Source organism: Scyliorhinus torazame, chromosome 19 (assembly GCF_047496885.1).
Source record: "Scyliorhinus torazame isolate Kashiwa2021f chromosome 19, sScyTor2.1, whole genome shotgun sequence".
NCBI lineage: Eukaryota > Metazoa > Chordata > Chondrichthyes > Carcharhiniformes > Scyliorhinidae > Scyliorhinus > Scyliorhinus torazame.
In genome coordinates, this window is record NC_092725.1 from 103,649,128 (window position 1) to 104,150,137 (window position 501,010).

The 501,010-nt window shown below is 48.8% G+C and overlaps 2 protein-coding genes, 1 long non-coding RNA gene and 1 other non-coding gene across 4 annotated transcripts; 3 read left to right on the plus strand and 1 right to left on the minus strand.

The window, feature by feature from the left end:
• The first annotated feature begins 588 nt into the window (after nt 1–588).
• On the plus strand, nt 589–6,417 carry LOC140395929 (uncharacterized). Its single transcript, XR_011936397.1, has 3 exons — nt 589–760; nt 1,117–1,206; nt 4,506–6,417. It is a non-coding gene; the product is annotated as an uncharacterized lncRNA (long non-coding RNA).
• A 144,277-nt stretch (nt 6,418–150,694) lies between these two features.
• Nucleotides 150,695–397,219, plus strand: LOC140396386 (stabilin-2-like). The gene is made up of 68 exons (XM_072484967.1): nt 150,695–150,837; nt 153,511–153,647; nt 153,770–153,885; nt 169,873–169,958; nt 174,995–175,064; nt 178,600–178,695; nt 179,687–179,812; nt 182,918–183,114; nt 187,359–187,492; nt 190,520–190,653; nt 192,981–193,063; nt 194,380–194,529; nt 196,220–196,363; nt 208,319–208,381; nt 208,866–208,982; nt 210,241–210,294; nt 213,812–213,892; nt 215,828–215,986; nt 219,033–219,095; nt 219,883–219,978; nt 221,786–221,872; nt 227,466–227,577; nt 227,671–227,851; nt 228,738–228,831; nt 232,863–233,021; nt 234,102–234,197; nt 236,952–237,047; nt 238,242–238,289; nt 241,126–241,262; nt 243,430–243,541; nt 251,676–251,753; nt 257,161–257,259; nt 257,376–257,483; nt 271,114–271,245; nt 275,252–275,380; nt 280,640–280,696; nt 280,801–280,896; nt 281,909–282,104; nt 285,771–285,866; nt 294,777–294,822; nt 294,938–295,014; nt 303,203–303,328; nt 306,218–306,291; nt 307,085–307,156; nt 307,258–307,377; nt 307,503–307,550; nt 309,688–309,771; nt 309,872–310,018; nt 314,542–314,682; nt 318,501–318,560; nt 323,132–323,308; nt 330,887–330,976; nt 345,931–346,077; nt 347,501–347,557; nt 350,429–350,555; nt 356,482–356,631; nt 359,121–359,225; nt 361,478–361,585; nt 365,764–365,957; nt 370,925–371,066; nt 373,502–373,635; nt 374,530–374,695; nt 374,782–374,888; nt 375,591–375,710; nt 379,387–379,653; nt 386,768–386,905; nt 391,490–391,603; nt 396,874–397,219. The coding sequence occupies exons 1-68, from the start codon at nt 150,748–150,750 to the stop codon at nt 396,913–396,915; spliced, it is 7,689 nt and encodes a 2,562-aa protein (XP_072341068.1). The 5' UTR covers nt 150,695–150,747; the 3' UTR covers nt 396,916–397,219.
• Nucleotides 265,921–266,111, plus strand: LOC140396695 (U2 spliceosomal RNA). The gene has a single exon (XR_011936598.1). It is a non-coding gene; the product is annotated as a U2 spliceosomal RNA (small nuclear RNA).
• Nucleotides 397,220–402,666: 5,447 nt separating the features above from the next.
• nt5dc3 (5'-nucleotidase domain containing 3) lies at nt 402,667–444,433 on the minus strand. Its single transcript, XM_072484968.1, has 14 exons — nt 444,015–444,433; nt 441,410–441,597; nt 431,486–431,560; nt 430,777–430,832; nt 427,923–428,013; nt 423,906–424,043; nt 423,238–423,298; nt 421,481–421,583; nt 421,214–421,315; nt 421,013–421,094; nt 418,272–418,358; nt 417,326–417,466; nt 404,646–404,710; nt 402,667–403,000 (listed from the first exon to the last, which is right to left on the minus strand). Exons 1-14 carry the CDS (start codon nt 444,286–444,288, stop codon nt 402,739–402,741), a joined length of 1,725 nt encoding a protein of 574 aa, XP_072341069.1. The 5' UTR covers nt 444,289–444,433; the 3' UTR covers nt 402,667–402,738.
• Nucleotides 444,434–501,010: the final 56,577 nt, after the last annotated feature.

Genomic DNA, 501,010 nt, shown 5'->3' on the forward strand with positions numbered 1-501,010 from the left:
TTGGGTGTCTCCGGCGATTCTCCGGCCTGCGGCCCGTGGAACTCGACGGGGTCGTTCCGCCACTTGGGAGAATCATGGGAGGGCGTTGGACCGGCGTCCCGGGAAATTTTGGCGGCCCAGGCGATTCTCCCAACCGGCGCGGGAGTGGAGAATCTCGCCCAGAGAGTCTCGAACAAGGGATAACAGTCTCAGAATCCGGGGCTAGACCAATTAGGACTGAGATAGGAGAAATTCCTTCATTCAGGTGGTTGTGGACCTGTGGAATTCTCTACCACAGGAGGCTGTGGAGGCCAAGCCACTGAGTGCATTTAAGAAATAGCTTTCTAGACTCTAAAGGTGTCAAGGGGTACGGAGAGAGTGTGGGAGTACTGAGTTGAGATAGATGATTAGCCATGATCATATTGAATGGCAGAGCAGCATGGAAGGGCCGAATGGCCTTCCCCTGCTTCTATCTTCTCTGCTTCCCTGTTTCTATGAAATATTGTATGAGTAAGAACATCTAAGTCTTAATTCTCTGTCCACTGTGCTCTCCCTCAAACTAGTCTTTTGTGCCTCTGTGACAGATTTAACCTGTCATCGGAAGGATGGTGCACACTGCAGTGCAGGACTCCCTCAGAACTGAGAAAACCTCCAGGGATTGACGATTCCTCTCCATGACACTGCTTCAAGCAGCCTGGGAGATAAATCACTGGAGCATTTAAACAAGTTGTGCATTTTCTTCCATCTTTTTCGAGCACCTGACACAAAACTAGATGGAAGGGTGAGTTGTGAGGAGGATGTAAAGAAGCTTCAAGGGGATTTGGAGAGGATAAGGGTGTGGGCTGAAATTAGGCCGATTGAATCAAATGCGGAGAAATGTGAGGCTATTGATATTGCAATGAAAAACAAATAAATGTCTGAAATGGGAAGAGGCTGCGTAATGTTGAACTTCAAAGGGACTTGGGTGCCCATATTCATGAGTCGCTCAAAGCCAACATGCAGGTCAAACAGGCAATTAAGGTGGAAAATTATATGTGGACCTTTATTACAAGACGATTTGAGTATAGTCTTACTGCAATTATGAGGAGGTCTTACTCCAATTATATAGAGCACTGTTTTTCAAACTTTTTTCCCCAGGACCCACTTTTGCCAACTGGCCAAAATTTGGAACCTATGCCGGCCAACCTTTAGGATCCAAACCATGTTCGTTTACCTTTAATGTGACAGGTGAGCCTGCTTGGTTCTCATGATCTCACTCTCATCAAGTTTCATGTCTTGGACCTTGTCTACCCAGTTTCCTTCCATTTCCTTCCTTTCTTGTCCAACCTTCCATTGAATTTCCGACTTCTTGTCCCTACCTCTTCCAGTATCTATTACTGCCACTGAGCCAACTTCTGCCAACTCAGCCTGAACATTTTTTGCCTTGTATTTAATCCACACTTGCTCTTAATTGCGGTTTTCGATTGTAAACATTTAAAAAAAAACTTTATTCAAAGCATTTTCAGATATACAAACAGAATCAGAAGAACAGCCGAAAGGGCGGCACCTGGCACAGTGGTTAGCACTGCTGCCTAATGCGCTGAGGACCCGGGTTCGAATCCCGGCCCTGGGTCACTTTCTGTGTGGAGTTTGAACATTCTCCCTGTGTCTGAGTGGGTTTCACCCCCACAAACCAAAGATGTGTATGTGAGGTGGATTAGCCACGCTAAATTGCCTTTAATTGGAAAAAATAGAATTGGGTACGTTAAATTAAAAAAAAAGAACAGCCAAACAATTCAATAAACAAGCAACACCCACTCCCCCCTTTTCCCCGATCCCAACCCCTCCTCACAGCCCGCCTACCCCCTCATCACCCCTCCCCCCTCACCTCTCAAACCTCCGTAAAGTAATCAATAAACGGCTCCCACCTCCAGGTGAATCCATCTGCCGACCCCCTCAAGGCCAACTTAACCTTCTCCAGCTTCAGCAATTCCGTCAGATCACTGATCCACACCCCCGCTTACAGCAGCTCCGGCTCCCGCCACAGGAGCAAAATCTGTCTCCGGGCTATCAGGGAGGCAAAGGCCAAAACAATGGCTTCCGACACTCCCTGGACTCCCGGGTCGTCTGACACCCTAAATAGTGCCACCTCTGGACACGGGACCGCCTCCACACCCAGCACCTCAGACATCAGGGGCTGGATTCTCCGTTTTCGGGACTATGTCCCCACCTCGTCGTGAAAACTGTGGTCTTTTATGCCAGAAAAACTGCTGCCAAAAAGCCACAGATTCACAGTCTTGCAGGGGACTAGCAGGCAGCTGTCGTGGAGCCGATACAGCCACCCGCACTTCTGGATCAGAGGCAGGAAATGCGCACGACGACGGCCTCCAGCGGCCGCGCTGTGCTCCATGGCGGAATCAGCCCGCGGCCGCCCACACAAAAGTCCCGAATGAGGCCCCCTCTCCTCTCCGATTGACCCGCCCCTGACTGTGGCGGCCGCGGACTGAGTCTGCAGCCACCTCGTGAGATGCCCGAATGGCATGCCCACATTAGAAATATGCCGGCAGGAATTTGGCCGGTCGGGGATGGAAAATAGCAGGGCGGGCCTCAGGCAAGGGCCTCAGGTGGTGGATACTCGGCGCGACGTACTACACGAGTACGGCGTTTTTGGGTGGCGGAGAATAGCGGAACCTGCGCCAGGCCCAATTTCATGCGGAAAACCGAACGCGATTTCGGCGTCAGGGTGCGGAGAATCCATCTGAGAACCCCTGCCAGAACCCTCTCAATCTTGGACACGACCAGAACATTTACTCATCAAAGCTATCTCATAATTTTGATTACCTCGAGCAATTCTTCTCTCAAAAGTCTTTAGCAAGTTATAATTGGCATAGAAATTATATAAATGGTCAGATGATATGAGGCACTAATTTAAAGAAAGTAGGGGATATTTCCTGGACAAAATTTATCCCAGGATTATGTCCATGGAAAAATGAAGGAACAGGAGATAATGTCCAAATCATTGTGCGACTTGGGAGAATAAATGGGAGGTGACTCTTGTCATTCTTGGTGGGAGAGGGCATGGTTGAAGGAGAGACTGTCATAGTTTGCCGATATTACAGATTTGAAAGGCACTTCATTGATTGTGAACAGCAACAAGAGTAACTTAAATTTATGTCATTACTGTAATGTCAAAATATGGCCCAATGTGCTTACAGGAACTTTGAAATGCAAAGTTAGACACCCGGCCAGATGAGGAGCTATTGGGGAAGATGGTCAAAAAACCTGAGTCAGAAGGATAAGTTTTAAAGAGTGTCCTAAAGGAGGGATGACAAACAAAGAGACGGAGAGACTTGGGAAGTGAATTCCAGCGCTTAGGGCCTTAGGCAACTGGAGGTATGGCATCCAATGGTGGATCAATTAATATCAGGAATGCTCAAGAGCCAAAATTGGGTGAGTGCAGAAATCTTGAGCTGTAGTATAGTCAGAGGAGATTAGATTAGGGAGGGCCACCGCCATATAGGAGTTTTGAAAGCCAGGATAAAATGCACCTAAAATGCCAACTCAGAAGCCTTCTCGACTTAACATTGAATTCAACAACTTCACACCGTGAACGATATCCTCCATTTAATTTTTTTTACTGTCCCTGCCCCCCCCCCCCCACCCCAATAATAGTCTATTTCGTGTTCTCATGTGTTGCTTTCAGAACCCTTGTTCTGCTATTAACTCATTCTGCTGTTTTGCTCACAGGGAGCACTGACCTTTATGCGGTTATAACACCTACTTTAGTCTTTAATATTGTCATTACCACTCCCTTTATCTTTTGTCCATGTCATCTTTGTTATTTAATCTCTCCTGACTTCCACCCTATTTCCCTGAGCTTCTATTTTGCTCCACCTAATCCACCTTTTGTCCGCAGCATAAACTCCACCTCATTTCTACCTCTTCAGGGTCTGAAGAAGAATCACCTGAAATCGGAACATTCAACTCTGTTTCTCTCTCACAGATGCGGCCAGACCTGCTGAGGTTTTCCAGCCTTTTCTGTTTTAATTTCAGATTTCTAGCATATGAGTATTTTATTACGTGTGAAAGAATTTGTGGGTGGCGAGGACGTAAAAGACACTATATAAATGCAAATTCTTCCTCTCTGTTACAGGTCAGCCATCACAAAAATGCCGATGATTGGCTGTGTTATGATAAATATAAGTGCTTTGATTTTCTGCTCTCACCTATGAACGTCCCTTCCAAATTTGCGTTTGCGCCTGGATCAAGTTGCATCGACCTAACTGGAGAGTAAACCATCACTTAGCAAATCAAATTAATTGACACAAACATCGGGCCTTGGGACATCTGGGAAATGTCTTTTTGGTTACTTCTGGAAGAGGAATAACTTCCTTGTTCCCACAGAAACCAGGGACAAATTGAAGGCATCCATCTCCACCACAGTTGCCCATGATGACGTCCTGTTTTTTATGATCCTCAATGGAAAAAATACTGGGAATTTTTTATTAGATTCAAAATAACATGTGCAATTTGGTTTTCCTCTTTAGTCTGGCTAGAGACAAAGAAATATCAGAACCAAGAACCTTGGAAGGAAAAAAAGAGTCATGGTTTCCTGGTCCACAACAAAGGAAGAAAGGAACAAGCGTTAAAAATCATGTCTTCAGGAAATCCCAAAGTGCTTTACAACCAATGAATTATTTTTAAGTGGAGCCACTGTTTTGCAGACAAATGACCCAGATCCCACAAACAGCATTGAGATAAATACCCAATTCATCTAACACTGGTTGATGGATACACACCTTCTCCACTTTCTGGAAATAATAATCTTTCAGATCCACCTGAATAGGCAGACAGAGCTGTGGTTCAATGCCTCATCTGAAAGATGGCGTCTCTGACAATACAGCATTCCCTCAGTACTGCACACAAGCATTAACAGTGGCACTCAGGGAAGTGCCTGAAGGAAAATTGGAGCACGCTCCAGGGTGAGGCTGGCTGGCTTCAACATTCGTTAGGCCCCTAATTTAATTTGATAACCTGATTGGAATGCCTACCCAGGAGGCCCAAAGATAGAAATGTATGGGGATGCTTTTGAGCATGCGTTCACCCTGAACAAACGAGGGCATCGTTTGTGGGGGTGGGCCGGGGGTTTGTTGTGCCTGTGCTTTCATTTGGGGGGTGCCCCTGTGGCTGTCGGGGAGAGTAGTATTGTTTTCAGCGCAGATCACGGTGCTCTAATCTCTGTGGAGCCGGCGTTGCCAGCTCTATCTGGCCCCACCCCGCCAGTGTGATGGCTAAAACCACACCGCCAAATATTCTGTACACAGAGTGCCAGAGAATCCGGAGAGAAAACTCAGCTGTGTAGCTGGAGAGCTACACGTCGGTTTTCTCGGCCCAGCCAGCACGCTGTACACGGATGGCAAGGTTCCACCCTATGAGTCTGGCAGTGGTCTTAATATCTGTTCCGAATGCTTGCAGGATGGCCTCATGCAAAATTGATACATTTTGTACAATGTACATCAATTTCTACCTCCATGTACCAATGGCTGCTCCTGGAAAGCGCACATGGAAAATATTGGATGAAGACAGGGTTGGAGTCAGCTGTGAATCTCCTGTGATGGATTGACTGTCACTAGCCGCTGAGGTTCATACAGAAAGGGTGTAAATGCCTGGTCCATCCCCTACCTGGCAGCGGTAAGCTTGACAGACGGGGAATCTTAATTTGTCATGGGGCCAAGAATCAGTTTCCCGACATTGGGATGAACTTTAGCAATTTGTTCTTATGACTTTAAAGATGGGTTGAAGGCCGATCAGGCTTCCCGGCGAAAAATGTCAGGGAACCCGTTTGCAAGCGTCAGTGTGTCATGCATGATCATTCAATGAACCTCCTGCCAGAATTAAGCTCCCCCTACAAATTAAGAAGATGTCACTGAGAAATTACAACGTTCATTTTCACGAGTGCACATAAGTGGCGGCTTGGTGAGGCTGACGTCAACCAAGATTAACAGTGAGTTGCTGCTGCATTATCCTCTTTGGGGAGTGTGTCTAAATGCTAGTCTCTGCTTCAGACTGGGTTGCGTGGACTATGACCAAGGAATGGAGGAAGGGCTGGGCAGTGGCTGGGAAAAACTGGAAGGGATTGTGCAGACTGTCCAGGTGCTCTTTAAACATGGCGCCCGCACCTTTGACCCAATTCGGCGATGGTAATCCCAGCCTGCTCCCTACCTTGAAAATTGGCAAGCTCCTCACGGATGCATATGTGATGAGCTGAACAGCACAAGGCCGCATGTGGCTAGCCAGCCCTGTCCACTCCCCCACCCCACCCAGTAGAAATCACTCTCAATTCTGTGTCTCCCATTGAACCTTGGCTTCAGAACCAGAAGATTCCGGCTAACGAGTGCTGGCTTTCAAGGAGAGCTGGGTGATTCCTGTGCAACTGTACTATTCACAGTTACCAACTAATAAAACTTTCTCTTTAATATTTAACCATTCAAACAACGCCTGCATTAAACTTCATTTCGGATTTGAAAATACAGTCTAAGAAATTGCTAGTGTAGGTAGTACGGTGGCACAGTGGTAGCACTGCAGTCTCACGGCGCCGAGGTCCCAGGTCCGAATCCCGGCTCTGGGTCACTGTCCGTGTGGAGTTTGCACATTCTCCCCGTGTTTGCATAGGTTTCGCCCCCACAACCCAAAGATGTGCAGGGTAGGTGGATTGGCCACGCTAAATTGCCCCTTAATTGGAAAAATTGAATTGGGTACTCTAAATTTTTTTTTTTTTTAAAACAGCTAGTGTTCAGTCGCACTCTTATTGCTGAGTCAGAAGGTCACGGGTTCAATTCCCACTCCAGAGAGCTGAGTACAAAACCTTGCCTGATAATTCGGTGTAATACTGAGGGAGTGCTGCACTGCCTTTCAGATGAGGCGTTAAATTGTCCTCCCTCTCAGGTGGTGTTAAAGGTCTCTTGGCACTGTTTTGAAGTGAAGGGGAGTTATCCCTGGTGCGCTTGCCAATAATTACCCCTTAACTAACATCACACATAATCTGATTTATTGCTGTTTGTGGGAGATGTCTGTGTGCGAATGAGTTTCAGTGTTCTCCAGATTCCAACAGTGACTTCACTTCAGAAAGTGCTTAATCGACTGCAAAATGCTGCGGAACTCCTAAAATCTTAAAAGATGCTTCGCAAATGCAACTTTTTTTAACAGATATTAGCTTATCAACTTGTAAATGATTGGATTTCCACCTCAGAACCATTTGCACTTATGCTTTGTTTTGCAAAGAATCCTGGAGGAGAATGTAGTTTAAAATCAGTTCTAAAATTGCAGGCTTATAATTAGAGTGCAGAAGGAGGCCATTCAGCCCATCATGCTTACTATCGAATCTGTCTCTTCTACCCTTTCAGGCAGCGCATGCCAGACAACAACTTGCTGACTAATTAATAATCTGCTTCTCGTCCACTGCCAGTTACCTCACGTCTGCGCCATCCTGCCATCGGAAACAATGGCTCTGATAAGGTGGTAGCAGGAGTTAAGTGCCATTTGATCCCCAAATTGGATTGGCCACATTAAAGTTGCCCCTTAATTGGGAAAAAAAAGAATTGGGCACTTTAAAATATGAAAACGTTGTGAATCAAATTGATGAGGCATTGGAGAGAGTGCCAAAAACCTCCAAAAAACCCACCCACCCAATCCTTCAAGTACCACGGGCGCAATTCTCCCATCGGGAGACTAAGTCCTGACGCCGGAGTGAAAACCGGAGTAATAGACTCTGGCATCGGAGGCGGCTCCCAGCCCCCTATTCTCCCGCCCCCGGGGGGCTAGGAGCAACACCGCGTCATTTACGCGCGCCGGGCCTTGGCGCCGTGTAAAAGCGGCGCAGTGTAAATGATGCGACTGGCGCTGCGTAAATGATGTCACCCACGCATGCGCGGTTGCCGTCCTCCCCGCGGCCGCCCCACAAGATGTCGGGTGGATCTTGTGGGGCGGCGGAGGAAAGGAGGTCCTCCTTCAGAGAGGCCGGCCCGCCGATCGGTGGGCACCGATCGCGGGCCAGACCCCTTTTGAAGCCCCCCCACCCCCCGGTGCAGGAACCCCCCTCCGCCCCCCCACAGGCCGCCCACCCAAGCATTCACGCGCTGTTCCCACCGGCAGCGACCAGGTGTGGACGGCGCCGGAGGGAACCTGTCGTGTTGGGCAGGCCGCTCGGCCCATCCGGGCCGGAGAATCGCCGCTCGCCCGTTGCCAACGGCAAGTGCCGATTCTCCCAGCGGCCAGCCGTGATTCTTGCCGCGCCAGTTTGGGGGGAGGGGGAATCGCTTGCGGGCATCGGGGTGGCGTGGCAGGAGTCGTGTGGCGCCCGGGCGATTCTCCCACCCGGCGTGGGGGGGGGGGGGGGGGGGGGGTGGGGGGGGCGGGGGGGGGGGGGGAGAATTCCGCCCCACTTGTCCCGCATGTGACAGTGTTTGCAGATTGCACATTGGACTCATCAGCTATCTCAGAACCCATTGATCCAGAGGGACCGCTGAAGGAGGAGAGCAATATAGTTCAGTGCAAGCTAACAAGCAGGAAATGGGGAGCACCACAAAGGGGCACGCTGATCTCTCAGCGGACGGAATGAGACTGCCTGTATTACATGGAGTCTCTGAACATTTCTCCGAGTGTGTATAAAACATTGCTTTAGAATGTGTAATATTTATTTAGAAACATGAAGATGTGTCAGGAACATTCGTAGGTTTCCGCAAGTCCAGCAAGAAAGCACTGAGCTTCAAAGACATTTTTTTGCCAGGGCTCAAAGGATAACTTGTGTTTGTCTATGATTTAACACCTCAGCACTAAATCTATCACTAGCCTGAAAGCAAAAGGGAATTAGTATCACACTTCCCTTTCTGATGCAATCTCCAAAAATACTCACAAGCCTCTCTCATAATGAATATTTTCTATTTTGATTGAGTTGCTGCCTCAAGAATTCCTGTTACGAGGACATTAAAAATAAATTGCCTCACATAAAGTGACTTCCAATTGTAATATCCTTTATGCTGAAGAGACGTAAAATATAATAAATGCCACTGTGCTATTGGAAGATGTCTTAACATCTCTGCAGCATTGATAATAAATTCAATGCAGATATTCACTGTTTGTCAATATAAACATAGGAGAAGGCCATTCAGTCCATTGAGGCTGCTCCTCCATTCAATACAATCATAATTTTAAAAAAAATTTTAGAGTACCCAATTCATTTTTTCCAATTAAGGGGCAATTTAGCATGTTCAATCCACCTACCCTGCACATCTTTGGGTTGTGGGGGCGAAACCCACGCAGACATGGGGAGAATGTGCAAACTCCACACGGACAGTGACCCAGAGCCGGGATCGAACCTGGGACCTCGGCGCCATGAGACTGCAGTGCTACCACTGCGCCACCGTGCTGCCCTCAATACAATCATAATTGATCATCTACTTCAATGCTTTTTTCCCCCCACACTATCCCCATATCTCTTTATGCCATTTGCATTTTGAAATTTATCAATCTCTGCTTTAACCATTCTCAATGACTGAGCTTCCACAGCTCTCTGGGGTCGAGAATCCCAAAGATTCACAACCCTCTGAGTGAAAAAAACTTCTCTTCATCTCAGACCTAACTGGTTTATTTGGAAATTGGGTCCCCTGGTTCTAGCCTCCCCAACCAGAGGAAATATCTTAACTGCATCTACCACGTCTACCCCTTTCAGGATATTGTAGGTTTCAATGTGATCACCTCTCGCTCATTGAAATGCTAGAGAATAAAGGCCCAGGTTCCCCAATTTCTCTTCATTGGACAGACCTGCCGTCCCCGGAAAAAGCCTGGTGAACCCTCATTGCACCTCCTCTTTTCAATAATATCCTGCCTAGGGTAAGGAGACCAAAACAGCACACAGTACTTCAGGTACGGCCCAGCTGAAGCAAGACTTTGATATTCCTGTACTCAAATCCCCTTGCTATAAAGGCATACCATTAGCCTTCCTATTAGTTTACTGCACCTGCATGTTAGCTTTCAGTGACTTATGAACGAGGACACCCAATTGCACTCAACTGTACATCTATACTTTCTAATCTTCCACCATTTAAGGAACACTCTGCACATCTGTTACCCCTACCAATGTGGATAACCTCATATTTTTCCACCTTATATTCCATCTGACATGTTCTTGCCCACACACTGTTGGCGGGATTTTCCGGCCGTTCCCATTGGTCAGATCTTCTGGTCCGGCTGATGGTGACCCCCCGCCGTGGGTTCCCTGGCATGTGGAGGGTGCAAACAACGTGAAACCTCACTGACAGCGGCGGGGCAGGAAGATCCCACAACCGGCCGTTAGCGAGCCGCCTATGCCGCCACAAACAGGCCCACTAAGTCTCTCTTTGGAGCCACTTTTCATCTTCCACACAACACATGGTCCTGCCTGGCTTTGTGTCATCTGCAAACTTGTGAATCAAGCTGACAATCGAGCAACACCGTGATTTTAAAATTCTTGTTCAAGAGCCTTAATAAAAGGATGATCCTGTTAACAGCAAATCACCTCTTATGATTGAGGCAGCTGTAATAACGGCCTTCACAGCAAATGGTTTTAAATGTTTCAAAGGCATGCACTCCTACAGATTTATAGACCTCCCCCACCCACCCCCTCCCCATCCCAGCAAGCCAGATGCCATTTCAGAAGCTTTGAGATTGACATTTCTGGGAAAGAAAGAAAAGACAAAGATAATTTGGGTCCCGCCCTTCCGATTGTAGGAGAGGATCCAGGAATTCCAAATCTTCCACCTTATTTGATTCTGTGGGTGGACTATTGATCCATTGAGAACCCTGAGCATTTTCTGAGCTGGTGTGCGTACGCATGTACATAATGAGAAATAATTTTTAGCCCATTGTTTGTGACCTATACTCAATTCATTCCCAGGAATATTGCTTTGTGAAAACAACACTCTAATAACCTGCTTCTGCCACAACTGTTCAAAACACACTGCACAACCAAAGTATCTCACTGTCCAACAAGATGCCCATATTCACCCATTGGCTCTTGTCATCTTTCAATCAGTTTTCTTCTGGTTGTTTGGTTCAATTCAGTTCAGTTCAGGTCTCTATTTGCTCCTGCTCCAACTTGTCTCTTCCGAGATCCCTAAAAGTTGCAATGGACAAGAACCGATGCAGTTTTAATATTCTCATCTATGTTTTCAACTCCGTCCATGGCCTTATTGCCCTTCCCTATCTCTATAACCTCAACATCATATGAGTCATAGGCCTGATACCAAACTCTTGAAGCAATTGTTCCACTCGGAACTCAGTCATGGCAGAATGTTCCCAGGAGGACAGTGGAAACTCTTTAGGGATGTCCCCAAAGTTTCCCCGAAGAGGTCAAACATCCCCCTGCCAACTCATGAGTGACCCTGGCTTGTGGTCAATCGAAATGGCGAAGGGTTATGCAGGAATGTGCAAAACACGTCGGAAGACAGGCGGCGCAGTGGTTAGCACTGCTACCTCACGGCGCCGAGAACCCGGTTTCGATCCTGGCCTTGGATCAGTGTCCCAACTGTGGAGTTTGCACATTCTCCCTGTGTTTGCGTGGGTCTCATTACCACAATCCTAAGATGTGCAGACTAGGTGGATTGGCCACGCTAAATCACCCCTTAATTGGGAAAAAAATAGAATTGGTTTCTCCAAATTTATTTTCAAAGAATTGTCGCCAATGTGCCAAAGTGAAGTTGAAACATCGGAGGGACACACCCCAACCTCCAGGCCCCACATGTGGCAGAGTCTTCAGATTGTGCATTGGACTTACCAGCCACCAAACCAGAGTGGAAGCAAGTCATCCTTGGTCCCGAGGGATTGCCTAAGAGGAGGGAGAAGAAACTCCTCCAATCCCACAAACTTCCAAGATATCTTCTCTCCTTCAATTCTGGTTTCTTGATCATCGCTAATTTTCATGGCTCCACCAGCGGCTTCAGCTGTCGAGGTCTTAAACTATGGAATTCCTTTCCTCACCTTGCTCCCCCACCCCTCTTTCTACCTTTAAGACATCCCTTAAATCCTACTTCTTCATCCAAATTTTTGGTCACCTGCAGCAATGTCGCCTCATGTGACTTTGTGCCAAACTTTGTTGGATAACACTCCAGTAAGGGCTCTGGAGCCTATCATTACTTTAATGGTTTCTTATAAATACAGTACATATTTGCACTAAATCGATTGTGCAAATGGAGCAAAAAGCATTGATTTCAAGTGTAATTAACCAGCAATGTTGCTTCATATTAATGGGAATTACATCAGAGTGGTGCAAATGTGGAACTTGCTACCACATAGGGTTCAGTTAAATTGAAGAGCATAACTGCACGAAGAGGAAGCTAGAGAAACACAGGAGGAAGAAAGGAGTAGGAGGATGTCTTGATAGGTATAGCTGCAGTAAGGTTGGAGAAGGCTTCTGTGGAGCATTAACACCCGCATAGACTAGTTGGGCTGAATGGCCTGTTGTTCAATGCAGTTCTAGGTAAGCATCCCCCCTTATCATCTTGGGCTAAAGGAAACATTCATCAAATTCAAAAGAGACAATCCAATTTGCGGTTCATGCATGATCTTATTAGTATCACCTCATGTCTCATTTTTGGGCCTGACATTTTTTAACTGCATGTTGTTTTAGTTTCACTATTGGTAATTGTGGTAGAGTGCCCCTTTAAGAGGATCATGTGACCTGTAGGGCCAATCGTGCCAGAGCGCACAAACCCTGGGGCAGAGTGTGGGTTTCCCTGTTAGTTTGGAGTGGTGGAGTATGGTAGCCTTCATCTCAATCTCTGTAAATAGCCATTTGCCTTAATAAACCATTTATTTGTTAATCTACTTTGTGGTCACCAGTCTTTCAAGATACTACATTTGCCGACAATTATAATCAAAGTGCCTTCATACTGCTACAGAAACAGGAGAGCAGACCTCATGTGGAACCCTTTCCTTTGAAGCAAATGTGTTCAGCAGTTTGGGAGTGTCAAATGCCGTTTGTTGGGAAACCTGAGCCGTTCGGCCCTAACATGGAGCAGTGGGTGCCATATGTTGAACACCTGTGCTATTTCTTTAAGGCCAATGAAATTGAGGTGGTGGTAGGGAGAGAAGCAGCGGTAATCCTATTAACAGCCTGCAGGTCCCGATCTATAACCTGATTAGGAGTCTGACTTCTCCAGATGCCCCTGACTCCAAAACTTTTGAGGGGCTTGTGGAATTAATCAAAGGTCATTATCACCCGAAGCCCTCAGTGATAATGCAACAATACAAATTAAATTAAATGACAAGAGCTCCAGTGGTGACAATAGTGGTGTTCATGGTGTACCAAAAACAAACGGCTCAACAACATGTTGCGAGACAGGCTAGCCTGCAGTGTTAACAGCCATGCAAAATAAATTGTTAGCAGAGGCAGAGATGACCTTAAAGAAGGTATTAGAGGTCACGCAGGCTATGGAAAGGGTGAGGGGGGTGCGATGGAACTGCAGAACGTGCAAGTAGGTAAGGCCCACCAAGTTTGGTAGGAAACTGCTGACAGTCATGGCACCAGGGATGAAGGCGCAGAAAGTAATGAGCAGAAAGGCTTGGAGCAGAGATACAGGGAATTTGGTCCACAGACCAGGATCTGATATTTCCGAGAGTGAGAGTAACACAGAACGCACAGAAGAAACATTAGGACTCGATAAAACCCGAGAGAACATTTGAAGTAGATGGTGCTGGTCCCAATTGGATCGCTGGAACGGTCATGGCCAGGACAGGTCCAACGCCGTAGCAGATAGACGTCCAAGGAAAAAGGGTGAAGAAACAGCTGACCCATTTGAGAAGGAGAGAATCGTACAGCAATCCAGTGGGCAGACTCCCCGAGTATGCCTGTCGGTGATATTGCTACACATGAAAGTAATGCTGCAGCAAACTGCCCCGAGGGAGAGCCCAGTAATGTTCCAGGGGGAAGTGGGGAAATGATCTGCACGGACGCACCTTCACAAGTCGAGAGTCATCCCATTGACTCAAACGGAAATCACCTCTACTGCAGGAGCAGCCGCTAGTGAATAATGACCCTCCCAAAGGATCAGGAAGTCCCCGGACCGACCTACCTTTATAAGAGACTGTGCTGAGTTCCATTTGTTGGATAATATTGTAAATTGTTCCATTGTTGTTGTAATCAGGGACTTCTAGGGGGAGGGATGTGGTGGTGTGCCCCTTTAAGGGGGCAAATTTTCAGAGGACCATGTGACCTATCGATCTAAGGTGACGCTCGAGTGAAGTGCTAAGAGAGGTGCTACACTCTTAGAGGTGACAGCTTTTAGCCCAGATACCAAAACAACACCCTGTATGACTGTTCAAATGGATGAGAAAGAACTGCTCCCGCCTTACAAGAAGGGAGGGAGGTGTCCAGGAACATATTTCTCCTTTAACCAAGGAAACGCCTTTTCTGTCTGTTTCATTATGATGGTTGTGGAGACTTCCTGAGGATAAATTGGCTGCCACGTTTGCCTAGAGATTCAGCAGTGACTACACTTCCTTGAAGTAATTGGGCTGAATTTGATGCCTCCCACTTCATGGAAACCAGGAAATGGCTTGAGCTTAACACCTGGGGCGTCATTCTCCGACCCTCCCGCCGGGTCGGAGAATGGCCGTTGGCCGCCGTGAATCCCGCCCCCGCCCCCGCCGAAGTCTCCGCTCCCGGAGATTGGGCGGGGGCGGGAATCCAGCCGCGCCGGTTGGCGGGACCCCCCGCTGGATTCTCCGGCCCGGATGGGCCGAAGTCCCGCCCAGAAATTGCCTGTCCCGCCGACGTAAATCAAACCTGGTATTTACCGGCGGGACCAGGCAGCGTGGGCGGGCTCCAGGGTCCTGGGGGGGGGCGCGGGGCGATCTGACCCCGGGGGGTGCCCCCACGGTGGCCTGGCCCGCGATCGGGGCCCACCGATCCGCGGGCGGGCCTGTGCCGTGGGGGCACTCTTTCCCTTCCGCCTCCGCCACGGCCTCCACCATGGCGGAGGCAGAAGAGACTCTCCCCACTGCGCATGCACGGGAAACTTTCGGCGGCCGCTGACGCTCCCGCGCATGCGCGGGGAAACTGACAGCGGCCGCTGACGCTCCCGCGCATGCGCCGCATTTCCGCGCCAGCTGGCGGGGCAACAAACGCCATTTCCGCCAGCTGGCGGGGCGGAAATCCCTCCGGCGTCGGCCTAGCCCCTCAATGTTGGGGTTAGGCCGCCAAAGATGCGGAGACTTCCGCACCTTTTTGCCGGCGCGATGCCCGTCTGATTTGCGCCAGCTTTGGCGCCAGTCGGCGGGCATCCCGCCGTTGGGGGAGAATTTCGCCCCTTGTTCCTGTTGTTTTAATTTAGTCAGGATCTTTCAGAGAGGCAGCGTGGGTGTGTGTCTGATTGGGCACAGAACTAATTTCAAAGTTTAAATCGGGGCTATATTAGGTCTGTCGGATATGAACCTGCGGGTCATGGTGTGGGATCTTTGACACGCGCCTAAAGACACAGAGACAAGACTGCAGATTAACATTTCCCGCAAAAAGATGTTACCTCCAAAAATGCAGCTCACTCGCTCAGACCACATTGAATGTCAGTCTAAGTTATGTGGTCCTGCTGCCGAATGGATGTTGAACTCTTAACCATCTGCCTCAGTGGCGAGAGTACGGTCTGATGAGGAAGGCTGATTTTCAGCCGTAAAACGAAATATCTAATTCTTTCGTTTCAAAACAAAAATTTAGTCAGAGGCCCCTGTGCAGTAGCTAGAGAAACATCACGCTCTGCAAAATATTCCGGCTCCTCTGCTCCAAGTAATGGTAAAAGATTCAATATATTACCCCATAGCACATACATCAAACGGATCTAATGTAATTCATATTAAGGAGTAAAGTATTGGATAGGATGGACGACACTGCACTTAATTGTTCCAAAATGTAACCCTCCAGTTATGTTCAAGTGCTTATAACTAAGTGGGAGATTTTTCAGCAAGCTTAATCCCTTTCCTTTCAAACTTTCACCCTCCGTCTAGTGAAATCAATTCACTGAAATCACTCGCATTACAACAAACTCAGGGCTGCTGTATGGATTGAAAATAAATCAGCCCTCCCAATGGGAAGAAATAGTTCACATCAGTGTTCTTATTTCCCAGTTTTTGCTGTTTATTTCCTTCTTGGTGTATTCCAATAATTTAAAACCACTTCAGAGGCCCACATAAGGCACTAGATGGAAAGCGGTATGAATATTGATTAAATCAAGATAGGTTGCCTTCCCCCAGACACTTGAGACATTTCCCAACCCCACATCGCTCAATAACTTTCATAGAATAGAATCATAGAATCCCTACAGTGCAGAAGGAGGCCATTTGGCCCATCCAGTCATCACCGACTCTCTGAAAGGGGAACCCCACCTGAACTTTGGACACTAATGGGCAATTTTTAGAATAGCTAATCCACCTAACCTGCACATCCTTTGACTGTGGGAGTAAACCCACGTAGACAGGGGGAGAGAGTGCAAACTCCACACAGTCACCCAAGGCTGGAATTGAACCTGGGTCCCTGTAAGGCAGCAATGCTAACCACTGTACCACATGAACATTTATTTCGAGATGGTAATCCACTCTGTTCCTTTTTCAGTAATGTTGAAAAATTCTGAACATCGTCTTATTAGTAATAATTACCAAGAGTCCTCAGGAATTCTCGTTCTCACTAGGATCCTCCTTCATATGAATAGAAGTTAGATCCTCAAACAGATGCAGAATCCCAATCACAGAGGAACTATTTTGGCTGTTCCATTCTCCCCCTCTCATTTAAATTTTTTTTAAATTTAGTGCACCCAATTCATTTTTTCCAATCAAGGGGCAATATAGCATGACCAATCCAACTAGCCTGTACGTCTTTTGGGTTGTGGGGGCAAAATCCATGCAAACACATGGGCAGCATGGTAGCACAAGTGGTTAGCACTGTAGCTTCACAGCGCCAGGGTCCCAGGTTCGATTCCCCGCTGGGTCACTGTCTGTGCGGAGTCTGCACGTTCTCCCCGTGTCTGCGTGGGTTTCCTCCGGGTGCTCCGGATTCCTCCCACAGTCCAAAGACATGCAGGTTAGGTGGATTGGCCGGGCTAAATTGCCCTTAGTGTCCAAAAAAGGTTAGGAGGGGTTATTGGGTTACGGGGGTAGGGTGGAAGTGAGAGCTTAATGTGGGTTGGTGCAGACTCGATGGGCTGAATGGCCTCTTCTGCACTGTATGTTCTAATGTACAAACTCCACACAGACATTGACCCAGAACCGGGATTGAAACTGGGAGCTCGGCAACACTGCGCCACGTGCTGCCCTCCCCCTCTTATTTCTAACGGCAATGGTTCAAACAAAATAGATATTTACGCTTTGATTGGACACAGAGGGAGCGCATGGCTGTCACTGTCAATGTTGTGCACAATCAGCATGCATCTCACTTCCTGTGTCCTTGCATTATGTACGTATCATTTTAGACATACCGTTAAGAAAAAAGTCTACATGGACGGAAACCAGCAGAATTTGACAACCTTTCCCATGGGCAATGGTCAACAAAGTATCTTGAAGGCCACACTCAGCACCGAGGTGGGCCGCACATGGCCCCTGGGCTACAGGTTGTCTACCAGACTCTCGCTAAACATTTCCATTTCTCTTTTCCCCTTATAGATGCTCCTTAAAATCTGCCTATTTGGTGAAGGCTTTGGTCACCTGTCCTAATATCTTGTTACGTGGCTGGGTGTTAAATTTAGTTTGATAACGTTCTTATAAAAAACTTTAAGAACACATGGGGCGGGATTCTCCGTTGCCCGACGTTCACCTAACCTACACATTTTGGGTTGTGAGGGTGAGACCCACGCAGACACGGGGAGAATGTGCAAACTCCACATGGACAGTGACCCAGAGCCGGGATCGAACCACTGCACCACTGCACTGTGCCACCTTTTAAATGCAAGCCTTTGTCCTATAAAGACACATTTTGTCATGAAATTGGGAATATTTTAATTATAGCAGATGCTCGATAATATAAAAGACAGAAATAGCTCTGGGATTAACAATGGTATAACTGTTCCCTCTGATTCATAATAAAAAGTGATAACAGACAAGAAGTAAGAGGTTAATGCTAAGGATCTTTGTGGAAGATATTGCATATTAAACATTGATATTCTTCCACACATGTGATGTAATGCAAAAGGTGCTGCAATAATCAGGTGATTCATTAAAGCAAACCAAGACCACGAAATGTCATGCAATCCTCATATTAGTCTGAAATAATTTGTGCATTTGTCAACATTCCTAATATCGCTGTGGAACTGGTCTCATGCTGTCATTCATCATTTCCGCACAAGTGGCCTGGAGTATTTTCAGTGTGGTGTTAACTGCCGACTCATTAACCATGTGTTGCTTTGCAGAATGAGCGCCTGTAGAGGCGAACAGAAAATTACAAAGGAGCTCTGTAATGAAATGAAAGAAAGAAAACAGGATTTCACCAAAATGACAAGTCACTTCCCAACCTGGCAAACGTAAAACTTTTAAGAAACACTGAAAAAATAGTGATCAATAAATATATTTTTGCAGCCATGTTTCATCGTTGGTTGCAACTCATTTGTCATAATGCCTTTGACATTGAGTGTTACAAATGATATTTTTTTAACAAATGTGATGGAGAAACCACCTGAATCTTTGAATTTGATGTGCACATCATATTGCATTTTACTTCTGCTTTTTAACAGATGCAGATTGACAAGCGATAGGGCAGATAAAGCTGATTAAAAGCAAGAAAAATAAATCAGACAGTATGAATGAGACAGGACCTCCTTAAACAAGACCTTTCAGCAATCACGATAAATGTTAGTCTCTATTTAACTACACGTATATTGTTGTGAAAGTTCTAAATCAGGAAAGGAGAGAAATTCGACAGCCACCCGATACAAGTTAACTTTGGTGGATTTCTGATGCCAGGACTTTTTGCTTTGTTAATCAAGCGTCCAGTAATAATTATGTGCTAGTACGACACAGTTGGGTCACAAAAGCCACAATGATGTTCCAGTGCTCATGGGGATGACTGCGAAACAAGTGTTTCAAATTCTCTCCATCTCTTGCACTCCTCGTGATGGTATGGATTTGGGAGTTAAAAACTCAGCTGTGGACCAAACAGAACAGCGAGGGTGCAAACAGTTTGGTTTGGCCAGTGAAGGTTTCTTTTTTTGTTCCTGGGATTCTCTCTTGATGGCGATGGTCATTGCCTGGCACTTGTGCAGCATGAATGTTACTTGCTACTTATCAATCCAAGCCTGAAGGGCTTGCTGCATGTTAAATCGCTTATTGTCACAAGTAGGCTTCAAATGAAGTTACTGTGAAAAGCCCCTAGTCACCACATTCCGGCGCCTCTTCAGGGAGGCTGTTACGGTTCATTGCTAGAGGGATGGAGTATAAGACTAGGGAGGTTATGCTGCAACTGTATAAGGTGTTAGTGAGGCCACACCTGGAGTATTGTGTTCAGTTTTGGTCTCCTTACCTGAGAAAGGACGTACTGGTGCTGGAGGGTGTGCAGAGGAGATTCACTAAATTAATCCCAGAGTTGAGGGGGTTGGATTACAAGGAGAGGTTGAGTAGATTGGGAATGTACTCATTGGAATTTAGAAGGATCATATAGAAACATATAAAATTATGAAGGGAATAGATAGGATAGACGCGGGGAAGTTGTTTCCACTGGCAGGTGAAAGCAGAACTAGAGGGCCATAGCCTCAAAATAAGTGGAAGTAGATTTAGGACTGAGCTTAGGAGGAACTTCTTCACCCAAAGGGCTGTGAATCTATGGAATTCCCTGCCCAGTGAACTGCTCTTGACAACACAGGGTCTCTGTTGGCGCATGAAATAGGTATAGTATTAAGAACATTTACAGCCAGGGCGATCTCCTGTGGAGTGGGAGATTCGAATATTGTTTGTGGCACCGGAAGCCTACTCAATGCATCCATGTTTGATATCTGGTTCCCAGTCTATACTGAAAGGTATATGAATAGGTGGCCAAGAGCAGCCCATCTTTGCAGTTGGGTTGAAGCTATTGGTGGGAGGGGTTTATCTTCGCAAAAAATGCCAAGTAATGGTTTATGGTCCAAAACAACAGTAAAGTGTCAACCGTAAACATATTGATGATTTTTTTTTATGGCATAAATGACTGCCAGACTTTCTTTGTTAATCTGCAGGCATATAGTGAAGGCTAATCTGAAGGCTAATTGAAGGCATATAAGCTTTCTATCCTGGGATAGGATATTTATCTATTTTAATAGCCCTGTTCACTATCATCTTATAATAACCACATATTCGGGCTTCGCGGTCCGGCTTCAACGCTGGTACAATGAATGCTGCCCATTCTGAAAACTGTACTGGAGTAATTTCTCCTAGGTCCTCCAGATCAGGCATTGTCAAACTCGGGTGCGCGACCTGCGGGTGGGTCGTGGGCAGGTGTCGGGAGGGTCGCAGAGCCATCCGTTGTGGCACTCCCGATCGCGCAAATCTGCGCGCAACAGGCGCAGCAGCTGGCTGTTAATAACGCCGGCTGCAAGCGGCCTTCAAAATCGCCGTGAACATGTAAAAAAAATGTGGCCGCACTGCGCATGCGTGCCAGATCATCGGCCAAATGCACAAAACTATGCGCATGCGTGCTGCTGATCGGGCACGCATGCGCAGTGCGGCCGCTTTTTTTTAAACAGTCGCAGCTTTTTGTTTTACAAGTTCGGGGGGGTTTTCATTTTATTCATTTATTTAATTCATTTAATTTTTTTCCCCATTTATTTTATTCATTTGATTTTTTTTTTACAAGTTTGGGAGGATTAATTTGATAACATTTTACAGGAAAAAAATGCAGAACTTTGGACAGATGGAGACTCCATAATTTCCGACACCGGAAGGCTTCACCTACATCACAGGTTCCATTGGAGGAGCGTGTACAAGGGCCAAAGTGACCCAAAACCATTTCCTCCATTTTTGTCAGCAGCAAACAAGTTAAGAGAAAATGGTGGGTTGCGTAGATCGGCCGGCTTGGGTCGCGAAGGTCGGCTGGGTTGGGTCCCGAAGGTTGGCCGGTTGGTAAAAATGGGTCCCCAGAAAAAAAGTTTGAAGAACACTGCTCCAGGTGATTCAACTCCACCTCCACTTTCTGGTGTAGATCATAAGGCACCGGTCTGGCACAAACCAATTTTAATGTTGCTTCTAGCTCTACATAGATCTTTGCTTTCACACATTTGATGCAACCTAGCCCTCTTTGGAAGACCTTGTGGTATTTCCGTAGAAGCTCCTGGAAAACACCATCAGTGATACTGAATATTTCTAACCAATTCAATTTCATTTTCTTCAGCTAATCATGCCCCATGAGGCTCAGCCGCTTTCCCACTACAACGATCAATGGCAGCTGGGCTGACTGTCGTTGGTACGATACTGGTATGGATGCAATCCCCAATATCTTCAGTGCCTCTCTAGTAGAGGTGGCTAAGGTGGTCAAAGTACTGTTGAGATTCAAAGGCTGCAGCCCTCCTTACAGGTACTTAAACATATGCTCACCCACTACAGTGGCAGCCATCCCTGTATGGACCTCCATTTTGAGTGGATGGCCATTGACAATGAGGGTGATCTCAATGTGGGGGGGAGGGGGAGAGGGGGTTTATTTCATCTCACTGTATCAAGCTTGTATACTTCTGATATTCCTTCAGGGTCTTCCTCAAGTTTGTTGACTGGAGTCGCCGTCGTGTTTTTTGTGAACTTGTAGTAAGTAGAAGTCTACCTCTCCATCTGGCTTGCAAATGGCCTTTCTTTTTTAAAATAAATTTAGAGTACCAGTTATTTTTTTCCAATTAAGGGGCAATTTAGTGTGGCCAATCCACCTACCCTGCACATCTTTGGGTTATGGGGGCGAAACCCACGCAAACACAGGGAGAATGTGCAAACTCCAGATGGACAGTGACCCAGAGCCGGGATCGAACCTGGGACCTCAGCGCCGTGAGGCAGCAGTGCTAACCACTGCACCACCGTGCTGTCCCCAAATGGCCTTTCTTATTACATCTGAAACAGCTGAATTCTTGAAAACTGCATCTGTCCTTGGAGTGTTCTCCCCATAACAGTAACACACCTCTAAGCCTTCTGACTGCCTGTCCCTGTTTCCAGGCTCCGCTGCTCCCCCGCTACGGGAACCTCGAGCGGCCACTTCTTCCCACCATAACTGGTTCACCTCGGTCTGCACGCTTTGTAATTTGAAAGCACTTTGCTCAGCGCTTCAGTCGCTTGAACCAATTCAACCATCTTGTCTAAGGATAGCTTGGATTCTGTCAGCAATTTATTCTGAATATTTAAGTTGTTAATCCTACAGACCAAACCGGTCATGCAGCATGCCACTGAGCGAAGTACCAATGTTCACAATGTTCCGACATTTGTCGAAGTCTGGCTATGAAATCAGATACCGTTTCACCCAGACCTCGGCAAGCAGTGTTCAAAAGCAACAGAGGTTTATTGAACTAAGAAGAATGATAAACGCATGACAGCACAATTACTACACAGGTCTTATTCCCACAACTCCTGGGCAATCTCTGACCATGCTCCAACAGCCAGAAGCATGCTGAAACCCCTGAAAGGCTAACGTTCGTGTGTTCCATCCCCATAAACTCTGGGCTCATCACGTAGCTTATGAAAGGGCCACACTAACACAGATTCTCAAGTTGATCATCGGTCATTGAACCATGTTGAACGTCCCTGTCATGATCAACAGGTCCTGGTGTTGGACTCGAATCTAGAGCTTCTGTTCTAGTGGTAGGCATGCTACCACAAGGCCTCCATGCCCACAGTATGATGTAGAGAGACACATGGTGGTAGACAAGAGACAGTATTGTATGGAGAGAATCAAGGAGAAGTAAGCAAAAGGTTGGCTCCTAGTTTGGGATATAATTTGTACGTATGTAAATAGTTATGTGTTGCCAATAAACACTATTATGTTACCAATAAACACTCTCACATGGGAAACTGATGGAGAAGGTAAGAACCCATGGGATCCAGGGCAAATTGGCAAACTGGATCCAAAACAAGCTTAGCGGCGGGAGGCAAAGGGTAATGGTTGAAGATTGTTTTTGTGACTGGAAGCCTGTGTCCAATGGTGTACTGCAGGGATCAGTGCTGGGTCTCTTGTTTGTAGTATACAGTCATCACCTGGATGTGAATGTAGGAGGTATGCTAGGTAATTTTGCAGATTACACAAAATGGTGGTGTGGTAAATAGTGAAAAGCAAGGCCTTAGATTACAGGACGATGTAGACGGGCTGGTTAGATGGGCACAAGAGTAAAAAATGGCCTCTTTCTGCACTGTAAAACTCTATGACTATTGTTGAACCCTACAAGCCTCTGGAGCTCATAGTGAGACCTACTGAACGAACCATGGAAGTCGCAAGCATAACGTAGTCAGAAATAAATTCAATTGTAAATTCTACGAAAAAAGTACCCAGAGAGCGGTGAGAATGTGGAACTTATACCACGAGGCGCATTTGAGACAAATAGCTTCAATACGTTTAAGGGGAAGCTAGGTAGGTGAATGAGGGAGTAAGGAATGAAAGGATATGCTGAAGTTTATATGAAGAACAGTGGGAGGACTTTCATTGAAATAAACACCAGCATGGGCCTATTTCTTATCGGATTGGTCATTTGGTGTTTTACAAACTCTATCTAAGCTTGAATTACGAACGTTTTCTTCATTTTACTACATCCTTAGCAGGAACGTAACATTGAAGTGATGTGTTATTCCAAAATATCCACTCATCTGCTGCTGAGGTCAGCCAGACATGGTGCCGCTGCCCCAACCTTTTTATGTAAAATGCCCTTGATGCTGGGATTTGGCATGAAGTCAGAAGCTGACAAACTGGTGAAGAATCCTATGAAGAATCTACCACCGCTGTGGCAGGAATTTCTGGCTTATGTATCCAATACATACTGAATAACTAAAGTATTGCCGATAAAGAAATACACAGAATCGGCATCACAGGAACAGGCCATTGAACTCAATCTGATTCTTTAAAAAAATAAATTCCAATTAAGGGGCAATTTAGCGTGGCCTATCCACCTACCCTGCACATCTTTTGGATTGTGAGGGTGAGACCCACGCAGACACAGGGAGAATGTGCAAACTCCACACGGACAGTGACTCGGGGCCGGGATCGAACCCGGGTCCTCGGCGCATTGAGGCAGCAGTGCTAACCACTGAGCCACGGTGCCGCCCCTCAATCTGGTTCTTGTCAGTGTTTATCCATCATGAGAGAAAATAGTTCCAATATCATTTGCTCACACACCTCACTCTCCCTTCCCTTTCCACATCCCTCAGAGACCTGAGCAGGAGAGTTGTTTCTGGTGTCCGAGCAATGTTTACCCTTCGATCAACCTCACCCAAAACCAATTACCTGGTCAGTATTTCCTTGCTGATTTGTGGGAGCCTGCTGTGCACTAATTCACTGTTGTATTTCCTACCTTACAACAGTGGCTACCTACAAAAATAACTTGTTGGTTGTAAAGTGCACTAGGATGTTGTGAGGTCACGTATGGTGCTATAGTAAAGCAAAACTGGGGGCAGCACAGTAGCACCAGTGGTTCGCACAGTTGCTTCACAGCTCCAGGGTCCCAGGTTCGATTCAGGCTTGGGTCACTGTCTGTGTGGAGTCTGCACGTTCTCCCCCTGTCTGCGTGGGTTTCCTCCGGGTGCTCCGGTTTCCTCCCACAGTCCAAAGCTATGCAGGTTAGGTGGATTGGATACGCTAAATTGCCCTTAGTGTCCAAAAAAGGTTAGATGGGGTACAGGGATAGGGTGGAGGTGTGGGGAATGGGATGGGGTGGAGGTGGGCCTGGGCAGGGTGCTCTTTCTAAGGGCCGGTGCAGACTCGATGGGCAGAATGGCCTCCTTCTGCACTGTGAATTCTATTATTAAAAACTTCCTTTTATTCTTTTCATCCACCTATCTAATTAGTTTCTGCCACATATTACTCACCACGAAAATGACAACTCTCTGTGTCCTTCCCTCTGTTGTAAATTTCTTACAATTAACCTTGTATCCATGGCTCTTCATTCTCATTTCCTCTCTCAACTATTAGAAACAGTGTAGAAAACCTCTGAAACTCTTTACATTGATTCATGATTCATTGTGATTTAGTGTCACAGAATGCGATTTTGGTACATGTCTATATATCAGCCACCATTTAATATGCCACGCTATTGATACCTTGTGCTAGATATTGCTCTGTTGGGAAAGGGCAGTTATAAATAGAGTTCTTATTTTTAGGCAGCACTGAACTATTGTGCCCAAACCTATAAAGCAATTTGATATGATACATGTGTGAAGTGTGTCTCCCACAGGCATTCCACACCTTCCACATATAGCTAGCAATGAAAGTAAGGTGTGTGATGATTTTTTAGACTTCTATCTTTAGCTAGCATATCTAAAATTGAAACACAGCCTCCTTACAATTGTCAATTAGAATTTATGCCTGTGATAGAGCTTACAATGTTAGCTAGGATAGTGCAAACGCTTTGCAGCCATTGAGTTAATTAAAAATTTTTTTTTTAGAGTATCCAATTGTTTTGTTTTCCAATTAGGGGGCAATTTAGCATGGCCAATCCACCTAACCTGCATATCTTTGGGTTGTGGGGGCGAGGTCCATCCATATACAGGGAGAATGTGCAAACTCTACACGGACAGTGACCCAGAACCGGGATCGAACCTGGGACCTCGGCGCCGTGAGGCAGCAGTGCTAACCACTGCACCACCGTGCTGCCCATTGAGTTACTTTTTAAAGTATAGCTACTGTTACATGGTGTAATGTAGCACATAAATGTTATAATTCACCATCTGGTAAGTATTGAGGGGAATTTATATTTGTTTAAAATCAGGGGCGAGATTCTCCGACCCCCCCGGGTCGGAGAATCGCCGGGGGCTGGCGTGAATCCCGCCCCCGCCGGTTGCCGAATTCTCCGGCACCGGATATTCGGCAGGGGCGGGAATCGTGCCGCGCCGGTTGGCGGGCCTCCCCCCCGGGCGATTCTCCGGCCCGGATGGGCCGAAGTCCCGCCGCTAAAATGCCTGTCCCGCCGGTGTAGATTAAACCACCTCTCTTACCGGCGGGACAAGGCGGCGCGGGTGGGTTCCGGGGTCCTGGGGGGGGCGCGGGGCGATCTGGCCCCGGGGGGTGCCCCCACCGTGGCCTGGCCCGCGATCGGGGCCCACCGATCCACGGGTGGGCCTGTGCCGTGGGGGCACTCTTTCCCTTCCGCCTCCGCCACGGTTTCCACCATGGTGGAGGCAGAAGAGACTCCCTCCAATGCGCATGCGCGAAAATGCCATCAGCGGCCGCTAACGCTCCCGCGCATGCGCCGCCCGGAGATGTCATTTCCGCGCCAGCTGGCGGGGCACCAAAGGCCTTTTCCGCCAGCTGGCGGGGAAGAAATTCGTCCGGCGCCGACCTAGCCCCTTAAGGTTGGGGCTCGGCCCCCAAAGATGCGGAGCATTCCGCACCTTTGGGGCGGCGCGATGCACGACTGATTTGCGCTGTTTTGGGCGCCAGTCGGCGGACATCGCGCCGTTTCCGGAGAATTTCGCCCCAGGTCTTCATTCTCTTCTGAAACCTCTACTACGAAAATTAACAAAAACAGTTTAAATATATAAAATTTTGTGTCTGCCTCCACTTCCCCTGCCACAATAGACTCCAATTTCCTTAATACTTCCTATGTAAAAGAGTAGAGACGGGAATACTGTCCTGGACCCAGCAGGGGTGAACAAGGTGTTTAAGGACTTTTACAGTAAATTATATGAGTCGGAACCCTCGTCTGGGGTGGAGGGGTGAGGCAGTTTTTGGATCAGTTGAGGTTCCAGAGGGTGGAGGAGCACCTGTTGGAGGGGCTGGGAGCCCCAATTAAGATTGAGGAAATAATCAAGGGCTGGAGGGCATGCGGTCGGGCAAGGCCCCGGGGACCTGACGGCTACCTGGTGGAATTCTATAAGAAGTTTTCAGAGATATTGAGCCCACTGCTGGTGAGGACATTTAACAAAGCAACAATGTCCCCCCAACAATGTCGCAGGCCTCAATTTCATTGATCCTGAAAGAGGAGAAGGATCCGGAGCAATGCGGGTCATACAGGCCGATTTCTCTACTGAATGTGGATGCCAAACTGCTGGCTAAGATACTGGCCACAAGGAGAGAGGACTGTGTCCCGGGGGTGATAGGGGGAGACGAGACGGGATTTGTTAAGGGCAGGCAACTCAAGGCCAATGTTCGAAGGCATCTAAATGTTGTTATGATGCCCCCAGAAGGAGAGGAGGCAGAGGTGGTGGTAGCGATGGATGCGGAGAAGGTTTTTGATCGGGTGGTGTGAAATTACCTGTGGGAGGTGCTGGGAAGGTTTGGGTTTGGTGAGGGTTTTATTGACTGGGTGCAGTTGCTCTATCAGGCACCAGTAGCGAGTGTGCGTCCGAACCGGCTGAGGTCGGGGTATTTTAAACTACACCGAGGGACGAGGCAAGGGTGCCCCCTCTCCCCGTTACCGTTTGCTCTGCCCATAGAGCCATTGCCCATGATGTTAAGAGCCTCTAGGAACTGGAAAGGGCTGGTTCGGGGTGGGGGGGGGGGGGGGGGGGGGGTGGGGGGGGGGGGGGGGGGGGTGGGGGGGGGGGGTGGAGCACCGGGTCTCGCTTTACGCAGATGACCTGCTCTTGTACATTTCGGAATTGTTGGAGGGGATGGGGGAAGTAATGCGAATCTTGGGGGAATTTGGCAATTTTTCAGGGTATAAATTGAACATTGGGAAAAGCAAGATGTTTGCGATCCAGGCAAGAGGACAGGAGAAGAGACTGAGAGCTGCCGCTTAGAATGGTAGGGAAGAGCTTTCGATATCTAGGAATCCAGGTGGCCCAGAAATGGGAGGTACTACACAAGTTAAACCTATCCCGGTTGGTAGAATAAATGAAAGGGGACTTTAAGAGATGGGACATGCTCCCGCTCTCACTGGCGGGGAGGGTACAGACCGTGAAAATGACGGTCCTCCCCAAATTTCTGTTTGTCTTTCAGTGTCTCCCCATCTTCATCCCTAAGGCCCTTTTCAAGCAGGCGAATAAGATTATTTTGGGCTTTGTGTGGGCGAGTAAAACCCCGCGAGTGAAGAAAGTGTTGCTGGAGCGCAGTCGAGGGAGGGTGGGTTGGCGCTGCCGAACGTCTGCAATTACTACTGCCCGGCTAATATAGCCATGATCAGGAAGTGGGTAGTGGGGGAGGGGTCGGCATGGGAGCAGATGGAGGCAGCATCATGTAAACACACCAGTCTGGGAGCATTGGTAACAGCACCTTTGCCGTTCTCGCCGGCCCGATAACCAAGAGAGACATTTGACCATGGTAATTGATGGTTTATGGACTCACACGAATGATTTGGACTTATTGTTTAATCACTGTTCCCATGACCTGTATATACCTTACCTTATCTACCTGTTCTTTGTTCAATTTTCTCAGTGTACAGAAAATATGAACATATAAAAAAGGGGGGATGGGGTGATGTGCATCAATGTAAATACATGTAGGCTAGCTAGACACTAGAGGGAGCACTAGAAACATCACACACACACACTCAACCAATAGATCAAGTAGATAGGACACGACCAATAGACATTCACGATACACAAGGAGGTGACACGACCACAGGGGGGCATTACACCAACCCATATATAAAGGACACCACACACATGATCTGCCCCTTTCCAGTGAAGACTCTCAGTGAGCACAGACACAGGGTTGATTCAATATTACACCCACCATGTGGATTGCAGCAACTGGTTAGTCAGTCTGGGTAGCTATAGTAGGATTGGCAGTAGTGTCGAACCCGAGTAATAGAAGTGTAAATAGTTTAATAAACGTGTTGAAGTTATCTCCACGTCTGAACCTCAAGTGCACCACAAGGAAGCCGCTTATGTTCCACATACAACATTACAAATCAGGGAAGGTATCGGATATTTACCAGGAACTTTCGGAGGCGGAGGAAACTCCAGCGAAGGAGCTTAAGGGCAAGTGGGAGGATGAGCTAGGAGGAGAGATAGAGGCGGGTCTATGGGCGGATGCCCTAAGCAGGGTTAATATCTCCTCATCATGCGTCAGGCTTAGCCTGATACAATTTAAGGTAGTCCACCTCGCACACATGACAGCGGTTAGGATGAGTAAGTTCTTCAGGGTTGAGGACAGGTGTGCGAGGTGCGTGGGAAGCCCAGCAAATCATGTTCCCATGTTTTGGGCATGCCCGAAGCTTAGAGGGTTTTGGCAGGGTTTTGCTAAGGCAATGTCCACGGTGCTAAAAACACAGGTGGTGCCGAGTCCGGAGGTAGCGATCTTTGGAGTGTCGGACGAGCCAGGAGTTCAGGGGGCGAAAGAGGCCGTCGTCCTGGCCTTTGCCTCCCTGGTAGCCCGGAGACGGATCTTGTTAATGTGGAGGGACTCGAAGCCCCCGAGTGTAGAGACCTGGGTTAGTGACATGGCTGGGTTTCTCAGTCTGGAGAAAATAAAGTTTGCCTTAAGAGGGTCAATGTTAGGGTTCTCCCGGAGGTGGCAGCCGTTCGTCGACTTTCGCGGGGAAAATGAAAATGTCAGCAGATGCAGTATTCCAAAGTGGTGGGGGGGGCAGATTGTTGTTGTATAGTTGAGGTGCGTGAAGATTGGGCTGAGGGGGGGGGAATGTTTATGTTACCATGTTGATGCCATTGTTCATGTTACTGTTATAAAAATTTTCAAATACCTTAATAAAATATTATTTTAAAAAATACTTCCCATGTAAACATGTCACATAACAATGACTGCTCAGTGGTGGCGTCACAGTGCCTCCATTGGAGGGAAGGAAGGAAGGTGTAATTACAATCTGACAAAGTCTCAATGAGAGTTTCCAATGCAGATATGGGTATCGCAATTTTTAGTGAATATATAAAATGGATTGAATTTATGACTTCAAATTCAAGAGTTAAATTATGTTTGCGCACCACGGGTGGAATCTTACCAGAAAATGGCAAAGAGTGAGATCCGGTGAGGAAAACGGTGCAAATCAATTTCTCACAGGATTTTGAGCCTTTCAAGCAAAGGTTTTTATCTCTACGTGAATCAGACCGTGCACTTGGTGACCACCCATTGATTCACTCATCCTGGGGAAACTTAATCATCACAATCACTGGGGAGATCAATACAAACATCTCCCAAGCACTGCCCAGCACTTGTTCCAGATCCATTGGAAGGGATGGCAGCCAGGAAGCCTGCTCCAAGATTTTTAGAAGGAACCCTCACCAGACTTCTGGATGAAGACCAGCAGCAGAGGGATGTCCTGTACCCACACTCCAGGAAGTGGCCCACCAGCAAGGTAGCCACCCCCGCCTGGGAGGACACAGCAGCTTTAGTTAGTGCCAGCTCCCTGCAGAACAGGACGGGGCAGCAGTGCCAGAAGAAAATGAATGACCTTCTTTGCGCGCGGCCAGGATAGTCTGCCACCTCCTCAGCCTCCCCTCTCCCCTCCAAGTCAGTCTCTCACCCAGTCACCTTGCGCGTTGCCCACCTGGCTCAAGGCGCTATCCCCCTCACGCCCCCCACCCTCCCCCCTCCTCCCCAACCACCCTTGCTCCCACACATGCTACCCCTCAACTTCTGAACTGGCAGGGTACCCGCCTACACTCTCCCCATCTGTATCTGCGCAGGACAAAATCAACCACAACCGGTGTGAGAGGGCACAGCCACCCTCACCACCCCACGAGGAAAAAGACGTTGAGCTGGTCGGGGAGGAGCACGATCACGCCTGTGCGGATGGTGAAGTGGGGGCAGTGAGCAAAAGTGAGAACCCAAAGGACAATGACTGCTCAGTGGTAGACAGCTCCATGGGCAGCACGGTAGCACAAGTGATTAGCACTGTGGCTTCACAGCGCCAGGGTCCCAGGTTCGATTCCGGCTTGGGTCACTGTCTGTGCGGAGTCTGCACATCCTCCCCGTGTGTGCGTGGGTTTCCTCCGGGTGCTCCGGTTTCCTCCCACAGTCCAAAGACGTGCAGGTTAGGTGGATTGGCCATGCTAAATTACCCGTCGTGTCCATAAGGGTTGGGAGGGGTTATTGGGTTGCGGGGATAAGGTGGAAGTGAGGGATTAATGTGGGTCGGTGCAGACTCGATGGGCCGAATGGCCTCCTTCTGCACTGTATATTCTATGTAATCTATGTCCCAGGTTCGATTCCCCGCTGGGTCACTGTCTGTGCGGAGTCTGCAGGTTCTCCCCGTGTCTGCGTGGGTTTCCTCCGGGTGCTCCAGTTTCCTCCCACTGTCCAAAGACGTGCAGGTTAGGTGGATTGGCCGTGATAAATTGCCCTTAGTGACCAAAAAGGTTCGGAGGGGTTATTGGGTTACGGGGATAGGGTGGAAGTGAGGGCATAAGTGGGTCGGTGCAGACTCGATGGGCCGAATGGCCTCCTTCTGCACTGTATGTTCTGTGTTCTGTGTGTGACAAACAATAATTCCTCAAACCTCCAGTAAGTAAACATCTCACATCATTTATCCCCCGTGATGTACTGATGCCATCTCCCTTCCCTTGCAGGGCAATCGGGAGAGCAGCCCGGACCATCCTCATGTCCCCTGGAAACCACAGAGCCGAGCAGCTCAGGGGGGAGCTCTTGGACATCAGCATAGGAGAGGCGACTCAGCTGTAACCCGCACCCTCCACCAGCGCAGATACTCACTCCTCGGTGGGATTATGTAGTAGTTAGGCTTCTGGGTCATTCACTGGTCAGCCTTTCACAGCTGATGATCCAAAAGAGGTGGAAGCTTGGATGAATGCTCGAGCCAGGACACTGCTAAGCCCCAGGTCGATGACGTGCCCCTGGGTCTGGTCATCCCAGAGCTGACGGAATCGCACAGGCAATGTCGTGAGAATCAAGAAGGGCTGAGAGCATCCATCCTCGGACTGCAAGGTCAACTGGAGGAGTCCAGTCACCTTCTGACCAAGGAGATGGTGCCATCAGTGCAACGCAACATTGCAAGGGATTTCAGCTCCACGGCTCAGCTCATGACACCCAAGACTGAGGGTATTACCTCCATGTCTGAGGGTATTACCTCCATGACTGAGGGTATTACCTCCATGACTGAGGGTATTACCTCCATGTCTGAGGGTATTACCTCCATGTCTGAGGGTATTACCTCCATGACTGAGGGTATTACCTCCATGACTGAGGGCTTCAACTGCATGATGCAGGCACAGTTGAAAATCCACAAGTGTCAGTGCCAAGGATGGCATGGCTTCTGGAGCTCAATCCAGCTGTCCCTCTTTCCCATAGAGGGGGCACAGTGGCTCCCAGGCACCCAAAGTGAAGTGGACCAACAGAGGTGGAGCCCGGACCCCTCCGCCCAGGGGACCGCGGAGGTGTCCAGCCCATCTGACGCACCTCCTGCCTCCCAACGACACACCTCCAACCCTGAACACTGGGGAGGGTATCACTGCATCACCTGCGCTGGCTGAAAGTACACCCGGACCCTCAGGTCCAGGCCCCCCAGGGGCTGCCCACCAATGCCATCTCCGGCAACTGGGCATGAAGGCAGCAGGCGCCTCAACCTCAGCTGTGCATCATAGGGAAACACCTGATGAAGTGTGATGGAAGTCTAAGAAGCTGGAGGCACCTAGTGGGCTTGGGTGAGCAGAGGCACTAGTTAAGATAGATCACCACTATAGCCAAACACAAGTAAATAAATATCACTTAGCTCACCAGCAGATCCTCCTATCATTTCATGTCCATGCTCCATGAACTCGCACGCACACTCGGCGCTTCATCCCTGTGCGGTATGAGAGTGGTAGCACTCTGTGTCTCCCATCTCCCACACTGACAACCCCCCCCCCTCCCCCCATCTACACTCGGGCATCTCATTGCATCCAGCCTTCTCCAGTCATGAAGATGCCATGGGTTGACAAAGTGTAGAGAGGCTGTCCCGCCCCGGAGGTTAGTTGAAGGAACACAACAGAATCCCTGACCTCGGAGGCGGCTGCAACTGATGAGAGCTCATCCCTGTAGCCACCTAAAATGGCTGATTCCCGATTAATTTGGCCAAAACCCGATGTAAAATGGCTAACCGAAAAGGCTGATGGGAAAAGCAGCCAACTGGGCACAAACGGACAGCTGCAGACAGAACAGCGTATTCGGCTCTGGGGAAGTCGGCCCAGATCGATACCTGCGACCATTAGCAGCACATCAACCCAGACATCTGCAGTTTAATCGGCTAACCCCGGGAACAATTGCAACATATTAGCAATTGAATGCCGATCCAGACCTCTCGGCGCCAGCAGTGGCCGAGACAAAGAAAGGTGAACGACCCCCCGTCAAGGAATCGCCCCATTATTGGAGCATATCGAACCCAGTGATTGGGAACAAGTCCAATCACTTGGGACCAGGGTCAGGGTCCACCCCGAGAGGCGGGAAGCCCCCGGGAACTATAAAAATAGGGGCCAAGTTCAGATCGACCCTTCTCTCCCTTCTTCTCCTGCTCGCAACCTTCGCAAGAACCATCGACCAGAAACCGTAAGTTTGACTCCAGCGATCGCTACCCGATAGAGACTCCTAGCCATCGACCTGTATCAGCCTTTGAATCCCGCAGGCCAGACCCAATTCGATAAGCCATTTGTTTCCCTGACCTGGTGGGCCATTCCCAAAAGTTAAGTATTGGCCAGTAGTGGTAGGTAGTAGTCTAGAAAGTAGGATTATTGTAAACGTATTTATTGCTGTATATAATAAATGACCGTTGATTTTACTCTTACTAAGCGGTGTGCTGTCTTATTAATCATAACTAGAGCTTGAACCACGTGGCAGTATCAGAAAGATACCTGGCGACTTGTGAGCAAAGGTGACAGAATTAGAGCTAATAAAACTAAGGCTAATAAGAGCAACATCCCACATCTCTATACCATATGATAAGCTCATTCCTTGGCAGGAGTCAGACATATGACTGAGGATGAGAGGAGCATTGCTCTGTCCTCAACGTAAATCATCGTCATTCTCCTGCAGAGTCCAGCCAATGGCTTTAGCGCCCTGCCAATGGAATTGGGCACCGTCACAGAAGCCTACCGCTGGCACCACACCAATGCTGAGATCACAGTTGGAGATCTCCCCACCCATAGTCCTGCTCGTCCCTAAACCTATGGACTATGAGGGCACCCCTAGCCCAACAGCCCAAGCGGGCCCCAGCCTGGGCCTAAGGTCCTTCCTCCTCCTTCTCCAAGGTTTTCGCCTCGCCGCCCTTCTCAATCTCCTCCTCATCCGAGGAGATGTAGTGTTCCTCCATTTCCTCCTGTTCCAGGTGGTCTAACCTCTGCAGCAGCAAGTTGTGGAGAGTGCAACAGATCACTATAATGTGGGACAACCTCTGGGCGCTGTATTGGAGGGCACGCCCCGACAGTCCACGCACCTGCTCAACCAGCATGCGCATGTAGCGTGAACCTCGTTGTGGTGAGTCTCCACCTCAGTTTGTGGCCTCAGCACTGACGTCATCAGCCACCTCCTTATTGGGTACTCCTTGTCCCCAAAGGTGTTGCTCCCCCTCGACCACGTCTGAGATCTGTGAGTGCCCCAAGATGTAACTATCATGGACGCTCTCTGGTAAATGGTTTGCTCCTCGTCCCCTGGGACTGCCTCCCATGCGCTTCCCTCTCAGTGAGCGCCTCTCCACTAAGTCTCACACCATCCCCTCTGACACTCACATATTTCCACAATTGTCCCTCTCAACTCCACCAGGACTATGCACCTGAACACTTGGGAGTCACACTGGCACATTTCTGCCAGTCACTTCCGCCTTCCATCAACCCCCATTCCTTGCGATAGGTGACAGGGCTATTGAGTGGATGCATGGGACCCGCATCTATATCCTCACCTCAAAGAAGCCCCCGCATCATGGCCTGTAATGGGGTGAGTGTTGATATTGGGGTTCACATCAATGTATACTGTTGACGTAAACTTTTGTATGAGCAATGGGGTTCAATCAGTGGCAGTGAACTTCAGCTCTGCATATTTCATTTCACAATTGACTTGTCAATGAAGGGTGAAATTGCATTTCAGCCAATTGAATGCCTCTTGTGACAGGCGAGGCACAGCTGCATAGAAGCCTGCAATTAGCATGACAAGCATGCATCTTGAGGGCACCCTCATTCTCCCATTTCAGAGTGGTACACACTTATTCCTGAGAGACAAACCTTCGAGACAAGTGGAATTGAAATTCAATAGAGCTTAACTCCTTGGTCCTCAGAGTGTGAGGTTCCACTCACAGTTCAGTTGTGCTTCCCCAAGTGAACAGGTCTTCATTCCTCATTAGGCAAGGATGCAAACCATTCCTGAGGACCCCTCTCTGCCCTTGCAGCCTGGTATTTAATGGGACCACGCCCAGTAACGTCACAGTCACCCCCTGTGCTGACCTCCTCCCACCCACTTTCCAGCTCTCACTAAGGATGGGCACTCCCTCAGCCATGAGTTGGCCACGAGCCCAGCAAGGAGGACACAGGAAGAGATGTCCAAATGCCAGCCTCCAGACCCCCTTAAAGCAAGGGGTGCCCCAAATAGAATGGAAGTTAGGACGCCTTCTCCCTGAGATTGAGTGACTGAACCCAGACCTGGCCCCAAGTTAAACATATCTGTGTTGCCCACATCCTCTCCGGTGCACCCTGAGTAGTGAAGAGCTTGGATAACCATGGCTGCCTGAGTGGTCACCTCCGACATCCCCCTCGGAGGTAAGGCTGGCAAAGGGGGGGGGGGGGCACAGACACTTCAGTGAAGTACTGAGAGTGCTACACTGTTGGATGTGCCACATTCCAATTGAAACACTAAGCCTAAGCCCTGTCAACCCTCAGAAATGGACATAAAAGTTCCCCTAGCACTATTTCAAATAAGAGCAGAGGAGTTGTCCCCATCCTGTATACCTGTCACTCTGAGGACACACAATAACAGACTATCTGTTTATTAATATAGTGCTGTTTGTAGGAGCTTGCTATGCACAATTTGGTTGCTGTGTTTCCTACTTTACAATATTTACAATTGACTATGAAACAAAAACAAAATACTGCAGATACTGGAAATGAGAAATGAAAATAGAAAATGCTCGATAAACACAGCAGGTCTAACAGCCTCTGTGAAGAGAGAGAGGCCAGAATTCTCCAGTCGTTCGTTGCGATTCATTTTCATGCCAGCAGTGCACCCCTGCTCGCAGATTTCCCGGTGGCATGGGGTGGTTGCAGTGGGAAATCCAACTGACAATCGGTGGGAAGATAGAATCCCGCCGCCAGCAAACAGCATGTGGCGGAGATACACGCGGCTGGCGGACCGGAGAATCCCGCATATGGATAACGTTTTGAGTCTGTATGATTCTTCTATAGAGCTGAAGAGAGGTAGAAATGTGATGGATTGAATGGTTTGAGAGGGAGGTGGAGGAGTTGGATCAGACCATAAGGTCTGGGATAGTTGGGAGCTAAGGAGGGATTGGCAAAGACGCCATGGACATAAGACAAAAGGAGTGTTAATGGTAGCATTAAGGACTAAAGAAGGTGCTGATAGTAGCAGGAAGGTAACATGGCCAAATGTGTTAATAGGAGAACAAAGTTCAGTGCTTGGTGAAAGCAAAGCTAAAGAACAAGTAGTGGATGGCCCTGTAGGGGAGGGGGCGGGTTTGCCTTAGGACAATCAAAGAAAACAAAAAGGAGTCAAATTGGCGGGGAAAGTGACTTTAAAATGTTTGGGGATCTCCTGCACTCATAAAGGATTCTATATTATGCAGGTTCTTGCATTTCTCTCATAACTCACAGACCAGTGATCAGCAATTAAAAATGTGACCAACCAAACTGAGCTGATACGATCGTAGAATCATCCTGTAACAGAAGGAAACCGTTCATCGTATCAAGTCTATGCTGACTCTCTGTAGATAAATCCAATCAGTTCCATTTCTCGTTCTATACCCGTTGCCCTGTAAGTTCATTTTGCTCATGGGCCATCCAATGTATGAGTAAGTTGCATTTAAGTGCAAGTCTCATCCAGTGCATGCGTTCTGCCTTTTTTCTTCAATGCCTTTTATTCCAGTTGCAAAAAAAAAGATATTTTGCTCATTAAAGATGTATTTTTTTCTCTGGTTGGATTTTCAAGTGCTCTAGGGTGTTCGCGAGGTCTACTCATAAAAGACAGCTTATGGGATAAAGATCATGAATCAAGTTATTTCTCAGAACAGATTGCAAAGGCAGCAATGAGTCATTTAGCATCTGCTCGCTCATAAAGAGCGTGTCTCTTAGTAAGATGTACTCCCACCTTTATCAAACCTAAATATGCTTGCTTTGGGGAAGGCTCAATGATAGGAATATACCATTAAAATTAGATCTACCACCTTCGCATATGGCACGCATCAGATTTACATATCAAATTGAGTTCTTCTCCTTTCGTTCTCTTGCTAGAAGCGGCACTAACTATAACTTCGACAAACAAAGAGCACATCAAGTGTTCTCATGCTGCATTATGAGTCAGATGACAGATTCATTTTCTTCCCACTTACATACTGTAATTTTCTCGCTGTCGGAAGAAGGTTTTTCTGTGCAGTGTCTGGAAATAGAACGGTGGCTAAAATGAAGTTACACCACAAATAATGAATGAATCGTGATTTCCAGAGTACACCAAGGTGAAATTTATTTTGTGCAGCAGATTCAAGGGGTATTTTTATACATGAAATACAAATTTAGAAATTCCAATTTTGGACAATGTCGTTCTTAATCATACCAAGAAACCATCAAACAGCACTGGAGAATGAAACGTAGATCCCCAAGTGTCATTATAAAAGGAGCTGGATAATGTCACTGGACTAGTAAACCAGAGGTCCAGGCTAATTTTCAGAAGTGGGTGGAATTTAAATTGAATTCTTAAAAAAAAAAAATCTGGTATTAAAAGCTGCGAATCATGAAACTACCGTCAATTGTTGTCAAAACCTTCTAATCGCACGCCGGAGAATCCTGCTCAGCTGGCGATCGGCAGCACCACCCAAGGCTGCAGACTGGCTGGCAGACCTGGCGGAATTTCTCAGGCTGGAGAAAATAAACGTTGCCATCCGTGGGTCGGAAGAAGACTTCCACGGACATGGAAGTCGTTCGGCGACTTGTTTCATGACTTGTTTGTAGCCGGCAACCAGGAGAGTAAGGAGCGTGGGGGAGGGGTGGGGGGGGGGGGGGGCAACACAGGCGAGGAAAAGGAAAGGCAGGTGGGGAGGGAAGGGGGCTAGGGGGAGGTAAAGGGGGAGGGGGCTAAGGCACACAAGAAAAACCCAAGCAGGGGGAAACAAAGTCCGAGGGCAAGCTAAGGCCCAAACCAAACTGTAAATAAACACTTGTAAATAACGTGTTTTGGCCACATTGGGGGATGTAAGATATGTGTGCTGGCTCAGGGTGGGGCGGCACGGCCACAGATGTAGTGAAGATAATTGCCTGTGAATAAATGTGCTGGATTTCAGCACGGTTTTGTAATTTATAAATTGTTGGATGTAAAATATGAAAACGCAAAAACATTTTCGAAACAATTCGTTGTAATGGTTGACTCGTGTCCTTTAGGGAAGGAAATCTGCTGTCCTTTTACTATTCGTTCAGTGGATGTGGGCGTCATTGGCTGAGCCAGAGTTTGTTGCCCGTCCCTAACTGCCCTTGTACTGAGTGGCTTGTTAGACCATTTCAGAGGGCAGTGAAGAGGTCAACCACATTGCTGTGGATTTGAAGTCACATGTAAGTCAGACTGGGTAAGATTTTTCTTCCCTAAAGGACATCAGTGAATCAGATACGACAATCGGCCATGGTTTCCTGTCATCGTAGAATCATAGAGGAGGACTTCCGGTGACGGCGGGCGGGAGGCAGCCGCACACTGGAGGGCTCCCGCTCGGGAATAGAAATTTTGGGGTTTTAACGCCCGGTCCCAGGGGCAACGGAGGCTGAAAAAGCTGTAAGAAGGCACAGGAGAAGAAATGTCCAAGTTTGAGGAAAAAACGGCCGTGAAAAAGGGGGTCAATGAAAGTCTGCCGGTGAGTGGAAAAGTCAATGCAGGAACTGTAAGGAAAGCGGAGGTTGGAGCACCAGGGGAGGCCGCATCGCTCACAGCAGAAGAAATGACTACGGTGATGGCTGTGGAACTTGAAAAACAGATCACAAAGCACATGGAAGTGATGAAGAATGAGATGGAGGCGGTATTGAAAGTGCTGGTGGAGGAGGCGATTGCCCCGGTGAGGACGGCGGTATCAAGCGCAGCGGCGGAGGTGCGGGAGCAAGGTGAGACACTGAAGGAAGTGGAAGAGGCATTATCGCAGCACCGTGATCAACTCACCTCGATGGGGAAGGAGTAGCGGAAGGTGACAGAGACCAACAAGGGTCTGTGAGCCAAAATGGAAGACCTGGAAAACAAATCCAGGCGGCAGAATCTGAGGATTGTGGGTCTGCCCGAAGGGGTGGAAGGCCTGAGGCCGACGGAGTATTTTGCCACGATGTTGGCGGTGCTATTCGGGGGAGGGGGACGATCCCTCTTGATATGAACTGGATCGGGCTCATCGGCCATGGAGGCCTATACCAAAGGAGAGTGAGCCGCCAAGAGTAGTAACTGTGTGTTTCCGTAGGTACAGTGTGAAGGAGAAGGTCCTGTGCTGGGCAAAGCAGAAGCGGGTGGTGTAGTGGGCTGGAGCTGCTATACGCATATACCAGGACGTTCCGGTAGAGCTGGCGAGGGGGCAGGTGGCCTTCAGCCGGGTGAAGAACGCACTGTACATCAGCAAGGTGCAGTGCGGAATAGTATATCCAGCTGGTGGGCAGCATGGTAGCACATGTGGCTAGCACGGTGGCTTCACAGCGCCAGGGTCCCAGGTTCGATTCCCCGCTGGGTCACTGTGTGTGCAAGTCTGCACGTTTTCCCCGTGTATGCGTGGGTTTCCTCCGGGTGCTCCGGTTTCCTCCCACAGTCCAAAGCTGTGCAGGTTAGGTGGATTGGCCATGCTAAATTGCCCTTCGTGTCCAAAAAAAAAAGGTTTAGGTTGGGTTATTGGGTTATGGGGATGGATTGGAAGTGAGGGCTTAAGTGGGTCGGTGCAGACTCGATGGGCCGAATGGCCTCCTTCTGCACTGTATGTTCTATGTTCTATGCTCTAAGTTGAGGGTGACCTACAAATCCAAGGACTCTTATTTTGGGACGGCGGAAGCGGCGGAGGAGTTTGCAGAGGCAGAAGGACTGTGGCAGGATTGAGAAATGGGACTGAGAGCGGGTCGTGTACCGATGTAGCCTCATGGAACTTTATTTTTTCACTGCGTGTTGGTGTATGTACTAAATGAGTCGACGCTGTATATTTGGAGACAAGGGAAAAGTTGGGACTTTCATTTAAAATGATGGTTCTTTGTGGCTTGCTTGTGTATGCTGGGGTTGTGTGCTAAAGGGGATTTCTTGGTTTTCCTGGGACCGGGCAAGGGGGAAGGAGACCCAGGCGGGGGCCTCCACGCCGGCCGGTTTAAGCCGGCCAGTGAACGGGAGTGAGGTGGGGGGAGGGGCTGCGGCCATCGGAGCCTGGCAGAAAAGGTTTTGGCGAGTCTAGCCGGGGTGAAAAGTTGGGGGAAGGAACCGAGGTTGGGGGGAGGAGTTTACAAGAGGAAGTGGAGGGGGGGAGTCTGGAAGGGGGGATGGGGGGGGGGGATGTGTCTAGAATTATTGGGTGTCATTCACGGTACTCTTTTGGGGATTAGATGGCATTGAATATTAGGGGGATTTGCGGGGGGGGGGGGGTGGACTATATATGTCAATGGTGACCATAGGCGATTCCTGATTCCTTTTCTTTTTTCTTTTTTTCCTCCTTGGGAGGTTTGGTTTTATTTGATGCCTATATTGTTAGGTGGGCTGTTGTATGGGGGGTGGTGGGAGGATGGGATCGTTGTTGTTAATAAGGGGATTGACATTGTATTCGTTACCGTTTACTGTTTGTTGGTGGGGTGTAAATTCTGAAGAAAATTCTGAAAATGGAGAATAAAAATATTTTTAAAAAACTCATAGAATCATAGAATTTACAGTGCAGAAGGAGGCCATTCAGCCCATCGAGTCTGCACCGGCCCTAGGAAAGAGCACCCTATTTAAACCCACACCGCTACCCTATCCCCGTAACCCAGTAACCCCACCTAACCTTTTGGACATTATGGGCCATTTATTCGGGACATGTCTAACCTGCACATCTATCACTGTGGGAGGAAACCGGAGCTGGAGATAGTAAGATTGCGTCAATTAAACGTATTGTGCGCAGTGGGTTAGCCCTGCTGCCTCACGGCGCCGAGGTTTGATCCCGGCTCTGGGTCACTATCTGTGTGGAGTTTGCACATTCACCCCGTGTTTGCGTGGGTTTCGACCCCACAACCCAAAGATGGGCAGGTTAGGTGGATTGGCCACACTAAATTGGCCCTTAATTGGAAAAAAATGAATTGGGTACTCTGAATCCCCAAAAAATATTAAACCTATTGTTTTGCCTCGATTATCACATCCTTGTGGTCACTCTGTGATCCATCATTAACCACATTGCTATAAAACTATAAAGTACTATTGAATATCCTGAGCTCATGAATGGTGCTGTGCAAATGCACATATTTCTTTCAGGGAATTTAAGCTTATTTTCCAGAATCTTCTCCATCCTGACTGTATCTTATATTTTATTAGACTTGCATTTCTCCCTTTACATCGACAATATAATCCGCTGAACTATAAAAGGAAAAGGCCAAAGTTGAAACACACCATTGAAAAATGCTGGTTTAACTCAATAGGTCGATCCGTACCTAAGATGAGAAAAATAAAATGAGGGCGGCACAGTGGTTAGCACTGCTGCCTCATGGCGCCGAGGACCCGGGTTCGATCCCGGCCCCGGATCATTGCCCATGTGGAGTTTGCACATTCCCCCCATGTTTGCATGGGTCTCATCCCCACAACCCAAAGAATTGGGAAGGGCTGAGAATCATCGGGGAGCGGCGTGAACCCTGCCCCGTTGCCGGCTGCCGGATTCTCCGACGGCGGTTTTTCGGCGGGGCTGAGAATCACGTCGCGCCGGTCGGGGGCCGTTGGCAGCGGCCCCACGGCGATTCTCCGCCCCACGATGGGCCGAGTGGCCGCCCGTTTTCGGCCAGTCCCGCCGGCGGAAATTACACCAGGTCCGTACCGGTGGGACCTGGCTCTGTGGGCGTCCTACGGATTCCTTGGGGGGTGGCGCGGGGGGATCTGGCCCTGGGGGATGACCCCACGTTGGCCTGGCCCACGATCGGGGCCGACCGCGCGTGGGCCTGTGCCGTGGGGGCACTCTTTCCCTCTGCGCCGGCTGGTGTAATGGCCCATCATGGCCGGTGCAGAGAAGGACCCCTCTGCGCATGTACTGGGATGACGCCAGTATAGGCTGGCGCTCCCGTGCATGCGCCAACTCGCGCTGGCTGGCAGAGACCCTTCGGAGCCGGTTGACGCAGCGCTAAGCCCTTGCGCCAACCCTGCCGGCGCTGGCCTAGCCCCTGAAGGTGCGGAGGATTCCGCACCTTCCGGGCGGCCTGACGCCAGAGTGGTTCACACCACTCCTCAGCGCCGGTACGGCCCGCCGGATAGCGGAGAATCCCGCCCAATAACTTTGTGGATCATTGAGCAGATCTGGGGAGTGGGAGATAAATTTAATCGGAAAGAGAAGCGGGTAAAGACTGGGTAGAGGTCATGAGGCCGAGATGCAGATTCCTGTCAGTGAGGTTGTTAATGGGCTGAATGCTTTGCAATGTATTTGATGCTTCTCTATCTCTTATTTTCCATCCACTCTTACTAATCTTCCCACAAACAGACTTATTTATATATAGAGACAAAAAGTAGATACTACATTTTAATTTTAAAAACCTATCAATTAAATAATGAAGGGTCCCATAGACTAGGCCTGTATTCTCTTGAATACAGAAGATTAAGTGGTAATCTAGTGAGGTGTTTAAGATGATTGAAGGAATTGACAGTGCTGATAGAGGGACATTGTTTCCTCTGGTGGGAGAGGCTAGAATAAGGGCTTAAGATCGGAGCTAATCCATTCAAAGATTCATAGAATTTACAGTGTAGAAGGAGGCCATTCGGCCCATCGAGTCTGCACCGGCTATTGGAAAGAGCACCCTACCCAAGGTCGACACCTCCACCCTATCCCCATAACCCAGTAACCCCACCCATCACTAAGGGCAATTTTGGACACTAAGGGCAATTTATCATGGCCAATCCACCTAACCTGCACATCTTTGGACTGTGGGAGGAAACCGGAGCACCCGGAGGAAACCCACGCACACACGGGGAGGATGTGCAGACTCCGCACAGACAGTGACCAAAGCCGGAATCGAACCTGGGACCCTGGAGCTGTGAAGCAATTGTGCTATCCACAATGCTACCGTGCTGCTACCGATGATGTTCGGAAGCACCTCTTCACACTGTGGGTTTTGAAAATCTGGAGCCCTCTCCTCCCAAAAGAGGGGGTGGGATTCTGTGATCCTGAGGGTAAGTGTTGTTGCCGTCGGAAACGCCGTTGCGTTTCCCGACGGCGTCAACATGGCCTCAGGATTAGCAATTCTGGCCCCTACAGGGGGCCAGCACGTCACTGGAGCGATGCATGCCGCTCCAGCTGTTGATCCCGGCATCAACTGGAAGCCGCGGTGTCCGAGCATGCGCAGTGGCACAGGCAACAACACGCGCTTGCGCAGTGGCTCACTTCTCCGCGCCAGCCCCGACGCAACATGGCGTAGACCTACAGGAGCCGGCACGGCTGAAAGGAGGTCCCCCAGCACGAGAGGCGGGCGCGCCGATCAGTGGGTCCCGATGGCGGGCCAGGCCACAGCGGAGGCCCCCCCCCGGGGTCGGAACCCCCCCCCCCCCCCCCCCCCACAGGCCGCCCCCGGACCGTTCCACGCCGAGGAATGTTTGCTACGGCCGCTCGGCCCATCCCGGGCCGAGAATCGGCGCGGGGGGGGGGGGGGGGCCATGTACAGCGGCCCCGGACTGGCGCCGATTCTCTGCAGAGCGGAGAATCGTGTCCCAGCGTCGTGGCGGCATGGCGCCATTCGCGCCGGTCGTGGCAATTCTCCGGCCGGCCCCGGGCTGAGAGAATCCCGCCCAGGATGTGGTGACGAAAAGTCAACTGAAAATTTCAAAACTGAGATTGATGAAATTTTGGTTGGGCAAGGATATTTGAGGGTTCGGGAAGCAAGGTGGGTGGATGGAGTCAAGACAGGGGGTCACCCGTGATCTAATTGAATAGCAGAACAGATTTGAGGAGCTGCATAGGCCTAGTCCCGTTTCTATGGTGATGTGTTGAGATTACATTTGGCACAATGCAAACATTTTTAGCTCAATGCATAACCCAATGAGTAAAACAATACAGAAAGCCCAAAGCTTGATTGGAATTACGTGTTTAGAATGTTGTAAGGATTTTATCGGGTAGGTGCAAAGAGGTTATTTCCTCTGATAGGCTAATCAAAAATAAGGGGAAATAAAAGAGAGGCAGGTCATTCAGTAGCAGAATTAGGAAATACATTTTTGCGCAAAGGATATTGAAAATCTGTAACTCTCTCTCTGAAAGGCCATGCATGCTGAGGGATAATGGACGTTTTCAACAGTGAGATAGTTTTAGTGAGGGAAAAGTGTAAAGGAATATGGAGTTATAGAGTCATAGAATTTTACAGCACAAAAAGAGGCCCTTCGGCCCATCGTGTCTGCACTGGCATCAAGCACCGATGTATTCTAATCCCATTTTCCAGCACTTGGTCCGTAGCCTAGTGTGCTGGGGCATTTCAAGTGCTCATCTAAATGCCTCTTAAATGTAGTGAGGGTCCCCGTCTCTGCCACACTTTCAGTCAGTGAGTTCCAGATTCCCACCCTCTGGGTGAAAATGTTTTTCCTCAAATCCCCTCTAAATCTCCTGCCCCTTAGTAGAGGGGTCATTGACCCCTCTACTAAGGGGTAAGTTTCTTCCTATCTACCCTATCGATGTCCCTCATAATTTTGAACACTTCGATCAGATCCCCCCTCAACCTTCACTGCTCAAAGGAAAACAACCCCACCCTAACCAGCCTCTCTTCACAGCTGAAACATTCCAGCCCAGGCAGCATCCTGATGAATCGCCTCTGAATCTTCTCTAGTGCAATCACATCCTTCCTAAAGTGTGGTGACCAGAACTGCACGCGGTACTCTAGTTGTGGCCTAATGAGCGTTTTATACAGCTCTTTCATAACCTCCCTGATCTTATATCCTATTGGCTGATAAGGGCAAGTATTCCAGTTAAGGTGGGGAATTGGAGTTGAAGTGCAAATCAATCTACATCTGATTGAATGATGGACCAGTCTTAAATGGCCTTGTCCTTTTCTTATGCTTTCCATGAAATAAGACTTGCATTTATATAGCACTTTTCCTGACCATTAAGCACTTTAAACCCATTGAAATACATTTGAAGTGTAGTCACTGTCGTAATGTTGGAAATGCAGCAGTCAATGTGCACAGAAAGCTCCCACAAACAGTGGTAATGGCCAGATAATCTGTCTAATGTTGATTGAGGGATTAAACATTGGCCAGGACACCAAGGTTAGCTCCCCTGTTTTTTTTCAATATGGTGCCGTGGGATCTTTTACATCCACCTGAGCAGGCATCGTGGGTTCAAGTCTCATCTGCAAGACAGTGCAGCACTCCCTCCATACTGCACTGGAGTGTCAGCCTAGGTGTTTCCTAGTCTGTCAAGAGTCCTTCCGATTGATCCAGTGAGAGCCCCACTGACTGAAGCTGGGAGGAGGGCATAAATGTTCCTGATGGCTACCCAGTGACTCTTGCTGGAAAATGCACACAGCTGGAGTGTTAAGTGATGCCTTAACAGCTGAAAAGCAAAATAACACTTCATAAAAGTGATTTTAAGCAGAGTTGTTTGTATTAGTTTTACTTGATTAATTCCACTGTAAACCACAGCATTAAAATATTCCACACGTGTGAATCACAGTTTCAGGACCATTTTTTTGCAATGGAGTTGCTAAGAATAATGAGCCTTAGTTGCAGCACAACTATCACCCATGTCAAGAGCATGATGCATGCTGGGAAACAACTGAGTGATGCTGTATACCAGTGGGAAATGTTAAAATAGTCATATAAAATTACATAAAGAACAGGTGTGCATGTGTGTTTGTGTGTATGCATGTACATGTGTGTGTGCATCTGTGTATCTGGGTGTGTGTGTGTGCCTATTTTTGTGTTCCTGACTGTATATATGTGTGTGTGTCTGTGTGTGTGTGTATTTATGTGACTGTGTGTGTATGTTTGTCTGTGTGTATATGTGTGTGCGTGCATTTGTGTATGCATGTGTGTGTCGGTATGTATATGTGTGTATGTGCATTCTTGTGTTTGTGTCTCTGTGTGTCTGTTTGTGTCTGGCTGGGTGTGTCTGTGTGCATGTGTGTGTATGTGTGTCTTTGTGTGTGCATGTGTATATGTGTGTCTATGTGTCTGTTAGCATGTGTCTTTGTGTGTGTCTTTGCGTGTGCATGACTTTATGTATATATGTCTGCGCATGTGTCTGAGTGTGTATCTTTGTGTGTATGAATATGTGTGTGCCTGTGTGTTTATGTGTGTATGTTTGTGTGTATCTGCGTGTGTGTATGTGTTTAACTCTGGCTGTGCGTGTGTGTATGTATGTCTGTGTGTCCGTTTCTGTGTGTATGTGCATTTGTGTGTGTCTGTGTGTACGTCTTTCTGTGTGCATCTTTGCAAGCGTGTGTGTCTCTTTGTGTGTGTCTGCATGTCTATATGTGTGTGCGTGTCTGTGTCTTTCTGTGAATGTGTGTGTGTATATGCATGCGTCTGTTTATTTGTGTGTATGCTTGTGGGTCAGTGTGCAACTGTGTGTGTATGTGTGTGCATGTATGTGTGTATCTTTATGTGTGTGTATGTGCATCTGTGTGCATGTGTCTCTTTGTGTGTGTGTGTGTCTGTGCATGTATGTGTGTGTCTCTTTGTGAGTGTGTGCATCTCTTTGTGTGTGTGTACCTGTCGATGTATGTGTGTCGCTTTGTGATATGTGCGTCTCTTTGTGTGTCGTTTTGTGTGTATGTCTCTTTGTATGTGCATTTGTCTTTGTGTGTGCGTCTGTTTGTGTCTGTGTCTTTGTGTCTGTGTGTGTCTTAGTGTGTGTGTTTCTTTCCGTGTGTGTCTCTTTGTGTGTGTGCGTCTCTGTGTCTGTGAATGTATGTGCCTGTGTGTGTGTGTGTGTGTATCTTTGTGTGTGTTTTGGTATGTGTGTATATATGTGTGTGTCTTTGTATGTGTGTCTGTTTCTGTGTCTTTGTGTGTCCGTGTCCCTTTGTGTGTGTCTTTGTGAGTGTGTGTCTTTGTGTGTGTGCATCTGTATGTATGTGTGTTTTTGTGAGTGTGTGTCTTTGTGTGTGAATTGTGTCTTTGTGTGTGCGTGTGTGTCTGTGTGTCTGCTTGTCTGTGTGTGTGTGTGTCTTATGTGTGACTTTGTGTGTTTGTCTATGGGCCGGTGCCTATGTGTGCTTGTGTCTTTGTGTGTGCATCTCTTTGTGTGCGTGTTTCCCTATGCGTGTGTGTGCCTGTATGTATGTGTGTCTTTGTGAGTATGTGTGTTTGTCTGTGTGTGTGTCTTTGTGAGTGTGTGTGTGTTTGTCTGTGTTTGTGTGTGTGTCCCTTTGTGTCTGCGTGTCTTTGTGCGTGGTGTTTCTTTGTATGTCTGTGTTTGTGTGTGTCTCTTTGTGCATGTGTGTCTTTATGTGTGTGTGTCTTTGTGAGTATGTGCCTTTGTGTGTGTCTGTGTGTCCCTTTGTGTGTGCGTGGCTTTGTGTATGTGCATGCCTTTGTGTGTGTGTGTGTCTCTTTGTGTGTGTCGCTTTGTGTGTCTGTGTGTGTCTCTTTGTGTGTGTCTCTTTGTGTGTGTCTCTTTATGTGTGTCTCTTTGTGTCTCTTTCTGTGTGTCTCTTTGTGTGTCTGTGTGTGTCTATCCGTGTCTCTTTGTGGCTGTCTCTTTGTGTGTCTGTGTGTGTGTCTCTTTGTGGGTGTCTCTTTGTGTGTATCTCTTTGTGTGTGTCTCTTTGTGTGTGTCTGTGTGTCTCTTTGTGTGTGTCTCTTTGTGTGTCTGTATGTGTCTCGTTGTGTGTGTCTCTTTGTGTGTCTGTGTGGGTCTGTGTGTCACTTTGTGTGTGTCACTTTGTGTGTGTCTCTTTGTGTGTCTGTGTGTGTCTGAGTGTGTCTCTTTGTGTGTGTCTCTGTGTGGCTGTGTGTATCTCTTTGTTTGTGTCTCTTTGTGCGTCTGTGTGTGTCCCTTTGTGTGCCTGAGTGTGTCTCTTTGTGTGTGTGTGTCTCTTTGTGTGTGTCTCTTTGTGTGTCTGTGTGTGTCTCTTTGTGTGTGTGAGTCTCTTTGTGTGTCTGTGTGTGTCTCTTTGTGTGTGTGAGTCTCTTTCTGTGTGTGTGACTTTCTGTGTATGTGTCTTTATGTGTGTGTCTTTGTGAGTATGTACCTTTGTAAGTGTCCCTTTGTGTGTGCGTGTCTTTGTGTATGTCTGTGTCTGTGTGTGTCTCTTTGTGTGTCTGTGTGTGTCTCTTTGTGTGTGTCGCTTTGTGTGTCTGTGTGTCTCTTTGTGTATCTGTGTGTGTTTCCTTCTGTGTGTTTCTTTGTGTGTCTATGTGTGCCTCTTTGTGTGTATCTCTTTGTGTGTCTGTGTGTGTCTCTTTGTGTGTGTCTCTTTGTGTGTCTGTGTGTGTCTCTTTGTGGGTGTCTCTTTGTGTGTATCTCTTTGTGTGTGTCTCTTTGTGTGTGTCTGTGTGTGTCTTTTTATGTGTCTGTGTGTGTCTCTTTGTGTGTCTGTGTGTGTCTCTTTGAGTGTCTGTGTGTGTCTCTTTATGGGTGTCTTGTTGTGTGTCTGTGTGTGTCTCTTTGTGTGTGTCGCTTTGTGTGTGTCTCTTTGTGTGTCTGAGTGTGTCTGAGTGTGTCTCTTTGTGTGTCTGTGTGTGCCTGAGTGTGTCTCTTTGTGTGTCTGTGTGTGTCTCTTTGTGCGTGTCTCTTTGTGTGTCTGAGTGTGTCTCTTTGTGTGTTTGTGTGTGTCTCTTTGTGTGTGTTTGTCTTTCTGTGTATGTGTCTTTATGTGTGTGTCTTTGTGAGTATGTACCTTTGTGTGTGTCCTTTTGTGTGTGCCTCTTTGTGTGTCTGTGTGTGTCTCTTTGTGTGTCTGTGTTTGTCTCTTTGTGGGTGTGTCTTTGTGTGTCTGTGTGTCTCTTTGAGGGTGTCTCTTTGTGTTTGTCTCTTTGTGTGTATCTCTTTGTGTGTGTCTGTGTGTGTCTGTATGTCTCTCTTTGTGAGTGTCTCTTTGTGTGTGTCTCTTTATCTGTGTCTCGTTGTGTGTGTCTCTTTGTGTGTCTCTGTGTGTCTGTGTGTCACTTTGTGTGTGTCGCTTTGTCTGTGACTCTTTGTGTGTCTGTGGGTGTCTCTTTGTGTGTGTCTCTTTGTGTGTGTCTCTTTGTGTGTCTGAGTGTGTCTGTGTGTCACTTTGTGTGTGTCTCTTTGTGTGTCTCTTTGTGTGTCTGTGTGTGTCTGTGTGTGTCTCTTTGTGGGTGTGTCTTTGTGTGTCTGAGTGTGTCTCTTTGTGTGTGTCTCTTTGTGTGTCTCTTTGTGTGTGTCTCTTTGTGTGTCTGAGTGTGTCTCTTTGTGTGTCTATGTGCGTCTCTTTGTGTGTCTGTGTATCTCTTTGTGTGTGTCTCTTTGTGTGTCTGTGTGTCTCTTTGTGTGTCTGTGTGTGTCTCTTTGTGTGCCTGTGTGTGCCATTTTGTGTGTGTCTCTTTGTGTGTCTGTGTGTGTCTCTTTGTGTATCTGTGTGTGTCTCTTTGTGTGTGTCTCTTTGTGTGTGTCTCTGTGTGTCTGAGTGTGTCTCTTTGTGTGTGTCTCTTTGTGTGTCTCTTTGTGTGTGTCTCTTTGTGTGTCTGGGTGTGTCTCTTTGTGTGTCTGTGTGTGTTTCTTTGTGTGTGTCTCTTTGTGTGTCTCTTTGTGTGTGTCTCTTTGTGTATCTGAGTGTGTCTCTTTGTGTGTCTGTGTGTGTCTCTTTGTGCGTGTCTCTTTGTGTGTGTCTCTTTGTCTGTCTCTTTGTGTGTCTGTGTGTGTCTATTTGTGTGTGTCTCTTTGTGTGTCTCTTTGTGTGTGTCTCTTTGTGTGTCTCTTTGTGTGTGTTTCTTTGTGTGTGTCTCTTTGTGTGTCTCTTTGTGTGTGTCTCTTTGTGTGTCTGAGTGTGTCTCTTTGTGTGTGTCTCTTTGTGTGTCTCTTTGTGTGTCTGTGTGTGTCACTTTGTGTGTGTTGCTTTGTGTGTCTCTTTGTGTGTGTCTCTTTGTGTGTGTCTAGATCATAGATCATAGAATTTACAGTGCAGAAGGAGGCCATTCAGCCCATCGAGTCTGCACCGGCTCTTGGAATGGAGCACCCCACCCAAGGTCAACACCTCCACCCTATCCCCATAACCCAGTAACCCCACCCAACACCAAGGGCAATTTTGGACACTAAGGGCAATTTAGCATGGCCAATCCACCCAACCCGCACATCTTTGGACTGTGGGAGGAAACCGGAGCGCCCGGAGGAAACCCACGCACACACGGGGAGGTGTGACCCAAGCCGGAATCGAACCTGGGACCCTGGAGCTGTGAATAATTGTGCTATCCACAATGCTACTGTGCTGCCCTAAAAGTGTGTGTCTCTTTGTGTGTCTGTGTGTGTCTCTTTGTGCGTGTCTCTTTGTGTGTCTGTGTGTCTCTTTGTGTGTCTGTGTGTCTCTTTGTGTGTCTGTGTGTGTCTCTTTGTGTGTCTGTGTGTGCCACTTTGTGTGTGTCTCTTTCTGTGTCTGTGTGTCTCTTTGTGGGTGTCTGTGTGTGTCTCCTTATGTGTGTCTTGTTGTGTGTGTCTCTTTGTGTGTCTGTATGTGTCTCTTTGTGTGTGTCTCTTTGTGTGTGTCTCTTTGTGTGTCTGTGTGTCTCTTTGTGTGTCTGTGTGTCTCTTTGTGTGTCTGTGTGTGTCTCTTTGTGTGTCTGTGTGTGCCACTTTGTGTGTGTCTCTTTCTGTGTCTGTGTGTCTCTTTGTGGGTGTCTGTGTGTGTCTCCTTATGTGTGTCTTGTTGTGTGTGTCTCTTTGTGTGTCTGTATGTGTCTCTTTGTGTGTGTCTCTTTGTGTGTGTCTCTTTGTGTGTCACTTTGTGTGTGTCTCTTTGTGTTTGTCTCTTTGTGTGTCTGTGTGTGTCTCTTTGTGTGTGTCTCTTTGTGTGCCTGTGTGTGTCTCTTTGTGTGTCCCTTTGTGTGCGTCTCTTAGTGTGTGTCTCTTTGTGTGTCTGTGTGTGTCTCTTTGTGTGTGTCTCTTTGTGTCTCTTTGTGTGTGTCTCTTTGTGTGTCACTTTGTGTGTGTCTCTTTGTGTGTGTCTCTTTGTGTGTCTGTGTGTGTGTCACTTTGTGTGTGTCGCTTTGTGTATCTCATTTGGGTATCAAATAAATTAAATCAACAAATTGAAATTAAAAAGCAGCTCCATAAAGGGATACTGCATCAAAGTAAACCGAATCTCAAAGGAAATTTAAAACATGGAAACAAAATGTGATTAAATGTGCCCCCCACTCCCCGCAGGGCCCACTGGGCATGGAAAGGTTTGTTGTTGTCAGTGGACTCAGCGTGCTCCGTTTCAAGGGGCACCCAGCAGCGAACATAACTGAAGAGGGAGAGACGGACGACCCTGTCAACCACCTGCTGCCTGGACCTCTTAATGGCCTACTTGGCCTGGCCCAGGAGCAGATCCACGAGGAGGTTCTCCCTCCTTGGGGCGGCAAGGTGGCACAGTGGTTAGCACTGCTGCCTCACAGCGCATGTGACCTGGGTTCAATTTCGGCCTGTGTGTTGTGTGGAGTTTGCATGTTCTCCCCGTGTCTGCGTGGGTTTCCTCCCGGTGCTCCGGTTTCCTCCCACAGTCCAAAGATGTGCAGGTTAGGTGTATTGGCCATGATAAATGTCCCCTTAGTGTCCAAAGATGTATAGGAGATATTGGGATAAGGTGGGGAAATGGGCTTGGGAGGAGTGTTCTTTCAGAGGGTCGACAGGACTCAATGGGCTGAAAGGCGCGTTTCTGCACTGTAGGGATTCTATTATCCCCCCTTCCCCCTTGCCTCCCCCGCCCGCTCCTCCTGGTGCCTAAAGATCAAGAGCATGGGGTTGAAATGCAACCGCAAACGGGATGCAGCCCAGGAGAACTTACATATATGTGGTCCATTGACTCCACAAGACCGCAAATGACACAGGCATCTTGTGAGTCCATGAATCCATGCAATCCATGGTTGTATCGGACTGCTGCGTCCAACATCTCCCACCCTGGGTACCCCATGGTAAAGGGGGTACTCCCACATAGAGAGCTGTGTGTGTGCTTGTGTCTACATGTGTATGTGTACTTGTACATGTGTGTGTGTCTGCGTAAGCACACATGTTCATTCATGTGTGTGTGTATGTGTGCAGAAGTGTGTGTGTTTGCGTGTGCCTGTATGTGCATATGTATGTTTCATGCATGAGTTTTGCACAAAAACAAGCAACTTGACCCAGCATGTTACTTTTGCTGCATACTTTCAGAATAAGGGATGGCCCATTTATTACAGAGACGAGAAGGAATTTCTGGGAGGGTGGTGAATCTCCGGACTGTTCCAGAGCTGTGGAAGCTGGGTCCCTCAGGTTGAAATAAAGACCTTCTTGACTTATGGAAGAGTCAAAGGTTCTGAGAAACAGGCAGGCAAATGGAGTTGATGACATGACCATGATCTTATTGAATGGCATCTCTGCAGCTGGGTTCAGGGGCCGAATGGTCGACTCCTGCTGCTATTTCTTAAATTCTGTCAAGCTGCAGCAAACCGAACAATATTTATTCCTGTAACCTTCCTGTGAATGGGTTGATTAAATATGAACAACTTCCGCCTGAGGCAATTGCGTTTGATTGGGTTGCACCGTGCGACTAATTAAGCTCATGCACCACGCAGGGTGACAGAGTGAATCATCTCAACCAGGATCAATCACTGACTGAAGAGACTCAAGTCTCCTAGGAAATCGCGGATATTAATAGTAAGCCCTTGGCATCGTCCCATTCAAGGCGGCAGCGCACTGTTTGTGAATGACAGGGAAAGAGGCAGGGTGGTTGTGCTTGTCGCTCTGCAGATTCTGTACCTTGAGTAAAGGGGCTGGTCTAATCTTTTTTTTGCTGCTCCATTTCGTCGAGCCAGGGGCTCATTGATAACCAAGCAGACGGCGTCCAATCAGAATGCCTCTTGTGCTCTGGGCTTGCTGCAGCTTCGCACACGCCGAGTCTACATTGATAAAACAAAAAACATCCTCCGCAGAGGCACAGTCTGGCAAGCAGACGTTGCTTGCCCATCTGTTTACTGTTACCAGGGGTCTGCTTGCCTGTGTGTGGGATTCAGAAGGACTATTCAGCTGCTCTCTATTATGCTTGCTCAGCCGGCCATGCACTGCACATGTTCAAGCCTTGGCTCTCCTCTGACATTTGCGACTTGTTCTTAAAGGGACACTCTCCTGTTTAGGCACCTCATCTTGCATGGAATTTAATGGAACAATGGGCCGCCTTTAAACAGGAGATAGTTTGTGCCCAGTCAAAGTATATTCCCATCGATAGAATTCCCACAGTACAGAAGGAGACGATTCAGCCCATCAAGTCTTCACCAAACCTCCGAAAGGGCACCTTAACCGAGGCCCGCTCCCCTGCCCAGGGCAGCACGGCAGCACACGTGGCGAGCACTGTGTCTTCACAGCGCCAGGGACCCAGGTTCAATTCCCTGCTGGGTCACTGTCTGTGCAGAGTCTGCACGTCCTCCCCGTATCTGCGTGGGTTTCCTCCGGGTGCTCCGGTTTCCTCCCACAGTCCAAAGGTGGATTGGCCATGCTAAATTGCCGTTAGTGTCCAAAAAGGTTAAAAGGGGTTATTGTGTTATGGGGATGGGGTGGAAGTGGGGGCTTAAGTGTGTTGGTGCAGACTCGATGGGCCGAATGGCCTCCTTCTGCACTTAATGTTCTATATTCTATCCCCGCAACCCCACCTAACCTGCACATCTTTGGACTGTGGGAGGAAACCAGATCACCCACGCAGACACGGAGGGAACGTGCAAACTCCACACTGACAATCACCTAAGGCCGAATTTGAACCTGGACTCCTGGTGCGTGAGGCAGCAGTGCTAACTATGATGGGGGGAGCTGCTTGGCTGAGGAAAGAAGTGAAGCAGAAAAAAAGGGGCAAATGACAGATGTCAGGTCAATAATACAAGTGAGAACTAGGCTGAGTACGGAAAGTTCAGAGGGGAAGTGAAAATGAAATGGGTGAGGCAAAGAGAGAGTATGTGAAGACATTGGCAGCTAATATAGAAGGGAATCCAAAGTCCTTCCATATAAATAGTAAAAAGGTAGTGAGAGGAGGACCGGGACTCAAAAGGAACCAAGAAGGGAATTTGCACATGGGCTGCTATCTTCCGGCCACGCTGCGTCAGAAAATCACTTTGCCGTGGCACATCGTGGCCGATGAAAGCTGGGAGACCTGCTCCCGGTATCCACCCAGCTCATAACACCTCGCGAGATTCAACGCAATCTCGTGAGACATTGCAAGGAGAATCCCGCCACAATGGGTAGGATCAGTTTTTGGCAAATCTGCATATTAGAGCGAGGCAGTAAGCCTTACTCTAATGTGTAGATTCCTGAGGTACCTGAAACTTTGGGATTCAATCCCTTTGCCTCGGGGACTTCGGGCGAGTGCCGTTTGGTACTGGTCCCTACAAATGCTGATCTTCCAGTGCAAAGAATTGTCCTCGACCGAGTGTTGCAGACTGGCACATTCCAAGGTCCAGGACTACGTGCTGAGGGACGCACTCAAGCTTGGGGCAGCTGCCGCCAAGGCGCAATGGGGAAAGACCACTGTGTAAAGTCTTTCCAGCAAATGTACACCGAGGGGCGGGTAACAGTGTAAAGCCCCCTCGGTCTGGGCAACCAACACTCCAATGTACAAAAACAAACATGGCACTGTAAATATTTAAGAAGGAATTGTAATGTAAAGAGTGATATGTGTATGATAATATCAAAATTGAATGCAAGAAAGTCAAGGCAACATGTAACCCTGCCGGAAATGTACAGTCAAGACAATTTGAAATGTTTCTGTAATGCTCATGATAAATTGTTATGAATAAAGTATATTTTTTGAAAAAAAAAAACTGGTCCCTACAAATGGGGATCAGACAGAACGGCACTCCAAGGGGATCAGAGGCCCCCAGCTGCATGACCTTTGGGCAGAGGGGGGTGCCCTGGCACTGCCAAGGTGCGCAGGTGGCACTGCAAGCTGGCAGGGGCACTGTCATGGTGCCAAGTTGGCACACCCACCAATAAAAAGAGAGAAGAAGCAATTACCCCCACCCCCCCAACGCAAAACTCTCAAATTCAGAGGAACAGTGAAGAAGAACAAGACCTGTCAGAAGTAACCCCACGGATCCACAAACCACTCCCTAAGAGATGACTACGAGATTTGAATTGACCAACCAACTCATCGGGTAGGCTCCATCCAACCCCACAGACAAAAAGTCTAAGGATTAAAAAAACAACAACATTTAGATAGTTACATGGGTAAGATGGGTATAGAGGGTTAGGGGCCAAGTGCGGGCAACTGGGACTAGCTTAATGGTAAAAACTGGGCGGCATGGACTGGTTGGGCCGAAGGGCCTGTTTCCATGCTGTAAACTTCTATGATTCTATGATTCTATAATACCTGGACCCGGCCTTCGGACCCTTCCCCAACCTTCATCTCTCTAGATGTGGACCAAGTTCGGGTCGGCAACTAATGAGATGGCATTTGGATCATATTCGCTCACAGAGGTTTGTCCATTGTGAGGTTCCATGGAAGAAACCAGTCCTGGATCCTTCGACTCCATTGCTGAACCAGCTGCTGTGAAGCCTCCAGTCTGTGTCGACACCGACATGCCTGACATTGTATCTTTGGATTCAGAAATGGAGACGCAGACGTCAGAGGTCTCGGATGCCGATTCAACGGTTGAGCTGCCCCCTGCCGATTGTCCACCACGGCATTCCTGCCGCAGACGGCGTTCCCCTGTGAGGTACACACCAACTGATCCGGCGCATTAGGCACACGATGATTTACCGGAACTGAAGCAAGTCCGACGTCCTCCACCTGCTCCTCCCCTTCCTCCTCGTTGATCGTCGAGGGGGGCCTTCGGACTTTGGAGGGGAGGAATGTAACATCCCGCACCAAACTTATGGGGTGGGAATGATTATCTCCCCTGTGGTCCCCACGGAGTAAGAGCTTCCCCACTGAGGGGAGGGACGACTCCATTTAGTACTGTATAGAACCATAGAATTTACAATGCAGAAGGAGGCCATTCAGCCCATCGAGTCTGCACTGGCCCCTGGAAAGAGCACCCTGCTCACACCTCCAGCCTATCCCAGTTACCCAGTCTGGGTCAGCCAATAAGGCACGGACTAGAGAGAGAGAGACCTGTTGTAAATAAATCAAAGCTCTTTATTTTAATGGACGTGGACTCCCCATGTCCTTATTAAAACACTAAACTTGGAAGTTTGTGAACTGTGAGGAAGATATTTATAGACTTCAAGAGGACATGGACAGGCTGGTGAATGTTTGGATACACAGCAGATGAAATTTCATGCAGAAAGGGTGGCAAGAACAAAGAGAGACAACATAAAATAAATGATACAATTTTAAAGTGGGTGTAGGAACTGAGAGACCTGGGGATATATGTACACAAAACATTGGAGGTGGCAGGGCAGGTTAAGGGACTGGGTTCAAAGGCATTGGAGGTCCTGGGCGGGATTCTCCACCGGAATCGGGAAATGCGATTGGGCGGAGAATCGAGTTTGATGCTGAAATCGTAGCGGGAGCCAGTTTCACAAATCACAATTCTCCGGAGCCTCGGCAGTGGTGTCAATACATTCCAGTCCGCACACACAGTAAACATTCTTGGCATATCAATTTTTAAAAAAAAATTTAGAGTACCCAATTAATTGTTTCCAATCAAGGGGCAATTTAGCGTAGCCAATCCACCTAGCCTGCACATCTTTGTGTTGTGGGGAGGAAACCCACACAAACACAGGGAGAATGTGCAAACTCCACACATACAGTGACCCAGAGCCGGACTCAAACCTGGGACCTTGGCGCCGTGAGGTAGCAATGCTAACCAGTGCACCACCGTGCTGCCCTCACCCTTGGCATATCATTATCGGGCCTGACCCGGTATTCTCCGGGGCCTCCGCGATTCTTAGTCTCATTTATTTTTAAAATTAGAAGTGGCTTAGGTTTGTCAACAAGGTATTTGAGCGAGAATAGCTTGTCCATTTGCACAACGAGCGTAAATTCAGTGAGAGATGAAAGGTTGGTGGGCGGCTGCATGGGAAATGTTATACCACAGCGCTACTTCTCCGTTCCACCCCAAACATCCATTTCCCCTCTTCGCCTATCCTCCTCGCCTTGCATTCTCCCTCTCTCCTCTTTTGTCCTCTCTCATCTTTTCCCTTCTCCCTTTCCACCTTCCCTTTATTCACTCACTCTCTCTTCCCTCCTCTTTATCCCCTCCCACCTCCAGGCCATCCTTCTCCCTCATTTGGGGAATGTATCAGCAAGTTTATTTTTAAAAATAAATTTAGAGTAGCCAATTCTTTTTTTCCCATTAAGGGGCAATTTAGCGTTGGCCAATTAGATTGGATTGGATTGGATTTGTTTATTGTCACATGTACCGAGGTACAATGAAAAGTATTTTTCTGCAAGCAGCTCAAACAGATCATTTAGTGCATGAAAAGAAAATACATAAAAGGGCAACACAAGGTCCACAATGTAAATACCTAGGCACTGGCATCGGGTGAAGCATACAGGAGTGTAGTATTAATCAGTTCAGTCCATAAGAGGCTCGTTTAGGAGTCTGGTAACAGTGATGAAGAAGCTGTTTTCGTGCATGGGTATCTCCTGCTACCCTGCACATCTTTATGGGTTGTGTGAGTGAGACCCACGCAGACACGTGGAGAATGTGCAAACTCCACATGGACAGTACATAGCGCATAGCACATAGAACATACAGTGCAGAAGGAGGCCATTCGGCCCATCGAGTCTGCACCGACCCACTTAAGTCCTCACTTCCACCGTATCCCCGTAACTCAATAACCCCTCCTAACCTTTTTTGGTCACTAAGGGCACTTTTATCATGGCCAATCCACCTAACCTGCAAGTCTTTGGACTGTGGGAGGAAACCGGAGCACCCGGAGGAAATCCACGCAGACACGGGGAGAACGTGCAGACTCCGCACAGACAGCGTCCCAGCTGGGAATCGAACCTGGGACCCTGGCGCTGTGAAGCCACAGTGCTAATCACTTGTGCTACCGTGCTGCCCGGGGCCAGGATCGAACCCGGGTCCTCGGCACTGTAGGCAGCAGTGCTAACCACTGCGCCTCGTGCAGTGGCTTTCCTAAAGGACATGCCTAGGGAAACTCTGAGAGCGACTGCATAAATGCAGAAAATGAGGGACTGAAAGACTCAAATTTCTTCTGCTGGGGTTTAATTGAAACAGTCCTCGAGCTGATGACTTATAATAATTAAAATAAAAAGGCAACACTGATTGCTGCTCCCCTGCTAATGATGCATCTCGTTTGCACACGGAATTGAGCTCTGAGACACTGCTGTACTCAATGTTCATCCATCGGTTACACTGACAGCAAGTAAAGAGATTTAGGGCAAGGTTCTCTGGCCTCCCCATGGTGTGTTTCTCAGCAGGAGGCAGCCTGCCATCAGCCGGTGACAGGATCTTCTAGTCCTGCTGCTGTCAGTGGGATTTTTCATTGATGTGGCGTGCCATCGATGGGACCGGAAGATCCTGCTGGCGTTGTGTAACCACCTGGGTTGGCCAACTCCCGACGTAAAATGGAGAACAGCAAAGGCTGCAGGGAAATTCAGCCAACAGAGGCGGAAACTAGCAGGTGCAAGTTACTGTGTATTAAACTCTAAAAAAAGCCCAGACAGCATCGATACAAGCATCCATCTGCATAATAATGTAGCAGCCATCTACATACTAATGAACGATCCCCGGGAACAATCAAAACATTTGGGATAAACAAAGCCAAGCCAGACTCCTCGGCGCCAGCAGGAGCCAACACAAAAGAGGTTAACGGACACCTCAAGACCGCCCATCGATCAGGGAACCGATCCAGTATTGGAGAAATCGAAACAAGCGATTGGAACGAAGTCCAATCACTTGGAACCAGGTACAGGGTCCGCCCCGAAAGGCGGGAAGCCCCTGGGGACTATAAAGTTAAGCCCCCAAGTTCAAATCATCCTTCTTGACCGGGTCACCCAGCAACGCGAACCAACCCTTGACAGTGACCGGTTCAGCTACCGCATAAAGCCAGTAAGTCTTAAGTCCTTTTAACAGTGATGTCGGTTGTTCAGGCGCTCCTAGCTACCAGTCCGTACCAACTTTGAATCCCACAGACTCAGAACCCGAACGAAAGGCCATTTGTTCCCCTGACCTGGTGGGCCAGTCCAAAGCTAAGTATAGGCCTGTTAGTTGTAGAAGTAGCTTAGAAGTAGAATTTATGCATGAGTAGCGATTACTGTGTATAATAAATGTGCTTTGATTTGAATCTTACTAATTGGTATTGAGTTATTGATCATTACTTGAACTTGAACCTCGTGGCGGTATCATAAAGATACCTGGCGACTCGAGAGCAAAGGTTATAAAACAGAGCCAATTGAACCAACCAAAAGTTAGCAACAGTTGACAGCCAGAAGATCTTGCTGTAAGAGTTGGGTCAGAACTCCAGCAAGGCCTGGGTGGTCTGTTGCTGTATTCTTTCACGGGATGTGGGCATCACTGGCAAGGCCAGCATTTGTTGCCCACCCTTAATTGCCCTTGAACTGGGTGGCTTGTTAGACCATTGCAGAGGGCAGTTGAAAGTCAACCATTTTGATGTGGGTCCGGAGTCACGTGTAGGCCAGGCCAGGTAAGGGTGGCAGATTTCCTTCCCTAAAGGGCATTCGTGAAGCGAATGGTTTAAAGACATACAAAATAGGAACAGAAGTAGGCCATCAGATCCCTCGAGCCTGCTCCGCCATTCAACAAGATCAGGCTCACCTGTAGTTTTCAATTCTGGATTGAATTAATCAAATTTAAATTCGACCAGCTGCCGTGGTGGGATTTGAACCTGTGTTCCTCCCCCTCCCCAGAAGATTAGCCAGGGCCTCAGGATTGCTAGTCCAGTGACATCACCACGACTTGCTTGCAAATTGCTTGGAGTATGCCTAGGTGGGGTGCTCTTTCGGAGGGTCGGTGCGGACCCGGTTGGCTGAATGGCCTCCTTCTGCACGGTAGGGATTCTACGGCTGCTTCGATTATGTTTTTCCACCGTGCGAGGAAGCTGCCCAAATGTGAACATCTTGCAAATGTAGAGAAATAAAAACATTGCATTGGTAAAGGACTGAGAGTTTTAGCATGTTATTGCCCTGTGAGGTGCTGTGAATTAAGATGACAGCAAAAGCTCTTTACATGTTGGGTTTTCCAGGGTAATGTTGCACCTACAAAATAGTTGCAGCACCGAAACAGGTCATTTGGCCCACAGAGCCTATCCCGCAGTTTATGCTCCACATAAGCCTCTTCTTAACCTTCTTCATCGAACTCCATTTCCTTCTGTTCCTCTATTGCATTCCTTTCCCTCTCGTGCTTATCTTGTTTCCAATGCTGGCATCACTTCCCAGTTGGGAGTGCCGTAGGTTTTCATACTGGCCTCCACAGATGATGGGCGGCGGATCCCGAGAAAAAGTTGTATGCTGTTCGCCCAGGAGTGGTCAGTTTACTGAAGCTTTCTCTGAACTTGCCGATTACCTGGCATGTTATTGCTGTGGTCGTGCACTAAAAGCAGGTTTCCTACAATAACAGCACTTTGTTCATTTGGCTAGTTGTCACTGTCTTTCACAAGTTAGTAAAGGACGTCTCTGACAGTGCCGAGGTGGAGGGGTCCCAGGGGCAGAGGTGGGGGTGCAAAGAGAGGGCCAATATTGGTGGGGAATATCTTGTGAGTGTGTTACTATTTGCAGGGGGTTCCTGGGCCTCCGACAATGTCTAAACGGGGTCCCCTGGTATGCCTATATTTTCAACGGTTCCCTGGGAGATTACATAGGATATGCAGCACAGAAACCAGTCATTCAGCCGAACCAGCCCATTGCAGCATTTAAGTTCCATTATAGACTCTCCCCATCTTTCTTCATCTAAATCTACCAACGTAACCCTCTGTCCCCTTCTCCCTCAAATGCGTGTCGAGTTTCCCCTTAAATACATCTATATTATTCACCTCAACCACTGGTTGTGGTAGCGAGTTCCACATTCTCACCACTTTCTGGGTAAAAACGTTTCTTCTGTGTTCCCCATTAGATTTCTTGGTGATTATCTTATATTGACGACCTCCAGTTATGTTCTTCCCCACAAAAGGAAGAATTTAATGTCTTCCCGCTGGCGAGTGTGCCGGCACAGGGGTTGCGGGTAATCAGGCGGCAGAGTGATGAGTGGGGACTCCTCCACCTTCCAACCTCTACCCTGAGTAAGTCCCTGACATGAAGACCAGTGGATGGCCTTCCCATCCCATCATCAGCTCAGGCAATTAATGCTGACTTACGGGTCACCATGCACAGAGCATGACAAGCAACTCCGTGCAGGGTTGCACCAGGCGGGGGTGGGCATGGGGAGGGGGAAACGCATCCCTCGGTCAAAGATACTCAGTGCCGGATCGAGGGACCCGCCATCGGGGGGGGAGTGGCCTATTGAGCGACGACCCCTGCCCTTGCTGGTGATCCCACCCTCCTCCGGACACCCACCCCACAACCCATTACCTTCTACCCCCAATACCCCTCTCACCCTACCCAACCCCCACGCTCCCTGCCATCAATCACATCTGGCCCGGGACCCAGCAACAATCTTGGGCCTCGGGTGGTTGAAGCACCAACAGTAGTCACTGCTTCCACAGTGGCGCAGCCATTCAATTGAGCCTCTGATTGGCTGGCATCACTTGGTGTGCAGGATTTCTGTCCTGGGGAAGGCCCACCACTGTCCAGTTAAGTGCCTGAATGCAGCAGGTCTTCCTTATTTTTTATAAATGTTTTTTTATTGGATTTTTGAACAAAGTATATTTACCGTTATGTACACAAAATAGAATACATATACATATATAGAAGAGACGGGAATACGCACAAAAAACAAAACAAACAACAAAAAAAAGTTAGAATAAAATAACTGGTACGGTATTATGTGCTCGCTCAACAACAGCAGCTCTGTACAATTGGCAGTATTGTTTTTAGCACATAAGTAGGCATCTGTTTGTGGGGGAGGGGGTAACTGGGGGGGTACATATACATTTGGGCGCCAGGGAAACAATTACAGAACAATTACAAAGGGAAATACGTGAATGGATCCGGTGTTGGTGTTGTCGCTTGCTTCTCCCGGACGGTTTCTCGCTGCCGTTGTCGTCTCGCGATCGCCTCCGCTTCAGCCATTTGTCCCGTCTTTCGCCCGGATTTTCCTTGTTCTCTGCTCCTGTAGATGCCAAGTTTGTTATTGTTTCCCAGCTGCCATTCCCTTGCCTCCCCCCCACCTCACTGGTTCCCCTCTATTGTTCCCTCCCTCCTCCCTCTTCCCCCCCCTCCTCCCCCTTCTGCCCCTTCCCCTCCTCCCCCTTCTCCTGTGGTTCGCCTTTCTTTTCTCTTAGGTTTAGCTGCTATTCCACCCCCCCCCCCCCCCACCCCACCCCACACCCCGGTCTGTCCCTCCCTCCCTTGGCTACTTTCCCCTGATTCTTGGCTACCTGGCTATTCTTCTTCTTGTTTGTTGGCCACAAACAGGTCCCGGAGCAATTGGGTGAATGGCCCCCATGTTCTGTGGAAGCCGCCGTCTGACCCTCTGATGACAAATTTAATTTTCTCCATTTGGAGAGGTTCTGAGAAGTCGGACAGCCAACCGAACAGGATTTTATGGTGGGCGATCAGGGAGGCAAAGGCAAAGGCGTTCGCCCTCCTCCCCAGGAATAGATCTGGCTGGTCTGATACCCTGAAGACTGCCACTCTCGGGGAAGGCTCCACCCTCATCCCCACCACTCGAAGAAGACTGTCCAGTACCCCGCAAGTCTGGGGCAAGACTAGAACATGTGGGCGTAGATGGCCGGCCCTCCTTGGCACCGTTCACATCTATCCTCCACCTCCGGGAAGAACCTACTCATACGAGTTCTTGTTAAGTGGGCTTTATGTACCACTTTTAGTTGCGTCAGGCTGAGCCTTGGCGGCAGGTCTTCCTGAAAAGAGGCGACATGTCGGGCTCTCGACGGCTCTTTAGCTAATGGGTAAGAACCCCCCACCCACCTCCGTTAAATACCAGTCATTCTCTCTGTATCCACCATATAAAAGCTGTTCCTAATATTGTAGACCTTTGCTAGGTCACGCCTTAGCCATCTTTTTTCAAGAGAAAAGCAACCCAGCCAGTCAATCTTTTCCGATTCGTAGACCCTTGCATTTCAGGTATAAACTTATGTTAATATTTCCAGGGGGTTATATTGGAGTGCATCAATATATGGAAAGGGGTCCTGAGGGTGTGTATATATTTGCAGGGGGGTGACCCGGGGGTATGTTAATATCTGCAGGCAGTCTCAAATTATCATAGAATCCTACAGTGCAGAAGGAGGCCATTCAGCCCATCGGGTCTGCACCGACCCTCTGAAATAACCTCTCACCCAAGTCCACTCCCCTGCTGGAGAACCCCATAACCCTACACATCCCTGGACATTGAGGGGCAATTTAACAAGACCAATCCACCTAACCTGCACAGCTCTGGACTGTGAGAGGAAACCGGAGCACCCGGAGGAAACCCACGCAGACACAGGGAGAATGTGCAAACTCCACACAGACAGTCATCCAAGACTGGGTCCCTGGTGCTGTGAGACAGCAGTGCTAGCCATTGTGCCAGCCATGCCGTTATCGCGTATATAATACAAATAGGCCATTCAGCCCAACTGGTCAAAGGCAGTGTGTATGCTCCACATGAACCTTCTTCCACTCTTCTTCACCTGGGATGTGCTAATATTTACAAGATGGTCTCTCGGGGTGTGCTAATATTGATGAGGGTCTCAAGGAGTTTGATATCTTAAAATCTATGGGAGTTACTGGGAAAGTGTTTATATTTACTGAGGGTCTTGTTGGGTGTGCTATTGGACGGGCTTCCCTGGGGTACATCAATATTTACAGGATGGTCTCTGAAAGTGTGGTAGTATATACAGTTGTGTCTTTAAGAGTGTGTTGAAATATGGGGTGTCTTTAGGGTGTGCCTATATTTACGGGGGTCTCTAGATGTGATCATATTTACACGGGAGTCTCTAGACTTGTTAATATTTACACGGGGGTCTCTAGATGTGTTAATATTTACACGGGAGTCTCTAGATGTGTTAATATTTACACAGGAGTCTCTAGACCTGTTAATATTTACACGGGGGGGTCTCTAGATGTGTTAATATTTACAAGGAGGTCTCTAGATGTGTTAATATTTACACGGGAGTCTCTAGATGTGTTAATATTTACACAGGAGTCTCTAGGTGTGTTAATATTTACACGGGGGTCTCTAGATGTGTTAATATTTACACGGGGGTCTCTAGATGTGTTAATATTTACATGGGGGTCTCTAGGAATGTGTTTCTGGATCTCTGGTGTGTTTAACATTTACAGGGCAATCCTGGGGATTGTGATAATAGTTACAGAGGGGGCTCTCACATTGAACAACTTCTCTTTTAATTTCACCCATTTCCTCTAAACAAATATATTTCTAAAGGGAACCCCAATGCTCCGGGCAATACCTGCATTTTGTGGGGTACATGGAGCATTCTTTTTTCCAAGCCCCTTCCCGCACAGCTTTCTCTGGCACGTTGATTACTGTATTGGTGATGTTTCCCCTACATTGGAATTTAAAAAAAAAAAGACTTCAATATCTCCAAATCCGGGGACATGTTCGACAGGCTGTAAACAACTATGAACTCACTCACTTCCATGGCTACTTTGATTACCCTTCCTCCCACCCCACTTTCTGTCAGGATCTATTGATTCAATTGTCACAGGTTTTTTTCTGCTGCATCTGTTTAAATGGCGCAACTTGCTAGAGTAGCACTTTGACTATGACTTCCAAGTCTCTCAACCGAGGATTTGAACTGTACCCCCCCCCCCCCCTCCCCCCCCTCCCCCCCCTCCCCCCCGCCCTGCCGTGCTGATACGGCTCTCAATCTTGTCGGTTCCATTTATCACACCTCTGGTAGCAGTGTACACGGAAGCTTGACACAGTGCCACAGTTCCTGCTGTTCTCTACACATGTCTGACTCATATCTCTATTGTTGTTGTTGGAGCCTTAATATCACATTATCCTATAAAAGCTGCTGACAGAATTAGAGTAATCCTGTCATTTGGGTTACTGAAATGTCCAAGAGCAGATTGAAATATAAACAGGAATCAATTAGAGTACTTTCTTTTCTCAATGAAAAGGCATTGATGTGTTTAATTATGCAGTGCAGCAGTGACCGTCAGTGGACTATTTAATAACTGAGGGTTAACACTCGTGCAACTAATCTGACAAAGGTGAAGTGCTCCAGAGACCCTGCAGAGTGGCAGGGGTAACCTGGATGGCCCCCAGGGTGTGGTTAACGCTGCCCTTGTGTGAACCCCAGATCTAGCTTGGCCCAGCTGGTGGTACCTGGAAGGGTCTCGTGCTCAGGGTTGTGGGCGATGGCCAATGGTGGGCCCGGGGGATTCTACGGCGATGAAGGCTCATGAGTTGCAACCTCAGAGGACAATGGCTAGCCGGGGCCAGGCGGTGGATCCCCGAGGAAGAGGGTTTGTGTTCCCTTTGACACATGTGAGCAGGCAATGGGAAGCCGTCTCTTGTTTTTTCTTTTCTCTAGTCAAATATGGCCAGGACAAACAATTCCTATCAAGACAACTGTTCGAATAAATGCAAAATACCGCGGATGCTAGAAATCATGGGAAGCATGAATGGGATTGGCACCACGTGTCAACACTTTACTCGGTAGAGATGTTTGTGAAGTCAGATGGATCCACTACAAAGACTGTATTAACCAGACCTTCAACAGTGAGGTCATCCACTGTTGCTACAATTGGAAAGTTCGGAGGTTTGTGATCGCCAAAGGTATTCAGTATGGCACTTAAATGATGACAGTTCCCGAGAACAGTGCCCCTCTGGAGTTTCACAGTATCTGCTGCTACTGCCTTCCAGAAAAACTGATGGCCGACTCATGGTGGCAATTTTCCACAGCTCGTAACCCTCTCTGCCTCACTATCACTCTTTTACTTTAAGATGCTCCTTAAAAATGACCTCTTTGCCACAATTTTAGCCCTTAATGTTATTTTTTAAATATTTTTTATTCTCCTCCTTTTTCACATTTTCTCCCACATTTACACCCAACAATAAACAATAATCAGTAACGAATGTAATGTCAATCCCCATATCAATTAACAACGGTCCCGTCCTCCCACCAAACCCAGGCATCGGCCTGCATGTTAATATAAACAAATGACAAAAAGGAATCAGGAATCACCCATAGTCACCATTAATGTAGACAGTCCCTCTCCCCCAATCCCCCTAATGTTCGATGTGATCCAATTCTCGAAAGTGCATGATGGATAACGCCCATGAATTGTAGAACCCCTCCATCCTTCCCCTCAATTCAAATTTGACCTTTTCAAAGGTCAATTCCAGCAGGTCCCCCCCCCCACCCCCCCCACCCCCCCCCCCACCCCCCCCCACCCCCCCCCCCCCACCCCCCCCCACCCCCCCCACCCCCCCGCCCCCCCCCGCCACCCTCCCCCCCTGTATATCTTTGGGTTGTGGGGGTGAGACCCACGCAGGCACGGAGAGAATGAGCAAACTCCACACGGACAGTGACCCGGGGCCGGGATCGAACCCAGGTCCTCGGCGCCGTGAGGCAGCTCTGCTAACCACTGCGCCACCAGGCCGCCCCACGATGGCTTACTGATTAATATTTTTTTAACATAGGAACATTGAACATAAGAGCTAGAGTAGCCATTCAGCCCTTCATTCCTGCTCCACCATTCAATTAGATCATGGCTGATTGGGTTATGATCTCAACTCCACTGTTTGGTTTCCATCCTCATAACCTTTGACACCCTTGTCAATCAAAGATCTGTCTAATTTTGCCCAATTTTGCCTGGGGCGGCACGGTAGCACAGTGGTTAGCACTGTTGCTTCACAGCTCCAGAGTCCCAGGCTCGATTCCCGGCTTGGGTCACTGTCAGTGTGGAGTCTGCACGTTATTGCCGTATCTACCTGGGTTTCCTCCGGATGCTCCGGTTTCCTCCCACAAGCCCCGAAAGACGTGCTGTTAGGTGAATTGGATAGTCTGAATTCGCCCTCTGTGTACCCGAACAGGGGCCGGAATGTGGCGACCAAGGGATTTTCACAGTAACTTCATTGCAGTGTTAATGTAAGCCTACTTGTGGCAATAAATCTTATTATTATTTAACTCTTGCGAAGCACTTTGGAGAGTTTTACTTTAGAGATGCTGTATGAATGCAAGTTTCTGTTGTATTTGTAGGCTACTTGACTGCAGGGGCATCGTAGCTAAGCCCAATCCTGCCCTATCCTCACATCCACAGATGGCACTCTCTGACAGGAGGTGACTGGAAGGTAATCAGGAAGGATTCTTGGACTTCCGGGTGCGGTAATGACCAGCTGAGTCGCACGTTTCGGCAGCTCCCGGTGAAACGGACTTTTGGGCTCTTGATAGGAGCCCCAACGGCAATTTTGACAGCGAAAAACACTGTGCGGTAAACCAGAAGGGAATCCCCCCTGGATACGGATGAAAAAAGGAGGAGAAAGTGGCCGGATTGCAGAGGATCCTTTAGAACAGCGGCAAGGAAGGCAAGCAAAAACCAAGATGGCGTCGGAAGGTGGCAGTTTAACATGGGGCCCTGAACAACAAGAGTTCTTGAAATGCTGTGTGGAAGAGCTCAAAAAGGAAATGAAGAAAGAGCTGTTGGCCCCGATACTACAGGCGATCGAAGGACTAAAGGAGGAACAAAAGACCCAGGAGCGGGAGCTTCGGGTCGTGAAGGCAAAGGCAGACGAGAATGAGGACGACATACAGGGCCTGGTGGTGAAGACGGAGATGCATGAGGCACATCAGAAACGATGTGTGGAAAGGCTGGAGGCACTGGAGAACAACGCAAGGAGGAACAACCTGAGGATTCTTGGTCTTCCTGAAGGTGCGGAGGGAACGGACGTCGGGGCATATGTGAGCACGATGCTGCACTCGTTAATGGGAGCGGAGGCCCCGGCGGGTCCGTTGGAGGTGGAGGGAGCATACCGAGTGATGGCGCGAGGACCGAGAGCAGGAGAAATTCCCAGAGCCATAGTGGTGAGATTCCTCCGTTTTAAGGATAGAGAAATGGTCCTTAGATGGGCAAAGAAAACTCGGAGCAGTAAATGGGAGAACGCGGTGATCCGCGTTTATCAAGACTGGAGTGCGGAGGTGGCGAGAAGGAGGGCGAGCTTTAATCGGGACAAGGCGGTGCTTCATAAAAAGAAGATAAAATTTGGAATGCTGCAACCGGCAAGACTCTGGGTCACATATCGAGGGAGGCACCACTACTTTGAGACGGCGGATGAAGCGTGGACTTTTATTGTGGAAGAAAAACTGGAATGAGCGGGTTATAAAAATGAACGTTGGAACAAAGTGGTGGGGCGAATGTGGGGGGCGAAGAGGGGGGTTAAAAAGGGGGGAAAGAGGAGTTTTATGTACTAATCCTGGTAACTTTTCTCTCTTCCACAGGTGGGGGGAGGAGGGGAGGTGGAGGAGATGGGGCGTTGGCCATTGGGGGCGGGGCCAAGGGAGAAGCGCGGGCTTGGTTCCCGCGCTATGATAATCATGGCGGGAATAGAGAAGCAGGAAGGAGGGGGCGTCGCACGGTGCGAGCTGAGGTCACGGGGGGAAGCCGAGGTCGGCCAGAGTTTGCTGACTTCTGGGAGCAACATGGGGGGAGTAATTACGCTAGCGGGGGATCTAGCGGGGGGGGTGGGAGGGGGGAATTACTGGGTTGCTGCTGCTGGGGAGAGGGGGGAGCTGGTATGGGAGGGGATGGGCGGGGGGGGCACCGCCTGGGGGAGATACAGCTGCGTGGGAACCAGGTGAGGAGCTGGAAAAAGGGGATGGCTAATCGACAAGGGGGGGTGGGGTAGGAAGCCCCCCAACCCGGCTGATCACGTGGAACGTGAGAGGGCTGAACGGGCCGATAAAGAGGGCATGGGTACTCGCACACCTTAAGAAACTTAAGGCAGATGTGGTTATGTTACAGGAAACGCACCTGAAACTGATAGACCAGGTTAGGCTACGCAAAGGATGGGTGGGGCAGGTGTTCCATTCGGGGCTAGATGCGAAAAACAGGGGGGTGGCTATATTAGTGGGGAAGCGGGTAATGTTCGAGGCAAAGACTATAGTGGCGGATAACGGGGGCAGATACGTGATGGTGAGTGGCAAACTACAGGGGGAGACGGTGGTTTTGGTAAACGTATATGCCCCGAACTGGGATGATGCCAATTTTATGAGGCGGATGCTAGGATGCATTCCGGACCTAGAGATGGGAAAGCTGATAATGGGGGGAGATTTTAATACGGTGTTGGAACCAGGGCTGGATAGGTCGAAGTCCAGGACTGGAAGGAGGCCGGCAGCAGCCAAGGTACTTAAAGATTTTATGGAGCAGATGGGAGGTGTAGACCCGTGGAGATTTAGCAGACGTAGGAGTAAGGAGTTCTCGTTTTTCTCCTATGTCCATAAAGTCTACTCGCGAATAGACTTTTTTGTGCTGGGAAGGGCGTTGATCCCGAAGGTGAGGGGAACGGAGTATACGGCTATAGCCATTTCGGATCACGCTCCACACTGGGTGGACTTGGAGATAGGGGAGGAAACAGGAGGGCGCCCACCCTGGAGAATGGACATGGGACTAATGGCAGATGAGGGGGTGTGTCTAAGGGTGAGGGGGTGCATTGAAAAGTACTTGGAACTCAATGATAATGGGGAGGTCCAGGTGGGAGTAGTCTGGGAGGCGCTGAAGGCGGTGGTTAGAGGGGAGCTGATATCAATAAGGGCACATAAAGGGAAGCAGGAGAGTAAGGAACGGGAGCGGTTGCTGCAAGAACTTTTGAGGGTGGACAGACAATATGCGGAAGCACCGGAGGAGGGACTGTACAGGGAAAGGCAAAGGCTACATGTAGAATTTGACTTGCTGACTACGGGCACTGCAGAGGCACAATGGAGGAAGGCACAGGGTGTACAGTACGAATATGGGGAGAAGGCGAGCAGGTTGCTGGCACACCAACTGAGGAAAAGGGGAGCAGCGAGGGAAATAGGGGGAGTGAGGGATGAGGAAGGAGAGATGGAGCGGGGAGCGGAGAGAGTGAATGGCGTGTTCAAGACATTTTATAAAAAATTATATGAAGCTCAACCCCCGGATGGGAGGGAGAGAATGATGGGCTTTTTGGATCGGCTGGAATTTCCCAAGGTGGAAGAGCAGGAAAGGGTGGGACTGGGAGCACAGATCAAGGTAGAAGAAGTGGTGAAAGGAATTAGGAGCATGCAGGCGGGAAAGGCCTCGGGACCGGATGGATTCCCAGTCGAATTCTATAGAAAATATGTGGACTTGCTCGCCCCGGTATTGACGAGGACCTTTAATGAGGCAAAGGAAAGGGGACAACTGCCCCCGACTATGTCTGAAGCAACGATATTGCTTCTCTTAAAGAAGGAAAAGGACCCGCTACAATGCTGGTCCTATAGACCTATTTCCCTCCTAAATGTAGATGCCAAGATCCTGGCCAAGGTAATGGCAATGAGAATAGAGGAATGTGTCCCGGGGGTGGTCCACGAGGACCAAACTGGGTTTGTGAAGGGGAGACAACTGAACACGAATATACGGAGGCTGTTAGGGGTAATGATGATGCCCCCACCAGAGGGGGAAGCGGAGATAGTAGTGGCGATGGATGCCGAGAAAGCATTTGATAGAGTGGAGTGGGATTATTTGTGGGAGGTGTTGAGGAGATTTGGTTTTGGAGAGGGGTATGTTAGATGGGAGCAGCTGTTGTATAGGGCCCCGATGGCGAGCGTGGTCACGAATGGACGGGGATCTGCATATTTTCGGCTCCATAGAGGGACAAGGCAGGGATGCCCTCTGTCCCCATTATTGTTTGCACTGGCGATTGAGCCCCTGGCGATAGCGTTGAGGGGTTCCAAGAAGTGGAGGGGAGTACTTAGAGGAGGAGAAGAACACCGGGTATCTTTGTATGCGGACGATTTGTTACTATATGTGGCAGACCCGGCGGAGGGGATGCCAGAAATAATGCGGATACTTGGGGAGTTTGGGGATTTTTCAGGGTATAAATTGAACATGGGGAAAAGTGAGTTGTTTGTGGTGCATCCAGGGGAGCAGAGTAGAGAAATAGAGGACCTACCGTTGAGGAAGGTAACAAGGGACTTTCGTTATCTGGGGATCCAGATAGCCAAGACTTGGGGCACATTGCATAGGTTAAATTTAACGCGGTTGGTAGAACAAATGGAGGAGGATTTCAAGAGATGGGATATGGTATCTCTGTCACTGGCAGGGAGGGTGCAGGCGGTTAAGATGGTGGTCCTCCCGAGATTCCTCTTTGTGTTTCAGTGCCTCCCGGTGGTGATCACGAAGGCTTTTTTAAAAAGGATTGAAAAGAGCATCATGGGTTTTGTGTGGGCCGGGAAGACCCCGAGAGTGAGGAGGGGATTCTTACAGCGTAGCAGGGATAGGGGGGGGGCTGGCACTACCGAGCCTAAGTGAGTATTATTGGGCCGCTAATATTTCAATGGTGAGTAAGTGGATGGGAGAGGAGGAGGGAGCGGCGTGGAAGAGATTAGAGAGGGCGTCCTGTAGGGGGACTAGCCTACAGGCTATGGTGACAGCCCCATTGCCGTTCTCACCGAGGAACTACACCACAAGCCCGGTGGTGGTGGCTACACTGAAGATTTGGGGACAGTGGAGACGGCATAGGGGAAAGACTGGAGCCTTGGGGGGGTCCCCGATAAGAAACAACCATAGGTTTGCCCCGGGGGGAATGGATGGGGGATATGGAATGTGGCAAAGAGCAGGAATAACGCAACTAAAAGATCTGTTTGTGGATGGGAAGTTCGCGAGTCTGGGAGCGCTGACCGAGAAATATGGGTTGCCCCAAGGGAATGCATTCAGGTATATGCAACTGAGGGCTTTTGCGAGGCAACAGGTGAGGGAATTCCCGCAGCTCCCGACACAAGAGGTGCAGGACAGAGTGATCTCAAAGACATGGGTGGGGGATGGTAAGGTGTCAGATATATATAGGGAAATGAGGGACGAAGGGGAGACTATGGTAGATGAACTAAAAGGGAAATGGGAAGAAGAGCTGGGGGAGGAGATCGAGGAGGGGCTGTGGGCAGATGCCCTAAGCAGGGTAAACTCGTCGTCCTCGTGTGCCAGGCTAAGCCTGATTCAGTTTAAGGTATTACACAGGGCGCATATGACTGGAGCACGGCTCAGTAAATTATTTGGGGTGGAGGATAGGTGTGCGAGGTGCTCGAGAAGCCCAGCGAATCATACCCATATGTTTTGGTCATGCCCGGCACTACAGGAGTTTTGGATGGGGGTGACAAAGGTGCTTTCAAAAGTAGTGGGGGTCCGGGTCGAACCAAGCTGGGGGTTGGCTATATTTGGGGTTGCACAAGAGCCGGGAATGCAGGAGGCGAGAGAGGCCGATGTTTTGGCCTTTGCGTCCCTAGTAGCCCGGCGCAGGATATTGCTAATGTGGAAAGAAGCCAAGCCCCCGGGGGTGGAGACCTGGATAAATGACATGGCGGGGTTTATAAAGCTAGAGCGGATTAAGTTCGTTCTAAGGGGGTCGGCTCAAGGGTTCACCAGGCACTTACTTACATAATCAAATAAAACCAGTTCAACCGTTCGTCGAATACCTCGCAGAAAGATAGATGGAATGGAAAAAAGAAGGCAGCAGCAGCAGCCCAGGATCGGGAGGGCGGGGGGGGGGGAGGGGGGGGGGGGGGGGGGGGAGGAGGAACCAGAAGGACTCTCAGGGTTGTTAATATATACTGTATAATATGTATAGGTCGTTGCTACAGATAATTATATATTGGACTGTTAAATTATATTTTTGGAGAGTGTTACTTGTGATAAGGCAGTTGCCAATTAGGGTTAGTTTTCATTTTTGTTATTTATTATTTATTCATTTTCTGTTTATAAAATAGGTCATTGTTATTTGTGTTGTTATAATATTATGTAAAGGATGCACAATGTACTGTGTTGGTTGACCAAAAATTTTCAATAAAATATTTTTTTAAAAAAAGGAAGGATTCTTGTCCAATATCCTTTTCCGGATTAGAGATCCTGATTAAAACATAAATCAAATAAATGCGTTTATGCTTACGTTAGTTTCGATTTTGAAAAAAAGTCTTCCAGCTGTCAGTTTCAAGCTGTCTCTGAATCTATTCAATTCTGTCTATGAACAGTAAAGTGCTTGGTTTAAATATTGGATACCGTCTGTTACACTGAATAGCACAGAACATGAGGCAGCCTGTGCCAATCCAAATCTACTGAATGGAGCAGTGTGGTATGACTCAGTTACCAACGTGAATTCAGTCTGACCTATACTGGATTTTAACCCATCCTGGATTTTAAATCATTCACACTTGTCTTGACTGCTCTGAATCCAAAGGGAAAAAGTGTAACCGAGGTTCTGGTATCTCTCAGGCTGTATGCATCACAGAATTTTGACATGAAATGTAAATGTATAATGCCCATAGAACCTGGGGGGTTCACCACCCCCCCTCCCCCACCAATGGCAGTTTTTGCCCCTGCGGAAGTGGCCCACCATTGGCCAGTGGTGGGATATTCCGGTCTCGCCGCTGTCAACGGGGTTTCCCATTATTTACACCCTCCGTTGCCGGGACTGGAAGAACCTACTGGAGGGAACGGCCGGAATATCCCACCCCTGGAATTGTAAATGCAGTGATACATCTCAAAGTGCCACTTACTGTATTGATTGAAATTGAACTGCAGTGCACTTTGTGCTGAACTATTATGTAATGCACCTCTACAAACCTCATGAATAAAGTGCATCTTTAAAAAAAAAAAATCACCCTGTTTCCCAGGTGTTAACCTTGTCTCAGAGGGTAGCCTCGTTGTTAAAGTGTTCCAGTCCTAATCCAGAGATTTGAATTGAAAATCCAGGTTGATAGTTTCTGTGCAGTACTGGGTGGGTGCCACACTGTTGGAGGTGCTGTCTTTCAGAGGAGACACTAAACTATAGCCCCTTCTGCTCTCTCAGGTGGGTGTAAAAGATCCCATAGCATTAATCAAAGAACAGCAGGGGAGTTCTCTAAGGTGTCCAGACCAATAGCTATCCCTCAACAAATATCACTATGAACAGATGCTGTTCTGATTATTTATTGAATGCCTGTTTGTAGGAGATTGCTGTGTGAAAATTGGGTTGTAAAGCAGGGGACACCCTGAAGTCAGGAAAGATGCTATCGCAATGCAAGTCTTTCTTTACTGCTAAATATTATGTCTCACTTACTTACATAATCAAATAAAACCAGTAACTTGCAAAACCATATACACATTGTGGTGGTATGTATTAGGGGTAATACGGTACCTGTGAAGCCGAGAGGCTATTGGCTGACAGGTCCCGGGTCCTGGTTGGATCTGCCGCCTTCTGGCTCCGCCCTGAAGGCGGAGTATAAGAGCTCGAGTTCTCCCAGCAGCCGCATTCTGTAACTGAGCTGCTGGGGAACAAGTCTTGCTTAATAAAGCCTCGATTGATTTAATCTCTTCTCGACTTGAGTGAGTAATTGTTGCGCTACAATTTATTAAGCAAGCTTAAAAGACTATGGAGCTCCGGATCGCCCCGGAGTGTCTGCGAATCAGCCCCCATGCAGCAAACTCGGCAGCCGTGTTTAAACACTGGCTAGCATGCTTCGAAGGTTACCTTCGAACGGCCCCCGGCCGGAACACGGAAGATCAGAAAATGCAGGTCCTGCATTCCAGGGTGAGCCCGGAGATCTACTCGCTCATCGAAGACGCGGAGGATTTCCCGACGCGCTCGCCATGCTGAAAAGAGTCTACATTCGGCCCATAAACCAGGTCTACGCACGCCACCAACTCGCGACGAGACGGCAAATCCCCGGAGAATCGCTCGACGAATTCTGCAGCACACTCTTGATTTTGGGGCGGAACTGCAACTGCCCGACGGTGAGCACACGGAGCTACTAATCAGAGATGCATTTGTGGCAGGTATGACTTCCTCGCAAATTTGCCAAAGACTGTTAGAGAAAGACTCGTTAGGACTCACAGAGGCACGGGCCCTTGCGGCCTCCCTCGACGTGGCCTCACAAAACGTCCGCGCCTACGGCCCCGACCGCGCGGCAGTCCCTTGGGCTCCGTGGACCCCGTTCCGACCGACTCCCCGGCACCCCCCCCCCCCCACAAGTCTGCACAGCTAGAGCACCAGACCATCCCGGTGGGCCCCGTTGCTATTTCTGCGGGCAGGCGAAACACCCCCGGCAGCGCTGCCCGGCCCGCTCAGCGATTTGTAATAGTTGCAGCAAAAAGGGGCATTACGCAGTAGTGTGCCAGTCCCGGGGGGTCGCCGCAATCCCTGGGGGAGAACGGGGACAGCAGACTCAGCCCACCCAACGATCCACGTGCGGCCCGCGGGCACCGCCATTTTGAGTCCCGGACACCACGAGGGGAGGATGGGTGCCGCCATCTTGTGACCCCCCGGCCACGTGCGATTCATGGGGGCGGCCATTTTGTCCACCCCCGACTGCGTGCGATCCATGGACGCCGCCATCTTGGCTGATAGCCAAGTACCCCACCATAGATGGCTCCACGGGGTCTGAAGAAAACGCTGCGACGCAACAACCAGGACTGGCTTCGGTGACCCTGGACCAATCGCGGCCCCGGATGCTCCAGACGGCAACAACAATGGTGCTGATCAACGGGTACGAGACGCAATGCTTGATCGACTCTGGGAGCACGGAAAGTTTAATACACCTGGATACGGTAAGACGCTGTTCCCATTCAATAGAGATCCAAGGGTTCTGCATCGCGAACCTAACGGTGCAAGGGAGGGAGTTTAAATACTACAGGCTTTACGTCCTCCCCCAACTCTGCGCACCCAGTCTATTGGGGTTAGACTTCCAGTGTAACCTCCAGAGCCTAATGTTCAAATTCGGTGGCCCAATACCCCCACTCACTATCTGCAGCCTCGCAACCCTCAAGGTTGAACTGCCTTCCTTGTTTGCGAACCTCACCCCGGGTTGCAAGCCCGTCGCCACTAGGAGCAGACGATACAGCACCCAGGACCGGACGTTTATCCGGTCCGAAGTCCAGCGGCTGCTGAAGGAAGGCATAATCCAGGCCAGCAATAGTCCCTGGAGAGCCCAGGTGGTAGTTGTGAAGACCGGGGAGAAGCAGAGGATGGTCGTAGACTATAGTCAGACCATCAATAGGTACACGCAGCTGGATGCGTACCCTCTCCCCCGCATATCCGACATGGTCAATCGGATTGCACAGTACAAGGTCTTTTCCACCGTGGACCTCAAGTCCGCATACCACCAGCTCCCATCCGCCCAAGTACACGGCCTTCGAGGCAGACGGGCGGCTCTACCATTTTCGAAGGGTCCCATTTGGCGTCACGAACGGAGTCTCGGTCTTCCAACGGGAGATGGACCTAATGGTTGACCAGCACGGTTTGCGGGCCACGGTCCATACCTCAACAACGTAACCATCTGCGGCCATGTCCAGCAGGACCACGACGCCAACCTCCGCAAATTCCTCCAGACCGCTAACGCGCTGAACCTCACCTATAATGAGGAAAAATGCGTTTTTAGCACCAACCGTCTGGCCACCCTGGAATACGTAGTGCGCAATGGAGTGATAGGCCCCGACCCCGAACGCATGCGCCCCCTCATGGAATTTCCCCTCCCCCACTGCTCCAAAGCCTGAAACGCTGCCTGGGCTTCTTTTCGTATTACGCCCAGTGGGTTCCCCAGTACGCAGACAAGGCCCGCCCGTTAATCCAGTCCACTACCTTCCCCCTGTCGACAGAGGCCTGCCAGGCCTTCAGCTGCATCAAAGCGGATATCGCAAAGGCCACGATGCACGCTACACACATCACTAGAAGTTCAGAGTCGGGAAGTCACACCCCCCATTTCCGACAAATCTCATTTTTACACTGTGTGGTGGGGGTCACACAGGTGGGAAGCCTGAACTCAGAAGGGCAATTTGAACTTAGCTCTGAGGTTAAACAGACCCCATTTTAGCTGTTCCAAGAGCCTTAACCAGCAGTGTGGAAGCCATGAATTTATGGAATGCACATAAATGCTCTTGAGGGGTGGATAAGGTATGTTTAAGTATCAAAGAGCAAAGAACAATACAGCACAGGAAGAGGCGCTTTGGCCCTCCAGGCCTGCGCCGATTACGAGTCCCATCTAGACCAACCGCATGTATCTTTCTATACCCCGTCTGTTCATGTGCCTATCCAGATAAGTCTTAAAGGTAGCTAACATATCTACCTCAACCACCTCACTTGACAGTGCATTCCAGTCCACCACCACCCTCTGTGTAAAACACTTTCCCTGCACATCTCCACTGAACCTGTCCCCCCTCACCTTGAATGTATGCCCCCTGTAATTTTAAATTCCGCCCTGGGAAAAAGCCTCCAATTGTTCATCCTATCTGTACCCGTAATAAAGGTTTCTAGGGGCAGTACGGTGGCACAGTGGTTAGCATTGCTGCCGACAGCGCTGAAAACCCGGGTTCGAATCCCGGCCCTGGGCCACTGGCTGTGTGGAGTTTGCACGTTCTCCCCGTGTCTGCGTGGGTTTCACCCCCACAACTCAAAGATGTGCAGGTTAGGTGGATTGGCCACGCTAAATTGTCCCTTAATTGGAAAAAAATAATTGGGTACTCTAAATTTATTTTTAAAAAATAAAGATTTCTAAATCTCCTGCTCTTCAAACTTTTCAGTGATCATTGAAAAACAAGAACGTCTGCTGGGCTGCTTTGATTGACAGGCCATTTGGTGTAATTTAGGAAAAAAACATGATCACCTGTTCCACAGTTTCAATAGAATTCTTTGTTGACATTTTCCAAGGGCTGTTATGTCATTATACATGTTTCACTGAGTTTCAAAAGCATAAAAGCATTTTACCGGCAAACGGTTCTGAGTTAACAGTTCAAAGAGGTTTAAAGAGTCCATTAAAGGATTGATTGTCTTTGATATTTTACTGAATAGATGTGTGTTTGTTTTTTAAGCACTTGAAGAGACTTTTTGATTTATTATTGTCACATATATTAGTATACAGTGAAAAGTATTGTTTCTTGCATGCTTTCCAGACAACGCATACCATACATAGGGAAGGAAGGAGAGACTGCAGAATGTAATGTAGAAAAAGTATCAACTTAATACGAGGTAGGTCCATTCAAAAGTCTGATGGCAGCAGGGAAGAAGCTGTTCATGAGTTGGTTGGTACGTGACCTAAAATGTAAAAGATTTGAATGGGTTTCATGAATTAAAGCATTTTTAACTTTCTTATGTATATGACTGAGAGTTGTATTAGATTGTTAAAAGTTTTTTTTCATCTTTGCATGGCTCCTGATGTCTGTCCATGGTGGAAACTGGTTGAATGGCTATGTAAGTGGCATGGGGGTATAATGGGGCATCGGAGGAGATGGAGGGTGAGGGGGCATGAACAGTCATGGGTAAAGGCCCTAACAGCTTCAAAAACAACTGGTATGAAGTGCAATAGAGGTGTGCCTTCAAACCAATTTCCCTCGACACTCGCCTAACTCCTATGGCCACCCATGGTCTGCTTCTGCTGTTGGTGGGCCAGCTTCTAACCCTCCTCACCTTCCTGAAACAAAAATTAGGTCTAAATGGACCCTTTACACTGAGGTGGGCCTGACTCGAGCTACCTGCCTTGGGAACGGAAATCCGACCCTCTCTTTTACTGAACTTGGTTAAGTGGTAAATAATGACCAGGACAACAGGGAGAACTCCCCCGGCCTTCTTCAGAATAGCCATGAAATCATTACATCCACTGAGAAGAGAGACAGTCACATGTCTCATCCAAATCTCCAAAGGTACAGAACTCCCTCAGTATTTCAGTGAAGAGTCAGCCTAGATTGTGTCCTCACATGTAGTCTGGAGCTTTCCTTCCCAAAAGGACAGTAGTGTAGAGTTAGTTTTTATGACAATCTGACATCTTTGTGATCACTTTTACTAATATCAGTTTTTTGATTCCCTGACTTGTTTGAATGAATTCAAATTCTGAAATCAATATGATGGGATTTGAATCCATGTTCTTCAGAATACTGGTCGAGGCAAGAAAATTACTTGTCGAATCTCATAACTATTACTTTACATACCCTAAGAAAAAGATGATTCTGTTAATTTAATTTTGTCTCAATTAACACAAGGGATTCCATTATTGTTAATCCCTACAGTTTTTTTGGAGAACAGTTCTTTCTTTTAAGCAAACAATTTTATTGAGGTATTTTAGGCATATAGAAAAAGTGACATTGTACAGTATAAAAAAAAGAAGTCAAGACACAAATTAAACATAGTGCAAACCACGGCTCTGTTCACACAAAGACCTGCCTCAATATCCCCCTACTCTACTCTACTCTACCCTAGCTGCCCCCCCCCCCCCCCCCTCTGCTGACGCTTACTCCTCTGCGAAGAAGTCAATAAATGGCTGCCACCTTCGGGTGAACCCTAGTAGCGAACCTCTCAAGGCGAACTTGACTTTCTCTGGGCCAAGAAAGCTCGCCATGTCCGATAGCCATACCTCAGCCCTGGGGGGCTTTGAGTCCCTCCATGCTAACAGTATTCATCGCCGGGCTACCAGGGAAGTACAGGCCAGACAGTCAGCCTCTCTCTCTTCCTGGACACCCGGGTCCTCCGAAACCCCAAAGATTGCCACCTCAGGGCTCATTACCACCCCAGTTTTCAATACCCGGGACATGACATCTGCGAATCGCTGCCAATACCCCCTGAGTTTAGGGCACGACCAGAACATGTGTACATGGTTAGCCGGCCCTCCGGCGCATCCAGCACACTTGTCCTCCAGCCTGAAGAATCTGCTCATCCGGGCCACCGTCATGTGGGACCGGTGCACGACCTTAAACTGGATCAGGCTGAGCCTGGCGCATGTTGCGGTTGTGTTTACTCTGCTCAGGGCTTCTGCCCAGACACCATCCTCCATCTCCCCTCCCCGAGCTCCTCTTCCCACTTCAGCTTCAAGTCCTCGGTCTGCGCATCCTCAGTTCCCATTAGTTCCTTGTAGATGTCTGAGACTCTACCCTCTCCCACCTCTCCCCTAGAAACTACCCTATCCTGCCTCCCCTTCGGCGGGAGTCGTGGGAAGGACGGCAGCAGTCTGCGTACAAAATCCCGCACTTGTATCTAAAGTCGTTCCCTCTCGCCAACCCAAACTTCTCCTCCAGCACCCTCATGCTCGGAAAGCTCCCTTCCAGGAACAAAGAGAACAGTTCTGACATCACCTGTGGCTCAGGTCATTGTGCATTTACCTCTGAGTCAAGAAGGTTGTGAGATCATGGTCTTGAGCACCAAATCTACACTGATACTTTCAATACAGCACTGAAGGAGTGCTGCATTGTCGGAGGTGTTGCCCTTATTTTTTAAAATTAAGGGGCAATTTAGCGTGGCCAATCCACCTAATCCTACACATCTTTGAGTTGCGAGGGTGAGACCAATGCAGACACGGGGAGATTGTGCAAACTCCACATGCACAGTGGCCTGGGGCTGGGATTGAGCCCGCGTCCTCGGCGCTGTGAGGCAGCAGTGCTAACCACTGTGCCACCATGCACCCCTAGGTGTTGCCCTTATAATGAAGTGTGATACAGGACACTCTATTTAGATGGACACAAAGGACCCCGTGGCACTTTTCAGAAAGGGCAGGGAAAATCTTCCTGGGGGGTCCTGGCTGATTCTTATCCTTCAACCAAAAATCACTGAAAAAAAATCCCCAGGTCATCTGCTGATGACCATATTGTTGGCTGTGGGAACTTGCTGTGTACAAATCAGCTACTATGCTGCCCTACATTTGCGACGGAATGCACACTTTCAGCACCCCATCCACCACCGTAAATATTCACTCCCTCCATCACCTACACACAGCGGCAGCGCACCATATACAATATGTGTGATGAATGTAGGAAAATTTTATATATATTGCAGTAATGTTGTTAAAATAACTTTGGGTAAGGTATTCAGATTATATGTCTGCTAAAGCGATTAAAGCGATTAAAGGGTTAACAGCTTGGCAGGCTGTGAAGTCACTCATGGGAAGGGGCTGGGTCTTTAGATTTGTGTTTGCAGCCCTGTCTTGTGCCTCTTGTTTTAAGTTTTGTTTTGAGTTCTGCTCTGATTTCTGAGGAAAGGAGATGTGTTTACTCAGACTGACGTCTGAAAGCTTCTCTCCCAAGGACTGTGTGAATAAATCTGTAAACCACTGAGTGTTAACTGTATTAAGAACTGGCATTTGAACTGGGCGTGTGGATTTTGCTGAACTGAGGGCGGGATTCTCCACTCCCCCGCCGAAGTGGCCGCGCCGTCGTGAACGCCGTCGAGGTTCACGACGGCGCGGAACGGCCCCGGTCCCGACCGATTCAGGCCCTGACAATGGGCCAGTATCGGGGCCGCGTCATCTACACGCGCCAGGCCTTGTCGCCCGCGTAAAAGCGGCGCCGCATAGATGACGCGGCCGGCACCGCATAACGGACGTCATCTGCGCATGCGCGGGTTGGCCAGCGCCAACCCGCGCATGCGTGGTTGCCGTCCTCGCTAAGTCTGCCCCGCAAGAAGATGGGGGACGGAACTTGCGGGGCCGCAGAAGGAAGGAGGTCCTCCTTCGGAGAGGACGGCCCGACGATCGGTGGGCACCGATCGCGGGCCACCCCACATTCCAGGTGAAGCCCGGTGCAGGATCGCCCCTCACCCACCCACAGGCCGCCCCCCCCAGCGTTCACGCACCGCCCACGACTGCAGCGACCAGGTATGGACGGCACCGGGGGGAACCATCTGTTTTGACCTGGCCGCTCGGCCCATCCGGGCCGCAGAATAGCGGGGGTGCCGGAGAATCGCCATTTTCGGTGTCTCCGGCGATTCTCCGGCCTGCGGCCCGCGAAGCTCGACTGGGCCGTTCCCGCCGCTTGGGAGAATCGCGGGAGGGCGTCGGACCGGCGTCCCCGGAAATTTTGGCGGCCCAGGCGATTCTCCCAACCGGCGTGGGAGTGGAGAATCGCACCCTGTATGTTTAGAAGTAGAGGGGACAGTCAGCTCAAAGACCTTTCTTTATTTCTTTTGTAAGAACTGTTTAACTGTTGATTGAAAAGCTGTTTTTTTTCTCTTGAATGTTAATGGGGTTAATGGGGTTAATCCTGTGTTAATAATAAAGTTTGTTTTAATGTAAAAGATCCTGAGTTGTCAGTGGAATCCTGGAGCGAAGTATCCTTTCCTCACAGTTTACAAATTGAAAAATTGTTGGGTTCTCGTCCAGTTTCTTATTGTAAATTGGGGTCTGATCCGGATGCCGTAACATATACAATGCAGCAGTTCACCAAAGCATCTTCAGCAGCACCTTCCAAACCTGCAGCCCCTTACCACCAAGGAGAACAAGGGCATCAGATACATGGGAACACCGCCACCTGCAGGTTCCCTTCCAAACCACACACTATCCTGACTTGGAAATATATCGCCGTCCCTTCACTACCGCTGGGTCTGAATACTGGAACACCCTCCCTAACAGCACTGTGGGTGTACCTGCTCCACATGGACTGCAGAGATTCAAGAAGGTGGCTCACCACCACCTTCTCAAGGGCAATTAGGGGTGGGCAACAAATGCTGGCCGAGCCAGCGATGCCCACACCCCATGAATAAACACATTGTTAAAAAACTGTGCAAAGTGGTTAATCGGTTGCAATGCTTTTGGGTTTTCTGAGAATGGGAAAGGTGCTGTCTAAATGCCAAGTTCTTCTTTTCTATATAGGACTGTAGGGATAGCAGGAGATACAGAAATTAAAAATTAGAGTATAAAATATGTACAAAACTAACTGGCAGAATGGATTATTACATTTGATAAGTGGAGCTCACTGGGGTTCAATGTCTTTGCAGCCATATTGAATCATTTGGTTCATAATATTTCATTCACGTTTTCCACCTACCCTTGGCAGTCCCTTTGCATTACATGTTTTTGAGTTCAGCAGACAGACCGCCCCCCTCCCTTTCTTCTATATCCTTCCTCCTCACTCTGTGCACAATCACATGTTCCGTCAGCTTTCAGCGGTTCAATCTCAAGGACAAAAAGAACTGCGTTTCCCAACAGCTGGGCCAGGTTCAACCCCGGGGACCGTTTCACCCAGTAATCAATGTCCCACAGGTTTATTTACCAGCCTTTCTGTAATCGGTCAGTGCCCCTCGCTGCACTGCAACCTTTTTGACACTGAGATGGCGAGGGCAGACTGCGGAGAATGGATGGTGAGCTATTTAACGACAGCTTGAATTTATACAGTATCGTTAAAGGTCCCAAGGCACTTCACAGACGCAATTATCCAACAGAATTGGAGACCAAACAACATAGCATTATATTAGACCAGGTCACCGGAAGCTTGGGTTAAAATGGTGAGTTTGAAGAAGCGTCTTAACGGAAGAGAGAGATGTAGGGAGGCAAAGTGCTTCAGGGAGGGAATGACTGAGGCAGCTGAAGGCATAGCCACCAACGATGGAACAATTAAATAGAGGATGTTCAAGGTGCCAGAATCGGAGGGGTGCAGAGATTTTGGAGAGTTAGTGGGCTGAAGGTGTTTACACGGAAAACATCCTACAAATCTTCAAATTCTATTAAAATCAAATGGAAATTAACTTAAGTTTTAAATGGCTCTTATTGCTGCCCATTGTTAATCACAAACATTCCATTTAACTGTGAGCAGGCAGTGGGCACTAACTGGAGTTTCAGTTGTGCCCCTGTAAATAAGAACAGATTGAAACTGGGGTTGTTGTGTTAGGAGGTACATGCATGTAACATGTGTCTCTGTAAATAAAAGCTAATAAAAGTGTGTAAAGATTGCCTCAGTTCTATCCTTCAACAGCTAGCTTTCTGGATCAGTTACCCATAATATGCAACATTTACAAGACTAAACAGTCAACTGCATGAATTACACCTAGCTCTTGGGCTGACTTGTTATATCACATCTCGCTCTGGTGCCGACTAAGGTAAATGTCACTAATTGCAAGGATAATGGAACATATAAGTCAGAATGTTTTACAACAGTTCTACAGGGCATTGGTGAAATCACAACTGCAGTACAGTATAGAGTTTTGGTCCCCTTCTTTACGAAAGAATATAAATGCATTAGAAGCAGTTCAGGGAAGGTTGACTCGATTGATACCTGGGATGTAAGGGCAGGGGGGTATCTTATGAAGAAAGGTTGGACAGACTGGACCTGAATCCATTGGAGTTTAGAAGATTGAGAGATGACGTAAGAAACTACAGAGAGTCGTGAACACAGCCCAGTCTATCACATGAACTCGCCTCCCATCCATTGACTCTGTCTACACCTCCCGCTGCCTTGGGAAAGCGGGCAGCATAATCTAAGACCACACCCACCCGGCTTACTCACTCTTCCAACTTCTTCCATCAGGCAGGAGATACAAAAGTTCGAGAACACGCACTAACAGATTTAAAAACAGCTTCTCCCCTGCTGTTACCAGACTCTTAAACGACCTTCTTATGGACTGATGGACTTATGGACTGATCTGATCCCTATTGAGTAGTACTACACTCCTGCATGCTTCACCCGATGCCTGTATCTATGTATTTACATTGTGTATTTTATGTTTGGCCTCTTATGTATTTTCTTTTCATGTGCGGAATGATCTGTTTGAGCTGCACGCAGAACAATACTTTTCACTGTATCTCGGTACACGTGACAATAAACCAAATCCGATCCAATCTTATTGAAGCATAAGATTATATGGGGACTTGACAGGGTGGATGCTGAAAAGATGTTTCTCCTTGTGGGTGAGACTAGAAGTAAACACCATTTAAAAATAAGGGGTCTCCCATTTAAGACAGAGATGAGAAGACTTTTTTTTCTCTCAGAGGGTTGTGAATCTTTGGAACTCTCTTCCCCAGAGAGCAGTGGAGGCAGGGTCATTGAATATTTTAAGGCAGATGTAGATAGATTCTTGTCCAACAAGGAGGTTGGAGGTTATTGGGAGTAGGCAGCCTCTGGAGTTGAGGCCACCATCCGGTCAGCCATGATCTTATTAAACAGTGGAGGAGGCTCAAGGGGCCGAATGGCCTACTCCTGCTCCCAATTTGTCGGTTTGCATCTTCATATGTACAGGCGTCATATTGGGCATTTATGCTGATCACATGTGCCACATTTGACTGTTGTGCTGTCTATAGCTGCCTCATGGGATGTTGTTTTTTGCCATTATCTTTCAGGAAATGCTTTTTTCTCCCCCTGTATCAGTGAGCTTGTGGTGTGCAGGGACTGAGGACCTCCACCCTTCAGCTGGTTGTACTGGTGGACTTTTGTTTCCACTGGTTTCACCGACCTATCGCGCTCACAGTCAGATTTTACTCCTTTCTCTGATTACCCAATATGGTCTTTTCCTTTGGCTCTGCGTCCCTCTTGGGTTTGATTATGCGTCTGTGGGGGGCTTTCTACGTTAAAGGGCACTAGACAAACACACTGTCAAAATACTATCCCAGCAAAGTAAATGGGCAGAACTGCTGGCTGGGTCGTGGGAAACTAAGGCCTTCAAACTCATCCTGAAAGTGACCCGTAATAAATAAAAGCTCTGTAGCAATCTGGGAACTGTGAATACAGCTCTAATACTGAGTGTGCTTGTTGTAATGGAGATGGGTAGAAAGGGAACCACGCCCTTTATCAGCCTGAGCTGCTTGTAGTGAAGGATAAAGTACAGATCATCTGGCATCGCAGTAAAGTCACCGCTGGCCCACAGCCATCCCAGGCACGCTGTCATAGTGTAAGCCATGGTGCTCTGTAAGCTCAGAAATCTACAATCCCTAAAGCACATTCCGGCACCTCTTTACAATGTGCAAAGGCTCAGCGGGGAAAGGCCACTGTCTACAAAGGCCCTTCTGCCAGATAATACCAGGGGCCTGGAACCAAACCTCCCTTGGGCTCTCTGCAGCAGAGAACGTTCGACATGAAAGGGACTGCGAATGTGCATTATAAATAGTCTGTAGTGGCAAGCGAGGTGTCACTTCATAACACTGTATATGCTGATCTGTATTGTACTTTATGAAATGACAAATTTGAACTGCTACATAATGTGTTTTACAAATTTTATGAATAATGTATTTTTTTTTAAAAAGCGTTGCGGATGAGCGTTTTAATGCCACAGCCCTGTTCTTGCAGAGGCTGAGGGGAGGGATAAAGGAATGGTAAGCTGTGTTGTGCTTTGTTGGTGCAGTCCTGAGCTCTCTTTGTTACTCACTCCCCGAGCTCGGTGAGAGAAAGCAATAAATGAGCGAGTGGAGGAGCTTGAACGATTCCTCATCGTTTGTTTAACTCGCTGCCCCGAATACAATGCCAGCGAAAGCAATCAATGTGTTTTCTCTCGGCAAACACTTGCTGGCGTTCGTCCTTTCTGCAATGGTGGTGGGGTAGGTGGTTAGAGAGAGAGAGAGAGAGATAGCTGACAGCGTGACTCGTGACTACTGCAGCTTGAATGGTGGCTGGGCGTGTTTCAAACTCATTCACTCACTGGAACTGCGCACTTGCTCATGAATGGAGAGCTCGGCAGTCCTGCCTGCTGTGATTGGCTGTTTGGTGTGTGTGTATTTCTTTTCATTCACATCCGGAGAGAGAGCCTTGGAACCCTGGACGATACTCGATCAGTGATTCCCAAGCGCTGCCAGAGACACAGATTTAAAACCAGCCTGCTCAGGATAATGGGGCAGCCTGCGGTCGGAAGGTGACTCCAAGGGCAAACCCTTGTCCTTTTCTTTTTCAGACTGTTTGTTGTTCTCAGTTCAGAGATTGTCAGGACGATCGTAGTGATTTGCTGTTGTTACATCAAATATTTATTCCCAATCATTCACCCTCTGGCTGGCTAGGGCCAGTCTAGTGTCAGGAAGGAACTCGAAACGCAACCAACCCCCCCCCCCCCCCCCCCCCACACCTGCTGTGTGGCACTTTGTGAATGAACCGCCTTTCGACAGACTCAACGAAAGTGAAAAGTCGCTTTTCACAACATAACCACCACGCACACATTGCTTTTTTTAAAATAAATAAATTTAGAGTACCCAATTCACTGTTTCCAATTAAGGGGCAATTTAGCATGTTCAGTCCACCTACCCTGCACATCTTTGGGTTGTGGGGATGAAACCCACGCAAACACGGGGAGAATGTGCAAACTCCACATGGAGAGTGACCCAGAGCCGGGATCGAACCCGGGACCTCAGTGCCTTGAGGCGGCAGTGCTAGCCACTGTGCCACCGTGCTGCCCCCCGTCCCATCCCACCGCACCCACACACACTGACAATGCCCACCCAATTCATTTTTTCCAATTAAGGGACAATTTAGCATGGCCAATCCACCTGCCTTGCACATCTTTGGTTTGTTGGGGCGAAATCCACGCAAACATGCGGAGAATGTGCAAACTTCTGTTATGGGCCAGGGTTTGGAAAACTTCAAAGTATATCATGGTGTTCACCTGACCTACAACTGTTTATTGAATGTGGGATGAGCACAAGAGCCTGCCTTTCAGGTGTTATTCAACAGAGTTCTTAGGTGCTTTTAATTTTAAAAAAACTTTATTCTACGAATTTAGTTAACATTTGTATGAACACACGTGCAAGAATTTTTTCGACTACAAACATAAATACCCCACATAGCAACAGTAATCTATGTATAACCCTTAATGAATCCCTCCTTAACTGTTCCAATTTAATAACAGGATCCAAATAAAAACCAGAAACCCCTTTTCAAAGGTGTGGCGCAGCACACGGCATTGTTACTGGTATAAGACTTGGCATTGATACTCTGGTTTCCTTTCCGAACAGCAGGTTTGTATTCCTTCCAGGAAACAATTATCTCTTTTAAGTTATCAAGCAGTCTGGAAACAGCTTTTAATATGAAGATAGAGAAACCCTTCTTTCAACCTGTGCAGTACAACCAGTCCAAACTCAAAGCTAAAGTAAAAGTTAAAAGCGAATGTAAACTCACAGAGCCACAGCCCAGCTCCACACACACAATGACATCACTGAAGCCATGTGATCAGACAAAAACATTTCTTACACTCACATGACATTCCATACTGACAGTGACCCAAAGCCGGGATTGCACCTGGCTCCTCGGTGCCGTGAGGCAGCAGTGCTAACCACTACAGTGCTAACCGTGCTGCCCTGCCTCAAAGTATCTTTTATATATTTATTCATGGCACCTGTCGGTCGCTGGCTAGACCAGCATTTATTATCCATCGCTAACAGCCCTTGAGAAGGTGATGGTGAGCTGCCTTTGTGAACCGCTGCAATCCCAGAGGTGTGGATTCACCCGCAGTGCTGTTAGGGAGGGAATGTGGCTATGTCTTGGTGTGTGGTGGTGAAAGTGAGTGAGAAAACTGACACTGGGTATAAGGCAGACTCACACTCACACCCTCCCACTCACTCAGACACCCCTCACTCAGTCACCGTCTCTCACACACACAGTCACTCCCTTTCTCATACACACACAGTCACTCACTCTATCATCATGCACAGACATACACACTCTCTGTCCACACACACAGGCACTCACTGTCTACATGCACACACAATCACTCACACTCTTCACACAGTCACTCACTCTCTTCCCCCCCCCACACACACACAGTCACTCCTCTCCCCCCCAAGTCACACACAGTCACACATTCTCCCCACACACACACAAACGCACAGTCACCCACTCTCTCCACACAAAGTCACACACTCTCTCCACATACACACACACACACACACACACAGTCACTCACCTACTCCACACACGCACAGTCATCCACTCTCTTCACACACAAACAATCACTCTCTCTACACACATACACACAGTCACTCACTCTCCCTCCCCAAGACACACAGTCACACACTCTCTTCACACACACACACACAGAGTCACACATTCTCTCCACACACAGACACAGTCACACACTCTCTCCCCCAAGTCACACACTCTCTCCACACACACACACACAGTCACTCACCTTCTCCACACACGCACAGTCACCCACTCTTTTCACACACACATACAATCACTCTCTCCACACGCATACACACAGTCACTCACTATCCCTCCCCACACACACACAGTCATACACTCTCCACACACACACACACACACAGTCACCCACCCTCTCCCCCAAGACACACGCAGTCACACACTCTCTCCACACACGCAGTCACCCACTCTTTTCACACACACACACAATCACTCTCTCCACACAGAGTCACACATTCTCTCCATACGCATACACACAGTCACTCACTATCCCTCCCCACACACACACAGTCATACACTCTCCACACACACACACACACAGTCATCCACCCTCTCCCCCAAGACATACACAGTCACACATTCTCTCCACACACACACACACAGTCACCCAATCTCTCCCCCAAGACACACACAGACACACACACACTAAATCACTCTCTCCACACACATATGCAGTCACCCACTCTCTTCACACACGCACAATCACTCTCTCCACACGCATACTCAGTCGCTCACTCTCTTCGTACGCACACACACACAGTCACTCGTTCACTCTCTCCTGTCACACACAAAACCACTATCTCTCCACACATGCCGTCACTCATTCTCCCCATCAACACAGTAATTCACTCTTCCCACAGGCATGCACACACACACAAATACAGTCACTCGGTCTCTCCACACACACAGGGCTGGATTCTCTGTTTTTGGCACTATGTCCCCACGCAGTCATAAAAACTGGACTTTCACACCAGAAAAACTGGTGTGAAAGGGCCACAGATTCCTAGCCCTGCAGGGGGCTAGCAGGGACCCAGTGTAAAACTAGCAGCTTCTGCTGCAGACAGGGGCCCCCGCACTTCCGGGTCGGAGGCCGCGCGGTCGCGCGGTGCTCCATGGTGGACTCAGACCGCGGAGCTGGTCCTTAAACATAGTGCCTCTGATCGGCCGTGCGCCCGACCCTGACCGCATGCCCAAAAATTGTCCGGCCACGTATATTCCCCCCCCCCCCCCCCCCCTGCCTCCGATCGGCCCGCCCCCGACCAGGGTGGCTGTGGACTGAGTCCGCAGCCGCCACGCTAGAATGCCGACCGGCAGGACCATGTTAGATTGACGCCGTCGGGACTTCGGCCTGTCGGGAGCGGGCCTCCTACAATGGCCTCAGGTAGGGGATATGGAACGTGGCATACTCGCTTTTCGGGGCCTGGAGAATTGGGGAACCGATGCCCGTCAAGATTCCTTGTGGGGAAATGGATTTTCCGCCCCGGTGCTGACCGCAATTTCTGGTATGGAGAATCCAGCCCACAGTCTCTCACTCTCGCCACACACATGCTCACAGGCACTCACTCAACCTGCACGCACCCATACACTCACTCTCTCCACACACACACACATACAGCCACTCATTCCCTCCACACACACACACACACTCATTCATTCTCTCCACATGCACACACAGCCATGCTCTCCATACGCACACACAATCACTCACTCTCTCCACACACACACTCACCACACACACATACAGACTCATTCTCTCCACATGCACATTCAGTCACACTCTCCCCAGACACACACATAGGTATAGTCGCTCACTTTTCCCTCACATACACAGTCACTCTCTCTCTTTACACACATAGTCACTCACTCCCTCCAGACACACACGCAGTCACTCACTCTCTCCACATGCGCGCACACACTGTCATTCTCTACACATACACAGCCATACACATTGTCCTCACTTTCTCCACACACGCACACACACACACACAGTCACTCACTCTCTCCATGCACACAAACACACATTGTGATGAGTGTAAGAAATGTATTTATATATTATATTTTAAATTTGTGGCAGTAATGCTATTAAAAGTCTGGATTAAGGTATGTATATATTTGTTGCAGTAATATCTTAAAAAAATAAATTTAGAATACCCAATTCTTTTTTCCAATTAAGGGACAATGTAGCATGGCCAATTCACCTACCCTGCACATCTTTTTGGGTTGTGGGGGTGAGACACACACAGACACAGGGAAAATGTGCAAACTCCACATGGACAGTGACCCAGAGCCGGGATTGAACCTGGATCCCCAGTGCCGCGAGGGTAGTGCTAACCACTGCGCCACAGTGCTGCCCTTGTTGCAGTAATATTTTTGAAGAATCCAGGTTAAAGATATCCAGACTCTGTGTCTGCTACAGCTGCAATTAAGAGGTCATAAAAGTTAAGTTCATGATTGATTCTAACCATTTACTTGTTTACCTATAAAGGGCTTAGAGCAACATAGTTATAATTGCTGGAGATCCCTGGTGGGTAGATAATTTATGAGGAATTGTATTTAGTCCTAGCTAAGCACGTGATGGGCCATCATAGTGGGATAGGTTGTTCATGAAGACCCACCTTCTCTTCCTTGCCTCTCGCCTGAGGTGTCGTGACCCTCAGGTTAAGTCACCTCAAAGGGGAAAGCAGCCTATGGTCATCTGGGACTATGACAATATTACCGTTTACCATCAATTAAAGGAAGGAACAAGGTCAGTCTGTATTTTGTGGTCTGTTATAGGATTTTAAGTTGAACAGCTGTTTTGCAAAATGCTGTCAGGTTGAGCAGGAGCTTCTGACAAGATAGAAGGATTCCAGGTTGCTCTTGAAAAGTTCCGTCTCTAAAGCCTCCACACAGATAAACAAGTGACCTGTTTTTGTTAACTTCATTTATAAGTGCCATTTGAACTGTATTGGGTTGCTGAATTGAGATTAGTGCCAGGTGTAGGTATTAAATTAAAGTTATTCCTTTTGTTTGAGAACTGTATAACTGATAATTCTAAAGCTATTGTCTTTGATGTAAATGTGGTTAATTCTGTGTTTAAATTAAAGTATGTTTTAACATAAAAGATAACTATTGGTCAGAGTCATCACTCCTAGAATGAAATGTCTTTTTCTCGAGTTCTTGTCTCGTACCCTAACAAATGTTGGGGTGTGGTCCAGGATCTTAAACAACACATATACACACAGTCACTGGTCCCACCAAAATGAAAACTTCAACTTTACTGGCCCAATGCAAGTTTGCCCTCCCTGGCTCGTCAAGTCCTCCCCCACCCCAGCCCCGACACAAATGTCTCCTAGGCTCCAGTTGCGATCTGGCTTGGCTCTGCGGGTTGCGGCCCTGCCATTGCTGGGCTCTGGCCTTGACTTGCCTTGGCTTTTCTCACCCACCAGCTTTCAACAGTACACTGTTTACCACTCCACCAATCAGAATGTTTCTCCCCCTCTTTTGTTTCGGATAGGCTCACTGTGAGCCTATCAGTCGCAAACGCGGGAAAGAACCAACCTGTGATTGGAGGAGAGGCTCCAAGTAGAATTCTGCATTGAAACTCAGTTGGTTGACAGGAATTTAGAACACTGCCTCGGTGGCTGCATAGAGGGGCTTTACAGGCCATATCCAGCACCCACACCATACTTTGGACAAACCTGATCTAGATGGTAGTCGTTATGGGTTTGGAAGGTTATTGGAGGTCAAAGACATCACTGCAGAAGTTCCTCGGGGTTATGTCTTAAGCTTAACCAACTGCTTCATCCATTACCTTCCTTCCATCCATCATAATGTCAGAAATGGGGATGTTCAATAGTGTCTATGAAATGTTCAACACCATTTGTGACTACTCATATACCGAAGTAGTCCATGTCCATATGCAGAAAGACCCAGGCAACATTTAGGTTTGGACAATAATTGGCAAGTAACATTCACGCCACACAAGTTCCAGACAATGACTATCTCCAACAAGAGAGAATCTAAACATTGCTTCTTGACATTACCATCGCTGAATCCCCCACTATCAATATGCTGGGGGTTACCATTGACCAGGACTGAACTGGACCAACCATACGAGTACTGTGGCTACCAGAGCAGGTCAGAGGCTAGGAATTCTGCAGTGAGTACCACACCTTCAGACTCTCCAAAGCCTGTCCACCATCTCTACAAGGCACAAGTCAGGAGTGTGATGGAATGCATTCCACTTCTGACTGAGTGCAGCTGCAACAACATTCAAGAAGCGCAACATCATCCAGAACAAAGCAGTCCACTAGTTTGGCACCCCATCCACCATCTAAACATTCACTCCCTCCACCATCGGCACACAGCAGCAGCAGTGTACACCAGCTAGAAGATGCTTTGCAGCAACTCGACAAGGCTCCTTCGGCAGCACCTTCCAAATCCATCACCGTTACCATCTAGAAGGATAAGGGTGGCAGATGCATGGGACACCACCTGCAAGTTTCCCTCCAATATTTTGCCGTTCCTTCAATGTCTAAGGACCAAAATCCTAGAACATCCTTCCTAACACCACATGTACTGCAGAGATTCAAGAAGGCAGTTCACCTCCATCTTCTCAAAGGAAGTTAAGGGTGGGCAATAAATGCTGCCTGAGCCAATGATGCCCAGGTCTCCTGAACGAAGAAATGAAAACACACAATAAAATACATAATAATAATAGCTTATTGCCACAAGTAGGCTTCAATGAAGTTACTGTGAAAAGCCCCTAGTCGCCACATTTCAGCCTCTGTTCGGGGAGGCTGGTACGGGAATTGAACCTGCGCTGCTGCCTTGTTCCGCATTACAAGCCAGCTGTTTAGCTCACTGTGCTAAACCAGCCCCTAGATGGTTGCCATCAGATTATGGGATTATCAGATCATGATTATTAAGGATGAGGTTGCGGAATACTTGGAAGTGCTTGGTAAAATAGGGCATGGTCAGCACACCTTCATCACGGGAAGATCATGTCTGACAAATCTGTTAGACTTATTTGAGGTAATGAGGCAGTTAGACAAAGGAGAGCCAGTGGATGTGATTTATTTGGATTTCCAGAAGGCCTTTGACAAGATGCCATACAGGAGGCTGTTAAATAAGATAAGAGCCCATGGTTTTAGGGGAAAGGTACTGACATGGATTGAGGATTGGCTGACTGGCAGAAGGCAGTAAGTGGGGATAAAGGGCCTTTTTCAGGATGGCACCCGGTGGCTAGTGGTGTGCCTCAGGGGTCTGTGCTGGGACCACAACTATTCACAATATACATTAACATTCTGGAAGAAGGAACTGAGAGCATTATTGCTAAGTTTGCAGATGATTCAAAGATACGTAGAGGGACAGGTAGCGTTGAGGGAGCAGGGAGGCTGCAGAAGAACGTGGACGAGCTAGGAGTGTGGGCAAAGAAGTGGCAGATGGAATACAATGTGGAAAATGTGAGGTTATGCACTTTGATAGGAAGAACAGAGGCATTTCATCAGGGTTTTCATTATCTTTATTGTCACAGATAGGCTTACATTACCACTGCAATGAAGTTACTGTGAAAAGTCCCGAGCCACCACATTCCGGCACCTGTTCGGGTACACAGAGGAACAATTCAGAATGTCCAAATTACCTTACAGCACGTCTTTTGGGACTATTTTCTAAATGGAGAAAGGTTTCGGGAATCTGAAGCACAAAGGGACTTAGGAGTCCCAGTTCAGGATTCTCTTAAGATTAACATGCAGGCTCAGTTGTCAGTTAGGATGGCAAATGCAATGTTTTTTTTTTTCTTAAATATTTTATTGAAAATTTTTGGTCAACCAACACAGTACATTGTGCATCCTTTACACAATATTATAACACAAATAACAATGACCTATTTTATAAACAAAAAATGAATAAATAATAAATAACAAAAATGAAAACTAGCCCTAATTGGCAACTGCCTTGTCACAAGTAACACTCTCCAATAAATATAATTTAACAGTCCAATATATAATTATCTGTAGCAACGACCTATACATACTATACAGTATATATTAACAACCCTGAGAGTCCTTCTGGTTCCACCTTCCCCCCCCCCCCCACCCCTCCCCCCCCCCCCGATCCTGGGCTGCTGCTGCTGCCTTCTTTTTCCCATTCCGTCTATCTTTCTGCGAGGTATTCGACGAACGGTTGCCACCGCCCGGTGAACCCTTGAGCCGACCCCCTTAGGACGAACTTAATCCGCTCTAACTTTATAAACCCCGCCATGTCATTTATCCAGGTCTCCACCCCCGGGGGCTTGGCTTCTTTCCACATTAGCAATATCCTGCGCCGGGCTACTAGGGACGCAAAGGCCAAAACATCGGCCTCTCTCGCCTCCTGCACTCCCGGCTCTTGTGCAACCCCAAATATAGCCAACCCCCAGCTTGGTTCGACCCGGACTCCTACTACTTTTGAAAGCACCTTTGTCACCCCCATCCAAAACCCCTGTAGTGCCGGGCATGACCAAAACATATGGGTATGATTCGCTGGGCTTCTCGAGCACCTCGCACACCTATCCTCCACCCCAAAAAATTTACTGAGCCGTGCTCCAGTCATATGTGCCCTGTGTAATACCTTAAACTGAATCAGGCTTAGCCTGGCACACGAGGACGACGAGTTTACCCTGCTTAGGGCATCTGCCCACAGCCCCTCCTCGATCTCCTCCCCCAGCTCTTCTTCCCATTTCCCTTTTAGTTCATCTACCATAGTCTCCCCTTCGTCCCTCATTTCCCTATATATATCTGACACCTTACCATCCCCCACCCATGTCTTTGAGATCACTCTGTCCTGCACCTCTTGTGTCGGGAGCTGCGGGAATTCCCTCACCTGTTGCCTCGCAAAAGCCCTCAGTTGCATATACCTGAATGCATTCCCTTGGGGCAACCCATATTTCTCGGTCAGCGCTCCCAGACTCGCGAACTTCCCATCCACAAACAGATCTTTCAGTTGCGTTATTCCTGCTCTTTGCCACATTCCATATCCCCCATCCATTCCCCCCGGGGCAAACCTATGGTTGTTTCTTATCGGTGACCCCCCCAAGGCTCCAGTCTTTCCCCTATGCCGTCTCCACTGTCCCCAAATCTTCAGTGTAGCCACCACCACCGGGCTTGTGGTGTAGTTCCTCGGTGAGAAAGGCAATGGGGCTGTCACCATAGCCTGTAGGCTAGTCCCCCTACAGGACGCCCTCTCTGATCTCTTCCACGCCGCTCCCTCCTCCTCTCCCATCCACTTACTCACCATTGAAATATTAGCGGCCCAATAATACTCACTTAGGCTCGGTAGTGCCAGCCCCCCCCTATCCCTGCTACGCTGTAAGAATCCCTTCCTCACTCTCGGGGTCTTCCCGGCCCACACAAAACCCATGATGCTCTTTTCAATCCTTTTAAAAAAAGCCTTCGTGATCACCACCGGGAGGCACTGAAACACAAAGAGGAATCTCGGGAGGACCACCATCTTAACCGCCTGCACCCTCTCTGCCATTGACAGGGATACCATATCCCATCTCTTGAAATCCTCCTCCATCTGTTCCACCAACCGCGTTAAATTTAACCTATGCAATGTGCCCCAATTCTTAGCTATCTGGATCCCCAGGTAACGAAAGTCCCTTGTTACCTTCCTCAACGGTAGGTCCTCTATTTCTCTACTCTGCTCCCCTGGATGCACCACAAACAACTCACTTTTCCCCATGTTCAATTTATACCCTGAAAAATCCCCAAACTCCCCAAGAATCCGCATTATTTCTGGCATCCCCTCCGCCGGGTCCGCCACGTATAGTAGCAAATCGTCCGCATACAAAGATACCCGGTGCTCTTCTCCTCCCCTAAGTACTCCCCTCCACTTCTTGGAACCCCTCAACGCTATCGCCAGGGGCTCAATCGCCAGTGCAAACAATAATGGGGACAGAGGGCATCCCTGCCTTGTCCCTCTATGGAGCCGAAAATATGCAGATCCCCGTCCATTCGTGACCACGCTCGCCACTGGGGCCCTATACAACAGCTGCACCCATCTAACATACCCCTCTCCAAAACCAAATCTCCTCAACACCTCCCACAAATAATCCCACTCCACTCTATCAAATGCTTTCTCGGCATCCATCGCCACTACTATCTCCGTTTCTCCCTCTGGTGGGGCCATCATCATTACCCCTAACAACCTCCGTATATTCGTGTTCAGCTGTCTCCCCTTCACAAACCCAGTTTGGTCCTCGTGGACCACCCCCGGGACACATTCCTCTATTCTCATTGCCATTACCTTGGCCAGGACCTTGGCATCTACATTTAGGAGGGAAATAGGTCTATAGGACCCGCATTGTAGCGGGTCCTTTTCCTTCTTTAAGAGAAGCGATATCGTTGCTTCAGACATAGTCGGGGGCAGTTGTCCCCTTTCCTTTGCCTCATTAAAGGTCCTCGTCAGTACCGGGGCGAGCAAGTCCACATATTTTTTATAGAATTCGACTGGGAATCCATCCGGTCCCGGGGCCTTTCCCGCCTGCATGCTCCTAATTCCTTTCACCACTTCTTCTACCTCGATCTGTGCTCACAGTCCCACCCTTTCCTGCTCTTCCACCTTGGGAAATTCCAGCCGATCCAAGAAGCCCATCATTCTCTCCCTCCCATCCGGGGGTTGAGCTTCATATAATTTTTTATAAAATGTCTTGAACACTCCATTCACTCTCTCCGCTCCCCGCTCCATCTCTCCTTCCTCATCCCTCACTCCCCCTATTTCCCTCGCTGCTCCCCTTTTCCTCAATTGGTGTGCCAGCAACCTGCTCGCCTTCTCCCCATATTCGTACTGTACACCCTGTGCCTTCCTCCATTGTGCCTCTGCATTGCCTGTAGTCAGCAAGTCAAATTCTACATGTAGCCTTTGCCTTTCCCTGTACAGTCCCTCCTCCGGTGCTTCCGCATATTGTCTGTCCACCCTCAAAAGTTCTTGCAGCAACCGCTCCCGTTCCTTACTCTCCTGCTTCCCTTTATGTGCCCTTATTGATATCAGCTCCCCTCTAACCACCGCCTTCAACGCCTCCCAGACCACTCCCACCTGGACCTCCCCATTATCATTGAGTTCCAAGTACTTTTCAATGCACCCCCTCACCCTTAGACACACCCCCTCATCTGCCATTAGTCCCATGTCCATTCTCCAGGGTGGGCGCCCTCCTGTTTCCTCCCCTATCTCCAAGTCCACCCAGTGTGGAGCGTGATCCGAAATGGCTATAGCCGTATACTCCGTTCCCCTCACCTTCGGGATCAATGCCCTACCCAGCACAAAAAAGTCTATTCGCGAGTAGACTTTATGGACATAGGAGAAAAACGAGAACTCCTTACTCCTAGGTCTGCTAAATCTCCACGGGTCTACACCTCCCATCTGCTCCATAAAATCTTTAAGTACCTTGGCTGCTGCCGGCCTCCTTCCAGTCCTGGACTTCGACCTATCCAGCCCTGGTTCCAACACCGTATTAAAATCTCCCCCCATTATCAGCTTTCCCATCTCTAGGTCCGGAATGCGTCCTAGCATCCGCCTCATAAAATTGGCATCATCCCAGTTCGGGGCATATACGTTTACCAAAACCACCGTCTCCCCCTGTAGTTTGCCACTCACCATCACGTATCTGCCCCCGTTATCCGCCACTATAGTCTTTGCCTCGAACATTACCCGCTTCCCCACTAATATAGCCACCCCCCTGTTTTTCGCATCTAGCCCCGAATGGAACACCTGCCCCACCCATCCTTTGCGTAGCCTAACCTGGTCTATCAGTTTCAGGTGCGTTTCCTGTAACATAACCACATCTGCCTTAAGTTTCTTAAGGTGTGCGAGTACCCGTGCGCTCTTTATCGGCCCGTTCAGCCCTCTCACGTTCCACGTGATCAGCCGAGTTGGGGGGCTTCCTACCCCCCCCCCCCCCCTTGTCGATTAGCCATCACCTTTTTCCAGCTCCTCACCCGGTTCCCACGCAGCTGTATCTCCCCCAGGCGGTGCCCCCCCGCCCATCCTCTCCCATACCAGCTCCCCCCTCTCCCCAGCAGCAGCAACCCAGTAATTCCCCCCTCCCACCCCCCCCCCGCTAGATCCCCCGCTAGCGTAATTACTCCCCCCATGTTGCTCCCAGAAGTCAGCAAACTCTGGCTGACCTCGGCTTCCCCCCGTGACCTCGGCTCGCACCGTGCGACGCCCCCTCCTTCCTGCTTCTCTATTCCCGCCATGATTATCATAGCGCGGGAACCAAGCCCGCGCTTCTCCCTTGGCCCCGCCCCCAATGGCCAACGCCCCATCTCCTCCACCTCCCCTCCTCCCCCCATCACCACCTGTGGGAGAGAGAAAAGTTACCACATCGCAGGATTAGTACATAAAACCCCTCTTTGCCCCCCACATTCGCCCCACCACTTTGTTCGAACGTTCTTTTTAATAACCCGCTCATTCCAGTTTTTCTTCCACAATAAAAGTCCACGCTTCATCCGCCGTCTCAAAGTAGTGGGGCAAATGCAATGTTGGCATTCACGTTGAGCGGACTAGAATACAAGAGCAGGGATGTACTGTTGAGGCTGTATAAGGCTCTGGTCGGACCCCATTTGGAATATTGTGAGCAGTTTGGGGCCCCGTATCTAAGGAAGGATGTGCTGGCCTCGTCGGGGTTCAGAGAACATTCACAAGAATGATCCCAGGAATGAAAGATTTGCCATATGAAGAGTGGTCTGTGCTCAATGGAATTTAGAAGGATGAAGGGGGGGATCTCATTGAAACTTACAGAATACTGAGCAGACGAGATAAAGTGAACCTGAGAAGGTGTTTCCACTCGTAAGAGAGACTAGAACTCGCGGGCACAACCTTAGACTCAAGGGACAATCCTTTAAAACTTAGATGAGGAGAAATTTCTCCAGCCAGAGGGTGGTGAATCTGTGGAACATTGCAGCGGAAGGCCATGGAGGCCAAACCACTGAGTGTCTCGCTAGATCGGTTACTGATTAATAAGGGGATCAGGGGTTATGGGAAAAGGCAGGAGAATGAGGATGAGAAAAATATCAGCCATGATCGAATGGTGGAGCAGGCTCGATGGGCCAAATTGCCTAATTCTGCTCCTATATCTTATGGTCTTATGTTTCCTACATTTTAACAGGGTCCACTTTTGAAAATAATAAATACTTAATTGGCCGTGCTACATAAATACAAGTCTTTGTTTTTATAGGCATTAGTGAACTTGTAACTGATAGGAAATTGTTCATTATCCATCTCAGAACTGTTGCCCATTTGTAGCTGTGTACTTGTTTTCCAATGAACTCCCTGGAGGAACAGGTAGGAGAAATCAGTTCTAATATTACAGGTTTCCAAATTGAATCATAGGGCCTGACAATCACACAGCACTGAAGGAGGCCATTCAGTCCATCTTGCCCCTTCTGGCTCCTCGCAAGTGCTGCCCACTTCATCCCGCCGGCCACCCTTGCTCTTTCCACCCAGTTGCCGCGGTCTTGCTTCCACCTGGTGGAGCCTCAGAACCCCCCCTCCAATGAAATGCCGGTTGGTAGACAAAGGGAGCTGTCACATTTGTAGCCAGTTTTAATGAGTCAACCTCCGGCGAGTCTGAGCAAAGGCACTGCGCAAACAAGTGCTGATATGCAGAAATTCAAGGTCATTTCCTGGGGGGTCTTACAGATCCATTAGTCTATGTTGTATAGAGGGACAGTCACCAACTATTTTTAGTACTATATCTCACCAACTGGGAAAGGGGCTGTGAAGAACACATATACAGGAGCTAATTAATAGTGCTACTCTCACGAATGTCTAGACAGGGCAAGTGAGTGAGTGTTGGGTAATTAAAAAGAATCTAGCTCACGGAACCACTACAATTGAAGTGAAATATAAAAGATGAATGATAGTGTGCTGTCTTCTGCAAGTACTTTCAGCTTTTGTACTCTGTACCTATTCTAATTCAGCCTATAACTAATGACTCCTACTTAGGGCGGCTTTAATGTGTCGAAGAAATTTTTCTGCTGTTAAAAATGTGCATAATTTAGTTCATATTACCTAATGGATTGCTTGAAATCGATTAGCATGAACCCAATTTGATTTCTGGCCTGTCATGACTTTTCATCTTTGGTGTCCCATTGAATGACATATCATTTGCATTTGGTAATATGTAATTCTGAACTGAGGGGGTATTTTCAATGTTTTTAAGTTGCGGGATGTTATTATCGCAATCCTCAGCTCCGGTTCCTGCTGTCCAATCGAAGGCAAGGACGAGATTACAGCGGCTCCCTGTTCCTTTATGTTTTGGCATTGTAGAGATGTCCCATTTAATACCTAAGGCGTAACCCACCCATTGGTGTTAAAGGGAAGGTGCTTTTTTAACTGCGGAGCATTTGCTACACATCTCGGAATAGCTGTTCCCCTGGCAACGGTGTTAGTGACATCATCTCACATGGCATGCACCGGGCCAATGGCGTTACGCATGCAGCTGGCCACGCAATGCCATCAATGTGCAGCTGTTGGCAGTGACATCATTGGGACAGAGGTTATGTTTTTGGTGTATCTGGGCGGCAGAGCATTAGGAGGACAGTTTGCACCCGCATCAAAGGCTGTCATATTCTGGACAGTAATTACCGAATTTCAGAATCGTCTCCAAATTCAATGTCTGATTAAAAAGACAGACTTGCATTTACATAGCACCTTTCAGAAACATCAGGACATCCCAATGTGCTTTACGGCCGATGGAGTACCTTTTGAAGCGTGGTCACTGCTGTAATCGGCTGCAATCCACGCACAGCAAGATCCCACAGACAGCAAAGTAATAATGATCAGTTAATCCGTTTTTTGATGTCGATTGAGGGATAAATATTAGCTGGGACTGCAGGGAGAACTCCCCTTCTTCAAAATAGGATCTTGGGGTCTTTTACATCTGCCCAAGAGGTTTAAGGTCTCATCCTGACACATTGCGAACAATATTTTGTTATGCCAGCTCTACTCACCGAACTCCAGTTAGCAGTTTGGACTTCCAGCAGTAAACAGCTTGTCGCCAGTGCTATGAACTTGGAAGCTCTGCCTCACTAATTAATTAAGGAAGTTGATTGATAACATGTTGTAGTTGTATGGTACGATGGCAGTGGGCCTTGCGGGATGACTTAGAAATGCTCACTACTTTTGATTTGTTTTGCTGTTTCATGGGATGTGATGAATGAAAGTGATGAACTGCCTTGGGCTGGATTCTTTGTTTATTTAATGAATTAGGGCACCCCCCCTTGTGTCCCCCCCGGTCGGTTTTGGGAGGGAATGTTTCCCCCTGTCCTCTCCCCTTCCCCCACTTTCTTTTCTTCCCCCATCAACTTCGGTTGTGTCCCTTCTGCGATGGGGGGGAGTTGCCCCTCCCCCCCACATTGTTCCTTTTGTCTCCCTCCAGCCTTTTCTCATCTTCCCCCCTCCCCCGGGTTGCATGTTCCTATGGTCCCCCTGTCTTTATTTTTCTTTTTCCTCTCCCCTTTCTTTCTAACTTTCCCATTTCCTCCTGATCTATTTATTGTTGTTGGCTTCGAACAGGTTCTGGAACAGGCCGACAAACTGCCCCATGCATTTTGGAAGCCTTCCTCCGACCCTCGGGTGGCGTACTTAATCTTCTCCAGATGGAGTGTGGTGAACCACTGTAATAGGAGATGTAATGTAGGACCTGCACTACAGGTTCGCCGGTAGCTCCTGCCGGCTGGCTCCGCCCACGGAGAACTGTATAAATATGTATGACCTCCAGTGCCCTGTCATTTCGCCAGCTGCAGCAGGAGGCCACACATCTGACTGTAATAAAGCCACAGTTGTACCCAACTTTAGTCTTTGTGCAATTGATCGTGCATCAATTTATTACAGTCAGATTTTCTACAGAATGGATATCCGAATTAAGCCCGATCGCCTGCAGCTGGATCCGCACTCGCCCGCCGCCAGGAAAGACTTTACTCACTGGCTAGCATGTTTCGAGGCTTACATCAACGCGGCGGACCCCGCGCCAACGGAGGCTCAGAAGATAAACGTCCTGTACTCCAGACTGAGCTCCAGCGTGTTCCTGTTGATCAAAGACGCCACGAATTAAACAAAAGCAATGGAACTCCTCAAAGAACACTCCGCGCAGAAGACGAACACGCTCATCGCCAGGCATGTACTTGCCACCTGCTCGCAACTACCTGGTGAGTCCTTCGAAGACTTCTGGCGGGCCCTAATTCCACTCGTCCGGGACTGTGACTGTCAGGCCGAGCACTCAAACCTCCTCATGCGCGATGCCTTCGTGAAGGGGATTGCGTCGGACCGCATCCGAGAACGATTAGTGGAAGGGGCCACGCTTGAACTGGCGGAGACAAAAACTTTGGCGCTCTCCATGACGGTCGCATCCCATAACGTACAATCGTACCTCTCTCGCCATGCTGCCCACCCTTCTACTCCTTCCTACCCCTCCCGCACCCCGCCGATGACCTCCTCAGCCGGGGCCCTGCCTTCGCAATACGCCTGCGCCGCACGCCGATCCGCGCACCCCGGGAGTCCCCGCTGCTACTTCTGCGGTCAGCAGAAGCACCCCTACCAACACTGCTCGGCCCGCACTGCCATTTGTAAAGCCTGCAGTAAAAAGGGCCACTTCGCGGCTGTGTGCCAGGTCCGCGCAGCCGCTGCGATCGTGCCCGTTATCGCCCCCCCCCATGCCAGACGCACAATGGGAGCTTCCATCTTCTCCTCCCGGGTCCATGTGTGACCAATGGGCACCGCCATCTTGTCCCGATCCCGCAATGTGCGCACCATGGGCGCCGCCCATCTTGTCCCCCACAGGGTCTCCAGACATCCCGACATCGGAACCGCACACGCTCGCCACCCGAAGCATCCGATGGCTACCCGCAGCTCGCTTCGATGACGCTGGACCAATCTCGCACGCACAACCTGGCCACCGCGTCGACGACGGTTAAAATCAACAGCCACGCGACCTCGTGCCTGCTGAACTCCGGGAGCACCGAAAGCTTAGTTCACCCAGATACGGTAAGGCGCTGCTCCCTCGCGGTCCACCCTGCCAATCAAAAGATCTCCCTAGCCTCCGGATCCCACTCCTTCCCGATCCGAGGTTTTTGTACAGTCACCCTCATGGTCCAGGGCGTAGAATTTAGTAACTTCCGCCTCTATGTTCTTCCTAATCTTTGCGCTGCACTCCTGCCTGGACTTCCAGTGCAACCTCCAGAGCCTCACCCTCAAATTCGGCGGGCCCTTACCGTTTGCGGCCTCGCGACCCTCAAGGTCGATCCCCCCTCCCTTTTTGCCAATCTAACTGTGGATTGCAAGCCCGTTGCCACTAGGAGGAGACGATACAGCACCCAGGACAAGGCCTTCATCAGGTCTGAAGTCCAGCGGCTGCTTAAGGAGGGTTTTATCGAGGCCAGCAACAGCCCCTGGAGAGCCCAAGTGGTAGTGGTTAAAACTGGGGAGAAACACAGGATGGTCATGGACTACAGCCAGACCATCAATCGGTACACGCAGCTCGACGCGTACTCACTCCCACGTATATCTGATATGGTTAATCAGATTGCGCAGTACCGGGTCTTCTCAACAATTGACCTGAAATCCGGCTACCACCAGCTCCCCATCCGGAAGTCGGACCGGCCATACACTGCCTTCGAGGCGGACGGTCTCCTCTACCACTTCCTTTGGGTCCCTTTCGGTGTCACAAATGGGGTCTCGGTCTTTGAAAGAGAGATGGACCGAATGGTCGACCAGTACGGTTTGCGGGCCACCTTTCCGTACTTAGATAATGTCACCATCTGCGGCCATGACCAGCAGGACCACGATGCCAACCTCGATAAATTCCTCCGCACTGCCTGACCTATAACAAAGAGAAGTGTGTGTTCCGCACGACCCGGTTAGCCATTTTCAGCTATGTAGTCCAAAACGGACTTCTCGGGCCCGACCCCGAGCGCATGCGCCCCCTCATGGAACTTCCCCTCCCCCACTGCCCCAAGGCCCTCAAACGCTGCCTGGGGTTCATTTCCTACTACGCTCAGTGGGTCCCAAACTATGCGGACAAGGCCCGCCCACTCATTCAGACCACCCAATTCCCCCTTGCGGCCGAGGCACAACATGCTTTTGCCCGCATCAGAGCAGACATCGCCAAGGCCGGGATGCGCGCAGTGGACGAGCCACTGCCTTACCCAGTAGAAAGCGAAGCTTCAGACGTCGCCCTTGCCGCCACTCTAAACCAGGCAGGCAGACCCGGGGCATTCTTTTCCCGCACTCTTCATGCCTCTGAAATTCGACACTCGTCCGTCGAGAAGGAGGCCCAAGCTATCGTTGAAGCTGTGCGGCATTGGAGGCATTACCTGGCCGGTAAGAGATTCACTCTCCTTACGGACCAACGGTCTGTAGCCTTCATGTTCAATAGCACACAGCGGGGCAAGATCAAAAATGATAAAATCTTGCGGTGGAGAATCGAGCTCTCCACCTATAATTACAAGATCTTGTATCGCCCCGGTAAACTCAACGAGCCCCCAGACGCCCTCTCTCGAGGTACATGTGCCAGCGCACAAGTGGACCAACTCCGGGCCCTACATGACAGCCTTTGTCACCCGGGGGTCACTCGATTGTACCATCTGGTCAAAGCTCGCAACCTGCCCTACTCCCTCGAGGAAGTAAGGACAGTCACCAGGCACTGCCAGGCCTGTGCGAAGTGCAAGCTGCACTTCTACCGGACGGACCGTGCGCGCCTGGTGAAGGCTTCCCGCCCCTTTGATTGCCTCAGCATGGATTTCAAGGGCCCCTCCCCTCCACCGACCGTGACACGTACATTCTCAGTGTGGTCGATGAGTACTCCAGATTCCCCTTCGCCATCCCATGCCCCGATATGACGTCTGCCACCGTCATCAAGGCCCTCAGCACCATCTTCAGTCTGTTCAGTTTCCTCGCCTACATCCACAGTGACAGGGGACCCTCATTCATGAGCGATGAGCTGCATCAGTTCCTGCTCAGCAGGGGTATAGCCTCCAGCAGGATGACCAGCTACAACCCCCGGGGAAAGGGGCAAGTAGAACGGGAGAATGGGACGGTTTGGAGGGCCGTCCAGCTGGCCCTACGGTCCAGGAACCTCCCAGCCTCTCGCTAGCAGGAGGTCCTCCCTGACACTCTGCACTCCATCCGGTCACTATTGTGCACCGCCACTGATAACACACCCCATGAACGTGTTTTTACTTTCCCCAGGAAGTCCACATCCGGGGTGTCGCTCCCGACTTGGCTCGCTGCTCCAGGACCGGTCCTTCTCCGTAGGCACGCCCGACTCCACAAGGCGGACCCCTTGGTGAACAGGGTTCACCTGCTCCACGCCAACCCTCAATATGCCTACAATATGCCGCCAAGATACTGTCTCACTCAGGGACCTGGCACCGTCAGGTTCCACCCCAACACCCCCCCCCCCCCCACCAATGCCTCCTAATATTGACCCCACCAGACCACCCCCCCTCCCCTTTTCCGCACAAGTGGACAAAGAGGACTTCGGCACGCTCCCGGAGTTCCCCGATGACTGGCCAGCATCAGCACCGCCATCACCGTCATTGGTGCCACCTCCACCAACACTAGCACCGACTTCACCGCCACCTTTACGCCGCTCCCAAAGAAGCACCAAAGCACCAGACCGGCTGAACCTTTGACGGACTCCGGACCGTCAACATGGACTTTTCTTTCCCTACCACTGTACATAATTGCACTAATTGTATATAGTTTCATGTCACCCCCGCCGGACTCATTTTTAACAGGGGGCGAATGTGGTGATCTACTGTAATAGGAGATGTAAAGTAGGACCTGCACTACAGGTTCGCCGGTAGCTCCTGCCGGTTGGCTCCGCCCATGGAGAACTGTATAAATATGTATGACCTCCAGTGCCCTGCCATTTCGCCAGCTGCAGCAGGAGGCCACACATCTGACTGTAATAAAGCCACACTTGTACCCAACTTTAGTCTTTGTGCAATTGATCGTGCATCATGGAGATATTCCAGAAGGTCAGCGAACCAGTCTGCAGCTATGGGTTGTGCTGCTGATCGCCAGCCGAGCAGGATTCTCCGGCGTGTGATTAGGGAAAGGGAAGTTAGGGCGTAGGCCCTTTTCCCCATGTGTAGCTCTGGCTGCACTGATACCCCGAAGATTACCACTATTGGGCATGGCTTCACCCTCACCCCCACAACCTTGGAAATTGCCTCGGAGAAGGCTGTCAAGAACGCAGCAAACTTGGGGCAAGCCCAGAACATGTGGGTGTGGTTGGCCGGGCCCGTCTGGCACCGCTCACATTTGTCCTCCACCTCCGGGAAGAACCTGCTCATTCGGGTTCTGGTCAGGTGCGTTCTGTGCACCACCTTGAACTGCATGAGGCTGAGCCTTGCGCAGGAAGAGGTGGAGTTGGCCCTGCTCACTGCTTCACTCCAGAGTCCCCATCCCACTTCTAACCCCAGTTCATCCTCCCATTTCCGTCTGGTCTCGTCCAGTGGTGTTCGGGTTCTGTCCAGTAGCTGTCAATACATTTTCCCACAGAGTCCCCTGTCATAATATACACCAGTGTATCATGGTGCAGACACACACACACACTGATGGACATGCAGTGGGACCAATCAGCATACACAACACCGCAGCCAATCACCAGTGAGAGCACACGCACTATATAGACAGGGGACAGGAGAGTTCCTGCTCATTCTAGTAGCAGCCAGCTCGGAGCACAGAGCTCACAGCCTGCAACACAGACATTCACCATGTGCTGAGTGCATCACCTGGTTAGGACTAGGCAAGGGTCAACAGTTAAAGCTGGTATGGCATTTACCCACAGTTCAAGTATGTTAATATAGTTAACATTATAATAAAATAGAGTTGCACCACTTCCAGTGTTGGCGACCTGTTTGTGATCCAGAACACCCAACACATCATGGTACAAGGAGTGGTTGCATACTAGCACTTCTGAGACCCACCTGCAACTAATCAGCATTCCGGCATCCTGAAGTATGGAGAACATCAACCCACCGCCGCCGCTCGCAGAGCCGGCACCTCAGCGTACAGTGACAACCAGCAACAATACCCAGGCAAGATGTTCAAGATCCGGGTTCCGCAGCAGCTCCAGCGCCACGGCGATCTCCGCGAAAACTGGCGGGCATTCCGGCAAAAGTTTGAAACCTTCGTGCTGGCAGCCGAACTAGAAGACCTGGCCGATCCTGAAAAAACAGAGCTTCTCCTCACCATCGCCGGTGCCAGAGCAGAAGAAATCTTTAAAAAATGCAAGTTCTCCAAGGGGCAAAACAGGAGCGACAAAACAGGCAGTCCTGGACAAATTGGGCAAATATTATGAGGAAAACACACTCCAACCAGCAAGGAAAGGTAAGAGAAGCGCCAGTACTCACCTTGAGGCTGAAATCCCGGAGCAGAGAACGATTGTGGTCGGCGACCATCATTCTAAAGCGACGCCGCGCATGCGCAATCACCGAAAATGGCCATCAGTAAAGGAACCACGATCTGCGCATGTGCAAACGCCTACTACGTGCTACGTCACGCGCGTCATGACGTCAGAGGCCCAGGACCACGCCCATTTAAAGGGGAAACGTCCCAAATCAAAGAAAAAATCTTTTAAAGCTGTAAAACAACCTTCCTTCACCTGGTATGACAGCACAATGCCTCAAATTGAACCAGGAAATGAAATAAACCTCCGAAGAACCCTGCAACAAGCAGTTACCTACCCCCAAACCGAGTCTGATTCAGACTTCCCGCAGACCAGTGACACGGAGGACCCGAGGGAGCCTTTTCAAGTCACTGTTATAACAAAGAACAGGCTGTCCCCAAATCAAAACCACCAGCCGCTGTCGGTGCACAGCATTGATCCAGACGACGAGTGGTGTGCCACCCTGACGGTCGGCCGATCCCAGATACGATTCCACCTGGACACTGGTGCTTCTGCTAATCTCCTAGTGTGGTCAGCCTTTCAGATCCTTGGGGTTAAACCAACCATTCTTCCGTCGACCTGCCAACTAGTGGACTACAATGGCAACATCATTCCTGCTACCGGTTCATGCCAACTCGAAGTGACGCATAACTCGTGAAAAGCCATCCATCCCTTCGAGATTGTGGGCTCCTCGAAGGACTCTCTGCTAGGTGCACAGGCATGCAAACTCCTAAACCTCGTTCAACGAGTACACTCTCTCTCTCCAGAGGACACGTCTGCCTTCCAGGATGCGGACTTCAGGGCGCAACTCAATGCCATCATCGACCAGCACCGCAACGTTTTCGAAGGCATGGGCACGCTTCCATACACTTACAAAATCCTGCTCAAACAAGAAGCCACGCCTGTGGTTCATGCACCTCGCAGAGTCCCAGCACGATTGTGGTCGGCGGCCATCATTCTAAAGGGACTGCACTTGCGCAGTTGCGCGACGCCGCGCATGCGCAATCACCGAAAATGGCCATCAGTAAAGGAACCACGATCTGCGCATTAACCGCCTCAAGCAGCAGCTGCAGGACCTCCAGGACCAAGGAGTGCTTTCCAGAGTGACGGAACCAACCGACTGGGTCAGTTCCATGGTGTGCGTAAAGAAGCCTTCCGGCGAGTTCCGGATCTGCATTGACCCAAAGGATCTGAATCGCAACATAATGAGGGAGCATTACCCTATCCCCAAGCGTGAGGAGATCACGTGCGAGATGGCTCGGGCCAACATCTTCACCAAACTTGACGCCTCGAAAGGATTCTGGCAAATTCAACTAGACAGGTCCAGCAGAAAGCTGTGTACCTTTAATACCCCATTTGGCAGATACTGCTACAACAGGATGCCGTTTGGGATTTTTCGGCATCAGAGGTATTCTACCGGATCATGGAGCAAATGATGGAGGGCATTGAGGGTGTGCGCGTCTATGTTGACGACATCATCATCTGGTCCACCAGCCCGCAGGAGCATATCAGTCGCCTCCAGCGCATTTTCAAACGAATACGGGACCAAGGCCTTCGCCTCAACAGAGCCAAATGTTCCTTCGGTCAGACGGAACTCAAGTTCCTAGGGGACCACATCTCCCGGTTGGGTGTGCAGCCGGATGCGGACAAGGTGGCAGCCATCACGGCCATGCAGAAGCCAGCGGATAAGAAGGCGGTCCTCCGATTTTTGGGCATGGTCAACTTCCTGGGGAAGTTCATCCCCAACCTCGCCTCCCATACCAGAGAACCTGGTCAGGAAGACGACAGACTTCCAATGGCTTCTCGCCCATGAGCGCGAATGGGAGGAGCTTAAGACCAAGCTTACCACGGCCCCGGTATTGGCATTTTTTGATCCCACGAAGGAAACAAAAATTTCAACAGATGCCAGCCAACCCGGCATTGGGGCGGTGCTCCTGCAACGCGATGAGGCCTCATCATGGGCCCCAGTTGCATATGCGTCACATGCCATGAGCCCCACGGAACAGCGCTACGCACAGATCGAAAAGGAGTGCCTGGGCCTGTTGACTGGGGTCGACAAATTTCATGATTACGTGTACGGCCTCCCCCAATTCACTGTCGAGACCGACCATCGCCCGCTGGTCAACATTATACAAAAGGACCTGAATGATATGACCCCTCGCCTCTAGCGCATTCTGCTTAAACTCTGGCGGTCTGATTTCCAGCTCCTATACACCCCGGGCAAGGACCTGATCATAGCCGATGCTCTGTCCAGGGCAGTCAACACCCTGTGTGACCCAGAGGGGTTTGTCTGCCAGGTTGACACCCATGTGGCCTTCACGGCCTCCAATCTGTCGGCCACGGATGAACGCCTTATCCACATTCGCCGCGAGACTGCGGCTGACCCCCTACTACAGCGTGCCATGCGCCACATGACGGACGGGTGGCTCAAGGGCCAATGCCCGCAATTCTACAATATCAGAGACGATCTGGCAATAATCGATGGTGTCCTCCTGAAGCTGGACCGCATCGTGATCCCGCACAGCATGCGCCAGCTCGTTTTGGAACAGCTACACGAGGGCAACCTTGGCGTGGAGAAGTGCCGACGGAGGGCCCGAGAGGCTGTGTACTGGCCCGGCATCAATGAGGACATCGCCAACACAATGCTCAACTGCCCCACCTGTCAGCGGTTCCAGCCGGCCCAACCACGTGAGACCCTACAGCCCCATGAGTTGGTCACGTCCCCTTGGTCTAAGGTAGGCATTGACCTGTCCCATGCGCTCGGCAGGGTCTATGTTCTGATTGTAGACTATTTTTCGAACTACCCGGAGGTCGTACGCCTGCACGACATCATATCATCGTCAGTCATCCGTGCCTGCAAGGAGACCTTTGCTCGTCACGGCATCCCACTCACTGTGATGTCGGACAATGGCCCCTGCTTCGCGAGCCAGGAATGGTCCAACTTTGCCAGCAGGTACAACTTTGTGCATGTGACATCCAGTCCCCTGCACCCACAATCCAATGGCAAAGCGGAAAAGGGCGTCCACATCGTCAAACGGCTCCTCTGCAAGGCTGCCGATGCAGGATCCGACTTCTACCTCGCCTTGCTGGCCTTTCGCTCGGCCCCACTCTCCACGGGCCTGTCGCCAGCCCAGCTGCTCATGGGTCGCACCCTCAGGACCACGGTGCCGTCTATTCACGTCTCAGACCTCAACCACGTTCCGGTCCTTCAGCGATGCAACAGTCTCGTGCACAACACAAGGTGGCGCATGACGCTTGGGCGACTGATCTCCCTGCTCTGCCGCCGGATGACAACGTCCGCATCCATCTTTCGGAGGGTGGCTGGTTTGCAACAGCTGTGGTTCTTCGGCAGGTGTCTCCCCGCTCGTTCGTGGTTCGTTTGCCAGATGGTTCCATTCGCCGCCGCAATCGGCGTGCCCTTCGTCTCGTTCCACGCTTGCTACGTGATCCTCCACCGGTGCCACGCCCTTCTGTTGTCCCCAACCTGGACTATGTGGAGATTCCGAATACTCTGCATCCTCCTCACTCTGCCATGGCCCAGCACGTTCCTCAGCCGGTGGCTCCTGACCCACCCTTGAGGCGGTCAACCAGAATTCATCGCCCACCTCAGAGACTTGATTTATGTGTTTTCCGATGTTGGACTCTTTGATCTGTTCTGTTATCCTGTTTCATCGTTCCAGTAGTTTGTATATAATGTTCATTTCGTTGTTGGTGTGACACCCTATTTCTTTGCACCAGGCACCTTCCCGTGTAAATAGATTAGCCTCATGTACATAGTCATGTAAATAACATGCACACCCATAGTCAGGTACATTCACTACACAATATTTATTGTCACGCAGGCACATATTCTTCGTATAAAAGGGGGGATGTCATAATATACACCAGTATATCATGGTGCAGACACACACACACACACTGATGGACATGCAGTGGGACCAATCAGCATACACAACACCGCAGCCAATCACCAGTGAGAGCACACGCACTATAAAGACAGGGGACAGGAGAGTTCCCACTTATTCTAGTAGCAGCCAGCTCGGAGCACAGAGCTCACAGCCTGCAACACAGACATTCACCATGTGCTGAGTGCATCACCTGGTTAGGACTAGGCAAGGGTCAACAGTTAAAGCTGGTATTGCATTTACCCACAGTTCAAGTATGTTAACATTATAAAAAAATAGAGTTGCACCACTTCCAGTGTTGGTGACCTGTTTGTGATCCAGAACACCCAACACATCATCCCCCTTCTTTACTGTCTGTGTTTATCAGGTCCTCTAATAGTGTCGTTTCTGGGGCTCCTGGGTACCCTACTGTCTCTTTGCGGAGGAAGTGTTTTATTTGCAGGTATCTCACTTCCTGTCCTGCCGGCAGTTCCCATTCCTCCGTCTGTCCAGTGTCGCTAGTCTACGTAAAAGTCCGTAACTGTCAGTGTGCCCCCATTTCCTGAAGGTGGTGTCTAGCATGCCTGGGGGGAATTTGTGATTGCCGCAGATGGGAGCCATGGGGAAACATCCTAGTCAGCCCGAAGTGCTGCCTTCAATGGGCCCACGGTTTCAGTGTGGTCTCTACCACTGGGCTTGATGTGCATTTTTTGAGAGGGATGGGAGTGCTACTGTAGCCAAGGCCCGGAAGGTCGTCCCCTTGCAGGAGGCTTCCGCCATTCTGAATTTGATTTTTGAAAGCGTTTTGAATCAACACAGCAAGGGCAATTATTTCATAAGTGATTGCAGTCAATTTTCAAAATCATGAGGGGTCTGGACAAAGTCGATAGGGAGAAACTGTTCCCATTGGCGGATGGGTCAGGAACCAGAGGACACCAATTTAAGATGATTGGCCAAAGAACGAAAAGCAACTTGAGGAAAACACTTCTGAGTTAGGATTTGGAATGAACCACCTGAGAGTGCGCTGGGGGCAGACTGGCTTTCAAGAGGAAATTGGACACGAACCTGAAGAGGAAGAATTGGCAGAGCTACAAGGAAGTGGTGGGGGTTGGGATGATAGAGAGATGGCAATCCGTGCATGGATGTGACAGGTTGTATGGCCTCCTTCTGTGACCTGCCCGTGTTATACTCCGACAAATGCCGTCTCCTTTTTGTTTTCATGTCTCTCGGCTCCCAGAATAACTTCTAACACTGATGGAGCATGCAGACGATCAGGATCTGGAGGCCAATTACAGTCCGACCTTTCTGCTGCTTGCTCAGATTATCGAGCGCTGGCCGACCACCCAACTCTGGTTAAACCTAGGCTGCGGCAGACTCTACTCGTCTCACCAGGTCAGCTGAGGCATATGGGAAAGATGTACAGTGAAGATCCACCATCAGATCGTAAAGAGCTAGTTCTCTATGAAGAACAGCTGACTGGTGTCAGAATCGAAGCTGATACTCCTGTGCTACACCGTCCTTTCGATGAGATAGTAAATTGTCAGTCCTCTGGAGTTTGGCAAAGACCCCACAATGCTATTTCAAAGAACAACAGGGGAGTTCTTCCCCAGTGTTATCCCCCAAGCACCATCACTGAAACAGATGGTCTGTTCATTACTACATTGCTGTTTGTGGGAGCATGCTGTGAGGAAATTGGTTGCCACATTTCCTACATTGCACCATGTCTAGATTTCACAAAGTACTTCATTGGCTGTAAAGCAAATTGGGACGCCAGAGGATGTGGAAAGTGCTGTACAAATGTACGCTTTTTCTTTCTGCCAAAGAGGAGGCGGTGACCGTCACTGGACTAGTAATCCTGAGACCAAGAGTAATGCTCTGGAGATTGGAGTTTGAATACCACCACAGCAGGTGGTGAAAATTGAATTCAATAAAGATCTGGAATTAAAAAGTCTAGTGACGACCATGAAATGATTGTCGATTGTCGCAAAAATCCATCTGGTTCACCAATGCCCTTTAGGGAAGGAAATCTGACATCCTCACCTGGCCTGACCTACTCCGGATCCACAGCAATGTGGCTGATACTTACAATCGTAGACCCTACAGTCCAGTAGAAAGCCATTTAGCCTATGGAGCCTGCACTGGCCCTTCGAAAGAGCACCCTTCATTCATGCAAGGGTGAACCCAATGACAAGTTGCAAATTTAGCCAGAAGCCTGGCCATTTTCTGCAGCTGTCATGCTGTTTGTGAATGGCGATCTTATAGTGAAGCAGAATGCGGCATTACACTTCACCAGCGTTATTGAAACAAATTATTGGATCATTAACACATTGCTGTTAGTGGGAGCTTGCTGTGCGCAAATTGGCAGCTATGTTTCCTACATCACAATAGCAATTGGACCTCAAACTAACATTTATTGATTATGAAGGGCTTTGGAATGCCCTGACATTTGGAATGGGGCTATATCAATGCATACTCTCTCATTCTTTTATCCAGGCTCCTTTGCGAGAGAAATTTGCAGGTTTCCAATACCCTTGATTTGAATTTGAAAAAAGTACTTCCCGACAACCCCCCCCCCCATACCTAAATTTGCTCGCACTAATTATAAAATTATGCTCTTGCGTTCTGCATTCCTCTGGGAGGAAATAATTTCTCTCAGCGCACTCTATTGGGTCCCATTATCATTCTAAAGGCCTTGATTAAATCAACCACCCGTCAATCTTATAAATGCAAGGGAAAACAGTTTATAAAACCTGTCGTCATCATTTAATCCTTTAAGCCCAGCTGCTGTGACTCGAAGACCTGCAGGCGTAAGGCTTGGTTCACATTTCCTGTGCCCTCTCCGGCCCCCCTCTCATACGGAAGATGTACATTACGTGATAGCAGCGGCCCCAATGTGCTTTGACTGGGAAGCTGCTTGACCAGTTAAATAATTGAAGAAAGAATGCAAGTTGTTGTTGCATGATTACACTGCACCAAATATTTGCCTAAGCTTCAGAAGCCACTCAGATTAAAGGAGTACATTCTTAGGATGACATTAAAAACGTGATAAACTTTAAATCACATTTCATGCATTGCTCATAACTGAAGGATAATTTCACCCATTCCCTCCGTGTTGTAACCGTTCTGTGATACCTGGTTTATGAATCAGGGAGTAATACAGTCTTAGGTGTTAAGCCTCCATCTGTTGGAGAGATGTGGTGATTGCATCGAAATATTTGGTGCAGTGTAATCATGCAACAACAACTTGCATTCTTTTTTCTTATAAATTTAGAGTACCCAAATATTTTTCCTCCAATTAAGGGGCAATTTAGCGCGGCCAATCCACCTAGCCTGCACATCTTTGGGTTGTGGGGGTGCGAATCACGCAAACACGGGGAGAATGTGCATACTCCACACGGACAGTGACCCAGAGCCGGGATCGAACCCGGGCCCTCAGCGCTGTGTGGCAGCAATGCTAACCACTGCGCCACCGAGCTGCGCCCAACAACTTGCATCTTTATCATCCTAAGGTTCACCACAGGGATGTCATCAGACAAAACCTGACGCAAAAGGGCAGCACGGTGGCACAGTGGTTAGCACTGCATTCTCACGTCGCCGGGGTCCCAGGTTTGATCTCGGCTCTGGGTCACTGTCCATGTGGAGTTTGCACATTCTCCCGTATTTGCGTGGGTTTCGCCCCACAACCCAAAGATGTGCAGAGTAGGGGATTGGCCATGCTAAATTGCTCCTTAATTGGATAAAACGAATTGGCTACTCTAAATTTATAAAAAAGCAACTGATGCAAAGAAGGAGGCTGCGCAAGAGTGTGTTGTAATAAATCTTAATATCGTAATGTTGGCATAGTTACCAGCTGACCCCATGTTGTCCCACTGCATCCAGGTGAACTGCGTTATATACATGAACCAAATCGCAGCCACTAATATATCCTGCAAGTTCAATTCCAATACTCCTGGGGCCAATAAAATAATAGAAAATATCTTCATTGCTAGGTTCTGAGAGTAAACTTTACAAATCAGCTCTTCTGACGCAGAGCTTTACATGAGGAGAATGAATGAACAGCAGAACCTGATTTGCAGGTTACACAATCTCCCATTCATTAATTTGCTCCAAGATAGTTTCCCGAGATCCATTCCCATCGCACTTGCTGCTATCCTCGCAGGATCAATCCTCCAGTCTTGCAGAACCAATGTTGAGCTGTTTGGAGGGGCGCCCAAGCCAATGTCACGCTGAAATTCTGCACACAAAGAGCACAGAAAGAAAGACCTGCCATGGGATATCTCAAAGCTCTTTACAGCCAATGAAGCACTTTTGAAGTGTCGTCATTGTTGGAATGTGGGGAACCTGGCAGCCAATCATAGATTATCATAGAATTTACAGTGCAGAAGGAGGCCATTCCTGTGCACAGCAAGCTCCCACGGATGGATTTGTGATGTTAATTGAGGGATAAATATTGACCAGGACACCGGAGGGGATAACTCCCCTGCTCTTCTTCGAAAGACTGCCATAAGATTTGTTTACATCCACCTGGACAGGCAGATGGGGCCTCAGCTTAATGTCTTTACCTGAAAGACAGCACCTCAGATAGTGCAGCACTCCCTCTGTACTGTACTGAAGTAGTAGCCTCAATTTTCCTGCTCACGCCATCTTGGATAAGGAGCCCAAAAGTTGTAAATCAATTCTTTACAAGCAGAGTTATGATCTAATCGTGTGTAACAGATAGATTGTAAACCGTTTCTTTATGAACAGGTATATGATTTAATTATAGATAATACACACAAAGATTGTAAACATGTTCCTTGCAAACAAATTTATGATGGAACTGCAGATAATGCAAAGCAAGATGGTAAATGATTTCTTTATAAAGGAGTTTATGATTTAATTATAGATACAGCTCAGCAATTGTAAGTTGTTTCTTTACAGTTTTATGATTTCATTAAAGATAACGCTGACAGAGATTGTAAATGTATTTATGACTTAATTTCACACAATACACTCAGAAATTGTAAACAGGTTCTTTACAAACCGGTTAGAATCGGAGAATCTTACAAAACTGGAGAGGTGATTCATCCCATGTAACTCTGCTGGCTATTTGGTAGACCCATTCAAATTAGTCCCACTCTGCTCTCCCTTCCCCATTAGCACTGTAAACTCTTTCCTTTTCAAATATTTCTCCAATTCCCTTTACAAAGCTGCTATTGAATCTGCTTCCACACTCCAAATCATAACTTGCTGCGTAAAACTGCTTTGACAGAATGCCTTTTATCATCAATACTCAAGTTCTGTACTACTGAAGCACGATAAAAATATTCCTTTTGATCTAAAATTCTAATTTATGATTCTAAATTCTAAAATTCCCACCTTGATCCTTTGTCAATTATCTTTAATTTGTGTCCGGGCAGCACGGTGGCACAGTGGGTAGCACTGCTGCCTCACAGCGCGAGGTCCCAGGTTCGAATCCCAGCTCTGGGTCACTGTCCATGTGGAGTTTGCACATTATCCCCGTGTTTGCATGGGTTTCGCCCCCACAACCCAAAGATGTGCAGGTTAGGTGGATTGGCCACGCTAAATTACTCCTTAATTGGAAAAAATGAATTGGACACTCTCAATTTATTTTTAAATATCTTTAATTTCTGTCCTACATTTATTGACTCTCTTGCAAGTGGAAACAATTTCACCCTCTCCAACCCATCTTATTGACCACCTCCGTTAATCTCCACTCAAATTTAATAGCAGATAATGATTTAATTGCAGCTAATTATTTAATTATGGTTAAGATTGCAATGGATTCTTTCTTCTGCACGGCTCTTTGATAGTTGCACAATATCAAAATGCATTTTTGAAGACTGATGTGTTAACGAGCAAAGATTTCACAGGCGGGACCAGACGAGACTGAGGGGGGGTGACCTCATTGAGGTCTTCAAGGTTTCAAAAGGGCTTGCTAGACGGCAAAGAGATATGGCGAGACTAGAAGTAGAGGCAGTAAATGTAAGATAGTGAGTAATAAACCCAGCAGCAAAATCAGGAGTAACATCTTTAACCAAAGAGTGGTGAGAATGTGGAAGTCATTAGCACCAGGAGTAGTTGGGATGACTAACGTTTACATTTGGGGGATGCTGGATAAACACACGAGGTGTGGGAATTGGGGAAGTGTAGCAGGAGGAAGTGTCGTAATGTCAGAAAATCTCACAACACAGGACAGATACGTCTACCCAAGTGAAAACTTTGATTTAAAACCAGATGAGATGAGTGGAAATTAACCCCAGTGAGCAAATGAAGCAGATATAACTTGATGAATGCAGCAAATCGAAGGGGGCACATTAAGCTCAGGGGCACATAAAGCTCAGCCATTTGCTTGCCCTGTGACTGGATCGTGCTCAGTTCCAGTAAGAAATAGATGAAGATTCAGCGCCTGGCAGGATCATGCGTTAATCATTGGAAATCCAAGGTTGGCCTAGACAGTCCGCTCAAACCTTTGACCCGCAATGTAAACAGGAAATTAGAGACAAAGCTGTGAAGCTTACCCAGAGGGGAGACATCATTTAACCAGCAAACTTTCAATTAAAGAACAGGTCGGCGACCCTTCCTTTTCCTGAAAGCATGGAAGGCAGATTGCACTTTGCGAACACTTGATTTACGATCCGTGCGGATAGGCTTCTGCAAGGGACACATTCTCACTCCTCACCCCGATATACAGGATATACAGTGCAGGAGCAAGAAAGGGAAGGCATGGAGATTGTCCCTGCAAGGAAAATGAGGAATAAATCATGGTGGGGACAAGGACCCAGCTCCCTGAGAGAGTCAGCAGCCAGGAAGATACTCCAAAAGGCTCACTACTCTCTGGGAAAGCATATTCTGAGAAAGAGTGCACAAGAAAATGCTTTTTGCAAATGTATTCTTGCACGGGATGTGGGCGTCGCAGGTTAGGCCAGTATTTCTTTCCCATCCCTAATTGCCCTTGAGAAGGTGGCAGTGAGCTGCCTTCTTGAGCCGCTGCAGTCCATGTGGTGTAGGTACACCCACAGTGCTGTTAGAGAGGGTGTGCCAAGATTTTGACCCAGCCACAGTGGACTAGCTGTAGTCTCATGGGTTAATATGTCAGGTAATGAGATAATAATGTGTATCAGGATGTGGCAGCGACATCAGCCGTTAGATTCAGGAGAGCCGATCGAACAGTCAGTACTGAAGAACGATGCATCTGCTCTGTAGCCTATCTTGTGTAGACTGTTAATAAAATAGTTTGAGGTAGCTTAACTGAGTCAGAGCTAAAGTTACTCAAGAAAAGATAGGTAGACCCTGTCACCAACATACAAAACATCATAATTGGCAAGGAGTAACTAGTGGGATGCCACAGGGATCGGTGATGGGACCCCAGCTATTCACAATATATATTAATGATTTAGATGAGGGAACAAAATGTAACATCTCAAAGTTTGCAGATGATACCAAGTTGGATGAGAGGGTGAACTGTGACAAGGATGCAGGGATCCTACAGCATGATCTGGACAGGTTCAGCGAGTGAGAAAATCAATGGCAGATGCAGCATAATTTGGATAAGTGTGAGGTTATTCACTTAAGAAACAAAAACAGGAAGGCAGATTACTACCTGAATGGTTGTAAATTGGGAGAGGGGAGTGTGCGGCGGGACCTGTGTGTCCTTGTACAACAGTCGCTGAAGGTAAGCATGCAGGTGCAGCAGGCGGTAAAGAAGGCTAATGGTATGTTGGCCTTCATTGCGAGAGGTTTCGAGTATAGAAGCAGAGATGTCTTTCTGCAATTGTACAGGACCTTGGTGAGGCCACACTTGGAATATTGTGTGCAGTTTTGGTCTCCTTCTCTGAGGAAGGATGTTCTTGCTCTCGAGGGAGTGCAGCGAAGGTTTACCAGACTGATTCCAGGGATGGCGGGACTGTCACATGAGGAGAGGTTGACTAAGTTCTCGCTCGAGTTCAGAAGAATGAGGGGGGATCTCATAGAGACTTATAAAATTCTAACAGGACTAGACAGGGTAGATGCAGGGAAGATGTTACCAATGGTGAGTGTGTCCAGAACCAGGGGTCACAGTCTGAGGATTCAGGGGAGACCATTTCGGACAGAGATAAGGAGACATTTCTTCACCCAAAGAGTAATGAGCCTGGAATTTATTACCACAGGAACTGGTTGATGCTAAAACATTGAATATATTCAAGAGGCGGCTGGATATAGCACTTGGGGAGAATGGGATCAAAGGTTATGCGGAGAAAGCAGGATTAAGCTATTGAGTTGAATGATCAGCCATGATCGCGATAAATGGCGGAGCAGGCTCGGAAAAGGCCTCCTCCTGCTTCTATTTTCTATGTATTTGTGTATCTATATATAATCCAGGAGCCCAGGCTAATGTTCTGGGGACATGGGTTCAGATCCCACTAAGGGCAACTGGTGGAATATAAATGCAATTAATTAATAAATATGGAATATAAAGCTAGTCTCAATAATGACAATTATTGTAAAAATCTAGTTGGCTCACTAATGTCCTTTAGGGAAGGAGATCTGCCATCCTTACCTGGTCTGGCCTACAGGTGACTCCAGATCTGCAGTAATGTAGTTGACTCCTAAATAACCTCATCAATGGCTGAGCGAACCACGAATGTCAGGGGCAACCAGGGCAACAAATGCTGGCTTTGCCAGTGATGTCCATATTCCATGAAAAGGTTAAAACAAAAACGGGCAGCACGGTGGCGCAGTGGGTTAACCGCTGCTGCCTCACGGCGCCGAGGCCCCAGGTTCGATCCCGGCTCTGGGTCACTGTCCGTGAGAAATTTTCACATTCTCCCCGTGTCTGCGTGGGTTTCCCCCCCCCGCTACCCAAAGATGTGCAGGCAAGGTGGATTGGCCACGCTAAATTGCCCCTTAATTGGAAAAATGAATTGGATAATTTAAGTTTAAAAAAAGAACATCCTCCTGCCCCACAACTCTTTCTAAAGTCTCTGGGCTGGATTCCACGGCCCGCCTCGCCACATTCCTGTTTCACCCCGCCAGCAGGATGCTCCGTTACGCCAGCTGGTCAATGGGGTTTCCCGTTGTGGGGCAGCCCCAGGCTGCCGGGAACCCCCCGGGCTGCTGGCAAAACGGAGAATCACCCCGGCGGAGAATCCAGCCCTCTGTTCTCACTCTTCTATTAACTATAGTCCAGCTGGTAGCATTCCCACGTCTGAGTCAAAGGTTCCAGGATCAATCCCAATTCAGGACTTGAGAGCAGAAACAAGGTTGATTCTCTGGTGCGGCACTGATGGACTGCTTCACATCCTGAGGTTAAGACAACGAACCGCATCTCCCGCAAGCTTAACAGTAAACAAGCTCATTATTTCACAGAGGGATTATCCCCCAGCGTCCTGGCCAATATTTATCCCGTAGTATCACAAAAGCAGATTATCGACTTCCAGTGACGGCCATGGAGTGAGAGGTCACACATTTGGTAGTTCCTGCTAAAGGTGGAATTTCTCGGTCCTTTCCCCGCCTGAGGGGTGAAATGGTTGGATGGAAAGAGGTGTAGGATTGCCAGGAGAAGGTGGAACTCCTCTGGTGTGGTTGGTGGATAGATCCACGAACTCGGAGTGGGCCAGAAGAAGTAAGCTGTTGGAGCCGGAGAGTCTTCAGCACAAGGTGGCGGAGGGCAAAGGGCCTGTTCTGTCCGCGCAGTGGTCAACGGAACTGTTGGTGGACTTTTTAAATCGCTAAGTTCAGTCAGCGGAGGAGGGAGGACCTGGCCAAGGTGGTGGAGCAGCTCAAAGCAGGTATTGAGAGAGTGGAGCAGCGGCTGGAGTCGCAGGGCCAGACGATCCAGAAAGTGGAGGAGGCGGTGGGGGAGCATGGGGAGCGGCGGGCCTTGTTAGGGGCCAAGGTGGACCCAAAAGAGGCTGAAGGAGAAGGTGGAGGATCTGGAGAACTGCTCCAGATCCTCAGGTGATGCGGGGTTGGGCGCAGTTGCATAAGCAAAATTTTATTTGGCTGGTGTCATAATATCCGCTCATGTATATAATGAGATGCAGACAGGCAGCGATTGACAGGATAACCAATGAACACACACGACACAGAACAATATGGCTGAGTATGATGAGTTACTACAGGACAGCAAACATCGCTGTGATCAGGAAATGGGTAGTGGGGGTGGGGTCAGTAAGGGGGCGGCTGGAGGTGGCCTCTTGTAGAGGAACGGGCTTGAGGGCATTACTCATGGCACATCTGCCATTCTCGTTGGCCAGGTACTCCGTCAGCCCAGTGGTGGTGATCTCTTGGCCTTTGCCTCCCTGATAGCCCGGAGACGGATTTTGCTTGGATGGAGACGCCGAAAGAGGGGGGGTGGGTGAGTGACCTGCCGGAATTCCTGAGGCCTCGCCTGCCCTGCTTGCCCTGTGTTTGCCTCGTTGTCCTCACCCCTCCTCCTGTCCCCCCTCCCTATCCACTCCCCCGCCCCCACTTTCCTCTCTCCCTCTGTTGTCCGATTCAGTCTCTCCCTCCCTTCCTCCCTGTCCCTCTTACTTATTGGTTGCAGGTCACAAACAGGTCTCGTAACAGGCCAGCTAATAGCCTCCATGCACTGTGCTGCCTTCCTCCCATCCCCGAATGGTGTATTTTATTTTTTCCATTCTGAGAAATCCTGCCAAGTCTGCGGCCTTGGGTGGCGTCGTGCGGCCTTGGGTGGCGTCGCTGATCGCCAGCCGAGTAGGACTCTTCGGTGGGCGATAAGGGAGGCAAAGGCTAGGGCACCTGCCTCGATCCCCTTAAAGAGTTCTGGCTCGTCTGAAATCCCGAAGACCGCCACTAGCAGGCGTGGCTCCACCCTCACCCCCACAACCTTCGCCTCGAAGAAGGCTGTCCAGAACTCGACAAGTCTGGGGCAAGATCTGTACATGTGGGTGTGGTTGGCCAGGCCTCCCTGGCACCTCCACCTCTGGGACGAACTCGCACCTTTGTCTTCTTGTGAAGTGCGCCCTGTGCGCCACCTTTAACTGCGTTGGGCTCAGCCCTGTGTATGAGGAGGTGGAATTTGTCCTGTGCAGTGCCTTCGACCCAGAATCCCCCCAGTATCTCCATGTCCAACTCCTGCTCCCACATCTCCCGCATCATCTAGCAGGGACCGTACCTCCTCTAGCAGTCGTCCGTACATGTCCACGTAGTTACCACCCCCAATTCGCCCGCGGCCAGACGTCTGTACAGTAGGGAGTGCCCTGGAAGCTGGGGGAACGTTGCTGTTTCCTTTCGGAGCAAATTCCTTATTTGTATATACCATAGCTTGTTCCATTTCGGGAGTTGGAGCTTGTCCGTGAGTCCCCCAGGGTCACTACTCTACTGTCTATGTATAATTCCCCCCCTTTGTCCTGTCTGAACTTGAAGATTTAAAAAATTTAGAGTACCCAATTATTTTTTTTCCAATTAAGGGGCAATTTAGCGTGGCCAATCCACCTACTCTGCACATCTTTGGGTTGTGGGGGTGAAACCCACGCTGACACAGGGAGAATGTGCAAACTACACACGGACAGTGACCCAGGGCCGGGATTCGATCCTGCGTCCTCAGCGCCGTAGTCCCAGTGCTATCCACTGTGCCACATGCCGCCCTTGAACTTAAAGAGTTAAACTCCTCTCAGTGATCTGAAGCAAAACAAGATGAAGACAGCTCAGAATTAAACAATGGATTTAACTACAAGCAATGGAAAATATCAAGTTACAGGTTTAAAGACAATGTAATTAATATATTTAAAATTGGGATAAGTGTATTTTCTACGCCATTGGATAGATTATTTGAGATGGACAAGAGTGGGGAAGTGAAAAGAGTGGGCGGCAGGGTGGCACAGTGGTTAGTACGGCTGCCTCTCGGCACCAGGGGCCTGGGTTCAATTCCAGCTGTGGGTGACCGTGTCTGTGTGGAGTTTCCTCCGGGTGCTCCGGTTTCCTACCACACTCCAAAAATGTGCAGGTTAGGTGGATTGACCATGCTAAATTGGCTCTTATTGTCCAAAGATGTTGAGGCTAGATGGGGTTATGAGGATAGGGCGAGGGTGTGGGCCCACGTAGGATGCTCTTTCAGAGGGTCAGTTCAGACTCGATGGGTCAAATGGCCCCCTACTGCACTCTAGGAAATCTATGGTTCTGTGGTAGGTGAATAAGATAGTTTTGACTCAAGTTTCCTGCAGTTAGATCATTTCTCTGTATGTTTCTGGTCTTTGGCGCCATCTGGTGGTTCTTCAGTTTAATTACTTTATTTATAACACTTGCATCACAAGCCTAAAAATTAGATTTTGTGAACAGGGGAATCACAGTACGCAATCAGCCTGTGCCTCTTCATTGTAATGCAGGCAGCACACACCTTTCACACCTTATGCTGTGATTTATTCATATGCTGAGAAAAGCAGGTATTTTAATTTTGTGCAATGTCCCTTTAAGAGCAAAATATGCTGGGGAATATTCTGAAAGAAGGTTAATTGTTTTCCTGTTTAAAACATCATTAAGACCTCCGTCGATTCGAGGAGATTGGCATGCGCTTCTGGAGGGAGAAGTGCGTTTTCAATGCAGATGCGGTCACTTACCTGGGCTATCATGTGGACCACCACAGTTTGCGTCCCGTGGAGGAGAAGGTACAGACAATCAGGCAGGCCCCTGTGGTGATATGCATCACTGTAAATACACAAGGGGTTCATGTAGGTACACTGCAACTAGGTGAACACTAGAGGGAGCACCAGAGACATCATGACAAACAGACATTCAACCAATAGGTCAGTAAGAGGGGGGGGCGGGGAGAAAAATGGGGAAACCACAAGAGAAGAGGAAGGGTGCTGAAACCAATGGGGGGAGGGGGGAGGAGGAAGGGGGGATATCATAGACTAATCCAGAGGGCAGCAAAATGTATGTACAGTTAGTCAAATGAAGGACAAAACGAACCGCTCTGTAAAATAAAGCAAATTAGCATGGGCAAGAAAAATGTCATGTATATAAGTAACAACTGTTTATAAATATGAGAAAAACCAATAAAAAGATTTCCCCCCCCAAAAAAGCGCAGAAGAGCAATAGTCATAGGAAATTAGTCAAGGGCACAGAAATTCTTCTGTGGACGTGAAAGAGACTCCAGGGTGGTATGTTGCCTCCCTGGTGCCAGGGTCCAGGATGTCCCGAACGGGGAGCGGCATCCTGAAGGGGGAGGGCAAACAGACAGAGGTCGTGGTACATCTTGGTACTAACGACATAGGCAGGAAGGGGGATGAGGTCCTGCAGCAGGAGTTCAGGCAGCTGGGCAGAAAGTTAAAAGACACGACCTCTAGGGTTGTAATCTCGGATTACTCCCTGTGCCACGTGCCAGTGAGGCTAGAAATAGGAAGATAGAGCAGCTAAACACGTGGCTAAACATCTTGTGTAGGAGTGAGGGTTTTAGTTATCTGGACCACTGGGAGCTCTTCCGGGGCAGGTGTGACCTGTACAAGAAGGACGGGCTGCATCTAAACTGGAGAGACATAAATATCCTGGCCGCGAGGTTTGCTAGTGTCACACGGGAGGGTTTAAACTAGTACGGCAGGGGGGTGGGCACGGGAGTAATAGGTCAGAAGGTGAAAAAATTGAGGGAGAACAGGGAATAGGGCCAGTATGGCTCGAAGGAAGAGCAGACAGGGAGATGTTGCTGAAAACAGCGGGACTGGTGGCCTGAAGTGCATATTTTTTAAAGTAAGAAGTATAACGGGTAAGGCAGATGAACTTAGAGCTTGGATTAGTACTTGGAGCTATGATGTTGTTACCATTACAGAGACCTGGCTGAGGGAAGGACAGGATTGGCAGCTAAATGTTCCAGGATTTAGATGTTTCAGGCAGGATAGAGGGGGATGTAAAAGGGGTGGAGGAGTTGCGCTATTGGTTAGGGAGAATATCACAGCTGTACTGTGGGACGACACCTCAGAGGACAGCGAGGCTATATGGGTAGAGATCAGGAATAAGAAGGGTGCAGTCACAATGTTCGGGGTTTACTACAGGCCTCCCAACAGCCAGTGGGAGATAGAGGAGCAAATAGGTAGACAGATTTTGGAAAGGAGTAAACGCAACAGGTTTGTTGTGATGGGAGACTTTAACTTACCCAATATTGACTGGGGCTCACTTAGTGCCAGGGGCTTAGACGGGGCAGAGTTTGTAAGGAGCATCCAGGAGGGCTTCTTAAAACAATATGTAGATAGTCCAACTAGGGAAGGGGCTGTACTGGACCTGGTACTGGGGAATGAGCCCGACCAGGTGGTAGATGTTTCAGTAGGGGAGCATTTCGGGAACAGTGGCCAGAATTCAGTAAGTTTTAAAGTGCTGGTGGACAAGGATAAGAGTGGTCCTAGGGTGAATGTGCTCAATTGGGGGAAGGCTAATTACAACAATATTAGGTGGGAACTGAAGAACCTAGATTGGGGGCGGATGTTTGAGGGTAAATCAACATCTGACATGTGGGAGAATTTCAAATGTCAGTTGAAAGGAATTCAGGACCGGCATGTTCCTGTGAGGAAGAAGGATAAATATGGCAAATTTTGGGAACCTTGGACAACGACAGATATTGTAGGCCTCGTCAAAAAGAGAAAGGAGGCATTTGTCAGGGCTAGAAGGCTCGGAACAGACGAAGCCTGTGTGGAATATAAGGAAAGTAGGAAGGAACTTAAGCAAGGAGTCAGGAGGGCTAAAAGGGGTCACGAAAGGTCATTGGCAAATAGGGTTAAGGAAAATCCCAAAGCTTTTTACACGTACATAAAAAGCAAGAGAGTAGCCAGGGAAAGGGTTGACCCACTGAAGGACAGGGGAGTGAATCTATGTGTGGAGCCAGAGGAAATGGGTGAGGTACTAAATAAATACTTTGCATCAGTATTCACCAAAGAGAAGAAATTGGTGGATGTTGAGACTGGAGAAGGGTGTGGAGATAGCGTGGGTCACATTGAGATCCAAAAAGATGAGGTGTTGGGCATCTTGAAAAATATTAAGGTGGATAAGTCCCCAGGGCCTGATGGGATCTACCCCAGAATATTGAAGGAGGCAAGAGAGGAAATTGCTGAGGCCTTGACAGAAATCTTTGGTTCCTCACAGTCTTCAGGTGATGCCCCGGAGGACTGGAGAATAGCCAATGTTGTTCCTCTGTTTAAGAAGGGTAGCAAGGATAATCCAGGGAACTACAGGCCGGTGAGCCTTACGTCAGTGGTAGGGAAATTACTGGAGAGAATTCTTCGGGACAGGATCTACTCCCATTTGGAAGTAAGTGGATGTATTAGCGAGAGGCAGCACGGTGTTGTGAAGGGGAGGTCGTGTCTCACTAACTTGATAGAGTTTTTCGAGGAGGTCACAAAGATGATTGATGCAGGTAGGGCAGTGGATGTTGTCTATAAGGACTTCTGTAAGGCCTTTGACAAGGTCCCTCATGGCAGACTGGTACAAGACATGGGCAGCACGGTAGCATTGTGGATAGCACAATTATTCACAGCTCCAGGGTCCCAGGTTCGATTCCGGCTTGGGTCACTGTCTGTGCGGAGTCTGCACATCCTCCCCGTGTGTGCGTGGGTTTCCTCCGGGTGCTCCAGTTTCCTCCCACAGTCCAAAGATGTGCAGGTTAGGTGGATTGGCCATGATAAATTGCCCTTAGTGTCCAAAATTGCCCTTAATGTTGGGTGGGGTTACTGGGTTATGGGGATAGGGTGGCAGTGTGGACCTTGGGTAGGGTGCTCTTTCCAAGAGCCGGTGCAGACTCGATGGGCCGAATGGCCTCCTTCTGCACTGTAAATTCTATGAAACGTCTATGAAAAGATGAAGTCACATGGGATCAGAGGTGAGCTGGCAAGATGGATACAGAACTGGCTAGGTCATAGAAAGCAGAGAGTAGCAATGGAAGGGTGCTTTTCTGATTGGAGGGCTGTGACTAGTGGTGTTCTGCAGGGATCAGTACTGGGACCTTTGCTGTTCGGAGTATATATAAATGATTTGGAGGAAAATGTAACTGGTCTGATTAGTAAGTTTGCGGACGACGCAACGATTGGTGGAATTGCAGATAGCGGTGAAGATACAGCAGGATTTAGATCGTTTGGCGACTCTGGCGGAGAGATGGCAGATGGAGTTTAATCCGGACAAATGTGAGGTAATGCATTTTGGAAGGTCAAACACAGGAAGGGAATATACAGTGAATGGTAGAACCCTCAAGAGTATTGACAATCAGAGAGATCTAGGTGTACAGGTCCACAGGTCACTGAAAGGGGCAACACAGGTGGAGAAGGTAGTCAAGAAGGCATATGACATGCTTGCCTTCATTGGCCAAGGCATTGAATATAAAAATTAGCAAGTCATGTTGCAGCTGTATAGAACCTTAGTTAGGCCACACTTGGAGTATAGTGTTCAATTCGGGTCGCCACACTACCAGAAGGATGTGGTGGCTTTAGAGAGGGTGCAGAAGAGATTTACCAGGATGTTGCCTGGTATGGAGGGCATTAGCTATGAGGAGAGGTTGAATAAACTCGGTTTGTTCTCACTGGAACGACGGAGGTTGAGGGGCGACCTGATAGAGGCCTACAAAATTATGAGGGGCATAGACGGAGTGGATAGTCAGAGACTTTTTCCCAGGGTAGAGGGGTCAATTACTAGGGGGCATAGGTTTAAGGTGCGAGGGGCAAGGTTTAGAGGAGATGTACGAGGCAAGTTTTTTACACAGAGGGTAGTGGGTGCCTGGAACTCGCTGCCGGAGGAGGTGGTGGAAGCAGGGACGATAGTGACGTTTAAGGGGCATCTTGACAAATACATGAATAGGATGGGAATAGAGGGATACGGACCCCGGAAATGTAGAAGATTTTAGTTTAGACGGGCAGCATGGTCGGCGCAGGCTTGGAGGGCCAAAGGGCCTGTTCCTGTGCTGTACGTTTCTTTGCTCTTTGTTCTTGTTCTGTTGCCCTGCTCCCCACTCTATGGCTCTCCCGCACTTCCCTTTGGCAGAGCGCTGACATTCACGTGCCGCTAGGCCCTGGGTTTCACTGTGTTACGTCCCACACGGGTCCTACAGGGTAAGGATGATCCAGTACCCCGTGGAACTTGCAATATACGAGCTCCCCCAATAAGGGGTTAACAAGGTTCATGTGTCTTTGAATAAACAGAGTCACCAGTCAGGGACCGACTAGAGAAGACCCGGTAGAGAACTACTGGAGCTGTACATAATAGTTAATGTGTTAAATAAAGTAAGTTCTGTTTTCTCTACAGCTCAGTGTGAACTCTTCGTTGCCCTTACAAAGCTGGCGACGAGGATAAACACTGGTTCACTATCGATGCTGCTGAGTCACCTCCACAACTTTTTCTCAGACACAGATTGGTGTTTTCCTCCCCATCACACATCTTTTCAGACGATTGGACGTGTTTGGTGCCGGACTCCAAGATTGGAATCAGGTCCCAACGCTTGGAGGCTCCGAGCCCACCAATTCAGCAGGATCCTCCACTGGCCTAACAGGGAGGCAAACGGTTTTTATCCCCATCAGAGTACACAGATCGTTGGACACTCCGAAAATTGCTACCCACGAGAATGGAGTTACATCCAATCTTAATACCTCTGACAGTACATCTGTAAACCGCCCCCCCCCCTCCAGAGTCCAACAAATTTCAGACAAGCCTGGAATATGTCGGTATGGTTCACCAGGGACCCAGCATAACGCACGCACTGGTTGTCTGCTCCCGAGAAGAAATGGCTCATCCTGACCCTCGCCATATGTGCTCGGTGTAAAATTTTGAATTGGACAGGACTTAGTCTGGCGTTTGACGAGGAAACATTTATCCTGCGCAGCACCTCTTTCCAAATCCCCCGTCATACTGGGCCCCCGAATTCCTCCTCCCATTTTAGCCGAACAACCTCCATTGATGCTTCCTCCTTCTTAGTCAGAGCTGCAAAGACGTTGGAGATCTTGCCTTTCCCAAACTTGCCCTCCGATAGGAGCCTATCCTGTCGACCTGGGGTTGGCAACATTGGGAACGAACCCACTTCCTTTCTCTGAAAGGCCCTCATTTGGAGGTACCTGAACCCATTTCCATTCAGTAACTGGTAAACCTCCGCCAGCTCTGACAAATCCGCAAATTTCCTACCCAAGAACAAGTCCTCAAAGCATCTAATCCCCAGTCGGTCCCAATCCTAAACCTAGCGTCAAGCTTTACTGGGGCAAATTGGGGCCCTCATATACACGCCCTCCATCCCAAACTGCTGTTGGCACTGAATTCACACCCTCAGTGGTTACCACCGGATTTGATGAGAATCTATTTGGTGAGAATGACAGAGGTGCCGAAACCAGTGGCCTGACCTAGTCAGCCTGCTCACACCCCATGAATGAATTTTTAAAAAATCACAAGCAGAGATAACCAAAATTTGGCTGACAAAATCAGGATGAAATGCTTGCAGCCTCACGGCGCTGAGGTCCCAGGTTCGATCCCAGCTCTGGGTCACTGTCCGTGTGGAGTTTGCACATTCTCCCCGTGTTTGCGTGGGTTTCGCCCCCACAACCCAAAGGTGTGCAGGTTAGGTGGATTGAACACGCTAAATTGCTCATTAATTGGAAAAAATGAATTGGGAACTCTAAATTTATTTTTTAATAAGGGATGAAATGCTTTCTGGTTGGTTTCTGATTGGTTACTGGTTGGTATTTGGCTGTTTGGTTTCTGGTTGGTTTCTGATTGGTTACTGGTTGGTTTCTGGCTGGTTGGTTTCTGGTTGGTTTCTGATTGGTTACTGGTTGGTATTTGGCTGGTTGGTTTCTGGTTGGTTTCTGATTGGTTACTGGTTGGTATTTGGCTGTTTGGTTTCTGGTTGGTTTCTGATTGGTTACTGGTTGGTATTTGGCTGTTTGGTTTCTGGTTGGTTTCTGGTTGGTATTTGGCTGGTTGGTTTCTGGTTGGTTTCTGGTTGGTATTTGGCTGGTTGGTTTCTGGTTGGTTTCTGATTGGTTACTGGTTGGTTTCTGGCTGGTTGGTTTCTGATTGGTTACTGGTTGGTATTTGGCTGGTTCCTGGTTAGTTTCTAGCGGGTTACTGTTTGGTTTCCGCTTGGTTACTGGTTGGTTTCTGGCTGGTTGGTTTCTGGTTGGTTTCTGATTGGTTACTGGTTGGTATTTGGCTGGTTCCTGGTTAGTTTCTAGCGGGTTACTGTTTGGTTTCCGCTTGGTTACTGGTTGGTTTCTGGCTGGTTGGTTTCTGGTTGGTTTATGACAGATTACTGATTGGTTACTGGTTAGTTACTGGTTGCTCCGGTTGACACCAGGTACATACCGGTCATTCTGGACAGGAGATGCCCCGATCACAGCTGTTTTGTCCCCTCGCTTATCAGACTCCTCATATTACACGTCTCATTTTCGTGCTGTGCACATGAAGACAAGTGTGGCCCACACTGCTAACAGGCCACAGGCCCCACAGCACATGGCCTAAAGGTGCATTCAAGCTCTCCTCCAGCTCTCAAAGGGGGGGGTTGAACATCACTAGAACTGAACCAGTCAAAGTAAAGGAAATGCAACACCGGGCCAGGGAGATTTTCATTGAAACATGGAAACATAGAGGCCAAGATTCTCCGATCCGGGATCTCCCTGCCAACGCTGCCAGCGAGAACGGAGAATTTGACACTCAGACAAATTTCCAGACACTGCAGCGGGACCAGAGAATGGCACGAACGGATGGAGAATTCCGGCCAGAAAATAGGAGACCATTCAGCCTCTGAAGCCTACTCCACCATTTAATATGACCATGACTGATCTTCTATCACAATGCCATTCACCTGCTCACTTCTCATACTCCATGACGCCTTCAGAGTCTAGAAATCTCACTCTTTCCCTCTTACATATATTCAGTGACTTGGTCTCCACAGCCTCCTGTGGTAGAAAATTCCACAGGTTCACCACCCCCTGAGTGAATAAATTTCCCCTCATCTCAGTCCTAAATATCCTGAGACTGTGCTCCCTTGTTCTAGAACAAATCCCCCCCCCCCAACAATCCCCCTCAGCCAGGGGAAGCGACATCCCTGCATTCAGTCTGTCCAGCATTGTCAGAGTTTCATGCATTTCAATTAGATCCCCTCTCATCCTTCCAAATTACAGGGAATACAAGCCCAGTCGTCCCAATCTCTCCTCATACAACAATCTTTCCATCCCAGGAATCAATCTGTAGCCGACACGCTGGGTTCCCGAAAAAAATAGGATACGTTCCAAGCCGTTGGGAAGTCGGCCCATCGAGGGTGGAGCATCTGGGGAGGGCCTCAGATGACATCCTGAGGCCGTCCCGATGAAGTGCAGCGTACTCGCTTTGGAGGGGGCGGAGCATCACAAAAGCGGCGCTGCCCCCGATTTCAGGTCAAACGGGGATTATCCGGCCGATCGCCGAATACGATTTCGCGCGTCGGACACCGGAGAATCCTGCCCCAGGTGTGATCTCACTAAGATCCTGTACAACTGCAGCAAGACATGCCTACCTTGTACTTAAATCCTCTTGCAATGAAGTCCAACATACCATCTGTCACCCTGAATGTTTGGTTTCAGTGACTGGTGTGCTCAGAAACCCAGGTCCCTTTGTGCATCAACATTTCCCAATTTATCACCATTTAAATAATTCTCTACCATTCTGTTTTTCCCACTGAAGTGGATAAATTCAAACTTATCCACCTTTCCTGCATCTGCTATGTATTTTCCCAGCCACTCAACTTTTCGCAATCACCTTGAAGTCTTTTTAATCCTCCTCACCACTCACATTCCCACCAAGTTTTGTGTCATCAGCAAACTTGGAAATATTACAGTTGATTCCCTCATCCATATATTGTGAATAGCTGGGGTCCAAGCACTGACCTCTGCGGCACCCCACTAATCCTCGCGTGCCACCTCGAAAAGACCCCGTTATTCCTGCTCTCTGTTTCCTGTCTGCTAACCAATTCTGAATCCATGCAAATGTACTACCCCAATCCCATATGCTTTAATTTTGCGCACTAACCTCTTATGTGGACTTTATCAAAAGCTTTCTGAGAATCTGAATACACCACATGCACTGGTTCTCCCTTATCTACTCTACTAGTTACATCCTCAAAAAAATCCAGTAGGTTTGCCAAGCATTACTTCCATTTCAGAAATCCATGTTGAGTACATTTAGAAAATAACAACAGGATCAGACAAAGTGTCCTCTTAGCACATCCTTTATAATAGGCTCCAATATTTTCCCTAATAATGAAATTAGAGGGGCGGCAGGGTGGCGTAGTGGTTAGCACTGCTGCCTCACAGCACTGAGGACCCAGATTCAATCCCGGCACCAGGTCACTGTCCTTGTGGAGCTTGCACATTCTCCCCGTTGCCCCCTGCCCCTCCACCCCCCTCCCCACAACCCAAACATGTGCAGGGTAGGTGGATAAGTAATGCTAAATTGTCCTTTAATTGGATTTAAAAAAAATAAATACTGATATTAGACTAACAAGTCTGTAATTCCCTGTTTTCTCCCTCCCTCCTTTTTAATAGCGGAGTTACATTTGCCACCTCCACTCTTGCTGGGACTCTTCCAGAATCTACAGAGTTTTGGATGATAACAACCAATGCATCCAGTATTTCTTTTTGTTTTTAATAAACAATTTTACTGAGGTATTTTTGGCATTGTAAACAGTTACAGTATACAGTAATGTGCAAATATCATACGGTGCAGGTCGAACTCATACTCATCAGAGTTTAGAAGAATGAGAGGTGATTTTATTGAAACATATCAGATTCTGAGAGGGTTTAACAGGATGGATGTTGAGAGAATGTTTCCACTTGTGGGGGATTCTATAACGAGGTGGACACAGTTTAAAAATTTCATTCAGATGGAGCAGAGGAGGAATTTGCTCTCTCAGCATCATTAATCTGGAATTACAGAGTGCAGTGGCGGCTGGGTCATTGAAGGCTGGGTTGAACAGATGTCGGATTGACAAGGGAGTCAAGGATAATGGGGGACAGGGAGGAAAGTGGAGCTGGTCACAAAAGGGAACATTGGATGAAGGTTGCAAACTGCCAGGGATGATACTGAACTGTCAATCACTTCCCATTTCAATTCCCCATCCTACTTTCTCGCTCTGGGTTGGTTAGCTCCATTAGTTAGAATGTGATGCAGATAATCCCAGTGATGGTGGCCTGATCCTCACACTATCTCGAGCTCATAGAAGCCTGACTCTTGCTCTGCTTGATGTGGAGCGATACCTCTCAAGCTATGTAACCATATATCTCTCACACAGAGAGAGATACCTATTGTCCTTTGTGAACAATGGCTAATTATCTTACGTTATGTACTCTATGTCCTCAGCCTCCTACACTTCTCCAGCAAAGCTCAATAGAAACTGGAGAATCTTTTGGTTAGGCAGTTTACAATTTTCCAGACATAACACTGGGTGCAACAATTTTAGATTGTGACCACTGCTACAATGTTTTTCAGATAGCAGATGGAGATACTGATTCTGCTGTTACCATTCATAACCTCCCCAGACATGTCTTTTGTTTCTTTACTTGTCCCAATATCATCTCCTTTTGTCTTCCACAATCTCTCCTGCCTCCAGCGTATCGCAGACCTTCCCTTTTGCTCTTTCTTTCACTCAGCTCCTTCCCTGATTCTGCACTTGCTCAAATGTTGCATCTTTTCTTCTCGTTTGACAAAAGGTTATTGAGCTGGAACATTAATTCTGTTTCTCTCTTGTTAGGAAAACAAACGTAGTTCTAAGGAATTTATACTTGCACGGGTAAACATTAGACATTTAAATGGATTTAATTTAATGTTCCTGTGCATGGAAGGATAAAACCTATAGTTAGATTCATGCTGGACAAATGTGTTTGCATGTATGGGAGTTGGTTCAGTTCCAACTGTGTATCTATTGTGTACAGAGAGAGCTACGACATGAAGAATAAATAAACTAACAGTGGTCGCTTAGCAACAGGGGCCTTGTAAAGTAGAAAAGTTTTAAAGTTTTAGCTGGATATATTGCAGTGAGAAACAGGACACTGGGGAATGAGTATCTCTCAACTCTGCCAGGAGAAAGATTGGGCAGGATGGGAGCTGCAAAGATGCAGGCTTCCAAAGAACCAGTTACTGTCCAGTTAACCAGGGAATTGGGAGAGAAAGAATCTCTCAAGATGACTGAAGTTAAGTGAACAGAGGCCAAGGCATTGGTTCAGGAGAATTCAAGGAAGAGTAAGAAACATGTTCTGAGTTCAAGAGACAATTGCAGTAATCAGATTTGAAGTGGGAAAGCAGGCTTCAGAAAAATCAAATGTTTGATGCCATTTTAATAGTGTCTGGGAATCAAGAATTAGAGCAATTATAGTTTCTACAGCAGCGAAGACAAAGAAATCCTAAAGTGGGTGGTATAAAACCTGGATACTGGATCCGCTGTTAAAAGTGGAGCAGAAGCTGCTTTTAAAAGAGTCATTTGGAAACTCTGGACTGGATTTCAGAATGCAAAACACTAATGATTGATTAATGATTAATATTTATTGTCACATGTACCGAAGTACAGGGAAATTATTTTTCTGCGGCCAATGGAATGTATATAGTACGTACATAGTAGACAAAAAAATAATCAACAGACAATACATTGACAAATGGTACATCAACAAATAATGATTGGTTACAGTGCGGAACAAGGCCAAACAAGCAATGCATAAGCAAGACCAGCATAGGATGTTGTGATCTTACGGGGAACAGATCAGTCCGAGGGATAATCGTTGAGGACCCTAGTAGCTGTGGGGAAGAAGCTGTTCCTTTGGTGGATGTGTGAGTCTACAGACTTCTGTACCTTCTGCCTGATGGAAGGGTCTGGAAGTGGGCAAAGCCTGGGTGGGAGGGGTCTCTGATAATGCTGTCTGCCTTCCAGAGGCAGCGGGATGTGTAGACAGAATCAATGCGAGGGTAGCAAGCTTGTGTGATGCGTTGGGCTGAGTTCACCACACTCTGCAGTTTCTTGCAATCTTGGGCCAAACAGTTGCCATACCAAGCTGTGATGCAGCCAAATAGGATGCTCTCTATGGCACGTCTGTAGAAGTTTGTGAGAGTCGATACAGACATGCCGAATTTATTTAGCTTCCATAGGAAGTAGAGACGTTGTTGGGCTTTCTTGACTGTTGCATCAACGTGAGTGGACCAGGACAGACTGTTGGTGATGGTGACCCCCAGGAACCTAAAGCTATCGACCATCTCCACTTCAGGGACATTGATGTAGACAGGATGTGTGTCGTGCTATGCTTCCTGAAGTCGATGATCAGTTCTTTGGTCTTTCCAGTATTTAGAGAGAGGTTGTTTTCGATACACCATGCAACCAAGTGATCTATCTCCCTTCTGTAGTCTGATTCGTCATTGTTTGAGATACGACCCACCACAGTCTTATCATCTGCAAACTTATAGATTGAATTGGAGTTGAATCTTTCCACAAAATCGTGTGCATATAAAAACACAGTGTTATGGGCGAGGCACTTTCCAAACCCCAAAATGTATCATGGAGTTCAACCAACCTCTCCCTTTAATGGATTTGTTGCTTTTCCTAGCACTCGGCTTTTTCCCTAGGTGTGGGATTACAATTATGGACACGTGGGTTTTTAAACACAAAACACTGTTTATTCCATGAACTCAACTTAACACCTTAAATAAACATTGGATCTCTTAACACCCCTTACTTCAAAGATAACTCAGAAAATATTGCAACAGTAAATAACTCCTTAAAATGTTCCTTCAACTTCCAAGAGACTTAACACCTTTAAACAGTATCACATCAGGTTAAAGGATATATATATATATATTCTGTCGAATGGCAGAGACATATTAGCTTGGTTGACTTCAGCTCCAGCATCTTGCTTTTTTCCTGCAAACTCTCTGGACACACACAGACACACACAAACTGCTTTTTCCAACTGGCTTTCTCCCTCCAAGCAACTCACAGCAAACCAGTACTTCTCAAGCTGCTGTCTCAAACTGGCTCTCTCCTTTTAATCAGCTCACAGCAAAACAGCCAGGCACTTTTAAACTGCTCTCAGCAAAACCAACCAGGCACTTTTCAAACTGCAAAACTTCAAAATGGCTGAACTGAGCTGAGCTTCACCCACTCTATGACATCACTGTTTTCTTAAAGGTGCATTGCTTAAACATCCAGTTCTTAAATGTACTCTCACATGACAACAGTTTATTAATAACACAGGACTTGTATCTATATGCAATAATATACGCGGCTCCATACTAAACTACACCCGATAACTAAGATGACCTTTACTTAACTTCGGGTGACCGGCACTGTGTGAGATAAGGCCTTTATCCGGGTCCACGTGATCGGTTGGAAGTTGTTGGTTTCGTCTCAGCTGGACTCATCCTTCAGGAAATGGTCGCGGGTCCTTGAACTTCGTTGTTCTGCTACAGTTGGCCGCGCATAGGCCGGTCCCAAAAGAGACAGGTCTCTAGTGCACAGGGCATTTTATCCTTTGTCTCTTTCGCTCCCATTTGGGCGGTCCTTACTCCAGGTCCAATGGATCGATAGGGTTTTGATCACCCTCATCGATCTTAGCCAATTAGGGGACGGATACCTCGATGGCTGGGGCGGTTCCGAGCTATCATTGTCCCAGGCATGTAGAACTTTCCAAATAAGGGGGGGGGGGGTGGGTGGCGCCGGTTAGTCTGCTGTCGTTGATGGTCCTTAATGCGAATGCTATTTTCTTGGTGGAAAATGGTGATCGATCTTTAATGAACTGGGAGTTTCTTACCAGTTCTGGTTTCTTTGTACAGTACACAGTGTACCTGTCTGTGTCCCAAATTGACCACCATTCCCATAGTCCTTTGCAGGTGGCCATTTTAAATGGCCACAGAAGTAAGGAAATATTGTATCATAATCCAATTGTTTTTCATGTTTAATAAATGTTTTATTTCTTGGTCAAAACTAATTAGTGGCCATGTGACTCTATTCCATCACATTTTATTAAAAAATAAGTAAAAGTTACAGTCTTTTAAGCTAGACTTCTATTCTGGAATCTTCCCGTCCAGTTATAACATTGATTGGGGTCATAACGATCTTCACACATGCTACCTGACCTACTGAGCATTTCTAGCACTTTCTATTTACATTTCAGATTTTCATCATCTGCAATATTTTGATTTCGTCATTTTTTGTTGACTGATGTAGTTTGAAGTATAAATATTGGTCAGGCCACAGGAGGAGGTCCTGAGGCACAGTGGGTAGAATCCCTGTTTCCAAGCCAGAACCTCTGGTTTTGAATCCCATCCCAGGACTTGATGGCCAAGGAAGGCATAGGCATAACCCGGCCAAACAGATTGAGTATCAACCTGAAAAATCCTTCCAACACATGCCAATGACAGGTGGTGAAAGCAGGAAAGACTCCTGGTCAGTCACACTGGTTCCGCGCAGTGGTTAGCACAGTTGCTTCACAGCTCCAGGGCCTCAGGTTCGATTCCTGGCTTGGGTCACTGTCTGTGCGGAGTCTGCACTTTCTCCCCCTGTCTGCGTGGGGTTGCTCCGGGTGTTCCGATTTCCTCCCACAGTCCAAAGATGTGCAGGTTAGGTGGATTGGCCATGCTAAATTGCCCTTTGTGTCCAAAAAGGTTAGGTGGGTTACTGGGTTACGACAATAGGGTGGAGGTGTGTAATTAGGTAGAGTGCTCTTTCCAAGGGCCGGTGCAGACTTGATGGGCCGAAGGGCCTCCTTCTAAACTGTAAATTCTATGTTAATTCTATGACTTGATGGGGAGTGGCACTCCTCAAGCTCTAGCCTCTGTTAATAGGCTAGAGACCTGTTCCAGGAAGAACTAGTTATGGAAACAGATGACAGTCTGCCTTGCGCGCCACTATGTGTGGGAAGAGAAACAACTATTATTCTCTTTGAACAATACCATGTGATTTTAGTGTCTTCCTGGGGGGGGGGTGATTGGCTTAATATCTCAGCTGAAAAACAGCACCTCCAACAGTGAAGCATCCCATAGTAATGCACTGAAGTGGCCTTGATTCTGTGCTCAGATCCGGAGTGGGATCTCAATTAGAGGCAGGCATGCCAACAAATAATCCCTTTGTACTACAGAACTTGAGTGGTGATGGAAAAGAGACATGGGGCGAGATTCTCCGACCCCCCACCGGGCCGGAGAATCGCCGTGAGCCGTCGTGAATTCCGCCCCCGCCGCCCGCCGAATTCTCCGAAGGGAGAAAAGTCGGCGTGGTGTCAATCGCGCCGCACGCCTCGGAGAATGGCACGGGTGGGCGCGAGGCAATGGATTTCGGGGCTGCCGATATTCTCCCGTCCGGATGGGCCGAATGGGTCACGTCGGCGTTAATCAAAACACCTTTCAATCGGCGTCAACCAGTGCTCAAGGTTGACGCCGACTAGCGTGGAGGTGGGTGACGGCCTGGGGGGGGTTGGCCGCTGGAGAGGTGATGGCGTGGCCGCAGTCTTTATGTGTGGGGGAGAGGTGTGTGTAGGGTTGTGTGTGTGTGTGTGTGTGTGTGCGGCGGGGGGGTGGGGGGGGGGGGGGGGGGGGGTTAGAGTGGGGTGGGCTCCGGGGGAGTGCCAGGAGGAGATGAGTGTCGGGGATGGGAGGATGACTGCCGGGGGGGGGGTGGGACCGTGCTGGGGAGGGGGATGGGGGACGGGGGGGGGGGGGTCCGTGCCGGGGAGGGGGACGGGGAGGTGCATGCCGGGGAGGGGGACGGGGGGGTCCGTGCCGGGGAGGGGGACGGGGAGGTGCGTACCGGGGAGGGGGGATGCGAGGGCAAGTGAGTTGGTCCACCTGGCCAGGTGCCAGCCTCCAACAGTCGGACCCATGCGGTCCATGCCACCTGGCTGGGGGAGGAGGGGGTATGGGCAGTGATGACATGTCGTCCCCGCCCCACAGGCTGTCATGTTTTCCGGTCAGCCAGCGATGTTGGCCGCCGTGGCGGCAGCCGCTAATGTCCATGTTGCCCTGGATGAGGAGGAGCAGCGTGCCAGAGAGGCGGCGCAGGCTGCCGCAGAGGGGCTGGCGGCAGCTGACCAGGCTGGAGGGACACCCGCCCGACAGGACGAGGAGGGGGAGGAGGACGTCGCGGCCCCACGGCAACGGAGGCACCCGAGGATGCCCCGTGTGTACCAGCCCCGGCTGTCGTACCAGGACCTCATGGACCGGGAATGCAGGAGACTCCGGATGAGCCGGGAAACCGTGGCACACATCTGCCACCTGCTGGCACACCTGTCACCGCGTGGCACTGGCGGGGGACACCCTCTCCCCGTGTCCGTCAAGGGTACGGTGGCCCTGAACTTTTATGCAACGGTCTCATTCCAGGCACCGAGTGGGGACCTGTCCGGCATATCGCAGACATCGGTGCACCGGTGCATCCGGGCAGTGACAGGCGCCCTATATGCCATGGCGCACCGCTACATCCGCTTCCCCGTGGACCAGGCCAGCCAAGATGCCCGGGCCATGGGCTTCTCTGCCGTGGCCGGGTTCCCTATGGTCTAGGGCGTGATTGACGGGATGCATGTCAATATCCCCGTGTTCACCAATAGGAAGGGGGCCTATTTGATGAACATACAGGTGGTCTGCGACCACCGCATGATGATCCTGCATGTCTGCGCCCGTTACCCGGGCAGTGTACACGACTCATATGAGTTGTCGCGGTCATACATCCCCAGCATGTACGAGGGACGCCATCCCCGGCTGAGGGGCTGGTTGCTGGGCGACAGGGGCTACCCATTGCGATCGTGGCTGATGACGCCTATACGGAGGCCACGCAATGAGGCGGAGAACCGCTACAATGATGCCCATGTAGCGACAAGGGGAGTGATAGAGAGGTGCTTTGGCGTGCTGAAGATGCGTTTCAGGTGCCTGGACCTCTCTGGGGACACCCTCCAGTATCGGTCAGATAGGGTCGGCCGCATCATTGTGGTGTGCTGCGTCCTGCACAACATAGCCCAGCAGAGGGGCGATGTGCCGCAGGCAGAGGAGGGCGGAGTGGAGGAGCAGCAGGAAGAGGCGCAGTCCTGCCCAGATGAGGGGGATGGGGGCAATGGTCAGGGCAGACGGGCAAGACACGGGCGGGTGGCTGTCCACCGTTACCGGCTGGGCCAGCGGACACGGGACAGACTGATAGACGCCCGCTTCACTGACTAGATGGGCGTGGTAATCGGGTAGTATGGCCACAGACCGCACACCATGGCAACACCCGACAACCCACACCCCCCCCCCATCCACCCACCCAGCACCCTCACCCCCCTCCCCAATCCCCCCACCCCACCCGCATGCACACCCCCACCCCCCCCATTGCCGATCCACCGGCGGCACAACGGGCCGGGCTCACACAGTTGCCGGTGGACACGTGTCTATTGCAGGCCATGGAGGATGATGACAACCCGCCTCCGATGAGCTCCTGGCTCCACATCGTTGGACTATGTCTGACCCATGGCCACAGTACCACCATCCACCCGGACCATCCCTGCATGCAGCTGTGACACTGCAGCACACGGACCCGTCCTCTGCCCGGGGGGAAGTTGATGGCGGCCCAGGGGGAAGGGGGCAGACTCACCTGGGGCTGAGGTAAGACCACCCCTCACACACACACACACTTGCGCTCAATGTGCATGACACCCCCGCACACTTTGGACAGAGCACAAAGGCAGCTTCTGTAGGTGTAACATTGACTTTAATAACGAAAGGAGTTCATGCACGTGCCCCAGCCCCTAAAACTCATCTGTGCCCTGTACCCGTGCCAACTTACTCAGTGTCTAATTGTTTGGCCTTACGGGCCCTTTGACTACGCCTAGGTGGTTCCCCAGACGGTACAGCAGAACTGGAGGGGGACTCCTGCGATTCCTGTCCTCTGACACGGGATCCCTTTGGCGGCCGTTTCCTGTGGCGTCCTGGCCTAGATGGGCCAGGCTGCGGCCCGGGCAACTGGGATGGCGAGCTGCCAGCCTGTCCTGCCCGTTGCCCACCCGATGCACCTGGGACGGAAGGGGGGAGCCCGAGGTGTTGAGGTGTTCCGGGACCTCCCCTACAATGGGACCCGGAACGGGCCCCAGCACCTCCTCCTCCCTCGGGGTGCCCGATGGCCCCCAGATTGCGAACGGACTGGCCATCCGACGCCCCCCCCGACATCTGGCGCTGCCAGTCCTGGAGGCCCATGCTGGTATCGACAGGGGTCTGCAGGTTTGCAGCCATGGAGCTCAGGGGGTTGGCAAACCCTGTCTGTGACTGTGCGACGCCGGCTCGCCCATGGGCAATGGCGCCGATGCCCTCAGCGATGGCCTGCTGAGACGGGGCCATGGCCTGCTGAGACTGGGCCATGGCCTGCAGAGACTGTGCCACGGAGTTGAGCCCCTCTGCCATCTGCCGCTGGCGCTGGCTCATGGCCTCCTGTGAGAGGGCAGCCATGTCCTGGGCCACAGACGCCGCCTGCACGGAAAGCCCCAGGACTCGCAAACCGCTCCCCATGTCTGACACCGTCACACCCATTGCCTCCACCGCGGACGCCACCTGTGCGGTGTCGGCCTGGGTGGCACGCATGACCAGCACCACGCCAGCTCCTTGACGCGGGTGGACTCCTCCACCTGCGACTGCAGCCGCCGCAAGCCAGCCGTCACCCTCTTCGCTCGTCCCAGGTTCGGTGGTTGCATTGGACTTATGGGTGGGTGTGGTAACTCCAGGAACCCGGGATCCATCTGGGCGGCAGATGTTCGCATGCGCCGGGCTGCCCTCCGACCGCCCGGCCCCTCTGCTGCTCCTACCTCCACCTGCTGTACCGGGACGGCTGTGTTGTGCGCACCAGTGAGTGTACCAGACGCCTCATCACTAAAGTGGCCAACCGAGGTGAGCGTCTCTGCGATGGTGGAGGGTGTTGGTGACAGCAGTGGCGTTGTGTCATGCGCATCGTCCAACTCTGAGTCCATGGCACTTTGGGGTGGCGGTTCGTCTCCGCCCATCCAATCTGTGTCACTGTCCGGTATTTCTGTTTCCTGGGTAGGGGTGTCCTGGGTAGGGGTGTCCTGGGTTGTGGTTTTGTGGCTCGGCTGTGATGGGGGCCTGTGGCTGCCCCTCTCGTCGCTGGGTGGCACACGCCTGCGTCGCCGCACCCGCATGAGACGGGGGCGTCGTCTCCCTGTTGCTCCAGGTCTCTCCGTCTCCCGTGGTCTCCGAGGGGCATCGTGTGGGCGTCGCATGCCAGAGGGCCCGGGTCTCTCCGTCTCCTGTGGTCTCCGAGGGGCATCGTGCGGGCGTCGCATGCCAGAGGGTCCGGGTCTCTCTGTCTCCCGTGGTCACCGAGGGGCATCGTGCGGGCGTCGCATGCCAGAGGGTCCGGGTCTCTCTGTCTCCCGTGGTCTCCGAGGGGCATCATGCAGGCGGTCTGCATCTGCGGGGATGGGTGCCTCGACGTTTGCTCCTGCGAAACACAATGAAGCATACATGGTTAGACACGCAGGCAGTGATCAGGTGATACGGGGGAGGGTGGATATGGGGGAGGGGGGATATGGGGATGGGCTGTCGGTGGCTCACTTGCTGTTGGGCCCCCGACCTCTGCATCAGCAACCTCCCGGTCCTCAGGTCCGCCAGCCTGTTCCAGGGCCCTTTCCTCATGTTCGGTCAGTGGCCTCTCATCAGCTGGGCCTCCTCCAGTCCTCACATGCTCCTTGGTGTTGTGTGCGCGCTTCTCCTGTGGGTGGTGGTGGCAGGGGTAAAAGGCAACAGTGTTAGACAGTGATATGAATGCACGCCATCGGTTGCGCGTGTATTGCAGAGGTTAAGGCTGGATTCACTTGGGGGTATGGGGGCGGGGGGATATGGGGGAGGGGGGGTATGAGGGATATGGGGAGGGGGGATATGGGGGATATGGGGAGGGGGATATGGGGGATATGGGGGAGGGGGATATCGGGGAGGGGGGATATGGGGGATGGGGGATATGGGGGATATGGGGGAGGGGGATATGGGGGATATGGGGGAGGGGGGATATGGGGGAGGGGGGATATGGGGGATATGGGGAAGGGGGGATATGGGGGATATGGGGAAGGGGGGGATATGGGGGATATGGGGGAGGGGGGATATGGGGGATATGGGGAGGGGGGATATGGGGGAGGGTGGATATGGGAGATATGGGGATATGGGGATATGGGGGATATGGGGAGGGGGGATATGGGGAAGCGGGATATGGGGGAGGGTGGATATGGGGGAGGGGGGATATGGGGGAGGGGGGATATGTGGGAGGGGGGATATGGGGATATGGATATCGGGTGGGGGGGGGCTCACCCTGGCTGCCCTGACGAGGTTGTTCACCTTCTTGTGGCACTGGGTGCCTGTCCGTGGTGTCAGGTCCACAGTGGTGACGGCCTCTGCCACCTCCCTCCACAGACGCCGGCTGTGGCGTGGGGCAACTCTGCGGCCATGTCCGGGATACAGGGCCTCCCTCCTGTGCTCCACTGCGTCCAGGAGCGCCTCCACATCCCGTGACTGGAACCTCGGGGCTGAGCGGCGGGCGGCCACCCGGTCGGGTGTTCCGGTCCGGTGTTCTGGTCGGGTGGGGGGAGCAGCGCGTCTTATGAGCCGTCGTGAACAACGTGAGCCAGCGTGGATAGCGTCACGTCGCTGCTAGCCCATTCCGGGCCGGAGACTTTGTGACGTTTGGGGCGGCGCGATGCAGGTGGGATTTGCGCCGTTTTGGGCACCGGTCGGCGGACATCGCGGCAATATCGGAGAATCCCGCCCAAGGTATCAGCGTGATGTCCGCCGACTGGCGCCCAAAACGGCGCAAATCAGTCGGGCATCGCGCCGCCCCAAAGGGGAGGAATGCTCCGCATCTTGGGGGGCCGCGCCCCAACCTTAAGGGGCTAGGCCCGTGCCGGATGAATCTCCGCCCCACCAGCTGGCGGAAAAGGCCTTTGGTGCCTCGCCAGCTGCCGCGGAAATGACATCTCCGGGAGGCGCATGCGCGGGAGCGTTAGTGGCCGCTGACGGCATTCCCGCGCATGCGCAGTGGAGGGAGTCTCTTCTGCCTCCGCCATGGTGGAGACCGTGGCGAAGGCGGAAGGGAAAGAGTGCCCCCACGGCACAGGCTCTCCCGCGGATCGGTGGGCCCCGATCGCGGGCCAGGCCACCGTGGGGGCACCTCCCGGGGCCAGATCGCCCCGCGCCCCCTCCAGGACCCTGGAGCCCACCCGCGCCGCCTTGTCCTGCCGGTAAGGTAGGTGATTTAATCTACGCCGGCGGAACAGGCATTTTAGCGGCGGGACTTCGGCCCATCCGGGCCGGAGAATCGCGGGGGGGGGGCCCGCCAACCGGCGCGGCACGATTCCCGCCCCCGCCGAATATCTGGTGCCGGAGAATTCGGCAACCAGCGGGGACGGGATTCACGCCAGCCCCCGGCGATTCTCCGACCCGGCGGGGGGGTCGGAGAATCTCGCCCAAGCTGTCAAAACTTTTCTTCTTGCACTCAGGACAGATTTGTAACAATACCAAATCTCAAAGGGAACAACAATTTGCACTGCATTCGAAGAGGGTCCTGGTTGTTTGGTAAGTGGACTCTGAATGGTTGAAAAGTTCCAATGGAGGATGCAGCAGGGAGCAGTTAACTGCCAAACGTTAGCTTAAAATCAAACCAGGCAGGTTGACTCTGATTGGTCGAGGCATTGCCATAAGGAATGAACTAGGGAATAGCTATACCCAATGCTCTTGTTGGTTGAAAAAGCTGCAATGTGTGGACATAGTCCTTCAGTTTGCAAAGGAGGGAATCTTGTGTGTGAACATGTTTTTTAAATTGATTCTCAGGAAGTGGATACTGCTGCAAACTGGCATTTATTGCCCATCCCGAATTATCCTTGAAAATGTGGCGGTGTGTCTTCTCCTTGAACCGCTGTCCATGTGATGAAGGTGCACCCAGACTGAGTTCCAGAATTTTGACCAGCTCCAATGTTTGAATTTACACTGGATTGGTACCACCTATATAGAGTCCTCAGCTATATTCTGACGTATGGAATTATACACAAACGTTCCTACGCTTCCTGAATACTCACTTCCTGTGCTGCTCTCTGTGTTGAACACTGAGTTCCTGGCTGAGGCATTCTGCACCCACAAGGGCACTGATGGACTATTGCTTGGTGAAAACGCTCAAATAACAGGACTTCCTGTTGTTCCTCTAATAATTGAGAGCTGAGAGAAGCCTTTTGTCATACTTTAGAGTACAGAGTGAACTAGAGCCCTTTGTGTTTTCTTCACTTGTACAAGTGACACTCTGAGCAACTCACAATGAAACAAATTAAACGTGCAGTGGAACCCTGCCTGAGTACAGGATTGCCTACACTGTGCATAAAGCACTGTTATACAATCAATTGTAAAAAGCTAGGATGAAAGACCAGTCAGCTTGTTTTCCAAACCCACCAATCTATAGGAATTCAACAGTAATGCTGAACATGTTTTCATGTATGATCGTAATGTTGTTGCGAATCCTAATTGGGGGGGGGGGGGGGGGGGGGGGCGAAGGGGGGTTGGTCTTACCAAATTCTTCTGACAATTTTTTTTGCAAAGAAAGTCAGCCACTCAGTACTCTAGACAAAGAAAGTCAGTACCCTACATGATCTCTCCTAGTGCTAGTGGTGCTTCCAAGCCCCGTTTACTGTCCTCCCCCACAACTGGCATGTCCAGTCCGTCAAGGAACTGTTTCATCCCCCGAGTCCCCTGTTGGGGGCTCTGAAGTGTACAGCCTCGATAAGAGGCCTCAAAGGTTTTGTTGACCTTTCCTAGGTCTGTTTCCAATGTGCCTCTGTTGTCTTTAATTTGCGCGATCTCTCTAGTGGCTGCCTGCGTTCTCAGCTGGTGCACCAGCAGGCGGCTGGCTTTCCCTCCGTATTCGGTTAGGGTCCCCCGTACCTGGCAGGGTCGGTGCGCTGCCTTCCTCGTGGAGAGCACGTCAAAGTCCATTTGTAGCTTTTTCCTCTCCGCCAAGAGCTCTACAGTCGGGGCCTCGGAGAAGTTACTCCAGTATGAAGCCGACCAGCTGCTGCCTAAGCCACCCTTTCCTCCCTGTCTGTGAAGGCGATAACTTCCCTTCTAATCCCGGCCTTTAGTGCCTCCCAGAACGTAGGGGGTGGGACCTTCCCAGTTTGGTTGTTTTTTGTACACTCCGCTATGGCCTGAGATACCCTCTCCCTGAAAGTCACGTCGGCCCGTAGCGCAGTGTCCAACCTCCATGAGGGGCGTTGGACCCTGCCTGTCTCCAACCTCATATTCATGCAATGTGTGGTGGGAGATTACGATTGCGGATAAATCTGCTTTGACCAGCGCTGGAAGCATCGATTTCACCGCCACAACGAAATCCAATTAGGATTCACAACAACTTTACGATCATACATGAATACATGTTTAGCATTACTGGTGTATACGTAGTGCTCTGGGGAGAAGAAGGAGAACTCTTTCTCCCCTGGGTGGGTGAACCTCCAAGGGTCCACCGCCCCCATCTGCTCCATAAAGCGACCGAGTTCCTTTGCCATGTTTGTGGTCGTCCCTGTTTTGGTGTTTGACCAGTCTATCCATGGGTCCTGTACACAGTTAAAGTCCCCTCATGATCAGTCGCTGTGTCGCTATATGGGGGATTTCCGCCATGGACTTTTTAATGAATTTCGTGTCTTCCCAGTTCGGAGCGTACACGTTAACTAGTACTACCGGTGCCTCGCCCAGGGCCCCGCTGACCATGACGTACTGTCCCCCTGGGTCCGTAACCGTGTTCGTCGCCTTAAACATCGTCCTCTTATTGATCACTATTGCCACCCCCCTGGCCCTCGTCCCATAACAGGAATGGTAGGTCTGTCCCACACAGCCCTTCCTTACCCGCAGTCAGTCCTGCTCTCTCAGGTGTGTCTCTTGGAGGAAGATTATGTCGGCTTTCATGTTTCTTAGGTGGGTGAAGACTCTGGACTTTTTCACTAGGCCGTTGAGTCCCTTAACGTTCCAGGTGACCATCTTGGTTGGGGGTTTTTGTCCCTCCGCTCCTGTGGGATTAACCATATTTACCAGGTGGACGCGTCCCTGCACTCCGGTGATTCCCTTTGTTAGGGGGATATCCAAGATGGCCACTGTCACTGCTCTCCCCATGCTGTTGGATCCCTGAGCGCCAGGGTTTCCCTTTGTCCAGGGGGTGCCCAACATGGCCACCAACTGTGCGTCCGCCATGTGGGTAGGCTCTTGTACTCCGGGATCTCCCTTCACCCAGAGACCGTACTGCATGGTTACTTGCAGTGCTTCCTTGCTCCGGGCCCCTGGTTGCGGCCCTTTGTCGCCATATTGCCGCTCTCGCTCTGGTCCTATTTTTACCCCCCTCCCTTTCTCCCCCGAGAGGAAAGATCCTCCAGCATCTACCCTCTCATGCCTCCTCAGAATCTTATATGTTTCAAAAATTCCCCCAATTTTCCTGCCAAAGTGGACATCATCACATTTTCCTGCACGAAACCACAATTCCTCCTCATGGTATCGGCCACTGTCAAGGCAACCTTCCGACTAGAAATCAGTGAGTCATGCGGTATCTTTGAAAGGAGTGTGCCGTTTTCACATGGTGTCACAGGAAACGGTATTGCATCTTTTTGGAAAAGATAACCTCTCTTCCAGAACTGGAACCAGAATTGCGACATCTCTAATATGATAGGGTAACCAGAGCGTGGGTGGTTACTGGAGGGTGTGGGGTGGTGGGCGGGTGGTGACTATGACATTAGGCTGCGCCGTGTTTCACATTTCCTGTAGCCCAAGGTTACTGCGACCATCAGCAGTTTTTTTGTGCCATCCGGCCCGGTTATCCTCACTGGGACTATATCGCCTGCCCGACTTTGACTCCATCATGCATCGGATCTGCTGAACTGGAATTCCACTGCACTTTCCACAGAGGGGTAGGAGCAGCTTACCAGGAATTTTCCAGCCAGTCCCTCCGAGGAAAAGCAAGAAAGGGCTCGTGTTTATATAACGGCTGTCACTCACCCAGGGCGCTTTGCCAGTCAATTTGAACACTTTTTTTCGGACCGTGGTTACTGTTGCAATACAGGAAATGTGAGCATAGCAAGATCCCACAAAGGGCAATGCAGTGATAACAATCTTTATTGTCACAAGTAGGCTTACATTAACACTGCAATGAAGTTACTGTGAAAAGTCCCTAGTCGCCACATTCCGGCGCCTGTTTGGGTACACAGAGGGAGAATTCAGAATGTCCAAATGATCTAACAGCCCGTCTTTCGGGACTTGTGGGAGGAAACCGGAGCACCCGGAGGAAACCCACGCAGACACAGGGAGAACGTGCAGACTCTGCATAGACAGTTACCCAAGCCGGGAATTGAACCTGAGACCCTGGAGCTGTGAAGTAACAGTGCTAACCACTGTACTACCGTGTAGTGATGTCCACAGTGGTGGTTGAGGGATAAATATTTTCCAGGACATGGGGGGGAGGGGGGGGGGGGGGAAGGGGGGGGGGGGGGGTGCGCGCAGGGAGAACACTCCGACTCTTCTTCACGATTGTGCCGTGGAATCTTTTGCGTCCACTTGAGAAGGCAGGCAGGACCTTGCTTTAATGCCTCAACCAAAAGATGGCACCTTCAGCAGTGTGGCATGCCCCCAGTACTGTATTGTACTGCAGGTGTCAGCGTGGATTATGTACTCGAGCCCTGGAGTGGGGACGAAGCCACAATCCCCTGACTCCGAGGCAGGAGTAATTTCTCTGCTGCTTCCATCCGGCGTAAAGGTTAAGTCTCCTTGAGACACCCTATAAACTCTTAGCTATGGCCTCCCCTCTCAAAACCATCTGGGGGCCAGAGCAAGACCTCTGCTAAATAGGTGAGGGAGCCTACAAGGAAATCCTCTCCTGTTCCAGGCTCAGCTCTACTGTATTGTTTATATTTAAATAACAAAAGAAACACACTCAAGGAAGGCAAGATGACAAGCTTGCAAATTCTGCAGCTTGTTGACAGTTATCAGTGCTGCAGCTTTAGATAGCAAGTTTTACACTTGATGGTGTGCATCTGCAGGAAAAGGGGGTGTTACAGGGTTTGGTGGGCGGAGGAGGAGCGAATAGCGTGTAAAAGGCGAGGAGATGGGAAGGAAGAAACTGCACAGGGCACCACAAAGGGGAGACTGCAGAGGAACCCAGTCCTGTTTTATTTTTGAAAAAATAATTAAAATAAAACACAAGTTCTAAAGGGGACTGGAGACACTGGCGAAATGAGAATACAGTGGACCACGGGTTTCCCACTGATGTTGACGTTACTCGAGTTAACAGCATGCTTGCCTGGAAACTTGCTTGGGGACCAGGTAAGTGGGTATTTCACTTCAAGGAGGAGGCTGCCTGTTTGTTGCTCATTAGACCATGCTGCCTCAGTCAAAGTTCTGCAGCCACGTCCAGTCATTGCCACAACATGGTCCACAGCTGAAAGGGAATCAGCCACAGCAGGGTTCATTTTAAAGAACTGGGGGAGGGAGATGTGGGGTCATTTTATTTACAATTACGAGTATTAAAGGGCGGGATGGATTCAATGGTGAATTGGATATAATTGAAAAGGAATAATTTGCAGGGGTAAGGGAAAAGAGCGAGATTAAGTGAACAGTTCCTTCATAAGAGCCATTGGGCTGAATGACCTCCTATCATGCTATATAATTCTACAGTGGGTGGCACAGAAGCACAGTGGTTAGCACTGTTGTTTCACAGCTCCAAGGTCCCAGGTTTGATTCCCGGCTTGGGTCACTGTCTGTGTGGAGTCTGCACGTTCTCCCCGTGTTGGCGCTGGTTTCCTCCGGGTGCTCCGGTTTCCTCCCAGAAGTCCCGAAAGACGTGCTGTGAGGTAATTTGGACATTCTGAATTCTCCCTCAGGGTACCCGAATAGGTGCTAGATTAGGGGCTTTCACGGTAACTTCATGGCAGTATTAGTGTAAACCTACTTGTGATAATAAAGATTATTATTATATGTCAAGGTTCATTTCATTTAGTCCCATGTGGCACTGTATTTGTACAAGGGATGATGTTTATATTATAATTGTTCTACTTAACACTAATCAAAGTTGCATCCAATCTTTGAAAGCAGCTTAGCTTGTTGCTTTATACTTTAGTTTGGGGTGTGTCCAACACTCACGTATGGATAATAAGGTTTGGCGTAAAACACATTTGTGTAGCATGTATGCGTGTGTGTGATTGTGTGCGTGTGATTCTGTGTGCATGAATATCGGTGTTTGAACATATGTGTGTGTGAATGCATCTGTGTGGGCATGCATTACAAGCGAATGTGTGTGTGAGTATGTGTATGATTGTGTGTGTGTCTGTGAATGTAAGTGTATGTTTCAGTGTCTGTGAATGTAAGTGTATGTTTCAGCGTGTGTGAATGTTTGTGTGTGTGTGCATACATGTGCGTGTGCATGTGAATATGTGAGAGTGTGCATGTGTGAATGTGTGTGTGAGTTTGTGTGTGTGTTTGAATGTGTGAATGTGATTATTTGTATGAGTGTTTTTAGGTGTGTATGTGTGTGTGAGTGTGACTGTGTGAATGTGTGTGTATGTGTGTGCATGTGTTTGTTGTGATTGTGTGCATCTGTGTATGCGCGTCCATGTGTGTGTTTGTTGTGAATGTGTGTGTGCATGTGTGTGTGTCAGTGTGTATGTGTGGCTGTGTGTGCATGTGTATGTGAACATGACTGTGAATGTGTGTGTCAGTGTGTGTATCTGCGTGAGTATGTATGTGAGTGTGCCTGTGAATGTGTGTTTGTGTGTGTTTGTGTATGTGTCAGTGTGTATCTGTGTGTATGTGTTGTGTGTCAGTATGCGCCTGTGTGTGTCTGTATTTCAATGTGTGTCTGTGTGTATACCAGTGTGCGTCTGTGTGTATGTGTGTCTGCCTGTATATCAGTGTGCGTCTGTGTGTGTCAGTGTGTATGTGTGGCTGTGTGTGCATGTGTATGTGAACATGACTGTGAATGTGTATGTATCTGCATGAGTATGTATGTGAATGTGCCTGTGAATGTGTGTGTTTGTGTGTGTGTGTCAGTGTGTATCTGTGTGTATGTGTTTGTGTGTCAGTGTGCATCTGTGTGTGTCTGTCTGTATATCAGTGTGTGTCTGTGTGTATACCAGTATGTGCCTGTGTCTGTGTATATATCAGTGTGCGTGTGTGTGTGTCTGTGTGTATATCAGTTTGTGTCTGTGTGTATACCAGTGTGTGTCTGTGTGTATCAGTGTGTGTCTGTCTATATCAGGGTGCGTCTGTGTGTGTGTCAGTGTGGGACTGTGTGTATGTGTGTGCATGTCTGTCTGTATGTCAGTGTGTGTCTGTGTGTATACCAGTGTGTGTCTGTGTATATCAGTGTGTGTCTGTGTGTATCAGTGTGTGTCTGTGTGTATGTGTGTCTGTGTTATCAGTGTGTGTCTGTGTGTATCAGTATGTGTCTGTGTGTATCAGTGTGTGTCTGTGTGTATCAGTGTGTATCAGTGTGTGTCTGTGTGTATCAGTATGTGTCTGTGTGTATCAGTGTGTGTCTGTGTGTATCAGTGTCTGTATGTGTGTCTGTGTGTATCAGTATGTGTCTGTGTATCAGTGTGTGTCTGTGTGTATCAGTGTGTGTATGTGTGTCTGTGTGTGTCTGTGTGTATCAGTGTGTGTCTGTGTGTATCAGTGTGTGTATGTGTGTCTGTGTGTATCAGTGTGTGTCTGTGTGTATCAGTGTGTGTATCAGTGTATGTCTGTGTGTATCAGTGTGTGTCTGTGTGTATCAGTGTGTGTCTGTGTGTATCAGTGTGTGTATGTGTGCCTGTGGTGTATCAGTGTGTGTCTGTGTGTATCAGTGTGTGTATCAGTGTATGTCTGTGTGTATCAGTGTGTGTCTGTGTGTATCAGTGTGTGTGAGAGACTGCACCACAGCTATTTGCCAGTTCACAATCTGAGAGACAAAGATTGTGTCCCTTTAATGCGGACACTATTTCCACCTTTGTATGTCTTCAGCCCAGAAGAAATCGCTGCGACAGGAGAACTGTCGTCATGACCAAGACCCAGTGTCGCTCCTGCACCTTAAACAGCATGATGCAATGTCCAAATGGTTATAAGAAGATATCTAATGGTTCCGGCATCAAGGATTGCAGGTAAGCAGTGTCAAGCGAGAAAATAGTTTATATAGAAAACAGAAGAAAAAGTTGCTGTTAATTTTTGAGTTTCTTCTATTATTTTGGGAGTTGCAATGTTTCTTTTTGTTTATTTTTGCAAGGTATTACATTTCACTCCGCCTGTACTCCCTGGCAATTGCTGGCTGCCGGCATACTTGTACCAAGGAATTCCTGGAGGTTGAGTGCTGTGCTGGCTACTGGGGACCAAATTGCATTGGTAAGAAGCTGTTCATCACCAGCTCTGAAAATTTGATTGTACGAAGTCAATCCCTATGGTTTTAACATTTCGAGTTCCCACATGTTCCCACATGTGAAAGAATCGAGCAAGAAAGGGCACAGATTTAAAATCATGGTCAAAAGAAGCAAACGTGATTTGAGAAAAAATAACTTTCACACAGAGCGTGGTTAGGGTCTGGAATGCATTTCCTAAGTTGCGGAGGCAGGTTCAATCGAAGCATTCAAAATGGATTGTTACCTGGAAAGGGAGAAGGCGGGAGACTGGCACTCAGCTAATTTAGAATGCTATTGGAGACAAGAGGTGCTGAATGGCCTCCGTCTGCACTGTAACAATCTGTGAATCTGGGATAAGTGCAATTGAAATAAAGTAATTTCATAAGGGATATTCTTGTCAAGAATGAGGACCAAGGTATTAATTCCACCCACAGGGTCGTGATACTTTCATTCTCTAATCAATATGCAAGCCTTTTAACTTGATTCACATTCTTTAATGATAAGCCTTTGTGATCATATTCGCCATGTACTTCTTATCACCTTTAATTTCTCAAGAACAACTGTGATGTATCTAGTCAATGTTATGTCTTTCTTACCTTCCCTTGGAACTCATATACATTCTACATAAGGGTTAGCTTTGCCTCAGTGATCGCACTCACCTCTGAGTATAGATTCAAGTCTCACACTAGATACTTGAGCATATAATCTCATCTGGCACATCAGTGCCAAGCTGAGGGAATGCTGCATTGCCAGAGGGGCCTTTGAGATGAGATGTTAAACTGGGAGGAATTATGATCACTTCATGACTGTCAGAGCTTGCAATGTGAAAATTGGCTTCTACCATAAAGTGAATGCACTCCTAAAGTACTTTTATACGCTGTAAAGCACTTTTGGACATCCTGAGGTAATGAAATTCAAGTTTGTTCTTTCCTCTTTAGTTTAATCCTTCCTGAAGGCCATTAATAAATACTGTGAACAGGAAAGCTCCTAGCCTGAACTACTTTCAGGATCACTGTCCAGTTAGAATAAGTATCACAGATCTCCATTCTCTGTTTACTATTGAACCAAATTATCAAACCAATTTAATATTCTGCTTTATTCCGAGAGCTTTTTAGTCTCAAGAAAAATCTTAGCAGGTGCGTCCTGCAAATATATACATACGATCTCTACCATACCCCACCCACCAGCTTGGTTACATACTCAAAAGATTCCAAAAAGCTCTTAGATCTCTTTTAAATTCAAATGATTGCCTCTACGGTCGCCTAACACTCTTGAATTACTTCCCTTATATCAAATTTAGCAATATTTAAATCTAAATTCTATCATTGTTGTGCTGGGTTTGTTCTTTATAATTTAATATTGAGCCCCGAAAAAGCAGAAACTGTTAAGAACTGCACCCCAGGTCAGTCATTTTCGGTAAAGGGAGCAAGGGCTTAACAGTTTGAGTGCAATGTAGGAGATGAATGAGGCCGGTTATCACTGCTACCTCACAGCGCTGAGGACCTGGGTTCGATCTCGGCCCCAGTTCACTCTCTGTGTGGAGTTTGCACATTCTCTCCATGTCTGCGAGGGTCTCACCCCCACAACCCAAAGATGTGCAGGCTAGGTGGATTGGCCACGCTAAATTGCCCCTTAATTGGAAAACAATAATTGGATACTCTAAATTTATTAATAAAAAGGAGGTGAATGAGACTCTATGAATCTCACCAAAATGAAGACAGGAGGATGAAAATGAACCGGGAATAGTCAAGCACCTTCATATTAGAGAAAGGTGCAGCGACACTGGAGAGGGAGCAATAAAGATGTACTGGAAACTTACCACATTTAAGAGGTTATACCTATCAGGAAAGGTTGAACAGACTGGGGTTCTTTTCTTCAAAAAGGTGAAGAAAATGTTCTTCAATAGACTAACATATGTTTCTGCTCGTGGGAGATGGGAGAGTGACTAAAACTAGGAAAATAAATGTGAGATAATCACTGATAAATCCAATGAGGAATTCGGGAGAAACGGCCTTAACCGGGGAGTGGTTAGAATATGGAACTCGCGACCATGAGGGTTTAAGGGGAAGCTAGATAAATACATAAGGCACAGAAAGGAACAGAATCACGTGTCGATGGGGGTGAGAAATGTTCATTCTCCAAATGCAGGGATCAGGAACATACTGTCCCACATCCCTTATGCAGAAGGTTACAATGTCATTGCAAGTAGGAGTTGAGGAATCTGTCCCTTTATGCACTGTGGCAGACTAGTGCTGCTCCATAGGGTGGAGCACAAACTCCATGTTGACCCTCCCCACTGCAATACCGAGGGAGTGCGCCACTCTCTGAAATGCCATGTCTCAGATGAGGGGCGTCATTCTCCGACCCCCCCGCCGGGTTGGAGAATCGCCGGGGGCTGCCGTGAATCCCGCCCCCGCCAGTTGCCGAAGTCTCCGGCACCGGATATTCGGCGGGGGCGGGAATCGGGCCGCACCGGTTGGCGGGCCCCCCCGCTCGATTCTCCGGGCCGGATGGGCCGAAGTCCCGCCGATAAATTGCCTATCCCGCCGGCGTGGATTAAACCAGCTTTTGAACGGCGGGACAAGGCGGCGTGGGCGGGCTCCGGGGTCCTGGGGAGGGCGCAGGCCGATCTGGCCCCGGGGGGTGCCCCCACGGTGGCCTGGCCCGCGATCGGGGCCCACCGATCCGCGGGCGGGCCTGTGCCGTGGGGGCACTCTTTCCCTTCCGCCTCCGCTACGGTCTCCACCATGGCGGAGGCGGAAAGAGACTCCCTCCACTGCGCATGCGTGGGAAACTGTCAGCGGCCGCTGACGCTCCCGCGCATGCGCCGCCCGGGGATGTCATTTCCGCGCCAGCTGGGGGGGGCAACAAAGGCCGTTTCCGCCAGCTGGCGGGGCGAAAATTCCTCCGGCGTCGGCCTAGCCCCTCAATGTTGGGGCTCGGCCCCCAAAGATGCGGAGCATTCCGCACCTTTGGGGCGGCGCGATGCCCATCTGATTGGCGCCGTTTTGGGCGCCAGTCGGCGGACATCGCGCCGTTTTGGGAGAATTTCGCCCGAGATGTCTGTTCTTTCAGGTGGAAGTAAACAATCCCACCGCATTACTTCAAGGAAAGATAGGGAAGCTCTCCCCGGGGTCCTGGCCAATACTTATCCCTCAACCAACACCACAAAGACAGCTATAACATCATAATTTATCATAGAATTTACAGTGCAGAAGGAGGCCATTCGGCCCATAGAGTCTGCACCGGCTCTTGGAAAGAACACCCTACCCAAGGTCCACACCTCCACCCTATCCCCACAACCCAGTAACCCCCCCCCCCCAACACTTAAGGGCAATTTTGGACACAAAGGGCAATTTATCATAGCCAGTCCACCTAACCTGCACATCTTTGGACTGTGGGAGGAAACCGGAGCACCCGGAGGAAACCCACACACACACGGGGAGGATGTGCAGACAGTGACCCAAGCCGGAATCGAACCTGGGACCCTGGAGCTGTGATGCAATTGTGCTATCCACAATGCTACCGTGCTGCCCTTCAATAATTATCCTGTTGCTGTGCATAAATTGGCTGTTTCCCTGAATTGCATCAGTGACTACACATCAAAAGTACATCATTGGTTGTAAAGCACTTTAGGACGAACAGAGATCATGAAAGGTACTGTATAATTGCAAATTTGTTCTTTATTTGTTCATACACAGGGAGCTGGTGAGTCCTGGGCGAGCATTTTCAAACAGAATCTCACAATATAGTTGCATCAATAATTCACTTTGTGGCTTAAACTGAGACTTGGGAGAGCATATAGAGAATTCTGTCTTCCTGACTTTAACCTTGTTATCCCGTGAGCTATACTTGATGTTTCCTTATTGATAAGAGCACCCATTAATCCTATAGTTAGGTTATGCCTTCTAAGGATTTTAAACATCCTGCCTTTAGGAAACAGTTGTGATGATTACAAGGAAAAGAGTCGAGGGGCACGGGATGAACAGTTGCTGACTTGGCACAACTGACCTGAGGAAGTCTCAGAAATCTCTGTTCACAATGCTGGTGATTATTGTTAATGAATAGTAGCTAATTAAAGAGTGTGCAGCAGTTCTAATAGACATCTGTAAAGTACTGAATCAAAATGCAATTTTGTGGTATATTAAAAAAAATATTTGGTTACAGTGGTAGAAGCAGACAAAGAACAGATAGGGTTTAGATTTAAATACTCCAGCTCTAATCCTGTGGGTAGTGGATCATAGGATATACGGAGAGTGCGAGAGTTTTTCTTGCCAAGGGCAGCAACAGCATATCGAGTCAAGATACATGGGTGGGCATCGCTGTCCAGCCCATTATTTATTGCCCATCCCAAATTGCTCTCAAGAAGGTGTTGGTGAGCCACTTTCTTGGACCGCTGCAGTCCATGTTGTCATGATATTCAAACACACATCACAACAGTTGGGGCAGCACGGTAGCATTGTGGATAGCACAATTGCTTCACAGCTCTAGGGTCCCAGGTTCGATTCCGGCTTGGGTCACTGTCTGTGAGGAGTCTGCACATCCTCCCCGTGTGTGCGTGGGTTTCCTCCGGGTGCTCCGGTTTCCTCCCACAGTCCAAAGATGTGCAGGTTAGGTGGATTGGCCATGATAAATTGCCCATAGTGTCCAAAATTGCCCTTAGTGTTGGATGGGGTTACTGGGTTATGGGGATAGAGTGGAGGTGTGTGTTTGGGTAGGGTGCTCGTTCCAAGAGCTGGTGCAGACTCGATGGGCCGAATGGCCTCCTTCTTCACTGTAAATTCTATGAAAACACACACATCATGATAGACAGACCAACAGACCAATTAGCACACATAACACGACAGCCAATCACAGACAAGAGCAGACACAGTATAAGACAAGAAACACGACACCTCCTGGTCAGTCCATCTGGAGACAGGACAAGGCCAGGACCTCATTAACAAAACACTCATACAGTCACCACGTGCTGAGTACCAAGTCAGATGTGTAAATAACTAGTTGGAATAAAACTGCGTTGTACCAATCGCAACCGGGTTGGTTCGTCTGTACCTCAGAGCACCCAACACCACATGGTACCAGTGAGTGAATAGATACTTACCGGCAAATCTGCCACCCTGAGCCATGGACACCCACAACAAACCGCAGCCGTTGCAAGTCGCTGGGAACCTGGGCACCAATTGGAAGCTCTTCAAGCAGCGATTCGAACTGTTCATGCGAGCCAACGAAAAACAGGGCGCCTCGGACGAAACAAAGATTGCCATGCTCCTCACTACCGCAGGTCAGCACGCCATCGATGTATACAACTCCTTGGTGTTCGCGGAAGGCGAGAACAAATCTAAATATGACACGGTCCTCCTCAAGCTCGACCAGCACTTCAACGTTGAGGTCAATGAAAGCTTTGAGAGGTATATCTTTCAGCAGCGCCTACATGGTAAGAATGAGCTCTTTCAGTCCTTCCTGACGCACCTCCGCATACTCGCGCAGTCCTGCGGTTACGGCACCACCTCAGAGTCCATGATCCGGGACCAGATTGTTTTTGGCGTTGCCTCCAGTGGCCTACGCCAGCAGCTTCTAAAAATAAAAGGCCTGACCTTAGCATCTGCAGTTGAAGCCTGTGTCCTGCATGAAAATGCGACCAGCCGCAATGCCCAATTTCAGGCGACCGAATCGGCAAGCCAGGCTGCCCACGAGGCCGAACGCATCCAGGCAATCGAGTTTCTCACAGCCCGCGGCCCGGACGAGGGCGGCCGTTTCACGCGCTTTTTGAGGCCTCCCGCGTTTGTGCGCGCCAAAACCTACGGCAACACTGAGGGACGCACTGCGCAGGCGCACCCGACGCAAGACCGAACTGCGCATGCGCAGTGGCGTAACGAACGCCATGACGTCATGACGTGCGGCAACTGTGGAGCTGCACATTTAAAAGGGCAATGTCCTGCAAAAAACCCGACAATGCCTACGCTGTGGCAAGATGGGCCACTACGCTGCCTACGGTCAAGCGGCTCAACCTGTGGATCTTCCACATCTCCGACAACCTCGCAGACACGTGCGGACCATCCAGCCTCCACATCACGACATCCAAACCGACGACACAGATGACCAAGACGCCTTCCGGGTTGCGGTCATTGATGTGAACCGGGTCAACACCATCAATCCGGCCGATGAATGGAGTGCCACGCTTACGGTCAACCGATCGCCGATCACTTTCCGCCTGGACACTGGCGCCTCCGCCAACCTCATAGCATGGTCAGCATTCTATGCCATGAAGGTCAGACCACCAATCCAGCCATCCCGGTGCAAGATGGTCGACTACAACGGGAACGTTATCCGGGCCATGGGATCCTGCCAGCTCCAGGTGACACACAAAACACACACGGCCACACTCTCGTTCGAGATAGTTGGCTCATCTAAGGACTCCCTGCTGGGCGCACAGGCATGCAAGGCTCTCCACCTTGTGCAACAAATTCTCTCTCTCTCTCCAGACGGCACGTCTGACTTCCCGGATGCAGAGTTCAATGCACAGCTCCAATCGCTCCTCGCCCACAACCAGGAGGCATTCGAAGGCATGGGAACACTGCCATACACCTACCGAATTCGCCTCAAACCGGACACCATCCCGGTCGTTCACGCACCTCGCAGGGTTCCTGCGCCACTTAAAGACCGCCTCAAGTTGCAGCTGCAGGATCTCCAGGACCAAGGGGTCCTATCCAGGGTCACGGAGCCCACGCCATGGGTCAGCTCCATGGTGTGTGTCAAGAAGCCCTCTGGCGAGCTCCGCATCTGTATAAACCCCAAAGACCTCAATAATAACATTATGCGGGAACATTATCCCATACCCAAACGGGAGGAGATCACCAGTGAAATAGCCCAAGCGAAGATATTCACGAAACTGGATGCTTCTAAAGGATTTTGGCAGCTGTAGGTACACCCACTGTGCTGTTAGGAGGATGTTCCAGGATTTTCACCCAGCAACAGTGAAGGAATGGTGAAGATAATGGGCGGGATTCTCCCCTACCCGGCGGGGCGTGGGGTCCCAGCGGGATGGAGTGGCGTGAACCACTCCGGCATCGGGCCGCCCCAAAGGTGCAGATTTCTCCGCACCTTTAGGGGCTAGGCCCGCGCCGGAGTGGTTGGCGTCCCACCGGCTGGCGCGGAAGGCCTTTGGCGCCATGCCAGCCGGGGCCGAAGGGACTCCATCGGCTGGCGGAAGTCCGCTCATGCGCAAGAGCGCCAGCGGTTGCTGACGTCATCCCCTTGCATGCGCAGGTGGGGGGTCACCTCGGCGTCGGCCATCGCCTGAAAGAGTGCCCCCACGGCACAGGCCCGCCCGCGGATCGCTGGGCCCCGATCGCGGGTCAGGCCACTGTGGGGGCACCCCCGGGGCCAGATCGCCCCGCCCACCCCCCAGGACCCCGGAGCCCGCACGCGGCGCCTGGTCCCACCGATAAGGGAGGTGGTTTAATTCACGCCGGCGGGACTGGCATTACAGCAGCGGGACTTCGGCCCATCGCAGGCCGGAGAACCGCCGGGGAGGGCCCGCTGACCGGCGCGGCACGATTCCCGTCCCCGCCGAATCTCCGGTGCCGGGATTCACGCCGCCCCCCTGGCGATTCTCCGACCCGGCGGGGGAATCGGAGAATCCCGCCCAATATCTTTGAATAACTGGGCAGAGTTGAGAGGCTGAACACAGCTGCACAGCTCTGTAGTTATGATGCGTTCAAGCTTTCTCTCTATGTATATATGCACATGTGCCATTAACATTTTATAACAGCCAAAAACCAATATAATCTTCCTTGAGGTACGGTTCCCAATTTCTGAAGGCGACTGGTTACTACTTTAAAAAGATTACAATTCAATATTAAAAGCATTTTGCAATCTGTTACTTATTCACATTTAATCTAATGTTAGTTTCTTTATAATGCAATTAAAAGTTCTTCCGATGTTGGGACTCCATGTTGGGATTGTATTCCACAAACAACAGCAGCTCTCATTCAATTCAATCCAGCAGTTATGGTTATCTTAGAATTTACACTGCAGAAGGAGGCCATTCGGCCCATCAAGTCTACACCAGTCCTTGAAACAGCACCCTACCTAAACCCACACCTCCACCCTATCCCTGTAACCCCACCTAACCTTTGGACACTAAGGGGAAATTTAGTATGCCCAATCATAGAACATTACAGCGCAGTACAGGCCCTTCGGCCCTCGATGTTGTGCCGACCTGTGAAACCACTCTAAAGCCCATCTACACTATTCCCTTATCATCCATATGTCTATCCAATGACCATTTGAATGCCCTTAATGTTGGCAAGTCCACTACTGTTGCAGGCAGGGCATTCCACGCCCTTACTACTCTCTGAGTAAAGAACCTACCTCTGACATCTGTCTTATATCTATCTCCCCTCAATTTAAAGCTATGTCCCCTCGTGCTAGACATCACCATCCGAGGAAAAAGGCTCTCACTGTCCACCCTATCTAATCCTCTGATCATCTTGTATGCCTCAATTAAGTCACCTCTTAACCTTCTTCTCTCTAACGAAAACAGCCTCAAGTCCCTCAGCCTTCCCTCATAAGATCTTCCCTCCATACCAGGCAACATTCTGGTAAATCTCCTCTGCACCCTTCCCAATGCTTCAACATCCTTCCTATAATGCGGCGACCAGAATTGCACGCAATACTCCAAATGCAGCCGCACCAGAGTTTTGTACAGCTGCAACATGACCTCATGGCTCCGAAACTCAATCCCTCTACCAATAAAAGCTAACACACCGTACGCCTTCTTAACAACCCTCTCAACCTGGGTGGCAACTTTCAAGGATCTATGTACATGGACAACGAGATCTCTCTACTCATCCACACTGCCAAGAATCTTACCATTAGCCCAGTACTCTGTCTTCCTGTTATTCTCCTAATGTTGGTGTCAGGAGGTCCCAGTGCAAGAGTTAGCACCATTGGCTGTCAGGGCTCAGACTGCCCCTGTCCCCCAGCTGACATCCAAAAACATGTGTTACAGAGGAACTCAATAGATGAGGGTAATCGTCACTTATTCCTCTAGAGTTCAGTGAAGCTGCAATATTACCAGTTGGGTGCTGCCATGGAATCATTGAATCCCTACAATGCAGAAGGAGGCCATTCGGCCCATCGAGTCACCACTGACCCTTTGAAAGACCCCCTACGTAGGCTCAATCTCCAATCCTATTGGTGCAACCCACCCTAAGGGGCAATTTAGCATGGTCAATCCACCTAATCCGCACATCTCTGGACTGTGAGAGGAAACCGGAGCACATGGAGGTAAACCATGCAGACACGGGGAGAAAGTGCAATCTCCACACAGTCACCCAAGGCTGGAATCAAACCCGGGTCCCTGCCGCTGTAAGGCAGTAGTGCTAACTACTGTGCCACCACGCTGCCATCCAAAAGGAATTTCTCCCAGCTGAGTCATAATTGGGTTGGGGTCTGAACAATGGGAGTGAAATTGCTCAGGCTAATAACCTCACCAAATTTAACTTTGTGATTGGACTAAATTTCCCAGTGAAATTATTGAAAGGAGGCAATCTTCCGATCTGAGTGGAGTACCTTTTCAATTCATTCTTGGGGTGCTGTCTTCAAGTCATTTGGTAGGATTCCCTGGCTGTTCCGGCGACTCCCCACCACGGGTTCCCTGACGGCAGAGGGTGCAAACAACGGGAAACCTGTTGACAGCGCCGGCCAATTGGTGGGATGCCTCCGCAGCCACAAAACACGTCGGGGGCCGGCGGGGGTAGATATCCCGCCCATTGTGTGTTTTCCTGCCTCTCGTCTCCTATGAGAAGGTAGGTGGCCTTCATTTTCAACCATCCTAGTCCAAATAGGTTTTCCCATTGTGCTGGTCGGTAGGGAGCTCCCGGATTTTGACCAAGCGCCGATTTAGGTGAGATGATATGCTTCCAAGTCGGAGGGCTGTGCGACTTGGAGGAGAACCTGAAGGCGGAGCATTCCCAGGCACCTTCTGTCCCTGTACTTCTGGGTGGCGGAGGTGTGGGTTCTAGGAGTTGCTCTCAAAGGTGACTTGCTGCTGTGCAACTTGATGACAAAGTCAATTGTAAGATTGGAAAGGGTTCAAAAGTTAATACATTAATGTTTTCTGGAACTATCAACAACATTTACCAATAACCCTGACCCCACCATTTAAATCAATTAAAATAAGTGTGCTGTCTAAGCAGCCAGTATTGGTATTTCAGTTATTGGAGCAGGTTTCCTTCCTCTCGGCAGAAAGCCCTGACTTGCAGTGTGCTTTCAGGGTGATGACAACACAATTCATTCGCGTCACCACCTCTATTCATTGAGCGCTATCTAATGTTTCCTTAATGATAAGAATGTCCACGAGGACTCACAATGAGTTAAATCATTAAAAAAAAACCAGAACTGTTGAGTTATTACTTTTTGGTTCAGCAGTGAAACCAGGCAAGGAGAGAGAGAAAGAAAGAAAGAAACCCAAGACACGGGAAGAGTGCAAACTCCACACAGACAGTCGCCAAAGGGGCGTTAGGCCCCTTTAATATTTTAACGAGAGAGCGGGGTTGCTAATGCCTCATAAAGGATCCCTTTACAATGAGCCCCATTCTACTCAGGATTGTTCAGTGGCTTTTTTAACATTGACCTTCCTGGGCAGGCAGAAGAACCAAGCAATCTCCCGGAGACTCTCAGTTCTCGCCATTACACCCTCTCCTCCACACTAAGCTCACTACCCCCAAACATTTTATTAAATTCTTTCACAGTTGGGATGTGGGCGCATTGGCTAGGCCAATATTTATTGCCCTTGAGACGGTGGTGGTGAGTTGCCTTCTTGAACCGCTGCAGTCCAGGTGGCGTAGGCACACCCACAGCGCTGTTAGAGAGGGTTTTGACCCAGTGACAGTGAAGGAACGGCAATGTATTTCCAAGTAAGGATGGTGAGTAACTTGGGTGGAAACTTGCAGGTGGTGGAGTTCCCATGATTCTGCTGCACGTGTCCTCTAGGTCACAGGTTTGGAAGGTGCTGTCAGAAGAGCCTTGGTTTCTTACTGCAGCGAATCTAGTAGCTGGTACACACTGCTGCCACTATGTGTCGGTGGTGGAGAGGGTTAACAGCACCACAAACCCACCTTGAAAATGTAGGTGAGGCCTGAGGCCTACGCCCTGGTGCTATTTGGGCCTCTTGTTCCACGTGTGCCGTATCTCCACAACATCATGGGCGTCATTCTCCGACCCCCCGCTGGGTCAGAGAATGGCCGTTGGCCGCCGTGAATCCCGCCCCCGCCGAAGTCTCCGGTACCGGAGATTGGGCGGGGGCGGGAATCCGGCCGCGCCGGTTGGCGGGACCCCCCCGCTCAATTCTCCGGCCCGGATGGGCCGAAGTCCCGCCTAGAAATTGCCTGTCCCGCCGGCGTAAATCAAAGCTGGTATTTACCGGCGGGACCAGGCGGCGTGGGCGGGCTCCGGGGTCCTGGGGGGGGGCGCGGGGCGATCTGGCCCCGGGGGGTGCCCCCACGGTGGCCTGGCCCGCGATCGGCGCCCACCAATCCGCGGGCGGGCCTGTGCCGTGGGGGCACTCTTTCCCTTCCGCCTCCGCTACGGTCTCCACCATGGCGGAGGCGGAAGAGACTCCCTCCACTGCGCATGTGCGGGAAACTGTCGGCGGCCGCCGACGCTCCCGCGCATGCGCCGCATTTCCGCGCCAGCTGGCGGGGCAACAAACGCCATTTCCGCCAGCTGGAGGGTCGGAAATCCCTCCGGCGCCGACCTAGCCCCTCAATGTTGGGGCTCGGCCCCCAAAGATGCAGAGCATTCTGCACCTTTGGGCCGGCGCGATGCCCGTCTTATTGGTGCCGTTTTTGGCGCCAGTCGGTGGACATCGCGCCGTTGGGAAAAATTTTGCCCCATGTCTGAGCTCAAAAGCAAGTCTCTGACTAATTCCTACCCCATGCTCTTTAAATTCACATTCCAATAATTTGACACTTTTCTCTCGCTGATACTAATTAACAGCTCTTAGTGTTCTAGATTGGGCTCTTGTGGTAGGCTATATTAGGGGTATTGCGGTACCTATGTGGGATGTACCTTATACTGTAGTATGATTGGTAGAACCTGCCTACTGGTTCCGCCCAGCAGGCGGAGCATAAGAGTCTGTGTTTCACCCACAGCAGTCATTCTGTACCGGAGCTGCTGGGATAACTACTTGTTCATTAAAGCCTTCAATTGGACTACAATCTCGCTTCAGTAGTGATTGATCGTGCATCAGCTCTTTAACCAACAATGCGTACGATGCTGAAAACCCTTTTTAAAAGCCCCAACTCATTAAATCTGAACAGCAATATGGGGCATTGAACTCCATTAAAGAGGCTATATCAATTCAGGTTGTTGAGTGAGAAATAGAACCGAGTTGTCTGGAGTTCTCGGAGTCAAATCGCCTGAGCTCTGGAGATCAGGAGAACCTGTGGGAATAGGGTTAACTGGGTAATGCAGGTTGTACTGCCCCTACTGTAAGGCACCAGGCTACTGCACTGATGAAAGAGCCTCACTATACACAGACCGGCTAATACAAAGACTAAAGAAGTGATGATTGCGACATTTTTTTGGAAAGTTCAAGCAATACCGTGTTTCTTATCTGTGACTAAACATGAGAACAGGAATGACTGGGAGGCCTTACAATGGGTGAAGCCTTTGTGGGGAAGTGGTAAATCACTGATAAGGAGCTTTCTGAAGTGTTGAGTCAAGGAGAAAGATTCTTCCTCTCAACAGGAATGTTGAAAGTAATGACATGAAAGGGGCCAAGAGCACAGAGCGAATAAATTAGAAAACATCCAACAGGGACATAAACTTGTCAGCCTATTGCATTGTCGGGTTCCCTGGGTCTCAATAGCGATGGGTACTGGAGAGAAAACAGATTAATTCATTTTAAGAAGGATTGTCTCAACACTGTCAGACCTCTTTTAACAGATAGCTTTATCTAAGATTCACTGCTTGTCTATTCCATGTGAAATCCTTCAAGTGAGCACTGAACTTAAAAATGTTATCATCTAACAACAACCTGCCGCAAACATGCAGCAAATTAATTTGATAAAATGTCCAAAGGGACTTTACAAAGGTGTGATTGGAATAAGGGGCGGGATTCTCCTATCCCGCGGCAGAGTGTCCACGCCGTCATAAACGCCGTCGCGTTTTACGAAGGCGTGAACGGGCCACTCCCAGGGCTAATTCTGGCCCCAGGGGGGGCCAGCACGGTGCTGGAGTGGTTCGCGCTGCTCCAGCTGCCGATTCCGGAGTGAACTCTGTGCCGCGGGATCCGCGCATGCGCAGTGGCCTCCTTCAACACGCCGGCCCCAAAGCAACATAGCGCAGGACTACAGGGGCCGGCGCGTAGGAAAGGAGGCCCCGCAGCCACAGAGGCCGGTCCGCCGATCGGTGGACCTCGACCGTGGACCAGGCCACATCGGAGGCCCCCCCACCCGACCCTTCAACGCCACGGTCCCGCCGGCTCAGAGCAGGTTAGAACGGAGCCGGCGGGACTCGGCTTTTTTCTTAAGGCCGCTCGGCCCATCCGGGTCGGAGAATCGGCGGCCAGGCCGCGTAGAGCGGCCCGCGACCAGCGGTGCGCCTCCAACGCCGGTGCCAATGTGCCGGCGTCGGGGTGGTGTGGCCCGTTCGCGGGGATTCTCTGGCCCGACCCAGGGCTGGGAGAATCCCGCCCAAGATGCACTTTGATCCAATGAAGAAGGTATAAGGAAAGGTGACCAAAAGCTTGGTCAAAAAGGTGGGATATAAAGGTTTGATGCAATGTCACTGGACTCCGGAGACCCTGACTAATACTTTGGGGACATGGGTTCAAATCCCACCATAGCAGCTGGTGGAGTTTAAATTCAATTAATAAATTTGGAATATTAAGCTGGTCTCAGTCATGGCGACCATGAAATTATTCACCCATTGTTGCAAAAACCCATCTGGTTTACTGATGTCTGGCCTGCAGATGTGACTCCAGATCCACAGCAATGTGCCCTGTGAAATAACTGGTCACTCAGTGCAAAGGCAGTTAGGGCTGGGCAAAAAGTGCTGGCCTTGCCAAGGATGCTCACATGCCATGAAAGATTAAAAAAAGAAGGTCTGAAAGAAAGAGGCAGAGGTAGAAGGTTTTTGGCAGAGGTTATGGAATGCACATCCATTCATCCGCACATCAGGGTGGCTTAGTGGCACAGTGGTTAGCACTGCTGCCTCATAGTGCCAGGGACCCGGGTTCGATTCCGGTCTTGCGTGACTGTGTGGAGTTTGCACGTTCTCCGTGCGTCTGCGTGGGTTTCCTCCGGGTGCTCCGGTTTCCTCCCACAGTCCAAGGATGTGCAGGTTAGGTAGATTGGCCATACTAAACTGCCCCTTAGCGTCCAAAGGTGTGCAGGTTAGGTGGGGTTACGGGGATAGGGTGGGAGAATGCTCTTTTGGAGGCTCGGTGCCAACTCGATGGGCTGAACGGCCTCCTTCTGCATGGTATGTATTGTATGGTTCTATCTGTATTATTTTGGTGAAGTTGCTGCGAAAATACCAGAAGAATGAAGTGAATTTCCCTAAAACCTATGCAAGAAAGAGAAAAATAAAGAAAGAATTGCAACGTTTTGAAGCTTCCAGAAGAACGTGAGGATATGGGGCATCATTCTCCGACCCCCCAGCGGGTCGGAGAATGGCCGTTGGCCGCCGTGAATCCCGCCCCCGCCGGTTGCCGAAGTCTCCGGTACCGGATATTCGGCTGGGGTGGGAATCGGGCCGCGCCGGTTGGCGGGCCCCCCCGCTCGAGTCTCCGGCCCGGATGGGCTGAAGTCCGGCCAAGAAATTGCCTGTCCCGCCGGCGTAAATTAGAGTACCTGTTTACCAGCGGGACAAGGCGGCGTGGGCGGGCTCCGGGGTCCTGGGGGGGGGCGCGGGGCGATCTGGCCCCGGGAGGTGCCCCCACGGTGGCCTGGCCCGCGATCGGGGCCCACCAATCCGCGGGCGGGCCTGTGCCGTGGGGGCAGTCTTTCCCTTCCGCCTCTGCCATGGTCTCCACCATGGCGGAGGCGGAAGAGACTCTCCCCACTGCGCATGCGCGGGAAACTGTCAGCGGCCGCTGACGCTCCCGCGCATGCGCCGCCCCGACATGTCATTTCCACGCCAGCTGGCGGGGCAACAAACGCCGTTTCTGCCAGCTGGCGGGGCGGAAATCCCTCCGCCGCCGGCCTAGCCCCTCAATGTTGGGGCTCGGCCCCCAAAGATGCGGAGCATTCCGCACCTTTGGGGCGGCGCGATGCCCGTCTGATTGGCGCCGTTTTGGGCGCCAGTCGGCGGACATCGCGCCGTTTGGGGAGAATTTCGCCCAAGAATGCAAATCGACAGTGCAATCTGCGCATGTTCGACAGAACCCTACTCATATTATAGCAATTAATGTTCTAAATTATTGTTCTACCCAGAGTTTCAATCATTTATCCGATGCTAATTATGCTTTCAATGACATGCAGCCTGTCCCACTTCAAGCTGCATAAACCTGTAGCGGGGGGTATCCAAAACTAGGGGCCATAAATTTAAGACAGTCACTAATAATTCCAACAGAGAATCTAGGAGAAAAACACTTTACCCAGAGAGCGGTGAAAATGTGGAACTTGCTCCCACAAGGAGTGGCTGAGGTGAGTTAGATTGATATGTTCAGTGACAGCCAAGGTGCAGTTAGTTAGTTAGTACGCAGGTTCACCATCAAAATCAGCCATGATCTCATCGGATGGGGGAGCAGGCTCAAAGGGCCAAATGGCATACTCCAGCTCCAAACTCCTAGCTCTAGTCCCATGAGTACACAAGGGAGAAAGGAATAGAATGTTCGGAGGTTCGGATGTGATGAAGGGGGCGGGGATGCTCGTGTGGAATATAAATACCAGCATGGACTTGTTGAGCTGACTTGCCTGTTTCTGTGTAATTCTGTGATATTTGACTGATATAATTACAGAATGTCCAGGAGGAGCTGTGTCCCCTTGCAGCAACAGAGGAGATTGCTTCGATGGTATGGGTGGGAACGGAGTGTGTAACTGTACGGTAGGTTGGAACCTTAACTGAAGTATGTGTTACATTTCATGTTCCACTATTATTTATATGTTAAGGGGCCACTGCTGATACCAGGCTCATCTGCTGGCATTGTTAGTCACGCACCCAGTTAGTCTTCATTATATTGAAGAGGGTGAGGTAGATGGAGGGGATTGCTTTTTTAAAATAAGTTTAGACAACCCAACTCTTTTTTTCCAATTAAGGGGCAATTTAGCGTGGCCAATCCCCCTACCCTGCACATCTTTGGGTTGTGGGGGTGAGACCCACGCAGACACGCGGAGAATGTGCAAACTCCACACGGACAGTGACCCAGGGTCCGGATCGAACCCGGGTCCTCAGCGCCGTGAGGCAGCAGTGCTAACCACTACAGCACCGGGCCGCCCCCTGATGGAGGGAATTATAAACAGAGATGGACTGACTGGAGAAAACTGATCTTCCCCCAGGATTTCCGTGGACCTTCTGGTTGGAGGAGACTGCAGGACAGCCCAATACACAGACGCTCATCCAATGTGATGGGGCGGGATTCTCCGACCCCCTGCCGGGTTGGAGAATCGCCGGGGGCTGGCGTGATACCTGCGATGGAGTGGAGACCGCTCTCCAGGCCTGAATCTCATAATCTTTGTGCTCAGGGAACCAGGAGGTCGACGATGGAAAGGTGCAGGAACATTGGCCCCTCTTGAAGTCAGGATCCCAGACAGGAACTGTTTATATGGTTTTCATAACGTTGTCAGATTAGAAACAATATTGCCATAGTTCTGGATTCTGCATTACGGTAAGGATATGGAGGAATTGCTGAAGCTGTGAAAGAAAAGGTTTTCAAGTATTGTAGAGAGTTGGCAGGTAACACCTTTTGAACAGGCTGTGATTCTAATCTACAGAAAAGAGGCTGAAAGGTGATCTGATAGAGTTCTTTAAAATTAGGGGAGGGTTTGATAGGATCAATATAAAGAAGATGCTCCTATTTCTGGGGGAGTTTAAAACTTGGAGCCATAAATATAAAATAGTGATGAATAAATCCAACAGGAATTCAGAATAAACCTCTGTACTCAGAGTGGTGGGGATGTGGGTCTAGGAGAAGCTATAGAAGCACAGAATGGATAAGGGATTAGGAGGTTACATGATGAATTTGGACTTAATGGAGGCAAAGGGGGTCTTGGGCAACAGTTGGAGCCAGCATGTGTCCCGGGTCAACTCCTTTAGAGATGGCCTGACAAATTAGATATCATTCAGGCATTCTGATCAAGGACCCTCGGGCAGAAATCCCACTTGCCAAGAGCTGTTGGTCATTCAGAGGCCTACTGGAGGTAGTATCATTGCTGGGTCCCAGGCCAGAGGTGAGTGATGGCAGGCGAGGGAGAGGGTTAAGAGGTGGGGGGGCGTTTGGGAGACGAGCAGGGTCGGCAGCGAGGGCATGTAGGTGACTCTCAGTCCCTCCTCCTGATGCTGGGTCCCTCAATCAAGCCTCGAGTGTCTATGAATGAGGGACTCCACCCCCCCACCCCAAAAAAACTGGGAAAGCAATCCTGGACGGGTTTGCTTTGCTATTTGCTACATAGCAAGTACTCCCTCCGCCTGCCATTAATTGCCCCCTTAAGGACCTCAATTGGCAGCAAGGCACTAAGACCATCTATAGGCCTAATCGAGTGGAGGTGCAGCAGGGTGATGCAGGTGATGCAGCAGGGCATCCACCTGCCACCTTTCCTGATGAAATTCCCTCCATGCCACTCAACTCACCATGGGGTTGGAGGGCATAACTACCACTCATATGTCAGATCAGTGTTCTTCAAACTTTTCTTCCAGGCATCCATTTTTACCAACCGGCCAACCTTCGAGACCCAACCCGGCCAACCTTCACGACCCGTGCCAGCCGACCTTCGCGACCCACGCCGGCTGAGCTGTGTGACCCACCATTTTCTCTTACCTTGTTTGCTGCTGTCCACTGGTGTTTAGACCAAATGACCTTGAAAAGTCAATTGTGGTCATCAGTGCATCACACTGTAGTTTATATATTAAACATTGGTGAGGGTTCGAGGGAAATGATGAATTTGCGAGGGTCAGCAGGTTTAAGCAGCCATTTAAAAGTCAGCCCAGTTTCCTGTTTTGACATGTTTCATTGAGTGTTTTCAGCAACAATCATTGTTTTGGAAAGTTCATCATCAGGAAAGATCCCTATTGGAAATTCATGGTTTAAGCATTGCTTCAATTCACCTCACCAGTCAGGATACTGCCGTTGTAAACTATTTTTAAAAAAATAAAAATTTTTATTAAAGGTTTTCATAAAATATTAATAACAAAATGAGAAAGAAAAAAGAACCCAACAGGGTTAAGTACAAAACACAATCTAAAAAAGCAACCCCCCAAACCCCCCCCCCCCCGTACCTAAATAATAAATTAACATTAACACCCCGACTTAAGACAACAGGTGTATACACCCCCTCAGACCCTCCAGTGTAAATAACATAAACAAAAATAAAGTAACCCCCCCCCCCCGCTGCCATTGACCAATGTCTATCCTTCTGCCAGAAAGTCTAAGAACGGTTGCCACCGCCTAAAGAACCCTTGTACCGACCCTCTCAAGGCGAATTTCACCCTCTCCAATTTAATGAACCCTGCCATATGGCTGATCCAGGATTCCACGCTTGGGGGCCTCGTATCTTTCCACTGAAGGAGAATCCTTCGCCGGGCTACCAGGGATGCAAGGGCCAGAATTCCGGCCTCTTTCGCCTCCTGCACTCCCGGCTCCTCTGCCACCCCAAATATTGCGAGCCCCCAACCCGGTTTGACCCTGGATCCTACCACCCTCGACACGGTCCTCGCTACGCCCTTCCAAAATTCCTCCAGCACTGGGCATGCCCAGAACATATGGGTGTGATTTGCTGGGCTCCCTGAGCACCTAACACACCTGTCCTCACCCCCAAAGAACCTGCTCATCCTTGTCCCGGTCATGTGTGCCCTGTGCAGCACCTTAAACTGTATGAGGCTGAGCCTCGCGCATGAAGAGGAAGAGTTCACTCTCCCTAGGGCATCTGCCCGCGTCCCCTCTTAGATCTCCTCTCCCAACTCTTCCTCCCACTTACCTTTCAACTCCACCACCGAGGCCTCCTCCTCCTCCTGCATCACCTGGTAAGTTTCCGAGATCTTCCCCACTCCCCGCCCCCCCCGGAGAGCACCCTGTCCTGTACTGTGTGTGGCACAGTGGCCGTGAGAATTCCACCACCTGCCGTCTGGCAAACGCCCTTACCTGTAAGTACCTGAAGGTGTTCCCCGGGGGGAGCCCGTACTTCTCCTCCAGCTCACCCAAGCTCGCGAACTTCCAGTCCACAAACAGGTCCCCCAACCTTCGTATGCCTACCCTGTGCCACCCCGAAAACCCTCCACCTGTTCCTCCTGGGGCGAACCGGTGGTTCCCCCATAATGGGGTCCACGCCGAGGCCCTAACTTCCCCCCTATGCCGCCTCCACTGCCCCCAAATTTTGAGGGCTGCCACCACCACCGGGCACGTGGTATACCTCCTTGGAGGGAGCGGCAGCGGCACCGTTGCCAGCGCCCCCAGACTCGTACCCACACAGGACACTGTCTCCAGCCTCTTCCATGCAGCCCCCTCCCCCTCCATCACCCACTTGCGCACCATTGTCGCATTGGCGGCCCAGTAGTACCCACAGAGGTTAGGCAGCGCCAGCCCCCCCTATCTCTACTCCGCTCCAGGAACACCCTTCTCACCCTCGGAGTCCCTCGCGCCCACACAAACCCCATTATACTCCTGTTAACCCGCCTGAAAAAAGCCTTCGGGATAAACACGGGGAGACACTGGAACAGGAACAAAAACCTTGGGAGCACCGTCATTTTGATTGACTGCACCCTACCTGCCAGGGACAGCGGCAACGCTTCCCACCTCTTGAACTCCTGCTCCATTTGCTCCACCAGCCTTGTAAAGTTAAGCCTATGTAGGGCCCCCCAGCTCCTGGCCACCTGGACCCCCAAATATCTGAAACTCCTCTCCGCCCTTTTTAGTGGGAGCTCGCCAATCCCCCTCTCCTGGTCCCCTAGCTGAACTACGAACAGCTCGCTCTTCCCCATATTGAGCTTGTACCCCGAAAAGCATCCTCATTACCTCTGGCATTCCTCCCACCAGGTCCGCCACATACAGCAGCATGTCGTCCGCATACAGCGACACCCTATGCTCCTCCCCACCCCGCACCAACCCACTCCAGTTCCTCGACTCTCTTAGTGCCATAGCCAGGGGTTCAATCGCCAGTGCGAAGAGCAGGGGGGACAGGGGACACCCCTGTCTCGTCCCTCGGTGCAACCGAAAGTACTCGGACCTCCTCCTATTTGTGGCCACACTCGCCATCGGGACCTCATACAACAGCCTAACCCACCTGACAAACCCCTCCCCAAACCCGAACCTCTTCAGCACCTCCCATAGGTACCCCCACTCTACCCTATCGAAGGCTTTCTCAGCGTCCATCGCCACCACTATCTCCGCCTCCCCCTCCCTCGCCTGCATCATGATAACGTTCAAAAGCCTCCGGACATTCGCGTTTAACTGTCTCCCTTTCACAAACCCCGTCTGGTCTTCATGGATGATCTGCGGCACACAATCCTCAATCCTCGTGGCTAAGACCTTCACCAGAACCTTGGCATCTACATTTAGCAAGGAAATCGGCCTGTAAGACCCACATTGCAGGGGATCCTTGTCCCGCTTCAGGATCAAGGAGATCAGTGCCCGGGACATCGTCGGGGGTAAAGCCCCCCCCTCCCTTGCCTCATTGAAGGTCCTAACTAACAGCGGGCCCAACAGGTCCATATATTTTTTATAGAACTCGACCGGGAAACCGTCCGGCCCCGGTGCCTTCCCCGCCTGCATGCTTCCTATCCCTTTGATCAGCTCCTCCAGCCCAATCGGGGCCCCCAGTCCCGCCACCAGTCCCTCTTCCACCTTTGGAAACCTCAATGTTGTAAACTATTAATCAACATTGTTGTCACTGCCTTGCGAATATGTTATTTTTTGATATTATTTATTGCAGGTTGATTTTGCAGGAGTAGCCTGTGAAAAATGTGCAACGGCAAACATTTACGGGCCCGACTGTGCTTCTGGTGAGATTTGAAAATGTTCTATTTTTCTTCTATTTGCTTTGGGATGTGGACACTGCTAGGTAGTCCAGCATATATTGCCCATCACTAATTGCCCCTTGAGAAGGTGGTAGTGAGCTGCCTTCTTGAACCACTGCAGTCCGTGCGGTATTAATACACCCACAATGCTGTTAGGGAGGGAGGTCCAGGATTTTTACCCAGCGACAGTGAAGGAACTGGGAACTCTTCGAGTAAAGACGTTTCTTCTGCAGTCCTTATGGTTCCAGGTCAGTATGGTGAATGACGAGGAGGGGTAATTGGATGCGAACGTGCTGCCTTTATCCTTCTGGGTGGTAGAGGTCACAGGTTTGGAGGGTGCTATCAAAGGAGCCTTGGTGAGTTGCTTCAGTGCATCTTGTAGTTGGTACATAGTGTTGGCCAATTATGTCTGTGCTGGCCATCAAACACTTAACCATTCTAATCCTATTATAAAGCACCTTTTATGCTATGGCATTTCAAATGCTCATCTAAATGTTTCTTAAATTTAGTGAGGGTCCCCGTCTCTACCACTCTTTCAGGCAGTGAGTTCCAGATTCCTACCACCCTCTGGACGAAAAAGGTTTTTCCTCAAATCCCCTCCAAATATCCTGCCACTTACCTTAAATATAGGCTCCCTGGTTATTGACCCTTCTACTAAGGGGAAAGGTTTCTTCCTATCTACCCTATCTATATCCCTCATAATTTGGTGCACTTCGATGAGGTCCCCCCTCAGGCTTCTCTGGGAACAACCCGAGCCTAACCAGCCACTCTTCATAGCTGAAACGCTCCAGCCCAGGCAACATTCTGGTGAATCTCCTCTGTACTCTTCCTTGTGCAATCACGGGTGGGATTCTGCGGGAATGGGCGGGACGGGCAACTTCGGCGCCGAGGAGTGGCGTGAACCACTCCGGCGTCGAGCCACGCACTTTCAGGGGCTACGCCGGCGCTGGAGTGGTTTGCACCATGCCGGCCGGCAGGGAAGGGGCTTGGCGCTACGCCAACAGGCGCCGTAGGACCTCCGCCGACCGGCGAGAATTGGCGCATGCGCGGGAGCGCCAGCATGAGCGTCATCCAAGTGCATGCGCATGGGGGATCATCTCCACGTCGGCCATGGCGGAGGACCACAGCAGCCGACGCGGAGGAATAGAATACCCCCACGGCACAGGCCCGCCCGCGGATCGGTGGGCCCCGATCGCGGGCCAGGCAGCCGTGGGGGGCACCTTCCGGGGCCAGATCCCCCCGCGCCCCTGCAAGGACACCGGTGGCCGCCCGTGCAGCCAGGTCCCGCCGGCAAATACATGGGGCGAAATTCTCCGGAAACAGCGCGATGTTTGCCGACTGGGCCCAAAACGGCGCAAATCAGTCGGGCATCGCGCCGCCCCAAAGGTGCGGAATGCTCCGCACCTTTGGGGGCCGAGCCCCAACATTAAGGGGCTAGGTTGGCGCCGGACGAATTTCCGCCCCGCCCGCTGGCGGAAAAGGCCTTTGGTGCCCCGCCAGCTGGCGCGGAAATGACATCTCCGGCCGGCGCATGCGCGGGAGTTTCCCGTGCATGTGCATTGGAGGGAGTCTCTTCTGCCTCCGCCATGGTGGAGACCGTGGCGAAGGCAGAAGGAAAAGAGTGCCCCCACAGCAAAGGCCCGCCCGCGGATCGGTGGGCCCCCCGGGGCCAGATCGCCCCGCGCCCCCCCCAGGACCCCGGAGCCCGCCCGCGCCGCCTTGTCCCGCCGGTAAGGTAGGTGGTTTAATCTACGCCGGCAGGACAGGCATTTTAGCGGCGGGACTTCGGCCCATCTGGGCCGGAGAATCACGGGGGGGGGGGCCCCACCAACCGGCGCGATTCCCGCAACCGCCGAATATCCGGTGCCGGAGAATTCGGCAATCGGCGGGGGCGGGATTGACGCCAGCCCCCGGCGATTCTCCGACCCTGCAGGGGGTCGGAGAATCTCGCCCCTGGTGTAATATACCCGCCGGCAAATACCTGGTGTAATATACGCCGGCGGGGGCGGGATTCATGGCGCCCCCCGGCGATTCTCCGACTCGGCGGGGGGGGTCGGAGAATCCCGCCCCACATCTTTCCTATAGTGTGGCAACCAGTACTGCACACGATGGGCGGGATTCTCCCAGCCCCCGCCGGGCTGGAGAATCCCTGCAACCGCGCCACGCCGCCCCGACGCCGGCACGCGATTCTCCGCAGAGCAGAGAATCGGCGCATGTCGCGGGCCGCTGTATGCGGCCGGGCCCCCGATTCTCCGGCCCGGATGGGCTGGTCGCAGCCGGCGGGAACTCTGCGCGCAGGGTCGGGGGGCTGCCTGTGGGGGGGGGGGGGGGGGGGGGGGGGGCTCCGATGGGGCCTGGCCCGCGATCGGGGCCCACCGATCGGTGCGGTCTCTCGCTCCCCGGGCCTATTTTCTTACGCGCCGGCCCCTGAACTCCCGCACCATGTTGTGTCGTGGCCGGCGCGTTGAGGGAGGCCACCGCGCATGCGGGGTTGGTGCCAGAGCCACTGTGCATGTCCTTGTTGATGCCGGCGCCACTGCGCATGCGCGGATCCCACGGCACACAGTTCGCACCGGGATGGGAGGCTGGAGCGGCGTGAACCACTCCAGCGTTGTGCTGGTGCCCTGTAGGGGCCAGAACAGTACTCCCAGTGGCCCGTTCACATCTATTCCATTTGCCACCGTTCTACCCATCTAACCAGTCCACCTATATGATCCTATAATCTAAGGCTTTCCTCCTCACTATTTACCATACCACCACCCTGTCATCTCCAAACCTTCGGCCATGGTGAAGGCTGTGGCCGAGGCTGGGGGAAAAGGGTTCCCCCACGGCACAGGCCCGCCCGCGGATCGGTGGGCATGGATCGCGGGCCAGGCCACCGTGAGGGCACACCGGGGCCAGATCGGCCCGCGCCGTCCCCAGGACCCCAGAGCCCGCCCGCGCCACCTGGTCCCGCCGGTAAGAGAGGATGTTTGATTCTCGCCGGCGGGACTGGCATTCCAGCAGCTGGACTTCGGCCCATCGCAGGACGGAAAATTGCCGGGTTGGGGGGGGGGGGGCTCGCCGATCAGCGCGGCGCTATTCCCGCCCCCGCCGAACATCCGGTGCCGGAGAATTCGGCAACCAGTGGGGACGGGATTCACGCCAGCCCCCGGAGATTCTCCGACCCGGCGGGGAGTCGGAGAATCCCGCCCCTGATGTGAATCCTTTTGAGGCCTTCTGGTGGCCCCCAAACCTTCATAGGCCAAGCTAATTGAAGCTAATTACCTCCTTCAGAATTAGCATAGCTCCAGTGGAATGGAGGACTTAAAAACATTTATTCTTCACATTTCTTTCTTCAGCCCATTTGGGCCTCTTCAGGGGTTCAGACAGAGTGGCAATTAAGGCTCCAATGAGAACAGGTTGACTTTGTAAGCTTCGTCTATTAAAGTCCAAGGGATAATAAAGTGAGAAATGTAATATATGTTTTCACATGCCTATCTGGGTGAGTTTCAAAGGATATTGATCTCTTCCTTTCCAGTGTGTGAATGTGTTCATGGAGACTGCAACAGTGGGATCACAGGAGATGGCAAGTGCACGTGTTATTCAGGCTACACAGGCGCTAAGTGTGACCAGAGTAAGTACTGTACAATGGTCCATTACAGTAACAGCGCAGCACCCATAAATAGACCCGGTCAGACAATATTTACAGGGCATGGTTTACTGCCCCGAACAGGTGCCGGAATGTGGCGACTAGGGGCTTTCCACAGTAACTTCATTTGAAGCCTACTTGTGACAATAAGCGATTTTCATTTCATTGTGTTCTTTACCAAAGAAAGTCTCAAAGTGCCGTTGTATTGTTTATTTAGCTGGCCTGTGTTCAGGCAGCGTGAGAATGTTTGTTTCTGGAAGGACTGATTTGAGCCTGTATGCTGAGCTGTCAAAAATCTCAGGTTCCCACCAAATTTGCCATTTGTGTATTGATGCAAATTGGGATTTAGCAGGCCCATTAGCTGCGGGTGCAAATCCTATCATGGCTGAGAAATATTGTGAGGCCAAAAATGGGATTTGCGCTGGTGAGATTTCCAGCTGTGAGATTCCCAGGCCCTCCCCGATGACGTGATCAGGTTCACCCTACCATGATTACACTGTAAGCAAAAATATGTAATAGATTGCTTTGAGATATCAAGAGGTTGTGAAAGGTGCTGTATAAATGTAATTTCGTCTTCTCTTTTATCATCATACATTATTCAATACAAGTGCAACTTGCATCTATATAGCACTTCGAACATAGCAAAATGCCCCAAGGCGCCCCTCAGGAATGTTATTAAACACAAATTGACCTGAGACACATCAGCGTGACATTTGGCCAAATATCTGTTTAAAGAGGTGGGTTTGGATGAAAACCTCAAAGGAGGAGGGAAAGAGTGAGAGTGAGAGAGGGACAGAGAGACCGAGCGGTTTAGAGAGGGATTCTGAGAGTTAAGGGTCTAGGCCGTGAAGACACAGCCTCGAATGACGAAGTAATTATAACTGGGGCCAGAACAGAAGCAAGAGTCCAGAAAAACCACTGCAGCATTTCTGTTACATTAATGGAGTGTTTCAAGTCTCTTCCTTGATCTTCTAAGCCATAACCGCTTGCCGGGCGCTACAGTGCCCTGAAAATACACGATGTTCTGAAGAAGCAGCAACTGGAAAGCTGGTGTGCGCATGCTTACCTGGTTACCAAACCAATGGGATCACAAAGTGTGAACGTAAGTGCTTATTATGCTACCAATTACAAGGGAATGTTTAAAAAACACAGTAACAGTAATTGGGTTTGTTTATTTTTAATTGTACAAGAACATGAGGTAATGGGTTTACTCACATATAGGAACCAGCTTTTTCCCTAGCTATCTCAGCTATGGCACAATTTGTGACATGTTTGCCTCTGAGTTATAAAGTTCTGGGTTCAAATCATACTCCAGGAGTTGAAGACAGAAATTAAGCCTGACGCTCCAGTGCAGTAGGAGAGCTGCAATGTTAGAGATGCTGGGCTGGATTTTCCGATTTTGAGGCCATGTCCAGAGGATCTGTGGCGTTTTACGTGGGGAAAATCGGAGGAGCCCCAGCGATGATCCTCCGACCAGTGAGGGGCTAGCAGCCACATCATGTAAAACACTCGGCCTCCACGAAATAAATAGGCGGAGGATTGCCGGGTCCGTGGCCACGCATGCGCACGCGATGACCTGCAGCGGTCGCACCGTACAACATGGCGCTGGCCGTGCACAGACCCAACCTGCCAGATAGTGCCCCCCTAGACACCCCCTCGCCACCTCATGGTCACCCCACCAGTCCCCCCAGCCCTCCAGCATGGCTCCCGTCTGGCTGTGGCGGTGCTGGACACAGTCCGCAGCCGCCACGTCGGGCTCCCGACCGATGAGACCACACGTCAATCAAGCTTTTGGGAACTTGGCCCATCGGAGGCGGAGCATCAGGACAAGGTCTTCAGGTGACGTCCTGGCAGGGCCTTCAGGTGACGGCGTGTGCCGTGATGCCGCCATTTTGGAGGGGGCGGAGCATGTGCACCCTGCGTAAAACAGGCGCCGTTCCCGATTCGGTCATAAAAATGGATTCTCCGCCTGATCGCCGATTATGAAATCAGAGTCGGGAAATGGAGAATCCCGCCTGCTGCCTTTCAGATGAAAGTTCACTCAAGGCCCTATCTAACCTCACAGATGGCTGTGAAAGATCCCATGGTACAATTTTGAAGAAGAGCAGGGGAGTTCCCCATGGAGTCCTGGCCAATATTTATCCCTCAATTCACATCACAAAAACAGATCAACTGGTCATAGCACATTACTGTTTGTGGAAGCACGCTGTTCACAAATTAGCTGCCACTTTTCCTGCATTACAAAAGTGAGTCACTTCAAAAGTATTCATTGGCTGTAACGTACTTTGTGATGGTTTTGGGGTCGTGAAATGCACTAATAAATTCAAAAAATACCAATTAATCAAGGGACAAAAGTGAGGGGAGGAAAATGTACTAGGGAAACTAATGCGGTTAAAGGCTGATAGGCCCCCTGGAACTGAGGGGACATCCTAGGATATTAAAGAAAGTCGCTTCAGAGATAGTAGTGCGCTGGCAGTGATCTTCCCAGAATCCTTAAATTCTGTATGGAAGAATGTAATAACAGTCAGCATGGCTTCATGAAGGGGAAATTATGCCTGACAAATTCATTCGAATTCTTTGAGGTGGTAATGAGCAGGATTGATAATGGGGAACCAGTAAATATAATATACTTGGATTTCCAAAAAGCGTTCAATAAGGTACCGCACAAAAGGCTACTTAATGGTGCTGGGGTAGTATATTAGCATGGATTAATAGAAGACAGAGAGTTGAGATAATAGAGGCATTTTCAGGATGGCAGCTTGTAACAACTGAATGCCACAGGGATTAGTGCTGGAGCCACAATTATTTACAATGCAAATTAATGACTTGGACAAGGGAAATTAATGTATTATTGCCAAATTTGCAGATGACAAAATATAGTTGGCAAGGCAAATGGTGATGATGACACAACGAGTCTACAGAGGGATATAGAAAGGTTAAGTGAATGGGCAAAAATTTGGCAAATGGAATATAGTGTAGGAGAATATGAAGTTATGCACTTTGGTAGGAAGAATAAAGGAGCTGAATATTATTTAAAAGTAGAAAGACTGCAGAAAACTCCAGCTCAGAGGGATTTGGGAGTCCTCATACAAAAATCACACAAAGCTAGCATGCAAGTTCAACTGGTAATAGGAGAGGCAAATGAAATGTGGACCTTTATTTCAAAGGGAACGGAATATATAAATCGGGAAGTCCTGCTGAAACTATACAAAGCACTAGTTAGACCACACCTGGAATACTGTGAACAGTTGTGGCCACCTTCTCTAAGGAACGATACACTGACATTGGAGGCAATTCAGAGAAGGTTCACTAGGTTGATCCCGGGTACAGAGGCATTTTCTTTTATGGAGGGGTTGAGTAAGTTGGGCCTGTGTTCATTAGAGTTTAGAAGAATGAGAGGTGATCTTATTGATTCTCCTTGGCAGGGTAGATGCTGAGCGGCTGCTTCCCCTCCTGGGAGAGTCTAGGGCCACAGATCATAGAATTTACAGTACAGAAGGAGGCTATTCGGCCCATCGAGTATGCACCTCCCCTTGGAAAGAGCATCCCATCCCCGTAACCCAATAACCCAGTCTAACCTTTTGGACACTAGGGGGCAATTTAGCATGACCAATCCACCTAACCTGCACATCGTTGGACTGTGGGAGGAGCAACCAAAGGAAACCCTCGCAGACATGGGGAGAAAGTGAAAACTCCACACTGACAGTGACCCAAGCCAGGAATCAAACCAGGACCCTGGAGCTGTGAGAAGTGCTAACCACCGTGCCACCATGCCGCCCAGATGGCATAATCTCAGAGTATGGGGTCACCCAATTAAGACTGAGTTGAGGAGGAATTTCGTCTCTCAGAGGATAGTGAATCTGTGGAATTCTTTACGGCACAGGGCTGTACAAAGACTGGGTATTAAGTATGTTCAAGGTTGAGATAGACGCAATTTTAATCAGTAAGGGTCATGCGGATAAGGTGGAAACGTGAAGTTGAGGATCATCATCGATCACTCTTGACCTCATTGAATGATGGAGCAGAATTGATGGGCTGAATGGCCTACTTCTGCTCCTACGCCTTAGGGTCTTATGGCCTTGATAAATGCAAGTCTCTCCTTCTTTTCTCCAAGTAGGCAACCATATTTAACTCACTGTGTATGGCTTGAAGCCAGACGGTTACAAACATAATGTAGCATAAACACAATATATTGTTCTTTTTCCAGCAATTAATCCTTGCCTTCACAATGCCTGTGGCTCCAATGCTGTGTGTACGTATCTCGGACCCAATACTTTCACCTGCAAATGCCAAGGGGGTTACCATGGCGATGGTCAGATTTGCCTACCCATTGATCCGTGCCAGAATAATTTTGGGAATTGCCCCACAAACTCAACGGTTTGCCAATATGATGGCCCTGGAAAGGTTCGTTCTTACCAGTTATTGTGTGCTCCTTAATCCGCTTGCCAAAAATATCTGTGCCCCGACCAAGCACTAAGGGCCAATTAATGATTGTGCGCCAATGGCCAACAACTTCATTCTCTGTCAGCATGGTCAGAACAGCGGGTAGTGGGCATGAAATATTCAATGTAATGTTCCCAAAAGAACACTGGCCCCCAATGTTTTATTGCTGTTGTTCCTTTATTGTGTGTACACCTGTTCACCTGCGAATATCATATAGCACCAATAAGCTGCAGTTATAATAATCTTTATTATTGTCACAGGTTTACATTAACACTGCAATGAAGTTACTGTGAAAATTGTACAGCATCTTCAAAGTAATTGAACATTTCACAGGAACATTATCAAACAAATCAAATAAGACAATATTAGGACAGCTGACAGAATTGTTAGGGCACAGAAGGAGACCATTTGGCCCATCATGTCTGTACTGGCTCTCCAAACAAGCATCATGACTTAATGCCATTCCCCTGCCTTTTCCCCGTACCCCTGCACATTGTTTCTATTCAAATAATCATAAAATCATAAAATTTACAGTACAGAAGGAGGCCATTCATCCCATCGAGTCTGCACCGGCCCTTGGAAAGAGCAACCCACTTAAGCCCAGACTTCCAACCTATCCCTGTAACCCAGTAACCCCACCTAACAGTTTTGGACACTAAGAGTAGTTTAGCATGGCCAATCCACCTAACCTGCACATTTTTGGACTGTGGGAGGAAACCTGAGCACCCGGAGGAAACCCACGCAGACTTGGGGGGGATGTGCAGACTCCACACAGTGACCCAAGCCGGGAATTGAACCTGGGACCCTGGAGCTGTGAAGCACCTGTGCTAACCACTGTGCTACCATGCTGCCCAAATGCCCTCTTGAATGTCTCGATTGAACCTGCCTCCATCGCATTTCCAGGCAGTGCTTTCCAGACCGAATTACTCGCTACTTCTTCTGCAAATCACTTTAAATCTGTGCCCTCTCAACCTTAAGCATTTTACGAGTGGGAACAGTCTCTCCCTATCTACTCTGTTCAGCCCCCTTATGATTTTGAACATCTCTATCAAATCTCCTCTTAGTCTTTTTCTCTCAAAAGAGGGAATCTCTCCAATCTCTCCTCATAAATGAAATTTCTCATTTCTCATATCAAAACTACAAAGCCTAGGACTTGGATCCTCCTTCTACAACTGGATCCTCAACTTCCTGACACATAGACCACAATCAGTAAGGATAAACAACAACATCTCCTCCATGACAGTCCTGAATACCGGGGCCCCACAAGGGCTGCATACTTAGCCCCCTACTATACTATACCATACTATAAACACACAACTGTGTGGCAAAATGTGGATCCAACTCCATCTACACGTTTACTGATGACACGACTACAGTGGGTCAGATCTTAAATAACAATGATTCAGAGTACAGGAGGGAAATAGAGAACCTAGTGGTGTGGTGTAACAACAACAATCTCCTGCTTAATGTCAGCAAAACTAAGGAGTTGGTCATTGACTTCAAGAAGCGAAGTATCGTACACATCCCTGTCTGCATCAATAGTGCTGAGGTGGAGACGGTTGACACCTTCAAATTCCTAGGTGTGCACATCACCAACAATCTGTCCTGATCCACGCATGTCAACTCTATGACCAAGAAAGCACAACAGCGCTATAGTTCCTCAGGAAACTAAGGAAATTGGGCATGTCCACATTGACTCTTACCAGTTTTTTACAGATGCACCATAGAAAGCATCCTATCTGGCTTCATCACAGCCTGGTATGGCAACTGCTCGGCCCAGGACCGCAAGAAACTTCAGGGAGTCGTGAACACAGCCCAGTCCATCACACGAACCTGCCTCCCATCCATTGACTCTATATCTCCCGCTTCCTTGGGAAAGCAGGCAGCATAATCAAAGAACCCTCTCTCCCGGGTTATTCTCTCTTCCAACCTCTTCCTCCAAGCAGGAGATACAAAAGTCTGAGAACACACTTAATAGATGCAAAAACAGCTTCTTTTCTGCTGTTATCAGACTCCTCAATGGCCCTCTTATGGGCCGAACTGACCTCTCCATGCATCTTCTCTACTGAGTAGCACTACACTCCTTATGCTTCACACGATATCTATATCTATGTGCTCACGTTGTGTATTTATCGTATGTCCTATGTATTTCATGTATGGAGCGATCTTCCTGGACGGTGCGCAGAACAATATTTTTCACTATACCTCGATACACGTGACAATAAATCTAAATCTAATCTCTCTCCAATTTATTCACATTCATCCTATAGTGGAGTGCCCAGAACTGTGCACAATAATCCAGCTGAGGTCTAACTATGTCTTGTATAAATTCAGCATAACTTCCTTACCCTTGTACTCTATTAATAAAGCCCAGAAATCCATATGCTTTACGGACTGCTCTCTCCAGCTCACCTTCAATGATCTATGCACATATACACACAGGTCCCACTGCTCCTGCACCCCCTTTAAGAATTGTACCCTTTATTTTCTATTGTCTCTCCATGTCCTTCCTACCAAAATGCATCACTCACTCTTCTCCACATTGACCTTCATCTGCCATCTATCTGCCCACTCTACCAACTTGTCTATGTCCTTTTAAACTTCTACACTGTTCTCTTCACCGTTTACAATAGTTCCAAGTTTTGTATCATACACAATTTTGAAATTGTCCCCTGCAAACCAAGATCTAGGTTCTTAATATAGATCAGGAAAAGCAAGGGTCCCGACACCGACCACACCACAGCAAACCTTCCTCTAGCCTGAAAAATATCCATTGACCGTTACTCTCTTCTCCCTCTTCCTCAGCCAATTTTGTATCCACGTTGCTCCTATCCCTTTTATTCAGTTGTGCGGCACTGTATCGGATAACTTCTGAAAGTCCATGCACACCACATCAACAGCATTTACTTAATCAACCCTTTCTGTTATCTCTTCAATAAACTCCAGCAAGTTAGTTAAACATGATTTTCCCTTTACAAATCCGATGGCTCTTCCTAATCAATCCATATTTTTCCATGTGACTATTAATTCTATCCCAAATAATTGTTTCCAAATGCTTGGCCACTACTAACGTTAAACTGACTGACCTGTAATTGCTGAGGCTATCCTTACAACCCTTTGTGAACAAGGTTGCAACATTTGTAATTCTTCAATCATCTTGCACCTTCCCTGGGTCTAGAGAAGGCTGGGAGACTATGGCCAGAACACCTGCAATTTCTAGTCTCCCTTCTTTCAACATCCTTGGATGCATCTTATCCAATCCCAGTTCCTTATCAGTTTTCAGTACCGACCATCTATTCAACACTTCCTCCTTATCAATTTTGAACTCCTCTAGGGACAGAATTTTCTCATCTGCCACCGTGTCCTGGGTAACATTTACCTCCTTGGTAAAGACGGGTGCAAAGCATCCATTTATACCTTTTAAATGTGAAGGTAGAGGCAGGGAAGACATCACAGGAGGGTCTTTGGAGCCTGACTAGCTGTAAGCACGGCTTTTGGGCTGGAAGAGGTTAATAGTTGGAAGGAGTAAGGCCATGGATAGGTTTGGAAAGAACAATGAGAATTTGAAAGTTGAGCTGTTCCCTACTTGGGAATCACACGAGAGCGATGGGTTAACGGAACTTGGTACAAATTTGGACATGGAGTTAATAAAGGCATCAATGAATGTTTCAACAGTTGCTGCTGTTGTTCATCTATTCATGCTGACAAGGCCAGCATTGTCCATCTCTAATTGCCCTTGAACTGAATAGCTTGCTAGGCCTTTTCAGGGGAGCAGTTTGAGTCACATTGTATGCCAGACTGGGTAAAGTGGCAGATATCCTTTCTGAGAGGGAATAGTGAACCAATTTTAACAATGATCATTGACAGCGCCTGAGACCACCCTTCAATTGCAGATTTACTTATTGAATTAATTCCACCTGTGATGCTTTGGTGGAATTTGAACCCACCTCGCCAGGCCATTAGACTGGGCTTCTGGATTACTAGCTCAGAGACATTACCGCTACACCACCAACTCCCCTATTTTGTAAGTTAATATAAGATACACAATCTTAGTAATACACATACAATATTTACAGAAAGGATATTTTATACTCATTAAAACACCAATTTTATGTAAAGAGAAAGATAGGAAGATTTGCACATTTTGATGTGTGACACGGTGGAAAAGATTTAATGAATAATCCTCATTTTCTTCTCTCTTCCAGTCTCATTGTCAGTGTAAGGAAGGCTACGAGAATCTGGCAGCAGGAATAGGATGTGAACTAACCGATGTCTGCAAGACACTCAACACCTGTGATAAAAATGGCAATTGTGTCACAGTGGCCCCTGGAGAGATTGAGTAAGAAGTTTATGTAATGGCTTTTCAAGTGGTATTGCTGTCTGACGTTTATTGATTGAAGTTAGTTAATAATTTGAATGTGCAAGCAGTTGATCCATCTTTTAAAGCTGAGGCATATATTTAGCTTGGTTTTGATGGCCTGACAATGTAGTCTTCTTAAGGCCTCAATTCTGAAAGTTATGCTGGGGTTGTGACCTCCACCATTCAACTGTTTGGACTTTGCTTGGGTCGGTGAGATGTCACCTCAATTGCCCAGGGCTGGTGACCACTCATGGCACTGTGGGCACAGTTCTGGTATCTGCTTTTACCCAGGTGGAGTAACTGTGGAGTTGAGGTACAAGATCAGCTATGATGATATTGAATGACGTGGAGATGCCGGTGTTGGACTGGGGTGAGCACAGTAAGAAGTCTTACAACACCAGGTTAAATTCCGACAGGTTTGTTTCGATGTCACTAGCTTTCGGAGCGCTGCTCCTTCCTCAGGTGCTCACCTGAGGAAGGAGCAGTGCTCCGAAAGCTAGTGACATCGAAACAAACCTGTCGGACTTTAACCTGGTGTTGTAAGACTTCTTACTATGATATTGAATGGCAGAGCAGGCTCAATAAAGGACCAGATGTCTTACTTTCATTCCATCTTTTGATGTTCTTATGTGACTGAAAAATCCCCCTGCCTGCCAACTATTTGGTGGATACCCAATCTCACCCCTCCCCAAGATGCCAGACATCTCCTCTTTGGACCTCTGTGTCAGTGGTGCCAATCTAGACTTTTAAAAATATCCTAATCTAGAGGTGCAGACCCCTTCCATTCTTCCGTATTCCTACTGCACCTATTTGCATCCATCTAAAAGCTGGAACACCATATCACCTCTGACATCCAATCCCCCAACAGGTTCCAGGTGATCCAGGGCAGCAGGAACTCCTGTCATAGAGCACCTCAGTCAGAGAGAGGCATTGGTCTTCACTGGATCAGACAGCCACACAGGAGGTACTCTTGCCTGTTGAATCTGAGCCGCCTCTCTCTCTGAAAGAACTGTTCAATTTGTCCCACCCCCTCCACTCTTTTCCCTATAACCCTACAAATGTTTGATTTTTAAGTATTCATTCAGTTCCCTTTTGAAATTACAGTTGACTTTACCTCCACCACTGCTTTCAGGCAACTCATTCCAGATTGGAACAACTCGCTACTTAAAAACAATTTCTCCCCGTCCGCCCCTTGGCTCAACTGCAATGGGTTGTGTCCTCTAGTTAATGACACTCAAGCCAGTCAAAACAGGTTTTCCCAACCTACTCGATTGAAAGTGCGTCATGATTTTAAAAACCGACGGCGTGAACGTGCGGGGAGTACCGATTCTGGCCCCTACAGGGGTCAGCACGGCGCTGGAGCGGTCAACGCCGCTCCAGCCTCCCATCCCGGCACAAACTGTGCGCCGCGGGACCCGCGCATGCGCAGCGGCGCCGGCTCCGCGCATGCGCGGTGGCCTCCCTCAACCTGACGGCCCCGACGCAACATGGCGCGGGGGTTCAGGGGCCGGCGCGTAAGAAAATAGGCCCGGGGAGCGAGAGGCCGGCCCGCCGATTGGTGGGCCCCGATCGCGGGCCAGGCCCCATCGGAGGCACCCCCTGGGGTTGGAGCCCCCGTCCTCCCGCGGGCCGCCCCCCCTGACTCCGCGCGCAGAGTTCCTGCCGGCTGCGACCAGGTGTGGACGGCGCCGGCGGGACTCTGCCTTTTAGGAGCGGCCGCTCGGCCTGGCAGCGTACAGCGGTCCGCGACTGGTGCCGTGCCAATCGCGCCTGCGCCATGGCGCTCCGCGGAGAATCACGTGCCGGCGTCGGGGTGGCGTGGCCCGGTTGCAGGGATTCTCTGGCCCGGACCCGGGCTGGGAGAATCCCACCCATTGTGTTTGTCTTGTCCCTTCACATGACTAAAGTCCATCATCCCTAGCATCATTCTGTTTCACCCCTTTTGCTTCCCTGCCTCGGCATCCTTAAGGTGCAGTGCCCCAAAATAGATGCAATACTCTGGCCAAGATCAGGCCACCTCACAATTAACAATCCTGGGAGGGCAGCACTGGCTGGCAAGGCCATCATTTGTTGCCCATTCATCATTGCCCCTGAACTGAGTGGCCTGCTGGGACATTTCAGAGGGCAGCTAAGAGTCAAACACATTGCTGTGTGTCTGGAGTCACATGTAGGCCAGACCTGGTAAGGCCAACAGATTTCTCTCCTTGAAGGACATTAGTGAACCAGATTGGATTTTTACAACACTCATTGATAATTTCATGGTCACCATTACTGAAGCTAACTTTATATTCCAGATTTTATTGACTTCGACCAACTGCTGTGACGGGATTTGAACCCAGTTTCCCAGAGTATTAGCCTGGGAAACTGGATTAATAGCTCAGTGATGTTTCCGCTACACCAGCATCAGTCTCTTGGTTGGTCTCTCAGGGAATGAAGGAATGTGGGAAAGTGGAGATGAATCCCAAGATTAGTCATGATGATATTAAATGGTGGAGCAGGCTTGACAAGCGCTTTGGGTTTACTCCTGCTCCTATCCCATGTATTCTTGTGTCCTGCTCCTTTTCAGTGTGATGTATTGCTTATAGTTACAGTGAGAGTCTAATGATACCTCCTTCCCTGGAGGAAATTCTGGACCACTCTGATCTCAGAGCTTCTAAAAACCGCTCAAACTGTCAGAATGAAAGATAATTAGTTTTAATTGCTGTGAATGCCAAACAAGAATTAAATACCTGTTGTAACCTGCACAGATCCTATTGGGTAGGGACAATTGGTTACCCCCTCTTCGGGAATATGAGCTCCCTCGATAAGGGGATAGAGCAATTGTTTATCTTTTCTGTATAAATCGAGCCAGCCAGTTAGGTACTGGCTAGAGAGAAGACCAATAGCAAAGTACTGGTGCTGTGTAGATGTTAGTGTCAATAAAGTTAAGTTTTGTTTGACTAACAAACTCGTGTTGGACTCTTTGTGGCCCTCACAAAAATACCATTTGTTTAACATCGCAACTAGGTGCAGCTGCAATGAAGGATATATGGGCGATGGCTCTGTCTGCTATGGAAGTATCATGGAGAGAATCAAGGACCTGAATACTCAGTCTGGGGGCCAATGGCAAGGACGACTAACATCAGCCATGTTGTTTTTTGGTAACTTTCTGTTTCCTCAGTTTCCTCCATAAAGACTGGAGCTTTCGCAGGTCATGACTAGATAGTAGAATCTTAGAGCTCAGAAGGAGGCCAAGTGACCCATCATGCCTATGCTAGCCATTTGAAAAAGCTATCCAACCCCACCTAATTGTTAATTGTCTGGTAGTACGGAACTTAGGATTGCTGAAAAATGTGAAATGCCAAAGCTTTTCACCTTGCACTCATCAGGACACTTTGCAAGAATGCCAGAATAAGGGGAAAACAACAATTTATACTGCATGAGAAGAGAGTGCTGATGTGTTGGCAAGCTGAGTGCCCTGATGAGTACAAGACCAAATACTTTGACATGTCTCTTTTTTCAGTAATATCTAATCAATGATTTTATGTCAACTCTGTGGCCCAATTTTACCTGTGGGTGGGTTTTCCATGGTTGGGGAATTAGGTCAATTATTGTTCCAATTCTGCTACCGCAGAAAAGAGAAGAGGTATGGAGGTGCCCACATTCTGAATTCTTGTATATCATTATGAAAGATTTATTAAGGGTGTTCCTCATACAATCAAGATGGTGACCTGCCCAAATCCCGTGTAAACACTCTGCTGATGTTACCACACATCACGTGATGCAGGACCAGCAAGGATATATTCCCAGACACATAACAATTATGCGCCCATCTGTTCCAAGGATGGGGGAAGTCACAAAGCGACCAGAGCAAATCAGGTGGATGGAAGAATTAATGTCTTAAGGGGAAATCTCCTGTTCGGGAAAGGGTGAAGCCCACGGTGGAGGGAACTTAGGGCTGCATTTAATTTTCCTGGTACTAGTCCTGCCCACCAGTTGGAGAACCGATGGGAGGTCTGCACCACTTCAGTGAGGGAGGCCCAAACAAACTGAGTGCGTGTCAGCAATTTAGGTGGTTAGCTCTGGGCCTGCCCTGGGATTTAGAACCAGGCAGTGGAAATCCCGCCGACCAAGAGCTGCTGGCCAATCAAAATCCTGAAGTTCATCGAATCATAGAATCTACGGCATGGAGACAGGCCCTTCGGCCCAAACTGGTCCATGCCAACAAAAAAGCACATCTAAACTAACCCCATTTACCTGCATTTGGCCCAAATCCCTCTAAACCTTTCCTATCCATGTATCTGTCCAAATACCTTTTAAATGTTGTCAATGTCCCTGACTCAACCACATCCTCTGGCAGCACATTCCACCCTCTGTGTAAAAAAGTTGCTCCATAGGCTCCCAATAATTCTTTCCGCTCTTAACTTAAACCTATGCCCCCTAGTTCCCGATTCCTCACCCCTGGGAAAAGGCCGAGTGCATGCTCCATGCCACTCATGATCTTATACATCTCTATAAGATCACCCCTCAGTCTCCTGCGCTCCAAAGAAAAAAGTCCTGAGCCTGTCCAATCTTTCCCCATAGCTCAGTCTCTTGAGTCCTTCTCGAATAGAGAAGCAGAAATCCTGTTTTATAAAATTGCATTGTTGTTACCAGTGCTAATGGTGACATTCGTTGGAGCTGGTCTGGTTGTGTGATGTCAGACAAGTGGTAGGGATGAGGGTTCTGGCCTGGTCTCTCATGTGGCCTCAGCTGAACATTTTGAACGAGCCTGCGGATCCCCTGGAGGACCCTTGCGGGCCACAATTGCAGAACTACCGGGATGAGCGCTCGGCTCCCAAAATCAGTCCTCTCAGCCCTTTGTAATGATTATAACGTAACAGTCCTATAATGTAATGGGATTGCCTAAAAGCTCAGGCATCATGAAAGACTGCTTCCAGATTAAGCACTCCTGCAATAATTTAAATAGTGGAAAATCAGGTGGTTATGATTCTGCAATTTCCCAAACTCTGCTTCCCTGTTAGATCCTGAAAGAAATTGGAGTTCTTTCAAAAACTAACAATTTGCAATACGCTGTAGGTGTAATTTGATTCATGACATGTAGTGCGTGTGGAAAACATAGGAGGAACAAGTCAGCTTGGAATTGTGGCCATTAAAGCTCTCCACCAGAGATGGTAAGGTAAGGGTTCCTTTCTTGATATCTGGGTCAGTTGCAGACTCTTGAGATTGGTTGCCATGAGTAGTCAACAACTTCTTTATTGATGGGCCACGGGACCACTAGGTAGTACAGGGTGAATCAGGTAGAACTCCGCCTTTCCCCATTTAGTACTTCCTGCTTTCCCTGATTGGGGAAATCAGTCCTATAACGTAAATGATTCCAGTTTTGATGTTTTAAAGTATATTTTCTACAGGTATTGTCATTAAATAGAAATTTCCACATGACTTCCTACTATATATCTTTAATTATACACCTTTTCTTCTCTCCCAGGTTCTGGTTACTCCAAGCCACTGACCAATTTGGGTCCTTTTACTTTATTTGTACCCACCAACAAGGCCTTTAAAGAAGTTAATGTAAGTTCCAGGAGGTTGAGCTGCTGATAAGAAATCTTCTTTATAACTTTTATGGTGCGGAGAGGGGAGTGGTTTGTGTATAGCAAGATGAGAGAGTTACTGTTGGGCTTGGGTGCACTTTGTGTTTTGAACATTTGAGCCTGGATCTTAAACTCCAGCAAGAATGGTGTGTGGGGATGAGGGTTATTACAGGGCCAATGCTGTTTCAGTATCCTCACCTGGCGACATTTTACCATCACCAAGTGTGTTTGGTGTGAAGTCCTTGAGAAGAACAGTAATATATTCAGCCAGACGCATTCAGAATCTGAACTGTATGTGCTGTTAGAGCATGGATCCATTTGATCTCATTAGACTCTCTCTGCTGGTACATGTGTGCATGGTAGCCTCAAGTGGACAAAGTGCATAATGCAATTTTCAGAAGATTACAGACGTGGGGGAGGGGGTTGAATTAGGGGGGTTCCACTCGATGTTATAAAGTCACAGGCCAATGATATAATTGGTGCTGTGACAGGATGTTAACCTCCCATGAGTTTACAAAAAATATTTTATCGAAAATCCTTGTGGGTCAGGAGGAACAAGAGTGCTCCCCACCAAGACCTCACACCTACTGTACACCAGACCCCTCAAGGATACCTTAGGCATTCACCAATGCCATCACCCCCTCTGCACACTGACATCTACTGCCAAAGCCCTTGCCCAGCACCAGGGTTATGCCCTTGCACTCAAAGCCTTTCTATCCAATAGGATATTAAACCATGGTCTAGTCTGCCCTCTCAGGTAAAAGTAAACAATCTCTTAACCAATGAGATCTCCCGATGACCTGATCATTATGTGTCCCTCAAATTATCTGGTCATTGTCACAATGCTGTTTGTGGAATCTTGCTGTGCTCAATTGACTGCCATGTTTCCAACATTGCAACAAAAGTGCATCATTAGCTGTCAAATGTTTTAGGATGTCCCAAGATTGTGATTATACAAGTCGAATGGGGGGGGGGGGGGGGATTTTCCAGCCGTTCCTGTCAGTGGGATTTTCCAGTCCTGCCGATAGTGAACCTCTTCCGCGGGTTTCCTGTTGGCAGGGGGTGGATTCAATGGGATATCTCATTGACAGCGGCTGGACCAGAAGGTCTTGCTGCCGCCGAGAAACATGCCATGGGGGGAGCGCAGAAACCCACCCCCTCAATTATCTTTGCCTTTCTTATCTTGTAATGAATTGACTATGGCCACACTTTGAAGCAGCTATACTGAAGTGGATGAGATACCTTATGATAATATATAAACTTTTCTCATAATAAATATCTCATATTTTAACCCAGGTAAACAGGCTTTTGACAGACAAGGACAGAACACAGTACCTTGCAAAGCTGCACATCATTGCAGGCCAGCTAAGCATTGCAGATTTAAACACCACCGACTCATTTTACACTTTGACTGGAAGGTCAGGAGCGACCATACTTAGAGGGAAGGTGAGTTCATAACGTGAAGGAAATATTTGGTTGAACAATTTATAAGAGCAAGATAAGGGCAGCACAGTGGTTAACATCGCCGCCTCACAGCACCAGGGACCCAGGTTCAATTCCGGCCTTGGGTGACTGTGTTAAGTTTACATGTTCTCCCCGTGTCTCCGTGGTGCTCTGGTTTCTTCCCACAGTCCAAAGATGTGTAGGTTAGGTGAATTGTCCATGCTAAAATTACCCCTTAGTGTCCAAAGATGTGCAGTTTGGGTGGGGTTGCATGGGGGGTAGGTGTGGACTTGATGCGCCAAGTGGCCTCCTTCTGCAATGTAGCAGGATTGATGGACAGATGGCCTTTTCCTGCTCCCCTTTTCCGTCTTCAATTAGATCATCCCTCAATCTTCGATATTCAAAGGAACAACTTTTGTTTTGCATTTGTACCAGTCAACTTTGCTGTGTGGGTGACAGGAGGAATGTGAAGTGATACTCCCGGCAGAGGGTAACTTCACAGCACCTGTGGCGGTTTCAACATGTACATCCCGATAGATTCAGGGACAGAGATTGCAGAGTATAGAAAGTCAGTAGATTAACAGCTATATGGTCGGCGGGTGTTCTCCTCGACACACTTTGATCGCCTGAAGGAGGCAGAGAGGATCTTTTCTGCATTTTTTGGTCTCACACACAAGGTTCCATTATTGTGGAAGTTGCAGGATATGCTGGGGATGGGACTTGTAGGAAGTATCCAGTCAGGATCCTCCAGATATCATGGTGTGTGGGGCAGGCTTGATAAACCAACTCCTGTGCCGGCCTGTCCTTTTGTACATTCATATATCAGACAGGTGGATAATTGGGAGCACGCACAGTGGAGATCCCCAGTATCTATTCTTACTGTTGCAGCTTCTGTTCTTATCCTGTAACAATTCCCAAATAAATATTATTATATGGTGGGAGAGAAAAAAACACATCTTTGTGCATTTGTTCATTTGTCACTGCGTGTCTCGGAGCAAGAAGACAACCAATAAAAAAATAACAAACATTCCTTTGTGATTTTATTTGCCTGATGCTGCTCAAAAGCAGGAAATGATTTTATTTCAGTCTATATCCTTCCTATGAAGCCAAGTACAATGGACAATCAGCACTGTGGTGGGTAGACTGAAGACAGCAAGCAGTTCAGAAACTTCCTATTTGTATTGTTAAAGTTAGCATGCAAAGGACGGTCCACTTACTTCGAAATAAACAACCAAGGACGAACTCTGGGCACTTTATTTACACAGTTTATCTTAATTACTTCTGTCATCCTATAAGATTCAGGATCAGTACAAATGGTGTAGTCTATTTGATTGATTGGAAGTGTGCATGAAAATACATTTAACTGGGCTTTATTCATACTGCAACTGTACGAGTGTAAAGCAGTCGGATTTACACCAAAGTTAAGAAGGTGCAGCTTACATCTGCAGTCTGTGCCTGCTACTTGGTCCTGATGTGAAGCTGTGAAGCAGAGAAAGGTTCCACAGAGGGGGCAGTCTCACAATTTCAGCATGGGGCCTGTCCTTGATCCTTTATAGTGTGAATGCAGTCCTAAAGAGCAACAATAAGACATGATATCACTGTGCACAAAGAGTTATAGGCAGATCTCAAATGCTGTTACTCTCCATGTGTTTCAGCTTTGATTGTCGATATCTTTTGTGTTTCTCTTCATTAGAATAACCAGCTAAAGCTACGCATTAGTGGAAGCAACAAAAAGGCACGGATCCTAACTGGGAATGTTATTGCCTCCAATGGCCTGCTACACGTTGTCGATAAAGTGATGGACGGGATTGAACCCACAGTTAAAAGCAGCAAGGAGGTAAAGTTAATGGGCCACCATAGAGGCAAAATTCACTCCATTTGAATGTTTTACTCATGAAATGGTCTAACAGAGCACTGCATTTTGAGTGGGAGCAAACATTCCACATTCGCAGATGGGAATTGTATAGCAGATAGTAGTTCTGTGATTATGGGATAGGACGACTGACACTAAGAATCGTAGATGGCGGAGGTCATGCGAATCCTTAGGGAGTTTGGGGACTTTTCGGGGTATAAACTCAACGTGGGGAAGAGTGAGCTCTTTGTGGTGAATTCAGGGGACCAGGGAAGGGGGATAAACGAGCTACCGCTGAAGAGGGCGGAAAGGAGCTTTCGGTACCTAGGGATCCAAGTAGGTAGGGGTTGGGGGGCCCCGCACAAGCTCAATTTGACGTGGTTGGTGGAGCAGATGGTGGAGGATTTTAAAAGATGGGATATGCTGCCACTCTCACTAGCGGGTAGGGTACAGTCGGTCAAAATGACGGTCCTCCCGAGGTTTCTGTTTGTGTTCCGGTGCCTTCCCATTATGATCCCCAAGGCCTTTTTCAAACGGGTAAGCAGGAGCATCATGGGATTTGTGTGGGCGAATAAGACCCCGAGGGTGAAGAGGGTGTTTCTGGAGCGTAGCAGGGACGGGGGGGGGGGGGGGGGGCTGGCGCTGCCGAATTTGTGCGGCTATTATTGGGCAGCCAATGTGGCGATGATCCGTAAGTGGGTAATGGAGGGAGAGGGGGCGGCGCGGAAGAGGCTAGAGATGGCGTCCTGTGTGGGCACGGGCCTGAGGGAGCTGGTGACGACACCGCTGCCGCTCTCGCCGACAAGGTACACCACGAGTCCGGTGGTGGCGGCGAAGCTGAAGATCTGGAGTCAGTGGAGGCGACACAGTGGTGAGGTGGGAGCCTCGATTTGGTCCCCGATTCGGGAGAATCATCGGTTCGTCCCGGGAAGGATGGATGGGGGGTTTTGGAGCTGGCATCGGGCAGGGATTAGAAGAATGGGGGACCTGTTCATTGATGGGACGTTTGTGAGCCTGGAGGCGCTGGAGGAGAAGTTTGAGATACCCCCGGGAAACGCTTTCAGGTACATGCAAGTGAGGGCGTTTGTGAGGCGGCAGGTGAGGGAATTCCCGATGCTTCCAGCACGTGGGATTCAGGACAGGGTGATTTCGGGTGTATGGGTTGGAGAAGGCAAGGTTTTGGCGATTTACCAGGAGCTGAAGGAAGAGGAGGAGGCCTCGGTGGAGGAGTTAAAGGGCAAGTGGGTGGAGGAGCTTGGGGAGGAGATAGATGAGGGTCTGTGAGCTGATGCCCTGAGTAGGGTTAATTCTTCCTCCTCTTGCGCCAGGCTCAGCCTAATACAGTTCAAAGTTACTCACAGAGCGCATATGACAGGGGCGAGGTTGAGTAGGTTCTTTGGGGTGGAGGATAGATGTGGGAGGTGCTCGGAGAGCCCGGCAAATCACGTCCATATGTTCTGGTCGTTCCCGGCGCTGGATGGGTTTTGGAGGGGTTTGGCGAGGACTATGTCCAAGGTGGTGAACGCCCGGGTCAAGTCGAGCTGGGGATTGGCATTATTTAGGGTATCGGATGAGCCGGGAGTGCAGGAGGCGAAAGAGGCCGGTATTCTGGCCTTTATGTCCTTGGTAGCCCGGGGGAGGATTTTGCTACTATGGAAAGATGCGAAGCCCCCTAGTGTGGATGCTTGGATCAATGACATGGCAGGGTTCATCAAGCTGGAGAGGATAAAGTTTGCCTTGCGAGGGTCTGTGCAGGGGTTCCTCAGGCGGTGGCAACCGTTCCTAGGCTATCCCGCGGAGCGTTAGGAGGAGGTCAGCAGCAGCAGCCCAAGGGCGGGGGGGGGGGGGGGTGGGGAGGAGAGGGGGGGTTCTTTTGGGGTGGCATTTGGGTGAAGGTGGGGGAGTTTCCCTATTTCTGTTTTTAAATGTTATAGTGGGGGTTATTGTATATGGGGGAAATCCAATGTATAATCTCTGATTGTTGTGTTCTTGTTTCTTTCTTTTTGTTGGGGGGGGGGTTTGTTGAAAATTTGTTGAAAAATTTGAATAAACATATTTTTAATAAAACAGAATCGTAGAATCCCTACATTTGGCCCATCAAGTCTGCACCGACTCTCTGAAAGAGAGTCCCAAGCCCACTTCTATGCCTTATTCCTATCACCCCTTAACCTAACCAATGTATCCCTGAATGCTAAGGGGCAATTTAACATGGCCAATCCACTGAACCTGCACATCTTTGGACTGTGTGAAGAAACCGGAGCAGGGTTCAGAACCCCATTGTGACACAGTGAATCTGATCATGTGTGAGACGGCAGCAGAAAACAGTGGTGAAAGTTGCTGTAGAGTGGTGTGTGGTATTATAGGTATTACGGTACCTGATAGGCTAAAGGTGGAAACTGTATGCTTTCTATTGGTTAGAGTGTATGATAGCTCCGCCCTGATAAGCGGGGTATAAGAACCCGTGCCGCCCCAGCAGCCCTCATTCTGTACCTGAGCTGCTGGGGGAAACATCTAGCTTATTAAAGCCTTCAGTTGGACTACAACCTCGCTTTAGTGGTCCTTGATCATGCATCAATTTAATAAGCTAGTTTTTTTTTAAGGAGAAAGGATGGAGCTCCGAATCAAGCCGGAGTGTCTGCAACTTAGCTCCCATGTGGCGAACTCAGCGGCAATCTTTAAGCACTGGCTGGCGTGCTTCAAAGGGTATCTCGAGATGGCCGAAAACGCACCCACGGGAGAGCAGAAACTGCACGTCCTGCACTCAAGGGTGAGCCCGGAGATTTACACCCTCATCGAGGAAGCGGAAGACTTCGATGCAGCAATCGAGCTGCTAAAAGGACACTATATTCGCCCGGTAAACCAGGTCTACGCCCGGCACCTGCTTGCAACAAGGCGTCAAACCCCTGGGGAATCGCTGGAGGAATTCTACCGTCCACTCCTGGTGTTGGGCAGAAGCTGCGGCTGCCCGCAAGTTTCGGCGAGCGAACACACGGAACTTTTAATCCGGGACGCTTTTGTGGCAGGTATGCTATCGTCACAAATCCGCCAGCGCCTGTTAGAAAAGGGCAACCTGGGTCTCAGGGAGGCATGGGCCCTTGCATGCTCCCTGGACGTGGCCTCCAGGAACGCCCGCGCTTACGTTCCCAACTGCGTGTCAGCCCCCTGGGCAGCGTGGAACACCTCCGCGGCCAACCCCGAGACTTCCCCCATTCCCCCACAGGCCTGCGCTGCAAGGCGGCTTGGCAACCCCGAGGGGCCCCGCTGCTACTTTTGCGGGCAGGCCAAGCACCCCCGCCAGCGCTGCCCGGCCCGCACATCCACCTGCAAGGGATGCGGCAAAAAGGGGTATTTTGTGGGGGTATGCGAGGCCCGGGTGGTTGCCGCGGTCTCCAGCGGTGAATGCGGACCGCAACCACAAACTTCTCTACGGGCCCCGTGCGGCCAGCGGTCGCCGCCATCTTGTTCCGCGGACGCCACGTTGGCGGGATGGGCACCGCCATTTTGTGCACCCCCAGCCATGTGCGACCAATGGCAAACGCCATCTTGGATAAACCCCCAGGAACCCAACTCGGCTGACCACACATTGCCCGAACAGAACTCTCAACTGCTGCGACCAGCCTCGATGACTATCGATCAGTCTCGGCCTCGAACGCTCTCAACCGCTACGACGACCGTATTTATCAACGGGCACGAGACGTCCTGCCGAATCGACTCTGGGAGCACGGAGAGCTTCATACACCCCGACACGGTAAGGCGCTGTTCTCTCCTCATCCACCCCGTGAATCAAAATATCTCCCTGGCCTCCGTGCTCACACTCAGTGGAGATAAAGGGGTTTTGTGTAGCAAACCTCATAGTCCAGGGAAGGGAGTTCAAAAACTTCCGTCCCTACGTCCTTCCCCATCTCTGCGCGGCTACACTCCTGGGTTTAGATTTCCAGTGTAGCCTTCAAAGTCTGACCTTCCAATTCGGCGGCCCTATACCCCCCCTTACTGTCTGCGGCCTTGCGACCCTTAAGGTCCACCCGCCTTCCCTGTTTGCGAACCTCACCCCGGATTGCAAACCCGTCGCCACCAGGTGCAGACGGTACAGTGCCCAGGACCGGATCTTTATTTGGTCAGAGGTCCAAAGGCTACTGAGGGAAGGGGTCATTGAAGCCAGTAACAGCCCCTGGAGAGCTCAAGTAGTGGTGGTAAAGACCGGGGAGAAGCATAGGATGGTCATCGACTACAGTCAGACCATCAACAGGTTTACGCAGCTGGACGCGTACCCTCTCCCCCGCATATCCGACCTGGTAAACAGGATCGCGCATTATAAGGTCTTCTCCACGGTGGATCTCATGTCCGCCTACCACCAGCTCCCCATCCGTACTAGTGACCGCAAATACACTGCCTTCGAGGCAGATGGGCGGCTCTATCGCTTCTTAAGGGTTCCCTTCGGTGTCACCAACGGGGTCTCGGTCTTCCAGCGCGAGATGGACCGAATGGTTGACCGGTACGGTTTACGGGCAACATTCCCGTATCTCGATAATGTCACCATCTGCGGCCACGACCAGCAGGACCATGACACCAACCTCCAAAAATTTCTCCAGACCGCTAAAATCCTTAACCTTACAGACAACAAGGATAAATGTGTGTTTAGCACCGACCGTCTAGCCATTCTCGGCTACGTAGTGCGAAATGGAGTCACAGGGCCCGACCCTGAACGCATGCGCCCCCTTATGGAGTTCCCCCTCCCTCACTGATCCAAGGCCCTGAAACGCTGCCTAGGGTTTTTTAGATACTACGCTCAGTGGGTCCCTGTTATAACCTGCCTGCTTACCATTGGCTGGGGACAAATGACAATCCCACAATCCTGTGGGAGTATGAGCTTCCCCAATGTGGGGGGCGGAGAAATCATTAGCAGACTCCCTGTATGAATAAAGCTGGCCAGTTTGGAACCAGCAGGAAGGAGTAAGCAGCAAGCGAGGTTGCTGCTGTTGTGTATATATATGTTATTGTAAATAAATGTTATTTCTTTATATCCTTGAAACTCGTGCTGGATTCTTCATGGCCCTCGCAAAACTGGCGACGAGGGTTAAAGTGAATAGCTGTCTACACTGCTGAAGCCACCTCCCTGGATTTTTGTTGGATACAGGTTGGAAGTTGTTTTCTATTATACCATGCCTCTTTACGGACATTTGGATGTTTTTGATGTTGCTCTGGAAAGCTGGAACCAGTACGCACAATGGACGCGTTACTATTTCTGGGCAAACAATATCACCAAAAACAAGTGCCAGGTGGTCATATTGCTCACCGCCTGCGGCCCCCATACGTTTGGGGTGATTAGGAGCCTTACGTACCCAGCTGTGCCGGACACCAAACGTTTGATGAACTTGTGAATTTAGTGGGGCAGCATTTTAACCCAACCCCGTCCACGAGAGTCCAACGTTACCGGTTTAATACCGCTGAGAGGACTCCAGGATTGCGGAGTACTGTGACTATGGTGAGACCTTGTCAGAAATGTGACGCGACTGTTTGGTTTGCGGTATTAACAATGCGGCCACCCAGAGAAAGTTGTTAGCTCAGCCAACATTGACTTTTCAACAGGCCATTCAAATAGTATTGTCCCGAGAGAGCGCAGAACGAAGAGTGCAGGAGACACAGGGAATGGAAGTGCATGCCTTGGGGCGCAAACCCTTCCGTCCGAAAGCGTCCCTCCGCACTCCTGCGGTACCTTGGGCGAGACGACGTCCGGATCGACGCCAGTGGCCGTCGGACATTCCTCCCCGAAGGGAGCCTTCTCCAGAACCAATGGATGAGGAGCCATGTCCGTGTCAGACTTGTAGGCGCCGACCCCGTCGCGGACGCCGGTCCTGGGGATGCCAGAAGCGCCGTCGTTCCGACCGAAACTGGGACCAGTCCAGGGGCCGTACCTTCCATGTGGATGAACCTGCGGCGACTACTCCTGAGGATGTGGAGATGGAGGACGACTGCCTGCAGCTGCACTGTGTGGCAGCTCCCCGTGTGACCCCCATTAAGGTGACAGTACAGGTCGATGGTCAGCCGCTTGAGATGGAGTTGGACACTGGCGCAGCGGTCTCCTTGATCGCCCAGAGGACATTCGACCGCATCAAGCAGGGTATACAGACCCTTACATTAACCGACACACAGGCCAGGTTGGCCACCTACACGGGGGAATCATTGGACATTGCAGGAACTATGATGACCCCAGTTGTTTATGGACGGCAAGAGAGGCGTTTCCCACTTATCGTGGTGCGCGGCCATGGGCCCAGCCTGTTGGTCGGGACTGGTTGCACCATTTGCGGTTGCAGTGGCAGCACATCCTCCAACCAGTTTCTGGAGGGTTGACTGAGGTGCTCGGACGATACCCAAATGTATTCCAGCCTGGTTTGGGGAAAATAAAAGGCGGCGTAGCCCATACCAAGTTGAACCAGGAGCCACACCGCGCTATTTCCGGGCGCGCCCGGTGCCTTACGCCTTGCTTGAGAAGGTAGAAGGGGAGCTCACTCGTTTGGAAACTTTGGGTATTAATCAGGCCCGTCCGTTTCGCTGACTGGGCAGCACCAATTGTACCTGTAATGAAGCCAGATGCCACAGTTCACTTGTGCGGCGACTATAAACTTACAGTGAATACGGCTTCCCGACTCGACCGATATCCAATGCCTCGCATAGAGGATCTCTACGCAAAGCTTGCAGGTGGACTCTCGTTCGCAAAATTAGATATGAGTCACGCCTACCTACAGTTGGAGCTGGACCCTGCCTCCCGACCATATGTAACGATTAATACACACCGGGGCCTGTATGAATATACACGTTTGCCCTTTGGAGTATCCTCTGCCTGCGCTATTTTTCAATGCATTATGGAGGGCATTTTGAGAGGTTTACCACGTGTCGCTGTCTACTTAGATGACGTTTTGATCACAGGGACGTCGGAGCAGGAACATTTGGAAAATCTGAAAGCGTCCTTAGACGCTTCTCGGAGGCTGGAGTCTGTTTGCGTTGCACAAAGTGCGTCTTTCAGGCAAAGGGAGTAGTCTACCTGGGTTATCGGGTGGACCGCGAAGGTTTGCACCCCGTCGCAGAGAAAGTGCGCGCGATTCAACAGGCTCCCGCCCCGACTGACACTTCGCATCTTCGTTCTTTTCTCGGCCTCGTAAACTATTACGGGAAGTTCCTCCCCAATCTGGCAACTACGCTGGCCCCGTTGCATCTTCTGCTAAAGAAAAATCACACCTAGGCTTGGGGTCAGCCGCAAGAAACCGCTTTCCGGCGGGTAAAACAACAATTGTCGTCGTCTGGGTTACTAACACACTATGATCCTGGAAAGCCTTTGCTCGTCACATGTGATGCATCCCCGTATGGTATTGGGGCCGTCCTGTCCCACAAGATGGAGAACGGGGCCGAGCGGCTGATAGCTTTCGCCTCCTGCACATTGACTGCAGCGGAAAAAAAGTGAGTGCAGATCGAGAAGGAAGACCTGGCGGTGGTCTTTGTGGTGAAACGTTTCCACCAGTACGTGTATGGCCGCCACTTCACTATCGTGACTGGTCATAAGCCTCTGCTGGGACTTTTCAGAGAGGATAAGCCAATACCGCCCATACCTTGCTTCTGCACGGATCCAGCGCTGGGCTTTGTTGCTCGCTGCATACGAGTATTCTCTGGAGCACAAACCAGGAACGCAAATAGCGAATGCCGACGCACTGAGCCAATTGCCTTTATCGACTGGCCCCATGTCGACCCCCACGACCGGTGAGGTGGTTGCAACCCTAAATTTTATGGACACCTTGCCTGTCACGGCATCACAGATCCGTGAGTGGACCCAGACGGAGCCAGTCCTGTCAAAGATTCGGCACATAGTCCTGTATGGTGGGCATTTTCCTCCACGCTGTCAGAATTCAGCGTGGAAGACGGCATCCTCTTGTGGGGGGCGCGTGTGATTGTTCCGGAAAAAGGACAGGCGCTGATACTAAGAGACTTGCACAATGGGCATCCAGGTGTGACCAAAATGAAAATGTTGGCCCTGAGTTATGTTTGGTGGCCAGGCCTCGACGCCAACATTGAGAAGGTGGCCGAAAACTGCTCCATTTGTCAGGAGCATCAGAAGCTTCCGCCGGCCGCGCCCCTACATCACTGGGAATGGCCAGGTCGGCCTTGGGCGCGCTTGCATGCGGATTTCGCAGGCCCTTTTCAAGGATCCATGTTCCTTTTATTAATCGACGCCCAGTCTAAATGGCTAGAGGTGCATAAGATGCTCGGCACAACGTCCTGCGCAACAATTGAGAAGATGCATTTGTCTTTTCGTACACATGGCCTCCCCGAGGTGCTGGTCACGGAAAGCGGCACTCCATTCACCAGTGAGGAGTTTGCAAGGTTCATGAAGATGAACGGCATACGCCATATCCGCACTGCCCCTTACCACCCGGCTTCAAATGGGTTGGCAGAGCGCGCGCAGTGCAGACATTCAAACGAGGCCTAAAGAAGCAGCCTTCCGGATCAATGGCACGAGACTGGCTCTCTTTTTGTTTTCGTATAGGACCACCCCCCATGCGGTGACTGGGGTAGCTCCCGCCGAACCCCTAATGGGCCGGAGACTTCGCACCCGCCTTAGTATGATTTTCCCGGACATTGGCGCAAAAGTACGCCGCACACAAGAACGGCAGGGACAGGGGTTTTCTCGGCATCAGCTGATTCGGCAGTTTGCGCCCGGTGACCCAATGTTCGTTCGCAATTTTGCTGGTGGTGCCCAGTGGGTCCCTGGCGTAATCTTTCGCCAAACGGGCCCTATATCTTACCAGGTGCAACCCAGGGTCGTCTCCAGCGCAAACATGTAGACCACGTTCGGTCCAGAAGACTATCCCTTCCACAGATTCCCCGCCCCCGGAGCTCATTGCTACAGCCACAGAGACCAGAGACAATGGAAAGTAGTCCTCACAATCTTCCTCTGGTGCCTCACTCAAAGCCTGCGCAGGTCGTTACAGAACCGTGCGGAGATAGAGATGCCGAGATGACAGAGGCAGCAGACTCTGACTCCGCGATGGAGACACAGGACGCATCAGAGGGGGAATCCTCGGGCCCACGGGCCGTGGATGTACAACCGTTATGCCGTTCATCACGGAAGCGCCGGTCTCCGTCTTGTTACACGCCGCCCGATCCAGCGCCTCGTGCAAATGGTGTCCGGCCTGCGGCAAAACGGGTCCGACGCCCTCCTTCGCCAGGGTCTTTGGTGGATTCCTTGGACTTTGTGGGGGAGGGATGTTATAACCTGCCTGCTTACCATTGGCTGGAGACAAATGACAATCCCACAATCCTGTGGGAGTATGAGCTTCCCCAATGAGGGGGGCGGAGAAATCATTAGCAGACTCCCTGTATAAATAAAGCTGGCCAGTTTGGAACCAGCAGGAAGGAATAAGCAGCAAGCGAGGTTGCTGCTGTTGTGTATATATATGTTATTGTAAATAAATGTTATTTCTTTATATCCTTGAAACTCATGCTGGATTCTTCGTGGCCCTCACAAAAGTCCCAAACTACACGGACAAGGCCTGTCCCCTGATCCAATCCACAGTTTTTCCCCTGTCAATAGAGGCCCGCCAGGCGTTCAGCCGCATCAAAGCAGACATTGCAAAGGCGATGCACGCAATCAGCGAGTCCCTCCCCTTCCAGGTCGAGAGCGATGCGTCCGACGTAGCTCTGGCGGCCACTCTCAACCAAGCGGGCAGACCAGTGGCCTTCTTCTCCCGTACCCTCCATGCTTCCGAAATCCTCCACTCCTCAGTTGAAAAGGAAGCCCAGGCCATAGTAGAAGCTGTGCGACATTGGAGGCATTACCTGGCCGGCAGGAGATTCACTCTCCTCACTGACCAACGGTCGGTGGCTTTCATGTTTGATAATGCACAGCGGGGCAAGATAAAAAACGACAAGATCTTGCGGTGGAGGATCGAACTCTCCACCTACAAGTACGAGATCTTGTATCGTCCCGGAAAGCTAAACAAGCCTCCTGACGCCCTGTCCCGCGGCACATGTGCCACCGCACAAGTGGACCGCCTCCGAGCCCTCCACGAGGACCTCTGCCACCCGGGGGTCACTTGCTTTTTTCATTTTGTCAAGACCTGCAACCTGCCCTACTCCATCGAGGAGGTCAGGACAGCCACCAAGGACTGCCAAATCTGCACGGAGTGCAAACCGCACTTCTACCAGCCAGAGAAAGCGCACCTGATAAAGGCTTCCCATCCCTTTGAACGCCTCAGCATGGACTTCAAAGGCCCCCTCCCCTCCACCGACCGCAACACGTACTTCCTGAACGTGATTGACGAGTACTCCCGGTTCCCATTCGCCATCCCCTGCCCCGAAATGACCGCAACCACCGTCATCAAGGCCCTCCATAGCATCTTTGCACTGTTCGGGTTCCCCGCTTACATACACAGCGATAGGGGGTCCTCCTTTATGAGCGACGAACTGCGTTAATTCCTGCTCAGCAAGGGTATCGCCTCGAACAGGACGACCAGTTACAACCCCCGGGGTAACAGACAGGTAGAGAGGGACAACGGAACGGGCTGGAAGACCGTCCTGCTGGCCCTACGGTCCAGGAACCTCCCAGTATCGCGCTGGCAAGAAGTCCTGCAGGGTGTCCTCCACCCCATCCGGTCACTGCTTTGTACGATCACCAATCAGACACCTCACGAATGTCTCCTTGTCTTCCCTAGGAAGTCCCCCTCGGGGACCGCGCTCCCGACCTGGCTGGCAGCTCCCGGACCCATCCTGCTCCGAAAACACGTGCGGTCGCACAAGTCGGACCCGTTGGTCGAGAGGGTCCATCTGCTCCATGCTAACCCCCAGTACCCTGACGGCCGACAAGATACGGTCTCCCTACGGGACCTGCCACCCGCCGGAACCCCACGCACATTCCAGCCACCAATCCCACCCTCCCCTCCACCGCAGCACCTTACAGGAGGATCGGTCCTTCCGCCGCCCCCGTCTAGGCCCCCACCCCCACCCACCGACGCCCCCCGCAGGCACTCCCTTCCCAAGTCAGCCGTTTTCCCCACCAGCGCCGTCTAGGGGTGACGAAGCTGCCATGGAGATCGAAGCCACGCTCCCGGAGCCACAGACGCCCGTGCCTCCACCGGAGTCACTGCCGAAGCTCCGACGATCACAGAGGACGACCAGGGCCCCCGATCGACCGATTGCTTCATTTTAACTGTAATCTGTAAATATAAACCATCAAATGTACATAGCTACCAGACTTGTAAATAGTTACTAAACACTGTACAGAGGTATTACGGTACCTCCATAACTAATTATACCATGTTGCTATGTTTTGTAGTTTCTGGCCACCACCCCCGCTGGACTCTTTTTTAACAGGGGGTTAATGTGGTATTATAGGTATTACGGTACCTGATAGGCTAAAGCACCATTGGTGGAAACTGTATGCTTTCTATTGGTTAGAGTGTATGATAGCTCCGCCCTGATAGGCAGGATATAAGACCCCGTGCCGCCCTAGCAGCCCTCATTCTGCACCTGAGCTGCTGGGGGAAACATCTAGCTTATTAAAGCCTTCAGTTGGACTACAACCTCGCTTTAATAGTCATTGATCGTGCATCATGGTGAAAATCTGACTGGTTAACGAATGTCCTTCGGGGTGGGAACCTGTCAGCTCTCAGCTTACTCCGTTGTCATGTGATCTTACATCACTGATGATGTAGACTGTCTATTTACATATTTAACATTAACCCATTACACCACATCTCTCCCCAAGTCTCTGATCTGATTAAATACATTATTTACATTCTCATACACCTTCAACTCTGATCATTCAATTCCCCTAAATTAAAGAGAAAAATCTGCCAGAAATCTGTATCTTATGCTCTCCTTTCTGCGACCCATGTTGGGCGCATCTGTTTTCCGAGTCCATTAATAAGGTTGTTTATTTCCTTGCTCCCTCAGAAAACCCTGTACACGATAATTTCAGAAAATGGAAAGTTCAAGAGGTACATGCAATTTCTACAGGTAAGAGTCGGTGAAAGATAGGGATGAATTCTCCACTGGGGGGGGGGGTTCTCTGTTCCGCTGGCAGCGCACTCCCACCCCGTGAGTTCCCGGTGGCGTGGGGTGGCTACAATGGGAAATACCATTGGTCAGCGGCGGGAACGGAGAATCCCGCTGCCAGTGTCGGTGCGTCACCGAAAAACACACGGCTGGGGAGGCGCAGAATTCAGTCCATTTTATTACAAAATTCAAGAACTATGGGGAATAATGAATAATGATGCTTTAATGGCCTTTTCATAAAATTCATTCCTTTTGGCTCCCTTAAGAGGAACTAGTTCAAATGTGAGAAGAGCTTCAGTCGGTTACTGCCAATCTTTTGAAAAAAAGTAAGAAAACTAATAAGATGTCACCTACTCAGCTTGCTGTGCTTAGGAAAGAGAGACCTGAGGCAGCTTTGTGTCGATTTCCCCTCTCGTTTCATTAATGTTCTCCTTTTTACAACCAGAAATGTAATCTTGCCCAACTCCTTGAAACTTCTGGACCGTTTACGGTTTTCGTTCCAAGCAACAGTGCTTTGGACGGCATAGAGGGTGAAGCACTGGATTACTTGCTTTCAACAGAGGTAACAAAAGCACTTGTTTTCTGCTGTGGAAATGTTATTACAATACTAAACCCCACTGCCAGCTTATAGGTAGATTCGAATTGTGTTAGGCCTGACGGGAGTAGGGTTTTAGCAGAGCCAGTAAATTTCTGCCTGTGGAATCACACAAACCACAATGAATTTCCTCACCCTTTAGGTTTTTTTTAATAGCATGTTAATAATGAGGCAGTTGCGAGATTCTTTACACCTGAACGCACTTCTTTTGACATCGGCCTTGGTTCTGTGGCAGCACGAAGATATATCATGTCATGGGTTCAAGACCCGCTTCAGAATCTAGAGCGCATGATTTAGGCTGACGCTACGAGTGCAGTACTGAGAGAGTGCCGCACCACCCGAGGTGTCATCATTCAGATGGAGTGTTACAAAGACCCATGTCCCTGTTGAGACAGATATAAAAATGCCAATGAACATCGAAGCAGAGTGGTGGAGTTCTCCCATGGCCTTTACTGAATTTTATTTCTCAAGTAAGTCTTCCAAAAAGCGATTAACTCATCTCCTGGCTGCGGAATCTTGCTGTGCACAAATTGGTTTGGGCGACAAATACAACAGAGCTGTACTTCAAAAATAATTCACTTACCACGAAGAATGTTGTGAGGATGCGAAAGGCATTAAATTAAACAGCAAAATTCTTCAGGTGCTGTAAATCTGAAGGTTGTATATCTGTAAATGCTGGAAGTATTCAGCAGGACATCTGTGGGGAGAGAGAAACTGAGGCCAATCTTCTCCATCCCTTTCCACAGGCGGGATCCTCCAGTCCTGCTGATGGTGCCCCCCCCTTGTCGCATGTACCCGCTTGGAGCGCGCGGGGGCGGGGGGGGGGGGGGGGGTTGGGAGCAGCAAATCCTGCCCAGTGTTTTCAGGTTGATGACCCTTCATCAGAACATAAGGGACAGGATTGTCCATCCCGCGCCCCCCACTGACAGTGGGATTCTCCGTCCCGCCAGCCGGCCAATGGGGTTCCCCATTGTGGGCAGCCCCATGTCATCGGGAAATCTCCAGGCATGGGAGCGCTGCTGGCGTAACGGAGAATCCTGACAGCGGAGAATCCAGCCCAAGGCTTTTCTTTAAATGGGATCATTTTCTGAGTGTGTGAATAGTTCTGAGCAACGAGCTCGGTGAGTCTCTCTGCTGATAGCATGCCTGTGTGAACGGCAGTCTATTCTGTGCAATGTCAGAATTATTTGTGGTGTTTGTAATATTTCATTCCATTCTTGTCCAGGGCAAATGGAAGCTTAAGGAATTGGTGAGACATCACATCATTCCTGCAACTGAGGTTAGTTCTTCACTAATCAGAAAACAATTGTGAAGTTACACAGCAAGAGCAAAATACTGCGGATTCTGAAAAAGTAAAATAAAAACAAAAACGTATTGGATATACTCATATGGGCATAGTGGAAGAAAGAACAATAAGGAAGGTCTGGGGTCAGATGCAAGGCAGGAGTGAGTGAATGACAAATTGTAAGCAAAATGGGGCAAAATGAAACAAATATCAAGAGATATGTCTCGAGGAGCTGTAAGTAAATCAGTGCCAGTACCTCTTGTCGGGGAGCAGTGGTTATGATCTGAAATTACCAAACGCAATGAAAGTTCTTACACTTGAGGCAGCATGAGGAAACATTTTTAGGCAGCGAGCTGTTGTGATCTGAAGTACACGGCCTGAAAGGGCACTGGGAGCAGATAACGTTCAAAGAAGAATGGGCAATATACTGGGGGAAGAGCAGGGTATTGGGTCAATTGTATAGCTCTATCACTAGTGCGATAGGCCGAAAGGCCTCATTCTGTGCTGCATCATTCTCTGGTTTTACAACTGAGGTGCTGTTCCTCAAACTTCAGCTGATAATAGTGTAGGGTGTGAAAGACACTCAAGAAAATTCAGCGCTTATGTAAGTTCTGACTAAGTGGTAGATCTGGGAAATGGAGTAAAAGGAAAACCTAGGATCAAGTATGAAATTAAAATAGATCTAGAAATTACAGGTATTACATAGAATTACATTGAATCACAACATGGAAACAGGCCATTCTGCCTGACTGGTCTACTCCAGAATTTCATAGAATCTCCACAGCGCAGGAGGCCATTCGGCCCTTTGGGTCGCAACCGGCCCTCTGAAATAGCACTCCACCTAGTCCCATTCGCCCATCCTGTAACCCCACCTAACCTGTACATACCTGGACACTAAGGGGCAATTTTATCATGGCCAATCCACCTAACCTGCGCATCTTTGGATTGTAGGGCCAAACTCCCGGAGCACCTGGATGAAAACCACGCAGTCACAGGGAGAAAATGCAAACTCCACACCGTCACCCGAGGGTGGAATTGAACCCGTGTCCCTGATGAAGTGAGGCAGCAGTGCTAACCACTGTGCCACCATGCCGCCCCAATGTATGCTCCAGTGTAGTCTCCTCCCATCCCTTTTCATCACCTTTATTTTCTTCCTGGATATATCCTCACTTTAAAAACATCTTTACTCTCCACCCCAACCCCGCGGTAGCAAGTTCCACCACTCTCTGGGTAAAGAGGTTTCTTCTGAATTTCCTATTGGATTTATCAGTGGCTATCTTAGATTTATAGCTGCTAGTTCTGGCCTCTCCGGTAAGTGGAAACATCTTCTCTGGATCAAACATATGAAGTTGTTGAAAGCAATATTCAGATTGGAGGGTTATAGGATGGCTAGGAGAAGGGTGATATGGAGGAACTTTTAATCTAATTCACTGGGTAAGAATTTCATGGGAACATACGGATCATTGATTTAAATCCTCCCAATATTAACCACCACTGACTTTAGTGGGTAGCAAATTCTGGAATGGTGTGAAACCAGTGTTGCCTCTGACCCTGTTAGTTTCAAATGGATGGTTTAGGTTAAAATAAGCCCCAGTGATTGTTCTTGAAGCTTGAATTGTGTACTAGGTCAGTGACAGAAAGGTCAGAGTGAGAAAGGGGAGGAGGGGCTGTTAAAATGATGAATTACAAGTAACTCAGTGTCTGGGCTACTGTAGACAGAATGGGGGATTTCGACAAGACAAGACCCAGTCCAGATTTGGTCTCCCAATGTAAAAAAGGTTATACATTAAGCAGTGAATATGGATAAGGGGAGGTGGTAGCATGGTGGTTTGTAATCCAGAAACGCAAGATAATGCTCTGGGGACACGAGTCCGAAACCCACCACATCTGGTGTTAGTTTAATTTGTTTCTAATGTATTTTATTCCAAACTTATTCAATCAGTTACAAAACATAAATAATCCGGGGAACACGCTTCCCAGCTCACAGTTTTACAGTCTGTACAAGATGTTTTCCCCGTTTTCACCCCGCGCACCCCCCTTTCCCCCCCCCGCTCCCCCACAATGAACAGCTCCTCAAACATGGCCACGAACAGTCCCCACCTTGTATCAAAGCCCTCTGCTGAACCCCTCAGTTCATACTTGATTTTCTCCAACTGGAGGAAATCATAGAGATCCCCTAGCTAGGCCACCACCGCCGGCAGCGATGCCGACCGCCTTTCCAGTAAAATTCTCCGCCGGGCAATCAGAGAGGTGACGGGCACGACATCGGCATTCCTCCCTCCATCAGCTCTGGCTTCTCCGATATCCCAAAGATCGCCATCATCGGTCTGGCCTGACCTCCTCCCCCACATTCTTTGTTAGCGTCCTGAACACTCCCGCCCAGTATCTCTCCAGCTTCTCACAGCCCCAGAACATATGGACATGGTTTGCTGGTCCCAGTCCACACTTCTCGCACTCTTCTGCCACTCCCTGGAAGAGCCCACTCATCCTTACACGAGTCATATGTACCGTGTGCACCACCTTAAACTGTATCAAGCTCATCCTCGTAAATGAGGAGGTCATGTTCACTCTACATAATGCTTTGCTCCACACTCCCCAACATATCTCCCCCCTCAACTCCTCCCCCCATTTCTCCTTGATCCTCGCCACCTGTAGCCACCCCCCCCCACCCCCCGCTCTCCCAGGCACCCAAATATGTTCCCAATCCTCCCCTCCCCTCCCATGTCCAGAAGGGCATACTTCGGCAGTCTGGGAAATCCTTCCCACACTTTCCGTGCAAAGTCCCTTACTTGTACATACCTAAATTTGCTTCCCCTTGGAGCACTACCTTCTCCCTCAGCTCCTCTATGCTTGCAAACCTCTCTTCGAGACACAAATCCCTCGGGTATTAGTCTAATGATGACCATGAAACCGTTGTTGATTGTTGTTAAAAACCCACCTGGTTCATGAATGAGGAAGAAACCTACCGTGCCAACCTGGTCAGGCCTACAATCCACCCCAATGTGGTTGACTCTTAACTGCCATCTGAAATGGCCGAGTAAGCCATTCAGTTCCAGGATAATAATAAGACGGAATTGGGGATCTTGTGGCACAATGGGTGGTTTCCCTACCTCTCGAGCCAGAAGCTCCAGTTTGAGTCGGGAGCCTTCATCATGTGGGCAAACAGGTTGCATGTCAATCTGTAAAAGGGTAAGATCAGGACAGATTCCTGGCCAGTCATGTGGTGGAAAGAGAGCAGGCGCCTCTATCATCACTTGAGTTCTGAACTGCTTTGTGCGTGTAAAAGTGCATGTTGCCACAGCAACTCGGACCCTTTAAGGTGTTGTGGATCAGATTGGTCCCAACAGCATAGAATTTAATCTCTGTCTGGCTGGGATTGACTGGGACCAGCCTCCTTGCCCCACCTGTAAAGTGCTGTGGTAGATTGCACTGCCCTGGATTAAGTAAGGGCAAATAACCCAAGATATTGGATTGTAGTAAATACACATTGCTTTTGTTATGTGTTAACCAGCTGGAAGTTTCGAGTCTCCTCTCTTCAGCCAACATCCTGAGCTTAGCAAATCAACGCGTGGCATTGAATGTTAGCTACAATGTAAGTCAATCCTTTACTCAATAATGAAGCATGAATTCACGTGTCTTAAAAAATCTGATTTGTTTCATCAAACACAGGACATTTACTTGGATAGAATTTCCAATTTTATTTTGTGTGATATAGCATTATCGTGGATGAACAACCTGTTTTACTCCCATTGGTTTCAACAGGGATTTGGAAAAATGTGGAAAACTGGTAAAGCTGTTATTTATTGCCCATCCCTGGTTGCCCCTGAGAGATGGGTGTGGGCGTTCTTCTTGAACCTTTGGCATTCACTCCCTCCACCAGCAATGCTCAGTGGCAGCAGTGTGTACCACCTACAAGGTGCACTGTGGCAACTTATCAATTGCCACCTTCCAAACCGATAAGCTGCACCACCTTGAAGGACAAGAGCAACACCTGTGATTTCCTCTCCAAGCCACACACAATCCTGACTTGGAAATAGAGTGCTGCTTCTTCATTGTCGCTGGGTCAAAATTCTGGAACTCCCTTCCTAACAGCACAGTGGGTGTACCTACACCGCAGGGACTGCAGTTGTCCAAGGAGCCAGCCACCTTCTCAAGGACAATTAGGGATGGGCAATAAATGCTGGCCTAGCCAGCGACGGCCACATCTCATGAATGAATAAAAAAGTTGTAGTTTATGCACTGAAGTGGTCCAGACAGTGCGGTTAGCGAAGAAACTGCAGGATTTTGTTCCTGTGATTCCATTTATCAAGTCTGTTGTTATATTTTTCCCCTTGCCCAGTTAGTGCTCTACCAGCCGTGGTTGCTAAAAGACATTCTGTGTTCTGGGATCCTGAGCAATCTGGCCAACAAGCCCCAGGATTCCCAATCCTATTTGTGCTCATATTTCTTGCCCATTGCTTTATCCTGTTCGGATTCTGAAGGGCCTATAACTTTGGAAAGGCCTGTTATTTGTCTCATTGCTGGATAACCATCCAAAAGAGCACCCCACCCAGGCCCTCTCCCCCGCTCTATCCCCATAACCCCACCTAATCTTTGGACACTAAGGGGCAATTTAACATGGCCAATCCACCTAAGCTGCACATCTTTGGACTGTGGGAGGAAACTGGAGCACCCGCAGGAAACCCACACAGACACGAGGGGAACGGGCAAACTCCACAGTCGCCCAAGACCGGAATCGAACCCAGTCCCTGACGCCATGAGGCAGCAGTGCTAACCACTGCACCACTGTGTATGATCTGACAGCAGCAATGGCTTGAATGATGTGCAGTTTGATAGCAACCTGAAGCTAAACTTGACATATGGCTTTGAGGCTCTGAAGTATGTGCCAAAGCTGCCTACCTAGACCACAGCTTGAGCACCCCTTGCGTAAGATATCTCATGCAAAGCATAAATAAGGGAATGAAAATACACAATGTCTAGGTCCTCCCAAGATAACGTGACTCCAATGATACAGATTGATTCATGGATGAGCCAAATACTGGTGACTTTGACGTACAGCGATTTTCGTAGCTTGTTTCAAAATACATTTGTAAGTTTATTTTGGGTGTCAGCTGTGGTTAGTTGGTAGCAGTCTCAGCTCTGAGTTATAAGGTTCCACGTTTAAATCCCATTCCAGCGCGTCAGTGCAACAATTAAAACTGATACTCCAGTTCAGCACTGGGAATGTGCTGCAGTATTGGATGTCCTATCTTACAAATGAGGTGTTAATCCGTAGTACTGTCTGTCTGCCTTCTTGGTAGAGGAGGTGGATCCCATGTCACACTTTTAAAGAAGAGCAGGTGAGTTCTCCCTAGTGTCCTGGCCAATGTCCTCAACCAATATCTCTGAAAACTGGTGTGGCCGGAAACTTTTGGCCTACATTTCAAAAGTACGTCATTGACTATAAAACTCTGAGATGGCCGGTGCTTCTGAAAAGTGCTATGTAAATTCAGGTCTTTCTTTTAAGCTTTTTTAATCTCTTGCGCAGGGGCAGATTTTACTGGGTGACCCGAATGTAGCTATTGACGAAACGGACATACTCGGCAAGAACGGTAGGATCTACTCTTTGAATGGTGTTCTGGTTCCTCCATCCATTCTCCCAATCCTTCCACATAGATGTGACGACAAAACATACAAGATTACCAAGGTAACAGTTGGCATCAGGCGAAAGGACACTAGGATTATTTGATGCGTATTTCTCATCTTCAAAAAAGTCATGCTGATAGTTCACAAAACAGTCTTTTTTTTTTTGAAAATCTTTTTAACCCCCCGGGTTGCGCAGTCCTTTGGTTCTTCATCTTTTGTTTTCTTTTTTCCCCTGGCTTACTCCTCGTTGCTGGCCTCAAACAGGTTTTGGAACAGGCCGATGAACTGCCCCCAAGTGTCCAGGAAGCCTTCCTCTGACCCACGGATGTCGTACTTGATCTTCTCCAGGTGGGGAAATTCCGAGAGGTCAAAGAGCCAGTCTGCAGCTTTGGGTGGTGCTGCCAATCGCCAGCCGAGCAGGATTCTCCGGCGTGCGATTAGGGAAGTGAAAGCAAGGGCGTTGGCCCCCTTCCCCATGTGTAACTCTGGCTGCTCCGATACCCGAAGATTGCCACTATTGGGCATGGCTTCACCCTCACCCCCACAACTTTGGACATTGCCTCGGAGAAGGCGGTCCAGAACCCAGCAAGTTTGGGGCAAGCCCAAAACATGTGTGTGTGGTTGGCCGGGCCCCTCTGGCACCGCTCACATTTGTCCTCCACCTCCGGGAAGAATCTGCTCATTCGGGTTCTGGTCAGGTGCGCTCTGTGCACCACTTTGAGCTGCATTTGGCTTAGCTTGCGCAGGAGGAGGTGGAGTTTACCCTGCTCAGTGCTTCACTCCAGAGTCCCCATCCTACCTCTGTCCCCAGTTCATCCTCCCATTTTTGGCTGGTCCCGTCCAGTGGTGTTCAGGCTCTGACCAGTAGCTGTCCGTATATTTTCCCACATTGCCCCCACTTCTTGCTGCTTGTGCACAAAACAGTCCTGACACCTTGGCATTCCCTCCCTCGCTCTCTCTGCCCCCCCCCCCCAACCCCACCCCCCACCCCCATGCCACTCCCCATATCCACTACCTGTATAGACCTTATTCTAGTGGGAGGACAGAGGCAGGTACATGATCCACATATATACTGACCCTCTTTGCCAGTTAACTTTAAGGCCTGGTTTGTAGTGGAACCTCTGTCTGCCCAGAGCAAGGTCAGCTGCAATACAGTTAGCACGGCGAGGATAAAAGACCTCCCAAGCTAGGAACTTCCTCCTCCCAGATATGGAATTAAATGGTTGGCATGCCAAGAGATAGTGGGTGGACCGGTCTGGGCCACAATGGAAGAGGCACCCACAAGGGGGTCCAAGCCTTGGTCTTGAGTAACTTGCCAAAGGTAAGAAAGTGGGACAGTAGCTCCGCTGCCCCAGTCAGAAGGCTTCTGGGATCTCTTGAATCTATTCCCTCCCTCCAACTATGGTGGTTGCCTGAGATGCACCCTTAAAGCACAGGCAGCCACCAGCAATATTCATATTAGATAACCTCTCAATTCTAGTGAGGTCAAGTGCGGAGGTTGTGGGCAGACCACTCAGGAGCTATTAACCATGAGGATTATTTAGAGGATTTTCAGCCCCATTTATTTCTGCTACTAACTTAATACAAAAGAAGCATACCTGAGAGTAATCTGGAAAAGCTACACACCACACACGGATCCTTGCTAATCGCGGGGGCGTATAACATCCACCAAAGTGATTTTACCCCTTTTTAGTAACCCCCACCTATATCAATCTAATTCTTCCTCCAAATCTCCTTAGATTTAGAATGAGTCAGAAAAATAGATAATTTTAAATGTTGTATAATGTGATCTTTAAGCACCATCACAATTATTCTTTATGTTATTCACTTATACATTATTGATTAGCACTAAGAAACTAACCATAGATGTTCAACTTCAAGACATTTAAAAACAGATCTGGAATTGAACAACATAAAACCATAAGACCCAGAAATAGGCCATTCAGTCCATTAGATCTGCTCCGCCATTCAATGAGGTCAGGACTGATCTGAAATTAGAATCCTCAACTCCACTTTATGGCCTTATTCCCATAACCCTTGATTCCCTTACTGATTAAAAATCCATCTACCCCAGCCTAGGTACTTAACGACTCAGCCTATGGTAAAGAATCCCACAGATCCATTATCCTCTGAAAGAGGAAATTCCTCTTCATCTCTGTCTCAAATGGTCGATCCCCTTACTCTGAGATTATACCCTCTGGTCCTAGACTCTCCCACAAGGGAAAACAACCTCTCAACATCTACCCTTCAAGCCCCCTGTAAAACTTATATGTTTCAGTGAGGTCGCCTCTCGTTCTTCTAAACTCCAATGAGTACAGGCCCAACCTACTCAACTTCTCCGCATAATAAAATCCCTCCATACCCAGGATCAACCTAGTGAACATTCTCTGGACTGCCTTCAATGCCAGTAATCAATTAATAAAAGTCTGGAATTGAAAACTTCTCCGTATAGGTGACCACGAAACTATCATCAATTAACGTTAAAATCCATCTGGTTCATTAATGTCTTTTAGGGAAAGAAATCTGCCATCCTTCCCTGGTCTGGCCTACATGTGACTCCAGATCCTCAGCAATGTGGTTGACCCTTAACTGCTCTCTGAAATGGTCCAGCAAGCCACCTAGTTCAAGAGCAATTATGGATGGGCAACAAATGTTGCCAGTGACAGCCATATCCCATGAAAGAAACATAAAAAAATCTCTCAGACAGACCATGCCAGATCATAACCATTCGCCGAGTATAAACATTTTCCTCATGCCGCCTCTGGTTCTGATGCAAATCACTTTAAATTGCTGTTCTCTGTTTCTTGACCCTTCCACCAATGGGAACAGTTTCTGCCAACATACTCTGTCCAGACCCCTCATGATTTTGAACACTTCTATCAAATCTCTTTTCTTCGGAGAATCCCAGTTTCTCCAACCTACCCTTGGAACTGAAGTTCCTCATGCTCGGAACCATTCTCAGAAACCTTTCCTGTACCATCTCTAATACCGTAACATTCTTAGGAGTGTCTCAGGAAGCGTATTAGGCATACTGCGCTGGGTTTAAAATATGCACATACCGTGCACTAGCTTGTAACATAATAATGATTACATTTGTGTTCATTCAGGGCTCCTGTAGAAGTTGTGCAAAGGTTTATGCCAGCTCTTGTCCCTCCGGAATGGCTCAGCTGGTAAGTGACACTTTGATTCATTCCAGGACACGACCAACATGCTTTCCTTTCTCAATTGATTTAATCGGGTAGTTAGTAGCTTGCAGGGGTGCGTACGTTCATTTGGTTCATCTAATTTTTTTTAATTTACACGGTGGAGATGTAAGTGACGGAAGAGAGTCTAGAAATGTACTCCACAGCACCACTCACTGGCCAATGCTTGCAACTATCCCACTAAAGGCAGCTGCTTACAGACAAGCATTTCCATTCTAAAATGTTTATATGGGAAGTTCCAATATTAAACATTGATCTGAAGGCGCAACCAAAAATTGTAAGAACATACAATTTAAAAGGAAACAGCTTGCATTCGCATAGCATCATTAAGGCAAAACACTTTGCAGGAGAGCAATCAGACAAAACTGACACCAAACCACAGAAGAAAAAAGGAAGACAGGTGAACAAACATTTTATTGGAGCGAAGTCCAGAATGTAGGGTGGGGAGAGCTGAGGGCACAGCCACCCAATGGGTGAGCGTAAGAGATCTACGTGCTTTTAATTACATTTCTTCCTTTCCCCGCCTCACTTTCGTTCCCTAAAGCATTGACCCTGTTCTGAGGGACAACTTCACATGCAGCAGTAATCTAAGGCCTTTATTCACTTTTAATATATATTCTTAACGTTTTAGCACTATGCACTCGATATATCTTTCATGTAAATAATGCAGTAAATACGATAGGACAGTTATATAATTGTTTCTGTGCAATGCAAAGACTGAACCTGCTCTTTCTGTGATTGCTGTCTGATTTAGGAGACCTTTAGCCATGGGTGCTTTTACATGAGCAATTTGGTGGGACTGCGTCTGCCAACACAGGGCTGCAGTAGAAACTGCAATGAAACAGTGACTGTGAGTAAAATATAACAATTAAAATTCAGAATTTAAAGTCCCAGGGTGGAATTTGAACTCGCAGGGTGGAATCTAACAGCCACAGGGCCTTGGGTTAGAGTTGGATTCAGTAAAATGGTGGGCGAATGCATCAGAATGACATCTTCCCACCGCTGGGAAAATTTCCACAAGGTGATTGGGTAGCAGGATCAGGAACATGCAGGATGACAATGGGCATCAAGTTTGAAGAGGATTTTTAAAAAAAGCATTTTTATTGGGTTTTCACATTTTGTATTGAAGAGGATTTAAAATGTTCCCCATGGCGCACGGGTTCCACATCAGCAGCTCATCTGTTCAAAGGAGGTGAGAGGTCAGTGGTGAGTGAGTGCCAGTGGAGATGTCAGCCATTGAGTACAGCTGCGTTGCCAAACATTATGCCCTCTCTGAGCCCCACCCTCAGCGAGAGGCTTCCCTCCAGCAACCCATCCTATCGCAATGGCTTCCTCCTTCATTGGAGTCACTGAGTGGCAGCTGACCTCCAGTTCTTCTCCATCCCTGAAATTGTGAGCACAGTGCTCCTGCAAACAGAGACTGACATTGCGTCGCTCTTGCCTCATTGCCCAGCTACCCTCGTCAGTCCATGTCACTCCTCATGTTCTGTATCACGCACATTGTAAGGCCTCCTGCAAGCAGTCATTCAGTCTTGCCAATTCAGTGCTCACCCCTGGATGCCCATATGATTCTATGTGTGAAGCAACTCTACGTCCCACGAGGGACACTGGCCCCTGGTTATTCCCAATGCATGAATCAGCCGCATTGACTCACATCTTACGGGTGCCATTATTTAGAGACAGGGCTGTGAACTTGCTATTTGGAATTGTAACTCATTTTGTTTCCTCTTGTGGGAGAGTCTGGGACCAGAGAGCCTAATCTCAGAGTGAGGGGTCACCCTTTTCAGACAGAGATGAGGAGGAATTTCTTCTCTTGGAGTGTAATAAATCTGTAGAATCCTTTACTGCAGAGGGCTGTGCAGCTGGATTATTAAGTATGTCAAGGCTGAGATAGACAGATTTTGAATCAATAAGGGAATCAAGGGTTATGGGGATAGGATATGAAGTGAAGTTGAGGATTATCTATCAGATCAGTCATGAGCTCATTGAATTATGGTGCAGACTTGATGGGCCAAATGGCCTACTTCCTCTTCTAAGTCTTATGGTCTTATGGTCATTCACCTTGCCAGACCACAAACAATTTTTTTTTAAAGATTGAAATGTTTCTGGCACCGCACCCATGTTTATGTGACGTCTCACCAGCTACCTCGGCCACCTCCAGCCATGCCTTCCCCCTGCGGGTCCCCTTCTCCATCCATTGGCAACAGTACTTTTCTCTGTCCCCTTGCCACCCACAGGGGGACCTCTAGAGAGACGTCACTAAACCAACGAGCCACTGTTCTGCTGGCCTCTCTTATTCAACGCTCCTTCCAATGCCCTCTGCATATGTGTGCAGCCTGTATGAAAGCTTCCTTTGACCTTCCGAATCCCTCGCACTCAACATTGGCTGACTCTTCTGCCTGCCGGGCTGTTTATTGGCTGCAGATGGGCAAATCCCTGAGGATGTCCTATGTGTCTGCGGACTGAATTTGACCTCGGCCTCAGGGCTTGCCTGCAGGTGGGATTACTAACCTAGCAGCATTACCATGACAATGCCATAGCCTTTGTAATAGCCTTACCATATAAAGACCTTCAGCTCTATCACTTGGAAGCTAAAACATGTCAGTTCAGAGAGTATGATAATTCTTCTCCATGATTTTTCCTGACGTGTTTCCTAGGTACCAAAATGCTGCAGAGGATTCTACGGCCCAGACTGCAGACCATGTCCTGGAGGCTTCCAAAACCCCTGTTCTGGCCATGGACAGGTAAGGGTTTTAGATTGGAAGCTTTCTGTAGACCACAAAAAAGCTAGTTGAAATGTTGTGAAAGTTAATCTTCTTTAATATATATAAAAAATGAAATTTCAAATATGGACTCAAAAATAGGAGCAGCGAGCTAAACATCAAAATAACAGTAACTGAATAAAGTAACAAGCACTTACTGGTGACATTAGAAATGGGTTTAAATAAGAAGATGCATAATAATAACACTCTTTAAAACTTCTCCCCCCCCTTAAATTTTAATCTCTGTTAAAGACAGAAATACAATGAAACTAATGCCTTAATTTACGTCAGTCTTTCAGCAACTTTGCGACTATGCTGTGATCTGCGCAGTACCACTGGTGACTCCGTCAACTCTGGTGATGCTTGACATAGTTCAACTGAACTTGTGGACGCAGGAGTAGGTTGGCATGAATGTCCCTCTCCTGAAGTAGAGTCCACTGGAGATCCTGGTACATGAGGAACCATTTCTTGTTGAATTTCCAGAGCAGCATTTCCGTCTATTGTGTCATCTGGAACGTTTGCTGAGCCCAAGCCACGGCGTAGACGAATATGATCTTGGTGTCTGTAAACATCTCTTCCATTGTTCAATTCCACTACCAACGATAGTGGACCTCTTCAGTTAAGAATAACTCAAGGTCACCAACACTGGTTACTGCCAATATTCCTGATATAAATACAATTATTTGGGTAAAAACGTCTCTGCCAAGCATGATAATCAGATCTCTCCTTCTGCTGTTCTTGTCTCCTTCCCACTTTTGCTTTGATATCTGGATGTAGCAGATCCAGGTGAGATTTTGGTCTTCTACCCATCAATAATTCAGCTGGTGAGAGTCCCGTAGTTGTTTGTGATGTGATACGATATTGAAATAAGAACCTTGAGAGCTTGGACCCTAAAGTATCACCTGCCATCTTCAATCCTTCCTTCAATGTCTGGACAGCTTGCTCTGCCAAACCATTTCAAGCTGAATGAAAAGGCATGATACGCACATGGCATATTCCATTCCTTTGCATAAACGCTTGGAACAACTCCCTCGTAAATGTTATACCATTATCAGAAATGAGATAATCCGGTAACCCAGACTTGCAAAGACTTGGTGTAGCTTCTCAATGGTACTGGGAGCTGTAATGTTGCTCATGATGTATACTTCTAACCACTTAGAATTTGCATCCCCAATGACTAAAAGCATGTGACCCATGAAAGGACCTGCAAAATTCACATGAAGGCTCGATCCAAGGATGGTCAAGCCAGTCCCAAGGATGTAATGGTGCTAGTGGCACCATCGGCGGGTTAGATTGGCATGCAGAACAGGATTTTTACTTTGTTCTGCAAATCCTGGTCCATATTAGGCCACCAAACATACAGCATGGCTAGACTTTACATTCAAGAGGCACCTGGATGAGCCTGATGAATTTCATCCATTACTTGCGAACGACCAGGGGGTGGAACAACCACTCTCAACCCCCACAGTATGCAACCATCCTGCACACTTAACTCATCTTTGCACCTCACTTAAGGCTCCAACCCACTATCTTCTATGATAGATGGCCATCAGAAATCTTTTAACTTGCAACAGAATAGGATCTCTCCGTCCACTGCTTAATTTGTTTAGCACTCACTGGAGATCGGGCAAATCTCTCGGGAGGACACAATCCCTGGGTTGGCAAATCAAGTAAAGGAAGACAACTTAACACATTGGCACTTAACATTGTCCTTCCCTTACCGTTACACAATGCTGTCTGATATGTTGACAATGTAAGCAGTCAGCGATGTATTCTTGCTGAGGCAGGGTAGGTGGATTGGCCATACTAAATTGCTCCTTAATTGAAGAATTGGGTACGCTAAATTTTTTTTTAAAAATGGGCCAGTAGATTTTGATTGCAGCAGTGCTTTAACATCTTTGAAAGCCTTCTTCTGTGCAGGCTCCCAATTCCATTTTGTTTCTTTGTGCAGAAGTAGGTACAGTGGAGCCAACGCTGTAAACAGGTCTGGCAAAAACCTTTCATAATAGTTTCTGCGGTAGTACCAGGTATTGCGGTACCTAAGAGGCTGATGACCATTGGTTAGACCCAGGAGTTTACCATTGGCTGTTGTTACGTAGCTCCGCCCTGACAGGCGGAGTATAAGAAACGGTGCCGTCCCAGCAGCCTTCACTTTCTGTCCCGAAGCTGCTGGGGAACAAGTTCTAGTAGATTAAAGCCTTCAGTTATGAACTCACTTCGTCTTGAGTGTAATTGATCGCGCATCAGTTTCTCAAACCTACAAATGTCCTGAGCTTGGCTACATTCCTGGACTCTGGAGCTTGCTTAATCACTCAAATGTTCTCTTCCACAGGAGCCACGTCTTGTGCAGTGATTCTTTGGCCTAGATACTCCATGCTCAGTGCCTGAAAGATACACTTGCTCTGCTTCGGACACAGTCCCTCCTCTGAAAACCTTTTTAAAAACTCGATCTAGATTGTTGAGGTGCTCCTCTTAGTCTTACCCAAAATTAAAATGTTATCCAAGTAAACCGCACCATGAGGAATGCCTTGTAACAGGTTGTCTATAGTCCTTTGGAAGGTTGCCGGACTGTAGGATATGCCAAAAACTAAACTATAATCTTTTAGATTCTTTATTAGTGTCACAAATAGGCTTACATTAACACTGCAATGAAGTTACTGTGAAAAGCCCCTAGTTGCCACATTCTGGACATGTTCAGGTACCCTGAGGGAGAATTCAGAATGTCCAATTCACCTAACAGCACGTATTTCAGGACTTTGTGGGGGGAAACCGGAGCACCGGAGGAAACCCACGCAGACACAGGGAGAACGTCCAGACTCCGCACAGACAGTGACCCAGCGGGGAATCGAACCTGGGACCCTGGAGATATGAAGCAACAGTGCTAACCAGTGTGCTACCATGCCACCCTGGTCTATTATACTTGAATAACCCTTTATGCGTGTTGATAGTTACGTGCTGCTTCGAATCTTCCTCTATCAAGAGTTGTTGATAAGCCTGGCTCATGTCCAGTTTTGAAAATGCCTTGCCTCCTGGAAGGGTTCAAAACAGATCTTCTATCCATGGCAATGGGTAAGCGTCCAGCTCGGAAACCTGATTAATGGTAAGTGTGTAATCCTCACCTCTGCGCATAGTGCCATCACTTTTAAGGACAGGAACAATTGGAGCGGGCCAACGTGAAAATGAATGGGCTCAATGACTCTACACCTTTGCAGCCGCTCCAACTCCTCCTTCCAATTTGGCTTTCATGGTCTAGAGCACAGTCCTTGATTTGAAAAAGTGAGGAGTAACCTGAGGATCTACAAACAATTTACCTGTGGTACCCCACAATGTACCCAGTTCATCTTTGAAAACCTCAGGATATTTCTGAATGACAGCCTCTGTCACTTGTGTGCTTTATCTCACCCTAGTTCAACTGAATTTTCCTGAGCCAGTCACACCCTAGTAGACTTGGCCCATGCCCTTTTAAACCCCGAGCCTCGCACTTGCTTCTTGGCTGTTCTATGCCATGTCTACCTCGAACGCTCCAAGCAATGGTATAGTCTCACCGGTGTATATCCGAAGGCCGATTACTGTTTGAGTATGGGCTTGTGCCTACTTAGAGACCCAAATCTTCCTGAAGGTCTCTTCACTGATTACCAGTACAGATTACCTGCATCCACCTCCACCTTGTTTCTGTCCATTGACCTCCACTATAATATAAATAGGCTTTGCGCATCCCTCACTCATATTAAACATGTCACAATGGTGCCCATTTGCATGGTCTGAGCTTTCCAAGCAATGCACCATTGACTGAGGCTTCTTTGAAGTTCCCTGCTCAGCCTTCGACTTTCTCTCAACACCCAGGCACTTCTTTGCTAAACACCACTTCTTGTTGCACTGGTCACAAATAGCGTCCATAAACTTTAAATAATTCACATAATGTGACCCTCCACACCTAAAACACTCCACGGTTTTCACTTTTTTACTTGCAACTTCTTTTTTACTTGATGCAGTGCACATGCCTGCCTACCTTCTGAATATCTTTTGCTTTATTGGCAGCCGTTTCCATGCCCTGAGAGATTTCCAGAGCCTTCTTAAAAGTAATTGTGGCTTCTCGCAGCAAACACCACTGAATGCTGTCCTCATTAATGCCACAAACTAATCTATTCCAAAGCCTGTCTTCCAAAACTGCCCGAAACTTGCAATATTCAGAGAGCTGGTGCAATTCAGCAACAAAGTTAGCTACATACTGTCCTGTCTTCTGAAAATAACTATGGAATTTTAAATATTGTACAATTACTGAGAGCTTAAGGATTGTGGTATTCTGAACGAGTGTAAGTAAATCCGCAAATGAAATGTCCCCCGGTTTCCACGATGTAACTAAATTTCTCACTAGCTTGTAAATCTTTGCCCCATGGGAGAATTGAGCTCTTTCAAGTCTCAACTGTGATTTTATTTGCCAAAAGAAAGTGTTCCAACCTTTCCACATGTTCAGTCCAGTTCTCGTTCCAGAAATTCACTGATTGACCCAAACATAGCTCGGGTGCTGCTAACTTGACTTCGAGCGGTAAACTTAAGAAAACTTCATGTTGAATGTATTGAAACTCAATTTTTTTTATTTTTGTAGCCAAAAAGATGTGGTAATTGACCAAAGCAATGTGAGCTAAATGTTGTGAAAGTTATCCTCCTTTAATATATATAAAGAACAAAATTTAAAATACAGTATGGATTCAAAAATGGGAGCAGCTAGCTAAACATCAAAAGAACAGTAACTGAATAGAATTAGTTCTAATAGCAGTTAAATAGGAATGTAAGCAGGTAACAACAAATAATGTTGTCACATCACTTAATGATGACATGAGAAATGGATTTAAATAAGCAGATGCATAATATTAACACTCGTTAACACTTTCCTAATGAGAATCATGAACCCATTGTCATTAAATAGTTACACACGCAAAATTGCTACATGATATTGTAATTAACATTAACAGATTCTGTGGCTGTTCTTCTATTTATTCATAGAGTGTGGGCATCGCTGGCAATGCCAGCAATTCGTACCTTTCTCGAATTGCCCTTGAGGAGCTGTTGGTGAGCTGCCTTCTTGAACCACTGCAGTCCATGTGGTGTAGGTACACTCACAATGCTGTTCGGGAGATAGTTCCAGGAAATTGACCCAGCGACAGTGAAGGAACCATCATTATTGTTTTAACTCAGGATGGTGTGTGGCTTGGAGGGGAACCTTCAGATAGTCATGTTCCGAAGTATCTGCTGCTTTTGTCCTTCGAGATGGTAGTGGTCACCGTTTTGGAAGGTGCTGTAGTACAGCATAGTGTTATATACATGCCACAAACTAATAGAATTACATCAAATGTGCAGCATGGAAACAGTACTCTTGGGTAAATTGGTCATTGGCAATTTTGTGCTCCACATGATCTTCCTCTCAGTCTACTTCATCTCATCCTATCAGAATATCCTTCTATTCCTTTTTCCCTCATGTACTGATCTAACCTTCCCCTAAATGCTATTTACTTCCTCATCCTTGTGGTAACAAATTTTATATTCTAACCACAAACTCTTTGTGTTTTGCTCACAGTGTGCAGATGGCTTGGATGGAAATGGCACATGTCTTTGCAATGATAAATTCAAAGGCTCCCAATGTCACCTCTGCTCCGATCATGACAAGTACGGACCAAACTGTGACCAAAGTAAGCTTGTTCCTGCTGCTTGAATGTCAAAGTCACACGGACCTGAATTACCCACAGACCACTCATGCTGGTTTTTTTTAAACCATTTTTTAGCCTGTCGGTGTGTTCATGGGGAATGCGATAACAAGGTGTCAAACAATGGAGCCTGCAAGTTTAACTCCTGCAAAGTGGGATACAGTGGGATCTACTGTGAGAGACACACCACGCCATGTGGACCCAGTGTTCAGTTCTGCCACGCCCATGCTAACTGCGAATACAAGAATGGTGGCCTCAGGTATTGTGGGCTGGAATATCAGAAAAACATCAAATAATGTGAAAAGAATCACTTTGTGGAACTGGATAATACTGTCACAATTTTAGTTCGACCCAGCGACAGTGAAGGAACCAGGTCCAAGTTAGGATGGTGTGTGGCTTGGAGGGTAACTTGCAGGTGGTGGTGTTCTCATGGGTCAGCTGCCTTGTCCTTCTAGATGGTAAGGTTCACAGGTTTAGAAAATGCTTGTGACCTTCGTAGTGAAAGTGAGAGCAATACCAACTGAACCACAGCAGTAGTTGGATGAGTCTATTTCTAAAAGTATTTAACATACTCATAAGTGTTCACCTTTTCAGTTCTGACTATGTGATAGTGTGGCCATACATCATTTGACTTAAAAGGTGTTCATGCGTTAGAAGCAGTTCAGAGCAGGTTTACTAGACTAATATGAAGGATGGCCAGGTTGTCCTGATGAGGAAGGGTTGGAGAGGTTAGGTTTATATCCGCTAGAGTAAGAAGCAACTTGATCGAAACCTCTAAGATCCTGAGAATAATCAACAGGATGGATGTGGCGAGGATGCTTCTTCTTGTCAGAGAATCTGGAAATAGGGGTCTCTTTTTAAAAATAAGGGGTCATTCATTTAAGACGGAGTTCCGGAGAATATTTTTTCTGAGGGAAGTGCAATGTGCGGAGTCTTTGAATATTTTGAAGGCAGAGCTAGATAGATTCTTGATTAACAAGGGAATGAAAGGTTATCAGGGTTAGGCAGGAATGTGGGGTTAAGGTTACAATCAGATCAACAATGATCGGATTGAAAGGCGAAGCAGGTTCGAGGGGCTGAGTGGCCTGCCCCTGCTCCTAATTTGTATGTTCGTAAGTAAATGGCTGCTATTGTTTTCCCTCCAGCTGTGTTTGCAAACCAAACTATGAAGGTGATGGATCGTACTGTGAAGAGGTCAACACTTGCCGTCGGCCCGATCGAGGTGGTTGCAGTCGCAATGTGGGTAGAGCTGACCGATTCTTTATGCTAATTATTGTGAATTCCTGTACAGATAGGAGGAGTTGCCAACCCTGCAGGGTTCCCTGGAATCTCCAGAAATGAACCAATCTCCTGACCACTTCAGCACGGTAGCATTGTGGTTAGCACAATTGCTTCACAGCTCCAGGGTCGATTCCCAGCTTGGGTCACTGTCTGTGTGGAGTCTGCACATCCTCCCCGTGTGTGCGTGGGTTTCCTCCGGGTGCTCCGGTTTCCTCCCACAGTCCAAAGATGTGCAGGTTAGGTGGATTGGCCATGCCTTTAGTGTTCACAATTGCCCTTAGTGTTGGGTGGGGTTACTGGACAGGTTGGATGTGGGCGAATTAAGTGGGGTGCTCTTTGCAAGAGCCGGTGCAGATCGATGGGCTGAATGGCCTCCTTCTGCACTGTAAATTCTATGATTCTATGAAACATTAGGGGCGGGAGTCTCCGAACCCCGCCGGGTGGGAGAATCGCCAGGGGTCAGCGTCAATCCCGCCCCCGCCGTCCTTCTAACGCTCCCGCCCCCAAAAATTGACCCGGCGTGAGGTGCGCCGCCCGCCTCGGAGAATGGTGGGGTCCGGCGCAACTCAATGGGTGCCGGGGCTGACCGAATTCGCCAGCCCGCGATGGGCCGAAGTCCCGCCCGTTCTTTGCCAGTCCCGCCGGTGTAAATTAGAGTAGGTCCCTTTACCAGCGGGACCTGGCAGCACGGGCAGGCTCCGGGGTTCTTGGGGGGTCGTGGGGGGATCTGGCCCCGAGGTGGACTGGCCCGCGGTCGGGGCCCACCGATCCGCGGGCGGGCCTGTACCGTGGGGGCACTCTATCGTTCCGCACCGGAGGCCGTGGTCCTCCGCCATTCCCGGTGTGGAAGCGAATCCCTCTGCGCATGCGCGGGGACGACGCCAGCACGCGCTAGCGCTCCCGCACACGCGCCAAGTCGCGCCGGACTGCGGAGGCCCTTCGGCGCCGGTTGGCGTGGCACCAAGCCCCTTTCCCACCAGCCGGCGGGGCACCAACCACTCCAGGATGGGCCTAGCCCCTGAAGGTGCGGAGGATTCCGCACCTTTAGGGCGGCCCGACGCCGGAGTGATTCACGCCACTCCGTCCCACCGGGACCCCCCGCCCCGCCGGGTAGGGGAGAATCCCACCCTAGGTCTCTTAATTTTCCATAAACACTTTTGTTTATTAGCGATAAAAATATTAGTATTGCATTGGGAGAAAATGCCTGTTTGATTGGGTGGGATGATTTGGGGCGGCATGTCATGTGAAGAAACCTCCAGGAATACCTCAACCCAGAGTTGGCAACCCCACTTGACAGGAGCATGGACATTTTCAGAAAGAATGTTGATAACATGTAGATGGTGGTGCAGCAAAAACGTCACTGGGCCAGTAATCCTGAAGCCCAGGCTAATTCTCGGGAGGAAAGTGGGTTCAAATCCCACCACGGCAGCTGGTGGAATTTAAATTCAGTTAGCAAATCTGGAATCTGGGATATAAAGCTCTTCTCAGTAATGGTGACTGATGCACTAAGCGTCAAGAACCACAAAGACGTGTGAGACTTTAACTAAGGCTACACTACATAGGAAGCTTACCTGACACAGACGACCCCAGACAAAATGGGTCCTGGTCACCGAAGTTGGTCTTATACTGAACTCCTGGGGGAGTGGCTAAGGCGGAGCTCTCCGTGGCCAGGTCAGGTTACATACAGGTGACCGAACCTCTACAGAGCTACAGTACAATACACAGTATCATAAAAATCACAGGATTACAGGGCCACGTTACACACAACTATTATACAACTATGTACAATGCTAGGGAAGTACAGTGGTGTATCACCACAGTGACCATGACAACTATCATCGATCTGGTTCACTATGGGAAAGGAGATCTGCCATCCTTATCTGGTCTGGCCCACATGTGACTCCAGATCCACAGCAATGTTCACCAAACTCTTAAATACCCTCAGAAATGGCCGAGCAAGCTGCACAGTTCAAGGGCAATTCAGGATGGGCAACAAACACTGGCCTTACCAGTGACGTCCATGTCCCATGGAAGAATAAAGATATTTCCGTGATTACTGATTCTCCAATAATCGGCAGTATTTTTGTCTGTCTGTGCTATTCTGATTGGTTGGCGAGTTGATTTTGTGGATGTGCATGGAGGCACGTGGGACTACTTGAGCAGTGGTGGACATTGAGGGGACGGAGAACGATGTCAGTGGAGGACAAGGGGATTCATCGACAAAGTTACCTTGGCTGAATGGATTGGTGACGGGGAGGAACGACATGGAGAGGGAGGGCGTGTGGCATGGGAGGGGCGCAGAACGCGGCATGAGGGATGGTGTAGAATGGATTGGGATTTTAAAGAAGCACTTTTGCAGTAAAGATATGAATTACACTGAAACAAATTGCAGGTCTCTGCTAGTATCAGCATAATTAATAAATTGAGTCAATTCGTACCTTTGTGTTCTTCATTTATGGATTTGTTGAGCAAAGAGGTCACATAGTGCAGTAGGCTTTTAAAAAAATGTGGGACGCGATTCTCCCAAAAGGGAACAAAGTTCTCTCGCGAGCACGTTTAGCACTCGCAGTGCCAAGAAACACATGGCTATTCAACGTGACTCGCATTGAATAAGGGGCCTGAACGAGGCCGCACACAGCCCTGTTTTGTACACTGGGGAGCTCCGCTCACCGGAACTCCCAAAATGGCGACCCAATCCCCAAGGCCCCAGATACAATCCCCAACCTCCCCCCCCCACCAACACCCACGCCGGGCAACCCCAGCCCAATCTCGTGCATGCAAAAAATGCCAGCTTGGCGGTGCCAACCTGGCAGTGCCCACACCAGCTGGCAGTGCCAGGTAGGCACTGCCAGGGTTCCCAGGTGGCACCAGCAGTGCCAGAGCACCACCCTGCCCAAAGGGCATGCAGCTGGGGGTCTCCGATTCCCTGGGAGATCCCCACGAGTGACGTTCTATCTGGTTCCCATTTGTGGGGACCAGTACCAAACAGCGCTCGTCCATGGTCTCTGAGGCCAAGGGATCGAATCACAAAGCCTCAGGTGCCTTGGGAATCTGCACATTAGAGAGAGGCTTACTGCCTCGCTCTAATATGAAGATTTTCTAAAATGTGGTCCCGCCCATTGCGAGAGGAATTCACATTGCAACATCTCGCGAGATTGCATTGAATCTCGCGAGGTGTAGCGAGTCGGGTCGATCCCGGGTGCGGGGTCTCCCGGCTTTCAATGGCCACGCTGTACCAAGGCGAGGTGCTTTTCTGGCGCAGCATGGCTGTAGGATCACGCCCGTATTCTTTCATGGGATGTGGGTATCATTGGCTGGGCCAGGATTTGCTTCTCATTTTTAATTGCCCTTGAACTGAGTGGCTTGCTTGGTCATTTCAGAGGGCAGTTAAGAATCAACCATATTGCTACGAATGTGGGGGTCACATGTAGGCCAGAGCAGGTAAAGGGTGGCAGATTTCCTTCCCTGAAGAACATCAGTGAACCAGATGAGATTTTACAACAATCAATGATAATTTCATGGTCACCATTACCGAGAGTAGCGTTTAATTCCAGACTTTATTCATTGCATTTAAATTCCACCAGTTGCGGTGGTGGGATTTGAATCCATGTCCCTAGAGCGTTAGCCAGGACCTCTGGTTTATCGGTTCACTGACACGTCCACTATGCCACTGTCTCCTCTGAGCCAGAAACTCTAGGTTCAAATTCCACTCAAGGTCAAGGAAGGTGCATTCATAATGTGGTCAAACATGTTGAGAGTCAACATGCCAATGGCTGGTGCTAAGAGTGGGAGAAATTTGTGGTCAGTCAAATGATGGAAACGATGTAAAATTACTTGTTGCAACAGCAACTCCCTGTGTGAACTGTAACACACAACACCATAATTGTCAGTATTAATGCACTTGCTAAGAGATCAGATGGATTCCTCTGTTTTAAATTTGCAATGATGTCTGTGTTAATGTAAGCTTTTAATCTGCCAATTCATCACAGGCTGAATGTATTGAGGCAGCAATGGGAATGTATTCATGCCGGTGTCTACCAGGGTGGACAGGAGATGGTGAAGATTGTACTGAAATCAATAACTGCCTGCTAGAAAATCAAGGAGGATGCCACACCAATGCAAACTGTATTCACCTGGGCCCAGGCCAGGTAAATGAGAATGCTTCATTTTCTTTGCCAATTTCCTCCCTTCTTTTGAAGCTGTCAACTCCTTCCTGTGTCACCCGTGTGTCAGTTGGTCGCACTGTAAGTCAGTAAGTTCAATTTCACTCCAGGGACGTGAGTGGAACACTGAGAGAGGGAGAGAAATGGAAGTGCCTGACGTTCCTCTCAGATAGATGAAAACGATCGGTGAATGACAGCACCCCGATGGATGCAGTAATAAATTGCAGGCCTGATTCGGTGCTGGAATAGGCCTTAGCAGCCTAAGAAAGAGGCATAGGCCATAAAGCCTGCTCTGCCATTCAGTAGGATAATGGCTGACCTTTTCCCTCATGATAGCCGCATTCCATGATCCTCTTAGTGACTAAACATTTATCAATCTAAGTCTTGAACATATGCAACAACTGAGCGTCACCAACTCTGCGTTAGAGAAGTCCAAAGATTCACACCACATTGGGTGAAGAAATTTCTCCTCACTTCAGTCCTAAAAGAACTACCTCTTATTCTGAAATTATGGACCCCGTCATTCTAAATTCTCCAACCAAAGAGAATACCTTTTTCCTCCTTATGTTCAATTCCCTTTCATGACCAAAAGACGAGAGTGCTAGTTTTCAAAGAAGGAGTGTCTTTAGTGTTCAATTGTTCTCTGTTTGATTGCGTCAATCTGTTTACTCTTGATGTTCACTCTGCTGGATTGGTTAAGCCTGGCTGTGGACTCCGAGAGAAGTAAACAAGGCTGTCGAAAGAGCTGGAAGCCAGAGCTGTAAGCATGGAGTAGACACTTTAAAGCATTCTATAAAACTCTGGTAAATAAAATTTATTCACACATAGAAGCTGGTGTCATCTCTGCATAACGCTGAGAATGAAATAAAAGTTTCATCAAGTGTTGATTGGTAATTGAATTTATCAATCGAAAAATTAATATTGTAAATAAACATTTTAAAAAAATATCACCAGAATCAGTTTAAGCAGATCCCATTTTCATTTTGTGTGACAACCCTTAATAACTGAATTCAGCAGTAATAGACAGCAAGAAATATTATGATTGGGTCTTTATTTTGTTAACAGAGTGACTGTGAGTGCAGGAAGGGCTTTCGTGGTAATGGAATACAATGTGAGCCGATAAACCCATGTTTGGAAGAAAATGGAGGGTGCCATTATCTGGTGAGTTGGATATTTGAATTTGCAAAGTCCTAGTTTCTTCAGGATAGGCAAGTTTGTCAACCAGACTTCCCAGGACCATAAGTACCAACACCAATGTGTCCAATACACAGGCATAAAATAGGTCCAGTGATAAAAATTGTATTAGGTTGACAGAGCACACTGTGCGCATCTGTTCAGGTAATTTTGTCAGGGTTTTTTTTTAGGCAGCCCTAGCACTTGCCTAAAATTAATGCACAGGACCCCAGTTCTGATTGCATTTTAAAAATTCATTCATGCATGTAATGTGGGCGTCACTAAGAAGTCCAGCATTTATTGCCCATTCCTAAATGCCCTTGAGAAGGTGGTGATGAGCTTCCTTCTTGAACCGCTGCAGTCCATGTGGTGTAGATACATCCACTGTGCTGCTAGGAAAAAAGTTCTAGGATTTTAAAGGAACGGCGATATATTTCCAAGTCAGGATGGTGAATATTTTGGAGGGGAACCATCAGCTGGTGTGGTATCTGCTGCCCTTGTCCTCCTAGAATGGGGTAATGATCGTGGATTTGGAAGGTGCTGTCTAAGGAGTCTTGGTGAATTGCTGAAACAGTCATTGTCGCATGTAACAAGACATTTAGGTTTGGGCTGATAAGTGGCAAGTAACATTCACACCACATCTGTGTCAGACAACAACCATCTCCAACAAGAGAGATTAATCTCCTCTTGACAGTATCATCATTGAACTCCCCCATCAGCATCCTGAGGGTTACCATTGACCAGAGATTTAACCGGAGCAACTGTATCCACAAGAGCAAGTCAGAGACCGGGAATTATGTGAATTTTCAGCGGCTCTGGTTAAGTTTTCTGTAAATATTATTGGAGGGGAAATGATGCACTGCGCCATGTGATTCAAACTTAGTCTCAGATTTGTTCAGAGAAAGCTACCAACTCAGCCACATGGGCCGGGATTCTCCCCTACCCGGCGGGGCAGGGGGTCCCGGCGGGATGGAGTGGCGGGAACCACTCCGGCGTCGGGCCGCCCCAAAGGTGTGGATTTCTCCGCACCTTTAGGGGCCAAGCCCTCACCTTGAGGGGCTAGGCCCGCGCCAGAGTGGTTGGTGTGCCGCCGGCCGGCGGGAAAGGCCTTTGGCGCCACCCCAGCCGGGGCCGAAGGGACTTCGCCGGTCGGCAGAAGTCCGCACATGCGCGGGAGCGTCAGCGGCTGCTGACGTCATCCCCGCGCATGCGCAGGGGGGGGTCACTTCCGAATCGGCCATCGCAGAGGCCGATGCCCTCCCCAGGACCCCGGAGCCCGCCCGCGCCGCCTGTCCCGCCAGGAAGGGAGGTGGTTTGATTCACGCCGGCAGGACTGGCATGACAGCAGCGGGACTTCGGCCCACCATGGGCCGGAGAATCGAGGGGGGGGGCCTGCCGACTGGCGCGCCATGATTCCCGCTCCTGCCGAATTTTCGGTGCCGGAGTATTCGGCGGCCGGCGGGGGCGGGATTCACGCTGCCCCCCCGCCGATTCTCCGACCCGGCGGGGGGTCGGGGAATCCCGCCCATGTATCTGTTCTCCAACTGTGTAACAATGCTCCCAACTTCTCAAATCTGTAATAAATGAACCTACAGATTTTTGTATAACCCAATCTCCTATGCATGGTTGGTGCCTTGATGTTTATCTACTATAAGTAAACTCAAGGAGAAGAAAGACACAATTACAGCGAGTAACTCATCACCTGACTCCCAACAACCTGACAACCATATTCCAGTAACATGCCAGGAATGGGAGAGAGTAAATGGAATTCACCATTTACCTGGATGAGTGCACCTCCAAAAACACTCGAGAAGCTTAACACCATCCAGGACAAAGCAGCCATTTTATCAGCACCCCATACCGCACTGTATACATTTATACCCTCCACCACTGGTGCACAGTGGCAGCCACGTGTACTGTCTACAAGATGCATTGCAGCAACTCACCACGGCTTCCAAACCCACAACCTCTACCACCAAATGCAGCAAAAGGAAGATCTCTACCATCTGCAAACCGCACACCATCCTGACTTTCACCGTTCCTTCACTGTCTCTGGATCAATGTCCTGGAACTCCCTCCCTAACAGGACTGTGGGTGTACCTACACTTCACAGACTGCAATTCAAGAAAGCCTCTCCCTACCACCCTCTCACGGGCGATTAATGATGGGCGATAAATGTTGTACTTGCCAGAGACACCCACATCCAAAGAATTGCAGAACCCTTTATAATTTTGAATATCTCTAGCAAATCCCGTGTTGTAGGGAGAAAAATCCAACTCCTCTCATCTTGCTTATTGACTGAAGTCTCATTCCTGGCACCATTTTGTAAACCTCCTGTCAGGATTGGAAACAGTACTCCAACGAAGATCAAAACAAGTGTTTTTTTTAGCATAGCTTTCTTGCTTTTATACTCTGTGCCTCTCTTTATAAGACCAAGGATCATGTGTACCTTTTGAACAGCCTTATTAATGTGGACAGCCATATCAACTAATGAACCAATTGGATTGATACGTTATGATAGAAATGATTCAGTCACTATAAAATTGCTAGATTATCTTGTCGCAAATTTTCTCTCTCTCTGCTGTTTTAAGCAAGCATAAAGCTAAAGGCGAATTCTATTCTGTTATCTAAAAAAAAAACATGAAAATGTACAGCAACCCACCAACAGAATGAAAAGAAAATGATTAGAAGAAGTGTATCTTTTTACTACTCATTCACTGATCAACTTCTAATATTTGGCAGGCAACTTGTACATATATATCCCCAGGAATCAGGAACTGTGCATGTCAGCAAGGGTATGATGGAGATGGTGTGTTGTGCTATGGCAATGCCGTGACGGTAAGTAAACTATAAAGGCTATTGGTTGAAAAATGTTCTCTAGAGGTTCTGGGCTCATTCTGTTCTTCTGGTTCTACATAAAATTTACAAGGTGTATGGCCTTTAAAGGAAAATTGGTGTTGCACAGCAGGATTGAGGCACTCGTGCTGGGTTATGTATTAACCAATCCCCTATGCGCCTTGATATTTATCTACTTTATGATGTTCGTGCCTTGATGTTTATCTACTTTAAGTAAGCAAAAGGAGAAGAAAAATACAACATCTGCAGTGAGTAACTCACCACCTGACCACAGAAAAATGACTGTGTGGGTGAATGGAGGTCTTGATCTCATCCAAAAAGCTGGTTGGAAACATTCTGCCAAACTCGCCCAAAATGACACTTAGGGCGCGATTTGATAGAAGTGAAACAGAGTCCCATTTCAGGCACGTTTAGACTCTCGCAAGATTTACCGGCCTTAGCGAGTTCCGAGTCTGGCACGACGAGACTGATTGTTCGCGCCCTTTATCATTTTTTGGATGAATCGTGCCCTAACTGTCCATTCAATCTTCACCCACCAGACTTTTTATGGTTTATTGAAAGAAGTGCTGGAGTAGGGTCCCACACGCTGGCAGTGAGGGCTTCAGCAACCTCGACCTTCTAGAGATCAGGGTGCCAAGGTACTGCTCGGGCGTGTCCGTCTCCCGCCTGTGGGCTAGACTTAATTGTACGCCCCCAGCGGGTTTTCTTCACTAGGTTCCCATTGGTCCAGACCTGTTGTAAGCCCCGCTGACATGACCTCATTTCAGGGAGGGGGGGGGGGGGGGGGGTGGGGAGGTGGAATCTGAATGTGGGGGGACAATACAGCGGGGAAGCCCGCTGATGATATTAAAATGTATGATAATAGGATTTGTGTCCTTTCTGGGTAGGTCATTGACGGGAACGGGAACAATGGAACGGGAATCCCGTCGGCATGAAAGCTGCTTGGGGACTCCATTGGATTCTCCACCCCCGCTGGTTTTCCCACCTACCGAAAGCAGGGGCGGAGTATCCTTGCCTATGTCACAGCATGGTGATGCCCAAATAAGGACAGCATGCCATCAATAGCAATTTGAATATATATTTGAATATATTACAACTGCAATTCAAGTGTTTGTCATTGTAAACAGTGAGAACATTTTGCGATGTGTAGGAAATTAATTTCTCTTCTCTCTCTAGGCTCTATCCCTCATTCCAGAGGCAGCAGAATTTCTCAAATGGGTGGATGTAAGTATTGTTGTCCAAACAAAACGGCTCTCCTTCCTGAAAAAAGCCATCAACAAAAGGACGTAGAGTTAATTCATTCTTTCTTGGGCTTGGGGGCATTAATGGCAATGCCAACAATTGTTGTCCATCCCTAATTACCCTTGAACTGAGTGGCTTATTAGGTCATTCAGAGTTAAGAGTATAGAATCATAGAATTGCTGCAGTGTTGAAGGAGACCATGTGGTCCATCGAGTCTACACCGACCCTCTGAAAGAGAAGCCTACCTAGGCCCACTCCCCCACCCTATCTCCATAACCCCACCTAACCTCCACATCTCTGGACACTACGGGCAATTTATCATGGCCAATCCACCTAACCTGCACATCTTTGGACTGTGGGAGGAAACCGAAGCGCTGAGAGGGAGGACGAATTTGACAATAGCAGCTTGTCATGAGGATATGGAGCCCATCACTGGAGGGAGCCCTGGGAAATTCCAATTTTCATCTGCTAGTTTCAGCAATACAATCGAACATTCCATGAACAATTCAATGTAGGATATTCCTTCTCTCATGGTGCAAGCTATGCAGGGTGCCAGGACACCTATGAGTCCCTGCTAACCAGTGTTGCTAATGGCCTAAATGAGAGTGATGCATCATAACATTCACTTCCTCAACCAGGGTCAGGGAGTGAAATCATGGGATCGGTGCTTCTCCTGTTTCCAGGATCCTAACCCCACCCCTGCCCAGATGCCCGCTACCTCCATAACCCTCCCCTTCAATCATGCATGATACTACTGCCTCTTCCAGATTCACCAATCAATTCACCAAACAAAGGCCCTCGGAAAATAATAATTCCCATTGTTGGCATCTGATTAGAAATATCTGATATATACTCTTTTAAATAAAACGCAAAATCAGTAAATTAAGCAAGAATGAGAGGTGGGGCACTGTAACTAAAACGAAACCTCAATGGAAATTTAACTAACAAAACCAAAATAGTGTTCCCATGACTGATGATGCAATATCTTCTACACACCACAACATTATCGCAATATTTCAATACCTTAGAAAACTCATAAAAGGCGCCGAAATAAAATGGGATAATAGGTAAATAGTCAAATGGCCAAGATTGGAGACAATGAAAAAGACTCCTCAGAATCACGTGCAGTATAAAACAGGTTACTGATTGACTGAGTCTATTGCATTATGAGCAGGCATAAGCCATTGGGCACCACGAGCTTGCTCTGCCATTTAATAACATTGCCTACAATATACCAGTGACCATAACTCCAAAGTACTTCATTGGCTGTAAAATGATTTTGACATCATGAAAGGTACTTTATAAATGTAGGTTTGTTTTTGTTTCATTGTCCCTGCCTGCAGTCGGCAGACTGACTATTCAATAGTGAATTAGGAGGCCCAGTGGTGATTCTCTAAGGACTTGGAATGAGTCATTCCTTCACATTCCTTCACTGTCACTGGGTCAAAATCCTGGAACTCCCTCATTGAGCACTGTGGGTGCGCCTACATCACATGGACTGCAGCAGTTCAAGATGGCAACTCACCACTGCCTTCGCAAGGGCAATTAGGGAGGCGGTGGTTTGGTGGTATTGTCACTGGACCAGTAATCCAAAAACCCAGGGTAACGCTCTGGGGACCCAGGTTCAAATCACAGCAAATGGTGAAATTTGAATTCATAAAATCTGGAATTTAAAAGTCTGGAGTTAAAAACCATTGTCGATTGTCAGGAAAACCTATCTGGTTCACTAATGTCCTTTAGGGCCTGCATGCGACACCACAGCAATGTGGTTTACTCTTAGCAAAACAACTCAGTTCAAGGATAATTAGGGGTGGGAATAAATGCACATCCCCTGAACAAATAAATAAAAATCCCACATCCCACGAATGAGTAAAATAAACCGCCCTGTGAATGAATAGAATAAAATGATGTATGTTCCCCCGCTGCTATTTGTGGGTGCTGCAAAGGCGCAGGGATCTCCATGAGGAGTGAAAAAAGATGGAACTCTTAAGATGTGGATCTGACAACGTAAGTTCACTAAATTAGTCCATCAGAAGAGAAGTTGTCTTACGAATGAACTGGACCTATATTCTCTGGAGTTTAGAAGATTGAAAGATGGTCACAATGAAGCATATAAGATTCTGAAGGAACCAGGCAGGGTAGACACTGAGAGATTGTTTCCACAGGTCGGGAATCTAAATCATCAGGGGCACAGTCTCAGGATAAGGGGCCAATCATTTGGGACTGAAATGAGAAGAAATTTCTTCACTCAAAGCGTTGTGAATCTTTGGAAATCTCTATCCCAGAGTGCTGTGGATGCTTCATTGTTAAATACACTTAAGACTGGGGGAGACAGAATTTTGGTCTCCCAGGGAATTCAGGAATATGTGGAGCGGGTGGGAAAATGGAGTTGAAGCCCAAGATCAGTCATAATTGTATTGAATGGCGGAGCAGGCTCAATGGGCCATATGGTCTGCTCCGGCTCCTATTCCTACTGTTTACATGTATTCTTCCCTCCTTGTGGCTCTAACTCCATGGAATCTATCCTTCCTGGAATTTTCTGTTTTATGTCTATCATTATGCAACAAATAAAAATGATAGACAGGAAAAGATGAGCTAACCCATCATGTCTAGCCCTACATTCATGATGCCTGAAGCATTATGACTGGACATTCTTGTCCAGGGCAAAACCCACCTCCCTATCCCTCACCATCCCTTCCCCACTCCCGTAGCCATGTAATCTCCTGAGAGGAGAAAAAAAAGGGAAACATCCTCTTTGACATTCTCAGACAATTGGAAATTCTTTTAATCCAAATGTTTGCATTCTCTTTCTTTTCAGGGTGCTTCTCAAAGCCAACTTCTTTCAGAAACAACCAATATCACACTTCTCGTGCCCTCGCAGAAGGCCATTGATGGCATGAATAGTGACAAACGAGCGTTTTGGCTTAAAGCAGGACAGCTTCCAAACCTGGTGAAGTGAGTTAATTATCTTTCTAGCTTGGAATGTCAATGGGTTTGGGAACTAAACCACACATCTAATGTGCCATAACGCATGCGGTTAATGTCCTAATATGTTCATTTACAAAGACAATCAGCTCATTGCACACACAGATTTCTGCTTTTGGCATCTCTGCATGTTCGAATATATACCACCATAACAAGTACACACATTTATATAGCCCCTTTAGCATAGTAAAATATCCCAAGGTGCTTTTCAGGAGCATTATCAAATAAAGTTTGAAAACGATATTAGGTCAGGTAACCAAAGGTCACCGAGGTAGGTGAAAAGGTGTCAGAACGAGCAAAGCGAGACAGATGGGTTTAAGGAGGGACTTCCAGAGCTTGAAGGCTTGGCTGCTGAGGGCATGGCTATAAGTGATTAAAATCAGTCATGTGTGGGAGGCCAAAAGCAGAGGAGCACAAAGAACGCAAAAGATTGGAGAAGGGGAGGTGGGGTGGTGACGTCCTGGAAAGATTTGAAAAAAACTTAATTTTAAAATCAAAACGCCATCCCAAAAGGTGGAAGATACCCATGACTCTGCATTTTACATTTGATTTGATGGAGGGCAGAGTAGGGAGCCTGGACCAGAAGGGTTTCATAAAGAGGGAAGCAGCAGAGTCTTCAATGGAGGTTATGAGGTAGGAAGGCCATTGGAGCGGAAATTGAGTCATTGCAAAAATGAGCCACAAGGTGATGAGGCGTGGATGAGTTTCAGCACCAGAAACAATTCCTGCTGATTTCTTCTGTTGTGGAAATGAGCACAAATAATAAACTACACACCATGTGGCATGGCCACATGCCCACAGCTACCTGATAGCTGTGGTCGGGGTGCCATGCCCAGAGAGGCAGCCCTTTCTGTATATTCTCCTAGCTAAAAAGAATGTTACCATGCACAGAGTTCCCTTATCATCATGTCTTTCATACACTTTTTGGGTGAGTGTTAACTGTGGTTCAGCTGGTCGCATTTCCACCTGTGAATTAAGTCTCGCTCCAGGGCTTGAACACAAAAAAACAAGGCCCTGTCGAGCTGAAGGAGTCCTGCAATGTCAGAGATGCTGTTTATCAGTTGAGATGGCCCATTGAGAGCCCATCGACCTGCTTATGTGGATGTAAAAGATATCATGGCACTCCTTTGAAGACGAGCAGGAGAGTTCATCCTATTTCTCCCTCAACATCACAAAATAGATTACCTGGTCATTGCTGCTTTGTTATTTTTGGGAGCTTGCTGTGCACAAATTGACTGCTGTGTGTCCTACATTACAACTAATGGGTAGACTTCAAAAGCACTTCATTGGCTGCAAAGCATTTGGAGAAGCCCAATAGTCATGAAAAGTGCTCGGTAAATGCAAGTCTTTTTTATAATGTGGTAACTTCAACATATTGATTGATTTATGTTGACACAGATTTTATTTACTTGGCCGGGATTCTCCCCTACCCGGCGGGGAGGGGGGTTCCGGCGGGATGGAGTGGCGGGAACCACTCCGGCGTCGGGCCGCCACAAAGGTGCGGATTTCACCGCACCTTTAGGGGCCTGGCCTTCACCTTGAGGGGCTAGGCCCGCGCCGGAGTTGTTGGTGCGCCGCTGGTCGGCGGGAAAGGCCTTTGGCGCCACGCCAGCCGGGGCCGAAGGGACTGCGCCGGCCGCGGAAGTCTGCGCTGCTGACATCATCCCCGCGCATGCACGGGGGGGGTGGGTGTCACTTCCGCATCGGCCATTGCGGAATCTATGGCCGAAGCGGAAGGAAAAGAGTGCCCCCACGGCACAGGCCAGCCCGCAGATTGGTGGGCTCCGATCGTGGTCCCCCCAGGACCCCAGAGCCCTCCCGCGCTGCCAGTCTCGCCGGTAAGGTGGGTGGTTTGATTCACGCCGGTGGGACTGCCATGACAGCAGTGGGACTCGGCCCATCGCGGGCCGGAGAATTGCCGGGGGGGTGCCCGCCGACTGGCGCGGCGCGATTCCCCCCCCCGCCAAATTTTCAGTGCCGGAGAATTCGGCGGCCGCCGGGGGCGGGATTCACGCGGCCCCCTCGGTGATTCTCTGACCCGGAGGGGGGGTCAGAGAATCCCGCCCCTTGTCTTTTATTGTCTTTTTAGATTGTTTTTACATACATTTTATCACTTTGTATTTTGTTTCTCTTCCAGACAGCACGTGTTACAGGGAGTGTACAGCCTCACAGACCTTCTCAGTTATTCATCTAATTCACTGGCAACAATCAATTCAGGCAACTCTTTATCCCTCACAAAATTAAATGAGGTATTTATTGTCTTTAGGAAAATAAATCAACTCTTCATTTCACTCCAATATAATTTTATGTTGCTGCTGTAGGTCACTTCGCCCAATTTATAATTCCACTAATCTTCAGGTGCCACCGCAAGGGTTGCAGGGTTACAACGGCAATAGTAATGGCCTGGTCAGCGATGCACACTTGTCAAGAACATTTTGAAATAAAAATAGCTTTCTCAGTGAAAAGCATTAATTTCTCATGACTGGGCGTGAGAGTAAAGATCGACCTGACCAAACGTTCTGAGTTACTGGGCTTTTGTTTGACAATTCTTGTTCGTTCTTCACCAGGTAAATGTTGTGTATTCATGTTTGTTCCCAGTTGGAACAAGGTCACTTTAAGAGTTTGATCCCGTGATGTACTGATGACATCATTGGCAGTTTGGGTGGGCTAACAGTCAGTCTATTCTAGCAGCCTGTAGTGAAAACACCTTTCTAAGCTGGCGACGGGGTCATCGATCCACACTGCAAACACCCCAAAAAAGAGCTGGAGAAATCCGTTGGGCTAAGAAAAATTGTCGATCCATGTTGCAGCTATCCAAAAAGGATTAAGAAGAGAAAAACATTGCTACCTCAGAGCTGGCAATGGAGGCGTTCCGAATTATAGCAGCAAATGAACCATCGAAGGAACCGAAATTTAAATCATTATTTCAGGCAAAACAGCATCAAAAGAAGCTTTCCACGTGTTCTGCTCAGACAGTTCTGCAACAGTGCTCCCTCAACTATGAGTAGCAAGTAAAGTAACAAATACCCTGCAACAATTAATTGAGAGCATGGGGAGTATTGCAACTACCCTTGCAAAGCTCGGAAAGGAACAGGCTATGTTCAGGTTACTTTGTTTGAAAGGAGAAAAAAAGAAGCAAGATAGGGCTAAAAGCTTTGTGGCACATTGTCCTTACACACATTGTCCTTTTACACAGTAAAATGGCAGGAGTGTTTGGCAACATGGGACCGTATACTGAATGCACCGAGCACTGGAGCTCATGCATTGAAAGATTCGAATACTCTGTCCAGACGAACAAAATTTTGGTGATCATAGTAATAATAATAATCTTTATTGTCACAAGTAGGCTTACATTAACACTGCAATGAAGTCACTGTGAAAAGTACCGAGTTACCACATTCTGGTGCCTGTTTGGGTACACAGAGGGAGAATTCTAAATGTCCAAATTACCTAACAGCACGTCTTTCGGGAAGCAGACACTGGGAGAACTTGCAGACTCCGCACAGACAGTGACCCAAGTTGGAAATCGAACCTGGAAACCTGGTGCTGTGAAGCCATCGTGCTAACCACTATGCTACCGTGCTGCCCCGACTTTCCTGAGCCTGAGAGAGGGGGTGGCGGGGAATCTTTCAACGTCCTGAGAAGTCTGGTGCAACCAGTAAAACCAGGCTTGAAAACCTATGGTAAAATAGTGGAGATATTGCAGGGCCTAAACTCTTGGTCGTCGCCGAGAGGTTCACTTTCCACAAACGTAACCAACAAAATGGTGAATCAACCATACAGTTCATAACTATGTTGAAGAAATTAGCTGAATGCTATGAATTTGGACATGTCTTGAATGACACCATTGGAGACAGACTTGAATGTTGGTTAGAAGCAAAGCTATCCAGAAAAGGTCTTAACAGAAAGCAACTTAGACGCAAAGAAGGCTTTAGAAGTCGCAATCTCTATGGTGAGGAAGCGCAATAATTAAGTTTGAGAACTAAAATCCATAAAGCTGAAACCCGAATAACGACACAGATTCGAAATTGCCATTGATGTGCAAAAACTGGGCACACAGAAACAGATTGCTGGAGTAAAGATGTAAATTACAGGAATAGTGGTAGAAAGGGGCACATCGAAGATGCGTGTTGGAGGAAGAAACAACAAGTTTTAACCAAGAATTATAAAAAGCCAGAACCAAATACATCAAATGAAAAATCGAATAGAGGGAAAAGAATCCATGTGATACAAAAAGTGGCAGACCAGAGTCACAGAAGGATGATGAACTGTCATTGAACGTACTGGCCATTGCTGGTGCAACCAAGCATTACTGGGTCACTCCTTTACTGGACAGATAGCCAATGAAATTGGAGCTGGACACTGGAGCAGCTGTTTCATTAGTACCAGAAACTGTTTACTAAGAGAAATTATGACATATTGTCTTTAAACTCTCAAAGATAATACTCAAATCCTACACCAGTTCCATTAAAGTGCCATCTCGCGGTAAATGTACAGCTAAACAGACAGAACACAGACTTGTCCCTGAATGTCCCTAAAGGTACCTATTCGGCCCTAAGAGAAAGAACCTGGCTGGAAAGAATCGAGCTAAATTGGGCCGAGGTGAATCTCATGTCAGAGTCCAAAGCAGGTCTACTGAAGATTTTAAAGAAACATGCCATAGTCTTTAATGGAGAGCTTGGAAGCCTGAAAGAGATCTCAGTCAATCTAAAGATCAAGGACGAAAGACAAGGACGGTGTTTGAAGGCTAGGTCAGTGCCGCACGGCATCAGGCCTAAGTTCAAGGCTGAATTAGAGAGACTGGTCAAGGCCTGTTAATGTAAGTGATTGGACCATGTTGATTATACCTGTGAAGAAGAAAGATAGTTTGGTTCGCATATGTGGTGATTTTAAAGTTACCATCAAACCGGTAATGTACAGAACAGAATCCTCTGCCTTTAATTGATGATTTGTTAGCTGGAGGTCAGCATTTCAGTAAAATTGACCTTAGTCAAACTTTGCCCCAGATAAATGGATCCAGATTCACAACAATATTTGACAATCAAAGAACATGGCGCCCTAACTAAAAAAAAACTACCTTCTACCCTTACTTGGTCTGTATCCCTCTATTTCCTTCCTATACATGTGTCCGTGACGCACAAAGGGCTATTCAGATATAAAAGACTTCCAATTGACATCACATCCGTACCTGCATTGTCGCAACATATCATGGATCAAATTCTCAGCAGCCTAGAAGAGGTCCAATGCTACTTAGATGATATCCTAGTTACTGGGAAGAATGAAGAAGAGCATCTATAACATTTAGATGCTACACTCCAGAGACTAGATGATCATGGACTACCAGTACAGAAGGATAAATGTTAATTCTTCAAATCTTCTAATGAATACCTGGAGCACGTCATAGATTCAAAGGGACTGCACAAATCACCTTCAAAAGTAAAAGCCATAACTGAGGCACCTGCACCTCAAAACCTAAATCAACTTAGAGATCATTTTGGGGCTTATTGAACATTACAGAAGGTTTGTCCCTAATCTAGCAACTATTCCCAAGCCTTCACACAACTTATTTTGTCAAAACAGTAAATGGAAATGGGTGGATCAGTGCAAGAAGGTCTTTGGACAAGCTAAGGAAGCATTACTAAAGTCAGAAGTCCTGACACATTTTGATCCGACGTTACCCTTGCAACTGGCTTATTCACTGTATGAGGTGAGAGCAGTGGTTTCTCATATAATGCCCAACAATGAAGAGAAGCCAATAGTGTTTGCATCAAGATCCTTGAACAAAGCAGAAATTAACTATGCACAGCTAGAGAAGGAAGATCTAAGCATCATTTTTGGAAACAAATGTTTTTACCAATACCAAATGGAAGGAAATTTACTTTACCAATAGATCATTGACCACTGACAATGATACTTGGGCTGCACACCAGTATTCCATCTCTAGCAGTGAGCCCGATGTAGAGATGGACATTGCTGTTGTCAGCACATACATACACAATAAAATATCGTCAATCAAATCTCCATGGGAATGCCGATGGACTCTCTAGACCAGCTTTACCTAACAAATCATCAATGAATAGTTCAAGTGATAATATTTTCTATTCCGATCCACTCCTGTCAGAAGTTATGGACATGGTGCTTCATGGCAAGACCGCAGGAACAAACCCAAGATTGAAGCCGTACGGCATGCTTGCCTTCATCGGCTGGGGCATTGAGCATAAAATTTGGCAAGTCATGCTGCAGCTGTATAGAACCTTAGTTAGGCCGCACTTAGAATATAGTGTTCAATTCTGGTCGCCACACTACCAGGAGGATGTGGAGGTTTTGGAGAGTGCAGAAGAGATTTACCAGGATGTTCGCCTGGTATGGAGGGCATTAGCTATGAGGAGAGGTTGGATAAACTTGGTTTGTTCTCACTGAAATGATGGAGGTTGAGGGTGACCTGATAGAAGGTTATAACATTATGAGGGGCATGGACAGAGTCGATAATCATAAGCTTTTCCCCAGAGTGGAAGAGTCAATTACTAGGGGACATAGGTTTAATGTGCGTGGGGCAAAGTTTAGAAGAGATGTGCGAGGGAAGTTTTTTACACAGAGGGTAATGGGTGCCTGGAACTTGCTGCCGAAGGAAGTGGTGGAAGCAGGTACGATAGTGATGTTTAAGGGGCGTCTTGACAAATACATGAAAATGATGGGAATAGAGGGATACTCAAACTATCCATACAAGCTGGTTGTCTCCTATGGGGAATGAGGCTCATCATTCTGACATTGTTAAGGGAACGTATTCTAAACCAACTTCATGAAAGTCATTGTGGGATAGTAAGGATGAATGAAGTAGCCAGAAGCTATTTTTGGTGGCCAGGGTTTGATAGCTAAATTGAGGCAAAGGTGGCATGTATTCAGCTTGTGCAACCAGTGCCATTACACCCATGGGAATGGCCAGATGGCCGTGGCAAAGACTTCATAAAGATTGTGCCAGACCATACGAAGGAGGAATGTTTTTCATTGTGATTGGCGGCACTCAAAATTGCCTGAAGTTGCCATTATGAAGACTACGTCCTCAGAGAGAACAATAGAAAGACTGGGTGAGATTTTTGCAAGATCCGGTTACCCTGAATGACTTGTTAGCAAGAATTCACAAATTATCTAAAGGAGACCGGAATCCAACACATCCGATCCGCTCCTTATCATCCTGCCACAAATGGGCTGGCTGAAAGGCTGTACAGACATTGAAGGTAACTGCTGAGCAAGGATCATTGTCAAAACAACAAAGCCAATTACTGATGACATACAGGAATAGAGCACATTTGAAAACGCAAAGTTCTTCGGCATTACTTATGGTAAAATGTCAGTTATGTACAGTTTTTGATCTGCCATCTAAGACAAGAGAAATTGTTGAGAGGAAGCAGAAAAACCAGGCTGCACGATGTGAGAACAGGGCTAAGCGCCGTGTTTTTCATAAAGGTCAGGAAGTATTGGCAAGAAACTATACCGCCAGTGAGTAGTGGATACTTGCCATCATATTAGCACAGACAGGACTGGTCACCTATACCATTCAAACTCACGACAATGTTGTGTGGAGAAGACACACTGATCGACTTTCAGTGGCTGGTTCCAGAGACAGTTAACTCAGAGTCTGCAACGAACTGTGCCAAGTGAAGTCCTGTACATACCTGAGAACCTGACAATGCCTGAAACAACCCTGGAAGACAGTATCTCAGTTGAGGACATTTCAACCTCCAAACCGTACATCTACTCCGGGTGAGGCAACAGCAGACGACGTCATGCTCAACCAAAAACATCAGAGATTACAGTCAACATGAAAAAACAAACTCCTGAGGTTCGCCAAAACTCACATAGGAATCAACGTCCCCTAAAACTGCTAACTTATTGACTTGTGTTTTTTAATTGTTCATATTGTTAATTTTGATTGTTAACGTTATATTGTATTTCATGGCAGAAACTTCTAATGTAAAGGGGAAGGGAAGTGTTGTGTCTTCGTGTTTGTTCCTAGTTGGAGCAAGGTGACTGTGGTGATGTGCATCAATGTGAATGCATGTAGGCTAGCTAGACACTAGAGGGAGCACTAGAAACATCACACACACACACACTCAACCAATAGATAAGTTAGACAGGACGCGACCAATGGACATTCACGATACACAAGGAGGTGACACGACCACGAGGGGGCATTACACCAACCCATATATGTAAAGGACACCACACACATGATCTGCCTCTTTCCAGTGGAGACAGTCAGTGAGTAGAGACACAGGGTTGATTCAATATTAGACCCACCACGTGGATTGCAGCAACTAGTTAGTCAGTCTGGGTAGCTATAGTAGGATTAGCAGTAGTGTCGAACCCGAGTAATAGAAGTGTATATAGTTTAATAAACGTGTTGAAGTTATCTCCACGTCTGAACCTTCCTTTGTCAAGTGCATCACAAGGAAGCCGCTTATGTGACACCCACAACATAACAAATCAGTGACTTTAAGAGTTTGATCACATGGTGTACTGATGACGCCATCGGCAGTTTGGGTGGGCTAGCAGTCAGCTAACAGGGTGGACTCTATCCTCTATAATAAACGCCTTTCCAATGAAGCTCTTGGTTGTTTTGTACCCTCGTGGTCTGCAAGCCTGTACTTTGAAAGTACCACAGTAAACAAAGCATTGAAAAGAAGCAGAGTACCACATTAAAATACTACGGCACAGTGGCACATTCTGGTGCCATGGTCAAGTGGCTAATTAGCCACGGTAGAGTGCTATGGCAGAGTGACATGGTAGAATGCCAAGGCAGGGTGCCATGTCAGGGTGCCAGTGAAGAGCTTCAGGGCAGAGTGCTACATTAGGGTGCCACAGCACAGCGTCGTGACAGAGTGCCACGACAGAGTGCTATGTCAGCATGCCAGGGCACAGTGCCATGTCAGGATGCCACGTGTTCCATTGTGATTTGGCTCGTGTACTTAAGAAATTGCAAGGTCGGAAAAGACGAGCTCCTCCTTCAGGCCTGTCTCATGGTTCATGATGCATCATAACTAAAGGCATCCCCCATCGCCCTGCAATCATCCCAGGTGAGATAATAAACCAATATATGTCTATGCTCTCAGATGAACCTTAAAGGTCCCATAACCACTAATTTGAAGGAGAGAAGGGGCATTCTCCCCGGTGTCCTGATCAATATTTAGCCACAACTAATATCACTAAAACAGATTACCTGGCCATTATTGCATTGCTGTTTGTGGAAGCTTGCTGTGTTCAAATTGGCTGTCGAGTTTCCTACATCGCAGCAGTGATTACACTTCAAAAGTATTTCATTGGCTGTGGAGCACTTTGGGGAAGTTTAAGGTTGTGGAAGGTGCTGTACAAACACAAATCTAGATTTTAATCGCCATAGAGAGGGAAAAACAAAATAGATCTTTTATTTTATAATGCGGCACCTGGCACTTAACTTTAGACTTGTTGATAGTGTTAGAGAACATGGATGTAATACACTGAGAATCATTGTCTCTGAGTGAAACTGGAATTCTTCTCCTTGGGCAGAGAACATTAAAGGGAGAATTCATAGAGGTGTTCAAAATTAGGAGGAATCTTGATGTAATAAATAGGAAGGAATTGTTTGCACTAACAGGAGGGTTGGTGACCAAAAGGCACAGATCTAAGGTAACTGGCAAAAGGGCCAGGGCGAGATGAGGAGGACATGTTTTACCCAGTGAGTTGTTCTAATCTGGGATGTGCAGCCTGAAAGAGCAGCGGAAGCAGATTCAATAATAACTTTCAGAAGGGAATTGGATAAATACTTGATGGGGAAAATCAGCAGGGCAATTGGGAGAGAGTATGAAGGAGGGGGACGAATTGGACAGCTCTTTCAAAGAGCCAGCACAGGACAATGGGCAGGATGAACCTCTTTCCGTGTGGTATCATTCTATGATGAGTGCTACAACGATGTCGTAGTCCTCTGCTCCAATGATCTCAGCCATGTTCCGGAATCAAATGTTTCCAATTTGTTCATGGAACGTGGGCATCACTGACGAGGCCAGCATTTGTTGCCCATTTCTGATTGCCCCTGAGATGTTGGTGGTGGGAGGCGGAAGGAGGGAAAATTGAAGAGAGAGTAATCCCTGAGATACACATGTTCACCTGACAGACTTGCAAGAGCTTTGAGGGAGGAATCTCTGAGGGAAAGATGTGGAATGGTTTAGGAGAATGTTGGTGAGAGAATGTGCAAGGGAAAAGTATCACTGAAGTCGACAAACTGTCCGGTCTATGTCCTGCGATTCAACCTTCAGACTGCATATGTGTTTCTTGAATAAACTATTATTATTGTTTAACAAAAATGTTGCTCTTTTTACACTAATTCTACCAAACGTTTTGTTTTTCTAGAACCCTATAATTGAAGGTGCTAACATTCTCAATCCTGATATTGCTTTAACAAATGGGATAATGCACATTATTGATAAGGTAAGGTCAATCTTCTGAGTGCAACTTGTACCTCAGGCCTCACATTACCAGAGTTCCCAGATAGTTAAAGAGAAATTGTGTATATTGCGAATGAAACCATTTGGGGAGAGTGACCATGGCCTCCTTAGGCCCATATATGGGCAGAAAACAGGGGACAAAAGTAGCAATTTTCCACTCCATGTCCTGGACCCTCTGCGACAGCTGAAATACGTATATCCTAATATTGGGTCAGTCAATTTTTTTAGGCATGCATGATGGTTACCTACAACAGGCCTTAAGCCTTCGCATTAAATACTAAGGATATCCAGAACCTGTTTTCACACCCCACTGCCATTGGGTTGCCCAGAGCAAAGTGGGCCCCAGGCCTGTTCCTCTCAGGATTTCCTGCTGCAGTTGTTGCCTAGTGTGGTGAATATATTATACTAATAATCCACCATTGTATCAGTACCATGCTTTGCCTTTGTATTTGCATCTATGCTATGCTGTTGCCCTTGTGGGCTCCACCTATGGGCCATTGTATGGCATCCATAGGGGAACATGTTGGGACACGTATGGGCTCTGCCCATGGCTCCTCCCCTTGAGGGGGTTTATAAAGAGCAGTCGACCTGTAGGCGGCGCACAGTATTGTGTCAGTCGCAGGCAGGCACTGTTCTAAGCTGATTAAAACCACGGTTTACTTTTACTCTTGTCTCGAGTGAATTGATGGTCTCATCAATTTAATCAACTTAAACGCAACTATAGAATTGGCCCTCAAACCTGACCAACTGGAACTCGATCCGCAGGCCGCGGAGGCGAAATAAGTTTTTTCGCACTGGCTTCGATGCTTCAAGGCTTATCTCGCAGCCCCGCTCCACGCCTTCCGTCACTGACGAACAGAAGCTGAGCCTCCTCCACGCACAGGTGAGCCATCGAATCTCTGTTCAACTCGACGAGGCCTCCTCCTACACAGATGCCCTCGCGATGCTCAAACGCCTCTATGTACGGCCCATGAACGAGGTCTACGCGCGACACATCCTCACCACTCGCCGCCAGCGCTCCGGGGAGTCGCTAGATGACTACCTATGCGACCTCAAAGCCCTCGCACGCAACTGCAATTACCAGGCCGCTACAGCCACTCAGCATATGGAACTCGCCATCCGAGACGTCTACATGGCGGGAGTCCGGTCTAATTATGTGAGACAGCGCCTACTCGAAAAGGGGGCCCTGGACCTGGATGAGACGGTAAAATTAGCCACCTCTCTGTAAGTGGCGTTCCAGAGCCTTACCGCGTTCCCGGCTGACCCCGCGACCCCCTCGTGGACCCCCGACCACAGACTACCCGAGGCCTGTGCCGCGCGGCCGCCCGCCCATCATGGGGCCTACCCTGCTATTTCTGCGGCCAGTCCCAACACCCCCAGCAGCACTGCCCGGCCCGCAACGCGAACTGCAGAAGCTGCGGGAGAAAAGGACATTTCGCCAAAATCTGCTCATGGGCCCGATCCTCAGACTCACAGGCCCTCAGACCCCGCAGCGTGGCAGCATGTCTGCCGACTCCGCCCCCCTCATCAGCCTTGTGCTATCAGTGGGACCAGTCCTCACAGCACGTGCGATTCACGGGGGCCGCCATCCTGGCCATCCTCCCCCACGCGGTCGGCCACGTGCGATCCACGGGGGCCGCCACCTTGGATGCCACCTTCCTCGCCGCCTGCCACGCTCGACCAATGGGGGCCGTCATCTTGGCCGCCATCTGTTACGCCGCTCAAAGCGTACGATCAACATGGGCTGCCATCGCGGACCCATCCAAGCACCGCCGGCCACGCCGGCTACCCGCAACTCAGCACGGTCACCCTGGACCAGTCGCGACCCAAGCACCTCCGGAGCTCCATGATGACCGTCCGGGTTAACGGGCACGAGACGCCTTGCCTCTTCGACTCTGGGAGCACAGAGATCTTCATTCACCCGGACATGGTAAGACGCTGCTCGCTCCCAATTTTTCCTGTGCACCAAACCATCTCCCTCGCCTCTGGGTTGCACTCGGTGCAAACTCAAGGGTGCACTAATGCAACCCTAGAAATACAGGGCGCCGAGTATGCAAACTTTAAATTATATGTGCTCCCAGACCTCTGCGCTCCTCTCCTATTGGGACTCGATTTCCAATGCAACCTCAGGAGCCTAACCCTGAAGTTCGGGGGGGCCCCTGCCCCCACTCACCATTTGCAGCCTCGTGACCCTAAAAGTCGACTCTCCCTCACTCTTCGCAAACCTCACCGCCGACTGCAAACCAGTTGCCACCAGAAGCAGGCGGTATAGCATACAGGACCAGACTTTTATGAGGTCCGAGGTCCAGCGTCTCTTGCGGGAGGGAGTCATCGAGGCCAGCAATAGCCCCTGGAGAGCTCAGGTGGTGGTCGTCAAGACCGGGGAAAAGTTCTGGATGGTTGTTGATTACAGCCAAACCATAAACCGGTATACGCAACTCGATGCGTACCCCCTTCCCGGGATTGCAGACATGGTAAACCAGATCGCACACTACCGGGTGTTCTCCACGGTGGATCTGAAGTCTGTATATCACCAGCTCCCAATCCGCCCGGAGGACCACCACTACACGGCTTTTGAGGCAGACAGCCGTTTTTTCCACTTCCTCCGGGTCCCCTTTGGCGTCACGAACGGGGTTTCGGGGTTCCAAAGAACAATGGACTGAATGGTGGACCAGTACGGGCTGCGGGCCACATTTCCGTACTTGGACAATGTCACCATCTGCGGCCATGATCAGCAGGACCACGACGCCAACCTCCACCGATTTCTCCAAACCACCCAAACCCTCAATCTCACCTACAACAAGGAGAAATCGTTTTCCGCAAGACCAGACTAGCCATCCTCGGCTACGTCGTGGAGAACGGGGTCCGAGGGCCCGACCCTGACTGTATGCGCCCCCTCCTGCAACTCCCCCTCCCCCACTGCCCCAAGGCCCTGAAGAGGTGCCACGGGTTCTTTTCGTATTATGCCCAGTGGGTCCTCAACTATGCGGACAAAGCCCGCCCACTAATCAAGGCCACCATCTTCCCACTGGCAACTGAGGCCCGCCAGGCCTTCAGCTGCATCAAGGATGACATCGCCAAAGCCGCGATGCATGCGGTGGACGAGTCCGTCCCCTTCCAGGTGGAGAGGGACGCATCAGAGGTCGCTCTTGCCGCTACCCTCAATCAAGCAGGCAGACCGATGGCGTTTTTTTCACGCACCATCACCACCTCTGAAATTCGACATTCCTCGGTCGAAAAAGAAGCCCAAGCCATCGTGGAAGGGGTACAGCACTGGAGGCACTACCTCGTTGGTGGGAGGTTTACCCTCGTCACCGACCAACGATCGGTAGCCTTCATGTTCGACAATACGCAGCGGGGCAAAATCAAGAATGATAAGATCTTGAGGTGAAGGATCGAACTCTCCACCTATAACTACGATATAGTATATCGTCCTGGGAAGCTCAACGAGCCCCCAGATGCCCTATCCCGCGGCACATGCACCAGCGCACAAGATGACCGACTATGGGCTATCCACGATGACCTCTGCCACTCGGGGGTCACCCGGCTTATCCACCATATCAAGGTCCACAACCTGCCCTACTCCACCGAGGAGGTCAGAGCCATGACCAGGGACTGCCAGATCTGTGCGGAGTGTAAACTGCACTTCTATCGACCAGATAAGGCCCACCTGGTAAAGGCACCCCGGTCCTTTGAGCGCCTCAGTATCGATTTCAAAGAGCCCCTCCCCTCCAATAACCACAATACATATTTCCTCAATATTATTGATGAGTTCTCCCGCTTCCCCTTTGCAATTCCTTGCCCCGATATGACCACGTCCACCGTCATTAAAGCCCTACATAGTGTCTTCACCCTGTTTGGTTTCCCCAATTATGTCCACAGTGACCGGGGCTCGTCGTTCATGAGCGACGAATTGCGTCAGTACCTGCTCAGTAAGGGCATTGCCTCGAGCAGGACTACCAGTTATAACCCCAGGGGAAACGGGCAGGTGGAGAGGGAGAACGTGACGGTCTGGAAGACCGTCCTACTGACCCTGCGGCCCAGGAATCTCCCAGTTTCTCACGGGCAGGAGGTCCTCCCCGATGCGCTCCACTCTATTAGGTCCCTACTTTGCACGGCCACAAACGAGACCCCTCATGACCGCCTATTAGTTTTCCCTAGGAGGTCCACCTCAGGGGCCTCGCTTCCATCCTGGCTGAAGACACCGGGGCCAGTCCTACTCAGAAAACACGTCAGGAGCCATAAGGCTGATCCTCTGGTAGAGAAGGTCCAGCTCCTACACTCAAACCCCCAGTACGCTTATATCGAACACCCCGATGGCCGACAAAATACAGTCTCCCTCCGGGACCTGGCGCCTGCTGGTTCCACCATCACCACCACTACCACCACCACCGCCCCTCCACTATAATCCCGCCCAACCTACCATGATCAGCGCCCCCGCCCCTTTTAGGCCATTCTCCCTTCACCGGTCCACAGGAATGAAGCTCCAGAAGAGACGCTCCCGGAGTCCACGTCTGTACCCACACCAGAGCCCCCACTACCGATGCCAGCACGGATGAGCTCGACACCCGGGCCAGCACCGACGCCAGAACTTCGGCGATCGCAGCGCACAATCCGTGCGCTGGACCGGCTGAACTTATGAACCCATCACCCCCGCCGGACTTCATTTTTTAAACAGGGGGTGAATGCGGTGAATGTATTATACTAATAATCCAGCATTGTATCAGTACCATGCTTTGCCTTTGTATTTGCATCTATGCTATGCTGTTGCCCTTGTGGGCTCCACCTATGGGCCATTGAATGGCATCATCCATAGGGGAACATGTTGGGACACGTATGGGCTCTGCCCATGGCTCCTCCCCTTGAGGGCGGTGTAAAGAGCAGTCGACCTGTGGGCGGCGCACAGTATTGTATCAGTCGCAGGCAGGCACTGTTCTAAGTTGATTATAGCCAAGGTTTACTTTTACTCTTGTCTCGAGTGAATTGATGGTCGCATCACCTAGCAAGTGGCTGGCATAAAAAAAATGTCAAGTAAAAGATGTCTTTAATGCCTTGATGTAGAATCAGGAATGCATTCAAATGAGGCCTGATGTGCACAATTTAATGTGAGACTTGACCTCCTGATTCAAATTACGCACGCTGTCTTTCCACCCTTGCATTTGCATGTGAAAACAGGCCGTAACTAATATCTATCCCTTCATAGACGTGTTCATATTAAGCTTGTTTCCCAATACTGGGGCACCTTACCCATATTTATTACCATACCCATTAAGTGAAAATTGCTGCCTTTATAAGCAAAGTAATAGTTGGTTTTGGAAGATTAACATATGTGATACTATCATATAACTGTTAATGGCTGATTCATTTCTCTACCAATTGTTGCGTTGTAGGTTCTTATACCTGATCAGCTTATGAGTGATGCATCGGTCAACCTACTGACTGCGTTGGACCAGATACCTGAATATTCCCGGTTCAGAACTTTTCTAATTGTAAGTTCTGCAGAAATAGATTCCAGCTGATCATTGAGTGATACTCTCGCTTTGGTGTTTGCCTATTGATGAGTTGAAAATGTTGTGTCAGTAAAGTATATTTGCATCTGTTACAGCAACAGAACCTGACAGCACAGATTGAAAGCGCCAGGACCTATTCTGTCTATTCCCCAAATAATGATGCCATCGAGAAGTACCTCAAAGAGAAAGCTGTTGATGTATTGGTATGTTTGTGAGTCCAAATCTCCCTGGGGAAAATTGTGATGCTGAATTCCATTAATTTAGAAATTTGAGAGTTGGAACCAGCACTTCTTCCTTTGTCTTTCAGGGGATATGGTCATTGCTGGCTAGGCCAGCATTTGTCACCCATCCCTAATTGCCCTTGGGAAGGTGGTGGTGAGCTGCCTTAGAACATAGAACACACAGTGCAGAAGGAGGCCATTCGGCCCATCGAGTCTGCACCAACCCACTTAAGCCCTCACTTCCACCCTATTCCCGTAACCCAATGAACCCTCCGAACCTTTTTGGTCACTAAGGGCAATTTAGCATGGCCAATCCACCTAACCTGCACATCGTTGGACTGTGGGAGGAAACCGGAGCACCCGGAGGAAACCCACGCAGACACGGGGAGAACATGCAGACTCAGCACCAGACAGTGACCCAGCGGGGAATCGAACCTGGGACTCTGGCGCTGTGAAGCCACAGTGCTATCCACTTATACTACCGTGCTGCCTTCTTGAACTGCTGCAGCCCATGTGATGCAGGTGGACCCACATTGCTGATAGGGAGGGAGCTCTGCTCTTGTACGGTTGGCCCTTTTTTTCTGGTTATCATGTGTAGATAGGACTTGAGGGGGAGGGGCCAGTTGTGTGGGAAATTAGAAAATCAAAGTGAAAGGAGAGGGTAAGGATGCAGGCCTATGATGAGGTGGATCGTTACCAGAAAATAAAGGAAGGGACAGAACATGTGAACTTCATACTGCACCAAGGAAACAGACAAGAGTAGGGAAATTGGATAATAGAAGGGACCTTAAGGCTTTGTATCTGAAGATATGAAGCATTCAGAACAAAATTAATGAGCTAACAGCGCAAATAGAGACAAAAGGGTATGATTTGGTGGCGATTACTGAGACATAGTTACAAGGAGACCAGGTCTGAGAGTTGAATATCCTAGGTTTTTCAGAAGGATAGACAGGTTGTTTAGCTTTGTTGGTAAAGGACGGGGTCAGTGCTGGAGTATGAAATGATATAGGTACTGGAGATCAAGATGTGGAATCAGCTTGGGTACAAATGTTTTGTACAGCTGCAACATGACCTCATGGCTCCGAAACTCAATCCCTCTGCCAATAAAAGCTAACACACCGTACGCCTTCTTAACAACCCTCTCAACCTGAGTGGCAACTTTCAGGGATCTATGTACATGGACACCGAGATCTCTCTGCTCATTCACACTGCCAAGAATCTTACCATTAGCCCAGTACTCTGTCTTCCTGTTATTCCTTCCAAAATGAATCACCTCACACTTTTCTGCATTAAACTCCATTTGCCACCTCTCAGCCCAGCACTGCAGCTTATCTATGTCCCTCTGTAACTTGTAACATCCTTCCGTACTGTCCACAACTCCACCGACTTTAGTGTCATCTGCAAATTTACTCACCCATCCTTCTACGCCCTCCTCCAGGTCATTTATAAAAATTACAAACAGCAGTGGCCCCAAAACAGATCCTTGTGGTACACCACTAGTAACTGGACTCCAGACTGAACATTTCCCATCAGCCACCACCCTTTGTCTTCTTCCAGCTAGCCAATTTCTGATCCAAACTGCTAAATCACCTTGAATCCCATGCCTCTGTATTTTCTGCAGTAGCCTACCGTGGGGAACCTTATCAAACGCTTTACTGAAATCCATATACACCACATCAACTGCTTTACCCTCATCCACCTGTTTGGTCACCTTCTCAAAGAACTCAATAAGGTTTGTGAGGCACGACCTACCCTTCACAAAACCGTGTTGACTTTCTCTAATCAAATTATTCCTTTCCAGATGATTATACCTCCTATCTCTTATAAACCTTTCCAAGATTTTGCCCACAACAGAAGTAAGGCTCACTGGTCTATAATTACCGGGGTTGTCTCTACTTCCCTTCTTGAACAAGGGGACAACATTTGCTATCCTCCAGTCTCCTGGCACTATTCCTGTAGACAAAGATGACTTAAAGATCAAAGCCAAAGGCTCAGCAATCACCTCCCAAGCTTCCCAGAGAATGCTAGGATAAATCCCATCCGGCCCAGGGGACTTATCTATTTTCACACTTTCCAGAATTGCTAACACCTCCTCCTTATGAACCTCAAGCCCTTCTAGTCTAGTAGCCTGAATCTCAGTATTCTCCTCAACAACATTATCTTTTTCCTGTGTGAATACTGACGAAAAATATTCATTTAGCACCTCTCCTATCTCCTCGGACTCCACGCACAACTTCTCGCTACTGTCCTTGACTGGCCCTACTCTTACCCATGTCATTCTTTTATTCCTGACATATCTATAGAAAACTTTAGGGTTATCCTTGATCCTACCTGCCAAAGACTTCTCATGTCCCCTCCTGGCTCTTCTTAGCTCTCTCTTTAGGTCCTTCCTAGCTAACTTGTAACTCTCGAGCGCCCTAACTGAACCTTCATGTCTCATCTTTACATAAGCCTCCTTCTTCCTCTCGACAAGTGTTTCGACTGCTTTAGTAAACCACGGTTCCCTTGCTCGGCCACTTCCTCCCTGCCTGACAGGTACATACTTATCAAGGACACGCAGTAGCTGTTCCTTGAACAAGCTCCACATTTCCATTGTGCCCATCCTCTGCAGTTTTCCTCTCCATCCGATGCAGCCTAAGTCTTGCCTCATTGCATCATAATTGCCTTTCCCCCAGATATAACTCTTGCCCTGCGGTATACACCTATCCCTTTCCATCACTAAAGTAAACGTAATCGAATTGTGATCACTATCACCAAAGTGCTCACCTAGCTCCAAATCTAACACCTGTCCTGGTTCATTACCCAGTACCAAATCCAAAATGACCTCGCCTCTCGTTGGCCTATCTACATACTGTGTCAGGAAACCCCCCTGCACACATTGGACAAAAACGGACCCATCTAAAGTACTCGAACTATTGCGTTCCAGTCAATATTTGGAAAGTTAAAGTCCCCATAACAACTACCCTGTTGCTTTCGCTCCTATCCAGAAGCATCTTTGCAATCCTTTCCTCTACATCTCTGGAACTTTTCAGAGGCCTATAGAAAATCCCTAACAGGGTGACCTCTCCTTTCCTGTTTCTAGCCTCAGCCCATACTACCTCAGTAGACAAGTCCTCATCAAACGTCCTTTCTGCCACCATAATACTGTCCTTGACTAACAATGCCACCCTCCCCCTCTTTTACCACCTTCCTTGGCTTACTGAAATATCTAAACCCCAGCACCTGCAACAGCCATTCCAGTCCCTGCTCTATCCATGTCTCCGAAATGGCCACAACATCGAAGTCCCATGTACCAACCCATGCCGCAAGTTCACCCACCTTATTCCGGATGCTCCTGGCATTGAAGAAGACACACTTTAAACCACCTTCCTGCCTGCCGGTACACTCCTGCAACTTTGAAACCTTACTCATGACCTCACTACTCTCAACCTCCTGTATACTGGAGCTACAATTCAGGTTCCCAAGCCCCTGCTGAACTAGTTTAAAACCTCCCGAAGAGCATTAGCAAATTTCCCCCCCCCCCCCAGGATATTGGTACCCCTCTGGTCCAGGTGTAGACCATCCCGTTTGTAGAGGTCCCACCGACCCCAGAATGAGCCCCAATTATCCAGAAATCTGAAACCCTTCCTCCTGCACCATCCCTATAGCTACGTGTTCAACTCCTCTCTCTCCCTATTCCTCGTCTCGCTAGCACGTGGCATGGGTAACAACCCAGAGATAATAACTCTGTTTGTCCTAGATCTAAGTTTCCACCCTCGCTCCCTGAATTCCTGTCTTACATCCCTATCACTTTTCCTACCTATGTCATTGGTACCTATGTGGACCACGACTTGGGGCTGCTCCCCCTCCCCCTTAAGGATCCCGAAAACACGATCCGAGACATCACGGACCCTGGCACCTGGGAGGCAACACACCAACCGCGAGTCTCTCTCGTTCCCACAGAATCTCCTATCTATCCCCCTAACTATGGAGTCTCCAATGACTAATGCTCTGCTACTCTCCCCCCTGCCCTTCTGAGCAACAGGGACAGACTCTGTGCCAGAGACCTGTACCCCATGGCTTACCTCTGGTAAGTCCCCCCCCCAACAGTATCCAAAGCGGTATACTTGTTACTAAGGGGAACGACCACAGGGGATCCCTGTACTGACTGCCCTCTCACCGTCACCCATCTATCTTTATTCTTCGGAGTAACTATATCCCATCCCTGAAGCTTCTATCTATGACCGCCTCTGCCTGCCGAATGATCCAAAGTTCATCCAGCTCCAGCTCCAGTTCCCTAATGCGGTTTCTGAGGAGCTGGAGATGGGTGCACTTTCCACAGATGAAATCAGCAGGGACACTGACGGCGTCCCTCACCTCAAACATTCTGCAGGAGGAACATTGCACTGCCTTCCCTGCCATCCCCTCTGGATAAAAAAAAGAAAAAGTAAAGAAAGAGCTTACCTATTATTCACTCCCCTTCTCAGCAAGCACTCACTCAGCAACCTCTGCGCCTGCACGATAACACCTGAGGGAAAATAAAAGAAAAACTACTTACCAATCACCAGCCAATCCCTTACCTGCAGGCTGTGACGTCACGGTTCAACTTGTTTCTACTTGTACCTGCCCTCAAGCCTTCCTCTTGATCTTTACAACGGTTGTTTTTTTTGGTTAGAGGAGGGGGTAGGGAGGGAAACACTGAAGAAGTGTTTCGGGTTTAAGTGTCACTTGACAACAGCTCCTCCACAAACCACCTTCAAGTTGGAGTGACCGCACCGGACGTATGCAAATTTCCCCCGCAACAGCCAATCAGCAGCTTCGCTCTACTGTCCTCTGCTGGATCTCCTTTCCACTTTCCTTTCCACCTGGTTCCCATTGACTCCAATTTTGCTAGGGCTCCTTGATGCCACACTTGATCAAATGCTGCCTTGACGTGAAGGGCAGTCACTCTTACCTCACCACTGGAGTTCAACTGTTTTGTCCTTGTTTGAACCAATGCTGTAATGAGGTCTGGAGATGAATGGCCCTGATAGAACTCAATCTGAGCATCAGTGAGCAGGTTATTGCTGTGTAAGTGCTGCTTGATAGCTTTGTTAATAACGCTATTCCATCACTTTTACTGATGATCAAGAGTAGACTGATAGGGAACAATTGGTCGGGTTGGATTTGTCTTGTTTCTTGTGTACAGGCAATACCTGCACAATTTTCCACATTGCCGGTTAAATGCTAGTGTTGTAACTACACTGGAATAGCGTGGCTAGGGGTGGGGCATGTCCTGGAGCACAAGTCTTCAGTTCTATAACGGAATATTGTCAGGGCCCATAGCCTTTGCAGTATCCAGTGCCTTCAGCCATTTCTTGATATCACGTGGAGTGAATTGGCTGAAGGTTGAAATCTGTAATGCTGGGAACCTCAGAAAGAGGCTGAGATTGATCATCCACTTTGCACTTCTGGCTGAGGATGGTTGCAAATGTTTCGGCCTTTTCTCTTTCACTAATGTAGTGGGGCTACCCCTATTTTTGAGGATGGGAATCTTTGTGGAGCCTCCTCCTCCCTAGTTACCCATTTTTTCATTTGTTCCTGCGATGTGAGCATCACTGGCCAGGCCAGTATTTACTGCCCATCCCTAATTGTCCTTGGGAAGGTGATGGTGAGCTGTCCTCTTGAGCCACTGCAGCCCATGTGGTGTAAGTACACCCACATTGCTGTTAGGAAGGGAGTTCCAGAATTTTGACTTGGCAACCGTCAGGATGGTGTGTAACATGGAGGGGAATTTGCATAGACCATAAGGCCACAAGACATAGGAGCAGAATTAGGTCACTTGGCCTATCGAGTCTGCTCCGCCATTCAATCATGGCTGATATTTTTCTCATCCCCATTCTCCTGCCTTCTTCCCATAACCCCTGATCCCCTTATTAATCAAGAACCTATCTATCTCTGCCTTAAAGACACTCAGTGAATTGGCCTCCACAGCCTTCTGCGGCAAAGAGTTCCATAGATTCACCACTCTCTGGCTGAAAAAATTCCTCCTCATCTCTGTTTTATAGGATCATCCCTTTAATCTGAGATGTGTCCTCTGCTTCTAGTGGAAACATCCTCTCCACGTCCACTCTATCTAGGCCTCGCAGTATCTTGTACGTTTCAATAAGATCCCCTCTCATCCTTCTAAACTCCAACGAGTACAGACCCAGAGTTCTCAAACGTTCCTCATATGACAAGTTCTTCATTCCAGGGATCATTCTTGTGAACCTCCTCTGGACCCTTTCCAAGGCCAGCACATTCTTTCTTAGATATGGGGCCAAAACTGCTGACAATACTCCAAATGGAGTCTGACCAGAGCCTTATACAGCCTCAGAAGTACATCCCTGGTCTTGTATTCTAGCCCTCTTGACATGAATGCTAACATTGCATTTGCCTTCTTAACTGCCGACTGAACCTGCACATGAACCTTAAGAGAATCATGAACAAGGACTCCCACGTCCCTTTGTGCTTCTGCTTTCCGAAGCATTTCCCCATTTAGAAAATAGTCTATGCCTAGATTCCTCCTTCCAAAGTGCATAACCTCACACTTTTCCACATTGTATTTCATCTGCCACTTCATTGCCCATTCTTCTAGCCTGTCCAAGTCCTTCTGCAGCCCCCTTGCTTCCTCAATACTACCTGTCCCTCTACAGATCTTTGTATCATCTGCAAACTTAGCAACAGTGCCTTCAGTACCTTCTTCCAGATCTTTAATGTATATTGTAAAAAGTTGTGGTCCCAGCACAGACCCCTGAGGCAAACCACTAGTCACCGGCTGCCATCCTGAAAAAGACCCCTTTATCCCCACTCTTTGCCTTCTGCCAGTCAGCCAATCCTCTATCCATGCCAGGATCTTACCCTTAACACCATGGGCTTTTAACTTATTTAACAGTCCCCAATGCGGCTTGTCAGAGGCCTTCTGGAAATCAAAATAAATAACGTCCACTGATTCTCCGTTGTCTAACTTGCTTGTTACTTCCTCAAAGAACTCTAAGTTCCAATGCATCTGCTGCCTTGTCCTTCCAGGTGGCAGAAGTTGTGAGTTTGGAATGTACTATTGAGGGAGTCTTGGCAAGTTGCCGATAGTTTCATTTGTAATATGCCTTTAAGGGCTTGCAGCATGGCATCACTAGAAATTAAGTGTGTCATGCAATCCAGTTTTAGTTCCCCTTTTGCTTCAAGTGGAGCCCACACCACAGCTCTGCTGCTAGTTTCTTCAAGCTTTATTTACATCTTGCACAAACGTTGTCATGTGCCTCAACTCAACAAATGAACCCACAGTCTGTCTACACAATCCCTGATGAGCGATTGGTAAAATCACAACATTTCCCTGAGAATGTTAATGGGTTTTCTTTTTTAAAAAAATATTTTTATTCTCCTTTTTCACATTTTCTCCCGCATTTACACCCATCAACAATAAACAATAATCAGCAACAGATATGTCAATCCCCTTAATAACAACAATCCCATCCGCACACCAACCCCCAAACATCAGCCCGCATGTTTACATAAACAAATGACAAAAAGGAATCCGGGATTACCCAGAGTCACCCTTAATCTACACAGCCCCCCCCCCCGCCCCGCCCCCCCCCCCCCCCCAACTAATGTTCGATGTTATCCAGTTCTTGAAAGTGCATAATAAATAGAGCCCATGACTTGTAGAACCCCTCCGAGCATCCCCTCAGTTCGAACTTAACCTTCTCAAGGGTCAAGTATTCCAACAGGTCCCCCCGCCACGCCAGAGCACTGAGTGGAGAGGCTGCTCTTCATCCCAGCAGGATCCGCCTTCAGGCGATCAATGAGGCGAAGGCTATGATATCTGCCTCCGCTCCCGTTTCCAACCCTGGCTGGTCCGACACCCCGAATATGGCCTCCTGGGGACCCGGGTCCAGTATCACACTCACCACCTTGGAAATGTCCCTAAACACCTCCTTGCAGTACTCCCCTAGCTTTGAACAGGACCAAAACATATGAACGTGATTAGCGCCCCCCCCCTCCCGCAACGCTCACACACATCCTCTACTCCTTCAAAATATTGGCTCATCCTCGTGAGGTGTGCTCTATATACCACCTTCAGCTGTATCAGCCCCAACCTCGCACATAACGTGGAGGCATTCACTCTCCGGAGTACCTCACACCAGACCCCCTCCTCTATAACCTCTCCCAGCTCTTCCTCCCACTTTGCTTTGATCCCTTCCAATGGTGCCTTATCCTCTTCCAAAATAGCGCCGTACACCGCTGACACTTCCCCCTTCTCCAGTCCCCTTGTCGTCAGCACCTCCTCCAGCAATGTGGAGGCCAGTTCCTCTGGGGAGCTCTGTATCTCCTTCCTGGCAAAATCCCGAACCTGCATGTACCTAAACACTTCTCCCTGCTCTAGCCCATACTTCGCTTCCAGCTCCCTCAATCCTGCAAACTGATCGCTTCTCGGCCTTTTGGCTAAGATCAAGTGCAGTATCTGTTCTTATCAGTTTAATATCTGATACGTCCCTTATCTGGGGACCATATATTAAATTGATTTTTGGAGCAGGGAGATGGAATAGGGGCTTGCTCCGTCCACTCCACGCATCGTCCTGGTATTGCAGTACCTCCGGGAACGGTGCAAAAAAAGACCCCGAAGAAACAAATCTTTTAGCCTCTTAATCCCCTTCTCTTCCCATTTCCAAAAACTTCCATCCCACCTCCCTGGCTCAAATCTGTGGTTCCCCCGAATCGGCATTTCCCTTGACCCTAAACCCAACCCGAAGTGTTGGCGAAACTGCCTCCAGATTTTCAATGAAGCTATTATTACCGGACTCCCTGAATATTTCCCTGGAGCTGTTGGGAGCGACGCTGTTGCAAGTGCCTTCAGCCCTGACCCCCTGCACAAACTCTCCTCCATTCTGACCCACTGAGAATCAACCCCTCTGACCCAGCTCCGCACCTTCTCCACATTCGCCGCCCAGTAGTAGTACAACAGGTTCGGGAGACCCAAACCCCCTGCCTGCCTTCCCCTCTGTAGCAGCACCTTTCTCACTCTGGCCACCTTCCCTCCCCATATGAATGAGGTAATCCTTCCCTCAATCTCCCTGAAAAAAGACTTTGGCAGGAAAATCGGTAGGCATTGAAAAATAAACAGGAATCGCGGCAACACATTCATTTTAAACGCCTGTACCCGACCCGCCAGTGACAGAGGAAGGCCGTCCCACCTTGCCAGATCGGCTTTCACTCTCCCCACCAAACTAGTGATGTTGTACCTGCGAAGCCTCCCCCACTCCTGGGCAACCTGCACCCCCAGATACCTAAAATGAGTCCCTGCTCTACGGAATGGCAGCCCCCCCTCCCCTGCCCCCACCCCCGGCCGAGACACCACAAAACTCTTGTCCAGGTTCAGCTTGTACCCCGAGAAAGACCCAAATACCCGCAGTAGCTCCAATATTCCTCCTATCGACGCACTCCGTTCCGACACATACAGCAAATCGTCGGCATATAAGGACACTCTATGCTCTATCCCCCAGCACTATTCCTTTCCATCCTCCCGAACTTCTCAATGTGATGGCCAATAGCTCAATCGCATCTGCAAACAGCAGGGGGGACATAGGACATCCCTGTCTCGTCCCACGGTGGAGAGAAAATAATCTCAAACTGATATTATTTGTGCGGACACTCGCCTTCGGCTCCTTATATAATAGCTTTACCCAGTTCACAAATCTTGGTCCAATCCCAAACCGCTCCAGCACTGCCATCAGGTACCCCCATTCCACCCGATCAAACGCCTTCTCGGCGTCCAATGCCACAACTACCTCTGTTTCCTTCCCTTCCGCCGGTGCCATAACAACGTTCAAAACCCTCCTAATGTTCGAAAACAGCTGCCTCCCTTTCACGAACCCCGTCTGATCCTCCCCTATCACCTTTGGGAGGCACTCCTCCAGTCTACCCGCCAGTACCTTCGCCAACACTTTTGCGTCCATATTCAGAAGTGATATGGGCCGATACGACCCACACTCCGTCGGACCCTTATCTTTTTTTAGCAACAGTGAAATCCATGCCTGCCCCAAGGTTTGCGGCAATACCCCTTCCCTATCTCCTCCTCAAACATCCCCACCATCAGGGATGCCAACCTATCCTTTAAGTTTTTATAATATTTCACCGGAAACCCATCCGGCCCTGCCACCTTCCTCGACTGCATCCTCCCAATCGCATCCTTTATCTCCTGCTCCACTATTGCTCCTTCTAATGTAGCCCTGTCCCCCTCCCCTAGCCTCGGGTATTCCAACCCATCTAGAAATTCCTGCATCTCACGGTCTCCCCCGGTTCGCTCTGACTTGTACAACCTCTCATAAAACACCTCAAAAACCTTGTTAATCAGCACTGGAGCCATCACCAACTTCCCTGCCCTATCCTTCACCTGAAGAATTTCCCTTGCCGCTGCCTCCCTCCGGAGCTGACCTGCTAACATACAGTTTATGAACTTGGAGATAAAGCCCCGCTTTATCTCCAAGTTCATAAACTGCACCCCTTGCTCGTCTCAGTTGGCGCACTGCCTTCCTGGTGGACAGTCGGTCGAAGCTCGCCTGTAGTTCCTTCCTCTTTTCCAGCTTCGCCGGGTCCCCATCCTCTGCATAACTCCTATCTACCTCCAACATCTCATCTATTACCCTCTGCCGCTCCAACTTCTCCTCTTTGTCCACCCTGGCCTTAAACAAAATTACCTCAACCCTCACCACCACCTTTAGAGCCTCCCAGACGACTGCCTTCGACACCTCACCCGTACAATTGAAACCTACATATTCCTTAATTACCTTTTCAATTTTCTCACAGAACACTTGGTTCCACAAAAGCCCCACATCCAGTTTCCACCCCGGTCTCTGCGCTGCCCCCTTCTCCAGCACCATATCCACCCAATGTGGAGCGTGATCTGACACTGCAATTGCAGAGTATTCCGACCCTTGACTCCAGCCAGCAAAGCCTTCCCCACCACAAAAAAGTTGATCCGCGAGTATACCTTATGGACCGCTGAGAAAAACGAGTACTCCCGTTCCCTTGGGTGCAGGAACCTCCAAGAGTCCACCCCTCCCAGTTCCACCATTAGCCCAGCCAGCGCCTTCGCCCCCCCCTGATGGGACCAGCGAGCGCGGACGTGATCTGTCCAACCTTGGCTCCTGCACTAAGTTCCAGTCCCCCCCCCCACACAATCAGCTCATGCGTGTCCAAGTCGGGAAGAGCCCCAAACACCTTCCTCGCGAATCCCACATCGTCCCAATTGGGACCGTATACACTTAACAGCGCCACTAATCTCTCCTCCAGCGCCCCTGCCACAATCACATATCTACCCCGCTGATCTGCCACCACTTTCTCCATCTGGAAGCGTACCCTTTTGCTGACCAGCACCGCTACCCCTCGAGCCCTTCCATCAAATCCGGAGTGAAACATTTGGCTAACCCAGCCCTTTTTAAGTCTCACCTGGTCCTTCACCCTCAAGTGAATCTCCTGCAGCATTGCTACATCGACTTTCAAACTTTTAAGATGTGCAAGCACCCTTGACCTCTTGACCGGACCTCCTAGCCCTCTCACGTTCCACGTGACTATCCTTACTGGGGGTCTCCCACCCACCCCCCACCTTTCTTATCCACCATCACCATACCACCGGGCCCTGCCCCATAAGCCTGACCCGCCCCTGTCCATTGTTAACATCGAACCCCTTCCCCCCCTCCCAAGAACCCCCCCTACAAAAACATCCCCCAACATCCATCCCTCCACCCCCTCTTGCTCGCCTCGTAGGCCTATCCAGGCTCCAACGTCCACAGCCCTCCTCTCACCTCACCCCCGTTCACTAACTGACTTTAGTTAGCTAGCGCGGTTGGCTCCCCCCGCCAAGACCTCTCGCCCCCTTCCACCCAGTCCCAGAGAAAGAAATACCAAAACAAACCCAACAATCCAACCCCTACAATTCACTAACATAACATTTAACCGTCGCAACACAGAACGCCGTTAACTTGAACTCTGTAACAATGCAAAGAGAAGTAAATTTCAATACAAATCAGTAAAAAGAAAGTTGTAACATTTGTACATTTTCCAGCCGCTCAAACACAGTCCACAGTCTCTCTTCCAGTTCCGCTCTTCACGTCTGTCCCAAGCCTTCTGCCCTCACGAACGCCTCAGCCGCCTCCGCTGTCTCAAAATAAAAGTCTTTGGCGTTTATGTTACTCTCAACTTTGCCGGGTACACCACACCAAATCACACCCCCTTCTTGTACAAAGCCGCCTTCACTCGCCCAAATGCCGCTCGTCTTTTTGCCAACTCCACCGTCAAGTCCTGGTAGATCCGAACCGCAGTACCATCCCACAGCACCTCACGCTCCTACTTCGCCCAGCTTAATACCTTCTCCTTCATGCAAAACTTATGGAAGCAGATAATTACTGCCCTTGGCGGCTTGTTCACTTTGGGCTTCGGCCTTAATGACCGATGAGCTGGGTCTAGCTCGTACAGGGTGAGGCTCTCACCCTCCCCCATCAGCTCCGCCAACTTCTTTGCGAAGTATTGCGTTGGCCTTGGGCCCTCTGTCCCTTCGGGCAAGCCCACAATTCTCGGATTGTGCCACCTTGAGCGGTTTTCCAAGTCTTCCAGCTTTGCTCGGAGTCCTCTGTTAACCTCCACCACCCTCCGCAGCTCGTCCCCCATAGAGGTGACCTGGTCGCTGTGTCGTGTCACGGCCTCTTCCACCTCCTTCATCTTCTCGCCCTGCTCTCTCACCTCGGCCGATGCCTTTGCCACCTCCACCCTCATCGGGCCGATTGCCTCCTCCACCAATGACCTCAACACGACCGCCGTCTCTTCCCTCAAGGCCTCCATGTGCCTCGCAAACTGTTTTTCCAGCTCCACCGCCATCACCTCGGTCATCTTCTCCACCGTAAGTAGTGCGGCCCCGCCTTGCAGTTCGGCTTCCGCCATCCTGTCAATACTTTTGCTCGTCTTCTCCTTCTGCGGCGAACCCGCATTTCCTCCTTTCTTCGACGCTGCTCTTCGCATCCTTTAGCGGCTTATTGTTTTTTATCTTCTTTCTTTTCACCTCTCACCCCCTTCACCCTCCTGTCCTTCACCAATCTGACATTCCTTTTTTGAAAAAAAAAAGGGGGGAGAGAAAAAAAAACTTTCACCAAACTTCCTTAAACCTTCTTTCTTTCTCCTCTGCATTCACCCAGAGCTCCCCTGGGACCAGGCTTCAGCCTTCTTTCTCCTTCCTAGGTGGGAGCCATCCGACGTGGAGCACCCTCCCAACATGGTGCCCTGTCCTCAGGCCTGCCGCCTCAGCCTCCTCGTAGCTCCACCCCCACTGCTCTAACCTGCCGCGCCGGGCCCAGCGCCTCAGCCCCCGCCGCCCGACACCTGCGCGGGGTTCTTCGCCGGTTTTTAAACCGGCCCCGCTGGCTGCTCGTGACGGCCCAAATGGCCGACGATAGTCGGGGAGTGCGTGAGGACTCGGGGATTTCCGCGAACTGTGGCCACCGGCGGGAGCTCTTGTTGTTGCAGCCGCCCTGTGCGCCCACGCCACCGGAAGTCTGTTAATGGGTTTTCATGTTACTTTTGAACTAAATCAATAGATTATGTTACAGTATCCTTTCATTCCCTCCAGAGTGAAGACCTTACAAAATACCATGTCATTTTGGGTCAAAAGTTAATGGAACGTGATATGCGCAACGGGATGCACCGGGAGACAATGTTAGGATTTTCCTTTCAAGTTGGCTTTTTTCGCAGGAATGAGCAGGTATGTGGATGTACTGTACTTCTATCAGTTTAACACATAGAGTATACTTCACAGATGGGAGAAGTTAAGTTTGAGGTGCTTAGGGCATGAATAAGCATTTCAATGGCAGCAGGGGAGAGATAGGGGTGGAGGTAGGCAATGGTTGAAATACTATCCATTAAGAAATGTGGGGCAGAAAATAGCCCAGCTGGCCCACCTAACATGACCCATGCAATCATCATGGTGAGTGCATCAAGAATCAGGTATTCCCCACCCACTGGAACCATGGATACTCCTGGGGGTGGGAAAAAAATAAATTTGGGCCAATGAAGGTGGAAGAAATCAAGAAAAGTCCTTACTGACTCATTTAGGACATCAAAACAAGTTTAGAAAACCACATTGATCCTAACTCTAGAGGGCGAACTGTACCTCATACAAAAACAAATCGCTCATAAAGATTTATAATGAATCAGTGCTGACTGCATGTGCTATCAACCTGTTATTAGGGTCTACTGGGGAAAATAAATCACATAACTTCCGACCTAGTTACACCCTTACATACTGAGCCATACTGAGGGTATACTGTGGTTGAATGGGAGATGGTGACTGGCTTGGTGAGGACGTTTTGAGAAACCGCAGCAACAGCAAAAACAGAAGGAACAACAACCAATTGTTTCAACATTTGTTTGAGGGAAAATGTTGGAAGTTATTACTGACTGGAAATTTTCAAGGCAACCACTCAGGGAAATAAATCATGTTTGACCAATTTGAGTTCTTCAAAGAAATGGATAAAGGGGAACCACTGGAGATACTTAGATTTCCAGAATAAGGTCCCACATCAAGAAGCTCACAGTGTTGGGGTAACATATTGGCATGGATAGACAATTGGCTAGCTAACAGGAAACAGAGAATGGGGGCGTCATTCTCCGACCCCCCGCCGGGTTGGAGAATCGCCGGGGGCTGCCGTGAATCCCGCCCCCGCTGGTTGCCGAAGTCTCCGGTACCGGATATTCGGCGGGGGCGGGAATCGGGCCGCGCCGGCTGGCGGGCCCCCCCGCTCGATTCTCTGGCCCGGATGGGCCGAAGTCCCGCCGATAAATTGCCTGTCCCGCCGGCGTGGATTAAACCACCTTTTGAACGGCGGGACAAGGCGGCGTGGGCGGGCTCCGGGGTCCTGGGGGGGGGCGCGCAGGGCGATCTGGCCCCGGGGGGTGCCCCCACAGTGGCCTGGCCCGCGATTGGGGCACACCGATCCGCGGGCGGGCCTGTGCCATGGGGGCACTCTTTCCCTTCCACCTCCGGCACGGTCTCCACCATGGCGGAGGCGGAAGAGACTCCCTCCACTGCGCATGCGTGGGAAACTGTCAGCAGCCGCTGACGCTCCCGCGCATGCGCCGCCCGGGGATGTCATATCCGCGGCAGCTGGCGGGGCAACAAAGGCCGTTTCCGCCAGCTGGCGGGGCGGAAATTCCTCCGGCGTCGGCCTAGCCCCTCAATGTTGGGGTTCGGCCCCCAAAGATGCGGAGCATTCCGCACCTTTGGGGCGGCGCGATGCCCGTCTGATTGGCGCCATTTTGGGCGCCAGTCGGCGGACATCGCGCCGTTTCGGGAGAATTTCGCCCTGGGTATAAATGGGTCATTTTCTGGTTGCCAAGATATAACAGTGCTGGGACCTCAATGTTTTACAATTCATATAATTGATTTGGATGAAGGAATAGAAGGTCTGGTTACTAAATTTTCTGACGACGCAAAGATCGAAGGGAAAATAAGTCGCGGAAAGGACATAAGGGAGGTTACAAAAATATACAGATATATTAAGTGAGTGGACAAAGATCTGGCAAAAGGAATATATTATGGGAAAATGTGAAATTCAATTTTGGCAGGAAGTATATAAAAGAAGCAAGTTATCTAAATGGAGAGAGATTGCAGAGCTCTGAGATGCAGGGAAATCCAGGGTCCTAGTGTATGAATCACAAAAGGTTAGTATGCAGGTACAGCAGTAATTAAGAAAGGTAATAGAATTTTATTGTTTATTGTGAGGGAAATTGAATATCAAATTAGGGAGGTTGTCTTATGTTGGAAAGGTTGGACAGAATAGGCTTGTATTTGCTGGATCTTAGAAGAGTAAGCGGCGACTTGATTGAAACATATAAGGTCCTGAGGGGTCTTGGCAGGACGGATGTGGAGAGGATGTTTCTCTCTTGTGGGACAATCTGGAACTAGGGGTCACTGTTTAAAAATAAGATGCCCATTTAAGACAGGGTTGTGGAGAATCATTATCTCCGAGGGTTGTTCATCTTTGGAACACTCTTCCTCAAAAGATGATAGAAGAGGAGTCTTTGAATATTTCTAAAGCAGAGGTAGATAGATTCTTGATAAGGAATGGGGTGGAAGGTTATTGGGGGTTAGACAGGCATGTGAGGTTGAGATTACAAGCAGATCAGCCATGATCTCATTAAATGGCAGAGAAAGCTCGAGAGGCCAAGTGGCAGCAACAAAAATAACAACAACAGCATTGTAATGCCAAGTGGAAAGCTGGAGGAGGAGCAGCTGGGATTAGATTGAATTGCTGAGAGAGCTGGGTAACAAATTCCTTCCAGGGTAATGCGCTGGAGGTAAACAGCGAGCAATAGTTGGTAAGGGTGGGGAGAAAGTTGTCAGAGATGGTCATTATAATGACCAATATTAATCTCCCAACCAAAGTCATTAAGAAAAATAGATGATCTGGTCATATTACTGTTTATGGAAGCTTGCTGTGCACAAATTGGCTGCCGGATTCCTACATTCCAACTTGTAACTAAACTTCAAAAGTACTTCATTGGCTGTAAAGTGCTTTGAAATGATGTGAGGTGATCATGAAAAGAGCTATGTAGATGCAAGTCTTATTCTTGCTGTTGACGTTCTTTCTTTATTTCAGAAATTATGGGCTGAATTTTACAGGCGGGGGGGGGGGTTATTGCTGACCCCTCCACCCCTCCCCACTGAAGGAAATTTGGTCACAAAACAGCCGACTTTATAAAAGGCCAGTTCACAGCAATGCTAAGCTGACAGCATCCTAAACAAGCCTAGGGTTGGACTTCCGCCCTTCAGGGGAAGAAAGCTCTGCCCTTAAGAGCTGCCGGTGAATCTGATTTGCCGGCAGCTCCTGCAGTCACAGCAGCACCAGAAGACAGTAGAGGGATCGGGCACCCTAGCGGGGAGCAAGAGGGTGGGATTATAGAGTTATGGAGACCAGGAGAGGAGGCACAAAGCGGGTTATGATCTTGGAGCGGAGGAGTGTGGGGAGGTGTCTTCAATGTGCACAGGGCATGCGCCAAAGTATGTACCTCCTCCCACTTATTGCCCTTTCACTAACTTCGCTGAAAGAATTGCCTTCCTACTCTTGCCTACCTTCCATTGCGCAGCGATTATGTCAGTGGAGGTGGGTTGAGTGGTAGGCCTAGGAACGGGCAGGTTAGTGGGTGCCTTAATCCCATACTATGGGGAATGGGTCAGGGGTGGGCAGGAAGTGGTGGCTACCCTCCTGTCATATATCACATGCCCCTTCCCTCACTGAAAACACACCTGGCCGGGGAGGGAGGGGGGCATAAAGCCCCAAGACCACTAAAGTAATGAGGCATCTTTGACATGCACAAGTCCTGGAATAACCTTCGTGACTCACACCTCTGATTGATTGGAAATTGAAGTCTTGCCTCACCTCAGCGCGCAGTGCTTGACCAGACATAGGGGTTCAAGTCAATTAAAGTATCACTTAGAAATCAAGAGTTTGCAGTTAATCCAACTTACATTGTCAAAGTCTGAGTTAAAGCATTTAAATTTGTAGGAGTTATTTCTTGCTTAAACTCTCAGGTGTTATCGGAGTTGTCTTAGTTATTTTCTGTGTTTGTTGTGGAATGGGTCTCACGAGTCTCTATGATGATTGCCAATGGAAACAGTTTTGTCTTGTTCACTCTTCATCAAGACCATTCATGATTTTGAAAAGCTCAAATAAATCTCTCCTGCGATAACAAATTGTTTATCGTTGCAGCTTTTTGTGAATGACGCACCAGTCAATTTCACTGACGTGGAAACAGACAAAGGAGTGATCCATGGACTAATGAGGGTTCTGGAGATCCAGAAAAATCGCTGTGACACCAATGAATCAACAGTGTTGCAGGCAAGTGACAAAATGGGTTGAAGCTGGCGGTGCTCCTGACCCTGGAGTGGGGCTTAACCGACACCCTCTGACTCAGAGGCATCAATGCTGCCAACTAAGCCACAGTTTGCACCAAGCATACAGTTACATTGCATTTTAAAACAAGGGAGAAATATGACCTGTTAGTAAGAACAAGGTTGAGGAGGTCACTCCCGAATGGTCCAATAGCTGATATGTGTGCGGTCCTTTTGTTACAATCCTAGCTGATGTCCCTACTCTACAAGTAGGGTGTTACCCTGCTTGATCGATCCTAACTTTTATTTTTTGCTTAGAAACATGCAGGGTGCCTACTAAACAGAGTCACAGAAACGGCTGATGAACTTTTAACAAAAGAATTTATTAAACAAGAAAAGAGTAACTATTTTACACAGCTCCTTCACCCCATTATACCTATATACATATTTGTAGGGGTAACACCAGTTAAAAAACCTATTTTATACTCTAATGTTCACAGCAAGTACATAGTCCATGTAAACCAGTCAGTGAACTGTGGTTAGACACCCCACATTCTGAAACCAGGGGCGGGATTCTCCCACAATCAGCGGGAAGGCCCGACGCCGGTGCCAAGAATGACGCGAACCACTCCGGCGTCGGGCCACCCGGAAGTTGCGGAATCCCCCGCACTTCCGGGGCCTAGGCCGGCGGCAGAGGGGTTGGTGCCGCGCCAACCGCCGCCATGGTCCCGCGCATGCGCAGAACCGCCAGCGTGTTCTGGCGCAGGCGCAGAACCGCCGGTGTGTTCCTGCGCATACTCAGGGGGGTTCTTCTCCGCGCCGGCCATGGCGGAGCCCTACAGAGACCGGCGCGGAGGGAAAGAGTGCCCCCACGGCACAGGCCTGCCCGCAGATCGGTGGGCTCCGATCGCAGGCCAGGGCACCGTGGGGGCCCCCCCGTGGCCGGATCCCCCTGCACCCTCCCCCCCCGATGACCCTGCTAAACGGCGAATAGCCAAGACCCGCCGTGATGGACCATGTCCATTCCACGCCGGCGGGACTGGCTGAAAACGGGCGGCCGCTCGGCCCATCGGGGCCTGGAGAATTGCCGGGTGTGCCGCTGACAACGGCCCCCGACCGGCGGGGCATATACCCCGCCCCTGCCCGCAAACTGGCGCCGGAGAATACGGCAGCCGGTGTCGGAGCGGCGGGGTGGGATTCATGCCCCCCTCCCCCCAGGGATTCTCCAACCCGGCGGGGGCCGTAGAATCCCGCCCATAGTGTCAGATGCCACCCAAACACATTCTACGGATTTCTCAGCAATTCCCACCGGATCCTTTGCATACTGTGAGATAAATGGTCTCACTGGAATTTTTTCTTTCACATGAGGGTTTACAATTTCTGCTGTCAAAGTACACACCTTGGATTTCTCTCCATCGCTTTTTCTCCGATGTCTTGACCAAGGATCCACCTCCAGGGTTTCCAACTCTCCTTCTGGTGTCCCTCGCTCCTGGTTTTCCCTGTGCATTCAAGATTCATCTTCCATGCAATCCCTCAGATACCCAGTCATGCCAACAGAACACCACTGTTTCGCAGGCCAGTAGTAAGGAGTCATCAACCTTTAGGTCTCCCTGGATACCTGGCTTCTCACAAGCTCTCTGCTGTCCTCCTTCACGATCCTGCGTGTTCCAGTAGTTTCTCTGGACTGGTATTTCCTTCTGGGCTACCTTGTTCCAATTGAACTAATACTGCTTTATGTTCCCCTATGGCCTCTCTGTTGCTCGGCAACAGCCCAGTTGTGTTTGCTTTAAAGTCATAAACATCATTAAAATGCGGACATCTGAACAAACCCACAGACTGAAGTCTTCTTCACACAGAACTGCATAAATATAAGTTAAGCTTAAACTTAAAACCATGTCTTATTCTCAACATCTACAAATACAAACATAACTTATCTAAAGCTATCACTATTTTCTAATACAATCTAGCTCCAAAACAAATGGCTATTCCAATGCACTCCTAGCTGATCTTCCACTTTTCTAATCTTTGTAAACTTGATATCATCCGAAACTCATCTGCTTGTGTTTTAAGTAACTGCAAGTTGCATTCACCTATCACCCCCTGTGCTTGGTGACCTATGGTGGCTCCCAGTCAAACAGTGTTTTAAAATTGTCACCCCTTGTGTTCTAATTCCTCCAACCCTCCCTACCTCTGTAATGTCCTTGGGTCCCACAATATTGCTGGATATCTATGCTCAGATAATTCTGGCCTCTTGAGCACCCTCTTTGTATAATCAATCTTCCATTGATTGCCGCCCCTTCAGCTGCCATGGACATAAGCTCTGGAATTTTGAAAAGAGACACTTGTTGAAGATTTTAGTCTCCCGCTTATCAGGGCAATCACAAGGATACCAATGTCAGGGGGAACAACAATTTTATACTGTATGAGCAGAGGGTGCTGATTGGTTGGCAAGAGGACTCTGATTGGTAGAGGCTTGAGCATGGAGAGGGCACCAGATAAAGATGACTGGTAGTTAACTGCCAAACACTGTTTGAAAATTTAAACTAGGCAACTTGACTCTGATTGGCCACAGCATTGCTCTGAGGAATGAACCAGTGAATGGCTATCACTTATTTTGCTTAGCTGTAGCTGGCGCAATGTGTGTACATGTTCTTTCTGTTGGCAAAGAACAAGATCCTGTGTATTAGTATATTGGATTGGATTGGATTGGATTTGTTTATTGTCACATGTACCGAGGTACAGTGAAAAGTATTTTTCTGCGAGCAGCTCAACAGATCATTAAGTACATGGGAAGAAAAGGGAAGAAAAGAAAATACATAATAGGGCAACACAAGATATACAATGTAACTACATAAGCACTGGCATCGGATGAAGCATACAGGGTATGGTGTTAATGAGGTCAGTCCATAAGGGTCATTTAGGAGTCTGGCGACAGTGGGGAAGAAGCTGTTTTTGAGTCTGTTTGCGCGTGTTCTCAGACTTCTGTATCTCCTGCCCGATGGAAGAAGTTGGAAGAGTGAGTAAGCCGGGTGGGAGGGATCTTTAATTATGCTGCCCGCTTTCCCCAGGCAGCGAGAGTTGTAGTTGGAGTCAATGGATGGGAGGCAGGTTCGTGTGATGGACTGCGCGGTGTTCACGACTCTCTGAAGTTTCTTGCGGTCCTGGGCCGAGCAGTTGCCATACTAGGCTGTGATGCAGCCCGATAGGATTCTTTCTATGGTGCATCTGTATATACTTCCAGTAGTTGTACATGCAAATGCGCTGCACTGCGAGCCCAACTGTCAATACTAAATCAGTTGTCAGCGTACTTCTTAGCGCATTAAGGATTGTTTAGCAAATGCTGTCCAATCGCAAAATTAAATCTAGTTTTGGACACTCTGTTTTGAGTTTTGCAATCACGGGCTGGTTGAATACAGGTTGTTCCTTTCCAGTTGTGAGCAATGGAAGGGGCATGCTGTTTGATATGATCCACCAGTCTTTGGAGCATACAGCTTACATAGCTGGCATCACACTGGCAAGAAATTCATGGACCACATTACTCATTTGTGTGATTGGCAGAATGTCTTTTTGGCTTGACAGCAGCATCTTGTTAGTGGTGAATACCACACGTGCTTCCTTTTGCGTAGAAGCAGGGTGAAACTGATGAAATACCTTGCCCTTCCGCGGTAATCTGACGTAAATTGGGCACTTTACAGTGCCAGAAGTGACAGCATGAGGTTCGTCCATGTGTTTACACGCTATAAAGTGCAAAATGATCTGGTCATGGAAGCCATTAGCCCACAGGATGTCGTTGATGCTCCCTATTCCATCATCAAGCTTATATGATGAGCAGGTGGCTTGGGTCCTATTTACAAGGTTGCTGATGCGGCCAATCTTATAGCACGTGGAACTGTAAGAATTTCAATGTGCGTATTGACCAGTGAAGGTAGGCTTTCGGTAGTCCATGGTAGAGAACCCGCTGGCAGATTTCTCAACTAGTACGTCCGGGAAAGAGAGTTAATTTGACTGCTCTATTTTAGAGATAAATTTGAGTGCAGGATGAAGCCCATTTAGACATGCAAGGGAATTATTACATGTTGCTACAGATTTAAATATAGCAAATGCTTCATCCACGTATCAGAAATAGGTTAGGTGTCATTCCTTTGAAGACACATTTCTCATGGAACCCAATAAAGATGTTTGAGAGAGCTGGGCCTAGCGGGGATCCCATGACAACACCATCTAGTTGTGTATACCTCGTGTCATTCAAGCTGAACTCAACTGAGTTGATAAGCTCAATGAATACTGATTCACGCAATGGTGGCGGATCTAGAGTGCCACGATATAGCGCGGCAGTGCAAATATCTATGGCTTCTGGGATTCTCTCACTACACCTCTCCACCTCTCTTCATCACTCACCTCCTTTAAGACACCCCTTAAGACACATTTCTTTGACCAAACCTTTGGTCATCTGAACTAGAATCTCCTTAAGTTGCTCGATATCACATCTTGTCTCATAACGCTCCTATGAAGCATCTTGGGAGTACTTGTTATGTTAAAGGTGTTATATAAATATATGTTGTTGTTGCTATTGTTCAAACAGTTTATGCTATGATCCCATACAATAAACTACTTGAACCATATGCCTTAGGAAGGTGTACAAGGGTAGTTACACAATGTGCTAACAATTACAGTTTTGAATCCAAGAGGCCTATTCATTAAAATGCCCTCAGAATGTACTTCTCTCACATTTACCAAGAGGAAGCCCCCTCTTCCAGATAGCTGGCCTCTGTGGAAAAAGCAAACACCTCAGATGACCACCTTCTGGCACAGACTCTACCCGTGTCAATTGCAGTGAGGTGATCTTTCCCCTAACCATGCAGAGTCCGGCGGATTCAATGGAACTACTGGAGTCATTGGGCCACAAATTCACTGGGGCGGTTGGAACAGGAATGGACAGCTCATTGCCTCAAAAGCCTGTTCTCTCATTCAATTTGATCATGGCTGCTCTGTATCGGAACTCGATTTACCTACTTTTGTACTCTATCCCTTAAAACCCTCCTGAACAAAAATCTTTCAATCTCGGTTTGGAAATACCCCATTAATTTATTAGCCTCAGCAGCTTTTTGCAAGAGTGCATTCCAGATTTCCATTACCCTTTGTATGTAGAAGTGGCTTCAAGCATCACCCCTGAATGGCCTGGTTCAATTTACCTTTGTTGGGAAGGAATGCAGGTTTAGTTTTACAATTGTTTATAAAGATAAATATTTGTGTTTTTTGTTTGAAGGGCAAGTGTATGAATTGCCAACATGAACCTGAATGCCCTTCTGGATTTAGCCCTGCGGTAAGTATTGACATTTTGTGTTGGAATTTCAGAAAAAGTTATTCCATAATTACCGCGCACAACTCTTATGTTTTAATTCAAAATTTATTATTTGCCTAACGCAGGTGGGGAAAAAGAAGAACTGTATATATGTGCGGTACCTGCTAGGGAAGAGGTTAATGCATCTTGGTTGTCTGACAAACTGTGTGAAAACTGTGATTGTGAGTAAACCTGATTTGGAATGTATTTGGTGGCAATGTACATTTTCTAATTAACAAAATTCAAGTCTCACATTAGTTTTGCAAAATCGAGTTCCACAAAATCTGGCAATTTTGGCTTCTGTCAATAGCAACATAGCCATACTGAAAGTTTGGGCTGGAGTGGCAGGGGTTTCCTCTTCCCCTATTTTAACCCCAGCACTTACCTGGTCAAGGCCTTGCTGTAGTACATTACAGATTCAGGATTCTCCTGCAACTTGAACATGGCCTCCGTCATGCTACCGCAGTGCTCACGGTTCACCACCCCACCGGAACAGTGATGTCACTATCGGGTTCTCAGTTGTTCCTGGGAACAATCACCATCCCAGGAAACTAGGTCAGTGTAGTAATGAGGCAGTGAGTGGATTTTCCATACTAACTCTCTAAGGTTAGGGAAAGGTAAACCCAATCTTTGATGCTACTGATTGTTTGAAAGTAGTTGCCTCTCTGTCTTAGCAAGGGCTGTGGCTACGTTATAGATCACTCAGGGAGTCCAAGTTGCTGTGGCAACATGGACTTTGACATGCATGTTGTAGTCTGGGGCTATGAACAATGATGGTAGAGGCTTCAACATTCTTTCCATCCCAGCATGTGAGACCTGTATTCCATCCCACAACCAGGGATCTCTCCTGCTCTTACCACTAGCCATTGGCGTGTATTGGAAGGATTTGCAGATTAACCTGTTTGGCTGCATTACGAAGACACCTTCCTTGGCCAACAGGTCCTGGGGTGGGATTTGAGCCCAGAGCTTCTGGCTCAGAGACAGGGGCACTACCTACAGTGCCACAGGACCTCCTCTCCTCACCAATTATTCCTCCATTGTAAGCTTTCTAGGGTATACACTTGAACCTTTCTTCTCAGGTGTATATTGAGGGGGACCAGTGCCCATGAAGATCATAAACTCAAATTTTAAAAATGCCAATATTCATTAATGGTACCGCTGTCTCTATTTTAGTGTTTGGTGGGTTTTTTTCAGACACGAGAGTGTTGTACTGGTTATTTCGGAAAACAATGTCAAGCGTGTCCAGGAGAAGCTACAAACCGGTGCCTTGGAAATGGCATTTGTCAAGATGGTATTAATGGCACAGGGACATGCGATTGTGAAGAAGGATTCGCAGGGACAGCATGTGAGACCTGTGTTGCTGGAGAGTATGGAATACATTGCGATCAAGGTGTGTCCTAAGGCCGTGCCATTATCTTAGCTGATTGGTTACTAGATTGTCCCCACTTATGCAATGATTGCCTGTGGCCATTACCAAGGTAATTCCACTATCCTCACACAACAGTATTGCCTCAATTCTTCAAGTAACTCTCCCTGAGAACTCAGCTCCAATTGTTTTAACAATATTACAAGAATTGCAGAGAATTTAAAACACAGAAATAGTCCATTCTGTCCAACTGATCCATGCTGATGTTCATGACATCAGGAGCAGGTAATTCAGCCCCTTAAGTCTGTTTGGCCACCATTCAATACGATCATGCCTGATCTGATCTTGGCCTCAACTTCACTTTCCTGCCCGTTCTCCATAATCCGTCAACCCATTACTAATTGAAAATCTGTTTATCTCCTCCTTAAATTTACTCAAAGTCCCGGCATCCACCGCACTCTGGGATAGTGAATTCCGCAGATTCAATAGATGGCCACCCCCGCCATCGCAAAACATGGGGGCGGAAGATCCAGCTCTTTGCTTTTCAATTGATGCATGACTTCATCCCTTATCTTCTCTCCATAATCTCCTCCAGCCCTTCATGATCCCTGCATTTCTTCAATTCCTGCCTCTCGCACATATTCAGTTTTAATCATGTCACTATTGGTGGCTGTGCTTTCAATTACTGAAGCCCTGAGCTCTGGAATTCCCTCTCTAGCCCATTCCATCTCTCTACCTCCCAACGTCTCTTTCCTCCTTCAAGATGTTCCTACCTCTTTGACCAAGCTTTTAGTCATCTGCTCAATATTAGTCCTGTTTGATAACGCTTCTGTGAAGCGCCGTGAGATGTTTTAAATGCAATGCAAATTCAATCGTTGTTGTAACACTTAGTAGTCAGAGGAAATCCCGCTCCACGATGTTTTAAATGATCTCCTTACTTTGCGCATGATAATATGGGAAATTATTCATACCCTTCGGTCGCCGTAGAACACCACAGATCAATTAATTAATTTAGAACTGTAGGATTCTGTAGACAAACACAGAAATGGTTGTGTGCTGGTTATAGTACTGAGCTCATGGCAAGCTGTGTAGTTGAATTCAATAAATGTACTCATTTGTGGTTTAGCTTCTGGAGAAATAACTTTGAAAGGTTCCAAGATCTTGTGAAAACCCAACTGGTTCATTGAATGCTCTTTGGAGAACCTGCCGACACCATCTTGACCAGGTCTGCACCTCATTTCGGGCCCAACTGGTTGACCCTTTGAAGTGGCCTAGCAATCCACTGGGTTATAAAAGCAGCTGCTAGCCAGCGTGGAAGGACATTGTGGCCTAGCTCACCTCCCCAGAACAAGTATATTCTTAAAAAGCAATCTGCTCTGCATAAAGCGAGGCGAATAACCCGTTAGGCTGTTGGTTTAGGGTTGACAGAGAAATGTTCTCCATAACGTCAAGAGAATTCCTTGCTTTTCTTTGGATGTTGCTATGGAACCTTTCACGCTTATCTGAACAGAGCCTTGCTTTAATCAGACTAATTTCCCAATTGAGCATTCTCGATGGGATTCACATCTGTAGGGTGTGCTAGTTGGAATATAATGGGCTCAGAGATCCTGATTTTACATCCATTTAAATGAAAATCGAGTTCTAAGAGCTAACATATTCCCAACCAGCTGCTCCTGCAAAGTGTGTTGCTCCTCCCCCGATGCCTCATAGAAAGATATATCTTTAGAGGTGGGGTACCCCTCAGTATTGCAGTGGAAGGTTAGCCGAGATGATACACTTATTTCAATAAGGACACGGGGAGTCCACACAAGTAAAATAAAGAACTTTGATTTATTTACAATTTTGGTATTTGTACATCCTGTTCGGTATTTGTACATCCTGTTAGATCCCTACCGGCTCTCTTTCTGGATGGTGCCTGACTGGCCGACCTTTTATAAATTGCTAAATGGAGTTCCCCCGCCTCTCAGCAGGGGAGTTCGCACTCCCCGAGAACCTCGGGGAAGATAATCATTCCTCGCCCTGTAAATCCCGTGAGGGATATTACACTATGTCCTGAAATGAGGCTTGAAGCTACAAGCAACTGAATGTAATAATAATAATATAATAATCTTTATAGTCACAAGTAGGCTTACACTAACACTGCAATGAAGTTACTGTTGTGATGATGTGCATCAATGTAAATGCATGTAGACTAGCTAGACACTAGAGGGAGCACCAGAAACATCACACACACACACACTCAACCAATAGATGAGTTAGATAGGACACGACCAATGGACATTCACGATACATACAGAGGTGACACGACCACAAGAGGGCATTACACCAACCCATATATAAAGGACACCACACACATGATCTGCCTCTTTCCAGTGGAGACAGTCAGTGAGTAGAGACACAGGGTTGATTCAATATTACACCCACCACGTGGATTGCAGCAACTGGTTAGTCTGTCTGGGTAGCTATCGTAGGATTAGCAGTAGTGTCGAACCCGAGTAATAGAAGTGTAAATAGTTTAATAAACGTGTTGAAGTTATCTCCACGTCTGAACCTTCCTTTGTCAAGTGCACCACAAGGAAGCTGCTTATGTTACACCTAGAACATAACAAATCAATTGTGAAAAGCCCCTAGTCGCCACATTCCGGCGCCTGTTCGGGTACACTGAGGGAGAATTCAGAATGTCCAAATTACCTAACACCACGTCTTTCAGGACTTGTGGGAGGAAACCGGAAACCCACGCAGGCACGGGGAATACGCGCAGACTCCGCATAGACAGTGACCCAGCCAGGAATCGAACCTGGGACTCTGGAGCTGTGAAGCCATAGTGCTACCCACTATGCTACCGTGCTGCCCACGATGTGGCAGTGCTACCAACTGAGTTAAGCTGAGACTTTAGAATCCTCTTCAGCTGCTGGAGTGAAAGGCTCCAACTGTGGCTCTTAGGAACTGAAACTTAGTTTTTCTGTTCAAAATGGCGCTACCTCTAGGTTTATTCAGAATTATGGAGAATATACAGCACAGAAAGAGGCTGTTCAGGGCAGCCAGTCAATAATGGCACTCAGGCTCCATCAATATTTCTCCATCCTACCTCATCTGACTGACTCTATCAGAATGACCCTCTGTCCCCTTCTCTCTTTGTGCTCATCTAACTTCTCCTTAAATACATCCATGTTAGTCACCTCAATCTCTCTTTGTGGTAACGAGTTCAACATTCTTCTCACTCTTTGGGTAAAGACATTTTTTTCTGAATTCCCCATTCGATTTCTTGGTGACAATCTTAGCTTGATGGTCTCTTGGCTGCAAATGAAAGCATTTTCTCCCTGTGTCTGCACAATCAAAACTTTTCATAATTTTAAAGACTTTGCTTAAGCCACCCCTCACATTTCCATCTTTTTGTGATGATTTCAACCTCCAAGCGAATTGCTTTATATTGCCGTTCCATTATCATTATCACAGGGTCAAGACTTAACATGATGTCCAGATGACAATCGCTACAAGGAGTGCAGCACGGGTCCACAGAGAAAGTTCACCATAATCTTCTCAGGGCAACCAAGGACAGATAATAAGTGCAGCCTGGCCAATATAGTCCATATGACAGGAACTTTAAATAAATGCTCATCATTATACCACAGGATGTTTCTTAATTACTTTTGCATTTCTATAATTGTTATTATATTAATTACTTTCTAGAATGTAGATGCACTCATGGCAAATGCAATGAAGGAATCCAAGGGGATGGTTCTTGTGATTGTGAGTTTGGATGGAGAGGAGTCAACTGTAACACTCGTAAGTTTGAATTCATTGCATTGTCCACTCGAAAAACAATAATTTGTGCTTGTATCAGAGGTGTTTCAGCACATTACAATGAGGAATTGAGGGGGATGAACATTAGTCTCATCATAACTACTAGTCCATAAGATAGGAAGGTGAACTGTTTTGTTCTGGTTGCTGAAACGATCAGACAATATTCTACCGCAAGTTTTGGAGAGGAAGCTGTAACACGGGGCCTACAGGGTAAGAATGATTGATCTTGGGGAGTACGACCTCGAATGATACAGAAAGAGGCCATTCAGCTGATCGTGCCTGTGCAAACACTTTGGGAAAAAAAAGTCCAGTTAATCCCACATCCCTTCCTTTTATCCACAACCTTGAAAATGTTTCTTTTTCAAGGGTTTCCCCTTTATCTGTTAGCTTATCAACAGTATGGCTTCATCGCTGTATCTGAAACCAGCTGACTGGCTGAAAGTATGACATTTAGAAAATGGGACCTGGAACCTCAATGAGCGTTACATATAGGTTCAATCCCAGGCCTGCAGGGGAAACACATGGGGCGAAATTCTCCGTTATCGGCGGAAAGTCCGCCGATCGGCGCAAAAAACGGCGCAAATCCGACTTGCGTCACGTCGGAAAAATGGGTCGATAGTCTCCGGCCCGAAATGGGCGAGCAGCGACGTAATGGGATCCACGCTTGCGCAGTGGTTCACGCCGTGCAGCGTCATACGCGCTGCACGGCGTGACGGCTCATAAGGCCATGCTGCTCCCCCCCACCCGACCGGAACACCCGACCACAACACCCAACTGGATGGCTGGCCGTCGCTCAGCCCCGAGGTTCGAGTCACGCGATGTGGAGGCGCTCATGGACGTGGTGGAGCAGAGGAGGGACGCCCTGTATCCCGGGCACGGCCGCAGAGTTGCCCCACGCCACAGCCGGCGTCTGTGGAGGGAAGTGGCAGAGGCCGTCACCGCTGTGGCCCTGACACCACGGACAGGCACCCAGTGCCACAAGAAGGTAAACGACCTCGTCAGAGCAGGCAGGGTGAGCCTCCCCATATCCCCCCCTCCCCCATATGCCCCCTCCCCCATATCCCTCCTCCCCCATATCCCCCCTCCCCCATATCCCCCATATCCCCCTCCCCCATATTCCCCCCTCCCCCATATCCCCCCTCCCCCATATCCCCCATAACCCCCTCCCCCATATCCCCCTCCCCCATATCCCCCCTCCCCCATATTCCCCCTCCCCATATCCCCCCTCCCCCATATCCACCCTCCCCCATATCCCGCATATCCCCCCTCCCCCATATCCCCCCTCCCCCATATCCCCCCTCCCCATATCCCCCCTCCCCCATATCCCCCCTCCCCCATATCCCCCTCCCCATATCCCCCCTCCCCATATCCCCCCTCCCCCATATCCCCCCTCCCCCATATCCCCCCTCCCCCATATCCCCCTCCCCATATTCCCTCTCCCCCATATCCCCCTCCCCATATTCCCCCTCCCCCATATCCCCCCTCCCCATATCCCCCCTCCCCCATATTCCCCCCATATCCCCCCTCCCCCATATCCCCCCTCCCCCATATCCCCCCCTCCCCCATATCCCCCCTCCCCCATATCCCCCATATCCCCAAGTGAATCCAGCCCTAACCTTAACCTCTGCAATGCACGCGCAACCGATGGCGTGCATTCATATACCTGCCTAACACTGTTGCCTTTTACCCCTGCCCCCCCCCCCCCCACAGGAGAAGTGCGCACACAACAATAGGGAGCTGTGAGGACTGGAGGAGGGCCCGCTGATGAGAGGTCACTGACCGTACACGAGGAAAGGGCCCTGGAACTGGCTGGCGGACCTGAGGACCAGGATGTTGCTGATGCAGAGGTCGGGGGTGTACTAGCGAGTGAGCCACCGACAGCCCGTCCCCATATCCCCCCTCCCCTATATCCCCCTCCCCCGTATCACCTGATCACTGCCTGATGTCTAACCATGCATGCTTCATTGTGTATCGCAGGACCAAACGTCCAGGCACCCATCCCCGCAGATGCAGACCGCCCGCAGGATGCCCCTCGGAGACCACAGGAGACGGAGAGACCCGCACCCTCCAGCATGCGACGCCCGCAGGATGCCCCTCGGAGACCACGGGAGACGGAGAGACCTGGAGCAACAGGGAGACGACACCCCCGTCACGTGCGGGAACGACCACCCAGCGACGAGGGGGGCAGCCACAGGCCCCCGTCACATCCGAGCCAGGACACCACTACCCAGGACACCACTACCCAGGACACCACTAACCAGGACACCACTACCCAGGACACCACTACCCAGGACACCCCTACCCGGGACAGCACTACCCAGGAAGACGAAATACCGGACAGTGACTCAGAGTGGATGGGTGGAGACGAACCCCCACCCCAAAGTGCCATGGACTCAGAGTGGAACGAAGAGCACGACACAACGCCACTGCTGTCACCAACACCCTCCACCATCGCAGAAACACTCACCACGGTTGGGCACTTTAGTGATGAGGCGTCTGGTACACTCACTGGTGCGCACAACACAGCCGTCCCGGTACAGCAGGTGGAGGTAGGAGCAGCAGAGGGACCGGGCGGTCGGAGGGCAGCCCAGCCCAAGCGAACATCTGCCGCCCAGATGGATCCCGGGTTCCTGCAGTTACCACACCCACACATAGATTCGATGCAACCACCGACCCGGAGACGAGCGAAGAGGGTGACGGGCGGCTTGCGGCGGCTGCGGTCACAGGTGGAGGAGTCCACCCGCGTCCCGGAGCTGGGAGTGGTGCCGGTCATGCGTGCCACCCAGGCCGACACCGCACGGGTGGCGTCCGCGGTGGAGGCAATGGGTGCGACGGTGTCAGACACGGGGAACGGTTTGCGAGGCCTGGGGCCTTCCGTGCAGGCGACGTCTGTGGCCCAGGAAATGGCTGCCCTCTCACAGGAGGCCATGAGCCAGTGCCAACGCCAGATGGCAGAGGCGCTCAACGCCATAGCCCAGTCTCAGCAGGCCATGGCCCAGTCTCTGCAGGCCATGGCCCAGTCTCAGCAGGCCATGGCCCAGTCTCTGCAGGCCATCGCTGAGGGCATCGGCGCCAGTGGCCATGTGCGAGCCGGCGTCGCACTGTCACAGACAGGGTTTGCCAACCCCCTGGGCTCCATGGCTACAAACCTGCAGACCCCTGTCGATACCAGCACGGGCCTCCAGGACTGGCAGCGCCAGATGTCGGGGGGGCGTCGGATGGCCAGTCCGTTCGCATCCCCCACCCATGTAGAGGCCTGGGGGCCATCGGGCACCCCGAGGGAGGAGGAGGTGGTGTGGTCCGTCCCGGCTCCCTCTGTAGGGGAGGTCCCGGTACACCGCGACACCTCGGACTCCCCCCCTTCCGTCCCAGGTGCATCGGGTGGGCAACGGGCAGGACAGGCTGGCAGCTCGCCATCCCAGTCGCCCGGGCCGCAGCCTGGCCCATCTAGGCCAGGACGCCCCAGGAAACGGCCGCCAAAGGGATCCAGTGTCAGAGGGCAGGAATCACAGGAGTCCACCTCCAGTTCTGCTGTACTGTCTGGGGAACCACGTAGACGTAGTCAAAGGGCCCGTAAGGCCAAACAATTAGACACTGAGTAATTTGGCACGGGTGCAGGGCACAGATGAGTTTTAGGGGCTAGGGCACGTGCATGAACTCCTTTGGTTATTAAAGTCAATGTTACACCTACCGAAGCTGCCTTTGTGCTCTGTCCAAAGTGTGCGGGGGTGTCATGTACGTTGAGCGCAAGTGTGTGTGTGAGGGGTGGTCTTACCTCAGCCCCAGGTGAGTCTGCCCCCTTCCCCCTGGGCCGCCATCAACATCCCCCGGGCAGAGGACGGGACCGTGCGCTGCAGTGTCACAGCCGCATGCAGGGATGGTCCGGGTGGATGGTGGTACTGTGGCCATGGGTCAGACATAGTCCAACGATGTAGAGCCAGGAGCTCATCGCAGGGCGGGTTGTCATCATCCTCCATGGCCTGCGATAGACACGCTTCCACCTGCAACTGTGTGAGCCCGGCCCGTTGTGCCGCAGGTGGATCGGCAATGGGGGGGGGGGGGGGGCTGGTGTGCATGCGGGTGGGGTGGGTGGGGTTGGGGAGGGGGGTGAGGGTGCTGGGTGGGTGGATGGGTGGGGGGTGTGGGTGGTCGGCTGTTGCCATGGTGTGCGGTCTGTGGCCATACTACCCGATTCCCACGCCCATCTAGTCAGTGAAGCGGGCGTCTATCAGTCTGTCCCGTGCCCGCTGGGCCAGCCGGTAACGGTGGACAGCCACCCGCCTGTGTCTACCCCGTCTGCCCTGACCATTGCCCCCATCCCCCTCATTTGGGGAGGACTGGGCCTCTTCCTGCTGCTCCTCCACTCCGCCCTCCTCTGCCTGCGGCACATCGCCCCTCTGCTGGGCTATGTTGTGCAGGACGCAGCACACCACAATGATGCAGCCGACCCTATCTGACCGATACTGGAGGGCGCCCCCAGAGAGGTCCAGGCACCTGAAATGCATCTTCAGCACGCCAAAGCACCTCTCGATCACTCCCCTTGTCGCTACATGGGCATCATTGTAGCGGTTCTCCGCCTCATTGCGTGGCCTCCGTATAGGCGTCATCAGCCACGATCGCAATGGGTAGCCCCTGTCGCCCAGCAACCAGCCCCTCAGCCGGGGATGGCGTCTCTCGTACATGCCGGGGATGGATGACCGCGACAACACGAATGAGTCGTGTACACTGCCTGGGTGACGGGCGCAGACGTGCAGGATCATCATGCGGTGGTCGCAGACCACCTGTACGTTCATCGAATAAGTCCCCTTCCTATTAGTGAACACGGCCCTGTTATCTGCAGGTGGCCGCACGGCGACGTGCATCCCATCGATCGCGCCCTGGACCATGGGGAACCCGGCCACGGCAGAGAAGCCCACGGCCCGGGCATCTTGGCTGGCCCGGTCCACGGGGAAGCGGATGTAGCGGTGCGCCATGGCATATAGGGCATCTGTCACTGCCCGTATGCACCGGTGCACCGATGTCTGCGATATGCCGGACAGGTCCCCACTCGGTGCCTGGAATGACCCCGTTGCATAAAAGTTCAGGGCCACCGTAACCTTGACGGACACGGGGAGAGGGTGTCCCCCGCCAGTGCCACGCGGTGACAGGTGTGCCAGCAGGTGGCAGATGTGTGCCACGGTTTCCCGGGTCATCCGGAGTCTCCTCCTGCATTCCCGGTCCGTGAGGTCCTGGTATGACTGCCGGGGCCGGTACACACGGGGCGCCCTCGGGTGCCTCCGTTGCCGTGGGGCCGCGACGTCCTCCACCCCCTCCTCGTCCTGTCGGTCAGGTGTCCCCCCAGCCTGGGCGGCTGCCGCCTGCCCCTCTGCGACAGCCTGCGCCGCCTGTCAGCACGCTCCTCCTCCTCCTCCTCATCCAGGGCAACATAGACATGAGCGGCTGCCACCACGGATGCCAACATCGCTGGATGATCTGAAAACATGACGGCCTGGTGGGGGGGAGGGGAACGACGACATGTCATCATTGCCCATATCCCCTCCTCCCCCCAGCCAGGTGGCATGGACCGCATGGGTCCAACTGTTGGAGGCTGGCACCTGGCCAAGTGGACCAACTCACTTGCCTTCCCATCCCCCTCCTCGGCACGGACCCCCCCCCAACCTCCACCCCAGCACGGACCCCCCCCAACCTCCACCCCTGCACGGACCCCCCCCCCCAACCTCCACCCCGGCACGGACCCCCCCCCAACCTCCACCCCAGCACGGACCCCCCCCAACCTCCACCCCGGCACGGACCCCCCCCCCCAACCTCCACCCCAGCACGGACCCCCCCCAACCTCCACCCCGGCACGGACCCCCCCCCCCCCAACCTCCACCCCAGCACGGACCCCCCCCAACCTCCACCCCAGCACGGACCCCCCCCAACCCCCAACCTCCACCCCGGCACGGCACGGACCTTCCCCCAACCTCCACCCCGGCACGGACCCCCCCCCCAACCTCCACCCCAGCACGGACACCCCCCCAACCACCACCCCAGCACGGACCCCCCCCCAACCTCCACCTCGGCACGGCACGAACCCCCCCCCAACCTCCAGCCCGGCACGGCACGGAGCCCCCCCAACCTCCACCCCGGCACGGCACGGACTCCCCCCCCAACCTCCACCCCGGCACGGACCCCCCATCCACCTCCCCGGCACGGACCCCCTCCCGGCACTCCCCCGGAGCCCAGCCTACTCTAACCACCCCCCCCCCCCCCGCCGCACACACACACACACAACCCAAGACACACCTCTCCTCACGCATTCAGACTGCGGCCACGCCATTGCCTGCCCAGAGCCAACCCCCCAGGCCGTCACTCACCTCCACGCTGGTCGGCGTGAGCCTGGAGCACCGGGTCACGCCGATGAAAAGGAGATTTGATTCACGTCGACGTGAACGGTCATCACGTCGACGGGACTTCGGCCCATCCGGAAGGGAGAATATCGGCAGGCCGAAAATCGGCTGCCTTGCGCAGACCCGTGACATTCTCCGCGGCAGCGGCGACATTAACGCCCCGCCGACTTTTCTCCCTTCGGAGACTTCGGCAACCGGCGGGGGCGGGATTCACGGCAGCCAACGGCCATTCTCCGACCCTCTGGGGGGTCGGAGAATGACGCCCATGGTGCTCAACGACAAGATTCATTGCAACAGTTCAACTGCAAACCTCCCCCTTGGCAAGATATCTTATCGCCATTAGACCAACGTAAGGAACAAGATACAAGGAAAGAATTATTTAACAAAGTGTTACAACCCCCGCGGAGGTCACGGGGTGTGGACCATCCGGACTTCCCCTTCAACAAGGAGAGTCCACTGAGCATAGAAACCCTGGACTGAGTGTAGGTCAGTGATATCAAGAAAACTCATATAGTTTGGACATAGTGATACATACACAAGGGGAGTGTTTGAGAAAAGAGGTAATGCAAGGCAAAACCTGATTAAGCAGCGGTTTGATTGATATGTTCAAGATATAAGGAGAATTGATGGGAAAACAGAGAAACGTTTCCACTTCTGGGGAGTCCAGGACTGGAGAATATAACCTAGACCTTACAAGAGTGAAGATAGGAAACACAACTACACACAAAGGGTGAAAGATGTTTGGAATTTTCTTCTGCAAGTGCAAATTGATGCTATTAATATCAATTAGAAATATTTGTTAACCAAGGGTATTAAGGGATGTGAGAAAAAAGTGGGTATGTGGAGTTGGGTCATGGATCAGAAATAATTTCATTGAATGGCAGCACAGATTCAAGGGGCCAAATGGCCTACCTTTGTGTATATATTCTTATGGTTGTGAGATATTGAACTCAGGTCCTTCCTGTCCTCTCAGGTCGATATAAAAGATTCCAAAACACTATTTCAAAGATGAGCAGGGACATTCTGCCTGGTGTCCTGGTCAATATCTATCCCTCAAGTTAAGATTTCAAAATGGATTATCTGGTCATTATCACATTGTGGGACTTGTGGAAATTGACACCGGGTTCCCTGCATTACAGCACTACATTCCCCCCGAAAAGTGTTTAGTTGGCTATAAAGTGCTTTGAGGTGCCCGGAAGACATGAAAAACACTGTATAAATTCAAGTTCTTTATTTTTATAACCCCTATGTTCAGCTACCCAAGAAAACCAACAAAATCCCAAATTTATTTTTTAAATTTAGAGTACCCAATTAATCTTTTCCAATTAAGGGGCAATTTAGCGTGGCCAATCCACCTACCCTGCACATCTTTTGGGTTGTGGGGGCGAAACCCACGCAAACACGGGAAGAATGTCCAAACTCCACACGGACAGTGACCCAGAGCTGGGATTGAACCTGGGACCTCGGGGCCGTGAGGCAGCAGTGCTAACCACTGTGCCGCTGTGCTGCCTCAAAATCCCAAATATGATGTGATTTCTCTCCATCTATTCACTTGTATTTATATATACACATTATCACATGCTCAGGATATCCAAACGTGCCTTACAAAAAATGAACTGCATTTTAAAATCCTAAATGAAGAGAAAGTTTGTCACTTCCTTCGCTGAAGCTTTAAATTTACAGCACTTTCCAATCTGTAATGGTTCTGCCGTACACAGCAATTGTATTCTGACTGACCTGCGCTCACTTAATGGTCCTTAGCAGCAGAATATTACGCTATTACACTGTGCTTGGTCTGGCAGACATTCCCATTGCTGTAAAATATATCACCTGACTTACCGTGAGTGTTGTTGTGGAAGCAACAGGCAGTCAGTCTGCCCACAGCAAGACCCAACTAAAAAAAAACAAGCCTGTTTTCAGTCAATGACAAGGGGTTTTGTTAGTTCATGCTTCTCATCTTCCAGTCATGCCATAGCGACTTTGCAGGCAGGTCTCAGTTTAGTAGCTTACCTGAAAGATGGCACTTGTGACAATACAGCTGTCCTTTTAAAAAATAAATTTAGAGCACCCAATTCATTTTTTCCAATTAAAGGGCAATTTAGCGTGTTCAGTCTACCTACTCTGCACATCTTTGGGTTTTGGGGGCGAAACCCACGCAAACACGGGGAGAATGTGCAAACTCCACACGGACAGTGACCCAGAGCCGGGATTGAACCTGCAACCTCAGCGCCGTGAGACTGCAGTGTTACCACTGCGCCACCGTGCTCCCCTTCAATACAGCTGACCTGCGGCAGTTCATTGTAAAGGCAGGCTAGGCCGTGTGCATAAGTCCATACTTGAATGTGGAACCAGTTGACTCAGAAGTGAAAATATCTGTGTTCGATAGTGTTACGGCTTTTCCTGTTATTTACTACAGTAAGATTTCTTAGATTTTGTTTAATGATGTGAATCAGAAACGTCAAAGTATTAACATCTGGGCTGTGCCTATGATTTTTATTTTCAGGAATCACCGATGACCAGTGCAATAAACTTTGTCATTCAAGTGCCAAGTACGTGTCCTTTGGCCATCTTCTGTCGGTAACAGAGCACTTTCGAAATTAATGAAATTCATTGTTCACTAATGTATTTGCTGTTGACACTCTGACCTTTCACCCTCTTGCACAGCTGCATCTCTGAAGCAACTGGCAACTGGAACTGTAAATGTGTGACTGGCTTCAAAGGCAATGGCACGTTCTGCGAAGGTAAAATTGAACTCTGAGCTCTCACTCACTGAACCTCTTTGGATATTTCCCTGCACACAGATTATTTCTCTTATTATATTCCTTTTTTCAAGAAATATGTTGATTTAAAGAAATTCATAATACTCAATACAAACCAGAACAATCAAAAATAGAGGGAAAGAGAAAGACATAACACCACCTTATAAAAAGGGAGAAGAGCACACCTAATTAACGTAAATACAAAGAGCAACCTAAACCCCCTAACAACTGACGGTGACTAACTCCTTGAAAAAGGAAGTAAATGGTTGCCATCCTCAATAGAACCTCGCCTCTAATGGTGAACTTGGCTTTCTCCAAATGCAGAAATAACATTCAGTCACCCAGTCAAGCAGAGGCACTGGGTGGAGTGGGAGACCTCCGACCGAGCAATATTCGTCTCCAGGTTATCAACGAGGCAAAGGCAAGGATATCCATTTTTACCCTTGACCGTATCACCGGTGAATCCAACACCCCAAATATGGCCACCACCGGACACAGACCCAAATCTACATGGAGTATCTTCGCGTGGTGTTAAAAAATGAAGTTCAGAAACCTATAAGTTTGAGGCAGGATCAGAACTTATGCGTATGGTTAGCTGGCCCCAAAGAACAGCACTCACACCATCCTCAACACAAGGGAAGAACCCGCTCATCCTTGCCTTAGTCAAGTCCTATTCAATACCTTAAACTGAATCAGGCTCACCCAAGCACATGAAGACGTGAAGTTGACCCTATAAAGGGCCTCACTCCACACCTCACCATTCAGAATGGGACCCAATCTACCCTCCCATTTCACCCTCACACTTCCCAATGGAGCAGAATCCAATGACAGGCTATGACTATACATGTCCGAAATAGACCCCACGTCAGGCCTAGCCAGAGACAGAATCTTCTTCATCAGGGAAGAGGTGGCACCAAAGGAAAGGAAGGAAAAACTTGACGTGAAAAATTGCAAACTTGGAAATACCTAAAAAGACTGAAATTGGGCAGGTGGAATTACTCAGCTAACTCCCTAAAACCTCCCGTCCACGAACAGGTCTCCAAACCACTCCAGACCCTTCACCTCCCAAGATTTAAATGTCGAGTCCAAACCAGCAGGTAGGAAGTTGCAAATAGGAGCGAGCAAAGACACGGAAAGGAGTTTGAAATACTGTCTAAACTGCTTACAAATCCTAAAGGGGGAGGGGGCCACCACTGCGTTTGAGGAAAATCTAACAGGGGTAAAAGTAATTATTGCATGAAGAGTAGATGTAGTTCAGGAACGAGCTTCCATTTGTCCCCAAATGGACCCAGGATCGCTAAACCACAACAATATTTTTTGAATGTTAGCTGCCCAGTAATAAAACTATAAATTATGGAGGGCAAAGCCCCCCAACTGTCTGTCCCTTTGAAGCAGAACGCTGCAGATTCTGGGAGGCTTACCTGCCCAAATAAAAGAGGATATTAGTTTGTTGACATTGACCACTACCCGCCAAGGATGGTGGAGGCCGTTCTAGCTCTGCAGATCTGCTTTGATACTGTTTACCAAACTGGTGTAATTTAACTTGTGAAGTGAGGCCCAGTTATGGGCCACCCGGACCCCCAGATAGCGGAAGCTTGTCTCAGTGGGAACCCAGTGGGCTTACATCCCAAGGGGGTTAACTGGGAAATATTTATTCTTGCCTAAGTTCAATTTATACCCAGAGAAGGAGCCAAAGTGTTAAGCAACTTCATTATGGTGTCTCTGGACGGGGCTGGATCCTTAATATAAAGAATAGAATCATAGAATCGTAGAATTTACAGTGCAGAAGGAGGCCATTCGGCCCATCGAGCCCTTGAAAGAGCACCCTACTTAAGCCCACGCATCCACCCTATCTGCAATATCTCGTAAACCCACCTAATCTTTTGGACACTACAGGCAATTTAGCCAATCCACCTAACCTCACATCTTTGGAAGTAGGTTGTCCGTATAAAAGGACACCCGATGTTCCACCCCTCCCCGTCTATTCCCCTCTACGTATTAGAGAACCTCAGCTCTACAGCGAGCGGCTCTATGGCTAGAGCAAACAGGATGTGGACAGTGGACAACCCTGCCTCGTGTCCCTATTTAAAGGAAAATAATCAAAATTCAAGGTGTTCGTATGAACACAGGCAGTGAGGGCCTTATACAGCGGACAAATCCAGGAAATAAATTTGTGGCCAAATCCAAACCTCCCAGGAATCTCAAATAAATCTACATGGCACGGTGGCACTGCAGTGAGCACTGCTGCCTCATCGCTCCAGGGTCCCGGGTTCAATTCCGGCCTCAAGTCACTGTGTGGAGTTTGCACTTTCTCCTCGTGGCTGCGCGGTTTCCTCCGGGTGCTCCGGTTTTCTCCCACAAGTCCAGAAAGATGTGCTGTTAGGTAATTTGGACATTCTGAATTCTCCCTTCATGTACCCGAACAGGTGCCGGAATGTGGCGACTAGGGGCTTCTCACAGTAACTCCATTGCAGTGTTAATGTAAGCCTACTTGTGACAATAAAGATTATTATTATTTTACTTGCCTTGAGCTCTGAGAGACTGCACACTCTGTTGACGAGTTTCTACACCAAGCTTTCTGTTCCCTGATTTTTTGGATGCATTTCAGTCATAAAAGACCTATTCCAATATCTATATGGGTTTCTCAAGATTAACCAATCCGTGGAACCAAGAAAAGGGGCCAAAGCTACAGCACTCCAGCGGGAGCCACCCTCATGCTCATCTTCCCCCTACATTACACCACCAGGTGTCCCCTTTTCTCTTATTATATTGCACAGATTTTTTGTTTGTTTGAAGTGCTGCATTAGAATGTGAAACTCTCATGAGAAATGGTTGGGAGTGAATAGAGCAGGCGCACATAATGGCTTAAACACATGAGGGAGAGATGGCAATAGTATGCTGACAGAATGAGATCAAGAGGAGTGCAAGGAGGCTAATGAACACTGCCATGGACCAGTTTGGCCAAATGGCCTACTTCTCTGCTGTAAGTTCTATGTAACTCTATGGGCAAAATCTTCTAGCTTTTTATGCCACAGGATCTTCTGGTCCTGCTTAAGCCGCACTCCCCGCTGTGGTTTCCCAGCGACGTGGGGTTGATTCAATGCAAAATCTTAGTGACAGCTTCCCATAGCCAACCAAGGGCGGGTCACTGAGTAACATTCCACAGGGTGTCCAGAGAATCCCGCCCTATGCAGGGCATCACTATTTCTATTTCATCAAGTCTCTTAATTCCCTCAAATGCCTAAAAAGATAAATGGATTCTGATATCAGCCTGGGTAGAAATTAATCTCTGAATTAATTCATCAGGTTTTACTTAATATCGGTTATGGCTAGTCAGCGGGGGAGGGGGGCGGGTGGCCCCCCTGATTCGGTTGATAACCTGGAATGTAAGGGGACTGAATGGGCCGATCAAGCAGGCCCAGGTGTTCGCGCACCTGAAGGGGCTGAAGGCAGATGTGGTCATGCTCCAGGAGACACACCTGAAGGTGGCAGACCAGGTAAGATTGAGGATTGTAGGTCAGGTGTTTCACTCAGGGTTGGATGCCAAAAATCGGGGGGGGTGGCGATCTTGGTGGGAAAGAGGGTGTCGATCGAGGCGTCGAGCATTGTGACAGACAATGGCGGCAGGTATGTAATGGTAAGTGGTAAGCTGCAAGGGGAGAGGGTGGTGCTGGTCAAAGTGTATGCCCCGAACTGGGACGATGCGGGTATTATGCGGCGCATGTTGGGTCGGATCCCGGACTTGGAAGTGGGGGGCCTGATAATGGGGGGGGTGTCTTTAACACGGTGTTGGATCCGGCACTGGATCGCTCCAGGTCTAGGACGGGTAGGAAGCCGGCGGCGGCTAGAGTGCTGAGGGGGTTTATGGACCAGATGGCAGGGGTGGACCCTTGGAGACTTGCAAGGCCGGGGGCTAGGGAATTTTCATTCTTCTCGCAGGTCCATAAGGCTTATTCTCGGATCGACTTTTTTATTATGAGCAGAGCACTGATAGCGAGAGTAGAGGATACCGAGTACTCGGCGATAGCCATTTCGGATCACGCCCCGCATTGGGTAGACCTAGAGCTGGGGGAGGAGAGGGACCAGTGCCGTTGTGGCATTTGGAGGTGGGGCTGTTGGCGGACGAGGAGGTGAGTAAGCGGGTCCGAGGAAGCATAGAGAGATACCTGGAGACCAATGATAACGAGGAGGTCCGAGTGGGGATGGTATGGGAGGCGCTGAAGGCGGTAGTTAGGGGAGAGCTAATTTCCATTAGGGCCCACAAGGAGAGGAGAGAGCAGAGGGAGAGGGAGAGGCTGGTGGGGGAAATGGTGTGGGTAGACAGGAGGTATGCGGAGGTGCCGGAGGAGGGACTGCTGAGGAAGAGGCATAGCCACCAGGCCGAATTCGACCTGTTGACCACCAGGAAGGCGGAGGTGCAGTGGAGGAAGGCCCAGGGGGCGATTTATGAGTATGGGGAAAAGGCAAGCCGGATGCTGGCGCATCAGCTTCGGAAGCGGGACGCAGCTAGAGAGATCGGGGGAGTTAAGGACAGGGGAGGGAGTGTGGTACGGAGGGGGGTTGACATCAATGGGGTCTTCAGGGACTTTTATGAGGAATTGTATCGGTCCGAGCCCCCACGGGAGGAGGGAGGGATGGGCCGTTTTCTGGAACAAGTGAGTTTCCGAAGGTGGAGAAGGGACTGGTAGCGGGATTGGGGGCCCCGATTGGGCTGGAGGAGCTGGCCAAAGGGATAGGGAGCATGCAGGCAGGGAAGGCATCGGGGCCGACAGTTTCCCGGTCGAATTCTACATGAAATATGTGGACCTGTTGGGCCCGTTGCGAGTTAGGACCTTCAATGAGGCATGGAAGAGGGGGGGGGCCTTGCCCCCGACGATGTCCCGGGCACTAATCTCCTTGATCCTGAAGCGGGACAAGGATCCCCTGCAGTGTGGGTCTTACAGGCCGATTTCGCTGTTAAATGTAGATGCCAAGGTGCTGGCGAAGGTCTTAGCCACAAGAATTGAGGATTGTGTGCCGCAGGTGATCCACGAAGACCAGACGGGATTTGTGAAGGGGAGGCAGTTGAACGCGAATGTGCGGAGGCTCCTGAACGTGATTATGATGCCGGCGAGGGAAGGGGAGGCGGAGATAGTGGTGGCGATGGACGCTGAGAAGGCCTTCAATAGGGTAGAGTGGGGGTACTTGTGGGAGCCTCCCCGTAACAGCCTCCCCGAACAGGCGCCGGAATGTGGCGACTAGAGGCTTTTTACAGTATCTTCATTTGAAACCTACTTGTGACAATAAGCGATTTTCATTTTCAGATGCTGAAGAGGTTCGGGTTTGGGGAGGGGTTTGTTAGGTGGATTAGGTTGTTGTACGAGGTCCCGATGGCGAGTGTAGCCACGAACAAAAGGAGGTCTGAGTGCTTTCGGTTGCATCGAGGGACGAGGAAGGGGTCCCCCCTGTCCCCCCTGCTCTTCGCACTGGCGATTGAACCCCTGGCTATGGCACTGAGGGAGTCGAGGAACTGGAGAGGGTTGGTGCGGGGGGGTGAGGAGCATAGGGTGTCGCTCTATGCGGACGACTTGCTGCTGTATGTGGCGGACCCGGTGGGGGGAATGCCGGAGGTAATGAGGATCCTCAGGGAGTTCGGGGATTTCTCAGGGTATAAGCTCAACATGGGGAAGAGCGAGTTGTTCGTGATTCACCCAGGGGACCAGGAGAGGGGGGTTGGCGAGCTCCCACTAAAAATGGCAGAGAGAAGCTTCAGGTACTTGGGGGTCCAGGTGGCCAGGAGCTGGGGGGCCCTGCATAGACTTAATTTCACGAAACTGGTGGAGCAAATGGAGGAGGAGTTCAAGAGGTGGGACACGCTGCCGCTGTCCCTGGCGGGTAGGGTGCAGTCAGTTAAGATGACGGTGCTCCCAAGGTTTTTGTTCCTGTTCCAGTGCCTCCCCATTTTTATCCCGAGGGCCTCCTTTGGGCGGGTCAACAGGAGCATAACCGGGTTTGTGTGGGCGCAAGGGACTCAGAGGGTGAGAAGGGTGTTCCTGGAGCGGAGTAGGGATGGGGGGAGCTGACACTGCCCAACCTCTGTGGGTACTACTGGGCCGCCAATGTGGAGATGGTGCGTAAGTGGGTGATGGAGGGGGAGGAGGCTGCATGGAAGAGGCTGGAGACGGCGTCTTGTGAGGGTACGAGTCTGGAGGCGCTGGCAACGGCACCGCTGCCGTTCCCTCCAATGAGGTATACCACGAGCCCGGTGGTGGCGGCTACCCTCAAAATCTGGGGGCAGTGGAGGCGGCACAGGGGTGAAGTTGGGGCCTCGGTGTAGACCCCAATACGGGGGAACCACCGGTTTGTCCCAGGGAGAATAGAGGGAGGGTTTTCGGGGTGGCACAGGGCAGGGATAAGAAGGTTGAGGGACCTGTTTGTGGACGGGAAGTTCGCGAGCCTGGGTGAACTGGAGGAGAAGTATGGGCTCTCCCCGGGGAACGCCTTCAGATATTTACAGGTAAGGGCGTTTGCCAGGCGGCAGGTGGTGGAATTTCCGCGGCTGCTGCCACGCACAGTACAGGACAGGGTGCTCTCGGGGGGGCGGGTGGGAGTGAGGAAGATCTCGGAAACTTACCAGGTGATGCAGGAGGAGGAGGAGGCCTCGGTGGTGGAGTTGAAAGGTAAGTGGGAGGAGGAGTTGGGAGAGGAGATCGAAGAGGGGACGTGGGCAGATGCCCTAGCGAGGGTGAACTCTTCCTCTTTGTGTGCGAGGCTCAGCCTCATACAGTTTAAGGTACTGCACAGGGCACACATGACCGGGACAAGGATGAGCCGGTTCTTTGGGGGAGAGGACAGGTGTGTTAGGTGCTCAGGGAGCCCAGCAAACCACACCCATATGTTCTGGGCATGCCCAGCGTTGGAGGAATTTTGGAAGGGCGTAGCAAGGACGGTGTCGAGGGTGGTAGGATCCAGGGTCAAACCGGGCTGGGGTCTCGCAATATTTGGGGTTCCAGGGGAGCCGGGAGTGCAGGAGGCGAAAGAGGCCGGAATTCTGGCCTTTGCGTCCCTGGTAGCCCGGCGAAGGATTCTTCTTCAGTGGAGGGATGCGAGGCCCCCAAGCGTGGAATCCTGGATCAACGATATGGCGGGGTTCATTAAATTGGAGAGGGGGAAATTCACCTTGAGAGGGTCGGTACAAGGGTTCTTCAGGCGGTGGCAACCGTTCTTGGACTTCCTGGCAGAACGGTAGACAATGGTCAATGGCAGCAACCAGGGGGGGGGGGTCGATTTTATTTTTGTTTATTTACCCTGGGGGATCTGAGGGGGTGTACTTATTTGCTATTTTGCTTTGTGTTAAACTCGGGGTGTTAATTTATTATTTATGTATAGGGGGAGGGGGGCACGGGGGTTGTTTTAATTTGTTCTGTAGTTAATTTTATTGGGTTTCTTTTTTATTCTGTTGTTGATATTTTGAGAAAACCCTAATAAACATTTTTTTTTAAAAAAAGGTTTTACTTAATATCAATGAGGGGTTATGGTCTTAAAGTGGCGATTGCTTACATTGGTACAGAGAACAATGTGTTAGATGGTACCATGTACTTCTACCAGAATTCACTTGCCAACCAATTTGTTGATTACCCTTGCATTAGATTCTTGCGAATGTCCTGATGAGTGCAATATGAAAAGCTTCATCAAAAACGTTACTGTTTTTAGCACTATTCAAACATTAAATAACAAGAAAGTCTATAATTTACTTCATTGAAGCTTTAAATTTACAAGCACTCTCCAGTCTGCACAGTTTCTGCAGTACACAACAATTGCACTCTGACTGACTGAAGGCTGCACTCACTTGATGACACTAAACAGCAGAATATTACACTGTGCTTGGTCTAGCTGGCATTCCCGTTGTTATAAAACAGCTCATCACCCCACTTACTGTGAGAAATGTCACCCATTAGTATAGTTAACTAGTATTGTTAACCATTATAGAATGGTACTGCGAATAAATGTCACTGAATGCCTGGCTCTATTGTCATTGTCATTGCCGTCGTCGGAGTTCAGAGTTTAGTTATCAAATTGACTTGAACCATGCACTTTCAAACAGGAGCTAATGGGTGTTTAGGGTATTCTACTAATGTCGCTTTTAGTTTGCAATGGCAATTCTGATCTTTGCTGGTCCTGTTTATTACAGCTGTGAATGCATGTGAGATAAATAATGGAGGCTGCTCACCAAATGCGGACTGCAAAATAACACTTCCTGGGCAAAGAGATTGCACCTGTCGGAGAGGTTACACTGGCGATGGACTTGTATGCCTCGGTAAAAACATATATTTTCTTTTAAATAGCTGCCCATATGTACCATATGTTTACAATTTAGCTGAATTTGAGGGATGAGGTGAGAGCAATTGCCCCTTGACATCAAGGCTAGCATTTGACCAAGTGAGGAATCAAGGAACCCGAACAAAACTCAAGTCAATGGAAATTGGAAGGAAATTTCTTCCACTGGTTGGAATCAGATGTAACACAAAGGAAGATGGTGATCTTTGTTGGAGGCCAGTCATCTCAGCTCTAGGACATGGCAACAGAAGGTCCTCAGGGTAGTGTCCTAGGTCTAACTATCTTCCGCTGCTTTCTCCTTTTCTCCTTCATAAAGCCAGAAATGATGATTGCACAGTGTTCAACACCATTTGTGGTTCCTCAGATACTGATGTGGTCTATACCCACATGCAGCAAGACCAAGGCAACATTCAGGTTTGGTCTGAAGTGACATTTGCACCAAATGCCAGGCAATGGCTATTTCCAACAAGAAATAATTTAACCATATCCCCTTGATGTTCAATTATATTTTCCACTCTCAACGTCCTGGGGGTTACCATTGACCAGAAACTGAATTAGATCAGCCATAGAAATAATGTGATAAGAAGAGCAGGTTGGAGGCAGGAAATTCTTTTGTTTTTTGTTAAAAACGCAGCTATTTTTAATAGTTTATGATGAACGCTCACAAATACAATGCACGCGTCACAGCACATTTACCTTGCCTAGCAGTGGAAACAGGTAAGGTTTACCCCTGACTTAATGAGAAGGCCGACGTTGTTTCACAGACACCGAACACTGGATGTCAGATTCCAGGGTGAACCTGGAGTCTCAGTCGGAGATCTCATTCAATGTTTTTTGTTTTAAAAATTTTTTTTAATCTCCTCCTTTTTCACATTTTCTCCCACATTTACACCCATCAACAATAAACAATAATCAGCAAGATATGTCAATCCCCATAATAACAACAATCCCATCCGCCCACCAACCCCCAAACATCAGCCCGCATGTTTCCATAAACAAATGACAAAAAGGAATCAGGGATTACCCGTAGTCACCCTTAATCTACACAGCTCCCCCCCACCCCCCCACCCCCCCATTAAGAAAATACAGTCATGAGGTTACATCGGCACATGACCATTCCTCAATTTGTCAGTTCTGCCACAGTCCTTCTGCCTTCGCAAACTCCTCCTCTGCTTCCGCCGTTCCAAAATAAAAGTCCCTGAGCTTATAAGTCACCCTCAGCTTCGCTGGATATACAATGCCGCACTGCACCTTGCTAATGTACAGTGCCCTCTTCACCCGGTTGAAGGCAGCCCACCTCCTCGCCAGCTCCACCGTAAAGTCCTGGTATACACGTATACCAGCTCCAGCCCACTGCACCATCCGCTTCTGCTTGGCCCAGCTCAGGACCTTCTCCTTCACCCTGTACCTACGGAAGCACAGAGTCACTGCCCTTGGCGGTTCACTTGCCTTTGGTACAGGCCTCCACGACCGATGAACCCGATCCAGTTCATATCGGGAGGGATCCTCCCCCTCCCCCAATAGTTTTGCCAGCATCGCGGCAAAATACTCAGTCGGCTTCGATCCTTCAACTCCTTCGGGCAGCCCCACGATTCTCAAATTCTGTCGCCTGGATCTGTTTTCCAGATCTTCCATTTTTCCTCGCAGATCCTTGTTAGTGTCCATCACCTTCCGCATCTCCTTCCCCATCGAGGCAAGTTGATCACCGTGCTGCAATAACGTCTCCTCCACTTCTTTCAGCGCCTCCCCTTGCTCTCGCACCTCCGCCACTGCGCTCGCCACCGCCGTCGTTACCGGGGAAACCCGGGGTTTCTCCTTTTCTCCTTCATTTCGCAATCTGCGCCAACTGCTTTTCGAATTCCGCAGCCATCACCTTAGTTATTTCTTCAGCTGTAAGCACTGCGGCCTCCCCTAGTGCTCCAGCCTCCATTTTCTTTGTTGACCCCGCGGTGACCTTTCCACTCCCCAACGGACTTTCAGCCGCTTTTTTCCCGGCCGTTTTTTTGGTGTTTTTAACATCCTTCTTCTCTGTGCGCTGTCTCCCGACTTTTACTGCCGTCGCTGGCCCTAGGACCGGGCGTTACTCCCCGTCAATGCCGTTCCCGAACGGGAGCCCTCCAACGCACGGCTGCCTCCCGCCCGCCGTCACCGGAAGTGAGGCAGGAAATTCTGTGGAGTGTAACTCGCTTCCTGGCTCCCCAAAGCCTGTAAACAATCTGCAAGGCACAAGTGGAGTGTGATGCAATGCTCTCCGCTAACTTGGATGAGTGTGACTCCAACAACATTCAAGACGTTTAGCACCACTCAGGACAAAGCAACCCACTCGATCAATACTCTATCCACCACCTCAAACATTCACTTCCTCCAATACTGACACACAATGGCGGCAGTGCATACCATATACAATATGCATTGCAGCGACTCACCAATGCTCTTTCACCGTTACCTTCCAAGTGAGAAACCTTTACCACCTAGAAGGACAAGGACAGCAGATATGGGGGAACAGCAACACCTCTATGTCACGCACCCTGACTTGGAACTATACCGCCGTTCCTTCGCTGTCTGGGTTAATTTCATGGAACTTCTTCCTTCACAGCACTCTGGGTCTACCTGCATTGCACTACATGGTCTGTACCCGTTCAAGGAGGTGATTCACTCTCACCATCTCAAGGGCAAATGGGGATGGGAAATAAATGCTTGTCTTGATAATGATACTCACATTCCTTTAACGATTTTTAAAAATCATGTATGTTTTTGACTGTATAAAAGTAGTTCTGATGTTTTCTGAATAAAATCTAAAGATAATAAACTCTTATTAATAAAGGTAATTTATAAAAGGCTTCACTTAGGGTTCTTTGTGTTCTTTAAGAAATCAACCCCTGCCTGGGGAATAATGCAGGATGTCATATGAATGCTGAATGTACTCAAACTGGGCCAAACCAGGTCAGTAAAATTAATTTCATTTCATTCTCTCTTAGCTCACACTGGCGTGTAGTTCAAAATATGTTGTTCAGCCCCCCCCCCCCCCCCCCCGGCAATGCATCTGCTATCATTTTGTTCTGGTTTGAGCATGTCCATCCATTGTTGTTACCAGACCCATGAGCAAATGATCAGCAGGAATAAATAGAGAGCCAGAAATCATGGGGGAACATTTTCTTTACTATTCATGACCCGAGGAATATTGACCCCCTCCTCATAATCTTGTCACCCAATTGGCATCAACATATCGCCTGGTGTTTAGCCCACATTAATAATAGCTACAATTGTACTCATGATAAGTTTGTGTCCCAGAGTATTTTCTTTCATATACCTCATGGGAGATGCACTGTGCATACAAATAAACACCAAAATCCCAACTATTGGAAGCCTGTTTGTGTTCTTTCAAAATCAATGCAGTTGAGATGACACCAGCAAATTAATTGAGCAAACATATTTTTCTAAATTTTCTAAATTCTAAATAAGGACGAGCAATAGTTTGTGTATCTGTGGATTGTGCCTGAGAATAATAATAATCGCTTATCGTCACAAGTAGGCTTCAATGAAATTATTGTGAAAAGCCCCTAGTCGCCACATTCCGGTGCCTGTTCGGGGAGGCTGGTACGGGAATTGAACCCGCGTTCTTGGCCTTGTTTTGCATTACAAGCTAAGCAGAACTGAATGGCGCATTCTCCACCTTTCCCCTATTCCTATATTACCTATCAGACTTTGCTTTCTAATTTTAAATTGGTGATTTTAGGCAGCGTGCAACTGTTTGCTTGGCTATCAAGGTGACGGCAGGACCTGTGAACCAGTTAACCCCTGTCGAGTGGTGAGTGCAATGATGGTGGTTCAGTACATCTTCATTTAACCTAATTGCCCAGACACTTAGTTAGAACGACGAGTGATTTAATTCCTTTTGCTTTATTACAGGACAATGGGGGCTGCAGTGAATTTGCCAAGTGCAATCACACTGGACCAAACGAGCGAGAGTGTAGCTGTTTGCCGAGTTACCTTGGCGATGGGGTTACCTGTAAAGGTAGCATATACAAGGTGTGTTCCCTGATGCCCCTTCTATTTGATCAGTGCTTCGGTTAGAGTCATGTTTCAGCTGTGATCAATTCAGTGCTCTCCATAGATCACTCACTCAGGAATCTTCCTTCACCCTTTCTTTGCAGGAGATGACAAAGGACACAGCTGCTTCCCGTTTTTTCCAATACCTTCAGGTAAAAAAAGAAATTGCCGACCTTTTCCTTCTGGTCTTTCATGGCAATAACTCAAACCCAGCTGCATATAATGGTGTATTAACATATTGACTAGTGCAATTGTAGCCGTAAAGAGAATCATAATTCAATCTGTTTTGTAAATGTTTGCAAATGTTACAGTGCAGCAAGCACAAAGCACCACCTGTCAACCAGGAATAAACTCTGATAAGTAATTGAAATAAGAGCAAATTTCCCAGCTCTGTAATCTCAGCAAATAGCAACGCTCAGGAGAAACAGGGCTGGAGAACAAGCTGCAACAAGTGTAGCATTGGCATATCAAAAAGGAATAGGAGCAGGAGGAGGCCACATGATTTACCCTGTTGTGCTCTTCAAAACAAAATGGATGTCACAGAGTACTTAAGGTTGCACCACTGGATAAAAGAGTGTTTAAGGTGGTGGATGGGGTGCTGATCAAGCAGCCTACTATGTTTTGGATGTTGTCAAGCCTCCTGAACGTTGTTGGAGCTACATGCACTACAGCACTGGCCATCTTTGAGTTATGGTGTATGACATAGACAAACTGCAGACCTTGGGGCTATATGATGCCCCAACCCTTGGTAATCCAGTCCATGAAGCACAGCCAACCTTTTTGCCCTTCCATCTCTCACTCACTGGTTTATTCTGTTTGAATTCTATTGTCTTTATAAATACTGTGGCTTCCAGGAGCAGAACAGAGGCTAGGAATCCTGTGGCAATTAACTCACATCCTGACCCTCCCCAAAGCCTTTCCACCATCTACGAGGGACGAGTCAGGAGTGTAATGGGATAATCTCCACTTGCCTGGATGAGTGCAGCCCCCAACAACACTCAAGAAGCTCAACACCATCCAGGACAAAACAGCTCACTTGGTTGGCACCCTATCCACAAACATTTACTCCTTCTGCCACCGATGAACAATAACAGCAATGTGTGCCATGTACTGCAGCAACTCACCAAGGTTCCTTGTACAAACTCACGATCGCTAATATCTAGCCGGCCAAGGACAGCAGAAGCATGGAAACACAAACAAGTGGAAATTACCCTCCAAACCATTCACCATCCTGACTTACGAATACATCGCTGTTCACTGATTCAAAATCTTGGAACTCCCTCCCAGCCTCCCACAGCACTGGATTTCAACTTTTTACATGTGACAAATTCTCCATTTGGGCATTCATCCTGAGGAAAGGCCTGAGCAGACAGGCCTGAGCAGACAGGTCTGAGCAGGAAATCACAGACTGGCTGCAGATTTGACTTACTAATTCCTGAATTAACATCACTATTTCAGGCTATCTGGTCTTTATCATGTTGCTATTTGCGGGAGCTTGCTGCGTGCACATTGATTGCCTGGTTCGCTACATTATAACAGTGGCTAAACTTCCAAAAATAGCACTTAACATTTTGTGAAGTGTTTTGAGATGTCTGGTGACCTCGGAAGGCACTATATAAATTAATTCATGACTGAAAATCAGGATTTCACAACCAAACCTCTTTGCGAATAGTGCATGAGTGCCCTATTGGCGAAATGAAGGCCAAGATATTCTGGTGCCACCATGGTGGGACCTGCCGCGGAGTATGTGGCAGGCCACACAAAAGCCCATTGTCTTTTGCTAGGGCTGGAAGATCCCAGCCCAAGTGTGACCCAAAGCCCCATGATTATATATCAATGCAATGCTTGACAGATAAAATAAATAACCTTGGGCACTCCGATTGATAAGGCCACTCAATACTCGACAGTCTCGGAAGTATCATTCTTATTCATTTTTGAAGTAAACGGCAAAGGAGAGTCTGAAGAGTTCATAAGAAAGACATTTTATTCAGCATAACAGCAGCATTTACACTGGACCCGGTTACACATCAGGGTCCTCACTCCTTTCTCTCAGCTGCCACGGTTATACTAGTGTTGGTTAACTCACGGCCCAATGAGCACCAGGGAACAATCCTCCCCAGCTGGGTGAGTCCCATGCAGGGTTATAACAGATTTATATACCTTGAGTTGAAATATCAGATGAATCCTCCAATTGGAAATTGATGTTTAGTTCCGCCACCCCCACAATGTTGTTATGGCAATGAAGCAACTCATCCCAACCGTGGTAATTTATTTGGTCTTTCCATGCAGCTTAATCGTGTCACTGAATTCGGTGGTTTGGGTCCTTTTACTGTGTTCGTTCCGAGCAACGATGCTTTTAAGAACCAAGCTCAGGTAAGTGTAAGTGCGTCACCGAGGCTGTAGCATTTCCCAAGGAGGGTTGTCTGGATCATTTTACATGAGACTTCATCTCCTCATTCCTTTCAACATTTAGATATCAAACTGGACGGAAAAAGGACAAATGACGCAGGTTCTCCGTTATCACATTGTGGCGTGTAATCAAGTGCTGTATAATCAGCTAATCACCATGAACAGTCTCACCACCGTTCAAGGAGAAACCATACAGTTTTCCTATGTAAAGGTGAGAGAATGAGTTGCCGTAATACATAGGGGATGAACAGCTTGACCTGTACCTCCATGTTACTTGATATAAAGTGTTACGGGAAGAAAGCAACATCATTAAAGAGTGTTAGTTGTGGCTCAGTAGATAGCATTCTCGGCAGAAGGTTGTGGGTTTAAGTCCTCTTCCCGGGACTTGAATGCCTAAAATAGGCTAGCAATCCAATGCAGTACTACAAGAATAAAGATTATTATTATTATTAAGAGTAATCAGCTGCCGTCTTTCAAGTGAGATGTAAAACTGAGGCCTGTATACTCTCTCAAGTGGATCCCAAAGAAGAGCCAGGGCTTTCCCTCTGATGTGCTGACCACACATTTAACCCTCAACCAATATAATTAAAAAAGATGATTTGGTCATTTATTTCCATTGCTGTTTGCTGTACACAAGCTGGCACTATGTATCCTACATTACTGCAGTGACTACACATCAAAGGTATTGAATTGATCATAAAGCACTCTTGTGTCAGGAAAGATGCTGGGCGGGTTTTAACTAAATGGGAACAAAGTCCTACAGCGAGTGCATTTAGCTGCGTGTTTGCCAGTGCTCACAGTATCGAGAAACATAACGCTATAAAACGGCACTCGCATTAGATAGAGGGTCTCAGTGGGTAACGCACGGCCGAGGCCACACATTGCCCCATTTTGTGCGCTGAGGAGTTCCGCTCGCCGGAACTCCCCAGTGTAGCGAGAGATCGGGACACAATTTTAATATGGCGCCCCGATATCTGGAGCCCCTAAAATGACCCCGACACCCACCCTCCCAAACAAGCCCTAATGCACAATGGGAGGGAGCCCCACCCAACACGCATACAGGGCACCCCTACCTGAATCACCACCGCACAAAAGGTGCCAGCTTGGCAGTGCCCCTGGCAGCTGGCAGGGCCACCTGGGCAGTGCCAGGGTATTCAGGTGGCACCAGCAGTGCCAGGGTACCACCGGTTCAAAGGGCATGCACCTGCCGGCCTCTAATCCACTGGGAGACCCCCGACCAGTGCCATTCCATCCAGTCCCCATTTGTGGATACCAGTACTGAATGGCAGTCACCTGAGATCTCCGAGGCAGAGGAGATAGATCCCGTTCCTCGGGCATCTCGGGAATCTGCATGTTAAAGTGAGACTAGCAGATTTGCTAGAAAGTGATCCTACCCCCCTATGGGCAGGATTTACATTGTGATGTCTCGCGGGATCATGTTAGATCTCGCGAGACATTGTGAGCCGTGTAGATCCCGGGAGCAGAGTCTCCTGGCTTCTATTGGCCACGCTGTGCCGCAGTGAGCTGCCTTTCGGGCGCAGCGTGGCCGTAAAATCGAGAGGTGGGACTGACTTGGAACTCACTGCCTATGAGGTGGGGAAAGTGGAGATGAGCAATGATTTCAAATTAAATTAGATGGGCACTTGAGGGAAATGAACTTGCTGAGTGACTGAGGTAGAGCGGGCGAATGGGCTGACTGGATTTCTCCATGGAGAACCAGCATGGACTATATGGGGCTGGGCCAACAAGCCTCTTCCTGCGCCATAATTATTCTATTATGGTAGAACCTGGAGCCGGTTTCGCCCAGTTGGCTGGATAGCTGGTTTGTGATGTAGAGCAAGGCCAACAACGTGGGTTCAATTCCCATACCAGCTGAAGTTATTCATGAAGGCCCGCCTCAACCTTGACCCTCGCCCGAGTTGTGATGATCCTCAGGATAAATCACCACCTTTCAGCTCTCCCCCTCAAAGGGAATAGTCAGCTGGGACATTGGCAACTTTACTTTATTGTGGCAGAAAAAGACTGCACCAGTTCTTGTGGCTATGTAAACCTCTGGGACTTAGAGCAATGTTTTTGATCATTGTAGCAAACTTAAGAATTTGTGTCACACAATGTTACAGGCACCTCTTCTTTTACAGGGAATCACTCTCAAACTTTGGCATTTTGGTTCATTGACTATTATCTGCAAGCTCAACTTACCTGCGCAATGCACTAACTTAGGGAAAACAGTTGTCGTGTTGGGTGTTCCGATATACAAACGAACCAACACGGTTGTAGATGGTACAACTCTGTTTTATTATTCTGTACAATAATAACTATTAACTTCTGGCTGTGGTTTGTACAACACCAGCTAACCTGTGGGCCCAGCCCTAGCACTATCTTAGTGAGGCACTCAGCACATGGTGTATGTCTGAGTGGCACGCTGTGAGCTCTGTGCTCTGAGCTATCTCCTGGTAGAATCCGCGGGAACTGTGGTGTTCCCTGTTTTATAGTGCGTGTGCTCTCACTGGTGATTGGCTGCGATGTTGTGTGTGTGTTGATTGGTCCGTCTACCTGTCCATCAGTGTGTGTGTGATTGCACCATGATATGTTACTATGGATATCATGACAACAGTGACACATTTATTTTAAAGGTTGCACCACCACAGATATTGATCAACAAAGGAGTGCTAAACTAACAAGCGGAGAACCTAAGTGTGGTCCTGCCTATCAAGACATTACTAAACTCAAAATTATTGACAAGATCCTTAAATGGGGCAAGAGGTTGGCCACTGGAGACCTCTTGATCCCATCCCAAATTCCAGGCTTTTGAACATCTACATAAAGTGATTAAAACCCATACTTTTTTCTGTAATTGATTGTCCTGTGACATACTATATAGCATGTCTCTGTGGAGACTCTGTAAATGCGCTTATTATTGTGGCCTATTGAAATCTGTGGGGATGCTCACTGATGGCGACATCCAATGATGTCTGGATGGAAAGAGAGTGATCTCAAGAAGTGCCAATTCCCGCTTTTGGCGGAATTTGGGAGTGCACAAAAATAGGGCTGGAGGTCCGACGGGAGTGTATCTCATCCCAAATTCCAGCCAGCCTGCTACCAGATGGGCCAATTCCCCTCTTGTGCTGGTCAACATTTATCCCTGAACTACCTCCCCCAAAACAGATTGACTGGTCGTTCAACCCAATGTTGTTTGGGGTGAAACTGCTCACAAAACAACAGCGCCTGCACTTTGAAATTGATCCATCGGCTGCGAAGCACTTTATGATGTTCTCAGAAAGTGAAAGGTGCTATGTAAAATCTTTCTTTCTGTTCATCTCTCTTTTACTGCAGGCATTGTGTGAGTTGGTCACTGCCTTGAAAAAGCGAGAGGAATTTAATACACATTAGCATTTATATCGGAATAGCAGCAAGCATTGTGCATGTGAACACATTGATTGTGCATATTGTGTACATCATAGCACATATATGATTAGCACAGTATTTGGTAATAGTTCTGTGCACCTGTTATGCCCCTGTTTTGTCTTTGATCAATGTAATCATGGAGTACATATTTCCAATTTCTCAATACGGTCTCTCAGCCAGAGAAAACTTCCATTCTTTCCGAGCCCATCAACACTGATCAACTCATCCTGCACCCAGGGCCACGCCCCACTCCCCACATCTGTAACCTCCAGCAGCCTCGCAACTCTCTCGGAACTCTGCACTCCTCCAACTCCGGACACTTGGAGAATCCTTGCTTCCTCATTCTGACCATGGAGGCCATGCCTTCAGCTATCTTGGTCCTCAGCTCTTCCCCTAAAGTTCTCTGCCACCTCGCTCTCCACTTTTAAGGCTCTGCTCAAAACCTTCTTTGACCAAGCTTTAGGTCATCTATCCGAATGTCTCCTTTGGCTCAGCATCAGGTTTATCAACTACTTTCCTGTGAAGTGTCTTGAGGTGTTAAGAATACCAAGGGTGCTGCATAAATGCAAAGTGTGTTGTTGCTATGAGGAAGATTTCTGCCTTCTCTACTTGGGGAGCCATTAACCAGAGTGAGTTGCCCAAAACTTGGATGGAATTAAAACCAGCGGGCATTAAAAACTGCGACAGATGTTCAATCATCCCACTAGCTAACAACTGAAGTGAAAATCTGCCAATGTGGTTATTAGTGATTGCTTTTTATGGGATGTGGGTGTCACTGGATAGGCCAGCATTTATTGCCCACTGCTAATTGCCCCTTGAGAAGGTGGTGGTAAGCTGCCTTCTTGAGCCATTGCAGTACATGTGGTGTAGGTACACCCATGTTGTTAGTGCTGTTAGGGAGTTCCAGGATTTTGATCCAAAGACAGTGAAGGAACAATGATATATTTCCAAGCCAGAATGATGTGTGGTTTGGAGGGGTACTTTCAGGTGGTGGTGTTTCCATGTATCTGCTGCCCTTGTCCTTCTGGATGGTAGTGGTTTGGGTTTGGAAGGTGCTATCTAAGGAAGCTTGGTGAGTTCCTACAGTGCACCTTGTAGCTGATACACACTGCTGTCCCTGTGAGTCAGTGGTGGAGGGTCTGTTTGTGGCTCATGAAACAGGCTGCTTTGTCCTGGATGGTGTTGAGCTTCTTGAGTGTTGTTGGAGCTGCACTCATCCAGGCAAGTGGGGAGCATTCCATCACACTTTTGATATAAGTTATTTTTTGAAACGTATTCTGTATTATTTTTCATAATTTTTAACATAAGTTCCTTGCCTTTCATTGACAGAATGTCTTGTATCTAAACAATGACGCCAGGATAATAAACAGCGACATTATCAATGCCAATGGTGTGGTCCATTTCATAGACAAGCTACTCTCACCTCAAAAGATGCAGCTTATTCCACAGGATGTGATGGGCTACAAATACGTAAGACTTGCATTGTTCAGAATGAATTGGAAGCTAAAATTCATGTTACCTCTAGAAACGGGTGGTGAAATTAATGTTATCTCAAACACGCAAAAAGAATAAGCAATGGCAATGATTTTGCATAGAGTCTGATTATTTTAGAGCCTTCATCCATTATCTTTGGTTTGATGTCCATGCCAATTTCTGGAAAGCTTTTGTGGGATTTGAATAATTGTGACAGGCATGATACGAAATGATTTATAATCACTTCATGGACTGAGCTCCTGAAAATAGACATTGGGCTTTCAGCAAATTTTGTGATTGAAAAAGTCGGATCCTCATTTTTAAGAACTTTTTAATGGGATGTGGCCTATCCCTAACTGCCCTTGAACTGAGTGACTTGCTAGGCCACTTCAGGGGGCGGTTTAGTGTCAACCCCATTATTGTGGGTCTGGAGTCACATGTAAGCCAGACCGGGAAGCACGGCAGATTTCCTTCCCTAAATGACAATAGTGAACCAGATGGGTTCTTACAAGAACAGTTTCAAGGACACCATTACTGAGACTTGTGATGGGAATTTCCGGCTGTTCCTGGAAGCGATACCTTCTGGTCACTTCACCGCGCATCCCCGGCCACAGGTTCCCCAGTAGCAGAGGTGTCAACAACAGGATATCCCGTTGACAGTGGCGGGGCAGGAAGATCCTGTCACCGGCCAATGGCGACTGCCTTCTTCGCCACAATAAACGCCGCGGGTGGCCAGAAAATCAGGCCCTCGCTTTCAATTCCAGATTTTTCAGTAAAATTTAAATTCCACCAGCTGTCATGGTAGGATTTGGACCCATTCCCCCATTTCACCACAATAAAATCACAGCAAAATACTGCAGATGCTGGAAATCCGAAATAATAACAGAAAGTGCTGGAAATACTCAACGTGTCTGGCAATATCTGTTAACATCTTGAGTCAGATATGACTTCGCTTCAGAGCTCATCCCCAGAGCATTACCCTGGGTTTCTAGATTACTAGCCCAGTGACATTACTACTATGTCACCATTGTATTAGCAATAGTGATTAACACTAGAACATTGGCCTAGACATCATTTTGTGAGATTAACAAGAGGGTGCTTGATGCACTTGTATCACAATCTTCAGCTTTAACTCATTTAACTGAAGTAGACAAACATCTCTGTTCAAATAGTACCCAATATAGATGTGTTAAATGGAGTCCTTGTTCAAGATTCTCTTAAGGTTAACACGCATGTTCAGTCAGCAGTTAGGAAGGCAAATGTAATGTTGGCATTCATGTCGAGAGGGCTAGAATACAAGAGCAGGGATGTACTTCTGAGGTTTTTTTAAGGCTCTGGTCAGACCTGTAGTTTTTAACCTCACCACTATTCTTAGAATTCCCCCTATACCAAAAAAGGGTCAATTTGTTCTAAATAATGAGCAGGGATTCTCACTCCCCGACTCCTACGCAGACTTTGGTGAGTGCTATTCGGGTCAAACTAGTGTTTCAAGTTATCCCCTGGTATAACCCGTATCTTCGTAGAAGAATTTTATTTACTTACCACTTCGTAACTTACACACGGGTCCAGCTTGCTAAGTGAAGTAAAGTAAACTTTCTAAAGAAAATAATAATAACCACTCTTTCAGGTTATCAATTTGAACTTAACTTTATTTTCAAGTTAAAAGAGAATAACTACTTTTACAGAAAGGTAAAAAGATTTTTTCTTGTTCGGACCAACTTTCAAGTCTCTCTTGACAATCAGTTTTCTTTAACTTTTGGTCTTCTGTTCGCTTCTCTGGGCTGCTTGGTCTGTCGATGTTGCTTGTTCCATCACCGAGGAAGATTCTGATTATCTGCTCATTTTCCCCAGTGTTTATAGTAATTTGGGGCCCCTTAACCTCTGCACCTGGCACCCTTCAGACTGCCTGCTTGACAGTTTGAAAGCTAAGTTTTATCGGTTTAGAAGCGTGGCGCTACTTTAACAGCGAAAGCGCGGCTTCATCCTCACCAGCTCGCCAATCCCGACTGGAATTTTCTCGCTTTGCTTGACCTGTAATTAATTTGTCTGTGTCTCAGTTAGCACTCTTTTGGATTTATGTCTTTTTTAATAAGTTTTCTCAGATTCGACCCGGGTCATCTTTGGGTTAAGCTGATGTCATGTTAGGATTACCCTCCCTGACTCTAACTTTATCTGCTTTGGCCATCTTCTAAAAGGTTTTAACATCAACAATGAAGTGTAACCTTGTCACCTTCTAGTTTTCTTAAGTTGTAAATCAGTTGTTTCACTTTATTACCAGTGTCAGCAACTTTTCACACTTAACAGTTGTTCCTTATCTTATACTGTAGATTCTAGCTGCTTTTCTTAATTGTTCAATAAAATAATTCATTGCTTAAAGATTTGTGAAATACTGTTCCCCTTCAAATAACTTTAAGAGTTTTTAAGTCAATCAAATGTCTTTTCTAACTTGCAAATTAAAATGAAACTCCTATCTGTTTTCTTCCCTGTCTGTGAAGTTGTCTGCTTTCAAAACAGGCTGCTGCTGTTAACCCCTTGTGGGACTTCTCCCTTTCATTAAAAAAAACCTCAGGCATTCTCAGTGTTACTTTCATGTTTCAAATGTCATATTCTTCCAAGTTTTCACAACAGACCCCATTTGGAGTATTGTGAGCAGTTATGGGCCCCATATCTAAGGAAGGATGTTCTGGCCGTGGAAAGGGTCCAGAGGAGGTTCACAAGAATGATCCCTGGAATGAACAGCTTGTTGTCTGAGGAACAGTTGAGGACTCTGGGTCTGTACTCTTGGGAGTTTAGAAGGATGAGCGGGATCTTATTGAAACTCAGGATACTGCGAGGCCTGGATAGCGTGAACGTGGAGAGGATGTTTCCACTAGTAAGAAGAACTGGAACCATGGACACCATCTCAGACTAAAGAGACGATCCTTTAAAACAGAGATGAGAAGGAATTTCTTCAGCCAAAGGGTGGTGAATTTGAGGAACTCTTTGCCGCAGAAGGCTGTGGAGGCCAAATCACTGAGTGTTTTTAAGACAGAGATAGATAGGTTCTTGATTAATAAGGGGATCAGGGGTTATGGGGAGAAGGCAGGAGAATGGGGATGAGAAAATGTCAGCCATGATTGAATGGCGGAGCAGACTCGACGGGCCGAGTGGCCTGATTCTGCTCCTCTGTCTTATGGTCTTAAATGATTGCAATATTGAAGTAGTCATATATAAACATTTCAACCTGTGACAAATCAGAATTTATTTCTTTTGAAATTTTCATTCTTGATATTGTCAGCAAGACCAACGTTAATTGCCCTTCTCCAATTTCCCTTGAGGAGGTGGTGGTGAACTATCTCCTTGAACTGCTGCAGACTGTGTGGTATTGTGACACCCACCATGGAGTTAGTGAGGGAGTTCCAGGGTTTTGACCGAGTGACGATGAGCGGGTAACAATATATGTGCAAGTTGGGATGGTGTGTGACTGGAGGGGTTCCTGTATGCGTTCCATACTCTGCTGCTGTTGTCCTTCGAGCTGTTGAAGGTTGTGGGTTTGGGTGGAATGATTTTTTTAAAAAAATACCAGTCAGCATGAAGAGAAATGTCTGTGATATCCACATATAAACATTTGCAACATACATTTCTAAACTCACATGTAATTGTAGAGCATCGAATCATTTTTATGCCTGTATGCCAATAAGGGCAATGAAGTTGAAAAATATTCCCAATTTAGCAGAGGCTGACACGCACAAACACACATTTAAAGTTCTGGCATTAGGCCTATCAGCTATATACTTATCAAACCTTTTACTTATCGAACCTTTTACTTTCTTTAGCTAAACTTCACGACAGTGGCAGCACAGAATGGATATTCCCTCTTCAGTGACCTATTGGAGGTAAGCACGATTTCTATAATATGGCTGTAAAGACACCGGGTGAGATTTTCCAGCCCTCCCCCAGCAGGATTTTCCAGTTCTGCTGAAGCCGACCCCCCACCATGGCAGCGGGAGAGGCGAGCCATGCAAATGGCCATTGACTTCGACAGGACCAGAAGACCCTGCCGGTGGCTGACCGCCGACCTGCCTGTGCCGCGAGGAAACCTGCCCTGGGAAAAGTTCCGACCATTGTTAGTTGTACAGGTGATCGGGATGTATGGCACAGTAGAATCATACAGCCCAGAAGGAGGCCATTTGGCCCATCATGCCTGTGCCAGCTCTTTGAAAGAGACAACCAGCCCTACACTTTGCCCGTACCTCTGTAAATATTTTCCCCTCAAGCATTTCTCCAATCCCTTCTAAGAATTCCCTAGTGCACGGCAGCACGGTGGCACAGTGGGTTAGCCCTGCTGCCTCGTGGCCTCGAGGTCCCAGGTTCGATCCCGGCTCTGGGTCACTGTCCTTGTGGAGTTTGCACATTCTCCCCGTGTTTGCGTGGGTTTCGCCCCCACAACTAAAAAAAAAGGAATTTGCAGGCTAGGTGGATTGGCCCTTAATCGGAAAAAATGAATTGTGTACTCTAAATTTTTAAAAAATATTTTTTAAAAATAAACAAACAGAATTCCCTAATGAATCTGCTGCCATCACCCTTTCAGGCAGTACATTCCGGATTGCATCAACTTGCTTTGATGATGCCGTAAAGTGCCAACACCCCACTTCATGATGTGGATGGGTTTGATTCCAACACGCTATAGTGTTTGCAATGCACATTCTGTTCATCCCTCACACTGAAGATCTTTGGATTTCACACCAATCTCACACCAATCTCAGTGCACTCTGAGGAGAAAATACTTTTCCTCCAAACATTCACTTGCCTTTTATGTAAATCTGCTACTAGTTATTACCAAATATCATTGTGTACGAAATGGTGATCTCAATTCAAATGCTGATACAATTATCTTTGCCTGGGAGGTACATCAGCCGAATGCGACTGTTCAATAAGGGGGCCTTTCAAAGAAAAAAACAAATGATTAGGATTGTGACCTAAGCACTTTCCATTTGACCCTTGTTAAAACTAAACTTCACCATTCAAGGTCAGGCAAGTAGAAAGGGCTTTTGTGGCTGTTGTTTTGGTTTATTAAGTACTTGGGCAAGAGCAGGAAGGAGTATGTTAATGTGTGTGTTAATGGCTGGAGTATATTGAGGAAAATGTCCGAAACAGGGGCGAGATTCTCCGACCCCCCCGCCGGGTCGGAGAATCGCCGGGGGCTGGCGTGAATTCCGCCCTCGACGGTTGCCGAAGTCTCCGGCACCCGAGATTCGGTGGGGGCGGGAATCGCGCCGCGCCGGTTGGCGGGCCCCCCCGCGCGATTCTCCGGCCCGGAAGGGCCGAAGTCCCGCCGCTAAAATGCCTGTCCCGCAGGCGTAAATTAAACCACCTACCTTACCGGCGGGACAAGGCGGCGCGGGCGGGCTCCGGGGTCCTGGGGGGGGGCGCGTGGCGATCTGGCCCCGGGGGGTGCCCCCACAGTGGCCTGGCCTGCGATCGGGGCCCACCGATCCGCGGGCGGGCCTGTGCCGTGGGGGCACTCTTTCCCTTCCGCCTCCGCCACGGTCTCCACCATGGCGGAGGCAGAAGAGACTCTCTCCACTGCGCATGCGCGGGAATGCCGTCAGCGGCCGCTGACGCTCCTGCGCATGCGCCGCCCGGAGATGTCGTTTCCGCGCCAGCTGGCGGGGCACCAAAGGCCTTTTCTGCCAGCTGGCAGGGCGGAAATTCGTCCAGCGCCGACCTAGCCCCTCAATGTTGGGGCTCGGCCCCCAAAGATGCGGAGCATTCCGCACCTTTGGGGCGGCGCAATGCCCGTCTGATATGCGCCGTTTTGGGCGCCAGTCGGCGGACATCGCGCCGTTTCCGGAAAATTTCGCTCCAGATTTGTGGAGTTGACACATTATAGAAGAGAAATGACATGGGTCAGAACAGTCAAAGGTTTTTCTCCCAACGGGAGTCTAAGTGCCGACGACGGAGTAAAACGGGTCGGCGCCCGTTCCCAGACCCCCATTCTGGGGCCTCCGTGGGGCTGGCAGGGACGTGGCGTGATTTGCTGGGGCGGGGCCTCGGCACGGCATCGGGTCCCGCACATGCGCAGTTGGACAGGCGCCAACTAGCGCATGCGCAGTGGCCGTCCTCCCCCAGGCCGCCCCTTACAACAATGGCGCAGGGCTATAACATTGCCGACGGAGGAAGGGAGGCCCGCCGACAGAGAGGTCGGCCCGCCGATCGGTGGGCCCTGATCGCGACCCAGACAAAATCGGAGGCCCCCCCCCGGCGAGGGAGCCGCCCTCCTCCCCCACAGGCCGCCCCCCCCCGAGCGTTCCCGCAGAATTCCCACCGGCAGCGACCAGGGGTGAACGGCGCCGTCGGGACTCTGTCGTGACAGAGCGGCCGCTCGGCCCATCTGGACCAGAGAATCGGCGGCCCTGCCGATTCCAGCGGCTGGCGTCGCGCCAAGCGCGGCGGCGCAAATGGCGCTGATTCTCCGCACCTCGGAGAATCCCGCGCCGGCGTCAGGGCATCATGGCGCGGTTTACTCCGATTCGCCGGCCCGGCACGGGGCTCGGAGAATTGCCCCCTTTAAGTCTTTATCATTCTATTATGGCTAAGAGGGTTGACTGCTCCTTCAAAGATCCAGCTCATGTATGATGGGCTGAATGGCATCTTTCGTGCTGTAAGTTTCTCTGATTCTCTAGATTTGAGCCAGGGAAGTGGGATGGAAATTTTCGGAGATGGGAGGAGAAAGGAATTAGGACACTAAAAGATTTGTTTCCTGGGGTCGTTATGCGGGATTGAAGGAGAAGGAGGTGGGTGTGAAGTATGGGCTGGAGCAGGGGGAAATATTGAGATACATGCAGGTTCGAGACTTTGCCAGAAAGGAGATACAGAGCTTCCCAGTAGAGCCTGCATCCACATTGCTGGAGGAAGTGCTGACGACAGGGGGACTGGAGAAGGGTGTATTTTGGAGGAGGAGTAGGCTCCTCTAGAAGGGATCAAGGCAAAGTGGGAGGAAGAGTTGGGAGTGGATATGGGAGAGGGGCTCTGGTGTGAGGTGTTCCACGGGTGCACGCCTCCACCTCGTGTGCGAGATTGGGGCTGATACAGCTGAAGGTGGTGTATAGAGCGCACCTTACAAGGGCGAGGATGAGCCGGCTCTTTGAGGGGGTAGAAGATGTGTGCGAACGTTGCGGGGGGATGCCCGCAAACCACGTTCATATATTTTGATCCTGTCCAAAGCTGGAGGATTATTGGAAGGAGGTGTTTAGGGTAATCTCTAAAGTGGTGCACTTGAAACTGGACCCAGGCCCTCGGGAGGCCATATTCAGGGTGTCGCATCAGCCCGGGTTAGAAACGGGCGCAGAGGCAGATGTTGTAGCCTTCGCCTTGTTGATCGCCCGAAGGCGGATCCTGTTAGGGTGGAGATCAACCTCTCCACCCTGTGCCCTGGCATGGTGGGGGGAACCTGCTAGAATTCTTGACACTTGAAAAGGTCAAATTTGAAATGAGGGGAAGGATGGAATGGTTCTACAATTCATGGGCGTTATTCATTATGCACTTTCGCGAATTGGATCCAATCGAACATTGCGGGGGGCGGTTGGAGGGTTGGGGGGAGAGGGACCGTATGTGTTAATGGTGACTATGGCTGATTCCTGATCCCTTTTTGTTATTTGTTTATGTTAGCATGCGGAATGCTAGTTGGGGGTTTGGTGGGAGGATGGGATCATTGTTATTGATATGGGGATTGACATTGCATTTGTTATTGATTATTGTTTATTGTTGGGTGTAAATTTGGGAGAAAATGTGAAAAAGGAGGAGAATAAAAAATATATATATTTTTTAAAGTTTCTCTGATTTCCTGGTTCTAAGTGTATGCTGTTCATGGTGAAATCAACAGTTAAAGTGTCCAATTCTGTACCTGGAGCACTTGGCGCAGCGATAGATAGCCCATCGATTGGAGAACTCCAATCTAATAAAATCATTGAAATGAAATGTGGGTGGGTTCTGTAAGCGACAGATGATGTACTCTGCAAACTGCCCAGTGATGCAGTTAACCCAATGATCTGCTGAATGAGCAAAGTACAGTATTTAATCCTAATACCCAGTTGTAGGTAATTAAATAGGGCTTGCCGTGCTGAAACAGGCCATTCGGTCCAAATGCTGGATGCGTGTTTCTGTTCTACATGGGCCTTCTCCCACCATCCTTCATCTCACCCTATCTGCATATCTTTATATTCCTCTGCCCCTAATGCATTCATCTAGCTTCCCCGAAGTGCCTCAACTGCTCCCGCTTTAACAAGTTCCAGTCTAATCGCGCTCTGAATAAAGAAGTTCCTCATGAATTAAAGGTGTTGTTTTAATGCATTTGTGAACATGGGCTGTTTGGCTGTCTGGTGATGATATACGTAATTATAATAGTTTTATGCCACCTTGCAAAGTCTTTCTGCAATAAATCTGAAGTTTATTTCTTTCGTTCCAGGAGACAAATGTACTGAACCTGATTAATGATCCAATTCACAAACCAGTCACCCTCTTCTTACCAGAAGACAGGATCATGAAATCCTTACCCAAAGCTCGAAAGGACTTCCTATATAATAAGGACAACAGAAAAGTTTTGATCGAGTACCTTAAATTTCATATCGTCAGAGACGCCAAGGTAACTTCTTCACCTCAAGGCAGAGTTCAAACATTGAGAGATTTGCTCGACATTAAATGCATTACTTTTATCCAGAAAAGGGTGCTATTGTAGATCAAACTGCATTTTTGCAAATCCTGTGTCGTTTCAATTCAATAATTAAAGTTTGATGTGCTTGTAAATGAAATACTATACTTCGAAACAGTTCTGCCTTACAATGAGCCTCTTCAGATTTGAGGTAGCACCATAGAAAACCTTTGTGTGAAATCTCTTCCCAACTACTAAATTAAGTTATCATGTTCAGTTTATCTGAAATGGGTTCACATTGTGCAAGTAGCAGCGGAAATGGAATTGCATAATCGCAATAAGTTGGATTTACACAGCATCTTTCACATGGAGAATGTCTAAAAGTGTTTCAATGATGGCACTGGTTTCATCTTTCATACCAGAGCTCAGAGGGTTCATTTCTGAGGACAGTTTACGTAAACTTGAACTGGATTCCTTTGAGTATAAAAAATTGAGGGGCTGACCTGATCGAGGTGTTTAAAATAGTAAGAGTCCAATAGTGTAGATAGAGAGACTCAAGAACATTGGGGCACAACATTAAGAATGTGGAATCAGGGAGCACTTTTTCACACAACTGGAGTTCTCTGCCCTAGAAAGCTATAGATGCTGTGGTACAATTGGGGTTTGCTCTGAAGACCGAGATTGCTAGATATTTGTGAGGTAAGAATATCCAGGGCTAAGGAACAAAGGCAAGTAAATGGACTTGAAATGCACACCGGCCATGATCTAATTAAATAGATAGATGGACAGTTTAATGGATATATGATGGACAGATGAAGAGACAGGCAGGCACAGACAGCTAGGTAGACAATCAGACAGATAGACAGACGTATTGATAGACAGATAGATAATTAATGGGTGGCACGGTGGGTGGCACGGTGGTTAGCACCACTTCGATTCCTACCTTGTCTGGAGTTTGCGTGTTCGCCCCATCTGCGTGGATTTCCTCCAGGTGCTACGGTTTCCTCCCACAGTCTAAAGACATGCAGGTTAGGTGGGATTACAGGTTTACGGGGATAGGGTGGGGGAGTGGGCTTAGGTCGGGTGCTTTTTCAGAGGGTTGGTGCAGATTTGATGGGCTGAATGGCCTTTTCTGCACTGTAGGGATTGGATGGATGGATGGACGGGCAGACAGGCAGACAGATGGGTGGGTGGAGGGATGGATGGACAGATTATTGGTTTATGAAAAAAACACCATAGGGTGACGTGATATAATTTGTGGTGTGGCTGTGTTTTCGCAACCTCTGGCGCTACTCGACTTTTAAGCCTTTCTTTTATCTTGATGCACAATCCACAATTTTGTGATTCTGATGTGTATGATCTGTGCTATGTTTCTGGAAGATCCTGGTTACATTTTGTAGATGGGAAGCTGAGATAAGTCAAGAAAAGCCTTGATTAATTGAGGCGTCCAAGAAAACCTGGGTGGGTCAGGGTTGCAGTGGCGGTTTTGCTGGTGAGCGGGCCTACATCTCAACGATGCCATTAGCGTCAAGATGATGCCTGCCATGTGAGTGAAGTTGTGTACAAAGGTCTCGGCTCCCTGGCACAGTTTATTGGTGCCCCCATTGATGAACTGTAGGATGAAGTGCAGAAGAAAATCCAGTCAGTTGATAGGGTAGTTTCCTTAGTGGGGGCTCGCCTTCAGTCCTTGGAAATCCTGTTGCATGGTCTGTCGATCAGCCTGGATGATTCGGAGATACGGGGTCGGAGAAGGAGTATTCATACACCTGGGTCTCCAGAGGGGAACTGGGGATGAATTCCCAGCCAAATTTGAGAACAGGCCGCCGTGCTTTCACAATCTTAAATTGAAGGTTGGGCATCCTGAGCCCGGTGGAGAACATTGTGTACAGTCTTCAAGGCCTGGGGTCAGTTGGAAAGTCCGACCACTGGTTTTACTTTGGCTTGTGCTCAGTGTTCGTCGAGAAGGGTTGGAGGTGGCCGGTCATGATGGTCCTTCGCCACCCACCAGGGTCCAGGTGTCTGTTTACCGGGGCTTCAGGATGATGATGTGGGGCAGGTGCAAGGGCTTTGGTGAAACTCTGGAAGGATCCTGCTTCTTACTGGACGATCCTGTGGCCTTTCCAAACTCTGTGGATGGTTATATTATCCTGCAATTAATCCTTAATTCTGAACTTTGTTCCCTTATGATTTTACTCCTGATTTTGTGTTATTGCGTGTCACCCTGACAAGCGTGTATGATATATGAGCACCGAGGCATTTGACACCTATTATCCTGATATACAGCAAATCTCCCCCGAGATTTCTCTTTCAGAGACTCCTGGACTGCTCTCTTTTGAGATTTGGTTCTACCGAGGATGCAATATCCCGTTGACTGTAGGGCGAGTGTGAGTCTGGGTGCTTCGGTTCAGCGTTAGTTAGAGTCTCTCTTCGGTTGCCGATTTGGCTGGATGGAGGAGTTAGCCGCTCGCATGCTAGTGGTTTCATACAAGGACTTTCAGACTCTCCTCCTTCTTGAGGCTTCGGCTCCCCTGGGTGGGGGAGGCGGGGGGGGGGTGGGTGTATGCTATCCTGTTTCTTATGAGGTTATGCTGTTCTGTTCGTGGTATCCTTTCTGTAAAAGTGCACATTGCTAGACCATGTCGGACATCTGTTTGCACTCCTGGTGTTCCTCTCTCTCTGGGGTTTCCACTCTTCATTTGGGTAAGAGTGGTGCTGATACAAGCTGATTTGTTTTATTAAATTCTAGGGGTGTCCCATAATCCTCTCGGGAGGAGGAGTGGTGTATTTTCCCTGCGATATCTTGTTGATGGGGGCCTTGATAATTCTTCTTCTCCTTGTCAATGGAGTTTCCTTGGTGGAAAGTGGCTTATTCTTTCCAGTGATGGCGGGACCTGAATGGTGCCTCTGATTTGGATGGAGGGGAGGGAGGTTTGTTATGTTGCAAGTCTTTTTTATAAAATATTTTTATTCTCCTCCTTTTCCACATTTTCTCCCAAATTTACACCCACCGACAATAAACAATAAACAGTAATGAATGCAATGTCAATTGCTACATCAATAACAATAATCCCATCCTCCCACCAAACCCCCAAACATTAGCCCGCATGTTAACATAAACAAATAACAAAAAGGAATCAGGAATCACCCATAGTCACCATTAACACATGCAGTCCCCCTCCCCCAACTCTCCCAACCACTCCCCCCTAATGTTCGATGTAATCCAATTCTCGAAAGTGCATAATGAATAACGCCCACGAATTGTAGAACCCCTCCATCCTTCCCCTCAGTTCAAATTTGACCTTCTCAAGAGTCAAGAATTCCAGCAGGTCCCCCCACCACGCCAGGGCACAGGGTGAAGAGGTTGATCTCCTCCCCAACAGGATCCACCTTCGGCCGATCAACGAGGCGAAGACTACATCTGCCTCCGCACCCGTTTCCAACCCCGGCTGGTCTGACACCCCGAATATGCCCATCGAGGGCCCGGGTCCAGTTTCATGTGCATCACTTTAGAGATTACCCTAAAAACCTGCTTCCATTAATCCTCCAGCTTCGGACAGGACCAAGACATATGAACGTGGTTTGCGGACCGTGTTGCAAGCCTTGGCATGGTGTAAGAATCCTTGGGGCTAATGCTGGTGTTCCTATCTCTTTCCAGGGTTTCCTGTCTTTATCTGGTAGGCGAGGCACAGATATAGGCTCTTATTTGTTTTATTTAATTCTACAGGGTTTCCCTTACCTTGTTAGGGAGGGGGAGGAATTGTATCCCTTCCCGAGACACCCTGTTGGTGGGTGTCTTGACGATTCTTCTTCTCCTGGTATCCTGTTATCCTGATATCCCCTACTCTTTTTGGCATCCTTTTATCCTTTCATTTTCCGTACAAGAGACGATGCCGACTACAATGATTGACAATCTGAGCCATTTGTATGATTATTTGCTGGTCTTCTCAGTCTGTATATGTGGAATAATGTTTACTCTGTATTGTACTAGATTTTGGTGATTCGATCTGTCATGTGGTTAAATGTTAGAGCTGGACAGCAGGATTCTCCGATCCCCGCCGGCTGCCGTATTCTCCGGCGCCGGTTTTCGGGCGGGGTTCACGCCACGCCGGTTGGGGGCCGTTGGCAGCGCCCCCCCCCCACCCACCGGCAATTCTCCGGGCACCGATGGGCCGAGCGGCCATCCGTTTCTGGCCGGTCCCGCCGGTGTGGATTAGACATGGTCCCACACGGTGGGACCTGGCAGGTAGGTCGGCTGGGGTGGTCCTCAGGGGGGCGTGGGGGGGTCCAACCCCGGGGTGGGGGGGGGGGGGCAGGTGGGCTGGCCCACGATCAGGGTCCACCGATCTGCGGGCGGGCCTGTGCCGTGGGGGTACTGCTTCCTTCCGCGCCGGCTCCTGTAGGGCTTCACCATGGCCGGTGGGGAGAAGCCAACCCCCTGTGCATGCGCCAGAATACACAGGCCGGTCTGCGCATGCGCGGAACCACGCCGGCGATTCAGCGCATGCGCGAGATCACGCCGGCCCTACGGCGCATGCGCTAACTCACGCAGTCCCTTTGGCGCCAGCTGGCGCATCGCCAACCACTTCGGTGTCCACCTAGCCCCCGGAAGTGCAGAGAATTCTGCACTATCGGGGGCTGTTGATGCCGGAGTGGTTCGCGCCGGTTCTCCCGCGAGAGGAGAATCTCGTCCAATGTCTTCGCATATTTTTCAAATACTTATTTTTCTTTGTTTTGGGGTTAAAGAATTGTTGACTGTCTCCTGCGAAGGTACAGGTAGGCCTCAAATTTGAGAAAAAGACTTTATAATGTGTCATTGGTGACTGGTATAATTGGAGTTGGGGGAGGTATGTTTTAGTGCACACCTGAACAGGACAGGAAAATCCTATCCTATAATTTCTTTGGCTGATTGAGCAATTGCTGCACGTGTATTATATTACCACGTTTTCATAGCTTTATTCTCTTCTCCACCATTCGCTAGCTGATCCATTCATTGTTTTTCCCTGTACAAACAGTGACGCCAAGTTTAATGATTATGCTGAACCAACTGCGTTGGTGTTTTCCTGTCTTTTTCTGTGTTCCTGTACGCAGAACCATTAATCCTGTACTGGGCCAGTTTTGAGGATTTGTTGCTTTATTTGTAAAAATGGAAAAACTCTAATAAAAATATATATAAAAATAAAAGCATCATGGTGGGAGGTGCCGAATTGTGACAACAATAGAAATAAAACAAGTAACCATAATTAATGGCATGGTTGTAGACAGTCATTATATATAAGTAAAGTGTAAAATAATAAAAGGATTGTACAATTATAAGCATTTCATCATTTGAATATTTATAGTACAATGCAAAATGCCGGTCTTAATTCACAGTATAGAAATGAAAGATGACCGACAGTCTGCATTTAGTATTAAAGTCTGTGGATTAGTCAAGTTGGGTTTGTAAATTCTCAATCCTTTGCGTACTACTTATGAGTTTTATAAAGTAATTGGACTGTTTCATAGTTTATTTGCTCTATATCTAATTTGTAGAATGGTGCCTTTTCTCCTTAATTCCATCACACTTTTACTGTCCTGTGGTTGTGGCATAAGATACAGGCAGTCCCGGATTTACTACACAATTTGTTCCTAAAAACTAAGTTGTAAGTCGAAACACCATAAGCCAGGACCAATTTCCCAGAAGAGCAATGGTACAAATGGGTGATTGGTTCCTGAACCTGTTATATTCCTTGGGCGGGATTCCCCGAGCCGCCGTGCCGAAATCGCGCTCAGTGCGGGGGCGGAGAATGGGGCGCCAGACCTGTGATTGGGTCCGACGCCTTCCCGCGATTCTCCGCGGACCAGAAAATCGCCACCAGTCACGCGGTTGACGCTGCGCATGTCGGGGCCATTGAAATAGGCCCCCGCGGCAATTCTCAGTTGGCAGCTGGCCTAATTCCCGCCAGCGTGATTCACTCAGCGTTCCACCCGGCGGGAGCTCGGAGTGGCGGTTGCGGACTCAGTCCGCGGCCTCCCTGGTGGGGGCGGGGGGTCCGTCACCGGGGGGGGGTGGGCCTCCAGGACGGCCAGGCTCGCGATCGGGGGCTACCGATCGGCGGGTGCCCGCGATCTGGGGGAAGCCTATATTGTCGGGGCCGGCCCGTGGTGTTGGTCTGCCATGTTGCGCAGGGCCCCGTAGCGGCAGGCGGAGCTGCAACGAGCACTCCGGGGCCCTGCAAGCCCCCTTGAAAACGGAGAATCACTCTGGACTTTCTCCAGGAAAGTCCAGAGTGATTCGCACACGTTCTTTTCGCGGGCGTGGGGACATAGCCCCATTTTCAGAGAATTCCACCCCCATCTTGTTTTCCAAGATAGCCAAAAAAAGTAGTGTTGACAAAGAATATAAAATCTAAGAAGTTTAAATCAAAACTAATTTATTTTACACTACTTAACTTGATTAGGTTCGCACTGAGTAACATATAATATTTGCTTACTGTCACAAGTAGGCTTCAATGAAGTTACTGTGAAAAGCCCCTTGTCACCACATTCCGGCATCTAGTACTGAATCTGTAATACAGTAATCAATAATCTCTCTAATTTATAAACTGTACTGTAACTCAACCTCACACTATCCTTCCACATTGAAATCTCCCTCTGCTCTCCCCCAGCATGCCTAGAGACACAGCCTTATATATGATCACTTAGTAATGTCATCTGGTGTTAAGTTACATGTAGTCGCTCTTGTTAGCCCTTTACTACACTTGTACTATACATATCATTACAGAACCAAGGCCAGAAATTACTCATGGCAGTGTAAAATGTTCTCCACTCCTGCCTTGTCAAATTGCTGAGGCGACGGTTGATGGTTGCACACCTTAGCACAAGTCCCTTGGTTAGTGTGGGGTTATAATGGAGTAATTCGATCATCGTCAATTGCCTGTTTAACCTTGAACGTCTATGAGTCTGAGTGAACAGTAAATACAACATTGGCACATAAATACATGAAAATCACAACGGTTGTGCCAAAAAAATTAAACAGAATAAAACACTTGTTTCCAACCTAATAAATATGGTTCGACCTGTCCAGTCGAACAGATGGTTGATGCAGAACATCAATGCGGATGTATGAACACGCTAACATAGCTTCATAAAGTCAAAACTGGCATTGTAAAGTCGAAATGGGGTGTCAATTATAAATGTTGTAAGTGCCATTCATCTTAACTCGAATGTCGTAAAGTCGAGGACTGTCTGTTGTGGCAATGGGAGGTGGGACTCAAGAATTTTCTAAAAGATGGTGGACCAGGCCAGAGGGGCTAAATGGTCTTATCCTGTTCCTGAATTTTCTTTGCTCATCTTAACATCTTTGAGCAGCCCTATGTCCAGATTTTGACTGCGTTGAATTCAACGTTTCATCAACAGCGTATTGAACTTGAATGTACTGCAAAATTGGGCAAATGATCAGTTTTGAATTTTTTATTTCATTCTTGTGATATGGGTACTGTTGGCAAGGCTGACATTTATTGCCAAACACTCATTATGCTGGAGACGAGGGTTCAGTGATCCACAAGTATTTACTGCGCTCTATTTTGTCTCCAGATTCTGGCAGCTGCCCTTCCTAAAGTTGACTCACTGAAGACGCTGCAAGGTTCTGATATCCGGGTGAGATGTGCTCAGCGAAGAAATAAAGTGAGTTTAAAATAACCCTTCTGTCTGTCCTGAATAAGTTGTAACTGTTTCAGAAGTAATTGCAATTAATTTCTCAGTCAAGCTACAGTGTGAATTTGTGAACCCCCAGTTTCAGTGGTTATTCCCATTGGTGGAACAAGATTGCAGCGGTGGAGGTGCAGTGATATTGTCACTAGGCTAGTAATCCAGAGGCCCAGGCATATTCTGCGACATATTCATGGCAGCACGGTAGCATTGTGGATAGCACAGTTGCTTCACAGCTCCAGGGTCCCAGGTTCGATTCCGGCTTGGGTCACTGTCTGTGCGGAGTCTGCACATCCTCCCCGTGTGTGCGTGGGTTTCCTCCGGGTGCTCCGGTTTCCTTCCACAGTCCAAAGATGTGCAGGTTAGGTTGATTGGCCATGATAAATTGCCCTTGTGTCCAAAATTGCCCTTAGTGTTGATTGGGGTTACTGGGTTATGGGGAGAGGGTGGAGGTGTTGACCTTGGGTAGGGTGCTCTTTCCAAGAGCCGGTGCAGACTCGATGGGCCGAATGGCCTCCTTCTGCATTGTAAATTCTATGATAATCTATGACCTGAGTTCAAATCCCACCTGGGGAGCTTTTAGATCTACCCCTGCTCTTAATTCTTTTTAAATGAAACGTGTAAGCAATGGGTGATCTGCTAATAATATTATGTATATGCATGCAATTCCTGTAAATAACACACTTGCTTCTTGTAACACTTTCCTGTCAGGGAGCCTATTTCCATCAGCTACTGCCCACACTTAAACATCCGCCGATCTACCTGGCATATACTTAACCTTTGATCGAGTATTCAAGCTCCCATTGATACGAAAGGTGGTGTGCGACCCAGAGGGCCTGGATTCCGTCCCTAATTGAGACACCCCCACCACTCAGTCAGAGTCCAACTATATTTCTGGCTTTGTTAACCACAACCCTGCCTTCCCCTCCTACACCCCCCCTCCCCCAACTCTTCCCCCCCCCCCAATCAGATCCTCCCTGTGTACATTCAGGCCCTTTGAACTTAACTTTCAGTCCCACTATTTTGCAGCAGTAGAATCAAAGTTGTCCTCTTCACACTGTTGCACAAACACTACAAGCATTGCATCAGAGAGTGAAACATAATAACGACACATGCGGCACGCATTCATCAAGACTTAATTCAAAAGGCGAAATACGCTGGATGAATTACAAAAGATAAAGCTCTCAGCATCTGTGTGGGGAGTAACAGTTAATGGGTGAGATTTTCCATCTGTTCCCGTTGGTGGCATCTTCTGGTCCCACCCACCATGAACCCCCCCTGCCCCCCACCCCCACAGCGGGTTGTCCAGCAGCAGACGGTGCGAATGATGGGAAACCATATTGACAGGACCGCTGACCAATGGTGGGCTACCTCCACCATTGCGAAACAGCGATGTCTGTGACCTTGCATCCGAACTGATAAACAAAATGAGAGATGTAACCGAGCCAGAGAAAGGCAGGAAAGGAAGGAAGGAGCAAAAGGAAAGGTCTGTGACAGGTTTAAAAAGCAAGAGGGATTACATGAACATCAGAGTTGTTACTCTGACTGCCTGCAAAATGGGAGCTGTGGTTCAGGTCTGAAATTGTGGAACCCGTCATTGTGCCCAGAATGCTGCAGAGAGCTCAGCCGAAAGATGACGTGCTGCTCTTCAAGCTTCCGTCGAGCTTCACTGGAGCTGAGTAAGTGGTCGTAAGTGGCTGGTCTGATGGTGAGACGGGGAATTATAACTGGAAGACAAACATAGAAAGTTTCCCACATCAGAGATGCACTCAGGCAGGAAAAGGGCACCTTTACACCTGTTTCTGCAGCTTATTCATCCTGGAACTGGTCGCTTTCTTGCAGCCAGAGGCTATAATTTGAGATGCACTACTCCATTGCACTACTGTTACTGATAGCCTTGGGTGTGTTCGACATATTTACAGGTTGATAATCAATCTGGTTGGCGATGCTTTAAACACACCTCCTGTGGCCATCAAGTCCCAGGGCTGAATTTTATGTGCCCCCGCTGTATGTATTTTCAGCGAAGGTTTACATAGGCTGTTCCAGTGTTTTTCAAACTTTTTTTCTGGTGACCCATTTTTACAAAATGGCCGCCACTCGCAACCTATGCCACGTTCACAATAGATTCTCCATAGTTACTTCTTCAGACATCACATTCATTGTTCTGTATTATCACTTCTGTATTATTAAATGTATAAAAGTGTAAATAAAAATATATTTTCTGACGACTTCCGGGTGCGGCTATGCAGAGCTAGGTCGCATATTCGGCAGCTCCTGCTTGGAACGGACTTTTGGGCTCTTTTACAGGGCCCCCACGGCATTTGTTTGACATTTCCCGGTGTGGGACGAAGGCTGCAATATTCCCCCGACAGTGTCCCCCAGGAAGGGTATGTCTCTGGGTTGCCAGACACGTCAGAAACAGTAAAAGATTTGGCTGCAACTGCAGGATAAACAGGGCCTCTTCCAGCATGCAGGCGGGGGAAGGGCAAGCTTAAAGCTGCAAGCTGACCTGAGGGCCTTTATTAAAGGTGAATTCTAGCAGCAGAGGGAACAACTGTGAAAAGACCCCATCAAGGCCACTGAAGGGACTTCCGGTTGCGGTGATGCCTAGCTAGCCGCACGCTTCGGCGGCTCCAGCTCCGACGGACCTTCGGGCTCTTTTAAGAGCCCCAACGGGGAATTTTTCGACGACGCAACCCGGTGTGGGGTGTGTGAGAAGGGAGTCCCCCCCAAACGAAGGAGGAAAAAACCGGCGGCGGCGGCTGCAGCGCGAGGAATCGTCGACCAAAGGGTCAGAAAGAGAGAAGCACAAGATGGCGGCGGAGAAAGCGCAGGCGACATGGGGGCCTGAGCAGGATGAAATTGTGAGACGGTGCGTGGAGCTGCTGAAGAGGGAGGTGCTGACCCCGTTGCTACAGGCAATTGAGGGGCTCAAGGAGACATTAAAGACCCAGGAGACAGAGCTCCGCGTGGTGGAGCAGAAGGTGACAGATATTGAGGACGAGATCCTGGGCCTGGCGGTTAAGACACAGACGCACGAGGCACTTCATAAAAAGTGTACTGAAAGGATCGAAGCCCTAGAAAATGGAGCGCGAAGGAAGAACCTTCGGATACTGGGTCTCCCTGAAGGTGTGGAAGGAGTGGACTGTGGAGCGTACGCAAGTATGATGCTGAGCTCACTGATGAGTGCTGAGGCCCCTACGGGCCCCTTGGAGGTGGAGTGGGCAAATCGGATTCCGGCGAGAAGACCAAAAGCGGGAGAAACACCCAGGGCGATAATCGTGCGATTTTACCGCCTTAAGGATAGAGAAGAGGTCCTGAGATGGGCTAAAAAGGTGCGGAGTAGCAGATGGGAGAATGCAGTGGTACGGGTATACCAGGATTGGAGTGCGGAGGTGGCGAGAAGGAGGGCGAGCTTCAACCGAGCCAAAGAGGTGTTGCATAAAAGGAAGGTGAAGTTCGGGATGCTGCAGCCGGCAAGACTATGGGTCACGTATCAGGAGAGACACCATTATTTCGAGACGGCGGAGGAAGCATGGACCTTCATCAAAGAAGAGAAATTGGATCGGAACTGAGGGACTGATGCTGCAGGAAATGTTATTGTTAATGTTATGGTTGAAGTTAATTGAGAAATAAATTGGGAAGGGGGGAGACATTGGGGAAATGTGGGCGCCGGTGAGGGGGGAAAGACGGGACATAGTTGGAGAATGGGGAAGGGGAGGGGGAGGGGAAAGGGAGCTGCGCCATAAGAGGCGGGTCAGGTAAAGGGATGTTCCCGCGCCAGAAAGAATAAGGCGGGAAGACAGGCGCAAGGCGGATGGGAGTTCCCCACACAGGGGGGTCGAGGAGTGAGCAGGAGTAGCCGGGGTCAGTTGAAGTCAGCTGACTTACGGAAGTAATATGGGGGGAGAAATCATGCTAGAAAGAGATCTAGCGGAGAGGGGGAGGGAGGGGGAGGGGGGGGACAACTGGGTTGCTGCTGCGGAAATCCAAAAGGAAATGGCTAAAGAGTGGGTGGGCGGGGATGGTGTGCGACGCTGGGGGAGCGAGCGGGAGCGCGGAGGCGGGATATGGGACTGGCCTAGAGAAGGTAATGGCTAGTCGACTTGGGAGGGGGGCAGGTAGCCCCCTAGTGAGGCTGATCACGTGGAACGTGAGAGGCCTGAACGGACCGATAAAAAGGGCCCGAGTGCTCGCGCATTTGAAAGGACTAAGGGCAGACGTGGTTATGCTCCAAGAGACGCACCTAAAGGTGGCGGACCACGTTAGGCTAAGGAAAGGATGGGTGGGACAGGTGTTCCACTCAGGACTGGACGCAAAGAATAGAGGGGTGGCCATTTTGGTGGGGAAACGGGTAGCATTTGAAGCAAAGAACATCGTAGCAGATAGCGGAGGTAGATATGTAATGGTGAGTGGCAGGCTGGAGGGAATGGAGGTCATGTTGGTTAATGTGTATGCCCCAAACTGGGACGATGCGGGATTTATGAGACGGATGCTGGGGCGTATACTGGACCTGGAGGTAGGAAACTTTATTTTAGGAAGGGACTTTAATACGGTGCTGGATCCGGGGCTAGATAGATCCAGCTCAAGGACCGGAAGAAGGCCGGCAGCGGCCAAGGTACTTAAGGGGTTTATGGACCAAATGGGGGGAGTGGATCCATGGCGATTTCTTAGACCTAAGGCTAGGGAGTTTTCCTTCTTCTCCCATGTCCATAAAGTGTACTCCCGGATAGATTTTTTTGTTTTGGGAAGGTCGTTGATCTCTAGGGTGGAAGAAGCTGAGTACTCAGCCATAGCGGTTTCGGATCATGCCCCACATTGGGTGGACCTGGAATTAGGAGAGGAAAGGGAGCAGAGAACACTCTGGCGATTAGATGTGGGACTGATGGCGGATGAGGGAGTGTGTGCAAGAGTGCGGGGGTGTATTGAGAGATACCTGGAGGTCAATGACGACGGCGAGGTCCCTGTGGGAGTGGTATGGGAAGCACTAAAAGCGGTGGTCAGAGGAGAGCTGATCTCCATTGGGGCCCACAAAAGGAAAACAGAGGCCAAGGAAAGGGAAAGATTACTGGGGGAGATTTTAAGGGTGGATAGGGAATTTGCAGAGACCCCGGAGGAGGAATTGTACAGGGAGAGGAGACGACTCCAGACGGAATTTGACCTTCTGACCACCAGAAAGGCGGAGGTACTGTGGAGGAAGGCACAGGGGAGGAGGTATGAATATGGGGAAAAGGCTAGTCGCCTGTTGGCTCATCAATTGCGAAAGAGGGCCGCAGCGAGGGAGATAGGAGGAATTAGAGACGAAAGGGGAGACACGGTGCGAAGGGCAGGAAAGATAAATGAGGTGTTCAAGACCTTCTATGAGGAACTGTATAGGTCTCAACCCCCAGAGGGAGAGGAGGGGATGCGGCAGTTCCTGGACCAATTGAGGTTCCCGAAAGTGGAGGAGCGGGGGGTGGTAGGCCTGGGGGCACCGATTGAGGTGGACGAGGTTATTAAGGGACTGGGAAGCATGCAAGCAGGGAAGGCCCCAGGACCAGACGGGTTCCCGGTGGAGTATTACAGAAAATATGTGGACTTGTTGGCCCCGTTGATGGTGAGGACGTTCAATGAGGCCAGGAAAGGGGGGACTCTACCCCCGACGATGTCGGAGGCGATGATATTGTTAATTTTGAAGAGGGATAAAGATCCGTTGCAGTGCGGGTCCTATAGACCCATTTCATTATTGAACGTGGACGCCAAATTGTTGGCAAAGGTACTGGCATCGAGGATAGAGGACTGTGTCCCAGGGGTGGTGCACGAAGATCAGACAGGGTTCGTAAAAGGGAGACAACTGAATGTTAACGTGCGACGACTATTAGGGGTGATAATGATGCCCCCAGTGGAGGGGGAGGCAGAGATAGTGGCGGCAATGGACGCAGAGAAGGCATTTGATAGGGTGGAGTGGGAGTATTTATGGGAAGTGTTAAGGAGGTTTGGGTTTGGGAACGGGTTTATTAGCTGGGTTAGACTTCTTTATGGGGCTCCAACAGCAAGCGTAGTTACAGGTCGACATAGATCGGAGTATTTCCGACTATATAGGGGAACAAGACAGGGATGCCCGCTGTCTCCATTGTTGTTCGCGTTGGCAATTGAACCTCTGGCCATGGCGTTGAGAGACTCCAGGAAATGGAGAGGGGTGATTAGAGGGGGAGAAGAACACCGAGTCTCGTTATACGCGGATGACCTATTGTTATACGTGTCGGACCCAGCGGGGGGGATGATCGAGGTTATGCGAATTTTGAGGGGGTTCGGGGATTTCTCGGGGTATAGGCTAAACATGGGGAAGAGTGAATTATTTGTGATACATCCAGGGGACCAGAGTAGAGAGATAGAAGGCTTGCCTCTAAGGAAAGTGGAAAGAAACTTCCGATACCTGGGGATTCAGATCGCTAGGAGCTGGGGAACCTTGCACAGACTTAATCTGACACGGTTGGTAGAACAAATGGAGGAGGACTTCAAGAGGTGGGACATGCAGCCTCTATCGCTGGCGGGCAGGGTGCAAGCAATTAAGATGATGGTCTTCCCGAGGTTCTTATTTGTATTTCAATGTCTCCCTATACTAATCACCAAGACCTTTTTTAATAAAATAGACAGGAGCATCACGAGCTTCGTGTGGGCAGGGAAAGTTCCGAGAGTAAGGAGGGGGTTCCTTCAGCGTAGTAGGGACAGAGGAGGATTGGCACTACCGAACTTGGGCGATTACTATTGGGCCGCCAATGTGGCAATGATACGTAAATGGATGATGGAGGGTGAGGGAGCGGCGTGGAAAAGACTGGAGAGAAAGTCCTGTAAAGGGACGAGTTTAGAGGCGCTGGTGACGGCGCCGCTACCTATCTCACCTAAAAAGTTTACCACGAACCCGGTGGTGGCGGCAACATTGAATATCTGGGGACAGTGGAGGCGACAGAGAGGGGTGCGGGGAGCCCTGGTGGGGTCCCCAATCAGGAACAACCATAGGTTTGCCCCAGGAAGAATGGATGGAGGATTTCAGAGCTGGTACCAGTTGGGAATTAGGAGGGTGGGAGATTTATTTATAGATGGGACTTTTGCGAGCTTGGGAGCATTGGAGGAAAAGCATAAATTGCCCCGGGGAAATTTCTTGAGATAAATGCAGGTGAGGGCGTTTACTAGACAACAGGTGAGGGAATTTCCGTTGCTCCCGACACAGGGGATACAGGACAGGGTGCTTTCAGGGGTGTGGGTCGGAGAGGGCAAGGTGTCAGAGATTTACCGAGAGATGAGGGAAGAGGGGGAGGAGTCGGTGGGCGAACTAAAAGGAAAGTGGGAAGAAGAACTAGGGGAGGAGATAGAGGAGGGTATGTGGGCTGATGCCCTAAGCAGGGTAAATTCCTCTTCCTCATGCGCCAGGCTTAGCCTGATTCAATTTAAGGTGCTACATAGAGCACACATAACGGGAGCAAGATTGAGCAGGTTCTTTGGAGTGGAGGACAAATGTGGGAGGTGTGGCGGGAGCCCGGCAAACCACGCACATATGTTTTGGGCGTGCCCGGCACTGGAAGGGTATTGGAAGGGAGTGACGGGAGTGATTTCGTGGGTGGTGAAGGCCCGGGTCAAACCAGGCTGGGGGTTAGCTCTATTTGGAGTTGCGGAAGAGCCGGGAGTGCAGGAGGCGAAAGAGGCCGACGTTGTGGCCTTTGCATCCCTAGTAGCCCGGCGCAGGATCCTACTCATGTGGAAGGAGGCGAAACCCCCCGGACTGGAGGCCTGGGTAAATGATATGGCGGGGTTCATTAAACTGGAGCAGATAAAGTTTGCCCTGAGAGGATCGGCTCAAGGGTTCACCAGGCGGTGGCAGCCATTTCTCGACTACCTAGGAGAACGTTAGAGGGAAGACAGATGACCAGCAGCAGCAACCCAGGGGGAGGGGGGGGGGGTTTAGTTTAGTTTAGGTCAAAGATACAGGGTTTTTGTTACTTGTGTATTGTTAAAAATTTTTTGTATTGTTATTGTTGCGTTTGCTTTGTAAGAGGGGAAAAATTGTTGTTTGGGAAAAAAATTTCAATAAAACATATTTTTAAAAAAATATATATATTTTCTATTTTTTGTTGTTATTTGGAGATTTAAATAACTTGTAATAAAAATCTCTGCACAGATCAGTGTGCAAGACTTTTGATCGCAAATTCCGAGGTGTTTGAAGGGGAAATGAGGAAATCCTTGGAGACATGCCTGGATTTTGGGCTGATGGGTAAAGAAGGAGACTCACCATTGATCGCAAAGTCAGTCTCTCAGAAAGTGAGCAGAAAGCTCACTTTAAATATACATTGTTATAACCTGCCTGCTTACCATTGGCTGGGGACTAATGACAATCCCATAATCCTGTGGGAGTATGAGCTTCCCCAATGAGGGGGGCGGAGAAACCACTAGTAAACTCCATGTATAAATAAAGCTGGCCAGTTTGGAACCAGCAGGAAGGAGTGTGCAGCAAGGGAAGTTGCTGCTGCTGTTATATATATATGTTATTGTAAATAAATGTTATTACTTTGTATCCTTAAAACTCATGCGGGATTCTTCATGGCCCTCACAAAACTGGCGACGAGGGTTAAAGTGAATATCTGTCTACACTGCTGAAGCCACTTCCCTGGATTTATGTTGGATACAGGTTGGAAGTTGTTTTCTATTATACCATGCCTCTGTACGGACGTTTGGATGTTTTTGATGCTGCGCTGGAAAGCTGGAACCAGTACGCACAACGGATCCATTACTATTTCCGGGCAAATAATATCACCGAAAACGAGCGCCAGGTGGTCATATTGCTCACCGCCTGCGGCCCGCATATGTTTGGGGTGATTAGGAGCCTTACGTACCCAGCTGCGCCGGACACCAAAACGTTTGATGAACTTGTGAATTTAGTGGGGCAACATTTTAACCCAACCCCGTCCACGATAGTCCAGCGTTACCAGTTTAATACTGCTGAGAGGACCCCAGGAGAATCCCTTGCCGACTTTCTATCCAGGCTACGCAGGATTGCGGAGTATATTAACAATGCGGCCACCCAGAGAAAGTTGTTAGCTGAGCCAACATTTACTTTTCAACAGGCCATTCAAATAGTATTGTCCCGAGAGAGCGCAGAACGAAGAGTGCAGGAGCTACAGGGAATGGAGGTGCATGCCTTGGGGCACAACCCCTTCCATCCAAAAACGTCCCCCCGCACTCCTGCGGTACCTTGGGCGAGGCGACGTCCGGATCGACCTCAGTGGCCGTCGGACATTCCTCCCCGAAGGGAGCCTTCTCCAGAACCAATGGATGAGGAGCCATGTCCGTGTCAGACTTGTAGGCGCCGACCCCGTCGCGGACATCGTTCCTGGGGGCGCCAGAGGCGCGTCGTTCCGACCAAAACTGGGACCAGCCCAGGGGCCGTACCTTCCATGTGGATGAACCTGCGGCAACTACTCCTGAGGACGTGGAGACGGAGGACGACTGCCTGCAGCTGCATTGTGTGGCAGCTCCCCGTGTGGCCCCCATTAAGGTGACAGTACGGATCAATGGTCACCCACTTGAGATGGAGTTGGACACTGGCGCAGCGGTCTCCGTGATCGCCCAGAGGACATTCGACCGCATCAAGCAGGGTATACAGACCCTTACATTAACCGACTCACAGGCCAAGTTGGCCACCTACACGGGGGAACCACTGGACATTGCAGGAACTACAATGACCCCTGTTGTTTATGGATGCCAGGAGGGGCGTTTCCCACTTATCGTGGTGCGCGGCCATGGGCCCAACCTGTTGGGTCGGGACTGGTTGCGCCATTTGCGGTTGCAATGGCAGCACATCCTCCAAACAGTTTCTGGAGGGTTGACTGAGATACTAGGACGGTACCCAGATGTATTCCAGCCTGGTTTGGGGAAAATAAAAGGGGCCGTAGCCCGTATCCAAGTCGAACCAGGAGCCACGCCGCGCTATTTCCGGGTGCGCCCAGTGCCTTACGCCTTGCTCGAGAAGGTAGAAGGGGAGCTCACTCGTTTGGAGAGTTTGGGTATTATCAGGCCCGTCCGTTTCGCTGACTGGGCAGCACCAATTGTACCTGTAATGAAGCCAGATGCCACAGTTCGCTTGTGTGGCGACTATAAACTTACAGTGAATACGGCTTCCCGACTCGACCGATATCCAATGCCTCGCATAGAGGATCTCTACGCGAAGCTTGCAGGCGGACCCTCGTTCACAAAATTAGATATGAGTCACGCCTACCTATAGTTGGAGCTGGACCCTGCCTCCCGACCATATGTAACGATTAATACACACCGGGCCTGTATGAATATACACGTTTGCCATTTGGAGTATCCTCTGCCTGTGCTATTTTTCAACGCATTATGGAGGGCATTTTGAGATGTTTACCGCATGTCGCTGTCTACTTAGATGACGTTTTGATTACAGGGACGTCGGAGCAGGAACATTTGGAAAATCTGGAGGCTGTCCTTAGACGCTTTTCGGAGGCTGGAGTCCGTTTATGTCACACAAAGTACGTATTTCAGGCAAAGGAAGTAGTCTACCTAGGTTATCGGGTGGACCGCGAAGGTTTGCACCCCGTCGCAGAGAAGGTGCGCGCGATTCAACAGGCCCCCGCCCCGACTGACACTTCGCATCTTCGTTCTTTTCCCAGTCTCGTAAACTATTACGGGAAGTTCCTCCCCAATCTGGCAACTACGCTGGCCCCGTTGCACCTTCTGCTAAAGAAAAATCACACCTGGGTTTGGGGTCAGCCGCAAGAAACCGCTTTCCGGCGGGTAAAGCAACAATTGTCGTCGTCTGAGTGACTAACCCACTATGATCCTGGAACGCCTTTGCTCGTCACATGTGATGCATCCCCGTATGGTATTGGGGCCGTCCTGTCCCACAAAATGGAGAACGGGGCCGAGCGGCCGATAGCTTTCACCTCCCGTACATTGACTGTAGCGGAGAAAAAGTACGCGCAGATCGAGAAGGAGGGCCTGGCAGTGGTTTTTGCGGTGAAACGCTTCCACCAATACGTGTATGGCCGCCATTTCACTATCGTGACTGATCATAAGCCTCTGCTGGGACTTTTCAAAGAGGATAAGCCAATACCGCCCATTGCTTCCGCACAGATCCAGCGCTGGGCTTGCTGCATACGAGTATTCTCTGGAGCACAAACCAGGAACGCAGATAGCGAATGCCGACGCACTGAGCCGATTGCCTTCATCGACCGGCCCCATGTCAACCCCCACGACCGGTAAGGTGGTTGTAACCCTAAATTTTATGGACACCTTGCCTGTCACGGCATCACAGATCCGTGAGTGGACCCAGACGGAGCCAGTCCTGTCAAAGGTTCGGCACATAGTCCTGTATGGTGGGCAGCATAGACAGCTCCCAGGCGAGTTGCGGGCATTTTCCTCGAAGCTTTCAGAATTCAGCGTGGAAGACGGCATCCTCTTGTGGGGGACGCGTGTGATTGTCCCGGAAAAAGGACAGGAGTTGATACTAAGAGACTTGCACAATGGGCATCCAGGTGTGACCAAAATGAAAATGTTGGCTCGGAGTTATGTCTGGTGGCCAGGCCTCGACACCGACATTGAGAAGGTGGCCCAGAACTGCTCCATTTGCCAGGAGCATCAGAAGCTTCCGCCGGCCACGCCCCTACATCACTGGGAATGGCCAGGGCGGCCTTGGACGCGCTTGCATGCGGATTTCGCAGGCCCTTTTCAAGGATCCATGTTCGTTCTATTAATAGATGCCCAGTCTAAATGGCTAGAGGTGCATAAGATGCTGGGCACAACGTCCTGCGCAACAATTGAGAAGATGCGTTCGTCTTTTAGTACGCATGGCCTCCCCGAGGTGCTGGTCACGGATAACGGCACTCCATTCACGAGTGAGGAGTTTGCGAGGTTCATGAAGGTGAACAGCATTCGCCATATCCGCACTGCCCCTTACCACCCGGCTTCAAATGGGTTGGCAGAGCGCGCAGTGCAGACATTCAAACGAGGCCTAAAGAAGCAGTCTTCTGGATCAATGGACACGAGACTGGCTCGCTTTTTGTTTTCGTATAGGACCACCCCCCATGCGGTGACTGGGGTAGCTCCCGCAGAACTCCTACTGGGCCGGAGACTTCGCACCCGCCTTAGTATGGTTTTCCCAGACATTGGCGCAAACATACGCTGCACACAAGAACGGCAGGGGCAGGGTTTTTCTCGGCATCGGCCGATTTGGCAGATTGTGCCCAGTGACCCAGTGTTCATTCAGAATTTTGCTGGTGGTGCCCAGTGGGTTCCTGCGTAATCTTTTGCCAAACGGGCCCTATATCTTACCAGGTGCAAGCCCACGGTCGTCTCCAGCGCAAACATGTAGACCACGTTCGGTCCCGAAGACTATCCCTTCCAAAGATTCCCCACACCCGGAGCTCATTGCTACAGCCACAGTGACCAGAGACAAGGGAAGGTAGTCCTCACAATCTTCCTCTGGTGCCTCACTCAAAGCCTGCGCAGGTCGTTACAGAACCGCTTGAAGATAGAGATGCCGAGATGACAGAGGCCGAGATGACTCTGACTCCGAGATGGAGACACAGGACGCATCAGAGGGGGGATCCTCGGGCCCACGGGCCGTGGATGTACAACCATTTCGCCGTTCATCACGGAAGCGCTGGTCTCCGTCTTGTTACACGCCGCCTGATCCAGCTCCGCGTGCAAATGGTGTCCTGCCTGCGGCAAAACGAGTCCGACGCCCTCCTTCGCCAGGATCTTCGGTGGATTCCTTGGACTTTGGGGGGGGGGAGGGATGTTATAACCTGCCTGCTTACCATTGGCTGGGGACTAATGACAATCCCACAATCCTGTGGGAGTATGAGCTTCCCCAATGAGTGGGGCGGAGAAACCATTAGTAAACTCCATGTATAAATAAAGCTGGCCAGTTTGGAACCAGCAGGAAGGAGTGTGCAGCAAGAGAAGTTGCTGCTGTTATATATATATATGTTATTGTAAATAAATGTTATTACTTTGTATCCTTAAAACTCGTGCTGGATTCTTCGTGGCCCTCACAAAATACATCAAACCCCTTGTGCACACACAGCATAACTTGAAACATGATCTGATTGACAAGGTTAAGAGTAACTGAAACTCAACAGACATCAACAAGATTAACTGTCGCAGAAATTGAACCAGCGCTGACAATGTTAATGGTAACAGATATTCAAGGTTAATTGACAATGGTAACAGTGGCAGACATTAAACATGCATCCGATTCAGAATGTTAACCCTGAAGTTGGTCTCTTTGTGTGAGCTGTACTTGAACAGATGCATTTCCCCCCGACTGGGATGGACGGAGTTCCCAACCCACGCCCGTCGCCCCAGTGCCGAGTTCAGAATGGGATAAACATAAATCAGCTTTGTGACAATGGACCAATTGAAAGGTGGGGAGATCCTCACACGCTACACAAGAATTATCTGTGAAATCCTGTATATGGCAGTGCTCTAGCTACGAGTTACTAACTGGGGTACTTGTGGAAACATATTCCAGTCGGCAGTCACTTGGTTTTGGGTGGGAGATGCAGGCCTGGAAAAAAAGTGAAGCACTGCTGGAAACTAACTCTGGGCAGGAGGAGTATCTGCAGGAAATAATTTTAAAGATAATTGATTTTTTAAAAATCTCTTCGGTTGTAGGTGCAGGTGCTGACTAACCTGCTGATCAGCTGCTTCAGAAACGGGAGTGGCTACTGGAGGCTGTTTTTTGTCGGTGACTATAAGAGTGGCCTAGGGAGATAAAAAGTCCACGGCACCGGCCTCTACATCAGCCTCATGTGGCCACGCTCTGTACTGCAGCGAGAATTCACCCAGGGAGAAAATGGGAAACGGTGTCAGGCGATCCTCGGGGATCATTTTTGCAGACCTTTTGGCGACCCATTTCACATCACACCAAGACCCACCCGTGGGTCGCGAACCCCACTTTGAAAAACACTGGGCTAGCCCACGACCTTCCTGCTACACCCCAAACTAACACCCATAATAAGTGGAGGCCGGAATAAGCAACCTGACCACTATTTATAAATCAATCAATAATTGTCTTTTAGGCTTGTCCCAGGCCTATTGAAATGAGTAATATTCTGTCCATGCCATTACACGGTTGCCAAGGTCAGTGGAGCAAGAGTGGACAAGGCCAGGATGAACACAGGTGGGAAGGAAAGAGGGGTGGAGCCCTCATATGGGGGGGAGCCATACATGAATCGGGGGCACCACTCCCCCCTCTCCCCCGCAAGATGTCACCACCCCCTTCCTTCTGCACCGGTTGCCTGATGGAACACTGCATCCCAACCCCGCCCTGGGATCTGTCCCTACCCCAAAACCCAGGACATACATGCTTGGGGCAGTCTTGTTCTTCTTTGGTCTTCTTCCTGCAATCCCGGCAGTGTCCACTACTTAGCTCTGGCACTGCCAATCTCCCAAGGGCGGGACTTCCTCCCGGGTGAAGGGTGTAAGTCCAACAGTCCAAGGTATTTTATGGCTGCAAGGCAGGTTAGCACAGAGTAAGTCATCTCTGGATGACTGTGCTTTGGCTGTGTGTGTGTGTGTGTGGCGGGGGGGGGGGGGGGGGGGGGTGAGGAGGGGGAGATGGATGGGGGGAGAAGGGGGAGATGGATGGATGGATTGGGGGGGTGGCGCGTGCGTTCAGTCCACGCTACTATAAAATGGAGCCACTGGAGTAGGACTGAAATCCCCATAACCTTTGGATTAGACGTCGGGCTTCTACCCAATACACCACAAGACCTCCTGACTGGAATCCCAGGGTCTAATGAGTGCAGTCAACCTATTTACAAGGTCAAGACCACAAAACCTGAAAGCAATATTTAATTGTTGCGACACCCATGAGGTACTGATTCTTCAGGTTGTGTAACTTCTATTTCTTTTGTTTTATGCTCTGCTCCCAGGGTGAATTGTACATGAACGGAAGGAGTTGTAAGATTACACAGAGATACCTGGAGTTTGATGGTGGCGTCGCTTACGGCATCAGATGTCTAATGACTCCTCCAAGTGTCGGTGGTCATTGTGATGTCCTATCCTTCGTTGACTTTCCGGTTTGTATATGTGATCTTGACATCTTTTCTAAAGTGATTTCTTTAAAAAAATGTTGGGTGGACTTTGCACATTACTGTGAAAGCCGGCTTGAAGGACAGGCAGGGAGAAATTTGAAATCAGTGGGAGGGGGTAGGGAGGTGGGATTTTCTATTCCCTTTTTGCCATGCCAGACTGGCGACGGGAGCGGTAAATCACAACTCCCCACACTACATTCCATGATAGCACAATGGGCTAAACAGCTGGCTTGTAATGCAGAACAATGCCAGCAGCACGGGTTCAATTCCCGTACCAGCCTCCCCGAACAGGCGCCGGAATGTGGCGACTAGGGGCTTTTCACAGTAACTTCATTGAAGCCTACTTGTGACAATAAGTGATTATTATTATTGCCGTTTTGCACCAATGTAAAAGCGGGAAGCAATTGTCCCCGTTGCCAGTGACATACTGAGAACCTCAATGGTGAACAACGGGAACAGCATTATAATACATTTACCAATCATTGTCAAGGCCTCTATGTCTGAATCATTCCCCATGCGAGGGCAGCCTAGCGTGAATTACGACTGGTTTCCCATGGTGTGCACCCAGTGACAGGAGTGTTGTGCGAGGGGTGTTCCCACATGAACTTTTGTACATTTGGAGCAGGCCACAAAAATGGCGCCCTGGTCAATCAGAGCCCGCCTCACCAGCGTGACATCGTGGGACCCACCCCTTGCCAAATGGAGAAATGTGGAGAAAGCTGCCGTTGGTGCCGATAGCTTCAATGCTGCCAAATGCAGGTAAAATTCCGTCCCTGGTTTCAGTTTCAGCACCTGTATGCATCCTTGCCTCCTGCTGATCTGGAGGTAGCTCTGCTGCGGCTGGCTGGCTTGAGATCTTCTGAGGGGGCCTCCCTCCACAGAATCAGCCTGCCAGCTGTGGCCAGACATTGTATAAAATCTTAACACATCATTCGAGAGCGCCTCCACCTTAAGCTCCTTTGTGTTCTCCTGCCTGCCATAGCAGCGCCAATCTCTCCTTTGAGTGCCACCCCACTCACCACAGCTAAGACACTGTCCCACCCACCATTCGAAATGGATGGCACCCCTGGAGCAGGCTTCTTAATTATCGCTCCCCCAGGAAAATTAGGCAGGTGGGCAACCAGGCGGTCCATATTTTATCCTGACTTCATGAACCCTTCAAAGATGGTCAGATTCCACTCACTATTCTTTCATGCAGTGAATTGTTGTATGAGTAACAGCTAATGTCTGAAAGTAATAATCCACTGAATCATGATTCATAATCCTCGAACAATGTCACTGGCATTGCAATAGTGACTGCATGTCAAACTAACCTAGCTTTGGTATATTCTGAACTGCCATACATAAGTAAGATCTTTCTTGTTCAAAGTGCCTTTAAAAGAACAATGTTTGTTTTTATTTCTCATAGGGAGACTGCGGCAGCTGCCTAATTACTCCAGCGTGTCCTTCTGGGAGTCGCCCAAAGGTAAGGCAACTACTTATTTTCAGTTCCAGCCTCCACTGCTCTGTAAATCTCTGACTTTCTAATAAAATGTTAGAAGTCACCAGAACTGATTATGTGAGAATTGCTGCAGGGGCGCCTCAGGGTAATGTCCTCGACCGAGCCATCTTCAATTTCTTCATCCATGACCTTCTCTCTGTCATAAGTGGGGATGTTCACTGACCATTGTACATTGTTCGGCACCTGTTGTTATTCCTCAGGTATTGAAGCAGTCCTTGTCCAAATGCAGCAAGATCCGGACAATAGCCAAGCTTGGGCTGACAAGTGGCAAGTTACAGTCACACGACACAAGACAAATACCGAGCGCGATTTACCCAAATGGGAACAGAGTCCATAGTGTGTGTTTAGCTGCCACTTGGAGCATGGAGTAACATCAAGGTATCAAACAGCCATGGCAGTGCCATGGTGCCCAGGAGCACCAGCAGTGCCAGGGTGCCACCCTACCCAGAGGGCAAGCAGTTGTGGGCCTCCGATCCCCTGGGAGACCCCCACGAGTACTGTTCCATCTGGTCCCCGTTTGTGTGGACCAGCACTGAACGGCGCTCGGCCGAGATCTCCAAGCTGAGAGGCTTGACATCATCCACGACAAAGCCAGTTTGATTGTCATCCCATCCAAGACCTGGACGCAATGTCACTCCAACTTTCCTACTCACTTACTCCCAAACCCACTTCCAATGGCCTGGGAAAATCTTTTCCTAGATTTTGAAATTCGATGGGGTGCAAAGGATTAAAGCAAATTGACCATAATGGACCGCAATAATGGAGCAAGACCTTGGTCTGCTGTTCAGTTCCCCTAATGTCGGAAACTGGGAATTCTGCCCATTGCATTGTTCGTGTTAGCTGTGTCGCACATTCACCTCTTGGTCAATGCCAGAGATAGAACATTAAATCTCCACGCTGCCATTGCAGTGCAGTACTGAGGGAGTACTGTACTGTCAGAGGTGTGCTGCCATTTGGATGAGAAAGTAAAGAATTCCACGGCACTGTTTTGAAGAAGAACAGAGGTGTCCTGGCCAAGATTTACCTAGAAGCAAGTTCATTAAATAATTTGGTCATTATCACATTGTTGTGTGTGGGACCTGGCTATGCACACTGGCTCCTCAACGAGATTCTCTGTCCTGCCAGCCCCGTTTTCCGGCGCGGTACGCCCCAGCTGGCATCGGGATTCTCCATTCTCCATACCCACAGCTGACCAACGCGGTTTCTCATTGTGGCCATCCCTACACCATCGGGAAACCCACGGGTGTGGGTGCGCTGCAGAGGATCCCGCAGACGGAGAATCCGCAGATTGTGTTTCCCTACAGTGAAAGACCCTTCAAAAATGCTTCATTAGCTGTAAAGCACTTTGGGATGTCTGAAGATTTTTTTGTGAATGCCAATAAAAGCAAGGTGAACTAGTCTGGGCCAAGACCCCAAAATGTTTCACCTGTATAAGGGGACTGATGGCCCGCTGAGATCATAGGCGGGATTCTCTGTTTCCTGATGCCAATTTCGTAATAAGCGATCAGGCGGAGAATCTCTTTTTAATAATAATAATCTTTATTGTCACAAGTAGGCTTACATTAACACTGCAATAAAGTTACTGTGAAAAGCCCCTAGTCGCTACACTCCGGCGCCTGTTCGGGTACACGGAGGGAGAATTCAGAATGTCCAAATTATCTAACAGCACGTCTTTCAGGACTTGGGGGAGGAATCCGGAGCACCCGGAGAAATCCCACGCAGACACAGGGAGAACATGCAGATTCCACACAGACAGTGTCCCAAGTAGGGAGTCGAACCTGGTACCCTGGAGCTGTGAAGCAACAGTGCTACCCACTGTGCTACCGTGCTGCCGATGACCGAATCGGGGCGGCGCCTGCTTTCGGATGCTCCGCCTTCTCCAAAACGGCGTCATCGGGGAGTACGCCGCATACCTTTGGGACGGCCTCTGGACGTTACCTGAAGGCCCTCCCCCAATGCTCCACCCCCGATGGACCGAGTTCCCGACGGTGCGGTTCACTTGTGCTCTCAGTTTCCGTGAACCCGGCGTGGCGGCTACGGGCTGTGTCCAGCGCTGCCCCGGTTGGGGGCAGCCGTGCCGCTGGCCGGTGGGGCTTCGGCGAGGGCTAGGGGGACTGGTGGGTGCCTGGCGAGTGAGTGTCCAGGGGGGCACTATCTGGCAGGCCGGGTCCGCATGCGGCCGGTGCCATATTGTACGGGTCAACAGCTGTAGGTCGGCGCCGTGCGCATGCGGGGCCACAGACTTAGAAATTCTCCGGACGTTTATTTCGTAAAGGCCATTTGTTTTACGTGGCGCAGCAGCTAGCTCCTCACCGGTTGGAGGGTCGGTGCTGAGGCCTGGCCGATTTTTTAATCGTAGAACTGGACACTTTCTCCGGACATAGCATCAAAATCGGAGAATCCAGCCCAAGATGTTTGCCGGAGTCCATTTGAGATGAATAGGAGGGACAACCTGATTGTGCTTCCATGGCCTACTAAAGGCCTGTAGCTCTGTGTAGAGGCGCAAGAAGGTTACTTGCCCCTTTTATCTAAGTGGCTTTCCCCACCAACTGGAGGTGAGGAGCTTCTCTAGAATTTCGAGGCCTATTGGACTTTTCAGTGCAGAAGGAGGCCAATTTGGTGCACAGCGTTGGTGCTAGCTCCCTGGAAATTCTATCCGCTCCGCTCCATTACCCTGGCAAGTTGCTCAAACCCAAAGTATAAATTGACTTCAAGCCTGTTCCTGGAAAAATAATGCTGTTGGAATCATTGAAAACATTTTTTTGTTAGGCCTGTGTCATCTTTTGTTCTTGGGAAAGACAATTGCATGGATTCACCCTTTGTTTTGCAATACAGGGAGAGAAAATAAAGTGTACCTACCGCAACTTTTTCTACGCAGACATAGATGGCTGTAAGCAACAATGTACCTTTGTGATGTGGAAACCTAAATGCTGCAGCAATTACTTTGGAAAAAACTGTAAAGGTGGGTGACGGCTTGAATTCCAGCGATTTGACTTGACAGTGTGCTGATGCAGACAAATTTGTTTCATTGAGTCTTGGATTGTGAGTGATGCCGGCAAGGACAGCATTTGTTTTCTGTCCCTTGTTTTTAAATTCCCCCATGGTCTTGCTCCTTCCCTACATCTGTAACCTCCTTCAGCCAAAAAATAATTTGAGATCTCTCTGCTCTTCTTATTCTGGCTTCTTGCACATCCCGTGCCCCCCCCCCCCCACCCGGCCCCCCATTCAATTTCCACCACCCCCACTCGATCCCCCCCCCCCCCCCCCCGCACCACTCGCTTCCCCCCCCGACTCGATTTTTATCACTCCACCACTGGTGGCCATGCCTTCAGCTTTCGAGGCTCTCAGCTCTGCAGTTTCTCCCCCAAAACTCTCTATCTCTCTTTCGTCTTTTTAAGACTCTCTTTAAACTTCACCGATTTGACCAAGGTTTTGGCCACGAGTGCCAATATGTGATTCAGTGTCACATTTCTGCCAAATTGGAACGTTTTATCTGTGTTACGAGCACTATACTAACCCTGAAAAGTGTGACGTGATACACTTTGGAAGGAGTAATTTGACAAGGAAGCATTCAATGAATAATCTGACTCTGGGAAGTTCTGAGGGACCTTGGTGTGTTTGTCCATAGACCTTTGAATGCGGAAGGGCAGGTTAATAGGGTGGTGAAAAAGGCATATGGGACACTCGCTTTTATCAGTCGAGGCATAGTTTACAACAGCAGGGAGATCATGTTGGAACTGTATAGAACTTGGAGGGGTCACAGCTGGAGTACTGTGTGCAATTCTGGTCACTATATTATAGGAAGGATGTGATTGCACTGGACGAGGTGCAGAGGAGATTCACCAGGATGTTGCCTGGGTTGGAACATTTAACTTATGTACAATTTTTGAGGGGCTTGGACAGGGTGGATAGGGAGCATCTCTTCCCTTTAGTTGAAGGGTCAGTTACGAGGGGACACAAGTTCAAGTTGAAAGGCAGGAGGCTTAGGGGGGGATGTAGGGAAAAACCTTTTTACCCAGAGGGTGGTGACGATCTGGAATGCACAGCCGGGGTGGGTGGTTGAGGCGGGTTGCCTCACATCCTTTAAAAAGTACCTGGCCGGGCACTTGGGCACATCACACCATTCAAAGTTATGGACCAAGTGCTGGTAAATGGGATTAGGTAGGTAGGTCAGGTGTTTTTTCACCTGTCAGTGCAGACTCTATGGGCCAAAGGGCCTCTTCTGCACTTTGTGATTCTGTGAGGTTGGCGCTGTCCCTAGTTGCCCCTCAGAAAGTGGTTTTGCATCTTCTTGTTGAGCCAATATCGTTCTTGTGGTGAAGACTGCAATGGTGTTGGGTACGAAATGATGATCCAATGACAGTGAATGAACAATGATATAGGCCCAAGGCAGGTTGCCGTGTGACTTGAAGGAGAACGTGAGAGTGTTGCTGTTCCCATGGCAATACTGCTCCCTCAGTGAGAGAGGCCATGGGGCAAGGAGACATCTATGTTGGTCCATTAGTGGCTGCAGATACACATGGCATTCTTAGAAAAGTAGAATCAGCAAGTATCATGTATGCAATGAAATGAACAAACTCCTCCATTACAAATCTACAGTTCGTGCTCCTCGTCCCTTCATTAGTTGTCATTGTTTATTCTTATCATAGCAAAGTGTTGATGAAAAAACGTTTTTGCCAGATCTAACTTAGCTTAAGTTATTGCACAGTAAAATGAGGTGGGTTTTGGGTTTAGAAAATGTCTCAGGTGGGACGATAAACCAAGGCCCTCTCTGCCCTCTCAGGTGGGACATTATTTGAAAGACGAACAGGGAAGTTCTTGCTGGAGTGCTGGCCAATATTTATCCTCCAACCGACATCATATAAACAGATCATATACAAACGTATAGATTAGGAGTAGGCCACTCGGCCCCTCGAACCTGCTCCGCCATTCAATAAGATCATGGCTGACCTGATTGTAACCTCAGCCCCATATTCCTGCCTTCCCCCGATAACCTTTCACCCTCTTGTTGATCGAGAATCTGGCTCTGCCGTAAAAATTATTCTAAGACTCTACTTCCTGTGGTTAGCACTGTTGCTTTACAGGGACCCGGGTTTGATTCCCAGTTTAGGTCACTGTCTGTGCGGAGTCTGCAAGTTCTCCCTGTGTCTGCGTGGGTTTCCTCTGCCTGCTCCGGTTTCCTCCCACAAGTCCCGAAAGACATGCTTGTTGGGTGAATTAGATATTCTGAATTCTCCCTGTGTGCCTGAACAGGCCCCAGAATGTGGCGACTAGGGAATTTTCACAGTAGCTTAATTGTAGTGTTAATGTAAGCCTACTTGTAACAATAAAGATTATTATTATTATTATTGAAGAAAAGAGTTCCAGAAACTCTAGATCCTCGGAGAGAAAAGAATTCTCCTTGCCTCTGCATTAAATGAGTGACCAGTTATTTTTAAACAGTTCGTGTGCAGCTTACTTGCCTCATTTCCTATGTTGCAACTCAATGACTACAATTCCAAAGTACTTCATTGGCTGTGAAGCAATTTGAGACATCCTGTGATTGTGAAAGATGCTATGTAAATGCAGGTTTATCTTACTGGCATGCTTGCTTGCTTTCTTCATGAACTGTATATTGTACAGTTTCCAGCCTGGCAACAAAAATGTTAATTCGTGAGCAGTCACTCATCCAATTCATTGACCCACTCTCTGCCCATTGCCATTGTGATCTCTCTTTCACCAACAGAGTTGGAAGTGTTTTGTGTCTGCATTGTGTGCAGCAGTATTGTGTGTGACTATAGTGTGTACAGTTTTGGTGTCCTGATCTGAAGAAGGATGTTCTTGCTATTGAGGGAGTGCAGCAAAGGTTTACCAGGCTGATTCCTGGGTTGGAGGGACTTTCACATGAGGAGAGACTAAATCGGTTAGGATTATATTCATTGGAGTTTAGAAGAGTGAGAGGGGATCTCATAGCAGCATATCAAATTCTATCAGGATTAGACAGGATAGAATCAGAAAGAATGTTAGAACATAGAACATACAGTGCAGAAAGAGGCCATTCGGCCCATAGAATCTGCGCCGACCCACTTAAGCCCTCACTTCCACCCTATCCCCGTAACCCAATAACTGCCCCTAACCTTTTTGGTCACTCAGGGCAATTTATCACAGCCAATCCACCTAACCTGCATATCTTTGGACTGTGGGAGGAAACCGGAGCACCCGGAGGAAACCCACGCAGGCACAGGGAGAAAGTGCAGACTCCGCACAGACAGTGACCCAGCGGGGAATCGAACCTGGGACCCTGGCACTGTGAATCCACAGTGCTATCCGCTTGTGCTACCGTGCTGCCGATGTTCCCGGTGGTGAGGGAGTCCACAACTCGGGGTCATAGTTTGAGGATAAGGGGTAAACCTTTTGGGACTGAGGTGACCATAAGACCATCAGTCTTCACTGTGGAAGACACCAGTGGGATGCCAGAGCTCCAGAAGAATCAAGGGGCAGAGGGAGTGCAGTGGCCATCACTAAGAAGAAGGTTCTTAGGAGGGAAACAAAAAGGTCTGAAGGTGGATAAGTCACCTGGACCAGATGGACTACACCCCAGGGATCTAAAAGAGATAGCTGAGGGAATTGTGGAGGCATTGATGGTGATCTGTCAGAAATCACTGGAGGCAGGAAGGGTCCCAGCTGCCTGGAAAGTGGTTAATGTAACACCACTGTTTAAGAAGGGAGGGACCCAGAAGACGGGAAATTATAGGCCGGTTAGCCTGACTTCGGTCATTGGTAAGATTTTAGAGTCCATTATTAAAGATGAGATCGTGGAGTACTTGGAAGTGCATGATAAAATAGGACTGAATGAGCACGGCTTTGTCAAAGGGAGGTCATGTCTGACAAATCTGTTAGAGTTCTTTGAGGAGGTAACAAGGAAGTTAGACAAAGGAGAACCAGTGGACGTGATTTATTTAGATTTCCAGAAGGCCTTTGACAAGGTGCCGCATTGGAGATTTTAGGAGACTGTTAAATAAGTTAAAAGCCCGTGGTGTTAAGGGTAAGATTCTGGCATGGATAGAGGATTGGCTGACTGGCAGAAGGCAAAGAGTGGAGATAAAGGGGTCTTTTTCAGGATGGCAGCCGGTGACTAGTGGTCTGCCTCAGGGGTCTGTGCTGGGACCACAACTTTTCCCAAGTACATTAATAATCTGGAGAAAGGAACTGAAGGCACTGTTGCTAAGTTTGCAGATGATACAAAGACCTGTAGAGGGACAGGTAGTATGAGGATACAGGGGGCACAGAAGGATTTGGACAGGCTAGGAGAGTGGGCAATGAAGTGGCAGATGAAATACAATGTGGAAAAGTGTGAGGTTATGCACTTTGGAGGAAGGAATTTCGGCATAGACTATTTTCTAAATGGGGAAAAGCTTAGGAAATCAGAAGCACAAAGGGACTTGGGAGCCCTTGTTAATGATTCTCTTAAGGTTAACGTGCAGGTTCAGTCGTCAGTTAGGAAGGCAAATGCAATGTTAGCATTCATGTCAAGAGGGCTAGAATACAAGTCCAGGGATATACTTCTGAGGCTGTGTAAGGCTCTGGTCAGACCTCATTTAGAGTATTGTGACCAGTTTTGGGCCCTGTATCTACGGAAAGATGTGTGGCCTTGGAAAGGGTCCGGAAGAGGTTCACAAGAATGATCCCTGGAATGAACAGCTTGTCGTATGAGGAACGGTTGAGGACTCTGGGTCTGTAGTTGTTGGAATTTAGAAGGCTGAGGCGGAATCTTATTGAAACTTACAGGATACTGCGAGGCCTGGATATTCTGGACGTGGAGAGGATGTTTCCACCTGTAAGAAAAACTAGAACCAGAGGACACAGTCTCAGCCTAAAGGAACGATCCTTTAAAACAGAGATGAGGAGGAATTTCTTCAGCCAGAGAGTGGTGAATCTGTGGAAATCTTTGGCGCAGAGGGCTGTGGAGGCCAAATCACCGAGTGTCTTTAAGACAGATATAGATAGGTTCTTGATTAATAAGGGGATGAGGGGTTATGGGGAGAAGGCAGGAGAATGGGTATGAGAAAAATATCAGCCATGATTGAATGGCGGAGCAGACACGATGGGCCGAGAGGCCTAATTCTGTTTCTATGTCTGTTTAAATAAATAAATTTAAAACACATTCCTCCAGCCCTCAACCTTCACCCCTTCCCACATTTTCCCTATACTTCATCCATACCAGCCTATGCCACTCCATGCCCTCCAACCTATTGCCAATTCATGCCAACCCATGCCCCCCCCCCACCCTTTGCCCTTATCCCCTCCATGTCAACTCACCTAGTGTTTCTGAACAGTTCCTTGACAGCGTTGTCACTTCCTTCATAACATTGATGAGGTTGACAACTGGACAGTCTTTAACAGTTCCTTGACAGCTGGACAGCTCTTTGACAGCTTGACAGTTCCAATGATTTTGTGTGTGGCAAAGGCATAATCAGGTACATGTCCCAAGGAATGCCTTTGCTCTCCCAAAGGTGTCTTGCCTCTCTAAAATGATGACTTGCTTCTCCTAAAGGTGTCCGTTATCTTATCCTGAGGTGTCCTGGGACTCTATCCAAAGTGGTAGCTTACCTCTCCAAAGGGATCCGCCAAGTTCTTACCTGTCTTAAACTGCACACTCCAGATTCCATACTCCTATTCTTCCAAAGTCCCACTTCGCTGGAGGCAGCTGGTGATATAAATGGCCAGCTGCCTCCACAAATTGGTCGTACGCAAACCCGGTCAGAGAGCCTGTCTATTGTAGCAAAAGCCCAGGGCTCTCTACCCCTCCATGGGGATGCTGCTGGCCGGCAGAGTTTTTTTCCAACAGTTCTTTAAAATTTCTTGATCCTATGATTCTGCGCTTCTAAAATATTGTTGTTTTTCTTTAGCTTGTCCAGGAGGTCCTGAAAACCCGTGCAACTCCCATGGTGTTTGTAATGATCAGTACACAGGAACTGGCAAATGCAACTGCTCAGCTGGATTCATTGGCAAGGCTTGTGAGCTTTGCGTGCCTGGGAGATGGGGACCAGAATGTACAGGTAAGATTATATTGGACAGAAGTCAAGTTAGATTTTTATCATTTCTGCTTCGTACATGTAATATTTTTTCCATTTCTTATTTACAGCTCATAATGCACCTGAGTCGCTGATTAATTAACCATCTTCTGTGTTTTGGGGGATAGGATAGCTGTAGATAAAATGTTTCTACTTGTAGGTGAGACCTAATCTAGAGGACATAAATCATAGAATCATAGAGTGGTTACAGCACAGATAGAGGCCATTTTGTCAATTGTGAACATGCCAGATCTCTGCGAGAGCATCTCAGCTGATGTCACTGCACCACCATTTCCCAACAGACCTTGCAAAATATTTCTCTTCAAATAACTATTCAACTCCTTTTTGAAAGCCTTAATTGAATCTGTCTCCAGTTTCAGGTAGTGCATTCCAGATCCTAATCACATGCTGCGTAAAAAAAACATTTTTCCTCATGTTGCTTCTGTTTTTTTCACCAATCACTTTACATCAGTGTTCCTTGGTCCTTGATCCTTCCACCAATCCTTCCCTATCTAATCTGTCTGCACCTCTTATGATTTTGAACACTTCTATAAATTCTCCTCTCAACCTTCTCTTTTCTAACGAAGGCATAATATCTATCTTCCAATCTATCTGCTTTCCTGAAGTGTCTCAGAATAATTCTTGCATATCTTTTCAGCACCTTCTCCCCAACCTTCGCAAATGTAAGCTGGGATGCTGTGATGGTGTTGGTGACTAGTGGTGGTGTAGTTGTACTGTCACTATCCTCATAATCCAGGCTTAAGATAATGCTCTGGGGACATGGGTTCAAATCCCACCATGGCAGATGGTGGGGGAATTTAAATTAAATGAAAATCAGGAATTGAAAGCAAGTCTCAGGAATGCCATGAAAGTACCATTGATTGTTGTAAAAACCCGTCTGGTTCATTAATGCCCTTTTGGGAAGGAAATCTGCCGTATTTACACGGTCTGGCCTACATGGAACTCCTGACCCACAGCAATGTGGATGATTCTTAGCTGCCCACTGAAATGGCCCAGCAAGTCACTCAGTTCAAGGGACAATTAGGGATGGGCAGCCAATGGTTCCCACATCCCATGAAAATGACCCAAGCCGGGAATCGAACCTGGGACCCTGGAACAGTGAAGCAATTGTGCTATCCACAATGCTACCGTGCTGCCCTACAATGCTACCGTGCTGTCCTCAACACCTAATTGCTTCAATCCCTGGCTCCTCCCATTAACTGCATCATCTTACTAACCCAAACACAATGGGCGGATTCTCCGTTGGCCAAAATCGGCAAAGACGACTGGGCGGAGAATAGGTTCCGCCCCCAAAATCACGGCAGGCACCGATTTGACACCAAGTCGCAATTCTCCATCACCTCGACAGCGGCGCAGATCATTCCAGAACGCACGTACAGGAGACACCATTTGCATGTCATTAGCGGGCCCGGCACGGTATACTCCGGGGGCCTCCGCGATGCTCCGCCTCCGATTGGCCATGTTCCTGATGGCGCAGTCCACTTGTGCTTTTAAAAATAGTAAAACCGGTGAGGTGGTTGCTGAGGGAGAGAGAGAGGGTATGGAAAGTGTCCAACATCTCCATAGTTTGCTGACAGTTGTGCTGCTCGGGGGGCCTCTCCCAGAGCCGGGGGGTGGGGGCGGATAGCGGGGGGTGGCCGGGAGGTATGCTGGTGGGTTGGAGTGGACGGGCACGGAACACCATTGCCGCAGCCGGCAAGGTAGCCATACAGCTCTGCACACTGCTAACAGCCCACTGTGAACTTAGTGACACGGGTCGTATAGGTGTCCTCCCTCCCCCCCCTCCCAGGTGCCCTCTAGCCCCAGCTGACCCTTCAGCTGTACGGGCCGCTCCAGCACAACCAGCGTCATCTTGTTGGCTGGGATGAGTGCGTGTGGGGAGTGTAATGTGTATGTGTGGCTGCAACTTGTCAGCATCCCGAATATCAATCACGGACCTGGCGAATCCCGCACCAGTTTTCATTGGAATCAATTGTGTTCAAGCGGCACCGGTGCTAGCCCCTTAGTAGTAACAGAATCGGTCCAGGTTCGGCACCAGTTTTTCTGTTGTGAATGTCCACAAATTCTACGTTGGCGTCAACACTTAGTCTCAGAAATTGAGAATTCCGCCCAATGTCTCTAATTATCTACTCCCCAGGGAACCTTCTTCATATAAACAAAATTCCATTAGCCCACCTTTTACGATGCTTTAATTATCCTGTGTGGCCAAAGTGTCTGTCTTTTGAACCAGGACTTTAAAAAAAGAATTCCAAAGATTCTCAACTCACTTGAGTGAAGAAGTTTCTCCTCGGCTTATTTCTAAATGGCCAACCCTTTTATAATGAGATGTAACCCCAGATTCTAGATTCCTCAGCCAAGGCAATCATTCTCTCAGCAGCCGCCCTGTCAACTCGCTTAAGAATTTTGTATGTTTCTGTTTGATCACCTCTCATTCTAACTGAATGTCCTTACAGCCTGCGATTGCTCTCAAAATGGAGTGTGCGATGATGGTATTAATGGCCAAGGAATATGTCTCTGCAATGAAGGATGGACTGGAGACCGCTGTGAAACACAATTAGGTATGGCTTAAGTACCACTTGCATTACTCCAGTGTAGCCATGTGATTCGATTGCTCTGATGCAGTCTATAATTCTCTCATTTCAAGAAACTAGGCTCCTGCTCTGTGGACAATCTAAACAGTGGCTTTCATGACATACCATAATATTTCACAGCTAATTCTGCATTTGTTGGAAATATATATAGACCTGGATTTTCACCAGGGCCAGCCTCTCTGTTGTGGCCAAAATTCCAGAAATGGCTAGAATTTCTAATTCCCATGCCTGAACCTGATGTTTGGGTGGGACCAGGATTAATACATGTGCAACTTGTGGAGACAGCTGGCCATTTAAATCATCAGCTGCCTTTACTGAAGTGGGATTTTGGACTGAATAGGAGTGTGGAATCTGAACTTTGTGAATTCTTTGGATAGCCATATTACTTTGGAGAATTAAGGTACCCCTTTGTTTAGCACCCCCCCCCCCCCCCCCCGAGAGAGGTAAGGTACCCTTAGGGAGAGATCGGGCACCCTTTGAGATTGTTTAAAGTGTGTATGATTATGTATTTTCTGTGCACAAACGCATTGGAGCTGTCAAAGCTGTCAAGGAAGTGTCAAAGCTGTCAAGGATATTTGGTTATTTGGCATGGTACGAGCAAAGGGTGGGTGGCATGATTTGGCATGAGTTGGTACTAAATTGCCACAAAGTTTAAGGGGTCTTGGGGGTGGGTGGGCAGATTTGGCATCGATTGACATAAGTAGGACATAGAGAGTATGTGTGGGGGTGAGGGACATGAGGGATGTTTCTTGTCTAATTTCTTTTTTAGTTAAGCAAAGTGCTAGAACACAGAGGCAGGCCTTGCACCCAGCCTGCCGCTGTACCCTCTGCGCTTGTTCCAGGGTCACTTGCCACCACTCCTATTTCAGCCCACACCCTACCCCTGACTGAAAATCCAGCCTGTGGGCAGACATTTTTAGAGGACAAGTTGGCCGAGCAAGGAAATCTCACGACTCTGCGCACCTACCCCTTGAATGAAAATCTGGGCCATAATTTCTGGTATAAAGTGGGGAAGTTATTAGTTTGTGCATAGCAACGTCTGACAAAGAGGTCATAAAGGCCCGATAATTTTTTTTTTAGTGATGTTGATTAAGGGATGAATATTGGGTCGGGCACTAGGGAGAACTGTCCTGTTTTTTGTAATAATTGTCATGGGATCTTTTACATCCACCTTAAGACAGCAAATCAAACCTTGATTTAATACCTCACTTGAGAGACAGCACCTCCAACAATACAGCACGCCCTCAGTACTGCACTGGGGGTGATGCCTTTTTATTTGTGGCTCAAGCCTCTGGAATGAGACTGGAACCTACAACCGTCTGAGCCGGGGTCAAGAGAACCGCCAACTGAGCCATAGTTGGCAGAAAATGGCCTCCTTCTGCACTGTATGTTCTATGTTCTATGAAAAGCCTCCATAACAGCATTGTGCACCTGCCTTGGACTCATCATTCACTTAAAAATATTTTGCTGCCTATTTTCAAACTGTTCCTGATCTGCCAACAGCAACCGTTGAATGCCATCACTCTTAATGCTACAGCTCATCCACACAATGACCAAACTCGAAAACTGTTCGACGTTGAATCTTGCTTGTTTAAAGACGCCAATCTGATTTTTGGCATGCTATTCTATTCTATTCTCGCTACCATTATTTTTATTTTGTTTGGAATGATTGATTGTAAAGCTTGACTCAATTCTGTCCTTGGCCGTGACTTGGAAATTGATTTTTGAATAAATAAACCTTGGAATTGAACAATTAAGGGGCAATTTAGCGTGGCCAATCCACCTACCTTGTACATCTTCGGGTTGTGAGGCAAGACCCATGCAGACACGGGGAGAATGTGCACAGTCCCGACAGACGGTGATCCAGGACCGGGATCGAACCTGGGACCTCGCCGCCCAGAGGCAGCAGTGCTAACCACTGTGCCACCGTGCCGTCCGATGTCAGTAATGATTCCCCATAAGTGTTACCATTTTTGCTATTGATATTCAACATTGCATCTCCAAATAATCAACTTTCTCCCTCCCATTCCCTTCTCTCGACCTCCCTCCCCCATAGAAAATTGTCAGAACTCTGGAGAAACCACATCAATGGCCAAAGGTGACCTTTCCCCCTGGCATCTCTGGGATACCCCCAATTTCCAGCCAAAATTACAGAGACCCACCTCAAAACAATATTGCACTGCAATACCATTATGATTTTTGTTTTCATCCTTTGGCAGCTGTGAAGCCAGTGTGTTCACCTCCTTGCTCTGAAGATGCAATCTGCAAGGGCAACAACACCTGCGAGTGTAAACTGTACTACGAAGGTGATGGAAGGACATGCATGGGTGCGTTAACTTGTTCGTTTTTGCATTACTAGCAGTGATATGCCTGTGTGAAATGTCATGAGTGAGGTGCTTTACAATGGCCGAGGGAAGGAGCTAACGTAGGAGGAAACATAGCATCAGGCGGAGACCATTCAGCCCTCAAAGCTATCCACCATTTCATAAGATCATTGCTGATCTGTGACTAACTCCGTAAACCTGTGTTACCCCATATCCCTTAATACCTTTGGTTAGAGCTTTGTTTTCCTTGTAAGTTGTTTAATTGTTAAATGATCCTCATAGGCCGCATATAAAGTTAAATCCCATGTCCCATTAAGTTGCATCTCAAGCAAATGACAATAATGAGATCTTAGTGTTCTGATTCAGGATTAACCCACCAAGGAGGTGACAGGACTAAGAATAGTCCTCGCGAAGTTCAACCAGCATAAACCAGCAATTAGGGATTAAATATTGATTTTGGGGGCTAAGATTGCCCATCCCTTGAATCCAGCAAAGGCAAGTTAATGACTCTTCATAGGATTCATCTCCTCATTCAGAGGATTTCCAGTGAGATCTTGAAACCAGAGTTCTGTTTATTACATCTGACTGACTCATCCAGGTTCTAGCAAAACAAAGTTTAAGAAAACTTAGCTTCTCTTTGTTTATTCGCAATAATCTTTCTCTTTATGCTCTGCTGCATGATTGATGATGCTAGAAAAGGAAGTATCAATTTATTTTTAGTCGAGACATTGATTAGGACTGCACATCACCTGATGATTCCAGTCTTATCCCTACCCCTGAAGTTCTTGTTCAATAGCTATCATTACATGTACACCTGTTGGAACACTGGGAAGTAATAGGAGAAATGGATCAGCTCCTATAGAGGCGTGAGTAGTGCCTCTACCTCTGGGCCAGATACTCTGGGTTCACGTATCACTTCAGGATTCGATGGCTCCAGAAGATGAGTTCATAACGTGGTGAAACAGGTTGATTGTCAGCTTGCAAATGCTTTCAATATGCTTGGTGGCAGGCAGTGGAGAGTTTCCTGGTCAGCCAATTTGCAGAAGTCAACAACAAACAACGGCAATACTTTGCCAAGTATAATCATGGACCAATCCAATAGAAGTCCATGGATGCCCTCTAGGGACATTGTACCTGACAAAGGGGAGCAGTTTCTAGTTTGGTCATTTCTGATGTTGTCGCAGAAGGCCAGTTCTTTTTTTTTTTTAAATTTCTCCTCCATTTTCACATTTTCTCCCACATTTACATCCATCAACAATAAACAATAATCAGCAAGATATGTCAGTCCCCATAATAACAACAACGATCCCATCTACCCACCAACCCTCAACCCGCGTGTTTACATAAACAAATGACAAAAATAAATCAGGGATTACCCGTAGGCACCCATAATCTTACACAGCTCTCCCCCCCCCCCCCCCCCCCCCCCCCCCAGGTCTCCAGCTCCTCCCGTCCACTGCCTCTTGTAAAACTCCTCCCCCTACCCTCGGTTCCTTCCCCCCCAACTTTCCACCCCGGCTAGACCACTCGGACCCTGTTCTGCCAGGCTCCGATGGCCGCAGCCCCTCCCCCCACCTCACTCCCGTTCACTGGCCGGCTTAAACCGGCCAGTGTGGAGGCCCCCGCCCGGGTCCCTTTCCCACTTGCCCGGCCCCAGGAAAGCCCAAAGATCTCCTTTTAGCTCACAAACCCCGCCTATCAACCAACACCCCAAAGAACTCTCATTTCGAGTGAAGTCCCGCCCCTGCCCTTGTCCAAATATATACCACCTTGGCTCCCTTAATCTCTACACCCGCACGCAGTGATACAAAAAAGAAAAAAATACAGTCATGAGGTTACATCGGCACATGGCCATTCCTCAATTTGTCAGTTCTGCCACAGTCCTTCTGCTTTCGCAAACTCCTCCGCTGCTTCCGCCGTTCCAAAAGAAAAGTCCCTGAGCTTGTAAGTCACCCTCAGCTTCGCTGGATATACAATGCCGCACCGCACCTTGCTAATGTACAGTGCCCTCTTCACCCGGTTGAAGGCAGCCCGCCTCCTTGCCAGCTCCACTGTAAAGTCCTGGTATACACGTATACCAGCTCCAGCCCACTGCACCACCCGCTTCTGCTTGGCCCAGCTCAGGACCTTCTCCTTCACACTGTACCTACGGAAGCACAGAGTCACTGCCCTTGGCGGCTCACTTGCCTTTGGTACAGGCCTCCACGACCGATGAGCCCGATCCAGTTCATATCGGATGGGGTCCTCCCCCTCCCCCAATAGTTTTGCCAGCATCGCGGCAAAATACTCAGTCGGCTTCGGTCCTTCAACTCCTTCGGGCAGCCCCACAATCCTCAAGTTCTGTCGCCTGAATCTATTTTCCAGGTCTTCCATCTTTCCTTGCAGATCCTTGTTAGTATCCATCACCTTCCGCATCTCTTTCCCCATCGAGGCAAGTTGATCACCGTGCTGCAATAACGCCTCCTCCACTTCCTTCAGCGCCTCCCCTTGCTCTCGCACCTCCGCCACTGCGCTCGCCACCTCCGTCCTCACCGGGGAAACCGCCTCCTCCACCTGCACACTCAAAACCTCCCTCATCTCCTTTCTCACCGTCCCCATGCATTTCTCAATCTGCGCCAACTGCTTTTCAAATTCCGCAGCCATCACCTTGGTTATTTCTTCAGCCGTAAGCAGTGCGGCCTTCCCTGGTGCTCCAGCCTCCATTTTTCCTGGTGACCCCCGCGGTGACCTTTCCACTCCCCAACGGACCTCCAGCTGGTTTGTTTTCGGCCGTTTTTTTGCTCACCCTCGACATTTTTCTTTGGGTTTTTTTTCCCTCCTGGGTCTTCTCAGTGCCTCCTCCATGCCTTCTCCCTGCTTCTGCCGCCTCCGTGGACCCTGGGACTGGGCTTAAAGCCCCGAAATTGCCGTTCCCGAGCGGGGGCTCTCCATTGTGCGGCCGCCCCCGCCCGCCGTCACCGGAAGTCGCAGAAGGCCAGTTCTAATAGCAGAGTCATTCTTTCGGCTCCACTGGTCTATGACTGCCGACCATGAGAGATGTGCTTATTTAAAACACAATTACATTTTGCAAAATCTGCTGTTTTTCCCTCGTTTGATTACTTTGATTTTCCCACGACTTCTAAAATTCCCAGCCCAGTGTAACCTTTTCTTCAACTTGTTCAAGAGATGTGGTCATTAATTGCCGAATCCTTGACTTCCGTCACCAACTCTTTGGGCTGAATTTTGCACTGGGGCGGGCTTCCTGCCCCACCCACCTCTGATTGGCTGGCTTGTCCGCGGGTCTGTTTATTTAATCAGTTTGTGGACCAGCCTTCTAGTCCTTTTGGAGAGGTAGTCCCACCTCCAAGGGCTGCTGGCCAATCCAATGACCGGTGGCTCTCTGGTCTAAGCAGTGCCATGAGGGCTGGCGACCACCATTGGGACTGCAGACAGCTCGCTGAGGGAGTTGAGCGATGGCAGAACGCAGACAAAGATGAGTCTGGGCTTGCACTAGGACCAGGCTGGCAAGCTCCTGTTAGGTGACATGGGGCTGGCTTGGATAATATGGGATGGGGTGGAGGGTGGGTGGATGGGAGTCATGGGGGTGGAATACTTTACAGGACCTACAATGGGCACATGATGCTGGATAAGGTGGCACACCCCTTACCCAGCCACCAGATTTCACATGGGGTGGGGGGCCAGGTGGGTGGGCCTCCATCAGCCTCCTGCACTGGTGATAATGTTCCAGAAGAATTTAAGGACCTCAATTGGTACAAGAGTGGGTGGGCCTTCCCCACATCCCTGCCGCTGGTAACATAGCAACAGGGGCAAACGGAAGCGAGTAGGTGGTCGCAAACCACTGGCATGATGCCTAATTTTGCAACCCCCCACCGCCCCAACACACATGCCGCTCCAAGGGAGGGTACGGGTGTAAAACACTGGCCTGTGTGGATACTTGACTCAGATTTGGAGCATGTGCCCTTCCATTCAGGACAAGAGGAGCTGTTCTCCAGTCAGCAGTACTATTCAATTCTCTGTGACACGACCATGCTGTTGTTTAATAGTGCTGTGCTGCAAATATCGTTTGATCAGCTTGTCAGGGGAACATGGTACTGGATGGTCAGTGAAGTAACTATCAATGGTGTATATAAAATGGCCGCTGTCGCACTTTGATTGATTCTATTTCTCGTGTTGTGATGCAGTTGTTGATCAGTGTGCGCAGAATAATGGCGGCTGTTCAGAATTTGCCAAGTGCTCTCAACAAAATGTAAGTGTCAACTGCAGCTGTGAAAAGGAATATTCCGGAGACGGCTACACATGTGATCCAATTGACCCATGTGCGGATGGGTACAATGGGGACTGTCATGAGCATGCCATCTGCACAGTGATAGGGGCAGTAAGTAAAACTCTACCTTGGTATTATTCACTAATAATGTTTAACTGCCATAGCGTAAATATGAAATGCACATATGGTCATACGTTATGACAGGCGGAAAGGGAGTGATGCTTGCTTCAGGGCTATAGTTGGTCACGGATCTTCCGAACCCTATATGCAATGGTGAATCTAGCTCAGGCATGGAAAGGTATCATGGAGGCTGTCATAGACATACAACTCATCAAGGCGTCTTTCCTCAACCTTACCACCGCGACCTTACCACCTTTTTTTCTTTATTCTTTTCATGGGACGTGAGTATCACTGGCAAGGTCAGCATTTATTGCCCATCTCTAATTACCCTTGAACTGAGTAGCTTGCTAGACTATTTCAGGGGGCAGTTAAGAGTCAACCACATTGTTGTCGGGCTGGAGTAACATATAGGCCAGACCGGTAAGGATGGCAGATTTCTTTCCCTAAATGACATTAGTCATTAGTGAACAAGGTGGGGTTTTATGACATGTTTCATGGTCACCATTACTGAGACTAGCTTTAAATTCCAGATTTATTAATTGATTGATTTTAAATTCCACTATCATCATGATCACATTTGAACCCATGTTGTTCCTCCACCCCCCCCCCCCCCCCCCCCCCCACAACACACACACATACACTAGAGCAATAGCCTGGGCCTCTGCATTATTAGTCCAGTGGCATTACCACTATGCTGCTATATCCCCCTAGCAGAAGGGGGAAAGAAAAGGCAGTAGGTGCATGGAAATACCATCTAGTTCTTCCCCAAGTCATAAACCATTCCAACTTGGACATGTGGTTCCTGTTCCTTCATGTACCCAGATCAAAACCAAGGAAACTCCCCCCCCCCCCCCCCCTTTTTCATCCACCACCACCCTCTGTCTTCTATGTGATAGCCAGTTACTTATCCAATTGGCCAAATTTCCCTCTATCCCACACCTCCTTACTTTCTTCATGAGCCAACCATGGGGAACCTTATCAAACGCCTTACTAAAATCCATGTATACGACATTAACTGCTCTACCTTCATCTACACACTTAGTTACCTCCTCAAAGAATTCAATCAAATTTGTGAGGCAAGACTTACCCTTCATGAATCCGTGTTGACTAACCCGGATTAAGCTGCATCTTTCCAAATGTTCATAAATCCTATCCTTCAGGACCTTTTCCATTAACTTACCGACCACCAAAGTAAGACTAACTGGCCTAGAATTACCAGGGTCATTCCTATTCCCTTTCTTGAACAGAGGAACAACATTCACCACTCTCCAGTCCTCTGGCAATATCCCCGTGGACAGTGAAGACCCAAAGATCAAAGCCAAAGGCTCTACAATCCCATCCCTAGCCTCCCAAAGAATCCTTGGATATGTCCTATCTGGCCCAGGGGACTTGTCGACCCTCAGGTTTTCCAAAATTGCTAATACATCCTTCCTCAGAACATCTACCTCCTCCAGCCTATCCGCCTGTATCACACTCATCCTCAAAAACATGGCCCCTCTCCTTTGTGAACACTGAAGAAAAGTATTCATTCAACGCCTCTCCTATTTCTTCTGACTCCATGCACAAGTTGCCACTACTGTCCTTGACCGGCCCTACCCTCACCCTGGTCATTCTTTTATTTCTCACATAAGAGTAAAAAGCCTTGGGGTTTTCCTTGATCCGACCGCCAAGAACTTCTCATGCCCCCTCCTAGCTCTCCGAAGCCCTTTTTTTTTTAGTTCATTCCTTGCTACCTTGTAACCCTCAAGCGACCCAACTGAAGCTTGTTTTCTCATCCTTACATACGCTTCCTTTTTCCTCTTGACAAGACATTCAACCTCTTTTGTGAATCATGGTTCCCTCACACGGCCATCTCCTTCCTGCCTGATAGGGACGTACCTATCAAGGACACGCAGTATTTGTTCCTTGGACAAGCTCCACTTTTAATTTGTGCCTTTCCCTGACAGTTTCTGTTCCCATCTTATGCTCCCTAATTCTTGCCTAATCACATCATAATTACCCCTCTCCCAATTATAAACCTTGCCCTGTCGTATGGCCCTATTCCTCTCCATTGCAATAGTGAAAGACACTGAATTGTGGTCACTATCTCCAAAGTGCTCTCCCACAAACAAATCTAACACTTGGCCCGGTTCATTACCCAGTACCAAATCCAATGTGGCCCCTCCTCTTGTCGGCCTATCTACATATTGTGTCAGGAAATTTCTTCCTCCACATCTCTATTACTATCTGGGGGCCTATAGAAAACTCCTAACAATGTGACCGCTCCTTTCTTATTTCTAACTTCGGCCCATATTACCTCAGTAGGCAGATCCCCTTCGAACTGCCTTTCTGCAGCCGTTAAACTATCCTTGATTAACAATGCTACTCCTCCACCTCTTTTACCACCTTCCCTACACTTAGTGAAACATCTATACCCCGGAACTTCCAACAACCATTCTTGTCCCTGTTCTAACCATGTCTCCGTAATGGCCACAACATCGTAGTCCCAAGTACCAATCCACGCTCCAAGTTCTCCTACCTTATTCCGGATGCTCCTTGCATCACTCCTTGAAGACACACTTCAACCCATCTTTCTGTCTTCCGGTACACTCTTGCGACCTTGATACCCTCCTCAGTACCTCACTACTCTCAACACTGGCTTCTGGACTACAGCTCGTTTTCCCAGCCACCTGGCAAATTAGTTTAAACCCCCCCGAAGAGCCGGAGCAAATTTCCCTCCCAGGATATTGGTGGCCCTCTGGTTCAGGTGCAAACCGTCCTGTCTGTACAGGTCCCACCTTCCGCAGAATGTGCTCCAATTATCCATGTACCTGAAACCCTCCCTCCTGCACCATCCCTGCAGCCACGTGTTTATCTGCACTCTCTTCCTGTTCCTCAACTCGCTAGCACGTGGCACCGGCAACAAAGCAGAGATGACAACATGGTTTGTCCTGGCTCTCAGCTTCCACCCTAGCTCCCTAAATTCCTGTTTTAAATCCCCGTCCCTTCTCTTTGTCGTTGGTACTGATGTGTACCACGACTTGTGACTGTTCCACCTCCCCCTTAAGAATTCTGAAAACACGGTCCGAGACGTCACGGACCCTGGCACCCAGGAGGCAACATACCATCCATGAGTCTCTTTCGCTGCCACAGAACCGTCTACCTGTCCCTCTAACTATCAAGTCCCCAATAACTATTGCTCTCCTGCTCTCCCCGTTTCCCTTCTGAGCCACAGGGACGGACTCAGTGCTGGAGATCCGGTCACCGTGGCTTACCCCTGGTAGGTCGTCCCCCTCAACAGTATCCAAAATGGTATATTTGTTACTGAGGGGAATGACCACAGAGGATCCCTGCACTGACTGCTTCCTCCCAGCCCCTCTCACCGTCACCCATCTACCTTGATTCTTCGGAGTAACTACATCCCTGAAGCTACTATCTATGACCACCTCTGCCTCCCGAATGATCGAAGTTCCTCCAGCTCCAGCTCCAGTTCCCTAACGCGGTTTCTGAGGAGCTGGAGATGGGTGCACCTCCCACAGGTGAAATCAGCAGGGACACTGACGGCGTCCCTCACCTCAAACATTCTGCAGGAGGAACATTGCACTGCCTTCCCTGCCATCCCCTCTGGATAAAACAAGAAAAAGAAAGAAAGAGCTTACATGTTATTCACTCTACCCCTTAGGTTAAAGGAGGTGGAAGGGTGGGGGACACTACAAGTGGAGTGTCTAGGGTTTAGGAACTGCCCAACTTAAATACAGGTAAAAATAAAACACTTAACCAGCAACCACTGCGCCCCACACAAAGACAGCAATCAGCTGTTATGGGCCTGCGCAAACAATTTAAATCTTTACTACTTACCCAGCAGTCACTCTGTCCTCACTCCGACCGGATTCAGCTGGAAACACCCAACAGTAAGTTGAAAAAAAAAATTCTCCCCTTCTCAGCAAGCACTCACTCAGCAACCACTGCGACCCGCACGATAACACCTCAGGGAAAAGAAAAACTACTTACCAGTCACCAGCCAATCACTTACCTGCAGGCTGTGACGTCATGGTTCAACTTCTTTCTACTTCTACCTGCCCTCGAGTCTCCCTCTTTATCTTTACTCGGCTGGGATCTTTACAGTGATTGTGTGTGTGTGTGTGTTTTTTTTTTGGTTAGAGGAGGAGGTAGGGAGGGAAACACTGAAGAAGTGTTTGGGGTTTAACTGTCACTTGACAACAGCTCCTCCACAAACCACCTTCAAGATACGGTGTCCGCAATGCACTGATGCAAACTTTCCCCGCAACAGCCAATCAGCAGCTCCGCTCTTCTGCCCTCTGCTGGATGCTTGCCTTCACTTGAAAACGTAGGGTGGCTTGCTCAGTTACACGTTCTGGATGCAGTGACCGCAATGCACTGATGCAAATTTTCCCCGCAACAGCCAGTCAGCAGCTCTGCTCTACTGCCCTCTGCTGGATTAATATGGGGATAGGGTGAAGGTGTGGGCTTGGGTAGGGTGCTCTTCCCAAGAGCTGGTGCAGGCTCGATGGGCCGAATGGCCTCCTTCTGCACAGTAAAGTCTATGAAATTCGAGCAGCACTGTGGGACTACCTTCACCACACAAACAGCAGTGGGTCAAGAAGGCGGCTCACCATCATCAAATGATGCCCTGGCCAGTAACACCCATATCCCAGGAATGAATCAAAGGAAAATGTGATCTTTTTGTCACCAACAAGATACAATACATAATCAACCTCACCCAAGAGATTTGTCTCGGGATGTGGGTGATGGTGGCAAATCCACATTAAATGCTTTTTCTTTTCAACCCTGTGAAGTCAGCCTGTTCAGTCTTTCTTGATTGCAGTCTCTCCATCCTGGTATCATTCTTGTAAATGAGTGCTTTCTGTTGATGTATGCTAAGTGTGTCTCCAATTGAAGCAGGTCATACAATACCACTGTGATTAATCATTGACTAACCTAGAATCGTTTTGCAACAGAATAAACGAAAGTGTACATGCAAAGATAATTATATTGGGGATGGAACTAATTGCACTGTGAAAGAGCTGCTCGTTAATCGATGTCTGCAAGACAACGGAAAGTGTCACGCAGATGCCAACTGTGTTGATCTACATTTTGAGGGTAAATATTATTCTTGTTTTAAGGGGTGCATTTTTGTTGCGTAATAAGAATTACCATTAGAATTATGGACATTTTTTTCTGTTACACTGAGTTTATAACCTCATCCTTTGACATTTTGACCTGACTGGATTCATCCAGATGCCTTCAAAAATATTGAAAACAGAGACATTTTGACATGTGCAGATCATGTCTTGGGAATTACCCCACAATGTATTTCTAAATGGTCAGCTGTATCTTACAGGACACCATGGACCCAGGCAAACCCCTCGCCCCCCCCAACCCTCTTGCCCCCAGCCAAAATCTCAGGGGAGCCCGTCCATGATCCCAATGGCTGCCCTGCAACAGTTTAACGCCTCGAGCAGCACCAATTGCTTCAAGTTGAGAACTTTACCTCAGTAGGATACCCTGCCTTAGAGAGCTGCCAATCGGATGATGAGCAGCTCTGTAGTTCTGTGACGCCATCCAGGAGCGATAGCCACTGCCAGAACTACAGATAGTCCAAGCGCGCCAAGGAGCCCAGGTAAGTGCTGGGGTCTTAGTGCAGGGAGTAAGTGATGGAGGACCCATTTGCATCCAATTACCGGGCTGGGCATCATATTCTCCGCCCATGTGATTCTCTGATCCTTTGGGCCGAGAACCATGTGGGCGTGAATTGGTGTTGGTTCTGACAAGCATGTATTTGATGCTGGGGCCTAGCAGTGGTCCAAGGGGGTAACTCTTTAAGGCACCCGCAAAGTTCATCGGAGGGTCACTCTTCACCCACCCCCCACAATACAGGACCTGCCCACCCCACCCCCACCAGCCACCCCCCCCCCCCCGCCCCAACATGCCCCCTAATTCAAAATATCCACTCCAGAACCTCTAAACAAATAAACCCCCCACACAGACCCCTAAATAAAGAGGACTCCACAGAGAGCCCACTAAACAAGGCAATCCCCACAGACCCCCTAAATGAAGAGACTCACTGCCTCACAGACTCCTCCCAGAAGAGAAACCACTGTCTGGAAGTTCCCCCCCCCCCCCAACCCCCAGAATAGAATTCCCTGTCTGCAAGCCCACCCAGAAGAGAGAGACCCATTTCTGACAGCTAGGCAGCAGTCCAGGCAGAGGCAGTGAAAACAATTACTGCTTTGACACTCACCTGGGCAATACACCTACTGACTCTGACAGAGAAAGCAGCACCTGTCTATTCCTGGAAAGAGAAAATCAGTCAGCTGGGTTTAAACCCCCTCAAATCTTAGATCTGCAAGCCATTCCTTCATGTCTCAAATAATGATTTTACTAGGCTGTGATTGACAGCTTCTACTCACTCCCCAGCTGTCAGCATTGTTCCATTAATCTCCCTTCAAGGTTGAGTCACTTTAAAGTAGTCAGCTGTGAAACGAATGCAATGTTTATAAACATCAAGGGCAGGATTTGCCGACCAACCCGCCGCGTGTTTTTCGGCAGCTGAGGTGGCCGCCCAGCGGGACTTTCTGGTCCCACCGTTGTCAATGGGATTTCCCATTGACTGCATCCCTCACCGCCAGTAAACCCATGCGCCATTGGTGGTTCCGGAATATCGCGCCTACATGACCAGCCGATACATTCTGCCGCAAGCTTTGATTGACAGCTCCTGGACCATTTCAAACAGAATAAGTTCTGCTGGTTTCACAGCTGACCACTTCAAAGTCACTCAACTGTAACAGGAGATGATTGGAAAGCGGGAGCGCAAATCAGGTGCAAGTCAGCTCTGGAAGGAGGACACAGGGCTGGATTCTCCGATTCTGAGACTAAGCGCTGATGCCAGCGTGGGAGCAGTGGCCTTTTACGGCTGAAAAAACGGTCACCGATCGCTGTCTGGTGGGGGGGGCTAGCAGGCACACAGCGTAGAGCACCCAGCACCAGCTGCCGATATGGCTGGAGAATTGCCTGGTCCGTGGCCGCGCCTGCACATGGTGATGGCCTGTAGTGGCCGCGCCATGCAACATGGTGCCGGCCACACGTTGACCCGGCCTGCCAAATAATGCTACCCTATGGCCAGGCTCGCCACCCCCGGACCACCCCCTACCTGTTCCTCCAGCCCCTGCCAAAGCCCCCGGGCCCGCGGATCGGCTCTCCCCCGACTGGGCGGCGCTGGACTCAGCCCAACAAAAAATAGCTTGAGAGACCCACGCCGTCAGTAACTCGGCCCATCGGGGGCGAAGCATCGGGGGGGGGGGGTGCCTCCGGTAACGACCTGAGGCCGTCCATACGGCCTGCAAGAATACACTGTTTTGGAGGGGGCGGAGCATTGCAAAAGCAGCGCCTCCCCCCGATTTCGGCTCCAACGTGGATCTTCCGGCCGAACGCGGTTTTATCGCCGGAGACTGGAGATACCAGCCCACAGTTTCCCAAATGGAGAACCCTGGCCAGTTTCTCCCTAACACTTGATGAACTTTTACTTTTCTCTTCAGACAAAACAGTGGGGGTGTTCCATCTACGATCGAAGAAGGGACAGTACAAATTCACCTATTCCGAAGCGCAGCAACAATGCAAAGGAGAGGGAGCAGTATTAGCCACGTACAATCAGCTTGCCTATGCTCAGCAGGTCTGTTTCGTCTTTACATGTGTCTTTAAAGCTGACAAATCGAGTAACATAGCTGGGTGATTAGCTATGATCCATGAAGGACCACAGACACCTCTCCAAAAGAGGTAGCTTGTGAAGGGGTAGCTTGAGGGACATCATTCCACATCAAGTATGGGGCAAGATAAGAAGACATGAACTTTGGTGTTCTTCTGCACCACACTCTAGTCAAGTGACCTAACTGACCTCCACTAGAATAGAATAAAATTACTTCGAATAACATACAATTGCATAGGATATATAGAATAGAAACAGGCCATTTGGCCCAACTGGTCCATGGTGGTGGCTTCTGTCCACCCCATCTTCATCAATCCCCAGCGGTATGTCCTTCTATTCCTTTTACGCATACTTCCCCTGAAATTTATCTATGTTGTTTCTCTCAATTACTCCTTGTGGTAATATTCTGTCTACACCTCCCACTGCCGAGGCAGCATAATCAAAGATCCTCCCACCAGGGTTATCCTCTCTCCCAACCTCTTCCATTGGGCAGAAGGTACAAAGATCTGAGAACACGCACTGACAGAATCAAAAACAGCTTTTCCCCCACTGTTACCAGACTCCTGAATGGCCCTCTTATGGGCTTAACTGATCTCCCTACGCATCTTCTCTGGTGTTGTAGCCCTACACTCCGTATGCTTCACCCAATGTCTATGTCGATGTATTTACCTTGTATATTTATGTATGTCCCATATTTTTTCATGTATGGAACGACCTTCCTGGACTTACGCAGAACAATACCTTTCACTGTACCTCAGTACACGTGACAATAAATCTAATGTAATGTTATTCCGACAGTAGCATTACGTTAATTACATTTTGTCAGCAATTGTGACTAAAGCTGTCCATTTCTGCTTCCAGGTGGGCTACCATTTATGTGCGGCTGGTTGGTTGGACAGCCAGAGAGTGTCCTACCCAACCAGCTACTCCAATCCAAACTGTGGCTCTGGACATGTGGGAATAGTAGACTATGGCCCCCGAGTCAATGATAGCGAAACCTGGGATACTTTCTGCTACCGAATGAAAGGTGAGAAAGGTGTTTCTTCTACCTCCTCTGCAAGCCTTTTGTGTCAGTGATTAAATCTCAGGTGTTGCTCATCTTTTTGCACACAGATGTAAAGTGCGTGTGTAGGAAAGGTTATGTGGGAAATGGCTATTCATGCAATGGGAACCTGCTGCAAGTTCTAACAACCATCGACAAGTTTTCCTCTTTCCTCACGGTGAGTAGCTGTGTTGCATGCTTTGTGTATAATAAGATAGCACTTGCAGCATAGAAACTGGGCCAAACACAATTCCCATACCCACTCTGTTCTAAGTCATATGAAAATCTTTATTGATACAATTTGGGCTCATTGAGACCCAATGGTGCTTTCCATCATGCTTACTCACAACGTGCAGATGCTAATGCTCCACACGAGCATCCCACTTCATCTAACTCAATCAGCCTATCCTACCATTTCTTCATTCCCCTCTGGAATTCTTTTGTTTTGGACTTGGGACAAGAACAATGGGAATGATTGGAAAACTATTGCATAGGGCCAGCACAGACAAGGTGGGCTGAACGACCTGACATTTACCAAACACAAGAGATCCCACTGTGAGAGCATGAAATAGTGTGGATACCAAGTATACAGCTGTAGAATCCTTTGTCTAAATTATGTGCATTCACCTTTTGATCATCATTAAAAAGCAAAATACATACCAGCACTGCACATTATCGAAGCATATTATGAAATGTATATTATTTACTTCTCCTTGGTGATCTGTGTTAATGGAAGGAATTGAAGCAAGTTAACCATTGGCCACTGTAATGCAGTTCTAGGCTATTGTTGAAGACATGGATTTGGTTGTACATAGGATTTCTAAAGTTGTAATGACGAAAGTTGGAAGTTGTGTCTGAAGTACAGTTTTCTTATTTCTAGCACCTTCTCAATTATTCGAACACCACATTGAACGGCAGAAGGTTTGTGGAAGTTCTCACTGATCTGTCGGTCAAAGGCACACTGTTCGTTCCGGTGAATTCTGGTTTACAAGAAAATGTGGTAAGTGTTTAAAGTGTTTTTATAACCAGCTATGAAGAATTGATATGTGCCAATTTGAGGATTGAGAAGAATCTGCATTCTTTAACCACTCGGGGACTGATTCATATAGATTTGATTTGAAAACTAAGGTTCCGGCTTTATAATTACAGTTAAAAACACCCACATTTAGAACTCATGGGTCTTATATTGGCCAAGAAGCAATAATTAATGCTAATTTATATTGACATCAATTTCAATGTTGCCAGATATGGCATTCCACAAGTGTTGCATTTATTTTGGACTAAAGAAGGCTGTGCTTACTCGCTCATTCAAATCTGGCACCCCGAATACAAGAATAAACATACTTGAACAAGTGGCAGAACAGTGTGTCGATTGGGAAGATACAATGGGTTAAGACACTTTGATTGGAAATAGGGAAGAATCGCTGGAGGAACAACATAAGCAGCCATTTGCATTGTTTCTCTAAGAACTCCCCATGATCCCCATAATAGAGGATGGAAGTCTGCAACTCATAACTGCCCAACATGTGACACTATTTGCCCATAGAATTGCTTGTTTCCGATCCATCTCAATGCCTTTAAACTCAATAGAGCAACTCAGTCAACCAGGTGGAAGGGTGAAGAAAACCAATTGTCCTTCCCCAATATTCCTCCTTCAATGTATGATGTATGGGGCATACAGAGAACATACCACAACTATATGTTTTGCTTTTGTTAGCTGCAGCAGCCTCTATTGCATTTGATGCATTTAATTACGCATTCATTAGAGTCACAGGCAGGGATTTTCCAGCCCTGGTATAGTGGGTGCCCCTCACATTGGATGCTACGGGCCAGTAAAATCTCTTCACTTTGGCAGCACTAGCAGATACCACCGGCAGATAGAGCCAGAAAATCCTGGCCTGGGAGTCATTACGGTACTGAAGAAGGTTATTCGGCCCATCAAGTCCATGTCGGAACATTACAGGTAGCAAGAGCCGTTTCTGAAGTCAAAAGTTGACAAAGCTTTTCAAGTAATGACTTCTGTTCCCACATACATCCTGTTCTTTTGTTAGAACATTACTTTGTCCAAACAATATATTCTGCTTCACATAGTACAAAGACCCCAGGGCATTTGCTGTTATACCAGCTTCAAGAAAGAATGCAAAATAATTATATATTCAGGTTAGCTGTGCCAAGGTGAAAGTTATTAGATATCTCTGTTCACCGGGAAAAGGAAAATGGTTTGTAGCATTGTTCCCTCTAACTTCCCTCCGGTCTGCGCAACCCATTTGTTGCACCGAGCAGTCCCTTTAAGATTGATGCATACCCACAAGTGCACTCATCTTAAAGGGACAAATCCTTGTGCGCAATCTGCTTTGCCCACAGCATAGTGAATTCTGGACTGCTGTATGACTGGGCACCTATGCAACGTATAGAGAGCTTTGGTCTCTGTTCCACCAATTTTATCTTGCTAGACACTGCTGCTACCAGCACTGGTGATTCTTTCAGGATTCATTATCACACTGGAGTATCTGAGAGTGGGATATGAACCCTTGACCTTTTCTTTCAATTCATTCCCAGGATGTGGGTGTTGCTGTCATGGTCAGCATTCACTGTCCACCCCTACTTGTCCTCAGGAAGGTGGTGTTGGAACTGCTTTTTGAATACGGATAAGTGGCTTGCAGCTCCAGCAACACTCATGAAACTCAATACCATCCAGGATAAAGCAGCCCGCTTGACTGGCACACCATCCACAAACATTCACTCCCTCCACCACCAACGAACAGTGACAGCACTGTGTACCATCTACAAGATGCACTGCACGAACGTGCCAAGACTCCTCAGGGAACTCCTTCGAAACCCACAACCACTACCATCTAGAAGGACAAGGACAGCAGGTGCATGGGATCTACCTGGAAGTACCCATCCAAGTCATTCACCTGACTTGGAAATATATCGCCATTCCTTCACTTACGCTGAACCAAAATCCTGGAATTCCATCTCTAAGAACACTGTGGGTGTACCATATGGACTGCAGCGTTCCAAGAATGCCGTTCACCACCACGAGGACAACTAGGGGTGAACAGTTAATGCTTGCCTAGCCAGTGACACCTATCTCCCTTGAATTAATATTTTTTAAATCTGTTCAGGGGGCCGTTGAGATTTAACCACATTGCTGTAGGTCTGGAGTCACATTAAAGCAGTCTGGTTAAGGATAAAAGATTTTCTGGCCTGAAGAGACAATCAAATGGGTTTTTGCACAGACAACCTTTGCATTCCAGATTGATTTCATATTTTCATATTCACATTCATAAGCTGCACTGAACTCATGGTTCCTGATTGTTCATGCAGTTTGGATTATTATTACAATAACATACCCACTATGACCCATTCTATCTCATGGGGACGTGGGAGTGGAGGCAGCTGATGAGTGTATTACTAAATGAAGCAAGCTGACAATATCGCTGACAGTCACAGCAACACATTAGTTTATCATTGATCAACACAATTTGCAATTGAGAGAATGCTAATGAATTTCATGTCTCCGCACTGCACACGTCCAAAATGGCTGTCCCACATTAGGAGAAGCCAATTAATCTTTTGAAGTATTAGAAGCTTATTCCTGTTGGTACAGAGCATGGAATTCAATTTACTTGAATCACATTTTAAGTTTTCTTAATTCCACGTACTTGATTCAAGTTACTGGAAAAAAAACTAGCTCGATATCAATAGGAATAGAATGTGTAATATTGTTATACTATTCAAATGTTATTTACCAACTATTTTGTTTTTTCGCGCATGTATACACTAAGCGAAGGCAGTGGCATGGTGGGATTGTCACTGGGACCAGGGGTGATGCTCTGGGGGCCAGGGTTCGAATCCCAACACAGCAGATGGTGAAATTTGAATCATTGTCTATTGTTGCACTCACCACCATCCTCACTTTGTGTACCAAGCACATAATGTATCGTTCCACCAACGTAGTGAGGTAAATATACACAGTGCAAGATGCAATGTCTATGCTGAGTAGTGTGATTATTTCTTACTTCTGGGAACAACAAGACATAACAGACTGGTGGGAACAGTAATAATATTCACTGGTGAGAAACAATGAGAAGGTATAATTTTCTATCCATTGTCTGTGACCCAACAGTTCACGTCTCCAAGAATGGATTTTCTATTGTGCACACACAGTATAGACCAGAAACTTCCATTTGTTCAGTTTCTGCTCTTGTTGAATATTTTTCCACTTTTTAAAATAATTTATTCTTTGGACATGCGCATCGCTGGAAGGGCCTGCATTTATTGATGATCCCAAGATACCCAATGAGTGGTCTGATACAACTGAGTGGCTGGCTTTGCCACTTTAAAGGGCAGTTGTGAGTGAACCATGCTGGTATGGGACAGGGGTCACAGATAAGTAAAAACAGAGTTAGGCAGCAGTTTTCTTCTCAACAGGGAACCAGCTGTGTTTGCAGTCACTGTTTTACTGACAACAGTATTAATGACCAGATTTTATTCAAAACTATTTCAAATTCTCTCATGGCCTTAGATGGGTTTGAACTCACTAATTATTGGTCCAGATTACTAACACACTAGCATTACCATTGTCGCATATTAAATTTGATCAATCATGTGAGAGGGGATACAGAGATGACGTTGACTGAAAACTAACAAGTATTTTTTTTAATTCACAGACGTTGTCTGGACGGGACATTGAGTACCACTTTTCTAATCACACTAGCTTCTTGTATCACAAAATGGAAAATGGAACCCTCATCCTGAGCAAGATCGGCCAAACCCTACTCATAACGGTGACAAAAAATACCCTCCCTCCAAGTCCAGAGTTCGATCAGCAGATTGGAAAGCTGGTGAATGAACGACCAATTGTTGCCTGGGACATAGTTGCATCAAATGGCATCATTCATGCGATTGACAAGCCTTTACAAGCACCTCCTGAACCAGTAAGCTTACACACAATTTAGTAACCTTGCATCCTTACAAGCATTTCATGTAAAATTAGAAATTCATTTTTAAAAATATATTCATTCATCCAAATAAGAGGTTATCTTATTTGGGCCTTGGATGGGAAGTGTGTGTGTGTGTGTGTGTGTGTGTGTGTGTGTGGGGGGGGGGGGGGGGGGGGGGGGGGGGAAGAGAGTGTGTAGATGCTCACCCATTACTTATCTCCTTTTGAAGTCGGCACCCACCCCAAGGTTTGGGCACCCCCCCCCCAAACCTTATGTGCTCCCTCGCCACCTGCCCTTCAAATAGTGACCCCCAATTCCATCACCCCTGTTTTAACCTGCCTACTTACCATTGGCTGAGGACAATCCCACAATCCTGTGGGAGTATGAGCTTCCCCAATGAGGGGGGGGCGGAGAAACCATTAGTAAACTCCTAGTATAAATAAAGCTGGCCAGTTCAGGAACCAGAGGAAGGAGTTTGCAGCAAGGGAAGTTACTGTTACATATATATATATATGTTATTGTAAATAAATGTTATTACTTTGTATCCTTAAAACTCGTGCTGGATTCTTCGTGGCCCTCACAAAACTGGCGACGAAGGTTAAAGTGAATAGCAGTCTACACTGCTGAAGCCACCTCCCTGGATTTTTGTTGGATACAGGTTGGACGTTGTTTTCTATTATACCATGCCTCTGTACGGACGTTTGGATGTTTTTGATGCTGCGCTGGAAAGCTGGAATCAGTACACACAACAGATGCGTTACTATTTCCGGGCAAACAATATCACCGAAAACGAGCGCCAGGTGGTCATATTGCTCACCGCCTGGTGCCCGCATATGTTTGGGGTGATTAGGAGCCTTACGTACCCAGCTGCGCCGGACACCAAAACGTTTGATGAACTTGTGAATATAGTGGGGCAACATTTTAACCCAACCCCGTCCACGATAGTCCAGCGTTACCGGTTTAATACCACTGAGAGGACCCCTGGAGAATCCCTTGCCGATTTTCTATCCAGGCTACGCAGGATTGCGGAGTACTGCGACTATGGTGAGACCTTGTCAGAAACGTTACGCGACCGTTTGGTTTGCGGTATTAACAATGCGGCCACCCAGAGAAAGTTGTTAGCTGAGCCAACATTGACTTTTCAACAGGCCATTCAAATAGTATTGTCCCGAGAGAGCGCAGAACGAGGAGTGCAGGAGCTACAGGGAATGGAACATGCCTTGGGGCGCAACCGCTTCTGTCCGAAAACGTCCCCCCGCACTCCTGCGGTACCTTGGGCGAGGCAACATCCAGGCCGACGCCAGTGGCCATCGGACATTCCTCCCCGAAGGGAGCCTTCCCCAGAACCAATGCATGAGGAGCCATGTCCGTGTCAGACTTGTAGGCGCCGACCCCGTCGCGGACGGCGGTCCTGGGGGCACCAGAGGCGCCGTCGTTCCGACCGAAACTGGGACCAGCCCAGGGGCTGTAACTGGGACCAGCCCAGGGCCGTACCTTCCATGTGGATGAACCTGCGGCGACTACTCCTGAGGACGTGGAGACGGAGGATGACTGCCTGCAGCTGCATTGTGTGGCAGCTCCCCATGTGGCCCCCATTAAGGTGACAGTACGGGTCAATGGCCACCCGCTTGAGATGGAGTTGGATACTGGCGCAGCGGTCTCCGTGATCGCCCAGAGGTTATTCGACCGCATCAAGCAGGGTATACAGACCCTTACATTAACCGACTCACAGGCCAAGTTGGCCACCTACACGGGGGAACCACTGGACATTGCAGGAACTACAATGACCCCTGTTGTTTATGGACGCCAGGAGGGGCGTTTCCCACTTATCGTGGTGCGCGGCCATGGGCCCAGCCTGTTGGGTCAGGACTGGTTGCGCCATTTGCGGTTGCAATGGCAGCATATCCTCCTAACAGTTTCTGAAGGGTTGACTGAGGTGCTAGGACGATACCCAGATGTATTCCAGCCTGGTATGGGGAAAATAAAAGGGGCCGTAGCCCATATCCAAGTCGAACCAGGAGCCACGCCACGCTATTTCCGGGCGCGCCCAGTGCCTTACGCCTTGCTCGAGAAGGTAGAAGGGGAGCTCACTCGTTTGGAGAGTTTGGGTATTATCAGGCCCGTCCGTTTCGCTGACTGGGCAGCACAAATTGTACCTGTAATGAAGCCAGATGCCACAGTTCGCTTGTGTGGCGACTATAAACTTACAGTGAATACGGTTTCCCGACTCGACCGATATCTAATGCCTCGCATAGAGGATCTCTACGCGAAACTTGCAGGTGGACTCTCGTTCACAAAATTAGATATGAGTCACGCCTACCTGCAGTTGGAGCTGGACCCTGCCTCCCGACCATATGTAACGATTAATACATACCGGGGCCTGTATGAATATACACGGTTGCCCTTTGGAGTATCCTCTGCCTGCGCAATTTTTCAACGTGTTATGGAGGGCATTTTGAGAGGTTTACCACGTGTGGCTGTCTACTTAGATGACGTTTTGATTACAGGGACGTCGGAGCAGGAACATTTGGAAAATCTGGAGGCTGTCCTTAGACGCCTTTCGGAGGCTGGAGTCCGTTTACGTCACACAAAGTGCGTATTTCAGGCAAAGGAAGTAGTCTACCTAGGTTATCGGGTGGACCACGAAGGTTTGCACCCCGTCGCAGAGAAGGTGCGTGCAATTCAACATGCCCCCGCCCCGACTGACACTTCGCATCTTCGTTCTTTTCTCGGTCTCGTAAACTATTACGGGAAGTTCCTCCCCAATCTGGCAACTACGCTGGCCCCTTTGCACCTTCTGCTAAAGAAAAATCACACCTGGGTTTGGGGTCAGCCGCAAGAAACCGCTTTCCGGCGGGTAAAGCAACAATTGTCGTTGTCTGGGTTACTAACCCACTATGATCCTGGAAAGCCTTTGCTCGTCACGTGATGCATCCCCGTATGGTATTGGGGCCGTCCTGTCCCACAAGATGGAGAACGGGGCCGAGCGACCGATAGCTTTCGTCTCCCGCACATTGACTGCAGCGGAGAAAAGGTACGCGCAGATCGAGAAGGAGGGCCTGGCAGTGGTTTTTGCGGTGAAACGCTTCCACCAGTATGTGTATGGCCGCCATTTCACTATCGTGACTGATCATAAACCTCTGCTGGGACTTTTCAGAGAGGATAAGCCAATACCGCCCATTGCTTCTGCACGGATCCAGCGCTGGGCTTTGTTGCTTGCTGCATACGAGTATTCTCTGGAGCACAAACCAGGTACGCAGATAGCAAATGCTGACGCACTGAGCCGATTGCCTTTATCGACCGGCCCCATGTCGACTCCCACGACCGGTGAGGTGGTTGCAACCCTAAATTTTATGGACACCTTGCCTGTCACGGCATCACAGATCCGTGAGTGGACCCAGACCTATCAAAGGTTCGGCACATAGTCCTGTATGGTGGGCAGCATAGACAGCTCCCAGGCGAGTTACGGGCATTTTCCTCCAAGCTGTCAGAATTCAGCGTGGAAGACAGCATCCTCTTGTGGGGGACGCGTGTGATTGTCCCGGAAAAAGGCCAGGAGCTGATACTAAGAGACTTGCACAATGGGCATCCAGGTGTGACCAAAATGAAAATGTTGGCCCGGAGTTATGTCTGGTGGCTAGGCCTCGACACCGACATTGAGAAGGTGGCCCAAAACTGCTCCATTTGCCAGGAGCATCAGAAGCTTTCGCCGGCCGCGCCCCTACATCACTGGGAATGGCCAGGGCGGTCTTGGGCACGCTTGCATGCAGATTTCGCAGGCCCTTTTCAAGGATCCATGTTCCTTCTACTAATTGACGCCCAGTCTAAATGGCTAGAGGTGCATAAGTCGCAGGGGACAACGTCCTGCGCAACAATTGAAAAGGTGCGTTTATCGTTTAGTACGCATGGCCTCCCCGAGGTGCTGGTCACCGACAACGGCACTCCATTCACGAGTGAGGAGTTTGCGAGGTTCACGAAGATGAACGGCATCCGCCATATCCGCACTGCCCCTTACCACCCGGCTTCAAATGGGTCGGCAGAGCGCACAGTGCAGACATTCAAACGAGGCCTAAAGAAGCAGTCTTCCGGATCAATGGACACGAGACTGGCTCGCTTTGTGTTTACGTATAGGACCACCCCCCATGCAGTGACTGGGGTAGCTCCCGCAGAACTCCTAATGGGCCGGAGACTTCGCACCCGCCTTAGTATGGTTTTCCCAGACATTGGCGCAAAAGTACGCCGCACACAAGAACGGCAGGGACAGGGATTTTCTCGGCATCGGCCGATTCGGCAGTTTGCGCCCGGTGACCCAGTGTTCGTTTGGAATTTTGCTGGTGGTGCCCAATGGGCTCCTGGTGTAATCTTTCGCCAAACGGGCCCTATATCTTACCAGGTGCAAGCCCGGGGTCGTCTCCAGCGCAAACATGTAGACCACGTTCGGTCCAGAAGACTATCCCCTCAAAAGATTCCCCGCCCCCGGAGCTCATTTCTACAGCCGCAGAGACCAGAGATAAGGGAAGGTAGTCCTCACAATCTTCCACTGGTGCCTCACTCGAAGCCTGCGCATGTCGTTACGGAACCGAATGGAGATAGAGACGCTGACATGTCGGAGGCAGCAGACTCTGACTCCGAGATGGAGACACGGGATGCATCAGAGGGGGAATCCTCGGGTCCACGGGCCGTGGATGTACAATCGTTGCACCGTTCATCACGGAAGCGCCGGTCTCCATCTCGTTACACGCCTCCTGATCCAGCGCTGCGTGCAAATGGTGTCCGACCTGCGGCCAAACGAGTCCGACGCCCTCCTTCGCCAGGGTCTTTGGTGGATTCTTTGTGGGGGGGAGGGATGTTATAACCTGCCTACTTACCATTGGCTGGGGACTAATGACAATCCCACAATCCTGTGGGAGTATGAGCTTCCCCAATGAGGGGGGCGGAGAAACCATTAGTAAACTCCTAGTATAAATAAAGCTGGCCTGTTCAGGAACCAGAGGAAGGAGTGTGCAGCAAGGGACGTTACTGCTACTGTTATATATATATATATATATATGTTATTGTAATAAATGTTATTACTTTGTATCCTTAAAACTTGTGCTGGATTCTTCGTGGCCCTCACAAAAAACCCCAAACACTTGGGCCTCCCCTCACATCCTTTCTGCAAGACCCCAGACTTCCCTGTGTGCTGGGACTTTCATTCTGGCAACTACCTGTAGTCCCAGGTCTTGCCATCACGCCCAGTGGAACAGCTGGGACTGCAGAGCAACTGGCTACCCAGATAGGACTTCCACACAATCGAAGCGGAGAAGGCCCATACTCAGCCAATTAACATCCCACAGGACATTAAATGACTGTGGGGCATCCCTGATCGGTGGGGGTGTATTCCCCACCCGACCTCTCCATTGGCAGGACAGTAACCCTGCTGTCGGAAAATCTCTGCCCATAGAGGCAGAGAAGGGGGCCATTTAGCCCATCCAGTCCCTGTTATCTCTTCGTAGAACAATCCAGTCAGTCCCAATCCCCCATTCTTTCTTGTAGCCCTGAAGTTTATTTCCTTCAAGTGCCCATCCTCTTTCCTTTTAAGATAATTGATCATCTCGACTTCCATCACCCTCGTAGGCAGCAAATTTCAAGTTATTACCACTTCCTGCGTTAGAAGGTTCCTCTTCTCACCCCCTCTTGCATACCTTGTCCCAAATGTTAAACCTGTGCCTCCTGGTCTTTGTAATGTCAATTATTGAGACCAGCTTTCTTTGTCTACCTGTCATCATCTTGCATACCTTTGTCAAATCTCCCCATAACCTCCTTTTCTCCAAGAGAATGACCTCATCAGCTCCGCCAACATCACTTCGTAGCTAAAATCCACCATCCATGGAACCATTCTGGTAAATATCCTCTGCTCCCTCTAAAGGACCCCACATCCTTTTCAAAGTGGGGTTACCAGATGTGGGTACATTACTCTGGTTGTGGCTTAACCAGAGTTTTATAAAGATTCAGCAAAGTCTCCATCCTTTTTGTGCTGAATTCCTCTAATTATGAATCTCAGGATCCCACTTGCTGACTGGGATGATTTGCATAATTTACACTATCCTGCACCCATTTTGCTGGAGAAATAATCCTGCTCCTGTTGGGAGACTTTGCTGTAGTTTTGGGCATGAGGTTACAGGACAGTCATGAATATTTTAGGCATCAAAAGACCAGGCTGGCATACGAATGACAAACATTGCTGAGAATTGGACTTTTATTTTCAGAGTAATGAGAAATAATCCCGCTTTTATCGGGATTTATACAAATCCCATATAATTTCAGAAACTTTGATTTTTAAACTACTAATCCTAACATCAACTCATTGGCTGAAAGCAGTGCCATTAATGACTCAAGTTTTCTGATTTCTTGACGTATTTGAATAACATGAGCCTAATGATTTGGAAAGGAATTCTTGCCTTCTAGGTCGATTATTCCTAAATTTGAATACCAAGCACATTCGGCCCATCGTCTCATGCTTCATATCCGAGGGGCTAATAAAGGCCAGGTGCTTATTTATTTTAAGTTGCAGTTGAATGGGTCTTTCACCTGTCTCTCCCTCTCTCGAGACACCCCTGATCTCGACTCAGGCAACAGGAAATCTAAAACGATAAGGAGTCACTTACACAAAGAGTATTAATTTCCCCTGAATTACACACCACCCATTCCCTACCCATCACTTCCATATTCCTGCCCCATTTGAAAACTTCCAGTGTCAGGCAGTGCTGGGATTCATACTCTGTTTGACAGGGTTGAGCATTTTAGTCACTTACAGAATTTGGAAAACATTTTCATTGCATCATCATTGGGGTCCGTGCCTTTAGCTGCCTGAGCCTTCCCCTCCCTAAACCTTTCCACTCGCACTCCCCCTTCAAGTACCTCCTCTACAAATCTTCCTCTTTGACCAATCGCTAAGTCATCTGTCATAATATCGCCTTATAAGATTTGGGGTCAGATTTTATCTGATGCTGCTCCGGTGAAGCACCTGAGAAAACGTTTACTACTTTAAGGAGTTGTATAATACCAAGTTATTGTTATTGCTGACTCGCTATGAAAATCTAATCCCTTTCTGTCTATTTTCTACTAGGTTAAACCTTATGCTGTTCACACTGAAGTAGGGGTAGGGATTTTCTTCGTCAGTGCTCTAATAATAGCTGCTTTGGCTGTAGCTGTGTATTATTACTACAACCACAGAAGGGGACCCTTCAGCTTTCAGTATTTCAAGGTAACTCATATATGAAGACCCTCGGAAATGATTCCTCTTTCCCCTTTGGCTCCTATAATTCTTTCATAGGATATGAGCGTCGCTGGCAAGGCCAGTATTTGTTATCCATCCCGGTTTGCCCTCAAAAGTAGTTAAAAATCAATCACATTGCCTGTGTCCAGAGTCACATGTAGGCCAGACCAGGTAGGCACAGCAGATTTCCTTCCCTAAAGGACATTAGTGAACCAGATGGAACATAGGAGGAGTAGGCCATTTGACCCCTTGAGAGTCTGCTCCTCCATTGTTCATGGTTGATCTCCTACCTCAATACCATCTTCTCACACTATACCCATATCCCTTGATGTCATCAGTATCTAGAAATCTATTGATCTTTACTTTGGACGCACATAATGACTGAGCCTCCACAGTCTTGTGGGGCAGAGAATTCCAAAGATTCACCACACTCTGAGTGAATAAATTCCTCCTCATCTCGGTCCTAAATGGCCTGCTCCTTATTCTAAGACTGTGTCCCTTGGTTCTCGACCCCCCCCCCCCTCCCCTTCCCACCCACCTAACCAGGAAAAACATCCTTCCTGCATCTAATCTGACATATGACACAGGGCCTGACTGAGACACAATTCGTCCAGCTAGCCAAAACGGGCCCATGGGGAAGTCACGAAACAAAACCAGGTCTCCCACCTGGATTGACCTGTCGTCCCTCTGTGCAGCCCATTGACTTCTCTGGGAGGCCTGACGTGCCACCACTCTTCCCACCAAATTCAGAAACATGAGGTTCTGAGGTGACGGCCCATGGGCAGCTCAGCAGGTGTGGCCCCCATGACAATATGTGAAGTTGAATTGTACGACAATAAAAAATTGGCCAATCGTTGGCATAGCGGTTTTTCAGATTGTTTGTGTCTTCTTGAAGGTCTGAACAGTTCTCTCGCCAACACCATGAGACACAGGGTAGTACGGGGCCATCCTAGTGTGTCATCAGTCATTGGCTCGGACGAAAACCTGGAAGTCATCACCTGTGAAAGTGATGCAATTGTCAGACACAATGGACTCAGGATGTCCATGAATAGCGAAAACCCAGTGCAAGGCATCCACCGTGGCTGCCAAAGTTGTAGTCCCCATCTCCTATACAGACAGCCACTTCGAGTGAACATCCACCAAGACACCCATGAATGAGCCCGTATAGTCAACATGAACACAGGTCCACGGGCGACCTGGCCATTCCCAAGGGTGGAGAGTGGCGATGGAGGCAGGGAATGCTGCTTGACAAGAGTGGCATTGTTGTAACAATTCTTCAATGACTTTATCAATTCCTGGCCACCAGATGTAGTTGCGTTCCAACATCTTCATCTTTTCTGCCGTTGGTGTGCACTATGCAGTAAGAGAGGTCCCTTGGTTAGAGACGGAATGACTACTCATGATTCCCATAACATCACGCCATCCGCGCAGGTCAATTCATCCCGATGAATAAAATAGGGCACCCCCCTCTCCCCTCAATTCACGAAGTACTGCAGGGTGCAGTTGACCCTTTTACCTCATCGCCAGTGTTGGGCAGCACGGTAGCATTGTGGATAGCACAAATGCTTAACAGCTCCAGGGTCCCAGGTTCGATTCCGGCTTGGGTCACTGTCTGTGCGGAGTCTGCACATCCTCCCCGTGTGTGCGTGGGTTTCCTCCGGGTGCTCCGGTTTCCTCCCACAGTCCAAAGATGTGCGGGTTAGGTGGATTGGCCATGCTAAATTGGCCATAGTGTCCAAAATTGTTGGGTGGGGTTACTGGGTTATGGGGATAGGGTGGAGGTGTGGACCTTGGGTGGGGTGCTCTTGCCAAGAGCCGGTGCAGACTCGATGGGCCGAATGGCCTCCTTCTGCACTGTAAATTCTATGAGACGTACATTGGAGGTCTCCAGTAGTTAACAAAGGATTCATTGATAAAAGGCAAAGGCAGAGAAGTAACACACACAAAACTCAATATATTAGGTCTGGTCACTTCAGCTCTGGGTCCACACTGCTGGGGCCTCTGCTACCAGTGCCCCTTGCAGACTCCCCATTGGCCGGGGTTTGCACACTCCCACACAATTGGCCCCGAGCCGGTCAAGTGGTCCATCAAGCTGACTTCTAAATGTTAAGTGGGATGGCAGACACTTATTTAAAAACAATCAGCAGTGCCTGGCATCCTGCTTTGCACCAGTACATGGATTCCCCACTATAAGAGCAAGAAGACAATTACTTATATTAAATAAGTAACAATAATGGGAACTCACCAAACACAAATTTCATTCTGCACACAAATTGTTGGACAGAGGAAGACCAACATTCACGCTAGTTCACCCTCTACCATCCTGGTCGTTATAGTGATAATGGAGTTGTTGACCAACTATACCAATCTAACCCTGTCAATTCGACAACACCAATCCCAGACATGAGGCAAGGAAGACCCACAATTGTGGAGAGCTTTGAAATTCATACCTCAAAGTTATCTTTGTCTCATTTACTACATGTTGTGCATCAAATTCTTGGCAAACTGTATATGAGAAGTCTTATCCAATTTGCATTTCAATTATTCAATATTAACTACTTCCACCTTCTCCCATGGGAATCTTTTCCATAGTTTGACCACTGAAATATTGTTTCCACCAAATAGTTTTAAATTTACCCCAAGAACAGGTCATGTCCTCTGGTTCTACTCTTCCGTCTTTGTTATAAATGCAAATAAACCTCCTTTGCTTTGAACAAAATGTTAGTCAATGCTATTCCAACGTCCCATGACCAACCTCCCTCCTAAGTTGGACTGCCCCGAATCATAACATCATCTGAAAAACAAATTGTGATCCAACCTTCCTTCCTTCTGAAAGCAAAGGAAATGCCTGAGATATGCTGGAAATCTGAACTAAAAACAGAACGTTTGGAAATGCTCAGTCTCTGCAAACAGATGCTGAGCTTGATCCCAAACTGTCAAGCATCTTACAATTTGTAACGCTTCTTGACCAGGCGATAAGTAGACTTTGAAGCAGTGAATTTCTGGGAAGGTTCTCCTAAATACTGAAAATAACTTCCAGCATCACATTATCTTTCTATTTAAAACATTTAAAAAACTGTGTTTTTAAAAAATATTTTATTCAGGCATTTGCATAAACAAACCACAAACAGAACGAATGAAAACAGAAGTGAAATTATACAGCGTAATGAATAACCAACACCCACTCCCCCACCTGCCTTACCCCCTCCTCCCATCCTGCCTTCTCCTTTTAACCCCTTTAACCCCCCCCCCTCTGCTGACCCCTCAATCCTCCTTAAAGAACTCAATGAACGGCTTCCACGTCCGAGCGAACCAATCGACCGACCCCCCCCTCAAGATGATAAAAGCAAATTACTGGATGCTGGAATCTGAAACCAAAAGAGAAAATGCTGGAAAATTTCAGCAGGTTAAGATGATGGAGGACAAAAGGCCGGTTCTGTTCTCTGGACTCGAAACGTTAGCTCTTTTCTCTCCCTACAGATGCTGCCAGACCTGCTGAGATTTTCCAGCATTTTCTCTTTGGTTTCAGATTCCAGCATCCACAGTAATTTGCTTTTATCCTCTGCTCCATTCTGTCAGTTTTTACTTTGAGCGGCCCTACCACCTTAGCCCGGTCCTCCAGGGCTTCCCTGCTTTGTTGGCTCAACTTCTCATTTAAAAAGTCCACCAACTGCTCTGTTGGCCACTAGTTGGACAGAACAGGCCCTTTGTCCTCCATCATCTTAACCTGTGGCGCACCTCGAAGACTCCTGCTCCACCAGCTCTCTTCTCGACCCACTCCTAGTTTGTGGATCCACCCACCCCACAAGTCCCGAAAGACGTGCTTGCTAGGTGAATTGGACATTCTGACTTCTCCCTGTGTACCCAAACAAGCGCCGGAGTTTGGCCACTAAGGGATTTTCACAGTAACTTCATTGCAGTGTTAATGTAAGCCGACTCGTGACAATAATAAAGATTATTATTATTAGGAGTCACGCTTTCTCCTGGCACTCCTTTTACATTATAAGTCTCAAGCATGAGGGCATCATGGTGGTGCAGTAGTTAGCACTATTGCCTCACGGCGCCGAGGTCCCAGGTTCGATCCCATATCTGGGTCACTGTCCGTGTGGAGTTTGCACATTCTTCCCGTGTTTGCGTGGGTTTCGCCCCACAACCCAAAAGGTGTGCCTGGTAGGTGGATTCGCCACGCTAAATTGCCCCTTAATTGGAAAAATGAATTGGGTTCTCTAAATTTAAAAAAAAAAAGTCTCAAGCATGGGACAGACTAACATTTGGTTAACTTTAGGTCTGTTAGGTGCAATTACCTGAGTAGCCTGAGGATTGGCGATGTTTTGTAGTTCACCAAGTCATGGATAGCTACAGAATAGCTGAGATGCATAATACGATACAATGCTCCTGTCCTTCTAAAGCAGTGTCATCCTTTTTTGCTTTCATGGGTTGTAGGCGTCTCTGACAAGGCCAACATTTGTTGCCCATTCCTAATATGCCCAATATACTGGGAGAAGGGTCACAGGAAAGTCCAGCCAGCTTTTGTTTGGGGTATTTGAAATGTTTTCCAATTTACCTCTACAGAACGATGAAGGAGAAGGTGTTTCCACATTTGACGACTCAACTCCCAGCAGGTTCAGTAACCCGATGTACAACAAGTTCACGTCCTCCACAGACAGCGGTGAAGACCCTTTCTGTGTAAGTTACTTGCTGACAAAGATGCGCAGTTGGCAGTGATTCGAGTAGAGTTGAAAATATCACCCTGTCATCTTGTTACCATCTAAGAGAGTTGTAGAACATGTAAACATTTAAAAGTCACTATGTAGGAAACAGGGCTGTCAATTTGTGTACAGCAAGACTCCACAAACAGCAATGTGATAATGACCAGACAATCTGTTTTAGTATTGTTTACGGAGGGATAAATATTTACCAGGATCTCCACAATAGTGCCACAAGGTCTTTTGCATCCACCTGTTTGGGGGGGGGGGGGGGGTGTTTGGAATGGGGCACCCTGTTGATGACCGGTTGTTGGCAAGATTCTAGAATCCATTGTTAAGGATGAGATTTCTAAATTCTTGGAAGTGCAGGGTCAGATTAGGACAAGTCAGCATGGATTTAGTAAGGGGAGGTCGTGCCTGACAAATCTGTTAGAGTTCTTTGAAGAGATAACAAATAGGTTAGACCAAGGAGAGCCAATGGATGTTATCTATCTTGACTTCCAAAAGGCCTTTGATAAGGTGCCTCACGGGAGATTGCTGAGTAAAATAAGGGCCCATGGTATTCGAGGCAAGGTACTAACATGGATTGACGATTGGCTGTCAGGCAGAAGGCAGAGAGTTGGGATAAAAGGTTCTTTTTCGGAATGGCAACCGGTGACGAGTGGTGTCCCGCAGGGTTCAGTGTTGGGGCCACAGCTGTTCTCTTTATATATTAACGATCTAGATGACGGGACTGGGGGCATTCTGGCTAAGTTTGCCGATGATACAAAGATAGGTGGAGGGGCAGGTAGTATGGAGGTGGGGAGGCTGCAGAAAGATTTAGACAGTTTAGGAGAGTGGTCCAAGAAATGGCTGATGAAATTCAACGTGGGCAATGCGAGGTCTTGCAATTTGGAAAAAAGAATATAGGCATGGACTATTTTCTAAACGGTAACAAAATTCATAATGCTGAAGTGCAAAGGGACTTGGGAGTCCTAGTCCAGGATTCTCTAAAGGTAAACTTGCAGGTTGAGTCCGTAATTAAGAAAGCAAATGCAATGTTGTCATTCATCTCAAGAGGCTTGGAATATAAAAGCAGGGATGTACTTCTGAAGCTTTATAAAGCATTAGTTAGGCCCCATTTAGAATACTGTGAGCAATTTTGGGCCCCACACCTCAGGAAGGACATACTGGCACTGGAGCGGGTCCAGCGGAGATTCACACGGATGATCCCAGGAATGGTAGGCCTAACATACGATGAACGTCTGAGGATCCTGGGAGTTTAGGAGGTTGAGTTGAGATCTAATAGAAACTTACAAGATAATGAATGGCTTAGATAGGGTGGATGTAGGGAAGTTGTTTCCATTAGCAGGGGAGACTAGGACCCGGGGGCACAGCCTTAGAATAAAAGGGAGTCACTTTAGAACAGAGATGAGGAGAAATTTCTTCAGCCAGAGAGTGGTGGGTCTGTGGAATTCATTGCCACAGAGGGCGGTGGAGGCCGGGACGTTGAGTGTCTTTAAGACAGAAGTGATAAATTCTTGATTTCTCGAGGAATTAAGGGCTATGGAGAGAGAGCGGGTAAATGGAGTTGAAATCAGCCATGATTGAATAGCGGAGTGGACTCGATGGGCCGAATGGCCTTACTTCCACTCCTATGTCTTATGGTCTTATGGTTGATCAGACTTAGGTGGACCCATCATAGACTTGGAGTCTGTACCCTATTGGTAGATTGCATTGGTAAGCTTGTCTGCTATTTGACCAATGTGCCATTTTTTGGCAGCACCATTACCGCTGCCTAGGAATTTCGAAGTCGTTCGGACTTTCCAACCTGTTCCCCATTCTTCTGGTGCTCGATAAGTGTAATGCACCTGGACTTCCACCTATCTCGGTTACACCATAGATTGGTTTTGTGAAGAATGGTGGTGAATTTCCATGCATGTTAGATACAAATGGAGTAAACAGACAGTATTAACTGCAGTTATTTTGCCTATCCATGGCACCACAAGTAGATTGCTGCTGCTACGAGGTAGAGGAAGCATTACTGAACCTGATGGTCGTTTCTCATGACTATTTTGTACATGATATGCATTTTCAGAGTGTATTGTGGGATAAATGATCTACATGATATGCATTTTTAGTCTACTACTTACACATCCTGACCTTGCTTCTAATAACTAAAAGTAAACAGAGTTTAAAAACCATCAATAAATGCTCCTCTGCTGATAATCTGTTAATTCTGGAACTGGACAATAGAACCCAGAAAGGTCTCAGGCTCAATCCACAATCTCCTCAGGGTAGATGGATCTGAGGCAGTGAGGCTTTAGGTACTCTGGAATTGGCCTCATTGTCCTCTGATTGATCAGAACAGGATCAACCACTCCGGTGGGAAATGCCTTTGGAGGTCATTTTTGATCCAACTGTGATCTTCATTGGGAAGTGGGCTGCTGGTAGCCATTCTCCAGGTCAGGTTGAAAAACCGAAAAGCTACTAGTGAAACTACAACACGAAACACTTTCAGTTGAACAGGATGAAAAACTAGTTTAAGGAAGCTAAGTTCCTAATAGGTGATATAAGAATACCTTACCGCAACTCAAAGGCACCTCATTGACTTGTAAAAGGCTCTGGGACATCAGGAAAGCAGCTAAACAAATGCAAATTGAGGAGAGGGCGGCATTGTGGTAATGTCACCAAAAGAGGAAATGCTGAAAAATCTCATCAGGTCTGGCAGCATCTGTAGAGAGAGAAAAAAAGCTAACGTTTCAATTCCAGATGACCCTTTGAAAACAAAGGGTCACCTAGACTCGAAACGTTAGCTCTTTTGTCTCCCTACAGATGCTGCCAGACCTGCTGAGATTTTCCAGCATTTTCTCTTTTGGTTTCAGATTCCAGCATCCACAATAATTTGCTTTTATTGTGCTAATGTCACTGCACTAATAATCCAGAAACCCAGGTTAACACCCGAAGATACATGGGTTCAAATTTAATAAAATATCTGGAGATGAAAGCTAGTCTCAGTAATAGTGACCATGAAACTATCATTGATTGTTGTAAAAACCCATCTGGTTCTTGTAGGAAAGGAAATCTGCCGTCCTTAGGGTGGTCTGGCCTACGTTTTACTCCAGACCCACAGAAATGTGGTTGACTCTTAAATGCCCTCTGAAATGGCTGAACAAGCCACTCCGTTCAAGGGCAATTAGAGATGAGCAACAAATGCTTGCCTTGTCAGCGAAGCCAACATGCAATGAAAAGAATAGAACAAAAAAGTATTTTGACAATTATTTCCACTGCAGCACACAAAGCTAGTCGAACAGAGCATTTCTTTTTAAAATTCTGAAATCTGAAGAGTTTTGGTACAGTGAACAGGGAAAGTCTGCATTCTCCAGCTGATAATTATTATCACTGGCAGTGAGGCCGGAGGTTAGGAGAAAGCTTTCTACACTGAAGGTTTTTTGGAACGTGGTTACTGGAAGTGACGGAGGTGGGGACCTATGACCATAGAACCATCGGGCTGGATTTTTAGGCAGCGCCCGCCGCAGATCGCCATGGACGGGACGGGGACCATGTAAAGGACCGTTGACCTCAGCGGGAATTTCCGGCACGACCGAAAAGTCCTGCCCAAGAGAAGTTACGGTGGAGAAAGAGGCCATTCAGCCCATCATATCTGCACCAGCCGAAAAGAGAAAAAATAAACAATCTGCTCATTTTAATCCCATTTTTAAGCCTTGCTGGTTACAGCACTTCAGATGCAGATCTAGGTACATTTTAAATGAGTTGAGTGTCTCAGCCTCAACCACCAACTTAGGTAGTGAATCCCAGATACCCACTACCCTCTGAGCGAAAATGTTTTACCATGGATCCACTCTAATCCTTCTATGTCCCCTAGTAATTGATCCATGTGCTAGGGGCAACAGGTCTTTCCTGTCTACCCCATTTATGCCCCTCAATTTTGAACACCACAATTAGGTCATCCTTTCGCCTCCACTTTTCTAAGGACAATAACCCTAGCCTATCCAATCTCTCCTCCTAGATGCAATTTGCAAGGCCTGGCAACTTGTAGATCTCCTCCGTCCACCCTCCAGAGTAATTAGGTCCTTTCTGTAATGTGGTGACCAGAACTCCAGCTGTGGCCTAACTGGAATTTATACAGTTCCATCATCAATCACATCCTTTTTTATTCAATAATGGAAAGCATTCCAGATGTTATCTTGACCACCTTGACAACCTCAATGCAAAATTGTCCGACTATCTGAAACAGGTGCATGGCAGCAAGATTAGTCAAGTAGCTCCAGAAAAGTGTGCCACAAGCAATAGCTTTGTCTGATATCTTAAGAAGGAACTGAGTATTCCAGTGCTAAGCACGCAAAATAGTGTAAATTTCAGTACAATTTGTACCCAAGTTTGATCCATTGAATTCCAGCATCATTGTTAGGATGATCTCAGTTTTTACCTGTCTAGATACAGATGCTTCAACACCGTCATAACATGTGAAGTATGTTACCCACTACTGTGTTACATAATGTGCAGCATAGAAACAGCCCATTTGGCCCTCCTGGTGTATGCTAGTGTCTTTGTTCTAAATGAGCCCCCACCCACTTTATTTATTCTCACCATATCAATGTGGCCTAATCCTTTCTCCTGTGTACTTACACAACTTCTATGCATCTAATCACTACAACCACTCCTTATGGCAACAATTTCTGGTGAGAAAAGGTTCTCATGGATTCCTTATTGATTTATAAGTGAATTTCTCATAACTCTATCCTCTAGTTTTGGACAGTCCTACATGTTGTCTTTGTGTCCAAAAACTATGAAGGGATTTGATAAAGTAAAGACATCTATTATGTACCCCCTCTGCCTTCGCTTTTCAGTCTTTTTTGATTGTTGGAACCTCACGATTGAATACAAACAAATGATTGAGAAATTTGCAGCTTGCATTGTTTGGACAATTTCTGTCGCCTTTTTTTAAAAACAAGGATACCCGTGCTCCTCTGCAAATAGCCCAGTGGGACCATTAGGCTCTGTCTGAGAGGAGGCAGAGTTTAATGCCTCCTCTGAAAGACTGATCCTCGCCTGCATTAATGTGTTGGCCTAGATTATGGGAAGAACACAAACTTAATTGACCGGCTGACTCAATGAGAGTGTGCTCCCCACTGATCCACGGCTGATATCTATTACTGTCCTGGAATGAGCAAAGCTAAAGGTCACACATGGGGATTGGGCTACAGTTGATAATTTACTTGCAGTAATCACCTGTTTAATTTTCCACAGGATGAACATCGCCTGGCAACAGATAATGATCGCGAACAATAGCAACATTGTCAACATTCTGTGTGGATGTTATTAGCAAAGAAATTTTGAACACTAAAGATTTGGTGGTCATTGCAAGTTCCCTTGAGTGGTGCAGCATTGTGATCCATTTTGAGTGAACGAGGAAACCTACAGGGCTAGAGGGGTTAACCATTTAATGATGGATCATTTAAAATTAAATCTATATTTTACACACACTATACTCTTCTTTAAAGAAACAACCAAATTAACTGGGAGTAGTGACTTTAAGATTGTAATATTTAACTGAATATTTTAATCTATTAAAGTGGAGGTATTCAAGCAAAAATGTCTGAAAGTTCATGCCAGGAAGAAACCTCTGGAAAATATTGTCTAAAGATATATTTGGCCAATTGTTTTGATTTTGAATTAGAAACCTCAGATGCATCTTTAAATAAGGACATCTATTTTCCCCTCTGTTTAAAAATCGAAAAATGTTCGAAAGACATGAAGGAAGTCTGGTGTAACCAAGACAATCCTTCTTGAGTTAAACACCAATCTCCCAGATACTGCTTTAGGAAAACAATCAGAAAAATAATTGGGGCAACAAATAACTTTTTTCCACTTTCTTTTCAACCTTTATGTTCATTAGAATGATTAAAATATTGCAGGTGGTGAAAAAGTTTCTTGAAACTGACAATTCAAGAATCGTACAATCTGGTAACAAAGAAACTGCTCATTTTCCAATTGGTGGATGAGGAGGTTGTATCGCAAGATTGACATGTTAGGTGACCGATAGCTGGAGTGTGAGATCATGTGATGGAACCTCCACAAATGCACCCAAGCTGTGCTGGCAACACCTGCACATGAACCAGAAGCAGATGGACAATCCTGAGCTTGCTCTCATGAAGCATATCCAAAGCTGGCTATGCCATAATCTGCTGAAGGTTTTAATTTGTACGGGAAATGTTATTGAAAATGTCTTTCTTTTAAGTATTGTTTGTCAATTTGTTCATGGGGGGGGGGGGGGGGGGAAGAATGCATTCAGGATATTCCACTGAAGAGTGACTGGTGAAGGAAAAAAAGTAGTTGTCATTCTCTTTGTGTTAAAGCAGGAGCTGTGGTGAAAATGCTGAATGGAATACAAATGCCAGTTAATTCATGGGAAGGCAACAAACAGGGGGAGAAAAAACATTCTTTGCTAAATGCATGTTTTGAAGGCTGTTTCCAATTGCACCCTGCAAACTTGAGATTTTCCAAGCAGTATTTTACCAACCACTAGTAAACGGACAAAGTTGATTTTAAAAGGTACTGTAGTCCTCTCCATTGTTCTGGTCCTCATACATATCCTTTATTATTGTCACAGCATACAGAAAAACACACATCAAATATTTGTAAAAACTTACATCATCGGGACACACCAAACTACAAACAATTGGACTTCATGGTTTACAGAACTCCTTTCCATAGCAAAGGTCAGGATCACGTAGAAACTACACTTGTTCTTTGAAACAATGCAACCCTTTACTGCAGTGAAAATTGCAAAGAAGCACTTTGGAAAAGAAAAAAAATAGGTCTTTAATTATCTGCAATTAACGTGGTGCAGGGAAGCATAACTGATTTTGCACGATGTTTAAAACGATAAAGAAATAGTTTTAGCTTCTTCAATGTCATTGCCTAACCCCTGCTTAAGTTATTTGAATATAAATTCCAAGTTTCTTCCATAGTTAGAATAAATTGTATCTTGTGTGAATAACAAACATGCTTGATCATCTCAAATCCTGTAACTTTTCTTTCATAAAGCACACCTACACAATTACAAAAACAGAGACCCATAATTAAAAAATGTCAAACAGTTTTAGTGTTGAATAATCTGATTTTCATCTTACAGTTTGGAGAACAGGACAATTAGAATTCCTTCAAGGTGCCATGTTAAGATCATCTTGATCAGAATGCATTTGGGGAGCTGTAAATTGAATATGTCAGATTATTCCATTCACTAGATTCTAGAATTCTCATTTGAGACCATTCATTACCAAAATCGATTTTCAATTCAGTTCAATTGCGAATGAGGTTAGAGTTTTGCGGGAAAAGTTCAAATCTGTAGATTTAAATTTCCCTGAACTGCAATAGTGATACAGTTCAAAATCATAGGTGGAGTGCCCCAAGGACATGCATGCAGTCCATCATGAAATACAAGATCACAGCACGCGGTTCTCTGTCCAGTGACATTAATGGACAAAGATTGCCTGCCTGCTGAATGCAAGGTCCCAGTGGAGGCACAGGATATTTGGAAAAACAGTTTCACCACACACGCTTCCCCAACCCCCCCCCCAATCGATAAACACTTCTACCAACAAACAATCAGACATTTCAGCGGCAAACAAATCACAAACACCCAAATCACACGAAACAAAGAAAAAATACAAAATTAAATAAGATTATTTCTCCCATCAACTAAGCACTCCAGTCGTTGTACTGTCCACTGGGCATGGAAGGGTTTTAACACTTTTACTGCATTTAGTGCAGTAGCAAAAAAACTTGCCAATAGAATTGGTTAAAACCCTTTGGGACTCGGGTTCAGATCCAGCCTGAACAATTACAAATGAAAGTCTCCCCTCTCAGCTAACTGGAAGAGACCCGAGGACAAAACGATCACTAGTTCAACAATCAGGATGATGGAAATCTGGCAGAAGGAGGAACAGCGATATCTCACTGATTTGGGAGAAGGTGCACATATGGGCTAATGGCTGATAATTTTCAACATAGATATGGGTCTTCAGTTATGCGGTGAGCCTAGAGAAGTTAGAAACATCCTCCTTAAAGCAGAACAGATTAAGAGGAGATTTAATAGAGAGGGTTAAAACTATTAGAAGTTTTGATAAAATAAACGGGAAGTTTTTCTGGCAAGTAGGTCACTCATTGGAGGACACAGATTTAAGATAATTGGCAAAAGAACCAGATGGGAGATGTTTTTTAAAAAAATGCCACTTATTATTCCGATTTGGAATGCACTGCTTGGAAAGGTGATGGCAGTAGTCTCACGAGTAACATCAGGCATAATGTATTTCGGAAGCACATTCATCAAATATACTTAAAAATTTCTCTCAAAGAGCAGGGGAGTGGGTCTAATTTGTTCAGAGATGTACCAGTACAATGAGTCAAATGGCCACTTCCTTGTGCTGAATGTTTCTATGAAATTGTTAAGTCAATTTTTAGGTCTCAAAATGTACACCTTCTTATTTCTCAAAGCATTTCTTTAGAATATAGATACTAATGTTACTGTTATATTTTAATATTTATTCCAATGATGAGCAACATTGTAAGCAAAACATTTCATAACTTCCGGGTTCCCCAGCTTCGCATTTAGGGGGTACCCCTATGATGTGCTGGGAATCCCTCTAGGAAGTTCCCATATGAGGGTTTACCCGGCCACTGCCCTCTGGACAATTGAGCTGGGCTGGGAAAATCAGAAGCAATTTAAGTTGGTTTTGCCTGTTTTACCCTGGTAGGTACTCTCAAAGAGTTAGAAGGGGGGAAAAAAAATTCTAACTCCAGAGTAACACCGTAATCCAGCTTTGCACGGGACACCCCAAACAAATACAGCACCCAGGGGACCAACCACACCACACCCTACCCAAAAGTCTCTCCCCACCCCCCCATCCCAGAGTGACTCGATCCAATCTCCCCCACCTCCCGACTGACCCCCCCCTCCCTCCCAACCTTCCCCCCCGCCCATCATATCCAACCCACCCCACACCGGGTCCGATCCTCCATTCCCCCTCCCACATGGGTCTGACCCTCACCCCTTTTCCTAAACTTTATAATTGAAATGCTCCCTGTAATTTGTCCCTTTAAACCTCCTGTTTATGGCAGCGACTGCCAGAAAAAGGGGGAATGATTTCCCTCTCTGCGTTACCCAGTTAGTCCACGACGATCCTGCTGGGGCGAGCTTCGTTGCTCCTGTCACACCCAGCCTAACTGAGGAAGATTGGGGGAGACAGGGGCTTTGGAATCCCAACGATGGTAATTCTGGCAAAAGTGGCAATCAAACGGAGATTGCCACCTGAGCACCTCGGCAGTGCCAGGTTGGCACCCAGGTGGCACTGCCAAGGTGCCAAGCTGGCACTGCCAGGGTACCCAGGTGGCACCAGCAGTGCCAGGGCACCACTCCGCCCAAAAGGCATGCAGCTGGGGGCCTCCAATCCCCTTGGGGATTCCCACAAGTGCCGCTTATCTGGTTCCCGTTTGTGGAGACCCTTACTAATCTCGAGGTCCCCGAGGCGAAGGGATTAAATCCCAAAGCCTCAGGTACCTTGAAAATCTGCACATTAGAGCAAGGCTTACTGCCTCGTTCTAATATGTAGATTTGCCAAAATCCCGCCCATTGTGGTCTCCTGGCAACATTACGCGAGATTGCGTTGAATTTTGAGAGGTGTTGCGAGACGGATGGTTCCCGGGAGTGTTCCCTTCACAGCTTTCACTGGCCATGTTGCGCCGCAGCGAGATGCTTTTCCGGCGCAGCGTGGCCGGAAGATCGCGCCCAATGTCTCACACTGGCTGATACCAAGATGTTAATATGTCAGTTTTCCATCTCAGCTCATGCTTCAACTCTAACGTACCTTATCCTGTCACACTACCAGCAAGCCTCACTCAGTGGCACAGCTTTCAATGTCTTTATCCGTCCTTCCCTAACCCTCTTCACCGTATGACTTCCCTCATCACTTTCAATGATATTTTCAATCAACTCTCCCAATAGTGTTCAGTCTAATGTCTCAGATGCTAATTGTATTTCTGCATTTGCTCAGGAACTTAATATAGAGCATTTTCTAAATTTATTCTTGCATGGGATGTTGCCCATTCTGCCCATCCCTGATTGCCCTTGAACTGAGTGACTTCAGAGGGCAGTTAGGTCAACCACATTGCTGTGGGTCTGAAGTCACATGTAGGCAGATTTCCTTCCCTGAAGAGCATTAATGAAATAGGTGGGCTTTTAACAGCAATTGATACTTTCATAGTCACCATTACCGAGACTAGCTTTCAATTCCAGATTTCAATTCAAGTCCACTACCTTCCATAGTGGGATTTGAATAATCATCTCCAGAGTATTAACCTGGGCCTCTTGAGTTATTAATCAGTGATATTACCACCACACCGTCTCATCTCCCCATCTACATTTATGCAAATCTAGCCAACAATGTCATATAAAACTTACATATGCGTCAACAGGAATGACTCTACAGTACTATCTAACTAGAAATTAGCAAAGGTGTCCTTGTGAAGAATTCGCCAAAATTGCACTCACGCACATGTGACTAGCACACTTTAGAGTTAATATTGAGAGTGGATGTTGTGTGTGACCTGCCCTTAAGTCAGTCTTTATATACACTATGTATTTGCATAAATAGTTCTCCAATAAAGCATATGTCCTGTCTGTACATTTTATATGACCTCAATTCTCCACAGTACTAACATAAACCATCCTACTCCATGAGGAAGTCCAGCACACTGGGAGGGATATCCAGGCACTTTCACTTCCAAATCCCAGTATTTCTCCACTTCCCCCTTGTAAAGATTAATCAGCCAGTCTTTGCCCGATACTCAACACAACAAACATTGAGGCATGCAGTGGAGCTGGGCAATGGGACAAACCAACCCATTTTGGCGGCAACTTTTCACTCTCACCGTGGAAAAAGACACAAAAGCTTAGCTGATCACACACTCTAGCAATGTTCAACTATAGCTTACCTCTACAGCCACTGAAAGCCCAGATACAATAAGAGACTTACAAAAAGATTAAAGCAAAGTTCTGAACCGTTTGTATTAAGTCGATGCATTTGAATCGGTTGAGAATGCTTTTGCAGTGGTTCATTTAATCCGAGCCTCTCCTTCGATGTAGGGGTATTTGGATGGGCTGGCACAGATCTGGTCTGACCAGAGCGAGGCTTCGTGCTGCAGTGGCGTCCTCCGAGGGTAGAAAGTATTATGCAGATTGTAGTTCAAGATGCAGCTCAGGGACGCCATGTATATATCTGCAAAGCGCGAGAGACGTCGCGAGAAGTAGGTAGGATTGTGGTGGGTTCGGAAAATACTCCCAAACTGCGGGTTAAAGATGGTCTTGGTCATTTCTCTGAAATATCAAAGTAAAGGAGTCATCAGTATACAAAACATAAATTAATAGATTTCTTAATACAACTCAAACCAAGAAGCAACATGGGATATAAAATGCCTTTGACCTGACAGCACCTATTGTAAAAGAGGCTTCCCCCAACATTAGAAATGCATGGTCTAATCCAGGCATTGTCAAACTCGGGGGCGCAACCCGTGGGTGGGGCACGGGCGGGTGTCGGGAGGGTCGTGGAGCCGTCCGTCGTGGCGCTCCCGATCGCGCAAATCTGCGCGCAACAGCCGGATGCAAGCGGCCTTCAAAATGGCCGCGAACATGTTAAAAAAAAAAATGCGGCCGCACTGCGCATGCGTGCCAGATCATCGGCACGCATGTGCAAAACCATGTGCATGCGCACCGATGATCGGGCACGCATGCGCAGTGCAGCCGGCTTTTTTTTTAAAAACCATCGCAGCTTTTTGTTTTACAAGTTCAGGGGGGTTTTATTTGATAAAGCTTTACAGGAAAAAAATGCAGAACTTTGGACAGACGCAGACTCCATACTTTCCGACAACGGAAGGCTTCACCTTCATACAACAGGATCCATTGGAGGAGTGTGTACGAGGGCCAAAGGGACCCAAAACATGTCCTCCATTTTTGTCAGCAGCAAACTAGGTAAGAGAAAATGGTGGGTCGCGAAGGTCGGCCGGCGTGGGTCGTGAAGGTTGGCTGGTTGGTATAAATGGGTCCCCGGAAAAAGAGTTGAAGAACACTGGTCTAATCTTCTTCCTTATTATTAATACCTCCTCCCACCAAACTCCAACCCCTACCTCACCCAAGTAAGACGGTTCAAGTTGCATTCCAGAGACTCAAGCAGAAGTACTGAGAGAGTGCTGCACTGTCTTCCAGATTAGGCATTAACTCAAACCTCTCAGATAGGCAGATAGGATACCATGGCACTAATAATAATAATAATCTTTTATTGTCACAAGATGCCACACAGCTAAACAATCTGGTGATGTTACATTGCTGGGCTCATGAACTGAAAATTCCACCAAAACAACAGAGGAATCTAGATTCAATTAATATTTTCAAAATCTGGAATTAAAAAGCTAGCATCAGTAATGATGGCCACAAAACTACTGGACTGCCATAAAGACACATCTGGTTCACTAATGTCCTTTAGATAATGAAATCTGCCATGCTTACCCAATCCGGCTTATTTGTGACTCCAGACCCACATCAGTGTGGTTGGCTCTTAACTGCCCTCTTAAATGGCCCAGACATTCAGCTGTATTCATGAAGGTGGCTCACCACCAGCTTCTCAGGGGGGTTAGTGATGGGGGGGGATACATGCTGCCCTTGTCAGTGATGCCCATGAATGAAAAAAAATGGCCACTTGGGTACCATACAACTGTCTGTGCTCATGGTACCGCATTCTGTGCAAGTGGCATCATCTTCAGGGTAGGGTAGGAGGAAAAGATACTGGGAATATTATAACAGAGGTTTCTATATGTAATCTCTCTCGTAAAAGATTTACAACAGATTTAAATGCATTTAAGTAAACAGTGAGTGGGCTATAAACATACCTGTTCATAGCAGTATTATAATCAGCTTAACTTGTGTGTGAATGATGGTGATACAGACTCACTTGTGTGGTGGTTATTACCTTAACTCGTTTCTCTCTTTGATCCATTCTTGTAGCACCATCCGAGACTCTGCATCTTCATAAACCTAAAACAATCAACAAAAAAAAAAAAAAACAGTTCACCAAATGTCAACAAGATGTATGTGAACGTGCGCTAGGGGTGGGTTAGCAAAACAAAATTACAACTGTTTAAACACTGGTGTTGATCGTCACACCCCCCATATGATGGACATAAGTTTTAAGTTTTACTTTTGTGAAAAAAGTGAGCAAGGTGATCTCTTAGACATCAGAAATGAGAGCTGATGCTAGAAGGCTCCTCTCAATAATCCTACAGTTGCACATAACCTCAAGATGAGAAACTTATGTTGGTTGAAGAAAATCTAATGGCTGGAGTGTGGCACCTTGTGGCATGTCCTATAAGATTCGTGCTTACACCCTGTGATACGATATCAGTAGAAACCAGTAACTTCTTAAAAGAAATCCAGAATCCCAGTTCCTTACTAAAAGAATGAAGCCTCAAGATTCCACTGTTTAAAACAGAAGAAGTTTTACTTCAAACAACCTTCAAACAAGGCAAACACTAATATTATCTTAAGTTAAACATGAATTAACAGACAAATTGCAGTCAATTATAAACTATAAATTGCACATTCATTGGCATATACAACCAAGTCAGGGGCAAAATTCTCCGTTATCGGCGGAAAGTCCGCCGATCGGCGCAAAAAACGGCGCAAAACTGACTTGCGTCACGTCGGAAAAATGGGTCGATAGTCTCCAGCCCGAAATAGGCTAGCAGCGACGTAACGGGATCCGCGCTTGCGCAGTGGTTCACGCCGTGCAGCGTCATACGCGCTGCACAGCGTGACGGCTCATAAGGCCGCGCTGCTCCCCCCCACCCGACCGCAACACCCGACCGCAACACCCGACTGGATGGCTGGCCGTCGCTCAGCCCCGAGGTTCGAGTCACGCCGATGTGGAGGCGCTCCTGGACGCCGTGGAGCAGAGGAGGGACGCCCTGTATCCCCGGCACGGCCGCAGAGTTGCCCCACGCCACAGCCGGCGTCTGTGGAGGGAAGTGGCAGAGGCCGTCACCGCTGTGGCCCTGACACCACGGACAGGCACCCAGTGCCACAAGAAGGTGAACGACCTCGTCAGAGCAGGCAGGGTGAGCCTCCCCCATATACCCCCCTCCCCCATATCACCCCTCCCCCATAACCCCCCTCCCCCATATCCCCCCCCTCCCCATATCCCCCCTCCCCCATAACCCCCCCTCCCCCATATCCCCCCTCCCCCATATCCCCCATATCCCCCCTCCCCCATATCCCCAAGTGAATCCAGCCCTAACCTTAACCTCTGCAATGCACGCGCAATCGATGGCGTGCATTCATATACCTGCCTAACACTGTTGCCTTTTACCCCTGCCCCCCCCCCCCACAGGAGAAGCGCGCACACAACAATAGGGAGCATGTGAGGACTGGAGGAGGGCCCGCTGATGAGAGGCCACTGACCGAACACGAGGAAAGGGCCCTGGAACTGGCTGGCGGACCTGAGGACCGGGAGGTTGCTGATGCAGAGTTCGGGGGCGTACTAGCGAGTGAGCCACCGACAGCCCGTCCCCATATCCCCCCTCCCCTATATCCCCCTCCCCCATCACCTGATCACTGCCTGATGTCTAACCATGCATGCTTCATTGTGTATCGCAGGACCAAACGTCCAGGCACCCATCCCCGCAGATGCAGACCGCCCGCAGGATGCCCCTCGGAGACCACAGGAGACGGAGAGACCCGCACCCTCCAGCATGCGACGCCCGCAGGATGCCCCTCGGAGACCACAGGAGACGGAGAGACCCGCACCCTCCAGCATGCGACGCCCGCAGGATGCCCCTCGGAGACCACAGGAGACGGAGAGGACCCGCACCCTCCAGCATGCGACGCCCCGCAGGATGCCCCTCGGAGACCACAGGAGACGGAGAGACCCGCACCCTCCAGCATGCGACGCCCGCAGGATGCCCCTCGGAGACCACAGGAGACGGAGAGACCCGCACCCTCCAGCATGCGACGCCCGCAGGATGCCCCTCGGAGACCACAGGAGACGGAGAGACCCGCACCCTCCAGCATGCGACGCCCGCAGGATGCCCCTCGGAGACCACGGGAGACGGAGAGACCCGGACCCTCCAGCATGCGACGCCCGCAGGATGCCCCTCGGAGACCACGAAGACGGAGAGACCCGGACCCTCCAGCATGCGACGCCCGCAGGATGCCCCTCGCACACCACGGGAGACGGAGAGACCTGGAGCAACAGGGAGACGACACCCCCGTCACTGCGGGAGCGAACACCCAGCGACGAGGGGGGGCAGCCACAGGCCCCCGTCACATCCGAGCCAGGACACCACTACCCGGACAGCCCTACCCGGGACAGCCCTACCCGGGACAGCCCTACCCGGGACAGCCCTACCCGGGACAGCCCTACCCGGGACAGCCCTACCCGGGACAGCCCTACCCGGGACAGCCCTACCCGGGACAGCCCTACCCGGGACAGCCCTACCCGGGACAGCCCTACCCGGGACAGCCCTACCCGGGACAGCCCTACCCGGGACAGCCCTACCCGGGACAGCCCTACCCGGGACAGCCCTACCCGGGACAGCCCTACCCGGGACAGCCCTACCCGGGACAGCCCTACCCGGGACAGCCCTACCCGGGACAGCCCTACCCGGGACAGCCCTACCCGGGACAGCCCTACCCGGGACAGCCCTACCCGGGACAGCCCTACCCGGGACAGCCCTACCCGGGACAGCCCTACCCGGGACAGCCCTACCCGGGACAGCCCTACCCGGGACAGCCCTACCCGGGACAGCCCTACCCGGGACAGCCCTACCCGGGACAGCCCTACCCGGGACAGCCCTACCTGGGACAGCCCTACCCGGGACAGCCCTACCCGGGACAGCCCTACCCGGGACAGCCCTACCCGGGACAGCCCTACCCGGGACAGCCCTACCCGGGACAGCCCTACCCGGGACAGCCCTACCCGGGACAGCCCTACCCGGGACAGCCCTACCCGGGACAGCCCTACCCGGGACAGCCCTACCCGGGACAGCCCTACCCGGGACAGCCCTACCCGGGACAGCCCTACCCGGGACAGCCCTACCCGGGACAGCCCTACCCGGGACAGCCCTACCCGGGACAGCCCTACCCGGGACAGCCCTACCCGGGACAGCCCTACCCGGGACAGCCCTACCCGGGACAGCCCTACCCGGGACAGCCCTACCCGGGACAGCCCTACCCGGGACAGCCCTACCCGGGACAGCCCTACCCGGGACAGCCCTACCCGGGACAGCCCTACCCGGGACAGCCCTACCCGGGACAGCCCTACCCGGGACAGCCCTACCCGGGACAGCCCTACCCGGGACAGCCCTACCCGGGACAGCCCTACCCGGGACAGCCCTACCCGGGACAGCCCTACCCGGGACAGCCCTACCCGGGACAGCCCTACCCGGGACAGCCCTACCCGGGACAGCCCTACCCGGGACAGCCCTACCCGGGACAGCCCTACCCGGGACAGCCCTACCCGGGACAGCCCTACCCGGGACAGCCCTACCCGGGACAGCCCTACCCGGGACACCCCTACCCGGGACACCCCTACCCGGGACACCCCTACCCGGGACACCCCTACCCGGGACACCCCTACCCGGGACACCCCTACCCGGGACACCCCTACCCGGGACACCCCTACCCGGGACAACCCCTACCCGGGACACCCCTACCCAGGAAGACGAAATACCGGACAGTGACTCAGAGTGGATGGGTGGAGACGAACCCCCACCCCAATGTGCCATGGACTCAAGAGTGGGACGAAGAGCACGACACAACGCCACTGCTGTCACCAACACCCTCCACCATCGCAGAAACACTCACCACGGTTGGGCACTTTAGTGATGAGGCGTCTGGTACACTCACTGGTGCGCACAACACAGCCGTCCCGGTACAGCAGGTGGAGGTAGGAGCAGCAGAGGGACCGGGCGGTCGGAGGGCAGCCCAGCCCAAGCGAACATCTGCCGCCCAGATGGATCCCGGGTTACTGCAGTTACCACACCCACACATAGATCCGATGCAACCACCGACACGGAGACGAGCGAATAGGGTGACGGGTGGCTAGCGGCGGCTGCGGTCGCAGGTGGAGGAGTCCACCCGCGTCCAGGAGCTGGGAGTGGTCCCGGTCATGCGTGCCACCCAGGCTGACACCGCACGGGTGGCGTCCGCGGTGGAGGCAATGGGTGCGACGGTGTCAGACATGGGGAACGGTTTGCGAGGCCTGGGGCCTTCCGTGCAGGCGGCGTCTGTGGCCCAGGAAATGGCTGCCCTCTCACAGGAGGCCATGAGCCAGTGCCAGCGCCAGATGGCAGAGGCGCTCAACGCCATAGCCCAGTCTCTGCAGGCCATGGCCCAGTCTCAGCAGGCCATGGCCCAGTCTCTGCAGGCCATCGCTGAGGGCATCGGCGCCAGTGGCCACGTGCGAGCCGGCGTCACACTGTCACAGACAGGGTTAGCCAACCCCCTGGGCTCCATGGCTGCAAACCTGCAGACCCCTGTCGATACCAGCACAGGCCTCCAGGACTGGCAGCGCCAGATGTCGGGGGGGCATCGGATGGCCAGTCCGTTCGCATCCCCCACCCATGTAGAGGCCTGGGGGCCATCGGGCACCCCGAGGGAGGAGGAGGTGGTGTGGTCCGTCCCGGCTCCCTCTGTAGGGGAGGTCCCGGTACACCGCGACACCTCGGACTCCCCCCCCCTTCCGTCCCAGGTCCATCGGGTGGGCAACGGGCAGGACAGGCTGGCAGCTCGCCATCCCAGTCGCCCGGGCCGCAGCCTGGCCCATCTAGGCCAGGACGCCCCAGGAAACGGCCGCCAAAGGGATCCAGTGTCAGAGGGCAGGAATCACAGGAGTCCACCTCCAGTTCTGCTGTACCGTCTGGGGAACCACGTAGACGTAGTCAAAGGGCCCGTAAGGCCAAACAATTAGACACTGAGTAAGTTGGCACGGGTGCAGGGCACAGATGAGTTTTAGGGGCTAGGGCACGTGCATGAACTCCTTTGGTTATTAAAGTCAATGTTACACCTACCGAAGCTGCCTTTGTGCTCTGTCCAAAGTGTGCGGGGGTGTCATGTACGTTGAGCGCAAGTGTGTGTGTGAGGGGTGGTCTTACCTCAGCCCCAGGTGAGTCTGCCCCCTTCCCCCCTGGGCCGCCATCAACATCCCCCGGGCAGAGGACGGGACCGTGCGCTGCAGTGTCACAGCCGCATGCAGGGATGGTCCGGGTGGATGGTGGTACTGTGGCCATGGGTCAGACATAGTCCAACGATGTAGAGCCAGGAGCTCATCGCAGGGCGGGTTGTCATCATCCTCCATGGCCTGCGATAGACACGCGTCCACCCGCAACTGTGAGAGCCCGGCCCGTTGTGCCGCAGGTGGATCGGCAATGGGGGGGGGGGGGGGGGGGGGTGTGCATGCGGGTGGGGTTGGGGAGGGGGGTGAGGGTGCTGGGTGGGTGGGGGGTGTGGGTGGTCGGCTGTTGCCATGGTGTGCGGTCTGTGGCCATACTACCCGATTCCCACGCCCATCTAGTCAGTGAAGCGGGCGTCTATCAGTCTGTCCCGTGCCCACTGGGCCAGCCTGGTAACGGCGGACAGCCACCCGCCTGTGTCTACCCCGTCTGCCCTGACCATTGCCCCCATCCCCCTCATTTGGGGAGCACTCTTCCTGCTGCTCCTCCACTCCGCCCTCCTCTGCCTGCGGCACATCGCCCCCTCTGCTGGGCTATGTTGTACAGGACGCAGCACACCACAATGATGCGGCCGACCCTATCTGACCGATACTGGAGGGCGCCCCCAGAGAGGTCCAGGCACCTGAAACGCATCTTCAGCACACCAAAGCACCTCTCGATCACTCCCCTTGTCGCTACATGGGCATCATTGTAGCGGTTCTCCGCCTCATTGCGTGGCCTCCGTATAGGCGTCATCAGCCACGATCGCAATGGGTAGCTCCTGTCGCCCAGCAACCAGCCCCTCAGCCGGGGATGGCGTCCCTCGTACATGCTGGGGATGGATGAACGCGACAACACGAATGAGTCGTGTACACTGCCTGGGTGACGTGCGCAGACGTGCAGGATCATCATGCGGTGGTCGCAGACCACCTGTACGTTCATCGAATAGGTCCCCTTCCTATTAGTGAACACGGCCCTGTTATCTGCAGGTGGCCGCACGGCGACGTGCATCCCATCGATCGCGCCCTGGACCATGGGGAACCCGGCCACGGCAGAGAAGCCCACGGCCCGGGCATCTTGGCTGGCCCGGTCCACGGGGAAGCGGATGTAGCGGAGCTCCATGGCATATAGGGCATCTGTCACTGCCCGGATGCACCGGTGCACCGATGTCTGCGATATGCCGGACAGGTCCCCACTCGGTGCCTGGAATGACCCCGTGCATAAAGGTTCAGGGCCACCGTAACCTTGACGGACACGGGGAGAGGGTGTCCCCCGCCAGTGCCACGCGGTGACAGGTGTGCCAGCAGGTGGCAGATGTGTGCCACGGTTTCCCGGCTCATCCGGAGTCTCCTCCTGCATTCCCGGTCCGTGAGGTCCTGGTATGACTGCCGGGGCCGGTACACACGGGGCGCCCTCGGGTGCCTCCGTTGCCATGGGGTCGCGACGTCCTCCTCCCCCTCCTCGTCCTCTCGGTCAGATGTCCCTCCAGCCTGGGCGGCTGCCGCCTGCCCCTCTGCGGCAGCCTGCGCCGCCTCTCTGGCACGCTCCTCCTCCTCCTCCTCCTCCTCCTCCTCCTCCTCATCCAGGGCAACATAGACATGAGCGGCAGCCACCACGGCGGCCAACATCGCTGGATGATCTGAAAACATGACGGCCTGGTGGGGGGGGGGGGGAGGGGAACGACGACATGTCATCATTGCCCATATCCCCTCCTCCCCCCAGCCAGGTGGCATGGACCGCATGGGTCCAACTGTTGGAGGCTGGCAGGTGGCCAGGTGGACCAACTCACTTGCCCTCCCATCCCCCTCCTCGGCACGGACCCCCCCCCCCCAACCTCCACCCCAGCACGGACCCCCCCCCCAACCCCCAACTTCCACCCCGGCACGGACCCCCCCCAACCTCCACCCCAGCACGGACACCCCCCCAACCTCCACCCCAGCACGGACCCCCCCAACCCCCAACCTCCACCCCGGCACGGCACGGACCCCCCCCCCCCCAACCTCCACCCCAGCACGGACCCCCCCCCCCAACCCCCAACCTCCACCCCGGCACGGCACGGACTCCCCCCCCAACCTCCACCCCGGCACGGCACGGACCCCCCCAACCTCCACCCCAGCACGGACCCCCCCCCAACCTCCATCCCGGCACGGCACGGACCCCCCTCAACCTCCACCCCAGCACGGACCCCCCCACAACCTCCACCCCGGCACGGACCCACAACCCCCAACCTCCACCCCAGCACGGACCCCCCCCCAACCCCCAACCTCCACCCCGGCACGGCACGGACCCCCCCCCCAAACCTCCACCCCAGCACGGACCCCCCCCAACCTCCACCCCAGCACGGACCCCCCCCCCCCCCCCCCGGCACTCCCCCGGAGCCCAGCCTACTCTAACCACCCCCCACCCCCCCCCCGCCGCACACACACACACAACCCGAGACACACCTCTCCTCACGCAATCAGACTGCGGCCACGCCATTGCCTGCCCAGAGCCAACCCCCCAGGCCGTCACTCACCTCCACGCTGGTCGGCGTGAGCCTGGAGCATTGGGTCACGCTGATGAAAAGGAGGTATGATTCACGTCGACGTGAACGGTCATCACGTCGACGGGACTTCGGCCCATCCGGAAGGGAGAATATCGGCAGGCCGAAAATCGGCTGCCTTGCGCAGACCCGTGACATTCTCCGCGGCAGCGGCGCCATTAACGCCCCGCCGACTTTTCTCCCTTCGGAGACTTCGGCAACCGGCGGGGGCGGGATTCACGGCGGCCAACGGCCATTCTCCGACCCTCTGGGGGGGTCGGAGAATGACGCCCCAGATCTTTCAAATTGGCTCAGCAGTTCGCACAGATTTTGGTGATAACATTCAGTCACAAAGACCTTCAAAAGTCTATCTTCCTCAAAGAACTTCAGCTCCTCTCCTTCTAGTAGTTAGTCTGATTCCCAGCCAACAGTATCACATAAACAATCCTAGTTCCACAGGCACAGTCTTCACCACCAATGGCATACATCTGCAAAACCTGCACACCTCAGTCTGGATGGTGTAGATCCACCAATGTTATCTTCAAGTAAAAGAAACTTCTGCAGCAACTTATTGGCAGCTTCTGAATCTGGACTCTGCCTTCTTCAGCCTGTCTGCACCACTGGACTCAACAACTGCTACTACCCAGTTCCGATTGATCAGTGTTCAGTGCTGGGGTGGAGGTTGGGGGTTGGGGGGGGTCCGTGCTGGGGTGGAGGTTGGGGGGGGGGGGTCCGTGCCGGGGTGGAGGTTGGGGGGGGTCCGTGCTGGGGTGGAGGGGGTCCGTGCCGTACCGGGATGGAGGTTGGGGGGGGGTCCGTGCTGCGGTGGAGGTTGGGGGGGTCCGTGCCGTGCCGTGAAGGTGACTGAACAGGTAGACAAGGGTAGAGCAGTTGATGTGGTGTATATGGATTTCAGCAAAGCGTTTGATAAGGTTCCCCACGGTAGGCTATTGCAAAAAATACGGAGGCTGGGGATTGAGGGTGATTTAGAGATGTGGATCAGAAATTGGCTAGCTGAAAGAAGACAGAGGGTGGTGGTTGATGGGAAATGTTCAGAATGGAGTACAGTCACAAGTGGAGTACCACAAGGATCTGTTCTGGGGCCGTTGCTGTTTGTCATTTTTATCAATGACCTAGAGGAAGGCGCAGAAGGGTGGGTGAGTAAATTTGCAGACGATACTATAGTTGGTGGTGTTGTCGATAGTGCGGAAGGATGTAGCAGGTTACAGAGGGACATAGATAAGCTGCAGAGCTGGGCTGAGAGGTGGCAAATGGAGTTTAATGTAGAGAAGTGTGAGGTGATTCACTTTGGAAGGAATAACAGGAATGCGGAATATTTGGCTAATGGTAAAGTTCTTGAAAGTGTGGATGAGCAGAGGGATCTAGGTGTCCATGTACATAGATCCCTGAAAGTTGCCACCCAGGTTGATAGGGTTGTGAAGAAGGCCTATGGAGTGTTGGCCTTTATTGGTAGAGGGATTGAGCTCCGGAGTCGGGAGGTCATGTTGCAGCTGTACAGAACTCTGGTACGGCCGCATTTGGAGTATTGCGTACAGTTCTGGTCACCGCATTATAGGAAGGACGTGGAGGCTTTGGAGCGGGTGCAGAGGAGATTTACCAGGATGTTGCCTGGTATGGAGGGAAAATCTTATGAGGAAAGGCTGATGGACTTGAGGTTGTTTTCGTTGGAGAGAAGAAGGTTAAGAGGAGACTTAATAGAGGCATACAAAATGATCAGGGGGTTGGATAGGGTGGACAGTGAGAGCCTTCTCCCGCGGATGGATATGGCTGGCACGAGGGGACATAACTTTAAACTGAGGGGTAATAGATATAGGACAGAGGTCAGAGGTAGGTTCTTTACGCAAAGAGTAGTGAGGCCGTGGAATGCCCTACCTGCTACAGTAGTGAACTCGCCAACATTGAGGGCATTTAAAAGTTTATTGGATAAACATATGGATGATAATGGCATAGTGTAGGTTAGATGGCTTTTGTTTCGGTACAACATCGTGGGCCGAAGTGCCTGTACTGCGCTGTATTGTTCTATGTTCTATATCTTTCAATCAGGTTTAGTCTGCTCAGAAATTTATCTTACCAAATCTCAGTTGGTTTTCTTTCCTTCTAAACTGGGCAGTTCAGTTTCTATTTCTGTTTCCCTTTTCAGTTAGGGTTTGCCTCAAAAACCTTTCCCTCACACCAGTAAGTTGCTGAAAGTATGAGCTGATAACAGAGCAGTGGGGAAAATTGGGCACCGAGGGCCTTGGTAAACCATGGAACAGAGTATCCCCATAACCACTGAAATTTAAAGAGTTGAGAATTATATACCAAAAGGGCTGAGAAGGAAGGTGAACTGGAGTGAGTGGATTCAAAGTCAAATCAGGTGTAGAAATGAAATACAGGGGGAAGGAAAAACTGGCCACGGGATTCTCCGTTTGGGAGTCTAAGTATTCCTGCTATCAGAGAATTGTGGCAAGTTCGCGCTGCCGCAGGGACCAGCGCCCAGATGAAAGTCTCATTCCTTAACCATGCAAATCTATGCATGGTAGAGAGGTTGCTGAATTCCATTGGAAATCTGGTAACGGGCCGTCATTTTGAGCCCGATCACAAAGTCCGCCTGGAGGCCCCCTACCCTAAAACCCAAATCCTGGCAATGAGGGCATCCTCCTACCCACCATGAGAATAATGAGACACCCAGTCACCTGCCCCCCCCCCCCCCCCAACCACCACCATGCTCGCATTAGGTTGACCCGACATCCGCACCAGACTTCCCAGCCCCCCATCACCTACCCCACTTCAGTCCGTGCCACCTGACATTGCCAATGGTGCACCACCCCCCGCTATATGGCACCTACATCCTGGCAGTGAAACCCACACCTGGCACAGTGTACCCAAGAAAATCATGGCACCAATAGGTTTCCCCTCTGCTGCTGCAGAGGGGGGGGCTGGTCATCCTCCAATGAACCTGGAGGTTGGGTGGACTCAGGATGGAGAACCGTGTCAGTCTGCCCCTCCTAATCCCTGGGCAATTTGGAGATCAGCCAAGTGTTTTTTGCTGTGAGAAAAGAGGAAGCTTAGCTCCTTTGATGTTGGTGAAGAACCATCATCATAGCAAGAGTATTTATAAACATTGTGGTTAGCATCAAAGCAGGATACTTGAGATGCATTCAAGCGTTAACTAAAGATAACTAAAGAATCCACCAAGCAGCTCTTTCTGAACCATTAAACTGTCAATCACAAGCTAGTGAAAGGTACTGCTCTGTAAAACTGAGTGAAGGTTTTGCATTTCAAAGGGCGATTTGAAGCCTTTTCAAGTGTTGTGGGCTTTCGAGGAAGCCTCTGACACTTGTAACAGCTGTTATTTTAAAGACTATTATCTCAGGGAGCAGACGTTAGGAAAGGAAAAAAGTGTTTCTGGTTTCATTCTTCACTGGACTATCCTTCAGTTGTCAGGTAGAGCAGTTCAGGTTGAGGAGGCATCTGCCAGAACATCTGCCTCTTTCTCCTCCTGGACTCCCGGGTCTTCCGAAACCCCGAAAAATGCCACCTCTGGACTCATCACCACCCTAGTTTTCAGTACCCGGGACATGATACCCGCAAATCCTTCCCAGTACCCCATAAGCTTAGGGCATGCCCAAAACATGTGAAGTGGTTCGCTGGTCCTCCCGCGCATCTAACGCACTTGTCCTCTACCCCAAAGAATTTGCTCATCCAAGCCACCGTCATGTGGGCCCGGTGAACGACCTTAAACTGAATCAGGTTGAGCATGGCACATGGTGCGGTTGAGTTTAGCCTACTCAGGGCTTCCGCCCATACCCTGTCCTCCATCTCCCCGCCGAGTTCCTCCCTCCATTTGAATTTCAGTTCCTCCGTCTGGGACACTTCCCCCTTCATGAGCACCTTGTAAATATCCGAGACTCTACCCTCTCCTCCTTCACCTCCAGAGACTATTATGTCCTGGATCCCTATTGGCGGGAGGTGTGGGAAGGATGGGACCTGTCTGCGTATAAAGTCCCACACCTGTAAGTACCTAAAGTCATTTCCCCTTACCAGCCCATAGACATCTAAAATATAATAGACAGAAATACAGGTGCATATTTCTAGAATCGTGGAGTGCACACTTGACTAGGGGAAGGCTGAAAAAAATAGAAAACTTCCTGTGACAACAAAGGAGTTGTCCGGATGGCAGATTTTCTTCCTTAAGGATAATGATGTACTAGATGGGTCTTTATGACAATCGATGATAAGGGCAGCAAGGTAAAGCACTGCTGCCTACGGCCCCGAGGACCCAAGTTCGATCCCGGCCCCTGGTCACTGTCGGTGTATAGTTGCACATTCTCCCTGTGTCTGCGTGGGTTTCACCCCCACAATCCAAAAGATGTGGAGGTTAGGTGGATTGGCCACACCAAATTGCCCCTTAATTGAAAAAAATAATAATTGGGTACAAAGAAAAGTGCAGCACCCTTCGGCCCTCCAAGCCTGCACCGACCATGCTGCCCGACTAAACAAAAATCTTCGACACTTCCGGGGTCCCTCTAATCAATTTTTATATTCTAAAAAATTTTTTTTAAATGACAATCGATGATAGTTGTCATTGGCACCATTACTTATGTTCCATATGTTCCAGATATATTAACTGAATTTAAATTCCACCAACAGGCATGGTGGGATTTGAACCAGTGCCCCAGAGCATTAGCCAGGGCCTTGGGATTACTAGTCCAGTGACATTACCACTACACCACCATGTCCCCCTGCTTCACCACTAATCATCTGATCTTCATAAATTCAGTACGAAGTCTTACAACACCAGGTTAAAGTCCAACAGGTTTGTTTCGATGTCACGCTCGGGGGTCGCGTAACTATTTAGCATGTGGGAGTCGCCGGCATCTCCACTTCATAAATTCAGCACTGTAAACAGGACACACTTACTTGCATGCGTTCAAGCAGCCCTGTGAGGCCCTGCAGCCACACAACCACCTGACTATACTGCTCTGTATTCATGGTTTTAATCTCCGATCGTAGCTCTGGAATAATCGCACCCGTCCTCCAGCCGTGCTTCAGGGTCAGATCCTTTTGTGACAGGAAGGACATGGGTTAGTTACTGGTTAGTTAAGTTATACATATGGAAGTGCAAACAAGATGCCTTTTCTCTGTTTCGAAGTCAGAAGACTTATTGGATTTGTAACCTCAAAGACAACAGAGAGCATTTTAATCTCCGCGTGAGCACACAAAAATAATTTCAGCAACACTAGAAACCTGGTTAATAGCGTTTTCAATGAACTCAGAATATTTGATTTTGGGGAATGAAACCATTTGCGAGTATAGATAAAGCATAAGAGGGCAAGGAAAAAATCTCAACATACTGAATATTAATTAAGTGTTCCTGCCTCTTTCTGCTCTTCTCATTCCCTACTCTGGCAAAAAAACAATCTGTTTCCATATGCAAATGATAAAGGAGATAAAGTGCACATCAAAATAAATACCACAGTATTTTGTATAATGTCAAAGTATATATGTAACATGGGTTCTTTCTGCTTCAGTAGTGGTGGCTCATTGATGAGATCTTGAGACTTGTGTGCTTGAACACGAACACTTTATTGGTAGGCTTTAACTATTTAATTATTTATAGTTCCACGGTATGGTCATGTATGGTGTTGCTCCATTAAGCAGGCTAACTGCTTACTGGAGTGTTGCTTCTAGACTGTTCTCGGAGAGTTTCTTACCATGTGACTACATACATAATACTGTTGGAGGGGGGTGCCAGTCTCCAATCCCACATTAACCCTTTCTCTGCTGAGCACCAGGCACATATTATCACATATAGTACATAGATACCTTAATTTAATCAACTTAACGAAAGCATGTTTGCACTTACAGCTAGATCACTGTAAATGTGATCCCCAAAATAAAGCACTTTTGAACCAGTCCAGCCAGTGAGTTTTAAAAATTCATACAAGTTGCCCTAGAGTAAAAACAAATTAGAAGATTAAAATGCAGTTCAGACTAAAGACCAAGGCTCAGCCCAGCCCCCCTCCCAAAATAAATTGTTGCATTGGATATAAATATTGATATAAATATCAATATAAACCCGGACTCAGAGGCGCTAAATAAGAATATAGAACCATCCACAGGTTTGAACCAGGGAACAGGAAACGGCTAAAAGAGGCGCACTGATCACTGCATCACTCTGAACTGATACAACATTAGCTCATAAGGAACAGGCCAGAGTCTGCAAGCTTTAGGAGGGTGGTAGCTGGGAACTTAAAAAGTTTATTAAGAAATCAATAAGAAGGCAATAACTTTCAGTAAAAGGGCCATTTTATTAGTATTTATTATTTGCATTGAGAGGTAGATCCCATTGTTTTAGTTAAAGGCTGCATTACTGTCGGGAGAACTAGGTTTATTTTGCATCAGGTTTTGTACCTGTTTACTTTAAATACTGCAATGTGAAAATCAGAAAAGGATGTCAGACCATTCTGTTTATCACAAGCAATTATGGATTATAAATCTTTGTCAAATTAAGTACAACCTAAATCTCTTAAATTACATACATTATATGATCACTCAAACATTTTTAAAATTCCCACTTTGTTACATTATTCATTTTGCTTAACTCAAATTATTGGATAATTATATTTAGCACAAAAAAGACTTTGAAATGTCAGGACACCATTGCTGAAAAATGTTGATATTTTTCATCTTGGACTGACCAGGACAGATGCAAGAATGCAAATTACGAAGAGTAATTATTTATACTGCATGTGAAAAGAGTGCTGATTGGTTGGCAATTTGATTCTGTTTGGTCTAGGTGTTGCCATGGAGAATGCACCTGGGAGCTATTATCCCGATACTTTTTTTTTATTTGAAAAAGGTGCAATCCTGGACATGCACCTTTTTCCTGGAGAGGACAGGGCCCTGTGTATGAAGATATGTATCTCCTAACAAGTGTAAGGGCACCACATTGCGAGGCCAACTAATAATCGTAAATCAGTTGTTAACACATTTGGGATTGTTCAGCAAGTGGTGTCCAATCGTGGAATCACATCTAATGTTGGACATTTATGGGCGCGAATTAACTAAATGGGAACAAAGTCCCATGGCAAGCGCATTTAGCCAAGTGTTTCCCGCCGCTTGCAGTGCCAAGAAACACAAGGCTATAAAACACAACTCACGTTTGATAAGGAGCCTCAATGGAAAACACACGGCCGAGGCCGCACATAGCCTTGTTTTGTGCACTGAGGAGCTCCGCTCGCCGGAATTCCTCAGTGTAGCTAGACTTCGGGATGCCGTTTTTAAATGGTGCCCCAATCTTCGAGGCCCCCAAAGCGACCCCAGATCCTCCCCAAGCCACAAAGCTCTATGGTAGAGTCCCCACCCCGTGCAAAAAATGCCAGCTTGGTACCTTGGCACTATCAAACTGGCAGTGCCCCTACCAGCTGGCAGTGCCATCTGGGCACCTTGGCAGTGCCAGGTTGACAACCAGGTGGCACTGCCAGGGTGTCCATGCCAAGGTGCCATCAGCAGTGCCAGGATGCTACCAGAAGTGCCAGGGTGCCACCCTGCCCAAAGGGCATGCACCTGGGTGCTTCAGATCCCCTGGGAGACCCCCTCGAGAGTCATTCCATCTGGCCCCGATTTCTGGATACCAGCACAGAATGGCGCTCGTCCGAGGTCTTCGAGATAAGGGAGATTTATCCCTCGCCTCGGGTAACCCGGGAATCCGCACATTAAAGTGAGACTACCTATCTTGCTTTAACATGCAGATTTGTTAAAAAGTGATCCTGCCCACAATGGGCAGGATTTACATCGCAACATCTCACAAGATCGCGTTAGATCTCATGAGGCGTTGCGAGCCGGGTAGATCCAGGGAGCGGGGTCTCATGGCTTCTATCAGCCACGTTGCGCTGCGGTGAGCTGCTTTTTGGGTGCAGCGTGGCCATTAAATCACACCCCATGTTCCAAGTTTCACAAACAAGAGCTAGTGGAGTACAATTGGTACTCGACCTATTGCGGACAGCTGAAGAGACATGCTGTTTGATATATTCTGCCAGTTAAATGGATGTACGGCCTTCTTGCCAAGCATCACACCAGCACTGAAATTCGTATACCACGTTATTCATTTGTCCGGTAGGCAGAATGTCTTTTTGGTTTGATGGCAGCATTCTGATAGTGGAGAATACCACTTGCGTTGCTACTGGTGCTGCATATGGAAACATTCATCCCTACTACCACTTCTTCCGTTACAAAAAAAGGCTGCATTGATACTAGTGGATTGTGGAAGAGTTTGCATGGTCAAATAATTGGCATTTTTTCTACTGAATGCTGCTTGATTTTGAAACTGAGATTAAGTGGCTTTGTTATCAATTTTGATGTACGAGGCAGAGATTGCAATTATTTGAGAGATAAAGACACATGAATACGACAGATAATTTCTTGCTGACTTCAACTCGCTTTTAAAAATTTAAGACATGTTTAGAATTAATCTGATCGCATTGTGCAATAAATCAGATACTCAACCTTAGAAGTTGTGTGTGTTAATGGAGCATTCAATCCAAAAACATGAAACTTAAAGAGTCTAGCACAGGTAAAAAGGAACAGGTAGAATGAGGGGTTTACCTGTTTGTAGATCTGACCTTTTTCTAATTTGCTGATTTTGTCCCAGTGCAATTTATCTCTCTGATTTGCTGTCCTGAATGGTCTACAGAAAAGGAACAGATCTTTTGAAACAAATTTTCAAACTACACGAAAAACACACATTTCACTCCCACCCCCAGAAACACAATTGATCCTGTACCTGTTCATTCCTACTGCACTTACCTTCGGTTATCATTGAAGAATGCTGGCTTCTCAGCCTGTACAATGATGATGTCAAATAGGTCACGCCAATCTTGGCCAACCATGTATTGCATGCCTTTATCACTAGAGCACAAAGGGAACACAACCACCATAAATTTATGAAAAATATATTGTTGTTCAGATTTTAATTATGGCAAATTTCTCAAAAATAAAATTTTGTTCTGTTTAAGCATTTCTCAATTTGTAATGCAGATGACCATTTTCAATGGAATCTGGGAAGTTACTTACACAAAGCTAAAAGGGCTGTTTGTTATGAGGAAAAGTTTCTTGCCACTGTCAATCAATCTTCCCAACACAGTACTCGTTTGCTCCTCATGAGACACATATTTTTCTGATGTGAAAGAAAGGTTACCAGTAAGTTTTTACATACCAGTACATTTGACTTTGCATAGTATTTTCAGCAATCGGTTGAAATAAAAAAAGAATACACAAGTCAAATCTGGACAGAAGAACTGGAAGAGAATTTGCTTTTAGTTGCAAGGGAAAATATATCGAGCTTTCCAAACAGGCAAGATGCACGCTAACCCAGTTCGCAAGTTTGTCTCATTTAACTACAGCTGGGCTGCAGTGGTATTGATTATCACTGGGTGGGTGCACCTTGGAGGACACTTCAAATCTGAGTCAAGGGATGGTGGAACGGAGTGATTTTACAAATTTGAGGTGTCACCGATGAGGCCTTGCTGGACACCAGCACAACAAAGAACAATACAGCACAGAAACAGGCCCGTCGGCCCTCCAAGCCTGCGCCGACCATTGTACCTGCCTAAACTAAAACAGTATGCACTTACAGAGTCCGTATCCTTCCATTCCCGCCCTATTCATATATTTGTCCAGATGCCCTGTAAATGCTGCTATCGCACCTGCTCCCACCACCTCCCCAGACAGCGCGTTCCATATATTTACCACCCTCTGTGTAAAACACTTGCCTCGCACATCTGTTCTAAACTTTTCCCCACGCACTTTAAACCTATGTCCCCTAGTACTTGACTCTCCTACCCTTGGAAAGAGACATTCAGGCATAGAATGCCCACACGCTTCCAATCGTCACTTCGGAGTATAGAACTCGAGTATTACATCTTTTTTGAATTGAACGAAAGTGTGGAGGACAATAGCTCCTTGGTGCATGGTAATACCTCAACCAATCAGTTGACTTGAAAACCAATTGGTACCCTTTTCTCACGCAGTATAAATTGTTACTCCTTTAAAATATTCCTGCGTCTGACCGGATATGTGGAAGATAAAAAGCTTTCCTCAGAAAACTTTTGCAATCATTGCATTATAATGGGTAAAAAATAAATTTGAAGGGGGGGGGGGGGGTGGAGATCAGTGTAAGCTTGAATTTGCGAGTTGGATTTTAAATGGAAGGCAGGGAAGACTCCTCGCCAGCGAGACGGACGCACACTTCCACCCTAGCCCAGACCAAACCAGATAGGAATGGCAGATTTCCTTCCCTGAAGGTGAATCAGATGGGTTTTTATGACAATCCAGTAGTTTCATAATCATTAATAAAGAGACTAGCTTTGTATTCCAGATTTATTAATTAAAAACTTAAATTTCCCCAGTCGCTGTGGTGGGATTTAAACTTGTGTATCCAGAAAATTAGTCTAATTCTCTGGATTACTTCTCACTCTTTAGTCCTTAATGACATCCTTAACACCACCACCCCCGCCACCCCCCCCCCCCCCCCGCCGATTTCATTTATATCCATGACACCTTTGTCAATCTCTCCGTTGAGCCAACCTATCCTTGTTCTTCTCTCCTGCCCCACCATCTACATTTGCCTCTCCAACTATATAATTCATAACTACCTCTCTTCAATTCTGTAGGAGGGTCAGACAGACTTGAAACAGTTAGTCCCGTTTCTCTCTCCACAGATGCTTCCAGACCTGCTGAGGTAATCCAGCATTTTCTGTTTTTACCCACTCTGCTGTCAGCTGTGTCATGAAAATCTTAACATAAGTTGAACCACATAATTATATACATACCAATGTCCTGTTCAACTGCCCCATACAATATTCCTTTGACATGGACATCTCGGATAACCTCCTGTCAATTATAAATCGAGAAGTGAATCTTCATCACAATTTCTATTAAATTCAAATATCTTGAATTCTAAGGTTGGACTTATCAATAATTCCTTTCTGCCTTAAGATTAATTTTGAACAACATTCCAATCTGCATCTTCAACTAAGCCAAGTTCAATGACATGCCCATCAAAAAATTAAACTCATGGCCTTACTTTTTTTTTTTTTTTTTTAATTAAAAATATAAAAAAGAGTACCCAATTCTTTTTTTCCAAATAAGGAGCAATTTAGCGTGGCCAATTCACCTACCCTGCACATGTTTTGGGTTGCGGGGTGAGACCCACGCAAGCAGGGGAAGAATGTGCAAACTCCACATGGACAGTGACCCAGGGCCGAGATCGAATCCGGGTCCTCAGCACTGTGAGGCAGCAGTACTAACCACTGCACCACCGTGCCTCATGATCTTTCAACTCCAAATCACACCAGCAGTTCATTGAGCTGTCAGCCAAAAATTTCATTTGGCAAACCATTTCAATAGTTTGCATGGCAACTGAATTAAAGTGTTAAAGATCTGCTCGGAAAACGAGCAAGGATATCAGACTAGCAACAAAATTCCTCTTGCCTCTTACCTTAACATCCTTGTAAAGATAAACAGGCTCAAAGTCAATGTTCTGCCTGATGAAATAGTCATTGACACAGGAAAGCAGCGTCAGCTCTGGTAATGAGAAAATGTCCATGAATTGCTTCATTGTAAAGCCATGTGAACTCTGATTAAACAAAATAATATAAAGTTATTCAAAAACCCCTGGATTACATGAACAGCACATATTTTAAAAACAGTTTTTAAAATGTTCACAAGAATTCTTTAAAATTGCACAGCAGCACATCTTTGGGAAGGGAAAGGGTAAAGAAGAAACAAAACTAGTACAGGGAGATGACGGCACTCAAAACAAATGCTCATCATCTGAACAGATGGGGCATAATTCCAAAGTTTGCAGGTGACACAAAACTCAGAAATGTAATAAGCAGCAAGGGGGATAGTATCAGACTTCAGAAGGGCATAAACAGGTGAATTTTGCACAAGCAGGGAGGATGGCATTTAATGTAGAGAGGTGAGGAGTAGGAGGCAATATAAACCAAATAACACAATTTGGAAGAAAGTGCAGGAATAGAATGAACGGCACCCCCCTGCGCCCTCCCCAGAAACAATAGGGAGATGAACGATCTGCTAATGTGTGTTTTTGGTGGTATTGGTTGAGGGAAGCAGGTTTGTTACGAGATTTCCTGTTCTTCCACGAATAATGAAACCTTTACCATCAATTTGAACTATCGGAGAGAAATAAATGGGATCGGAGTCTCAGCAACTCAGCGCTCCCTCAGTACCAAACTTCTACCTAGATCAAATGCTATAGTTCTGGAATAAGGTTGGAACCTACAACGTTATAGAATCAGAGAAATTTATAGAACAGGAGACCATTTCATCTATTGTGTCCATGCAGCCAATAAAGAACACTTCACCTCGCCGCATTTCCTCTATCTCCATTGGTGCTTAGTCAAAAATATCACAATTTTAAAATTCTTATCCTTGTTATCAAATCCCTCCATGACCTCTCCCCCACCCCATCTCTGGAATCTCCCCCAGCCCCACAATCTTCTGAGATGTATGCTCTCAACTAATTCTGGCCCCTTGAGCAGCCCCGCCAAAATTCCACCAACACCTCTCCTGTCCCATCAGGGGCCCCAACATCCTTGACCACTGCTACACAATCATCAAGAGCACGTACCACTCCATCCCCCGACCGAATTTCAGAAAATCAGACCACAAGATGGTGCTCCTTCTCCTGCATACAAGCAGAAACTTAAGCAGAAGCATCCGGCTAAGATGATCAAGCCATGGTCCGAGGCAACGGAAGAGCTGCTACACGAGTACTTGGAGTTAGTGGGCTGGTCCATATTCAAGAGCTCAGCAGCCAATCTAGGCGAGTATGCCACTATCATCACTGATTTCATCAAGTGTGTTGAGGACTGCATGCCAAAGAAAGTTGTACGTGCATTTCCCCAATCAAAAACCATGGTTTAACTGGGAGATCCACTCCCTACTAAAGTCCAGGTCACTCATCTGCTCCAACCCCATCTACAAGTTGACACGACCGTAGTGGATCGGTTCTCAAACAACGACGAGTCAGAGTACAGGAGGGAGATAGAGAACTTCGTGGCATGGTGCAATGATAACAATCTCTCCCTCAACATCACCAAAACTAAGGAGCTGGTCACTGACTTCAGGAAGCGAAGTGTCATCCACGGCCCTGTTTGTATCAATGGTGCCGAAGTGGAGATGGTGGACAGCTTCAAGTTCCTAGGTGTAAACATCACCAATACATCCACCAAACATCCTCCAGGCTTTTTGGTTTCCTCCCACAAGTCCCGAAAGACGTGCTTGTTAGGTGAATTGGACATTCTGAATTCTCCCTCAGTGTACCCAACCAGGCACCGGAATGTGGCAACTGGGGATTTTCACAGTAACTTCATTGCAGTGTTAATGTGAGCCTACTTGTGACACTAATAAAGATTCATTGAAATAACCGGCAGGACTTCCGGTGACGGCGGGCGGGAAGCAGCCGCGCATTGGAGGGCTCCCGTTCGGGAACGGCATTGTCGGGGGTTAACGCCCGGCCCTAGGGCCAGCGAAGGCAGTAAAAGTCGGGAGACAGCACAGAGGAGAATAATGTCGAAGACCAGCAAAAAAAACGCCGTGAAAAAAGCGGCTGAAAGTCCGTTGGGGAGTGGAAAGGTCACCGTGGGGTCAGTAAAGAAAACGGAGGCTGGAGCACCAGGGGAGGCCGCAGTGCTAACGGCTGAAGGAATAACTAAGGTGATGGCTGCGGAATTCGAAAAGCAGTTTGCACAGTTTGCGAAATGGATGGAGACAGTGAGGAAAGAGATGAGGGAGGTTTTGAGTGTGCTGGTGGAGGAGGCGATTTCCCCGGTGATGACGGCGGTGGCGAGCGCAGTGGCGGAGGTGCGAGAGCAAGGGGAGGCGCTGAAGGAAGTGGAGGAGACGTTATTGCAGCACGGTGATCAACTTGCCTCGACAGGGAAGGAGATGCGGAAGGTGATGGACATTAACAAGGATCTGCGAGGAAAAATGGAAGACCTGGAAAACAGATCCAGGCGACAGAATTTGAGGATTGTGGGGCTGCTCGAAGGAGTTGAAGGACCGAAGCCGACTGAGTATTTTGCCGCGATGTTGGCAAAGCTATTGGGGGAGGGGGAGGATCCCTCCCAATATGAACTGGATCGGGCTCATCGGTCGTGGAGGCCTGTACCAAAGACGAGTGAGCCGCCAAGGGCAGTGACTCTGTGCTTCCGTAGGTACAGTGTGAAGGAGAAGATCCTGAGCTGGGCCAAGCAGAAGCGGGTGGTGCAGTGGGCTGGAGCTGGTATACGTGTATACCAGGACTTTACGGTGGAGCTGGCGAGGAGGCGGGCTGCCTTCAACCGGGTGAAGAGGGCACTGTACATTAGCAAGGTGCAGTGCAGCATTGTAAATCCAGCGAAGCTGAGGGTGACTTATAAGCTCAGGGACTTTTATTTTGGAACGGCGGAAGCAGCGGAGGAGTTTGCGAAGGCAGAAGGACTGTGGCAGAACTGAAAAATTGAAAAATGGCCATGTGCCGATGTAACCTCATGACTGTATTTTCTTCCTTTTTGTTTCACTGCGCGCGGGTGTATGGGCTAAAGGAGCCAATGTTGTATATATTTGGACAAGGGAAGTGATGGGACTTTCACTGGAAATGAGGGTTCTTTGGGGTGTAGATGGATATGCGGGGTTTGTGTGCTAAAAGGGGATCTCTGGGCTTTCCTAGGACCGGGCAAGTGGGAAAGGGACCTGGGCGGGGGCCTCCACGCTGGCCGGTGTGTGCCGGCCAGTGAACGGGAGCGAGGTGGGAGGGAGGGGCTGCGGCCATCGGAGCCTGGTAGAACAGGGTCCGAGTGGTCTAGCCGGGGTGGAAAGTTGGGGGGGAAGGAACCGAGGATGGGTGGAGGAGTTTTACAAGAGGCAGTGGACGGGAGGAGCTGGAGACTTGGGGTGGGTGGGGGGGGGGGGGTGTACAACTCTTGGGTATCATGCACGGTACTCTTTCAGAGCCTGGATGGCGTTGAGTGTGGGGAGTGGACTCTATAGGTCAATGGTGACCATGGGTGGTCCCGGACTCCTTTTTCTCTTTTGTTTTTTGTTTCCACCGTGGGAGGGTTTGGTTTATTGGATGCATATATTGACAGGTGAGCCGTTGTTTGGGGTGGTGGGAGGATGGGATTATTGGTATTGTTAAGGGGATTGATTTTGTATTTGTTACCATTTACTGTTTGTGGGTGGGGTGTAAATTCTTGAAGGAAAATGTGAAAATGTAGAATAAAAAAAAAAGAAGAAGAAATAACAGGCACGAAGTTCATGATTTTTTGACTATCAAAATTAGCATGCAAATGGAACATTAGCTTAAGAAAGTCTAAACCAGCACGATGTACACAGGGCTGAAAGACTTCCTCCTATGTTCTATCATTCTATGCGTTCAGACAACTGTTTATAATTGGGCTGCCTCAGGTGCAAAAAACAGACTAGCAGTAAAATATTTCAATGCATTTACCTTGCCATAAAAGTCACTCATATGTTCCAAAGGAACATGGGTCCCTTCATACATTTCGATGACTTGTTCATCTGGAACTGGGCTTAGTCCCCTGTTGTTAGAAATGAAACATTTCAGCATTAGTTCACGGAGTATTGGGGGGGGGGGGGGGGGGGGGGGGGGGGGGGAAGGGGGGGGAAGAGTTGCATTGTTTGGACATTTGGTAGATTTCCATTTTCACCCAGTAACCTGGCACTTTTCTGCTGTACAAACCACCCATGATTCATTTGCTTAAGAATGTAGGGGAAACGGTGGCATAGTGGTCATGTCATGGCTAGTATTGCTGAGGCCCAGGCTAATGTGTAGATTGTAAATTCAATTAATAAATGTGAACACAAAACCATAATTGGTTGTTGTAAAAACTAGCTCACGAATGGAAATCTGCCATCCTTACCTGATCTGGCCTACTTGTGACTAACAGGTATGTGGTTGACTCTTAATTGCTCTCTGAAATGGCCGAGCAAACCATTCAGTTCAAGGGCAATTAGGGATGGGCACATCTCATGAAAGAATAAAGAAAAAAGAAATTGAGCCTGTTCTGCCATTCAGTGAGTTCATGACTGATTTCCGTCCTGGCTATACACCTGCCCTTGTCCCATAATCTCTTAAATCGCTCTGGGTAACAAAAATCTATCAATCTCAGATTTAAAATTACAATTGATTTAGCAGATATTGTCAGATTTTCCTGTTCCCAATGGGGACTGAAATGGAGACTGGGTGGGACAAAATTGTGTCTGGGTCCTGGATCCAGAAGTCCTGCCTCCATTTCCGATGCGGCTATTAACACCACTAGTAGAAACCCCCGCCCGCCTGTTGTTTAAAGCTGTCTGCACCATTTTCAAAATGGCCAATTCACACATCCCTATGATTTTCATGGAGGTGGCCATGGTTGTGAGGGTCTCCTGATTTATGCCTGATGAGGTGGTGGCATAGTGCTATTGACTAACAATCCAGAGAGCCACTGTAATGCTTGGGGGTCCAGGATTCGAATCCCACCATGGCAGGTGGTGAAATTTGAATTTTTAAAAAAAGTCTGGAATTAGAAGTCTAATGATGACCATGAGACCATTGCAGATTGTCATAAAAACTCACCTGTTTCACTAATGTCCTTCGGGGAATGAAAGCTGCTGTCCTTACCCGGTCTGGCCGACATGCGGTTCCAGACCCACACAGCGATATGGTTGATTCTTAACTGCCCCCCTCTGTAAAGGCCGAGCAAGCCACTCAGTTCAAGGACAATTAGGGATGGGCAACAAATGCTGGCCCAGCCAGCGACACCCACATCCCAAGAACAAATTTTTTTTAAAGTAAGCTCACCAACTGTGACCTAGAGACAGCAAAGAGCATTTCTTTTTTTACAGTTCATCATGAAATGCTGTAGTCTGAGGTTTATTAGTATCACCCACAGACAGGGCTTTTAATGGGTTTTCTTTCCAATGGCTTATTCGGCAAATTTTTCTTTCATTGTATCAGTTCTATGGACACTGGAAGAGATTGCGATGGTGTATAATAGTGCCAAAAGAGGACAATGGGATGGATGCGTGAGGAAGTGAGAGGGGTAAGGAGGAGGTATGGGGTGGATGCTGGATGGGTGGGTATGGAGGGATTGAAGGGGGGGGATTACGGACCTCAAAACCAGGCCCCATCAGCATTGGCCCACCTCCGTATCGGAACCCGTTTCTGACTTTAGCCTACCTCTGGAGACAGCATGCCTGTCCCCTGTCCACGCCTGGCTCCCCAACACATTAGTGCCATGAGTGTCAGACCTCAATCTCCGTCAACAAGAAAGATATTCGGCAGTGCCACCATTGGTGAATATCTCCCACCATCAACATCTTGGGGTTTACCACTGGTCAAGAGGCTTAATCATCCTAGACAAGTCAACATATTTAATGTTGAATAAATATATTCAGCGGGATTCTCCGACCCCCCGCCGGGTAGGAGAATCCCCAGGGGCCGGCGCGAATCCCGCCCCGCCGGCTACCGTATTCTCCGGCGTTGGTTTTCAGGTGGGGGCGGGGTTCACGACACGCCGGTCGGGCACCATTGCCAGTGGCCCCCCCCCCCCGGCAATTCTCTGGGCCCTGATGGGCCGAGCAGCCGCCCGTTTCTGGCCAGTCGCGCCGGCGTGGATTAGATATGGTCCCACACGGCGGGAATTTGCAGGTACGTCGGCTGATGTGGCCCTCAGGGGGAGGCGCGGGGGGATCCAATCCTGGGGAGTGGAGGGCCCCCACGGTGGCCTAGCCCACAATCGGGGCCCATCGATCTGTGGGCGGGCCTGTGCCATGGGGGCACTCTTTCCTTACGCGCCGGCCCCTGTAGGGCTCCGCCATGGCTGGCGCGGAGAAGACGACCCCCTGCGCATGCACCAGAATTCGCCGGCCGGTCTGTGCATGCGCGGATCCATGCCAGCGGTTCTGCGCATGCGCGAGATCAGGCCGGCCTTTCGGCGCATGCGCTAACTCGCGTCCACCTAGCTCCTGGAAGTGCGGAGAATTCCACACTTTCGGGGGCTGTTGACACCGGAGTGGTTCGCGTCGGTTTTCCCGCCGGCGTGGGGACTTAGTCCCCGGACAGGAGAATCCCACCCATTATCTGCAGTAGTCTGTGAAGTCAAACCTGAATCTAATGTTGGCATTCCAAAGTGTGGTAGTTTAGTGTGAGATTGTGTTTAAATCAGATTACTGCAATTGGGGTAGCTATTAATTCTTAGAGAATGAAATTCAACCCCAGATCATGTGGATAGATTCTATTTAGCCAGTACGAAACCCAGAGAGAAGAGTAAGAGCAAACATTTCTATAAATATAATACCTGTATATGGTTCCTAACTGAATGTAGTGAAAGGCATCAATCTTCATCACTAATCCCTAAAATAAAAATTGAAGAAATGGAACATTGTCATCCTAAAATATTAAAGTGATTATCTGAATAATTTTATTCAACACCACATACTTTGACATATATTTTAATACTCTAATGCCAAGATTCTGAAATGGCAATCTTGCCAACAGCTACTTTTCAAGTGGTTCCTTGAAATTTGTTTAATTTAACAATGTAATCCTACATTCCAAAACATTGGTGGATATATTTCAGTTCCACAATTAAAACAAATAATCAAGTAGACACCATGCCTTCATACAATGGCAAGGCCAGTCGATGTGATGTTAATGTAGGAGGTAGTGGATTCTATTGCCAGCCTGCAATGGAATAGTGTGCTGCAATTGACTCAAGCGACCTAGGAGTAGGGAAGGAATAATGAGCCAACATCCCTTCTCCTGATTAGTTCTGCCAGGAAAGTGGTCTGTGCATGAACTCGGGGAAAGACCAGCTGTGTTGCCTCAGCAGGTGAATGCCCTTGCCCATATTAATTTTTTTACACTGACATGATGAGGCCTCACTGGCATTCATAGAATGATACATCAACAAGGGTCAGCGTCTTTAGAAGGGTGGGAGTGGAGGTGTTGCATTAGAGAGAAAGCAATGAAACACAGATATCACTAAAATTGACAAAAGCACCAACCTTTTGTACATCATAATGAAGTCCACGTATCACAAAGTTGGGATTGTAATCATAGTTCCTCAGATCTTCTGGGTACTAAAGCAGAAATCAGACATATTCCATTTTAACAACATATTACATTCCACTGGAGATCATTTATATAAAGTCAGGATGACTTTATATAAGTGCATCACATTGCTCTATATTCCTCACTGAGTTTTGAAACAAACTAACAAATATTTTGTAGAGCTACAGACATTCAGTAATAAAATGTGTTTAACATCAATGTAAACTACCTTTTTAAGTAATTGTAGCAAACTGCACCAGAATCATTGTAAACCAAGTACGGTTATGTAAGATTACTAACAGCAACTTGAATTTATGTAGCACCTTATCCCAAGGTATTTTACAGGAGCGTAAGCAAACAGTATTTGACACTGAGCCACATAGATATTAGGACAGGGGTCAAAAGATTAGACAAATAAATATTGTCAAAAACACTCAATCAGGTTTTGCATAATAGATACATTATATTTCCAAATGAAACAAATCTGAGTATCCAAATGCTACCACTTTTACTGTGCCAACTAGCTTACCCATGTCACTGCCGCCAGATTTATACTTGGTCCTGTATTTGAGCCACGGGATTTTTATAATTGATTCAAGGGGTGTGGGCTTCACTGGCAGGTTAGGTCAGAGATGTAACTCATTGTAAAAATTATATAGAAAAATGGTCTTATTATTATTCATTCATGAGATGTGGGCACCAATGCAAGGTTAACATTTACTGCCACTGTCAGTAATCTCTCCATTTTCCAAATGGTTTAGGGGCTGGTTTCGCACAGTGGGCTAGAACAGCTGGCTTGTAATGCAGAACAATGCCAGCAGCGCGGGTTCAATTCCCGTACCGGCCTCCCCGAACAGGCGCCAGAATGTGGCGACGAGGGGCTTTTCACAGTAACTTCATTGAAGCCTGCCTACTTGTGACAATAAGTGATTATTATTATGATGGTCAGGCTGAATTGTGCTGAGTTTTCTTTATTCTTTCACAGGATGTGGGTGTCACTGGCTAGGCCAGGAATTTCATTGCCCATTCCTAATTGCCCTTGAGAAGGTGGTGGTAAGCTGCTTCTTGAACCGCTGCAGTCCACCCACAGTGCTGTTAGGGAAGGAGTTCCAGGATTTTGACCCAGCGACAGTGAAGGAACGGCGATATAATCCCAAATCAGGATGGTTTGTGCATTGGAGGGGAGCTTACAAGTGGTGGTGTTCTCATGCATCTGCTGCCCTTGTCTGCAGGTTTGAAAGTGCTGTTGAATGATGAGTTCCTGCAGTGCATCTTGTCAATGGTATTCTTTTGAGGGTTTATGCTTACCCTGTGTTTACATCTTATTCTTTCTCACGCGCTTCCTTCACCCTCCCTCCTCTCCACAGCCAAAATATTAAGTTATCGGCCCACTTGTTTAAAAAAAATACTTCCTAGATGTGGGCATCACTAGCTAGATTGGCATTTGATGAACATTCCGAATCGCTCTGCGAGGGTGATGCTGGACCACTAATACTGCTTTGATAGGGGGGGAGCAGAGAGTGGTTATGTGCGAATGACACTGGTGTGGGAATGGAGTTATGTATAGGCCCGGCCAGGTAATGAAAGCAAGTTCCTTCAGGACACTGGTAAAGCAGTAATGAACTTTGTGGATTTAAAAACAATTTCTTTTACGGGTACCAGGTTTTTCTTTCCAGTGTATTCACTTTGAAACAAAATACAAGTTCTCAAACAGTCTTCTGGAATATTAGACCAGTAATGCAAGTTATACCAGCATTCCACAAAATACAACTCCTTTCTCATGAGACAGCATTTGACTGTCATTCTGTACCTCATCTGTAATGCGACGGCTAACACTTGGAATTGTGTGAGGAAACAAGCAACCGAGGTTAATATTCCAATGTGCCATGCACCGACGTGCCAATGTAGTGAACCATGGGCTGAATTTTCATTTAGGAGGTGGGAAACGGGAGTCGGGATTGTTTCCGGGACTCAAACCCATCCCTCGGGAAGCAGTCACACGATGGGATTTTTGGCCAGAATTCCTGCTTAATAAGTGTGGAGACAGGTTGCCTATCCAATTAAGGGTTTTGGGCAAGCTCTGGAAGCTGCAGGGTCAATCCGAGGCCTTTCAGCTTGAGAGGAGCAACTGACAGTAAAGGGTAAGTAACGGAAAGGACGCTTCAGCATGGAGACCCTCTCACCAGGTTTTTGTAAAAAAGAAAGTTGAATTAAAAGCTGAAAAAGCAGCCATGCCACCACTCGGGGAGAGAGCTGCAGGATCGGGCAGGGGGATGCATCCACATCCAAGCAGGCAGAGAGGGCCTCTAGGCCCCTGGACCACTGGCATCACCACCATCTCGGCCCTCACCCCAGCCAGCTGCTGGATGTCTAACCCGGAATGGAGTCAGAAAACTGGCCTGCCTGTCTACAGCACTAGTATTTTCCGTTCCCCACTGTCTCCATTCCCGACATCGGCTGGGCTCAAAAATTCAGCCCACCATCTTTAATATATAAACAGCACATTAGATACCCTGTGCATCTTCTGATAGTTTGGTAGTTCAGGTTAAAACCAGTTTGCACCCTTTTGGGTGGGTTTTACTTCTACAGGAAGCAATATTTTCATAAACGCAACCCTTCAGCCAATCAAACGCCTCCTTTCAGGTTCAAGGAACTGACATCCTGTAGCAGACAGCCTGCAAACTGATACATAAATACAACTGGATAAAGCGCTGATTGGTGGACTTTGTAACTGAGCCTCATACAACACTTAATCCTATCTCTCCAGATGGAAATTTAATAAATAAATACACCCCACTTCAACACCGCCCTTCAAAACCAATCATTTTCAACTCGGGTACACTTTGAACTGAACCGTTTATCATCTCTGATTTACCCTTCCATTCAGTAGATTTCAGCAGTGTCTGCTCTTATAGCACTCTTCATATATAAAGGAAACATCTCAGAAAATGCACAGCAGAAAATGAGCATTGGGCACAAAAAAAGTCTTATGATCCTCAAAGTTGCTATATTCTGTTCTGGGCACTGCACCTCAGGAAGGGTATATCTGCTACGGAGTGGTGAAGGGATGGCCCGTGATGGGGGGGGCAGTGGAGATGGTGCCATTTATCACCAGGTAAATGTCCATAGTACCATAGAATGCCTACAGTTCAGGAGGAGGCCATTCAGCCCATCGAATCTGCACCGACCCTTCGAAAGAGCACTCGACCTAGGCCCGCTCCCTCACCTAACCTGCACATCTTTGGACTGTGGGAGGAAACCGGAGCACCCGGAGGAAACCCTAGCAGACACGGGGAGAACATGCAAACTCCACTCAGGATAAAATGGTTAAATTATGAGAAAGGATGTGTAAACTAGGCTTACATTCTTTGAGTAAACATGATTAATGAGTGATCAAATTGAGATCTTTATAGATGATGGTTAAAGGATTTCATATTTTCTCTCCATCCACCCTATTTGCTGTGGTGGAGGATTCTGAACAAGGCACCCCCAGAGTACAGATGCCAGTCTTCAGACAATTCGATTCACTCCACATGGTTTCAAGAAACAGCTGGACACTGCAAAGGATTGGTCCCTGACAATATTCCGGCAATAATACTGAAGACTTGTGCTCCAGAACATGCGTGCCCTTAGCCAAGCTGTCCCAGTGCAGCTATAACACTGGCATCCATCCGGCATTGTGGAAAATTGCCCAGCTATGTCCTGTACATAAAAAGCAGGACAAATCCAGCCCAGCTATTTACAGTCTCATCCGTCTCCTCTCGATCATCAGTAAAAAGATGGAAGGGGTCATCAGCAGTGCTACAAAGCAGCACTTGCTTAGCAATAACCTGCTCAATGACACTCGGTTTGGGTTCTGCCAGGGTCATGCAGCTCCAGATCTCATTATAGCCTTGGTTCAGATATAGACAAAGAAGCTGAACTCCAGAGGGGAGGTGACAGTGTCTGCCCTTGACATTAAAGCAGCAATTGACCCGGTGTGGAACCCTAGAAAACGCGAGTAATAGAAAACAGGGGGAAAATTCTCCACATGTTAGGCACAAACATCTTCAGCTGCTTCATCAATGATCTTCCTTCCATCATAGGGTCAGAAGTGGGGGGTCAGAAGTGGGGATGGTCGCCGTGATTACACAATGTTTAGCACCATTTACAACTCCTCAGATACTGAAGCAATCCATGTCTAAATGCAGCAAGACCTGGAAAATATCCAGGCTAGGGCTCACAAGTGGCAAGTAACATTCATGTCACACAAGTGCCAGCCAAAGACCATCTCGTACAAAAGCAAATATAACCATCACCCCTTGACATTCAATAGCATTACCATTGCTGAATCCCCCACTATCAACATCTTGGGGGTTATCATTGACCAGATACTGAGCTGGACTAGCCATATAAATACTGTGGCTACAAGAGCAAGTCAGGGGCTAGGAATCCTGTAGCAAGTAACTCAGCTCCTGACTCCATAAAGCCCGTCTCTATAAGTGTGATGAAATATTCTCCACTTGCCTGAATGAGCGCAGCTCCGACAAACATTCCAACAACATCAGTCTGTGGGGAGTTTGCACATTCTCCCCGGGTCTGCGTGGGTCTCACCCCCACAACCCAAAGATGTGCAGGTTAGGTGGATTGGCCATGCAAAATTTCCCCTTAATTGGAAAAATAATTGGGTACGCTAAATTTATATTAAAAAAAAGAATTTCAACACCATCTAGGACAAAGTAGCCCGCTTGATTGGCACCCCTTCCACAAACATTCACCCTCTCCACCACCGATGCACAGCAACAGCAGTGTGTGCCATCTACAAGATGCACTGCAGGAACTCATCAAGGCTCCTTCAATAGCACCTCTGAACCCATGACCATTACCATCTAGAAGAACAAGGGCAGCAGACACTCTGGAACACCACTTCAAAGTCCCGCGCCATGAGATTCTTGAGATGTGGTGCTGGTAGCTAGGCCAATATTTATTGGCCATCCCTAATTGCTCTCAAGAAGGTGAGCTGCCTTCTTGAACTGACTTCTAGAACGGACTTGGAAATATATTGCCCGTTCCTTCACTGTTGCTGGGTCAAAACCCTGCAACCAACACCCTCGCCAACAGCACTGTGGATGTACCTACACCACAAGGCAAAAGAACAAGTTCTAGCAAACCTGGCTAATTTTGCATATGATCCCAGTAACTGCCACTATCTTCGACAGTTGCAAGTTACACCACAAGGAATGCAGTGGTACAAGAAGGCAGCTCACCACCACCAAAAATACATAAACCTGGAGCCAGACCATTCAGAAAAGGAAAGTCAGGAAAGCCTCCACAGGAAAATGGAGAAAGTTAGTAGTCCTGTGTGGGTCATAGTCTATGTTGGATACCATTATCCAGTGAGCACCGAGTACCTCCAAAAGTCAGGAAAGAACTGGAATAGTGCAGAAAGGAAAAAACATATCTACAAAGATTGAAGCTAACTAATTAACAATTTTTAACAGCTTACCTCACAGGTAAACAAGTTTTATCAATGATATTTATTATGTGGTTGATTCAAAAGTTCTAGTTGCTTGATCTACTGGAAATGCAAAAGTTGCATACACTCGACATCTTGTGTATTAGAGTTTTACTACTAATGGCTATCAGGCTCCCATTATCATCTCAAATCCAACAACTTTTATTTACCATCACCATACATTGATTGAGAGCGCGAATATAAAATTGGAAGGGTGGGGAAAATATAATGGGGTTGGGGAGGCCCATTCCACTGGACAAATATCAAGTTGACTCAGAAATGAAATGCAATGTTTAGTGTTCTGCACATGTCCTTGGAAAAATTCAGCAATGCATTCATCACCAAGGTAATGCTACTGCTTTTTGTTTGTGCAACACATTCTAGCAACAATGATTTCATTGTGATTAGTTCAAAGTCTCAACGGCTGTGCCAAGCCAATCGCGATCATAAACAAGTACCATTTTTACTCGTTCCCCTCCCACCCCAAACTAATAGTTCAGAGGCTGGTTGGACATAAATTCTACACCCCACAATTAAGACAGTCTTCCTTAGTGGATAGTGTCTAACTGAAAGGAAATGGCATCACCTTTTGTAACTAAAGCATGCAGTAATAACAGGTAGACTCAATGACTGGGATTCTCCGAGCCCGACCAGGTCAGAGAATCGGCGGGGGGTCAGGAGAATCCCGCCACGGCGCTCCGACCCTGTGCCGCCGATTCTCCGGTAGCCCACGCGGTCATTGTGGCCTCCGCGGCGATTCTCCGCGCTCGATGGGCCGAGTGCCCGCCGAGTCCCACCGGCATGGTTTACATATGGTCCCACCCGACAGGACCTCGGTATTCTGGCTGCAGGGACCATCCTGGGTGACCAGGCTCACAATCGGGACCTACTGATCAACGGGCACGCTCATTCCGCGGGGGTGGGGGTGGGGGGTGCTATGTTCCTCCGCACCGAGCCCCTGTAGGGCTCCGCCATGTTGCGCGGGAGCCAGTGCGGAGACGGCAACCACGCGCATGTGCCGTCGCGGAGATTGCCGTCGGGCGCATGCGCGGACCCGCGCCGGCCGCTGCGCATATGCGCGGACCTTTGCCGGCCATGCAGGACCAGCTTTCGCCGCCGGAGCAGCGCACAGCACTCCGCCGGCGTTCTAGCCCCCGAAGAACAGGAGAATTACTGGGCCTGGAGGCCAGTTGGCGCCGTCTTCGCTCGCGCCGGTTCTGACGCTGGGGTCAACACTTGGACGCGATATCGGAGAATCCCAGCCAATGACTGAATACAGCAATGATACAAAACAACCTCCACAAATGATAAGAATGAATTGTTTATGTAGGAGGTTAAAAAAAAAAGCATAGAAATCATTTTGTGAATCTTTCTTTTCTTTCATAGGAGGTGGGTGGTCACTGGCAAGGCCAGCAGTTGCCCATTTCTAATTGCCCTTGAACTGAGTGGCTTGCTAGGCCATTTCCGAGTCAACCACATTGCGGTGCATCTGGAGTCATGGGTAAGATTTTAAGGACGGCGAGCAATCAGTGCTCCCACTAGTATCCTGATGTTGATTGGTAGTGGGAGATTTCCATCCACTCTAGGAAGGAAGTCACACCCGTGGGAGCTGTTGACCAAATTGGCTGACAGCTCTCCAACTAGGCCAGACACAGCACTGCAGTGGCCAAAAGCAGTACTACCTTCAGTGCTCTGCCTTTCATAAGGTAAGTCCCTAGTGCAGGAGGATAGGGGACCCCTGGGGTGTAAGATTCTGCCAGACTAGGTAAGGATGGCAGATTTCCTTCCCTAAAGAACATTAATGAATCAGAACTATTAATTAATTACATTTACATGCCACCACTGCTGTGGTTTGATTCAAAGCCAAAGAGTTAGACTGGGGCTCTGAATTAATATCCCAATGATATTACCACCACACTCCTGTCTCTCCCCAATGGGAGTGACATAATAGTTACAAATAGGAAGCCTGCATGGTGAGAGTATGGTCCTAGGATATAAAAGGATGATTATGTGAGAGGAGGTCAGCTTCACCCAGAATGGGTGACGTGGTCACTGGAGTAGCAGACCCCCGCCCCTCCCCCATCCCCCTCCTGACACCGAAGGCTTGGAATCTTTCATACACACCATGTGCTGTTTCTTCAGCAAACCATGAGAAGGTGGGAGGGGGAAGTTACTGAGAAGTAACTTGTCAGTATGGGACAAGAGCAGGCATTCTAAAGTGAAGGAAGGAAGGGGGAAGTTCAGAAAGAGAGGGCAATAACAGACCAGAAGAACATCAAGTAGGATGTCGATGGATCGGTGCGTCATGTCCTTGCCTGGTCTGGCCTACATCTGACTCCAGATCCAGAGTAATGTGGTTGACTCTTAATTGCCTTCTGAAATGGCCTCGTAATCCACCGAGGCCAAGGGCTATTAGGGACGAGCAGCAAATGCTAGTGACACCCACATCCCTTTAAATAATTATTTAAAAACAAGCATGTGTGTCACTCAACCATTTATATGCCCAATAGAAAACATCCTTTCCCCAACTCCCCATCTGCAGTCTGACTTTTACCAGTCCAACACCCATTTTCAGGCAAGAATTGGAAGTATCAAGTGCTGATTCTAGATCATGTGAATCCAGTAGCAAGGCCCAATCCCAGAATGAAGACTTCTCCAAGAAGTCTCATTCTGCTATACCCTGGTACTAGATCAGGCTCTGACTGGATCCAACCTGCAATTACACCATAACTAACATGTCAGTCCAAAGCTATGGGAAATTTAAGCAAGGACACTATGTAAACAACTAATCACTGCACCACAAATACAGAGATCGCGTCCCATATCCAGGGAGCTCGGGACCTGATATGCACGGGTAGAGGGATTTACCAGTTTTTGGGGTCAAACGTGTATATGCTGGAAGTCTGAAATAAGTCTGAAGCCTTTCCTACATGAATCTGCTTTTATTTCTTGTTAAATGACATGTTTCTCATGATCATCAGTTCTGCTGAAGGTTACACCAAAAATGCCATGACCTGCCGTACTCCCAGAGATGCTGACTGTAATTGTAGTTTCCAGTATTGGTTTTCAGGTCCTTCCTGATTTTGGGACACTGTCTCAAGGGTCCAGCGGTATCTGTACAGTCCACACTTTTGATGGTACAACCAAGGCCGCCCTTATAAAGCAACTTGCATTACTTTCGCATCCACAGGACATCTCAATACCCTTTCCAGTCAATTAAAACCTTTGAAGTGCAGTCGCTACTGTAATACACAGAACACAGCTGCAATGGGTTCCCACAAGTAGCAATTAAATATATCTGCTCGATCATTTGTTTTAGACGCTAGTTGGCAGTAGATATTGGCCAGGACACCACAGAGAATTAACTCTATTGTTTTTCAGGTGATGTGGGCGTTGCTGGCAAGGCCAGCATTTGTTGCCCATCTCCAATTGTCCTTGAACTGAATATTTTATCGGAAAATTAACCAAATTGCTGTGGGTCTGGAGTCACATTGGGGCCAGATTGGCTAAGGATGGCAGATTTCCTTCCCTAAAGGACATTAGTGAAATCAGATGGGTCTTTACAACAGTCAGGTCACCATTACTGGGCCAAGCTTCATATTCCAGATTTGTTGGCGGAATTCAATTTCCATCAGTTGCCACAGTGGGATTCAAATGCATTCCCCCAGAACAATTATCCTGGGCCTCTGGATTACTACTTCAGTGACATTACCACTGCACCACGGTCTCCTCCTCAAAATAGATCTTTCACGTCCAGCTGAGGGGCCAGACAGGGCCTCGGTTTAGCATCTTGTTCAGAAGACTGGCACATCCAACAGTGCAGCATTCCCTCAGTACTGCACTGGAATGACAGTCTAAATTTTATACTAAAATCTCTGGAGTGGAACTTAAGTCCACAATCTTCTGATTCAGAGCTTATTTTTAATTCATTTTACAGGATGTGGGTGTCGCTGGCTAGGCCATCATTTATTGCCCATCCCTAGTTGTCCTCGAGGTGGTGGTAGTGAGCTGCCTTCTTGAACTGCTGCAGTCCCGGAAGTGTAGGTACATCCATTGTGCTGTTTGGGAGGGAATTCCAGGATTTTGCCCCAGCAACAGTGAAGGAACAGTGGTGTATTTCCAAGTCAGGATGGTGAGGGGTACCTCCAAATGGTGGTGTTCCCTGGTATCTGCTGCACTTGTCCTTCTAGATGGTAGTCGTCATGGGCTTGGAAGGTACTGCCAAAGGAACCTAGGTGAGTTCCTACAGTGTATCTTGCAGATGGAACGCACAGCTGCTACTGCCTGTCAGTGGCAGTGCGAATGCTACCACCGAACCAAGACTAATCTGAACTGGGTTCAAGCACATGTTAAAAAAAAAATTGCCCAAGCGCTAGGTACTCACATTATGCTGCTGAATGAGGATTTCCCGTGCAGCATTGAAGATCAGAGTGTGTAAGTTGCTGGAGTAAAAGGCTAGTGTGTAGTCGTAATCAAAGCCATAAATCTCAATATCTGAGAGACAGACCTCATTGTTGGCAAATATTCCATCTGGATTCAGAAAATTCTGGATTCTTCCTGGAAATATCAATTCTGTGAAAGTGAGGATACAAATGTACTGTTAGATATCATTCCTATAAAAGTATACCCTACACAAATAATCCCATTTCTTCAAACTAACATGTGTCAAACGGAATTAGGTACAGATCTGCCTCAACCCAATTGAATGGTGGAGAAGGCTTGAAGGGGCAGGACAATCTACAACTTTTCCTACGATCTGATGTATACTTATAGGATGGCGTAACAGAGGGCCCAGAATGAAGGAAAATCAACAGTGGTACTAATAAGTTGAAAGGGCAAGGAATGCAAGGCTATGCTGGCCGGATTGGATGAAGTAGCCGGCTCGCTTAGAACATAGAACATATAGTGCAGAAGAAGGTCATTCGGCCCATCGAGTCAACACCGACCCACTTAAGCCCTCACTTCCACCCTATCCCCGTAACCCAATAACCCCTCCTAACCTTTTTGGTCACCAAGGGCAATTTATCATGGCCAATCCACCTAACCTGCACGTCTTTGGACGTGTGAGGAAACCAGAGCACCCGGAGGAAACCCACGCAGACACGGGGAGAACGTGCAGACTCCGCACAGACAGTGACCCAGCGGGGAATCGAACCTGGGACCCTGGCGCTGTGAAGCCACAGTGCTATCCACTTGTGTTACCGTGCTGCTTGGAGCAATAAACACGGGCATTGATCCATTGGGCTAAATGGTCTGCTTCTGTTCTGCTAATTCTATGTATTGAAGGTAATTAGTTTCAATTGCACAGCTTTTTGATCCCTTGTACCAGACTTGCTGTTAAATATTCCCCCGAATGAGCAGGAAGCCTGGACTAGGCAAAATGCTAGCATTCAGGCCAGTATTGATGGCACACTTGCGAAACCAGAAAACACATCATTCTTCACATCCTTCACCAAAAGATGCAACAGGGGAAGAGAGAAAGAGAAACAATTTCAGCCGGTTAGAAAGTCTAAAACTGCAGGGTCATAGTCTAGAAAACAGAGGCAGACCTTTCAGGAATGAAATTTAGAAACACTTCTGCGCACACACAGACATACATACACACACACACACAATGAGTATATGGAGTTAACTCACAGATCAGCCATCATCTCACTGAGGAGTCAAATGGCATACTCTCTCATCTTCTTTCATCTTACCTTTTTGGCCTGGTGCTGGTCCATTGTTTCCAGATTCAGAATAGAATTTCACTGGAAACAAGAAATACAGGCAAGTTCTCGGAAGAGATATATTGCTTAATGGGAAATCTGATCTGCCATCAGGAGTTAAAAGGATCAAGTGTTATAAATTCACTGCCGACATCCTCTCTATAAATGGAAAGGCGGCTGTCATATGGTCTGTTGGCTGGAAGGCCAACCCCATTCTATTAGAGCTTAAATGATGGTGACCATCTTTTGTTGACATTTAATATCACTGGCACCCGTAGACTATTCTAGCATTTTGAGGTTACGTGGCAGCCTGGACAAGTTGTTAAGTTCTGGAATGCACTGCCTGATTCTGTCGTAACATCGGATAAACATGGGAGGGGAGAAATGTGAAGGGCCACAGGGAAAGAGAGGAAGGAGCAGGATTAATTGGAATCAAATGTTAAAACGGAGGCCCTGCCTGCCCGATCAGGTGGATTTAAAACATCACTTGGCACAAAGAACAGCAGGGAAGTTATCAACATCACAAAAACAGAGATTGCTGGAAAAACTCAGCAGGTCTAACAGCATCTGTAAGAAGAGAAAGCAGAGTTAACATTTTGAGTCCTCTGGGCACTTCAGCAGAACTGAAGAGAGAGAGAAATGAGTTAGAAGTGAGAGATTGCAACCAAAGGTTGCAACTTTAACTCTCACAGCTACACTTTAAAATCCAACACATTCTCTCTCACACCCGTCAGTTCTGACGACGAGCCAAAGGACTCAAAACATTAACTCGGTTTTCTCTCCTTACAGATGCTGCTGAAATTTTCCAACACCCTCCGTTCCTGTTTGAGGTTCCAGCATCTGCAGCGTTTCGCTCATCACAGAAACAGATCTGCCATTATCCCATTGGGGTTTGTGGGAGCTTGCCGTGCGGAAATTCGCCGCAGAGTCTACCTCATTACAAACGCGACTGCACATAAAGTACTCCATTGGCTGTGAAGCACGTTGAGCCATCCAGTGTTCGTGAAAGTCGCTATATAAATGTAGGTCTTTAAACTCTTCCTGCTGTATCTCTGTATTTAAACTCTGCGCTGTATCGTTCTATGTTCTAAGAGCCGTCACAAGTACGGTGGGCCAAATGGCCTCTTTCTGCGCTGTCAGATTATGGTTTTCAATTGCAGTGGCTTGGGTTGCACAGCAATTTTTGCAGCTGCTCTGGGAATGGAAGACAGATGTCAAACAGCGCCCAGATCGAGTTGTGGCATTGCCCAGTTTCCTATGGCGAGCCCCGCGCACTCTCACCTTCGCTGACTTTCTTGGTCTCGTTGTACATTTCCCACAAGTAGCTCTTCATGTTCCCGGGGCTGCTGGTGTAAGGAGCCGCCGGCTGCGCCCACTCCCTCCGCTCCGCTGCTGCGACGGTGCGGCGCCCCGGCGATTGCTGCTGCCAGCTGGCTCCGCACAGCGAGCGGGACCGAGAGAGCAGCCTGCCGGGCGGAGGAGGCTCTCCCCGGCACCGGAGCAGCTCCCTGAAGGCGCTGTCCCGCAGCCTGGCCGCCAGCGCCCGCGGGGTCATCTTCAGTATTGGGCTTGAGGGGGTGGAAATCGGCACCTCCGCCGGTTCGACGCTGCGCTGCTTCTATCCCTGGCACTACCCTCGCCGAAACCGGTAAGACCGCTTTACGTTCATTGTGAGGGCTCTGCCCCAAGCAGCCTGTCGTCACTTCCCTATTGCAATCCTTCAACCAGTCTAACAGGAGACAGTGGGAGGACACCAGCTATTCCATAGCAATCATTTGTTTTACTTCTTAATTTAAACAAACAGCCTCTACCTCATAGAAACTACCGTTTGCCGTACAGGAGAAACTGAATTAGCAAATGAGAAGGGCACGTAATTGGTCACCTCGAAAAATAAAGGAATTTGTTTTTTTAGAAAAAGTTATGTATTGTTAAAGCTGTATACAATTCTATCTGGTGCATGACTTGCGTGTTTATTTTTAATTATAAAAGGTAGTTGGGTATATACTTGAGGAATTTACAGAGTTATAACTAAAGAAAAGAGGAAGTATGACTGCCCTTTCAAAGGGCACTCGTGTGACTGATGGGCCGAATGGCCTCCTTTTGTGCTATAAATTTCCATGATTCTTTGTATATAGTGGGCTGGATTCTCCGCCAGCGGGATGCTCCGTTTTTGCCGACAGCCCGGGGGTTTCCTGATGGCTTGGGGCTGCCCACAATGGGGAAACTCCATTGACCAGCCGGCATAACAGACATCCTGCCGGCGGGGTGAAACAGAGATGTGACGGGGTGGAGAATCCAGCCCCATGTCTTTCAGGATCTGAAGACATGAGACACTGTACAGCATCAGTGACTAACCTTTACATCAGGGTAGTATTTGACCAGTGGTGCCATCAAGGAGCCTGAGCAAAACTGGGGTCAATGGGAATCTGGGTGGGTGTGGTTGGGGGGGGTCTCATGCGAGGGAGATATTAGGAACTTGGGTCCAGAAATGAGACCCTAATGTAGCAGGCAATTCAGGCATTAAACAGACTGAGGGTAAAAAAAGAACCTGCTAGCGCACAGGCACCAGAATGTGGCGACTAAAGGTTTTTCACAGTAACATTTACATCATTGCAGTGTTGATGTAAGCCTACTTGTGACAATAAAGATTATTATTATAGTCAGAGGGGCAGCGCAGTGGTAGCACTGCAGTCTCACGGCGCCGAGGTCCCAGGTTCGATCCTGGCTCTGGGTCACTGTCCGTGTGGAGTTTGCACATTTCCCCGTGTTTGCGTGGGTTTCACCCCTACAACCCAAAGATGTGCAAGGTAGGTGGATTGAACACGCTAAATTGCCCCTTAATTGGAAAAAATGGATTGGGTACTCTAAATTTATAAAAAATAAATGTTTTAAATATATTATTATGATCAGAGGGATACGTCCACACCTGGCCGAGTTACATGTCCCAGTCAAATTTAAACTTGTTAATGGGAATACACTGGATGCCCCAGATCCATTGTTCTTTGGGACACTCCTACCTGACCAGTTATTAGCCCATTACAGAGTCTGATGGCCTCTTTGTCTATCAATGGGACGTTAGTTGCATATCAATAGCATGGTTCTGTTCTTTTGTATAAACAGGAGTGGGCAATCAAACAGCTGAGCTAATGCTGACGGGTTCAAGCCTGGAAACTCCAGCAGAGAACCTTTGTTTGAGCTGCTGGGTGGAACTTAGAGAGAGAGAAAGAATGCAGTTCTGAACAGTTACAGGAAAAGGCTTTTGAAATCGAGAAGGTCATAAAAGTTGCCATTGAGGCAGGCTTTGGAAAAAAGGTTCAGAACTAATGTCCCTACCAGAAGAAACATTGCTTCGTAAATGCAAGTATTACTTTTGTCTGTCTGTGAAAGTGGCATGAGAGCAGCATGAGTTGTTGTTCAATGGGAACTAGTGTGTTAAGGTTAAGACACTGCATGTGATCTGTTGTTGTTAGGGTTGAAGTTTAAAAGTTTAAATATTGTTATCACTCCTGGAACAAATCGATCTTTCTGCACCATCTTAAATCTTAAAAAAATTAGGGCATCTGGTCCAGTCTCTTAGCCATTGTTGAGAGCTGACCAGGCATGCATAACAGGGGAAAGACTTTGATTTTGATTTGATTTATTATTGTCACATGTATTAGTATACAGTGAAAAGTATTGTTTCTTGCATGCTGGACAAATAATGCATACCGTACATAGGGAAGGAAGGAGAGACTGCAGAATATAATGTTACAGTTATAGCAAGGTGTAGAGAAAAGATCAACTTAATACGAGGTAGGTCCATTCAAAAGTCTGGTTGCAATAGGGAAGAAGCTATACTTGAGTCAGTTGGTACGTGACCTCAAACTTTGGTATCTTTTTCCTGACGGAAGAAGGTGGAAGAGAGTATGTCCGGGGTGGTGGGGTCCTTAATTATGTTGGCTGCCTTTCTGAGGCAGCGGGAATTATAGATACGAGTCAATGGATGGGAGGCTGGTTTGCGTGATGGACTGGGCTACATTCACAACCTTTTGTAGTTTCCTGCGGTCTTGGGCAGAGCAGGCTCCATACCAAGCTGAGATACAACCAGAAAGAATGCTTTCTATGCTGCATCTGTAGACGTTGGTGAGGGTCGTAGCTGAAATGCCAAATTTCCTTAGTCTTCTGAGAAAGTAGAGTCGTTTGTGGGCTTTCTTAACTATAGTGTCGGCATGGGGGGACCAGGACAGGCTGTCGGTGATCTGTACACCTAAAAGCTTGAAGCTCTCGACCCTTTCTACTTTGTTCCGATTGATGTAGACAGGGGCATATTCTCCTCTACGTTTCCTGGTCGGTGACAATCTCCTTCGTTTTTCTGACACTGAGGGAGAGATTATTGTCGTCGCACCAGTTCACCAGATTCTCTATCTCATTCCTGTACTCTGTCTCGTCATTGTTTGAAATCCGACCCACTACGGTGGTGACATCAGCAAATTTGAAAATCGAGTTGGAGGGGAATTTGGCCACAGTCATAGGTGTATAGGAGTCTAGTAGGGGGCTGAGGACACATCCTTGTGGGGCACCGGTGTTGAGGATGATCATGGAGGAGGTGTTGTTGCCTATCTTTACTGATTGTGGCCTGTGGGTTAGAAAGTTCAGGATCCAGTCGCAGAGGGAGGAGCCGAGGCCAAGGCCACGGAGTTTGGAGATGAGTTTCGTAGGAATGATGGTGTTGAAGGCTGAGCTGTAGTCGATTAAATAGGAGTCTGACATAGGTGTCTTTGTTATCTAGGTGTTACTGGATAGAGTGCAGGGCCATGGAGATGGCGTCTGCTGTGGACCTGTTGCAGCGGTAGGCGAACTGTAGTGGATCAAGGCAATCCGGGAGGCTGGAGTTGATTTGTGCCATGACTAACCTTTCAAAGCATTTCATGATGATGGATGTCAGAGCCACTGGACGATAGTCATTAAGGCACGCTGCTTGACTTTTTTTTGGTACAGGATGATGGTCGTCTTCTTGAAGCAGATAGGTACCTCAGATTGGTGTAAAGAGAGGTTGAAGATGTCTGCGAATACCCCCGTCATCTGAACTGCGCAAGACCTGAGTGCTCGTCCGGGTTCCCCATCCGGGCCAGTGGCTTTCCGTGGGTTGACCTTCGAGAAGGCTGCTCTGACATCTGCAGTGGTGATCTCAGATACAATTTCTTCCGCGGCTTCTGGGGCGGAGGGCTCGCTCTCGCTGACCTCTTGCTCAAAGCGGGCATAGAATGCGTTGAGCACATCAGGGAGGGGTGCGTTGGAGCCGACGATTTTACATGCCATCATCTTGTAGCCCGTTATGTCTTGCAGACCTTGCCATAGACGGCGGGGATCCGTGTGGCTAGCCTGGGACTCGAGCTTGGTCTGGTACTGCCTTTTGGCATCTTTGATGGATTTCTTTAGAACATATCTGGCTTTCATGTAGAGGTCAGGGTCGCCTGACTTGAATGCCTCAGACCTAGACTTCAGCAAGCAGTGGATATCCCTGTTCATCCAGGGTTTCCGGTTGGGAAACACGTGGATTTGCTTCTTTGACACACAATCTTCTACACACTTACTAATGAAGTCAGTTACTGTAGTGGGGTACTCGTTCAGGCTGGTCGCAGAGTTTTTAAATACTGACCAGTCTACTGACTCTAAGCAGTCCCGTAGGAGATCATCCGATTCCTCAAACCAACAATGCATGACTTTCTTTGACGGATTCTCCCGCTTCAGTTTTTGCTTATAAGCCTGAAGCAGGAGCACAGCCTTGTGGTCAGATTTGCCAAAGTGTGGGTGGGCGATAGAGCGGTAGGCATGTTTGATATTTGTGTAGCAGTGGTCCAGGATGTTTGGGCCTCTGGTGGAACAGGTGACATGTTGGTGGTAACTTGGTAGTACGCTCTTGAGCTTGGCCTGGTTGAAGTCCCCAGCTACAATGAACAATGCCCCGGGATGTTTCGTTTCAAGGCTATTTGTGGTGGTGAATATTTCGTCCAGTGCGATTTTCACGTTCGCATGGGATGTAAACTGCTGTCAGGATAAAGGAGCTGGGGGCAACACGGTGGCGCAGTGAGTAGCACTGCTGCCTCACAGCGCCGAGGTCCCAGGTTCAATCCCGGCTCTGGGTCACTGTCCATGTGCAGTGTGCACATTCTCCCTGTGTCTGCATGGGTTTCGCTCTCACAACCCAAAAGATGTGCAGGGTAGGTGAATTGGTCACGCTAAATTCCCCTTAATTGGGAAGAAGAAAATGAATTGGGTACTCTAAATTTAAAAAAAAGGATAACGGAGCTGAACTCCCGTGGAAGGTAGTAGGGGCGGCAATTTAGTGTCAGGTATTTTAGGTCCGGGGAGCGAAAACTCGCCAGTGTTGCTACATCTGGGCACCAGGGGGTGTTGACTAGAAGGCGGATCCCACCTCCCCTTACCTTGCCTGAGGCCGTCGTACGGTCCATTCGGTGGATTGAGAAGCCCTCTGGTTGTAGGGCACAGTCCGGTGAAGCAGGAGTGAGCCATGTCTCCGTGAAACAGAGCACACAGCAGTCCCTTAGTTCTCTTTGAAAAGTGAGTCTGACTTTAAGTTCGTCTAGCTTGTTTTCTAAACATTGGACATTAGCTAGGAGTAAGCTAGGCAGAGGGGCTTTGGGGCCGCATTGTTTCACTCTCACCTGCAGGCCTGCACATTTTTCCCTCTTCCTGGAGTGACTGCTTCTTTTCGAGCCTGTGAGACGGTGAGAGTATGCAGTGTGAAGGGAATAGTTGTGTCCAATGTGGTTATTCACTCTGGTCGGTGTGTGGATGGAGGACTTGTTGCCTTGCTTGCGGTTCCTGCGTCAGTACGTGGGTATGCGCCGTTGAGCGTTCCGGGTCGCTGTCGGGTGGCAGTTTGTCTTCACAGGTTGGTGGATGTCCAGATCATGTTCCGACATGGATGGGGTGAAGGCCGATAAGTGGATGACGTCTCTGGGATCGCGGTTGCGGATGAGGCGATGGCCGGGTCCATGTGTTGGGGTCCGCAGGGTCCTTTCCTGATCGCAGTCTTCCTTCAGAGGACGGAGGATCTCTAGACCTGCAAGTAAATTTAAAAGAGCAGTATTAATGATTGTTAGGCTGTGGGAGTTGATTTTTAGGAGTGTGGGGTGATTGTAGAGGGGGGCGTGGAAGGAGTGCTTGGGGCCTGCAGGGGGTTGCAGCTCTCCGGGTCAGTGGGGTTGGAAGCTGGGGGTGGGGGGGGGGGGGGGGTGCAGCTGCTGCGTTGCTGGTCTGGTCGTTGGAGAGCAACAGAGTGAAGGTCCCGGCTTCTGTGGTGTTTTCCAGGTCTCTGGGAACTTATAGAGTGAAGGGCCTGGCGTCTAGGGCGTTTTCCTGGTCTCTGGCAGCCGCTGTAGGGGAATTCCCAGGCCTGGGACTGCAGCTCCGGCAGCTGCTCACACGTGGTCGGCTGGTCCAGGTCGATTTCAGGTCGACTGTTTCAGGTGGCTCCAGCGTCTTAAAGATCACTAAATCTGTAAGTAATTGAATAAAGAGTGCAGAAAAGATTTACTAGGATGTTGCCGGGACTTGATGGTTTGAGTTATAAGGAGAGGCTGGATAGACTGGGACTTTTTTCCCTGGAGCGTAGGAGGCTTAGGGGTGATCTTATAGAGGTCTATAAAATAATGAGGGGCATAGATAAGGTAGATAGTCAACATCTTTTCCCAAAGGTAGGGGAGTCTAAAACTAGAGGGCATAGGTTTAAGGTGAGAGGGGAGAGATTCAGAAGGGCCCAGAGGGGCAATTTCTTCACTCAGAGGGTAGTGAGTGTCTGGAATGGGCTGCCAGAGGTAGTAGTAGAGGCGGGTACAATTGTGTCTTTCAAAAAGCATTTAGATGGTTACATGGGTAAAATGGGTATAGAGGGTTATGGGCCAAGTGCGGGCAACTGGGACTAGCTTAATGGTAAAAACTGGGCGGCATGGACTGGTTGGGCCGAAGGGCCTGTTTCCATGCTGTAAACTTCTATGATTCTATGATTCTATGAATTAGAACATTGTTAGAGAGTTTAAAAGAGTTAGAATGAAGTTTTAGAAGTATGGAGCGAGAGTAAAAGATAGAATTAGAGGGTATGCTGGGCACAGCTTGCAAGAAGTCACCTCGCTCCGGCGCCATTTTTCTTTCTGAACATTGCCTTGAGAATTTGTTTCCCTTCAGTCCGGATGAAATGATCAATCGAACACCAAGTCACTTCAACATACGTTTATTCACGGCCGGGGCTGCACCACCGTATTTCGGAGAGGTACAGTAACAAGCCAAAGTTAATAGATCCCACAGTAGCTTATATACAATATATGACACTGTTTCTTTTCTGAGGACGGCCCCCTTAGAGGAGGCCTAAATTACGGCATTCTGTTGCTCTCAGCTTAGTTATAGTTATCTTTAGAATTAGGAACCATTCCCAAGGCTGTATCTTGTTACTGCAAACTGTCTGGTGCAAAAGCAGACGCGATTACAAAGCCTTGACATTCCAGCTTACACAAAGCTCTATTTGACATTTCATTTTCCCATCGAGCTCTATTCTATCCTGAGCCAAACTCTCAGCCTCTCTGAACTCTCCACTTACTGGAGTCAGACCTAGAACAAAGGGAGATGATTCTGGTTGTAGGAGGTCAATTATCTCAGTCCCAGGACATCAATGTAGGAGTTCCTCAGGGTATTGTCCTAGTCCCAAACATCTTCAGCTGCTTCATCATTGATCTTCCTTCCATCATTAGGTCAGGAGTGGGGATGATCATTGTGCAGACATCAATGTTCAGCGCCATTCATGATGCCTCAGATACTGAAGCAGTTCGAGTCCAACTGCAGCAAGACTTGGACAATATTCAGGTTTGGGCTGATAAGCGGCAAGTAACAATCATACCACATAAGTGCCAGGCAATGACCATCTTCAACAAGAAAGAATTTAATCATCTCCTCTTGACATTCAACGGCATTACCATTGCTGAAACCCCCATTATCAACATCCTTTTAAAAAATTTTAAGTACCCAATTCTTTTTTTACCAATTAAGGGTCAATTTAGCATAGCCAATCCACCTACTCTGCACATCTTTAGGTTGTGGGGGTGAGACCCACGCAGACTTGGGGAGAATATGCAAATTCCACACTAACGGCGACCCGGGTCGGGATTGAACCCGGGAACCTGGGGTGGTACGGCGGCACATACCATCCTGACTTGGAAATATATTGCAGTTACCTCACTGTCTCTGGGTCAAAATTCTGGAACTCCCTTCCCAACAGCACTGTGGGTGTACCTACACAGTTTGGCCTGGTGCAGTTCAAGAAGGTGACTCACCAATACCTTCTTAATGGCAATTAGGGATGGACAATAAATGCTGGTCTTGTCAGACACCCACATTCTGGGAAAGAATTGAAATCATGCCAGTGAAATAATTTTTGCAATTTAATCATTGTCCTTATATAGGAACCAATGTGTACACAACAAGATCCCACAAACGTCAATTTGATTACAACTGTTTTTTCTTAGATCATGGTGATTGCGAAGTTAGGGGTAGACGAACACTACAGTATCATTCCTTTTTAAAAAAATATATTTTATTGAAGTTTTTCAAACAAAAATTTTCCATTTTTACAACTTAATAATAATAAAATGTACATTAACCGTTATTTAAATAATATATTAAGCTAACAACAAATGAGAAAAAAGTATTGCACAAGAAGCAATTATCCACAATTAGCATAAAGAGAGAAAGAAAAACAGAAAACAAAACACGAAATAACCCTGCCCCCTGGGTTGCTGCTGCTGTCTGTTCTGTTTTTCCATTATCGTTCCGCGAGATAGTCAAGAAACAGTTTCCACCGCCTGGTGAACCCCTGAGCCGATCCTCTTAACGCATATTTTATTCGCTCCAGTCTTATGAACCCTGCCATGTCGTTTATCCAAGCCTCCACGCCCGGGGGCTTCGCTTCTTTCCACATAAGTAGAATCCTTCGCCGGGCTACTAGGGACGCAAAGGCCAAAACGTCGGCCTCTTTCGCCTCCTGCACTCCAGGTTCTTCTGCAACCCCAAATATAGCTAACCCCCAGCTTGGTTTGACCCGGACCCCCACCACCTTTGAGACCACTCTTGCCACACCCTCCCAGAACTCATGCAGTGCCGGACACGACCAGAACATGTGGGTGTGGTTTCCCGAGCACCTCCCACACCTATTCTCCACCCCAAAAAACCTGCTCAGTCTTGCTCCCGTCATATGCGCCCTGTGTAGAACCTTAAATTGAATCAGGCTAAGCCTGGCACATGAGGACGAGGAATTTACCCTGCTTAGGGCATCTGCCCACAGCCCCTCCTCAATCTCTTCCCCCAGCTCCTCTTCCCATTTTCCCTTCAGCTCCTCTACCATCGTCTCCCCCTCGTCTCTCATCTCCCTGTATATTACAGTATATTTCCTAAATGTAATACTTAAATGTCTTGCTATTCTCCCACAATGATAATAAAGTAAAACCCAACTGACTTCTGTTTAAGTTGGTGCTTCTATTCCAACCAGGTATTCAATTGATCACAGCGTCTAACCACAAGAGTTGTCCATTCTGGTTGGATACAGGATCTCTCACCACCTCCCAATTACTTTCACAACCATTGTTCTGCCCACTGACTTATCTTGCCAAATTGGTACTGTAATTTCTGAGCTGCTTCTTCTGATTCCACTACTCGTATAGTTTGGTATTATTTGTATATTTGTGTGTGAATCCAGACCCTTTATATAAATTGGGTAGCACAGTGGTTAGCACAGTTGCTTCACAGCTCCAGGGTCCCAGGTTCGATTCCTGGCTTGGGTTACTGTCTGTGCGGAGTCTACACATTCTCTCCTATCTGCTTGGATTTCCTCCGGGTGCTCCGGTTTCCTCCCACAGTCCAAAGAGGTGTAGGTTAGGTGGATTGGCTATGCTAAATTGCCCTTAGTGTCCCAAAAAGGTTGGGTGGGGTTATGGGGATAGGGTGGAGGTGTGGACCTTGGGTAGGGTGCTCTTTCCAAGAGCCGGTGCAGACTCGATGGGCCGAATGGCCTCCTTCTGCACTGTAAATTCTATGAAGAACTTCTCATGCCCCCTTCTAGCTCTCCTAAGCCCTTTTTTCAGCTCATTCCTTGCTACCTTGTAACCCTCAAACGACCCTACTGAACCTTGTTTTCTCATCCTTACATACTCTTCCTTTTTCATCTTGACAAGACATTCAACCTCTTTTGTGAGCCATGGTTCCCTCATGGCCATTTCCTCCCTGCCTGACAGGGACTTGCCTACCAAGGACACGCAGTATTTGTTCCTTGTACAAGCTCCACTTTTCATTTGTGCCTTTCGCTGACAGTTTCTGTTCCCATTCTATGCTCCCTAATTCTTGCCTAATCGCATCATAATTACCCCTCCCCCAAATATAAACCTTGCCCTGCCGTATGGCCCTATCCCTCTCCATTGCAATAGTGAAAGACACCACATTGTGGTCACTATCTCCAAAGTGCTCTCCCACAAACAAATCTAACACATGGCCTGGTTCATTACCCAGTACCAAATCCAATGTGGCCCCCCCTCGTGTCGGCCTATCCACATATTGTGTCAGGAAACCCTCCTGCACACACTATACAAAAACTGCCCCATCCGAACTGTTCGATCTACAGAGGTTCCAATCAATATTTGGAAAGTTAAAGTCACCCATGACAACTACCCTGAGACCTCCACACCTATCCATAATCTGTTTTGCAATTTCTTCCTCCACATCTCTATTACTATTTGGGGGCCTATAGAAAACTCCTAACAATGTGACCGCTCCTTTCCTATTTCTAACTTCGGCCCATATTACCTCAGTAGGCAGATCCCCTTCAAACTGCCTTTCTGCAGTCGTTAAACTATCCTTGATTAACAATGCTACTCCTCCACCTCTTTTACCACCTTCCCTAGTCTTACTGAAACATCTATACCCCGAACTTCCAACAACCATTCCTGTCCCTGTTCTAACCATGTCTCCGTAATGGCCAAAACATCGTAGTCCCAAGGACCAATTCACGCTCCAAGTTCACTTAACTTATTCCGGATGCTCCTTGCATTGAAGTAGACACACTGCAACCCACCTTTCTGTCTGCCGGTACACTCCTGCGACCTTGATACTCTCCTCAGTACCTCACTACTCTCGACACTGGCTTCTGGAACACAGCACGTTTTCCCAGCCCCCTGACAAATTAGTTTAAACCCCCCCGAAGAGCCGTAGCAAATTTCCCTCCCAGGATATTGGTGCCCCTCTGGTTCAGGTGCAAACCGTCCTGTCTGTACAGGTCCCAACCTCCCCAGAATGTGCTCCAATTATCCACGAACCTGAAACCCTCCCTCCTACACCATCCCTGCAGCCACGTGTTTATCTGCACTCTCTCCCTGTTCCTCACCTCACTAGCACGTGGCACCGGCAAAAAAACAGAGATGACAACATGATTTGTCCTGGCTCTCAGCTTCCACCTTAGCCCCCTAAATTCCTGTTTTAAATCCCCTTCTCTTACCTATGTCGTTGGTACCGATGTGTACCACGACTTGTGACTGCTCCCCCTCCCCTTTACGGATTCTGAAAACACGGTCCGAGACGTTACGGACCCTGGCACCTGGGAGGCAACATACTGTTGCTAACTTTTGGTTGGTTCAATTGGTTCTGTTTTATAACCTTTACTCTAGAGTCGCCAGGTATCTTTATGACACCGCCACGAGGTTCAAGTTGAAGTAATGATCAATAACTCAACACACCAATTAGTAAGATTCAAATCAATACACATTTATTATACACAGTAAATCACTACTCATGCATAAACTCTACTTTCTAGGCTATTTCTATAATTAACAGGCCTATACTTAGCTTTGGACTGGCCCACCAGGTCAGGGGAACAAATGGCCTTTCGTTCGGGTTCTGAGTCTGTGGGATTCAAATGCTGGTATGGACTGGTAGCTAGGAGCGCCTATCTCGTAGCGAGCGTTGACTTGAGACTCACTTTCTTGGAGGCCGCCGGACAGGTCACTCTCAGGGGTTGCTTCGCGTTGCTGAGTGACCATGTCAAGAAGGACGATTTGAACTTGGGGGCTTTACTTGAAAGTCCCCAGGGGCTTCCCGCCCTTTTGGGCAGACCCCGTACCTGGTTTCAAGTGATTGGACTTTGTTCCAATCACTTTGTTCGATTTCTCCAATGCTGGAGCGATTCCCTGATCGTTGGGCGATCTTTAAGTGTCTGTTAACCTCTTTTGTGTTGGCTCCTGCTGGCGCCGAAGAGTCTGGTTTGGCCTTGTTTACCTTAAAATGTTTTGATTGTTCCCAGGGATCGCTCATTACTATGTAGATGGCTGCTACATTACTATGCAGATGGCTGCTTGTATCGATGCTGTCTGGGTTTTTGCAGAGTCTAATACACAGTAAACCTGCACCTGTTAGTTTTTGCCTGTGTTGGTTGATTTCCCTTCAGCCTTTGTGGTTCTCCATTTTAATTTGGGAAGTGGCCAACTCAGGTGGCTACACTCCCTCCTTGTGATCCTAACGCGAAGCGTGAAGGATCACATAACTGCATTGTCTTCATTCCCTGACCCGGCGAGCACTCTTCTATGGTCTCTACACTGACCATAACTATGCAAGAACATTTTAACTAACATTGTAAGTGGCGCTATGTCAAAACAGGGACATGCATTACAAAATAAGAAAAACGGTACCTCTAACTGTCCTCACTAAACTACACTCATTCAAACATTCAATCATACTAACTTCCTAAACAATACAAAATGAAAGCAGCAGTTACATTTTTTCTGGCTTGGCAGTCAGGCTCAGGATTGTACAATCGCTCATGAAACACATTTCTTTATTCACAAAAAGAACGCAAACAAATGTTCTTTATTATAGATCGTGGGGGTCTGGTCATAACCGAAAATAGGGGATCTTATCCTATATACCGCGGTGCGAGCACGGTAGGCTCTCCTTCGCCATTTCCTCAGACGAATAGTCTGCGCGATGCAGCAGAGTATCGCCAATACTCGTAGGGATTCTATTAAGTAGGACAGGGAGTACCAGGTTATAAACCTGTCACACCAAGATGGTGTGGTGTCGCTTGTGACTGGGCTCTGGGGCTATGGGGAAGTGAATCATTAATGGCTGAGGGGGGTGTTGGGGTCAGGGGGTTCACGTTCGCGCGCAACCAAATGTTCATTAGGGTGATGAGCAACACGGAGGATGTCCTCATGGTTCTTCTTCTTTCTCTTCTCTTCGTTTTGTCTCTTTTCTTGGAGCTTCTGGGGTTCTGTGGGATCAAGCATACTGTCTGTTACTATCTTGGTTTAATATCTCGTCTATTAGTATGTCTGTCCTTCAATGCCAATTCTCCCTTTACAAATTGTCACCATGTGTGACTCTCTCATTTTTTTTAAAAACCGAATATTCAGGACAAGACACACTTAATAATACTGAAACCGTGCGAGCCGTCTCGCAGGCTGTGCGATTTACCATCCAAATGTTTGAGGATGTAAATAGCATAGGGATGAAACAAAACTTTTTGAACCAAAAGTTGGCGAAATGAGGTGCGTATGGGCCGCGATGGGTAAGATTTGGATGGAATCCCCGGGTAGGACGGTGACCAATGCCTTGTGTGCTCTACCTGAGCGTAGCTGACCAGAGGGGGGGGTCCTCAGGCAGGGCGGGTCCCAATTCCGTTTCTCCACGCCCCGAGCAACCAACAAGAATGGGCAAAAATGTAGTCATTGTGGGGGGCTGCCGTATTTTTTCTTCCTTCGAACCAGAAGGGCAGTTACGAACGGGGGTCTGTGTTTCTGTCGACAGACAAGTTCCTCTGAACTGGCGTCTGGGACATTAACAAGTCTCTGTGGACAAACTAGTTCTTCTGAACTAGCGTCCGGGACAAACTAGTTTCTCTGACTTCCAGTAAGTGTCAGAAGGGTGGTGGCGTGGGGCCATGAAATTATTTCCGATCTTACAAACAACATTTAACACTAACAGTAACAAACAACATTAAGCACCATGCTGCAGGTTCCATCAGAAAGGACACCGGTTTCTCCCAAGCGGTTCCTTTTTAAAACATCATCTGGACACCTCAGTTATCGGTTGCGAACAGGGTCGCAAAGGGGTTCACGTTTTGGGAGTCAGACTCAAAGTCGTCATCTTCTCCCGGATGCCAAACCCTCGAGTGTATAAGGGCGGATAGGGCTGCATGGTGTGATTTGGGATCCCTCTCGTCATTCCAGACGAGTCTGAATGAATTGTCGCAGTGCCAAAATGTGGTGTCTAGTTCTGTGGGGACTGAATCGGGGTCGTAAGCATAGGGCGGTGGTCTTTGGTGGGGTTTATTGAGGAATGAGGAAGGGATCACTCGAATCGTGGTCAGATTCGTTAATATGGAACCACGCAGTCTTTCCGTTGGGGAACTTTATTTTGTACACAGAGGGGCTTACTTTGTCCGCAATGGAGTACGGACCCGAATATTTAGGTGACAGGAATGTGCTGGGGTTGTAAATTGAGAGCATGACCTGCTGTCCTACCTCAAGACAGTGCATGCGACTGAGTTTATCGAAACAGGCCTTGCTCTGTTTCTTTCGTGTGCCTAATCGTACCACGGCTGCTAGCTGAGCCTTTTTAACATTCTCTACCAGTTGTTCTACTGCTTTCTCGTGTGTGAGGGCTGTCACTTCAGGGCTGGTCAAATCTAATCCCAATAAAAATTCTGTGCCTTTCATGGGGCGTCCGGTCATGAGGGTGTGTGGGGTGTAACCTGTAGATGTTGAAACCGTATTTCGCAAAAACATCAGCGCAAAAGGGAGGACTGAATCCCAAGTGGTGTTGTTTTGCTGGACCATTTTTCGGAGGGTAGCTTTTAGGGTCCGATTCATGCGCTCCACGGTACCACTTGACTGGGGGTGGTATGCGATGTGGAATTTTTGGGTAATGCCAAATATCGTGAGGACGTTCTTCATGACACGTCCCGTAAAATGGGAACCTTGGTCGGATTCAATGCTGCGGGGGAGTCCCCATCTCGTAAAGATGTGGTGGGTTAGGATCTTGGCTGTGGTCTTTGCCGTGTTCGTTCTGGATGGGAATGCCTCTACCCATTTTGTAAACGTGTCTATCACAACGAGTACATACTTATAGCCATTCCTGCAAGGGGGCAATGGTCCTATAAAATCAATCTGGAGGTTAGTCCAGGGGCCATTAACGTGGCGGGTATGACTAAGTTGAGCTTTCTTGGCGTATCTGTCCGGATTGTTCTGGGCACAGATAAGGCAATTCTCAACGTAGTGCGTTATGTCTTCTTTTAAACTGGGCCACGAACAGAACTGCCTGAGGTGGGCTGTAGTAGGATCAATTCCCTGATGTCCATGACTGTCATTGAACAAACAAATGAGTTGATTCCTGTCCTGTTCAGAAACCACATAAAGGGTGTCTTTTAGCACCACACCGTCATGTGTGGTCACAGCATTTTTAAACCTATCGTAAGGTGCCGTAAATTTTCCTTTTAAAATCTCCCTGAGATTGTTATCCTGCTTCTGGTCCTGCACTAAATCCTCAATATTAGTCTGCGAGACATGAACTGCATTCACTGGTGCGCTTTCGGGGGGTGTCCAAAAATATCCGTGCCTGGAACCTGCTTTTGCCAGTGCGTCGGCTTTTACATTTCCAGGGGGGGGGAGGAACGGTGGTGACTACGAACTTTAACTATTCCAAAAGTCCTGTCCTGTGCCTTTTCTAAAATGTGGCGGAGCAATGGGGCTGAAGGGAGGGCTTTTCCATCTGCAGAAACAAATCGTCTTGCTTTCCGCAGGGGTAGGAATTCTGTAAGGCTATTGCAGACATAGAGGCTGTCCGAGTATATGTCTGTTGGGCTGGGGAAGGAATCTGGGTGGTCCACAATGTACGCCACGGCTGCTAGTTCTGCCGCCTGTGCGCCTAAGTGTCCTGGAATTTTTATTGCTATTTCTTCTAGGACGCGTCCCTGCGTGTCCTCAACATAAATGCCGCATCCTGTAATGCGCTTCCCTTCTAATATTGTGGAAGATCCATCCACATATCTTCTTATGGGTTCGCACGTGTCTGTGTGCTTGGGGCTCTGGGGGATGTTTTCGCAATAAAGGGGCCTGTGTTGTGGTGTGGTGAGATTATTTCACATTCATTGGGGGTGCCTGGGTACTGTAGGTTATCTGCTCAGGAAGTGTGGGTCTTGGTCCTTTTAACAGTGATGTCCCATCCCTGCAAAAGAAGGGTCCATCTGGCTGCTCTTATTTGACTGACTGTACCGTCCTTGAGTCGTCCGTCCAGTAAACGTTGGGTGGGGGTGTGTTCCATCAGGATTGTGATGGGGTTTAGTCCGGTTATGTAAGAAAAATACTGTACTGTCCAAAAAACTACAAGCAGGAGCCTTTCACAGGCTGAAAATCCCTGCTCCACAGCATCAAACACTCTGGAGGCGTAAGCCACGGGCTTTAACTGTTCGTGCCGTTCCTGGAGGAGCACGGCCAAAAGGTTGCGGTCTGTGCTTGCTACCTCTATCACATAGGGGGAAAGCGGGTCTGGAACTTGTAGTGCGGGGGCTGCAATGAGTGCTCTTTTCAACGAGTCCACAGCATCCATCTGTCTGCAACAATAGGTCGTCCACATACTGGACCAGACATTCGGGGCGAGAAATTTTTGGCAAACCATTTGCCAACTGTCGGTGGAAAATGGAGGGGGAGTTGTGGAATCCTTGTGGAAGGCATGTCCACGTGTACTGCTGATTTTTAAAAGTGAAGGCAAATTTGTATTGGCACGCCTTTGCCAATGGAATGGACCAGAATCCATTACGGACATCCAAAACCGTAAAGTATTGTGAGTTGAGTGTTTGAGCATGGTCTCGGGACTTGTGGCTACCGTGGGGGCTGCTGCGGGGGTGATTTTGTTGAGTTCCCGGTAATCGATGGTCAGTCACCATGATCCATCGGGCTTTCTCACTGGCCAAATCGGGGCATTATTAGTGGAGGCTACTGATCTGAGTACGCCCTGCACTAATAAGCTGTCGATAACTTTTGCGATTTCTCCCTCTGCCTCTTGGGGAAATCCGTATTGCTTTTGGGGTCTAGGGTCAGGTCCTGTGATCTGAACGGAACCAGTCATCCGGCCACAGTCGTGTTTGTGGGTCGCGAATGCTGTCCTGTGCTTCTGCAGAACTGCCCTAACCTGCTTGTCTGTGCTAATTGTGGTCGGGTCAAACCAAAATTCGCCGACTGCGCTAATCTTGTTTGCATATTCTCCTATGGTGAGCGTTGCGGGGTCTCTTGCGGATTTTGCCATTTTCCAGACACATTGGTTGACTGGATCAAAGGACAGGTTGTGGGAATTCATAAAATCTATGCCTAAAATGTGTTCTGCTGTGTGGGGTAGATCGACTAAAACTACAAGGTGCTTGGTGGTGATTTTGCCCATTTGAATGGGTACAGGGGCGGTGATGTGTCCCTGTTGTGAGTGGCCTGTAAAGCCGCTGAGGGTGATGGTGGCTGTAGTGGGCCACGTGTCCTTTTGAAACATGGTGGAGGAATTGATTGTGGTGCGGGATCCTCCTGTGTCCCAGAGAAAATCAATGGGCTGTCCCCGTATCTTTGCTGCAACTGCTGGTCGGCCGGACCTATCCCAAAGGGTGTCGTAGACCCAACTGGGGGAGCCCGAACACCGTCAGTCCGTTCCGTTCAGGTCTGTCTGATCTGAACGGGTGCTCACGCTATGTATGGGCTCTGTCCTATTCTTATTCAGAGTGCCTGCCTGCTGGGCTCTTTGTGGCTTTCATGGGGCATTGCATTCTCTAGCAAAGTGTCCTAACTGTCCACAGTTGTAACACTCCTGTGACTTTTGTGGGGGGCTGTTCTTGCCTTCATTTACCCATGCGGGGTTCTGGTGTGCCTTAACTGTGTGTATGTCTGCTTCTGCCTGCTGTTCGTCGGGATTTTTATTCTTGGGTTTGTTTTGAACAGATTGCTTCCATGTGTGGGACAATCTTTTTACAACCCATTTCTCATTATGAGCCTCCTCTGAGGGATCATAATTGGCACAAGCTTTTTGTCCTGTTTCTGTGGCATGGGAGATAAGGGTGAGGGTCCATTTGGCCATGTTGTCTGGGGACAAATGGGCGCGGTCTAAGTCTCCGAAAACTGCTGCAAAATGGATCCACACGTGTCCAGCAAACGCTGTGGGGTTTTCTTTTGCCTGCACTTATTGAGGCCTTCTACGAGGTCACCCCTGTTATACCCGATCGCGTCTAGGATCGCGATATGCATTTCTGCAAGGGTCTACATTCTGTGGGTCGGGAAGGGCTGCTACGACCGAAGGGTCTAAACTCAAAACTGTGAGCTTTACTTGCTCTCGCTCATCCAGGCCGTACATGGTAGCCTGCTGTTTTACTCTGGCAAAGAAGTGGTGGGGGTCTGAGGTGGGGAGGAACGGTTTGATTTTATCGCACGCGTCCCGTAATTGGGTCACTGTTAAGGGGGTGGTGTACAGAAATTCCGTGTCGTCCGATGTGGCTGATCAGTGGGTGGTGACTGGGTTCATTGGAGCCTGAACTATCTGCTCTGTGGGGGGTTGGGGCGCTTTTCTCTTCTGGGGCTTTCCTTGCGCACATGTTCCCTGAACATATCTCTGTGCTGTCTCACTCAATTCTTCCCAATAAGGGCCATCTTCCTCATCTAGCTGTGATCCAAAGGTTTCCTGGAATCCTTTTTGAACTGAAAGCAGAGATTGCAGTTCTGCAATCTGCTTCCGGCACTTTGTGTGGTCTAATGAGCTTTGTCGTTGCTCTGTGGTGGCAGCATGGAGTGCTCTTAACGCTGCCTTCAGGTCACTACACTGCCTCTGCAATGCCTCTACCTGCTTCTCGGTTTCCTCGTGTACCAGGACTGCACGTTGCGTGTCCGCGTGTCCTGATAGGCCTTTTCGTACTGGGAGTGGAAGCTGCTTAGGTGCGCCAGACAAGACTGGTGTGCCCGCTTGGCATCATCCACCTCTCCGTCCTTTGCTGCTAACTTCCTCCTTAATTCTACATTCTCTTTCTCTACCTCATGACATCGACTTTGCTCATTCGATGTATGCCTTCTATCTCTTCTCGGAGCGTCCTAACGACCTCCTCTGTGCCTCGCAATTGTGCCAAACAGGACACAATTGCCATCGGTTTGCGAGCTTTTCCTAAGCTCTTGTGAATCTCGTTCAGATTCTCCCACCAAGTATGTCCTATACTCCCGGGACCTGTTTCCTCATTGTTACAGAATTCGCTCCAAAGGGGCCACCCTTTGAGGTACTTTCTGATTTCCTCTTCCCAAATGGGACACTGTCCTACTCTGCTGCTGGTCGCTGCGACCGCGAATTCTTCGGTGTTCATGAGGCGTTGCATTGCCTGCATTGCCATCTTTCCTCTCTCAATGCATCTCTTAAAATTTGGAACAAGGAGTATTAAGGCGGTGCTGTAATTACGGGTACGGCTTTCGCTATTTTCCGGAATACAAACTCCCGACAGTTTTGTCGCAACAAAAAATCTATCAGTGTTACCTTATCGCCCTGTTAGTTACGCTTGCATTAACATACTTCCGAATTATGAGGATTGATTAGAACTGCTTGAACACTTGTGGTCTTTCTGTTCCCAATTGGATTTCTAATTCAAATTTTGGGTTCTCCCGGAGTGGTTAAGCCACTTCTAGATCAGGTCCCGTCAGGATGTCGCCAGTAACATGTTACTAACTTTTGGTTGGTTCAATTGGCTCTGTTTTATAACCTTTGCTCTAGAGTCACCAGGCATTTTTATGATACCGCCACAAGGTTCAAGTTCAAGTAATGATCAATAACTCAACACACCAATTAGTAAGATTCAAATCAATACACATTTATTATACACAGTAAATCACTACTCGTGCATAAACTCTACTTTCTAGGCTATTTCTATAACTAACAGGCCTATACTTAGCTTCGGACTGGCCCACCAGGTCAGGAGAACAAATGGCCTTTCGTTCGGGTTCTGAGTCTGCGGGATTCAAAAGCTGGTATGGACTGTAGCTAGGAGCGCCTATCTCGTACCGAGCGTTGACTTGAGACTCACGTTCTTGGAGGCCACCGGACAGGTCACTCTCAGGGGTTGCTTCGCGTTGCTGAGTGACCATGTCAAGAAGGACGATTTGAACTTGGGGGCTTTATTTGAAAGTCCCCAGGGGCTTCCCGCTCTTTTGGGCAGACCCCGTACCTGGTTTCAAGTGATTGGACTTCGTTCCAATCACTTGCTTCGATTTCTCCAATGCTGGAGCGGTTTCCTGATCGTTGGGCGGTCTTTAAGTGTCCGTTAACCTCTTTTGTGTTGGCTCCTGCTGGCGCCGAGGAGTCTGGCTTGGCTTTGTTTACCTTAAAATGTTTTGATTGTTCCCGGGGATCGCTCATTACTATGTAGATGGCTGCTACATTACTATGCAGATGGCTGCTTGCATCGATGCTGTCTGGGTTTTTGCAGAATCTAATACACAGTAAACTTGCACCTGCTAGTGTTTGCCTGTGTTGGCTGAATTTCCCTTCAGCCTTTGCGGTTCTCCATTTTAAGTTGGGAAGTGGCCAACTCAGGTGGCTACAATACCATCCGTTTCAGAGGACACAGATTTATGGTAATTGGCAAAAAAGCAGAACCAAATGCTTCCTTTTTATGCAGGGCCAGGGCGCAAGAGACATCATAGGCCCCAGTGCTTCTCCTGTTTCTGGGCCCCTTATTTCTCCCACACCCCAAACTTTAACTCTCCCCCTCAATCATGCATGATATTTTTCCCTGTTCAAGGTTCACCAATCAACTCACCAAACAATCGCTGAAAGGTCCTGGCAGATTGATGACGCCCGTTGTTGGCATCTGGTTACAAATATTATCTGACAAAAAGGCCGCATTGGGTCATTAAAATTAAGAGAAACAACGATATAATAGTGTTAGTTTGTGTACGTTGATCCCACTGTGAAGAACAAATTTTACTTTAACAGCATCATGCAATATTATGAATTTGACAGGAAAATATCCCATTAGTTATTTGTAACATTGTGCTGACAATAACACTGATTTTGGTGACTGCTTCAGCCCTCATTAACATGTTCTGCACAGGACTTCCGGTTGCGGCTATGCGGAGCTAAGTCGCACGTTCGCAGCTCCCGCAAAAAATGGACTTTTGGGCTCTTTTCAGGGCCCCCAATGGCATTTGGTCGACGTTTCACGCTGTGGGAAGGAGAGCACAATAGTTCCCCGACAGTATATGGCTTTTACCAGGAGCGGGGCGACTAAAAAAGGGTGGTGGACCCGATAAAGGTGCAAGGGAAGGAGAACAAAATGGCGGCGGGCGGGAAGCGGGCAGCGTGGATGCAGTGGGCGCAGGAGCAACAGGAGGTTATCCAGCGCTGCTTTAGGGAGATTAAAGCGGACCTGCTTGTGCCGATGAAGGCTTCTATCGATAAGCTGCTGGAGACACAGATGGCCCGGGGGTGGCGATCTGCGAGGTCCGACAAAAGATCTCCGACAATGAGGACGAGATCTTAGGCCTGGCGGTAAAAGTGGAGGCGCTCGAGGCGCTCCACAAGAAATGGCAGGAGCGGTTCGAGGAAATGGAGAATCGGTCGAGGCGGAAGAACTTGCGGATTCTGGGCCTCCCGGAGGGGCTGGAATAGGGGGCCTATGTGGTCACCATGTTGAACTCGCTGATCGGAGCGGGGTCCTTCTGGGGGCCCCTGGAGGTGGAAGGGGCCCATAGAGTGCTGGCGAGGAGGCCCAAGGCTAACGAGCCTCCGCGGGCGGTGCTGGTGCGGTTTCATCGGTTCGCTGATCGGGAGTGTGTGCTCAGGTGGGCCAAGAAGGAGAGGAGCAGCAGGTGGGAAAATGCGGAGGTTCGAATATACCAGGACTGGAGTGCGGAGGTGGCGAAGAAGAGGGCCGGGTACAATCGAGCGAAGGCGTTTCTGCACAGGAAGGGGGTGAAGTTTGGCATGTTGCAGCCGGCGCGACTGTGGGTCACCTACAAGGACCGGCACCATTATTTTGAGTCTCCGGAGGAGGCATGGACCTTTGTTCAGGCCGAGAAGTTGGACACAGATGGAGGGTTGGGATGGGCGTTTGGGGATTGCAGTTGATATGTTACTTTTTGAGGGGGGTCTTTTGCTCTTGTTTTTTTTCTTTCTGGTTGGGTGAGGGTGGTTAGAGCGGGTTGGGCACTGTTTTGGTTGGGTTGGTCGGGGGGGGGGCTCTTGGAGGGGGTAAGCAAATAGAACAGGGGTGGATGGCCGGCAGTGTGATGGGGGCCACGGGGGAGGGGGTAGCCCGAGTCGGGGGTGAGGGGACTGGGCCTGTAAAAGGAGTTGCGTCAGAGGTGGCAGGGCCGGGTAGGTGGTAAGCGCGGGCTTTTTCCCGCGCTGAAGGCTGGAGGGGGCGGGGCCAGGGTGGGGAAACGAGGGTTGTTTCCCGCGCTTGGGATGGAAGGGGGAGGTGGAGAGCCTGCAGATGGGGAATGGAAGAGGACGGTCAAGCGGGCCCACATGTTCGTGCACCTGAAGGGGATGAAGGCGGATGTGGTCATGCTCCAGGAGACACACCTGAAGGTGGCAGACCAGGTAAGATTGAGGAAAGGGTCGGTAGGTCAGGTGTTTCATTCGGGGCTGGATGCCAAAAATCGAGGGGTGGCGATCTTGGTGGGAAAGAAGGTGTCGTTCGAGGCGTCGAGCATTGTGGCAGACAATGGCGGTAGGTACGTAATGGTTCGTGGTAAGTTGCAGGGAGAGAGGGTGGTACTGGTCAATGTGTATGCGCCGAACTGGGACGATGCAGGTTTTATGCGGCGCATGTTGGGTCGGATCCCAGATATGGAAGTGGGGGGCCTGATAGTGGGGGGAGACTTTAACACGGCAATGGATCCGGCACTGGATCGCTCCAGGTCTAGGATGGGTAGGAAGCCGGCGTCGGCTAAGGTGCTGAGGGGGTTTATGGACCAGATGGGAGGGGTGAACCCTTGGAGATTTGCAAGGCTGGGTGCTAGGGAATTTTCATTCTTCTCACGTCCATAAGGTTTATTCCCGGGTCAACTTTTTTATTTTGAGCAGGGCGCTGATAGCGAGAGTAGAGGATACTGAGTACTCGCCGATAGCCATTTCGGATCACGCCCCGCATTGGGTGGACATAGAGCTGGGGGAGGAGAGGGACCAGTGCCCGTTGTGGCGTTTGGAGGTGGGGCTGCTGGCGGACGAGGAGGTGAGTGAGCGGGTCCGAGGAAGCATAGAGAGGTACCTGGAGGCCAATGATAACGGGGAGGTCCGAGTGGGGATGGTATGGGAGGCGCTGAAGGCGGTGGTTAGGGGAGAGCTGATCTCCATTAGGGCCCACAAGGAGGGGAGGGAGCAGAGGGAGAGGGAGAGACTGGTGGGGGAGCTGGTGAGGGTAGACAGGAGGTATGCGGAGGTGCCTGAGGAAGGACTGTTGAGGAAGAGGCGCAGCCTCCAGGCCGAATTCGACCTGGTGACCACCAGGAACATAGAACATTACAGTGCAGTACAGGCCCTTCGACCCTCGATGTTGTGCCGACCTGTGAAACCACTCTAAAGCCCATCTACAATATTCCCTTATCGTCCATATGTCTATCCAATGACCATTTGAATGCCCTTAGTGTTGGCGAGTCCACTACTGTTGCAGGCAGGGCATTCCACGCCCTTACTACTCTCTGAGTAAATAACCTACCTCTGACATCTGTCTTATATCTCAAAAGAGCTTTGCACAATGAATTACACTGAAGTATAGTGATCTACGTGCACAAAGACAGCAGTCATTATGTGTAACAAACATAACGATTCTTTGCATTGAGTCACAAAATCTTTAACATCCACATCCGTTTTATCATCTCATCCAAAGAATGGCATCTCCCACAACGTAGCAATCCCTCTGTACTGCAAGATTGCACTATGTGATCAAGTCTTTCCAAAGTCACTGTGTTGGTTTACAAAAAAGCTAATCTCAATTTTTAAGTAACACTGTTTCATTTTTGACCCGCAAAATTTCCCAACTTAAGCAGCATTCCACCTTTCAGAATATCAACTCGGATGCTTCTCGCTAACAGCTTCAATGAGCCCAGCACCTTGGCTTCAACTGCTCTTCCTGCAAATCCATTCCAAACTCATCGCCCTCTGCAAAATAAATATTTCCAGCCCGTGTCCCAAATGTGATCTTCATAGCCCTGAAACTGCACTTGTCTTGCTTCAGTCCCCCATTTTTAAATAGTGACTCGGGGTTTGCATTCTATAACGCATTCTGTAGTTTATGTCATGATATTCAAACACACACATCATGATAGACACACCAACAGACAAATCAGCACACGCAACACGACAACCAATCATAGACAAGGACAGAGACAGTATAAGAGAAGAAACACGACACCTGGTGGCCAGTAGATCTGGAGACCAGGACAAGGACAGGACCTGATTAACATCACACACACGGAGTCACCACGTGCAGAGTATCAAGACAGAACTGTAAATAACAAGTTGAAATAAAACAGCGTTGTACCAAATACAACCGTGTTGGTTCATCTGTACATCAGAACACCCAACACTCCATGGTACAGGAGTGGATCGATACCTGCCGGCAAACCTGCCATCCTGAGATATGGACATCACCAACAAACCGCAGCCGTTGCAAGTCGCTGGGAACCTTGGAAGCTTTTCAAGCAGCGATTTGAACTGTACATGCGAGCCAACGAGAAACAGAGTGCCTCGGACGAAACAAAGATTGCGATGCTCCTCACCACCGCAGGTCAGCACACCATCGATGTATTCAACTCACTGGTGTTCGCGGAAGGCGAGAACCAATCCAAGTATGACACGGTCCTCCTCAAGCTAGACCAGCACTTTAACGTTGAAGTGAATGAAAGTTTTGAAAGGTATATCTTTCAGCAACGCCTGCAAGGTAAGGATGAGCTCTTTCAACCCTTTCTGACGCACCTCCGCATACTCGCGCAGTCCTGCGGTTACGGCAACACCTCAGAGTCCATGATCCGGGACCAGATTGTTTTTGGCGTTGCCTCCAGTGGCCTACGCCAGCAGCTTCTTAAAATTAAAGGCCTGACCTTAGCGTCTGCGGTGGAAGCTTGTGTCCTCCATGAAAATGCAACCAGCCGTTTTGCCCAATTTCAGGCGACCGAGTCGGCACGGAGGGGGTCCCTAGCCGTCGAATCGGCAAGCCAGGCCGCCCACGAGGCCGAACGCATCCAGGCAATTGATTATCTCCCGGCCCGCGGCCCGGACGAGGGCGGCCGTTTCCCGCGCTTTTCGCGGTCTCCCGTGCTTGTGCGCGCCAAAACCAACGGCAACATTGAGGGACGCACTGCGCAGGCGCGCCCGATGCAAGACCGAACTGCGCATGCGCAGTGGCGTAACGAACGCCGTGACGTCATGACGTGCGGCAACTGTGGAGCTGTACATTTAAAAGGGCAATGTCCTGCTAAAAACCGACAATGCCTACGATGTGGCAAGATGGGCCACTACACTGCCTACTCTCGAGCGGTTCAACTGATGGATCCTACACATCTCCGACAACCTCGCAGACACGTCAGGACCGTCCAGCCCGTACATCAGGACATCCAGCCAAATTACACAGATGACCAAGATGCCTTCCGGGTTTCAGTCATTGATGTGAACAGGGTCAACACCATCAATCCGGCCGATGAATGGAGTGCCACCCTGACGGTCAACCGATCGCAGATCACTTTCCGCCTGGACACTGGCGCATCCGCCAACCTCATAGCATATTCAGCATTCCATGCCATGAAGGTCAAACCACCTATCCAGCCATCCAGGTGCAAGATGGTTGACTATAACGGGAACGTCATCCCGGCCATGGGATCTTGCCAGCTCCAGGTGACACACAAAACGCACATGGCCACACTCCCCTTTGAAATTGTTGGCTCATTGAAAGATCCCTTGCTGGGCGCACAGGCATGCAAGGCTCTTCACCTTGTACAGCGAATTATGTCTCTCTCTCCAGACGACACATCCGACTTCCTGGATGCTGACTTCAACGCAAATCTCCAATCCCTCCTTGCTCACAACCAGGAGGTATTTGAAGGCATGGGGACACTGCCATACACATACAAAATTCGCCTCAAACCGGACGCCATCCTGGTCGTTCACGCACCTCGCAGGGTTCCTGCGCCACTTAAAGACCGCATCAAGTTGCAGCTGCAGGATCTCTAGGACCAAGGGGTCCTATCCAGGGTCACGGAGCCCACACCATGGGTCAGCTCCATGGTGTGTGTCAAGAAACCCTCTGGCGAGCTCCGCATCTGTATAGACCCTAAAGACCTAAATAATAACATTATGCGGGAACACTATCCCATACCTAAACGAGAGGAAATCACCAGTGAGATGGCCCAAGCCAAAATATTCACCAAACTGGATGCTTCCAAAGGATTTTGGCAGATCCAACTGGACCCGTCCAGCCGAAAGCTATGTACTTTTAATACCCCTTTCGGCAGATTCTGCTACAACCGGATGCCATTTGGCATCATCTCGGCATCCGAGGCCTTCCACAGAATAATGGAGCAGATGATGGAAGGCATCGAAGGGGTACGCGTATATGTGGACGATATCATCATCTGGTCCACCACTCCGCAGGAGCACATACATCGTCTCCAACGCGTTTTCGCCCGCATATGAAACAATGGCCTGCGCCTCAACCGCGCCAAGTGTGCCTTTGGCCAGACCAAATTGAAGTTCCTGGGGGACCACATCTCCCGATCAGGGGTCCGTCCCGATGCGGACAAGGTAAGCGCCATCACAGCCATGCCGCGGCCGGCCGACAAGAAAGCTGTACTACGATTCCTGGGCATGGTCAACGTCCTCGGGAAATTCATTCCCAACCTTGCTTCCCACACAACGGCTCTGCGCCATCTCGTAAAGAAATCTACAGAGTTCCAGTGGCAACATACACACCAGCTGGAATGGGAGAAGCTCAAACACAAACTGGCCACGGCACCAGTGTTGCCGTTCTTCGACACGTCTCGTCCCACCAAAATCTCAACTGATGCCAGCCAATCTGGTATTGGAGCAGTGCTCCTGCAGAAAGATAACACATCGTCATGGGCCCCGGTTGCCTATGCATCACGGGCCATGACCCCTACGGAACAGCGCTACGTGCAAATTGAAAAAGAATGCCTGGGCTTGCTAACTGGTTTGGACAAGTTCCACGATTATGTATATGGTCTTCCACGATTCACGGTCGAAACTGACCACCGCCCCCTGGTCAACATAATAAACAAGGACCTGAACGACATGACCCCTCGCCTCCAGCGCATCTTACTTAAACTCAGGAGGTATGATTTCCAACTGATCTACACTCCAGGGAAGGACCTCATCGTGGCGGATACCCTATCCCGAGCAGTGAGTACACCACCAGATGCGGAGGGGTTCGTATGTCAAGTTGAGGCACACGTGGCTTTGACAGCGGCAAATCTGCCGGCTAACGACCCCAGTCTGGCCCGCATACGCGCAGAGACAGCGGCCGACCCCCTTCTACAGCGAGTGATGCGCCACATGACGGAAGGTTGGCTCAAAGGACAGTGCCCGCAGTTCTATAATGTGCGAGATGACCTAACCACCATTGATGGGATCCTTCTAAAGCTAGACAGAATCGTCATTCCGCACCGTATGCGCCAGATGATTCTCAATCAAATACACACAGGCCACTTGGGAGTCGAGAAGTGCAGACGGAGGGCCCGAGAGGCGATATATTGGCCGGGCATTAATGACGATATTGCCAACATGGTACTCAATTGCACAACCTGCCAGAGGTTTCAGCCGGCGCAACCTCCTGAGACGCTTCTGCCCCATGAGCTGGTGAAGTCCCCCTGGGCGAAGGTGGGTGTCGACCTATTTCACGCGCTTGGCATGGACTATATTATCATCATAGACTACTTCTCCAATTACCCAGAAGTCATATCCCTACACGATCTGACGTTGTCTGCAGTCATCAGGGCCTGCAAGGACACCTTTGCTCGCCACGGCATTCCGATGACTGTCATGTCGGACAATGGGCCCTGTTTCGCCAGCCGTGAATGGTCGTCCTTTGCCGCATCATATGGTTTCACACACGTAACATCCAGCCCTCTACATCCACAGTCAAATGGAAAGGCGGAAAAGGGCGTTCACATTGCCAAGTGGCTCCTCTGCAAGGCTGCTGCTGCCGGATCGGACTTTCACCTCTCCCTGCTGGCCTATCGATCGGCCCCGTTAGCCACGGGTCTCTCGCCAGCACAGCTACTGATGGGTCGCACCCTCAGGACAACTGTGCCTTCCATCCTGACACCAACAACGGACCATGCTAAGGTACTGCACAAGATGCAACTGCAGCGTGATCGCCAGAAGAGTCTGTACAATACAAGGGCGACTGGTCTTCCCCCGCCCCCCTGTCCTCCGGGGATAAAGTCCGCATTCATCTGCCAAATGGTGGCTGGTCAGCACCTGCCGAAGTTCTCCGACGTGTGGCTCCCCGCTCGTTCCTGGTACGCATGCCGGATGGATCAGCGCGTCGCCGCAATCGGCGAGCCCTTCGCCGCCTTCCACGCTCGCAACCGAACAGTGCACACACGCCGGGTCCTCCACTGGTTCCCGAGGATGACTTCGTGGAGCTGCCACAGATCATGCCCCTTCCATCGCCACCCGTGGCCAGGCTCGCACTTCAGCCGGTGGTTCTCGACCCACCCTTGAGACGGTCAACCCGAATTTGTCGCACACCTACTAGATTGGACGTATGAGACTGTTCACACGTTAAAGTTGAAACACTATTGTATTGTAACATGTTACTGTTTTATCATTCCAGATATCGTTTGACCGGACCACACTTCAAAGTTTTTAGTCTTCCTGTTTTGTTATGGTACAACCTCGTTAGCATGACACACCCGACATCGCCTCATGTATATAATTACGCCACATGCACCTGCTGTAAATATCACGCGCACACACTTTTAGATGCACTCACGACACATTCGTATTTATAACCACGTAGGCACATAATTTTGTAAAAAAGGGGGATGTCATGATATTCAAACACACATATCATGATAGACACACCAACAGACAAATCAGCACACACAACGCGACAACCAATCATAGACAAGGACAGAGACAGTATAAGACAAGAAACACGACACCTGGTGGCCAGTAGATCTGGAGACCAGGACAAGGACAGGACCTGATTAACATCACACACAGGGAGTCACCATGTGCAGAGTATCAAGGCAGAACTGTAAATAACAAGTTGAAATAAAACAGCGTTGTACCAAATACAACCGTGTTGGTTCATCTGTACATCAGAACACCCAACACCACAGTTTATAGATCCCAAAGGATTAAATTAAGGTTGCAGCTCTTTCACACTCGCTCAGTTTCATCTGCTTTGTCTACTGTTCATCAGAACTCAAGCTCATTTACAACTGCCATGAATGCTTTACACACCAGAAGATGCTAAATATAATTGCATAAGAATTATCATTTGCTTCATAAAAGATTTAAATTACACCCTGGGCACAGTTCACCCCCAAACATTTCTAAGTCTGGTCTCTGGTGGGAAAGGAGGTGAAATTCCTCCAGGGTGGCTCGGCATGATCCAGATCGCAATGCAGAATTTATTTTGGAGCCAGGTGATTTCTGTTGAAAATGGGATGTGCTGGATCCGACGACGCTTACAAGGCCGGATCCTCAGAGATCGAGATGCCATCAGAATAACCCTACAGCCCAGCCCCACCCAATCACTGTCATCAGGCCCTACCCTCCACCCCCCCCCCCCCCCCCCTTCAACCTGCACCACCAAGTGAGCGACACTCCTGCTTGGCAGTGTCAACCTGCCGTGGGTTTGGGGGGGGGCAGTGCCAGGGCGCTGTCCCACCATATCCCTGACCATCCGGGAGCTACAAAGGTCTCTGAACACACACCCTCCTTTCCCCCCCCCCCCCCCCCCTTTGGGCTTGGCCCATTCTAAAGAAAATTGGGATCAGATCATCTGCTCTTTCCAGGGTAAAAAATATATTTTCCATTCTAGAAGAAACGCGGTCAGACAGGACACCTGCTCAAAAGAGGAAGTACTTCAGGGTTAATGGACCATGGTGTGCTGCAAAAACAATTCAAGTGAAATCCCTCCTATGAGATTGTCAGGCAGATCCACAGATCACTGAAAGTGGCACCGTAAGGTAGTCTAGAAGGCATACTTGCCTTCATCAGCCAGGGACTTGAGCATAAAATTTGGCAAGTCATGCTACAGCTGTACAGAACCTTAGTTAGGCCACACCTGGGATATTGTGTACAATTCTGGTCGCCTCACTACCAGAAGGATGTGGATGCTTTGGAAAGGGTACAGAAGAGGTTTACCAAAATGTTGCCTGATCTGGAGGGCATTCGTTATGAGGAGAGGTTGGATAAACGCACTGTTTTCAATAGAACGACGGAGGTTGAGGGGCATGGACTGAGTGGATAGTTGGAAGATTTTTCCTCGGGTGGAAAAGTCAATTAATAGGAACATAGGTTTAAGGTGCAAGGGGCAAAGTTTAGAGGAGATGTCCGAGGCAAGTTTTTATTTCAGAGGTTGGGAGTGCCTGGAAAGTGCTGACTGGGGAGATAATGGAAGCAGGTACGTTAGCGATGTTTAAGAGGTATCTTGAATACATGAATGGGACAGGAATAGAAGGATTCTGAACCCAGAAGTGCAGAAGATTTTATATCAATCAGGCATCATGATAAGCGCAGGCTTGCATTAGGGTGAGGGTTGGAGGGCCGAAGGGCCTGTTCCTGTGCTGTACTACGTCAATCAAGAGGCTTGTAAAAGTCAATGGGCTGTGAAATTCAATGTAGACAAGCAAGTACAGAGGGATTAAAGAGGACATACTGCAACAGTGAAACAACAACACCTATTGAATCATTAAGGGAGTGAAATGTTTCTCCACGAGACAAGCTGCAGAATGGCTCTGTCCAATGAGAAGACTTTAGAGCAGACAGGGTGCAGCTGTGCTTTTCTCTGTTATGGGGTGTTAAACATGAAAGAAAGCAGGCCTCAAGCTTCACAGACCCAAAGAGACCACATCGCAGGGAAGATCCCCGACTATTTGGCGCCGGACACAACTCCCACTTTGGGCTTCTCGCGGAATTCTCCTGACATAGCTGGATTTGTGCTGTATGCAATGCAGCCGGAGAGTTCCGCCGGATCTCTTTCTGGGTCTCAGGAAACTGTTCAGGATTGACCCAGAATCCTGACTTCAGCATTCACCTGCGACCTCGTACAAAATCCAGCACATCATTTTCATCTGAAAAAAACATCAAATTGGAAAATGAATAAGGAGATTACCAGACTATTAATCCTGAATGTCTGATAATGCTACAAAACAACATTGGGGCATGGGTCACAGGCACTTGCTTTAAAATCTAGGCATGTCATACCTGACATGGCAGTGTTGACACTGGGTGTCGCAAAACAGAAAGTCATCTATTTACCAGAGTGATCTCCTTCATACAAAATTCAGCAAATGAAGCATGAAACTTATACAAAGCTTTGGTTTTTGTGTCAAGGAGCAGAACGGCATGGTGGCACAGTGGTTAGCACTGCTGCATTACAGCTCCAGGGTCCCAGGTTTAATTCCGGCCTCGGGGGACTGTGTGGAGTTTGTGCTTTCTCCCCGCGCCTGCGTGGGTTTCCTCCGGGTGCTCCGGTTTCCTCCCACAGTCCAAAGATGTGCAGGTTAGGTGGATTAGCCACGCTAAATTGCCCCTTAGTGTCCAAAACGTGAGGTGGGGTTACTAGGGTTACGGGGATAGGGTGCAGATGTGGGCTGAACTAGGGTGCGCTTTCCAAGGGCTAGTGCTGACTCGATGGGCCGAATGGCTTCCTTCTGTACTGTAAATCCCATGATTCTATGAACTGTTGATTCTCATTTTGTTAAGTAATGGGTTAAGAGACATTCCAATTAGTTGTCTCATTTATGTTAAGTATCCAATAATTGACACTGATATGTAAAGAGGCTTCAGGTGGCCTTTGTGTCAGGTGATGCGAAGATATAGTTTTGTGCAGAATCTGTTAAAGTGAAATAAAGGTGTTTGTGAAAAGGAGAAGAACCTTTGACTCTTTATACAACAGCAGCTAAACGTCTAACAAATGGTAGCAGAGAATGGTTGCTGTACAAATGTGAAGGGTTGAAAGATACAACTTTTCCAGACCAAACCAAGGAGTGCGTGAGAAGGAAAAAAAAAGAAGATATATGGCTGAACCTAGGATAAAGATGGCCAGATATGACTACCCCCCCTTATTTTCTGAAAGGGGATCGTACGACCAATGGAGAAGTGCAGTAGTTATGTGGACTAAAGTAACTGCCTTGGGAAAGAGAAAACAAGGTACGGCATTGGCTCTTTCTCTACCTTATGACAGTAAAATCTGAAGCAAAGTGTTTTCTGAGCTGGAATTGGAAGAGTTAGACTCAGAAGAAGGTCTGGAGACTCTATTACGTTATATGGATAAGATTTATAAAAAGGACTTGTTAAATGCATATGAAGCATGGTCGGATTTTGATAGGTTCCGGAAAATAGAGGATTTCTCCATGGAAGACTATATAATGGAATTTGGCAGACGATATAAAAGGCTGCAGAAACACAACCTGGAATTTCCACAGTCTGTGTTGGCCTTTAAATTACTTGACTGTGCTAGAGTGAGCAGCATGGATAGGCTCCTGGTTTTGACAGGAGTTCAGTTTGCGGATAAGGATACCTTATTCAATCAGATGACAGAAGCTTTAAAAGAGTCTCTGGGGAAACATTCGATTCCGATGCCTCTGATGACCCAAATAGGTCAGTCAGCACTAACAGGATGGTGAAATCAAACGGCTACAAACTGGTTCCAAGATTATAGAGAGAGATCGAGACCTGGAAATTATGAAGACAGAAACCCAGTTAGAACCTACAATAGGAAGATGAACCCCAGAAATGCACGTGCTATGATAAATCGATGTTTTCGATGTGACTCTCAATACCATTATGCTTTCAACTGTCCAACTCGTTATAATAGAGTGTCTGAAGCGACACATGACATGGAAGAGTCAGAAGAGGAAAAAGACAGTGACCAGAAAGCAGGCATTGTTCTATTAACAAGCAGTTTTACGCCGGTAATGAGGGTGTTGGTTGCAGAATCCTTCAATAGTGCTGTACTGGACAGTGGCTGAAGGCGGATGTGCAGTGGAGGAAGGCCCATGGGGCGATTTATGAGTATGAGGAAGAGGCAAGCCGGATGCTGGCGCATCAGCTCCGGATGCGGGACGCAGCTAGGGAGATCGGGGGAGTTAAGGACAGGGGAGGGAGTGTGGTGCGGAGTGGGGTTGGCACCAATGGGATCTTCAGGGACTTTTATGAGTAATTGTACCGATCCGAGCCCCCACGGGAGGAGGGAGGGATGGGCCGCTTTATGGACCAATTGAGGTTTCCGAAGGTGGAGGAGGGATTGGTGGCGGGATTGGGGGTCCCAATTGGGCTGGAGGAGCTGACCAAAGGGATAGGGAGCATGCAGGCGTGGAAGGCACCGGGGCCGGGCGGTTTCCCAGTCGAATTTTATTAAAAATATATGGCCCTGTTGGGCCTGTTGCTAGTTAGGACCTTTAATGAGGCAAGGGAGGGGGGGCTTTGTCCCCGACGATGTCCCGGGCACTAATCTCCTTGATCCCGAAGCGGGACAAGATTCCCCTGCAGTGTGGGTCTTACAGGCCGATTTCGATGCTAAACGTAGATTTCAAGGTGCTGGCGAAGGTCTTAGCCACGAGGATTGAGGATTGTGTGCCGCAGGTCATCGACGAAGACCAGACTGGGTTCGTGAAGGGGAGGCAGTTGAACGCGAATGTGCGGAGGCTTCTGAACGTTATCATGATGCCGGCGAGGGAGGGGGAAGCGGAGATAGTGGTGGCGATGGACGCTGAGAAAGCCTTCGATAGGGTAGAGTGGGGGTACCTGTGGGAGGTGCTGAAGAGGTTTGGGTTTGGGGAGGGGTTTGTCAGGTGGGTCAGGCTGTTGTATGAGGTCCCGATGGCGAGTGTGGCCACGAACAGGAGGAGGTCTGAGTACTTTAGGTTGCACCGAGGGACGAGGCAGGGGTGTCCCCTGTCCCCCCTGCTCTTCGCACTAGCGATTGAACCACTGGCTATGGCACTGAGGGAGTCGAGGAACTGGAGGGGGTTGGTGCGGGGTGGGGAAGAGCATAGGGTGTCACTCTATGTGGACGACTTGCTGTTATATGTGGCGGATCCGGTGGGGGGAATGCCGGAGGTAATGAGGATCCTCAGGGAATTTGGGGATTTCTCAGGGTACAAGCTCAACATGGGGAAGAGCGAGCTGTTCGTGGTTCACCCAGGGGACCAGGAGAGGGGGATTGGTGAGCTCCCACTAAAAAGGGCGGAGAGGAGCTTCTGGTATTTGGGGATCCAGGTGGCCAGGAGCTGGGGGCCCTGCATAGGCTTAATTTCACAAGGCTGGTGAAGCAAATGGAGGAGGAGTTCAAGAGATGGGACGCGTTGCCGCTGTCCTTGGCGGGTAGGGTGCAGTCAGTCAAAATTACGGTGCTCCCAAGCTAGCGCTGCCCAACCTCTGTGGGTACTACTGGACCGCCAATGCGACAATGGTGCGCAAGTGGGTGATGGAGGGGGAGGGGGCTGCATGGAAGAAGCTGGAGACGGTGTCCTGTGTGGGTACGAGTCTGGGGGCGCTGGCAACGGCGCCGCTGCCGCTCCCTCCAAGGAGGTATACCACGAGCCCGGTAGTGCCGGCTGCCCTCAAAATCTGGGGGCAGTGGAGGCGGCACAGGGGGGAAGCTGGGGCCTCGGTGTGGACCCTAATAAGGGGGAAATCACCGGTTCGTCCCAGGGAGGACAGATGGAGGGTTTTCAGGGTGGCAAGGGCAGGGATACGAAGGTTGGGAGACCTGTTTGTGGACGGGAAGTTCGCGAGCCTGGGTGAGTTGGAGGAGAAGTATGGGCTCCCCCCGGGGAACACCTTCAGGTACTTACAGGTAAGGGCGTTTGCCAGGCGGCAGGTGGTGGAATTCCCGCGGCTGCTGCCACGCACAGTACAGGACAGGGTGCTCTCGGGGGGGGGGGGGGGGGGGGGGGTGGTAGTGGGGAAGATCTCGGAAACTTACCAGGTGATGCAGGAAGAGGAGGAGGCCCCGGTGGTAGAGGTGAAAGATAAGTTGGAGGAGGAGTTGGGTGAGGAGATCGAGGAAGGGATGTGGGCAGATGCCCTAGGGAGGGTGAACTCTTCATCTTCGTGCGCGAGGCTCAGCCTCATACAGTTTAAGGTGCTGCATAGGGCACACATGACCGGGACAAGGATGAGCCGGTTTTTTGGGGGTGAGGACAGGTATGTTAGGTGCTCAGGGAGCCCAGCAAACCACACCCATATGTTCTGGGCATGCCGAGTGCTGGAGGAGTTTTGGAAGGGCGTAGCGAGGACGGTGTCGAGGGTGGTAGGATCCAGGGTCAAACCGGGCTGGGGGCTCACAATATTTGGGGTGGCAGAGGAGCCGGGAGTGCAGGAGGCGAAAGAGGCCGGTATTCTGGCATTTGCGTCCCTGGTAGCCCGGCGAAGGATTCTTCTTCAGTGGAAGGATGCGCGGCCCCCAAGCGTGCAATCCTGGAGCAACGATATGGCGGGGTTTATTAAGTTGGAGAGGGTGAAATTCGCCTTGAGAGGGTCAGTACAAGGGTTCTTCAGGTGGTGGCAACCGTTCTTAGACTTCCTGGCAGAACGGTAGACATTGGTCAATGGCAGCAGCAACTCGGGGGGGGGGTTACTTTATTTATGTTTATTTACACTGGGGGATCTGAGGGGGTGTATATATTTGCTATGTTGGCTCCGTGTTAAGTTGGGGTGTTAATTTATTATTTTTGTACAGGGGGAGGGGGATTTGGAGGTTTGTTTTTTGACTGTGTTTTGTATTTAACCCTGTTGGGTTCCTTTTTCCTTTTGTTATTGATATTCTGTGAAAACCTTAATAAAAACATTATTTTTTTTAAAAAACATGTTCTGCACATTGTATCATATCAACACGGTGACAGTAAATTTATATTTGGGGGAAACATTCAATACTTGCAACCCAGATAAACTGCACAAGAATCTTTTCCATTCTCTGGAGATAGAAGAAGACTTTATTTGCTTGAGTGCATGATAATTATTCAATATAATTATTTCATATGAGGGTTGTAATTTGCTTCTATTTTACCAATAATCTCACCAGTTCGAAAAATCAAATGACACCTGAGCAACAAAGTGGATTGATTGAATAATATTGGACTTCACTGTCAATAGGAAGCATTGGAACCCTCAGGTGTCTCTGTGCGACATAGATATTAGGAGACCAGTGGACGAAGGCGTATTGGTTCACAGTTGTATGTATCTGTGTTTTCTTGATCAGCATAACTCTGCTGATCGCTGCTCATCATTATAATATATTTTCAATATTTTTTATGCAACAAAACTTTATCACAATATTTCAATACCTCAAAAAACTCATAAAAATCGCCAAGATAGAATGGAATAATAGGTAAATAGACAAAAGGACAAGATTGAAGTCAATGGAAAGGACTCTTCAGAATCATGTGTAGTATCAAACAGGTTACTGATTTACTGAGTCTATTGTATTATGAGCAGGAGTAACACATGTGGCCCTTCGAACCTGCTGCCATTTAATAACATTGCTCACATTATATCAGTGACCACAACTCCAAAGTACTTCATTGGCTGTAAAGGCATCATGAAAATTGCAGTGTAAATGTTGGTTTTCTCTTTCTTTCATTGCACCTTCATGTGGTCGGCAAAGTGGCCCTTAATAATGGTGAACCTGGAGGCCCAATATGGAAAACTAATCACAGGGAAATCAACTGATGTTAGGAAAGTGACTACAAAGATATCACATTTACAGAACAATTCAACTCTGCAGCTTATCTTCCCACAAACCCCCGCCCTCCTAACACTAGTAATCCTGAGCCTCAAGTAATGGTTTGGGGAGCGGTTTGAATGCAACTGCGGCAGATGGTTGAATTTGAATTCAATAAGAATCTGGAATTCAAAGTCTAATGATGACCAAGAGACTATCATTGATTGTCATAAAAACCTACCTGATTGACTAATGCTTTTTAGGGAACAGAATCTGCTGTCCTTAGGTCTGGCCTACATGTGATTCCAGATCTACAGTGATATGGTTGACTCTTAAATGCTGCTGGCAGCACGGTGGCGCAGTGGTTAGCATTGCTGCCTCATGGCGCCAAGCACCCGGGTTCTATCCGGGCTCTGGGTTATTGTCTGTGTGGAATTTGCACATTCTCCCCGTGTCTGCGTGGGTCTCACCCACACAACCCAAAACGATGTGCCAGGTAGGTGAATTGGCCATGCTAAATTGTCCCTTAAAAAAGAGAATTGGGTATTCTAAATTTATATTTTAAAAAATTATTTTTGGGGCAATTTGGGGTGGGCAATAAATGCGGTCCAGCCAGCGATGCCCACATCCCATGAATTAATTTTTAAAAACTTCCCTCTAACTTCACCCTAAAATTTCACTCAAATTTCTCCCCACCCCCACCCCACCGCCACATATACATACACACACACACACACACACACACACAAGATAATGCTCAGTGTTCCTCTAACTCTCCGCCAGTGTTGTTTTTTCTCTTCCCACACCTATTGGAGCACAAGGTGTCATCTGATCACATAGCTGTTTTTTTCCTGGAACAGGTCACTAGCTTGTCGCCAGAGGCTTATAGCTTGAGGGGCACCACTCTGGAAAGAGTAAAGGGATGGATAAAGGAACTGGAGGCCGAATGGGTAAGAATGAAGGAAGGCTCCTGCATGGGGACCTCCCTCTGGGCCCTGGTCACAGCAGAGCTCCCATCCTCACCGACCAGGCACTCAACGAGCCCAGTGGTGATAGCCACACTCCGGTCGTGGAATGAACTACGACAGCACTTCGGTCTAACCAAGTTGACCATTAAGGCCCCCATTTGCAACAACAACAGGTTTGCGCCAGCCAAAATGGATGCCACCTTTAAAAGCTGGAGACAGGACAGGGGGACGTTGACAGTTAGGGACTTCTGCACAGTCAACAGACTGACAATACTAGAGGGACTGACAGAGAAGTTCCAACTGACCGGGGCAACAAATTTAGATATATGCAAGTCAAAATGTCTTATGTAGGGAAACAAAGACATACCCATGGCCACCGCAATAAGCCCTATTCGAGGACCCACTGGATGCGGACATCTAAGGGAGGGGAAACTGCAGGGACATGTATGGGTGACTACTGGTTTTGCACAGGGCTAAATAGTTGGCTTTTAAAGCAGACCAAGGCAGGCCAGCAGCACAGTTCAATTCCCTTACCAGCCTCCCCAAACAGGCGTTGGAATGTGGTGACTAGGGGCTTTTCACAGTAACTTCATTTGACGCCTACTTGTGACAATAAACGATTTTCATTTCATTTTCATTTCATTTCATTTCATTACTGGGAAGGGTGCGCACTGGACGTGACAAGGGAATAATTGGAGGAGGACCTAGGATTCGAAATAGGGTGGGGGCTCTGGAGCGAAGCACTGCACAGGGTCAACTCCACCTCCAGTTGCGCGAGGCGAAGCCTAATGTACACAGTGGTACACAGAGCCCACTTAATCAGAACCCGAATGAGTAGGTATTTCCCGGAGGTTGAGGACAAATGTGAACTGTGCTAAGGAAGCCCGGCCAACTCCGCCCACATATTCTGGTCATACCCCAGACTTGTTGGGTTCTGGACAGCCTTCTTTGAGGCAATGTCCAAAGTTGCGGGGGTGAGGGTGGAGCCATCCTCTTCGGGGTATCGGAACAGCCAGAACTCTTTATGGGGAGGAAGGCCGATGCCCTTGCCTTTGCTTCTCTAATCGCCCGCCGGAGAATCCTGCTCGGCTGGCGATCAGCAGCACCACCCAAAGCTGCAGACTGTCCAATCTAGCGGAATTTCTCCAAATGGAGAATACCAAATTCACCATCCGGGGGTTGGAAGAGGGCTTCACCAATCTGTTCCAAGACCTATTTGTAGCCAACAGCCAATAATCCAGAAGGAGGGGGGATCCACTGAAGAACCACAGACACAAATGAAAAGTGAGGAGGGAAAAGGAGGGGGGAACAGGAGGGAAGGAGGGAGAGAGGAAACAAAGAGGCACAGAACCTAACCATACCTAACATGAAACTGCATACGTAGCACCATGCCACCCCAACAGTTCCAAGTTGGAGGGTCCAACGAACAAAGAAGATGCATCAGATAGCAAGAAGGGGAGGGGAATTGAGAAGAAAGCAGGTGGTGGGGAGGGAGGGGGGGGGGGGGGGGGGCGGGGGGGGAGGCTGGGAGCAGGAGGCCCAGTCAAAACTAGACACTTACTGAGAAATATAAATTGTAACTGATGCATATAGTGAATGGTTGGTAACTGATGTATATAGTTCCTGTGTATGTTCACATTCACCTTTGTTTTGTATAGAAAGAAAAACCCTAATAAAAACATTTTGTTTTCAAATTACGGTATCTATAGAAACAGAACCTATGGATAAACTGCAAGAAGTTCTCTGATGGCTTTCCCGTGTCGGTGCCCGACTGAAGTGGGGCAAATGTGTGTTCCACACTAAAATGGTGACCATACCCAGTTACAGGGTGAACAAGGATGGTCTACACCCAGTGGAGGATAAGGTTCGCACAATAAAAGGGGTCCCGACCCTGAAGAACACCACGGAACTCTGGTCGTTTTTGGGTCTGGTCAATTACTACGGGAAGTTCATTGCTAATTTGGCCGCGCTATGTGCGATTGCTCGTGCTATTATGTTATTCTGTTTATGCTGATATCTCCTCTCCTGTCGTGAAAGTGTTAACTCTTTAATGGGATATAACTTTGTGGATGCCCTGCAGGAACTCCCCATTACCTAGTGTGACATGTGACTATTATTTGTATGTGAGTTTTAACATTGAGAATTCTGGTAGAGGAGCTGAAGGGAAAATGGGAAGAAGAGCTGGGGAAGGAGATTGAGGAGGGTCTGTGGGCTGATGCCCTAAGTAGGGTAAATTCCTCTTCCTCCTGTGCCAGGCTTAGCCTGATACAATTCAAGGTTCTACACAGAGCACACATGACGGGAGCAAGGCTGAGCAGGTTCTTCGGAGTGGAGGACAGGTGCGGGAGGTGCTTGGGAAGCCCGGCGAACCACACACATATGTTTTGGTTGTGTCCAGCACTGGACGAGTACTGGAGGGGAGTGGCAAGAGTGATTTCAAAGGTGGTGAAGGTCCGGGTCAAGCCAGGCTGGGGTTAGCTATATTTGGGGTAGCGGAGGAGCCGGGAGTGCAGGAGGCGAAAGAGGCCGATATTCTGGCCTTTGCGTCCCTGGTAGCCCGGCGAAGGATCTTACTCATGTGGAAGGAAGCAAAACCCCCCGACGTGGAGGCCTGGATAAAACTGGAACGGATGAAGTTTGCTTTGAGAGGATCGGTTCAGGGGTTCTCCAGGCGGTGGCAACCGTTCCTTAACTATCTTGCAGAACGTTAAAGGAAAATAGATCGGCAGCAGCAGCAGCCCGGGGGCGGGGGGGGGGGGGACACGACACTATTTTTTGTTACTTTGTTAGTTCACTATTTTATTTAAATAATGTTACTTATTAGCTATTGTGTTATCTTTTATGATTGATTTGTAAGGTGGAAAAATTGTGTTTGAAAACTTTAATAAAATATATATATTTTTTAAAACATTGAGAATTAGTAGGTAATTTTGCTGAAGGACAAATACTCACAGTTGGTCCAATCCTGTCCTCACTCAGTATTCAATATGCGAAAGCATCTCCAGTAGAGGTGACGTGATAACAATCAGAGGTACAGGAACATTGATTTACTTTCTCTTCCCCAGTATATCCGCAGTCTGTTTTACTCTTCCCCCAAAGTTATTTTCTATTCATTTAGCTGTTGAGCATATTTCTGCCAGCATTAGAAGTTGAAATCAATCCCCTCAAGTGCACAGAAAACATTTGGGGAGGTGGTGGCATGGTGGTATTTTCACTGGACTAGTCATTCAGAGACCCAGGGCGGGATTCTCCGCTGGCGGGATTCTCCGTTTTGCCGGCGCCCGGGGGTTTCCCAACGGCGTGGGGCTGCCCCACAATGGGAAACCCCATTGACCGGCCGGTGTAACGGAGAATCTCGCCAACGGATCGGGGCAGAAATGTGGCGCGGTGGGGCAGAAAATCCAGCCCCCAAGGTTTGGGGACCCGGGTTCAGATCAGATGCTGAAATTTAACTTCAATAAAAATCTGGAATTAAAAGCCCAATGATGACCCTAAAACCATTCTTAGTTGTTGTAAAAACCCACCTGGTTCACTGATGTCCTTTCAGGAAGGACATCTGCCATCCTTACCTGATCTGGAGATCCACAGCAATGTGGTTGACTCTTAAATGGCCGAGCAAGCCACTCAGTTCAAGGTCAGCGACACACACATCCAATAAATTTCTAAAAATGACATCTGTGAAAGTTTTCTCCCACTACACCAATAGCAAAGTAATACCAGTGAAGTGGGAAGCTCTGACAAATTCCCCAATCACTGATTTTACTCTCGTGTAATTTTTAGTACCGACAATCAGTTTTATTATGCAAGTTATAAGATATGCAGAACATTCGTATTTTCCCCAATGAATGTTCATATATTTATGTGAAAATTCAAATCCATATTCTGAAATATCTGAGTACTTCTAAAACTACAGTAGAATGGAAACTGCTGACAATCTCTGGATGTCTTATTTCAGAGAGCATTTTCATCTGCTTTGGTTTGGCTAGTATGTATATGTAGATAGTATATAGTATGGAAATCATGATTTCTGCATTGCCTATCTGTAAGATTGAATGATAAGGCTACAAAGTACATGCTAATCACTGAATTCAGACAGAAAGCTAATAACTTCAAATAAATTGTTCAACATTTCAATTTGTACAACAGGGCAGCACGGTGACACAGTGGTTAGCACTGCTGCCCCACAGCGCCAGGGACTCGGGTTCGATTCTGTCTTGGGCGACTGTCTGTGAGGAGTTTGTACATTCTCCTCGTATCTGTGTGGGATTTCTCTGGGTGCCCAGGTTTCCCCCCACAGTCCAAAGATGCGCAGGTTAGGTGCATTGGCCACGCTAAATTGCTCCTTAGTGTCCAAAGGTTAGATGGGGTTACGGAGATGTGGTGAGGAAGTGGGCCTAGGTAGGGTGCTCTTCCAGAGGGTTGGTGAGACCCAATGGGCTGAACGGCCTCCTTCTGCACGGGAGGGTGTAGCCATCTAAGATGGCCACCTGCAAAAGGACCATGGGAATTATGGCCAACTCAGGACTCAGACAGATACAGAGCCGATGTGTATTTGAAACACAAGTAACCAGACCTGACAGAAACCCCCTGCTCTTTTGCATTTTAATGGCCCATTTTCCCAGGACAATAGAAGTCCAATCAAAAAACGGGTACAGCCACAGACTGATCGGCGCCATTCCCTTTTACTCAGAGAGCCCAACTGCCAAGGTCAATGACCGCTAAGGACCCGCCCAGCTACCAAGGCACCCGCCCCTTTATTGGTCGAAATCAAAGACAGTGATCAGAGTCCTGTCGAACTATTGGGTCCAAGGACCGCCCCAAAGAACGCAAAATCCCAGAGGGATAAAAGAGGACACCGCCATGTGTTCTGGCTCTTTTGGATCCGGCCTGTGCCAAACCAATTGTAGCAGGAACAGCCAGCTAAGTGCAAGACCAACGATCGCTACCTGATGGATGAGCCCAGTAGAGACAGAGCCACTTTCTTCGAACCAGCCAAGCGAAATCCAAATAAAGGCCTTATTCATTTGCACATTGCCAGTCGCCCTGAAGTTAAGTATAGGTTATTGTAGCTGATAGGTGTAGTTTATATTGTGATATAGTAGATATTGTGTTTGCATGTCGAGAGAATTCTTGTGTATGTAAATCAACCATTTTTTGAACTACCTAACTGGTTGTGTGGTCATTTGATCGATATAAGGGAAGGCTTGTGGTTCACCAACATCATTAATATCAGCAACAGTATTGGCGACGCTGTTGGGATCAAAACGGGCAACAAGCGATTCTATCACAGAGAAAATGCCTCAGGAGAGGATATTGATTGGCATTCAAATGTCCTAATTTTGATTTATAGCGTTTTAAAAAACATGTCATTACTCAATTAGGAAACCAAGTGTGGTCAGGTGGGGAAAACTGACTGCAGTCACTGGTGAAGCTAAGTAGCCAACATCCGTGACAGCATGCACACTTCAGTCTGCCCTGTCATTCCCCTCCATCAATTAGAAAGATAAGTACGATGACCAAGAAGTATTCCTCTTGTTCTCTGAATTTATAATTCATAAATTCAGTGACTGTATCAACAGGAGCTGTAAAAAGATGGTGCTCGAAAGTCAGTGTCCTTGGCTGTTCAGTGGGATGTGGTGTCATTATTGCAATTTTACTCTGTGGCACGTTCGCCATCTCGTGCACCATTCAGATAAGTTCTGAATGTAGTCATGTGCTTCCCTGGGAGGGAAGAACAATCAGAGGCAAAATCAACCAAGGCCACTTTCACATTAAGACCAATTCTAATTAGATCTTACCAATGGAAATATATACTTGTCTTTGAAGGAGAGCAACGAAGGTTCATCGACTAATTCCTGGGATGGAGGGATTGTCCTATGAGAAAAGATTAAATAAACTGGGTCTTTATTCTCTGGAGTTTAGAGGAATGATAGGTGATCTCTCACATTCAAAGATACAAAATTCTTACAGGGCTCGGCAGGGTAGATGCAGGAGGGATGTTTTCCCCTGGCTGGGGAAGTCAAGAACCAGAGGATACAGTCTCAGAATATGGGGCACGGATTACCGTGGCTGGGATTCTGACTACATTATTCCAGGTGACTGAGGTACGAGGAATTTCTTCACTCAGACCATGGGGCTGTGGAGGCACAGTCATTGAGTGTGTTCAAGACTGAGATCAATAGATTTCTACATATTAAAAACATCAAGGGATGCAGAGCTATTGCAGAAAAATGGGGCTGGATTCTCCAAATTTGAGGCTATGGCTAGAGGAAGTGTCTAGTTTTCCGACAAAAAAATCACGAGGCCCCTCCGACCGGTGAGGGACTAGCAGCCGCGCCACGTAAAACATGGCACCAGCCGGGCGAGGCCCCAACCTGCCAGATAGTGCCCCCCTGGTTACCCACTCGCCACCCCCCACCCTTGCCGAAGCCCCCCTGGTCAGCGGCACGGCTCCCCCACGACTGTGGAGGCGCTGGATACAGTCTGCAGCCGCCATGCTGGGTTCACGAAAACTGAGAGCACAAGTAAACCGTGCCATCGGGAACTCGGCCCATCAGTGGGGCGGAGCATCGGGGGAGGGCCTTCAGGTAACGACCTGAGGTCGTCCCAACGGCAAGCGGCATGCTCCTCAATGATGCCAGTTTGGAGGGGCGCAGCATCTGAAAACAGGTGCCGTCCCCGATTCGATTGAAAACAGGGATTCTCCGCCTGATTGCCGATTACGATATCGGCGTTGGGCAACAGAGAATCCAGCTCATGGTGTTGATGTAGAAGATGAGCCATGATCTGATTGAACGTTGGCGTGGGCACCAAGAGCTGAATCGCCTATTTCCTGCTGCAATTTCTAATGTTATGTTCTAATTCCATGCTCCAAGTCAGGATTGGTTCTCAGTGACAGTGTATCATGATAAATCTTGGATGCACAGCCCATTATTTTCCCCTCCTTAAAATTAATGGGCAGCAGGGCGGCACGGTGGTGCAGCGGTTAGCACTGCTGCCTACGGCGCTGAGGACCCGGATTCGATCCCGGCCCCGGGTCACTGTCCGTGTAAAGTTTGCACATTCTCCCCGTGTCTGCGTGGGTTTCACCCCCACAACCCAAATATGTGCAGGTTAGGTGGATTGGCCACTCTAAATTGTCCCTTAATTAGAAAAAAAATAATTGGGTACTCTAAATTTTTTTTAAAATAATTAATGGGCTGCAAGAAGAACACCCGTCCGCCAACCACAAGTTCCCTGTGATCATTGATCCCTATCTGGATCATTGCATTGGTCCCACAGTTCCAAGTAACTCAAATTTCATTCTTGGAATATCGACGTCGCTACGTATCGATGCCCAAAAAGGTTAGGTGGAGTTACTGGGTTAGGGGGATAGGGTGGAGGGGGTGTGCTCCTTCCAAGGACCGGTGTAGACACGATGGGCCGAATGGCCTCCTACGCTGTAAATTCTATGATTCTATGATAGCATTTACTTCTTGTCCCTAGTTGCACACGACAGGGTGGTAATGAGCCATCTTCGAATAAATCTGCAGGAAAAGCATCACTACCTTAAGAGAAAATAATTTTGCTTTTCCTTCAGTTAATCTAACCTACAAACCAAAAATGCAGTGGGTGGGTTCTCTTTGCAGTTTAGATATCTGAAACGTCTATAAAGTAGAGATTTGTAACTAAAATAGCCTTTTCCTGGCAAACTCGATTATCAAATACTGTACCTCAACTGGGTCAAGTACAAAGTATATCAGGGCCTTGATGAAAATCTAGTCAGTCTGGCACACGATTGGAAGCTGGATTACCGTGGCTGGGATTCTGACTACATTATTCTAGGTGACTGTATAAACACATATCCTTCTCTAGGTCACCATAAGAAACCAACGTGCTAACTGGCAGTGCAGTCCTAGCGAACAAACGCACCTGAAAGCTTAGCAACATTTTGTAGTTATAAGTTTCAGATTTCTCACTGGTTAACCCCAGCAGCATCTTGATTAAAGCTGGGAATCCACTAGACCTCACTCTACTTGCTTGAACATCAACGCCATAGCTGTGATTTTAACCGTGCAGTAGATGAACTGGGCACAGGAGTTGGTACAAAATCTAGGTAAGCGCTGTTATAACCTGCCTACTGACGATTGGCTGGGGACTAATGATTATCCCACAATCCTATGGGAGTATGAACTCCCCAATGAGGGGGGCGGAGAAACTCCTACTATAAATAAGCTGGCCAGTCCAGGAACCAGGAGGAAGGAGAAGGTAGCAAGGGAAGTTACTGCTACTACTATGCATATATTGTTATAGTAAATAAACTTTATTATTTTGTATCCTTAAAACTCGTGCTGGATTCTTCGGGGCCTTTACAAAAGCGCCATATTACCTAACCATAGTAGGGTGGGATTTTGGTCACTTTAACACTGGGACAAGATCAGCATGTCCCGAGTCAGCAGCTTGCCTGAAAAGGGCAGGAGTGACGTTCACAGTCGCAGGGTACAGGAGGTGGGATTCTCCGATCGGTGAGGGGCAGAACGCAGCTAACCCGGCCGTGGTGCGCATTCGCGGACTCGCACTGGCCGTGATGGGGCCCGTATGTGCAGCTAAAGCTGCGTGAAGTGCTCCAGTGCCGTGCTGGCCCCCTGTGGGTTGGGGGATCGCTGCTCCTAATGGCCTGATGACGCCGTCGTAAAACGCTCCGGTGTTTACGATATCATCAACACTCTGCCGCTGAAATGGAGAATCCTGCTCAGGGTGTTTCAGGTCCTACTTTCATGCATAGGTTAAAAAATAGAAGCAGACTTCCGGGTGCGGCGATGACCAGCTGAGTCGCACGTTTCGGCAGCTCCCGGTGGAACGGACTTTTGGGCTCTTGATAGGAGCCCCAACGGCAATTTTAACGGCTAAAAACACCGTGCGGTAAACCAGAAGGGTGTTCCCCCTGGACACGGATGGAAAAAGGAGAGGAGAGTGGCCGGATTGCAGCGGATCCTTTGGAACAACGGCAAGGAAGGCAAGCAGAAACCAAGATGGCGTCGGAAGGTGGCAGTTTCATAAGGGGCCCTGAACAACAAGAGTTCTTGAAATGCTGCGTGGAGGAGATTAAAAAGGAAATGAAGAAAGAGTTGTTGGCCCCGATATTACAGGCGATCGAAGGGCTGAAAGAGGAACAAAAGACCCAGGAGCAGGAGCTTCGGGTCGTGAAGGCGAAAGCAGCTGAGAATGAGAACGATATACAGGGCCTGGTGGTGAAGTCGGAGATACAGGAGGCACACCAGAAACGATGTGTGGAGAGGTTGGAGGCACTGGAAAACAACGCAAGGAGGAACAACTTGAGGATTCTTGGCCTTCCTGAAGGTGTGGAGGGGGCGGACGTCGGGGCATATGTGAGCACGATGCTGCACTCGTTAATGGGAGCGGAGGCCCCGACGGGTCCGTTGGAGGTGGAGGGAGCATACCGAGTTATGGTGCGAGGATCGAGAGCAGGAGAAACCTCCAGAGCCATAGTGGTGAGATTCCTCCGTTTTAAGGATAGAGAAATGGTCCTTAGATGGGCGAAGAAAACTCGGTGCAGTAAATGGGAGAACGCGGTGATCCGCGTTTATCAAGATTGGAGTGCGGAGGTGGCGAGAAGGAGGGCGAGCTTTAATCGGGCCAAGGCGGTACTTCACAAAAGGAAGATAAAATTTGGAATGCTGCAACCGGCAAGACTGTGGGTCACATATCAAGGGAGGCACCACTACTTTGAGACGGCGGATGAAGCGTGGACTTTTATTGTAGAAGAAAAATTGGAATGAGTGGATTATGAAAAAGAACGTTTGGACAAAGTGGTGGGGCGAATGGGGGGGGGGGCGAAGAGGGGTTTTATGTTCTAATCCTGTGGTATGGTAACTTTTCTTTCTCCCACAGGTGGTGATGGGGGGAGGTGGGGAGGGAGAGGAGATGGGGCGTTGGCCATGGGAGGCGGGGCCGAGGGAGAGGCGCGGGCTTGGTTCCCGCGCTATGATAATTATGGCGGGAATAGAGAAGCAGGAACGAGGGGGCGTCGCACGGTGCGAGCCGTGGTCACGGGGGGAAGCCGAGGTCAGCCAGAGTTTGCTGACTTCTGGGAGCAACATGGGGGGAGTAATTACGCTAGCGGGGGGTCTAGCGGGGGGGGGTGGGAGGGGGGAATTACTGGGTTGCTGCTGCTGGGGAAAGGGGGGAGTGGGTACGGGAGAGGATGGGCGGGGGGGCACCGCCTGGGGGAGATACAGCTGCATGGGAACTGGGTGAGAAGCTGGAAAAAGATGATGGCTAACTGGCAAGGGGGGGGGGGGGGTGGGAAGCCCCCCAACTCGGCTGATCACGTGGAACGTGAGAGGGCTTAACGGGCCGATAAAGAGGGCACGAGTACTCGCACACCTTAAGAAACTTAAAGCAGATGTGGTTATGTTACAGGAAACGCACCTGAAACTGATAGACCAGGTCAGGCTGCGCAAAGGATGGGTGGGGCAGGTGTTCCATTCGGGGCTGGATGCGAAAAACAGGGGGGTGGCTATATTAGTGGGGAAGCGGGTAATGTTCGAGGCAAAGACTATAGTGGCGGATAACGGGGGCAGATACGTGATGGTGAGTGGCAAATTACAGGGAGAGATGGTGGTTTTGGTAAACGTGTATGCCCCGAACTGGGACGATGCCAACTTTATGAGGCGAATGCTAGGACGCATCCCGGACCTAGAGACGGGAAAGCTGATAATGGGGGGAGACTTTAACACGGTGTTGGAACCAAGGCTGGATAGGTCGAAGTCCAGGACTGGTAGGAGGCCGGCAGCAGCCAAGGTGCTTAAGGATTTTATGGAGCAGATGGGAGGGGTGGACCCGTGGAGATTCAGTAGACCTAGGAGTAAGGAGTTCTCGTTTTTCTCCTATGTCCATAAAGTCTATTCGCGCATAGACTTTTTTGTGTTGGGTAGGGCATTGATCCCGAGGGTGAGGGGAACGGAATATACGGCTATAGCCATTTCGGATCATGCCCCACACTGGGTAGACTTGGAGATAGGGGAGGAAACAGGAGGGCGCCCACCCTGGAGAATGGACATGGGACTAATGGCGGATGAGGGGGTGTGCCTAAGGGTGAGGGGATGCATTGAAAAGTACTTGGAACTCAATGACAATGGGTTCAGGTGGGAGTGGTCTGGGAGGCGTTGAAGGCGGTGGTTAGGGGGGAGCTGATATCAATAAGGACACATAAAGGGAAGCAGGAGAGTAAGGAACGGGAGCGGTTGCTGCAAGAACTTTTGAGGGTGGACAGACAATATGCGGAAGCACCGGAGGAGGGACTGTACAGGGAAAGGCAAAGGCTGCATGTGGAATTTGACTTGCTGACTACAGGCACTGCAGAGGCACAATGGAGGAAGGCGCAGGGTGTACAGTATGAATATGGAGAGAAGGCGAGTAGATTGCTGGCACACCAATTGAGGAAAAGGGGAGCAGCGAGGGAAATAGGGGGAGTGAGGGACGAGGAAGGAGAGACGGAGCGGGGTGCGGAGAGAGTGAATGAAGTGTTCAAGACATTTTATAAAAAATTGTATGAAGCTCAACCCCCGGATGGGAGGGAGAGAATGATGGATTTTTTCGATCGGCTGGAAATTCCCAAGGTGGAAGAGCAGGAAAGGGTGGGACTGGGAGCACAGATCACGGTAGAAGAAGTGGTGAAAGGAATTAGGAACATGCAGACGGGAAAGGCCCCGGGACCGGACGGATTCCCAGTTGAATTTTACAGAAAATATTTGGACTTGCTCGCCCCGCTACTGACGAGGACCTTTAACAAGGCAAAGGAAAGGGGACAACTGCCCCCGACTATGTCTGAAGCAACGATATCGCTTCTCTTAAAGAAGGAAAAGGATCCGCTACAATGCGGGTCCTACAGACCAATTTCCCTCCTAAATGTGGATGCCAAGGTCCTGGCCAAGGTAATGGCAATGAGAATAGAGGAATGTGTCCCGGGGGTGGTTCATGAGGACCAAACTGGGTTTGTGAAGGGGAGACAGCTGAACACGAATATACGGAGGCTGTTAGGGGTAATGATGATGGCCCCACCAGAGGGTGAAACGGAGATAGTAGTGGCGATGGATGCCGAGAAAGCATTTGATAGAGTGGAATGGGATTATCTGTGGGAGGTGTTGAGGAGATTTGGTTTTGGAGAGGGGTATGTTAGATGGGTGCAGCTGTTGTATAGGGCCCCAGTGGCGAGTGTGGTCACGAATGGACGGGGATCGGCATATTTTCGGCTCCATAGAGGGACAAGGCAGGGATGTCCTCTGTCCCCATTACTGTTTGCACTGGCGATTGAGCCCCTGGCGATAGCGCTGAGAGGTTCCAAGAGATGGAGGGGAATACTTAGGGGAGGAGAAGAACACCGGGTATCTTTATATGCGGATGATCTGCTACTATATGTGGCGGATCCGGCGGAGGGGATGCCAGAAATAATGCGGATACTTGGGGAGCTTGGGGATTTTTCAGGGTATAAATTGAACATGGGGAAGAGTGGGCTGTTTGTGGTACATCCAGGGGAGCAGAGTAGAGAAATAGAAGACCTACCGTTGAGGAAGGTAACAAGAGACTTTCGTTACCTGGGGATCCAGATAGCTAAGAATTGGGGCACATTGCACAGGCTAAATTTAACGCGGTTGGTGGAACAGATGGAGGAAGATTTCAAGAGATGGGATATGGTAGCACTGTCAATGGCAGGGAGGGTGCAGGCGGTTAAGATGGTGGTCCTCCCGAGATTCCTCTTTGTGTTTCAGTGCCTCCCGGTGGTGATCACGAAGGCTTTTTTTAAAAGGATAGAAAAGAGCATCATGGGTTTTGTTTGGGCCGGGAAGACTCCGAGACTGAGGAAGGGATTCTTACAGCGTAGTAGGGATAGGGGGGGGCTGGCACTACCGAGCCTAAGTGAGTATTATTGGGCCGCTAATATTTCAATGGTGAGTAAGTGGATGGGAGAGGAGGAAGGAGCGGCGTGGAAGAGATTAGAGAGGGCGTCCTGTAGGGGGACCAGCCTGCAGGCTATGGTGACAGCCCCATTGCCGTTCTCACCGAGGAACTATACCACGAGTCCGGTGGTGGTAGCTACACTGAAGATTTGGGGACAGTGGAGACGACATAGGGGAAAGACCGGAGCATTGGGGGGGTCCCCGATAAGAAACAACCATAGGTTTGCCCCGGGGGGAATGGATGGGGGATATGGAATGTGGCAAAGAGCAGGAATAACGCAACTGAAAGATCTATTTGTGGACGGGAAGTTCGCGAGTCTGGGAGCGCTGACCGAGAAATATGGGTTGCCCCAAGGGAATGCATTCAGGTACATGCAATTGAGGGCTTTTGCGAGGCAACAGGTGAGGGAATTCCCGCAGCTCCCGACACAAGAGGTGCAGGACAGAGTCATCTCAAAGAAATGGGTGGGGGGTGGTAAGGTGTCGGATATATATAGGGAAATGAGGGACGAAGGGGAGACTATGGTGGACGAACTAAAAGGGAAATGGGAAGAAGAGCTCGGGGAGGAGATCGAGGAGGGGCTGTGGGCAGATGCCCTAAACAGGGTAAACTCGTCGTCCTCGTGCGCCAGGCTAAGCCTGATTCAGTTTAAGGTATTACACAGGGCACATATGACTGGAACACGGCTCAGTAAATTTTTTGGGGTGGAGGATAGGTGTGCGAGGTGCTCGAGAAGCCCAGCGAATCATACCCATATGTTTTGGTCATGCCCGGCACTACAGGGGTTTTGGATGGGGGTGACAAAGGTGCTTTCAAAAGTAGTGGGGGTCCGGGTCGAACCAAGCTGGGGGTTGGCTATATTTGGGGTTGCACAAGAGCCGGGAGTGCAGGAGGCGAGAGAGGCCGATGTTTTGGCCTTTGCGTCCCCAGTAGCCCGGCGCAGGATATTGCTAATGTGGAAAGCCAAGCCCCCGGGGGTGGAGACCTGGATAAATGACATGGCGGGGTTCATAAAGTTAGAGCGGATTAAGTTCGTCCTAAGGGGGTCGGCTCAAGGGTTCACCAGGCGGTGGCAACCGTTCGTCGAATATCTTGCGGAAAGATAGATGGGGGAAAAAAGAAGGCAGCAGTAGCAGCCCAGGACTTGGGGGGGGGGGGGGAAGAGATGGGGGGGGGGAGGTGGGTGGGGGGGGGTGTGGCCTGAGACAAGGCAGTTGCCAATTAGGGCTAGTTTTTATTTTTGTTATTTAATATTTATTTATTTGTTGTTGTTTTTTTTTGTTTGTTTAAATAAAAAAGGTCATTATTATCTGTATTGTTATAATGTTGTGTAAAGGATGCACAATGTACTGTGTTGGTTGACCAAAAATTTTCAATAAAATATTTAGTAAAAAAAAAAAAATAGAAGCAGGAGGAGACTGTGGTATTATAGGTATTACGGTACCTGATAGGCTGGAGCACCTTTGGTGGAAACTGTATGCTTTCTATTGGTTAAAATGTATGGTAGCTCCGCCCAGCAGCCTTCATTCTGTACCTGAGCGGCTGGGGGAAACATCTAGCTTATTAAAGCCTTCAATTGGACTACAACCTCGCTTTAGTGGTCATTGATCATGCATCAGAGACCATTCGGCCCTTCGAGTCTGCTCCGCCATTCATTATTATGGCTGATCATCAAGTTCAATACCCTGATCACGCCTTCCCCCCATATACCTTGATCCCTTTAGCTCCTAGAACTATATCTAATTACTTCTTGAAACTACACAATGTTTTCGCCTCGATTACGTTTTGTGTAATGAATTTCACAGATTCACCACTCTCTGGGTGAAGACATTTCTCTCACCTCAGTCCTAAAACCCCAGATCCTTAAATTATGAGCCCTGGTTCAGGACTCCCCCACCATCGCGAACATTCTTTCTGGATCTACTTTGATTAATTATGCTAGAATTTTATAAGTTTCTATGAGACCCCCTCTCACTCTTCTAAACTACAATGAATATAATCCTAACCTAATTAGTCTCTCCTCACATGGCAGTCCCGCCATCCCAGGAATTAGCCTGGTAAACCTTCGCTGCACTCCCTCCATAGCAAGAACATCCTTCCTCAGGTAAGGACTGCACACAATACCCCAGGTGCGGAAATTACCCGACTCCCCAGCGGAAGGTCACACTGGCGTCGATAGCACTCCTTTTCAAAAAACGTGACGCTGGTTGCAATGACTACCGAGGGCAAGTGAGGAAGTGACCAAACTCTTCCAGGGCAGAGCCCTGCTGCAGATTTGCTCCTGAAAGTCAATTCCACCCCCTTTGACTGAGCTGCCACTAGTTTCAGTTTCAAATGAGGAATTAGCCTTGTTAGTTGTGACAGCGCTTCACACTTCTGAACTCTCAAGCGCCTTCTCGAAGGCACAGGTGCCACGTCTCAGAGGATGATTAGTGTACTTCATGTCCAGCAACCATTGATGCCTGAACAGTGTAGCTGAGCTCTAGAAGCATCAGTACCATGGAGGCAGCTGCCAACAATCAAACAGATACTCTGGATGCCCAGGCATTAGACTATATCAACTTCAACCTCGACCAGGCCCACCAAGGTGCCCACGCTGCAGGTTTCGCCGCCATCGCTAGCATGCCCCAGGTCCACTGAGGATCGTCTGGGCTTCACGTCTGGGCTTCACGTCTGAGGATCCTCTCTTGACCAAAGGTTAAGTGTCTGGGTGAGCTTGGACAGCTGGGCATGGCCTACCTAAGGTTCCTGGAGAGGTCTGGGGTCTAGGGGCTCCTAATGTGGCCAAAGGTGAGTGTGTAAAGTGAAGTTTGCCAACACAACTGACTTGCTGGATGGCGCTCTGAGAGAAAGCAGGACAGTCATGTTAAGGGTGGGGGGCCTTGGGAGATTTGAGAATCCCAGGATGGTAGCCCTACCTGATTGATGGCCTTCAACCTCTTCCAATTCCTTCCAGATAAAGCAATGTTTGCTGGTGTAGATCCTGCGGAGGCTGCCCTCGCTGTGCTTGTGGCAACCGAGGCGGGCAGACACCATAGAAGGCAGCAATGCCAACAAAGGCTGGAAGCGGCACCACATGTGCAAGGGGGTCGCCGCATACCCTGAAGACCCGGCCATCCATCAGGCTGAGGAGGGAGCCAGAAGAGGAGGCCAGCGATGACTCAAGGTGTACAGGCAACCTTGGTCCTTCCATGAGCTGATGGACCATATGCCACTGAAGACTGTGTCTCAGCACAGAGAGAGTGAGGCACCGGTGCCATGTCCCCATAGACACCCATTCCCAGTTGCCATGAAGGTCACTGCAGCCCTAAACCTCTATGCCACCGGGTCATTCCAGGGCTCAAGCAGGGAGTGGTGTGGCATATCGCAGTCATCCGCCCACAGGTGCATCTTGGTGGTGACAGATGCTCTGGATGCCCAGGCATTAGACTATATCAACTTCAACCTCGACCAGGCCCACCAAGGTGCCCACGCTGCAGGTTTCGCCGCCATCGCTAGCATGCCCCAGGTCCAGGGGGCCATCGATGACACGTCGCCCTGCGAGAACCGGTGCATCAAGGAGTGCTCTATATTACAGGAAGGGACTCCACTCCTTCAATGTTCAGATCACGTGTGACCACTGCCTCAGAATGATGCACAAGTGTGGCCGCTACCAATGGTGCGTGCATGGCAACTACATCCTGGGGCGCTCGAATGTCCCCGGTGTCTTCAAGGGTCACCCAGGATGACAGGTTGGCTTGTGGGGGACAAGGAATACCCTCTGGACATGGCTGATGATGCCAGTGCGGAGGCCTGAGACCGAGGTGGAGACCCGTTATGATGAAGTCTACGCTGCCACCCGTGCTGACATTGAGCGGTGCATCGGGCTGCACAAGATCCTGTATACCTCCAGAGGGTCTCCCACTTTGTGGTCTGCTATGCCCTCCACAATCTGGCACGGTGTGGTAGTCACCACTGATGTATATATTGTATATAAAAGATGTTGATATAGGTGCCTTACAGTAAGGCCCCTGTACTACAGGTACGGGGGTATATCCCTGCCTGCTGGCTCCACCCAGTAGGCGGAGAATAAATATGTGTGCTCCCAGTACAGCAGCCATTTCGTCAGCTGCTGTAGGAGGCCACACATCTCAGTGTAATAAAGCCTCGATTACATCCTACTCTCGTCTTTGTGTAATTGATCGTATATCAATTTGTTCCACTGAGATGTGTGGCCTCCTCCATCAGCTGACAAAATGGCTGGCAGCTCCAGGACCCGTTCTCCTCCGTAGACATGTTTGACTCCACAAGGCGGACCCGTTGGTTGAGAGGGTACAGCTACTTCACGTTAACCCGCACGGTCTCCCTCAGGGACCTGGCACCAGCTGGTTCCACCCCCCCCCCTCCAACCCGGCGCCACCCTCCCCTCCCTCCGCAGCCCCCACTCTGGGACAATCCGTCCTCCCCTTGCTCACACCCGGGGATGAAGAGGATTTCGACACACTCCCGGAGTCACCGAAGCCCAAGCCACCTCCGGAGTCGCCACCAACAGCGACTCTCAACGACAGATCAAGGCACCGGACTGCCTGAATTTGTAATATTATCTGTACTTTTAAAACACAACTTTCTGTATATAGTTTTCCACCACCCCCGCCGGACTCATTTTTTTTAACAGGGGGTGAATGTGGTAGTCACCACTGATGTATATATTGTATATATAGGATGTTGATATAGGTGCTTTATGGTAAGGCCCCTGTACTACAGGTGCGGGGGTAGAGTCCTGCCTGCTGGCATACCCTCTGAAGACATGGCTGTTGTGCCAGTGTGGAGGCCTGAGACCGAGGTGGAGACCTGTTATAATGAAGTCCACGCTGCCACCCGTGCTGTCATTGAGCGGTGTATCGGGCTGCACAAGATGCGGTTCTGATGCTTTGACCTCTCTGGCAGAGTCCTCCTGTATACCTCCAGAGGGTCTCCCACTTTGTGGTCTGCTATGCCCTCCACAATCAGGCACGGCAATGGGGCGACATACTGGAGGAGGAGGAGAATGCAGACCAAGAGGTGCTGAAGAACGAGCCTGAGGAGGAGTTGGAGGATAGGCTGCGGCCAAGGTCTGACATACGAGGACCAGGGAGGCCCTCATGGTCTCCAGATTCTTGTCGGACAAGGCTTTGTCTATCAGATGACGAGGGAGCAAGGAATGGCGAGATTCATGTGGGGGCTCATTTTTGGCAGTAAGTGCCATTGAATACAGGCCGTGATATTGCCAGTGCAGCCAACACAAAATACCCCGCCAAATGCGCCCAAAAGCAGACTTTAACTTTTGTTGCCGGAGTCGCGTCCCAAGCCTTTGAAAGCAAAGATTAAAATTTTTTAATTAAGGTGTGGTAAACTGGGAATAAGCAAGTGATAGATCGGTGCGTGGGGGGCGGGGGTGGGGAGTGATGAGTTAATGTGACTTGGTGCAAGGTAGGATATGGACAGCTGAGTTTTGTATGAGCTCAAGTTTATGTATGGTGGAACATGGAAGGCTGGTCAAGGGAGGACTGGAATAGTCGAGAGTGTAGGTGACAAAAAAAGGTTTGAGGGTTTCAGCAGCAGGTGAACATAAGCTGCAAAGGAGACAGGCAACATTGCAAAGGTGAAAGTAGCAAATCTTGGTAACAAAGAGAATGCAGACTGGAAGCTTAGCTCAAGGTCAGAGCTGTGAACAGTCAGATTCAGTCAAGAAGAATCTGGTCTAAACTGAAAACAGTAACCAGGGAGTGAGATGGAATTGGTGGCCAGTAAACAGAGTTTGTGGCAGGGACTGAAGGCAATGTCTTTAGTCTTCCCAATATTTAATTGCAAAACTCAGCAACAGAAGTGAGAAAGAAACCCACACAAAAATAAAATAGTTCATGACAAGAGTGGAAGATATAATGGTCAGACAACTGTGCCGTTGCATAATATGATGAAAAAGGCAAGAGTTGGCAATGAATTGTGCAATTTTCCATCAGTGTTATGCAATTACTTTGGGGATAGAAATTAGAATTGATACAGTTTCCACAGAAATGCTTAACTTGGTTATTTCTGCATCAATATAATACAGAAGAAAATTTACACCAAGCATAAAAGCATTTGTATGAAGTAGCAATTATAATTCTGATACTTGTATGTTACATACTCAGTGTTGCGTTTTACATTCCAAATATAAAACTTGAATTTGATGTAGGGTGTTTCTTTTTCCATTGTGGTTTATTTTTATTGCTTAAGGCAATCTTGCTAAATATGTAAAGAAGGAAAAGGAAGAGAAGGAGAATCTGAAGGATTCATCTCGAGCAGTTCTCTGAATGGTTATTGAAAAGTGGCATTAGGAAGGATGAAAAAGACGGGTCCCCCCCCCCCCCCCCCCCCCCCCCACCCCCATCCCA

What these genes read in the sequence shown, in the direction of transcription:
- LOC140396386 (XM_072484967.1), top strand. Translation starts at nt 150,748, where the DNA reads ATGAGAATACAGTGGACCACGGGTTTCCCACTGATGTTGACGTTACTC. An exon ending in CGGGCCCGACTGTGCTTCTG is followed by an intron (nt 175,065 to 178,599) that starts GTGAGATTTGAA and finishes CTTCCTTTCCAG; the next exon opens with TGTGTGAATGTGTTCATGGA. An exon ending in TGGAATACATTGCGATCAAG is followed by an intron (nt 282,105 to 285,770) that starts GTGTGTCCTAAG and finishes ATTACTTTCTAG; the next exon opens with AATGTAGATGCACTCATGGC.
- nt5dc3 (XM_072484968.1), bottom strand. Translation starts at nt 444,288, where the DNA reads ATGACCCCGCGGGCGCTGGCGGCCAGGCTGCGGGACAGCGCCTTCAGG. An exon ending in TTCTTCAATGATAACCGAAG is followed by an intron (nt 421,095 to 421,213) that starts GTAAGTGCAGTA and finishes CCTTTTCTGTAG; the next exon opens with ACCATTCAGGACAGCAAATC. An exon ending in AAGGTCAGATCTACAAACAG is followed by an intron (nt 418,359 to 421,012) that starts GTAAACCCCTCA and finishes TTTTTACTCTAG; the next exon opens with GGCAACTTGTATGAATTTTT.